The sequence below is a fragment of the Emys orbicularis genome, chromosome 3 (assembly GCF_028017835.1).
Source record: "Emys orbicularis isolate rEmyOrb1 chromosome 3, rEmyOrb1.hap1, whole genome shotgun sequence".
NCBI lineage: Eukaryota > Metazoa > Chordata > Testudines > Emydidae > Emys > Emys orbicularis.
Window position 1 is genome coordinate 20,689,064 of NC_088685.1, and position 576,716 is coordinate 21,265,779.

The window sequence follows — 576,716 nt, forward strand, 5'->3', positions numbered from 1 at the left end:
ACCTTGTCTACACTTGCTGCCGCATGTAGGTACCTGTAGCTACACACCACAGTGAAAAGCAAACTCGGTACTCACTCATTGCAGTGTGTAGGTACATGTGTCAGGGAAAGACTTTGGCAGGGGGCATTTGCCTGGGGCCTTTTTCTGCTTCCTCCCTCTGCTAGAGTCTTTTCCCACTTACGGAGTCTTTCACTGTGGCATGAAAAGGCTCCAACAGTCTGACACTACACTGTTAAAAATAATATAGCTGTAGAAGGTTCTGCTTGGCCACGTAGAGAGCTGTGTAGGGTATATACACTGGGGTTCTGGTGTGTAGGGCACTGTAGTCTTCTAAGGAGCATCTCAAGTTTTGGCAATGGGGATTGGGCTAAGAGTTTGGGAACAGCACATTTTTCTTCTGTATGTGGAAAGAAGCAGGAACATGTGTTTGTATGATAAGAGAATGATGAAGTAGTTTCCAGTGCATTAGTAATGGAAGGTTATTAAACATCATCTACTTGGAATAAACATTTTTCAGTCAGAAGGCCTGGTTAACCTGTACTGAAGAGTCTTAATAACAGTTGGTTGAGGAGATCTCTGCCCTGCAGATGTTAATTTTTAATAAATCTTATAATGCCAGGGAATTGATGTAATCTGCGTCGATGTAATACTTAGACTCTTGTAATTTGTCTTAGCACCTCATGACATTCTGATTAAAATTTGAGCACTATGCAGTATCAATAAGAGCACATGTTAAATAGATTAAGAACTGGCTAACTGACAGATATGAATGGTAATCTTCCTGCTTTCCCCTCTACACTTCTACATAGCAATTATATGTTGCCAATATGAAAATCTGTGACATATTGAAAAGGTGGGAACAAGATAAAATTGAATTTAATATTAATAAATAACATGGGATACTGCACTAATTGAACAAGAAAATTAATAATTATTTACAACGGTAGTTTTTAGTAAAAATGAAGTGGCTACAGAATGAATCAGGAGGCTCAGCTTGCCAAAGTCTGATTATTTTTACTTTGGGATAGTGCCCGTTCTATAATAAGCTCCTGGTTCTCAGATTTTAAACATCAAAAGCATTTGGGCTTCCACTTTCATAATTTCATCTAACAGATTCTTATTCTGCGACTATGGGGTAAACCAGCCCATGCCGCATAGATCATAGTGTGGGAACCGCTCTGCTTGAGCATAGTCCCCAACCTGAGAAGGTGCCAGTCCCTACCCTTTAAGAACTATTATTTCTATAAATCTGTTTTTACCACAGGGGAAAAATAAAACACAAAGGCTCCCACAGCTTGCAGTTGCCAGCTAAGCTTAATTGTATCCATACTCTGTGGCCACACAAAGGGGTGAGAAGAAATATAAGGCTACACACACTGAACAGTGGAGAACGTGTATGTATTGCTGTGGTAGACATGGTTCAGGACTGATGTCCCAGATTGGGCCTAAGTCACCATCACAAAACCTAGGTTTTATAACAACTTTATGGCTTACAAAACAGACATTGGAATTCAGGCTGCTAGCCTGATTTCTGGGCCAAAGAGAGCTCTTCAAATGGCTGCAAGAAGGAAGGTTTCAGAACATGCATTATCAGTTGGGCAGCCAGCACTGTCCTCCAGCCAGGTCGTAAAGGAGACTGACATTGTCAAGGTAGCCCTTAAGATCTCACCTGTGAACTGGGAAAGGGGAGAGGATATTAGTAAAACATTGAAAGATGACAAAATTAAAAACCATAAGCAGCTGGTTACCTTTTTTATTCCTCTAATAAGGAACAAATGCAGACGTTAGGCTTGATGTCAGTGGCAAAGCTTCTCTCTCCTAGGCACTAGTTGAGCCAAAACTTATAATTCCTTGTAGTAAGCTGCTATACTTGAATTTGTGGGCTGACGGAAGATGGAATTTGTTACCTTTCTCTCAGAAGTAACCTTTCCCCCAAGCTAACGTCAACTCTAAACATGGAATGTGTGTCACCCGAGAGAAGACAACTTACACCTTGTTTCAAGGGGCAGCTTGAGACAGGGTCATTCTCCACTGTTATCTGCCACTTTTCCTTTGGTTTTTCTGTCTCCAACAGCTGGAGCCAATGTCTGACTTTGATACTTGCAGAGAGACTAAATTCTGTCATTAAGGATAATTTGGCTAAAGAATCTAGTCCCAATTCTCTTCTGGCCCAGGTGACAGCCCTCACTTGCATGAAGTCCTATCTGGGCCAGTGTTTAATCCAGCCTTATACAAAGAGTGGTTCTTCAAACCAGAGATGACACTTCTTTCTTGGTATCGCCAGGCCTTGTGTAATGAGATGATAGACCCACCATGCAGAGACATCTCTGCCTACTTCTCTCGAGATAATTTTCTTTCTAGCTCTTCATTTTTTCTAACCAGGACCCTCCAGATGATCAAAAATTAGTGTTGCATTTTCTGTACACCCTGGTATCTTCATTACAGCTGAAAGGAGGGTTCAATACCTGCTTTTAAAGCTCCCGGACCCTAGAAAGGCGAAATGGAGCATTAAGGGTTTAGTTTAAGGAGCTCATCCCATTCTATGAGCCTTTATTTGCATGACAGGCTATACAAGTGTTGTCAAAGTATTAAAGACACCCCTTACTGGTATTTTTCAGAGGTTGGTATGACCTGCCCAGCACAGACTACACATCCTATTTGGGGTTTGAGCCGCTGGGACTGGAAATTAAACCACCTTTTGAATGTAGTGTGGAGGGGTAAGGTAGCACCTTTCCAAGGGAACCGCTGCCCTTTCATTAGAAACTACTCAGGAAAGATTTGAGATTCAGGAGTCTCCCAGATAGTGTCTCCTTGCTTGTCATTAAGACTTTATTCGCTTGGTAAGTTCACTACTCAATGAAATGATCAGAAAGAGGAAAACAGCAACCCTGGGAACTGTGGGAGTATGTGGCGTTCACTGGAGGCAGTGAACCATCCCTTACATGGTAACTTTCAGTCCCCAGTGAGCTGATCTAGAGTCATACTAGTAAACAAGAGGTGAAAGGGTTGGTATCGTTACCAGTCTACTGAGCCAGCCTGTCCATGGAGTTTCTAAAAGCTTTTAAGGACAAAACCCCTTAGCAGATCTGTGCACATGATTCATTTAGCACAGACTCTCAGATAACTTCCCAGAGGACAACTAAAATAATTTTCATATAAAAGTAAAGCAAATAGCCTGTCTTTTGCTTATCCTACCAAGCCTTATTGACTGGTGCTGAGTAAGACCGTCTTTCCACAGTGTTGATGAAAAGGTTGGCAACTTATCCTGTGTGGTCTGGGTCAGGGCTGCATAATACCAACTTGCAAGGTTTTTAGCAATCTTCATGTGCTGTTCAACCTGATCCACTAAGACCAAACAAAAATGTTTAAAAACGGCAGTCAAGCTTCTAAATACTTGTAAAGTCGCAGTCTGAACAAAGCTGAGATAAACTCAGTAGTTTAATTATTTCTGTAAATGTATATAACAGACGTTTGTTCCTACTATGGGTCTGAAATGTTCCACTGCAATGCACTGCCTCTCCCACTGGAGAGGTGGTTGGGACGAGTTATATTTGTCTCCTCATTAGTTCCCAACCCAGTGTTTTACAGATGACATCCAGTGAAACATCAGAGGAACCATGAACTGTTTCACTTCAGTGCTCTTGGAGACAAGTGTCCTTTTGTGGATTGCTGAACTCCCACTCGGAGATACAAAGGAACTTGACCACAGGGCAAAAGTGGCTTTCATCTCTTAGAAATTACAAGACCAAGTAGCACAACTCCAGGCTCACTTAAATAATGCAGTTTAATAAGGTTTTAAGATAAAGTGTCAAGATAATTGTATAAACCTTGATAGAAAACGAGCCCTCCGGTTCTTTACTTAATAGAGGTTTGGAAAAATGGAGTGGGGGAAAGGGAGGCCGTCTAGATAAATAGATCCTAGAGTTATTTATAAGCTTTTTTTTTTTTTTAAAGTAGGATGCAGGTATGTTGGAAGTTAGTAGTCAGTTAAATACTGGCAAGAAAAATTGGACCAGAGACAGATCCAGCTGGAACAAAAGCATTTTCCTCCATGGTTGCATGGAAAATTAATGTAAACATTAACGTGGCATTGCCTTGTGTTCACTCTTAACAAAATTAATCCAATCTGGATGATGAATCTAGATCTATAAATATATTTATTATAATATAACAAGAACTTAACAGTAAACATAAACTATATACAATGCCATTACAGAGAACCCTGGTTGTTTTATATTAGTCACAGAAATAGCCAGTTTTGCTCCAGTGTGAGAAATGAAGAAATAAGCTAAATTGGAAATGTTGAATGTGTTAGGTCTTGTTGACTGCTAGCACCTCCTTTGGAGGTAGACACACACCAACACTAAAATTAGTCCTGCCCCAGGCAGTTAGAAACTTGTGCTCCAATCTTTAGGTTCACACTTGTACCCTGTTTGACATAAATACTTTAAATGACATATTATGTATATAATTTTGTTGTGCTTATTTTTTTCCCTAAAGAATAAATAATCAAAACAACTGCATAACAAAGGTTGGAACTTCACTATCAAAAGGAGAGACGTGAGTCACCCTATCGCCTGACTGAGCACATTATTTTTAAATACTGCAAGATACAAATTTCATACTATTTTGTTCTTTTATAAACAATTAGTAATAAAATAACTTTAAGGTGATTGGGGAAACCAATGCAGATGGTTAGCCAAAGTTGTAACCAGACCTCCCCTATACAAAAAGGCTAACATATTTGGTATGAAATTCAACTAGATATTGACTGTAGTGTCTCTCATACAGACATTCTGTAAAGGAATCTCTCCACAGAATTACCACCATGGCATTTAGAATCTAAAACTGTGAAGGCAAACGTAGTAACTCTTTCTCTTTCTGCTGCTCTGTTTGGAAAGAAATCACACACATCCTCTGCTCAGGGTTATTTTCCATGTGTTAACTGTAAGAATCTGTTTTCCCCCATTATATCTCCCCGCTCATCTCCCATTTGATCATTCCATTTACAAATTTATAAAGAATTTTCACATCACAATGCTTCTCTGGATAGACAATGTTTTAATATATATATGTATAAAAATATAACCCCTGTGCTGTGCATATACTTACAACTCTACACAGTAATCATTCTGTGTCTTTTATACTGGGCTTCACCCAATCCATTTTCTATCATGGGATTTAAACTTGTGTGTTTAAAACGTGTGAATATTTTTATTCTGAAACGTTCTCATTCTGATGCCCCTTAATGAGAGAAGTTTGCATTTAAGACTTCCAGACCTTTTAATTAGGAGATAGTTTTTTTTTTTTTTTTTTTTTAAGATGTCCTCTTAGATGTAATTTAAAAACAAAAAGATAGTGGCATATATCCCAACATAAGGAATCTTGATTGTGATCCAAAAATGAGTATATGAGGCATCTTCTTAAATAACTTACTGAAAACGTGGAAATCCCACATCATATGGTTTGTTTTATTAACATGATTCCAATCAGAACATTTTAAAGAGGTTAGTTTAATCAAGAAAATGCCTCTGGAATCTAAAAATAACAATTGCATTAGAGATTGCAAGCACTGTCAAGTTTTGCTCATACAGTAGAAAACAGGGTAGAAACCACCCTCCACTCCCAACACACAAATGCTGCCATGTAGGGGGCAGAAATCCATACAACCCAAGAAACCCTTTTCACATAGAATGCCATTACAATCAGTTCTTCTCTCTCTCTTTCTCTCCTTTTTTGGTGCTGCTCTAGAGAACTGCAATATTTATTTGATCTGATGGAAGACTGACATCAACCTACGCCAGCTGTCACACAAGATATATCTCAGTCATTGGTATTGAAAAGCATGTATTTGTTAAAAACAAATGTAGGAATCAAAGTGATAAGGACACTTTGACCTTCTTTCAAATAGCCTGATGCCTAATGTGTAATAGTAAAACTAATCTTCTGCACAGTTATGTTAAGAATCAAGCTTGCTCTCTAGGAGTAAAATGCAGATTTTTCTCTTCCCCCAGTTAAAAAATATGTGAAATTCTATTGCACCTGGGTTGACCCAAAGCCTACATCCGTAACAAGTGCCACTACAACATCTAGTGACACACTTGTATTATTAAGTTACACTATCTTACATAGCACGGAGCTCTCTGCTCCTCGTTCACCAAAAGGTGAAGATGATTTTCTACATTCAATGTAGAGAGTATTCAAAACTTTAGAGCAATATGTTCGTTGCTTTTGTGTTTTTGTTGTTCTAATTTTATTTATTTTTGTTGTTGTAATAGCTTTTTTTATTTCTTGTCTGCTCTTGGCAGGCAAAACCAGTTCTCCATCCAACTCCTTGGTAGCATCAACCACTCTGAATGTACTTTTTAATTACTACACAGCCATGTCGAAACACAGGGCATGGCATATTGGGTAGAAGCGTCCACGTGTTTGTCTTAGGGTCGTAGGCTTCCATATTCCCCAGCGCAGGTCCTTCGCTGCTAACAATTCCACCGGTGGCATAAATTTTTCCATCAAGAACCACAGCACTATACACAAAAAGAAAAGAAAAGTTTTGCTTAGTATCTTGTAAAACAGTTCACATTTCTTGTAGTTTTTAGTGCCCTTTTGTAACACAAGCCTAACTGGATAACTATTAAAATAGTAAGAAACACTTGCAGCTTTAGAAGGCTGAACGCCCCTTCCATTAATCTTAATAACCTTCCCCTACCTGCGCTGCCCCTCCATCCCCCAAGTAAGCTTTCCCCACTTTAAACATACAGCAGGGAAACCGTGGAAGACATGACGCACTCAAGCCTATAGAGGGTATCAACAGCACAGTCACTGTTGCAACGTACCAGGCCTAGATACACACATATGCACCACATACAAGTGTATAAACAAATGTAGCTGCTATTTAGAAGTTTCTGACTCCCAGTCCTGTGCATACAAAATGCCTCTTTTACACCACCGGTCTTTGCCAAAGCTGTAAAGGAAGAAATATCCCCTCCTCTCCCCCCAGACTACAAGCTCAATGAAAACCCTTTCTTGACTCAACCCCTTCAATGGTCAGTTATCTCTTTCGTACACTGTGGAGGTTGGGGTCATGACCACATTTCCCCCTGAGCCAAACCCTCTCCACCCCCATTTTCCTCTCTCAGACTCAGAAACCCATCTTACTGCCTGTATGTGGTTGCTGGTGTGAGTGCTTTCTGGCAGACGGCATTACAGCATGCATACAAAGCCAATCAATGGCTATGGATACCGAACCGCATCTGGGGGTGGGGAGCTGGGTGCCCTAGTTTATAAAAAGATTAGCACGTTTTAAAACGTTGCAAATTTTAAATATATTGCAAATAAAGCAAACTGAACAAAGGAGGGTAAGGGAGAGGCTCTGTGCCAATGACTGGGCTCGCTGAACTTAACACTAAGTAGCACATTCACAGATTTCATTGAGCTCATTTTGATGCAATAAGAACCATACAGAGCGGGCTGCAGCACAAGGAGGAAGAGTTAAAATTTAAGGATGGGACGAATGGAGACTCCTAAAAGATGCCAGCATGAAAAAACAACCAACCAAAACGCCTCTGAAAAAAGAATGTAAAGAACAAGAAGTGGCCAATGTCTTCAGTAGGAATAAAAATGGATAAAAATAAAGCTGTACTGAAAACAGTGATGAGGGGAGGATTTAAACAAGACGAGTATGAGCTACTTACATAAGTAAGTAGGAAATAATGAAGACCTTGTCAAAATAACTGTTAATCTGAAAGGAGGTAAATGGGGATACTTGAAACATTTGATTAACGCATATATACAAATCAGCAGGGCTGGCTGATATACAGCCCAGGGTCTTAAGGGAATTTGCTAATGAATTTACTGAACCACTGGTAATTATTTTTGAAAGGTCACATAGAAATGGGGAAGTACCAGAGGATTTGAATAAAGCAAGTGGTGTACCAATATTCAAAAAAGCAAAGACTCAGTGTGAGATTGCTAATATCTATTCTGTATAGCCTTACAATTTGCCCTCAACTGAACTCCTACAGAAAAATGATAAAAGACAAAAACACCAAAACACTTTTTCTCAAAATGATCACTCCATATCTGACCTCTCGATCCTCATCCTCAACAGAAACCTGCACAACACCTTCAGAACACAAGCCTGGGAACTTAAATTCAAAACTCCGCTTGACACCAAAAATCATGGCTGGAGATACTGGATTTATGGCTTTTTATAACAATTTGTAACCTACTAACCCTCCTTTGTCCTATAACTGCAGAGGTATTAACTGCCCCCTTCATCTTGAATGGTCTCTTGCAACATGTATTAACTCCTTATCTGTTCCATACTTGTATTTAGCTGTTGACACTACCTGTCCCAGACTTGAAGTAGAGCCCTGCGTATGCTTCTCTCTCTCTCTCTCACCAACAGAAGTTGGGCCAATAAAAGATACTACCTCACCCATCTACTCTGTCTAAATGAATAAATAAATAAAATAAAAAAGATAGAACGAGACTGAAACTAGGAACCTCCAACCAGACTTTATTTAGTCATATATTCCTAACACTCCCAGCCCCTCCATCCATTTGTTAGTTACACTGACTCATTACATCTTGTCTTAAGGGTCTAATCCTTACCCACAGGTGTAACTTTATGTAAGGAATAATGCCACTGAAGTGCACAATTGTTTGAAGGATCAGCGTCTTGAATTGTAAGCACTGCAGGGCAGGGAAGCTTGCTTAATATGCGCTTGCACAGAGCCTACCAAAATGGGGTCCCAAACTTGATTGGGACTCTGAGTACGATTGTAATACTGCTACTAATAAATAATTGCTATTAGTAGCATGACAGTCCGTTATGTATAAGCACCTAGGACGGTGGAATTATGAGAACTAAACAATATGGACTTTCTAAAGAACACAAGATACAAGACACACTTAGCCGGCTACATTTTGGATAAAGACGTGTGGACACAGTTCTGTACAATGGTGACCTGTGCCAAACTGAGACTTCATCTCTGCCCTAGAAAAGATTACTTTCTAAAGGCTCAAAAGGATACAATATGAACATACAAATGGCCACACTGGATCAGGCTAATGGGCCACCTAGCCCAGTGGCCTGTCTCTGATCCTTGGAGTTTAGGGACAGCTGGAGTCTGGTGTTGCATCCCTGACCATTTTGTCACCTAGTCATCGATGGACCTAGCCTCCATGAATTGATCTAATTCTTTCTTGAACCCATTTATACTTTTAGTCTTCACAGAATCCCATGGCAACAAATTCCACAGGCTGACTGTGTGTTGTGTGAAGAAATACTTCCTTTTGTTTGTTTTGAACCTGCTGCCTATACATTTCATCAGGTGACCCCCTAGTTCCTTTGTATTTGAAAGGGTAAATAACACGTCCCTATTCACAAGACAGTCTGGCACACCAGTTTACCAGGGTCACTCTGTTACAATAGGTACAGAATACTGACCGGAGTAAGGGTACAGAAGGCATGTGAACACAGTAGTTTCAGCATGTTTTTGCAAAAAAAAAAAAAAAAAGGGAATTGGCCATATATGTACTGGGCTGCTAGTCCAGCTGTGCAAAGGGACACAGAAGAAGACAGCGGTTTCAGGGATTGGCACTAGACGCTGTGGTATCTGTATTCTTCAGTTAAAGCCCTTGCTAGGGTAATCTTACAACACCTTACTTGAAAAAATTAATTCAAATTGGTTTGGCTAGGAGCACTGCCACATGGGTTAATAAAAACTGATGGAAGAATCATTAATAAGGGGTAATTATAAGAGGCAATATTTGACGCAGAGGGAGATGCTTTGGTCTGGTTTTATTTAACATCATCGTTAATGATTTGGAAACCTATGTAAGCAGCCCACTAAATTAAAGTTGCAAATTACTGGGAGGTGTTACCACCAGCAGGGAGGACAAACAAAATAATAGGAACACGGGGACCTTGAAAGGTTAGCAGTATGAATAGGCAATAAAAGGGGATCCAACTGAAAACATGTAAGTAAATACATCTGGGGAAAATACCTATATAGCTTACACATCAAATTTCCAAAAGCATCTCAGGGTTAGCTCCACCAAGGAGATTCAGGCTCAGTCTTGCAAAGCCTGACTTTAGGCCCAGTAGACCCCACACTCCCAAGTTAGGTGTCCAAGCTCCCTATAAAATGCCTGTGGAGAGTTGGGTCCTAAGAACGGGATACACAAAAGCCCACAGGCTGAGTGGTGAGCCATCTAAGCTAGCTAGTAGGAAATGCCAATCAGAGGGGCAACCCGTTGTATACAGCTCCACCCCTTATGTGTGCGCTTAAAACCCACCACTCAGACAGAGTGAGGCAGGCCCCTAAGGCCAGGTCTATACTCGAAAGTTACGTTGACCCAGCTACGTTGCTCAGGGGTGTAAAAATCTACACCCCTGAGCGATGTTGTTAAGCCGAGCTAACCCCCAATGTAGACAGTGCTAGGTCAGTGGAAGAATTCTTCTGTTGACTAGCTTCCGCCTCTTGGGGCAGTGGATTAACTAGGCCGATGGGAGAAACCCCCTCCCTTCAATGTAGTGAGTATCTACATGAAAACATTACAGCAGCCCAGCAGGTGTGCTTCTGTAGCATTTCAAGTGTAAACAAACCCTTAGTCTGGGCTGGATTGAGACGCCTGTCTCTGCTTGGGATTCACAGCCCCAACCACTCTCCTGGAGTCAGGCAACTAAGCCGGGTCAGCCTTTTCTCAAGTAGAAGATGGCAGTGTGCTGCCTAAGTTTCTGCCAGTTGGCACGTGCAAAGTCACCATAAGGCATGAAATCACTGAGCTGCTCAGTGCCTAACTCACACTTAGGCCCTGCTGTTCCCCTGCTTCGCTTGCCTAAGGGGCCTGATTTGGTAGGTGTGCACGGTACACATGTAACCTGCACAAGAAAAGGAGGCAATGGTGGTGGTTATGCCCAATAGCCTGGTGGTTAGAGCACTCACCTGGGATGTGGGCAACCCAGGTTCAAATCCCTGCTCTGCCTGATTTGGAGCAGGGATGTGAACCCAGGTCCTTTCACCAACCCAGATAATTGCCCCAATCACTGGGTATAAGGATAGGCAGCACCACCGACTCCTCCTATGTCTGAATGAGGCTCCATACACAAGGTAGGTGCGAGCTAGGTATCAAGCTGCTAGGCAGTGTCAGGCCTGAGGCATGTTTTTGCATGCTCACCAGCAAAAACTGGGGGCACCTAGGGGCCTCTACGTGCCTACAGGGTTGGTGGAAGCTGAGCAGGTGTTCTCAGCATGCTAGTGGTGCCTAAATGTTGGATTTAGGGCTAGATTAACAAGGGGACCTTAGGCAGTTGAGCATCTAAGTGTAGTCCAAAACTTTAAGGCAGGTGAACGGAAAGCAGTATGTTCATCACTCCCTCTTCCTAAGGGCAACAATATTGCTCTTCTCCTCCCAGCCCCTCAGTTGTAAAAACAACATTAACCGAGGCTAATGTATGAAGAAAGGAATAATCACAAGAATTAGGATGCAAGCTTGTTGTTCGGTGCCATTAACACTAAGTGATTACACGCTGTCAGAACCTGAAGAGAAAGACAGCTGCAAGCAGAAGAACTTTGGTGTAGAAGCAACAAGCCCCTATGCCTGCTCTCGGGGGCAGCAGCTGTAGCGAGCGGAGCGTACAGCCCAGGTCAAAGAACAGCTGAGCTTGGAGGAGTCACTGTAATGCCAAATGGCTGAGAATAATTTTTTCATAACCGAGGTATTTTTTCCATCTTCAAGTGAAATTCTTTCCACAACTCTTGCTTGGAAATCGGACAGGGTGGTGGATGGCTATGCGCTAGACTGGTTCCAATCTCTCCTCTCCGTTCCTGAGGCAAGTGGGTTTATTTTCTTTTATTTAAAACTGTCCATAACAATATACAAGAACAATCAGCCATACTGGGTCAGACCAATGGGCCAAAGGGGATGTCTACAATGCAATTAAACACCCGCGGCTGGCCCATGTCAGCTGCCTCAGGCTCTGAGGGATCAAGTTGTACAGTTGCCATGTAGATATTTGGGCTTGGGCTGGAGTCCGAATGTCTACTCCACAATTTTGCAGCCCCACAGCCGAGCCCCGGGAGCCCAAATCGGCTGACATGGGCCAGCCACGGATGTTTAAGTGCAATGTGGAGATACCCTATGTGTACAGCAGGGATGGGCAGGGCCGGCTCTAGGATTTTTGCCGCCCAAAGCAAAAACAATTTTGGCCGCCCCCCCCCCCCGTTTTTTAATTACCCCACCCCCGGCCCCGCCTCAACTCCGCCCCTTCCCCAAATCCCCAGCCCTGCCTCCTCCCCCCAGGCTCTCAAGCCTAGGAGGGAGGGAGGGGGAGAAGCGGCGCCCGCGCTGCGGCCACTCGGAGTCTCCCCCTCCCTCGCAGGCTCTCAAGCCTGGGAGGGAGGGCGAGTAGCGGCGCGCGAATCAGCTGTTTCGCGCGCCGTGGCACGCGAGCGGCAGCAGCAGCGGAGGTGAGCTAGGGCGGCCGGGGCACATTTTTAGGGGCGGCATTCTGGCGCCGGCCATGCTGCCCCTAAAAATGTGCCGCCCCAAGCACCAGCTTGTTTTGCTGGTGCCTAGAGCCGGCCCTGGGGATGGGCAAACTTTTTGGCCTGGGGGCCACATCTGGGTGGGGAAATTGCATGCAGGGCCACGAATGTAGGGCTGGGGCAGGGGATTGGGGTACAGGGAGGGGTGCGGAGTGCGGCAGGGGGCTCAAGGGAGTAGGGGCCTCAGGGCAGGGGGCTGGGGTGCGGGCTCTGGCCCGGTGCCGCTTACCTGGAGCGGCTCTGGAATGGCAGCGGTGCGCACCGGGGCCAGGGCAGGCTGCCTGCGTGCCTGCCCTGGCCTCGCGCCGTTCCCGGAAGCGGCCGGCACCACATCCCTGCAGCACCTAGGGAAAGCGGGGGGCAGAGGGCTCCGCGAGCTGCCCTCACCTGCGGGTACTTCCCCAGAAGCTCCCATTGGCCGCAGTTCCCCGTTCTTGGCCAATGGAAGCTGCGGGGGGCGGTGCCTGCAGGCGAGGGCAGCGCGCGGAGCTCTCTGCCCCCCCCCCAGGGGCCGCAGTGACGTGGTGCCGGCCACTTCTGGGAGTGGCCCGCGGCCCACGACGCGGGCCGGATCCAAACCCCTGATGGGCCAGATCCGGCCTGTGGGCCGTAGTTTGTCCCCCACTGTGTACAGGGTTCAGGGAGGCACCTAGTTTTGCTAGTGATTCTCAACTGTGAACACTCTTCGGAGTTAGGCACCTAATGTGTTTTTTGCAAGAAGCCAGGGGACATTCCCTCATAATCTTTACTCCGGGGGTTAAGGGGCTCAGCTGGATGTGGGAGACCTCCCAGTTCAAGTCTCCCCACACCAGATACGGAGAAGGGGGTTGAGCAACAATCTACCATTTCGCAGGTGAGTGCCCTAAATATTGAGCTATGGGACATTTTGATCTGTGGCTCCCTCCGTCTCTCCTGTTGAAACTGTGCCATCGTGGAGCAGGGAGACTGGCCCTTGGATGAGTGCTCTATTCTCCAGGCTCCAGCGTCAGGCTCAATAGGAGCGACTGAGGGACCTCCACATCAGAAGATCCCGTAGCCCAGTGTGTTAGGGCATGTACCTGAGAGGTGACAGATCGCTGTTCAAATTACTTCTCTGGCAGAGGGGGAATTTGAACTGGGTAGTCTCCCACATCCCAGGTGAGTACCCAAACCTTTGGGCTAGAAGTTAGGAGGGAACTCTTCCCCCACAGCTGTTTTGTTAGGCAGCCTCTGAGCACACCAACCGGATCAGGCCCTGCAGGTGAATTGGGCTGCTAAATGCCTGTATTCCCTTGGCTTGTGAATCGCTCTGGGGCTTAGGTGGCAGATAGGCATCTGGACGCTAGAGGAAGGCAGCAATGCACACACCCAGAGGCAGAAACTTAGGTACCCAAAGAACTGGGTAACTGCAAGAACTTAGGCACTAAGTGAGTTTAGGCATCTACAGAGTTTGGCAGTTCTGTGAAATCACAGCGAAGCCTAACCCTGGGACTTGGGCGCCTAAGTACTTCTGTAAACCTAGACCTTAGCCTTTCTTTTACTCTTTACTCACCCGCAGGACAAGAGAAATACTTACCTACTTTTCATCAGAGGCTCTTAGTGCACTTTACAGAAGTACTATGTACAAGTGATGCATTAGGACTCCATCCCTGGTTTTTAAATAAGTGTGTGAACTTGTGTGCACTGCATGAGCCATCTTGGTTTTTTGCTCTACTGCTTTTGTGAACAATTGTCTGATTCCACCCACAATAATTCTCATCTCTTTGAGATCACGTGCTTATGTTACAGCCAATGATCATTAAGAAAATATAGTGAGTATATAATGTTTAGGACAGGAAATGAATATCTTATCCAAGTGCAGCCTCAGAGGGGTGGAATTTAGGATCTGATTCAAGAAAGTACTTAACGGTGCGCTTAAGTCTTTCTCTATTCAGAAAAGCAGGTTAGCACGTGGTGGGTGCTTTCCATAATCAGGGCCCTCGTTTGGCAGAATATCAATTGCCTAAATTGAAATTTGGCTATGACATTGGGTTTTTAACATCCACATTCTCACAAAGACATCTAGGGGCCTTTCACATCTCATCCAAAAAAGAGCAACCCCAGGAGCACCATTGCTTCGTGATGAAGCACTGTATCAGTAGTAACTCAAAGAGGGAAGAATCCTACCTCCTGAATCATCAGCATCACTGTCTGCAGCAGCTAGGTCTGGTGTTCCTTAGAGATCTCCCATTCAAGAACTCACTTGGCCCAACCTTTCTTAGCTTGTGAGGGTTACACAAGACAGCAGCACAAGATGGTATGGCTACAGGCGACTATAAATTGTGAGACTTATAAAATTCCCTATACAAACTGGCCAAAAAACATTCATTCTTGGCTGGAAATTCACAACATTTGGAAAAAAACTTTCTAGTTGTTTCTGAGGTTATAAAAAGACATTTTTAAATGGCTGAATTGGTTTGTCCTTGTGCATCATATTCTGGTTAACTGAACATTTCAAAACTGTTTTTAGTATGCGGAGATACTGAGAATGGGCACAGATCCACACACACTAATTTAATTGGAACAGATCCAAAAAGACAATTAAAGACTAGCAGGTAAATATACATAGAATTTCTTTAAAAAAAACCTTATCTTTCAAGTATTTACAAGTAAGAAATTAATCCACAAATAATTAGGTTTTGGGAAAATCTGCCTAAAAAGAGCAACAGAAGGATGCTCACAAAGTGGGCTAATACTCGGATGGGGCACCTCCAAGGAACACCCACTTGGAGGTTAGAGTTTAACGGATGCTAATCTCCACAAGGCTCTCTCTGAATTTCGTAACTTTGCTAACTGTGCTAATTTGGTAACTCTGCCCATGTTTACAGAAAGTTTTGAAGCCAAGACGCTATGTTTTAGAAGGCTCAAGATTCAATGCCCAAGTTTTCCATAGGTTTTGTTAGGTGTCCCTGTGCTGCCGCAGATGTTATCTTTCAAATTAGATAGAAAATCAAGGTCCAGACCACTCGTGGTCATTAAAGATGTGCTGGAACTTTTTGTAGTTGCATTATTAGTGCTGGTGCCCTGGCCATAATCTAATTATATTCTATCTAACTATATTTCCCCAGTGCTTTCAGTTGGATAGTGTTCCTAAACGGTTGTGTAGTGTTCCTGTGTGCTGCTGAACAGCTGCCACACTTCAACCCAGAGGTGGCTGCATTTTAGTAGTAGCCAAGGCAGTCTCTGTGCATTTTTTGTATATCAGTTATATTTTAATGCACAGTGAGATCCTTCAGGGCATAAACTGCTATATAAATGAAAGATGATTATTATTAGTCTGTTGCTGTGATTTTAATCAGCTGTCCATTGTCTCAACTCCGAACCACACATTTCCTTCCAGATCTGCTAGAAGACCTAGGTTTTCCCTCTCTACCACTTTTCTCCCAGCTGTAGAAAAACTGACACTGCATGCTGAAAGGCCAGCTTTTAAATTTGTGGGCTTGAGAAGTAGGCAACTATTGAGAAACCATACTCCATAACCACAGCCACCTGGGAATTTCTCTCCAAACAAGCTGTGCTCTAACCCATTTCAGTGTCTGAAGTTGATCCTAACTTTGTAACAGGAAATGAATAGGCTGGGGATCTACAGCCAGTGCCACAAGTTAGCAGGCCCACTAGTTAAGCAGTGAAGTTATGCTTCACTGACCAAGAACCAGAATTTATTTAAAAGGTGAAGAAGAAAAAAACCCAACCCCACCATGTTTGTGTTGTACTGTTCAGCCTGAATCTAAGTTTTATTAAGAGTTCCCATTCGGCAGAGCCATATAACAAATCTTACTGGCTAAGAGTTGGAGAAGGAGGCCGAAACTGCTTTTCTGTGCCTGTTGGGAATTGCTGGTACTAAATTAGTTTCTCTGGAATCATTGCTGGCCCCACCGTGCTGCTGCAGTTACCCTGTGGAGAATCTCTGTAACACAGCTCTATTTGCATGCAGCCTGAATTCTAAGTAAGCAGGAATATGGAATTTTTAATCAGACACAGAAACACATTCTGTATTCTTTTTGCTTGGAGAAAAATAAACCCTTGAAGAGTGAACTGGAAAGGGAGGATATCTGTCTGCAAAGGGAGGACTTCTGAGCTATATGGAGCAGGGGAGGCTTTTTTCTCCCACTCTTTTGCAGTGTGGAGGGAGGTGACCATCAGGACAGTGCAAAGAGCGATAATCACAGCTCCCAGCCTGTGTCTGCTGCTGTCATCTGTGACTGCAGCAGAACATGTGGTTGGGGGCCTCCAAACATCCAGCAGTACAAATACAGGCTGAAAATGAGACCATGATCATGTTGCTAAACACATAGTTTCATGCTGTTTGGGAAACTCTAAAGATTCAGTTCACCCTAAACACACAATAGGAGATTTTCTATAGGCACAAAGGCCACTTATGTGTCTAACTCCCATTGACTTTCAAAGCAAGCTTGGTATATAACTACCCTTTGTGCCATTCAAATCTTGCCTCAGGTCAATACCAAAAGTCTCATTGTCTACAATGGGATTAGGTTTTGTCCCAAAGGCATCCTGAAATTGATATTTTTTTTGCTCATGATTTGGGGATCTGAACAATTTATTTTAAATTGTCATTAAAAAAGAGATTTAAATTGACCTTTACATTTTTTCACAAGTCACCCCTCCCATGCTATACGCAATCACACTAGCTAGTTATTAAAGTGATAAAAACCTACTGGTTAAAATATAAAAATGAGATGCACAAACTTTTCCCAACAAACCAGGCTTTGTATGATCTGATTGAGGGAGGATCACATTAACATGTGGTTAATTTTTATGTTGTTAAATAACATCTGCATTTATTTATTTATTTAAATCCTAGATAATGAGGCAACTCATGTAAACTGCATCACACCCTTTAGTTCTGGTTTACAATCTTTAGAGAAAAATATCATTAACTACTGTCTGAACACAGTGGGGTTCTCCTCAATTCAATTTCACTCTTGTTAATACAGAGGAACAATGAAAATCTGTAATTAGCACAGAAGCAGCAGGAACCCAGTGGCATTGGCTGGAAGTTGGTGTGTGATTTTTTTAATCTGTTTGCTGCAGGACAAAATTCAGCTCAGCAGTCAAAAAGATGGCACTCTCTTAAATACAAAAAATGTGGAACTGACATTTGAAACGGCTCTTTTGATTTTAAGGTGTTTTCTGTCCTTATTTTGAAACCAAAAATAAAATACAAGAGGAGTTTTAAAAAATATAAACGTTTAGGCACGTGTTAGCAGTGATGCAGTGTGGCTCCATGGCTAAGGAGCTGCCTTGGTGGTCAGGAGAGGTGGCTTCTATGGCTAAGATTTTGTCATGGTTATTTTTAGTAGAAGTCATGGACAGGTCACGGGCAATAAACAAAAATTCACGGACGCTGGGACCTGTCTGTGACTTTTACTGCTGCAGCTCCATGGTTTTCCTTGCTACCATGGTGGCTGGGAGCTGCAGGGTTCTCTCTCCTCCCTCCCCGCCAGGCTGTCCCTGGTCCATGGAACCCTGAGGAGGGCCCCCTGAGGAGGCTGTCACCTGGCCCTGGAAACCTGCAGGGAGACCCTGAGGAGGCTGTCACCTGTTGCTGGAAACCTGCAGGGGGACCCTGAGGGGGGCTGTCGCCTGTCACTGGAACCCTGCCAGGGCCCCGCTGGCTGCCAGCTCCAGTCCCGCAGCCCCAGGGACTGAAGCAGAAAATGTCAGGGAGGTCTCTGGAAAACAGGGATTGACCTCCCTGACAAAAACGTAGCCTTACCCATGTGAACTGAGTATTATCATCCTGATTTTACAGACAGGTAAACTGATGCACAGAGCATTTGTATGGCTTGCCCTGAGGTCATGCAGCCTGTCAGTGATTAGAACCCAAGAGTTCTGCCTCTCCCAGTCTCACATTGCAAATCATGGTACTTAAATATTAAGGGACAAATGTTCAGTATGATGCACAAGGGCATTAAAATACATCCCTAAATATGTATAATGAAGATGAATAAAAACATATTGTATACATCTCCCTTCCCCCTGCCACTCTCACTATTATTATTATATAGTCATTTTTTTCCCCCAGCAGAAAATACTGAGGCACTGGTAATTCAATCTTAATGGTTTTTCTCACCTGCAGAACTGCCTGGAGTGGTTCATGTTGGGACCTGCTTTAATATTGCCTTTCTCTGGGTCATAGATGGTGGTTGCTCTTGCGTAAGCTCCTCCAAGAATAAAGATGAACCCATTGAGAGTGACTGCAGGAGCATATTTGTTATCTGTCAATGGAAAGCAATACTGAGATGAGTTTCTAGGCTCAGGTTTGGAGTTGTTTTTGTTTATACATTCCCTTTATTTAGAGATAAGTCACGTTTCTCTAAACCTCCAAGGCTGGGGAAAGAAAAATGAGGAAGTCTTTTTTGTTTTTATTCGTTTCTCCTAAACTTCTCAAAGGCACTTTTAAAGTTCATCAGTCCTTCATTCCCCAGTAAGCCCTTCCTCCCCCCTTTAGACTGGTACAGTTACAATTATCCTCTCCAAACCCTAACTGAGCCACAGTGAAATTAATGTGTCAACTTGTTGCAGAGTTTTGAATTGCTGCAAATCTTAACTCACTTTCCATTTCTGAGCAGTGGGCTCAGTACAGATGAATCCTAGAGCAAAGAATCCCACTTCTTAATAGTATTAAAAAATAGATTATCTTTCGTATTCCTTTGTTACTTGTGGGTGGGTCCCAACACATCTAAGCATATTTTCTGGGGCCTAACATTTCTCCCTTAATCTTTCCTGCAAACATAACCTAGAGCATGATCTGCAGCTGCCACTGACTTCAATTGGAGTTGTGAGTGCTTAGCATTTCTGACATGTTAGGCCCCCAAATGTCCTAAACTGATTTCTGTTGAAGTTTCCAGGGAATGCTTTAACACTGAGGAGTTACCTGCAGAGTTATCAGACGATACTTGGTAAAGTTAACCATATCATTATTTTAATAAATAATATCTGAAATTTAGCTAGCAGACTTATTCCATATATCCCTATTATAACACATTATATGCGTTATAATATGCTTATACATTGCATGTATGCTTATACATTGGGAAACTTTAACAATGCTGGTTGATATTTCCCATGCCTGGTGTTTGTCTCAGGCTATTTTATTTAACATTTCCGCTAAAATGGGTCCAGCAGTTTCCAAGAACGAGATTGTTGTTCTGCACATATTAAAAAACTTCTCAAATCTTAGTTGAGAAGTTCTAGCACCTCCATGCTTTGGAGCAGGGACTTGTAATTTGGCAGAGTGGCAGTCTTTGTGTCAGGGACAATCCTTTTGTTGTTCCAGTGAAAAGGTGCCCAAATTTGGCCAAGTTATAAGCCTCTGAAAAATCTCAGTTTGCACATGCTCAGTAGAATTTGGCAGCTAGTCTCTGAAGATTCATTCTGCACTAGGCGAGAGGGAGAGGCTGGGGGCGGGGCCAGCGGCATATTATCGTCTAGACCGACAAGGCCTAGGCCTAGGGCGGCAAATTTGCAGGGGCGGCAAATTTATAATAGCAGCATTTTTGTAATCGCGGCATCAGTGATGCCGCAACTCTACCAATCATAGTGCGTACTGAAATCACCAATGATGGCACAACGCCATTTAGTAAACATACTCATGAGAATCCTAAACGTTAACAATATGACCGGAAGGAAGAAATTAAGCGGTTCTCAGTTTTGGATCCATGCGCAGTCCTGCGCTATAAGCGAAATCGTGCTATACAGACGCGCGTTCAAGCGAGGGTCCGCTGTACTTGTAATTTTATTTATAATAAAACTTGTAAAAGTTCAATTATTGTAATGATATTTAGATTCATTTTAGTTCAAACAAATTTGTAAAAAACTAAAACAAGTTCATATGGGGCTGGGGGCGGCAAAATCATTAATCTGGCACTGGGCGAGGCTGAAGGATCTGTAACCACTAGACCACATGCTCCTAGAATCATAGAATCATAGAATATCAGGGTTGGAAGGGACCTCAGGAGGTCATCTAGTCCAACCCCCTGCTCAAAGCAGGACCAATTCCCAACTAAATCATCCCAGCCAGGGCTCTGTCAAGCCGGGCCTTAAAAAAAGGTTCCTACAGAACCTACAATTGAACCAAGGAGTCCCAAGTCTTAACATTTCTTTATGGGTCAACAAATAGCTGGGAAATCAATAGCAAAGTATGTCTCCATCCCTCTCCAGTGGCAGGACCACATAGACAACAACAGGCGTATGCTGCATCAGTTACTGAGGTAGCTCAGGTGGTACTGGACTGTGCTGTGAATCTAGAGATTTCAGCTCTACATGGGGAGTCAATATGGTTCCAAGTGAGGGAATTTGTTTTTCCATTTTTAATTTTTTTAAAAAACAGAATGTTACATACAAAACAAACACCCCAAACTATGTTAAATGAACATTATCAAGGTCAAAGCACTCACAAGTTAGGAAATGCCAGAATTAAGGTTGCCTGTTAAACCTTAAGTCAGCCCTCTTGTGTGTATGCCTTATAGTAGTACGTGAGTATGTATTTAAAATCTGTATCATAAGGCATATGCACACGGGACAGAATTAAGGAAACTTTTATTCCTCACTTTTGAGTAGATTTACTTTAAGTGGACTTTTTTATTTCAATGTGAGTTGCATGAATGCTTAAAGGTAAGCACATGCTTATGCACTTGTCTTGAACAGGGCCTAAGTTAGTTTCCTTGCAAAGACTACACTGAAAGTAAGTGGCTGTGATGTGATGCATGCTATTGTTCAAGTTTTAGCAGGAAAGACTCCTGCAGAAAGTTGGGCTACAGCATATGCTCAAACTTTTAGTTTCAGCCTCCAGGGGTCATTGCATGTCAGCTGTCTGTGAGCAGTTAGTAAAGCGTCCCAAGTGTAGAAAAAACAACGAGGAGTCATTGTGGCACCTTAGAGACTAACAAATTTATTTGGGCATAAGCTTTCGTGCGCGAAACCCCACTTCATCGGATGCATGAAGTGAAAAATACAGGAGCAGGTATAAATACATGAAAGGATGGGGGTTGCTTTACCAAGTGTGAGGTCAATCTAATGAGATAAATCAATTAACAGCAGGATACCAAGGGAGGAAAAATAACTTTTGAAGTGGTAAGAGAGAGGCCCATTACAGACAGTTGAGAAGAAGGTGTGAGCAGGGCCGCCCGGGGGGGGGGGGGGGGGGGGAAGGAGGGGGGGGGGCAAGTGGGGCAATTTGCCCCAGGCCCCGGGCCCCACAGGGGCCCCCACGAGAATGTCGGAGGCTCCCCCCACCTCCCCCTTCACCTTCCCCCATCAGCACGCCGCATCCAGGAGCGGCCCTGGACAGCGCTGCAGCAGCGTGGCTCGGGCGGTGCCTGAGGTCCTCCCGCTCGGAGCCGAGTGGTAAGGGGGCAGGGCTGCGAGCTCCGGCAGGCTGAGCGGCAGGAGCTCCTGGACGCGGCTCACTGAGGTGGGGGTAAGCGGCATGGTAAGCGGCTCTGAGCCAGGCACCCCCCGACCCCCAGCTCCGAGCCCAGCCCCTCTGAGCTGGGCACCCCCCGACCCCATCCCCGCCCCAGCCCTGACCCCCAGCTCCGAGCCCAGCCCCTCTGAGGCTGACACCCCCCTGACTCCATCTCCCCCCCAGCCCTGACCCCCAGCTCCAAGCCCAGCCCCTCTGAGCCGAGCAGCCCCTCTGAGCCGGGCACCCCCTCCCCCCCGCAGCCCTGACCCCTAGCTCCGAGCCCAGCCCCTCTGAGCCGGGTACCCCCCGACCCCATCCCCCCACAGCCCTGACCCCTAGCTCCGAGCCCAGCCCCTCTGAGGCTGACACCCCCCAACCCAGAGCCCAGCTCCCCACCCAGCCCTGTGCAACAGTAGTGCCACCCCCAGGCAGCGACAGCCCATTGGCACCAACCATCACCATCACCCAGCAACAGCCCATTATGTAATTGCAAATGTATACATACCATTAAAGCATTTAATGTTTTTAAATAATGTATTTCATGTATTTTCAAATTATTAAAAATTAATTTTTGAATGTATTTCACTGGTTATTTTTTACATTTCCAAATACATGTTACTATAGTATTGCAACTTTTTTTTATGGAAGGGGCCCCTGAAATTGCTTTGCCACAGGCCCCCTGAATCCTCTGGGCAGCCCTGGGTGTGAGTAACAGTAGGGAGAAATTAGTAATGGGGAAATTAAGTTTAGGTTTTAGTTGGGGGCTGTAGGTGACGGCTAGTAGTGTTCTGTTACTTTCTTTGTTGGGCCTGTCTTGATAGTAGGTGACTTCTCAGTACACCACTAGCCGTCACCTACAGCCCCCAACTAAAACCTCTTCAGCGCATCATCAAGGATCTACAACCTATCCTGAAGGACAATCCCTCACTCTCACAGACCTTAAGAGACAGGCCAGTCCTCGCCTACAGACAGCCCCCCAACCCGAAACAAATACTCACTGGCAACTACACACCACACAACAAAAACAACCCAGGAACCAAACCCTGCTACAAACCCCGGTGCCAACTCTGTTCATATATCTATTCTAGGGACACCATCATAGGACCTAACCACATCAGCCGGGGCTCGTTCACCTGCACATCTACCAATGTGATATATGCCATCATGTGCCAGCAATGCCCCTCTGCCATGTACATTGGCCAAACCGGACAGTCTCTACGCAAAAGCAACCCCCATCCTTTCATGTATTTATACCTGCTCCTGTATTTTTCACTTCATGCATCTGATGAAGTGGGCTCTAGCCCACAAAAGCTTATGCCCAAATAAATTTGTTAGTCTCTAAGGTGCCACAAGGACTCCTCGTTGTTTTTGCTGATACAGACTAACAAGGCTACCACTCTGAAACCTGTCACCAAGTGTAGAAAGTACTGAAGTGGCTAAAGCAAGTTACTGGAAAAAGACAGGAGGAGTCTGTTGCTAACCAAATATCTATATGCATATGCCGAAAAAACAAATTACCCTTAGGAAAATGTCATTGCTCTTTGTGATTTAAAAAAATAATAATCATGTAATAGAAAGCTGGGAAGAAACTAATTCACTTAGAAGACAGAACAATATCTTCTCAACTCCACTAAGCCATTATAACATAGCAGAAAGACTTATCTGTCCCAACACCTCTTATCCCATCTGTTTCAAAATCAAAACGTGTGTGTGTGTGTGTGTGTGTGTGTGTGTGTGTGTGTGTGTGTGTGTGTTCTCCATATTTAACTATCAAATTTTTCTGGTCTCTCTCTGGCTAACATTCTGCAAGAGAATGTATACAGCCCACAAAAGAGAGCTCAGAATTAAACTTCCAAATCTCACAGGAAAATTATTTTGGGCTTCCTCAAGGCAGAAGTAATAACTTCTCAAGAGGCTGAATTGCTGCCTTCATATTCCTATTTATCAGCAAAAAAGAGGAAACCCCCTTGGTTATTTAAATAGTGATATTTTTCTCTTTTTAAATAAGCAGATAGGCTGGTTCTCATTCTTTTGCTAGAGTCAATCAACTTTGATTCCTATCACTATTTTCAGTATTTCACCTATTCATAATCTTTTATTGTTTTCAACTTTAGCCACAATTTCTAAGTAAGTACAAAGTAAATTTGAGAGGTTTCAGGAAGGAATAAGTTCATAGCAAGCAAACTCTTGATCTCTGGTGAGGACTTTATATTATAAAAATATAAGGGAACCCCACAGAGATGGGGATCAGAAAAGATATAAACCAACATATTTTGTATTACTGTGGCTGCAGTAAACTCCCACAAGTGGCACTGATTTATCTCCAAACTCGTAATTTCCCCCTAGATGTCATGGTTTGATAAGCAAATGTTTCCAGTTTCAGTTTCCAGTTTCCTCCAGGTGGATGGCCAATATCCATCCTTAGCTCCCACATCACTTGGATGGCACCAATTCCCCTTCCTTTCTCAATTTTCCTCGTCAAGGTTGAATAACCTTATTCAAACACGCCACATGCTCCATTTCTCCCCCTTAAAGGTCACTTGCTAGCAGGTTAGTGATGAAACCAGATGCTAATTGTCCAAAGCCATGTTTTGACTGGGCCTTTTTGATGATGACGATAGATGTGTCGCTGAGCTCCCATGAACAGACAGCTTGGGCCACATTACTGAGGAACAAAACCAAAGCACTTTATATATTAAGTGGCTAGTGGGGGAATGGGTAAATGGGGAAGGACAAAAAAAAAGGAGGAGGAAGGGGTTAGGGTGACCAAACGTCCCGTTTTAGCCAGGCTAGTCCCTTTTTTAAGCCCTGTCCCAGCCGTCCCGACTTTTTTGGTAAAAAGTGGCCATTTGCCCCATTTGCTCTTGCCAAACTGATCAAGCTGGCAAGAGCAAATGGGACAAATGCCCATTCTTTCAAAAAAAGTGGGGTGTGGGGGAATGTGCGGGGCGGGGGGGGGAAGCAGCAATGCCAGCCCCTGCCTTTGGGAAATATGGTCAACCTAGAAGGGGCTGAAAGAGAAAAGCGTTGTCCTTCCCACAAAGAACCCTTTCAGCAGCAGTTTGAAGACATCTGGACACTTTAATCCACTTCCTGTCATAAAATCTAAATTGGAAACTGCCCAGTATTCCATGTATAGTTTTTGCAACAGAAAGTTAGTTGAGATTTAAATACAAAAAAAAAAAAAAAAAAGTTAGGTTTTTTTTTTTTTAAATGGTAGGAAAAAAGTCCACTGCTTTATTATTTCCCCTATCATTTTGCTAGGAACTATTGTTCAAAGTGAAAGAACTCACTGCATAACTCTGTTCACTGCAATTGTTGCTCTTTAAAATAAAGGGGGAGTTTAAACTCAGTGAGTGATATTCTTTTAGCAATAAGTTATTCCAGGATGTGGTTTGTACTTGTAGGAAATCACTGGGCAGGTGCACTTCTTGGGTGGTTGAAAATCTAGCCTATCTGAGACATATACCAATAACCTCAAAATAACAATATGCTCCCTCTGTTATGGCTTATGGCTACAGTATCACATTAATAAACTATATATTCAGTAAGACAGAATTCTAAAATGTCCTCCTGCACTCTCAGCAACTGCTGAAAGATCTTACATTGCATTCCAAACCAGTGCTTGGTTACAGCCTGAAATGGTATTAAAATGAATGGCGGAAATGATCCCTATTGTAAACATCTTATTGAAATCACACCAGCCAAAACATTTTTTTTTTTTTCAAAAAAATGCTGGCACACCACTGTATGACTGTATCCAGATATTATTCCTACTGAATAGTCCACTGAATTCCTTATGAGGTGAATATATGTATGCTTATGAAACAGACTGGAAAACTAGTTAATGGAAACCAAATCTGCTTTTAAAACTGTGTCTCCACTTCTCCCTGCATATCTAAGGCAGAAAAACTCATGCCTTGTGTAGCAAATCAACATACAGGAATGGAATAAGATGACATCCCTCAGCAGCCCAGAGACTGCAGTCTGATTCTTAACATAGCTTGTGAGGTCTGAACTGCAAATATTGTAATTAGCAGCCAGTTCTCAGATTTCAGACATTTGGCAAGGAGCTGCTGCAGCTCCTTGAAGCCAATGCCCTCGTGGGAACAGGAGGGAAGGAGAAAATGGGAATGAGTATTATACCACTGACCAAGCACACACCCAGCTTCGGATCAATGGAGTGCGCACCAGAGGTGACAGTGCAGAAAATCTAAAGAGGAGGGGTGAGCAAATCTAGGGACTAACCCAAGGGGTAAGAAACACACACTCCATGCTCATCTAAACCAAATAGCTAACCTCCACTTCCTCCGTCTCTGTCTAATATAGGATTTCTGCTTACTATGTGTAGTAGGTCATGATGTTCTGTAATTTCAGAGGACAGGTAATACACCAGAGGCACTTAAATGAATCCTTAGCAAAGTCTCTTGCCTTCAGTCACAATAGTACCTTTTTTCTGTATGAAGGAAATTACTCTTGTATTTTTCAAAAGCAAAAAGCCCTACCTGAAATAATTTGTTCAGGTCTGGACACCAACTAACCCAGAAAATGCTGATGAACTGGAGGGCGTTAGAGGACAGCAACAAAACAGACCATGAGGCTGGAGGGATTGACTTGTGAAGAAAGACCAGAAGAGCCGAAATGTTATCAGCTTTGGTAAACGGAGACCTTAATAAATATTGAAACACCAAGGAGGAAGAGGCATTATTTAGAGTGGTACATGTGGATTATAGCTAAGTGAAATGAAGAAAAGGAAAAATTAGGTTTAACACTGGGAAAAAATTCTGAGATCTAGTTGGGTGTAGCATAGTTTCCCAAGGGACACGGTGGAAGACACATTGCTTGATACATTTAAAACTAAGCTGGATGAAGCACTAGAAAATATGCTGTCTGGAACAGTCCAGCCCTGGCAGAAGGATGGACTAGGGCAGGGGTGGCCAACCTTGGCCTGAGAAGGAGCCAGAATTTAACAATGTACATTGCCAAAGAGCCACAATAATAGGTCAGCAGCCCCCCATCAGCTCCCCCACCCACCGGCAGCACTGACAGTCAGTGCCTCTCCCTCCCTCCCCCGCACCTCCCGATCAGCTGTTTTGTGGCATGCAGGAGGCTCTGGGGTGGAGAGGGAGGAGCGAGGGCATGGCAGGCTCAGGGGAGGGGGGAGGAAGGGGTGGAGTGGGGGCAGGGCCTGTGGCAGAGCCAGGGGTTGAGCAGTGAGCACTCCCCGGCACATTGGAAAGTTGGGGCCTGTAGCTCCAGCCCGGAGTCGGTGCCTATACAAGGAGCCACATGTGGCTCCAGAGCCACAGGTTGGCCACTCCTGGACTAGGGAGTCTTCTGCACGACCTTCTCGTCTCTACTTTCTCTGATGCTGAATTTCTAAAAGAAAATCACAGGAATTGTTACTCCTTTAAATTAAACAAGGCAAAATCAGCCCTGGAATTATGAAGTAGAAATGTACAGACATGGTTAATATTGTCTTCAAAGTGTTCAGGACAGCCTTAGTGCTCTGACTGAACACTCAGGCTGGGCATATAATTAGCCGGTTGATTCTCTCAGACATTCCTATGAAGCAGTGATGAAGGCCTCAGAGACCTGGCCTCAGATCTTTCCCTAGTATCTAAATTGCTGTTTACCATGCGCTGTCTCAGCACATTCCAGAAAGCAGTGATACCCACCATGGGAGAAGAGGATGCCAAGCACATCTTTGGCCTACATGCAAACGCCTCTAGTGCCTGTCTGCCCTTTCTGAGGCAAAAGAGTGAACAACATAACCCTGTATACCTGAGATCCTCTTGAGAGAGACAGCTAGACATAAATTGAAATTATAGCTGGTGTTCTCCTCAGGCCCTAAATGTCTTTCCTTATCCAACCTTACTGAACGGAATCTAATAGAGTATTGCCATCTTCACCAAGAGAAAGTTTCCATGACAACACATCACTGAAGAGCTGGTAGAGACTTGTGCAAGCCCCTGGTTAGCAGAGACAGCCACAAAAGCAAAATTTAGGCTTCCATTTTAGTAAAAAAAAAAAGTAAGTTTCTTGCAAAATGTGAACTGATATAAACCGACCCAGCCAGGGGAGGTTGGCAGGTGCAGCAGGAGAATGGGTGAAGGGGAAGGTGTATGCGTTAGGGTAAGATCCTGCCAAACACTGTCTGTGTGTCGAGGAAACCACTGAGCTTGGGCATAGCCCCTCAAATCCTTAGGCCAGCTCTGTTTATAATGGCGTGATCATGGTAATAAGAATCTGATACAGGAGTTGGGGGGATGGAATTATTTGATAGGGCCTGACTGGAAATGTTAAAGCGGGCTCATCCTTTTGACAGTATCAGCCCTCTCAGAGGGTGGGACTGAGCTGACAGGTTGCACCAGCTATTGCCAGGGTATTGTTGCTACTGGGTAATCCTCTTCTGTGTTTCTATGCACCTGCCCCCACAAGCACTTTCAAGAGCACATGGGAGACATCAGATGTAGTCCCATGACATCATCCTACATGCAAGAAAAGGAAGCCAAGCTGCAGCTGCACTGAATGGCAATCCTGCAACCCCTATCCCTTCCTGCCAGTGCTTGCCTACCCAGTCTGAAGAGCTGGCATTGGGAAGGAGCCTGGAGCCCTGTTCTCTCACTCAACAGCCAGAGGAGGCCCATCCCCATCCACCAGTCTGGGGAGAACTTCCGCCGTCAGGGGAGAGCTACCCACTTTAAGAACAGAGGGGGAACTCCACCAGTGAGGCTGCTAGGGAAACACTTGCCAGAAGCGAGTCCTAAAGTCACCACCCCTTGCCTCCATGGGGGGAACCTAATGATCCAGAGATGGACATGGTATAAGAAATTAGATTTAGACTAGATACCAGAAATGTTCATGGGTCCCTGACCTGTGCTTCCCCACAGCACTCACCAGATTTTAAAATTTAACTATGGTGCTAAGTAAATAAAACTCCTATTTTGCATATAAACTGTGTGGGTAGCTGTAAATGGAAAACCCATTCAGAAACACAAATCAAAACTTATAGCTGAGTTAATGTAGGCAACTGGTTATTTGATATTGCATAAAGGGTACATTTTAGTGCCCTAGCATTAGACACAAAGTGAACTAAAACACAAAGTGACAAGATAATTATGCTTATTTACAATCACTGACTTCAGCATGTCTACAACGGTCTTGTTAAAAAAGACAAGCCTTAGGAAGTTGTGCGTGAAATACATTTTCTTCAGCGCTGTAAGGACAGCATAGCAAGAAATAAAAACGTAAGCAGTGCAAGTATGAATGCTTGATTGATTTTGTGGCACTACAGTTACCAGAATTGTTACTAAGTGGCAGCTTTGTTAGATGTTAGAGACTGGGAAGAAGAGATGTGAGACTGTTTAACTATAGAATCCTGCCAATCAACATCATCTCAAGTCCACAAAGGGTATGTCTACCTTGCAATTAAAAACCTACGGCTTGCCCAGGCTACTTATTTGGGCTTACGGGGCTCGGGCTAAGGGGCTGTTTAATTGCGGTGTAGATGTTCAGGTTTGGACTGGAGCCTGGGCTCTAGGACCCTGCGAGGTGAGAGGGTCCCAAAACTCGGTCTGCAGCCCAAGCCTGAACGTCTACACCACAATTAAATGGCCCCTTGGCCCAAGCACCGCGAGCTCGAGTCAGAAGCACGGGTCAGCCACAGAGTGTCTAACCGCAGTGTAGACAAAGCCTTTCAGACTCCACTGAGTATATTTCCAGGTCTGCAGTCATCAAACAGTTATTACTGCCTGATAACTGTTTCATGACCTATGGGAAACATGTTTCAGTCCTACTGCACAAGTATCTCATTTGGTACACTTACTGGCAGGCTCAGCAGAGAAGCCAGGGATTAAAAGAATATAGAGCTGGGACTACCTTCTTATTCCTAGGAGAAATCCAAGTGGCATAGACTGGAGGCAGATTGGCTGGGCTGTGTGAAAGAGCTCACACTATTGCTGCCTATGCTGTATCTGTTCTATGGAGGGAGGAGTTTGGTCTCCAGCTTGTTTCACTAGCATTGAGATAATTTAAAACAAATTATTCCCCTAAAATCCCAACATTTATGACAAGGTTGGCTTGGATAGGTTAGCACACAACTTTCTGGAAGTGATGGACTTACAAGTATGAGCTACCATATGTCATACCATTCCCAGAGAGTAGTTATCAGTGGTTCACAGCCATGCTGGAAGGGCATAATGAGTGGGGTCCTGCAGGGATCAGTTCTGGATCCGGTTCTGTTCAGTATCTTCATCAGTGATTTATATAATGGCATAGACAGTACACTTATAAAGTTTGCAGATGATACCAAGCTGAGAGGGGTTGCAAGTGCTTTGGAGGATAGGATTATAATTCAAAATGATCTGGACAAACTGGAGAAATGGTCTGAAGTAAATAGGATGAAATTCAATAAAGACAAATGCAAAGTACTCCACTTAGGAAGGAACGATCAGTTGCACACATAAAAAATGGGAAATGACTGCCTAGGAAGGAGTACTACGGAAAGGGATCTGGGGGTCATAGTAGACCACAAGCTAAATATGTGTCAACAGTGTAACACTGTTGCAAAAAAAAAAAAAAGCAAACATCATTCTGGGATGTATTAGGAGGAGTGTTGTAAGCAAGACATGAGAAGTAATTCTTCCAGTCTACTCCGTGCTGATTAGGCCTTAGCTGGATAACTGGGTTCAGTTCTGGGCACCGCATTTAAGGAAAGATGTGGATTAATTGGAGAAAGTCCAGAGAAGAGCATCAAAAATTATCAAAGGTCTAGAAAACATGACATATGAGGGAAGATTGAAAAAATTGGGCTTGTTTAGTCTGGAGAAGAGAAGACTGAGAGGGGACATAATAATAGTTTCCAAGTACGTAAAAGGTTGTTACAAGGAGGAGAGAGAAAAATTGTTCTTAACAGGACAGGACAGGACAGGACAAGAAGCAGTGGGCTTAAATTGCAGCAAGGGAGGTTTGGGCTGGGCATTAGCAGGGCCGGCTCTAGGCACCAGCGTTCCAAGCATGTGCTTGGGGCGGCCCTTTTCAAGGGGCGGCACTCTGACTTATTTTTATTTATTATTTGCTTTGACGGCAGCACTCCCCCCCCCCTTTTTTTTTTCTTGCTTGGGGTGGCAAAAAACCTGGAGCCGGCCCTGGACATTAGGAAAAACTTCCTGTCAGGGTGGATAAGCACTGGAATAAATTGCCTAGGGAGGTTGTGGAATCTCCATCATTGGAGATTTTTAAGAGCAGGATAGACAAACACCTGTCAGAGATGGTTCAGATAATACTTATTCCTGCCATGAGTGCAGGGGTCTGGACTAGATGATCTCTTGAGGTCCCTTCCAGTCCTATGATTCTATACTTGCCCTCCCTGCATTCTTGTCATTGAATACCTTGGAATCACAGACTGGTTTTAAATTAGTATTACTGGTTGTGGAAAAGCCCTTTACAGGGTTGGTCCTGGTTACGTTCAAGAGCTGCTTGTATTCTGGGAATCCGAGCACATATAACACTTATTTAAAGAGTCCATTATCTTATCTAAGGTCAAGAGAGCAGCACATTTTTATTATGGGCATGAAATATGATCTCTACTGGAATTAAACCCATTTTCCTTTTATAAAAAGACCACCAAGTCCCATTCTCTCTGTCTTTGTTTTTTGCATTGTTTTTAAAGGCTCATCATATTGAATGTGGAATGTCATTCTGTACAGTGTCCCCCGAGCTTTAGTGGGAGGACATTTTATCAATATGGTTACTAATACTACTACTTCACAGTTGCAAAAATAAAGTATATTTTCAATAATCTCAGGGCCTTTTGGTTAAGATCAAGCATAGTATCACTATCACAGATGTCCTCCAGTAGGGGAGCAATTTTTTCAGTCTCTTGTGTTAAATGACTTTATAAATTTGCAAATAATTTGGTAGTATTTATTTCCCAATAAAAATCACAGCATGTTACACTTTCAGAATATTGTTAACTCATTACTTACATTTTCTCAAAAAAAAAAAAAAAAAAAAAAAAGGCACAATTACTATTCCCCACCCCCATCGATGGTTTTGATGTATTTTTGTTGGGAAATAATACAATTTATTTGAAAATGTATGATGTACCCATCTTGGGATATTTTTGGATGATTTTTCCAAGCACGCACGGCCTTGACACCTGCTAGACAATATAACGAGTCCAGGGAATGAATTCTCAGCTCCTTTGGCACTTGTACTATTTCGGTAAGGAAAAAGAATACTTTTTTGCATAATACATTCATTTTTGCAGTATGCTCTGAGCACAGAAAAACCTCATAATGTCACTCAGTCGATTATAGGAACAGCAGCCGTTGTGTCCATGTGATGGAAAAAGCCAGGAAATAGGTTTGTTAGCATTGCTGTAATACATAAATATGATTGTTGGTGGTTGATGCCCTCCCGCTGGGTGCTTCATGCTACATCATATGCATGTCATGTTACGTTAGACTGGACACAAAGAACAGCCAGGGAAAAGGAAAAGAGCAATGCTATATCCACAGGGGAAGCTATAAACACAGATTTTATAGGCGAAAACTGACTCCCCAAAACTTGCTTCTTCCACGATGCCTGAAATAGGGATGTAGTAAATAAATAAATACATAAATAACATAATAATAATAATAATTAATATACAGAAAGGGGGAAAAGTAGTTTATTTTGGACATCCATATGTACTCGGGCCTCACCTGAATAACCATGTCATTGTAGTGCTGCACCCTACTGTTGCATCCTAGCTAACATTGAGTTTAAAATCTTTAGGCAAGGCACCCTTGGTTTGAAGTTTCAGAAGAGTCCTATGTTCAAAAGCAATTTAGGCCTGGATCCTCAGAGGTGTTCCGGCGCTTGGGAGTTAGGTGCCTAAATACGTTTGAGGATCTGGGCCTTAGGAAACGAAGTCCCATTGAAAGTCAATGCTATTTAGACTCCTATGTGCCTATGTCACTTTTGAGAATGGATCTTAGGGTATGTCTACACTGGAGCTGGAGGTGTAATTTTTCAGCCTTCATAGACATACCTGTGCTAGCTCTGATGGAGCTAGTGTGCAAAAAAGTAGAAGTCTAGCCACAGTGGCATGAGTGGTGGGAGGGGTTAGCTATTCTAATACATACATAGGCTCTCAGATGGGATCATACTCAGGGCAGCTAGTCCATCTCCCCACTTACACCACTCCATTTTTAGCATGTTAGCTTGATCATTGCTAATGTGTGTATGTCTATTTGAGCTGGAAATTATATCTTCCAGATCCAGTACAGACATACTACTAGGCTTCTAAGTCACTTAGGGCTAGCTCTGTAAAGGGATGCAAGTGCCTAAATGCCATTTTAGGTGCCTAGGTGCAAAATTTAGATCCTCAAAACCTCTACTTGGATGCCACCTAATGCAGTAGGCACCTATGATAAAGTCCCCTAGGGGCCCTAATTTCTGCTGGTGGACATGCACAAAGCCACCTAAGTCCTGACACCCAAGCTGCTTGGCACCTAAGTCCCTGCTCTGATGACTATTTATGGATTTAAAAGATTTAGCCGTTAGGTGCTTTTGAAAATGTTAGTCCCCCTGTCTTTCTACATGCTTTACAGTCCCCCTTGTTCTGTAAAGCATGTAGCACTCTCCTGGGCACGGTAAACATAACTAATAAAAACAGTGCTGGATCTTCATAGTCCATCTGTCTTGTGGATTTTCTATCCTGCAGGGTGAATTCCATTGAACAACATCTCTGAGTTACTGCAAAAAAGACCTTCCCTTCCTTTGGGACAAGAGGAATTTCAACAACAGTAATAATAATCCATTAAATGAATGGCATTGTTTTAGGCATGAAGTGACATTTGATGGCATAACAACATTTTAGCGCACTGTATAATGTATAGAGTATCCATATCTGTGTTACTTCCCTTTCTGTCCCCACCATGAACCCACCCCTTCTAGCTAAATAACCAGGGGGATTAATGAGTGTCATTTGCCTTGAGTGAAGGATCCAGACCACTGCATCTCCAGGTTAATATATTACATACTGCTGCCAACCCCGTCCAACATTGCTATTACAAACACCTTTTCCTCAGCCTTATATTAAAGACATATTGAGCCCTTTTGGTTTACTTATTTTGTGGTACAGACATTTATATCATGACATTTATTTCTTTTTCAAGTTGTGAAATGCTGATCACTTACCGATCATTGGAGACTCTATAAAACTCCATGCATTAGTCTGAGGGACATATGACTGCAGGACTCCAGCAGCACGACCAGCTTCATTCACCCCACCAAACACGTAGATCTTGCCACCACAAACAGTGGCAGCTGCAGAATGCACGGCCTTTGGCAGAGGAGCAATTGTCTCCCACTGATTGGTGATTGTGTCATACCTAAAACAAAAGCAATAGGAATAAGTCCAGATAATACAGCGAGGGATGTGTTGTAAATGCATGACAGATTGACAGATAAAACAGACTGAGAGATAGGCAGCTAGGCAAACAGATAAAACAGACCTGAAAACATACCTTCTAACACCAAAGCAATCCAACTGTTTTGGTAGATAATGCCATTAATGCCACTTTCTATCCTTTAAAGAAGATCATGATACAGGCAAAGAGAAAACCAGATCTATTTCTTCATATGCCTCTCAAGCCTAATTATAGCTTGGGCTAAAGAAACTTAGGACACCTTTGTCAAGATGACTTCCACTAATTAATTTCTACTAATTGGAATACAGTAAGATTATTCTTGCAAATCAGTGTGGTGATATCCAACAGCAACCAGAGGCAGGGAATTGTTAATATACTTAAATTGTTTAGCTTGTGAAGCTCATCACATCATCAAACATAATGCAACATGATAGCTCTTTTTACTCTAGTTAACCAGCCATTAATGCAAATTTTGTGCATGTGTAAATTGGCTTCATTCAATTGCCACTGTATGTATCAAGCTACTACTACACTTCATTGCAGGATATTGCAAATGTTAATGGGGAGTTTGCTACTGGAATAAGATTTCCTCATTGCATCCATTTTTAACATGTAGCGCAACAGAAAAGAATATTCATTAGAGCACTAAATTAGTTTTAAGGTCATCAGTATCTGATTTAATTAAGCCATTGACCATAAGGATGTGCAGTTAATAAACAATGGATTAAGATTCATTTTAGACAATGTCACAAGATCAAACATCTATTTTTTTAAATAATGTGGCAGTGATCCAAAGAGCTCCAGTAAAATGAGCCTTGGAGACAGTGGAAAACAACATGGTTCAATATTTCCATGTAATGGTACATTCAGTCAAATAGTAGTTGCCTAAATGGTAGTAACTCGGAGCAGTGGACGACAAACACACAAGCCTTCATCACCCATTTAGAGCTTTGGCTCCTGATAACAGGATGGATACTTATAACATGCAAATACTCTAGATTCCTGGTTTTCAGAATCTCTTTCTGAAACGGACATATTTATTCCTAGTGATATTCTCCCTTTGTGACACATCTCTCAGTCTGCCAGGGTATATCTACACAACATCGGGGAGTGAGCCTCCCAGTCCGACTCTGCAGACTAAGTAGTTTGAGCTTCTTAAGTCTCTCTCTGGCATGTTTTCCAAACACCAGATCATTCTGGTTTAACTTCAGTCAGCTCCTAAAGTGTCCACACAGGGATTTGCACCGGATTAACTACATTGGTTTAAAACCAGAATAAAGCTAAATCAATGCAACTTTCTTGTGTAGAGAAGAATCACAACCAGTTCATGCCTTGGCTTTCTGCTCCTTTCTATTTACATTCTTCCTTTCATTCTTGTTATCTCCATCTTTAACTTACCTGCCACTTTTACAACAGTGGTGAGTATCTTCTGACACTGTGTTCAACTGCTTACAGCCAAGAGAATTAACCTAAAAAATAACCACCTTGAACTCTTTCCTTGACTCAGACCTCCCATTTGACTCTGCTGTTTACAGTAGTAAATTAAGACTTAATTGACTGGATCCCATCCACCCAAAGGTTTCCCTCTGCAAAAGTGCTCACAGTACTTCTGCTCGCTACTATGCCAATGCTAGCTCCTGCTTCCCTGTTTCCAAGCCTGTCCACACCATTCTCTGGTGGCAGGCCTACCAAAACACTGTGGGTCTATTGGCCTCATCCCAGTTTATGGACTAGACCTGCAAAATAAAAATAACCCTCCTTGTTTTGAAAATTCTGCATTCCTCAGCTTTCCCTCGTAGGACTGATCTTTCTCTCACCTCACTCATCTCATTTAGCATGTGCTTTCTTTCTCTTCCTTTTCCCAAAATCTTAGCATTCATGGCAAGACAGGCTTTTACTCTGCAACTTCTGTCCTTTGGAGCAGCTCTCTGCCTTATGAACTCTCCAAGTCTTTTCATACCTCATCTGAAAACACGTTTCCCCCCCTTTTCCTCGGCCTCTTAATTTCTCTCCTTCTAAGGTTAAACAGCTTTATGACTGAATGCTTTAATTTATTCACATTATAAAGTCTTTATGCTATCATTATCAGTAGTTTATAGACCACCAACCCTTCACTATCTTGTACATTATTTAACTTTGGAATACAATTTTCAGGAAGGATGCAATACAAAATAAAGCTTCATTGTGTAGTATCGATCTGCACTCCAGATGGCTCACATGATGTTTAAAATCAAATTAATGGTTTTGCCTTTTTCATTTCCTTCTGACTGTTCTGGATCTTAATGAACTATTCTTGGACAAGGTTCTAGATGTAATTTTGTTAAGACATCAATATAACAGTAGGTTCTGAAACTGTGTGTAGAGACAATTACAAATTATTTTTATATTTAATTTTTTAAACTGTATTCCATGTGCACATATAAATCAAAGTAGTCAGCCAATTTCAGATAAATCTAGAGGCCCTGTATCAGAACAACATACTTCATCGTTCAACACCCTTCAGACAGATAATTACTATGAAGTATCAAAATCCATAAACATTTAGTCATATATATAGTCAGCATATGCTGCCTTTTCAGCTCTCACATATTAAGAAGCCCCATCCATTATCTAGAAACCCAGTTCATAGATCCTCTTCTTCCCTCCATCCGTTATTTGTACACAAGCACAGAATACTCCTGGGGGGATTCTGCGGGACTGCGCACCGGCAGAAAACGCCTCTCTCCCCCCCGTAGAATTCCTGTACTTCCTTGCAGAAAATGTCAGGGAAGCCACGTATGTTTGTGTGGGGGGATGACCATAGATGCAGTTTTTTGGGGGGACTGCCCCTCCCAAACAGAGGTGAGGCATGGGGGGGGGGCAAACGGTTATGTGCCACTGCCGCCCTCCCTCATTTCTGCAAGCGCAGAGCTGCCCAGCTGAAGGAAGGAGGCTGCATCTCGGCTCCGCTGACTCTGCAGCTAAACGCTGCCTCCAGTGTCAGCTGTGCTCTCCTTTTGTGTGCTGGGATCCTTCCTGTTTTCTGTGCAACAGTGAGTGCTGGCAGTGTGGCTGGGTAAGGAGAGGGTGGGGGAAATGAGAGAAGGGGGGTGAGGAGGTGGGGGGAAGAGGCAGTGGGGAAGGAAGGGGGGTGGAACAGGGCAGGGGAATGTTGGAGTGAGGGGAGGAGGTGGTGAAGAACAGGGGATAGGGAAATTGTGGGGGGAAGCGGGAGTCCGGCATGCGGTGTCCCCTCAGCAGAAGCTGGGGCTCCCTCGTTAAGCAGGCCCATTGAACCCTCACCCTAAGAAGCCCTATCCCCCTACATCTAGACCCCCTTCGACGAGCCCCCCCGCCCCAGTGAGCTCCCCAAACCCAGACGCTCACACCAAGCCCCTTCTCCCCACACCCAGACCCCCCCCCCCCCGGCTGAGCCCCAACCACCTTCACCTGGATCCCCTGCAGTGTCCCATTGCCCCTGCACCCGAAACCCCCCAACAAGCCCCTGTGCATCCAGATCTCCCATTGAGCCCCCCGCACCCAGATTGCCCAACACAGAAACCTCTCACCCCACACCTGGATCCCCCCCGAACTAAGCCCCTCCACACTTGGATCCTGGTGGGCTGGCCCTGCCTACCCACACCTGCTGCACCTGGCGCATGGGGCAGGGCCCTGGGGTACTTCTGGGGCAGGCCCGGCCCTTGTGCTGTGTCAGGGTCAGGTGCAGCCTCACTGCCGAGTCCCTGTACTGGAGGAGGTGGGGGCTTCAGGGCGATCTCCCACCTCCATGCAGCCAGGGGCCTGTGCTCCCCACTGCTGTGCTGGAGACCCATTTATTTACTGACAAATACAATTTGCAGAATTTTAAAATACTGTGCGCAGAATCTTTAATATTTTGGCGCAGAATTCCCTCAGGAGTAACAGAAGCAGACAGGTTGGTGTGACAATCTCTCACCGTAAACATCTAGGGACTTATTTCCTGTTACACACAAAATTGCCAGAGGGGCTCGATTGAGAACTGTAGTGTCATTGCTATTTCCTTAAAAACCTTCTTCCAAAACCATAGCCCAACACTCCAATCCCACAGAAGATGAGTCTATGTGCTTAAAACATCCATTTCACAGAGTGAGTTTATGATTCAGCTCTGCGGGCACGTACACATTATTTCAATAAATTAATCAATAATAATAATGCATTACACATATCTGTCTATTTACATATCTTTTTAGGTTTTAAGAAAGTTGCCCATCTTAGTGGCACCTGCTTGGCTCTTTAAAGACATATTAGAAAACAAAGAACGAAATCTTCGCCCCAGCTCATAACAGTATCAGAATGTATACTCGCAAAGGGGCTGACTAAAAATTACACAGACGGTCTTAATTCTGGAACTTCCTAATTGCTGAGTGCTTGACTTTGCAACTTCAACATTCTTGTAATGCAGTGTTTTGTATGTAATACTATCTAGTCTGGATAATACATGATCTAAAGGCATAGATGGTCTCCTGAGGCTGTATTTCTGTGCCCCATCCAAAGCAAACTGGCACATTCAAAGAGCAATGTCCAATCCACACTATTGTGGAAAATGTAATCTCTCTATTAGTGCAGGTCATAACCACACACCCCCCCACACAAGGAAGGAACTGGGAAGTTCTGAGTTGGGTTTTAATTGTGCATGTGACATCAGAAAATTGAGCAATTAAATTAACATTATTCTGAACATTACTGATTCTCCTGAAAGAGATGACCCAGATTCAAAATGCCTCATTGCTCATAAGACTTGGAACAATTATTTCGTCTACCTTCAATTTCCTGAGAACCTTCTAAAATTAGGATGTTGGGGCAATTGGGAGATGTTTCTGTTTGAATAATGTCAGTCTGTGGGTTGCAGTTTTTAAGGTGAACTTTTTCTCTCTTCACTCTTCCACTGTTAAAAGCCCAGAATGTCAATTCCAAAACCGAATGCACAACACACGTGCACACAAATGATGTAAGCAACGAAACTAACACACTCTTTAATCCCTCTACTTCACTTTAATTTTTAAAAACTTCTGATCTCCCAGCATAACCCAAAATGGACACACAATCTAGGCATGCACTTTGTTCTACCGTTGCTTCTCATAAGTCACTTTTATCGATAATAGCAGATTAATTATAATTGCGAGTTTAACAAATCCCCATCACAAGGGCTTACCTACCCCTGCAGAGGCAGAATGCATTGAAATGATATGGAGAAAGCCTACTATTCTACTAGATGAGCATGCATAACAGGCCTACACTAGCCTTGCTTTTTTAAACTGTAAATATTCTAGCATGCTCAGTTTAAGGCTTGTTGGGGCCTGAGCCACAAAATCTTTCATCAAAACGTGTGTGTCTCTGTGAGATCACAATGTGCAGGCACCACGTGGTCTCAGTTAGTTAAGTTCATTCTTGCAGTGCTCATTCAAGAGTTCCAAATCATGAGAATTGCCTTAAAATCATGAGATTAAAAAACACATTAGGGGTTCTCTTATTAGCCTTCTGGCTTCTGAGCCATTAGGGTGCATGTTTTCAAGCTTTTCTCCACAACCACAAGGGTTAGAAATTCAATGAAGCTATGACGTGTGCTCCTCCCCTTTAAAATGTAAGCTCAGATTCTAATGCAATCGTATGACTCTGGGAGCTGGGGATTTAAGAAAAATACCAAATATGATGAGACGTGTGATAACAATTCCAAGAGTCATAAGATTTATTTTGGGGGCTGGAGGCTGATCTTGAGGGACAGGGGGTCTGGAGAATCATAGAATTGTAGAACTGGAAGGGACCTCGAGAGGTCATCTAGTCCAGTCCCCTGCACTTGTGGCAGGACTAACTATTAGTACTACTATTAGTATTAGTATTAGGAAGGGGAAGGACCGGTTTTGCCTAATCCTCAGCCTACACAGTCACTGGTTTTGGAAATACAAACTGTTCTTTTTTGTTGTTGATGGTCTGTTTAAGAGAGAACATGAGAATCAGAGCAGAGAAAGAAACAGACTAGGCAAAAGGACATACCCTAATCAAAACTAAATACAGTCTACTAGTGCACACAGGACACCTGCTTGCATCAGTGTCATTCCTCTTTATCTAAAAGAGGATTTAAAAAACAAACAAACCCTCTACACTTCCTTTGTAAAAAAAGCATGGCTTTAAATTACAGGAGAAGAGGTTTGGGAATTTGAAGAAATTTTGCAAACCCATGAAACAGTTCTAGTCCCCCTGGGCCCACTCATCATCAGCTTGGAGTGTACAGCATGCACAATGCTAGCAATTTACTCTTCACTATTTATGCTGCTTGTTTACGTCCCGTGTTCTCTCATTCACTGAGACAATCAACAAAGTCAGTTTCATTTTTGTTCATTTCACCTCTGCAACGATGGGATTGCAAACACTGCATGGAAAGGTTTACTCTCAGACATGCAAAGTGTCACACACCTTGTACGACACACACATTTGGTAGCCCTGTTACATGTGTGCCACATCTCAGGTACAATGTTACAATGTGAAGACAGAGACCAAGCTCCACACCACTCACATCCTCTTTTGCCCAGGGGAAGGCGCACTGGTCTAAGAGCCAGGAGATCATGGCAAATACGTCTGATTCTCCCATTTTACTGAGAGGTTGTACACAGTTACTTCCGGCAGAACTGAGAACAGAACCAAGGTCTTTACAATAGTAGTACCAAGTCCCCAGTGCCTTTCAGAATGAATGTCTACTTAGCTATGCTATCTGTCACTAATACTTGTTCTGTTGTAGAGTCAGAGATTGCGATACATTTCACAAATAGCTGTATTACCCACTACAAAGTGTGTGTGTCTCTAGAAGTTGGTCATCATAGAGGCCAATATCGTTTTTCTGCTCCTACTTAATCATTAGCTCATCCTCAAAAAATCTGTAATGTGGAGCTGAAGAAACTCGGTTTGAACCCTGCTCATGATCCATGCTGAGAAAAACAGTAGGTGATCATGCAATTACAGCATGATCCTACAGCACAAAGAGGTAGGTTTAAGGTTGCAAAGGCATTTCTTATTACATGATAGGAGGGGCTGCTGATAGCCCCACCTATTATTAAGGTTGCCTGACACTTCCCATACTAAGACCTTTTTTCAGCTTCAACTTTACCAGACATTAACCATTTGGGCTGAATTTTTCTATGCTGGGTGTCTGCTTCATGCTGATTTTTTGTGTGTGGAAAATTCTAGACAAAATGGTTCAGTCTTTACTAAGAATGCAGCAAGACAGAAATACTATCTTTTGCCCATGTTAAAAAATTGTGGAAGGCTTTTTTTGGACCTGACAGTATATTGAAAAATCAGTTATTCGCATAGCACTAATCATAATGCATACACACAAGGAGGACAAATGAAAATTGCACAGTCAACCTTAATTCTAGGATTTCCTATGGTTTGCATGCTTGACTTTGCAACCTTAATATTTTCTTTTAATATAGTTTTTTATATGCAATATTTATATATTATTATATATACACACCTCTACCCCGATATAACACGACCCAATATAACACAAATTCGGATATAAAGCGGTAAAGCAGCGCTCCGGGAGGGGGGCGGGAGGCGGGGCTGCGCGCTCCGGCGGATCAAAGCAAGTTTGTTATAATGCGGTTTCACCTATAACGCGGTAAGATTTTTTTGGCTCCCGAGGACAGCGTTATATCAGGGTAGAGGTGTAATTACATAAAGAAAACTATGTTAAAAGAGCATTAAGTTTACAAAGTCAAGCATTCAAAAGTTAAATGAAACATCTGGTTCCCACCATGCTCTATTCAGCACACCTCAATATGGATTAAAAGGTGTTCCCATGTAATGGATGCCTATATGAGATAAATTTGGTATGTCTCAGCTCCAGTTCCCACGCCACAAGCTACTGTGTATTTGTTTTAATACAATTTTTTTTCACTGGAACTTTTAAAAAAAGAGTAAATATTTCTATTTTGCTTATCTTCTGTAAAAGCTTGTTTTGACCAAATCAAAATTTTGGAGCTAATTTGAGTCAACAGTGTGCTTTTACATCACATGTCAAATAATTTCTTTAGGAGGAGACCCTTACCTTTCCACATGATCAACATTGCCTGCCACACCAACACCTCCAATGGTATAAATTTTCCCATCGTACACCAGGCTGTTGTGCCGACACCTTGGGACTGTCATTCGGGATACGAGATTCCAGTTATCAAGTAAGGACATGTAACACCAGACATCAGACAGCGTGACACCAGACTCCATGCCACCTGCCAACAAGGCATGGGTGAGAAAAGGAGAGAATTAAGTGAGAACTTGGATGCAGGTAGTTCACTGTATGTTGCAATCAAAGCCAGTTACTAAGTAAAAGCTCTTCAAATGACATTTGAGTAATTAAAATAAATCACCCTCAATAGGGAGCATCTGTTCCTATGAAGTAGATCTGTGTCATTGTGTCTTTGCGTCTCAAAGGTTTGTTTTTTTAAGATGAGATGAGGATATCAAGATGTCAGACGGACATGTACATTGAGGAATATACACATCCAACAATAAATAACTTCCAATCTATTAAATTACCACACACTTGTAAGAAGGTGTCATGTGGCAGAGACTGACTGGCTTGCTAGACACTGTCCACTCTGAAATCCAGAATGCTTAATTCAGTTAAGTGACAAAGAGTGGAAACAACATGTTTTGTACACATATAAAGTAGAATTAAGGGATTTTAAGGTTTAACTCCTAATTTTCAGGCATCACTTCCATGTTTAGTTTGGTTTTCTGTTACAGTGCAGAGCCAGTGTTATAGGCACTGCCAAAGAATTTAAAATGATCAAGCAGTATACTAATACTGGATATTTCTGTAGCTCTTTCTAACTGAAGGTCCCAAAGCGTTTCACTTTCCAACACCTCATAAAGTGGGTAAGTATTATTATTCTTGTTTTACAGAATAGGAAACTGAGGTACAGAAAGGCAAAGTGATTTATCTAAGACCACACCAGGAGTCAGTGATTGAGCCAGGAACAGAACACAGAGTCTCAGTTCTATGCCTTAATGACAAAACCATGCTTCTTCCTCAGTAATGCTTTACCAAAGGATATTTCATTAAACCTCCTGTATTATCCACTGTGGAACACAGCAGTTTCAGGTGTTTTATTTTATTTTACTTTTATATTTGCTTTGTGTTTCACATCTGAGCAAAGCAAAAAACCCAGTGATACTCAGCAAGTTTTGTACTGAAACCGTGTGAGGCTCCTGACTTTTACATGGTTTCCACCCAGTACCATAAACGGGCCCAGATTCACCAGGTTCACAAGAAAGGGATCTAATAAACTTTGGGGGGTTGGGTTTCATTATTAATCTTTTGCACAACTCTGGTTATTACACAGTCTGCAATGTGGATTCCTAATACGATTCTTAATAGAAACTAGGTTAACAAAATGGCCAGCATTGCACAAAGACCTCCACTGGGGAACTTAACACCGGTAGGAAAACATAGAGATTTGGCTAAATTGGTAGCAATAATTTTTATTCAGCTCCTGGGGTTCTAACATCTTTCTAGTCAGCATAAGGAGAAGTGATGGGGGAATTCAAAACCACGCAAACCACTCCTTGCCTGAGATTCTTTCTATTCTCAGACATAATCAAACTTACACCCAGGGACCACTAGGGGGATCCTTACAATTACCTTCTGGAGGTTGCTTTTTTCCCCAATCCAAGGAAATGTACCATATGATTGAATACAAACAGATGCCTTTATACTTCAAGCACAAATTGTAGTCAGCAACTCTTTTAGATAAACCCTTTTCAGGAGTGTGGCTTCAGGAGCATTGAACCTAACAAGATTATAGGGCTACAGTCTTCCATCAAAAGAAAGATTTCAACAACACTCTTGGAAACAATATTTTAAGTGTAGGTCACATATTCAGCAGCTCAGTCAATCTTGAATGCAGCAACCCACCATTTAGACCCAACTTCAGCCACTGTTTTAAACTATGTTACTACAACCTGGAAACCTCTTTCACAGGTCTGATGGTTGTCGAACCTATTCTCTATATAACTGCAAAATGTGCTGTTGACTGTTCTGGGACGAAATTGGAGTTTAAGTGAAATGGAGAGTGATAAAAGCATATTTGTTTGTTTTTTCTTTTCCCTGAGGGGTGGTTGAATAAAACTGGCAACCGTTCCTCCCTGCTTACACTGTACAATACAGATTGCGAGGAGCCAGTGCTTTTCTGCTCCCAATGTGTATGCTTCTTACCTGAAAGATAGATGTTGTCTCCAGCGCTGACTACACTGAAAAACTCCCGATCGTAGAAAGGCAGGCTGGCCAACGGGTACCATTTATTGTTTTGAGGATTTAAACAAGTGACCGCCGTTAAAGCTCGTTGGTTCATGCCAATCATCTGACGACCTCCCACTAGGACTATTACCTCGGCCACACCTAGGATGCAATTAACCAAAATACATTCTAAGAAAGCGTCATCTCTCACCGGGGAGGTAAGCTATCTAAAAGCACTTTGCAGTCAATCCAGTTCTCTATCCCCATTAAAAATACCCTTAGAAAAACAAATCTTTTTTTGGTCTCTAATAGTCTGCAGCTAGCCTATCATTTATAATTTGGTTCCTTGAATATTGTTGCAGCTTATTAAAGGCTCATCTATGAAAAATATTGTAGGCTGAATGATAAAACAGGAGGCGGGTGGGGAGAAGGTGAAAAGGACATGGTGATAATGGTGAGTGAGGAGATACAATTTAAACATAGCAGGATTTAATAAGGAGGGTTGGAATCAGTTGTATTTGGATACAACCCCACCCCCACACAATAGGGAAAGATAATATAAAGGCCTCTATATCAAAAGATGGACAATGACTTCAATGGGATCAGGATTTGATCTTAAGCATCTAAACTGCCATCTGGCTTTGTCCTTGATTAATGTATCCTCACACCAAAGACTGATGTATTGAAAACTTTTAGGCTTTATCCCTCTTGGCTGCATTTCTTCAACATTTAAGTTTGTTTTCCATCCACTCCTTCAAAGGGGCCCCTTTTCAAAATACTCTTGTGTGCTTATGTAACACTACAGACCCTGGTCATCGGTGGGTGGGATCGAACCTTAAACCTCTGGAACTTAGTGCATGAGCCTTTACCGCATGAGCTAAAAGCCAGTGGGTTCTTCTCTAAGGCTACAGAGCAGACTCATAATCTCTCTCTTTATGTGGTCTCGGTGCCACTAGATGGGACAGAACACCACACCAGAGCTGTATGGGTTACATTATCCCAAACAAACTTTGCCTAGTTATTAATTATTGTTGTTATATGTGCATTATGGTTGTGCGCAGGAACCTCAGTCCTGGATCAGGTCCCCACTGTGGTAGGTGCTGTACAAACACACAGTGAAGAGGCAGTCCATTCCTTAAAGAGCTTGTTGATTTAGATTTACCTGCGCAGACGGAGATTTCTAAAACCTTTAATCTTAGGTGTACAGTGGGCCAATTTCCCTGCTAGTGTGAATGGGTGATACACCACTGTAGTTACTGGGGCCCATCTACTGAGGTTTTAACTCACAGTTTACTCAGTGTCTGGACTGAGGTAAATCTGAGCAAGACTCTCAGGATCTGCCCCTATACCGGATCCCTATGGTACATCACATTTTAACTGCTTGACACCCTCTGGCCTGAAACACTCACTGTCAAGTGCTTGAGATATTTTGGATTTAGTGCTCAATGTAACAGCAGAAACAGCAGGCCCTGGTGCAAAGAACTATTCACCAGGATATTGGATTGTTGTCCTCCATCATCTGGATTTTTGCATTTTTATATTGAAGTGTTCTTCAAACAAGTTTACTCTCTTATTAAGATATGAACCTAAAATACTATACAGTTTTAAACAAATATTTCTTAGTAATGAGAGATCATTATTTTTAGTACATACCAGAAAATGTAATCTGATGTGCTAAAGATAATGTGCTGATAATAAATGACCTTGAGAGGGCATCTCACACCCTGCAGCAGACCCACAAAGGGTGTTTGGAGATCCTTTGTGCATCCATAAATGTAGACAATATGCAAAATAAATGGTTCTATATAATTAGACTCTGACCTAAAAAAATATAACCACCCTCTCTTATCCCAAAAGAATTACTTTCCCCTCATCAACAAGCTTCTGTAAAAGGTTTGCATTACATCTATAATTTTATATACAAAGATAAAATAAGCATTTTTCAAAAATCTTCAAACATCACACCATTAGCCGTCTTCAGCAAAAGACTTTTTAGTGTGAATTGTTATTGAAAGTCATCTATGTTTCCTCCTTCTGAAAAGTGCTTTGATTAGGCAGTCTCCACAAGCTGCAAATGATGAGGCTTGATATACAATACATATACCGTACTAGCTTCAATAGCCATGTACATCAGGCAGTCTGCTTAGCCTTGTCATTGTACTTGCTCGGAAGAAGCAACAAGCAAAACACACAGGAAAGTTTCACCTATTTCTTCCACATCTGATTCTTATTTGTTGCAGTTGTTTGATACATACTATTTGTACTAACTTCCAGAGTAACAAGTATTTAGAAATTTTCTAACACTACCTTGAAACAGATTGATTTATTACACTGGAGAATTGCTTCTTCTTTATTTTTGCTAGACAAAAAACACATGTATGCCCCATGTGGAAAGCTTCTTGAAGCAACGCTTTCTTCATAGATTGTGTGTGTGTGTGTGTTTTAAACGTAATATATCTGTGTGATCCTTTTGATTTGAATGCGACAAACAGCCTGATCTGATATTGTAAGACTTGTGGTATTGAAATAAGAATACATCTACACAGTGCTGTGAAAGTGAAAACTGCTTTACAATAATTAATCAACTGATCCTCACAATACCCTGAGAGGAAGGTAAGAAAATATTATTGTCCTGAAAAAGCTGAGGTAGAGAGGACAAGGACCACATTTTTAGAAGTGTTGTCTAGGTGTGGGGGCTTTAAATACAGTAACTCCTCGCTTAACGTTGTAGTTATGTTCCTGAAAAATGTGCCTTTAAGCAAAACGATGTTAAACAAATCCAATTTCCCCATAAGAATTAATGTAAATGGGGGGGGGGGGGTTAGGTTCCAGGGACATTTTTTTCACCAGACAAAAGACTATATTTTATTTATAAATATATATATATTATATATATACACACACACACAGTATAAGTTTTAAACAAACAATTTAATACTGTACACAGCGATGATGATAGTGAAGCTTGGTTGAGGTGGTGAAGTTAGAGGGTGGAAGAGGGTGGGATATTTCCCAGGGAATGCCTTACTGCTAAATGATGAACTAGCACTCGGCTGAGCCCTCAAGGGTTAACACATTGTTGTTAATGTAGCCTCACACTCTACAAGGCAGCACAAATGGAGGGAGGGGAGACAGCATGGCAGACAGAGACACACACCCTGTGTGTGAGAGAGAGACGCACATTGCCCCTTTAAGTATGCTGACCCCACTCTCAGTACACTACCTTTTTAAGTAGATCAGCAAGCTGAGACGGCAGCTGTTGCCAGGAAGCTCCCTCCATCCTGAGTCCTGTCCTGTGTTCCCCCTGCTCTATGGAGATGGGGTAAGTGGGGTGCAGGAGCAGGGGGGACGGGGACACCCTGACATTAGTCCCCCTCATCCCCCCCTCCCCCGGCACAGTAAGCAGGAGGCTCTCAGGAGCAACTCCAAGGCAGAGGGCAGGAGCAGCACATGGCAGTGGGGGGAGGGACAGCTGAACTGCCCGGCAATTGATAGCCTGCTGGGTGGCTGCCACACAGGGAACTTAGGGGAACGGGGAGCTGATGGGGGGCTGCCGGTCCACCCTGGTTCCAATCCCCCACTAGCTCCAACGGGCTGCTCTTCCTGCAAGCAGTGGACAAAGCAGGCGGCTGCCAAACAACGTTAGAAGGGAGCATTGAGCAACTTTAAACGAGCATGTTCCCTAATTGATCAGCAATGTAACAACGAAACAAGGTTAACCAGGACGACTTTAAGTGAGGAGTTACTGTACTTAGAGCCCTATTTTCACAGGTGCTGAGCACCCTGCCACTGAAGTTAATCATTCCTGAAGATCAGACCACTCATTTAGGTGCCTAAATATGGATTCAAGTGCTTAGCTTTAGGCACCCTACTTTGATCATTTTGGTGCATGTGTCTAAAAAGTTGGGCTTCCCAAAAATAGAGTAAGCCAAAAGAGGGGAAACTTTTTGGACCTTAAGTGACTTGCCTAAATGCCACAGAAGAAGGGTGCTCATATTTCTCAAAGAGAAAACAGGACACTGCGAGTGGCTGGCCTGAGACCTACACCTCCTCCCCACCCCCACCCCCCGCCCGCAGGGCTGGCCCAAGCTGCTTGCCTGAGCCCCCTTCCTTGCACAGGGGAAGGCAGGGCTCGGGTGAGCAGCGATGCACATACTAGATAGGGTGACCATAGTTCCCCAAGGCTGTTCCGAGATCGCTGCTCGCCTGAGCCCTGCCTTCCCCCCTGCATGAGGCTGGAGTTGGCGTCGCTGCTCGCCCCAGCCCTGCCTGCCTCCCCACCTGCATGAGGCTGGAGTTGGCATCGCTGCTCGCCCCAGCCCTGCCTGCCTTCCCCCCTGCATGAGGCTGCCATTGCCGCTTGATCAGTTTGGCAACAGCAAATGGAACAAATACCCACTTTTGCCCAAAAAGTCAGGACAGCCGGGACAGGGCTTAAAAAAAGGGACGGTCTCGGCCAAAACGGGATGTATGGTCACCCTACACAGAAGGAGACAGAGTCGGAACTCTGGACTCCCTGGCTCCCAATCCTGTGCTCGTGAAAAGGTGGTGAATGGAAGAGGAATGACATTTACTCCTCCCTTCCTATGCAAACTACAGACAGTCTGAACCATTCAGTCTTGGACTGCAGGAAGTGTCTGATCAGAGAACTTTTCCTCTGAAGCTAGCTTTGCTTTACCTGCTGATAGCCTGGGCCGGGTTCTTGGTGTCTGCATCTCTTGTCGGGCATGTGGGAGCATGTGATAACGTTTTGCTTCATTCACTAGATCCCGGCAGGCCTCTGAAGACTTTATCAACTCCTCATTGTCAACAACATTTAGCAGATAACTGGGATGGATGAAGGGGAGGCGGACCACTGCCAGCAACTCCGCAGCATACTGGAAAAAGAACACATGGCAGCCTTAGTGCTTGATTTCAACCATTTGGGGTTTCCTCCTCCCCCATCACAAACACTTCCCCTTATTACCCAACTTGGGAATATATTATACTTTGAGCTGCCCTTAGTACCTGAGCTTTGCTGTACACACTCCTGATTTTCATGGATCCTGCATACACTCCCCAAACCTTCATTATTGTTCAGATAGCACAAAGACAACACATTCCTTAGCTGCTCCACTCTGAAGGCTTTTTTTTTTGGGGGGGAGGGGTTCCATATGGAGACAAAACAATCTTCAAAAGTTGACAATTCTTGTTATACAGAGATTTTGTTGTAAAAGCAGATTCTCAACTTATGCTCAATATAATACCTTATGCACAGGAGACAGGCATTAATCTTCCTAGCTTCCTGAATTCACCTTGAAATTTAAGACTGGTTGCTACATTGAAAACAAATGGCTTTTCTAGCATTTTGTGTGTGAAAAAAGCAGATGAGCAGCTTGGGTTTGAATAGCCTCTATGGTGGAGACTGAAAAACACCATCAATTGGTTAACTATCTTTTAATTAGTAGGATTTATTTGTTGGTGAAACAAATCACGTACTTCAAAGTTTTCCTAGAAATCAGATTCCTGCGGATGCTACGCAAATACTGACACTACACCCCATCTTCTATATAAATAAAATAAACCTTGTAGTGCAAAGGACATTGGAAGAAATGAAGCTTTCTGTCGCCGGTTATTGCTTAAAGGAAAATAAAACCACAAAAGTGAAAATTGCAACTGATAAATGAAGAGTCCATTCACTGAGAACTGATTTTAAATCACTGTTTATCTTAAAGCATATCACAGTACACTTCACAGTGAGAGACAGAAGAGTTGGAGAATGCATTTATGGAGCTGGGTATAGGGAACATATCAGGACAATAAGAACTAACTATGGCTGCATATTTAGAAGGACAGTAAAAGAAAGGTGACTATTAAAAGCAACAAAGATGATTGTTATTAGTAAACATTTATATTATCGGAGCACCCAAAGGCCCCAATTGGGATTGGGACCAAGATTCAAGGAAATATTCTTGAAGATTAAGGGGTTGAGCCTGAGAGGCGCTTAACACCCAAAACTTCCACTGAGCTGCAGGTGCTCATTACTTTCTGGAATCCATCTATCTGTTTAGTTGTTTAGACCATGTTCATCACCTTAGTGATGAACAGACTGGACTTCTACATAGAGTGCTTCCATTGACGTGCACGAGCTGAAATTGTGGAAAAGCAGCATCACTTGCCCCATAACCTCAGCCGTGCAGAACACAACACCATCCACAGCCTCAGAAACAATTCTGACATCATAATAAAAAAGGCTGACAAAGGAGGTGCTGTAGTCATCATGAATAGGTCAGAATATGAACAAGAGGCTGCTAGACAACTCTCTGACACCACATTCTACAGGCCATTATCCTCTAACCCCACTGAGAATTACCAAAAGAAACTACATCATCTGCTCAAAAAACTCCCTAAAGAAGCACAGGAACAAATCTACACTGACACACCCCTAGAGCCCCGACTAGGGGTATTCTACCTGCTACCCAAAATCCAGAAACCTGGGAATCCTGGATGCCCCATCATCTCAGGCATTGGCACCCTGACAGCAGGATTATCTGGCTATGTAGACTCTCTCCTCAGGCCCTACGCTGCCAGCACTCCCAGCTATCTTCGAGACACCACTGACTTCCTGAGGAAACTCAAATCCTTTGATGATCTTCCAGAAAACACCATCCTAGCCACTATGGATGTAGAAGCGCTTTACACCAACATTCCACACAAAGATGGACTACAAGCCATCAGGAACAGTATCCCCGATACCATCACGGCAAACCTGGTGGCTGAACTTCGTGACTTTGTCCTCACCCACAACTATTTCAGATTTGGGGACAATTTATACCTTCAAATCAGTGGGACTGCTATGGGTACCCGCATGGCCCCTCAGCATGCCAACATTTTTATGGCTGACTTAGAACAACGCTTCTTCAGCTTTCATCTCCTTACGCCCCTACTCTACTTGCGCTACACTGATGACATTTTCATCATCTGGACACATGGGAAGGAGGCCATTGAGGAATTCCACCAAGATTTCAACGATTTCCACCCTACCATCAACCTCAGCCTGGACCAGTCCACAAAAGAGGTCCACTTCCTAGACACTACAGTGCTAATAAGCGATGGTCACATAAACACCACCCTATACCGGAAACCTACTGACTGCTATACTTACCTACATGCCTCCAGCTTTCATCCAGAACACATCACACGATCCATTGTCTACAGCCAAGCTCTAAGATACAACCACATTTGCTCCGATCCCTCAGACAGAGACAAACATCTACAGAATCTCTATCAAGCGTTCTTAAATCTGCAATACCCACCTGGTGAAGTGAAGAAACAGATTGACAGAGCCGAGAAGTCACCTACTACAAGACAGGCCCCAACAAAGCCTGAAACAAATACTCACCAGCAACTACACACCACACAACAAAAACACTAACCCAGGAACCAAACCCTGCTACAAACCCCGGTGCCAACTCTGTCCACATATCTATTCTAGGGACACCATCATAGGACCTAACAACATCAGCCATACCATCCGGGGCTTGTTCACCTGCACAGCTACCAATGTGATATATGCCATCATGTGCCAGCAATGCCCCTCTGCCATGTACATTGGCCAAACCGGACAGTCTCTACGCAAAAGAATAAATGGACACAAATCTGACATCAAGAATCAGAACATTCAAAAACCAGTAGGAGAACACTTGTCTCTGGTCACTCAATAACAGACCTAAAAGTGGCAATTCTTCAACAAAAAAACTTCAAAAACAGACTCCAATGTGAAGCTGCAGAACTGGAATTAATTTGCAAACTGGATACCATCAGATTAGGCCTGAATAGAGACTGGGAGTGGTTGGATCATTACAAAACCTAAACTTAATTTCCCCAATCCTAATTTCTCCCTACTGTTACTCACACCTTCTTGTCAACTGTCTGTAATGGGCCATTCTCTTACCACTTCAAAAGTTATTTTTCCTCCCTTGGTATCCTGCTGTTAATTGATTTATCTGGTTAGAGTGACCTCACACTTGGTAAAGCAACCCCCCATCCTTTCATGTATGTATACCTGCTCCTGTATTTTTCACTTCATGCATCTGATGAAGTAGGTTCTAGCTCATGAAAGCTTATGCCCCCCAAAATTGTTAGTCTCTAAGGTGACACAAGGACTCCTCGGTTTTTTTTAGTGTGTGAGTGCCTCTAGTGTCTGGGAATCAGGTGACAGCTGCAGTGGAGGAAGAATGTAGAGATACAGGGATGGAGAAAGGAAAGATGAGTGAGCAGTTGTTGGTTAGAAATATTTCTCAAGTTCTAGTGTGCACAATTGGTTCCACCCTGCTAGGTGATAAGCGATCATACTCATCACAGGAACATCTTCTACCACTTCCTATTTCCCTACAATAAATTTAAAACAGAGGCATCAGTTTGGTAGGACATGCAATTATCTCTTTCCAGTAGGAGTTTGCACTAACCTACCTCCTTAGAGCCATGTCACCGTGATGATATAAACTAAGTTAAAATGAGCATGTGATGTGACTGAAATGGATTCAGTCTGGCAGAGAGAAGAATACAGGTTTTCACAAAATCCAATCACTTCATTTAACAGAGTGTAACAGACATGGAAGTGCTTGGCAGTCTGAAATGTCCAGTTTTCTGAGAAGAGATGAGTGTGTGTTTGCATAACAGTAACACCTCTGAACTTCACAACTATAATAAATAACACAGTAATAACACTTTACACTTCTGAAGCATCTTTTTGTCAGAAGAGCTCAAAATGTTGTGCACACACTAATTATTGTGAGCCTCACAATACGCCAGGAGGCAGGCAGGTTTTACAGATGGGGAAGCCGAGGCAAAATGATTAGAGTGACTTGCCCAATGTCAGAGTGACAGAAAGATGACCAGAAGCAAATGCTGACTACCTTGTTCTAACTGCTAATTCAGGAGACTTCCTTAATACAACATGAGATTTGGGAGATGTATTTGCATAAGGCCAAACGCTTCCAGGAAGGACCTTTTGGGTTCAATCCCGAGTGTCACGCTGCTCCACTTGTATCAAGGAAGTGGTGTAAAGGGAGTAGAAAACAACAGGGTTTCTCCTTCTGGGGTGGGAGGCATCCTCAGTGAGTATAGAGCCATCTGTACCTGGGTCTATGCGACCCGTCCTACAGCCTGCAGCATAGGGGGCATGTCAAAGGTGGGGGAGGCATGCAGGAGGTGCGGTCTTAGCAGGCTGCCCTGTAGCAATTCCTATCTGTCTGCTTGGGGGTCAAGGCCACTTGTGTGAGACTACTCTAATCTACACCAAACTCTAGGTTGGCCCCCACAGAAGCAGCCCCAGGATCAGGGAGACTCAATGACCTCACTTGTGCCCCTAAATTTTGCCTGGCAGAAGATCAGTTGAGTAGCTGGGCACAGGTAAGAATCTGAGCCCTGCCATCTGCCACTGTTCCATACAGTGAAATAAAAGATGCTTCCGTGACTCTTTCCTCTACTAAAATTTATTGCAGAGGGGGGGTGGGGGGGAAAGTTCTGCCCTTTCCCTAGAGTCACAAATGTCAGGGACTTGGCTGCAGACATTTTAATGCCATTAAAATGATGCTAACTTGTGGGAGAGGGAACACAGTCGACATATGGCAGTGGGAGGCAAAGCTCCGATTTCAGGAAGTGCCTTTTTTAAGAAGTCTGGGGGCGTTTAACCTTACAGAGGAGCCAAGATGAAATGCAGAATCAGGACACCAGGAATAATGAGGATATTGATGGGGACATCAAAGTTTAGCCAGTGAGTCTCTAATGGGGATGCTAATCCCATGCTGTAATGAACTAAAAGGAATAGCTAAATAATAGTTTAAGTAATGGAGAAATTGGAATATGCACACATCTACAGCTAAGGCAGGCCAAACAATCTTCCTAAGCATCCTGGTTCATCAGAAAGCTGCCCCTTCTGCCTCTCCAATAGGCCCGGTGCAGGAAGCAGCCATACTACCAAGTAAGACAAAATGCAAGCAAATACTCATGTCATTAAATGAGAACCTGGGGTTAGACACCAGGATGTCTCCATGTTTAGCTTAAATTGGCATTTAGGGGAGAGCTCCCCTCCAGCAACGAGAGGCAATTCTCCTGACTCCACCCGCAGAGATACTGCATTCTTCCCCCAGGCCTCCTAGAATAAATGAGGCAACGGCTGCTGAATTAGCAAAGCACACTCTCTCTTTCGCCCACCTTTCCTTAATTAGATTAGTGAGAAACTCTAACTGTGTTTCTCTCCCTCTCTTCCTCTGTCTGAGTTTGTGGCTCATTGTGAAGGCTAATAATAATTAGAACATGTCGCTCTCTCTCATCAGCATGAAAGCTAATGTCACATATCAAAGCTAATGTCACATTTCACTCTTATTCTTTCCCCACCCAAACAGCTACAGAAATACAGCTGTATGTGTGTGTGAGAAAGAGACCACACACCGTTGCTGCTCTGCTTCATCACTGCTAGCATTAAGGGTATGTGTCATCTTATTGTTTTTTACCAAGGGATTTGCAGGGTATGTATAATCTCACTGTCTCTAGAGGATGGTAGAGGCTTTTATAAAACAGTGGCTTTTCGCACTAGCTCCTTTAAGCACTATAGTCGATGGCGAGTTTCATTTGGCTTTGCTGATTTAAGTACATCCAAGTGGTCTAGGGATTCTGTAGCCTATTCCTTTCTGATTCTGCCTTGTGACTGCTTCATAGCCTCGTTAGCTATGATTGTATTAAATAGCTTGTGACCATTATCCTTTTTATTGAAGATTGGAATAAGTACTATTAAGCATTTCAACCTTCTTACCATCTCTTATTTGCTCTTCTTCCTTTTCTTTCTCCTTCCCTTGCTCCTTGTACACATATAAAACTTATATGGTTCCCTTTTACATTATTAATATTATTATTAATAATAATAAAATAGTACAATAGATGTGAAGGGCACTTTTCAAAATGTACACGGCAAAACTTTCAAAGAGCAGCCTCCATTTTTGTGGATGCAAGTATGGGCTTACAGTTTGTGCCTGTAATTCCACTGTGGCTACACATTTTTTAGAGCATTCATTTCTCACATTCTGAATGCAAGTGCAAATTGGATAGTCAGAGATGCAAATATTCAGATTTGCGCCTGCAATCAATTGGTGTAATTCTATGCAGGAGGTCAGACTAGATTACGATACGATAATGGTCTTTTCTGGCCTTAAATTCTATGAATCTGTTAATTCATTTTTTCAGGTGGTAAAAGGCAGACCACATCTTAGCCCCTTGAGCATTTAGCTCATTGTTTAGACAAGGCTCTACTCCAAGGAGTTCACCATTTAAATTCAATCACTGCAATCATAGAATATCAGGGTTGGAAGGGATCTCAGGAGATCATCTAGTCCAACCCGCTTCTCAAAGCAGGACCAATCCCCAGACAGTTTTTTGCCCCAGATCCCTAAATGGCTCCCTCAATGATTGAACTCACAGCCCTGGGTTTAACAGGCCAATGCTCAAACCACCGAGCTATCCCTCCCCCCTATACAAAGAATGAATGAGGCATGAGTATGGGAACAGACAGGACAGCTCTTCAACTGGTGTAAACTGGTGTGGCTCCATTGACATCAATGGAGCTATTCTGATTTATTCCAGCTGAGGATATGGCTCATAGAATCACAGACAGTTGGGGATGGAAGGCTAGACCCCCTCACTGACTCCTTGTAGAGTTTGCTCTCCATGGGGGGTGGCAGGGGAGGAAAGCTGGCTTGACAACTCACGAGTAAGGGGGACTGGCTATGAGGGAAGGAGTAGACAGATTTGGTGTGGGTTGGCTCCTGAGGCACATATACATTTGCTAGACTGCTATCGATTTCATTAGCTCAGCTGGCCAGCAGTTTCTTCACATAGCCTGAGTCCCCGAGGATTTATAAAACTCAGGACAAAATGCCTTTATGTTGCAAAACAGACAGGGTTCCTGCCCCATAGAGCTTACAATCTAAATTTAGATGTGACACAGTGAGCGAGAGAAACAAACCATAAGGTGGCATGCAGTGGGATAGCTCAGGGTTATACCAATCAGATCATACTGAGCAGTGGTGCGCATATGTCGCTGGGCTTCTAGTAGGCAGAAAGCAATAACCCAATCTGGAATTTGGCCAAGCCTTTGTGGTTAATGGCCCTATTCTCTGGGACCTTTAATGACCACACATAGTCATGACGTGTGTTTAAGATCTCCTCTGAAAGGATGGCACCTCTGACACCATAAAGCCCCCAGTACTACAATGGGATATTCACTGGTTACAGTTTTCACAGCACAGTGAAGATATAAATTGTTATGTAAGTGTTAAATATTATTGGGTCAGTACTGACTCAGAATGATGGTGCTGCCTGTTGTACCATCAAGATTATTTCTTGCAGATTCGAGATGTCTCATCCATATATCTAACCCTGCATAGTTTATCCACCTAACTTCTGCATATGTTTTCTCCACTTCTGCAGTCAGAACAGCTCTCCAATTGGATCACAGAATATTTTAATGCCATTTACATTTCTGCTTGGTGGTCTGAATGAGGATATTTACTTTGTTAAACTTTTTGTGACCTTTCTTCCCCTAGTAATTATATCTGTATTATTAGCAGTTTATAGAAAGTGGGCTTTAGTCTGATATCTGACTTTCAAAACTCTCTTCAGTATCACATTTAAAAAAATTGCTTTTTACTCTGAAAACCCCAAGCTAGTAAAATCCTCATAGGTATTCTTTAAACAACTATCACTGTGCTTCTGCTTAGGCTATTGTCACAATAGTATACTGCTAGTTTTAGGAAATATGTTTACTGTTGCAGAATCAAATTTCCTGTTCTTTAAATATTACACTGGAAAGCTATCAAGATTTTTGACATTTTTGAAGTAATGCCCAGAGAGGTCAAAATAATGTTTCCCTGATGCCTTATAGCTCATCTCTCTGTCTCTGTTTTACTATTCTTTCATACAAAAGACCCTTTGTGCTAGCTGCCTAAAGAAACATATTTTAGCTAGAAGTACACATACAGAAGTAAGATTATCCATATTAAGATAGGTTTTTAGTCCAACAAACTGGTGTTTCAGCTGTTTATGCATAATTCTAAGAGTCTATTTTTTAACATTTTAAAACTAAACTAGGAATACATTCAATTCATCAGAGATACTAAGAAGATTAATACACCACAGCCTTAAAAAGATTTCTCTGCCCTCTCACACAGAGACTGGGTTCAAATTCAACTGGATTTTAGAGACAAAATAAAAAAATTCTAATCTGACAGTTGCGGCAAAAACTCAGCGGTACTGTTAAACAATTATGAGATGACTCTGAGGTGGCAGCAATGCTACACCCACAATAACACACTGAGACCTGTAGGGGGAACATGTTTTTAAAAAGCAGAGGTTATCCCTTAGTTCCTGGACTGGTGGTCAGATGATGAACTGCATGTTGAGCTGCACTGGCAATGAACGCTAGAAATCAAGAAGTTTCCAGTGGCAAAGAGACAAGGCACTGTGGGTTAGTGCCAGGCAAGAGTCTTGACCTGTCCCCACCTTCCCGCTGCTGCTGGAAATCCTCCATGATCTTCTGAACTAGAACTCCCTATATGACACCAAAAAGCCTTCGCAAACTATAGGTGTCCAAGTGCAATAACAATGGGGAACAGGCTGTTTTTTGAAAGTTTAAACAGAGTTCTCGAGACAGCAGCACCAGTTGCTGATTCGAAGCTTCACTAGAACAAAGCAAAGCTTTATTTTTGGGGCACCACAGTGCTACCTGGTGATCAGGGCAACCACTTCAATGCATATTGCCCATGGGTGCCTCAAGGGCATGCGTGCTTTCTAATAATCTCTTCCATATTTATAAGTGTTAGGACAAGTCCAAATCAAATCTCTGTTCTCTGGTGTGCACAGCATTTGTCTACTATTTATTACTGTTTAGTTTGCATTGGTTCAATTTCTTTGAACTGAAAATCCACTAACTATAAAGCTTGAGTATCATTATAGCTGGAAACCTTATAACATAATGAGATGAACATTTGGAATGAAGTCTGGTTCCCAGGCCCCGGACTCACGCAGTGACTCAGTGGGAGGGAGCTACATGTAGAAATCCCATGCACAGCAAGAGGAAAATAGCACCCGCCTCACTTCTTGAAACGAAGTTTTAACATGACATCTTTATGGCAGCACAGCTGACTAAACACCATAATGTCATCAGTGTTGCAGAAAAGGAGCTGCTATCCTGTTCTCCAAACAGTTCATGGAGCAGCACGTGAACATGTATTTCTAGATGTAATGTGATGAGGTTATATTTAAGCACACAGGATGATGAATCATTAATTCATTACACTCAGAATTTATTTCGCACTCAGACATTTTAATAAAGAATCTTATCACAAACATCTTATTCTGCTGACTAAACTCTACCAAAATAAATGTCCTCAGAAAGTAACAAACCATCCAACCACCAGTGATTGGCATTTCATTTGTTCCGGTTATAAATATACACCCACATATACACCTATACACACACATATGTACCACAAAGGCATGCTGTCAAGATTAAATGGTGTTTATAACGTGTTTTGAAAAGGAAGAGCGCTCCTGACACATACAGCATAGTGATACACACATATAAATAGGAAAAAAATCTTTGTAATGCAATCCTGAACTTCATTTCCCTTTCCATTCAGAAAAGCCGGGAGTGTGGCCTAATGTTTGGACCGGATGACTTGGGAGTCAGGAGTTCTCTTGATGATTCTGCCACTGACATAAGTGTGACTACGTGCAATGCAAGTAATCTCATGCATACAGCTACTCTGCATGTGCATGTGCTTGCAGGATGGAGGCCTTAGTCATTCAGTTTCCTCAGCAACAGAAGAAAGAAAAACACTGTTAAAAGTAGGAAGATGTGTTGGTAAAGCCACACAAAACTGAGAGGGGATTTCAGGACAGGTGTAACTCCCAAAGCTACTTTCAACTTTTTTTTAAAAAAAATTAAATAAACTAGATTTCAAGTTGATGGTAGTATCCCTTAAAAATAAAGAGTGCCGTATACCAGCCGTTAGTGAGTAACAGAGAACTCCACCTTTACCCTGCTTTATTAATTAGTGGACCTGTTTTCTCTCTTGTATCACTTCTTCTCTTGATGTGTTTTTTTTATTATTCCCCTGGACCCCTGGGACTAGTATTAACTCACCCATTCTGTTTCCTCCCACTCTCGTTATTCTTCTCTCTCCAAGCCTGCATTGGTTCTGTGAATTCTTGTTTGTTTGGCCCCCTAGAAAAGGACTTATTTAAACCCCAGATCTTTGAGCAGTCTGTCACTATGTGAAGACACAATGATTACATCTCATTCCTTGCACTCTTCACTTTCAGAGAAATTGGAGTTTGTTACACTGCAATTATGGCATCCATTAGAACTCTTCCGCTTTCCAAAGGGGAGGCTTTCAATGCATTCTGCTATTATTGTAGTCACTAAGGATGGGGTTTCCAAAGGTGCTAGGCACTCAAATTTCATTAAATTTTAAAAGAAGTTGGGTGCCTAACTCCTATCAGCTCCTTTGAAAATCCCAACCTTCATTTCATACTTAGCCCATATTTGCTTTCCTGAAGCTAACACTCTTGGACTGCATTGTTCAGTGAATTCATTTCTTACTATGATGAATTTAAGTAGCTTTCTGGTACTGAATGTCATCATTTTGAGTTTTCTTATCATTTTCTACCCATTGCTAAGGAAAAGGCTCAGAGTGTTTTTGATACTTTCTGTATCATTAAGCTTCTTCATAACTATGGAACCTTTCTGATGCTGCATGTTTGACGATATGTGTTAGCTGGGTATTTAAAATTCTCCACGACTATGGTATCCAAACACCTTGAGAGTTGCCCATTTTTCTTCCTTCCAGAAATCCACTGTTTCTTCTTCGTTATTTTCTGCATCCTAACCAAAGTCATTTTATTGCCATTCTCTTTAATTGTCAAAAGGTAGCTCATTGGCATATATAATGTTTGACATAATGCCACTTTTCCTTCTCCACATTGTCTTCCCTTTCCATCACTCCTAGCTACTAAACTTACTGGTGTGCATGGTGTTCATTCAGCCTGCATTTGCTTTGCCTCAATTTTATCCCATTGCCCCTGCAGTGGTTATGCTCTCTTGCACCACCCTAGGTAATTCCTCTCCTTTCCTCTTCAAATACTTGTAGACAGTTATCCCCCTTTAGCTGTTGTTAGACCAAGTCAAGCATATTCAATCCTTTTAATCTTTCCTTCAAAATCAATTCCTCTAGTCCTTTAATCATTTGTTTTGTTCTTCTCTAAATTACCTTCAATTTGTCTACAAATCTCTGGTTCTCAGGTGCCATTAAGATACTATTTAGACAGAGCTTGCTCTGAGGACACAAGTTCATAGACAGCTCATTAATTTTTTTATGGGTAAGACATTTCATGTTATAAGTGGACATTTTGATGTTAAATAGTGTTTTTTTAAAAAGGGCACACTATCATGTCTGTATGGATCACAGAGAAAGGTGACATAGCACATGGCACTCTGGTCAGATAATAAAATTACTACTTTAGATCTTTAACGTCTTGAATAGACATTGGTCCAGATCTCCAACTTGAGTATATTGACATAAATCCATTCACTGTTAGCCCAGCAACACTGGTTTGCACTAGCTGAGGATCTGGCCCAGTATCTAGTATATCCTATCAACACTCCATGTGACAGGTATTCCCCCACCACACACACATACATTTCACAGAGAGGAAAGTGGAGGTAGGTAAACTGGCTTACCCAAGGCCACACAGTGAGACTATGGCTAAGCTAGGATTAGAGCACAAGAGTTTCTGGAATTAAGCCCTGCCTGTGCTCCGACCCCTATACCATGATGCTTTTCACATGACAGTGCCTCATTATGCAATATGTATTTTGTATGATCTCCCCAGAGGTAAACTAAGGTTAAAAGGAATAACTACCACGATAAACCCTACCATCTCCTCAATCAGTCTGGAAGAGAAATAAATAGAAAACCAGCAAATCCAGCTTTTCTAGATGTGTCAGTCTATTGTGAGATTTCCGAGTGACAAATAAAAGGAATCCCTACAGCCAGTGGTCTGCTTTCACTGCCACAGGAAATTACCTAACCATTCAGGAACCTGACATCAGATGCCATTTCTCTCAGTTAGATTGATTTTATGCAACTGCATTACTAGCAGGGCTGAAAGAGTTATATAAATGTTGCCATATGCAGTTGGCATACCGTTCCAAAGCACTGGGGTACAGTTATTTACCAAATATTAGTTTAATAAATATTTCATTATTTGAGCTCACTATCTGTCTTATGTAGATGGATCAGTGACCTTTGAAAGCTCTGTTACTCTCCCTTTGTAGCACATCTCAGATGCTATTTTCTGTAAAGCAGTACAGCTCTTTTATATAGCACCGTAAGACTCCTAAACGGCACACTTAACAGAATTAAAACTGGCGAGGGTATATCCTTTCACCTTGCTTTCCACAGCCCATGTCCATTCAGGAGCCCCCCACTGCCACTTTGAGCCTGGCCTTAAGAGGATTAACAACACTAAAAAGAATTTGATACCCAAGGAGTAGATTTTCAATGGCACAAAGAACAGTTAGGCACCTGATCCTCATTTTCTTGCAGTGAGAACAGGGGACTAATCCCATTTGTGCTTCTGAAAATATACCTCCCCCTCACCTCCCCCGAAGAAGCTAACATAATATGAGGACTCTGGTGATTACAACCAAGGTGGTGCACGAGCAATAGCAGCTTTCCAAAGAGCTTTTCCTCCCTGGAGCTGTCACCCTACTTACTCCCTGCTGTGGAGAATGAAGAGCCATGTGTAATTTTTTTTTTATAAATATCATCTCAGTTCACCCAGTTGAGATTATCCTGCCTGACTGCATGGAGTTCAATCAAAGGAGGCTGTTTGCGGGAGGGAGGGAGGGAAGGGGAAGGGGGAACAAACAGGAACAAGACCGTGACAGAAATAAGGCTCCTTAAGGGAACAATGCGGGGAACTATTAATTGGGGAATGCCCCTGGCCAGCTTTCAACCAGTCTGGCTAGGTTTATGATTTCCATCTCTCAGTCTAAGCGTGAAGGGGATACTGAACCATTAAAGCCCCCCAGGCCTAGAAAGGAAGTGGGCTTGAGTGGGCTGCCAGCAGCTGCCTCGGGGGAGATGCTGACAGAGACACACAGAGAGGGAGAAGATGCAGCAGGTAGCCTGCTCCCCCCAGTCCAGGAGCAGGGATGTATGGGCTAAGTAGAACTCACCCAGCACTTGCAAGGAAAGAATGAGGTGCAGGTAAGAACCAGGCATATAGGCCTTTTGTTGTTTTACTCTTTGCTCTGCCTGCTATGTAACTCTGGGTGAATAATAATGCTTTGTTTTGAGCTCCCTAAGGAAAAGGACTTACAAGTGCCAAACAGAGCTGGGCCTACAGGATTAACATGCTTGGGAAACAGGGGGATTGCAGCCCAGAGATCCAGTCCCAGAGTGGTTGAACCACAGGGTTCCCTGCACTTTAGAAGGAGAAAAATGGATCTAAAACACAGCTCACTCTGTAACCACAACACCTGCCTTCCCATGCGTCGATGCCTTTACTCACTATGTCAACTTTATGAATTACACAGCAAGCGCTTCTGGGCAAAGACCTTGTCTTAATGTATTTTCAAAAAGCCCCATGCACACATATGACACACCGTCCATATACAATACAGGATAGAATATAGTGGTTTAAAGAGCGTGCCCTTCATACTCTCCACCATTAAACTGCAGACCCCTGACCAGCTGTACCCCTGCAAGGATTCACCCTTGGTCAAGGACAGCAGTGAGGGGTGCACTGTGCCTTCCAGCGGAATTTTAATTTGTAACTGGAGCTCCACAGGACCCCTCACTAGCAGAGGCTGCCCGGGAGCTGCCCTGAACCAGCATATTAACTGGTCTCTCGGGCCATGGACCCTCCCACTTTTGTGGCTTTGCTGGCTGGTTACTGAAGCAGTTGCTGCGGTTCCCTGCACCCTCTGGTTCCCTGTACCAAGGGGTCTTCAGTGACAGAGCCTGGGTGAATCAATCCCATTATACCCTGAATGAAGTTAGAGCATCCTGTGATGCGGGCAGGCCAGGTGCCAGCTCATGCCAAGCCCCTATGCTTCACCTGAACACTGACAAATACATAGCTGAATTAGTCTGGCTCACCTGTGTGTTAATATTGTTAAAACTGGGATTAGATTTATAAAAACATGTTTAGTGTTTAGACTTGTAAGTTGCTGCATGTATTGATCTCACTTATAATAGCTGTATCCCATGTTATAAGATAATATTTAAGTGTTTGCTCTATAACTATAAAAGTGTTTTCTCTGAAACTGTAAACTTCCAGTCAAGAGAGAAGCACTACCAAGTGTGAAATACTAGTTTGCCACAGGAGGTATTATCTCTTCCTGCTCAACAGAAAAAAAGGCTCAGAGGACAAAAGACTTTGTTATTGGCCCTCATCCCCCGCAATGAAGAGGAAACGTGCACATGAACTCGTCCCATCACCTTGAACTCTGGGGGGAAGGCAATAAAAAAATCCCTGACAAGAAGAAGAAACTATATCTTAATACTGCTTGGACTCTGGGAGACAAGGATGACTAAGCATAAGCAAAAGATCCCCAGTGCTTGGCCTGGGTTAGCCCTAAAAGACATATAGAGCTTGATTATCATAGAAGCTTCTATTACCTTTTGAAACTTTTTTCAGAGTGGTAGCTGTGTTAGTCTGTATCAGCAAAAAGAACGAGGAGTACTTGTGGCACCGTAGAGACTAACAAATTTATTTGGGCATAAGCTTTCGTGGGCTAAAATCCACTTCATCCGATTAAATGGGTTTTAGCCCATGAAAGCTTATGCCCAAATAAATTTGTTAGTCTCTAAGGTGCCACAAGTACTCCTCATTCTTTTGAGACTTAAGACTTTAACTCATTGTGTGTGTATGTTTACCTGCTTTAAATCTTTTAAATAACTCTAATTTCTTTTTCTTAGTTCATAAGAAACTAAGGAGGGTTAGCTCAGTGGTTTGAGCATTGGCCTGCTAAACCCAGGGTTGTGAGTTCAATCCTTGAGGGGGCCACTTGGGGATCTGGGGCAAAAATCAGTACTTGGTCCTGCTAGTGAAGGCAGGGGGCTGGATTCGATGACCTTTCAAGGTCCCTTCCAGTTCTAGGAGATGGGATATCTCCATTAATTATAATTATAAATCTTTACATAGTTTATTATAGGATTAGCTACAAGTGTTGTCTTTGGTGAGACATCTAGGGTGCAAATGATCTGAGGCAGTGGTTCTAAACCTATTTACCATTGTGGGCTGCATATGCAGCTCTCTCTGTGTTATGTGGGCTGCATCCACACAATATATATACTACCTGTATGGCCCTGAGGCTGTCACATGGGCTGCAGCTGTGTGCTGATTGGGCCATAAGCAGCCAATGGGCTGAGAACCACTGACCTGGGGTAAGTGACTGGTCCTTTGGAACTGGGAGTAACCTGAATATTGTTGTGATTTTTGGTGAGGGGACCAAAAGGCAGGCTTGCCTAAGTGGCAAGATAGACCGGAGCACCCAAGGGGATTGTCTGAGACTCCATGTTAAGGCTGTTTTAGTGCTTGAGAAGTCCATACCTGATGCTTGGTTGGTGAAATCGAAGTATAAAACTCACAACCAGTTTGGGGTTTGTGCCCTGGTTTGTAACAGTCTGCCCTGTGGTTGGCACTCACTGTCATGAGCCACTCCAGACAGCTTGACATATCCATTCAAATTTGAGAAGTGTTTAGGGTTACCATATTTAAAAAAATAAAAAAGAGGACACTCCACGGGGCCCTGGCCCCGCCCCTTTCCCACCCCTTCCCCGCCCCAACTCCGCCCATTTCCCGCCCCTTCCCCAAAGTCCCCGCCCTAACACCCCTCCTCCCTCCCCCCTCCCAGCCACGCGAAAAGGGCGGCCCCAGTGCTACTGGCTTCACGGTTTGCCGGGCAGCCCCCAGACCCTGCGCCCCCGGCCGGCGCTTCCCCAGCGCAGCTGGAGCCCGGGAGGGGAAGCGCCCAGCCGGGGGTGCAGGGTCTGGAGGCTGCCTGGCAAACCGTGAAGCCGGTAGCGCTCGGGCTTTGGGCAGCCCCCGGCCGGGCACTTCCCCTCCCGCGGCTGCTCTGCTCCTCCCCTGACTCTTTGGCTCTGTTTAAGAGCCGAGCTGCCCGAGCACTACCGGCTTCGGGCAACCCCCTTGCCTCTGGACCCTGCGCCCCCGGAGCCCGGGAGGGGAAGTGCCCAGCCGGCGGCTCAGGGTCCGGAGGCAAGGGGCTGCCCGAAGCCGGTAGCGCTCGGGCAGCTCGGCTTTAAACAGAGCCGAAGAGTCAGGGGAGGAGCAGAGCAGCCGCGGGAGGGGAAGTGCCCGGCCGGCGGTATTTTTCCCAGACATGTTCGGCTTTTTGGCAATTCCCCCCGGACGGGGGTTTGATTACCAAAAAGCCGGACATGTCCGGGAAAAACCGGACGTATGGTAACCCTAGAAGTGTTCAATGTACACAATGCATTACCCTGACAGATTCGGCAGAAATGGTGGGTCTGTTTCTGTAAGGTGTTGAGCACCCTGGACTCCCAATGAATTCAGGGACTGCGGATCTGGTAGGATTGGGCTCGGCATTTCTCATGCTGGAAGGAGGCGTCATCAAAATTTCTACAGACCATCTTTATCAGACAGAAGACTGGTTAATCTGACTTTATATCCATCCCCAGAGTAATTTGTTTCTGAGCTCTGAAAATGTAGATGCCATTATAAAATTTTAACGAGAGGGTGTTTCATGGTAAATCTAAAAAGCAAGAGCTTCTGCTTTCAGAAAATAAGCATCTGACTAAGAGCCTTATATATAATACAGCAGGATACAGAGAGGTAAGAAAAAGTTAGAGCAGCCAGCCTGCCACCCTTAAAACCTGGCTTAGCAGTAGGACTGGACATGAAAGCAGCCAACTATTGATACCTTTAACATTAATTTATTCAAAACACATCTCCCTGTAGATACATATAAAAATTGAAAGAAAAACATAGGAAATCAAACACCACAGTGAGAAATTTGGAGAAACAAATAGAGCTATAAAAGCATTTCAGAAGCAGGAATGCAAAAAGGAATGCAACTTGGAAAAAAAACCCACCCCAGTTGCTGCAACATGAAAGTGAAAGAAGAGGAGGTAGTGGTGGCAGTGGCAGCAGTGAGAGGGAAAACAAAAACCACCACTTAAAAAAAACAAATTCATAACATCAGCACAGCAGGAGGCAGAAAGAAATATTTAAACCAGCAATCTTGAAAACATAACCTAGATTGCATTGTGATTGACACCCTCTGTTTGTGACAGAGAAACAGATTCATTCTGCAAGGTTCTTTCCACTACTGCCCTCGAGAATAATCCCATAGTTTCCATTAAGTTCTGATTCAGTACAGGAGCAGCTCAGAACGGACTATCTTCATCAAACTTTAAACAAGCAGAGAAACACACAAACAGTACTGCACATTTCCCAAGGCCAGTGGGAGCTGAGAAGGGGCCAATTTCAGTAAATCAACAGCACCGTATAAATTTTTTGCGATAATCATAATAATATATATGGCCCAGACAATCCCCTCCAGAAGAGAAGCCTAGAAGGTGGCCACAGAGGCAAGAAAACTTGATGAAGTTCCCCTCAGAGTCTCATGTACATTGTCCATTTGAAGAGGAGAGAAGAAGTTTTGAGGTGGCTCCCTACAGCCACAGACTGACTGCAGGAACTGTGCTGCCATTAGACGAGTCCCCTGTGGCCGCACGTCTATCTTAGGTACTTACATGGAAGTCATTACCACAGTAACTGAGTACCTCTTCAATGCGTTTATCCTCCCAACACCCATCTGAGGTAGGGAAGTTCTATTACCTCATTTTACAGATGGAGAACTGGGATACAGAAAGACTAAGCGATTTGGTTGAGTTTACACAGGAAGTTTGTGGCAAAGCAAGGAATAATACCTAGGTCTCCTGAGTCCCAGGTTGGTATCCTAACAACTGGACCATCCTTCTTCTTTAAGCAACCCTGGAAAGGATCCAGGGGGAGCTAATGCAACTCTGCGAGTATGTGTACACCAGAGCTGGAGGTGTAAATTTCCAGCTCAGATGGTTCTATCTGCGCTACCTCTGATCTCGCTAGCACGCTAAAACGGACACGCGGCTGCGGCAGCGCGAAGAACTAGCGACCTGACTACATAGCTATGCTCTCAGACGGGATCATACTTGGGCGGGCTAGCCCGTCCCGCCACTGTGGCTACATTTCTATTTGTAGCATGCCAGCTTGATCAGAAATTACACCTAAAGCTCCTGTGTAGACATACTCTAAAATGGATCACGTCGTGGTTGTATTTCTTTGGGGAAATAGAGTGGGATCAGCTGAGGTTGGAGCTGCCAGTGTGAGCCAAACAGCAGCAAGACCAGGGCCGTTCACTTAGTTAAAATGACTGACCCCTTCAGCAAAGCCTGAAGTGACTCATTACTCAGGCATGCTGCAGCAGCCTATCCCTGGGCAGGACTGGGGTCAGATGACCTTCAGGCAAATGTAGGGTTACCATATGTCCGTTTTTTCCCGGACATGTCCGGCTTTTCGGTAATCAAACCCCCGTCCGGGGGGAATTGCCAAAAAGCGGAACATGTCCGGGAAAAATACCGGCCGGGCACTTCCTCTCCTGCGGCTGCTCTGCTCCTCCCCTGACTCAGACTTCAGCTCTGTTTAATAGCCAAGCTGCCCGAGCCAGCGCTACCGGCTTCGGGCAGCCCCCTTGCCTCCGGACCCTGCGCCGCCGGAGCAGAGCAGCTGGAGCCCGGGAAGGGAAGTGCCCGGCCGGTGGCTGGGGTCCGGAGGCATGGGGGCTGCCCGAAGCCGGTAGCGCTGGCTCGGGCAGCTTGGTTCTTAAACAGAGCCGAAGTCTGAGTCAGGGGAGGAGCAGAGCAGCTGGAGCCGGGGAGGAGAAGTGCCCGGCCGGCGGCTGGGGTCCGGAGGCAAGGGGGCTGCCCAAAGCCCAAGCGCTACCGGCTTCACAGGTTTGCCGGGCAGCCTCCAGACCCTGCGCCCCCGGCTGGGCGCTTCCCCTCCCGGGCTCCAGCTGCGCTGGGGAAGCGCTGGCCGGGGGCGCAGGGTCTGGGGGCTGCCCGGCAAACCGTGAAGCCGGTAGCGCTTGGGCAGCCCTTTTCGCGTGGCTGGGAGGGAGGAGGGGGAGTTAGGGCGGGGAATGGGAGGAGTTGGGGTGGGGCCGGGGGGTGGGAAAGGGGCGGGGCTGGGGGTGGGAAAGGGGCGGGGCCAGGGCCCCGTGGAGTGTCCTCTTTTTTTATTTTTTAAATATGGTAACCCTAGGCAAATGTATTTCACTCTCACTGCCAGAGCCACAAGTTAGTATGTGAAACAGCACCACTCAGCTAGGAACCCTCCAGCTGCCACGTGGTGTTACAAACACCTTAGGCTTCTAGCCTGCCCTCGATCCTGTTGCCCCAGCCTTGCTCGAGCCTTGTTCCAGCGCACATCAGCCTTGTCTGTATCTTTTTCTTGCCTTGCTCCAACCCTGTTCCTGACTTGCTTCAGCCCTACACCTGCCTCCTGACCCCAGACCCTTGGACTGATACCAACCTGACCTTTGACCTGCATCCGGACTCCAAGTACCATCCTGATTTGGCTTCTCTACGGATTCTGACCCCAGTTCTGACCCACAGCCTGACTTCGGGCCCTGATTTCAGCACCACTCTCAGCCTGGTCCTGACTCTATGTCCAGCTTTGGCTCTTGGTACCTGTTCTCAACCACTGCTCTAGCCACCAGGGCTGACTGCCTAGAACCCAGAGCCTGATAGCCAGAAATAGCCAAGCACCTGCTTTGGCCTTCCCTCTCACCCCACCAATGGAAGCTCAACAGGGTACTGGGGAAGCGACAATAACATGGGGGAGGCATTCTCCCTTCTGGGCGGGCCTGGACAGAGCCCATCTGCAAGAGGGAACATTCTGACCCAATACTAAGGTTGGGGTTCAAACCAACAATCAATTTAGGTACTCGGACATCCCCTTATCACCACAGTTAGCTACCAAGCTCAGCTAACTGCAAATCTTATTTAGTTATATCTAAGGAGAATGGCAGGTTTTTAAGTGTCACCAATGTAATTCGTCTATCTCAAGGACCATGTTTTGCCTTTATTGTCCTCAAAACCAGTCACTATTTATAACACTTATCTGGAGATAGTGCTAGGCAAGGTAATACCTTCACAAGTTAAGGGCAACTGCATAACTCAGACAAATTGTGCAGACAAGCTAACCCTAATAAATATTTATATACTACCAGAGGGGGTATCTGAATAGCCAGTAAAGGTACAGTATAATTTTTTATACATAGTGTACTTATAAGTTGGTCATGCTATTAGCATTCAGCACCAAAAAAAATATTGAGATTTACTGAGGATTTTTGCTTCCTACTGTTACTGAATGTGCATGCCTTCCCAAAAATGTATCCCTTTCCTGAGGTAACATATCATGCAATTATAAACCTTCAAGATTTATCTTTGACCAAGTCTGCAGCCAACAATTCCAAGAGTCAATGTGTCTAATATACGTGTAGCAAATGAGAAGCTTTTAATTCTAAACAATCAGATGGGGGAATCAGATTCTGAAATGGCATACAATTTGTGCATAACCTGGAGTCGCTTGCTCTCTTTTTACCTCCACAATCCCATCTTTTATTCATCTTCACATTTAAAATTGCATGGGGATAGTTTCTACTTTAAAGAGGTATTTATGAGAATGGAGGAGAGTGGTTTCTCAGATTATTTTTACCTGAGCCCTGAGTGCAGCGTCCTTCTTAATCCATTTTATCACTGTTTCGTACACCAGCTCTTCTGCTTTGGTGTTCAGGCTGTCATTGGACATGTAGGAAATGAAGTCGTCTTTTGAGATATTAAGGATCTCCTCTTGATTCGCCACCTCTGGGAAAATTTGTAGGGCATATGCTTTGGCCATGTTGTATAGTTCACTGCACTGCATAGCTTCAGCCATGGCTAATATTCCTAAGCAGTTGCTGGCAGTCAATTGTTTTTCTAAAAGGAGCAAATAAAATATAAATGAATGAATAAAAATGGCATTATTTCACTGACAAATAGATGCTATGAATGTAAATAACTCTGGTTCACTTTGAATAGCACCCAGCTTATTCCAATGAGTCACCATTAAAAGAAAAAAGTCTACCAAATGCAGTTCCTTTAGATCTGCATTTTAAATCTTTAACTGGGTGGAAGGTATTTTCTGGGCTTGTTTTTCGGTGTGTGGTCTAGTGGTGTGGTTGGGAGAAACTGTTGACATAACCTTATAATTAAGGACCTCTTCTCTAGTAGGACTCAAGTAGTGAGACCACTGCTAATTCTAATGCCTACCATGTTCCTTTAAAAAACAGCAAAGACGTAAACCCTAGTGCAGGTGCTTTAAGAATAAACTCAAACGGCTCTGAGGACATTTTTGAGGATGCTACAGTTGCTTCATGATAATTTATGTCCTGCTTAGCTACTAAGCCACTTCAAATAATAATAAAAAAAATTCCCCACAGGAACTTTGTTACTGTAGAATGTGATGACATTCCTTATGCAAAACACAGATTATACTAATGGTTTCTGTTAAATGTTGTGTAGTGGTGTTTCAAAGCAAATCATGCACAGAGGAGACAGCATTATCTGCTTCCTGGCAAACAAGTAACTGCACAGAGTGTCGTAGTATGTTAAGGATGAGCTATGCTGTACACTTTGCTGTCCTTTTTGCTTTTCAGCTACTCTGAAAAAAAAAATCACCAATAGGAAATTTGTGCAAGAGAGGCTAACAGGTTATTGGGTCTCAGCTTTACTAGCCAAGGCATTAGCAGAATACATTTTATTAAGATTCAAGGCACAAAGCCTAAAAAAGTATGTCTACACTGCAAAGAGAAACCCATGGCACCAAGGTTATGGCTTGCAGGGCTCAGGCTGTGGGACTAAAAATAGCACTGTAGATGTTCCTGCTTAGGCTGGATCCTGGGCTCCAAGACTCTGACCCCTTGCTGGGTTTCAGAAAATATTAAAAATATTCCCCAAATGCAGCACTCTTGTTCTGGAATAGAGTGTGCATACATGGAGTTAATCAGCAATAGCTTCTCAGCATTAAACTCACACCCTGCCTTACTTTGGATTAACTTTAATGGGTAGACAAGCCCACATATACACAAAAACCTGTTTAAAACTAGGTGGATAAAATAAGCAGGCGATAGAAATCTAAATTCGTATCACCACCGATATTCTGAAAACTAAAGGCAAAAAGCAAATCTGACACCGGAGTCACATCAATCTTGTAATTTTTAAAAGAAATGCCCCAGCCAGACCACCAGGGCATAGCCCTACACACATCTTTAATTCTGCACAATGGAAAACATCTGGTGGAATAAGCCTTTACTCATATGAGAGCAGATAGCCTACTTCAAGACCTTTGCAAGTGGGGTTTTTGAGTTCTCAGATTTCTGTTTATCGGGTAACAGGCTTGGGTATGGGACAACTGCACTGGCTGTGGCTTATCTTCTCTGAATGGGGGATGATGATCATATATCTGTGCTGACTTTTCTAGATCTGATCTTGGTATTTTACCTATCTTTAATCCCTTGTAGATGTAGACAGATGTTTCTGAGTGGCCCAGTCTTTCCTTTTTTAGAAGGACCAGAGGGTAGTGTTGGACAATTGCTGTTCTTCCCTGAGAAACCTTTTTGTGGCATTCCAAGGGCTCTATATCATTATCCTTTCCCACATGTACATAAGGCCATCAAGAAGGTTTGTGAAGAGGTGCGGGCTGCGATATATTCAACAGGTTGATGACACTTCATCAATTCTAACATGGCTGGTACAGTGGAACAAATGACTCGGTGCCTTTCTGAGATAAGAGCTCGGATGTAAGCTAGCCGGATGCGGTTCAACTGGGGTAAGACTGAAATAATGTTAGTGGGGGAAGCAGTTGGGGGATAATAATGTTGGGGGAAGCAGTTGGCAAAAATTATCTCAGCACCTTTAATTGAAAGGGTTCACCAACTACTTGCATCTGTAGTTCATCATCTAGGTGTCTGATTAGATCTTGAAATACTTCTGGATGCCTAGGCAACAAAGAAAGGCTGGAGAACACTTTGCTCCATCTATGATTGAATAAGAGAGTGCTCCCTTTCCCCTCTGATGCAGACCTTGCTACAATTATCCATGCCTTTGTCATCTCAAGGCTAGACTTGAATTGCACTCCACATGGGGCTCCACCCCTAGATTATTCAATTGTTAAGTAGAGAGCACATTACACCAGTGCTCCAGGATAGCTGCCAACAGATTTCTGGGTGTAATGTAATGATGTCAGTTTTAACCTACGAATTCCTAAATGGTCTGAGACCTGGTTAAATACAAGCTCACCTCTCTAACCTTTGCCAGACGGTTGCAACTGAGATCGACGGAGGCACTTGAGCTGCCAGGGCATTCTCTACTTATGCTTTGACTTTGGAATTCGTTCCCTATGTTGATCTGCCAGAGTCTGTATTTGTTAACCTTCCAGGCAGGCTGCAAAGCCCATCTTTTATCCCAAGTATCTGGGGATGGAGTGGATGCCTGAGCAGGGATATAGGCAGAGATTGGTAGTATGCATGAAAGATTACTTGGCAGAACTGTGGTACCAATGTAACAGGAGTTCAATAATTAGTGCGAGATCCCATCTGTTTGTGTTGAATATTGTCTTTTTAATTTAGGGAGGATGGAGCGTATGAGCTAGGCATTACTAAAATCAGCACAAACACACCTCTCCGTTACAGGCTGCGATCCATTTAGTTAATGGGAGTCCATCCTTGCTTGTTCACACAAGCCTCTAGTGGCATATTGTCTGGTCATATCTATAAGCTTCTGGATGTAATTTATCCTCCAAAAGATCACAAGGCCATTGTGATGGTCTCACTTTCCCATCGTCAAACTGTCTAGTGCTGGGTGGTCTGGTTTTCCAGCTGACCCAAAAATTCCCCATCTGGAGTAAACGAAAACAATCCAGAACACTTTCTTGGGCAGGGTCTGGGTGGACCTCTCTTCATGCAGGGCTCCCAAATGCTCCCCTCACTGCTTCCTCTCAGGCTTCTTTTGGAAACTTGTTCTTCTCTCAGAAAAAAATCAGATTCTGCTCTTCCCTAGTTGCCTCCTTGACAGACAGACCCCCAGCAGGTCCCACCATCTCTCTCAGACTGAGGAAAGGAGGCCCTTATATACTCAACATGCTTTGTGATCAGCCTACTGTTCCAGACTCTACTGTAAGTCCCAGAATCCCTCTGTTTAGTTCACTCCTGTGACAGCAGCCCCCTCCTCACAGACCCCAACTGAGATACTGATATATCTCCTGAATTCTGGTTTGGTTCACATGCCCCAAACCTTTTTCTTCCCTAGGTGCACAGACTAACCAAATCGGGGTGGCTTTTAAGGAGTTGTTTTTAATCCAGTTTCCTCTGCAACACTGAAACAAAACAAGAAACCCATCCTTTCTCTTTGTTCATGCACCAGAATGCTTGTTCATGCATCAGGCACTGTAAGAAAAATCTTAAATCCTTGTTATCATCAACCATTAGCAAACACAGCACAGGAAATATACCCTGTGCTTGAAGCCATTATGTCCAAAAGGAAGGGCCATTTTCCAATTCTGCAGGTTCAGTTGGCTTCTACTGGGGGATAATTACAAATCCCAGGTCATTGCCCAAAACAAAATACTTTTTCTAAACATTTATATGGCAAAGACTCCGCCATATCTGAAGCACAGTTCAGTCAAAGCTATACATTCATTCTCCAAATGAACTGTATGAATTCTCCAAATGAAAATCTAAAACTCTGGTGACTCCCCATATATCACTAAACTTATAGCCAACTCTCCTAGTTCATACCATAACATGGTTCACTGAATTAAAATATTAAATATTGGAAAAGGGAAATCTCTCATTGATTTAGTGAAATAAATGTATTTTGTTTTTCTGGCTGAATCTTTCTTTAGTGACAATGTACTTAATTACATCTAGTGATCATTGAAAGCTGTAAGATATATTCATTTAAAAAGGTACTGGAGGGAAGCTACAGAAAAGCAATGTCAGTGCAAGAACCTATACTCAAGGTTCACAACCAACAAACTGGGACTGAGAGAGACAGTTTTCAACCTACCATAGCACACTCATTTTTAAACAAGAATTTCATATTTTTAAACAAGTGACAACAAAATTTATTGAAAGAGGGAGCTTGAAATAATGGCCTGATTCATTACTGCATCACTCCAGTTTTACACTTGTGTAGCCCCATTGCAGTCAGTTAGGTCAGCATAGCACTGGGCAGTAACAGTGATGAACCAAACCCAAGGTTGGATTTTGATTTTTGAACATGTATAACATTTTCTAAATGCTCATCTTCAAGACTCTGCATTTCTGATGTCAATTTACAATGACAAACTCTTGACATGACTCCAGGTTCATGTGGGACAGAGATAAATTTTGGTTCCAAAGGGAATGACATGTCTTGCAATGAGGAAGAGTTAAGAGATATGTTTTAGGGAAGGGGAGAACAAGGGCATGAAAAAAAGTCTTGATATGGTGTGTACTGAAAGCAACACAACATCTGGGTCAAACTTTATATTAATAAGATTCCGTTTATAAATGGTTTATACAGGGTTAACAAAACATTAATAGATCTTATAAGCATGTCACAGAAATGAGTACCATGTGTTATAGGTAGTTATGGGCATACCAGTACAAGGTGTTATAGATGGTTATAAGGCATGGTTATCGGTAATCTATCTTCCTGTTGAGACTCTATATCAACATATAACCATTGACTATAATATCTATTAATCATTTATTAACGGAACCTTAATATAAAAGTGTGACCATTCTACCTGTTGTGGTTAAGATGGATCTCATTTATAAGACTTTGGAGAGTGCCAGGACTATTACTTCAGTGGCCACAAGGATCTTTCACCTGACCCTTAGAATCTGTTTTTCAGGGGTGCAGGAAAATGGCAGACTCTGACCCTTAATGGGGAGTCCATATTCATCTACTGTTATAACAAACCTAGTCTGGCATAGCTTCTATAATCTACTGTAATGACCATATGAGTGGGACATGCATGTGCATTTTAGAACTCAGTGTCTGCATAAAGTGCAACCTTTGTCAAATTAAATGGGATGCTGATACCAAGAACAAAAAATCTATCCAAAATGTGAATGCAGCTGGATTTTTTTTCCAGCTGCACAAACAACTTTACTGACTGTAAATCAGTTTAGTGCTGCAGCAATGGGAACATTTTACGTTCAGATCTCAGTCCAAACAAATGAAGTTCTATTGTGTTTCAAATAACATTTAATCGTGAATTTCCTAGCAGAACTACGAAATTAAAAAAAAAAAAAAAATCCTAAGGCCTATAAACTCACAAGATGGAATGGGGATGACACTTACCTAGAAATGACACACAGACTTTACAGAAAGTATGAAACTGGAACTTGCTGGCAGCCTCCAGAAGAGTTTTTGCGTTGGCAGAATCTATGATCAAAGAACCTGTATAAACAAACTCCAGTAGTAATTCCAGGACTTCTGCAGTGAGGTTTGACATGGCCAATTCCAGCTTCTCCCCGCCTCTGCTACTGTCTCGTGGTGACCTGGTAACAGCAGACAATGACATTCTTACAGGACATTATGCCATCCCCCTTTTGTTGTTGTTTACCAATTAGCGAGGGCTAGAAAATTGATTCATTAACTTTCTCCATATTTTTAAGGAATTGAAGAGCATTGTATTTTAAAATAACTGAACTTAAAGACTTTAACTGGATCTGAAAGAGAAGAGTCTTAAAGCGAGTTTTACAAAAAAAAATCAGTTTATTGCTACTCTGCATTTTCATGCAAAAGAAGGTTGCAAAAAAAAAAAAAAAAAAAAAGAAAAAGAAAAGAAAGGAAGAAAGAAAGAAAGAAAAAGAAAAGAATGAGCCAACATTAATGAGAATGAGGACCAGGATTAGCTTTCAAAGGGAAACAATACATTTTAACATTCAGAGTTAACATCTCATCTTTTGTGCATAATATGACATAGTAAGGCAAAAACATTCTAAATTTCAAGAGAAAAGGTCACCTAGTTTTTCAAGAGCATATCCCCATCCAGTACATGGAATAATATTTTAAATGTCATGTGCATTTGAGATCTATTTAAGGACCTTTTCTATCAGCCATAATAATAGTAAGATTTTAAAAACTGTTGGGGTTTTTTTTTTGGCTTGATTCCTCAATCAATGTTAATGTAACAATATATATGATGTTTTTGTTCTAAAAATATATTGTTCCCTTGTAGGTACTAAAAAAGGAAGCCCCTCATGGCATTGCTTTGAAAACTGAATACAAGACAAGATAGACAGACAAAATGGTTAGAGCAAAGAAGAGAGGGGGGTGGGAAAACAATAACCAGCTCTGCCACAGGAAGCCAGCAGCCATCCTCTAGGAAGTTTCATGACTGTGGCCTACGATTTTTCCTGCATAAAGTGCTAAACAATTTGGGGATCAAAATATCTCCTGCATTTGAAGTGTGCATTAGTGCTTGTGAAACTATGGGACAAAAAGTAATAGTAATATATTAAAATAAGGGCCCAGTTCCTAATGCATGGTTGGCTGGTGTAGCTGCAACACTAAGGACAGGTAACGCCTGAAAGACAAAAATGATAATAAATTTGGTAACGTCAAGAATGGGGGGAAAATCTGTTAAAGTAAGAAAATAAACTCCTTTAGTGGTTAGAGCCATTCAGCATCTTCTTACAGAAACATTAATTTCTCCTAATGACCAGACAATCCAAGTCTGCTCACTCCATCACTGCTACAGTTCTCGTGAAAACCACCGCACGACCAGCACCAATGTGCATCATAGAGACCACCAAACTCTTCATAATAAATGGTCACGTTACTATCCACTGGCCAGGGCCAGGTTTAAATACAAGCAAGAATCACTTCTAGCAACTGCTTGGGAACCTACATGTTCAAGGTTCACAATGCTGTGAAGAAGCTGATGGTCAGATATCCCCTTCTAACCCTGGAACCAGAGGACAAAGTATACAAGGCCAGATTTTCTTTCCCTTGTAGAAATTCATACTCTGATTCTGCCCCTCTCCCCACAAACACACACACAAAAATCCACAAAGCAACTTGGGGGATCTGTAAATTTGAGGCATGCCCTGTCACTTTTTTTAATACCTCTGAGTTAGACAATGGTTTCAGGTAGTAGAACAAGCCATACTTGGGCCCTGACCCTACAAAAGCTTATGTATGTGAATAGTCCCATTGTGGTACTGATAGTGAGTAAATTTAAGCGCATGCATAAGTCTTTGCAGGATTGGAGTCTTAAATTCACTTCATATTTCTATTTAAGGTACTTATAGGCCTCAATTACCACAAATATTCAGCACCTCACAATGGGGTGATTGTAGACCTTTTTATCCTCATAACACCCTGGCCAGGAAGCGAAGTACTGTTATTCTCATTTTACAGATGGGGAACTGAACTACAGAGGGTATGTCTACACAGCATTTTGGATCATGCCTCCCAGATCAGGTCAACAGACTTGGGCTAACAGGGCTTGTGCTAACCCTCTAAAAATAGTTGTAGAGACAGCACTTTGAAGATGCAGCTCAGGTTGGAGCTCAGGCTCTGAACCCCACCCCTCTGCCTAGGCTTCAGAGCCTGAGCTCCAGCCTGAACTGCAACTTGGAAAGCACAGCTATTTTTAGAGCACTAGTGCAAGCCCTGCTGGTCTGTCTGTGAGGCTCCCTCCAAAATACTGTGTAGATATGCCCAGAGAAACTAAATGACTTGCCCAAGGTCATGCAGGAAATCTGTGTCAGTGCAGGAAATTAAACCCACATCTCCCAAGTCCGTGGCTAGTGCCCTAAACACTGGGTCATCCCTTTGTGTAGACATAGCCTGTGGGTGATGCCATATTCCAAAAGCAGATGCATAAGCATGTCAGTTAAGCAGGTTGCTTATACTGCCCAACACGCACCCATTGTACTAAACCCTGACTTTTTAACAGGCGTGCTGTATGCTCTCAGAACTGTCATGCATGTAAGCAGTATTTTGCTCAGGCTACAATTCCTCTTGGGATGAGATAGAGAAGTAAAGATTGGTTGGGCCCTGAGAGGAAGCCCATAATACGGTCTCTCTCTCTCACAATCCCCTGTACCTAATCTCTAGGTCTGTATAGATAGGGAACCTACCTAATGGTAGAGCAAGAGAACCTTTGACCACAAGGTACTTCGGATGCCATGCATCAAAGTGATTCCATGGTATGTGAAGTACCTTGAGGTAAAAAGTTCTCTTGCTCTACCATACAGTTTGACATGAGTTCATCAGGCAGGTTTGGTTAATGTTATTCAATGTTTGGGCATAGATGCTCACGTTTTTATAGGTATTTTGGTATTGGTGTGCTGAGCAGCACAACACCTAACTGATTTAGGAGACTAAATTTCATTTTCAAAAAGGGATTTAGGCAGTCTGATGGAATTCAGACTCCTAAGTGCCTAAATCCCTTTTGGAAAATGAGATTTAGGACCCTAAATCAGTTAGGCATTACTGCACCTAAATACCTTTAACAACTGGGCCAGAGCACTCACTAATTTAAATGGGATTTTATGGCATTCGGCAATGGCAGGATTGAGTCCTTGTACGATAGGCAGGCCTGTTGCAAGCAAATAATTGTCTACGGTATTAATACCATTTGTGCTGGCAAATGCTGTGGGGGTGAGTGCGTGCACTGACATGGTAACAAAGCTCTTCGGGTGACTAATCATGTGCAGTTTCCGACTGTGACTGCAGCAGTGAACAGGCCAGACAGTGCAAAACCAGTAGCCTGCCACTGACATTAGAATAAAGAAAATACCAATTTAAGCAACGACTCCAGCCTGTCAATCTTTAGAATAATTAAGTTATAATCTCTTTTCCTTTGTAATACACCAAGCAATAAATGGCTGCTGCAATTGATTAAATACCAAAACAAAGCTAAGGTGTTCAATCACAAAAGCCACTTATGGCAAGTATAATACAAAGCAATAGAGATTATTCATATTACTCAACCAGCCAGAAATGGAAACTGAGTTGTGTCAGTTTCTGCCTCTGATGCTTTAAAAGTAGCATGTTGTGGTGCTTGGGCAACAGGGTCACAGCTTAGAGCAGTGGTGGGCAACCTGTGGCCCGCACGTGGCCCGTCAGGGTAATCCACTGGCGGGCTGTGAGACAGTTTGTTTACATTGACCGCCCGCAGCTCCCAGTGGCCGTGGTTCACCGTTCCCGCAGCTCCCATTGGCTGGGAACGGCGAACTGAGGGCACTGGGAGCTGCGGGGGGGGCGTGCCTGTGGACGGTCAACGTAAACAAAATGTCTCGTGGCCCGCCAGTGGATTACCCTGATGGGCCGCAGATTGCCCACCACTGGTTTAGAGGCATCACTTACTTGGGATGCATACTGAAAACAGGCCTGGTTCAGCCAACAAAGTAAAATAACAAGCCTGCATGGCTTCTATGCTGATGACCTGGGCTCTGTAGATTTACTCAGCCTGGAAACCAGATGGATTATTGTCTAAAGCAAGTCCTAAGGGATCAACAGTGAGTTTTCAAAGAAACAGAGAAAGAGAAACGTGTGTGGAGACAGCCTTATGACTGGAGACATCACAGAGAGTATTAGTGTGGTTTGAAACGGGATTCTGGGGTCTGATTTAGTGAAATGGTTTTATAATAGAATTTTTCCTAGGTATTTCCTTTCTAACTCTGATGTATTGTATAATGATATTCTTAAAGTGGTTCCCGTGTTTCTTATTTTATATGCAGCAGGATATAAAGATCCTCTATGCACCTAGCAGACTTCGTAAATGTGGGCCATATTCTCCTCTCGGTTATATTGGTGCAACCCCAGTGAAGTCAGGAAGTTGCACAAGTATAACCAAGAGGAGAATTTAGCCCTGCTGTAAGTGCTTACACAGTTGACCAAGTGAAAAAACGTATGTGTATATATGTACACTTGTGCACAAGGGGTCTGATCCTGCACGATTATAATCAATGAGAGTTTTGTCACTCACTTCAATGGGTGCAAGATGAGACCCTAATGGTCTAACATTGTTCTCAGAGAGGTCAACAGCAAAACTTCTGTTGGGGAGAATTTGTCTGTAACTGACAAAAGTGCACACAAATAAACACATGCGCACACAGTACATGTTAATGGAAGCTCATTATAGATATAAATAAGAACATGCACATACACAATGCATTTTGGACATCTGATAGACTGTCTCCTTAGCATTTTATTCTAGCTTGAAGGTGGGTAATGTATATTTTAGGTCCATGGACATAGTTAAACAAGGCACATTTTGCTATTTGCTCTGTGAACTCTAAAGTTTAAATGGAACAATGTCTTTTTATGGGCCTTCCAATCATCGCTCATATTATAAAGGTCAAACATTTCACATTGTGACAGAAAATCAATAACTCTTCCAACAGCCACTGGGGGCAAAAAGTTTTGCTTCTAAAGAATAATGTGTAATAAACAATTTTAGACCTTACTTTATCATTGCTGCAATCTCAGAGAACAGCTAGAGTAAAAAGCCGGTAATTCCTGATATATAAACTCATTAAAATTAGGAAGTGATTTAGAATAGAACTTTAAAAAGATGAATCTTGGGCTAAGCAGCAAAAAGGTTAGATTAGGTCTATATTTAAACACGCTAAGAGAGTTCTTTTACAACTTAACTATATTGTAGCTGTCAGGGAATTTTTTCAGATTTACAAATCATATAGCCTCCCATGGGGTGACTGTAGACCTAAAAAATGTGAAAACAAAATTTAATGAAGAGATAAGCAAAACCACATATTAGTTCTGCACCGATAGTGCAGAGTTACTAAATAAACACAACAGCTTTTTACTGTTTGGGATAATTAGAGCTACCTAAATAAAGCCAGGGTCCTTGGGCATGCTCTGTCCACTTAGCTCAGTTACAACTTTCAATGTAATAACTTAAGCTGGAGAGGTCATAGGCACAGGGAGACTTTTAAAGCAAAGGACATCTCAGTTATAAACTGGAACCCAAAGAACAAAGTTATTGGCCCTTTCATTGAGTTAATCTATATAGGGAAGCTAATAGAAATGCACACCGGTAAAGTAGGATTAATATTAGAAGGGGGAAAAAATCCTTGCTTGCAATGTTCAAGATTGTGCTCTGGAAAATTTTTACTTACTTACTTACTTACTTACTTACACACACACACACACACACACACACACACACACACACTCGGAATTCTTGGTATTACCAGTAATTTTGTCCTTGAAATGCATTTCCTGAGATCCAGCACACATAGACAAACATCAGCACTAGTGTTTCATGCCTAGTACAGACATAACTAAGTTTTCTTCATCATCTCCTGAATAAAGTTTAATACATATATATATATATATAAATTCTATTAATGAGATAATGCACTTGGTGTATTATATAAAATAACTTCACTGCATCATTTTATTAAGAGGTTCTTTTTAACATAACCTTTCTGTGATGCAGTACGAAAAATTTTATAACGAGATGCTTTGAGTGTCAAAGCAGCATTTAGACTCCAGCTGAAGTACCCTTATATATGGAGTTCTCCTAGTATTTCACTTCATCCATTTACAGACAACGATACTGTTGCCTCTAACTGGCTTGCAACACTGTTTTGATTGACTAATGGTCTGGTTGCCTCTTAGAGTTGGCTACAGTCTTACTCAGTTTCACTTCAAATGTGAAAAGCTACCTATGAGCAGTGGAGAAACTAGTTTTCTCACTGTTTACAAGCTACAGTCACAATAAAAGTCAAAGCAAATTCAGAGAGACAAGGTGGGTGAGGTAATATCTTTTATTGGACTAACCTCACCCATCTTGTCTCTAATATTCTAGGACCAACACGGCTACAACAACACTGCATAAAACAAATTCAAAATATTCAAAATGGAGCCACCTGCAAGGAATGCACATGAATAATGCAAAATGCTTTATGTAAATGTACATTTCTGACTAGGAACAGTTGGTTCAACTTTATCCCACACTGCCTCATCATGCTGTATGTGAACAGGGAGACTAATAGACCTTTCAGTGACATCTCTTCAAGTCTGAAGCAGTATGACTACATGGGGTGCAACCTCAAATGCATGTCATACATCACAGCTTCTCCCTATGAAAATGGGCACCGAATAAAAGATTAACCTAAAAATAAAGACATTTTTGGTATTGTACACCCCCCACAATCCCGCCAGCACACAGTGTTTAGAGTCTGCCTCTTTCTCTGTTTCTATCCAGGGCCCATCACAATTCAACAAACAAACAAAATTTAAGCAGCCAAGAAAATTAAATTGATTTCTATCAGATAGATTCAGCTATTGTGGGCATCTTTGACTTCCCTATTGATCATTATCCTGCACATCTTGGCCACTTGGAATTTAATGGCAATAGAACTCAGATACCCCTGTACTTGAAAAGCACATGCCTCTACGGTTTGTGCTAAAGGAGATTTCTGTTAACATAATAGGGCTTGTGGCCCAAACAAATTAGCAGTTTTGATTCTATTCAGAGGGTAGTGGAACATGCATTCTATTCTTTACAACATATGTTGACACCTGCATCCGAGAGCCATGATATTGCCCCCCCCCGATGCCATTGGTATGGCTGGAAGTTGCACACACAGACGTAGTATATGGCCCTTAGGATTGCTGTCTTCTATATCCAACTACCTAATGAACTTCCAGCTTCTGCTCCACCTCCTAAATGTACTGTGACATTCTGTTCTTATTGGTTTTGGTTTCATAGTGAGGGACATAATTAATATAAGAGCAAATATTTGTGTTCTCATTTCACTAGAGCAAAACATTTGCTACCTATGCTAACGGGATAAAAAAAATCAGAAATTAAATTGCTTCATTCCCTGGACACTTTGTTTGGGTCTAAAGGAAACAGGAAATCCAAGATTAGAATATGAGATGAAGCACTTAAACCAAGAACAGCTACTTCTTTTTATCTCTGTCAAATAGTTTTGATTACCAAATAGAGAACACTAGACTGGGATTGGCAGCTTCTCATGAGGCTGAAGAGTCTGTTAGTTATGTGCTCATTAAAAACTTTTGTTCAAGTCTACACAATTTAGGCGGAATATCTTGGTTACTGTGGAACATAATCCTGGAGGTACTGAAACTCCAGGCAAATAAGAACAAAGAGCAGCATTGCTGCATACTAACTGTCCACTGTTTGACTTTTCATCATCAAAATTATTAAATGGTTCAAAGTCACATGTCTGTTTATCTTGGGATAAACAAAAAAGAAGCTTAATGACATCTATAGCTTACCTCTAGCTAAGTAGAGAACAGATATTGTACTCTGCATGGAAAGCAATGTTTCATGCCTAAGAGCTTGATTTACGATTCTGTATAATTATAGGCTCATCATGAGATATAAATGTACAGATACACAAACACAACAACATGGATTTACACAACACAGACCCCAAGATGCATGTACACACTGTGGTCACACATTATTTACTGAGTTACTAGAGTTTATACAGCTGCAAGATAATCAGTCATGTAAATGATGACAACAAGGGACATTTATAGAGCAACATCATTGCAATACATGTGCCATAAGGCGGTGGATGTTCTATTAAATAAGATTTTTTTAAAATAAATTATACCCTAGCATGGCTTCTCTTTTGGAATTATTTTATCGATATCAAAATGTACTAACTTGCAAATCTCTGCCTTCTTTACGCTATCTCAGAGATAAATATTATCTGGAGCCTCAGCTACTATCCATCTGTCTCATGAAACAAGAAAAACACGTACTGTAATGATGCTATAGTGTGATTAGGGTAAAGAACTAGCAAAATCATGAGATTAAATAAATTAGTGTTTAAACACAGCCTTGCAAATTCATCATGAAAATTTACCTGACCAGGCACAAAATCTACTTGTCCACGCTTTACCATGACATTGATGCAGATAATGTTATTACTTGCTCCAGGCAAATAGAATTTGGCAAGGCTGGTTTGGCATACCAGGGGCCAAATGCTCTCAGTTTGCAGCTGTTCAATCCCCAGTAAAGTCAGTGGAGTTCCATGGGTGTAAACCTGTTTGTGTATCGGGCATTTTCTCCTAATGCACCATCCACAAATCAGACAAGTGATAATTTTAGACCAAGACAAACTATAGGATTAACAACAGATGCTTTTGTTAACAAGAGACATGGCCAGAACAAAACAAAAAACAAACAAAAGAGGCAAATCTCAAATATGCTTTTAAGGCTATTCAAAGATGGAACATGATCTAATTGCTCTATACAGGCTGCTTCAAAAAAGCAAGGCCAGGATCAGTTGAAGGGTGTAATGCTATAGTAGCTGAGATCACAGACTGAAATATAAATCTGCCTCCCTGCTGAGACTTAAGAAACAGACAAGCTTCAAGAGGTCAGCTTAAACAAGTGGCAAGAGAATGAGCCAATGGCTCTTGGAAGAGTAACATTTGCTGTCTCTGGACTCTTTTGCTAGGGCCTGGGGACAAAGTGAGTCCCTACTTGTGGAGTAATGAAAAACTGGGCCACAGTATTAAGAGTCTGGGCACCAACATACTTGCAAAAGCCTCATTTGAAAAGAAAACAGCAAAATATATTGAGGAACAAAAATTTTGCTTTGGGGATTTTAGACAAAGGAAGAAGAATTAAAAATAAATGTCATGACCGACAAGTTAATTCTTGAAAAACTAAAGGTTCCCCTCATCCCACTCAGATCTGATCTCTTCTGATCATATTTACTGCACAATAATAAAACAGCTTACTACACAGTTGGCATTATACAAATAATAACAAATCCATTTAATTGGATGTGGTGAAATTTACACAAGTGTTTATATAGGTATATCTAAGGCTCCCTTTCAACGCTGGGGGGAATAATTAAATATTTATTAATTATTATGATTACGTATTTATATTAAGGTAGTAGCCCTAAGGTCCTAATTGGCATTTCAAGGATTAGAATGAATTTTGCAGGGTGCTAGCTCTTTGATATAGGGTCTTAGAGTTACATTTTTGTAATACAGTTAAGCCTTGTCTACATGGGGACATTCAGGAAAGTTAATCTGCATTAACTAAATGTGTGAATTTAAAGTGAATTAGTTAAACTGCATTAGATCCTTGTGTGGGCACTCTAATTCAAAATTAAAGTGGCCTTAATTGGTTTAGCTTAATTCACTTTTCTGAGTGTCCCTGTAGAGGCAAACCCTTAGAAGAGGCATGTACCACTTTTAAGAAATATATAAGTGAAAGGTATTATACCACGTAACAGGTAGTGTGTTTTCACATATCTCCTATTATTGGTACTGGGGATTTGTTACCTATAGCAAAACTTCAAGGACTGCTCTGCACATTTTGCTCATCAGTGTTTAGTGCAACAGGAACAAAGGATTTGGCAAAAGCTGATCATATCATTAACATAAATTCAGTATCCTAATCCAGCAGTGGCCAATACCGGATGTTAAAGAAAAGCAAACATAAATAAATAAATAAATCCCACCTCAAAATGAACTTGTGCAGTGTTGTAAACACAGGTGGCATAGGCAGGGTCAGAGTCATCCTTGCCCCCCTACAGCTACCTTCTAGCATCCTGAACCATCATATTTGATTATTTTAATTTTAGGTCAAGACAAGCTTTTGGGGGGTGGCCAAAAACCACAGCGTGGTTCCAGTTCCTGGACTGTGCAGTTTTTGCCTATCTGTCTTTGATCCATTTAGCTTGAACTGGCTCTTGTAACATAACTCTTCCCCTTTGCTGGTAAATTGCAAATCCACAACACAGTCAAGCTCAGACTGGGCCCTGAGATGTAAGTAAATATAGCTAGGTCACACGAATCAGTGTCTTCCGAGCGGCTGCATGACAGCAATGTGGCTTGCAGAAAGTCTAGCCAGAGCGAGGGCAAGGGAGTGATTAGTCTGTCATTTCTTGGATAAGATTTGTAGGATTTGTAATTCTGTCTAGAAATTACGTGAGTGAGAAGCCCCTGCCTACCAAAGAGAGAGAGGAGGCTGAGGTTAAGTGATTCTGCATGGTACCTCTGCAAGCTGGAACTGTCCTGAGGCAGATGCTTGATTTCCACGCCATAGCCTGAGCTTCAAGATGGACCTGCCCTGCCTCACTTGCCAGGTATTGTCTTTCAAAATAGAATGAATTTATCTGCCTGCCAATGCAGAGCAAGCATCCAGAGCAAGCCTGTCACCCCACCAATCCACGACTGCGTTTGCTTGGCTGAATACAGTCACACTGAAACGTCTGCTCTGGACTCTGTGTCAGTTCCTTGGCCCTTTGGTTCAGAAGCACAGTTAAGTATTTGTAACCTGCAGTTCGTTCATAGTGAAGCATGTGAATTTCTGCTCAGTGAAAACATGTTTTTCAGAGCCTGGCAGCTGCGTAGTATCAAACCCTAGTGGCCAGCTGTGACATTAGGGTGTGAGTGTTGCTGCTGCTTAACAAAATACAAACGGCAGGAGAACAGCAATGACAAAAAAGGCTGCCACTTGTAGGAGCATAAATCTACTTCCCATGGCAGTATTTCAAGCCCAACATACTGTAGCTATGAGTTACTTGTTTAAGAGGAAAGGCATTTATAGCATTACTTGAACCTTCGCAGCAAAGGAACAGTACACTTTGTACTTTCCATTAAACTTCCCTTTTTCGTAGGCCCCATAAATGGTTTAACAGAAACGACTGATGATATCCCTCTATGTACAGTACATCTCTGATTGCACCTGAAAAACGTATCTGATTTTCAAGACCTTCTCCTCCTCTTTCAAAAAAAAAATAAAAAAAAATAAAGGAAGGATTTACTTTCACAAATGTTTTATCTTTACAGGGAAGCTGAAAGAGGCGGATGCAGATATGCTCCCGACTTCTCAACTGGGGTTAAAAGCAAAAGTTCTTGATAAGAAGCAAAACAGGAAGGGGTTGCTAAGAGTGGATTTTTCTTTCATCTGCTATTTCTCATTTTTGGCTTCTCATAACGTAAACACAAACCAGACAGTCTGTTTTCCAGACACCTGAACGCTTTTGCAGTTTTGTCATACTGTTTCAGATGGAGAGAGGCAGATTTCTCCTTCTTGCAACCAATTCTGCCTTCTTTTACAATGGTGTAAATCCAGAGTAACTCCCATGACTTCAATGAAGTCACACTGGATTTACAAGGGTGCAAGGGAAAGCAGAATTTGGCCCTAATAGTCCAAAATTCTCTCTCTCTCTAGCCTTAGCACCCAGGTACCAGATACAGAAAGAGGACCTGCTACCCCATTTTAGAAAAACAAAGCAACAGAGAAAAGAAGCAGGCTATCCTGGAAAAACAATTTAGTCATGAACTAAAGTGACTTTGCTCCTTTGGAAAAGAAAGAGGACCAGAGTGTTGCCAGATTATGTTCCATCAACATTCTTGGCTTTGTGATCTAATCTCCTGCTGTGTGTATTTTATGCTGTACGCTACTGGAATTAGCCAGCCCTCGGGGCTACAAAGTTAAGAGCATCATTAAAATCAAACCTTGAACAGTTAAAAGGTACAGAATACTATCTGAACTTCTCTGTACTGCTGCCTCACAAAGAAATACAACTCTGAGGTTTGCTTATAAGAGCCAGTATTTGGGCCAAGAAAGGGATTTTAAGCCAAGAGCTTCCTATCAATGTGAATTTGGTAAGGATTCCAGGACTTGGGGTTTAGAAAAAAAAATAAAGCTAATTAAAGAGCTCCGGTGAAGTTCACTTTGCCCTAGAAGCATCATACACTCCATTTATATGGCAGCTGTATTTGTCTACTTAGGATGCAGTTTAAAAACATTATACCACATCATGGGATTTTCCATCCCTTTCTTCCAGACTCACACACAATCAAAACAAAGAAACATACACACAACCAAAACAAGGAATTCTAGTTACAAATGAAGCTTTAAAATCTGGTTCTGGAATGTGGACAACCTTGCCAAAGTTGGGAGGGGAGGGATGCTTGGGTATGGGGTTTTGGTTTGGCCTATTATAGAGATGGAGCCCAATGCAAAAAATTAAGATTTGGATTTTGAAACATGCCCTCTATCCCCCCATAAAAATATATGGTGTATGTGTGTCAAAGTTGGAGGGAGGGCTGTTTGGATTCTGGTCTATCTCTAGACATGTAGAGATGATCACAGATGTATCTGACATATACACACATATAGCATACACATACGGGTTGAGTCAGAGCCACAAAACTCAGATTCAGATTCTGGTCTGCATTTCAACCTCGCTTCCATAAATGGAAAGAATTCAGCTTGGGGTATCTGTTAGGGGCCAACTCCAATGCACACATACAAGATATGTGGATATTATTTAGGTTACAGGGATCCTCCTGTTTCTCCACCTCTCACCCTTGTTTAACATTCACTCCCCCTCAAGGTTGTCTACTGCAGTAACCTCCTGTTGGCCAAGTCTGAATAGGATCTTGAGTAATGCCACCTGATTAGCCAGAGGACTCCCTCCAACAAGGGCTGAACATGCTGTCTATCTTATCACCAGCTCTAGGAGCAAGTGATAAGATCAAGTAATGAAATACATCTCTTTCAGGAGGAAAGTTCTAAACATTAACCAAAAGAGTCACCAAGAAAAAAAATCTTTACAAATTTAACATAAAGAGTAGTAAGTCTGTTCCAAGAGTTTGATGTTTAAGAAAGCTACAAAGTAAAGGGGCATAAGAATGATAGTAATATAATTAGGCCTGCCAGCTGTGCTTTGGTTTGAGGGCACACACATCTCACCCAATCCTTCTGCTTTGCCTGTCTGCTTCATTCTTGTGAGGATGGAGGGTACAAGAAACCTGGAGCAGAGTTCAGACACATTTCAATATGCTGCCTGCTTGTAGGAATGAAGCATGTAGGTATAGCAGCAGGATGGGGAAAGAATGCCAGACAGTGAAGAAGCCCAATTCATTGACTTGTTATTGTTGGGTTGTTCAGCATAGGAGTCTTTTTTTTTTTTTTTTTTTTTTAAATATTGGCTAAAAGCACAACTTGGGCTTGGTCTGGTGCACTCTGGCTTTCACCCAACAAAGCATATAAGCTTGTGTTTAATTGAAAGTACATTGTCAATGGGACTACTCATGTCCTTAAGTGCTTTGCTGGTGTGGGGCTAGAGGGCTCAGCACCTTACAGGATCAAGCCATTTTTAAGAACCAACAGATCTTCTAGGATCAGGAGAACACAATGTTTTTATTTGAAAATATAAATATTTTAATGGCATATAAATAAATTAATGTTTGTTTTAAAATGTATATTCAGTTTTGGGTCAGTCAAATCTGACTGTGTCTTTTTCATTACAATGTGGTACACTGAGTCTCAGTGCTGGATTTATCCTTTAAAGACATTGTTGTAATTGGCCTTAATTATTTTCTAACATTCCGTTTTTACTCATTTGGGGTGTCACTTGCTATTCTGCCTTCAGATATTCACCTACAACACCCAGTGGTATCAGATGCAGATAACCAGATGTGTTAGGGCAGTAGTTTGTCCATAGTACAGGATATATGATGCAAGTACACTGAAAGGTATTTTGCAAACATGTATATCCACTGGGACATGTAGACACATACCCAGAGCATCTTTATGGGGATGATCCTGTTCCCACTGAAGTCAGGGACCAAACTCTTGTTGACTTCAGCTGGAGCGGAATCAGATCTTATATCTATTGTACCACTGAACTCAATGTCCTTTATATAAATATTTAGGAAATACAAAGACATTTACTTATTCTTCAGCCACTTAATCCAACCGTGTCTGTTTTTATTTTTATGATAATAGAAAGAGTGCAATATAAATCACATTAAGCTTTACGTGTGATCTGCGTTTCATCTTTACTCAAAGGAGCTGTTAGCAACAGGTGACCATTATCAAGAGAACATTCTAAACATGCTATATTTATAAATATACTGCCATTGTGAACTATCATGATTTTATATTACTAAGGGCATGCTCCCACAAGGTGCTGATTGCCTCTTGCAAGTTAAGTGTCCTCAACTCCCATTAACTTCCACGGGGTCCCTGAAAAGTGCATCTTTAAAATGGCACCTCAGGGCCCAAGGTTTAAGGTCTCTCAAAGACTCTAGCACCAATTTGCACATTCAACAGGTGAACATTTATTTTTCCTATTTTCCCCACCAGACAGCCTGAAAACTCAACTTGGCATCAAGGTGGGTTCCTCCCTATTCAAGTGTCATCACCAGTAATAAAAATGTTGCTGCCTTGGATCCCGCTGTGTAGCCCCATAAGCATTCATCAAGGTTACATGAGTGAGAGTGAGGCCATATATTGAAGACAGTGGGGCTGAAACGGTCTAACTGAGGTCAGAATTTGACCTGAGAACACTTTATTACTGCTGCCGATGTGTGAGAAGGAAAAGAACACAAGCTGACTTTCAAATTCCTGGTTGAGTTTTCAGAGCCTGCAGTTCAGGGGGAATAAACAGCCACCTTTTTCAGTTGGAAACTGAGTGAGTCTGATGTAAGTCACAGAGAGACAAGTGTGGAACTCCAGGATTCCACTTTCGCAGAGTCACTTTTCAGAGGAGAACTGCATTTAAGACTTTTTTCTTTAAATGATTGCTCTGTTAAATCAGCATTCAGTCTATGGTTCATCTCCATTCGACAACTAAATTACAATCCTCCCCAGCTTCTCTCTAGAAATAGATGGTGCCTGATGACTTTTGTAGATGAACCAACGTCTTCACAGTCAAATCCAAATGACACGCCTTGGCCAGTCAATTACTGGGTTTCTATAAATGATGTCTAAGATCTCCTTTCCCTATAGACTGCATACCTTATCTCTGTGAGAGGCATATACTGTAGCCTTAACTAGCAAGTGATAATGAGCAGACAGGAGAAAAAGGACAGAAAAGAGATCTATCATAGCTAGAGCTAGCAATCATTAGGTTTACAGAGGGAAAATAACAAGCTACCAGGCCAACATATTTTTTATGAATAATTGATAAGGCAGTCAAGCACAATTATATCATAGTAATGTAATATATATGCACAATTAGAAAAACAGCTTTGTGCAAAAGGACATAATACATTGAAAAGGAGATACCAGCCAATATGCCATCCTGAAATAAAATACCATCACTATTGTGTTAGTTGGTAAAATTTAAATAGAGAATTTGAAAGCAAGCAAAATGTTCTGTAATTCCATTTTTTAGCACAGTCCAGGCTCAGTCTGCTTAGGAAAATACTGCAAGGCAAAATCAGCAGCTGCATTAATTTGCTGATGATTGAGAGAAAAATGAAAGTTATCCTGGTGGTAGTTTTTTTTATCCCTCCCTTCTTGCTACTCTAACTTACTAATAATATGAAAGCACCAATTTATTCCTATCGAGTATATGAAGCATACAAATTGAAAATCAATGTAATGGAAAAAAAAGATTATCATGCACTGTTTAGAATCAATCAGCTAGAAACTGGGGGGAGGGGAATGCAAAGGCAGAGACATGAGGTTTAGAAATGTACATATTACATCTACTCTAAGCTAAAGCAGTGTTTGCTTAAGAAAAACTCCTCTTAGTCTAACATGCAGACTGAGTTATATTTTTATCTAACATTGTCTCTTTCCAATTTTTCCTATGAAAATTTGTCAATTGACTTTTTGCCTTTAAAAAGGCCCCAAATAATATTTTATAAATATTAACCCCCCCTTTCTCCTAAGTGCCACACATGGCATGTGACAAAGATTTCAGGGCTGAAGGGGTTAACATTGTCTAAATACTTTATTGTTATGAAGTTTCAGCATCATTCACAGGAAAGCTTATGGCTTACTGTAGCCTGAAGGATAAAGTTTTGTACTATGTAATGGAATCCCTTTAAAATATTGATAGCAATAGTTCTATCATGTGGTCTGGATTACTACTAATAGTTCTGTTTTAAGCTTAGAATTCTTAGTGATGGAACACATTCTTCAGCCAAAATAGGCCATTACTGATCAGAAATAATTACATTGTATGAGTCAGATGTGTAACAAATGGATCTGAGTCTCGGTTTGAAAATACATTCAAAGGAGGTGGAAAGAATGGCTACTGGCTCTGTGACAGGAGATTCAATCTTCATAAACCTGCAAGAGAGGGGAAGAAAAAAGCGACACAAATGCGCCCTACAAAAGAACAGACCAGATCACAGCTGGAAGGAAGGCAAACCTTTTAATCAGGTCCTTGAAATACAAGCTGCAGGAAGCTAGAACATTTTGGTGGACTTCAAACTCTTTGCCTTCAACAATAATTTTCAGGTCTGTAAACTCTTTCGCTCTGCGTTGCTGGTTCAACTCCTTCAACATTTCTGCAGAACAGAGAAGACAGACAGTGCCAGGGTTCCCATTAAGAGTTTTTATTTATTTTTTTCTTGTAAAGAAGTAGAGAAATAGGAAACACTTGATATTGTTTGTTGGCAAGACTGGCTCAACACTGACAGTCAAAGAAATAATAAACAAACTGGGTATTAAAAAAAATAAGCAGGAACCAGTAGGTCTAAATAATTAAAAAAATCCTAAACTTGTAGGGGTTAAAAACAAAAATTTAAAAATTCGAGCATCAGCAAATCAGACACACAGATAACGCATCATCACAGAAAAGTTGAATATAATTTGTTATAACAGAATGTGAGAACTACATAATTTTTCTCCAAATGCAACTAACTTTTGAATGTATTGGAATAATATTAAGTAAAAACATGGCATTTTGATGTAATATGAACTGGATATGTGTCAAAAGAATAAAACCACAAACCCTGCAAAAACAGCATATCCTAAACTCAAACATACTAAGAATGTGTGAAGCTTCTCAGTCTACAAAATACAATAGTATTAATTGTAAGTATTATGTTATACTATATTGTATTAAAGTTTAACCAGGATTATCAATGCAGCTCATAAAATATCTTTACACTATAGGTGACAATGTAATAGGTTAAGCGAATCTTTTAACAGCATTCTTATGATTAAAAAAAAATCAGAGACAGAGTAAATTATTGGCTTTTTTACTATTTCCCATTTTTTACACTCAGAGGATTTTCACCATTTCAGCATTTTTAATTTGTAGCCTTTGATAGCTTCATTTACAGCAACAATCGACTTTCGCACATCACAAGAGATTCACAATGACAAAAATAACCTCTGAAAGTATTTCTGTCCTGCAGTAAGCACCTACCTCGCATGATGCCTCCTCTCACACAGCCTCTCGGTACTGAGAGAATGAAATAACAGCATGCCACATGTCTTCATATGTGAATGTGAACTATTAAGCAACCTAGATGTTCTATACGCCTGTTGGATCATTTAGGTGAAAGCCTTTCACTAAGGTTGGAGACCAGAATAATTAGCAGGACAAATAACATACAGTTAAGTTGAGGGGGAGTAGCAGGGTTGAAGACAGTGATCAAGATGATAAAACTGACTTTAATATTAATGTGTTTTATATATACATACATCTATCTATCTATCTATCTATAGACACACACACACACATATATATACACACACGTGCGTGCACACAAACACACACACACACACACACATATATATATTTGCAATAGGTCAACATCCTCATTTCCTCAAACATCATAAAATCATGCACAGATCCATTTTCAGATAGATCTTTACATCTAAAGGGTCCAATTCTCATTCACATGCAAGCCCCCTTTACAGTGTAAAGGCATCTTAAAGGGGGTGTAATTGTATTTATGCCCACTATATTGCAGAGTGATATAAAGGGGCCTTAGTGTAAAAGAGAATCAGGACCAAATAATCTTATGCTGTAGTCATGTTTCTTCTGCCTCCAAAATGAAACTCATCAAACAAGTGTCATTTTAGAGAAGCCTCAGTTATCCAACAGCAACAAAAAAGCATGCAAATACTCAACTGCTACATTAAAAAGCAAACTGAAATCCACCCAAACCCCGACATCTGTGGTGAACATTTCTCAGGACTAAATAAACAAATGTCACCTTGCACATTTATATCTATTTAATGGAAACACAGTAGTGTCTGAAAGGCTAATTACTATGCGCTGAAATGGGTCAGCATTCTCTGGAGAGCAAGCAGATCATTAGAGAGGGCACTGAAATAACAGTAGGCTTGTGTCAGATCTATAATAGAGGAAAATATACCACTCTGTCCTGTGGGTGCTACACCATGGACTATTTTTAATACATTCTTTTAAACTAAACCATAACACTATTGCTCAAGCAAATGCAAAACTTAAATGGGGATGGAAGTGTTCCCTCTTATCTAGAGAAGTTTTAAGCTTTTGCTTGTGGCAAACATTTGACGATGGACTCTAGAACATGGGCCAAAGTCTGAGCTGGGCCTGAACCCTGCAGGCGTTGTTCAGTCAAAACCCCTGCTGAAAATCCAGGGGCACCAATGGGTGTTTTGCCTGAATAGGCCTAAGTGACCGAGGTCTTTGGTTCCACAAGAACATCTTTAGATGCTATTTTTAAATATGTTGGGTTTTTTGTTATTTTTAATTTCCCTTTTCTCTTCATATGTACACCACATTTTTCTAGATCTTCTCAATCTTGGCCCATCTTTTCCTCTCTAATTTTCAGTAACTGGATTTTCCTCAGACCAATTTTCTGTCATTTTATACCTTTATACCTCATTTTCTCCTTCAAACATGTTTTCTGATTCTGTCTCCTCTCCTATATATTTCATCCTTTGTTTTCTGTATCTCTTTTTCAAATTTCCACATCCAATTTCCTTTCCTCCTTTCTCTACACTTCTGCCTTTCTTAATCCCCTAGTCAATCCTCCTTCCTTCCCCCAGTAGCCATATCTACATAGCCTAGCCATTCAAAAATCCTCCACATATAAGAGATCCAGGTAATGGAAAAGGAGATGGATCCTTTGAGTTTGGTACATCTTTTCCTTCGATACAGTCAGACAGAATAAAGCTTACTCTTGTGCACAGCGTCAGGCACTCCAACACAACTTAATCCCCTAAATCAAGCATTTATGATGTTGAAAGATAAGGGGGCTGCAGGTAGAGCAACCATGCGGACCTTTGCCGCTCCTTCAGACTGGGCGGGTGGGTGGTACTTAATACCATTCTGAACATGCTGGGATGGAAGGTGTGTGGGATCTGGCAGCAATGCATACACCTGTGGATAGATTAAAGACAACAGGGATGGGAGTCACTGGATCCATGACCATGGCCAAGAACTCCTTCACACTAGGATTCAGAATTCAACCACTATACCTCCTCATAGGCTGGAGCAGAGGCTACTGAGGGGCTGTTCCCCATGTTTGGGATGGTTGTTTTTAAGTGCCTGAGACCCTACACAATACATCGTGTAAAGCCTGATTACTTGGGCTTTACACAGCACTCATTGATTACACCCAACCCTGTAGCTGTTAGACTCTCTGTCTACATTGTTTGCAAGCAGGATTTACTTGTGCAGTATACTGCATGCATTCATTAAGGGATGCAAATCACAAAACACAGGTCTGCAGCAATGGTTCAGTTTGGCTCATAACAATATAAACCTGAACAAACCCTGAGAAGCAGCAGAAAGGCTTCTATTTTGCCACTGCAATTTTGAGGTTATAATTCCCCCCTCTCCCGTCTGACCCATTAGACCGCCCTGAACAGTCCTTTTTGTTATGTAGCTCAGTTTCTGAATCAAAGTGAGACAAGGCAGGGAGAAAAGAGAAGGAAGAAAGGAGGAAGTCAGGAAGCTCCATTGATCTTCCTTGTTGAGACCCCCTTTGTATTACTAAATAACTAGCAGGCATTAGTATTGGATACAAGGCTATATCAGAATGTATCCTTATTCTCAGTATATTTGTAATGCTCATACTGTGCTTAGCCAGGCATTAATGATTTATGAGGACTCAGGCTCAGTTGCAAAACAAATTTTTTCACCAGGTAATAATGCCTGCCGATGAATTGTACACTGCAGTCCTGGCAGTGAAAAATGATCTGAGCTTTCCCTTGCTTCTCTTTTTTGGAGTTCCTATTTTCATCTTTTCCTCCTAAAGATGGGATTCCCTAAAAGAATCATAAAGGAGCGCAGCGTGGTATTTATTATTATTCATTTATTCTTTTGGTTTCTTTGCTTTTAAAGAGGGAGTTTCTTTCTTTCTTTCTTTCTTTCTTTCTCTTTCTAAAGGGACCCACTTATATGCACAGCTAGCGAAATAGAGGAAAGGGAATATCTACACTGCAACGGGGAGTTGGAGTGCTGGAACTGCAGCACGTGTAAATATAGCAGTGTACCCACAGTGTCACAAGCAGCGGCAAGGGCTAGCTGCCCAAGTACGTAGCCAGGCTTGTGGGCTGTATTTGGTTGGCTAACCCATGCTGCCGCAGTGGCTACACTCTATTTTTAGCGAGCTAACTTGATCAAAGCTATGGGTATGCCTATGTGTGTGATAATCACACCTCCCGATTGCAGTGCAGACATACCCAAAGACCATAAAACTAGCACGATGGGCCCCAATGTTTTCTCCCCTCAGTGATTCCATAGCCGATATACTCAATTCACAAGTCAAAGGATTTGTTCCTATGTGCCCACTCACTATAGGATCTAAGAAATTAAGCTGGGTCGTTTCTGTTGCTTACATCATTACTAATGCTAAGGATCCTGTAACCAGAACCTGGCTGAAAACTGATGATGCATGATATAGAATAGAATCCAGCTTGCTCTCCCATAGCTCCATGGGCTCTGCCATTGGGCTAAGGACAGTAAAACCAAAAAAGGGATACGATTTAAAACCCTGCCTCCAAACAGCTCTGCAAAGTTTGGGGTGAGAGGTACTTTACCACTATTAGCCTTCACAACATGACTAGGAGGTACTTTAAACACAGTTATACCCAGTTCACAAGAGAAAGAGAGGCACATAATGTTGAAGTGACTCTGCTGAGGTCATACAGTGAGTCAGTAGCAGAGTCAGGAACAGAATTCAGCATCTCTGATTCCCAGTTTCCAACTCTAACCACTGGACAACAGTCCCTCCCACTCAACTGAGAAATTACAAACTAAGCCAAAAAAGCCCAATAATCATGCTGCAGTAGGACCAACATTTGTGTTCTACTCCTGAAGAGCCAGCAAAGGGAGCAGAAGTAAACTAGTCAACCCTATTCCAAACTACCCATCATACTGCTATAACAGCCTACAAAGTAACTTGTTACCCACATTTAGACTGTATTTCAAACAGTGGGGACTGGCAACACAACCCATGGAGGCTTAACTTGTTTCTTAATAATGCCCTCAGATTTCCTTCCATTTGTAATAATAGATTCATTAGTTTAGTTTAAACTCTGAGAAGTTCATATGAGAAGTTCAATTATGAAGCAAAAACAATGAGTCAGGTATGTAATGATGACAGAAAATTTTGTACAGTAGTGAGCTGCTTCACTTGAGTGGCTCCCTGGGAAAACAAGATGAATGCCCCCTCCTGAGATGCACGGTTATTTCTGAGGGCAGTCACAGAACCATAGCCAGCTATGTGACCTGGCGGGATATTGCACTGGGTCTCACATTTTGTTAGCATCTTTTGAAAAACCCTTCTTCACCCCATCCCGACATACTTGAACACACAGACAAAAAGAGTAAAAAGAATGGGGAATGCTACGCTGAATTGGTCCACTTACTCTGGCAATAGTGTTAATGACAGGACTGATTTAACTGTGTAGGCAAGTTTCAACGATATGCCTAGACACGCTATTAGACTCATCCATCAGAAGTACCTAGGCCTCCCTGGCTATGCAGCTGCTAAGGCTGTTTTCTATTCCAAGGTGGCACTTTGACACTGCACACCTGTCTATGACACTGCTGATCACTCTGTACATTCCAGGATGATGTGACATGGGGATTGGTTATTCCCCACTTGACAGATGGAGAAGATTCCACATGCTGTGAAGACAAAAACATCTCCTTGGATAACAGATTTGTACTTATGAGTCAGGGAAAGGAAAGGGCCCATCATTCTCTCCTGCCTCCTCAAGAAAACAGTAGGAGGAGAGGGGAGGGGGATAAGTGACTTTCCAACAATAGAGGGCAGGAGAAGGCTCCCATCCATTGGCCTGTGATCCTGGCAGGAGTCTGAACTTTGGGGTAATTATTTGTATGCTTTTTACAATTAAAACTGACATTAGCCTGCACCTGAAACATGTTCATCTTCATTCTTGTGGTCATTCAGGTATAAGGCCCCAGCAGGGGTAGGAGGAAGGGAAGAGAGGGAGTGACAGGACAAAGCAGAGAATCATTCATATAAAGCTCTCCTCCCCAACGTGAACAATTATAGGTGTTTATTGTGACCTGTCCACAGCAGACCAACCTTTCTCCCAAATAGTCAGTTTGCTGCAGAGCCGGGATCTTCGGCCATTGTGACCCCAATGCATATCGATTTCTGGTCAATATTATGAGCAGCTCACTTCCATATGGCCCTACATCAGACAAAATGAGCAATTAAAAAAACCCACCGCACCCTGTACTGGGGAACCAAAACCCAAAACACAGACTCACTGACCGGGTTTTCTGTCAGTTTAGTATTGTGGACAACTTTAAATATGTATGCTGACAAAGAAAGCAATAACCTAGCTGCTGGAGAGAGTGTTAGATCATTTTTAAATTCAACATTGAACAGATAGTTACATAAAATCATTTCCTTCAAAAGACACTTCATCTTCTAGTCAGTGATTTTCCCATTTTCAAGAATGGTGCCAGTGATGATGAGATGCCTTGTGGTGCTAAAAAGGGTTTCCATTATTCATATATGGCCAAATCCTGCATGCCTTCCCCATGTGAGTAATGGACACTGAAGTTAGTGGGACTACTATTCACATAAGGAGGAAGCTGCGCAGGGTTAGGCCTGTAATTAGTCTTCTTCAGGTTACTCAAAACTCTGGAATGCTAGAGCACCATTTCCCCCCCACCAGTTTGCAGTTCATTGTCATCATCTTAGCTGACATTAGGATGTACTCTGAGGACAGAAACCTCTTCACATGTTATGCAGGTGACATTTTCCAGTCCTATGTCATGGAGATAATTCTAGTGTATTATTTTAACACCTTTTCTTTTTACATCCAGAGATGAAAAAGAGCTAAGTATCTGATTGCAGAATATCAATTTAAAATGTATTATTGGAGAAATCATTGCTGCCTTAAGGTATGCTTTAAAAATATAATATAAAAGGAGTCTGTTTTGTACTCAGGGCCCATATAAGAAGCCAAACTTCAGCTATCTTGACTCACACATTCTCAGAGTAAAATCTTCTATACTGTAAAATTAGTGGAGTAGACAATATGCCTGAGAGTTTGTGAGTGCTGGGGGTTGCCAATCTCTCTAAGGAAAACCTGTTTGATTAGCTTGGGAAATAAAGTGGTTTTACTCTATACCTGGGGTGGCAGGAAGAATGGGAAAAAGAAGACAATTATAGAAAAAATATGGTCTGTGTGTTCTCCAATGCGACCTGCGATCACTGGACGGACAAGCAGTGAGACTACAGTTCCAACATGCAGAGGTCCATCAAGATGTGCAGATTAAGATGGAGCATCATATGCCAAGATCTGTAGCCTTCTGAGGGTCCCCTCTGATTAAATATGAGGCTGGCAGCAATCTGCTCCACATTAGACAAATCTGGCATAGCCCAGGGGATCCTGGCAAGTTGCCAATGCGGCCCTCTGTTCTGTATGCAACATGCCACTATTTCATGTAGCACTGTAATCTGGTTTCCAGTCAGACCACTATCTTCTCCAGAGACAGAGAGATACAAATCCGAGCATGGAAACTCAGAGTTGCCTGGTTTTAAACAGAAATCTAGCCCTGATTGTTTTATTTGCCAGAAGATAGGTCTGAATATCAATAGATGCTTATGGGACAGCTAAAATATTTATTACTGTGTGATCTGGGATGGATTCAGCTTTATCCTAATTGCCTGTAGCAGAAGACTAGTAGATAGCTTTTAGACCTTTTTTGATGTCCTTATGTAGTGCAAGGCAATAACTGAACATTTTTCTAGTTTTGAAAGCTCTGAACAAGAAGCACCCATCTGTGCAACTGATAGTGTAATTAAAGGCTCCCCTACATGTCAGCAATTGTCAAGTGTTGACCAGTTCAGATGGAATAAAAAACAAAAACGACATACGAAGTATTCACACACACAGAAAAAGGAAACGCTTGCTTGCCAAACTGTACAAATCACAAAAGTCTACAGTTTTTTTAAACAAGTGAGATGATTTCTTACAATTAATTAGTGGTGTATCCAACAGAAATTACAGATAGTTTTAGAGGTTAATAAATAAATACTTTGTACTTGCATAACACCTGTCAACTGAGGCGACCAAAGCACTTTACATACTTAATGAATTAGCCCCCTATTCTATGCCCAATTTAGTCAATAGCAGAACTCCCACTGACTTCCACAGGAGCAGGATTGAGGGCTTTTCCTCACACCACGAGGCAGATATAAGTAAAGTACAACTTGGAGAGAAGTCGATATTTATTCATCAGTTGTAACAGCCATTTTATAACTGTTCAAATTACTGTAACACATGATACCTTGTGAAGGCAGATAAAAAATCATTTAAAAGAGCAGCCATGAAACCCCACACTTTCAAAAGGCATAATGCATTATCTAAAACAAAAATACTATGAGTATAAAATAGAAGAATTTAGCACGCTATACCTCTCTAGCGCCTCCTGTCTTGGAGTCCGGGAGATAGCCCTCTGGCTGTGTGGTTCAAGGCGTCAGCCCCCTTGCAAGGGGGGAAGTTAAACAAGTCCAAAGAAAAACTCAGTATGCTCCTGCAGCCCACAAAAACCTGAGTCTGAGGTGTTGGGAAGTCAAAGAGAAAACAAAGAAAAAAGAAAAAAAGAAAAAGGAGCCTGGTCTGCCAAGGCTCCCAAACCATTTCCCACATCAGCAATCCCTGCTTCCAGGGCCTGGGAAGCTCTGAGTTGTAGTCCTGGTCCTTCAGGGACTCACCCTGCACTGAGCAGGGATCCTCCCTTTTAAGGACCTGCCCATCTCCAGGCTTGACAAGCATCACAGGTGCACTGGGTTGAGGCTGATTTTGCCCAGAGGAGCTCTTTAACTCATTCCTGACTGGGGTGGTGTTCTGCCCCACCACATATCTTCCCCCTCAAGGCAGAGCTCAGGATCCCATTGTCGAAGCCCCACTTCCTGCAAAAAGAAGTCCCCATTACTATGTTTCTTTCCTGCATGGTATTGTACTCTAAACTATAGGGTTGGCAAGACAAGTACCATCACAGAAAACATGGGCTGATTTCCTTCATTGTACTTAGTCCCCGGAGGGGGGCGTGAGCCATAATGAGGGAGAAAGTATTACCCAATAAATAGTCCCTAAGGGCTGCCAGTGCTTCCTTTTTGATCACTGAACAGCCCTTTTCCCTGGGAAACAGCTTGCAACTTAGATTCAAGACTGGGTGCTCCTCAGGGTTCACCTCTTGTGAACGTACTGCCATAAGCCTCCATCAGAGGTGTCTGTCTATAAAGAAAACTCTTTGGAAAAATCTGGATGGGAGGGGGCAGGTTCCTGGCACTGTCAGTCTTTCGAGGCATTAAGGTTCTTCTCACCGGTTGTTGTGTCAGGGACCTTCCTTGGATTCCCATCTTTTATCATGTCTGCAGAGGGGCGGTGATGGTGGCAAAACTGGGAATGAATTGCCTCTAGTAGCCAGCTGACCCAAGGAAGTGCCTCACCTGCCTCATCTAAAAAAACGGATACGCTGACAATGCCTGCGCCTTGCTCACTAGAGGCCTAAGTTGGTCGCCTCCCACAGTGTAACCCAGGTAAGTTACTTCCTGATTTGCCAGTCTGCATTTTGCTGGACTGGCTGTGAGGCTCTCAGCCACGGATTGGAGGATTGCCCATACCTGTTGCAAGTGGTCATTCCAGTTGTCACTGTATGTAACTATGTCATCTAAATACACAGCAGCATACTGTTGGTGACCTCGGAGTACTCTGTCCATTAACTGTTGAAATGTTGCAGCTGCTTCATGTAAGTCAAAGGGCATTGTCCTGAAATGGAAGAGCCCAAAGGGTGTTAAAAAGACTGTTTTCTCTTGTGATGAAGTTGAAAATGGGCTCTGCCAATACCCATTTGTAAGATCCAAGTTGCTGATATACCTGGCAGTCCTTAAATATTCCAATAGCTTGTCCACTCATGGCACTGGGTACACATTCAACTCCCAGACGGCATAAACTTTTCAAAAGTCTATGCAGAAACATGTTGAACCATCAGTTCTGAACAAGAATGATGGGCCTTTGCCAGTTGCTTTGGGATTCCTCAACCACTCTTACATCCATCATAGCCTACAATTCCTCCAGGCCTATCTCCCACATCTTCTGAGGTAACGGCCCAGGGTTATTTCCAATCCACTGTCCCAGGGTTAGCTTGTTCTGGTGGTGTAACAGCTGGGTCTGACTTTTTGTTCAGGTAGAAGTTCAGTGCCCATTTGCATTTGCACTGGCTCTTGGGAATTGGGTGCTTGAGGCCCTAGTTATGGCTCTGGTGGGTAAGGAGTTATTAACATCCCCTCTCTAATTTTCCAAGGGTTTAGCAGGTTCACATGGTATAGCTTAGTTTCTTTACACTTCCCAGGCAGGCAGACCTCTTAGTCCACAGGGCCAAGCTGTTGAACCACTTCAAGAAGTCCTTGATACCTGGCTAGCAACTTTGAATCCGTGCTGGGAGGCAATATCAGTACTTGGTCCCCAAGTTGGAAGATCTGTAGGCATGCACCCTGGTTGTATGTTTGTTCTTGTGCCTGCTGGGTCCCCAACTGGTTTTCATGAGCAACTCCCGCCCCAGCTTCATGAAGCGCTCCCTAAGTTGGATAACAACTGGACTGTACTGGTTGCCTTCGGGTCCTGCTCTTCCCAGCCCTCATGTAGGAGGTCTAATACTCCTCGAGGCTGTTACTCATACAACAGCTTGAAGGGAGAGAACCCAGTGAAGGTTTTCTTATAGTAAACAGAGGAGAAAGTAGCCAGTCCCAATGTTTGTGATCAGAGGCTACAAATCTTTTCATACCACTGTCTTCAGGGTTTTGTTGAATCTTTCAACTAATCCATCTGCTTGTGGATGACAGACGGAGGTTCTTAGCAACTTGACTTTCACCAGGAACCATAGCTCCTGCACTACCTGGGATGTAAAGCTGGTCCCCTGATCCGTCAGTATCTCCTGAGGGACCCCTACTCAAAAGAAGAGTTACATGAGTTCTGGGGAAATTTCTGTCGTCTTTGCAGAGCACAGCAGGATGTCTTCTGGGTATAAGCTGGCGTAGTCTACAGTCACAAGAGTGTACTGATGCCCCTCTGCACTTCTCTCCAGGGGGGTCTAGCGTGTCCATCGTAATGTGCTTGCAGGGAATTTTGATCAGAGGGGGTGGGATTAAGAGGACCGTTGTGACATCCTCTGGGGTAGTTAACTGGCACTCGGAACAGGAGGCACAGTATTCTCTGACTGCCTGGTAGATGCAGGCCAGTAGATTTAAGCCAACACTCAGGACAAGGTTTTTCCCCAGCCTAAGTGCCCACCACAAGGACTAGGTTGTGTGCTAGTTGCAGGAGTGCCCGGGTACCCGTAATTAGGTCCTCACCTCCACAACCTATCTCGCTCAATGTGGCATTCTCCCCAGAGTATAAAATGGGGCTGCTGCCTCAGGGTTCTACCACCTCATCATTCACAATCTGCAATCTGATCATAGGCCCTGCTCAGCATAGAGTCCCCCCTCTGTTCACGGGAAAAATCCATGTCACAGGTAAGGGCTTCTAAATCTGGCGATGGGAATCCTTTGGCTACTGCTCTTGTCTGCAACCTGGATGGATGCCCCATGTATCTCAAACTCCCCTTAATGGGGTCTTCTGGTTCTCCTAACATGGCTATTCTCACTGGTCCAGGACCTGCCTCAGGCACCGGGAATGGGTCAGGGGCCACGGTTTCCAGTTTTCCTAGCTCATGGATAATTTCCCCAAAATATCACCAGTCACAACCAATAATGACAGGATAGGCCAGCACTGAGGATAGAGTCACCAGGAGGGCATCCATATTGCCAGCCCACACTTAACCATAGTCATCTGCTGGGGTAGGCCTTCATGCTCCTGTGAATGCATGATTGGAAGACTCTCTCAACTGGGGTCTCTTCTGCCCTGGCCAAGTCTGAGTGTATCCAACAGACCTTGCACTTCGTTCCATTGATCCACACAGGAACTGTTATTTTAGTGGGTACTTTCTTCCAAGCCCTGCTCTCTGCTGTCCACACCTTGGCGTACTGACAGGCTATAAGGTGGCATTCTCTTCGGATCTGTCCTGGTTACCCACATGAGAAACAGGTCAACATGTTGTGGTCTGTGCCCATTCTCTCATCCAATAATGACCCAGCCAGGTGTGGCATCTTAGTCCATACTACCCCCTCTCAATAGGGCAGCCAAGGACCAACCACCTTTTAGAGGGTTTTTCCTGGCTTGTTGATTTGACTCGCCCAGAGTTGGGGTGATCATCTTAACTGCTGAGAATCTGAAAACGAGAGTACTTGTCCCTGACTGGCAGAGGTTGGCCTTTCCTGACTGGGCTTCACATTAGACCAGCTTCTTAGGCCCAGGTTGCCCCCCCTTCTCCCTTATTGGGGGGTTCCTCAGAGACCACAAAGGTTTCCACCAGCTGCACTGTGTCTATTAGTGACCCCAGGTGGTGCCTCATTACCCACTCCTGCCCCCCAGGGGGGAATATTTGTACAGTATGTACATTATTACTCAGCCACTTGACCTCCAGTCCGCTCCTGTGGCCGTAACCACTGCCAGCAATGGTTCTTCAGTTTTTGGGCCACTTCCCATGGCCAGGCTCCCTAGGAATATGTTTCTGACTGGCAGTGATGGCAGTGCATTCTTCACTGACATTGAGAAAGTCCAGGATGGCAACCTTAACTCTTGCGTAATCCTGTGTGGCCATAGGGCCAGTGCTCTGGAGGCCATTGGGAGGCCACTGCCATAGGCTCAAAATTGGGTCAAAAAATCTGCAGGGTCATTGTCAGACCTCATCTTAGTGAACTTCAAATGCAGGTGGGAGAACTGGCCCTGGGTCCCTGGCCCTGGCTGCCAGACCCCTGGCTTCACTAGCATGCTGTTGCCCCATCAGTAACTGTTATAGCAGGTCCTCCTCCTAGGATGCTATTTCATGTAGTAGCTGCTGTTGTTGGGTCGTCTGATGCTGTTGAGTGTCCCATTGTTGCAAAAGTTGCTGTCTCTCAGTCAGCCACTTGAACCACAGCTCTGGATCCAGGTTGCTTTGCATGAGCTTTCAATTTCCCTCTAATTTGCCCTTGGATCAAGGCTGGGAAGCAAATGCGTGCACTCATCACCATTTGTAGCAGGCCATAGCTTTCTAGTGCCTCCATGGAAGAGGGTGAGGACTGCTCCCCTCTCAGAGACCAGGACACAGCCCTCCAGCTGTTCTGTTCAAGGACTTGGCCCCTTTGTGGGCGGAAGTTAAAGGAATCCAAACAAAAAGTCAGTATACTTCCACAGCCCACAATAACCAGAGTCTGAGGCCTTTGGGATGCCAAAGACCAAAAAAAAAAAAAAAAGATGAAAAAAGTACCAGCCCTCTCCTTTTTGCGAGAGCATAGGTGGCCAAAGCTCTCAAGTCATTTCCTCAGTCAACAACCCCCGCTTCCAGAAGCCAAGGAGCTCTGAGTTGCAATTGTGCTCATTCAGAGCACTGCCCTGCACTGAGCCAGGATCTTCCCTTTTAAGGACCTGCCCATCTCCAGGCTCCAAAAGCCCCACAGGTGCACTGGTTTGAGGCCAATTGTGCCCAATGGAGCTCTTTTAACCCTTTCCTGACTGGGGTAGGGATCTGCCCACCACAAATAGTATATGTATAAAATGAAGTATTTCGGGAGCTTAAATACACTCTGGAAATCATCAAAATACAACACCAAAACCAAACTCAAGATTTATCAGAGCTGAGTACTTTCAACACTACTTTATAGTGCAGAATGTTGGGGAATAAGAAAGTAGGACATGTCCAAACTGTCTTCATTCCATACAACCTGCCTCAGAAAAATCCTACGTATCTTTTGGCCCAGAACAATCTCAAACCAAGATCTATTGACACAGTGCAGCCAACAGGATCTGAGCACCATCATTGCCAGGAGGCGGCGGAGATGGATCAGTCATGTGCTTCGGATGGAAACTGATTCCATCACCAGAGTAGCAATAATATGGACACCTGAAGGCAAGCGAAAACGAGGCCGCCCGAAAACAATATGGCAAAGAGCTGTGGAAGCCGAGCTGAAAAACCTGGGGCACAGCTGGGGAACCATTGAAAGACTTGCCAGAAACAGACAGGAGTGGAGGAGCTTCGTCACTGCACTAAACACCAGAGGCGTAATAGGAACATGATGATGATGAAAATATTAAGACTCGATGTGTGGCTCTAGATATTCAGTGGGCTCTTAGTGGATAGAACCTGAGATCTTCAACACCAAAATACAGTCTTCTACCATTTGAGTTTAAAGGAATAACTTCATTAGCTGATGGCAGTAGTAGGCTCTTATCTTTTATGTGGACTAGCCATGAGGAAGACGACTAGGAATGGTTCACTTAGCCAGGAACTCCCTTATGAAAGTTTGGAAAAATGGTGGCAGCTTGAAATGTACAGAAGTTCAACTGGTAAAAAGCTTAATTCCCCCCCCCTAGCAACTTATGGATGTGAATTGTGGGAGATTAATGCTACTGACAAGAAGAAAATGGAAGCCTTTGAAATATGGTGCTGGCAGAGACTCTTGTGTATCTCCTGGATGGAAAACAAGACAAATGTCTGTGTTAGAAATATTATTGGAGAGAAGCAGAGCCTGCTGTCGGAAATCAACAGGTGGATATGTATGTCCTTTTGGTCACATCAAGCATAGAGATGGAAATAACCTCAAGAAAGTTTTCATGGAAAGAATGGGGTTAGGTCATGGTGGTAGGAAATGATCGGTAAGGAGATGGATAGATGGTATGGGACAGATTACCGGGAGGTCAGCTGCTGAGTGCTCAAAAACAGCAATGGATTGAGAAGGTTTTAAAAAATCCTGCTATGATGTCACCAATAGTCACATGCAAATAAATGGATTTTGTTTTTATTTACTTATCTAGTAGAGAAAGTAGACATTTCCACAGTACACATTTTCACACGTTTAGCCAGTGTGTTATACATATAGGGTATTGACAACTTGTCAGGGAATCATTACAGAAGCATTCCTTATGGGTTTAATCCAGAATATTTTAGAGCATCATAGTGCCAGGTTTTGGGAATAATCACAGCTCTGCTGGACACACATGAGACAGCTAAATAGTAGACTGAAGCTGTCAGAATCATTCCCTTTCTTTTGAGCAGCAACCAGGATGAAATGGGCTGGGGGTAAAAAGAGAAGATAACCCTTTTGGAGCAGAAAGGAGTGAAAATGTGTGAAACGGAGCCTCAAAGAGGCACAGAATCACTGCACAGTCCCACCATCAGTAAAAATGAGTTCTTTAACAGACTTGAAGTGGGGCACACTCTTCTGTTTGTCTTTTGCATGTAACTGCCCTTTCAGGGTACATCTCCCAGTACAGTCAGTTTTTATACCCTTTGATTTTTCTATGTAGTTTTTGTTTGGTTTTGTGTAATACAGTTTGAATGAGAAGTTTTTTTGAAATTGGTCTTGGCTACAATTTATCAGGGTTTCTTAATGTCAGATTGTATCTCTAACACGACATTCTACAAACACTGGTAGAAAGGTGAGCTAATCAAACACACCAAACTACTACACCACATATCCACAACTAATAGTGTTGGGAAGGAGTAGTGTGCCGAATGCTGAGGAGTAGTCTGTTGTGTTTGGAGGTGGTCGCTTGGTAAAGAAGATGATGGAATAATGGAATCCCTAAGGGGGGGCTGAGTTAAGGTTGTGGCACATGGTCTGTGGGGTACAGTATTTGCAACAAAGGTAACGTCTGTCTGTCGGGATGGAGGAATACGGAATATGTATTGTTAAGTGGCTTGCCTTCATTTTCTTTCTTTGTGGGTTTGTATTTGGTATGTTATGTGCACAGCAACCTTAAGGGCTTCATAACTAAGTTTTTTGTATATTAGTTTCTATGTATTATTTAGATTGTGGCAGAACCCCAAACATACAAGGCACTGCACTGGAAGATACAGTTCCTACCCTGAAGAGTTTACAGTCTAAAAAGAACAATCAATTGGTGGGGCAAAAGGTTAAAACACAGAAGCATAGAGATAAGGATGATCACACAACTTGTCAGTTGCACAATTTTGTGCATATGTATATGTGAGGCTGTATTATATAGTATATTTACAAGACTACATATGGGTTTGTGAGTCTCTTGTGGGATTAACCAGAAGAGAGGGAGAATGAGAAAATGAAAGATGTTCTTGAAAACCAATCCCCACTCCCCCAAAACACAAACCAAACCAAATCCAACACCCCCTTCCTTCTTCCACAAGAGCAAAGGGAATAGGAAGAAATATTGGACGTGCACATTTTTTGTGAACAAAATGTTCCTTTACTCAGATTTGCTCCAGTCAGAAATCCCTCTTTAAATGGGGTTACAATTCTTAATGCTCATCATTCCTTTAAATACACATTCTTTTAAAATTGGACTCAGCTGTGTAGTGTTTATACCTAGGGCCATACCAAATTCACGGTCCATTTTGATCAATTTTATGGCCATAGGATTTTAAAAATAATAAATTTCATGATTTCAGCTATTTAAATCTGAAATTTCACGATGTTGTAATTCTAGGGGTCCTGACACAAAAAGGAGTTGGGGGTGAGGGTCACAAGGTTATTGTAGGGGAGGTTGCAGTACTACTACCCTTATTTCTTCGCTGCTGCTGGCGATGGTGCTGCCTTCAGAACTGGGCTGCTGGAGAGTGGTGGCTGCTGGCTGGGATCCCAGCTCTGAAGGCAGAGCCGCCGTTAGCAGCAGCGCAGAAGTAAGGATGGCATGTAATGTTCCCTCTAATTTTTTATATCCGTGTGCGGAATTGATGGCGTCATTAGGCCTATATATGAACCAGAGTTCTTCCATGTTTAAACTCTGTTCTTCCATGTTTAACTCTAAGCGGCCTTAAAAGCCAAGGACAGGAATTGGAATGTGTAAATAGTCAGTTACCTATTACGACCTTGCTTATAACCAGGTCCTAAGCAATAATGATGAGGTTTGCATGTTTCTAGCTGGAGGAAACATGCAAACATAGTAAACTAGAGTAAATAGGACCCAATGATTGTTTAGAGGAATGTTACTAACAAGCTAGATTTATAGCCCTAGAATGACTTAACGGCTTAAATGTATAAACATGTCTTCGGTAGAGAAGGGAGGGGGAATAGGAGGTGGTGATACAGAGGGAGAGAAGGGGGGGCTTAATTGTAAAGTATAAGAAGAGAGAAGCTGCTTTGTTCTGTGTGCTCGATTTGAGATTTGCCTGTCTCCTTGCACCACTTTGAGATCTCAAATAAACCTTTGATTGTTTCTCCACCCCGGTGTGTTTATTGGCGCGAAGCACGCCGGGCAACGAACCCCTGTTGCTTTGCCTCGGGCACCTCTGTGCCAGCAACAGAATGACTTTTGCTATGTGCACCAATATGGAGGTGATGTGTGGCGAGGGTGGGGCTGAGGGGTTTGGAGTGTGGGAGGGGGCTCAGGGCTGGGGCAGAGGGGTGGGGTGCAGGGAGGTGAGAGCTCTGGCTGGGGTGCGGGAGGGGGCTCAGGGCAGGGCAGAGAGTTGGGGTGCTGCGGGGGAGGGCTCCAGCTGGGGGTGCAGGCTCTGGGGTGGAGCCGGGGATGAGGGGTTTGAGGTGCAGGCTGCCCCGGGGCTGAGGCAGGGAGAGAGGACTCCCCCAAGCCCTCTCTTGCCACGGCAGCTCCGAGGCTGGGACTGGGGGAAAGGTGCCTCTCCCCTGTCCGTGGCAGCTCTGAGGCTGGGGGAAAGGCGCCTCTCCCCGCCTGTGCGGCCCTTGATAGGCTGCTGTGCGGCAGCGCAACTTAGAGGGAACTTAGATGGCATAGTATGGGATTGCCACCCTTACTTCTGTGCTGCTGCCTTTAGAGCTGGGCCCTCAGTTGGCAGCTGCCACTCTCCGGCCGCCCAGCTCTAAAGGCAGCAGTGCAGAAATAAGGGGGGCACTACCATAGCATGCCATCTAAGTACCCTTACTTCTGCACTGTTGCTGGGGGGGTGCTGCCTTCAGCGCTGGGCGCCTGGCCAACAGCCGCCGCTCTCCGGCTGCCCAGCTCTGAAGGCAGAGCGGAAGTAAGGGTGGTAATACTGCGACGCCAGTAAAATAACCTGGCAACCCCCCAACAACTCCCTTTTGGATCAGGACCCCCAATTTGAGAAATGCTGGTCTCCCCTGTGAAATCTGTATAGTATAGAGTAAAAGCACACAAAAGACCCGATTTCATTGGGAGAGACCAGATTTCATAACGCATTTTTCACGGCCATGAATTTGGTAGGGCCCTATTTATACCTTACAAGCACAAATAAAAGACTTCAGGGAAAATCCTGGCCCCACTGAAATCAATGGAAACACTCCTATTGACGTCAATGGGAACAAGATTTCACCCTTAATCTTTTTCTTTTGCATGGCAGTAGGAAGACTAACATTTAAAAAATAAATAGTAAATATGGCTGTTCTCACAAATTCACATGTGCCTAGATGTATTTTTATGGCATACAAACTACCTTAAGATGAATGCCAGCATCTTTTCTATTCATATCTTGACTTTCCAGGCCCTATAGAAACTCCCCCAGTATTCCATATCTAATGTAATATATGAAAGCACTTCAATTTGATGCCTGCGATTTTCACCCTGTGGTAGCACATTGCCACTTCTTTATAGCCACCTGTCTTGATACTTTACAAAACCTCTTATGATTTGTGAAACATCCTACTTTCTGCAGGCGAAATGTTATTTAAAAGTGAATTCTATAACAGCTTTCAAGGTATCTGAAAGTGTTTTACATAGTAATGAGTTAGTGACTAGTCACTGCAATACTACATAGGCAAATTCAGCTGTCATTATGCACACAGCTGAAGTTTATATGTATAGGAATGGACATTATAATTTTTATTTTTAAATAGCAGAATCTCAGTGGACAGAAAAGCTAAAGCCAACTTTTTTCATAAAGTGCAAGAGGACTTTAATTTCCACATGGGCAACGAAAAAAGGGGGGCAGCAGAGATCTGTAGTTTAAGATACCGTCACCAGGTGGGCATTATAAATCTTCAAGCATGTCACCCTATAAACTGAAATGAGTTTGACATAACTACTTCAGTGTATTTACCATTTATGACCTCATGCCTGTACTATTTAACAGATATCTCTATTGCTAACATACTAAAAGTAAAGTATTACACATAGGAATGCAGCACAAACATAGTACTGCAATGCAGTTTCAGCTCTGGGAAGATGTCCAAGTTCTGATGAGACAACTCATGATCTCTTAGTCCAGAGTCAAGTACTACAAGCTGCACACCAAAATGCATTTGTAGTGTAAATCTGGAACAATTTAACAGAGTTACTCCTAGGCCCTGATCTGGCAAATACCTAGGCCTTGTCTATACATGAAAGTTATACTGATTTAACTAAATTGATACAGTTGATTTAATTAAGCTTATACAGCCTCTCTGTCTGAACAATCGTAAATCAGTTTAGGAGTTCCTTATACTGATTTAGTTTAACTCAATTTTTTACTCCCATTTGGTGATGCAGGGGGGAGCAGGAAAAGGATTTATTTCCTCCCTGCAGAGCAGGAAATGTTGGGGCCTGTCTACAGTGTGCCAAAGAGGTGTGATCTGTAAAGAACATAGTTCTGTTCCAGTTAGAGTGCAGCACGGTAGTGCGCTTTACAAATCACACCCCTCTAATGTGCTTTGCTGGTTCAGTGTAGGCAAGCACTTGGTATCAGTTACAGGCAATGGGAATTGTCCAGCCGGGGCACCCTTCTGAAAGTGCCTCAATGACACTCCATCCACACTAGGGTTACCATATTTTAATTTTTAAAAAGGAGGACACTCCATGGGCCCCCGCCCCCGCCCTAACTCCGCCCCTTCCCCGCCCCAGCCCCGCCCCCAGCCCCGGAACGCTCCGCCCCCTGCTCCTCCCCCTCCCCTGCTTCCCGTGAATCAAATGTTCGCGGGAAGCCTGAAACAGGGAGGCAGCAGGTAAGCTGGGGCGGGGTGCGGCACAGCGCGGCTCAGTCCGGCCCCCCTGGCTGAGCGGCTCCCTTCAGTGGCCGGCCGGCCCAGGCCAAGAGGCTCTGGCCCCGGCGTCTCCCGCCTGGCTGGGCCCCCGGCCCCCGGCCAAGTGCCCGCACCCCCGGCCGAGCACCACGCCGGCCCCCGGCCAAGTGCCCGCGCCCCCGGCCCAGCACCGTGCCGGCCCTGCGCCCCGCGCCCCCGGCCGAGCATCGCACCGACCCCGGTCCCGGCCCTGGCCCCTGGCCGAGCGCCCGCGCCCCCGGCCCCAGCCCCGGCCGAGCACCGCGCCGGTCCCGGTCCCGGCCCCGGCCAAGTGCCCGCGCCCCCGGCCCAGCACCACGCCGGCCCCGTGCCCCCGGCCCCAGCCCCTGCCCAGCACCGCGCCGGCCCCCAGCCCAGCACCACACCGACCCCGGTCCCGGCCCCGGCCCCAGCCCCGGCCGAGCACTGCACCGGTCCTGGTCCCGGCCCCGGCCAAGTGCCCGCGCCCCCGGCCCAGCACCGCGCCGGCCCCGTGCCCCCGGCCCCAGCCCCTGCCGAGCACTGCGCTGGCCCCCGGCCCTGGCCCCGGCCCCCGGCCCAGCACCGCGCCGGCCCCGCGCCCCCGGCCCCAGCCCCGGCCGAGCACTGGTCCCGGCCCCGGCCCCCGGCCAAGTGCCCGCGCCCCCGGCCCCCGGCCCAGCACCACGCCGGCCCCGTGCCCCCGGCCCCAGCCCCTGCCCAGCACCGCGCCGGCCCCCAGCCCAGCACCACGCCGGCCCCCGCGCCCCCGGCCCCAGCCCTGGCCGAGCACTGCGCCGGTCCTGGTCCCGGCCAAGTGCCCACGCCCCCGGCCCAGCACCGCGCCGGCCCCGTGCCCCCGGCCCCAGCCCCTGCCGAGCACTGCGCTGGCCCCCGGCCCCGGCCCCGCACCGGCCCCGCGCCCCCGGCCCCAGCCCCGGCCGAGCACTGGTCCCGGCCCCGGCCCCCGGCCAAGTGCCCGCGCCCCCGGCCCGGCCCCCGGCCCAGCACCGCGCCGGCCCCATGCCCCCGGCCCCAGCCCCTGCCGAGCACCGCGCCGGCCCCCGGCCCTGCACCGCTGGGTCCTACCTCCCTATTTTCCCGGACATGTCCGGCTTTTTGGGATTTCCTCCCGGACGGGGATTTGAGGCCCAAAAAGCTGGACATGTCCAGGAAAATCCGGACGTATGGTAACCCTAATCCACACCAAGCCCCAGCCTTGCAAATGCACACCAGCTATAAGAGAAACTGATGTAAGTGCCAACACAAGGAGATTGCCCTGATTTAACTAAATTAGTTTCTGCACTGGTTTTGTTAAATTGATATAACCCCTGAGGGTAGCCAAGGCCTTTACTACCAAATGGAATGCTTAGCACAGTAAGTAGTCAAATGTATTTCAGTATGAGAACTCAAGTATGCAAGCGCTAGGTGGGGTAGTAAGTGTCCGCAGGGTCCAGTCGAGACAGTAGTGTAGCAGAGGAGAAGAAACATAGTTAGCCAGAGGAGAGTCTACAGTTATTGTTCTGGACTCTGATTCTCCTTTTACTTACACCAGTATGGTGGTGTGTGTGTATATATATATATATTCAAATACATTTATGCTGAAACTAACATACAATACTATCAAAATAAGATTAAGGAAAAAGTATGGTTTTGTTGATGGTTTTAGGCTCTTAAAAAAAAATTCTAGTCTGCTAAACCTGTTTTTTTTCCTTTTCCTTAAAAGTGTTAGATCTTTATTTCGTAACTATCACTTATGTACTTGCTATTTCCTCCTAGCAGTATTTTTAAAGGTGGTAATATATCACAGTAGAATGTGATTAGGATAATTTAGTGCATTCCTTATAACACTAAATTGCTAAAGACTGACATGGTATCTAGAGTAGGCTGCAACCCCTCCCCCCCTTAAATATGTAATACTGTAAGTGCAAAGTAAGATTGAAAATGAAGTAGTAGCCAGGGGTCTTCTGCATTTTTTAAAAGAAGATTTAGGTTACATTTTCCAGAGTGGCTAAGTCTCTTAGGACCCTGGGACTTAGGCTTCTAAGCATATATCTACACTGTAATGTAAACCCAGGGTTCAAACTCAGGCTTAATGCTACCCCCCTTCTGTCTACACACAAATCTGCTAACCCAGGGCTTGGACCCCGGGCCCCAGAACCCCATGGGGGTGGAAGGTCCAAGTCTGAATCAAGCTGTGACCCAGGGCTCAAGTCCTATTGCTTGCCATTATAGATGCAGCACCACTGGATTCATGCTCCGGGAGTATGCCAAAAGGATCCCACAATCTCATGAGCTGACTTTCTTTGCCCTCTGGACAGTCAAGTTTGGTGGACATTCGAGTTTTCCCACACTGCACCACGAACAAAGGGCTAGAGTGGCCTCATTTCAGGAGGACTAGGAAATCTGGGATATGGATGGTTGAACTCAGGTCTGTGTACTGCAGTGTGGACACTGGAGCCCAGGGTTTGGGCCTGGGGTACAAAATTTTTAACCTAAGGTTGACAATCAATGTACATACTCAAGCCCTGAGTTCTCTAACCGAGGGTCAGCTGACTTGAGTTCCACTAAGTGTAGGCTGTCCACTACCCCTATGCTTACATTACAGTGTAGACATTCCCACAGAGTTAGTAGAACTCGAGTTAGGAGATACTGGATTTAATCTACGGCTTGAGCATCTACACTCATTTGTAACCGTAGATTAGGAATTGTTGAATCCTGGGTCCCAACCAGGGGCTCCAGCATCTACAGTGCATTATGTGGGCCTGAGTCCAACCACCCATATCCCAGACTTCCTAGCACCCTCCCAAATGTGGCCATTCTAGCTCCTTGTTCATGGTGCAGTGTCCACCAGGAAAACTTGACTGTCCACCAAACTTGACTGTCCAAGGACAAAGAAAGTCAGTTCATGGGATTGTGGGATCCTTTTGGTGGGCTCCAAGAGCACGTGTCCAGTGGGGCAGCATCTACACTGCAAAGCAATAGGGCTTGAATCCTGGGCCCTGTCTTGATTTGGACTTGGACTCTCCAACCCCATTGGGTCCTGGGCCCTGGATCCAAGGCCTGGGTTAGGACAATTTTTCTGTAGATGGAAGCCAAGTTAGGCTTGAGCCTAAATTCGAATAACGGGCTTACATTGCAGTGTAGACATGCCCTAAGTGATTTAGGTGCTTTTGTAAATTTTACCCTATATATAATTTGTCATAAAAGGAAAATGTTGATACTAACATCTGTAGTAATAGGGTCAGATTGCATATTAGTAAAAGGTAATATTTTGAGGGAGGAGACCAATACTATAAAATGGCTACATAGTACACTGCTGGACCCTTAAACTTTATCTATTCTGCAGGAATTTGCCTACCTTAGGTAAGAATGGGTTCACATTCAAGCAGGAAAAACTTTCTGCAGGAGAAGTGTTTGTGTGTGTGGGAGGGGGGGTGGAGATATGATTCTCCTGGTTTTACAACATTTTAACTCCATTGGGCTTTTTGTGTTCTACTTGATTAACACTTTTGTAAGTGAAAGAATCAGAGTCCAGACCTATAACTGTAGAATTTCCTCTTGTTAACACTTTTTCTTCTGTTGTTTTCCCTTCAGAAACTTGGGGAAAAACCCAGAAAGTAGACATTTATTCCCAGTTCTCATGGTTTATAGTATCTATTCTGGAAATTAGTTGAAATAAATATAGACCTTTAAAGCTACTGTGTATCAAGTAGAGCTCCAATCAGAGAAAAGGGGACTTCATCAGCACAAAAGGCAATGTCTAGAACCCAGTGACAAACACTATTGTACTCCTCTACCTAACCTGACAAAAGGCCTGTACATCAAGAACTGGACTTTAGTCATTAGTGACTAGAATGGACTCTACCTGAAACTGGTCCTTTTTAGTCGTTTCTGACATTTAAAAGAGAATACCACAACTGCTCAAGGAATACTGTGCATCAAAAATCATCCATATGCTCAAAGTATACAGCCTGAAAGAGTTCAACCATGTAAAATTAAAAAAGTAAGAGCAACACTTGATGAGGAAGAGGCTGATAATGTGAAGGGATTATAGATTTATGCGTAGTCCATAAAGAAACAATATTGCTGATTAAATATCAGAAAGTAGGTGGCAAAATAGATTGGAACACAGAGTTCAGAGGAGAAGGGCAGGGACTGAACCCAATGGAAAGGGACACCAGGATGAAGACATCTGGCAGTCGGGGAGTCATGAATAAGGAAAGGTTGGTTAGGCAGCTGGGGAACTGTAGCGGGGTGGCTACCCCGCTCCTGCCTGAGGGGTTTAAAAGAGCCCTGGCAGAGGGCTGGGGCAAAGGGAAAAGCTACTGGGCTGACTGGGGAAGTAGCCACAGCTGGGCCATGCCCCAATCAGGCCCCAGCTGGCCTGTATAAGAAGGCTGGGAGCCAAGAGTCTCTCTCTGCCTTCAGAGGGAGAAGGGCCTGGTTGCAGGGAGCAGAGCAGAGTATCTGAGTGGAGCAGGGCTGGGGAAAGGCTGAGGAGCTGGGGAGCTCCAGCCTGGATAGCCCCAGGCTTCAGCCTGGTAATAGGCCAGAAGGTACTAGGGGTTGCAGAGGGCAGCCCAGGGCTAGGCCAAGGCAGCAGTCCAAACCCCCCTTGCCAGTGATGAGTGGCCGATACTGCAGTCTGCCTCAGGGAGCGGGGGCTAGTTGGTGACTGGCAGTGGCCTTATTCTGAGGTGAGGTAGGGTTAGTGGGTGGGGGTTCCCCTGGGAGGGGAGACCTAGTGTGTGGGTACTGCCAGGGGGCAGCACCCAGAGCAAAGGGGCACCGGGGTCCTGGGAGGGACACTGGGGCCAGTGCAGAGGACAAGGCGGATCACCGGCCTGCAGAGGGCGCTCCAGAGGCTGGTCAGCTAATTCCCTGGACGACCAGCAGGAGGCGCCGCAGGGGTGAGTCCGGACCCTCTTACAGGAACCAAGACAGCAAGATCTTGAGATGCCAGAGACTTGTGCTAAGTCATAGAAAAGGATGGAATGTTTCACAGTATCAAAAACAATACGGAGGCCAAGAAGGATGAGAAGAAAAATCCAAGGTCACATGAGAAAAGAGCATTAACCACATACAAAGGGATAGTTTCAGGACTCTGTCAATGGCTGAAACCAGACTAGAAAAGTATCAGAGGTTGTTTTACATAATTAAAAAAATATACTAGTCTAACGCCACATAGACATAGATACATATATATACCAAGGGGAGCCCATTAATGGCAGTCATGTGGGAGTTAAATCCTCATGCACTAGGCTAACAATGTAATGAAAGATATTAAAATGATCAATTATGGAACTTCCTCAGTGACAGATATGAAGAGAGAAATCCTCTGCTATATTGGACCTTCCTCAAAGAAACTTTTTTACTCCCATGAAAACAGAACTGTAAATATGCAGCTGTGGCAGATGTTAGTATATGAATATTTATATATCCAAAGGCTTAGTGGACATTCTGGTCTACCCCACTAGGCATGTTAATATTTGACTAGATTAATCAAAGCACTGGGTTCATGAAACAATAATAAGCTGCCCCCTTACTTCCTTAGTCAAAGATGCAGTTCACATCCCAAAGAACCTACCTACCTTCAATGCGCTCAGTATCAAAGAATGTGACTCTGAAGCCTGTTAAAGTGAAGCACCAAACACTTTTGAATCCCCCAGCATTAGAAGTTTGGTTGAAACAAATTTTGAAAGTCTCTTTTAATAGGTTAAGAATAATTTGAGATTGATAAACAGTAACTCTGATCTAGGGTTGGTCCAAAAATAATAGGACAATTGTCCTGTCAAATAATGTCAAAAATAGTCAAATCTCGTAAATTTAGTAGAACAGTAACAAAAGAGTACCCTTAGGGTATGTCTACACTGGCAGAGTTATAGTGCCGGCAGTTACAGCGCTGCTCAGAGAGCGCTGAAGGGACACTGCTGTTGTGTGTTCACACTGTCAGCTGCCTGTACAATAGCGTGTTCACACTTGCAGCGGTATTTGGAGTGGTGCACTCTGGGAAGCTATCCCACAGAACATCTCTTCCTCTTCTGCTGCTAAGAGTTGTGGGAAGACGAAGGGGGTCGTGGGGCATCCTGCGTCCTGTCTCAATGCCCCGTGATGCATTGCTTCGCATCCCAGCAATCCCTTTGCTTCCATCCACATTTGGTGCCATCTTTCAACTGTTTGTGTACTGCGCGCTCTGCCTCTTCGGCCTGCAGGAATGGATCCTGCACTGTTGACCAGTATGCTGCTCGCTCTGACCAACACGTCACGAGTGGCAGTGGAGTTATTCCTTAAACTACAAAGGCAAGAGGAGTGAGACATAGCTACTATGTGTGGTGAGATCAAAGACACAAGATCGCTTGTGGCATTCACGGAGGTGCTGATCACAGTGGAATGCTGTTTTGGGGCTAGGGAAACAAGCACTGAGTGGTGGAATCACATCATGATGCATGTCTGGGATGACGAGCAGTGGCTGCAGAACTTTTGGATGAGGAAAACCACATTCATGGGACTGTGTGATGGGTTTGCCCCAGCCTTGCGGCGCAAGGACACGAGAATGAAAGCTGCCCTGTCATTGGAGAAGCATGTGGCGACTGCACTGTGGAAGCTGGCTACTCCAGACTGCTACCCATTGGTCGCTAACCAGTTCGGAGTGGGAAAGTCGACCACTGGACTTGTGTTGACGGAAGTGTGCAGGGCCATTGATCACATCCTGCTCCGAAAGACCGTGACTCTGGGCAACGTGAGTGACATTGTGGATGGCTTTGCACAAATGGGCTTCCCTAACTGCGGAGGGACGATAGATGGCACGCATATTCCAATTCTGGCACCAGACCACCTAGCCACCAAGTACATTAATTGGAAGGGGTATTTCTCCATGGTTCTCCAGGCGCTTGTGGATCGCAGTGGGCGTTTCATGAACATTAACGTAGGCTGGTCCGGAAAGGTGCATGACGCAAGCATCCTTCGGAACACTGGCCTGTTAAGGAAGCTGCAAGCAGGGACTTTCTTCCTGGACCAGAAGATCACCGTAGGGGAAGTCGAAATGCCCATTGTGATCCTGGGAGACCCCACCTACCCCTTTATGCAGTGGCTTATGAAGCCATACATGGGGCAACTTGACAGCAGCAAGGAGCGGTTCAACAACAGGCTGAGCAAGTGCAGAATGGCTGTTGTGTGTGCTTTTGGCCATTTAAAGGCCCGCTGGTGCTGCCTATATGGGAGGCTGGACCTGGCCGATGACAAACGCTCCATAATATTTGTGAAGGGAAGAGTGAAAGCTTCACTCAGGGCTGGACCGCTGAGGTTCAGTGCCTGGAAGCTGAATTTGAACAGCCAGAGACTAGGACTATTAGAGGGCTGAAGGGCAGGGCCATAAGGATCAGGGATGCCTTGAGGCAGCAATTTGAAGCTGAAAGCCACTAATATTTGTTGCTATGTGCGGGAGTGCAGTGCTTGTAATCCTAGGAAGCGACTGTGATTGGTGCAGATGATGCACTATCACGGTTTAAGAAAATTGCCTGTTGCTTTGCAGGGCTCTGTTTGCTTTCAATTAGTGGAATAAAGATTGCTTTCAAACCAAAACAATTCTTTTATTAAAAAACAACAACCGGAGGAGAGACAAACAAAAAATCACATTAGCATTGAAGGGGATGAGGGAAGGGAGGATCCCAGGAGGAGATGAGGTCCCGGGACAGTTAAAGATTTGTGTATGTCCAGGTATCATATCCAACCTTCTCCTTTGGAATACAATGCAGTGGGTACTGTACTTCAGCAGGGCTAAACTACGGAGGGACAGGTGTTGAGTACAGTGGGTACTGGGAGTCCGCAGGGCTGGACTGTGATGGGGCAGGAGTGGAATGCAGCGGGTATAGACTGGAGCCAGGAGCTTGATAAGAGTGCGTTGGCAGTGTCTGGGGGGCACATGGGAAAGAGTTTTGTGACAGTGGCTGAGGGGAGGGCGGGCGCAGAGTTGCTCGGTTTGCAGTGCTAGTAATGCCTGGAGCGTGTCCGCTTGGTGCTCCATAACGTTTAACAGCCGCTCTGTGGCTTCATTCTGGCATGCCGCATTCTCCTTTCGGTCCCGCTTCTCGCTGTCCCACCACTCCTTCAATTCTTGTTTTTCAGCCACAGAGTGCATCATGACGTCACGCAGAAAGTCCTCTTTAGTTCTTCGTGGCCGCTTTCTAATTCTGCGCAGCTGTTCAGCCTGCGATAACAAAGAGGGAGGCTGGGCTCCCAAGGTCATATTTGTGAAACCAAAATGAAAATTTTACAGAAGCAGTATTGTTTGCAACACACAGACCACTGATTTAAAACACAGCCAGTATTCACATACCTGTCACTAACTGGCTGACCCCAGGCAAGCACACATGAGCCACAAGACCCCCAAAATGGTGAGTAACCACAGGGGCGAGGGAGATCAGTGTTCCAGGACCGTACTGTACACTGGGCACGTGGCTCTTGGGGTGAGCCAGCACTGTAGGGGGGGCCTTATAATCATTCCTGTCCCCACATTTTCCACAGGCTGTGTTCATTATGGAAGATATCTCGCTGCTGAGTGTGAGCAGGGAATCAAGGGAGGGTCTTCTCCCAAGACTGCGGCTTCCACCCTGATCTCTATGCAGCTCGCCTGTGTGCAGCAATGTTCCCCCACCAGTGACGGCAGAGCGGCGCGGGAAAGTTACCCTTAATAGGGCAAGAAACAAAGCAGCTCTGCCAAAGAACCTGCAGCAGCGGATTGCCCAATATCTCCATGAGAGTTTCCTGGAGGTCTATGAGGCAGATTCCCGTGAAGTGAGAGAGTCAATCAACACCCTGTTCCGCCACTCAGACTTGGAATGTGGTGGTATGCGAATCATACAGACACAAGCCTGCTTTCTGCAACCCTCCTGCCCCCAACAACTCACTTCAGCAATTCCTGAAATCAAAGCCACTACCAGGGGCCTCCTCTCCTGTTTGCGCTTTGCCAAGATCTGACAGCTGTGACTGGCTAGCCTCCTCCGGGGTAGAGAAGAGCTCCTGGCTGCATGTATCTCTGACCTCCGAGTTATCCTCTGTCTCTGGGTCCTCCTCCCACTCCACATCCTCATCCAAGATTTCCTCCTCCTCGCTCGGTCCACTCTCGACTGGCACACGAGCCACTGAAGTATCCACAGTGGCCTTCGCAATGGAGATGGGGTTGCCACCGGGTATCGTGTCCAGCTCTTTGTAGAAACGACAGCTCATGGGCGCAGCACCGGAGCGGCGGTTTGCCTCCCGCGCCTTGTGGTAGATGTTCCATAGCTCCTTCACTTTGACCCTGCACTGCAGTGTGTCCCAGTCATGGCCCCTTTCTGTCATGCATCGTGAAATCTGTCCATAGGTATCATAATTCCTACAGCTGGAGTGCAGTGGGGATTGGACAGCCTCCTCTCCCCAAATGCTGATGAGGTCCAGCAGCTCGGCATTGCTCCAAGTGGGGAATCATCTGGTGCGTGGTGCAGACATGGGCACCTGGAAAGATGCGCTGAAACCACTGCATGCATCACCAAGCAAACAGGAAGGGGACTTTCAAAATTCACAAGAAATTTAAGGGGTGGGGTTGATGGTTGGTCACCTGAAGGCAGGGCAGTAGAGTTCAAACCGATGACCAGAGAGGCGAGAACAGACATTGTGGGACACCTCTTGGAGGCCAGTCGCAGCGCTGTAATCGACCAGGACGTCTACACTGGCACCGCGGCACTGTAGCCCTGGCGCAGAAAGCTGTATGCCTCTCGTTGGGGTGGTTTTTTTACAGCGCTGCAACTGCGCAGTTTTTGCGCACTAAGTGGCTTGGCAGTGTGTGCACCTCGGGAGCTACAGCACAGAAAGCTGCTTTACTGCGCAGAAACTTGCCAGTGTAGACAAGGCCTAAGACTTTATGGTCTCCATTAGGCTAATCTTAGATATTTATACCTAATTAACAAAAAACAAGTTACTTAACTGAGTTAGTTAACTCAGAAAAATGCAAAACAGAATAAAATAAAGTTCTAAAAAATTAAATAATAATAATAATTATTGCCTTTTAGCAATGTTAGGTTAAGATTTAAAAGTGAATATTATTCAAGACTGGACAGTTATAAAGGAAAAGAAAAAGGAAATTAAACAGAAATAAAACAAACATCATAACTATAAAAGAAAAAGTCATTTTTAAATGGACTTATGCTAGGGAGGCAGCAGGCCAACTCTTCAAGCAGCTTAATGGTTGTGCATCTTTCCTTTTTGTGGTGGGAGAGGAGGTTTAATGACTGTGGACCCTCCTTTCCCTCCCCAACTCCCTTCTGAGTTAATTCTGTATGTTTGTCTACTAAGTTAAGCTTGTACGGTCTTCGCAGCAGGGACTGTGTCTTTTAACTTCTTTAATGTGCTTTGTAAACTGCCTTGTACAAATAACGATGCACATATATTCATATAATATTTGTTCTAGAAGATTCCAGGCATGCAAGATGCTCAACTTTGAATTGGGTCACCTTTTTCCCAACAAGTGGCATTATCATTTAGTAAAATGAGTGATCAAGACATTCCTAGGCTTGCTAACTGAAGGAACCATGGTGCAGTCTGCTTACATCGGGGCATTCTTTTTGGAATATTTGACAATATTTGAACTTTTCAAATAATATGCAATCAACTGACTGATCAATTGACATTATTTGACTGGTCAACTGACTGGCTTTCAAAGTCTAATCTGAATTGCAACATTTTTGGGGGTGGGGAGAAGGTGGAAATGAATTACGCTTTGGAGACTGTTTACTGCATTACTGTGATTATTTATTGCATGAGGAGCTTTTAAAACAAGTCAGTTCATTTTAATCATGTTTTAAAACCAAGACTATACTCTTCAAATGGCTTTTCTTGCCATAAAGACAAATAAAGTAGAATGGTTTAGTGTGCATTTTTTTCAAACAGAAAATAGCAATTTTGACTCCTCTATTACCTAGAGTTACCATCCGTCCGGGTTTCCCCGGACCTGTCCGGGTTTTTCAGCTTTAAATGGCCGTCCGGGGGGGGATTTCTAATCAAGTAGAAATGTCCGGGATTTCCCCCTTCCCCTCATGCAGAGTGCGGCGCGGCTGATTGGACGCCTGGCCTGATTGAAAGCCGCTCGCAGCCACTAGGGCCTCTAGCAGCCAGAGTCCCTCCCCCTCCCCCGCTCCCTCCTCCCCCACAGAGCAGCGCGGCAGTGTTTGAGTCCACCTGGAGCCTGCAGCTCTCCCTCTGCCTGGTGAGCAGGGGGAGCAGGGCAGGCGGCGGGGGTGGGGGTGGGGGTGTAGAGGCTGCAGGGGCAGGGCAGGCAGGGGGCGCAGAGGCTGCAGGGGCGAGGGGATGCAGCGGCTGCAGGGCGAGTGGGGAGCAGGGGGCACAGATGCTGCAGGGGTGGGGGGGTGCAGAGGCTGCAGGGCAAGGAGGAGCAGGGCAGGCAGGGGCATAGAGGCTGCAGGGGCTGCAGGGCGAGTGGGGAGCAGGGAAGCACTTAGCAACCCCCAACCAAGATCAGAGCGGGAGGGAGGAGGGGGAATGCGGGGTGCTCAGAGGAGGGGGCAGAGTTGGGGCAGGGACTTTGGGGAAGGGGTTGGAATGGGGGCGGAGAAGGGGTGGGGTTGGGGCGGGGCCGGGGGCGGGGAAGGGGCGGAGTTGGGGCAGGGCCGGGGGCGGGACTGGGGCCCCGTGGAGTGTCCTCTTTTTTAAATGTTTGAATATGGTAACCCTACTATTACCAGTTTCATAAGGAGAAATTACTTATTCATCAGAAATTGTATTTAATCTTAGTTCTCTATCTTACTTTTTGAAATGTTAAAAATGTTAACAGATTTACAAAAAGGGAAGGAAGTTTACATACTTTTTTTTTTTAATTTTAAATTAATTTTTTTTTAAATTAATGGAGAGATCCTATCTCCTAGAACTGGAAGGGACCTTGAAAGGTCATTGAATCCAGCCCCCTGCCTTCGCTAGCAGGACCAAGTACTGATTTTGCCCCAATCCCTAAGTGGCCCCCTCAAGGATTGAACTCATAACCCTGGGTTTAAGCAGGCAAATGCTCAAACCACTGAGCTATCCCTCCCCTCTCTTTTAAAGAGCCTAAAAACTTTCCTAATTTTTATTAAACATCTTAAAGAAAACAGAACCTTTACCATCCTCCTCTCTGCCCTGCTGGAAAAAGACACATTATCTTAAAGCTGTAACTAACTCAAGAAACAAACTGAAGAAAGAGAACTGCCCCAATATTTCCAGAGAGAGACTGAAAGAATCACGAAGGAGTCAACTGCTTGGTATTCCAAGGTGGAACCTAAGAAATCAGCATTCGCCAAAGGATTTCATGCAATTTTAAAAGTTATTTATTTATTAAATTTATTATAATCAGTCCTTCTCCTTCTGGAAAATATCCTTTGTCACCTACTACATTTCAAGCCTATTTTGTCTGGACTTAAATGGAAGGGCTGGGAGTGGGGAGGGGAATTTCTGTAGTTAAGCACTGTTTTGTTAATAATTCTTTCAGAAATCCCTATAAAGGTATTTAAGAACTGCTTTAACCAAGAACTTATCAAAAATATTCATCTGTAGTTAGAAGAGCATCTAACAAACAAACAAACAAATCAATTAACCAACCCTTCTGTTCACTGTCAAGGCTCATACTGCTTGGATTTCAGATCTTGACTCAGAAGATATTAAAAAATCCTGGGCCTGGTTCACCATTTTGTTCCTCCAGTTTTATTGGAGTTACACCAAAGTAAATCTATATTAACACAGCGGTGAATCAAGGCTATTTTCCCATGTGACTAGGATTCTAGACAAAAAAAGCCTCTGCTTAAGTTAAAATCCCTTTTTCTCTGCCCCAAACTGGGAATCAAATGTGAGAATCACACAAGAACAATGCACTGATTGTTAATACTCAAGTATTAAAAATATCCGGCCAGCAAGTCAATATTTATATAGTAATGAGATTTCCAGCTGTCATAAGGAGTATCTGAAGAACAAGTGAGGTTTTTTTGTACAATCATCCCGCAGATGTCAAGCCATGTTGGAATGTATTTGTCTAAAAAGTATTTAAGAAAAAAAATCTGAGAAGGCTGCCTTCCACCTCATTCTTGAACCAAATTTGGAAGTGCTTGTACAGCTTTGTGATTTGTCAGTTTAGATAGCTACTTCAATTCACTAAGCAGTTAGAATTAAAGTGGTAGACAGAGTTATTTTTCACATTAACTGGAAGTCTGACATCTAGAGCTGTTAACTTGTACAACATGATCATGTTCCTTTGGGTTAATAGTGACAATACCTTTGCCCCGAGGCAAGCTAATGGCATTTCTAAAACATTTGAGCTGGTAGCTTGATTCAGCCAAAACTTCATGTTCTGTTTTTCATCTCTTCTGTCGTTCGTGATAACCTGATGAAAGGTTATATTAATCTAGCTCTCTTCCCTTGAAAAGGTCAATTTTGAAACATAGGACTTGCCACACTGGTTAAGACCAATTGTCCACTTACTGTATCATATTCCTGATGGTGGCTACTACCAGATATGTCAGAGGAAAGTGCAAAAAACCCTGAGGGAGTCAGTTATGGAATAACCCACCCATAAAAAAACAGCTAATTTTTATCTATTCTTTAGATGTAGAATCCAGGTGTTAGAATGGGAAAAAATGATCGTGATCACTAGCTCTGCCCACAACCCAAGTTCTGCTGACAACATTTTGAGGGGCTGTGGGTGGGGTTGCCAAGTTTGTAATATTTAAAAACCAGACACTCCAGCAGGAGTGCCAGAACCTCCTCTGCACTCCCTTTCCCCCCCTGAGGCCCCACCCCTGCCCCGTTCCTTCCCCCCAAAACCCCGCCCCCGCATTCGCTCCTCGTCCTCCTTCCCCCATCGCTCAATGCACAGTCAACCTGTGGAACTCATTGCCAGGGGATGTTGTGAAGGCCAAAACTATAACTGGGTTAAAAAAAGAGCTAGATAAGTTCATGGAGGATAGATCCATCAATGGCTATTAGCCAAGATGGTCAGGGACACAACCCCATGCTCTGGGTGTCCCAAAACCTCTGCCAGAAGCTGGGACAGGATGACAGGGGATGGATCACTCGATAAATTTCCCTGTTCTGTTCATTCTCTCTGAAGTATCTGGAACTGGCCACTGTTGGAAGACAAAATACTGGGATAGACGGACTGTTGATCTGACCCAGTATGGCCATTGTTATGTTCTTTAACCTAAGTTCTGCCCACTTGTGGTTCCAAAACTAGATGCCACTCATAGGAGTTATGTAGCTTTTCATATGGTCATTCTTCTTCTTTCTTGTGTGCTTTGATCAGCAATGGACATTTCAAAAAATAATGAATAAGCTTCAGAGTTAACATTCCATTGAGATACCCAGGTTATAAGGATGTGTACTGTTCCTTTAAATCAGGGCCGGCTCCAGGTTTTCTGCCGCCCCAAGCGGTGGGGAAAAAAAAGCTGATCGGCGGCAGCTCAAGCGCGTCGCTCCATTCTTCGGCGGCAGTTCGGTGGCCGGTCCTTCACTCCCTCTCTTCCTCTGCGGCGGCACTTCGGCAGCAGCTCAAAGAGGAAGAGCGGGACTGAGGGACCCGCCGACCCTTTTTATTGGCTGCCCCAAGCACCTGCTTTCTTAGCTGGTGCCTGGAGCCGGCCCTGCTTTAAATAGGTATCAGCAAGTCAGCAATCAGAGTCTGGGAAGGATACTAGCCAGAAATCTAAAGTGAAGCAGAGAGAGGGACAGAGATAGAGTAGCTGTAGGGATAGTACCATTTTTCTTATTCTGATCAAGTTTCTAATTCAGTGTTAGATAGGAATGACCTTTTCTGTGAATTTTTACCATTGTTACATGATGTCAGAAGCTAACTCAACTTGAATCAGCATAAGTGAAAGGAAAGGGAAATGCCAAAGTTCACGAGGAAGAGGAGGAGGAGAATGTGAGGCAGGCAAGCAGAGGATCCATTCTCCCCAAAAGCCAAGAACAGTTTTTAACCCAGGAGCCCATCCCTTCACAGAACCAGCTGGTGGTGGAGCGTGATGCTGGGGAAGGCACGTCTGGTGAGTACACATTTCCAATCAAATTGTAGGGGTTACATGCTATTATTTTTTATATTTAATCTGAACAAAAAAGTAGGTGAAGTGGGTCAGTGGTCACCAAGGGTGCTCTCTGAAAAAGACTGTTTATTTGCCCGAGATGGCCTGGGAATCCTCCATGGAGATCTCTAGGAAGCTTTCATGGAGTACTCTGCAATCCTTTGCAGAAGGTTTCTGGGAAGGGCTGCCTCATTTCATCCACCACGGTAGGACACTTTCCCGCACCATTCCAGTATTAATTCTGCTGGCATCATTGCAGCATACAGCATTGCAGCGAAAGGGCCAGGTCTGTACCTAGACGCTTGCAGCATCTGCTCCCTTGCTGCCTCTGTTACCCTCAAGAGAGTGATATTGCATAGAGTCACCTAGGGGAAACGGGGGGAAGATTTCAATGCTAGCCCTTAAACCGCAAACAATTCAACAAGTAATCTACCTTGTTAGCACTGACCCCCCACTTGGTAAGGCAACTCCCATCTTTTCATGTGCTATAATATATATTCTGCTTACTGTATTTTTCACTCCATGCATCTGATAAAGTGGGTTTTAGCCATCAAAAGCTTATGACCAAATAAATTTGTTCGTCTCTAAGGTGCCACAAGGACTCCTCGTTGTTTTTGCTGATACAGACTAACATGGCTACCACTCTGAAACAAAACACTGACTCCCTGCCCCAGGGACACAAGCTGAGAGAAGCACCTCTCTGCAGAACTCACATTCCACACTAATCTGAGCAGTTAATCTGACCCCCCAACCTCGCCATGAACATCATTAGAAGAAAGCTCCCCACAGATCAGGACACAACAACTCGAAGTGGCACCAGACCCTGCCAGAACAACAGATGGAAAACCTAACGGACATCTCTCCACTGCTAAAATGACCAATATACCCCACAACACACCTTTCAAGATCCAGGGTTCCTATGCATGCCTATCACAACATGTGGTGTACCTCATTCAGTGCAGCAAATGCCCCAGCAACAACTATGTGGGTGAAACCAGACAATCACTATGCTCTCGAATGAACTCACACAGAAAAATGTTAAAGACAAAAACACCATATCACCCATGGGTGAACACTTTTCACAAAGTGATCACTCTATAACTGACCGCTTAGTCCTGGTCTTCAAAGGATACCTGAACAATACCTTCAAAAGATGAGCCTGGGAGCTTAAATTCATAACTCTGCCAGACACTAAAAACCATGGACATAACAAACATTGGTTTTATGGCTCATTACAACAATTTGTATACACACCCTACAGCCTGCTACCTCTTAGTTCTGCTCTTCATTTCTAGATGGTCTCCTACAGCATGTGTGTACCCCTTATGTGTATCAATTTGGCCCACCTTGTATTTAGTTTGGACACTCTGGTTACCTTCTCTAAACCTGAGGAAGAGCTCTGTGATGCTCAAAAGCTTGTTCTTTCCACCAACAGAAGTTGGTCCAGTAAAAGATATTACCTCACCTACCTTGTCTCTCTCCTTTGTTGGCAGCATTCGCATGGTAACCAAATGTCTCTCTCTCTCTGACCTGGAACATGGCGTGCTCTCTCTAAATGAATTTTATGATAAAAGTGATGTGGTTCAGTTTTCCTTAGAAACTAAGCACATGCCATTTTAACATCTACAGCTTCAGCCAGCCTAGGGCTTAGTATTCCAGCTCTACCCAGCAACCTGAATCTCTCGGTTGACAATGAAATGTTTAGTTGCTCCACTGGCAGAATTTAATGTTACTCCCCACCTCCCCAGCAACAGCAGCAACAGGCAATTGAACACACACACACACACACACACACACACACACACACACACACACACACACACACACACACACACACACACACACACACACACACAGAATGAGTGTGTATGGAAACTACATGGAATTAAATTTAATTAAATCTAAGCCCCGACAATGTTTATATAACAGGACTCTATGTGTATCCTACAAGGGGCTGAATGGACCTGTCATTTAAATTATAGTGCACAATAGCTAAATGCCAATCTCAAAGTAGGTCGTTTCAATCTTACTGATCCTGTATTAAAAGTTACTATGAAGCAGAAGTTTAGAATTCCATCACAGTTTGAAAATGGCCTCCTCAAAGTTCACATACAATAAAAACACTCAATGTCTCTATCAGAAGATTTAAAGCTATTTATGTCTCTTTGTTCTCATGAAACCTAGACTATACAGTATTTATCCAAGATAGCTGTAGAGAAAACAAAGCAAAACCTTGATGTTAACCTCTTAAGTTAGGTGTCAATGTTTCAGAGGAAACTCTGTATGATCTGAAGGCGCACAAAGAGACTATTCTTATAGCAAGAATGGTGAGAAATCTCTTAATAGTAAAATGCCACTACAGTAGTATGAATCCAAGCAAAAAAATAAATTAATTAAATGTAAAATATATTATCAAACTTTAGTTCAATGAACATTGCTTTTCAAATTATTTTTTAAATAATAATGTTAATATTTAGCATTTATGTGTAGAGCTTTTCATCTTCAATGTCCTTTAACAAGGAAACAATTTATTCTCTCAGCTAGTGTTATACGAAATGCTGAAGTACTTAATGCTTTTTTTGCCTCGGTCTTCACAGACAAGGTCAGCTCCCAGACTGCTGCACTGGGCAACACAGTATGGGGAGGAGGTGAGCAGCCCTCAGTGGTGAAAGAACAGGTTAAGGACTATTTAGAAAAGCTGGACGTGCACAAGTCCATGGGTCCAGATCTAATGCATCCAAGGGTGCTGAGGGAGTTGGCTGGTGTGATTGCAGAGCCATTGGCCATTATCTTTGAAAATTCGTGACAATCGGGGGAGGTCCCGGATGATTGGAAAAAGGCAAATATAGTGCCCATATTTAAAAAAGGGAAGAAAGAGAACCCAGGGAACTACAGACCGGTGAGCCTCACTTCAGTCCCCGGCAAAATCATGGAGCAGGTCCTCAAGAAATCCATTCTGAAGCATTTGGAGGAGAGGAAGGTGATCAGGAACAGTCAACATGGATTCACCAAGGGCAAGTCATGCCTGACCAACCTGATTGCCTTCTATGATGAGATAACTGGCTCTGTGGATATGGGGAAAGCGGTGGATGTGATATATGTTGACTTTAGCAAAGCTTTTGATACAGTCTCCCACAGTATTCTTGCCAGCAAGTTAAACAAGTATGGTTTGGATGAATGGACTATAAGGTGGATAGAAAGCTGGCTAGATTGTTGGGCTCAACGGGTAATGATCAATGGCTTGATGTCTAGTTGGCAGCCAGTATCAAGCAGAGTGCCCCAGGGGTCGGCCCTGGGCTCGATTTTGTTCAACATCTTTATTAATAATCTGGATGATGGGATAAATTGCACCCTCAGCAAGTTCGCAGATGACACTAAACTGGTGGGAGAGGTAGATACGCTGGAGGGTAGGGATAGAGTCCAGAGTGACCTAGACAAATTGGAGGATTGGGCCAAAAGAAATCTGATGAGGTTCAACAAGGATAAGTGCAGAGTTCTGCACTTAGGAAGGAAGAATCCCATGCACCGCTACAAGCTGGGGACTGACTGGCTAAGCAGCAGTTCTGCAGAAAAGGACCTGGGGATTACAGTGGACGAGAAGCTGGATATGAGTCAGCAGTGTGCTCTTGTTGCCAAGAAGGCCAATGGCATATTTGGCTGTATTAGTAGGAGCATTGCCAGCAGATTGAGGAAAGTGATTATTCCCCTCTATCGGCACTGGTGAGGCCACACCTGAAGTATTGCATCCAGTTTTGGTCCCCCCACTACAGAAGGGATGTGGACAAATTGGAGAGAGTCCAGCGGAGGGCAACAAAAATGATTAGGGGGTTGGGGCACATGAATTTACGAGGAGAGGCTAAGGAAACTGGAGTTATTTAGTCTTCAGAAGAGAAGAGTGAGGGGGGATTTGATAGCAGCCTTCAACTACCTGAAGGGGGGTTTCAAAGAGGATGGAGCTAGGCTGTTCTCAGTGGTGGCAGATGACAGAACAAGAAGCAATGGTCTCAAGTTGCAGTGGGGGAGGTCTAGGTTGGATATTAGGAAACACTATTTCACTAGGAGGGTGGTGAAGCACTGGAATGGAGGTGATGGAATCTCCTTCCTTAGAGGTTTTTAAGGCCCAGCTTGACAAAGCCCTGGCTGGGATGATTTAGCTGGTGTTGGTCCTGCTTTGAGCAGGGGATTGGACTAGATGACCTCCTGAGGTCTCTTCCAACCCTATGATTCTATGATTCTATGAAAGTGGCAAATATTTTTATTCGTTTTTTTTTAAATTGTTCTGAGCTGTATCTTTCTTTAAGTGGCATTTCCTCTAAAAAAATCAAAATGGCAAAATTGTAGGTGGTGTTTAATATAAAAGCTGAAAAACAAAAGAAAATTTTCAATATTTTTAGCTTGTTTGAAAATTGCACCCTTTTGAATTAAAATACGCTAATAATGGTAGATTCTATATTTTTTGTATGAAACTGGACCAATTTCAACCCCCCATAAAATCTTAAAATGCTCCCATTTTCAAATTTCTTTGAGTATTTCACACAGCCTTACTTACAAGACACCTATGAGTTAAGGAAGTAGTGTTATTGCATTTTATGCATTAGAAAACAGGCAAAGAGAAATTGAGGCCATTATTGTCAAACTTGTGTGCTTAAAGTAAATCCAGTCTCTGGATCATAATCTATAGTAAATTCATACTTTGGCACAAAAATATGTGGTCTGATACCCTATAGCCCAGGGGTGAGCAAACCTTTTGGGCCGAGGGCCACATCTGGGTGGGGAAATTGTATGCAGGGCTGGGGCAGAGGGTTGGAGTGCGTGAGGGAGTGCGGGGTGTGGGAGGGGGTGCGGTGTGCAGGAAGGGGCTCAGGGCAAGGGATTGGGGCAGAGGAGGGGTACGGGGCGTAAGAGGGGGCTCAGAGAAGGGGGTTGGGGTGCAGGAGGGGTGCGGGGTGTGACGGGGCTCAGGGAAGGGGGTTGGGGGGCAGGAGGGGTGCGGGGTATACGAGGGGGCTCAGGGCAGGGAGTTGGGGTGCAGGAGTGGTGCAAGGTGCAGGCAGGGGGCTTAGGGCAGGGAGTTGGGGGGTGGGGTGCAGGAGGGGTTCAGGCTCCGGCCCAGCGCCGCTTACCTAAAGCGGCTCTGGGATGGCAGCAGTGCGCACCGGGGCCAGGGCTGGCTCCTTGCATGCCTGCCCTGTCCCCGGCCCCGCGCCACTCCAGGAAGCACTGCGGCCCCTGGGGGATGGGGGGCAGAGGGCTCTGCGTGCGCTGCCCTTGTTGCGCCTCCAGGTACCTCCCCCAAAGCTCCCATTGGCCGTGGTTCCCCGTTCCCGGCCAATGAGAGCTGCGGGGGGCGGTGCCTGGAGGCAAGGGCAACGCACGGAGCCCTCTGCCTCCCCACCCAGGTCTGCAGGGTCATGGTGCCGGCCACTTCTGAGAGCAGCGTGGGGCCTGCGGCACCATGGGGAGCAATCCTGCGGGCCGGATCCAAAGCCCTGAGGGGCCGGATCTGGCCCGCAGGCCGTAGTTTGCCCACCCCTGCTATAGCCTCATTAGGAATAGAAGTTGTGGATTCTTAGTACCTCTGAAAATTAGGTTACTTTTTAGGTAACTTAACTTTAGGCTCTCCAATTTGAAATCATGAGAGCAAAGCCACAGAAATAACCAGTGTCAGAGCCAGGAACAAAATTCAGGAGTTCCTGGCTCTCAGTCCAGTGTTCAGAGTACTAAATTGTGACTCTCTTGATCAGGACAACAAAACAACCTTTTATTGCTCTAGTCTGCTGCAAACATCACACCACACGGGGAAGCAGAAGCCTCACATAGACAAGGAAGCAGAAAAAGGTAGCAGGGCTTTAAAAGATCTTGCTGTGCTTGCTGTGAAAGGAGACTAGTGTCTAGGCTATGGCATCTGGTCAGGACATACAGGTAGAGAGATAATTAGCAAATTGTTGCACCTTGCTCTGTTAGATGAACCATCATAGCATACAGCTGACACTGAGGGCTCTTCCACAGATCGATTTACAATGACAATATGCTCTCAACATCCAGGAGATGTTGCTAATCTGGTTTGAGGGTTTGGGTGTTTTTTTTTTTAATTGACTAATCACAAATCAGGCAAATTTGAAACATATTTTTGGTTTGCCTGATGATAAACTGAAAATTGGGTGATGATAAACTGAAAACTGCATCACTCTTCTATGCACCTGGTACGGCAACACTCCATGTCTGGGGCTGTCAAATTTTAAATAAAGACTGTTCAGCTGAAATACGCATCATTCTTTGTGGGAGAATTTAATATCTGAATCTTTTAACTGTTCTTCTCATGGGCACATACGACCTGAAAGAATTACAGTGCTGTGCCACAGTGCGATGGGGTCACTGAGACATAGCATTACCCGCACTGTGAACTGTGAATTTGAGCTAAAAGTGCCAGGAAATCAAATACCGTGATGCAGGACAAATGACATTTCTGAAGACAACAAATACGCTGTTCTCTGACTCTACATTTAAATCCTGTAGCACCATGAAGCAAAGGGTGACAACATACGGTGAGAAATGTAGGAAATGATAAAGGGGTAAGGATGTTAATAGCTCTGACAAATTAAGACAGTCCGGAGATAAAGACAACTTCAGTTTCCCCCCGCAACTAACTTGGTTCCTTTACTAGCAATTCCATGTAGGAATTTTGGTGCTTACCAGAAATTTTCTTTCTTCAAGCAGTAAACTCCACAGGTCCTATGATGGGCCTTCAGCATGCTTCTAGCTCTGGAGGTTGAAATCTGACCGGTCATTGATAAATGTAACTATAAATATGCCTAGTGCTGAGCAATGAGAAGGATGGTGATATTGTTGAGTGTGACAGAAAGGAAATGGGAAAACTATGGGAGGAAGGATCAGAACTTTGGTTTTGGCCATGTTGCATTTAAGCCAATAATAAGACATCTGAGAGGATATGTCAGAGACAGAGACGTGGGCAAGGCATCCAAGAGGACATGTCAGAGAGACAGGGAAGTATCCAAGGGTAGGTCTACACTTACCCGGTAGTTCGGCGGCAAGCAAATCGAACTTCTGGGTTCGACTTATCGCGTCTTGTCTGGACGCGATAAGTCGAACCCAGAAGTGCTCGCCGTCGACTGCGGTACTCCAGCTCGGCGAGAGGAGTACGCGAAGTCGACGGGGGAGCCTGCCTGCCGCGTCTGGACTGAGGTAAGTTCGAACTAAGGTACTTCGAACTTCAGCTACGTTATTCACGTAGCTGAAGTTGCATACCTTAGTTCGAATTGGGGGGTTAGTGTAGACCTGCCCCAAGGGGTTGCTTAGAGAGTTTTTGATGTCTGGCTGAAGTGATATATTCTTCCCTCTGGATATTTCCAGTACACTGAGTACAGCTGATACTTTAAATTGAGTGTCTTTAAATCCAGAGTGAGGCAGTCCTGAGGTAATGTTAGCATGCAATATATTTTTCTGCTCTTGATATATTGCTGCTACTAGTTCGCCAGTTTTTAAACTTTAGCCAACTTAAACCGCTTTGTTGGTGGACTTTTCTCTAGCAGCCAAAAAAGTAAAGATTTACCTGCCTCTTCTTAGATGTTTTCCTTTTACATTTTAGACAATCAGCTTTGCCAGAGTTGAGCTGTGTGATGGGATGCTAGGTAAACAGGTCCTTTCTAAATGTCAGGAACAGGGGCAGTTCTGTTAGACTGACTAGGCCCGATAATCACAGTCTCTGCACTTATTATTTATATTATGGTAACACCTAGACGCTGCAATAAGAATCTGGGCCCCATTGTGCCAGGCACTTTATAAAAATATATAAGCAATGTATTGCAGCAAATATAATGCTGTCCAAATCAACAGCTCTCTCCTCTTCCTGACTTTCTGTACTGTCTGGAGCAGAAGCAGGAGCAGCATACATGAGAATATAAGAACAGTCATATTGGGTAAGACCAGTGGTCCATCTAGTCCAGAGTCTTCCAATAGCGGCTGGTGCCAGATGCTTCAGAGGGAAAGAACAGGGCACTCATTGGGTGATTCATCTCATGTCGTCCAGTTGTAGCACTTGACAATCAGAGGCTTAGGGACACCCACAGCATGGGGTTGCATTCCTGACCATTTTAGCTAATAGCTAGTCATAGACTTATTCTCCATGAACTTGTCTAATTCTTTTTTGACCCCTGCTATAATTCTGGCCTTCACAACATCCCCTGGCAATGGGTTCCACAGGTTGACAGTGTGTTGTGTGAAGAAGTACTTTTATTTTGGTTTATTTTAAACCTGCTGCCAATTAATTTTATTGGTTGACCCCTAGTTCTTGTGTTATGTGAAAGGGTAAATAACACTTCCCTATTCACTATCACCACACTATTTATGATTTTATAGATCTCTATCATACCCCCTCCTTAGTCGTCTTTTTTCCAAGCCGAACAGTTCCAGTCTTTTTAGCCTCTCCTCATATGGAAGCTGTTCCATACTCCTAATAATTTTTGTTGCCCTTCTCTGTACTTTTTCCAATTCTAATGTATCTTTTTTGAGATGGGGCAACCAGAACTGCATGCAGTATTCAAGGTATGGGCGTACCATGGATTTATATAGTGGCATTATGAGATTTACTGTCTTATTATCTATCCCTTTCCTAATGGTTTCTAGCATTCTGCTAGCTTTTTTGACTGCTGCTGCATATTGAGCAGATGTTTACATAGAACTATCCACAATGACCCCCAGAGATCTCTTTCTTGAGTGGTAACAGCATTTTGTATTTATGGCTGGGATGTATAACAGAAAGTCATACAGCAGGTACTTTGGCCAGGAATGGAATAGCACTTTTGTGGATACCGATCCCTAATCTCGTCACCTGGCAAAAACAGTTGATATGTTATTGTGCCTACAAACAAAGAGACCAGTTCCTTGCTTGTCAATGTTCTAGCTGTGTACTGTCTACATCTCTGGAAGTAGGGTCAATTATTCCTGGTCTATTCTTTGCCTGCTTTGACTGTTCATTTGTGCAATACACAGGCAAAAAGAGATTCTCTGTACATATGAGTATGATCTCAAGAGTGAGCAACCTGGATTCACCTTTCCCACTTACTTTTTCAGGTACATCATGATGGGTGAACTGTCTGGTATAGCTGTAAAATCTCTCTTGAGTATGGAAGGATTCTATGCCTTGGATTATTACCATGTTCAAGTATTCTTCCTATTCATCCAGGTCACCATATGTGGTTAGGATCTGTCCGCTTCTGAGGAATGGAGGTTTCTCTCTTTTCATCCACTATTGATCTGCCCTGGGTAATTCTGACAGGGCTTTGAACTTGGTTGGACATGACAGTAAGGTCAGAATTTCCATCTCTTATGGAGTTTGATCCATGGTGGTTTGCATACAAGACATCGTCATCATCAAGAGACTCAGGAGGCACTGTATGGTGGATTGTGAGGAAGACTGAATCATCTGTATGACTTTCACTGACTTCCATTTTTGCTCCTGGGAGCTAAAATGTCTTGTGATGAATTGTCTCTTTCTGCACCTCTGAATGAATAATTGTTTGAACAGCTGTGAGCTGGTTCTTCTCTTTATTTATCATGAAGTCCTCTACTGCATGCCAGGTGTTCACTGGGGCCACATTAATGGATGGTGGCTGAGTCAGGCCATTTAAAAAGGTGTCAATATTAACCACTTCCTGTCTGAGAGTTCTAGTAGAATCACCAGGATCTACATCAACATGTAGAGACTGTTCTAGATTTCAGTTTGACAAATAGGGAGGAACTGGTTGAGAATTTGAAAGAGAAAGACAACTTGGGTGAAAGTGATCATGAAATGATAGAGTTCATAATTCCAAAGAATGGTAGGAGGGAAAACCTCACAATAAATATAATGATTTTAAAAAGGCAGACTTTAGCAAACTCAGGGACTTGGTAGGTAGGATCCCATGGGAAGCAAGTCTAAGGGGAAAAATAGTTCAAGAGAGGTGGCAGTTTTTCAAAGAGACATTAAGGACACAAGAGCAAACAATCCCATTGCATAGAAAAGATAGGAAGTATGGCAAGAGACCACCCTGGCTTAACCAGGAGATCTTCAATGGTCTAAAAATCAAAAAAGAGTCCTACAAAAAGTGGAAACTAAGTCAAATTACAAAGGATGAATATAAACAAATAACACAAGTCTGTAGGGACAAAATTAGAAATATAAACGGTAACAAGAAAATATTCTACAAATACATTAGCAGCAAGAGGAAGACCAAGGACAGGGTAGGCCCATTACTCGATGAGGGGGAGCAACAATAATAGAAAATGTAGAATGGCAGAAGTGTTAAATTACTTTTTTGTTTCAGTTTTCACCAAAAAGTTCAGTAGCGATTGGACATCTAAATTGATGAATGCAAGTTAAAATAATGAAGTAGGATCAGAGGCTAAAATAGGGAAAGAACAAGTTAAAATTTACTTAGATAAGTTAACAACAAGGAGTCTGGTGGCACCTTAAAGACGAACAGATTTATTTGGGCATAAGCTTTCGTGGGTAAAAAACCACTTTTACCCACGAAAGCTTATGACCAAATAAATCTGTTCGTCTTTAAGGTGCCACCGGACTCCTTGTTGTTTTTGTGGATATAGACTAACACGTCTACCCCCTGATACTTAGACAAGTTAAATGTCTTCAAGTCACCAAGGCCTGATGGAATACTTCCTAGAATACTTAAGGAGTTGACCAAGGAGATATCAGAGCCACTAGTGATTAATCTGTGAAAAGTCATGGAAGACAGGTGAGATTCCAGAGGAGTGGAAAAGGGCAAATATAGTGCCAATCTATAAAAAGGGGAATAAAGACAACCCGGGGAATTACAGACCAGTCAGCTTAACTTCAGTACCCAGAAAGATAATGGAGCAAATAATTAAGCAATCAATTTGCAGACACTTAGAAGATAATAAGGTGATAAGTAACAGACAGCATGGATTTGTCAAGAACAAATCATGTCAAACCAACATCATAACTTTCTTTGATGGGGTAACAAGCCTGTGGATGGGAAGAAGGAGAAGTGGTATATCTTGATTTTAGTAAGGCTTTTCATACTGTCGCACATGATCTTCTCATAAATAAACTAGGGAAATACAAACTAGATGGAAATGCAACCTAAGATGTGTGCATAACTGGGTGGAAAACAATTCCCAGAGAATAGTTATCAGTGGTTCACAGTCAAGCTGGAAGGGCATAACAAGTGGAGTTGTGCAGGGATCAGTTTTGGGTCCAGTTCTGTTCGATATCTTCATCAATGATTTAGATAATGGCATACAGAGTACACTTATAAAGTTTGCGGACGATACCAAGCTCGGAGGAGTTGCAAGTGCTTTGGAGGATAGGATTAAAATTCAGAATGATCTAGAGAAACTGGAGAAATGGTCTGAAGTAAATAGGATGAAATTCAATAAGAACAAATGCAAACTACCCCACTCAGGAAGGAACAATCAGTTTCACACATACAAAATGGCAAATGACTGTCTAGAAAGGAGTACTGCAGAAAGGGATCTGGGAGTCATAGTGGATCACAAGCTAAATATGAGTCAACAGTGTAACACAGTTGCAAAAAAAAGCAAACATAATTCTGGGATGTATTAGCAGGAGTGTTGTAAGCAAGATACGAAAAGTAATTCTTCCGCTCTACTCCATGCTGGTTAGGCCTCAGCTGAAATATTGTGTCCAGTTCTGGGCGCCACATTTCAGGAAAGATGTGGACAAATTAGAGAGGTGCCACATTTCAGGAAAGATGTGGACAAATTAGAAAGGAGCAACAAAAATAATTAAAACATGACCTATGAGGGAAGACTGAAAAAATTGGGTTTGTTTAGTCTGGAGAAGAGAAGACTGAGAGGGGACATGATAACAATTTTCAAGTACATAAAAGGTTGTTAAAAGGAGGAGGGAGAAAAATTGTTTTCCTTAACCTCTGAGGATAGGACAAGAAGCAATGGGCTTAAATCGCAGCAAGGGCAGTTTAAATTGGACATTAGGAAAAAACTTCCTAACTGTCAGAGTGGTTAAGCATTGGAATAAATTGCCTAGGGAGGTTGTGTAATCTCCATCATTGGAGATTTTTAAGAGCAGGTTAGACAAACACCTGTCAGGGATGGTCTAGATAATACTTAGTCCTGCCTTGAGTGCAGGGGACTGGACTAGATGATCTCTTGAAGTCCCTCACAGTCCTATGATTCTATGGAGCTGTGATAAGGTGGATGGTAAGGATCATTATCTGAAACATGAACTATAAGCAAACTGAGTGAGCCTGCTGTGGAATGAGCAGTTAGGGATATGGCAATGTGTCTTCTTGAAGACTTGGCTTAGGAGAATTTCCCTTGCAATACAGCTCCTCCCTGAACTTCAGCTTTCACATAAACTTACTCAGGCACTTCAAATCCAGAAGTGCTCTGGTCCCGCCCATTCTCTCAAGGGGTAGGAATCTCCTCTATAACTCCAGTCTGAAGGAGGTGGGATACCTACTTTTTTGATATGTATGCATATTTCAAAGCAATGGAATAAGCTGAAACAAAACTTGGCTATTCTGGTTAATTCTACTGAGTATGTCTCGGACTACGGCCGATACCCATTTACCCAATATGGCAGGTGGCCATTTGTCTGCACAGGAAAGGACTCTAGTTGAGACTAGTTATGCACAGAGGAAGAATCTGGGATCCAGGGCATGTCTACACTGCAATTAAACACCCTGGGGTGACCTGTGTCTGCTGACTTGGGCTTGTGGGACATGGCTATGGGACTGTTTAATTGTGGTGTAGATATTCAGGATCGGGCTGGAGCCCAGACTCTGGGACTCTGCCAGTGGGTAAGGTTATCTTTTCACAACCTTTGCCTTTTTCTTTCCAGACCAGAGCTTTGGATAAGGGCAAGCTACAGCATCCTCGGTCAGAGTCTGAAAGAGATTAGGAGATATCAGCAACTCTGAGTTTAAAATGAACAGGGTTTTAGGCACAGGGAAAAAGGGAGGATCTCGGAGTGAGGGCTGGACCCTGCTTGGCTTTTGTCCTTTTGTCTTACTCACATAGGGGAGGCACAGATGAGGAATTTCCTAGCAAGATAGAGGTGTGTGTGTGCGTGGGAGGGAGGGTCTCCTTGGATCATTTTACTTTTAATTTGCCCCACAGAGCTGCTGCTTCTTTGATCCCTCACCAGGGTGTCTAAAGGCAAGTTGCTGATGCCTGGAAATTTTTGCTAAGGATGGCAAGTCTCCAAAGGGAATTGCAGTCACCTGGTCAAACAGAGGGGGGACTGCAACTGCTCCAGGGAAACAGTCTCTACCCCAATATACCCTGGTGCTAGACTTTTCAGTTTTTGACAGTTTCTGACTCCTGCTCCTCAGCTCAGACCACACCCTTTTGGCTCATAGCTAGGGTATCTGCTAAATGCAGAGTTGTTTTGTATACTATGCGGTATACAGATGATTTAGCTACCTCACATCCAACATCACCCTTAATTTTTGAACAGAGTAGTGTCATCGCCTTCAAATGCCACAAAAGAGTTAACTATAAAACACATTCATAATTCACAGAGAGAGTAATGGTGGTCAGTCAATATTTTAGAAAACGCATATGTTGCTGAATTAGAGGCTCAGAGGCACCCAGTTCCTTTTGAGCAGCATAATAAGGGAGAAAAGAAGAGCCATGGTTTTGCAATGGCAGGTTTTTGCAGTAAATGTGTGATAAGAGGTACTTTTGTTGGATTCTCATCTCTGCTCATAGTTTCCACTGACTATGAAGAGAATTAAACATTTAAGTTGGGGGTGGGGAAAAGGGAATATCCATGATGAATGAGCTGTAAAGCTGAAGAGAATTTGCTGTACATCCTGACCAATTCAGCAGGGAAAGTAATCAATCCATTTACCTCTCTACTGAGAGAAATGGCAGGGAGATAAGAGGATAATGAATTCCAGGCACAATACTGATAAGAGGGACACTTAAAATGACCAGCCTGAATATATTCCGTAGTTAACAATGTTGACAAAAACAATGACAAAGAAATAATTTATTCATAGAAAATGAAGGTAGACTTTTAAATCAAGGCAGCTATTGAAACCAAGGTAGCTTTACTAACCAGTAACCACTAGTGAAGTATTGTAGCAAAGGACACCTTTCTTCCCCCACCCCCAGCTTGCATGTTGTTTATAATGTGTCAGCTAAGTTGTGAGACCTTACAGTTTACAAATGGGGATAAGTTTTTCTCCTCTTTGGACAATTCTGGCTTTCCCCCAACTTCTGGTTAATGCAATAACAGTTTTTAGGCAGCCTTGCATATTAATTTGCAACCTGAATTCGTAATGGTTTTGCTCCACCGCTGCCATAACCTCTGTCCCTTAATCTTTTAAGGGATTGACACAGGTATTTTGCCTTTGATAATAAAATGAAATAGTGAACTAATGTCAAGCCTAATTTTTTTTAAAAATAAAAATGTTTGCTGATTCATTCCAAATGCAGCATTAAATTAAGTTAACAAAACCACAACTGTCTGAAATAAATTTAGATGCTAAAGTTATTTCCCTGCCCCAGAGCCGAGTGTTGTATGACCACTTGGTGCAACAGGATGTGCTTGACATATATAAGTCACTGTAGCTACTGCATCTGACCAAAATAAATCCCATATTTGCTCAAGGTGCTTAAGGTCATGGCTCAGAGCAGGCTGCTCCATCCTGATTAGTTTCTCAAATTTCTCTTTACTATTTGAAATCGTTTATACAATTTACAAGAATAATTTGGACCATTATCATCTTGGTAAGTGAACCAAGTATGCTGGGTTTTCAAGTATGCTGGGTTTTACAATGCACAAGCAAGCATGCTATCTAACCATCTAACCTTCTGGCCCAAGAGTATTTATTAATAATTATTGTTATTATTTTCAACATTTGCAGAAATACACTCTAATTACTTAACAAATCCCTTTCCCATATTTTGTCACTGGCATCAGACATGGAGGAGGTGTAGTAGTTATTAGAAGAGGTGTAGTAGTTTACTTATTTTCTATCTAGATGTCTATTACAAGTATATGGGTTCATTTTCAGGCATCTTTCCTCAGGTTGGACCAAATTATTATCTATAACTTGCATGACTCTATGACATTTTTAGAATTCTTTTTCTATGTTTAAAAATCAATATCTGTTATTTAAATTTACCTTTTATTATTCTAATAAATGTGCATAATTCTACTGTCAGTAGTAGTAATTACACACACTCCTACCCCCACCATCCACTTTGTAGACAGGATACTGTATGATTCTTAACACATTAAAAGTTTTACTCCCTCACCACTCAACTGTAAGAAAAATGGATAAAGAACACATCTGAGTGAGAACTTTGGTGAAGGTTTTACGACAAAAAAGCTTTCACTAGACAGAATTTTTTGTTGTTGTCTCTACTATACATATTGAATTTTCTCCTCTGCACTTGGCGTGCAACTGAATTAGCAGGCCAGAGGGTTGCAAAAAAGAAAAAACAGACATTGAAGATCATCTAGTCTCTATGTATGAACCCACAGTAACAGAAACCAAGAAAAGACTGGAAACTTCTGAGCATGAATGGACTTTTATTCTATTCTGCTTGTGCTCCTGGAGAGTACAGAGACGGGAACAATGTTCAGAGAAGGCATAAAACTTGTCATCAATAACAAACAGGTCTAATCGCCTTATAACTGATCAAAGAAAAAAATGGGGAGGGGACACCCACGAAAAATTTTGCTGGAATTTCCCATTTTACACTGAAATTACAGGTGTTGTTTTTTTTTTTTTTTTTAAAATTCTGACCAGCGTGTTGCCAAGTCTTGAGATATAATTGAGAATCTCATGACAACTAATAATTTTCTTAAAGCCCCAGGTCCTGGGCCCTTGTGATTACATGAGAATTTCAGCTGTATTTTTTTTAAGTAAGTCTCTGTTTTTAAGTAAGCCTTTGTGGCTGCACAAAAAACCTTGAAAATTTGATCTGAGCACATCCTGAAGGCTCAGAAACCAGAAGGAAAATAAAAAGAACCCAACCCCATTTTTTTTTAAATCATGATTTTAAAGCCAATCTCATGATTTGGGGGGGGAGGAGGGGCTAACTCATGATTTTTGTATTCTTGCGGTTGGCAACAGTGCATCTTGTAGATAAATACTGGACAAATTGGCAAGTTTTTTCTGATTTTTGTTTTAATTTTCCAAGTGGCTATACCTTCCCTATAGCACATGGAGCTACTGCCATCGTGGGCTTCAGAGAAGTCCTTGCACATATATGTATCTACCAACATATAGCCCCAACAGCATATTGGTCACAACCAATTCACTTAACCTGCTGAGAAATCTAACCGGCTTGCTAAGTAAAAATGGTCTTTGCTGGAAATAACTTTTTAATTTGAATCTATGTTAAATTGATGTTTAGGAAGAACATTTTGTGGAACAGTCAGTTATGCTATACTGTCAATGCCAATCCCACTGAATAAATTCTGGCTTCTCTTGAATAAATGAAAGACAGTTAATCTGAGGAGCAAGTTAAAAGAATAAAATAAATAAAAATGTCAGCAAAGTCACTAACCTGTATCAGATCAGTTATGTAACCCACATTCTGTCTGCTACTATTCAAAACCCGTAGGGAACTGAGGATCTGGGTCATCTACAGGATAAGCAGTGTACTATCCAGGAATCAATATTCACAGTAGTAAGGTTTTCACCTCCCCCTTTTATTATTACATGGAATCTTACTAGTTGACACTCTAGGGGGAAAAAATCTAAGCAATTTGCTACATTTTTCATTATGGCACATCCCTGACTATTATGTCATTTGGACTCTTCAGTAACCCTGCAACTTTCCTGGAAATAAGATACTGCACTTTCACTGTTAAGGTGTGACTCCTATAAGATAGGCTTAGTATAAAGTAGTAAAAACCACTACAATGTTATTCCATCCATTAGAAGACCTGTTTCAATTACTATGAAGACCTAACAACAAGATTATGTTGTCATGAAATCTGGAGAAACATCAGCTCCGCCAGTGTGGCATCTTCAACTTCTTAAGACATATAGTTGCCTCTTGTAGCTTGAAAAATGACTTTAAACTATATTTGCCTGATAATAGAATTTCTAGTGCCTAAAAATATCAAGGAAGTTTATTCACAGATATGCTGATATACCTCACGGATTACTCGGTGATTTCAAAGAACAACTGCAAATAAGTTGCTTTGAACAACTGAAATGCCTCTGCATCTACCCCTTATTTTTTCCATTTGCTTTTAGTGGTCCAAATGCATTCATTTATGCCTGACACCCTCATTTAGAAGCGGTCCAGATGCAAAAGTCATTTCTTATGCTATTAAACTATTTGAAGTTGATAGTGCATGTTCAGGAACCAAAAGCCATTGTCTTCTAGAGTTTATCTAAGCACCAGAATATTTTTACCTTCACAGCAAAGCTTCCTATTTCATGGTACATTATGATTCCCACTCATTGCATTAACTTATGAGGAAGGCAGATTGATCTGATTGCTTAAACTGGTGAAGCTTAACTTCTCTTAAGTACACACCCTCAGGCAGGGCCGGCTCCAGGCACCAGCCGACCAAGCACATGCTTGGGGCGGCAACTTAGAAGGGGCGGCCAATGTTAGGGTGGCAGGGGGCACTCGTGGTGCTTTTTTGTTTTGTTTGGCGGGGTGGTGCTCGAGGGGTTTTTTTTGGTTTTTTCGGCGGGGGCTTTGGCGGCGCGGCGCTCCGGGGGTTTGGGTGGGGTAGGGCGGGGTGGCGCTGGGGGGCGGGGCGGTGCTTGGGCAGCCCGGCGCGGCGCTCAGGGTGCGGGGGTTTGGGTGGCCCGGCCCAGCCCTGCGCGGCACTCTGGGGGGCGCGGCCCGGCGCTCCGGGGGTTTGGCCGGCCCGGCGAGGTAAGGCGAGGCGCTCGGGGGGTTTGGGAGGCCCGGCTCGGGGTGCAGGGGTTTGGGAGGCGAGGCGCTCGGGGCGGGGGTTGGGCGGCCTGGCGCTCCGGGGGTTTGGCCGGCCCGGCGAGGCGCTCAGGGTGGGGGTTTGGCCGGCGCGGCGCTCAAGGGGTGGGCGGGGGTTTGGGCGGCGCGGAGCTCAGGGGGCAAGGGTTTGGGTGGCCCGGCGAGGTGCTCAGGGGGTTTGGGCGGCGCTCCGGGGGAGGGCGGGGGTTTGGCCGGCCCGGCGAGGCGCTCGGGGGGGCAGCCCGGCGAGGTGCTCGGGGGCGCTGGGGGGGGGGCGGGGGTTCGGCGGCGCGGCGCTCAGGGGGCGGGGGTTTGAGCGGCCCGGCACTCCAGGGGTTTGGGCGGCGCGGTGCTGGGGGGGTGTTACGGCAGGGCAGCGCTCTTCTTTTTTGCCTGGGGCGGCAAAAAAGTTAGAGCCGGCCCTGCCCTCAGGCATTAATTTGCTGCTCTTTATACTGCACTGTGTGCTAGCATAGGGAAGACATGCAAGTATCCCTTGATCCTTGGAGGGTGTGATTAAAGTAGGAAAATCAGGACTCCTAGTCTGTATTTCCATTATTGCTACTGTCCCATTGTGTAACACTGGGCAAGTCACTTAGCTTCAGTTTTCTCTTTTGTAAGCTAGGGGAACAGTTGTAAAGCATTGAGATCATAGATAAAACTTGCCAGAGAAATGCAGCATTATTATTATGCGTGCTTTTTTTAGTATATTTAAAGGATCAGTTGACCACTTTCCTGACAGATGTATATAATCACATCCAGAAGAATCTAGAAAACAATTTATAAATGTCAGTTTCAGAATACCTTACAGGTAACACATTAAGATCAGAAATAAGGACTAACAAAAAGCATTACATTATTTTCAGATCATGAGTCTTTCACAGTTCAAAGACATCCAAACTCTGAAGTGACAGTTTGTTAGGCTATGTGTACACTATACAGCTTTTAGCAACAGGGCTGTGCCACTACAGCCGTGCTGCTAAAAGGCGCGCATTGTAGCCGCTGTTTGTCGACAGGAGAGAGCTCTCTCAACAAAAAACTTCCACCCCCGCAACGAGCGGCGTTAGCGTTGTCGTCAGGCGAGCGCTCCTGCCGACAAAGGGCTGTTCACAGTAGTGCTTGTCATCGACAAAACTTTTGTCTTTCACGTGTGTGTGTTTTTTTTAACACCTCTGAATGACAAAAGTGTAGACAAAGCCTTAGTTTGCTTCACAGAATCACAGGCTCTGCTTCCCCTGGAAATTAGGAAACTTTTCTCTAATTGTTTCCAGAGCGTACAGATGACAACATATACCATGCAATTAATATATTCCCCCACTTGTCTTGGGAAGTGGGAGCCAGTGCTCTAAACCAGTGTTCCCCTTGCCAAATGAACCAGCAGATGTGGCAGGCCCAAGGGATGCTGAGCCCTCTGATCCCAAAGATAGCTAAGTTGTCACGAAGCTTCAACAACTTTAGAAGCCTTTGAGAAACGTGAAAGCATCAGACATTGCATACTAACACGTGAAACAGGTTTTAAGGTTCCACTTCAGAGTATCCTATCTGACAGAGTTGGGGGGAAAATGTGCCTGTCCTTCCAAGTGTGAGTGTGAGGGAAAAGGACCTCCAGAGATTATAACCTATCTCTGCTCCTGTAGTGCTCCTCTGCTGTTCACAGCAGGAGGAATGCAGAAATTAAAGCTTGCATTCCAAATCGAGGGGCCCAATACACCTATCAGAACAAAGAGCTTCTGTCAAGCGCCTCTGCTTATCGTAATTAAAGTGGTACAAAAATTAGAAAATGGGAAAGGAGGGAGCAGATGGATGGAATCCTATCCTGGTGGCTCATTTCTGGCTGCTTCTCCTCTGCAGTCAGACCACAGCAACAGAAATGTGCTTTCCTCTCTATTCCTATTCTAACCAAATGATTAAATGCCCTTTTTGTTGCTGCAATCTCCTGGTGACCGAGATCTGGTTTTGTTATGGATGAACTATTCTATAATCATAGCAAAAAAATCACAAAAACTGCTATATTCTACAGCACACTACATTCAGCTACTTGCTGGAAACGATGTGAAAAACTAATGCACAGTAACCCAACCGGCCCTCAAAATACATATTTAAATGACCACAATGAAGTACTGTTGTAATGTGTAAGCTTGTAGCATGAGATAAGTGACAGACAAACCTCAAGAACATCCAAAACTCACTAGAATACAAAACCTATCTCAGCTTCATCTCTCCCTTTCTTTGTTAGGTCTCTACAACCGCACACCCTCCCTCAGCACCAGCAACCCCTTTGTCATCTTCCCTCACAATGCCTCCCACAACTTCCTTTCATCACTGTGGATAACAACCCATTCTGCCTGTCACTCAGGCCCGTAACCTGGGTGTCATCTTTGACTCTGACCTTTCTCTAGGTCCTCATCTCCTGGCTATGTCTAAAGCTTGCTGATTCTGTCTGTATAACATCATTAAGCTATGGCCTTTCTTATTCAGTCACACAGCTAAAATTCTCATCCAGGCTCTCATCATCTCACATCTCAGTTACTGCAACGTCCTTCTTTCTGGCCTTGACAAATGCAACCTTGCCCTGCTCATATCCATTCACGATGCTACTGCTGAGATTGCTTACCTAGTTCATCACTTCGAACATGTCACCCCTCTCTTTGAATCCCTCCACTAGCTCCCCCTTCTCTATTGCACAAAACATAAGCTGCTGTATTCACTCTGAAGGCCCTCCATGGTCAATCCTCACCCGATCTGTGATCTCTCACTCACTACTGAGCTGTCGATGCTTGCCTCTGACCAGCCCATGATGTGAGCTTCCATTGCCTACTTGTTATATTTTCAAGCAAACACCTTTGTGCTTTCTCCCAGGCTGCCCCACATGCTTGGGTGGTGCTTCCCATAAAGATCTCAAAACCCTACCTCATTATCCATCTCCAAATCCCTCCTTTGCTGTGACGCTTGCAAAAAAAAAAAAAAAAAAAAAGGCCTACCACGCTGACCAATAATGTCTCATTGTTTTCTTATGCTCTCTGTCTGTCTATATCTGTCTATTGTCTCTTGCTTTATGCTTAGATTGTAAGACTCTTGGGATGGGGACTCTGTTTTTGTTCTGTGTTTGCACAGTGCCTAGCACAATGGGGCTTGGTCCATGACTAGGGCTCCTAGGTACTATGGTAATACAAGAACTAACAACAAGGTGCCTTTCCCTATCTCCTCAAGAAGACTGGTAGCTGTAGCATATGGCTATGATAAAATGCTAAGGGAGATTAGAGAGGCTATCAAAATAAAGAACTCAATAATAGTGGGGGATTTCAATTATCCCCATATTGACTGGGTACATGTCACCTCAGGATGAAATGCAGAGACAAAATTTCTTGATACTTTAAATGACTGCTCTTGGAGCAGCTGGTATAGGAACCCACAAGAGGAGAGGCAATTCTCGATTTAGACCTGAGTGGAGCACAGGATCTGGTTGAAGAGGTAACTAGAACAGGATCCCTTGGAAATAGTGACCATAATATAATAACATTTAACATTCCTGTGGTGGGAAGACCACCTCAACAGCCCAACACTGTGGCATTTAATTTCAGAAAGGGGAACTATGCAAAAATGAGGAGGTTAGTTAAACAGAAATTAAAAGGTACAGTGACTAGAGTGAAATCCCTGCAAGTTGCATGGACACTTTTTTATAGATTCATAGATTCTAGGACTGGAAGGGACCTCGAGAGGTCATCGAGTCCAGTCCCCTGCCCGCATGGCAGGACCAAATACTGTCTAGACCATCCCTGATAGACATTTATCTAACCTACTCTTAAATATCTCCAGAGATGGAGATTCCACAACCTCCCTAGGCAATTTATTCCAGTGTTTAACCACCCTGACAGTTAGGAACTTTTTCCTAATGTCCAACCTAGACCTCCCTTGCTGCAGTTTAAGCCCATTGCTTCTTGTTCTATCCTCAGAGGCTAAGGTGAACAAGTTTTCTCCCTCCTCCTTATGACACCCTTTTAGATACCTGAAAACTGCTATCATGTCCCCTCTCAGTCTTCTCTTTTCCAAACTAAACAAACCCAATTCTTTCAGCCTTCCTTCATAGGTCATGTTCTCAAGACCTGTAATCATTCTTGTTGCTCTTCTCTGGACCCTTTCCAATTTCTCCACATCTTTCTTGAAATGCGGTGCCCAGAACTGGACACAATACTCCAGCTGAGGCCTAACCAGAGCAGAGTAGAGCGGAAGAATGACTTCTCGTGTCTTGCTCACAACACACCTGTTAATACATCCCAGAATCATGTTTGCTTTTTTTGCAACAGCATCACACTGTTGACTCATATTTAGCTTGTGGTCCACTATAACCCCTAGATCCCTTTCTGCCGTACTCCTTCCTAGACAGTCTCTTCCCATTCTGTATGTGTGAAACTGATTTTTTCTTCCTAAGTGGAGCACTTTGCATTTGTCTTTGTTAAACTTCATCCTGTTTAACTCAGACCATTTCTCCAATTTGTCCAGATCATTTTGAATTATGACCCTGTCCTCCAAAGCAGTTGCAATCCCTCCCAGTTTGGTATCATCCGCAAACTTAATAGGCGTACTTTCTATGCCAATATCTAAGTCGTTAATGAAGATATTGAACAGAGCCGGTCCCAAAACAGACCCCTGCGGAACCCCACTCGTTATGCCTTTCCAGCAGGATTGGGAACACATTAATAACAACTCTCTGAGTACGGTTATCCAGCCAGTTATGCACCCACCTTATAGTAGCCCCATCTAAATTGTATTTGCCTAGTTTGTCGATAAGAATATCATGCGAGACCGTATCAAATGCCTTACTAAAGTCTAGGTATACCACATCCACAGCTTCTCCCTTATCCACAAGACTCGTTATCCTATCAAAGAAAGCTATCAGATTGGTTTGACATGATTTGTTCTTTACAAATCCATGCTGGCTGTTCCCTATCACCTTACCACCTTCCAAGTGTTTGCAGATGATTTCCTTAATTACTTGCTCCATTATCTTCCCTGGCACAGAAGTTAAACTAACTGGTCTGTAGTTTCCTGGGTTGTTTTTATTTCCCTTTTTATAGATGGGCACTATATTTGCCCTTTCCCAGTCTTCTGGAATCTCTCCCGTCTCCCATGATTTTCCAAAGATAATAGCCAGAGGCTCAGATACCTCCTCTATTAGCTCCTTGAGTATTCTAGGATGCATTTCATCAGGCCCTGGTGACTTGCAGGCATCTAACGTTTCTAAGTGATTTTTAACTTGTTCTTTTTTTATTTTATCTGCTAAACCTACCCCCTTCCCATTAGCATTCACTATGTTAGGCATTCCTTCAGACTTCTCGGTGAAGACCGAAACAAAGAAGTCATTAAGCATCTCTGCCATTTCCAAGTTTCCTGTTACTGTTTCTCCCTCTTCACTAAGCAGTGGGCCTACCCTGTCTTTGGTCTTCCTCTTGCTTCTAATGTATTGATAAAAAGTCTTCTTGTTCCCCTTTATTCCCGTAGCTAGTTTGAGCTCATTTTGTGCCTTTGCCTTTCTAATCTTGCCCCTACATTCCTGTGTTGTTTGCCTATATTCATCCTTTGTAATCTGTCCTAGTTTCCATTTTTTGTATGACTCCTTTTTATTTTTTAGATCATGCAAGATCTCGTGGTTAAGCCAAGGTGGTCTTTTGCCACATTTTCTATCTTTCCTAACCAGCGGAATAGCTTGCTTTTGGGCCCTTAATAGTGTCCCTTTGAAAAACTGCCAACTCTCCTCAGTTGTTTTTCCCCTCAGTCTTGATTCCCATGGGACCTTACCTATCAGCTCTCTGAGCTTACCAAAATCCGCCTTCCTGAAATCCATTGTCTCTATTTTGCTGTTCTCCCTTCTACCCTTCCTTAGAATTGCAAACTCTATGATTTCATGATTACTTTCACCCAAGCTGCCTTCTACTTTCAAATTCTCAACGAGTTCCTCCCTATTTGTTAAAATCAAGTCTAGAACAGCTTCCCCCCTAGTAGCTTTTTCAACCTTCTGAAATAAAAAGTTGTCTGCAATGCAGTCCAAGAATTTGTTGGGTAGTCTGTGCCCCGCTGTGTTATTTTCCCAACATATATCCGGATAGTTGAAGTCCCCCATCACCACCAAATCTTGGGCTTTGGATGATTTTGTTAGTTGTTTAAAAAAAGCCTCATCCACCTCTTCCACCTGGTTAGGTGGCCTGTAGTAGACTCCTAGCATGACATCACCCTTGTTTTTTACCCCTTTTAGCCTAACCCAGAGACTCTCAACACTTCCATCTCCTATGTCCATCTCTACCTCAGTCCAAGTGTGTACATTTTTAATATATAAGGCAACACCTCCTCCCTTTTCCCCCTGTCTATCCTTCCTGAGCAAGCTGTATCATGAGACACCATAATAGAGACACCATAATAGAGGCCCAACTTAAATGTATACCTCAAATTAAAAAACACAGTAAAAGAACTAAAAAAAGCCACCGTGGCTTAACAATCATGTAAAAGAAGCAGTAAGAGATAAAAAGGCATCTTTTAAAAAGTGGAAGTCAAATCCTAGTGAGGTAAATAGAAAGGAGCATAAACACTGCCAAATTAAGTGAAAAATATAATAAGAAAAGCCAAAAAGGAGTTTGAAGAACAGCTAGCCAAAAACTCAAAAACTCAAAATGTTTTTTGAAGTACATCAGAAGCAGGAAGCCTGCTAAACAACCAGTGGGGCCCCTGGACGATCGAGATACAAAAGGAGCACTTAAAGATGATAAAGTCATTGCAGAGAAACTAAATGAATTCTTTGCTTCAGTCTTCACAGCTAAGGATGTTAGGGAGATTCCCAAACCTGAGCCGTCCTTTGTAGGTGACAAATCTGAGGAATTGTCACAGACTGAAGTGTCACTAGAGGAGGTTTTGGAATTAATTGATAAACTTAACAGTAACAAGTCACCGGGACCAGATGGCATTCACCCAAGAGTTCTGAAAGAACTCAAATGTGAAATTGCGGAACTATTAACTATGGTTTGTAACCTGTCCTTTAAATCAGCTTCTGTACCCAATGACTGGAAGATAGCTAATGTAACACCAATATTTATAAAGGCCTCTAGAGGTGATCCCGGCAATTGCAGACCGGTAAGTCTAACGTCAGTACCGGGCAAATTAGTTGAAACAATAATAAAGAATAAAATTGTCAGACACATAGAAGAACATAAATTGTTGGGCAAAAATCAACATGGTTTCTGTAAAGGGAAATCATGTCTTACTAATCTATTAGAGTTCTTTGAAGGGGTCAACAAACATGTGGACAAGGGGGATCCAGTGGACATAGTGTACTTAGATTTCCAGAAAGCCTTTGACAAGGTCCCTCACCAAAGGCTCTTATGTAAATTAACTTGTCATGGGATAAGAGGGAAGATCCTTTTATGGATTGAGAACTGGTTAAAAGACAGGGAACAAAGGGTAGGAATAAATGGTAAATTTACAGAATGGAGAGGGGTAACTAGTGGTGTTCCCCAAGGGTCAGTCCTAGGACCAATCCTATTCAACTTATTCATAAATGATCTGGAGAAAGGGGTAAACAGTGAGGTGGCAAAGTTTGCAGATGATACTAAACTGCTCAAGATAGTTAAGACCAAAGCCGACTGTGAAGAACTTCAAAAAGATCTCACAAAACTAAGTGATTTGGCAACAAAATAGCAAATGAAATTTAATGTGGATAAATGTAAAGTAATGCACATTGGAAAAAATAACCCCAACTATACCTACAATATGATGGGGGCTAATTTAGCTACAACTAATCAGGAAAGAGATCTTGGAGTCATCGTGGATAGTTCTCTGAAGACGTCCACGCAGTGTGCAGCAGCAGTCAAAAAAGCAAACATGAGGTCAGGAATCATTAAAAAAGGGATAGAGAATAAGACGGAGAATATCTTATTGCTCTTATATAAATCCATGGTATGCCCACATCTTGAATACTGCGTACAGGTGTGGTCTCCTCATCTCAAAAAAGATATACTGGCATTAGAAAAGGTTCAGAGAAAGGCAACTAAAATGATTAGGGGTTTGGAACAGGTCCCATATGAGGAGAGATTAAAGAGGCTAGGACTTTTCAGCTTGGAAAAGAGGAGACTAAGGGGGGATATGACAGAGGTATATAAAATCATGAGTGGTGTGAAGAAAGTGAATAAAGAAAAGTTATTTACTTGTTCCCAAAATATAAGAACTAGGGGCCGCAAAATGAAATTAATGGACAGCAGGTTTAAAACAAATAAAAGGAAGTTCTTCTTCACACAGTGCACAGTCAACCTGTGGAACTCCTTGCCTGAGGAGGTTGTGAAGGCTAGGACTATAACAGGGTTTAAAAGAGAACTAGATAAATTCATGGAGGTTAAGTCCATTAATGGCTATTAGCCAGGATGGGTAAGGAATGGTGTCTCTAGCCTCTGTTTGTCAGAGAGTGGAGATGGATGGCAGGAGAGAGATCACTTGATCATTACCTGTTAGGTTTACTCCCTCTGGGGCACCTGGCATTGGCCACTGTCGGTAGACAGGATACTGGGCTGGATGGACCTTTGGTTTGACCCATTATGGCCATTCTTATGTTCTTATGGCCTGTGGCACACTGTTGAGCAGTTCCGATTCTCTCCAGTAATAGAAAATAAATTAATAATTAATAACAATAGTAATATCACCCTGCACTTATATAGCACCTTTAATTAGAAGATTTGGAGATTTGAAAAGTGGATAAATATTATTACCCTCCCACCTTACTGTGGAAAGAAATGGTTCACATATACACATTATACAGTTATTTTGGCTTTGTACTTATAACACACTTGAGCATGTGCTTAACTTGAGGACCTGAGTAGTCCCAATGAAGTCAATTAAACTGTTTATGTGTTAAACTTTAATCATATGCTTAAATTCCTTGCTGGATCAGGGCCTATAATGTCAGTGTAGAAGGCAGAGCCTGAGCAGTACAAAGTCAACCTATATACAGTGGTTTGAATATTATACATCAACATGTAATACAGTAGTTCATGTCATGGTTACCACAATTATATAGATTTTCTTGTCTTTTTATATATTTTATGGCTTATAACATTTTTATCAGAATATATTCTGGTTTTATAAATTAAACTATGCAGCATCAATTTATGCTTTTGTTCTCCATTAGTTTTCATCACAAAGGACTGATTACTTATTAGTGCTGATGGCAGATGAATCACACCAATTACACCAAGATGAAGAATTTATATGAAGAATGATAAGTCACTGTTACTCTTATGGAAAAGTTCTATAGGGTTTAAGAGAAAATGATAATCTTTGTATATGCAGTGTTGTTATAGCCGTGTCAGTCCCCAGGATATTAGAGAGACTAGGTCGGTGAGGTAATATCATTTATTGGACCAACTTCTGCTGGTGACAGAAACAAGCTTTTGAGCTTACACAGAGCTCTTTTTCAAGTCTGGGAAACTTAGGACACGTTCACACTTAAAATGCTGCATCGACACAGCTGCACCAATGCAGCTGCGCCGCTTTAGCACTTTAATGAAGATGCTCTAAGCTGACGGGAGAGAGCTCTCCTGTCAGTATAGTTAACCCATCTCCCCGAGAAGGTAGCTATGTTGGCAGGAGAAGCTCTGTCTACCCGGGGGCGGTTAGGTTGGTATAATTATGTCACTCAGGGGTGTTTGTTTTTTTACAGTTTCTACCCTTACCTCCCTTAAAGTTAAGTACAGGCTTAAGTTCCATTGACTTAAATGGGACTCCATAATGGGACATCTTAAGCATGTGCCAGATTGGGGCTGAAGTCAATTTTGAATTACAAACTCAAAATGAAACCAAAACCCAAACCCCCTTCCACGTCAATAAATCAAAACCCCAGCTTGCCCCCAAAACCAAAACCAAACCAAGTATTAAAAAAAACAAAAACAAAAAAAAGGGCTGTCGATTAATCGCAGTTAACTCACGCGATTAACTCAAAAAAATTAATCACGATTAAAAGAATTAATCGCGATTAATCGCACTGGAATGCAATAGAATACCAATTGAAATTTATTAACTATTTTGGATGTTTTTCTACATTTTCAAGTATATAGATTTCTATTACAGCACAGAATACAAAGTGTACAGTACTCACTTTATATTATTATTTTTGTTTACAAATATTTGCACTGTAAAAATGGTAAAAGAAAAAGTACTTATACAAGTACTGTAGTGCAATCTCTTTATCAAGAAAGTGTAACTTACAAATGTAGATTATTTTTGTTATATAACTGCACTCAAAAACAAAACAATGTAAAACTTTAGAGCCTACAAGTCCACTCAGTCCTACTTCTTGTTCAACCAATTGCTAAGATAAACAAGTTTGTTTAATTTACGGGAGATAATGCTGCCTGCTTCTTATTTACAATGTCACCTTAAAGTGAGAACAGGCGTTTGCATGGCACTTTTGTAGCCAGTGTTGCAAGGTATTTACGTCCGAGATATGCTAAACATTCATATGCCCCTTCATGCTTCGGCCACTATTCCAGATGATGTGCTTCCACGCTGATCATGCTCATTAAAAAAATAATGCATTAATTAAATTTGTGACTGAACTCCTTGGGGGAGAATTGTATGTCTCCTGTTCTGTTTACCTGCATTCTGCCATATATTTCATGTTATAGCACAAAGAAGGTACCAATGTGAGATTTCTAAAAATAGCTACAGCAATCGACCCAAGATTTAAGAATCTGAAGTGCCTTCCAAAATCTGAAAGGGACGAGGTGTGGAGCATGCTTTCAGAAGTCTTAAAAGAGCAAGACTCAGATGTGAAAACTACAGAACCTGAACCACCAAAAAAGAAAATCAACCTTCTGCTGGCTGCATCTGACTTGGATGATGAAAATGAATATGGAGATATACCTATCTCCTAGAACTGGAAGGGACCCTGAAAGGTCATCAAGTCCAGCCCCCTGCCTTCACTAGCAGGACCAAGTACTGATTTTTTTTGCCCTAGATCCCTAAGTGGCCCCCTCAAGGATTGAACTCACAACTCTGGGTTTAGCAGGCCAACGCTCAAACCACTGAACTATATCAGTCCGTTCTACTTTGGATCATTATCGAGCAGAACCTGTCATCAGCATGGGCGCATGTCCTTGAATGGTGGTTGAAGTATGAAGGGACATATGAATCTTTAGCACATCTGGCATGTAAATGTCTTGCGACGCCAGCTACAACAGTGCGATGCGAACGCCTATTCTCACTTTAAGGTGACATTGTAAATAAGAAGCAGGCAGCAGTATCTCCCGTCAATGTAAACAAACTTGTTTGTCTGAGCGATTGGCTGAAGTAGGACTGAGTGGACTTGCAGGCACTAAAGTTATTGTTTTATTTTTGAATGCAGTTTTTTTGTACATAATTCTACATTTGTAAGTTAAACTTTCATAATAAAGAGATTGCACTACAGTACTTGTATTAAGTGAACTGAAAAATATTTTTTCTTTTGTTTTTTACAGTACAAATATTTGTAATTAAAAATAAATATAAAGTGAGCACTGTACACTTTGTATTCTGTGTTGTAACTGAAATCAATATATTTGAAAATGTAGAAAACATCAACAAATATTTGAATAATGGTATTCTATTATTGTTTAACAGCGCGATTAATCGCGATTAATTTTTTTAATCGCTTGACAGCCCTACAAAAAATAAAACAAAAAAAGAAAACACCAAAAAACCAAACATACAAAAAAAACCCTAAACCTTTGAAAAAATTTAAACGGGAGAAAAACAGTTTTACCATGCACTGATAACTCAAAAATGGCCAAACAGAATGTTGCCAATTTAAAAATGCACCACAGCACTCAGAGTGTGAACATTTTCAGCCCAAAGTTTTTTTTCTCCAAAACAATTATAAAAATCTGAAAACAAGGGCATATGAAAATGCCTCCCACACAGCCATAACTACAGCATTGCTAATGTGTTGCTATAATACTTGCTACAAATGATTATACTCTCTGGCTTTTGCACACCTATCCATTTAAGCAATTTACTTGTACTAAATTAAGCTTTGTTACAAATGTATAAATTAAATATCATTTTATTTTTAATATAATGCTTGCTATTCACAATTTCCACCCCACCACCTTCTGTTTCTAAACTTTTAAAGAGAAATCTTGCTGTTGTATTTGTCTTACTGTGACCTGTGAGATGATAAGCCAATTTTGAAAAAGCTCGTACAGTGATCACTCACTTACCTTAGCAGTGAATATCATATTGAGCATATTATACTGGTGTAACTTGCCATGCCAATAAAGTTATAGAGAGGGAGTGAACAAACTTACTTCTATTAGCAAACCAGAAAAAGTTGTTTTTTTCCACTAATCATATTTTGTAATTGCAATAGTATGTTTCAGTTTATTTATGGAAAGCACTGATGCCCGACACACAGTATAAGTAACTAAGAAATGAGTTGTCGACAGCTAAGTAAAGCTGACTTTGAGGGAATCATTTCCATAGCAGGGAAGAGATTACATAGGAGAACTGGAGAGGTTTGTTGGGTGTATATTTATCTATGGAAAGTTCTTGATATTGTACTTTGTATGGTGCTTTTTAAATTTCTGGGATAAGGGACCAGAGCTCTAAATGGCCAGCTACGGAGATGTTTATAAATCTAAATAAATAAATTTAAACATCCATTGGTAACCAACATTAATTATGATTTTTTCATATGATAATTGTTTTCTAAATGCTCATGTGTGTTATGTTTAATGCTTATATGTTAATTGGCTATATCAATATAATTAACTGTGTCAAATTCTTGACCTTCATATCTGATGCTTTAATAAACATACTTGTATAGTGAATGCTTTATTAGAGTGATTTTCAACTTTTTTTCACTTGTGTCCCCTAAACAATTTTGAATGGAGGTGCGGACCCCTTTGGAAATCTTAGAAATAGTCTGCGGACCCTCAGGGTACACGGACCACAGGTTGAAAACCACAATTCTATAGTAACTACTACCTTTTGTGGACCCCTTAGACATAGTCTGCGGACCACCAGGGGCAGGGGTCCAAGGACCAGAGGTTGAAAAGCGCTCCTTTATTACATAAAATTATGACATAAAAATGTCCCACGTCACAATCCATAACTACATACTGATGTTACATTTCCTTGCTGTGATATACGCACCAAGTCCCAGGTCATTCTGAAAAGAAACTACAAATTTTAATAATTCAGTTCCAAATTTTGCCAGGATTATCAATGGTAGCTTTTGAGCTTTTTCTTTTAGTAACATAATATATCATAGTAAAAATGCACAGACAAGCGATGTGTCAGTTTTGATTTTTTCCACCTGATTCAGCAAGCCAAAATTCAGACACAGCAGTTTAAGCTGACTTGCACACTGAAGAATTTAAGTCTAAGCATTTAATCTGTTCTTTCCATAAATTTCTGCTGCTTGTGCTATTATAATGATGCTACCAGAGGAAGTTTATTTATATCGCAGATTTTCAGCATCAGCACATTCAGAATACAACAGCAATCATTCAGTCAATAGCTAACAGCAATGTACGTAATAATATCATCACTAACACTCCAAAAATCAAAAGCACATTTAGAGAAGACATGCTAAAATAAAGTCACTTTGTATCATCAGTAATACAGAATTTACTAAAACAAAATTTATTTCCTTTATATAATATGTACACACAAGCTAACACACAAGCATCTATTACACATGCCATTTTGCAGCAACAGGCTGCAGATAATTAAGCAATAATAAAATAAGGAAGTGCTTATGGGGCAATTAATAGAAATACTCCTTCTAGATAGATCCATTTTACGGCTATAGCTTTGTGCATCATAAAACACCTGAAGGGATTTTGCACATGAACTGACTAAAACCAGGGGGACTGTCAGGTAGTGGGAAAAAACTTGACACTGTTCTGTCTAGACTCGAGGAAAGAAAACAATAGCAAGAACTCCACTTCTTTTTGTACAATAATACTGTATGCCCAACGCCCTCATACAGGAGAGAGAAAGGCACATACTACTGCCTCCTGTAAAAATGCAATACCAGAAAAGTGACTGTGACAGATAAGAGCCAAACTATTTTTTTCAGTATATGTACATATGATTTTTTATAGTTTGCATCTAACATCTCAGTTCTACCATGAAAACAGTTCTCTTCCTTGCTGCTACGATGGTAGGCTGTGAAGTGCTTCTGAGAAAAGCCTGATTTGAGGGCTTGGAGCTGGTTCCCTCTCCCCTTACCCAATTTTCAGACGGGGGTTGGAGAAGAAATGACCCTTCCCTCAACAGTTTCCTCCTATTTCCAAGGAGTGGTCATCAACATGTTTGCTTCCTGTCTTTGGGAGGGTGGAAAAATACTATACGCACACACACACACTTATATATGTGTCCAGAGTGGTGTCCAAACTCAGAATGGTCAAGACAAAGTATTAGGGGAACACTAAAAGCCAGCAGACCACAGAATAAGGACTCTCACAGGTGCATCTATGCATATGAACAGGCTACCATAGTAACAGCAGGGACAGCTGCTGTCATTGAAGATCACAGATAATAGTCAGTTTCTTTTTTCCCCCCTTTGTTAATATTGCATACGCTCAGCTAAGTACTATGTTGTTCAGTGCATAAATGAACTGCATAGTGTGCTCAGTGAGAAAAATGACTGATCAGTATGAAATTTCTATTTGCATGTTAAAATAGAAAAGATTAACTCCGTGGAAGTATAATCAAGGAACTACATGACTGGTGAGTGAAGGATCTTTGAGCACTAGCTGGATAGTGTCTGGAGCTAATCCTTTTTTTTTTTTTTTCTTTTAAACCCTCCTTTAGATTAAAACACATAAACTTTCAATAGCAGCCTTTGTTGATCTGGTTAAAATCATACAGTCGGAGGTATCCATTGAGGGTTACAAATTCAGGGTGGAGGTGTAAAAGCATGCAGAAAATGTTCTAAGGTAAATTACATTATCAGAACAATAAGCATTAAGGATACGATGCTAAGAACAGAATTGTTATCGCTGTGTGTATTCACCCTACCCCCTGACTTCAAAGTGCAATTGGGATTAACTTTCCTTATTCTTGGACTGGAGGAGGAGATTCCATCTTCTGGAAGGGAATGGGCAAGCATTGAAAAGAGAAAAGCTAACCTGAGCCAAACAGATTAAACCTTTCAGGATTTATCTTTGCGCCTAAAGTTCCTTTAAGAGTTCAGCTATACTGCAGTAAACTTTTTATAGAGATTTGCTGGGCACATTTGGAGACCTAGTGAATCAGGACTAAATATGGGGAATGGCATATGGTAGAAAACGTACAAGTGTTTATCACAACCTGTGCATTGGTCATAGGCATGCAGTCTGCAGTGTGGCAGTCTTTCCTCTCAAACCGATCCAAAGAAAGACTTGCATATACCTACTAGAGGCTACCCTGTGATACTATGGAGAAGATGAACCTAGTGAAGAATTGGGCTGCCTGCATAGGTGCCTTTGCTTCAGACTGAGAGTACATGACATCAGTGATCAGTGAACTGCGCTGGCTTCAGTTTAAGGTGTTGGTTAGAAAGCCTTAAATGATTTGGGACTTACTTGCCAGGGAAATCACCTTTCACCATGTCTGATACCTGATACCTTCACAGTGGAAGCACTCTAGCTTAAACAGGAAGGGATATGCTGACAAAGCATTCTCCACGAGTGGACCTTGACTGTGGAATTTGCGCTCTCATTTGGTACACCAGAGTCTGGATTTGTTGACCTTCTAGACATGCTGCAAAATGCATCTTTCTTCATGGACATCTGGCGAGTGAGTGGATGGTTATATATGGGTTTATTATTATAGTGGACAAAGATTATAATGTATCACGTGGGTAAGTCCATTCTATTTGATACATACTGTGCATTTCATGTTGTTTTTAAAACATGAAATAAAAGCATCTGGAGCCTGGCACAGAGACACTTAAATAATAAATCAAAATAAACAAATAGCATTGTGGGTACAGAGGACTAAGTGACTGGAAGGTACCAAGAACAGTCACATTGAAAAATGCCACCTCATAAAGCCAGTAATCTCTCCCTGACCGTTCTCCATTATAGCTAATCACCATGTTGCCAAAGGCACTGATAGGGTATTTCTGGGGAGGGCATGGGAGGGTATGAGGGAAAGAGAAAGAATTCCTCATGTGTCTGGTCTCTCACTCCAAAACTGCAGCCCAATCTGAAAGTCAAATATTTCACTCCAGCTGGCAAATTCTCAGAAAGAGTCCAAATGGAATATTGTAGCAGGTGAAATTGAAAACTGGGCAGATAAGCGGTTGCGAGGCACGCACTCCCCCCTGGCACTTTTTAATCAGGAACCCAGGACTCTTTGGTGGAGGTAATATCACATACTTACATTGGATTATATGGTAAAAGTAATAGCCTTGCATTGGTAATAAATTAATTTTTTTTTCAGATTAAAAGTTGGTTTAATTTTAACACAGGTATCTCTGCTGAGGGGTATAGCTGGATATTTCCACATGAGTACACAGGCCTAATGCAAAACGAGCAGTTTAGCCCCTCTTCTCAGCAGTGATAGCCCAAGACAAAGCCTACCTAATAAACCAGCTGTAAACAGTCAGAAAGGACAGGCAAAGCACTGAGCCATGTACCAAATTGGCTTTGTACATACCAAGGGACTGCAAGGTAGATAGGAACGTGAAAGGCATCTTAGAAATAAGATAAAAGAGTCGATAAAAGTTAAAAAGAGAAAGATAGGGATGTGACGGGTTGGATCACAGAAACCCCCTTGGGAGCTGCCACCCGATGTGCAAAGACTACCCCTACTTCTGTTTTCCCTGCCAGCTCAGGACTCCAGCACCCTGTCTTGCTGAGTTAGACACTCCCGTCTGGCTCCAGACACAGACCCAGGGTCTGATTCACTTGTCCCAAAGCTGCAAGTTTACCTGAAAACAGCTCTCAGTAGTGTGCTTGTCTTTAGCACTCAGATGCCCAACTCCCAATGGGGTCTAAACCCAGATAAATCCGTTTTACCCTGCATAAAGTTTATGCAGGGCAAACTCATAAATTGTTCGCCCTCTATAACACTGATAGAGAGATATGCACAGTTGTTTGCTCCCCCAGGTATTAATACATACTCTGAGTAAATTACTAAATAAAAAGTGATTTTATTAAATACAGACAGTAGGATTTAAGTGGTTCAAAGTAGTAACAGACAGAACAAAGTAAGTCACAAGCAAAATAAAATAAAATGCGCAAATCTATGCCTAATCAAACTGAATACAGATAATCTCACCCTCAGAGATGCTTCAGTAAGCTTTTTCTCAGACTGGACACCTTCCAGGCCTGGGTACAATTCTTTCCCCTGGTACAGCTCTTGTTCCAGCTCAGGTGATAGCTAGGGGATTCTTCATGATGGCTTCTCTCTCCCTCTCTTCTGTTCCACCCCTTTATATATCTTTTGCATAAGGCGGGAACCCTTTGTCCCTCTGGGTTTCCACCCCCCCTCACTGGAAAAGCACCAGGTTAAAGATGGATTCCAGTTCAGGTGACATGATCACATGTCACTGCAAGACTTCATTACTCACTTGCCAGCACACACATATACAGGGAGACTCACAGGTAAACAGCCATCTGCAGACAATGGGAGTCATCAAGATTCCAAACCATCATTAATGGCCCACACTTTACATAATTACAATAGGCCCTCAGAGTTACATTTTATATTTCTAGTTTTAGATACAAGAGTGGTACATTTCTACAAATAGGATGATCACACTCAGGAGATTATGAGCTTTGTAATGATACCTTACAAGAGACCTTTTGCACGAAGCATATCCCATTTGCATTATAGTCACTTATTATCAAATTTTTATAAAACTATCCCAGTTACATTATATTCACTTATTATCATGTTTTTATAAAACCATATAGACTACACAACGTCACACCCTCCTCCTGAACTTACTGCCAGAGACTTGGACACTGACCATGGCGGAGGCAGTATACCTAAAATTCATTTTTGGGCTCCCCTATGGGGCAGACACTCCTGTGTCCCCCAAAAGGGAAAGAGACCCTGATCCAGCTGTAGGCTCACAGCTCCAAGCTATGAGAGACCTTTCGCTGGCCAGCAAAATCCCCACCCTTTCACTCAGGTTGGGTTTGCTTCCAGCTAGAGTCCTTGGGGTTTGTTCCCACCGCAGCAGTCACCAGGACCCCAACTTCCAGCTCCAGGATACATGTCTCTGTGCACCTCTTCCACTCCATTACAGCCAGGTCATGCTTCTGGGTCTTACTTGCTTTGTCTCTTAAGTCCAGGCTGGTGGGCAGCCTTTTCCTTTCCCAGGTCTGCCTTTTCCCAGGCAAATTGTACATCAATTTCCATTTGTCTTCCCTTGAGACCATCACTTGATGAGCTGGGATGCCACAGAGAACACCCTCCTGCCAGAACAGGCACCCCTCCACTCCTGTCTTGCTAGGTTAGACACTCCAGTCAGCTTCAGCACAGACAGAGGTTGGGCCACACCCATCTGCTCAGTTCACTGAAACTGAGATGCACTCAGCTCAGGGGCTTCTTAGTTAACAGAGACATTCCCAGCGCCCATTGTTTAGTCTTTCTGGGCAATTTGCAACTTGTGTTGTTTTAGCTTCTTTTCATCTTCATTCTTACTTATTTTGCTTCCTTTTCTGTCCCTACTTCCCTTTCCCGAAATAAGCAAACAGAAAATAACAAACCAGTAACCACTTTGTCTGTTCTCCAGCCACCACACTTAAAACTCACTTAAAATCACTACCAGTATCTCAAAGCAATCAGCTGTGCACAGATCCTGCTCGACTATGCCACTGTGACGGGTTGGATCACAGAAACCCCCTTGGAAGCTGCCACCCAATGTGCAAAGACTACCCCTGCTTCTGTTTTCCCTGCCAGCTCAGGACTCCAGCACCCTGTCTTGCTGAGCCAGACGCTCCAATCTGCTGCAACACCGACCCAGGGTCTGAATCACTTGCCCCAAAGCTGCAAGTTTACCTGAAAACAGCTCTCAGTAGTGTGCTTGTCTTTAGCACTCAGATGCCCAACTCCCAATGGGGTCTAAACCCAGATAAATCCGTTTTACCCTGCATAAAGTTTATGCAGGGCAAACTCATAAATTGTTCGCCCTCTATAACACTGATAGAGAGATATGCACAGTTGTTTGCTCCCCCAGGTATTAATACATACTCTGAGTAAATTACTAAATAAAAAGTGATTTTATTAAATACAGACAGTAGGATTTAAGTGGTTCAAAGTAGTAACAGACAGAACAAAGTAAGTCACAAGCAAAATAAAATAAAATGCGCAAATCTATGCCTAATCAAACTGAATACAGATAATCTCACCCTCAGAGATGCTTCAGTAAGCTTTTTCTCAGACTGGACACCTTCCAGGCCTGGGCACAATTCTTTCCCCTGGTACAGCTCTTGTTCCAGCTCAGGTGATAGCTAGGGGATTCTTCATGATGGCTTCTCTCTCCCTCTCTTCTGTTCCACCCCTTTATATATCTTTTGCATAAGGCGGGAACCCTTTGTCCCTCTGGGTTTCCACCCCCCCTCACTGGAAAAGCACCAGGTTAAAGATGGATTCCAGTTCAGGTGACATGATCACATGTCACTGCAAGACTTCATTACTCACTTGCCAGCACACACATATACAGGGAGACTCACAGGTAAACAGCCATCTGCAGACAATGGGAGTCATCAAGATTCCAAACCATCATTAATGGCCCACACTTTACATAATTACAATAGGCCCTCAGAGTTACATTTTATATTTCTAGTTTTAGATACAAGAGTGGTACATTTCTACAAATAGGATGATCACACTCAGGAGATTATGAGCTTTGTAATGATACCTTACAAGAGACCTTTTGCACGAAGCATATCCCATTTGCATTATAGTCACTTATTATCAAATTTTTATAAAACTATCCCAGTTACATTATATTCACTTATTATCATGTTTTTATAAAACCATATAGACTGCAGAACGTCACAAGGGACTTTAGCTAGACAGAAGGTAGTGGGACTATAATTTCCTTTTAAAATAATTGCATTCTATTTAGGTTCTTACAGTACATGCACTACCAAGTAATCTGACCAGATGCATGTGATTTTGAGCCCCAGAGTAGACCTGATATATGTAATAAAAGCCCCATAAAACACATGCTGAGGTGACTTGCTGCAATTGCAGATTTTTTTAAATTCTTTGTTTTTATTTTCCTCTTACTGCCCTGGAGGCGAGAGTGTTTCTCAACCTGAGGATTTCTCTTTAGTTTTTCTATCTTAACCTCTCCCCCACCTTGAAATACCCTTTTCTCCCTGTTCTTTACAGCTAAAGAGGGACCCTCCTTATCTAGAACCTGTAATGCAGATGGAGGATCAGTGTTCACAAGCAGGAAGTAGCCCAGCCTCCTCCTAAAGCTCAATTATCCAAAGCTCTCCATTATCTAAAACAGGGATATGACTTTCCTAGGTCTATTAGTTACACTGAAAATTCCCTTTGAATAGTCAGTGATACTTTCACAATGTGCCTTTGACACAAGGATGATCAAAGTTGACCAACAGTCTCTCCAAATGCTTTTACTAAAAAAAACATTGTGTGTGTAACTTTTTTGCTTTGCTTTCCCAAATACTCTGAGCCAACCTGCTACCCACCCTTCCTTCCCATTCCCCCATCAGCTCAGCTGCCATTGCACATTCAACAGTTCTTCAGCAGCAACTGTGTGAAGCTTTCAACTTTTTGATTTCCAGCAGGAAAGCTAGACTGACAAGTTATTTAATGCACCCAATTTAGAAGCTGAACCTGAAAGCAGCCCAGCCATGAGTGAAAATTTGTTGAATACAGAGTAAAGGTGCTGTGCAGTTCTTTTTTTAAATTTTAATTTAATATCGCACAAGTCACTAAAACGTCTTGTGTTCTTAGAAGAAAAGTAAAATAATACATTTTAGCTCTTCTCCTGATATGTAATACCTGTAACTGGCGTGGGTTTATTTCATTAATTGATTTACAAAAGACACCCATTCACATACTCCCTGGTTGCTATGCTACTTTGTACTGAGTCAACTTTAAGGACTGGTATCCACAATGACCCCCCTCCCCTTGAGACAAAACCATAAGAAGAGAAATGGGCTATACCCCATGGACTCAAGCCCAGCAGATGAGTTCTGGCAGCCAGTGGATAAGGTGAACTCCAAAATTTCATCCCACCATCCTCTAAAGTTTCAAACATAGGGAGTGTTATGTAAGAGTGTTCCAGCTGGCCTCCACTGATATGCCAGAATTAGAAGCATGGCCTCCTCTCAGACAGGCAGGACCCAAACCATCTAGGGCGTCATACGTCACCTTAAATTGCAGCTGGAAGCAAACAGAAAGCTTCAGAATGTTTCAGAGAATTGGTGTTATACGCTTTCTACAACTAACAATGCCAAGCAGAGGCATTCTGCTTCAGATGTAGGTTCTGAGTTCTCTTTAATGGTAGCCCCATGTATTTATTTATTTAGATTTAAAATATTCAAGGCTCCAGGCATCCTAACATCATAATGATACAATAAATACAGTTAAATTAAATCTCAGCAGCATCAAAATCATCCGATCCACAGGAACTCAGCTGGCCACCTACCCCCTTCATCATCTCAGACTTCTCCAAAAGCCCTCTCAAGCAGGTGTCTTCTGCAATGTGCTCAAAACCTCACCAAATTCAGGCTATTCTGGACCAGGGGGGAGCAAGCTCTTGAGTCTTGGAGCCTTCACAGGGAATATGCCCTGCCAGCTGCCCCCTCTCTTTTATAACTAGAGTGATCCAGCTCATACTTCCCTGCTGACTTCAGAAATGGCATTATGGCACACAGAGAGAGGTGTATATATTACACACATGAGGGCTAAATCCAATTGGTGTAAACAGGTGCATCTCTACTGAACTCAATGCAATCCATTAAAACCAAGGGTTATGGCAGCAGTAAATTTGGCCCAAACGCTATATAGTCAAACTATAATATCTGGTACTCAAAGTCTTCCAACATCTCTATTGCAAATTTAATCACAAGGATGATATAAACAAAAAATGCCACCCAACCTATTAGAATCATCATCCAAAGCTATGGTATTCATACAGAAAATGTGGTATTTTCTAGGGTGTTGCCAGTTAATAAGATTTGCAATCGAGGTACATACTTTATAAAATTGTAAAATACCCTTTGAGCTTGATAACAGGCTGGTGGTGTTCTGAAACTATTGCCTATCCTATTGATCCACACGGCTTCATTGTTTTCTTGTGCCCCCCTCTTTGTCTGTCTATCTCCATCTGTCGTCTCTTGTTTTATACTCAGCTTGTAAATTCTTTGGGGGCAGGGACTATCTTTTTGTGTTCTGTGTTTGCAAAGGGTCTAGCACAATGGGCTCCTGGTCCATGGCTAAGGCTTCTTGGCAGTATGGCAATACAAATAAATAACAACAACAATAAAGCCAAAAAAATAAATGAAAATATCAATTGTCTTCAAATTAAGAGGGGATGTCTTTCTGGAAGATATTCTTTAGCCAAACACAGGTTATTGGGCTCAATACAGGGGTAACTGGGTGACATTTAATGGTCTGTGACATACAGGAGATCGACTAGATGGTCTAATGGTCCCTTTTGGCCTTAAAATTGAAGAATCTATGAATATAAGATTACCAAACAAGAGACTTAGTTAGCTAGCATTTCAAGTTGCTAAGTGCTAGTGTAACCCACATACCTCCTGGATGTGGTATTCTGTCCCCCTCTAGTGGCACCGAGACCACTTAGAGATTAATGAGTCTGCTATAGCCTTAGCTAAGAGCCATGTGGCTTTTAGCTCATGCAGTAGAGGCTCATGCACTAAGCTTCAGAGGTTCGAACCCAGGTTCGATCCCGTTCACTGACGACTGAGGTCTGTCGGCGTTACACGAGTCCAAAGAAGACATGCTGTTATGCGTCATGCATTAAAACCCCCACAAATATTACAAATGAGGGAAATCTCCAGCTAAGATTAAATATACAATTCTGACCCTAAGCTTAATACAGCATTCACTGTCACACAGCCACACACTGGAAATTTCACTGGGCAGCACCAAAACAACCTTGGGGAGCAGAAGGGAAATAGAATTGGGGAATGAGGGGAAATGTGAATAGCACAAAAGGGACTAGGGGCAGGGTGGGGCTGGACAGCACAGAAGCAGTGGTGGAAATGGGCTGCAAAGGTAAATCAGCTTAGAGATCTGACAGGCTGTAGCCTGTTTCCCTCTGCAACACATTAAGTGGCTAATCAAGTTATGTATTTCCATTCCTGCTTGCCTGATATGGATCCTTCCACGATGTGAAGATTTGTTATTAAACTATTTTTTCTGTTAAAAACTCAATTTTGTTAGAAGACTACCTTATCCACCACTCCAGGAATGAAAAAGTAATTTAGCAGTCAGGCAAGTCCAAACTTTGCCTCACTCCCTCCTCTCTAGGCTGAGATTTTTTTTTTTTTAAATTGGGCTTAAGGATAAATATATCAACACATGATAACATATCACACACCAAAATCATGTATCACATGGACCACTCTCAGACTTTTAAACTCTATTCTTTGCTGGGAAAACATGAGAGAAATATCCTGAGATGCTGGGGTACATTTTGCAATGAAATACCACATGCATAGTTTGGATCTACAAAATTTTCACCAAACATTTTTTTTCTACTAAGCTATTTTAACTATATACTTTTTTAAAAAAAATAAAAGGCTTCTCCAAACAAAAGTTGGGGGAAATAGAAAATTGGAGGTTTTAAATGGAAATTGGGACAAAACCTCAATTGTAGAGTTGGTAGAGTGGCCGTCGTAATATTGAATTCCTGTGCTGTATAATATAGAATGGTGAATCTTTCATTTTATGTTCTATTCCATTGGGTCAGAGACAGGCTAACACTGAATAACTAACACAGAGCCTTCTCTGCAAAGCACACTCCTGTAATGGGTCCAGGATTTCTGAGCAGTTCATAACTCAACTGCCACATTAAACAAAAGGAGACAGCTGAGAGATAATGAAAAGGAACCCCCCAGGGAACAGAGACATGCAATGGACATGACTAGCCACTTTGTATTCCTGTTACTCTCCGGTAAGGAAAGGATGAATGCTTTGTTTAAAATTTCTGTGTAAATATTGGTACATGTAGAGGTTAAACAATATGTTGTACTGGAAACTGCCAAGCCTCTGTTTATCCTTAGCCAGAGGACAGGGCAGGCAGTGTGAACGTGCACTGACAACCTTTTAATCCTATCATAGAGAAACCACTCCAGGAATGAAAAATAATTTAGCAGTCAGGCTAGTCCAAACTTTGCCTCACTCCCTCCTCTCTAGGCTGGGATTTTTTTTTTTTAAATTGGGGTTTAGGATAAGCATATCAACACATGATAACGTAATGATAACACACCAAAACCCATATGCCAGTGTAAATTACCGTATCAAACCTTAAGAAAATGCTTCTGAAGCAGGGGTCGGCAACCTTTCAGCAGTGGTGTGCCGAGTCTTCATTTATTCACTTAATTTAAGGTTTCACGTGCCAGTACTACATTTTAACGTTTTTAGAAGGGCGCTTTCTATAAGTCTATAATATATAACTAAACTATTGTTGTATGTAAAGTAAATAAGGTTTTTAAAATGTTTAAGAAGCTTCATTTAAAATTAAATTAAAATGCAGAGCCCCCTGGACCGGTGGCCAGGACCCGGGCAGTGTGAGTGCCACTGAAAATCCGTGCCATAGGTTGCCTACCCCTGTTCTAAAGTCTAGACAATTTTTCAGCCCCTCTTACCATCACGATTAAACCCCTATTCCAAATTCAAACTCATCCAAACTGACATAACTTCTGAACAGTCACTGTAGTAGTCTTGATGTATAATCCACAGGATCACACACACTAGTGTAACACTCTTCTAAGCCCCAGCCCCATACCAGTCACATGCGTAAAGCTAAGCACATGAATAAGTGTTTGGAGGATCAGGGCCTAAATAAGCCCTCTTCATATTGAAAGTTACAACTTGTTTCATTGTATTGCAGGGTGCAAATTCCAATTCCATTTATAGTAAAATTCTAGCAATAAGATTATGTTATATATAACACACATTACATACACACCCCTAATACTGTGTGTTGTATATATTTATTGTAAATATACACACTTCAAAAAGGGAGGGAACAAATGGCTATGCGAGGGTGCTGAGAATCAGAACTCCTAGATTCTATTGCCAGCTGTGTACAGATTTATTGTGTGACCCTGGGCAAGTCACCGCAACTCAGTGCCCATCTAAAAAAAGGGGATAGTTATACCTGCCTTTGTAAAGCAACTGAGATCCTTAGATAAAGAGAAACTAAACACAATAGAGGGTTATTTTTAACAGAGTGTTTTGAAGATTTGTTAGCATGAAGTTGGGGGGTGGAAGCAAAGTCTGAGCTTTGTTCTCAGCCAGGGATCTGCAGATTTGCTGAAGTCATGAAAATAGCCAGTACAATCAAGCCATAAGCCATGCCAAGAACCTACTCCAGTCTACAGAATGATGAGACAATTCCTCCACAAATACTTAGCTCTAAGCAACTGCTACTCCCTAAGCAGTACTTTTAATTCAGACTACTCTGCACCATTCCAATTAACTGTATTTTATGCTTAGTTGCATTAGTCTCTATACTCGTACAGCTAAAAGATATAGAGCCAAATTCCTCTCTCAATTACACCTGAAGCTAGTGGAATACCGATGAGGGCAGCATTTGGCCCATATATTCCAGTTAAAGAAAAACAACCTCTCGACTTCCCAGTGCAATTTGGATTGGTCATAGAAGAAAGCAACAACAGCAAGTGATTAAAATTCATAGCACATAAGTTCTTTAAAAAAATCCAGCAGGAGGAATAACCTTTTCTTCAACCCAGCATAAAAATATAACCTCTAACAGACAGAAAATCCCATTACCTCCATCCATCCAATATTTGGGTATGGTCTACCTCCTCCTTATGCAGAAACTCTGCAGCGTCTGCTGGAGGAACACTCAAATGACGACCCCCACTTTAATAGCATGATGAGTTTAGGAGAAGATTATCCCACAGCTGCCTCCTGAATGGTTTCTCACAGCTTCCTCTGAAGAATCTGGTACTGGCCATTTCTGGAGACAAGATACTGGACTAGACAGACCACATGTGTGATTCAGCATAGCAACTCCTATGTATGCAGTTTGGTAAGCCAAAACGTTTGGTCAAAAAGACAATTCTGCTGTTATTATGCATACATTGTTTCTGAAAATCAGGCCTGGGTATACCTGGCTTCCTTCAGATAAATTACAGTTTTTCAGTGCCTATAGCTTCTGTCTCTCTAACACACATAGCTGTAAATGCTTTAACCTGCAGAAGATAAGTCTATAACAGTTCTGAACACTCTAGAGTCAATTTTTCATGGTAACTGTTTTATTTCAGTAACGGTAAGTGATGTGGCAGGTAGATGTGTAAGGGAGAGGTTTTTTTCAGTATGCTCAGTGTCCAGTGTTACATGGGGCGGCTCCAGAGTTTGTGTGCAAGTGGCCGGGATCCCACTTGCATCCCACAGCTATGGTGACACGCAGAACTAAATCCCTCCAGAAACCTGACCTTCTTTCTCCAGTTCCACTCATCATACTATGCTTTAAGGACTGATGACTGAGGAACTCTTGTTCTGATAGTTGCCTATTCCAAATCTCAGGTGTTATCTGACTGGTTTTTCCAAGATGAGAACAGGCAATGGCATGCTGTAAAAGGATCTGAAAACGATCCATCCCCAGAACTTTCACCATGTATTCAGGAAATGTGGCCACGGCTTCTCCTGATGCTATACCTTCAGGAACCTCTATACGTTTATCTGATCTTTTCCCCCTTTAGACATTTCAATGCTGGATAATATCTAAGGTTCTCAGTTAGAGTATTGTCTACAAAAAGTCGGTTAGTGCATCTATGAGGATGAGGCAGATGACTCCACCCATGCCACCTAGAGCAACATGGGCCCCACTGGAATGGATGCCAGGATTTCACCATGTGCCTTTATTTTTTCTACCCAATGCACCTGTCTCACTGTGTGGTGCTAACAAACAACACTGCTGATGTCATTTCTTGTTCTTTTAGTCAGAGCATGTTGCATATCAGAGCTAATCTATGTGTTTTTTTAATGCCTGTTTTGGTATGTTTTTCTTTCTGCGGCATCCTCAAATGGTTAAGCCTGCTCAACTCAGGAATTCTTTATAATTTTTCCATTTGGGGATGTCTGTGTATTTTAGACTAATGGCTATGTTAAAAGCCTATCAGATAGCAGGGAATCAGGGACAGAGATCTGGTTAGCTGGATGTAGAGATTCCTTTAGAGGGTGTATCTTGGCTGCAGAATATTGTATTTGAATGCACATTAAAGTGGAGGCTTTGCCTATATTTTTTTCATGTACCCATGGACAAATCAATAAGGTATACAGTTTTTGAAATGACCTATAATTACTACTGAAGTATCAAAGAGTTTGTGTCTGAGATAGTACTTTAGTTTCATAGCCTTAGAACATTCTTAACATTAACAGAGAAAAATTGCTCTTATGAAACCATTCAGTTGTGTGAATTTTTTTTAACCATACTGACATTAAAGACAATTGAATTTGTTCTACAGGGAAGTTTTTAGAATTAAGATAAAGTGATGGTAAGAATTATTTCTTGGTTCAAGTGAAAAGCCAAGTTAAGCACAGGAAAGAAACCGATGATAGTTGCCAGACACTGCTTTCGGAAGGCAATGCTGCTATTCTGAACTTTAGGGATAATCTCTAATGACCCCTGTAAGTACACCTCTACCCCGATATAACGCGACCCGATATAACATGAATTCGGACATAACGCGGTAAAGTAGCGCTCCGGGGGGGCGGGGCTGCGCACTCCGGCGGATCAAAGCAAGTTCAATATAACGCGGTTTCACCTATAACGTGGTAAGTTTTTTTGGCTCCCGAGGACAGCGTTATATCGGGGTAGAGGTGTAGAAAGAAAGAAAGAAACTTTGTTACTAGCCCACACTGAAATTTAACCCAGCACTTTAAAGGACTTTATATTGCTAAGGGAGTTCTGAAATATATACTGAGAGATTCCAAAAGATGATGGATCTTACTTTCAGAAATAGCAAGATCTGAAGGTCTTTAAAACTGCATGATACAAACTCTTTGTGAAGATGAAAGAAGTGTTCTTTATGTTACATTTTGGTTTGTATATGCAAAATTGTGGGCCAGGCTATGAAGCTGAGAGCCCTGTGAAACCCCACCACACTTCCAAATGACTGTTGAGAGTTTTAATGAACTGGGTGGACTTTCAAAATTTGTTTATTATACATTTGCCTTGAATAACTTCAGACTGACAAATCACAACCCAGGCTTGCAGACCTTTTATTTGTTACCAGCATTAGCCCAGGGGAAGCAAGAGAATGCCTTTGAACAAGGATTGATAAGATGTCTATTGACTAAGGATAAAGCTGAACCATGCTAAGAAAGCAAAGCAATTCATGGTGATTTCTTAAAATTAGTGTCTCAATAGTCAGAAGAAACATCTGAAACATTCTAAAATTACGTATGTCTCAAGGGTCCACGTTCTAAAATTACATATATCTCCAGGGTCCAAATGAATGCAAAGTACCGTTAGGCCCAAGTTCCAGGCAAAGGAAAGTACCATTATGAAGCTTTCTATAAAGGAAAATACAGACAAAATATATGAAAGCCTGGCCCTTGCTCAAAAATATTCTGCCTCTAAGCACTGGATTTTGGTGATAAGCAGTGTAACAAGATTGGCTTGGGATCACCTCTGAAATGCCTTCACTTCAACATTCTTGCTCTCAAGTATTTCTGTACTCTAGTGCTAAAAAAGGTCTTGTAACTTGAGTGTTTGTATTGTTGAAGGAATTGTTATTATAAAATAAAAATTCACAAACATATTGCTGCCATCTCATTACAAAAATTCTTACATTCAGTGTGCTAGTTAAAAGAAAGAGACCAGGCAGCACTTTACCGTTTTGAATATGACTAATACTCTGTAGAGCAGAAGCTGTAACATGAATGGAAAGAACTGTGTCTTCAAGAGATGCTCTTGAAGGTAAAGCAAACATGACTTTAGGTCATCAGTAACACCATTAACTAAGAAAACTGAGCTTGATGCAGATGTAAAACAGAAAATAGGCTCTACAGTTTCAACTTCAGGGATTGTCACATCAGAAATTGGTAATTGTGACTCATTTAAATCTAGCAAACACAGGAAACCAAAGAGGACAAAACCCTCACAGAGGTCACCAAGGTTTTCCTGTCAAAAATATATATTGCAATCATTATAAAACAGACACTTCAACTTCTCTGGAATGACTAAATAAATAAATAAAGCTAAAATACTTTTTCTGACAGAGAGCCTGCTTCCAAAAAACTAATGAGATCTTGCAACTGACTCGAACCTTCTTAGAAATGTCTCCAACAATCATATTACCAGCAGTGATTTTTGCTTGCTTCCATGTGGCTAACACTGTGACATGCCTAAACTTATGTCTAACAAAGGGTGTCCTAGAGGGACTGTGGAAAAGATGCACTAAAAAAATCTTCAGACATTTGCTATTTTTTTAAAGGAATTGAGGAGGATGGGGAGGGAAGAGCAGGTAGAAGTTAGAAATCCATGTCCATCTACAGTCTGTGATTATGGCCTTGGCATTCCATGAATGTTCAAAGAAAAATGCCTCTGGAAGTGGTGTCATTTAAAAATATTCTGACATGAAAATACTAATCAATAGACTCTCTATAGGAGCGCCTCCTTTAAGCCAATTAAAATGCACAGTGTCCTAATGAAAATGAGACTTTAAAAATCAATTAAATATTTTATACTGGGTTCGGGGGGGAGGCGGAAAACAACAAAAAGCCAATTTCCCCTGAGGGAAGATTAGCCAACACGATTTAACTTTAAGGCCTGCATCTAAAAGGATACAGCTAATATGCCTGTCTGACTGCCATTTTGTAAGCCAAGCTAAGTGCATTATAGAATCTATCAGGGTGTCGCTCAGAAATGCTATGGTCGGATCAATTCCTGCTGCAGGCACTGTGTTTCTTGAGTTTTGAAAGCAGGAAAAAATCCTTACATGAATCAACATGCCATTGCAATGTTAGGCTACCCACATCTACTGCAGAGACAAATACTTAAACTGCTGAGAGAAAACGACCTGAGAATTCTTGATAGTAAAACAAAAATCCCACATTTTTACTATTTATTATTTTGCAATTGTTTGCGGGGGGCCTCTCAAAAACAAGTAATGAAATAGTATCTGCCTTCAACAGCTTGCAATCTAAATCCGGAGATGACTTGACAAGTGAGGGTTGTAAACTGACAAGGTGGGGAGTGGAGATGCAGGATGCCTTAGTCTTAGTGCAGTAAAGTAGGTGTAACACAGGCTGTTGTGTCATGTCTCCCTTTCGTGGTTGGTACATTCAGGGTATGCCTTCACAGCCTACAGAAGGGAGCCTCCCAGCCGAGGTCAACAGACTTGGGCTAGCGGGGCTTGTGCACTTCAAATTGCTGTCTACACCGCTGTTTTTATAGTGCTAGCATGAGCCCTGCTAGCAGGGCCGGCTTTAGGGAGATTCAGCCGATTCCCCGGAATCGGGCCCTGCGCCCCTAAGAGGGCCTCACAACGTCCTGAAGGAGCTGCTGCCGAAGCTTCGGTGGCAGCTCCTTCGAATCGGGCCCTGCGTGCCTAAAGCTGGCCCTGCCTGCTAGACCTAGTGTGTCAACCCAGGCTAGGAGGCTTGCGGCTGTGGGCTGTGTAGATATACGCATAGAGGATGAGAGCCTAGTACGCATTTAGTTCAATTAGTAGAGGTGCATGATTTAGAGCTGAAAATCCAGGGTTCTATCTTCACTGACAAATGGTGATACAGAGGGAGTTTGCAGCCCATTTGCTGGTTGGCTAAGTGAATCCTACCTTCATCTAATGCAATCTACATATAGGATAAGAGCCTACTGCTTTGTTAGCCACTAACAGAGTCACTCAGTTCACTCCAGTGAGAGAGGTCTGTGCTTTAGAAAGGAGCCCACGGTTTTATTTTTTCTGGCAACTGGTGGTGGATTTGGTGGCAGTCATTAAACATGTATACCGGTATGTCCTGAATGAAGAAGGCACTGGCAATGTTTGTGAGAGAAGGAGATGAAAAGGGCAGTGAGGATGGTGTCATATTCAGAACAGATGTGAGAAGAGATCAGACCTAAGAAGTAGGGAGGGATGGTAATTATGAAAGTAGTGCTAGCTGGAAAATACAAATTCCGTTTCATGCAAAATTAAGTTTCCAGAGTTTGATTTTTATTCTGCACCAAAATGAAAATGAGACCTTTCATATTTTTTGCAGAAAAGCAGAGAGACCCACCCCAGAACAGCAGGTTAGGACATTCACTGAGACGGTGGGAAACCCAGGTGCGTGCTGTGATCACTCAGCTCTTGGCTATTCTGGTGTTTCTCTCCCTCTCTCTCTCTCTCTCCCCACATTCCATCCTGGACCTGAGAAACTCTCCAGACTAAAGTTTCATCAAAACCCATATATTTTGTCAAAAAATTCCTGACCAGCTCTACTTGAAAGCAAAGTCAAGAAGTTTGAATTTGATGTGAAGTGGGGAGCCTGCAAAGGGAGGGTTACTAATCACAATGTTTAACCAAAAATAAGCTATTGTAAATGTTAGTGGGGAGTAATCCTTCATCTGGAAAAATACAGGAGGTGGAATATATACAGGCCATATGGGAAATTATTTGTTATGATGTCACAAAGGGGCAGGGCTTAGTAGTCTCTGCTAACATTTTGAGCATGCTCCATTTACTTATAGCTTTATTATTTTAAAACTGGGCACTCAAATCTAGTAAAGCACAGATACCTCAGTAAGTGCTATTCACTTGCAAGATATGGAGTTTTGCTGTGAAGCAATCTTTTAAGTTGCTGGGCCGCAAAATGGCTCCTAACACGCTAGGAAAGTATATGTTTATCTGCAGCTGAAGGGATTTTCCTGAAGCATGTGTGCATACACACATGTGCACACACACACACACAAGCACACATATACTCAAAAACAGCAGCAAAAATTCACACCTGGACTGAGATCAAGCATGGAATGTTTTAAGTTCCATAGAAGAGTTTTTCACAATGTTATGAGCAGACGAAAGGATGAGGTTATAAAAGTCCCAAGATAAAATTAGTTAATGAAGTTGCTACCCCTCACACAGGGAAACCTCCCTGCCCTTTGAAATACTGAACTATCTGAGACTCTATTATAGAAATATATAGGAGCTCCAATTAGCCTGCATTTGCACCCCTAAAAAATTATCTTTTGCATTTATCTTCTGACCCATTCCGGTTCCCATGAGCCTTGGAGAAAGCTGCTACGTCCAGCATTCTTTCCAATTCCATAAGAATCAGAGAAAGGCCAAAAAGAGCAAAAAGAGCTCAGAGGCCACAATCCAGCTTGCTGATGAAGAGAAACTTTTCAAAGAGGTTTCAGAGTAGCAGCCGTGTTAGTCTGTATTCGCAAAAAGAACAGGAGTACTTGTGGCACCTTAGAGACTAACAAATTTATTTGAGCATAGAGGGGGTTTTAAGTCCAGTACCCCTAAGCAGCTCTCCTATCCATTCGAAGTTATGGTTTTCCTTATCTAATTTAATTGCAAAATGGAACTGCGACTGCTTAAAACTGAAAGTTGAACTGGATTAAAGGAACAGGACGGTTCAAATAACCCTTGGCACAAAGGTGGAAACCTGAGCTTTGCACTTGGGAACAGGAGCCTGAACTTAGAAACTAGCACAGACCAATAAATCTTCTGTTAACTTGCAGACAAGACATGTAAGGAGGCAGAACACTGCTAAGAGACCTACGGGACATACCGGGAGCATAGCTAAGATCACAGGATAAGAATAGTATCAGAGGGGTAGCCGTGTTAGTCTGGATCTGTAAAAGCAGCAAAGAGTCCTGTGGCACCTTATAGACTAACAGACGTATTGGAGCATGAGCTTTCGTGGGTGAATACCCACTTCGTCGGATGCATGTAGTGGACATTTCCAGAGGCAGGCATAAATATGCAAGCAATATAAATATATTTATACCTGCCTCTGGAAATGTCCACTACATGCATCCGACGAAGTGGGTATTCACCCACGAAAGCTCATGCTCCAATACGTCTGTTAGTCTATAAGGTGCCACAGGACTCTTTGCTGAGGATAAGAATAGACTATGGAGAGCATTTGTGAGGATGCTTAGACCAGCATCTAGACAAACAACCTCTAGAACCTTATAAGAGTTTTCCCTGTTGTAAGTGTAATTGAAGTCTCATGTAGCAATGTACGGCCTCACCCAGCAAATACTTATGGCCAGGCGTAGCACATACTAGGTATAATCCCTTTGATTTTACTGGAGCCACTCTTATTAAGAAGCACCATACCTGGTTTTACATGTTTGCAGGATTGGGCTTTTAAACGGTAAATTCCTTGGGGCAGAGGACTAGTATTTTTGTTTGCTTGTTTTTAAACATTGTAAAGCACATGCACATACATAGTAACTAAATAATAAAAATAACAGTCAGGTGCCTATGAAATAAACCGTGGCAAAGGATGAGGGGTAGGGAAGGGCTGTTGCTCCTGTTGATCTTGCTGAGGATTATTATGCTGAAGCTTTTATGAGTGGTTTAGTAAAGAAGCTTCTAAAGTACTGAGGTTTTCTAGCTCTGCTGAAATATCTTTATTGCTTTTCTTACAAAACTGTGATTAAGCTAATTCCACTATTGTCTATGGATTATTTTCCCCCTTGTGAACTGATTAAACCCTGGGAAAAGGTTACAAATAAAAAACCCTAAAGATGAAGCTCAGAAAGTGACGTCCAACTTCAAAATTAGCTTCAGTAAGTTCATCTAGGTTTGGCAAGGATTCCTATAGTGGATTCCATTCCCATGTAACTAGTCACTGATTGGTAACAGACAAGATTCCTTGAAGCCTAAATTTGCAAATGAAACCTGTTTAAGATTCACCCACCACTCCAGATTTCTGCAAAATCCATCCTGATTGTCTCACTGGATTCTGAGTTTCTTCAAGTATGAGTTGATTGTGCTAAATATTAGCAAACATTTGTCTTACCTGCGACTCCCTACAGGTGCTTCCCCCCCATCACATGTGATCAGGGAAAATATTCTGTAAAAGGAGAACATGTGATTACATTGCACTGAGAAGAAGTATTTTTGTGTATAAAATACACAGGCTGAGCCCAAGCAACACACAGTGCATTTCAGGATTGGGGAGCACAGGAAAGTGGCTTTAACTCTCCGACTAGCTATCAGCCCTGCAAATCCACTTTATATCTGCAGATATCAACTATCCGTGACCATGTTTGTAGATCGCAGATCAGATACGGATACAAATTTTGTATCTGGAGCCCTGCAAATCTGTGGATATCTGCTTTATACCAGCGGACCATTTTTGCAGACTGTGGATCGGATGTGGATACAAATTTTGTATCCGCACAGGGCTCTATGGACACTCTACAGATATAATCTAGATATAATGTACTGGCCACTCTACAGATATAATCTAGAACAGCCCTCAGGGCTGACCACAGTTGGGATGCAAGGAAGACTTGGCCATGTCCCCTTTTCCATGGCCACACCTTCTACACAGGCAACCGGGAGGGTCAGAGCCACTACACCCCCTCTGCACCACTGGAAGATTCCCTACACCAAAAGCTCATTCTGTTGCTGCCTATGCTGGTTTTAGTGTAGCGTTGCACTTGGAGTGCAGCAAAATAGCTGCAGGACAGCCCATGTTTTATCTTACAAGTCGTCTGCCAATGGAATGAATTTGAACTGTCTCAAACCAACAGTCGTGTTACTCTTTTCTTTGTGGTCTTTCTTTCACACTCTCCCACCTTAAGTTACCTCAAGATCCTGTTCTACAGTTCACATTGAGACTACCAGAAAAAGCAAGCTGTTCTGCAGCACATCCCTCACATTATTCCACTTTATTTAAGTTGTGGTTTTAGTTTTTGTCCGCTGGTAGCAAATTTGAAAAGTGGAGTTACATTACAATACACTCTATAGTTAGAGTAGATAAGAACATTTATTTTTTTTATTAGTGGAGATATCCTATCTCCTAGAACTGGAAGGGACCTTGAAAGGCCATTGAGTCCAGCCCCCTGCCTTCACTAGACTAGCAGGACCAAGTACTGATTTTTGCTCCAGATCCTTAAGTGGCCCCCTCAAGGATTGAACTCATAACCCTAGGTTTAGCAGGCCAATGCTCAAACCACTGAGGTATCCCTCCCCCCATAAGAATGGCCATACTGCATCCCTCCCCCCATAAGAATGGCCATACTGCATCAGTCCAAAGGTCCATCTAGCCCAGTATTCTGTCTTCTGACAGTGGCCACTGTCAGATGCTTCAGAGGTAATAAACAGAACAGGGCAATTTTGAGTGATCCATCCTGTCGTACAGTCCCAGCTCTGAAAGCTAGAAATTTAGGGGCACCCAGAGCATGGGCCCTCTGATCATCTTGGCTAATAGCCAATGATAGACCTATCCTCCATGAACTTTTTTAGACCCAGTTATACTCTTGGCCTTCACAACATCCCACGGGAATGAGTTCAAAGGTTGACTGTGTGTTGTGTGAAGAAGTACTTCCTTCTGTTTGATTTAAACCTGCTGCCTATTAATTTCATCGGGTAACCCCTCGTACTTGTGTTATATGAAGGGATAAATAACACTTCCTTATTCACTTGCTCTACATCATTCATGATTTTAGAGACCTCTATCATATCCCCCCTTAGTCGTCTCTTTTCTAAGATGAATAGTCCCAGTCTTTTTAATTTTTCCTCATACAGAAGTATAATTTTTGTTGCCCTTCTCTATACATTTTCCAATTCTAATATATCTTTTTTGAGATGGGGTAACCAGAACTGCATGCAGTAGTCAAGATGCAGGCCAGATTTATATAGTAGCATTATATTTTCTAATGATTCCTAACATTCTGCACATTGAGTGGATGTTTTCAGAGAATTATCCACTATGACTCCAAGATCAATTTCTTGAGTTGTAAGAGCTAATTTAGACCCCATCATTTTGTATGTATATGTTTTCCAATGTGCATTACTTTGCATTTATCAACACTGAATTTCATTTGCCATTTTGTTGCTCTGCATCCCACTGCAAAAGAGCTTTTTAGTATGCATGGTGATTTAGCTAATTTGCATTAAGAGAAAGTAAATAAAACCAAATAAAAATAATTTACTTAAGTGATAAACACTATGGAACTAATGGCAATAAACCTTCATTATCCATCCTAATTTTCTAAGACTGACCTGTGCATTAGCCTCTGCTTTACTGTAGTTCAGGAGAGCAGTTGTTGTGAAAACATGTTATTTTTAAAAGTTTTTTTTAAAAATAATTTTAGAAACCCTTGCTGATCCAAAGTAAGTAAAAGGTGACAAAATCCAACTTGACCATTACACATGTATTATATATATCAGGGGTCGGCAACCTTTCAGAAGTGGTGTGCCAAGTCTTCATTTATTCACTCTAATTTAAGGTTTCACGTGCCAGTAATACATTTTAACGTTTTTAGAAGGTCTCTTTCTATAAGTCTATAATATATAACTAAACTATTGTTGCATGTAAAGTAAATAAGGTTTTTAAAATGTTTAAGAAGCTTCATTTAAAATTAAATTAAAATGCAGAGCCCCCCGGACCAGTGGCCAGGACCCGGGCAGTGTGAGTGCCACTGAAAATCAGCTCGCGTGCCGCCTTTGGCACGCATGCCATAGGTTGCCTACCCCTGATATATATATACATGTTTTAGCTCCCTTTTATAATTATTTTATCTATGTATATTTAATATATATATATATATTTATATAAAATAATTTAGATAAAATAATTATAAAAGGGAGCTAAAACATGAATTGAGTTTTTTTAGGTTCAAGCATATTGGTAAACTGATCTCCAACGACACTTACAAGGTCAAAAGTTGGTAGAACAGCAAAGCCAAGCTTATTATTTATAGTACAGTAGCCCCTACAGTTCTAATCAAGGAATATTTCCCTACTGTGCAAGGTGCTGCACAAACATGCATTAAAATTACAGTCCACGCCCCAAAGAGTTTACAGTCTAAGTCCCCAATCTTGCAACGGACTCTGCAGCCAAACTCCAGCACCCACTAAGTGCACAGGGACCTGCTCACATGCAAATAGTTCCAGGGACAGAGCCTTGGCTATAACTAGAGCTGTGCGAATAATGGATTTTTTTGGTTCACTGGAAATTTCGTTGTTTTTTTTTTAAACTCGTTTCAGGTCAAACTGAAAATGAATTTTTCCTGAATTTTTGGCAAATCAAAAAGTTAATTAAAATATTATTTCAGGTCAAAGCATTTTGTTCAACCTTATGGTTAACCACATCCCTTCTAGACATTCTAATGAGAGAAGCATAGGCAATTCCTTAGGGTTGTGGAGGTCCTCTGGGGATCTTGTCCTCTCGTTGAATAGGCACTAGCTTTGCTTGGGGTTTCTGGTATACTCAGGCTGCAAGACGACCAGTGAGAATGTCAGACTATTGCTGCAGTATTGAATGGATCCCGAGCAACCTTTAGTATATGTAGTGTTGTTGTAGCTGTGTCAGTCCCAGGATATGCAAGTTTTAACATTCCTGCTATTCCTCATCCTCCTGTGTGACTTCATTCCTATTCTATTTTCTCCCTTTCCTATCTTCCTTTCTGTCTAACTGATTCCAAGCCTGACCAGCTTTGAAATTAATTTAACTGCATGGTGTCATCACCATAACCAGCATAACAGGCTGAGACAGCATGAGCTGCCTTGGCCCAATGTAAAAGCTTACGGGTGGGAGGAAACCAGAGCATACCAGCCAGATGTCATCCCAGAATGGGGAAATGAGCTGGGGCCTAGAGGCTAAAGCACACCTGTTTGCGACTGACCTGTCTATGGACCAGATGCTGTGCAGCATGTGAATAAAGCAAGCATCAATGAGACAGATGTTTACCTTTCTTCTCTATCCCTTCTCTTCCTCTCGTTTGTATTTGTCATGTTTGTCTAAAGAGCACGGATAATCTTAACATCAGAAGTTGAGCACCTCCTAAAACTGAGTTGCTTTTTTCCCCAGCAAGGACATTTGATACCATTTGAGAGACTGTCAAGCAAGGGCTTTTTCTCTTCAAAAGATTCTATACACAGCAAGAAGGGCATTTAGATAGTACTGTAAGAGGGCCATGTAAGTACCTAGATAAAATAGAAAAGAAATAAGGTAGGATATCAAAATGAAAATTGGTCTTTAGGATTTCTGTGTATTTATTTTCCGTCACCTACTCCTCTTGATAGACAACTAGGAAAATTCAACTGTCTTTTTAAACCCTGGACAAAATGAAGGGCTTGTTAAAATTATGTCTATACATTTTACAGACAGTGCACAGCATTTTAGTATCAAATCACTAAGAAAGCCAATGGTCATACCTGCTCAGATCTCAACTGCAAAGCAAGGTCAGTTCTTAGAGGGGAGGCCAACAAGGTGCTTCAGGCAGGGGCACTGGTGAAAAAGCCAGTGGCACTCATCACTCTGTATCAGTACAGACTAGTGTCCCAATATTACCTAGTGGACACTGTTCTGCTGTAGGTGCCTTCTTAGGCAAGCTGTAAAACCAAGGTTGTGACTGATTGAGGTTCTTAATAACCCTACGGCACTTTTCACATAAGTAGGGCTGCTAAACCTGTAATTCTAGCCAAATCCCAATTCTCCCTTTACAGTTCCAGCTCGATGTGGTATTCTTTTGACTTGTTATACTAACTATTGTTGCTGAATGCTGCCTAACAGCTGTCACATTCTACCCCAGAGTTGGTGGCACTTCAGTGGTGGGACAAGAGAATGCCAAGTACAGCGTTTAAAGCACAATAGGTATTAGAACTTTCATATTCACATATTGGTGCTAAATGACTACATTACTTGGTGACGGTTTCTAGGACCCTCCATAGAAATACAGTATCTCTCTGTTGGTTGCTTTATGCTCAGGTACTAGAATCCTGCATCAGGATGCAGAGAAATTACTGTTGACTCATGCTGGGGCAGTGGTAACTAGGGGCTGGGACAGAAGAGGTCTTGCAAGGAGTTTCTAGGAAACTCAAGTTTGGGGACAAAACCTAGAGCAAGGTTAATGTTTTGTTATTGTTTTTTGAGTAAACAATAAAACCAAACCATAGGAAGGGGTACGTTTGCAATATATACAATGGACTAGATCCTCAGTTGATTTATATTGGTGTAGCTCCGTTGACTTCAATAGAACTATGCTGATTTACACCAGCTGAGAAGACAGTCCACTGTGTATAATTCTGGACCAGCGTGGGAAATCCATCTGCTTATATATTGTTTCATCTGCAATAAAATAAGAATCATGACCACTCTGAAACAGCTTTTAAAACTGTCTCGTTTCTCTCTAGCTTTGGCAAGGAGCTTAGCATCCTCTGCTGAAACACTGCTGTGTAGTTTTTTACTGCACCATTCTTCAGTGAATCACTACGGGTGCCATAGCTGTGGAGAGGGGCACTATATTTTCATAGTCTTTAGTGGTAAAAGCATACCACAGTTTAGTAAAAAAAAGTGGTGTTACTGTATATAATCACTGTAGTTCTCTCCAGATTGCTATAGATAGCTGCTGTACTTAAAGTGGACAATAATGGTAATTTACAATGACTCTCTGGCTGGTTTACACAACATATCCTCTTGAGACTGTAATGAACTCCTCATAATTAGTGTTATTAATCATGGACCTCGTGTAGGGGGTACATATCATGCATTCCATGTCAAAGGTTTTTATTTAATAAACATTTTTTAATTTTCCCAGCAGAGGAGAGCTAACAGGCTGCCATAAGTCTTTCCATCATTCAAATCTGCTCCAGTCTCATAAGCAATAATAGGGCTCAATCCAGATCTCAATTCATGGAGACTTCAGGGTGGTCAGCAACTTGTGGGAGGCACTCAGTACCCTACATGATGTATCACAGTTGAGTCTTCATTGACAGAGTTCTATAAGGAATCTATACTTGGGTCAATGGGGCCTGACAAGAGACCCATAAAACATCATACAGTAAAACTGGGGTGGCCAACCTGAGCCTGAGACGGAGCCAGAATTTACCAATGTATATTGCCAAGAGCTACAGTAATACGTCAGCAGCCCCCCATCAGTTCCTCATCTCCACCCCCTCTCCCAGTGCCTCCCGCCCACCGGCAGCCCTGCCAATCAACGCCTCCCTCTCTGTCCCTCACCTCCCAATCAGCTGTTTCTTGGCGTGCAGGAGGCTTGGGGGGGGGGAGGAGGAGCGAGGGCATGGCAGGCACAGGGGAGGGGGCAGGAAGGGGTGGAGTGGGTGCAGCACCAGTGGCAGAGCCAGGGGTTGAGCAGTGAGCACCCCCGGGCACATTGGAAAGTTGGCACCTGTAGCTCCAGCCCCGGAGTCGGTGCATATACAAGGAGCCGCATATTAACTTCTGAAGAGCCGCATGTGGTTCCAGAGCCACAGGTTGGTCACCCCTGCAGTAAAATATTAAGGCCCAGATTTTTAAACAGTATTTAGGCCTTGCAAAAGTAAGGTTCTACTCTGATTACAGCTGTCAAGGCTGATTCCCCACTCTGGCACTTTGAGTGCACAAGGTGGGGGCCCGCAAGGATTCTAAAAATTAATACTGGCCACTCCAGGCCTGTATTAAACTCCCAAGGTTACAGCTTTACTCTAACCTTGGATGGGTAGATACTGCCACCACCCAAGTGCAAAACTCCTTTGAGAACCCAGGAAAGCGCATTTGGGAATTCCTTCCTGTGGGGTACCCTCAAGCCCTTTCACGCCCCTCCCCGGGGAAGAGCTGAGAAAAAAACAAAGGAAATCAGCTGTTGCCACCACCTAATTAAACAACATGTGCACAAACCTCTTAGGACACAAAAATCCAATCCTGTTCTTAAAAAAGGTAAATTTTATTAAAAACAAAAAGAAAGAAAATACACCTGGAAACTCAGGCTATTGCTAGATTTAAAAAAAACCCACTTACAAGGATTAAGCATCAAGAATATCGTTCTTGAGGTCCAGCTTAAAGGTTATAAGCAAAACAAAAGCATTTGGGGTTAGCACAGAGGAGTCCATAAGTCATAAAGAAATAAAAAGAGATAAAACCTAATCGCATCTTCCTAGACACTTCCTGATCTACTTACATATCTAAGATTTCAAATGAGTAGTTTCTAGGTATGATACCAATGATTTTTCATACCTGGCCCCAAGTTTCTTACAGCATCATTGCTGTGTGTCTGCTTCTCCCCGAGAACAACAACAGACAGAAAAAAGGGGAGTCTTGTTTCAATTTTTAAAAGTTCTAGTCTTCCCATTGGCTCTTTTGGCCAGGTGCCCACTCACTTCCTTTTACCTATGCATCGCAGTGAGGCTTTTTAATGCTTTACAGGTAAAGCAAGTAGAGAATAGCTACTAAGAGGGATTTTATAGCTAACTGGCTGGCTGGGTCCATAAAAGGGAGCTACCCCCCAACCTTCATTTATCACAACAGCTCTTGCTAATTTCCATAGGCATGTGTAGTAAGTGAGCTGTGCAAGAACTAGTGGCACAGTCATAGCTAAAACCCAGGAATTCTGAATTCCAGTCCTGCTCTAACCAGTGGATAACATTTCCTTTCTGTTCTCACATTATTCTCAAAGCCTTTTGGTATCAAGGGTTGAGTAGTCTGCAAATCCTCATCTCTCAGCCATTTAACCTAAACTTTTAACGTAATTTTTAATATGGAGGTTTGTGTGTTAAATTGATTGTTTTATGGTAATATGTAAATAAATCATAAAGATGTCACTGAAATCCTATGTTCTCCAATGTATGATCATAGCAGAATCTGCCAAGGATGGCTCTAATCCACAAATCACTGAGAAGATAATGGTTTCATTAGTGTGCACTTCGGGGCCCTTAATCCACGCATCAATGACATAGCTCCTTTGGAGTTGCTACACTCTGTTCTGACAATGCCTGCTTATGGAGCCTGGAATCTGTGGTCCTAGAATGCACAGTACTCTGAACTAAAGCCTTGTCTACACATAGGTTTGTACCAGTATACGAAATGTTGCTTAGGACTGTGATTTTTTACCACAATAGTTATACTGGTAAACCCCTAGTGTTGATGCAGTTATACTGGTATAGTTTATTTTCCTTCCCTTACAGGAATCAGCTGTCCTGGTATAAGCATTGTTATATTGGTATATCAGCATCCACACTGGGGGTGTGGGATGGGGCGGCACTGGTTTAACTATATACGTATAGTTAAAGTGATACTACTTTTGTGTGTAGACAAGCCCTAAGAGTCCTTCTGAGAATGTGATAGAAAAAAGTGGATTTCTGAGGGCAGCGTGGGACTGACTGTCCAAGTTCTTACCTGAGCCCCAGAAAGAATCAGCCAGGCTCAAGTCCGAGCCCGCCCCCCAATTTCACTCTCTTGTACACATCTTTAAGATGCTAGTGTTGCACTAGCTGAAGAGGGCTGGCTTTCTGTTGTTTCCTCTTGGCTTTGACAACCTTATTTCTTAAGCAATATGGGAGTGTGACTGAGACCAAGTGAATAAGCACAGTCACTTGGGCTGAGACCATATCTTAATCACGCTCTCTCTCTTGGTGTTGAAAATGGCCATGTCCCAACTGCACCACCAGTTAAACTGTCTTCTTCACCAGTTCAGGAGAGGACCTGTTGCTGACAACTACTGTCAACCAGTGTAGCGACTGTATGGCCAGCTCTTATGTGACAGACCCAGTTAGCCTGGGACTGCCCTGAGCTTTGGAAATTGTTCCTGGGTATTTTCAGCATTGCTAGAGCACTGACAATGTGTGGAAGCACCTTTCCAGCTATCCAGACATGTGAGCAGGTTCTCACTCCCTCTGCGGTCCCACAGAACTCTTCCCAGCACCAAAACTGGCTCTCCTCAGCTGCTGTCAGTGGGAGCTGAAAGCAGCTCCTTCCACTGAATCTGAGAGGCATGATGCAGGTGACTGGGCTGGGGAGGCCAGGCTGAGAGATGCAACATTCTCCTTCAAGAACTGAAACAAGAAAGTAAGGAAAGAATGAGAGCCTGACATAAGGGCTGGGGGAACAAGGAGAAGCACAATGAGGGGTGCTGTGGGGAGGTGAACACATAGCACTCCCTGAGCTCCCTTCCCCACAGAGAGAGGGGAGGTCTCATCTCTCTGAGCACAGTGACATGGGAGGGAGTGCAGGGAAGGGTGACATAATGAAGGGACAGTTTTTCAGGTAAGCTGGGGGTCTGAAATTCTAGCACCCTCTCACTCAGTCCCTTGCTCACAGAGAAGAGAGAGAGAGAGAGAGAGAGAGAGAGAGAGAGAGAGCACACATCCTAAGCATTCCATAACATTTTGGTAATTTTCTCACCCTTCTAAAAAGAAAAGGAGTAAAATAACCTAAAATTCACCAAAATGCACATAAGAGAACACCCTTGTGTCCCAGACCCCACCCTGCTCCCAAAGACTCCCCCCACCACAAAAACCTGTCCATAGAAAAAGGGTCCAAATGTTGGCAAAGAGGGAGGATGGAGAGGAGGAAACTGGTTGTAGGGAGTTTTATATTAAACAAGAACCACTGTTATTCCCTTTTCCTTCCTTATTCAGCTTGTCACTTTATCCTGAGGCACACAGACTGTTTAACATGACTCATATGTGCCTGCCATAGTATTTTATTGAAATTATTACATGTGACTCTGTTAAAAATACTGGCTGTGACGGACGGGACTGTATATCTAGCGTATATCTCAACTTTCAAAAGTTAACTCTTCCTAGTCTGTTAGGAGCAGGGGTCATGGCATAGGTCAGCAGAAAATTAAATCCCCTCCCTTGGATTTGCAATATGCTCAGATTTGACTTGGACATCCTGAAATATTAATAATTTCCATGCAGTTAAAATGCAGTCAGAAACATGCACTTTTTTGGGACAGATTTGCTAAAATTATAGAAATTCACAAGGATAAATGCAATTTGCAGAGCTCATTAGTAATGTAATTTATTTGCCCTGAATATACCCATTTCCTTGGTTGAGGAGCTCCAGTAGCTCTATTATATTTGCAAAATTTGTATAAAAATCCAAGCCATAGCAACAAAGAAAATACTGTTACAGCAATCACTTGTCTAAGTTAAACAACTCTGGTATTTATTTGTTTTATTTTTAATTAGAATCTCTAAAACCATCAAGACCAGAATATGGGGCAGATGCTTCTGCAGAATTTAATTTAAAAAAAATCAATCAACAAATATGGTCTGAAATTAAAAATGATACTTCCTCTTCGCTTGTTAACTCAGAAACAAATGATTTAATGTCCGACCCCTATTTATAATCATTTAATTATCATAACTAGAATAGCAAAGTCTAACAGTGCTCAGTCTCTAACACTGGGTCTATACTGTATCCAGGCACGCCTGGTTTGCGTAATGCTGTGCTTCAATTTCACTGTAGTATTAAGCCTAGAAAAAGGAGCAAATGAATCCATTGCAAAGTACCCGTCATTACCTGTATCATATCACTGAGGTATTCAACACAGACAATATGAAAGCAGCCAGTGCAATTTTCATACTGTTATCATTTTTGATATTATACTGGCTAAAAGCAGTATCACACAAGAGCAATGCTTTCATCATTTTCAATGTGGGGATGATAGCAATTACATAATTTCTCATCATGATAAAGCTAAACAAAACTTTTCTTTAATAGAAAACTGTCATTTAGCCAATTAATGGGTAATTACCTATAACAGACAGAAGATTGAAACTTGGACTTACATTCACATTATTTTGATTTATATTTTCCTCTCATTTTTGTTTCCTTAGTATACCAAAAAAGGCTTAACAGGAGGAGAATCTATTTAATTTATAAGTAGCCCTTCTGCACTTGTGGGAGTTGCTACAAGATCAGCCTGACCCATACGAAAACACAATTTACTTAAAACACTTAATTCTGCACAATGATACAAAGAGTCTATCAACCCAGTGTGAACCAGAATTTATCACACCAGCGCAACAGAAATTCTCTTTGGTGCCAGATTTTCAAAGTTAGACACGTGAAACTGGGCAAAAAGCATCGGCTTCCAAATACCTAATAGGTGCACAAAGAATCAGGTATTTAATGCACACAGCCACTCAGGTGTGAAGTGGTCATGTGGATGTGCATCAATTTTGGAATCAGGGATGTGAAGATATACATTAGGTGAATGAAAGTGTAGCTGAAGGATTGATTGTATAAGTCCTTACTTTGAAAACCTGGCTATTGACTAGCAAGTATCAGTATCAGTGTCCAAGATGGTGCATTTTCATCCAACCTTTGCCCAGTTTGAACATTCTCTATCCAAATCAGCTGCTTCGTTTCATAATGCCCACTTTATGATGTGAAATAGAATAGAGCAGTGAAAATAATGGTAATTAACTACATGGGGTAATATTTCTGCCAGCCAACCTGGAGTGTCACTTATCATGAAAGTTTATTAGTAATTTCATAAATTAAAAAGATTTCCCCCCCCCCCCATCTTCAGCATTTGGTCCTTTAATTCCCCCAGTTTCAGATCAGGATGGTTCGATTGGTCCTCTTGCCAGCAAAACGTTTTCCTGATTGAGGTAAAATTCTGAGCTGACTTTACAATGAGGAGGTGATCTCAGCATCACTTTCTCATTGTGAAAGTGGATTAAAGGATTTTTTTTTATTAATAACACTTTAGAGCTGTCTTGTTCATAGTAAAAGAACTCAGATCTTCCTGCTCCAAAAGTGCAGACCCCTACCATTTGAACTAAAGGAGAATCTCCATTAGCAAGTAAATCTCAATATAGGCTCGTGAGACACAGTTCAGTAGTTCTGATTCCATCCAATAGTGAGCAGTGCTTAGCATGCGTGCATGCACACCAATTCACTGTATCATTATATACCAGAAACAGAAATTACTCTTTCCCCAACAAACACATCCAAGGGGGGTTTCACCTCTATAAAAAACCTCATAAAACTCCGTTTTACAGAGGTCCCTAGCTATCCTGTTTCCACTACATTACTAACACCAAGAAACAGTATCTCTGACTCTAGGGGGAGGAATATCTAAAGGACCTCTGCATGGAGAATTCTTCTCCTAAAAGCAGTCTGGCCAAACCAATGCCTGGAAAAAAGAGAGTGTGGTGAGCATCAGATCTCATAAACTGATTATCATCAGCATCATCAGATCTCATAAACTGATCAGGTTTGGGGCTGGGTCAGCACTTGGATAGGAAACCGCCAGGAAAGCCCAAATACAAGTGGAAGTGGTGCTGGCAGTTCAAAGTGGCACTCTTCTCTCTAAGTCAGGACTGATCCAATGCTTAAATGCTTAGAGGATGCGATGCTACTAGAAGCACTGCCTCTTGAATGAGACAGAACACCCAAATCCTAATCAGATGTGGCCATTAAATATCCCATGTCATTACTCCCCAGGAGTTAGCATATTATTCTAGGTTTTTTAGATAATTATAATCTATATTCCTAAAATTCTCCTTTTTGTTTCAATTGGATCCAATATACTTATTCACTTCCTGTCCTAAACTTTTATAGTGTTGCCACATTCCACCCCAGAGATGGCCACACTCCAATGCTGAGTAAAACAATAATCTATATTCCTAAAATTCTCCTTTTTGTTTCAATTGGATCCAATATGCTTATTCACTTCTTGTCCTAAACTTTTATAGTGTTGCCACATTCTGCCCCAGAGATGGCCACACTCCAATGCTGAGTAAAACAATAATCTATATTCCTAAAATTCTCCTTTTTGTTTCAATTGGATCCAATATGCTTATTCACTTCTTGTCCTAAACTTTTATAGTGTTGCCACATTCTGCCCCAGAGATGGCCACACTCCAATGCTGAGTAAAACAATTCCTCATGCCCAATCTTGCTCCCCCTGAGTCCAAGGGTATTAGGAGCAAGCCTATAGTTGATAACTTAGTAAAGCCTGCAAAGGCACTTTGGTATGAAAAGCACTGTATTAAATCATTTTTATTAGTACACGTGAAGTAGCCATTTCTCCCATAAAATAGCTTTATTTTCTGTAATAAATATTTATATATTTATATTGTGCATTGTAATTATAGTAAGAAATTATTTCTGTCCACTTATATAGCTGCCTTTCACTTCATAAATAACTACAGTACTGTACTTTGTACAAGGATTTTCTATGTTGCCCTTTCCCATAGGCTTTGAAAAGAAAGAGAATTTTAACTTTAAGGAACATCAAGTCTTATTGAAATAGTAGCTTAAGGGTTTCCCTCACATCCAATGAATTTAAGCCTTTCTTTTTATTCCAAGAGTTTGGGAAGAAAAAGAAATGGTAAAATGATTTCCGGGCTTTGGTGAAATTCTGAACTGACTTTATTCTTAAGGTCAGGAGGCATTCTCAGTACCACTTTACCACCGTGAAAGTAAATTAAAGGATCTTTGATAACGCCTTGAGTTCACTTGTTTGTATTGCTGCACGTGGTGTGTCAAGAAGGCAGTCTTCACAAAAAGGTAAAATAATGATGCATTACATAAAGACTTACATGGTGGTTCTATCAAGAGCAGATTCCGTGGAAGGAAATCTTACCGGTGTTAGGCTTTATCAGATAACCGACCCCTGTAATACACTGGATTTTTGTGTCTTGGTAAGTGCATGCGTGTATTCTCAGACAAAGCACTATCTTGAGTCTCCGGCTCCTGAAAACATTCCCTGGATTTTTTCCTCCACAGAGGTGAGGCTCTTACTTGAAAAGCTAATTGCTTTTGACATATGCTATGACTTCTGAACTCATTTGATAGAACGCAATATTGCAGAGGCTTTATGTGTAGCTCTGGCCCAGGGACTTATATATGTAAAAGCATCATTCCTGCTATCTCATGTACTTCATTGCTTGTGCTGAATTTACCCTACTTTCCACTCTTCCCAGAACATCTAGTTTGGAAAACAATTGCTCTAAATTGCAAACATAAAGATGGTGTGGTGTCATTGGTGTTGGGGGGGGGAGGGGAGGGAGAGGGTGGAGATAGATATGTTGTCAACCTCAGATATATAAATAGCACAACAACAGGTTTTGAATATATCCATAATGGAAGACAGACTGAATACAAGTTTATACAGATCATTAAACTCATATATTGCAACATGGAGGACTTACCTGCACATCCTTGTGGCAAATGTACAGAAATGCATCAGAAAAACCTATTGCTGGTAAGAATTCTCTTACACAAACCACTATGATTGCCGTTCAAAGAATTTCCTACTTTGGAAAATATATTTTTATGGATTTTAAACATACAGAACAGAAATCAGTAATTACTTTATCGCATATGAGAACATCTCAAACTAACACACAACAAAACATTTCAAATGGGCAGTTGTCTATCTCCTTATTCCAAATCTAAGTTTACAATGGTTACTCTTGCTTTTGCTTCAGACAAGGTCCTTGTGTCCTTTTGTCTTACAAAACCTGAACATCAATTATTTCCAGTTAAGCAGTTAATTTTTTAAATTAATGTTTGTCAAGTGCTTTGAAGATGTAAAACGCTATATAAGTCCTACAGTATTAGTATTATTTAAAATAGCTGCTGTTCAAAGCCCAGTTTTGCCATGGGTTAGAGGACCATATCATCTGTAATCTCAAGGCACAGCAGGGTGAGCAGCGTTTCTGTTCTGAAATGTTTCTATTTCACAAGCCTGTTGAGACTTTTAAAAACAATGTAATATAGGACAGAATCCTTCTTGTTCTTGTTCTGGTTGACAAAAAGGAGGAAATAATTCCTCCACACTTCTTCGGAAGAAAGTTCAGACACTGCTCTGTTTTCAGATGAGTGACCAATGGTCTCCTATATTCCCAAATATTTTGAGCGAGACTCCCAAACATTTGCACTTCAATAAATCCACATGTGTCGAGGCCTCTGGTTCTCTTCTAAGATAGCCCACTTCAGAATCTCCAGAATGTGTGTGTGTGTGTGTGTGTGTGTGTGTGTGTGTATATATATTGTGATGCTCACAATAGCACCGTAGATGTGTAATGGGCTACACAGATAAAGTATAAAGCAGAGAACAGTAACAGGATGGCAGGGCTCTTCTGTTGACTCACCATTATCATAACATCAAATCCCAAAGGAATGTAGCCTCCCTGTAGATCAGTAGTTCTCAAACTTTTGTACTGGTGACCCCTTTCACTTAGCAAGCCTCTGAGTGCGACCCCCCTTATAAATTAAAAATACTTTTTTATATATTTAACATCATTATAAATGCTGGAGGCAAAGCAGGGTTTCGGGTGGAGGCAGAGGTGAAAGTAAGCCGGTACGCCCCAGTACGGCATACCGGCAAGAGCCGGTGCGCCGTACCGGGGCGGCCCGGCTTCCCCAGGTGGCAATTTAAAGGGCTGCCAGAGCCCCGCTGCTGGAGCCCTGGGGTAGCGGCAGCGGGGCTCCGGGGGTTATTTAAAGGGCCCAGGGCTCCCGCTGCCTCTACGGCTCCGGACCTTTAAATAGCCGCCGGAGCCCCGCTGCCGCTACCTCAGGACTCCGGGGGCTATTTAAAGGGCCGGGGCGGTAGAAGCAGGGGAGTCCTGGGCCCTTTAAATAGCCCCCAGAGCCCTGGAGTAATGGCGGGGCTCTGGCAGCGGTTTAAAGGGCCCGGGGTGGTAGCGGCAGCCGAGCCCATGGCCCTTTAAACTGCTGCCAGAGCCCCTGGCTGCTGCTGCTACCCTGGCGGGGGAGGGGGAAAGGGAGGGCACTTACCGGTACAGGGCAGGCCGGGGCTGGCTCTGACCCCCCATCCCCACCCCTTCTGGGGGCTACCAGTAAGTCCCTATTTCTACTTTCACCCCTGGGTGGAGGCTGACAACTCGCAACCCCCCCATGAAATAACCTCATGACCCCCTGAGGGGTCCCGACCCCCAGTTTGAGAACCCCTGCTGTAGATTGAGTGCTGCCCGGACTGATCTCTAGCTAAGATGTTCTGGATGGATGTTCAGTCTATGTCCATTATTGGTGGTCTTACTGTGCCAGTGAAGCTTCCATGTGGTTGCCAACCGTGAAATGGCATCCCTTCATAAATGCATTTTGTAAATTGCTGGTCTTCCATCCTAAATGTACGTTTGTACCAAGAAAACTGCCACGACCAAAGAAGGGGTGATGGAGGTGGTTGCTGGGTTTGTCTATGAATATCCTCATTGCTGATCTTGTCCAAGCATTTGCTGAAGATGACAAGAATCGTCAATCCACCACTCTTCAGCCTCCTCAGCACCCAAATTTCACGGCCGTACAATACAGTTGGCATACACGTGGTTCTAATCTTCAGCTTCACAGTAAGCTTCATGTCATGATGTCTTTGTGACCAACTGAGAATTTTCTGAAACATTTTAATGAAGCCTATGTGTGCCTCAGTTTCCCACTGCACTTCGCATTGTAAAAAACATTGTCTCCTGCTAAAACAGCGCAGGAAGCATGAGGTATGTCTGGGTGGAATAAGTAAGGTCATTAAAGAACTGACTGAAACTGACCCTAAATCAGAGCATCCAGCAAGACAAAGAGACACCCCAATGACTGAACATCGGCACCTAACAGCAGAAAACCCTGGGAAAACAGATAAGGAAATGGAGGAGGGGAAAGAGGAAGAGAGAGAAAGCTGCAGATGGAGGCCATGACTGCTTGGCCGACTCATCATGGCACAGGGTGGACTATGGCATAACTTCTGCCTCTCTGGGCTAACCTAAGGACTTTCAGATTGTGTGTGCCAGGTGTCTAATAAATGGTGACCTTATTTTGAAACGGCTGCCTGTGTCACTGTAAATACTCACTGAGAGCATTGTGCCCTGAAGGGGCACAGTACAAGCCTCCCACAGGAGTCTGGCTTGGCTGCAATGAGCCATGGAGAGAGCCATGGATCACTGATGTCAAAGGCCCAATCTCCGAGTCTTAGAGGCCGTGAGCCTGCTCCTGTGGAACTGTGTATGTGTCCTTGGGGTCCGGCACACTAGAGGGGTCACTTCCAGGAGACAGGTTACAGGCTGAGGCATAGACCAGACCAGTGGCCCCCAACTTTTTTCATCTGGCGGGCCAGATGACGAGCCACGGAGAACCGTGGCGGTGGACGAGAATCTGCCAAAAGCTGCCGAGAAGCGGCAACGTCAATAGGCGTCGCCGCCAAAATGCCGCCGAGAAGCAGCGTCATCCAGAGGCATCGCCGCCGAAATGCCGCCGGAAATCGGTGGCATTTCGGCGGATGCTCGTCCGCCGGCCACTACGCAGGCGCACTTAGACGCCCCGGCGGGCGCCATGCTGCCCGCAGGCACCGCACTGGGGACCCCTGGACCAGACTCTGTGACAGTCTCCACAGAAGCTGCTGAAGGGCTCAGAACATGGCGGTGGTTTCTGCTATACAAGTGTCCACATCTTTTGAGCATCCTCCAGCACTGTCTGTGATGCTTCCGTGTATTTGACAATCGCCACCTGTTTGATATGCCATCTGCACAGGTTAATGCTGAGCGGGTAAGGTGCTGAACTTCTGCTGACTCAGTATATTCTTGTTAACTCTACTAGAAAATTAAAGAAGTTATAGTGGAAGTGGAAGTGGCTCCCGTGGCAAGGGAGGAAATCCTGAGAGAAACGCCAGGGACAGCCAAGCTCTGGGCAGAAATTTGTGATTTACCTTGTTACTGCGTCTTAGTCACTGATAAAGAAAAACCCGAGGAAGGTTGTTCTAAGCATACGGAATAGCATGAAAGCAGGTAGACAGGTGGGCATATAAAATGACACAAATGGAACATCCATATAAGTGGCACAAGTCTAAGGCCTGGTCTACACTACCCGCCTGAATCGGCGGGTAGAAATCGATCTCTTGGGGATCGACTTATCGCGTCTCGTCAGGACGCGACAATCGATCCCCGAATCGACGCGATTACTCCACCAGCGGAGGTGGGAGTAAGCGCCGTCGACTGGGAGCCGCGGCAGTCGATTTTGCCGCCGTCCTCACAACAGGGTAAGTCGGATCTGATACGTCGAATTCAGCTACGCTATTTGCGTAGCTGAATTTGCGTATCTTAAATCGACCCCCCCCTGTAGTGTAGATGTAGCCTAAGAAAGAAGGGCAGGGAAGAGGGGGAACAAAGGGAGATAGATTCAGAGAAATCTGAAAGTAAATTTAAGAGCCTTGAGCAAAGAGTCTGAATTTGATTTGGGCGGATACAGGGAGCCAATGAAGGGATTTTAAGATGGTCCAAATGAACTCTGAAGCAGAGTTTTTGATGGGTTCAAGCGGGTGAAGTCAGGGTGTCAGAAAGGCCAGAGAGGAGGAAAATGCAGTAGCCAAGGCCTGATAATTAATGCCTGCCAAAGAATTTTGCAAATCGTCCATGGGAATTTGCTGCTTACATGGTGTGAATCCAAAGGGTGACCCAGACACCTGTAGGACCCTAAAAAAAAATCCGTACTTTGTTCCATGTGGATGGAACATTGAATGGACAGGACCAAATTACAGAGCAAGCAGTGTTTGAAAATAAAATTAAACAAAGGTCAGACATGACTCCCCTACATTTATTTTGAAAATAGTTGGCTGACATTGGCATGGGCAAGGCTAAAGGGATTCAGAAACCATATTCTGTGGAACCTCGTCTTGAGTGTGGTTTTTCAAAACCGTTTTGGACATAGACCTGGTCCACAGTCCATATTCAAAACCAATTCCCCCATTCAAAGCCTTAATTCCCACCCATTGTTTGAAGAAGTTGGGCAGGGAGAAATTGTTTCAATTGTTCAGATTTTTTTTAAATCATATTTTCAAATATATCCCCATTTCTATCATGGACAGGGTCTTATGGTGGCAGAACCACACCACCTACCAGTACAAGACATAAGCAAGGTAAGATTGGTCACACATTACTTTCAAAAGGAGGTGAACTCAAGGGTACCAGGTCTGGTACCTATGACTCTATTTAAAAAAGTAGCATTAAACAAGGTATCAGGCAGCAGATTACTTTTAAGAGAGTTAGGCAACTCTCATTAATTAATTTGCAAATGTCCCAATAAAATACACTGTAGCAATTAGATTCTCATGTGCTGGTTGTAAGTCAGAAATTAGAAGACATGCACTTGCTCTGGATTGCCAGTTCATCAATCAAAAAAAAATTGACTACAGATCAAATACCTATCCTTTATACTGTGCATTCTGTAAGTGATGTAGGACTCTTACAAATTCTCTTTGACCATTCCACTAAAACTCTCTGTATGTGAAGAATTGACACATGGTGGCATTAAGATACAGTGGTGAACTTTGAAAACAATCCTGCTGGAGCATGAATTGGTGAAACTTATTATTGCAACCTCGTTCTGCTGATTACTGTGGTGTCTGAGTGCCTAAAGCTTCCCTAAAATCATTATATTTAATCTTGGAAAGATTATATTTTAAAGGGTCTGATATTGTACATGCAGTTATTTGCAAGTTAAAAACAAGGGGTGAATGTGCTAGAATGCTGATATCTAGGTACCACATTGGGCCTACAGGTTATTATTTATTTGTATTTTGGCCTAACAAGATCAAGACATCAATGTCCTAGGCACTTACAAACACATAGTAAAAGACATTTACTACCCTGAAGAGTTTACAGTCTAAATAGATAAAACAGATGAAGGAGATTAGAGAGGATGTATTATCATCACAATTATACAAACAGGGAAGTGTGACACGTAGAATAAATGACTTGTCCAAGGGCACACAAATAGTCTGTGGCAAAGTCAAAAATTGAATCCAGATCTTCTGTGTCTCAATCCAAAGCCTTAGCCACAGGACCCTGCTTTCTCTTATGTAGTTAGAGGGCTAAAAGTTAGCTTTTGCACCTGCAGTTAATTTTCCGCCCATAATTAGTTACAGTCACAAGACTGCAGGTCAAGTTGAAGCCCCTTTAAAAATAAGCCCTAAGTCAGTAAACATCATTTTTTGCATAGAAAGAGAAATGAATGATTATCATCAAAAAAACCCTGCATTGTACCAAGTCAACATTTACAAAGAATAAAAGTTAGTATTGTCTGAGGGCTAATGAGAGTTCCAGTGTAATGAGGTCAAGGGTGAAGACTATAAATGCTCCCTTTGATTAGGTCAGTGACGGTGCAATAGTACTCATTTGTAGGCATCACCTTGGTTTTAATTCATGATGTTTGATAATGCTTGAAAATGAAGTGTTGAGAAATTAGTATTATAGGTAAAAAATGCTCAGATTTTATTTCTTTATCTGTGATGACTTCTACAATTATTTCTTTCTGAACCACAATTAGCATCTGATTTATTTTCCTTGCTAGTTAAAAAACAATAAAACATAAAAGAAAAATACTTGGAAATAAACAGCAATATTATCCATCAAAATTCATAAATTAAAACCAAAGCCTCTCAAGACTAATTATAAATTGCAGGGGAAAGCACTGCAGTACAGAATCTTGTTAGCCTCCATGGTTGACGTTATATCAAATTGCTTTAAAAATACACTTTTCATATTGAGAGAAGTTCTCAGAGCTTGTCTTGGAATTTTAATGTAGTACTATACACATGGCAGGACTATTCTGTGGATTTTCCATAGGCCCTCAGTAAGAGGAAACATGCGGTTGTGCGGCCCCATGAGGACTCAATCTCAGTTTGGTACCTAGTTCCCCCGTTACTCCAGAAAGGATGTAGTCTGTTCCAGTCCTTTATCTGATACATATTACTTCCACCCATCTCATATGCTGGCTCAGCTGTGCTCTGCCCCACTCCAGGCTCAACGGTGCAGAAGGTGAAACAGCAGCCCTGAAGAGGTTGCTCTCCTACACTGTGCTATGAATTGCAATGCAGGTAGCATGTGTGAGGGAGTAAAGGGGCGACTTACATCCCCTTCCTCCTCCAGGCAGGTGGGCTGGGCATGTGACAGTCTAGCCCCAAGATACTAAAATTGTACTTGAACATTCTTCTTGACTCGCTATAATTTCATATTCTACAGCAAGCATATACACATTTATTTATGTGAGCTTCAGTAGATCCTCAGCGCATACTTCTGAATATACTTTCCTTTCTAATTCCCATGACACTTATCTTTCCAAGACAGAACAGGACTTGAAACAGGGATGAAGTGCAATAGCTAATTCTGTACTAGAATATTTGTGTGACATTTCTGTATTAAGGTGACATGGCTTTGGATGACAGCTAGAAATGCTTACTGTAAATTCATCCCAAAGGCAGTTACTGTCTAAACCAGTCACATCTCAGTACTGTTGATCATGTATGATAATAGATCCCACACATTTCACAAAGCACAGAGATACAATTCTTCACACATGATGGATAAAAGTAATTATCATTTTTTAAAATACTATTTACTTTTCCCATAATAGCTGCTTTTAAAATAGGAAATCCATTTGATTAATGAGGCTAAATATAAAAAAAAATTGTATTTAATATGTGACAAAAACAAACAACAAAAAACCCTCACAGGATCGCCTCCCACAACCCAGTTCGGAAGAAAGACTTAAAGGCCAATCCTGCAAGCCTGACTCATGTGAGTAAATCTTTATTTATGCAAGAAGTCATATTACAATTAAAGGGAATACTTGCATGAGTAAACATCGCAGGATTGGTCCTTTACACCGTAAATAGAAAGAAAATCTGCTGTATGTAACTATTCTTGTTAACATTCAAGAAAACACAAACAATCTGACTTCTTCAGTCATACATTACAGAAGATCACTTTGACCTATTGCAAATGAAACAGCATATCAACAGTGCCTTTAATTTTTTGTAATGTATTTGTTTAGCTTTAAATAGAAGTAACCAATTAAGAAATACAGTTTTGAGTGAATGCATTCTAATTTGGCCCCTACAGGAATACAACTCAGCCAAATGAAACATAATTATAGGAAACAAAATGTGAGATTTCAAATCAGTTCACTAATGAAGTCTAAAAATATCAGTACTCCCCTTATTCTGAAAGGCAAGATCAGTTCTTTCAATTAGGGGATTGTTCTGTAATTATTCAGACCTGTGCAAGACTGGACTGTCAAGTCAAACAATAAAATAGAAAATCTCAAGAATTTAATAAGAGAGATCCTAAGTCTGTCTGCAGCAGATCTTCTTATATTGCTGACCAAGGTTCCCCCCAAAAAGAGAAAATCTTTTAAAAAATGGTAAAGAACCAGTTCTGAGTTTAAATGTTTCAACAGCTTGATATCATCACATGTGTTTCCATTCCTTCTCTGAGAGCAAGCTGTCTATCATGTAAGAGCGTGAAATCAATTGGACTGTAGCGCCTTAAATCCCCTAGGGGAGAAATTAAAACAATTTAAAAAAAAAATAACCCACATCCAAACCCACATGGTTTACAATAAGAATCCTACTCTACCACAGCAAGTTTTTAAGGTCGGGTTTCAAAACTCAGTTTTCTTCTCTCTTCCCTCCCTGGCCCTCTGCCCCCCCCCCTTTTTTTGTATATGCTTGTTTGACATTAGATTTGCCAAGCCGAATTATAGTTTTATAAATAAAGGCTTTCAAGATTCGAAGCGGAGGAAGAAATGCCCTGGGTTTTTTTGTAAAACAAGCTCTGCTTTTGAGGCATTTGAATATGCATGCTTCATTGTCTCTCTTTACCATTAAAAGACAGGGAATAAATTAGCTGCTGGTGACCCTACATAGGGAAGCTAGTTAAATCTAATTCCTGGGAAAACAGCTGTCTAGCCAGCAATTTATGAAAAATAGCACGGCTAATCGGTTAGCAGTTAACACTGGTTAGAATGGGTGGTTTTCTCCATATTCTGCTTCTGAACATGTCCTAGGTACAAAGGTTTCCAATCACACATAGGGGTACTAAGTTCTTCTGCTTTGGCCTTGTATGACTGGCATTCTCTGTACCCTTTCCTCACCTTAAGTAGGAGCTTCTCTGAACTCAAGTATCCCACTGTTTCCCTGCCTCATATGTCTGTGTTCTAACACACAACGGAGCTGAGACTACACCTCTACCCCGATATAACGCTGTCCTCGGGAGCCAAAAAATCTTGCCCCATTATAGGTGAAACCGCGTTATAGCGAACTTGCTTTGATCCACCAGAGCGCGCAGCCCCGTCCCCCCGGGAGCACTGCTTTACCACGTTATATCCGAATTCGTGTTATATCGGGTCGCGTTATATTGGGGTAGAGGTGTACTTTTACAACTGCAAGCCTAGAGTTTGGAGCAGTGTTAGCGTCATTGATAGTCAAGAGTTTGAAAACCAGTATTAAAAGCTTGCCATGATAATGAATTTTCCGCCATGAGATTTAGGGTGACCAGATGTCCTGATAAAATCGGAACTGTCCCGATATTTAACCCTTTGTCCCGCATCCTGATCAATGTACGATTGGGACGCCATTTGTCCCGATATTCAGATAAGGAGGCAAGCGTGAGGGAGGCGCCAACTCCGTGGGTGCTCCAGGGTTGGAGCACCCACGGGGAAAAATTGCAGCCAAGCTCCCCCCTCCTCGTCTTCTTCTCCCCCACTCCCCCCAGCACACTGCGTCCCCACTCCTCCCCCCGTCCCAGTGCTTCCCGCCACCTAACAGTTGTTTGGCGGCGCTTAGCGCTTTCCAGGAGGGAGGGGGGAGGAGTGGGGACGCGGCACGCTCAGGGGAGGAGGTGGAGAAGAGGCAGGGCAGGGGCGGGGACTTGGGGGAAAGGGGTGGAATGGGGGCGGAGCGAGGGCGGGAAGAGGTGGGGGGTGGATGAGCACCCACCCAGCAGAGGGGAAGTCGGTGCCATAGGGGTGAGTGGTGGGCGGGGGGGGTGAAGCGGCGAGTGACGGCGAGGGTGAAAAGGCGAGAGGTGGGTGGGGGACTGAGGAGGGATGCAGCAAGCCAACGGGGCCTGGGGGGATGAGGAAGGGCGTGGTGGAGGGGGGCTAAAACAGGGAGGGAGCGGGACCTTGGGCAGAGTGGGGGCTGATCCTGGGATGGGTGGGGTGGACTGTGGGCTGGGCTGACGGCACCCCAATGTGTCCCAATATTTTAGTGTTGTGATTTGGTCACCCTAATGAGATTAGACTATGGTTTGAAGCAGCCAGAGTTATATTGCAAGTTAAATGCCCACAATTGGATGGGGAGTGGTAGGTTGCATCTGGAACACCTGAAGCTACTGGCACTGATTAAGCAAGGTTTTTAAGCAATCCCATTGACTTCAATGGGACTACACAAGTACTTACAACTAGGCACATGCTGAATCAGGCCTTAGGCCTGGCCTACACTTTAGATCGACCTAGCTATGTCGCTAAAGGCTGTGAAAAATGTTGTGCCCTGTGCGATGTAGTTAGGTCAGCCTAACTCCCAGTGTGGATACAGCTAGGTCAATGGAAGAATACTTCTAGCTACTGCCTTTCAGAGAGATGGATTAACTACACTGATGGAAAATCCCTTCCGTCGATGTAGGAGGCATCTAAACTGTGGCGCTACAGTGGCACAGCTGCAGCGATGTAGCTGTGCTGCTGCAGCCGCTGTAATGTAATCACACCCTTTGTCTGGTAAACTGAGGTAACTGGCCATACAGGTTGAGAAACATTGCTCTGGAAAAGGAATGGCTTCAGTATAATAGAGAAGGATCTAATAGAAACACCACAGCTAAGAATCTCTCAGGTTTTGTCTAGTCCCTTTTTTCCAATGGTTTATAACATGTAAAACCATCTGGGAAAACAAGGTCTTGGACCAGAGGGATTTGTTTTAAGAGAAACAATTGACAAAAAACACTCAAAACAGCAGTTTACCCATTTTCAACTGCTTGTCTGTACTTGTATCACTCAAAGTCCATTTAGCTTTTACAGGAGAGAAAAATAAGGAAGGCCAATAGCCTGCAATGGGGTTTAGTTGTATTTGGTAGTTTGGGACTGAAAAACTAGAAAGCAGTCACAATATTTTGCTTTGGAAAATAACTGCTGAGCATGTGCAGTACTGGCTTCTCAAGAGGTGTTGGTAAGGGTTTGCACCTGCCAAAATATAATTTATATAATAAGCAGTAAGGGTTATTGGGCTAACCATTTTTTAATAAAGATCCCTTGGCCTTAATACAGATTTACACAATAGACTTTAATAGCTCATAGTGAGTACATAATTTACACATGGGCCTTGCCTAAATACAAATATAAAAATAACACCACTGACCTAATGGATGCTTTGTGGTCTTTTGCATCAATTAAATAGATTTTGCTGACAGGATGTTTGTGTTTTTTTAAGCTAAATTTTGTTTCAGCTTCACACATGGTATATTAATGATTTTTTTAAAAGCTGGGCAAAACCCCAAAAGTGAAATAAAAATGATCACCACACAGAGACTAGATTAAAACAACATTCCAGGGTCTGGTATCAGACTGAAACTCTGAACATAACATTCCATTGTGCCTGAGTACAGTAGCACATTTCGAAGCTGCTCTTCAGGAAGGATCAACCTTTGAAGATCCACTGCTCATAGATTATTGTAACACTTAAGCCCAATGAAGTGGATAGTACATAGACCTTCACCTTTAACATTGAACTTCCTGGCTTTCTTTGGCTCCAGTCAGTAATGTAACTTTCACTGGTTTGGTTCCCTTTGAAATGCACAGGGCGGAAACAGTTAAAAACAAGTTTTTACACTTGTAGCTCAGGCTCAACTCAAGCCAAAGAAAGTGGTCTGACTTATAAATAAATATATTACATCTCAAAAGGAATCATAGAAACTGTGCAGCACTGAACAGCAGCTATCTCATGTGCTTTGAGATGTGGAATACCAGATTCTTTGATGGACCCTAAAAGGTGTCATTCAATACTAAAAAAAGTCCAAGCTTTTCTTTCTCCCCCCCTTAAGAATTGGTTTTGTCATCTTTAATTCATAAAAGCTACTGCAGAGCACAAGACAGGAAACTGATGCTGGAGTACTGGCACAAGTACATCAACAGTAAAGATGTTTTTATTGGCTAGGCTGCGCCTCTTTTACAGCTTTCTTGGCACAACTTGAATACTGTGGCCTAATTCATTCCTGAGAGCCCATGTACTGTGGCACCATGTACCAAAAACAACATTAAGAGGTCCAGTCTGACTTACCTTTTGGATGCCAAGGGTCTGTGAACTCGTACTTTCCCACGCCAATAGTCCGTAGCATTTGTACCCCATTTGTGGTCTCCTGATTGCCCGTCTGGTTGGGAGGAAGCTGAGGAGCAGCCTGCCCATTGGTAGCTGGAACACTATTGGGTAGGGCAGCTGAAGGCAGAGCAGGTGGTGGTGGAGGCAGAATAGGGCAAGTCATATGACCATTCCCTACTGCAGTGTGGCCTGGGTGAGTCACCTGACCAACCCCAGTCATAGAGGACATGATCGGCTGGCTGTTAGTGTACAAAGGCTGGCTTTGCAGGTTCACAACCATGTTATTCAGAGGCTGTGAAGGCTGCTGTTGAAGCTGATAATGAGCTGGCATTAATGGAAGCTGAGGGGTAACGTGAGGAGTGAGTGAGGGTGTAACTCCAATGATAGGGGCCTGGACGTTCACTGCTGGGCTGAAGGTTGGAGGCTGAGTCATTCCATATGAATGAGTTATAAGAGTTGGCTGGCTACCGGCTGCAACTGTTGTAACCCATGGTGCTGTACCTGGAACAGAGAGGAAAAAGGAAAGCTAGCAATAAGAACAATTTTGGCCAAAAAAAACCAAAACAAAACAAAAAAACCCACACAAACTTTCTCTTTATGTAAATGCTGCCCATAAATGAACCTTTTAGTAGCACCTAAGGTTTCTTTTTTCTTTACAATATATAAAGTGGTGCAGGATCTGGAACTATTCCAAACTGATAAGTGCCTAAAATTGCTGCAGTGATGTGAGTGCAATTGTTAAAATACTGATCAGGTAACATGCAGCATGTTTACAATTTTATGTATTTTGTGCTTTATGCAGCTTAAGTATATGCTTCCAAGAAAATTAACCTCTTTCCCCACCGTGCTTTCATGGCTCCCTGACAAACACCCTGCATGTGTAATAGTAGCGCTCCAGCCACTACAAAGAGGTTGCAATTAGGCATCTGGCATAGCTGCACAATGTACAATGTGTGTCTGGAAGCTGGAAATCGTTTCAGGTAGTTCTGGACATAAAAGAGATCTTAAAGTACTACCCAGTGCTTTTTACTCTGGCAAAAACAGAGAAGGGGAAAAACACATTAATGAACTTGCAGGCATCTTGATACATTTCTATTAGCCCTGGTATATAGGAAACTTGAGGGGGTCTTTACAATGAGAGAGAAAAATCCAGCTGCAGTGTGTGTGTATATATATATATATTCATAAGTCATATACATATATATATATGACTTACAATAAAGTCTAATTTAGAGAGGTAATTGGAGATAGTGTATTGAATTTGCTTTGAACTATTTTCCCTAGTAGAATTACAAATAAGGTTGAAAACATACCTGGGTTTTCATTCTCCCTCATCTGTTTAGAGGGTGGTTCATCTGTGTCCCAGGGTGTAGACTGATTGATGGGTGTCTGTCCCCACCTAACACTAGTTGCAAGTCCTTGAGGCTGATTTTCAGTCTTGGACATGCAAGGCGTCTACCAGAAAGAGAGAGAATACATGGAATACAAATGTTAAGAATAGATGGAATAATAATTGTACCTGAAAGCTAGCAGCATTTATTGTTGTAGAACAAGAATATATCTTAAGATCTTTAAATATCATCTTTACCCAGACTTGCACTAAATGTCAGTACCGCAATACAAACAGCATTTGAAAAAATATTTCTGGAAAAATGTAATAGAACCACCATTAACAAACAAACAAAAAACCCCAACCAGGATTTTCAGAAATAAATTGCTCTGCATTCTTTTTTTAACCTTGATAATATCTGTTCATATAATCACCGTTTATATAAAAAATGGAACAATTTTCTGTTTGCTCAGTCTTTAAAAAAAAAGTGAATTTTTGTTTAGCAGGAAGCAGGAGGAAAAAAAAGAGCTACTTTATAACTGTAGGACAAATTACCATAGAACTATAAAGAGAAGACTTAGTATTTAGTGTCTGGCAACCCCTAAAATTGAACACTAATAATAATAAAAAAAGCACAGTGTAACTGTCTGCTGCTAAAGTGGCTATGCTGGCAGTTCTTTAGAGCTGTTAACGTAACTGTAAAGTAGTGAAAGGAGCAAGGCTCACTAATCATGGACGGGGGCATAATCGGAATGACAATCATGTAAACAATCACACAGGATTAAATGTTCAGCTAGGCAGCCATTCAGTTTCACTGGTTCCTCCCAAACAACTCATGATCCTACTGAAAAGACACCTTTGAGTGCTCCAGCAGGTCCAGTTTTTCTAGAACTGCAGCCTATTTCATTGCTGGGGGATTAAAAGTGTTTATTGGTATTAGCAATCATAAAACAAATGGAACAAGCTGCCGATTAGTCAGTGAATGAGCATCGAGGAAACAATATTTAGAGCCCTCAAGCACATAAATCCTGTCTGACAGGTTGACCACTTGTTGCTCTATGTTCAGAGGAGTAATTTGGCCCTAAAGCTGAGGGACAAGAAGCTGGCTCTATAAATGCTCTTGGTGCTGCTGTCCCAGTTGCAAGTTCTGTCAGAACTGCAAACCCCTTTGCCCTCAGCAGAACCTCAAATCCCCTCTATCAAACCCATCAACTCCTCTATCTCCAGCCCCTCAAAATACATCTGCTTCTCCACCAACTCCATCAGTAGTTCCCCTTCCACTCCAAATCCATCAAATTTCTCATTACTCCCCCTACCTCAGAGTGTCCCTCTGCCTAGGGTGAACATACATCCCATTTTGGCCAGGACAGTCCCTTTTTAAAAACATCCTGGCTGTCCTGATTTTTTTTTTGGCAAAAGTGGGCATTTGTCACAATTGCTCTTGCCAACATGATCGGGGGTGGGGGTGGGGGTGAGTGGCGATGCCCGCACAGGTGGGGGAGGCAAGGCTTGGGAGGGGCAGCAGGGCTTTAGTGAGCAGTGACGCCAGCCCCAGCCTCTCGTGTGTGTGTGTGGGGGGGGGTAGGGCTCGGGCGAGCAGCAACCCCTCATGAGTGGGGTGAAGGACTTGGGACAGCCCTGCACAGGAGGGGGGGAGGGTGGCGCTCAAACTAGCTCCACAGGTGTCCTGTTTTCCCTTTCGGAAATATGGTCAGCCTACCTCTGCCCCTCATCTTTCTAGCTAACGTTTTCCCCTGTTTTCATCCCAATCCCCTCTGACTCCCTCATTTCACCTCTAGGCTCTGCTTCCTCTTAATCTCCAGCCCCTCACCAATAGCACCTTTCTCCCTCGAGCTTTGGAAGGTGCCGGGGGGTTCTCCTTCTTTCTCCTAGAGCAGTGGGGAGAGCTAGACCCAGTAGCCAGAACCTCTCCCTCTCCGAGTCTGCCTGGAGGCAAACAGCTTTCTTTGTGCTGCTCTCCCTGCTGGCCAGCCTCTAGCACAGTATAGCTTGAGAGAGACAAGGTGGGTAAGGTAGTATCTTTTAACTTGATCAACTTCTGTTGGTGAGAGAGCTCACCTGAATTAGACCTCTGTGTAAACTTGAAAGCTTGTCTCTCTCACCAACAGAAGTTGGTCCAATAAAAGATACTACCTCACCCACCTTGTCTCTCTAATACCTTGGGACCGACACGGCTACATCAACACTCCTCCTCCAGAGAAACATTTTCTGGTTAAAACTGTACTTTTTTCCTATAAAAATGTAATTTTTGATGATTTTTTATGAGAAGTCATGAAATGAAAATTTGGTTTCTAATTTTTTTTTCTCCAAAATCAATAATTACATTAATTTTTTGTTTTTACCACTTTCCTCACCTTCTGCCTGCCCCATTATTTCCACTAAGCACAATAAAATGAATAAAGCCCAGGCTTTGGTTTTGTTCTTTTTTTCACATTTTTTTTCCTTCTGTAAAATTTCAAAACATTTTTGACTTTGGAAAATGTCAACAGGAGGAAAAAACAAAGAGAAAGAGGAAAAAATGAAGGGAAAAAAATCCTCTAGATAGCACTAATTCTATTATACTGTAGTTCAACGGCAAAAAAATGAGGGGGAGGGAACAATCAGAATTTTGAATATTTTTCAGTTTGGAAAGTTGCCTGTGAAGAATCTCATGTGAAAAATTTCAAATTAAAATTTGTTAGAAATTTTTCACAGGGGGAAAAAATGGTTGGGTTTTTTTTTTTGACCAGCTGTTCTCCAGACACGTTTCTCTGAGTGCAGCTGCGTCGCTCAACAGCTGCACCACTCAACTGCTGCCAAGCCACTCTGCACAGGCGATGGAGCACTGCAGATACCACACCGAGCACTGCCGACCTGCCCTCCACAGGACTGAAAACTGGTAGAAGAAATGCAATGCTGTTGTTCCCTGCCAGCAAACTGGGTGGAATATATTCTCCTGTACCTTTTATATTTACCCCACACCTATGTTCTACAGCAGCAAATGCAATATATAATCAATAGAGGGTAGGAGGCAAGACCTTTTCCAGAAGGAACCCAACATTCATATTCAACCCCCTTATATGACACAATCCATCTGTGGCATCTTTCTAAGTGCTCCTATTTTAAATTTGGCAGCTGTGTGCTGTGCTTCTTTGTTGTAAGTACTGGGGCTGGCTGAAGTGTTTATAAAGCATTTTTAAAAATTAACTGTAACATCATCATCAAGAGGTGCAGAACATAATGAAGTAACCATCAGACCTTATCAGCGCAACTTTTCTCACACCCGGACACCACTAAAATTGTTTTAGGGTAAATAGTGGAGTAGCTCTAAAGGCAGATGAAATTATATCAACATCCTGAAGGATACAGGGCCACACATATGCCATAACTGTAGCAGAACCCTCATAGTATATCCAGAAGTGGGTTGAAAATAGAGCACTAGGTCCAACCCCCTTCCAAACACTGGGAAAATTCAGCCCCAAACTTCACAGCTTGAGGCTGTCTCTCCAGCAGATCAAACCACAGCACTAAATCCAAACACACCCTGAAATTTAGGGAAATTCGCATTTGCATCTGGACCCAAACTCCATAGCTCGAACCTATTTCTAATTATAACTATGAAATGTAGGAAAGACACTTACTTAGGCCAAAGGAAACAAAAAATCATGACCACAGTGGGAAGAACCCTGCTGGTTTGCTACAATAATAAATCTATTCTGCTTCAGCAAAATATTAGAACTTTTTCAAGAGAGCATTTTCACAAAGCATGTTCACAAATCCCGTTTCTTAACAGTTCAGTGGATTTAAACGCACAAGTCCAGCACATTGATTTCAAACTGCACTCTTAAGCTTGTATTTATTTGACCAGAAACAGCTACAAATTTGTTGGTATGAAATCACAACACGCACTAATAAGGCACAATTTAGACAATACTGGATGAAAAAAGGCGAAAGCAGCTTACAAAACTTCCTGATATTTACTGTATTTCTAGACTCTGCTCTAAATTCCAGGTTATTTTTCTTACTGTACAATGGTTTACATTACAAGTGTTACATGTCTCTGACTTGATTGCAGAAATTACTGCTTTTCATATTTGGAAAGATTAATTATTATCAGACACAGGGACCTTGGTTATGTGTGTGCGGGGGCACAAAAGTACTCATTTCAGTTTCTCATGTATAACACAAATGACTAAAAAATGGTCTGCATTATGCTAGTTGTGCATAGGGAAGAGCTGTGTTCCATTAGTGTTATGCAGACTTCACAGAAGCTAATTGTACTATGTCACACTTTTATCTTTAGCTTTCATGTCAGATGCTTGTTGGAATTAAACAAGGAACACATGAAAAAAGTGAAATGCATTAAACAAAATTCTATCAGGTATGCATTTTAAAACGCTGCCAAATGCCTATTTATATGAAAAGACAAGAAGGTCTCTAGAAGGTCTATTACAGCCCATCTCATCAACAGCATGCACTTCAGAAATGGCTGAAACACACAATAGACCACAGAGAATACTCAGTCAATACTCAGCATATTTTCAGAGTCCCTTTATATGTATCATTCACTCTGTGTTCTTAATTACAGGTAAATCGCACACAATCTAGGTAGGAGTTTTTTCACTTTTTTGTTTTGTTTTGTTTAAAGTTTCATTTTAAAAGGTATATAAATTGTAAGTTGAGGGTTAAACTGCACCTGAAACCTGCTACATTATGAACACTCTGAACAGTGACTGATTTTACATTTTCAATACAGAGAGGTGAGTTCTGAAGAGTCTGTTAGCTTTAGTTTGGAACTTCCTGCTGCTTTTATCAGTTTGATATACAGCTAAACATCAAATGAAACTAGCTTTATGTGTGGTGGTATAAATAAAGGTGCTTAGGACTAGTCTACACAACAATTAGGCCAACGTAAGCTGCCTTGCATCAACCTAGTAGTGCATGCTTAAATTTGTCTCCCACTGATGTAAGTGCCCCATTATGACAGCACAGTAACCCCACCTCCCCGAATGGTGCTGAGCCATGGTCAATGTACTGAGGTTGATGCAGTGCACGTGTAGACACTTCGTTCGTTACCTATGTTGACCCTAACAGTCTTCCAGCAGCTGTCCCACAATGCCCAACACTGACCGCTTTTGTCACAATTGTGAACTCCACTGCCCAGAGATCACAGAGACCATAAGCCCCCCTCTCCCTAAAAACCCTGTGAATTTTTGAAATACCTTTTCTTGATTGCTCATCTTGGCAAGCACACCTAGCAGCTCTACACTGTTGTGTGCGACTGCTCAGCTGAGCATGCTGGCTACACACTCCTGCCTGGAGTAGACAGGAGATATTGGATCTCCTGGGCCTGAGGGGAGAATAGGCTGTGCAGGCACAGGTACGACCAGACATAGAAATGTGGACATCTATGAGCAGATTGGACGAGGGATGCAGGAGAACGGGTACGACAGGGATCAGTGGCTGTGCTGCATGAAAGTGAAGGAACTGCAGCAGCCATACCAGAAGGCCAGGGAGGCCAACAATCAAACTGATGCTGAGCTGAAGACCTGCTGCTTTTATAAAGAGCTGCATGCCATATTTGGAGGAGCCACCACCAGGAGCCTGCAGACCACCATGGATACCTCCAAGGAGCCCAAAAGACAGACCCCAGGCAAGGAATGAGGAGGAGGGGGAAGAGGAGGATGGGGGACAAGTGACCAGAAGATCCAGCTATGATGCGAGCCAGGACCTGTTTGAGACTCCACCACAGTCCAATCAGTCCCAGCATTCGAGCATGGGCAAGCCCAATGCAGGAGAAGGAACTTTGGGTAAGTACGTAAATGCATTTCCCATTACAATGATGTACTGATGGCGCCCCCAACTTAGCAGGACACAGCTATTGACATTTCATTAATTTACTCGTACTAGAAGAGGTAGTGGTACGACAAAGAGAGGTAGCTTTGTTATCTGCTTTTCATTCCCCTTTAGAGTTAGGCAGGCAGGCCATGCGGAGCAGTTTGTTTATGTACACAGGGATGTCCCTTAAATCCTCCTGAAGAGATCTCAATGAAACTTTCATGGTGCTACTCTGCAATTCTCTCCCAAAGGTTTCTGGGGGTGGCAGCCTTATAGCTTCCTCCATGGTAGAATAGTTTCCCACACCAGTCTGCAATAACTTTGGCAGGCACCATTGCAACAAACAGGCTAGCAGCATACGGGCCTGGGTGGCTTTGGGATGCCAGTAGCAGGTGTGCTTTTTGTGCCTCTGATACCCCCAGGAGCGAGATATCAGCTAAAATCACCACTGCCTGGGTAAAATTGTACCAGTATTCAGTGCCATTGCCCTATACTCATAGTTTCATGCAACCAAGCAATTCTCTCCCCATTTCCCTTGCCCCTGGAGGGCACTACTCACCATAGCTGGTGATGTGAGTGGTGCTGTGCACAAGCACTCTGAAGCAGAAGTGTCAATAAGCAGTCTTATTTGGCTTAGAGTTAAACTAATTAAATAAGCTAATACCCATGAGCTGCCGTATATAACTGCATCTTACACCTTGCAAGTTGAGTGAATGCAACAGAGTCAGACAATGGGGAGGAAGGCTGATCTGTGTTTAAGGCACACGACTGGAAGTCAGGAGACCTGTGTTCCACTCCTAGCTTTACTACAGATTTTCTGCATGGTCTTAACCAATCACTTAACTACTCTATATCTCATTTCCTTACTATGGGTGTTGTAAATTTCAATACTTTAATGTTAGTAAAGCACTTTGAGATTCTCAGGTCAAAAGCACTATAAAAGTTCAAAGTATTATCACAGGTGTTCAGATACCACAGTGACATGCATTATAGAAAGGTCAATACAGTAAATTAATCAAATGTAAATAAATTATTGCAATCTGAAATTGCTTTGGACAATAGACTGGCTAGTTTGTGGCTATAGCAACTACTGATCTACTAACAATTGGCTGAACAATTCCATCACTCTACTGGGCTGCGTTTGGTTCCTTGCATTTTTCTCTTTCGTACGCCTTTCTTTTTTTTATAAAGGGCCTTCCCTTTTAATCAAGAGTAATGAAAAGAAGTTTGATTTTTCCCAGATAGGCCACACGTAAGCTGGAGCCTTCCAGCATCAGATGAATCTCAAAAATGCAGCAAGGATCTGTTTGAAAGATAATGTATGAAAAATAATGTAACCCTCTAAGTAAAAAATGGTAGCATGGGTTTCATTGTCAGGATAAGTAAATTCTTAGGCCTAAATAAAAAATGGATGGTTCAGGGGATTGATGAAATGATAAAAGTGACTTTCACCTCTAAATTGATGGAAAGCCTTCCTCTCCTGAAGCAGTTTGCTCAGTTTCCTTGGATTATCATTAAGAATGCAATCAAATCCTGATTTGGTGAGTTACCTTACAAACCTCACAGGAGACAGATTATCTTCCCACTCACACTTCACCCCCAACCCATTTAAATTTGGCTGGTGTCTGGATCCATGGTACTAGAACCTGGTCCTGTGGAGCCTGGGACAGCTGATGTTCCCACAGCACCATCAGGAGGCCATGCAGAGCCACATCCAAGGAGCACTGTGGAGATTAGGTGCCATAGGATGTATTGCTCAAAACATCCATAGTGACAGTACTCTGCGTCCCTCTGATTGGCCCACACATACTATTTAACCCTACTGGATGCCTCATGAAGTTGTCTGGGCAACCCCACAGACTCCTGGCCTGCTGCTACTCCAGACTTCACCTCATTTTCTGATCTCTGGTCTCCAACCCCACCCTGACTCTTGCCTCCTCATTTCAGCTTGGTACTACCTCTGATCTCCAACCCCTGCCTGACTCTGACCCTGACTCTTGCTTATCGATCCTGGCTCTAGCGATTACTCCAAACCCCTACTCAGTGACTACCGCCTCCTGGCCATCGTTGACTTGTGGGCACCAGCCCTGCCGTGACTGCTAGACCAGACTGCCTATGCCCCAGTCCTTCAAAACAGGCAGCTTTCAAAAGAGTAAAATGTAGTGATTATATTATTCGAAGACATACAGAGAATACAAAACTAGGATTAGACTGGTTCTTAAACCACAGAAATAAAGCCAGAAGCCCTTTTATTTGGCTATAAATAACAAAAAACACTCCGTCAGAAACAATCCCTCTCAATTTATAAGAAAATTAATTCCATTACAAATATAAAGGATGAATGGAAAGATATGGAATTACTCCAGAGTCTCATGAGGGTAACTACGAGCAGAGTTGCCCCACAGTCACCTGTTTAGCCCATATTACATAGGTTTACTAGGTCACTAGTAGCTGTCAAGGTAACCTATCTTTGAATAGCCTTTGTTACCTTAAGGTAACATGGTTTAGAACGCTACGGTGAAATGACACCTAGTTTTTTGGTCAATGAGACCGTTACGGTCAGTGAGAATCCAGGATCAAATTATACAAATAACACGCTACACAATATGTCAGTTGAATTTAAAAAAAAAACCCCAAGAACATGAAACACTTCCTGGGAGGTCCTTACAGTGCACTTTAGCAATCCCCCAAGAGGCTTGTAAAACTGCTGACATGCCTCCTGCTGCTGCTCAAAGTGCTAAAACCTCTTCAAACAGTTTCATGGGCAAAAGGGAACTGAAATGGATAAAGTGTTCTTATTTGTGATTCCCAGCAGCTGAAGCTATTTTACTATGGCCTTCATTTAAAGTGATGGATGAAGAGTGGCGATTCTCTGTTCCAATTATCCAAAAGAGATTGGGAATGGCACTTTAATACCGAGATAATGTATCCAATATGCAACCTACTTTATTTTCTCCCCACACTGAAAATAAAAAGGCACAGACAGACAAATGCACAGAGGCAAACATCCCCTCCCATAGAGGTAATCAGGGACCAAAACAGCTACAATGTAATGAGCAAATTCCCCTTAAACAGTTAGTTATTATTAGCTGTAACCAGCAACAACTCGAAGCCCTAAACAGGAGTTGAACCCTGCTGTGTTGATGCTGTACAAAGAACACTAGTGGATGGGGTCCCTATCCCAAAGAGTTTACAATCTAATTTGTAGTACTCATTTCTAAATATTGTATAAAGCAGGTATTTTCAGCATGCACATAAAAGGCTGGCAGAAGTCCGGCAGCAGAGTGGTGGCTATCCAGTTTATTGCACCCAGTGCAGCATGTATAATTACCTGCCCTGTAGGCAGGTGGCATGTGTGTACATGCGGTGCAAGCAGCTCAAGGCCCTCAGAGACCGAGTACAAGTTCTTGAGATGAGAGTGGCTGAACTGGAGGAGCTAAGGAAGGTGGAGGGGTACATAGGTAAAGACTTACCAGGACACGGTAGCGAGGTCCACCCACCATCTGACGACCTCACTGCTTTTGAGGGGGATCAAAGTCTTGGGGAAGGAGAACATCAAGCTTGAGCAGAGAGAAATAATCCCATAGTTGGGACCCTCCTTCTAGATGCTGTCATGGTATCCTCTCATGGTGAGGATACCTCTTCAGGGCAGGGCATCCCTGTTATTAGGAAGGGACAGGTAATAGTAATGGGGGATAAGATTAGAAATATAGATAGTTGGGTTTGTGATGACTGAGAGAACAGCATGGTGAATTGGCTGTTGGGTGTGAAGACTGGGGATCTCTCAAGACATTTAGATAGGCTTATGTGCAGTGCTGGGGTCGAGCTGGTGGTTATGGTACATCTAAGTACCAGTGACATAGGGAAAGGTAGGAGAGAGACCTTGCTGGCCAAATTTTTAGGCTACTAGCTAAGAGATTAAAGTCCGGGACCTCCATGGTACCATTCTCTGAAATTCTTCCAGTTCCATGTGCAGGGCTAATAAGACAGGCAGAACTGTGGTGTTCGGAAGTGGGATTTAAGTTTACTAGTAACTGGGGAACCTTTTGGGAAAGGAGGAGCCTATACAGGAAGGATGGGCTCCATCTAAACCAAAATGGCAGATGAAATTCAATGCTGATAAATGCAAAGTAATGCAGGTAGGAAAATAGAATCCCAATTATACATTGGTCTAAATTAGCTGTTAATATCCAAAAAAGAGATCTTGGAGTCATTGTAGACAGTTCTCTGAAAACATCTTCTCAGTGTGCAGCGGCGGTCAAAAAAGCTAACAGAATGTTAGGAACCATTAGGGAAGGGATATATAATATAATACCATTATATAAATCCATGGTACACCTATACCTTGAATACTGTATGCAGTTCCGATTGCCCCATCTCAAAAAAGATATATTAGAACTGGAAAAAGGACATAGACAAGGACAACAAAAATGATGAGAGGTATGGAACATCTTCCACAAGAGGAGAGATTAAAAAAAGACTGGGGCTGTTCAGCTAAGAAAAGAGACGACTAAGGGGGATATGATAGAGGTCTATAAAACATAAATGGTGAGGAGAAAGCTAATAAAGAAGTGTTATTCACCCCTTCACATAACATAAGAACTAATGAAATTAACAGGCAGTAGGTTTAAAACAAATATAAGGAAGTACTTCTTCACACAACACACAGTTAACTGTGGATCTCTTTGCCGGGGATGTGGTAAAGACCAAGAGTATAACTGGGTTCAAAAAAGAATTAGATAAGTTCATGGAAGAGAGGTCCATCAATGGCTCTTAGCCAAGATGGTCACGGATGCAACCCCATGCTCTGGGTGTCCCTAAAATATAACTTGCAGAAGCTGGGACTGGACAACAGGGGGTGGATCACTTGATTATTTGCTCTGCTCTGTTCGGTCCCTCTGAAGCATTTGGCACCGGCCCCTGTCGGAAGACGGGATACTGGGCTAGATGGACCATTGGTCTTACCCAGTATGGCCATTCTTATGTTTTAAGAAGGCCTTTGAGCTGGTCCATTGAGAGGAAATAGTGCTATTTTAAAAGGGAAATAAATATATTAAAAATCTAGCGTAATGAATTAAAAATCTAAAACAAGAGGAGTGTGCAGGAGAGGCAGAAAGTGAGCTATCCTGCAATAAAACCTCATTCAGGAACTTGTTCATGAGTGGAGAGAAGAACTCATCAACCTTATATTTCTCATTAACAGCCAATTCAACTATGATGCAGCATTGGTATTCTCTTTTCAAAGCTAATCTGGCAGCAATGAAAAAGAGAATAATATAGTTAACACACAGGGAAAATGTTGGTACCCAGCAAAAAAAGATAAAATAAATAAAGAAAGTAAGTCTTAAATTTTAGTAGAGTTGAATGAATAATTCATAACTGGCACCTTAAACTCCATCCAGAAATCAACAGACAGCCAATGAAGATTATGGAGCATTGGTGGGATATGCTCAAAGTGAGATATGATACATCATTTAACAGGAAGGCACTGCCTTCTGCACTAACTCCAGTTTCTAAAATGATTTAAGGTGCAGCCTCCCATACAGTTTAATAATTTAATCTCCAGGACACAAGGGCACAGATGAGAGCGGTGAGGTCCACATCCAAGAGAGAGTTGCAACCTTCTTTACAACTGCAGATGGAAAAGAGTCCCCTCATCACTGCTGCTATGATCATCTATCAGTAGCTGTGAGTCTAAGAAGACAAGCTGACAGACAAATGGCAAACACATACTTAATCAGAGGGGCTGATATAATTTCCCCCATATCCTCTGGTTGCTTCCCCTAAGCAACCAAAATCACCCCAGTCTTGTCTGGATTGAGCCTCAGCCATCTCATTCTCATGCATGCTCCAATCATTACCATAACACGAGATAGCCATTCAATAAAACCCTCTAGATCAGACAATGTAGAGAGAGCTGAGCATCATTAACATACTGAAAATATATCAACTCCCACCCCCTTCTTGACTAAGACTTCATATACACATTGATCAGGAAAGGTCATGTAATAGAACTCAATTTGAGAATCCCTGGGCCAGAAAAGCAATTAACCAAACCTTCCTTCTCTGATCTCTCAGAAGGAAAAGAATCAAACCATCACAAGGCAATCCCAACTCCGCCAGTTTGGGTCCATAGGCAAGTCAGCAGCACCTCCTTGTTAATGGTTTTGAAGGCAGCTGATAGATCTAACAGTATCAGCATGAACACCTGATTTTTATCCATCACCAGGAGGAGATCATTGACTAATACTACCAGTAAGTCTCAGTGCCATACATAGGTCTGAAGCCATATTGACATAGGTCAAGGAGATCCAAGGTGTCTAAATACTGTGGGTTGTCTCACCACAGGCTTTTCCATTGTCTTAACCAGAAATGGAAGACAGAAAAAGTTCTATAGTTGCCTAGATTGTCAGCACCAAGGTTTCTTGAACAAAGGTCATGGCACTCTTTCCTAAAGAAGGTTTTGATAAGCTCTATCATTAGAGGATCAAATATTTGACCACTAACGTCCACCAATCTGGAAGGAACACTGCTGGCATATGGATCCAAAGCCCAGCTTGTGAAACTAAGTTTTCCCAGCACATTCAGAACCTCAGTGCAACATTGGCCTAAACTCATGCAGAGAAGCTCTGCTTCAGCTCAAGCAGTTCCTGCTCTGCTACCATGGATGTGCACAACTCCATCCAAATTAATGAAATATAGATATAAAAAAATTCTCATAAGAAGCCAGTGAATCATCACCCAGAAGAACATGTACACAGCATAAGTTTGCTCTTTGTGATTCTGCAAATGCTATAACGGAGGGAGGAACCTCAATTTACCAAAAATATTTTTTTTAATGAGTAAGAATGGAGCACTTTCTCCTCTGAGCACATTCTCACATGCATGAAATTAACATACCAGTTGACTTCTAAGCGAGTCAACAAAGCAACCCTGGAATGGCCCAACAAGGGACCATGTTGAAAATTAAACAACTGCCCTGAACTCCTTACTCTGTTTTATGCCACCATCAATAAGGATTATAGCATTAGAGAAATACAGAAGGGTGTTTTAAAAAGAAAAGCTATGTCACTTAAAACTCCAATTCATGCATTAGGTTGTTTCTACAGTGTTCCCTTTTGTTGGCCTGGATGCAAACCTTTTACATTCAAACCTTTCTGAATTCAGTGTTTCAATTGTAGTGCACTCTCTTTGGCAGGAAAATGCATGTTCCTTGCCTGCACAGCAGGAACATTACAAAAATATAAGAGTGGGTTTGTTGAATAGTGTTGCATGATATTGCTGATTTATTAACTTGGCTTGATCGATACATCTATTGTCAAGGGCCTATTTTGTTTCTTCGTAAATTTCACTTCCTAACTAGCACTTATGCGCATTCACCCGAGTTTCCATAATCTGATCCAGTTCTCGGGAGAGCTTTCTTTAATGGACAACAGAGAATTCTTTTTCTAAAAGTGGGATCAAAGTATATTTGGTCAACTCTCAAACAAAAGGATAGTCAGTACTGTGAAAACTGTATGTTTACTTTTTATAGCAAGTAGCAATATAAACTCATAGGGCCAAATTCATCCCTGATGTAGCTCCATTAGCATCAACAGAATTATTAAACCAAGGATTAATATGGCCTAAAGTGAATTACAAATCCCAGCTTTGATAGTCTTCCATTAATAAATTGTTTAGTCTATGCATAATTAAAGGATAGTGAATTCTGAACTCACTGAGCAATTGTAAATAAAAAACAACAACCAAAAATCCTTTCATATTATAATTTTGATTCTCTTTTCTTTTGCAGAACAACAAAGACTTTCCAAAATAGAATTTATTTAGTGTCTACATTTTAAGTAAAAGCCAACTGAAGGATGAGGGGAAACTGACTCACAAGATAAAACACTTAGCTCTGGGACATGTACATTATGTGCAACAAATTTCACATCATACATTAACAGGGCATGGAAGAAACCCCACTTATTAGAATTTACTCAAATTCAATATGAATGTTAAATTAAAACATTTTCTGAAGGTGAGTTATATGGCCACTAAAATTAAGAGGTGCAAAACAGAATTAGAGATCTGCACCTGTCAAGGAGAATATACACTTTAATAATCCATTCCTTTTCATGCATACACGGTAACACCCAAAATGCTGCTTGTTTGCTGGAACTGCATCGATCACGCTAAACATCTGGGCTACACAGAGAAAAAATAATCATGTTTTACAGCAAAAATATTAAGAGTATATCCCTACTTTTTTTCTCATCCAAAATCATATGTCTGGATAGTTCTTATTACAAACTTCTCTCCTGGCTGGATTGAAGAAAATGCATTTGAAGGCTTGTCTACATTTGAAATGCTGCAGCTGTAGTGCTTCAGTGTAGACACTACCTATGCTGATGGGGCAATCCACCTGCCCCAGAGGTGGTAGCTAGCTTGACAGAAGAATTCTTCTGTCAACATAGCACTGTCCATCCCGGGGGATTAGGTCGGCTTAACTACCCATTGCTGAGGGGCGAGGATTTTTCAACCCCCTTAGCTGTATAGCTGGGTTGGCCTAACTTTTTAGTGTAGACCAGGCCTTAGGATTCCAACATATCTGTTCAAAACACCACTCTTAGGGCTGGTCTACACTGGGAACTTACATCCACATAGTTACATCTCTCAGGGGTGTGAAAAAGCCACACTCCTGAGAGACGTAGCTATGCTAAGCTAACCCCCAGTGTAGACAGTGCAAGGATGATGGAAGAATTCTTCCATCAACCTTGCTACTGCCTCTTGGGCAGGTGGATTAATTACAGTGATGGGAAAACCCTTCTCATCATTGTAGTGAGTGTCTACACTGAAGCACTCCCGTGGTGCAGGTTCAACACTCCAGCTGTAGCATTATAAGTGCAGACATATCCTTGCCCTTGAATTTCTCTGTTGGTTTCTGAAAGGAGGTTAACATTCCACAAGCTGTTCTGACTGTGTTCCCAAAATGGAGCTGCCAAGCAGGCATAAAGTCTTAGGGCTCAATCCTGCTTACATTCAGTCAAGTAGCTTTAATCATGAAAGTAGGTCAATGCAGGATCGGGCCCTTAGATGGTTATTTAGATTGACTTATAAGACACTACTGGTATATAAGGTTTCTGGAATACAGAATTACCATGTTAATTTTACTGGATTGTAGCCTTACATCAAAACAAGAGGCTGGTAAGTGTGGTTTGCTTCCATACCTCCGACCTACCAGTAGGAAACTGCCAAATTCCCTTATATGTTTTCTCTCTGTAGAACTGACTTCTCATATTGGTACAAATGCTTCAAGCTTCATTCTTCTAAGAGATTTATGGCAAAAGCTTTGCATACCAAGAAATATAAATCTAGCACATGGCTACTAGACATACTTTGCTGCATGCCGTGTTGTGGTAGCCGTGTTGGTCTCAGGATGTTAGAGAAACAAGTGGGGGGGGAGATAATATCTTTTTTGGACCAACTTTTGTGGGTGAGAGAGGCTCAGACGTGAAGAAGAGCTCTGGGAAAGCGCAAAAGCTTGTCAACAGAAGTTGGTCCAATAAAAGATATTACCTTGCTTACCTTGCCTCTCTAATACTTTGCTGTCCAGAGCCACACAGTGTAACTAAAACAGATCATGGTGTTACTGTGACTAGCACTGCCGACAGGCATGCTGAAGTTGTATTAAGATGCCTTCCACTTTTTCGTTCAAATTCATTCCTCTTATTTTTGAGATATGAACCGGACGATCCCTCAATACATTTGCTGTCACTACATCATTTTACGAAACATTTCTCGTTGGTCGCCAGAGTATATTGGAGAATTTTAAAAGGTAACAACTTCTTTCAGGTTTTTTTTTATTTTTCATTTCCTTTGACACGGGACTCGACGACATTCATTATACACCTCTACCCCGATATAACGCGACCTGATATAACACGAATTCGGATATAACGCGGTAAAGCAGTGCTCCGGGGGGGCGGGGGGGGGGGGGGGCTGTGCACTCCGGCGGATCAAAGCAAGTTCGATATAACGCGGTTTCACCTATAACACGGTAAGATTTTTTTGGCTCCTGAGGACAGCGTTATATCGGGGTAGAGGTGTATATAATTCATGTAGGGTGGGATTTTCAAAAGTGCTTGTTAGTGGCTACTGGAGTCCAGGAGAGAAGAATTGAGTGCAGAGGGAACAGAGATAGGACAATGGTAAATGCTATTGAACGTCCCAGCCTTATTATTTATCTTCAAATTAAATTTGATCACACTTAATAAAAACACAACAGTTGTGATTTCTTTCTCCAAGAAGCCAAAAACAATGAAAAGGATATTCCACAACACCAAGAGAACCCTGCCACACACAACTCACTACCTCAAAGACAACGTGTGTGTGTGGGTGTGGCGGGGGAATGGAGAAAAGAGGAGCCTTTCAGTGACCTCTAAATATCAGAGACTGTCAGCAATGATGGAATCAAATTTCAGTGTTAAAGGGCCCTCCATTGGGGACAACCCAACAATCCCAAAATGCTTAAATCGATGGACAGTTACTGTGAGTTCAGAAAATGACCCCAATGACCTACTGTGGTGACTGATTAGGAGATGGGTGGTGTCTCAGGCAGCCAGATCTAAACCTAAATATTGGGATTTACAGATTGAAGTCAATACTTTGAATTGCACTTAGAAGTGGATAGGAAGCCAGTGGAGTTCCTGGAGAACTCAGGTAACATATTCTTTTTGGATAATACTACCTAACAGGTAGGCAGCTGCACACTGCACTTACTGTAAATTTTAAGTGGTCTAAATGTAGTCTCAGGTACAGCATGTGTAATAATCTGATCTAGATGCCACAATGGCTTGGTTTGCTATGATAATCCCGGGATTAGAAAGAAAGGGTAAAAATATCTCGCCAGTTGAATATCAAAATGGCACTCTTGGCCACAAATGCCAGCTAGGATTAGAAAAAGTCCAAAGAGCACTGAAAATTGTGACCCTACTGAATGAAGGATGGAATAACCTCCTTCCCCCTCAACAACTAGTGACAGAAATCATCCTTCTTGCATTAAGGTCCCTGCCCCAACCCACCAACCTCACCACTGTCTATTCTGGGCTGACGTTTTCCAGTCCCAATCCCAGCCACTGCCAACCACTTTGAAAGCACACATTAGAATATCTATCTGGTTAGAATGAAACACAAAGCTGCATCTCATTTATATACTGACAACACCACACCATCTTGGCTTAATATGGACCAACTCACAGTACCCCTAAAATTCACCAGAATCCCAATGAGGTCATTGGGAACAGGACTATGCCCCATCTCCCCTATAGCAACTTCATATACACATGAAACAGAAGAGGTGACAAAATAGTGCTTATACATAAGGTTGAGCCTTCACAAGGGAGTGGATGTATGTGTATGGCTGCAACATGAGTACTATGAAAATGTCTATCTCCAGTTCCTGCCAAAGAAACCCCCATCCCGTGTACTGATGAAGGAAAAGAGGGGAAAAAACCAGGGGGGAATTAAAACAGAGACTGGCAACATGGCTGTTTTTCTAATGCTTCACGTGATTAATTATTTGATTAATTTTCAATGACTGATTCAATCAATCCTGATCAAATTAACAGCTGAAATGATCAAAATACCAGGGAAAATACAATACAAATGATTTGGTTACTGAGGCTCCAATCAAATGAAACAGGATTTAGTTCACCAGGATCAGATTAAGTAGAAGTCACTATATAAAATAAGAAACATGTCTGTACTTCTGGGAATTTGTTGGATCTGTAATGTCAGAATTTCCCCCTCTGTAAGAGAATATATCGACCATTTTAAATGAAATTGTTTTTGTTTCACAACAGTTCTTCACACATGACAAGGAAAGCCTCGGTATCACAATGATGGGTAGTGCTGAAATTATTTATTATAATTTATATTGTGGTAGCACCTTGGAGTGCAGGGAATCAGGAACCCATTGTGCTAAACTCTGTTAAAACACATAATAAAAAGACTCAAAGAGCTTACAACCTCTGCATAAGGCAAGAGACGGGGGAGTACACAGTAACAGAAATGAGTGTATGATGATAAATGTAGGATAGGCACAGCAATCTCATATAATGGCACCGAATCGTACCTAATGTTGTGACATCAGCAATGGGCATGAACTGAGAGCCCACAAAGAAACTACCATCCAACAAGAAGTATTTATGAGAGACCTGAGTCTGCCAAGGATGCAGCTGCCAAAAAGATTAATAACTATGAAATTAAACGAAGTACAAATATCACTTTCATTTTTAATCCCTGACGTAGGTCTTTATTTCACAGACGATCACAGACCTGCAGAGACAGAGGAGTGCCACCTCACACAACTCTGCCACAATCCCCGTGGTACAGCTGGGAGCAGTGTTGGATGGGTTGCAAAGCGGCTCCATGTCCAAACCTCTTCAGGCAAAGGAAGGCTTCAGAACAGGGGAAGGGAATGTATCTAGGAGTAGAGGGGAATAATTCAACTGGAGTATTGTGTCCAGTTCTGGGCACCGCATTTCAAGAAAGATGTGGAGAAATTGGAGAGGGTCCAGAGAAGAGCAACAAGAATGATTAAAGGTCTTGAGAACATGACCTATGAAGGAAGGCTGAAAGAATTGGGTTTGTTTAGTTTGGAAAAGAGAAGACTGAGAGGGGACATGATAGCAGTTTTCAGGTATCTAAAAGGGTGTCATAAGGAGGAGGGAGAAAACTTGTTCACCTTAGCCTCTAAGGATAGAACAAGAAGCAATGGGCTTAAACTGCAGCAAGGGAGGTTTAGGTTGGACATTAGGAAAAAGTTCCTAACTGTCAGGGTGGTTAAACACTGGAATAAACTGCCTAGGGAGGTTGTGGAATCTCTATCTCTGTCCTTGGCGCTATCAGTCTGCAATCTTTATGAGCACCAAGTTCATTGAAAAAGTTAAAATTTTGAGAGATCCTTCAAATATTCATGTGTGTGTGCACACATGACCCCCCCCCCAAAGCAGGTTACAAATGAAACAGCTGCATGAGGACTGCTCCGGATTCTGATGACAAACAAGTCTAGATTAATTCACTTGGTGTCATCAGAAGCCCTTGGGGTGTAGGCACATGTGTGTGAGCATGCCTCTGTGTTGTATCCTACTAGCTCACGGTCTCTAGTGCATTTCAGATGCTAATTAGTAAGGACAGGTGACTCTCATGGGGTTTAAGGTTTCGCAAACGTCTCTATTTATTGAGCTCGCAACACTAATTCAGGATTGCAAATGTATTTTTTTCTCTTGTAATTTAAGGCTAATTGTTTTTGTTTCCCTCCACAGTGTGAATATATTTTAAAACATTATGTTTTTCTAGCCAGAGACACATCAGTATTGGGGATAAGAACCTCTTTCCCCTCCAAAAGTGTCTCATTAGTATGTGCAATATATATATATTTATTTAATTCTCTCTCCTCTACTCCTTTTTTCACAGTCTCCCTGTATTTGTTTTCCTTCCTGATAAATCTCAACTCAATTTTTTACCTTATTTTTCCATGTTTGTTTTCCTCCTATGCCCTCCTAATCACACTCTTTCTTAAATGGAAGGAACACCCAATTATATTCATGTTAGAATTGAACTTTCATATCTACAATGTGCAAATGGGATCAAAGTTAGGCAAAATAAATTCACTCAGCACTACAAATTAAACAGACTTTGCACCAGTTCTTTCAAGAGCGTTAAGATGTCAAGGACTCACCAAACTGTCACAAAAATATGATGAACAGGCACTTTTTGTATTTATTCATACAGACTGTCCAAATGTTTGTCAGATTTAATAGAAATGCTAACAGATCAGAATACAAATATTAATCTATCCCAAATATCTGGTTATATGGATCAGGGCCATATCCCTTTATATAGTTTATATATCAGTTATGTTTTAAAAAGCCTTGGGATTCTTTGGGTTGAAAACTGAAAGTTATTATTATTATTTTAAATATGATTTATCTGCTATAGAACGAGCCCTCAGGAACTCTCACATCTGCTTTTAATTTCTTTTCATTTTATGAATGAATCTGTATACATGTATTAGCAGGGCCGGCACAACCCATTAGGCGACCTAGGCGGTTGCCTAGGGCGCTGCGATTTGGGGGGCGGCGACCGCGGCGGTATTTCCGCGGCGGGACCTTCCGCCGCCTCTGTGGGGGGGCGGCATTTTGGGGCGGGACCTTCCGCCGCCCTCCTGTGTATTAGTAAGCAAAAATTCAATTGTGCAAGGCTCAATGGGAGAGAGAAATTCAAGCTAATAAATGTAAAATACCTCCAAACATTGATTTCAAATAGCTTTCTGATACACAAATTCAGATATCTTGGACCTTCCTAAGGCTAGCCCTGAGTACTGACTCCACTGGGAATTTGGGAATCCCCCCTTCTCAGTGGAATACAGCTGTACTTTCTGGCTATGCAGAACAGAAAGATATCAAGTTTTAAAGTTGTGACATTTCAATGTCTTGAAAATCCAACCCAAACCCAGCACTGAATCTTGCCTCCACCAGAAAGGCCGGGTGCTTTAGTTAGCATTAGTCCAACTGTAAAATATCAAGAGAATGTATATATAACTAATACATTAAAAAAACTCTGAAAAAAATCTTTTCTATATGTAAAAATATCATGAATTTCAGGGCCTAGCTGATAAGCAAGTGCTGTGGATCCCATCATCAGAAACTGGAAATATTCCCTTTCCAAAGGCATGAAACTCCTTCTCTAGCTGTGCATAGTTACAAGATATCTGTCCTGAAAGCTGTCACTGACACAGGACTGATTATTGCCTGTCATGGGCCTCGGGCCAATGTTATTTTGCAGGAAATTTCCACATTTAGAGAGACGGAAGGAATGGTTGTTTTGGCAGGTTGATTTTTAAAACAAGGCAGCTGTTTGAAGTTGGTCAGGGATTTGGATTGTTAGAATAAATTCTAGGGAGATGACTTTGTGAACAGAGGGCAGCTGAGGTAGACAAAGAAGCATGAGAAATGCAAGTCATCACATGACACCTTTGGCTGTATTACCCATCTTCTGTCCACTCTCGACTGGGACCATTTATAGTGTTCTGACACACCTAAGCAGTTTCAAACAGCTACCATTAAAAGACTAACCAATAAAAAATCCCAACAACTAACAAAATCAGAGCAATGTGTATGTATCTGTTTATGTACGTTTCTGTACGCTAGAGGGAATGGGTTGAAAAGGAAAAAAGAGAAAGAAAATAAGACACCGGAAAGAGAATTTGAAAAAAGCCCCAGAGAAAAAAGTACTAAAGAAGAAAGGAAGAAACAGGAAAGGAAGAAAAAGTTGTCTTAGAGAACAAACCAAACTAACATTCTGTATATAATATGGGTGGGGATTCTTTTAAAGCACTCCGCTTTGACCTCATGCTACTCTCATTGAAATCAATGGGAGTTTTAACACGGACTTCAGTGGGAGAAGAGTTAAGTCAAAGCTGAACACTTCTTAAAATCCTATCCTAAAGTCATACAGCATTACAGCAAAACTAGCGTGAGAGAGGAAAAAAGATCTTCCAAGTTACAAGGTAGAAAGAAAGATAAAAGGGACTGAGCGAAGAGAAGGAAGACCAAAACCAAGGAAGATGTAATACTCTAATCTGTTAAATTTTCCTGTAGTAATTTTAATGCAAAAAGTGTCAGAAGAAAATCAACACAATGTATGATTTGATGTTTTTAAACACACACATGCACACTCTCGCGCACACTTACTTTCATTGATTTGTAAAATAAAATGCAGATAGGCGCGCCCTAACAGAACAACATGAATTACGTAAGCCCATTTGGAAGTGCGGAGGTGTTCAGTTTTGAAAGAGTTCCTATTCAGTCTTAATCCACTCTTACCTTTATATCTCTATAGGTAACTCAGTGCATAAATATGGTGCACAAAAACAGCCCATGAAAACAATGAAACAGAAAGTGCTTGCAGGGTCAGTAACAGTAAAAGTTGCTCTTGGGTAAAAATGGTGCCTTCATTTTGCATTCTGCTCAGCTTCAGGCAATATACCTGGATCTCAGGACTATTCTTTATCCTTGGGTAATCATTTAATGCTCTCACCCTGGAGTGTCACTCATTATGCCAATTAGATTTCATAGAATTTGTGTTCTTCTTCTCTCTCATCCACACATAAAATCCACTTTTAGTTTTTAACAACTCCATAAATAAGTAAATAAATAAATAAATTAACCTTCTCCCTAAGGGTGTGTAAAATTCAACCTTGTTACTAGTTCTAAACAGGAAACATACAGTCTGCATTATTAGCAAAACAAATAAGGCTTACTATACTAATATGCTGCAACAAAGCTATTACTTAGTGCACGAGGAACGTTATTAAATACAAGTTTCCATGACAGAGTCAGATCATGTTGTCTAGACACAATTTAGTTTGCATTAAATTAAATCCACGATCATAGGAGGTTTAACTTTAATAAAAGGAAAATATAGCCAAGTTAGATCGACAGCCTATCTTATTTTGCGGCAGATACACAAAACAAGAGACAGTTAGCTGTTGTAAAAAAATTCCCAGGGGGAGCAACATAACCCAGTAGAATTTTCTAAAATGTTCTTGGCCTGGTACTTGAAATCAACACATACTTAATTTTGGTGAGACAAAAACCAGATGACCTTAATGGGCCTTTATTCAGGAGCCTTGGCTATCATTGAGGTCCCCAAACTAGTTTGAAACTACTACTGTGACCGGTTTATTTCATACTTCATGGAGAGCCTCTGAACCTCTAAATTATTCTTTAATTCTGCTAACTGGGAGCTAAAGGGAAGTGTAATTGTAATAGTAAGGGACTTGTTTCTCCTCCCAAATCAAAACAAGGCGCGGAATTTTATTATTTTGTTTCAGAGAATTTTAGTGAAAGGTGCCAGTTCCTAGATGCTGCAATCCTATTTATCCATAGAATGACAACAGATAAAAGGTGGATTACTTAAGAATATACCAGGTTTGACTCCACAACTAGCATTTGATAGATTTGTTTGTGCCTCCCAAAAGACTGTCACAGCATACCCAGCTGACAGTATGTACTGTGCATGCTGGGTAATATTTGCCAACGCCCCTTAGAGCCAGATTTTTAAAGATATTTAGGTGCCTAAAAATGCAGAAAGGCACCCAGTGGGATTTTTAACAGTGCCTAAGAGATTAGGTGGCCATAGATTTAAAGCTTTTAAGCTAGGTACTTTAAAAATCCTTCTAGGCACCTATCAGCATCTTCAAGTGCCTAAATACCTTTGCAAATCTGGCTCTAGGTGTGTACATCACTTTTGAAAATAGAATTTAGACACTTTTCAAAATTTTACCTGCCATCTGAACAGGAGATTTGAAACACTGAAGATTTGGAACACTCACTGGTCATGGTTCCCCTCCTCTTCTCTAGCTCACATTCATCTCACATGCTCTAGGAAGCTGGTAGCCATTGTTTTGTGCTTCTCCCTGTGCTACTCATAGCTTCATCTAGGCCACTTCTGACTGCAGAACCCATACCCCTAGCATAGACACTTAATCTTTTCCCTGGGGACAGCACAGGTAGCAGCACAACAGTCTTCTTAGACTCCCTCACCAGTGTACCCCAACCTTCACCTGGAGGAGCTAAGTGAAATGGTAGACTTATAGACTTTAAGGCCAGAAGGGACCATCATGATCATCCAGTCTGACCTCCTGCACACTGCAGGCCACAGAACCTCACCCACCCACTCCCATAATAGACCAATAACCTCTGGCTGAGTTACTGACGTCCTCAAACCATAATTTAAAGACTTCAAGTTAGAGAGAATCCACCATTTACACTCATTTAAACCTGCAAATGACCCGGGCCCTATGCTGCAGAGGAAGCCGAAAAAGAGACTAAGAGTAGTTCATTTGCCACGACTAGCCCATCCTCCAGCTTTCTGCTCAGTCTGCTGATAAGAAATTGGCTGAAAACAGAGTTCCAAATCTGAAAGTGTCCAAAACTTTGGGGAAATTTGGATCAGGATTCATACTTCACAACGGCTCAGACCCCTCTCAACTGCAAACAAAAGTGACAACTGAAATGGCTCTGTTCACATGGGATATTGAACAAACATAACATGGTAACTAGTTTTAGTCATGACAGACTTAAACCAGGTAAAATCCAGTAACATCAAAAGGTGGAAAGTGTTGTTAGCATAGAACTCAGGGAGGAGAAGTGGAATCGGCTGTTTAATTGTATAACATTTAAGCCTAAGTCATACTTCCCATTTATTGATGTATTTGATTTCTAAGAGTAGTAGTAGTAAGCCATTGCTCTGTATTCCCTAATGTCAGTCTGAGCTTGTTCCCCAAACTACGTTCTCTGTTGTCCTAAGCTTTTCAATTGTCTAAGGCAGTTAGTAGTCTAAACATCAGGTCAGGAATCCCTGAACTCCTTAAATCCAGAGTTTAAGTAAGGTTGTGACTATAAATACTAAGGGTCTGTCTACGCTCTGAGAACACTGAAGATTCCAAGACTCTTTTCATCAGAGTTGGGATTTGTCCCAGTGCTCTCATCACCATGATGTTGCATAGTGAACTGGTTGCATACCATCCAACCTTCAGAGGTGGCTTCATTTGTGTGGTGTTGTGTGTATATTTATTTGGATATCAGTCTAAAAGTCCAATACCAAAAAGGACTTCCATTCCAAGCTCTCAGTGCCCTTGACATACTCTTAAAAACACAATACTACAGGAGTTACAAACAAAAATCATCCAAAGCCACAGAACCACTTCTCTCCACCCCTCCCACCCCACCTCTGCTGCTACCTACATTCTTTGTGATCCTGTAGGCAGAAGTTGCTACATACATGCAAATTATAATTAAGGACAGACCTTGTTGAATGCAGGATGCAATTATTTGTTCAATAATATGTTTGAAAAACAATGCATCATTCTAATATATTACTCAATGGATGTTTTCAACCATCTATAGAGCTGTTTGGATAATGCAAAAAAGATTCATTGAATAATTTATTTGACAGACAACAGCATTATTCATCAAATACATTATTCAACTAATAGTATTCGATCGGTGCTAATTAAAAGCAGAGAAGCAATCGGTCTTTCAGATCCCAGTCTTGGCTCCGTTAAGAAAACAGACTGTCTGGCTCAGAAGTGCTCCACAGTGGAATGTCTCAGTGCAGCATTCTATCACAAGTGCAGTTGATCCACATGCTGCTTTTCTTAAAAGAGCCATACCCAGCATCACATCTGTACTTAACCAAACACATCCCTATCACAATGGTAAGGTATGTATACACGCAATTAACTCCTTTCATGCCTGACAGAAAAGGGACTAAACTGCAAAGGTTGGATTTGAACGTCCTCAGCATTCTGGGGTGATTGATGCAAGGTTTTGGTTCATCTTGAGTATCTCATAAACCACTGAAACAAATTGTTTCCCCCAACCAGCAGCTTCTTATCATAAACATGCCACAAATACACACACACATAACTTGTTTTTAATTGACATGCAAAAGGAAGCAATGTATAACATATGGATTTTCAGGAACTTCTTAAAGAAAGGTGCTTAACATTAAAGGGGGTCAAATCCTTCTAGACAGGAGCTGAGGAACCTTACTAATGTACCAGGTGATGCTCTTTTAGCACCACACAGGATGCGGTTATCAACAGACTGTTCTGTAGCTTGCTAGGTCCCTCACAATTAGGGTGACCAGATAGCAACTGTGAAAAAATGGGACAGGGGATAGGGGGTAATAGGAGCCTATATAAGAAAAAGTCCCCAAAAATGGGATTGTCCCTATAAAAATGGGACATATGGTCACCCTACTCACTATACAAAATGCTAGAACAATCAGCTGAATCAAATCAGCCTCATGATCTTGGCAAAACACTCCCTCAGTATTTAGTGTAACTTTTACATTACAAAGAATAAATGTCACATCATAACTTTTATAGAACTTCCAGGGAACATGAGTCAAGTGACAGACAGTCAAATCTGCTGCTGAAAGAAGCAACAACGATTTGCAAATTAATGTCCTCCAAGCATTTAATTCTTTATCCAAAACTTTCTCTCCAGTTTTTTGGCAGATCATGAAAAGCAAATGCTTGAATTATTTTCAGAGAATAAAGTTCAAAATAATAAAAGTGGAGGTCAGACAATCATCAGTGGTATTCCTCTAACTACTAATTGGAACTGCTTTGCTAGTTTCATTTATGCTACTAATTTAAGCACGCTTCTTAATGATTCAAGCCACATTTTTACTCTAATCCCCTACCCTGTTTTGAGGAGAATAGATGAATGTGATTAAATGCAATGCAGACGATAAATTCATGCCAGTTGAGAAGTAGTAAATGACATTTACTGGTTTCTCAGTTCCCATTTCATGATTGATATCGAACTATAAACAAGAAAATAAGTACCATTAAAAATCTTTCTGTACAGCGGCAAATAGGGTATTAGTGGCAGTTTGCCTGTGCTTATTAACAAGGCATGTCAGTTGCTGCACACTGATCAGTAACTGCATAAGAACTCAGCCTACTGTAGAAGTCCTGAGTCTATGTACTTTCAATTTTAGACCATAACCATAATACGCTCCACAACCCAATGAAATTTCTAATAATACTAACCAATGATGTGTTAAACTGAGACACTTCTAGCTTGAATGTTAAAAACTTCACTATGATTTAAAGGATCTGTGCTTACCTTTCTCTATCAATTTACTGTTAATTTGCTGCTATTGAAGCAATTTATTTAAAAATGGTAATATTTTATTTAAATTTTAATATCAATCCTGTCATTTTATATATATGTATTCAAATTCCATTTGCTTTACAAAATGCAATTCTGCAATTCGAGAGGGATACAAAATTGCATAAAGAGTGTTGGAGGGGAAGCAGAGAAGAAGAGATTACCTGAAAAAATATCAAAAACGAGGAATAGGGGCTAATTCTCACTACTGCTTAGAGGATGGAGTCATTAGGGGAAGTTTAGGTCACAATTATCTCTTGGTTACACAAAATGCAGTGTGCATTGCAACTGTAAAAAGTGCTATATATCTTATTTTCTCTTTTGTGCTACTTGATTTTTCTACTGTGTCTATTAGTAGAGTACAGTAATTTGGGCTGCAGTCTGCAAGACAGACACTATAAAGTACCACACTAGTGGGTTTTCTTAAAGGTGTCCTCCATGTGTTTTTCCCCCCAAGCAATCTAAGCCTGTGTGTGTGTGTGTGTGTGTGTGTGTGTGTGTGTGTGTGTGTGTGTGTGTGTGTGTGTGTGTGTGTGTGTGTGTGTGTGTGTGTGTGTGCGCGCTGAGTTGCTCCCAATTCTAAGAGGGGCATTCAGCAGGAAATTAATTTTAAAAGTACCCTGCACCCATATGGCATTCAGAGACAATGTAAGCTGTGATGCCCCAGCATTCATCATTCATGCTGATATCACAGCTATTACAGTTTATGGATTGATTTTGCAACGGATTTCTAACCCTATACCTCTGGGATGTTATGATCAACATTCTTTAAAAATCTTTGGCAAATCATTCTCTGATCCAGCAGGGTTCTGGGGCAGCTGTAATGTCATAGTGTTATGCACTAGGGTAATTCAAGGGAGTGGAATACAGTCAGTATGAATTCAGGGACCTGAAATAAAAACATTTACAATTAGCTTTGCAATTAATGTCTCATTTAGCCAGGTTATTTGTGGCCTTCGCTGAATCAAAATATATTGAGCTTGTTAGTAGTATTTTTGAAATATTTGCACTTTTAAACAACAGTCCAAACAGTTTCAGGCCCTATCACTAGACAGCAAGAGAGCATAGCAGAGGACACATTAATGTCTGCTGACAACCTCCTGAAATTACAGCAGTTACATGAAATATGGATCTGGCTATTTGAATTCAGAGACAAGGTTATGTAATGGACATTTCAAAGTTAATTGTCCACTGTTAAGGTGTCCAGCAAATTGGCTATATCAATTAAATATAACTTAAAAAAATTCTAATACATATATGTATATATAAAGAAAAGCCCCATTGAAAAAAGTGTCAGATGGGTCTCCCATTAGACTTCTTCTACACCATTCTTCAGTGAGATTCCTGTCTCACCAGACCATTGGCTGCTCATCAAGTAAATTGTCTATGTCAGGAATATCTAGTTCCTCAGTGAGGGACTGGACTAGAGCTGAGCAAATAATTGATTTTTTGGTTTGGTGGCCATATTGAAAAATCTAGAAAAAAATCCAGTTTGTTTCAAACCAAAACGGATTTCCCCCCCCTCACCAAAATGAAAAACTGGAAAAAAAAAAAAGTCATTCAGGTCAAGGCAAAATGACATTTCCAAAATGAAATGTTGATTCAAAACAAAATGTTGAAACACAACATTGACATTTCTATTTTTTTCAGGGTTTTTTCAGCTGAAAATACTCACCAAATTCGACTTGAATTCATAAATAGTTTCGGTGTCTTGAGAAATGTACTTCTGGCAAATTTACTATTTGCCACAAAACATTTGCCCGGCTCTGTGCTGGACCGAGGAACAGAACTCAGGCCTCACTTGTGAGTGTAGGGAGCTAACCACTGAGGGGCCTCAAATAAAGATTGTTGAAATAACTTTTCAGGAACACCATTTTCCATTCCCATCCCACAATGGATACCCAGCTCCTCCTTCTGGCGCCTCCACCAAACAGTCCCCTCAAGGAGGACACCTCCATTTCACTTCACAGCCCTGCAGGCACAGACAGAGAGCACTGAAAACACTTTACAAAATTCCCTTAATTATTAAGATTTTAAGTATTCGAGAGCTCAGCTTTTCAAGCATTCATGTTTATGCTTTGATGCATAGTATTTCAGATGTCACCAATAAATTCATTCTTAGATGGTTTTCTGGTATATTATGACCAACATAGTAGCACAAAAACATTCTCTCTTATGAAAAACATAGATGAAAATACTAAGAAGTAAACTGGGGTCTGACAATGCCATTCAACATTTCCCAAAATTTTTGAACTTAAAACTTCTTAGTCCTCATTTCTAAGAAACTTTTCAGACATCACAAAAACCAAAAAAAATTTCAAAGGGTCTTTGAAAAAGATCAACCCAGGAAAAAAGAAAAGAAAAAAAAAATCTGAACATTCTTTGAAAGTGGTGAAAAAAGTGTTCTTATTTCCAATGTCTTTTCACACATTATCCTTTTTTCTACTGTAAGATGCCCAGGAACATGGATGTCTCACTCAGCAGTGATCCCTGTGATGTAGAAAAAGAAAGAACATCTTGCACTTAAGCAGAGCTTCCTTGTGATATTTCTTTGAACACCGTTCACACCATTTCCATCAAGCACCTTTCCCCCGCCTCCCCATCCAAATCAGCCAAGTAACCTTACAATACTTCTTGTCCATTGCACACAAACCTGCAGTTGGCCAGATCTTATTCTTACCTTTTCATCAACATGTTGGAGACTGGTTTTAAGAATGGGGAGGGGGAGTTGAGGTAGGGGAAGCAGCAGCTATACAGGTTACTTGTCCTCATTCCTTTCTTTAAACAGAAGAACAACAATTTGATAACAACAATTCCAGGAGTCCCAACCCTAGATTCTGCTGAATTGAGGCTATTTGTGTCAACACAGTCTCTAAGCACTGAAGCACATCATTGACGCTTAGCATCAAAGCAGGCAGCCATCAAATAACATGGTACTTCAAGATGCTTTGTTGTTTTCTGTTTTGAAATGCATATTTTCAGAGTCATATCTTGTCTATTCTTCCTAGAGCCCATCATCCGTCACTAGTCAAACTGGTGGCCTGGAATCATCCAGGCCAGTAGTCTGAAGCAATGTTCTCCTCTCATTTTTTCATAGAGTTGAACAAACAATGGCAACTCAGGTGTAACGAAAGTATTTTGCACTGACCAACTTTAAATGATCACTGAAGTCACCAGTTCTTATTTAATCCTCTGCCATCTAGGGTGTTTATGGGGAAGGGGCTCAACATGCTAACATCACTTCAGAACAAGTGAAGGGTAGGAATATTTTATGAACTCAAGGACAGAAATAATGAATTGGTGCTTTGTCTCCCACCACCTACCAATCCCCTTTCCTCTACTACACTGCCACTCTGTTCCACCCCCTCCTTGCTGTTCTCCTTACTCTTTGGAGTCTCCTGGGTTCTTTCACTTTCCCAGGCCTTGATGTCAGTCCCTACCTATTGCTACTTCACAACTTCTGGAATAGCCATGGAGAATATACATGAGAAAACCCCTATCCAGGGATCCAATGTCTGTCTGTCTGCCTGGTCCTCGTTCATTGGTTTATTGACTCTCAGTCTGGTCTGCCTAAAGTTTATGCACAGAACAGGACCAGTACTAGCAATGCAAGCTTCCCTACACCACTCTGCCACTGTGCCTTAATTTTGACTGGATGGGATCATCTGTAGTGATGACAGGGTAGGTCTGTCTACAAAATCATTGAGCCCTTGATCTTTCAGCTGAGACTGCCAGTCATAATACTGCTTTTCACCAGCTGTCCATTAAGAACAGAACTGAGACCTGAAACTTGTTTCACATAGTCCAAACAGCTATTAGATGGTATGTAATGTTGCTAATACCTAATGACATTGTGGAACTAAGCCAAATACCAACCAGTGACCTAGAGAAGAAAGGCTCTTTATCCCACAACCAATCCCCCTGACCTTTATTTTCAACCTGTGGGAAATTAAATATATTAGGACTACAGCTACAGTAATGCCACTCTTTAGTCTCCATGGTTGGCCTATATTATAAGGCTGGTTTTTCTATCCCGGATATCTAGCTGTATGCATTTACCAAAATGATAGCTCTCAATAATTATTACATTGTATATTTTCTTTTTAAATCCTTTAAATAAAGAATTGTTTGTAAAGGTGTAGCTTCATTTATTGGCTTTGAAATTGTGAAGTATAGTGTGCAGCTTTCTGAAACGACAAATAATGGAATCTTGAAGAAAACACCTTCATGGAGCCTCATTAGAGTCCTAACAAGTGTAAAGACTGTAACAGAGTCACATCAAGGGTCAGAGAAAATACAAAGGAAACATCCAGCTCAGTACAAGAGCCATGCAGGCTCTTTAGAAGAATGGCACAGCTGAAAGAGCTAAAGGAGTTTTATTACAAGCACCTAAAGACTTATTGAACTGAGTTAGAACCTGACCATGTCATCTCAAAACACAAGGCCTATGCAGTAGGCAACCCAAGACTAATAGACGGGCCAAATTCCTCCCTGATATCACTCCATTGACTTCAATGGAGCTATTTTGCCTATTGTATTATGAGAATATTTTAATTTCATTAAAATGGCTACCTTGCTGAGATTAAGTCAGACAGATGTTTCAGCAGTTATTAAATCACTTAACTAATTACTCCAAATACTTTTCCAGCCATATCTACTGTGATAAACACCTCGACAGAAATTACACTGAGTAAACTGCAGGGGAATTGTACAAGCCCTTGGCTTTGGGAGAAGATAGGATGGAACGTAGTGTCTGGCACTTACTGTCATCAGCATTATAATGATTCAGCTAGAGTATACATAATTTTGTTGCTGACCTTATATTATTATCTAATTAAGGTAATTTACATAATTACTTGTTAAAAAGACTAATTTTGTTCCACAACATAAAGAGTTTTGGAGCACGCAGTATGAGAGAATTAGATTCTAATATAGCAATATTGTAAAATTAAAACCTCTAGTGAGTCTAGTGAATAAAAAGGGAAGAAGGATAGCAAAAGTTGATAAGAGAGTAAGGAAACCTGGATCCTACTTCTTGCTCTCCCACAAACCTTTTGTGCAACCTCCTATGTGTTATGAAGAAATATATTTAGAATGTTTGTTGCTTTATATAAACTCAGATTTAATCATTAATTATATTAAAATCTGTACAAAGCCAAAAAGACCAAAAAAAACCCCACCTTCTTTTAAGAGAAGTCACAACTTCAAGGTGCCGCGAAGACATAAGTTTTTGTCAAGAAATGACTAGCCTAATAAACCCTGATAGATTTACCCTTTACAACAAAAGAAAGAATTGGGTTTGATTAGAAATACCATTTTGAGAGGAATACACTGAGTACAAGGCAATCTTGGTCATCTGTTTCAACCATAAACCTGGCCATAGCAAATGGGCCATCTTATCTCCTCCTGATTCCCGACAAAATTATTTGAAGTTTTTCTCTTGAGACTAATCCTAGAATAAAAGTTCATATAAAACAATTATCACTTTTTCACACAGTACAAGAGTTAAAGGAAGACATTTTTATCAGCCAGATATTAAGAGTTAGAAAACATTTGAAACCTGAAGAAGAGCTCTGTGTAAGCTCAAAAGCTTGTCTCGCTTACCAACAGAATTTGGCCCAATAAAAGATATTACCTCATCCGGTTATCTCTCTAATATCCTGGGACCCACACAGCTCCCACAACACAGCAGGAAACATTTGTTAAAATTTATTAGAATCACTGTAAACTCATGATTTTATTTAAAGGCGAAAACCTGTTGTCTTGTTCTTAAGCTTCTATAGTTTCTAAGCACTGATGTTCTCCTTCAAATTTTGTAAATTGCTTATTTTCTTAATTACATAAATATTTCAATTCTAAATGTAAACATTCCTTATTATAAATATTTATTGCTATTTTGAGCTGTACAATGGACATGCACTTGCCACAATCACAGAACAAAAATGTTGTTAGAAATAATTGATATTTTCTTCTTTTTAATACTTGGGATGTCACTCAAATATATAATTTTAACTGAGGAGGTAATTATTTTGAATGCTTATTAAATGTACTGATCAAACTTGAAGTTACAGGAAGCAGCCTGAAGAAGTGTTAATAGAAGAAGCTACATTTTGGAGAGATTATTTTGGTACTTCTAGTGAGTATGTTATATTAATAATATAAACTTTTAAAGCACTTTTTCTAAAAAGCTAAGAAACTTTTACATAGTCTGTCTATATTTATACTCAACTGAAAGAGCTCTTCAAGTACTCTTAAACATTTGTGGAACTGGAATGATATTGCAGAAAATAGACCCAATAAAAGTTTTCAAAGTTAAACTTCAAAGAGAGTCTAAGAGACATCCCTGCCAAGACAAAGAGTCAGAAATACCTTCTGATGTGCATATGTAACTCCTACAGCATATGAATCAAGTGCTTGATCCAGCAAAGCACTTAACTGTGTGCTTAAAGTTAAGCATGCACTTAAGTTCTTTGCTGGATATAGCCAGAGTGTTCTGCACCATCCAAAATAGAGCTTTAAATGAAGAAGCAACTGAGATCAGCCCGACAAAGAGATGCAAAAGCAACAAGCCTCAATATTTGAATCCTACCAAGCCCCTCAAAGGCATGTACTGATGAAGGTAAGAAGGGAAAAGACAAAGGAGATCATTACACAACACAGAAGGGGAGGCTCAAGCCAATGCAAGGACACTCACTGCAATTTGAGAAGCTCACACAAAGCTCAGAAATGACACAGACAAAGCAAGGACCATCAATGAGCCAAGACCCAAGAAGAACCCTACAACCTCAGCACTTCCCCTGAAAAAATGGTGCCACCAAGTCCCAAGCTTCACTGAATGAGATGAAGTCTTACACAAGCATGGCCAAGGGTTAACTTTGTTACTGAAAATGATTTCATTTGAATGTTGAAATATTATTGTAACTTGAGTTTTATTAACAGCTTATCCTGTTAAACCCCAAATAGCTAGACAACGTAAGCCGACTAAGGTATGACAGAGAGACTGTGGGGGATTTAACTTGAATTTAAGATGCTTAGTTTTCATTAAATGTTCTGTCTCAAACTATTCTTTAAACAAATTGGGGGGTTCAATAACACACTGAGATTTTAAGTGAATACTCTTAGAGCTGCTTCATCAAGTAATGGAATTAAAGTTCTCCAGCTACCAAACTTTGTAGGACTTACTTTTGTCTATTTATAAATATTTTTAGTTTATCTACGATAAAAAGCATGATTCACCTTCCTTTAAACATTAAAAACTGTCTTTAAAAATGCCTGAATTATCTACGATGATTACAGAGGCTCTACCTTATTAACTCCTGTTTCAACTTCCTTACAGACAAATGTCCTCTAAAGTAATACATCTAACAGCAGATCTCACTCGAATGGGAGGTATGATCTCCAATGGAAGTTTTCAACCAGGAGTAATGGAACTAGCACGCTAAATTTTATTGCTTATTTTTGTTTCTAATTTTCCCTTCAGAAAAAATGATTAATAACTTTGATTTTGATTGCTTGTATCTATCATGGCATACTCTAAGGCATAGAAAGAACCTTTATAGCATGACACTAATAGTGGGGTCACATCCCTGATCCTGTATCATAAAAAACAATGATTTATTATTTAGTCCATGTAATCTTTGCTTCTTCAGACTATAATGTTAATAATTGGGGCGGATTAAATTATTTGGTTCTGAACTCCTCAACTCATATGTAAACTTGCCCTTTGTACCCACAACACCAAACATGAGTATACAGATTTGGCTAGGGCTTGTAAGGGCATCTTATTCAAGTGAAGGACAATAGGTAACTTCATCATGGTCAATCAGTAGCTATAAAAGGAGAAGATTTCTTATAGTCAAGGGTTCTTTAATGAAGCAGACAAAGGAATATGAGATCCAAAGGTTGGAAGCTCAAGTAGATAGTAATTCAAACTGGAAATAAGGTGCACATTTTTAACTGAGGGTTATTAACCACTGAAACATCTTGCCAAGGGATGTGGTGGATTCCCCATTACAAGTCTAAATCAAGACTGGATATCTTTCTAAAAATGTGTTTGAGCTCAACCACAAAATGTGGGATTGATTCAAGAATCGCCTAGTGCAAATTTATGGCTTTGTTATGAAAAAGTCAGAGTTGGTGATCGTATTGGTCTGCTGGCCTTACGATCTATGAAACTATGAAAAAGGCAAAACAAAATTCATGATGGGGAAGATAAAAGGAAGGCTAGGCTACAGAGAAATTCAGTAAGGAGGGCAAAGGGCTGCTTTATTCAATAGCAAACTCTCTTGCTAATTAAGGAGCAGCAATGAGTGGTTCCAAGGGGATTCACGTCTAACTCCTCTTACTTGGAAAGATGATGGTTCTATTTGGACTTGGTGGTTAAGGAGAAAAACAGAGATGTGTCCCGTTGTATTAATTTAGATGGAATAAATGGGCGCAAAGAGTTAAAGGTGCTAACAAAAGCCTGAAACAGTCCAACATTAAACAGTTTTAAACCAGGTTTGGTTTGGTATAGAGAGACTCAGTTAGTTTCCTGGCAAACACACTAAGAAACTCATGCCAAAGTTTAGTATGTATTAACTAAGACACGTAAAAGAAAAGAATTTAAACCGAGTTACAGTGTGGTTTAAAACGGAAATGAAATGGTTATGCAAAGCAAACTTAACCCAAACCTATCAGAGCCTGCTTTTAAGGGAATATCAGTTGGACAGTCCTTTTCAGTGGGGAGGAAAGGGTTAGTTTAGTTGCTAAGTTCCGAGCTGTGCGGGATGGTTGCTTTTCCTGATTTTAACAAAGAGACAGATACAAAGGGAGAAGAGACATGATAGTGAAGGTGGAGGAGACAAGGCTTATGTAGATGTTCTCAGGATTCTGGGTGGCAGGTCAGTCTCAGATGGATGCTGTAGGCTGGCAGGTCAGTCACGACAGAAGTGATCTAGACTCTGGTTCATTTCCTAGTGGGGCATCATCTGGTTGGCCTGGTCCCTCTCCTTTACTGGTCTCTCTCAGGCTGGGAAGAGCTGGATGGGCTGCTTTGTCTCATTGTACTGGCAGCCCATCCAGTATGGTACTGTTGACCTCATGATCAAATATAAAAGAGCACTACATGGGCTCAAATATCTGCAGTCATGAAATATTTCTGTTAGATTTCACAGTTTGGGAACCACTGGATTAAAAATTCCCTTTCGAAGAGCAACATGAAAAAGAGAATTATTACAAAACATTTACTTCTGCCCTTGAGAGCTCTAGGACTTGCTGTCCCTAGTGGGGATAGATTTACGTTACCACTCTCACAAAAATAAGGACACTGGGCACAAGATGTATTGAATCCATATGGAGCAAGGAAAAGTGATCTTAACGACACATTTATCGGATGTATGCTGACACTGAATTTTTCAGTTCATTAGATGTTCTCCACACTGTCTGTAGCTTGCTTATTTTAGGATTATTAGTTTTCTCTTTATGACTCTTCAGTCTGTTTCCTAATTGTCATTAAAAAAAAAAGTTAATCTGACTTTAAAGTGGCATGAATAAAACCCTGAAAAGGAATCAAGGAAAAAAATATTATCTTAAGGCATATCTCTGGAGAATCAGGGCCAAAGCCTATCTCTTGCCTTTAACCCATGGAAGACATGAAAGAAAGCTTTATTTTAAAAGCTTAGAAGTCTATACATAATATTGGTAATTGTTGTTCTTCTGTTTGATGCTTTTGAGCAGTTTCACTTCAAGACCTGAGGTACATCAAAGGATGTGTATTTGATGGGCTTTGTTTGATGGTGAAGGCTTCTACTCATATGCTTTAAGTCATCAAAACAGTCTGGAGGAGGAGGTGAGCAGAAACATCCTGGAAAAGAGTTCCAGATATCACCGAGTAGATTAAGAGGGCATGAAACCTGGACAGACGTAACAGCTCTCCTTTCAAGTGCACACAAATAGGGAGCTGAATATTGTATATGTACAAAACACATGGACCTGATCCAAAGCCCAATGAAGTCAATGGAAATACTCCCTTCAACTTCAGTGGGCTTTGGATCAGGCCTCAAAGACTTTAGGGTTAATGAAAAGGCTTATGGCCTAGATTCAAAGGTACTTAGGCCCCTAAACCCCAGACTTAGGCACCTATGCAAAAATCACAAAACTCCTGCCAAACCTGTAGGGACCTAAATTCACTCGGCATCTAAGTTTTTGCAGTAAAAAGTTCCCTTAATTTGCAATGAAAGAGGCTCAAGCAATATTTTACATTCATAACGGATGTAGCAAGCCCAGCGGTGCCGGGGCTCTGAACTGCCAAGCCTAGAGGTGGTGGGCCTCAGCCCTGGCAAGCTCTGACACAAATTAAGCACTGCCTTTGTCTCCCGCCTAAGACCCAGAGTGATTCACAAACTAGGGAAATAGGTACTTGTCTGCCTAACTCGTGTGCAGGGCCTGATCTGGTAGGACTGCTCCTCCTCCTCTTCCCACCCAGCTTCCTGCCAAAATGCCTTAGGCACCCAGCTCCAAGAGAGGGTTCACCACTGACAATCACTAGCAGAGATAGGCTTCAGAGAGATGCTTATCTCCCAAGAGGAGTGGGCTAGCACACATCCCTCTCCTTGGCATCTCCCGTTGGCTAGCTTAGGTGGCTCCCCCCCTAGCATGCTGGCTTTTGTGAATCCCAGTGTTCCCATTCATGATAAAGAAGCCTGGGCACCTAACTCAGGCTTTGTGAATCACAGCGTTATTCCTGTGATTTCTAGGCACTGAAAAGGTGGGCGATGTGATGCTCAGCATCTCTTTCATCAGAGCTTGGTGCCTTGCTCTGATCACATGTTTAACAGAGCACTGCAAGGAACAGGGATGAGAAGCCATTTAAGGAGAGAATTTGAACTTATAGCACATGCGTAACTGGTAGGAGTAGGGGGGGATGTTGCAGCCCGTTTGCCCTCAACGGGCTGCAGCTTAGCTGCCCGAGAGACCACCTTTCTGCAGCCCGTAGAGAACACTTCAATCACTAGGAACGCGCTGGGTCTTTGGTGCCCTCTGCCTCTGGAGATCATGATACATTACTGTCTCATTTATTTGGAGCACAATTAAAGACGCCCCTCTTTGCCCAGACCTCCTCCTAGTTAATGCTACAAAATGACCAAGTGACACCACCCTTTCCACTATGGTTCTGCCTCTTTACAAAGATGTGATCCTCACAAACGTGTGAGCCTGCGGGAACAGTGGTAGATAAGACCATCCTTACTTGAGCTGCTGTGGTGCATCTTTTATTTAATATCCAGATTCTATAGTGATGAGGTGCTCTAGAGTTAGACAAAGACCTGTTCCTCAAGTCTGTTACCTGCTCACACACTGTCTCCCTAGTATTTTCCTTTTTTCTCCTTCCATTCACCCTCATCCTGGTTACCCACAGCTGATCACCCACCCCACAGCTGCTGTTCTTCTTCCCCTGACACTCCCTTAACCCAGCATGCTGTCAACACAGCAAACTTCACTTTGAAGTTCCACTAAGCCTAACTTTGACTCTGCTTGGGGGCTGGCTTTGCTCTTCTCCCAGGGACTGGGTATGCTTACCAATACTTAGTAAGTTCCATGGCATGAGAACACAGGGATGAAAGCCACTGCTACATGAGAGAAAAAGACACACAAAATATGGGACGGATGTGTGAGCCTTCTGCTTGAAGCCGGAGTTTTGGTAGGCATGGTGACAGAGTTTTGTTCTGCATTCAAAGGTCTTATTTTTATTTGCCCAATTGTTTTCCTTTGCTTTTGAGATATAATCTCATTATCACAGTCTTTCCTGCTCAATGCTTTTTTAATGCATGTTTTATTTATCTTAGGAAGATCCTTTATACTCCTGTGTGAATTCCAATTGTTATGGCTCGTTTTAATTTCCTTTAAAGCTCTTGGCCATTCTTCTGTTGAAGTAAATGTGGTTCCACTTAATAAAAATTCTTCGCTATGCAGATATATAAAATTTCCTTGCCTCATCTCTGAAATTCCTGAATAAGCGAAATTTAAATTATCCGGCATATATTTTATACAGTTTAATTTGATAAAGGTGATGGAGACTAACATGGGAAAAGCTCCACATCATACTAGGGTGCAGAGCAATCAAAAGAACTCATGGCATAGCTAAGCATGCCCCAATCCTTTCATTTTCAATTTGTTCTATTTCTCCCCATTTAGGTTGCTAATCCATACTGACTGGAGGGGCAAGAGGAGAAGAGAAGGGGAATTTATGTTGTGGCTGAGTATCTGGCCTAGATAAACTTTACTGCACTTGAAAACCTATGCCAGTGACAGAGCTAGCTTTAACATTCTAAACAATGAAAAATACTTCTTGGGCTCATTTCAAGTAAACCCCCGAGGGCTTTTGCAGCTCATAGTGATTTCCAGGTAGTGCTGTGGACTTAGCTCTAGAGCATCGGTTTGGTTGTTTGTTAAGCCACATTGCAATGCTATTTCTGTAATGTTTTCTAGGGTGTAACTTTTTTTGCTCTTTTTATTATATAAGAGCACTGTGAACAACGAAAATAACTGTGTTGACCATGACTGCTTGTAATCATAATTGTTTAAGTCGGGGTGGGCAAACTACGGCCTACGGGCCACATCTGGTCCCTCAGACCTTTTAATCCGGCCCCCCGGGAGGGTGGGCTTGCCCCGCTCTGGCGTTCCCGCTGGGGAATGGGGTTGGGGGCTTGCCCCGCTCTGCCTGCCTGACTCTCCCACGTGTTCAGGTGGGACCTGCGCGAGGGCACGCTTATTACTGTGGCTGCACAACCCAAACGCGCCATCAGAGCCTGGAATGTGCAAGCCCCCGTGCCTGCTACTTGTTGACTCTGCTGTTTTAATAGTGTTAATTTTCCATTGTTGAGGATAAAACAAAGAGTCGTTGGCCAGGGAGTGCCAGCTGCATTGTTCACATTAATCAAAGAGGGCGTGGAAAGGAAGTAAGTTTGGTTTAGTTATTGTAATACTTTATGATGGGATATTTATAAAAGTAAGGTTTAATGTTTATTTCCACTAAAATGTACCTTTATTAAATAAAGTTTATTTGAATATCTCTGAATTGTTAATTTTGTGAGCATTCACATATAATTTCCATACCCAGATGTGGCCCTCAGGCCAAAAAGTTTGCCCATCCCTGGTCTAAGTAAAACCTTGTGCCCCCCCCCTCCCCCATTTGTTTGTTGTATGTATTTGTTGTCGTTCATCATATATTTGGATTGCAACCACTTTGGGACAGAGACCACCCTTTCATTATATGTATGTACTGTGTCCTGTTCGGGAGCTATAATGTGGTTGAATATTATAACTTTTGGAAAAACTGCAAGCCAAATTCTGGCTTCCCTTATATATACACACACAAGGAAAAGCTAATATAGTAAAGGGACCAAAAGAAGACTAGAAAACTAGTTTATCAAAACTAATAAGTGATTCTGAGTCAACAAAAAGGAGGCTTAGGATAGCTACAGAATATGGATGCTGCATGAGTGACACAGCAGATCACCAAAAGGAGTAATGGTTTATGCTACATGCCACAAACTGTGCAAATTCATGTGACTCAAAATTTGCATAACTCTAAGGCTGAAGAGATTGTTTGGGACTGTAGGGAGTACAGAGAAGATGCCCCATCACTGTGCAGAGGATTATTGTTACAGATGCTAAAACTACTCATTCAAGCTCCATTCCAAGCGAATTTAGCACTAGCTGTGTGCAGCCAGCTATCAACTATGGCAGAGCTGCCAAAACACTCATGACAATGGCAAACCACAAGCAGGTGTAGATCCTGAACCTTTAGAACCTCTCCATGCAGAAAACGTAAACCACCAAGCTCGGCACTCCTTGTCTCAGAGAAGGGACAATGAGCGATCACAGATCATACTTGGAAAGGGGGGAAATCCTGGGATGAAAACAGAGAGGTGCACTCCCTGGGACTTTCCAAGACTCAGCTTGATTGGGGCACTTTGTTGCCACATGTTAGATTATGGTGTCTCCCAATTTTAAATGTACACCTGTATTAGTATCTTTGGGGTGGTGAGTGTATTTCCTGCAGCCAGTTGTGCACTAGAGTTGTGATTTAGACTGATGTTTACGCAGTTCTTGGGATAGTTGTTAACTTTTTAGTTAAGTCCCAGGCAGACTGCGAAGAACTATAAAAGGATCTCTCAAAACTAGGTGACTGGGCAACAAAATGGCAGATGAAATGTTGATAAATGCAAAGTAATGCACACTGGAAAACAATCTCAACTATACATATTAAATGATAGGATCTGAATTAGCTGTTACCATTCAAGAAAAAGATCTTGGAGTCACTGTGGATAGTTCTCTGAAAACATCTACTCAGTGTGCAGCGGCAGTCAAAAAAGTGAACTGAATGTTGGGAATCATTAGGAAAGGGATAGCTAATAAGACAGAAAATATCATATTGCCTCTTAGACCAGGGATGGGCAAACTTTTTGGCTTGAGGGCCACATCTGGGTATGGAAATTATATGGTGGGCCATGGTATGCCCACATCTTAAATACTGAGTGCAGATGTGGTCATCCCATCTCAAAAAAGTTATATTGGAATTGGAAAAGGTTCAGAAAAGGGCACCAAAATGATTAGGGATATGGAACAGCTGCCACATGAGGAGAGATTAATAAGACTGGGACTATTCAGCTTGGAAAAGAGATGACTCACGGGGGATATGATTGAAGTCTATAAAATCATGACTGGTGTGGAGAAAGTAAGTAAGGAAGGAAGGGTTATTTACTCCTTCTCATAACACAAGAACTAGGGGTCACCAAATGAAATTAATAGGCAGAAGGTTTAAATCGAACAAAAGGAAGTATTTCTTCACACAATGCACAGTCAACCTGTGGAACTCTTTGCCAGAGGATGTTGTGAAGGCCAAGACTATAAAAGGGTTCAAAAAAGAAGTAGATAAATTCATGGCGGATAGGTCCATTAATGGCCATTAGCCAAGGTGGGCAGGGATGATGTCCCTAGCCTCTGTTTGCCAGAAGCTGGGAATGAGCAATAGGGAAAGGATCACTTGATGATTACCTGTTCTGTTCATTCCCTCTAGAGCACCTGGCATTGGCCACTGTCAGAAGACAGAATAATGGGCTAGGTGGACCTTTGGTCTGACCCAGTGTGGCCGTTCTTATGTTCTTATGTTTGGGTGGTTTGAAAACTCATGGACCTCCATCATTTTACAACACATGCCGTCCTGTGTGTGAGGAATGAGCTAGATTCCAGATGTGCTTTTCTGAAACATCCTTCACTTAATTTGTATTCAAGTTTGGAGCCTCCCTTAGGTTTTCCCATCCACATCCAGAATACTGCCCTATGGGTTCAAAACAGTAAAGGAATAGGAGTCTAGGAGAGAGAAGAGCTCTTGTTTCGAGTCTTAGCTGACTATGTTCAGTGCCTAGATCCTATGGTGACTGGTGCTCTGGATAGACAGAATGCAGGGCAATGTTTTTATTTAAACACCCAGTGAACATGTACTTTCAGATACGTGTAGATAGCGATACACAGATAATGTATATTATACACTATATACAGTGGTTTCTTCCTCTACAAGACAGATTTTTAGCTCGGAAGAGTCAGAAATATGCACATTGAAATTCTGTGTCAGGCTGTAAAGGTCTTCCAATCCTTACAAAGTTTTCTTGTCCATTCTGTTGCACACAGGGAGGAACACACCCAAATCCTTCACAATGCTAAGTCCAGGTAAAAGAAGAGGATTTGACATTTGGGGCTCAATCCTGCCATCCAAAGCTCAGTCAAAGTGCAGCTGTTTTACAAGATACCCAACAATGGGCATTAGAGCAGGAGGGGAGGACAATGACTTAAAGCTGACCTGTTGAAATGTTCTTAGCAATAGGCTAAAAATGTAAATCATTTAAAGTCGCTGATGTTCTTTTTGATTCTCCGGGCGATTTTCTAAATCAGCTTCAAATTTACTCATTTCAGCTTTAAAACAACAAGCTTTGCAAACGATTAAAAAAACCCAAACAAACACCACCCAGATGGTAACTATTATCTGAGCCAGAACACAGAGACAAATACATCCACTTAGGGCAAACTAGCATATTGTATTATATCACTATGATGTACTGTAATGGGATACGATTTACATTAAAACTTGTTGTGAATTAGAGATTTAACTTATGGCCTTTCTACACAAATTACAACAACAAACGAGTATATGAAAATGTGCTCTAATAACGGCATGCATGCCATCACCAAAGGCAGGATTATTTCCAGAGCAAAATACCTGGGTAAATTGTCTCAAAAAGCAGCATACAGCTTCCAAACAATGCTGTACAGATGTGATGTAAAACTGAAGTCCTGATTACTTGTGGTCATTAAAGATTCCATGGCACTCTTCAGAAGGGAAAGGGCCAGAATTTTGAATACAAATGGCTAGGGAACTGGTGCAATGTGACCATTGCTTATTATGGTAAATATAATTATCCCACTGTTACCTTGAGTCCTTCTCCCTCAGTTTGCTGCATCCACCTGTTGTCTCGCCTCATAAACTGATAGGCTCTCTGGTGCCGGGACTATCTTTTAGTTAACTGTGAGCACAGCACCTAGCAGAATGGGGGTTATAGGTGCTAACACAATACACATACATAAATAAAATAATAATAATAATAATAATAATAATAATCAATAATAATTTGCCAGGAAGCAAGGCCAAGTTCACACTTGCTACCCAAGATTCCCATTGTACCTTTACCTGGAAAACATACTCTTCACTTCCTGTCTGAAATTGTTTTGTAGTGTTGCTATGCACTTTAAATAGTTGCAGTGTTCCACTGCAGAAGCAGCTTATTTTAGGATTGGATGGTATATAAAAACACGTGTGCGTGCACATGCACACACACATTTTAGTTTTCCAATCTACATAACCATTTCCTACTGTGCTTCTAATGACATGAAAGTTTTTTCTGCAAGGGAGGCTGATGTTGCGAGTTGGATCAGAAGATGAGAGTTCTGTTCCTAGTTCTTCCACAAGCGTGCTGAGCAGCCGTGGGTAAGTCATTTAATCTCTCTGTGCTTCAATTTCCCCATCTGTAAAATACAAAGAATACTTCCCCACCTCACAACGATGCGCCAGACTCAGCGTTTGTAAAGCGCTTTGGGAATCTTTGGATATAAGCTAACATGGAAATCAAAATTGTTATTTAACTTTCCTATGGTCAAAGTGAAATAGCAATGGCAATGCTATTTCACTTCGACCATATAGCAATCACCTCAGTACCTATCAAGTATGGAAGGCGTCTTTTAAGCATTGACATTGTGGGTACCCAAATTACCAATAGCGTGAGGATGGAATGAGGAGTTCCCTCGCTCTTCAAAAGCTGGATGATGCAACAGACCAGGAAGTAAGTGGGATAAGAATTTTTTTTTAAAAAGAGAGTAAAATTATTATGAGGGGAGGAGAACCAGACAACATTTAGAAGCGGCCTTAGAGTCTGATGAAATCCATATCAGACATGTTGACATTTAGATAAAGTGAATGTTATTACATGGCGACAAGATCTATGTGTCTTAATTAACACTCTGGGGATGAGCACTCAGCATTGCCACAGCTGAACCACTGACTGCTAACCCTATTAACAATGAACGTTGAGAGGATTACTGTCAACCTTGAGTTACTGTCACACAAAAAGGTAAAAAAAAAAAAAAAAAAAAAAAAAGGAACAGTAACTAGACTATGCTTAGTGGGTGAAACTTTCAGAAGTGTCTAAATCACTAAAGAGCCTACGTCCCATTTTCAAAAGTGACTTTCAAAGTTTCAATGAGCCTTAACCCCCCAGATATCTAAATGACTTCTGCAAATAGGCCTTAAGCGCCTAAACCATTTAGGAGCCTCTGAAAATTGTCCCGACTACAAAGAAATAATAAGGCAAGGTCCTATGATATGGAAGTGAAGAGTTGTGAGGAAAATGTTAGTGGAGACACTGCAGCAAAAAGATGTAAATGGGGAGAGGAGGAACAGCGAATAGGACAAGCGAATAGAACAAGAAGGGGATATGCAATCTAACATCACAGTGGATTATTATATGACAAACATGATATAAGTGCTTGTAATGGACAGGGTCAGACAATATAGAAGAGGCAGGAAGCAAAGCAGCAGAAGAGACACACAAGTAAGGAGACTATTTTTCTGTGTAAACAGGGCTTCTCAAACTGTTCATAGTGCCAATCACATCATAACAGAGTTTGATTCATGGGCCACTCATTTGTGATTGCATAAAATTGTTGTGGCCACTACAGCTATGGCCTACATAGAAAAGTCATATAAGGAAAGCATTTAGGTACTTTTAACTGTCTTCAATGTTTTGTCCCTTTCTGAGGAAAGGGAATTGTGACGGGTTGGATCACAGAAACCCCCTTGGGAGCTGCCACCTAATGTACCAAGACTACTTTTATTCCTGTTTTCCCTGTCAGCTCAGGACTCCAGCACCCTGTCTTGCTGAGCCAGACACTCCCATCTGCTCCAGCACAGACCCAGGGTCTGAATCACTTGTCACAAAGCTGCAAGTTTACCTGAAAACAGCTCACAAAAGTGTGCTTGTCATTAGCACTCAGATGTCCAACTCCCAATGGGGTCTAAACCCAAATAAATCCGTTTTACCCTGCATAAAGCTTACGCAGGGCAAACTCATAAATTGTCCGCCCTCTATAACACTGATAGAGAGAGATATGCACAGTTGTTTGCTCCCCCAGGTATTAATACATACTCTGAGTTAATGAATAAAAAGTGATTTTATTAAATACAGAAAGTAGGATTTAAGTGGTTCCAAGTAGTAACAGACAGAACAAAGTAAGTCACCAAGCAAAATAAAATAAAATGCGCAAATCTTTGTCTAATCAAACTGAATACAGATAATCTCACCCTCATAGATGCTTCAGTAAGCTTTTTCTCAGACTGGACACCTTCCAGGCCTGGGCACAATTCTTTCCCCTGGTACAGCTCTTGTTGCAGCTCAGGGGGTAGCTAGGGAATTCTTCATGATGGCTCCTCTCCCCCCTTGTTCTCTTCCACCCCTTTATATATCTTTTGCATAAGGTAGGAACCCTTTGTCCCCCTGGGTTTCCACCCCCCCCCCACTGGAAAAGCACCAGGTAGGGTGACCAGATAGCAAGTGTGAAAAATCTGGACAGGGGGTGGGGGATAATAGGTGCATATATAAGAAAAAGCCCCAAATATCAGGACAGTCCCTATAAAATCGGGACATCTGGTCACCCTAGCACCAGGTTAAAGATGGATTCCACGTCAGGTGACATGATCACATGTCACTGCAAGACTTCATTACCCACTTGCCAGCACACACATACACAGAAGACTAACAGGTAAACACAGCTATCTGCAGACAATGGTCCTGGTTAATGGGAGTCATCAAGATTCCAAACCACCATTAATGGCCCACGCTTTGCATAATTACAATAGGCCCTCAGAGTTATATTTCATATTTCTAGTTTTAGATACAAGAGTGGTACATTTATACAAATAGGATGATCACACTCAGTAGATTATAACCTTTGTAATGATACCTTACAAGAGACCTTTTGCATGAAGCATATTCCAGTTACATTATACTCACTTATTATTATGTTTTTATAAAACCATATAGACTGCACAACGTCACAGGAATCACTTAATCTACTTTGGCCTTTCATTTAATTTATCTCTCATCTTTCAGCTGGAAACAAGTAGGATACCCAGCACTATGTGATCAGTTAGCACTCAACAGGCCACACTTGGGGACCCATTCGTGGTACGAGAGTGAAAATGTATAAAATGAGGTAGAAAACGTAAGCAGTAAAATATAGAGAAATGGCAGGAAAATTGTTCCTTTGCTGTTATGCTCAGAGGACCAAATTGAAACCTGATGCAAATACTGCACTTTCACTGGCTTCAATGGGATTGTGCCCATGAACCCCAAGTTGGAATCTGGTCAGCAGTCTAATCTAGGCTGCACTTTGTCAGACAGCCAGGCAATTTAGCACTCATTCTATTTCAGATATAAACCAACGTCTTCCCCACAACCACACTAGCTGATGCACCAGGATATTGGAGGATTGACATGATGTGTTTAAATTTCAGCACACAAAATTAACACCTAGTTACCAAATTCACCAATGACTACTGATGCCAAAGAATTCAAGAAAGCTAAAGGCAAAGCACAAGTCACCAAAAAAAAAAAAAAAAAAAAAAGTAACAGCAATATAATGCCACCAGCCATAAATGAAAAGAGCAAGTAAGATTTAATGCATGCTAGAGTTGTTGGTGCTGCATAAATGTCTTGTTCTATTCCACTCTTGTGTTATTCCAGGGTTAAGCATATTCAGTACCCTTTATAATCAAGTTGTCAATATACAGTCTTGATGTTATACATCGATTTTCTGCCAAAAAACGAGGATGTTATCCCTTTGTTTTCAACAGCATGGCAGCAAGTTAATATTTTTAGATCATAATCTCCTCTATCACTACACAGACCTGGGCATCTTCCTGGCCCCACACAGTTTAACTGTATTTTTTAAATGTGACAGTTCTTCCCAGTCATGGAGGTGATATAAAGTGGCAGTGTATATATTAACAACTGGCAGTCTATGCAGCTGTATATTGTACCAACAGACTAGTCATACAATCTTTTTTCCTCCAAACAGGAGCAAAAAAAGCAGCCAAGGAAACCGATTCTGTACAATAAGAAATTTAAATATTAGGTTTTCTTTTGGAAAGTTGGTGTTATGATTTTCACAGCTGAGGAAATTCAGGCTGAGAGAGATTTAAATGACTTGCCTGTGAGTGTTTTCAGCACAATGGGAAGAGCATTCTGATCTTGCAATCCTCAGTCCTATGCCTTAATCAGAGGGGTCACGTCTACACTACAAGCTAGGGGCGTGATTTGCAGCTTGTGGACACATACATATGCTAGCTCTAACCAAGCTAACGTGAGTATAAATAATACAGCTGCAGTAGCAGAGATAGCGATGGCATGGCTAAGCCATGCCAAGTACATATGCACTGGTTTTGGGGTGAGTGTACCTGGCACAGTTGAGCCATATCTCTACTCTTGCCACTGTACTGCAACTACACTAATATTTATCCCCATGCTAGCTCAATGAAAGCTAACATATGTGTCTGCGAGCTGGTAATCATACCTCTGGCTCATAGCGTAGATCAGCGGTAGGCAACCTATGGCACGCATGCCAAAGGCGGCAGGCGAGCTGATTTTCAGTGGCACTCACACTGCCCGGGTCCTGGTCACCAGTTCGGGGGGCTCTGCATTTTAATTTAATTTTAAATTAAGCTTCTTAAACATGTAAAGTAAATAAGGTTTTTAAAATACAACAATAGTTTGGAATACAATAGTTTGGAATACAAGCTGTCAGGAACAGTATCCCTGATGATGATACAGCACAACTTGTTGCTGAGCTCTGTGACTTTATCCTCACGCACAATTATTTCAAATTTGGTGACAATATATACCTCCAGACCAGTGGCACCGCCATAGGCACCCGCATGGCCCCACAATATGCCAACATTTTTATGGCTGACCTGGAACAACGCTTCCTCGGCTCTCGTCCACTCACGCCCCTTCTCTACCTACGCTACATTGATGACATCTTCATCATCTGGACCCATGGGAAGGAGACTCTGGAAGAATTCCACCACGATTTCAACAGCTTCCACCCCACCATCAACCTCAGCCTGGACCAATCTACATGGGAGGTCCACTTCCTAGACACCACAGTACAAATAAGTGATGGTCACGTTAACACCACCCTATACCGAAAACCCACCGACCGCTATGCCTACCTTCATGCCTTCAGCTTCCACCCCGGACACACCACACGATCCATCGTCTACAGCAGGGGTAGGCAACCTATGGCACGCGTGCCGAAGGCAGCACACGAGCTGATTTTCAGTGGCACTCACACTGCCCGGGTCCTGGCCACCGGTCCGGGGGTGTTTGTATTTTAATTTAATTTTAAATGAAGCTTCTTAAACAATTAAAAAACCTTATTTACTTTACATGCAACAATAGTTTAGTTATATATTATAGACTTATAGAAAGAGACCTTCTACAAATGTTAAAATGTATTACTGGCACGCGAAACCTTGAATTACAGTGAATAAATGAAGACTCGGCACACCACTTCTGAAAGGTTGCCGACCCCTGGTCTACAGCCAAGCGCTGAGGTACAACCGCATTTGCTCCAACCTCTCAGACAGAGACCAACACCTACAAGATCTTCACCAAGCATTCTCAAAACTACGATACCCACACGAGGAAATAAGGAAACAAATCAACAGAGCCAGATGTGTACCCAGAAGCCTCCTGCTACAAGACAAGCCCAAGAAAGAAACCAACAGAACTCCACTGGCCATCACCTACAGTCCTCAGCTTTAACCTCTCCAACGCATCATCAGTGATCTACAACCCATCCTGCATAATGATCCCTCGCTTTCACAGACCTTGGGAGGCAGGCCAGTCCTCGCCCACAGACAACCCGCCAACCTTAAGCATATTCTCACCAGCAACCACACACCGCACCATAACAACTCTTACTCAGGAACCAATCCATGCAACAAACCTCGATGCCAACTCTGCCCACATATCTACACCAGCAACACCATCACAGGACCTAACCAGATCAGCTACAACATCACCGGTTCATTCACCTGCAAGTCCACCAATGTTATATATGGCATCATGTGCCAGCAATGCCCCTCTGCTATGTACATCGGCCAAACTGGACAGTCCCTACGTAAAAGGATAAATGGACACAAGTCAGATATTAGGAATGGCAATATACAAAAACCTGTAGGAGAACACTTCAACCTCCCTGGCCACACAATAGCAGATGTAAAGGTAGCCATCTTACAGCAAAAAAACTTCAGGACCAGACTTCAAAGAGAAACTGCTGAGCTTCAGTTCGCGGGGAGCAAATGCTCAGACTCTCTGATCATCTGATTTAGCCCTCTGTTAGTTTGCAGCAGAACACTGTGCTCTTGTCTGGCTCCATCTGTCACATGTCAAGTTGGTTGACACACAACTTATACAAATATACGCATCATAACTGGGAGGATTCAACCCACATCAGTTCTGAAGCTCCCCATGTTAAGCAACACCACTCTTCCATATCTGTTGGTAGGTTGCTACAGTCAGAATGGTTGAGATGATCAGGGCAAACCTGGGCCTAGCAGTATACACAGACCTTTTCGACCACCCAATAGTGGGCTTATCATTGAGGTACCCATTGTGGACCCACTTGACCTTCCCAGGTTTCTCTGCAATGTCAATGTGGCATGAAAAATGGTCTGCAGCTGATGTCAGAAACCAATCCCGTGTCACTGACCCAATCATGCGTGTGCTCAGCTTTGATTTGCCACACCGCTTCTGGGGCTCTCTGAACTGATTTTGAATGGGTCAGGGTCAACATGCAGCTAGCCTTCACACCTGGGGCCAACAAGAGGGTCTCACATGTGGCTGTGGCCAAAGACGGACTGTGTCTCACATAACTGATGACTGCCCTCAGACTGGATTTGATAGTGTTCTGAGGTCTCTGCTCTTTGCTCATGAGCCTCTCGTGAATTGGCTTGGCAATCTCCGCATCTGATAAGAAGAAGACTGGCTCCCTGTTTTCTATCATATCCAACATAAGCTACCTGTCTTTGCTTTTAAGGCCTTTCATGACCTCCCCATTCAACTTACCATCTCTCATTCAGTTATCAAAAGGTCTACTCCAGCCTGCAGTAAGCCCATGACGCCAGTCCCCCTTGCCCACTTGTTAATTTTCAGATAAGGACCTTCATGCTTTCTCCCATGTTCCCTCTCAGAGTTGGGAGGAATTCTCTGTAAACATCCACAAAGTCACTTCATTGTTCTCCTTCAAACACGTTCTTAAAACTTTCCTCTTCTGTGATGCCTACAAAAAACTCGACAATGGTTAGGCTGCGGGAGTGCTGAGACCCCTACCTGTCATGCTGACCAATATTGTATCATTGTTTCCTTGTGCTCCCCCATCACTCTCTCATTATCCATCCATTGTCTCATATACACATAGACACAATGTCTGAATTTCAGAAATGCTGAATGCTGGAGCGGGAGGTGCTCGCATCTCTGAAAATCAGGCCTCTGGTTTTAAAATTGACGTTAGTTCTTGCATTCTTGCATAAGACTTGGCCTCTAACATGCAACCATAAACAACACACATCAATAAATGATACAAAAGCAACTATAAACCACAGCCAAAGAGAGGATACAGCCAGAGATGAGTCAGTCAATTATTCACTTACTATGGAAGGTAAGCAAGGGAGACAGAAGAAGATTCTTTTCCTTGAGCTGCACTTTAATCTTTTAACTTTCCAACCATTGTATTCTTGTTTAGAATACCTTGTTCTATGCATGCAAAATTCATTGATTACCTTGAGTACAAGTGCAGTGAAGCTGTAGGCAATACCAAGGTAACTCTAAATTATCTTTCATAAAAGGTTTCTTATTATGCCACATATTTGTTGTTTTCAACTTCATTTGCCTGCATTAAAAAAAATCATTAGTTGTTAAAAACACCATTGCTTCAGGGAGCTGTCTGGCTCAGGGGATTGTGGTAGGGGGATATGGAAACACTTTAGGCTCCTAGATATTATAGCCATGAGTGGCTTTGAAATACGTAGACAGATAGGTAATTTATTTGAACACAGTCTACGATAGCAGAGCTGTTGCAGAGCATTAAAAAGACATCACTCTTTCTAGGATGTTTAATGGTCAATTTTACATGATTTGTTCCATGCTTTTTCTATAAATTGGGCCAAGTTTTACACCTCCCTGTTACATTTCAAGGAATTTTTTTTTAAAAAGGACAAAAACAACTGTATGACAAATAGCGGACAAGGCATTCATTATAAGGAACAGCAATCCACCATGAGTTTTTTATGGTACAAAATCATGCATTTGTGTTATGGTGTATGTGATCCTTTGCACAGATTATTGCTAAAATACAGGTTAGTCTGCACTCTTTATTGGCTTGACCTGGGAAGTGGGATATTATGCCACCAAATGATGGGTGGTAACCCACCCATTTTCTCCTTCTGCAGCACTGCTGTAGTTTTCAGGTTTCAGCTGCAGTTTCAACCATGTTCCATTAGGAACCCCTAATAGTATAGGGCCGGGGATGCTGAATATGTGCAACACAATCAATATGTCACTTACTGTCTAGCTACCAACCTGCTTTAGATTTCAGACAAATCATCAAAGAACTGTTATTCTTCTGATGACCACACCAACTAAAGACTTTTTTTAAAATGAGATTTATTAAAAAAAACATTTTTGAGAAGACTGTATAACGAAATCCCTAACATTTAGCCACTTTGAACACCATTATACAGATCTGAAGTCTGCTAATATTTACACACTGTTGAACAGGGCTCTTTCTAAAGAAGGCAATCTGAACAGGAATCATTTTTCTATGAACTAGTTGACAGAGCCCACTAGATTTTAAGTCATTTGCCTATAGTGTTCATTTACACACCTTGAACAAGAAATTATTCAAGTTTGCAGAAAACTATAAAAAAAGCTTCCACTATGAACTTGCAAAATTTGACAAATTTCAAAAGTTGACAATCCTAACCTCTTCTGTTTTGCTCAAAGGAGCCAGGAAAACAGAAGACAGCTTATTAAAATGACTTTTTAAGATAGTGACAGTTTTCCTGAATCAGAGACCAAATGGAAAATGAGGAGTGGGGAACAAATGCATTATTATAAAATGAAATTTCAAAATACTACTCAATGCAGTCAGTCAGTATGGGTTATTTATTTATTTTTCAATCTTATTTCAGGCAAGGAGAAAAGAAAGAGAGAGAGAGAGAGAGAGAGAGAGAGAGAGAGAGAGAGAGAGAGAGAGAGAGAGAGAGAGAGAGAGATCATGCTTCACTTTCTGGATATCGTTGAGGATTTACTGCCATGTTTGACAAGGAAAGAACAGCAAAGATTAGCTATTTGGATTTGCAAAACCCTTTGACCTTGTTTCTCACTACAGGTTAATATCTAGGACAGGAAGAAAATCGACATGCTGTAAGAAAAGCTTTGAGGTAAGAGACAAAGGGGTGGTCATAAATTGATACTTTCAGGCTGGGGAAAAGTGTCACACAGGATCAATACTGACACCAAGACTATCATTATAATTGTTATTTTTATTATTATTCTAAGTGATTTGGAAGGTTCTGAAAGCAAGACTTCTAATTTTGTTAGGGATTCTATCTTGGGAGGCAGAGCAAATAATTAATACAGAAGGACTGAGATAATTGAAACACCTGACCGAGTAAAAGGAGAATGCAGCTCCCTGCTGATAAGCTGGAGACTGTAATTACCATAATTCATGAAGTAAAGAATCAAGCGAAGTAATGGATATTGTACATATACAAACTGGTCACAAAACATGGAGCACTGAGCAAGTCACCAATGTTCTCATTGCAATATGCAACTGCAGGACTGAACTGAATTTAGTACAATCAAGGCAGTAAAAATACAATGTATAGGTTGGACCCCAGCACCATTACTAGACAGCATTAATTTGGCCTCATCTAGAACAGGGGTCGGCAACGTTTGGCACGCGGCTCGCCAGGGTAAGCACCCTGGCGGGCCAGGCCAGTTTATTTACCTGCTGACGCGGCAGGTTCGGCCGATCGCGGCCCCCACTGGCCGCGGTTTGCCGTCCAGGGCCAATGGGGGCGGCGGGAAGCTGCGGGAAGCACATCGCTCGCCCGCGCCGCTTCCTGCCGCCCCCATTGGCCCGGGACGGCGAACCGCGGCCAGTGGGGGCCGCGATCGGCCGAACCTGCCGCGTCAGCAGGTAAATAAACTGGCCCGGCCCGCCAGGGTGCTTACCCTGGCGAGCCGCGTGCCAAACGTTGCCGACCCCTGATCTAGAGAATCAAATACATTAAAACAAGGTTAAATTAACTTCCATTTCTATGATCTCTTCAGAGATGAAAGCTCTATTAGACCAGTTAGTCTTCTTCCTTGTTAGTGGAGATTGTTCCTTAGAGTATACAGCATTGCCTGCCCCCAAACATTCAAAAATTATGAGTCAGGACCCTCAAAAATCGTGAGTCTTAAAAATTATGAGATTTTTGAAAATGAAACATTTGGGGTTCTCTTCATTTGCTTTATGGGTTTTTTAAACCTATAGGGCGTCCTGTTTTTGAGCTTTACTCACTAACCAGGAGGACCAGATATATCCTTTTTATTTTTTAAAATGAAAGCTAACATTTCCCCATAATCACACAATCCCCGGAGCTGGGGCTTTAAGAACCTCCCCTCCCCCATGAAATAGGATGAGAGACCTGCAGTAAAATCATGAGAGTTGGCAACCCTGAGAATATTCTACAGCATTTTGTACAGCATCGTGAACTACATTCGTTCTCAAAGATTTAAATGATTGGGAAGATGTACACATTCTACTGGCTAAGGAATTCGCAGTGACCTTATTTTAAAAAGGACATTGCCGAGGTTGGCAGGCCCCAAAATTAAAACCTAGCCTAGAAAATAAATTTTCCAAATGTCCTCCTGATTCTGAAAAAATATATTAGCCTGCCAAAGCAAGGGCTGCAAGATTATTAAAGTGCCAACTACAATTTATGTCCAAGATACCTGAGTGGCCATCTATATCCTGCTAAGGCAGCTGGGTTGCTCATGCTCCCTGGCCCCTCGTTATACTGAGGTCAGGTCTTCTCAGTTCAGTGCTCCTGATTGTAGAACTCTTTCCTTGAGGGACTTGCACTGTTCCCTCCTTCAACCATTCAGTATAAGACCAAGCAGGTCAGGCCATCCTTGACCATTATAATCTCTCCTCTTCATTGACATTACCTCCCACTCCTCCATATCTGTGAATTATAAGAACATCTGGTATCAGGGACAAATGGACTAGGGTTATATTCATGTATGTTTATAAAACAAACAGGTCAGAATGCCAAGTTTGGTTGCAATCAGTACCTCTGCGAGGGGCGGGAACCCTGTATATTTCAATACTCCGGTGGCTTCCAAACAGAGAGAGTGTGTTATGTGCAGACATGCTCATGAGCACAAACAAACCCAGAGCCCCGGGGTGTTGTAGCTGGTTGGTCACCCTGCAGATTAATTGCCATTTACCTATGCGATCTCCCATGGAGAACAGTATACATGTATATCTTGCCTGTTCAAGAAGAACGGGGCTGACAGGCAGAGAGGAAGGGATGGTGAAATGTGCACATACACACTTCTAACAGCAAACAAAGCTGGTACTGTAGGTCTAAAACAACCCTCCTTTCAAACCCTCCCCTGCCCCACCATTTCCTATATACACAGCTCCTACTCTCCACTCCAAACTCAGGCACTTTATTCAAATATTCTGGATGCAGATTATCTTTAATTTTTTTTTGCTTACTAATTATTATTGCTTTCATCTGTCTTGGAATGGGACTTACAGACTTCTAGGCAAATGGACTGAATGGGTGCCTAGTTTCACTGTGGCTTATGTACTTCAATATTTTGCTAAAGATGTTATTTTGTAGCTTTTCACAATAATTCTCACTTCCCTGGAACAGACAGCCTAGTAGCTCCTAAAATCCCCCATTTGTGCTTCTTTCCTCCAGAGCAGGCAAACACCACAGCCCTGATTCTTCATCCAAGCTGGGCTTGGACAAAGTGGAGACGGTGACTGCAGGGAGTTACCTGCAGATCCCTAATTCAGGGCCACCAAGCCCAGGTGCAAGTTAGATAAAGAGGGGTCCTACTCTAACTCATATTGATGGTGTAAGAATTCTTACCTTCTGCTACGGATATTCCTCCAGACAGCCCCTAACACACCGCTCCCTCAGCTTTATTCTTGGGGTTGGGAAGGAAGAGCAGCTAGCACTGGAGGAGACTATGCTGCCTCCACCAGATGTATGCCATAGGAAATCCCCCTATCCAGGGGGAATTCTCCACTGGGACTATCCAGCTGGTTTAAGGTCTCTTTGTGCAATGGGGCCTTAGGCGACTTGAGAATCTAGGCCCAAAAGCTTTCCTAGGTTAATACAAATATTTAAAGCATGGGGCATGAAAATTTAAAAAATGCGGAAGATTGTGGGGACAAACAGGCAATCCTAGACTGTGATTTTTTTTTTAAATTTTACCATAAAATAGAACAGATAAAACTTATGCTTTTAGTTGTTGAGCGCTGTCCCAAGTGCAGGGTGATGCTGTGGACATAAATGAGGCTGCGTTTGCTCCAAGCCTAGACACAGTTTGACGTCCAAATACACTGGAGACCAACTCCCTGTGAAGTAGCATGGATATTTTCAGAGATCATTGATGCAAGTCTTTGGGGAAAGGGTGTGTTTTCAGAAGGTAGGTATCTGATGCAGAGAAGGCATTTCTTGTTGAACAAGAAAAGTAAAGGAGCTTTAACAAGAAAAAGGATATAAACAGGGCAGTTAGGACCATGCCTCCCGCCCAAAGAATGTTACTACTAAAATTATTTATTCAGCAAATTTTATGCTAAATTTCTAAAAGCAACTTCTAAGGCTTGGTTCAGATTTATACCAAAGCAGCATTACACTGCCTTAGTGCAGAAAGAATCAAGCCTTAATGTTTACAGTACAGAACCGCAGGAGCTAACCTTCTTAACCCTGCGAAACTAAAACCAAGACATGGTAGGAAAAATCATAAACCAAAAATTCATCCCTTAGAAATGTCCACCGCAAAAGCACATTCTAAGGTCCGAATGTGATCCTGAGTGTTTATTTGCCATAATGCATGTGCATAAATGGCAGAATAAGTGCAGCATAAACAATTAGATCATCAGTATGTAGCAGAATGGGCTAGATTATTAACTAATCTCAAGTATCAGAGGGGTAGCCGTGTTAGTCTGAATCTGTAAAAAGCAACAGAGGGTCCTGTGGCACCTTTAAGACTAACAGAAGTATTGGGAGCATAAGCTTTCGTGGGTAAGAACCTCACTTATTAAGCATAAGCTTTCGTGGGTAAGAACCTCACTTATTAAGTGAGGTTCTTACCCACGAAAGCTTATGCTCCCAATACTTCTGTTAGTCTTAAAGGTGCCACAGGACCCTCTGTTGCTTTTAACTAATCTCAGTTAGCAACTCTGTTCTGCATATGGGGTACTTAGACTCCTCCAATTTATGTAATTATCTCCAAGGCTTGAATGATTTCAGCCTTGTGTAATTCTTCAGACTGACTAGTTTTTTTCCTGTAACTTACACAATGTATGAAACCAAGGGTGAAAAACCTCACATGCCAACCTCCAGCCATCAATCAATCTCAATGATTTGTACACTAGAACTTTGCTGAGGAAAATGTTATTTAGGGTAAAAGAGTGTGTGTTCTTTACCACTATCTTCAGCAGCTGAAGACACATTCTGAGCTTGCAGACTACATAGGGACTTTTTGGTTATTTGGTTTGGATTTTTCTTTTTCATGTGAGCAAATAAATCTTTGATTGATATAGAGAATTCCTAAATGTCAACGTACATTCTCCAATGTTCGGTCTGCTTGAATGTCAATGCATCCAACTGACAGGACATCCAGTACTGTCAAGTAGCAATATGCGCATACATGTATAGCAATGGGTTTGGTAGCTGAAACTTAATCATGCAAAACTCAGAACAAATGTAAAATGAAAAGGAATGAAACATAACACAAGAAAAGGTTAGGGAGCAATTACTAATAACCCTTATTACTGTTATCCTGACCTAAAGGGCTCCTAAAATGCTTTACAAACTGGGGATTCTCCTCTACCTTTACACCAGCTTTCCACTGGTGTAATTTCATTAACTTCAGGAGAATTACTTTCTATTTACCCTGTCACAAGTAAGAAGAGAATCCAGCCATCTCTGTACTGAAAGCAGAGTAACCATGTCGGGGGTTGGGACAGCAGCCCATAAATTGAGTTGGCTCCAGTATTGTTGCACAATTGCTGAACTAAACTGTTGTGTATTGGTAATGTGCTCAATGTTTAAACCTGAAGAAGAGCTCTGTGTAGCTCGAAAGCATGTCTCTTTCACAAACAGACGTTGGTCCACCAAAGATAATCCATCATGCACCTTGTCTATCTAATGTTCAGAGGAAAGAAATTTAGGCTGGTAGAAATGAACCACTGAATGTGAAAACTCTCACAGCTGGTACATCACTGATAAAAATGGACTTCTACTGTACTGCCAGCTCTTTATGTTTAGCAAGGGAAGGTTTTCTACACTGTAATTTCCCTTATTTTCAGAAGATATGGTCTAAAATAACTGAAACCACTACAGTGTTGCCAATTGTCACTATTTTATTGTGAGTCTCATAACAGTTGGTGTTTTCCTTAATGGCCCAAAATCTGGAGTATTGTGATTGTGTCAGAATGCCAAGTGTCATTAAAAAATAAAAATATGAAAAGTGTTTCTAGCACTCACAGTTGCAGAGCAAAGCTTCAAAATCCAGAAAGCAAGTAAAAAGAATCCAAAATTTATTATTTCTCAAACTCTCAGATTTTTGGGTCCAGATTCATGATTTTATTTAACACTTGGGACTGACAATACTGCTGTTAACAAAAACAACAATAAAGTATTTCTCTGTCTTTACCTTGCTTGTTTTAAAAATTGCCAACAAGGATTTTTTTCTCCTTCTTTCTAATGGAGCAGAAAATTAAGATTTATTTTTTTGTTTTTGGTTCACCAGCTTCATCAGTGATGCCAGAACATCTATGGAAATTGAGTTTATTTGTTGGTTTTGCTGAAATTTGATAGGTAGGTAATACAAAAACATTGACTACAGAATGTGTGTACTATACTTCAATCTCTTTTACACACTTTTTCTTTGCGAGAGAGACTTGAAGGTGTATTTGTGTTTTAGTTAAATATTTGCAATCTGAAAGGATTTAGGACAATTTTGAAGTTGGTCACATCTCACTTAAGCAGGCTAAGAGTATCCCTTTAACTTTTTATAATTAGTTTTAATGAGAATGCCTTTTGTAGAACAGTCATAAATCATACCAGAAGGTCAAGCTGGCATACACTTTCCAATCAGCTAGGGTATAGCCCCAACAGGCTTAATAAAATAGAAAGGAGATTAGCTTACACTGTACAGTGCTACTGTTGGCATAAGTATAATAAGAAATGCACATATACACTCAACTGTTATATGAATATTTCAATAATCACATTATAAAATACACAGCCACAGTGAAGCACCAAACAAAAGGAAGGGCTATCACATTTTAGAGAAGACCTTAGGGTGAAATTCTAGCCCATCTGAAGTCACTGTCAAAACTCCTATTGACTTTCATTGGACTAAGATTTCATCCTCCGGGTTTATTTAGCAACAAGATTTTGTACGTGTTGGGTAGAGGAGGAGGTGCAGCATATTAAGGGGTCCCCTAAGATGCATGGTGCACTTTATCCATCACTCTACCTCTAATGAAAATGGCTCGAAATGCATATATATAAACATACTCTTGGGATTAAATGTAAAACCCAAAAGTAGTTTTTAATTAAGGTGAGTATTAATATATAGTGGCAGTAAGGCCCAGTGGGAAGGCTACCAATGCCACAACCGACTGATGCTGCTCCCACCACTGCTTCTTTAAGAGAGCAGAGGGTTGCTCAGTTCCCGAGGACCTTTCTGTGGGCAAGGGAAAGGGATGAGAGAAAATGCCAAAAAGCTTTGGCTGAGTACACTCATGTAAGCCTTTCATGAGTCTACCGCTAAATCGTCTTCCCAGGCCCCAGGATCCCACCGTGGATCATTTATATGGACTCCTGTCCATAGCAAAGGGAGACGACTGTTGACTGAGTTGTAGGAAACATTGATCAGCTGCTGGCCCTCCAGATGGGCTTGCCTCCTAACCTTACCCTATCACTACATGCTCAAGTGCTCACCCCGTCCACCCAGCTACATTTCTCAAGAACAGAGAATTTTTATTTTGTTTGTAGACAGAAGAATAAAACAAGACTGGGATTCAGGTGATCAAGCACCCAGTATATTCCCACAACACCAAAGGAGCATGTGCAAGTGAAAATGAGATTATAAGGCTGCGGCAAGGGCTCTGTATCCATAACCCATTCATTCCAAGGTACATTTGTGCATCTGTGGTACAGCTTCGTTCTGATTTCCCTTAAAGCAATAGCATTAGAGCTATGTAAGCAGGTGAGCAACTATGCTTAGAAGCCCACTTGGCGGGGGAAAGCTAAAACAGAATGTCAGATGGGGTGAGAGAGGAGAGGCAATAGCATCTGGTTAGCAAACTGCTCTCTGGCATTTTCAGTGATTTCCATGCGGAGCCAGGTGGCTTGATAATTTCAAATCCTGGCCACCTCTGCTAGCACAATGAATTATGAGCACAAACAACATTAACAATAATAGGAGTTATGGATGTAATACCTCGCCTAGGAGACTGGAAATGTAAGTGGATGTTTTCTTTTGCAGCAGAGGTATGAAGAAGAGGGGAAAACGTTATGTGGTGAAAATTAGGGGGAAAGAGAAAATGATTTTTTCCCCAGACATCCACTGCAGAGTGTCTACAATATTGCCCGATAATAAGCTGAAAATACAGACTTTATTTCCCTTTGGAATTCAAATGTTTGTACATCACCAGGGCATCTCTAATATCTAAGTAATAAGCGCAGCAGCTCTGTAAGTACACTATTGAATCTCAAGTTCCTGCAGTACAATATCAGTTTGAGAGTGTGTGCTAGGAGAGGGGGAATGTTATTACATTTTATAAGGTTCTCCCAAGCACTTTCTGAATTTAAAGCTAAACCCACAACCTCCAGTAAGAGAATGCACTCTACTCTCCTACTTAAATCTGCATTCATTTATCTGAAACATTCCCCCTGGACAAAGGAAGAGGGCTTTTATTATTTCCCCAGCTCTTGAACATTAAATTTAAGAGTTCATAAAGACAGAGTGCAGCTTCTGTGCGATATATATTTATAATGAATGCAGTTGGTAAGGTCTTGCAATTTGTGAGGTTCACTTTGGTGGATCTAACACATCTGCATTGCTGATAAAACCAGATTATGGTCTTCCTCACGTCTTATCTTGGTTCAAAAGACAACAGTGGAATTCACTAATTAGTTGCTTGTTGCCTTTCGGCCAGATTAACTGCAACAGAAATTAACAATTTCCAAGTACGTTTTATAATTGAACACCCTGTAAGAAAGTACAAATCACATTCTTATTTGGTATGGAGAATTCCCAACATGATGTTCAAGCTACAGCACACCATCTTAATCCCTTGACAGTTGAAAATACCAGGCAGGCCCAGGCAGAATGCACTTGCTTACCTGCTTGAATAGACCAGGTACAGTGCAATGTACTACACCACTGATTTATAAAAAAAATATGTTAATGAACCACAGTAATACTGCTTGTTCTAGAAGACCAGTAACTGAAGGGCTGACATTTGTTGTTGTGCAGGGGTGGGCTGCATCTTTTAAACATTTAAGATTAAACGATTTAGGAGTTCAAAGCAAATAAGCTGCCTAATCAAACAATGTATGCCCTGTGAAGCTTCTCTAAATAAATACTATTACGTTTCTTTCCACTACCTCTAACTGCTCAGAATGTGTTTGTTTGTTTACCAGTATCTCTGGTTCAAACTATAGAACTTCCAGATCCAATTTAAATTGTTCAAAGGGTCAGTTAGTTGCATTGATTGAACTTGGATCCAAAATATTAAAAAAGGTTTTATAATGAAATAAATATTTACTAATCAGATTATCTACCCAGAGAAACAATCTTTGTTGTTAGGTTGCCATTTATTATGCTTTCAATCAACCGTGTGGCTTCTAATGAGCTGTATTTTCATGTCTTACTTAATATAGAACAGCTTGTCATTCTGTGTCATACAATGTGGCTTTGTACTCCAAGAGAGACATGAATACCTAGAAGGAAGGAAAATACTGACAGTGACACCCTGGCGCTAGTCAGTGTTCTCTTTACATTAATGTTTATTATGGTAGTGCCTAAGGACCGATCAAGAATGGTCTAGACACTTTACAAACACAAAGTAACAGACTACTCCTTGCCTCAAAGAGTTTACAGCCTAACCAGACAAGGAAGATGGAGCACAAAGGCCACACAGTTCCAGGTTACCTGTCACATTGGTGTTCAGTGGGAATGCTTAACACAGAATGGAGCGTGTCTAGGTACAGGTAAAAACTGTTTCACAAAATTTGTCACGCTATTATAAAAATGCAAGGCACAAATGGTTACTGTGAAAGATTCCCTACTCTTGTGAGAATGCAATGAACAATATCCATATCTGACAAATACTGGACATTTAAAAACCAGTTTCACTAAGACCAACGGGGAAAGGTAAACTCGCGGGGGCGCATTTGAATGTAAAAAATGCTCTGAAAGTAAAAGCTTTTATACAGCTCAAGGATCCTGATTTTCAAGATGTCAAGTGCACAACTGTATGCACAAAAAATGTACACCGCTGATCTGAATGCACAATTAAAGTGAACCAGGGATTTGGATAAATGATTGTCCCAGTGCTTAATTTGTAATGAAAGAGGTGCCAGGGCTCAAGCAATTTTTTTACTTTCATAACTCACGCAGCAAGCCCAGAGGTGCCGGGGCTATGAACTGCCAAGCCTAAAGGTGCCGGGGCTCAGCCCTGGCACAAATTAATCACTGGATTGTCCAGTTATACATCTGGCCCTTTGTGTGAGAAAATACTTGCTGTGCAATTCACCACAATTGTGGTTAATGCACATGCATATTCTTTATGCAATTATATACCAGACTTTTTTAAAAATAGTCCCTTTCTGGATACTGTTAAAGCCACCGGCATCAAGAGACTTGTCCTTTGGAGACATATTCCTCGTCTGTTCGGAGACATACAAGAGCTCAGATATGTAACTTGATGTTCTACTAGACCATGAGCAAAGGGGTTTTACAGAAATTATTCTTGCATATAGAAAACTAAATCTTGTGGCTTTTAATTTGCTTTACTAGAAATAATGTTAAGGGACAGGCATTGACTCAGGAATTCTGATTTAACGCTGTAACTATGTTCTTAACTCACTGTGCTTAAAATCCCATGAGATGGAATATGAACCATGGTTAGTCTTTCCTACTGAAAGAGCTATAATACTTTGGCAAAAATGGAAATACGGATTTGCTATTTTAGGGCCATTCAGGGCCTATATATTTTTCTCAACCTCTAGTCATACTCTTCTGTTAGTGACATCACAAATTATGTGACTTTAACTTTGTCATTGCTCTTAGAGATGGTTTAATCCTTTATATTACTTTGACACAGATTTTTTTGCTTTTACTATGTAATTATAATTTTTTCTTAGAAAGCACCTTTCAATATAGGAACTAAGAGCATAGGAACTAAGAGCATTTTCCAATCCTTAATTAAGCCATACTGCTCCCCCTGAGGGAGGGAGATAAGTATCATCTTTATTTTCTGGATAGCAAAGGAGAGGTTAAGTGATTTACCCAGTGTTCTGCAGCCAGTCATTGTCAGAGCTGGAAACAAAACCTAGGAGTCCTGTCAAGCCCTTTTGTATCTCCCAATATCTAACTGTTCAGGTAAACAAATAGCTGCCAGTGGACATGCTGTATCAGTATTAGAATGCATAAAATACATTAAAATGGTGTGTACATTTCTTTTCTATTTAAAATTTTGCATTAGGAAAAGGTATTAAAACAAAATTGAAAAACAAACCAAAAATGTCCTCCTTTACAAACCCACCCAAATAGTCTTTGTATCAGCTCAGCCAAGGATGCACAACCCTTAAAGAAGGTCCTGTAACATTAGCATCTTGTCACCGGAAGACTGTCAGCCTCTGCAGTCTGCTGACAACAATGTTCATTATCAGCCAGTAAATGAACGACTGTGCAGTGTCCTGGTTGGGAACCTGAAGGTCCTTCAATATTAACAGCTTTAACACTTTTCCCTCTTTCTTTCAACTCTGTGTTTTTAACAATGATGTTATTTAACGCATGCCTGTATGAATAACTTTATTCTTTCTTCTGATCTGTTCCTATAAAAGAAGTTTGTGTCAACACAGGCTGCCTATAATTCATTAAGGCAAATTCCTTTCCATCTGGAGGCTTATATAGTTGTTGAAAAGCTGTCACTATAACGAATTGTCTCTGCAACCTTTCATGAACCTACCTACATTTTTATGTCAAAATTTATCTCAACAGTCTTACAGTACTTACTTTCAATTATTTCTATAACATCACCCTTTAGGTAATATAGCACTCAAGATAATACACTGGGATAAACTTCTCCCCCACCCTGCATTCACACCACAAATAAATATAAGTTTTCTATTTTAACAGGAGTTGTACTGAATGAGGTGAAGCTGCATCTGCACTTCCCAGTGGGCAAACAAACCAATGGTATTTATTGATTCCAAACCAAAAACTGAAAGAGTCATAAATAAATGCAATGGTCCACACTAGAAAGGAAGAAAAGCTATAAAAAATCCCCTTCAATGGCAAAAAATGAAGTCATCATTCTGTTTTACAAGACAAAAGCACAGACACATGCAAACCCCACATACTCCAAGTGGCCGCTACATTAAAATAAAGGAGGTAATAAGGACAACGACTGAATGCTTAATTAACCTCCCTGCAGCCATAACTACTGGACAGAATTACCCTTTCCCCATTCCTAGTTGGTAAATGTAAAACGATTAAGGGCCCAAGCCTGAAGAATAAAGCACCCTCAACTCTGAATGACTTCAATGGGAATGGAGGGGGCTCAGCACCTTGCAGGATATGCTGTAAAGAAGACTGGCCTCTCTGAGTATGTTCTAAAACAGTCCCAAACTCTCCAAAGGCGACCAATAAAATGCACACTTTTTTTTGAACTTGAGAAATTGACCTTTTCCCCATGTTTGAATTTTGGTAATGTCTTTAAAACAGATCTTGGCCTTGTCTTCACTTGGAAGGATTTGCTGGTATACATATACTATATAGATAAAATGGGAAAATGCTCTGGCGTGGATGCAGTATTGGAATAAAAAAGTTTATACTCCCAGTATAGTACACACACACCTAGATCAGTATAACTGTCTCCACAGTAGGTCTTTTACTAGTATTGCAATATTGGTGGTGGGGAAAATCACTCCCCTAAATGAAAGTTATGCCAATAAAAATTTTAGACCAGGCCCTTGAATCAAAATACCATTTGAAAAATTATACTCTTAAAAAGCTTAACTTTTCCCCATTAAAATAAAAGTAAGATTGGAAATGGAAGTACCAGCTTGAAAGTTATGAAGATTAACATGTTGCCTATATATCTGCCAAACGGTTATACAACAAAATTAAATCTCACATATGACCGCTGAAGCAATGGAGAGCCAAACCTTGCGGTCCCTACTCATTCCAGCCCCTAAAGCAAAGCTTTTGAAATACTTGTTTTGTTGAGTAAGGAGAGAGGCAGGACTGCACAGAAGTTGTAGGACTTGGCTCATGTCAAGCTAAAATAAGGCATCTCAGTATACATATCATATGTTAATAACTGAAATCCAGCTCCCACCAGTAATTTCAGACCTTTTTCTTTTTTTGGTAGGGGTGTATGTGTGTTTGGGTATGGAAGGGGAAAGAGGTGAGAAACTGATTAATGTAATGTATTTTGATGAGATTATTTTTCCCAATATAGACAAGCATATTCTCACAATGATCTCTACTACCACTTTTATTAGTAATAATAATAATTATTAATTTGTATTGTGAAAGGGCCTAAGGGCCTCGATCCTGGCCCCACGGTATTAGGTGCTGCACAAACACATAAACAATAAGATACCCTCCTGTTCCTACTGTGACGCTGGCAGACCAGGTGCCAGCTCTTGCCAAGGCTTTAGGCCTCAGCCAAGCACCAACAAATTCATTGCTGGAAACCAGTCTGTTTCACCTGTACGTTAGTATGGTTAAGATGGGTATCGGACTTATAATAATGTGTTTAGTGTTTACACTTTATGAAATGCTTGTAAATTGCTGCATGCATTAATCTCACTTATAATTTCTTTTCGGATGCTATAAGGTAATATTTAAATTTTTAGTTTATGACTATAAAAAATGTTTGCTCTGAAACTGTGAACCTAGTCAGGAGGGATCATCTCTTGCCTATCAAGAAGGCCTATCAAAACTAAATGGGCCACTGTGGACATCACAATACAAAGACTTTGTAAATTACCCCCTTACACTCTTGGAGAGGCTACTTGTGAAGGGTTAAAATCCATATGCATTTTATATAACAACCTGGTATATGGATTGTGCCAGCTCTTTTCCAGACCCAAAGTCCAGAGTCTGGTCTGGAGACCAGAGGCCTAGCTAATAGTGATCAGCTAAGAGAAAGCTAAACGAGATAACATTGCCTTTGCTAAGATATGCTTGGTCAGTAGAAATGCCAGATGTTGAAGCAATAACTGAATAATTATGTTTCATCCAATGTTTCAAATTGGACAAAGGATCCCTATTCCTATTGTGTTTCTCCTGTAGGGAACGTTCTTCCCACAGATCCAACCTTGAGTTGATGAAAATTGGCACATGACAGTATAAAATAGGGCATCCTTCCACCTCCGTTCCCAGGGACCAATGCCCTGCCTTAAGACATAAAGGAGACAATTTCTATTGCCATATACTCTCACTGTTTCTTTGCTTTAACCCCTAGGAATGTACCTGTTGGACAATCAAAGGAGTTGCTCCATTCCTATGGACCCCAAATCAGAATTCAACATATATAGTTTATACTAATAACATTTTATCAAAGTATTAATTAAATGTTAACTTGCTAACTTGAGACCATGGGCGGAGACATTATGAAACCTTTTAACCATTGGCTAATGTGCTATCTTGTCTTGCTGCAAAACCTATCCCGGGGTGTGGAACTGCCTACCCCGTCACTTTCCCCCGCCCATGGAAAATATATATATTCTATTGTAATCAATTGATTGACAGTGTCTCTGAGCCTAATAAGCCAGGTGACACTCTGCCAGCGCTGTGTGTAATAAACTCCTATGCTTGACCTCTACACGGTGTGGATGTATGTCCTTCAACTTGCAAAGGGGCTCAGCCCATCAGCTTGAATTCTGGAAGATGGAAATAAAAATAGCTGACAAGAAATTTTTTCATCTCTTTTGCTGTCTGGATTCTCACAGGGCCAGAGCTATGAACCAGAAGCAGAGATCCCCAGAGTCAACTTGGGTTAGCCCTACAAGACATTCAGAGCTGATAGATTGCTAAAACTCTGTCACCTATTGAAACCATAGAGTGCAACTCATTTATGTATATATGTTTGCCTGCTTTCACCTTGTAATAACTCTCTCATTTCTTTTCTTAGTTAATAAATCCTTAGTTACTTTACTATAGGATTGGCTACAAGCGATGTCTTTAGTGTGAGATGTAAGGTACAAATTTACTTGGGGTATGTTAGGGGGCTTATTCCTTCACCCTCTCACATCCCTGGTCCTTCTCGCATGAACAGAGAGCAACAATACCCGAGTCCAAAGGCGCAAACAATTCGATGTTTATTGGGGTGAACTTCCAGCAAGCATGATTCCAGTTTCCTTCCTCAGTGTCCCCCCTTCCCAGCTCTGACACAGAGCCTTGCCTGTCTCCCTGTTCCCATTCCCTGTTCCCATTCCCCCCCCCTTAGCAAAACATGATTCCAGTTCCCCCACCCCCATTCCCTGTTTCCATTCCCCCCCCTTACTTCCTGATAGACTGCAGACTATATAGTAAAACTTGAGCTCTGCTTAGCTATACCTTAACCAATCATTTTACTGAAATTTAACTAACCAATCCTGACACATTGTAACATGGTTATTTAACCAATTATATCCCACCACCTTAATTGGTTTACACCCAACAAAATTAATTATACAGCAGACAGAAACAATCACAGACCCAGACAGAGATTATACAGACAAACAATAGGGAAGTGGAGACTACAGTGATAGAACAATGCATAAATGAGGATTTCACATCCCAGCTATTGATAAGTGAGCTCTTGCCAGACAGGATGCGATCAAACTAAGTTTCCTTTTACATCTTCTAGGCTCTTCCCTTTCTCTGGAGGTGATAGGAATATCAGGACAGGACTGTATTCCTAACAGCCCAATAGCACCTTATTTCAATGTGACTAGTTTGGAACGTGAGGATGTGACCAAACACTTCCCAGTTTATGGCTGGCCTCTGCTGCTTAGCCGAAGGCCTTAGCCTAAGAACCAGGCCTCAGACTGTCACAGTAAGAGAAGGCCCTTACAAAGACAGTGATTTTGATTCTTCTTTTATACCTCTATAACTAGCTAAGTGATAAGATACACCTAAATTCTTAAAGTATAGGCCTTTACAGACAGGCCTGAATATCTATATCCTAACAGGGTAAGTGACTGGTCTCTTGGGACTGTGAGCAACCTGAATATTTTGTAATCTTTGGTGTATAGCACCCATCTATCACTAAGTCCAGATTGCCTGGGTGGCAAGATAGTCCCCTTGGGCATTCCAGTCTCTCTGTGACTCCGTGGTAAGACTGTCATAGTGCTTTAGGAGTTCACACTTGTTACTGAGATGGTGAAATCTAATTAAAGAACATTCAAGCAGTTTGGGGGTCTCTGCCCTGCTTCCCTGAGGCCGTGACCCACTCCAGACACCGTGACGCCTACATCTTAATTTTGTATAATGGCTGAAATCGGAAAAAAAGAATATTTAGCTGAATTCTCTTGGTGAGAGCTACAAGATTATGGAATACAGCCTCCAGCAAAGTAGTAAAAAAATCTCAGTCACTGGGGTCATTTTAAAACCAGGCTGGAAGAACACTGAAGGATACAGGTCTAATCTTGGCAAAAGGATGGGCACAGAGTTTTCTTTTAATCCTCTCTAATTTCTATAGCTCACAATATAAAAAACAAACCCAGAGAAAACTGTAGAAAGCGCACAGCATGACAGAGCAGTACCTCTGCAGCATGCTCCCCCCCCCCCCATATCCTCTGGAAGCCTCTCTGTCTCAAAGCTTCAGGGTCTGCACATTAAATATGGAGGAAGTGCCGGGTCAGGGCTGCAGCACCAATTGCTGTCCATAGTATACTCCCCTAATAATACATGCAGATACAGGAATTTTCTCATGGAAGGTAATGCTGACCCTGGCTGTATTGTTTTCTGCTTAGTCCTCTTCTGCGTGCTGAGCTCCAAGTATGGGTTCTAGAGAAGTCACACTGCCACAGAAAAAGAAGTGGGCATGTGAACAGGCTGGGGGTACTGAGACTCTGCACAAGTACCCCCTGCCCTCACCGTATATCTCCAGGTAGGCAGGATTTTCCTATGCATCCCAGGTCAGCCTGAGGTTTTGCAGCACTGGAGGCAACAAGAGTGTGGACAGGAAAAATCTCAGTGATTTCAACATGCAGAGTTTCCTGGGTCTTCATATTTCCTGTGATGGGAATCCTTGGATACGAACACATATTTCAAAGACTACTGAGAAAACGTCCCTCATTCTTGTAATTAAAGTTTCCTCCATTCTGAGCTATGTAAAGACACAGGTGAAAAATATGCTCAAAGCAGTTTGAGAGTGTGACCAGATTTTCTCCTTTCGTCTTTAATCAGTTGAATCACTGTGCCAGATATTCTGATCAATTCTCTCAGTTCCACCTTGGCACACAGTAACATGCTTACCATATCATGGTCTTCTTTTGGGCCCATTTTTAAGAACTCAGTATAACAACAATTGTGAGGGTAGGCGGATAGCAGGAAGGGAATCATACAGATTGGATCTTCTATGTATTATCCCCCTGCTGATCTCATTGGGCTTGAAACATCCCAGCTTTATAACGTATGTAATTTGTGAGGATTTAAAAGTTTCAGATGGTTTTCTCCACCAGGGTGACGGAGAAATAAATAATATGGACTGAGAGACCATAAAACATAAAACCAATGTTTTATGGTCTCTCAGTCTGAGACCATAAAACATTTTTGCAGAGTGTGTGTTGGGGGTCAGGGGAACAGGGAGGGGGAGTACTAGTGAACAGCACAAGGACCCTGTCTTTTCCAGAAGGCTTTTAGGCCAGTCTCTGTATAAAGGAATAAAACTCCAAGTCTCAGGGTAATTACTTTTAGATGATTAAGTGCCTCAAAATGTTACAAGCACTTAAGTTTGGACGTAAAGGGGCTATTGGTTGGGGCAACAGATAGATGTACCATTATTCAAAATATTTTATGCCATCATCATACCACTGAATTTTTGCATAGTTTAAGGTGAAATACACATTCCAGGAATCTCCTTTTAATTAGCGCAATACTGGTGTTCTGTGAGCATAAAAATCACAGGCTTCTAAGAGTATATGGGTGGGTAAAAGTCTAACGGAGGGGTCAAACTTTGCCAGAAAGGACCTTCCCCTTGAGAGCAAGACAACTGGGGGGAAAAAGACAAGTGCATACAAGCTAAAGCTGATGCAAACCAGCTTATAATGCGTACTGAGACTGGGGCGGGGAGGGGGAGGGTGGGGGTGGGGGGCGAATCAGCAGCACTCATCAACTAATCAGTCTCAGATGAGATAACACATAATAAACTATGCTATTCTTATAATTGAAGGTGATCTTTAAAAAAAGCAGGCTTGAATGATTTTTTTTCTCTGCTTTCTTATATTTTAAAATTTTATTAAAGCTAATGTTAAAAAAATTATATAATACATAGTTTGGGAAAAGAGTGTCTGTACATCTGGGTATAATGCTTAGATTATCCACAAATATAAAGTTAATTTTTTAAAAGTGATATGATACATAGAGACAGGTTTCAGAGTAGCAGCCGTGTTAGTCTGTATCCGCAAAAATAACAGGAGTACTTGTGGCACCTTAGAGACTAACAAATAAATGCTCTAATAAATTTGTTAGTCTCTAAGGTGCCACAAGTACTCCTGTTATTTTTGATGATACATAGAGTACATAATCAGCAATAACCCAAATTTAGGTGAATAGATTTAACAATACAGTTTAGATATTAGAATCCGAATACTGAGGTACATCACTCATGAAAAGTTGTACAGGGATTTGGTTGTGGAAAGCTAAATATATCAATGAGTGGGGCTTGTCCCTTAGTAACTGAGAATTAGGTTGGTTCTCTATTTAGAAAATACAATCCACGAGGAAAATTTGTTACTTTCCTGACTGCGCTTCTTACTACAGCAATATCAGGAATAACAAGTCTCTTCTTCCTTATTTCTGCTGAAGGACTCCAGGGAGTACTAAAGACCTGGAGTGGGAACTTCCAGAGCCCTCAGAAGAGAATGCTGCTTCTCTGACAGACCACTTTGGCAGTGATTTAGTTGGTCTGTATAAAATTACCATTTGTCCTGGATTTGATGGTAGTCCCCAGGTATCCTCACAGATTTCAAGGCCAGAGGGGACCATCATGATTATCTAGTCTGACCTCCTGCACATTATAGGCCCCAGAACCTCGCCCACCCACTGCTGTAATAGACCCATAACCTCTGGCTGAGTTACTGAAGTCCTCAAATCATGAGCTACAGTTCTCACAAGTAAGCTTGGTTGATAGATGACAAGGAGTTGTCCAGCAAAAAGGAATAAGTTATGTACAAAATAGTTCTAATATATAAAGCAAGAAGAAGTAATTTTCAGAAACACCTTTCAGTATGTTATAAATCAGCCAAACTTTCCATTTGCAGGTCACCTTCAAAGTATAAGAAGTCAAAATGTAGGCTTGCGCTCTCTCTCTCTCTCTCTCTCTCTAAATTTATTTATACTAAATTGTATCCTGAAATCCCTTTCTGCTAATGCCTTTATAAGGCTATGTGTAAACCCACTGCACCAAATAGAAAATGCCATTGTGGAGTCATAGGAGAGGTATATAACTAACCAAGGACATATGTGCAAGTTCAAAATGTAGAGCTATTGCCCTCAGAGCCCTTTAGAAGACGTATGATTAGAATATATATTAGGATTTTTTGGTACTATATGAAATTATTCAAAATGACTAATGTCACAGGGACATCCTTATTTCAAATATTGTATAGTGTGCATCAATCTAAACCTAGAAAAGGAACAGCTGCAACATTAAAGCAATCTACTTCCTTTGCTACCAGCCTTCAATTGAACTTCACTCAGGTGGAATTGTTTGTTTATTTTCTTGTTTGACTGGGGTGGGAGTGGTGTTAACCTGGAGGAGTATTAAAGAGTGACACGAAATAAAAGCATTCCTCTCTTTCAGAGATTATGCCGTTGTTTTTTAAAATTGTACATGTAAGTGTTTAGTTTACATATCTTAGCCCTGAGAAATCTAAAATGAAAATCTTTAGAGTGACAAAGAATATAAGGGCATGTCTACACTGGCAGAGTTATAGCGCCAGCAGTTACAATGCCGCTCAGAGCGCGCTGAAGGGAAACCACTGTTGTGTTCACACTGTCAGCTGCCTGCGCAATAGCGTGTTCACACTTGCGGCACTTGCAGCGGAATTCGGAGCGGTGCACTCTAAGCAGTTATCCCACAGAGCATCTCTTTCTCTTATGCCGCTAAGACTTGTGGGAAGACAGAGGGAATTGTGGGGCATCCTGGGTTCTGTCCCAATGACCCGTACTGCATTGCTTAGCATGCCAGCAATCCCTGTGCTTCCATCCGCATTTGGCGCCATCTTTCAACGGTTTGTGTACTGCGTGCCCTGCCTCTTTGGGCTGCAGGAATGGATCCCGAACTGTTGACCAATATGCTGCTCACTCTGACCAACACGTCACAAGTGGCAGTGGAGTTATTCCTTAAACTACAAAGGCAAGAGGAGTGCGACATTGATTTAGCCACGCATAGTAGCTACGATATGAGATTGCTTGTGGCCTTCACGGAGGTGCTGACCACAGTGGAACGCCGCTTTTGGGCTTGGGAAGCAAGCACAGAGTGGTGGGATCACATCGTCATGTACATCTGGGATGACGAGCAGTGGCTGCAGAACTTTCGCATGAGGAAAGCCACATTCATGGGACTGTGTGATGAGCTCGCCCCAGCCCTGCAGCGCAAGGACACGAGAATGAGAGCTAGGCTGTCACTGGAGAAGCGCGTGGCGATTGCACTGTGGAAGCTGGCTACTCCAGACTGCTACCGATCAGTCGCTAACCAGTTTGGAGTGGAAAGTTCACCGTTGGACTTGTGTTGACGAAGTGTGCCGGGCCATTAATCGCATCCTGCTCCGAAAGACCTTGATTCTGGGCAACGTGCGTGACATTGTAAATGGCTTTGTACAAATGGGCTTCCCTAACTGTGGAGCAGTAATAGATGGCACGCATATTCCAATTCTGGTACCAGACCACCTAGCCACTGAGTACATTAATCGCAAGGGGTATTTCTCAATGGTTCTTCAGGGGCTTGTGGATCACTGTGGGCGTTTCACAGACATTAACGCAGGCTGGTCCGGAAAGGTGCATGACACACGCATCTTTTGGAACACTGGCCTGTTCAGGAAGCTGCAAACAGGAACTTTCTTCCTGGACCAGAAGATCACCGTAGGGGAACTCAAAATGCCCATTGTGATCCTGGGAGACCCCACCTACCCCTTATTGCCATGGCTTATGAAGCCATACACGGGGCAACTTGACAGCAGCAAGTAGCGGTTAACCAATAGGCTGAGCGAGTGCAGAATGACTGTTGAATGTGCTTTTGGCCGTTTAAAAGCCTGCTGGCACTGCCTCTATGGGAAGCTGGACCTGGCCGATCACAATATTCCTATGCTTATAGCCGCGTGCTGTACGCGCCATAATATTTGTGAAGGGAAGGGTGAAAGCTTCACTCAGGGCTGGACCGCAGAGGCTCAGCGCCTGGAGGCTGAGTTTGAACAGTCAGAGACCAGGGCTATTAGAGGGGCCATAAGGATCAGGGATGCCTTGAGGCAGCAATTTGAAGCTGAAAGCCACTAATATTTGTTCAGTGCTTGTAATACTAGGAGGTGATCGGTGCACATGATGCAATATGTGAGTTTAACATAATTATATGTTGCTTTGCAGAACTCTTTTGCTTTCAATTAATAGAATAAAGATTGCTTTCAAACCAACATAATTCTTTTATTAAAAGACAACAACCGGAGGAGAGAGTCAAACAAAAAAAGCCATCAACAGTGAGGGGGATGGGGAAAGGGAAGGTCCCAGAAGAAGGAGGGGTCCCGGGACGGCTACAGATTTGTGTATGTCCAGGGATCATATCCAACCTTCTCCTTTAGAGTACGATGCAGCGGGTGCTGTACTTCAGCAGGGCCAAACTGCAGAGGGATGGGTGTTGAGTGCAGTGGGTAGTGGGAGTCCACACTGCTGGACTGTGACGTGGGAGGAGTGAAATGTCACAGGTATAGACTGGAAACAGGAGATTGATAAGAGTGTGTTGGCGATGTGTGTGTGTGGGGGGGGGCGTGCACACGGGAAAGAAATTTGCGACAGTGGCTGCAGGAGAGGGCGGGCGCGGAGCTGCTCAGTTTGAAGAGCGTGTCCACTTGGCGCTCCATAAGAGCCGCTCTGTGGCTTCATTCTGGCGTGCTGCGTTCTCCTTTTGGTCCCTCTTCTCGCTGTCCTGCCACTCCTTCAATTCCTGTTTCTCGATGGCGGAGTGCATCATAACATCATGCAGAAAGTTCTTCTTAGTTCTTCTTGGCCACTTTCTAATTCTGCGCAACCGTTCAGCCGCTGATAACAAAGAGGGAGGCTGGGCTCCCAAGGTCATCTCTGTGAAGTTTAAATGCAACATTTTACAGAAGCAGTATTGTTTGCAACACAGACAACAATGATTCAGTGATTTAAAACAGCCAGTACTCACACACCTGTCACTAACTGGCTGACCCCAGGCAAGCACACATGAGCCACACAACCCTCAAAATGGTGAGTAGCCGCAGGGGCAGGGTAAATCACTCTTCCCGGACCCTACTGTACACTGGGCACGTGGTTTTTGGGGAGAGACAGCACTGTAGGGGGGGACCTGATCCCTGTCCCCACACTTTCCACAGGATGTGATCATTATGGCAGATATCTCGTTGCTGAGGGTGATCAGGGAATCAAAGGAGGTCTTCTCCAAGCCTGCGGCTTCCGCCCTGGCCCCTATGCGGCTCGCCTGTGTGCAGCAATGGTCCCCGCCCGTGACGGCACAGTGGCATGGGAAAGTTACCGTTAATGGGGCAAGAAACAAAGCAGCTCTGCCAAAGAACCTGCAGCAGCGGATTGCCCAGTATCTCCACAAGAGTTTCCTGGAGATCTCTGAGGGAGATTCCTGTGAAGTGAGGGAGCCTGTTCCGCCGCTCAGACTAGGCATGCAGTGGGAGACAAGCCTGCTTTCTGCAACCCTCCTGCCCCCAACAACTCGCTTCAGCAATTCCCAAAATCAGATCCACTTACCATGGGCCTCCTCTCCTGTTTGTGCTCCGCCAAGCTCCAACAGCTGTGACTGGCTAGCCTCCTCCGGGGTAGAAAAGAGCTCCTGGCTGTATGCATCTCTGACCTCCGAGTCGTCCTCTGCCTCCGGGTCCTCCTCCCCCTCCACATCCTTGTCCAAGATTTCCTCCTTTTGGCTCGGTCCACTCTCAACTGGCACACGAGCCACCGAAGTATCCACAGCGGTCTTTGCAGTGGAGGTGGGGTCGCTGCCGAATATCGTGTCCAGCTCTTTGTAGAAACGGCAGCTCGTGGGCACAGCACTGGAGCAGCGGTTTGCCTCCCGCGCCTTGTGGTAGGCGTTCCGCAGCTCCTTTGCTTTGAGCCTGCATTGCAATGTGTCCAGGTCATGGCCCCTTTCTGTCATGCATCATGAAATCTGTCCATAGGTATCATAATTAATTCCTACAGCTGGAGCGCAGCTGGGGGATTGGACAACCTCCTTTCCCCAAATGCTGATGAGGTCCAGCAGCTCGGCATTGCTCCAAGCGGGGGATCGCCTGGTGCGTGGAGCAGGCATGGCCACCTGAAAAGATGCGCTGAGACCATTGCATGTATCACCAAGCAAACAGGAAGGGGACTTTCAAAATTCCAAAGGAATATACGGGGTGTGGCTGACGGTTGGTCACCTGAGGGCAGGGTAGTAGAGTTCAAACTGATGACCAGAGAGGCGAGAACAGGCATTGTGGGACACCTCCCGGAGGCCAATCGTAGCACTATAATCGACCACGGTGTCTACACTGGCACCACAGTGCTGGAGTCCCGGCGCAGAAAGCTGTATGCCTCTCGTTGGGGTGGTTTTTTTAAAGCGCTACAACTGCACAGTTTCTGCGCACTAAGTGGCTTGGCAGTGTGTGCACCTCAGGAATTACAGCGCAGAAAGCTGCTTTACTGCGCAGAAACTTGCCAGTGTAGATAGGGCCTAAGCAAAACAGAAATGTTAGCCAGCTTTAGTTAAAATCTTATTGTCACAACTGAGGACTTCTTTTGATTTCAGCATGCAACAAGAGTGGGTCAAGAAGATTGGTCTGATACCTTACTGTCTTTGAAGTGAATGGTAGTTTTATCATTGACTTTCCAGGCAGCAGAACCCTGGCTCACACTAGAATAATCTCTGTTATTTAAAAATCCAAAATCAAGTCAGTACAATTTAAATACATAAATGAATAAACTAACCAGATAATTGACATGCCACCTCAATTCAAGAACTTACTTCTCATTTGCTCAACTACTGACGTAGCTTCACATTACTCTTATTGCTTTATTCCATCTATTTAAGGAGTCAGACTCTGACACCACCCAACCTGAGTATGGGTCGCAAAATGGGGCCCAAATCCATTTTGAAGTCACACATAATTTTAAACATTTCTGATTAGAAAGGTAGTTTAAAGTCAAGGACTGTTAACCTCCCACTCTCACAAAACTTTAGCCTTCCAGTAGTGTAAAATGTTCTATCCTGCTTAAGAACCCTAGGACAATTACTATAATAGTTTCTGAAAATGTTGTTGCCTTAAAGATACTCCCAGGGGTGGCTGGATCACTATTGGTATATGCAATAAAAGTCTATAAAAACCTAAATTAATACTTTAAGGTCCCAGAGGATTTATAAAGTGTCTAGCTATACAATGAATTTCTTTAATATAAAATTATGGTAGATGTTTATAGCTTGTGTTATATCTGTACAAGGTTTATACAATAAAACTATCTTGAAAATGATTTCATTTAATTGCTGCACATTCAAAACCCTCTTATCAAATTAATTCCTGGTTTATTCTTGAAGTGCCATTGAGATTTAAAATATCCAAAGTACGTACAGTAATACAACAGATATATGAGGACATTGATTAAGAAATAGAATTATCTAGGTAACTACAATGACTAATAAAAAAAGAAAATGAGAAATATAGGTGAACCAGACAATTGTAGCTGGGTTTACATTTACTAGGAAACCAAGTAAGCTGCCAGTAACTGAAGTAGACGGTCTAAAAAATAATATTTCTTCCATTGTCTGTAGTGATTTTGCTGCAGCCTCCCAGGATTCCTGTAAAAGAACTCTTTGTATCCTAAATTTAGAAGAAAATGTTCACATGCAAGGAATTAAAAGATTTGCTAAATTGCTGGCTTCCATCCAACACAATCTCAACTTTCATTCACCAAGGGGAATGGTAAAGTATGTTTTTTGTAAAAACTAGTTATACGTGAACTCCTGTAGAGATCATATAGACTTTTGTGAAGCCAAGGCATAAAATCTGCCAGGCTTTTTCCCCCTTGCAGTGACTCAGACATTCAGGGATCTCTGCTTATCCAAAGACCTTGGATGAAATCTGACCCCACTGAAGTCAATAAGAATTTTGCCATTGACTTCAATGGGGCCAGGATGCTAGCTCTACTGTTTGAAGTTAATTTTTTGCGTTGTCCTGGACAAAGCCTGATGACAAACACAACATATGCACTTACATGGAGCCTCATTCTTCCAGGCCCCCAAAACTACATACTCACCTCTCCCCACTCACGAATGCACAAGCCTCAGTTCTCATCCTCAGTGCCATCTCTAACTCTGCTGCCTGTGTAACGCTGACAGATCCCGGTCGTTGGCATTGAATTTGGGACCTCTGAAGTTTAGCGTATGAGCTTCTGCCGCATGAACTAAAAGCCACATGATTCTTAGCCAAGGCTGTAGCAGACTCAATTTCCAGCTGGGCTAGGCACCACTACAGCAGGACAGAGCACCATACTGCGCAGGCATGGTTTACATCTCCAAACAATGAATTTCTTAAACCAGTCCCCATTCATGAATTAGAAGAGATAGGTATGATTCAATGCTATTTCCAGGCTTCTGAATACATGTAGGTGGTTGCCACCTTTTGAGAAGAGTCACAAACAGAGAAGGGTTGTGAGAGTGTTGCTTCAGATAGGACTCCCAAAATCAGATGTTCAGCACTCATTCTAGCAGCATTACACCCAAATGTAATGACCTTTAAACTTTTAATAGTACCAAAGGAAAAAGGTACCTAGCCGTTAGATGGAAGTTCTCTGTGTATGTGGGATAAAAACTGGTCTGCCTGGTGCCATACCAGAAACATAGATATTATCCTTTCAGTGTTTTGTGTTATGTAGCACAAATCTAATAAAAGCTAACACCATTGCCAAGGGTCCAAAGATGCTACCTCCAGTTATGCAGAAGTTGATTCCAAAGACACTGGGGCAAATTCCAAGACAGCCATGCCAATCGCTAACATCTTAGCACAAAACGTGGGCGTGGGATAGTTTCGTTCTCTACCCATAAACACTCACTGAATTTTCTCAAGATGAAAAGCCACAGAGGAAGCGAACACCTTGGGAAAAGCTCGTGTTTTGGGCAAGAAGATCTTTATTTAGGGATTGCTCCTTTTTGAAAGCAAAAATGTGAACATTCAGAGCTAAAATGAAAAGCCCTGAGGGACCTTGAACTTGCATTAGGCTTTTACCTCCTTGAGCTGGTGGAACTATGTGATGTATAAGCTTGCTAAATTATCTAATCTGGTGGAGACTATCCCCTGCTTTAGAAACCAGACCCAGACCCCTTGCGGGAAAAAATGTGGGAAGGTATTTTTTATTATAAAAATACCAGCCTCCAGCGGTGTGAGGATGAAAAAACTGCATTGAGAGGGCAGATGAGCAAGTAACTTCTCCCCATTCTCTTGCCTCCAGCAGAGCTGACAGCTGCTGAGGCAACAAATGAGGTAAAGTAGGGATGGGAGTAGCAATATCACTATCAACATCAGTCCCCCCTCGCCAACTTAATGCTGCCTTAGAGCTCCGAACTCTCCCTCTCATTCCCAGTGACAGATCTCTTCATGGAACTTCCCTACATGACCCCCGTTTGTTCTCTCTTTAGACAACCAAGACCCATCAATTGAATAAAGAAGCCCCAGAAAGAGTGTGTGTTGGGGTCGGAGGGAAGATGCCCATCAAAGACACTGGGGAGAAAGAAGAAATGGGCCTGCCTTCCTCTCTCAATATCTCTGGGAGGTGCAACAGACTTAAGAGCAACTGTCTGAATAGCTTAGAGCAGAGGTGGGCAAACTATGGCCCGCGGGACCGTCCTGCTTGGCCCTTGAGCTCCCGGCCGGGGAGACTAGCCCCTGGCCCCTCCCCTGCTGTCCCCCATCCCCCGCAGCCTCAGCTCGCTACGCCACTCCTGCTGGGCAGCACCGCGCAGTGGCGTGGCTGGCTCTGGCTCGGCGGCGTGGCTGCGAGCTCCTGCTGCTCTGAGCGGCATGGTAAGGGGCAGGGAGTGGGGGGCGGTTGGATAGGTGTGGGAGTCCTGGGGGCCTGTCGGGGGCGGGGGTGTGGATAGGGGTTGGGGCAGTCAAGGGACAGGGAGCAGGAGGGGTTGGATAGGGGTGGGATCCCAGGGGGCGGTTAGGGGTGGGGGGTCCTGGGAGTGGGCAGTCAGGGGACAAGGAGCAGGGGGGGTGGGAAGGGTCATGGGTTCTGGGGAGGCGGTCAGGGGACGGGGAACAGGGGGAGTTGGATAGATGTGGGAGTCCCAAAAGGCCTGTCGGGAGGCGGGGGGGGAGTAGATAGGGGTCGGGGCAGTCAGGGGACAGGGAGCAGGGGGAGTTGGATAAGGGGTGAGGTCCCGGGGGGCGGTTAGGGGTGGGGGGTCCCAGGAGGGGGCGGTCAGGGGACAAGGAGCAGGGGGGGTTGGATGGGTTGGAGGTTCTGAGGGGGGCAGTCAGGGGGCGGGAAGTGGGATGGGGCGGATAGGTGGCGGGGGCCAGGCTGTTTGGGAGGCACAGCCTTCCCTACCTGGCCTTCCATACAGTTTCGCAACCCCATTGTGGCCCTCGGGCAAAAAAGTTTGCCCACCCCTGGCTTAGAGGGAAGTAGGTAAGACACTGGGCCTCACTCACAAGACAAGTGCCAGCTGGGGGAATCCTTGGAGAAGAGGCGCATTGTTGGGGACAGAGGACTATGAGACCATCCATCACTCCCATACAATGCTGTTGGGCACTTACCCAAACTGCAAAATGCTTGAGGCCCTGATAATTAAGATATTTATGTTAAATGTGCCGTTCATCAGAACACACACACACAATTCTCACTGCTGGCTAACTGGTAGAACTGTCCTTTGGGGGAAAAATACCCCAAAATATTTTATCTGTTGGTAAATGTATGTATATACTCTTAATGGACAATTTGCACAGGTAATGCCCAAACCAATGTTCAGCAGACTCTCTGGGGGGGGGGGGGGGGAATAAATCTCAACATTGATGCAAAAATGGTTATTAATAAAATGATTATAATTTATTCTTACAATGTTAGGTTAGAACAAACTTGCCTGCACTTTCACTGAATTTTAAGAATTACTTACAATGCTTAGAGAATATCATAGCTTACATGCTTATGTTTAGTTGCTTATGTAATTATATGAAATAGCCAATCTAAGCAACAGAGGGTCCTGTGGCACCTTTAAGACTAACAGAAGTATTGGGAGCATAAGCTTTCGTGGGTAAGAACCTCACTTCTTCAGATGCAAGTAATGGAAATCTCCAGAGGCAGGTATAAATCAGTATGGAGATAACGAGGTTAGTTCAATCAGGGAGGGTGAGGTGCTCTGCTAGCAGTAGAGGTGTGAACACCAAGGGAGGAGAAACTGCTTCTGTAGTTGGATAGCCATTCACAGTCTTTGTTTAATCCTGATCTGATGGTGTCAAATTTGCAAATGAACTGGAGCTCAGCAGTTTCTCTTTGGAGTCTGGTCCTGAAGTTTTTTTGCTGTAAGATGGCTACCTTAACATCTGCTATTGTGTGGCCAGTGAGGTTGAAGTGTTCTCCTACAGGTTTTTGTATATTGCCATTCCTGATATCTGACTTGTGTCCATTTATCCTCTTGCATAGTGACTGTCCAGTTTGGCCAATGTACATAGCAGAGGGGCATTGCTGGCAATGCCCCTCATTGCTACCAACAGAACTCCACTGGCCATCACCTACAGCCCTCAGCTTAAACCTCTCCAACGCATCATCAGTGATCTACAACCCATCCTGGACAATGATCCCTCACTTTCACAGACCTTGGGAGGCAGGCCAGTCCTCGCCCACAGACAACCCGCCAACCTTAAGCATATTCTCACCAGCAACCATGCACCGCACCATAACAACTCTAACTCAGGAACCAACCCATGCAACAAACCTCGATGCCAACTCTGCCCACATATCTACACCAGCAGCACTATCACAGGACCTAACCAGATCAGCTACAACATCACCGGCTCATTCACCTGCACGTCCACCAATGTTATATATGCCATCATGTGCCAGCAATGCCCCTCTGCTATGTACAGTTTCTCCTCCCTTGGTGTTCACACCTCTACTGCTAGCAGAGCACCTCACCCTCCCTGATTGAACTAACCTCGTTATCTCCATACTGATTTATACCTGCCTCTGGAGATTTCCATTACTTGCATCTGAAGAAGTGAGGTTCTTACCCACGAAAGCTTATGCTCCCAATACTTCTGTTAGTCTTAAAGGTGCCACAGGACCCTCTGTTGCTTTTTACAGATTCAGACTAACACGGCTACCCCTCTGATACTTGACAGCCAATCTAAGGAAATTTCTAGAGAATCTGTTTTCTGCCAACCACAGACAGCCCCTGAGTGATAAGGAAGGGAAGGATACACCAGTGGATAAGGCAGTAGCCTAGGACTTGAGAGACCCAGATTGGGAATTCCTGCTCTGCCACAAGCTTCCTCTGTGCCCTTAGACTAGTCACTTAGCCTCTCTGTGACTTAGTTCCCCATCTGTAAAGTGGGAATAGCAGCACTTCCCTACCTCACCAGAGTGTTGTGGGGACAAATACATTAAACTGTGAAGCACTTTGAGATGCACTGATGAAAAGTGCTACATAAGATCTAGTTATTGTTGATTGTTATTATTAATACTATTATTTTTATATCTCCTTACCCATAAAACTATGTTTATTACCTTCAAGTGTGTTTAAACAGATTCTGGAAAGCAGCTTTATAGCTTCTATTTAGCTTTAGCATTCCATACTATTTTCTTTTATACTATGTTTTGAAAGATGTATATACATGTTAGTTGTTGTGATTCATGCTTTGTATAGAGTACTTGATAGGAGTCTTTAACTGCAAATTGTAAATGTACTAGTGTAAATAGTGAGTTGTAAATCTAGAAACCTTTTGGTCAAAAGGCAAGCAAGCCAACAAGAGTATCTTATCAAAGAAAAAGACACATCCCTCTCCTATAAGATACTAGTTTGGCATAGATATGATTGTTACCTCAAGAAAACAGACTTTGTAAGATACTCATGTTTTAGAAAAAGAACCAATTGTGTAAAAGAAGGCAAGGATGCTCTTTATTCAGGAAATTCCAAAGAGGAGTAATGCTTAGGATGTGTGTTATCAGAGCTATAAACTAAGTCATAAATTCGTCCCTCCCCTTTGCAAAGAAAACCTCTAGTTTAAACCCACACAAAGAATACTAAAAATATCTTTATTGAAACTGATTTCTTTTATAAGCTATCTAAAGTCTTCATTCTACAAATGTAAGAAGAACATTTATGGTTGAAAAATGTTTTACTTCTAAATAATTTCCACTGAAAGGTAAAAACCTTGTTCCTCAAATGCTTAAGATAGCAAACGTCTTTTGAAATGTATATTTGCAAATATTATGTATTTAAATGCAAGCCTTCATATAACTGCCTGATATCAATATTTGTTTTATGTTATATGTTATATTGTTATATGTTTTATGTACTATTGTAGCAAGGTCATTTTATGCTATAACTGGTTACTAACATAAAAACCACTTGAGTATAAAATATTGATATTAATTGTGAATTAGTTATCTAGCGCTTAAGCAACTCCTTAACAAACTAAGAGAGACAAGAGTCACCTCTCTAAGGACTGGTAAGAAGAAACCCCAATAATTTATTTGATAACTATTTAAGTTTAAAGATTGTGTTTAAGAATTAAATTTAAAAATACTATTTTGAGAGCAGAGAGACCTTTATACAGGAAATAGGAGCCTGCCTAGTAAACCCCGATGGAATTCAAAGAGATATCAGAAAATGGACTGAACAAAAGAAAGAGTTAAAACTCTAGCTTTAAAGATGTTCTGAAAGTTTCCCACCACAAGGACAAAAGCAATTACATCCCCGCTGCCTATGCATTAGCAGACTGCATATTCATGAGCTGAAGATACAAACAAGACAATCCCAGGAAGCTGTTGAGCCAATGAAAAGTGACAGCATCTGATATTTGAACCTAACCAAGCCCTTGAAAGAGGTATACCTTCTTCCTTCAGGTTTCAGAGTAGCAGCCGTGTTAGTCTGTATCCGCAAAAAGAACAGGAGTACTTGTGGCAGCTTAGAGACTAACAAATTTATTAGAGCATAAGCTTTCGTGGGCTACAGCCCACTTCTTCGGATGCATATAGAGTGAAGTTTGATAATGTTTGTAATGGCTTATTGAATCTATCTCCCCTTGTAAGTATTCTCACACTTCTTATCAAACTGTCTGTACTGAGCTATCTTGATTATCACTTCAAAAGTTTTTTTTCTCTTACTTAATTGGCCTCTCAGAGTTGGTAAGACAACTCCCACCTGTTCATACTCTCTGTATGTGTGTATATATATCTCCTCAATATATGTTTCACTCTATATGCATCCGAAGAAGTGGGCTGTAGCCCACGAAAGCTTATGCTCTAATAAATTTGTTAATCTCTAAGGTGCCACAAGTACTCCCGTTCTTCTTCCTTCAGCGAGACTATGGAAAGGGAGTGTATAATGCTCTCTGAATTGAGAGAGCAAACAGCACCACTCTCATCACAGCACTCTCCTCTTAGTTCAGCCTATTCCTGGCACCTCTACAAGCAAAGAGCAGCAGCAACCAGACAGCTAAGAAGAACAGAGAATCAACAACACAGCATGAAGAAGCAGCAACCTCCCAGATCAGCACTGCTTCTGCAATGTGATGACATCACTGAAGACTTCAGCACTGTTGATGAGATGGAGTTTGCAAAAGCACTACCAAGAGAGTAGATTTAAATTTTTTTGGTAACAATTTTAATGAGATATTGAAATGCTATTGTAATTTAAGGTACTAACAGCTGGAGTGGAGACATCAGTTGACCTTGGTAAACAGAGAAGTAGTGGGATTTAATTAGTTATCTATGACATACTGAAGTAGCAGGTTTCAGAGGGGTAGCCTGTTAGTCTGAATCAGTAAAAACAATGAGGCGTCCTTGTGGCACCTTAGAGACTAACAAATTTATTTGGGCATAAGCTTTCATCAGATGCATGGAGTGGAAAATACAGGAAGCAGGTATAAATATACAGCACATGAAAAGATGGGAGTTGCCTTACCAAGTGGTGGGGGGTCAGTGCTAACGAGGCCAATTCAATTAGGGTGGATGTGGCCATTCCCAACACTTGACAAGAAGGGGTGAATATCAACACAGGGAAAATTACTTTTTGTAGTGACCCAGCCACTCCCAGTCTTTATTTAGGCCTAATTTGATGGTGTCAAGTTTGCAAATTAATTCCAGTTCTGCAGTTTCTCATTGAAGTCTGTTTTTGAATTTTTTTTGTTGAAGAATGGCCACTTTTAAGTCTGTTACTGAGTATCCAGGGAGATTGAAGTGCTCTTCTACTGGATTTTGAATGTTACAATTCTTGATGTTTGATTTGTGTCCATTTATTCTTTTGCATAAAGACTGTCCGGTTTGGCCAATGTACATGGCAGAAGGGCATTGCTGGCAAATTATGTCATATATCACATTGGTAGATTGTGCAGGTGAAGGAGCACCTGATGGTGTGGCTGAGGTGGTTATGTCCTATGATGATGTCACTTGAATAGATGTGCAATACTAGATACTGAGGTAGGACTCACTACTGATTGGGAATAATGTACTTTGATTTTAGTTTACCTAGAGTCCACACCAGAGCAGACCCACTACTAAGGTGTAAGCTTTGCTGAAAGGTCTTCACAGAAGAGATTGTAACTGAAGTAGTCATTGTTTATTACTTGTTTGCATTCTGTTTTTTCTTTCATTGATAATAAAATAGTCATAGTTAAGAACTGTGATTATTTTGCTTGTCTTTAATCATGGTATCCCCTAAAACAAGGGAAGAAAACCCCGTGTGACTACAACAGTCTGAGTCACATCCCTGAATTGGCATTAAGAGAGGCAATTATTAAGATTGGGCCCCTACCATTTCTTGTTTTTCTAGAGTATATATTTTTAGTAATTTTGGGGATAAAATTACTTGGCATTCAACATCCCTTTCTACCTCACACCATTTACATTACAGCATCTGCATTAGCTGGAGTTTCTCTCTTCTAGAGCAACACTGAAAATACAGATCCCAAGGAAAAATACTGTTCTATTGCCAAATTCCACCACCTTCACTCAGCTTGAGAAATACCTTACTCTGGGAGCAGTCCTGATGATTTCAGGATTGATTAATCCCACTGATTAAAGGTGCTCCTTGCTGTAAGGTTTACCCCTGGGTGAATGGAGTGAAATTAATGTGTCATGCCCAGACACATATTTTTAATGCTGCGGAGCATTCAGCCATAGCCTGGTGGGAATGCACAGAAGCAGAGCCACCATATATTATGACCAAAAGTCAACACTCTTGCATGTAAACAGTCCATTAACAACTAGGAGAAAGGAGAAACTGATGCTACCATGACCATTAGCAGTTAGACAAGAACAACATCTTTGATTGGAAACCTACCTTATGACTTCTGAAAGGGTAATTTTGATCTGATTTGAGCTGATGGTTAAAGCCAGGGAAGAACTCAACCTCCCAGAGTAAGTGTGAAATGAAGTCTCCTGGAATTTATTGAAAGCTCCATTTCTATTGTAAGTGATTGTTTTAATTTAAATAGCAGAGAAATAGTAAATTTTCATGACATTAAAAATAGTACTTATTAATAACATGAACAAAAACTGTAGAAGTTCAGTAGCTAGCAGCAATCCAGAGTTGCACAAGTAGCACTAAAATAATTAAAACCACTTGTGTTTCAATAATAATAAATACATGTCATGACCCTAAGCTGAAAAATAACATTAAAATCCATTTGGTATGTAAATTCACTCAAATGATAACAAGTCACGCACCATAAGAAAGCATGGAATGGAAAAAATATTTACTAATAAATTATGAAAGGAAAATCAAAGGAGAAAAAAAATACAGTTGTGTGTCTACTCATTATTTTACTTTAATTTCATCTAACTTTGTGAAAAGCCCCAGGGGCTAGGGACATTAATTTCTTGCTTTTGCTGTTTTACCAATTCCTAATGGAGAATAACAAAAGAATTTCAATCACAGAAATTGGAATAATGGGAAGGAATCGGAAAGAAAATTGAAGAAAACTGCAGGATACCCAGAGAGCTAAAAATAAATAAGTAAATTCTAAATGTATTTGTAAAAAGAGGGAAAATGCCAGTGTCATAACTACCCTGGTTGATTTCAGCAGCAGCAAGACAGGAAGAAAATAATCTAGAGAGACTTAAAAAGTAACAAATCTCTAGGACCAGATGGAAATTTTCCTAGGGTATTAGAGAAGATCAAGAGAGAAACTTTTGGGCTACTGGCAGTCATCATGGAAAGCCTGATAAATTCCAGATGGAATACAGAAATCAGTAAATATGGCACTGGGTTATGAAATGATATGAAATAATACTTTAGAATGAAATTAACAATACATTTTGTAATGCAGCAGCACATCACAGCTACCATAAAAAGGACATAATTTCATGAGCTGCAATTTAATATGTGATGTCAGAAACTATCACAACAAAATAAAACAAAATCTTCTGAATGACTTGCTGGTAGAAAAGGCAGTTAGTTCTCTCTGAACATCACATAGCAGTTCTCAATTTAGGGGACATCTCAGGAATGAGATCCCCGGCACACTGGCAAGTGAAAGTATTATAATTTGTATTACAGTATCACCTAGAGCAGTGGTTCTCAAACTTTTTTTTTCATGGACCACTTGAAAATTGGTGAGGGTCTCGGCGGACCACTTAATGATCATTCCAAATGTTGTTTGTACTTTGGATAACCATTGTAAAGCACTTTGGATAAAAGCGCTATATATATATAAAAAAACCTTAATAATAATTAACTTTTTTGTTCTACAAATAAAAGCACACAACTCATATTTTAGTATCAGTAGTCTTACCTTTCTAATGCGATGGATGTGCCCTCTCTCCCCCGCCGCGGCAGCCCCTGAGCTGGGGCTGGGAAGGAGGGGCGTCTCTCCCACTGCGGCAGCTCGCGAGCTGGTGCTGGGAAGGAGTGGGGTCTCTCTCTCTCTCCCCCGCCGCGGCAGCCCCTGAGCTGGGGCTGGTAAGGAGGGGGGTCTCTCGCTCCCTCTCTTCCCCACCGCAGCAGCGCCCAAGCTGTGGCTGGTAAGGAGGCGGGTCTCTCCCCCACCACAGCAGCCACAGAGCTGAGGCTGGGAAGGAGGGCCATCTCTCTCTGGCAGCTGCAGCCCTGGAGCTGGGGATAGTCGCCTCTTTCTCTGGCCGCCGCAACTCTGCACATCCCAAATTCTCCCCACCCCCTCTTCTCAATCCACTGTCCCCTCCCACCTACCCACTATTCCCCACAAGGCCACAACCTCACCTTACATGTGCATCTTCTTCAGGCACCTAATTAGTGGAGCCACGCCTGCGTGGTTTCACTAATTAGGTGGGTGGCCCTTCATTCTCTCATGTGCGGCCACTCAGGCACACGCACCTTAGAGGGAACTATCTGCGGACCACCTGAATGGAGCTCACGGACCACTTGTGGTCCGTAGACCACAGTTTGAGAACCTCTGACCTAGAGGTCCCAACTGAGATCGGAGTCCCACTGTATATGCATGTACTATACACACATGCCCCAAAGAGCTTACATGGTTACCAGACAAAACTGACAAAGGGTTGGAGAAGAAACAGAGAAGTGAAGTGAGGTGCCCATGGTCACATAACTGATCATGGCAGAGTTGACAATAGCGCCAAGACTCCTGAATCCCAGTCAAGTGTTCCAACCATTAGACCATGCTGTTTCCCAATATGCAACTATCACTGTCTATGAAAGGGGACAAAGCTGATGTACATAAGCCCCACTCTCTTCCTCTTTCATTTCCATCATCAAAGTGCACCTCTTTCGGCCAACCTTCTGCCGTGGCAGCCTCTACTTCTGAACCTGACCAGGATGCTTTAAAAGAAACATAAAAAACTAAACAATGTGCTCAATTTGCTTTCCTTGTAAAATAATCCATTCCTACTAATCCACCCTTTTTCCATTTTTACTATTGTCTCACTCCACTTCCTTATCACCTCCTACTCACTATCTGTTTGCCCATCTTTCTTTAAGCACCACTTACCATGGTATGAGTGCTATTTTAATCTTACTACTTATGTTTCCTATCCATTAAGGGCCCACTCTATAAAGTGTGGGACATCCTTGATTCCAAAACGCATATTGTGATGCTGGCTGACCAGATCATGCTAGAGTGTATTCAGGTCAATTCACTGTGTAGTAAATTAAAGCGATTGTAAACGTATAAGTGTTTTGGGTGTTCAAACTTCATAAAACTAATAAGTGAAAACAATGCATGTAACATCCTATCTGTTCCTGTCATATGTAATAGCAAACATTTACATGGGTATTTACTAAATTACCCATCAAAGAAATCTTGTGAAATGCTAATGATGGACTTAAGGACTTTAACAGAAATTGCTAATTTCAAAGTGAGTGGCCATTATGTATATGGTCAGAGGTCAAAAGTCTAAGTGCATTCCTCACCCACCTTCATCAAAGGAAAAGCCCACATGGATAGAGACACTGCCAGAGTGGGTTGTAGCCCACGAAAGCTTATGCTCTAATAAATTTGTTAGTCTCTAAGGTGCCACAAGTACTCCTGTTCTTTTTACTGCCAGTTTGCTTTCTGTGTGAAAATACTATAAATATGGATTCAAAGAAAGATCCTTTATCTCTGGACTCTTTGGATTCCAACAGGGCAGAATAACTGAACGAGAAAATGGAGATCCCAAGAATTATTCTGGGTAGCCCTGAAAGACCTTTGGGAAACCGGCAGTTTATGACATCACTCCCACCACTGAGAGTTACAAACTGTGATTTACCTGTTGTTATATTTTACCTGCTTTAACCTCTCAATAACTCTCATTCTTTTCCTTAGCTAATAAATCTTTAGTTAGTAAAGTTTCTATAGTTTAGTTTCTATAGTAAATCTTTAGGTTACTATAGAATTTGCTGCCAGTGTTGTCTTTGGTGTGAAATCTGGTGTACCATTTGATCTGGGTTATGTGACTTGTCTCTTGGGACTTGGAGAAACTTCATGTGGTGTGATTTTAGGTTTAACTAACCTTTTATCATGAAGTTCAGTTTGTCTAGGTGGCAAGATAGACTGGAGAGGCTAAGGGGACTGTCTGTGACTATATGGTAAGACTGGTATAGTGTTCCAGGAATTCACATTTGTTACTGGCTTGGTGAAATCTAATTATAGAACACACCACCAGTTTGGGGTGTCTGCCCCTGTTCTTTGGCAGTCTTCCCTGAGATAGGCACTCACAGTTGTGAGCCACTCCAGACTGTATGACATATTCCACTGAAGTCAATGGGACTTTTGCCATTGACTTCAATGCATGCAAGCTCAAATTCATTAATTTTAATTTGGGGTTGAGGGTACTCAGGACCTTGTTGGAGGAGCAAAAAACATAGTAAGGTCAAGTATTTAGACTGCAAACATCTCAGGGGAGAAACGTTTGTCTTGTGTATCTATATTATGAAGTCCACACTGTGAATGGTCCCATTAAAAACAGAGTTGGGGTAATGTAGGTAAGGAGATGAGGAAAGACAAAGAAAACTTCCAAGTATTGAGGGATTGGAACGTGCAACATGAAGTCTGACAGAAATGTAAAGCTCTCCATTGTGGTCTATGAAGTAGGAAACACATGTCGAAAATAAACGGAATTGAAGTTGACCGCAAAAAAAAAAAAAGATTTTGAGAGGAACCCTGGAGTAATAGAGGGAGTCTCTTTTTTAAAATGTCATGACAATCTTAGGGAACCTTTAAATAGCAGACAGAGCAGCAGACTAAAGGGCTTAGGCAGCAATGTCAACAACAGAATAAAAGCCCCAAAATTATTAGATGAAAAAGTTTCATTTACAGTAACATTAAACGCTAGATTAAAAAAAAAAAACCGCAAGAAATCTTGGAGTTGAGGCTGCTGCCACACCTGTCCTTAAATCACTTTTATAGCCCGGTTTTTCAACTTGCTACTATTTGGAATGGTTAAGATATCAAATCCTAATGAAGTGAGTTTTACAGTGGAAGTACTGCTGGGCACCTTATCTGGATGACAGAACAGGTCTCTTCCATCTCTAATGTCTCTGAGAGCAGCTGTATCATGCATCACTACAATGCCAAGACAAGATGTACCAATGAGACACTGTCTCTCCTCTCATCCTATTAAGTTCTAGTCTGGTTTCCACTCTGGACAAAATAAAACATGAAACACCATATTAAGCTATGAAGGAAAACAAAGCTGCTTTCAGGATTAGAGTGGAATCTATGAAAATCAGTTCAAGAAGCTTCATTTATGGAAGAAGAAAAAATGGAAGAAATCTACTTAATAAAAAAAGGTTTTAATTACAAGTAAGAAGTCATTCGAAAGACACCAGCAGATGATTCCATCTCAGCAGTTCAACTTTAAAGATAAGCAAAACTGGGGCAAACATAAAACCATCTTTTAAGTCAGAAGAGTGGCTGAACTGACAGGAGAAAGTAAAGCCTAAGTTATGCTAACTGCTAAAGTCTTCATTCCATAACGTGCAGAAAAATTAGAACTTGTGGGTTCTCCTTCAGTATAATTCTAAAATTGATTTCATGAAACAAAAAGGCAGTTTTTAGTAGCCTCTGAAAAAGTTAACTTCCATTTCTGGAATTAACAACTACAGTTCAAAGAAATACCATTAATAATTTCATAGCTATTCAAGGACCATATACAGCCATGACTTACTGAGCTACTGTGATATACAAGTTGGTAGTTCCATTAGAAACACTGATAAGTGCTGCATAACTAGTAATGCACTACTGTGTGTTCAATACCACACATCACAGTATCTTAAATATTTACTTAGCTACTATAGTTGCTCTGAGCTTGCATATGCTATATAATACAAACTGTTCCTATCTTCAATGTAATGTTTATTCTGGGGGAATATTTACTTTTTCATATGTTAATCTGTAGACTTGATTCAATTTTCTCCATAAATAGAAGTTATTAATTGCAGGTTGTTGGTTGAAGTGTGACTGTAAATCTGACAACTGGGCAGCCTTTATTTTCTGTGATCTCTATGTAAACCTTATGCAGTTTAAAAACAAAACAACAACAGCAGCAACAAGTTACTTTCCTATCTGTCATTGCTGCTAACATCCTGGGATCTGTAAGTCAAGCTGGGTAGTTTGTGCCTCTTACTATGAATTATTACTATTATTTATATGTATTACAATTGCACTTGGAGGCCCCAGCTGAGGTTGGAGGTAGGACCTATTAGAATACATAATAAGAAAGAGTCCCTGCTCTGGAAAGCTTACAACCTGAATAAACAAGACCAAAATAGGTGAAAGGGAAAAAAAGAGACACAGAGGTGAAGTGACTTTCTCAAGCCTCACACAGCAGGTCAAGTCTCCATAGTCCCCTCCACTGAACCACTTACTGTGGCTGAGGCCTGGCCTGACATGAGTAATTAACACCGGAGAGGGAGGCCTCATTTCTTGGAGAATAGAATTAGGGAGGTAAACAGATCATTAGGTTGAAAAAGACAATGTTTGAGCTAGCTAAGGTAAGAGGGGGAACACCCAGGGAACCATTTACTAACAATGGACAATATAATTTAGGAATGTAAAGGGGAGGTTGAGCATGGACAGAGTAGCTGCACAAGGATTTGTTCCTAAAAAGTAACCAAGTCAATCCAAAAATGTGTGATGTAATGTATAGTAAATGCAATGAGATGGAAGAGGGTTTTTCTGTAACTTTTGGATGTGAGGTACACCTTATAACCACCTCCTACACTTGAGTCTGATCATCTCAGCATAGCTTTGCTGTATGCTTAATAAGGGAACCTGAGTGATGAAGTCCGGAGTCGAACTGAGTTTCAGAAAACTGGATGAGGTGCTCTCCCAGAACTGGAAAAAGATGTTCTGAATAAGTTGAGTTGAAGAGGTCTCAGAAGGAATCTCAACATTATCCACCAGCACCAGTAAAAAAGAATCTCCAATTAAAATGCAGTTGGCTATTTTATTGATGCACAAGGCAGAATATAATCTACCTCTCCTGTTCCATAGTAGTTAATGCTATGTAACAAATACCAGATAAAAACTTGGTTTTATTCAGTAGGACTCAAGGACCTATATAAGAACAATTACTACATGTTTATTTTTCTGACTATAACTGCCCTCTAAATCTATGTATCCTAAATATACCACACTGTCATTAAAATACCACCGCCTGGCGTTCTGTGTTTTGTCCACCTCCTATATTATTATTCAGTGACAAAACCCTAGGCACCAATGGCCTCTAGACCTTGTGTTACCTTATGGTTTTTTTGGGGTGGGAGGTTAGTATCTTCCTCTGAGGCATATGATGCTGGCCACTGTCAGAGAGGATACTGGGCAAGATGAACCCTGGGCCGATCTGGCATAGCGATGCCTATATTCGTAGGAGATTGTTCTTTTGCAGAGAATCAAAAGGCAAAGGTGTGTTACAGGAATAAAGGGGGAAATAATAGTTTAGGGACTACAAAGCACTTATGAAGAATGATTGCAGATGATGGGATCAGAGAAGGGGATGGGGGAAAAAAGAATTTGAGATGATCAGTTCAGCGGTGTGACCCTGGAATGGATTAGAAAAGCAGCTGGAATATGAAAGATCAAGAATGTTAAGGAAAGAGAAACATTAGAAGATCTATGACCATAATGCTACCTTCCCCCCACCCCAGCATAGAACTCACAATGGTTGTACTTAGCTGTATCCAGGGGGAGAGGACAGACAGCTTCCCTGGCACTGCAGCATCTCTCCAATGCCAGCTGCAACACAGACTCTTCCCCCGCCACCTCCACCACATGTGCACACTTCTGAGATTGATACACCTTCATGCAGCAAAAGCTAGCACAAGTAGTGAATGGGGACATTACTTCTGAACAGTCTCCTAGGTGGCAACACAAAATATCAGCTACAGTAAGTCATCAAGCAAGTATTCACTTCATCTTCGGAGCATTTTAAAGAGGTGCTATAACTGGTGTGATCGTAATTGCAGTTTGATGTAGATGTGGATCAAGTAACACAAGACCTAGAATCTGCATACTGTGTGTGCGTCCTCAAAGAAGTGGATAGAGTGTATGGGTGGTAAAAAGATAAAACATATCCATATGGGTCCTGAATATATATTTAGCCTACTGAGTGTCAAATTTTATTTGCTTAACCTTAAAATACAGTGTGTTATGATCTACAGCACACCTGGAATTTATCCATGGCATTCTGAATAGACTCTCTCAGCTTTCTTCACATATGTTTTTATTCAACATTTAGGCAAGAACTGAAATCTGCTTTATAACTTTTTTGTGTGTGTTAGTTTTTGCAAATATTCATTACTTTTGTTACTCTAGGGTGAAATGTGCACCACCCACAGTACAAAAGATGTGTCCTCTTTCCAAATGCAACTGCAGAGGCCACTACAAACGTCAGCCAACAGGAACGCACGCCAGCCAATTGGCTCATTTACATGGCACATTCAGGGCTGGTGCTAGCAATTGCCTCCCCAACACTCCATGCCCGGTGCTCTCTCTCACTCCAAACCAGGGGTAGGCAACCTATGGCATGCATGCCAAAGGCGGCACTTGAGCTGATTTTCAGTGGCACTCGCACTGCCCGGGTCCTGGCCACCCGTCTGGGGGGCTCTGCATTTTAATTTAATTTTAAATGAAGCTTCTTAAACATTTTAAAAACCTTATTTACTTTACATACAACAATAGTTCAGTATCAGGGGGATAGCCGTGTTAGTCTGGATCTGTAAAAAGCGACAGAGTCCTGTGGCACCTTATAGACTAACAGACGTTTTGGAGCATAAGCTTTCATGGATGAATACCCACTTTGTCAGATGCATGTCATGAGTATTCACCCACTAAAGCTTATGCTCCAAAATGTCTGTTAGTCTATAAGGTGCCACAGGACTCTTTGTAGCTTTTAACAATAGTTTAGTTATATATTATAGACTTATAGAAAGAGACCTTCTAAAAACATTAAAATGTATTACTGGCAGGAGAAACCTTAAATCAGAGTGAATAAATGAAGACTCGGCACACCACTTCTGAAAGGTTGCCGACCCCTGCTCCAAACTAAACTAGAGTGGAGAAACTCTTTAATCACTACTCTGCACTACACTAGTTTCTACCCTGCCTATGCAAAGAAAAGCTTAGGTCATAGATACCGGATGGGATGGCATAGGAATATTTTCATATGCATGCGTACACCAGCATATAGTGGGACAGATCCTGCAAGGTGCTGAGTCTCACCTGAGCACCTTCATATCTTACTGTCTTTAGAGAGAGTTCTCAGCAACTTGCAGAATAAATAACCACATACAATACAATGATTAACAAACCACAGCTGGGACTAGACCATAGGTCTCGCCCAAGTAAGTGTTCAGTTCACTGACCTAAAAAAGCTGCAACATTTAAATTGCCTTTACCTAGTGTTTATTTTTGATTGATAACTATTATATTCCAGGTAATTCATACTAATCTCTCCTCGATATGTGCAGTTAAGCATTTATATAACGTTCTTTGTTTTCCCTCACTCAGTGTTTCATTATATTTTTCAAGATTAAAAGATGAACCGAAAAGCTTTTTTACCTACTAAGACTAGAGTTCGGGTTTCTTTCTTTCTCCAGCAACCACTGATGAATCACTAACACCTGGAAACAAAGCCAGACCTTCATTCTCTACACAGCCAAAGGCATTAGTGATTCATCAACAACTGCAGAAGAAAGAAATACACAACTTTGCAGTCAGCATTTGACAAATAATGGAGAAATAGATCTTCAAATATTTTGCTTTAAAACTTATTTGGAAAGGTCAAGTTTACACAAATAGTCTACTAATGATTTGGAATCTTAAAGTGTTATAAAATAACGTTATTTACTCAAACACATTAATTGAACTATTAAGATGTTGGCTGTCTGGTTACAGCACAGTTGTTTCACTTTGTAGATGTGTTGTATTACAGATCTCTCTCTTATTGTGAATCATGCTGGATATGACAGGCATCCATTTAAGTGTTTGATAAATTTTCTTGGTTTACTAAATTTTCCAGTCACATTTACATGCAAAAACTGCTTTCACTTCACGTTCAAATTCTCATTCTTGCCTGTTGTTTGTCTCGGCCACATCTGTGTTTATTGTGTGGCCGGTGGCTATGGCGTGCTCTCTTAGCTAGAATCTGTCAGATAACTATTGCGTGATTTGTCTGGCTTTTAAAGGTGACCTTCCAACCAGGTAATATTTGCATCCATTTTAAACAATATATGCCAAATGCCCCAATGGAGAAGCAAGTGGGATGGGGGGGAGGGTAGCCATTCAGCAAGTTACTAGTTATAATTCACCCCTTTCTTAGGTCCCATGATACTCTAGCTTTGCTATGGATCGCTGGCTCCTTCTTCAATGTGCCCCAGGGTGAATAAGGGGGAAGTCTGAAAGTAAGCAGCCACAAAACTTTGAAAAGCAGAAGTTTACTATTTAAGTTTTCACCTCATGTTGTATGCTTCAGTCTTGACAGTTAACTTGCATTTAAAACAACCCTATGCAACAGAGCTGTCAGCCAGAGATGTATTTGAGCCACAAAGACCATTTAAAATTCTTTCCCAACTGAGGGAACATCAGTCAGCCAGGGAAGACCCCTATTCCTAGGTTAGGAGTTCGAGGGATGCATGGAGCATGCTCAGTAAGTTTTCAGATGTCATTGCCAAATGCAACAATCAAGCTGGGCAGAGCCTGTTGTTGTGCCCCCCGGAAAGGAACAGCTTTGACCATGACCCTGGGGAAGAGGGAGCATTGAAGAAAGTCTCTGAACTGGGTCTACCAATTTAGGCATTATACTGATGTTATCAAAGAGAGAAATACCTCCCCTGGATCTAGGAGAAGCCTTAAGACATTCTTCTTAAGCATAGAATCATAGAAGATCAGGGTTGGAAGGGACCTCAGGAGGTCATCTAGTTCAACCCCCTGCTCAAAGCAGGACCAATCCCCAGACAGATTTTCCCCCCAGATCCCTATAGCCCTCTCAAGGATTGAACTCACACCCCTGGGTTTAGCAGGCCAATGCTCAAACCACTGAGCTATCTCTCCCAGCATCTATGGGCCTGTTGCAGAGTCTCCTTTCTGCTGGACTGGGCACTTGTCAATTATACTCTTTAAATTCAGTCCATCTATGCAGTTAACCTGCATCTCACAGGTTACTAAATGTAGCCTAAAAATGGAAGGCTTGAAAAGGGTAGCTTTTTTGACAGCAAAGACATTAAAAGCTAAATAAAAAGCATTCAAGTGTTTATTCATTTCTGTATATTGAAAAACACATCAATGACATCTATTACAAATCATGTTGGCAGCATTAATTATTAATTATAGAATTCTACCTCTCCATTTCTTAGTTATCGTGAAAACAGTTTGATGAAATAACCTTTGTGAGTAATCAACAGCAATAACATCACCCAGGCAGGCCATAAATAATATAATGAAATGAGCAACATAGGGATTTTATCAGCAACCATGCAGAGAGGAGAAAACAAAAGAAAACAACAAAATCCATCCTGTAATCAAAGTATGTGGATACAGAAATACAAAATGCACCAGCATTAACGAAAAAGTGAACTCTGGTAAAATAATGTGAATACCTCTGGCTAGCTTGCATGCCAAAACTTATCTTGTTGATAAACAACAGGTGGCCTGATATGCAACATCAAAGGTCCTGTAACCTTTTCTAATGCCCCATCCAGACCTACACAGCCACTGGTTTAATACAAAACAATATTGACAGACACTGTAGGCATTTGCTGAGTACAACGACAGGGCCTTTGCAGTGTCTGGTCTACTTAGATCAGATGGTATGTACTTTGATTATTACTTCACATCATTTCACATACATATGATGAAGACTATAATGTAAGATAAAAACAAAAACAAAAAACGTCACCCCCACAGTAGCCTCTGTTGCCAAAACTAAAAGAAAAAAGCCTCTGTGAACAAATCCCAGTGTTTATTACATAAAAATTGCTGAACAGTATGAAGATATTTTAAAAACAAACAACAATGTAAAAATTAAAAAGTAGGGACAGTATCACAAAAAAAAGACTAAAACATCTATTGTTAACTATATAGTTGACCTACCCCAAAGTCAAATCTCATTGGATGATATACAAATCTGACCTAGTGGAGGATAATTTTCCCAAACTTTCCCGTCAAGGTTATGTTACTTAATCAAGTGTGTGTGTCCAAGAATAATATAAAAACCCAAAGATGAAACATCATCTTTTCTCCCTGTCCTCCAACTATAATCTAGAACTCTAGTGTTATGTACAGTATATAATACACCACTCAGTAAGAACTATGCCAGCAAACACTTTAAAATATTCATGAAACAGAGGGTTGTGCTAGACTTTTAACATTACTATTGGTACTCTCCAATGGAGTGACAAATCAGAGTCAAGTAATGTCATCTGTTCCAGATGATCTTTTCAGGCACCAACCAACAAACAGTGTGAATGCAGGAAGCAAACAGTAAGCAGGCAAAAGAAAAGCAGAACAGGGTGTTTGTTTCGTGGGTTTTTTTTGCTCCTTTTCCAGTAGTTGTAAGCCCTAAGCAACCTATTGCATCCACAAGGAAATATAACTGATTCCCTTGGTCCCACACAAACACGAACAACTGTGGGGTACAAAAGTGATTAGTACACAATAAGCTATTTTGAAGCATGTGCAGCATTATGTAGTATCACAAGGAAAAGCATCAACAGGTAACATAGTGTAAACAAAATGTCCATAAAAGCCATTCTGCTGGGAAAATAATGAAGGGAGGAAAAAATCAACAATTGAACTTTTGGCTTTCCCAATTGGCAGGTATTTTAGAATCTAAATGGCACTGAAAACTTACTATAGTAAAACACTGCTGTAATTTAAAAGACTTCTAATTAAAAAGCTATAACATTAACATTTGCTTCCCTACCATTTCCTTTCTTTAAATGTTTGTCTCTACAGTCCAATAAAATTAATCAGGAAAAAGAATTCAAATCATCGAAGAAATTATTTTAGGTTGAAGATTAAGCAAACGTGAGTTAAAGGTGTTAGTCCACACTGGAAGACTGGATTTTCTTATGACTAAGGATACACACAGGAACCTGAACCCTTTATTTTCTGTGTAATATCTTTATCCACTGTGTAATTTCTCTTTAGTTCATTCCAGCTACATGCCCTCCTCATTAGATCACAGACATTACACAGGAAAAAGAGCCATTAGCTAATCCAGTCCAACCCTGATAATGCATGACTGGTCCCTAGTATGTTTTCTAGTGCTTTATCCAGTCCAATCATGCAGTCAAAAGCACTGAGGCTTCCATTCCATCACATGGAAGTCACATAGACCTCATTATTAGCAGGTTTCCAATGATTATTAGCTTAAAATTTTCCTCTTCTCAATTTCAAGGGTATCTTGGTTACAACACAGGTTTTAGGCCCTCTGTGGATCAGTGAAGCTCTGTTAACATTGATTCCTTCAGTAGGCCTACTCTAAACGTTGGTGCTTAAGGAAGTGTAGAACTGATTGCACTGGTTACCCACAAATTCTTCTTCACTCTATGCTGCCAATCTAAGTTCTGACCTGCATAAACCATATTATTTTAGTCCTGAGCCTTTTCAGACTGAGACAATCATACCAACTTGTGTAGAATAAAGTTAAGGATTGGGCACTCATTGGCACACCTACCATTGGAATTGAACTCTGGATTCCTGAAGTTAAAGACTTAAGTAGTAACCCCCTATGCCAACTATTTTCTCCCCCACCTACTTAATACATTTTCCTTGTATTCATTCTAGCATGCCACCCAATTATCCAGGCAGTGGGAGGACTAATAATCATGTCAAATGCTCAGCAAATACTATGCCCTTTCCTGAATGCACTTAATACATCTGGAAATTTCAGCACTAATCTATGAGCCACATGCTTTAACCACCTTACTCCAAGAATTTTTCACTAATGAATTCCATTTCTTTTCTTTTAAACATTTTAGCTTCCATATGTGCTCCACACAGGAGTCCTGACAAGACATTTATACTGCATACTTCTATTATAGTTTTTTCTGCTGCACCACAGCTTCATTCACTGTCAGTCTTCAGCACATGGTTTGCTTTCCCAATCTTTGTAGTCATCTCCCTTTGGAAAGGGGAAGAATTAAAAGGGACCTGAGAGAGGTATTTAAGACAAAGAGGTATAAAGGAAACTGACCAGGGTTCTGCTTTTACACTCTCTCATAAAACAAGAATAGGGGGTCATTTTGTGAAATTAAAGGCCAGTGAATGTCTAATTAATAAAAAGGGAAGACTTTATATTGTTTACTCAGCCTGAGAAATTTATTGCAGCAGGAGGTCAAAGAGTGAAACACTGCAGCAGGACTTATAGGTGAGTTGGTTAATTTTACAAATAGCAGCAATATTTTTGGGCATGCATGCTAAAGTAACCTGGGTAATAAAAGATTTGGCTTCGTGGAACAAAACTGATTGCAATAAGGCTCAGGCAGGAATTCCCCACCAATACGTTTGTACAACAGCACAGAACTGTTCAGGTACACTGTGAGGAAAGTTTGTTTTTCTTTGATGTATCAGATGGCCACTGTCAGATGCAGGATACCAGACTTGGTAGTCAGGTATCCCATATAGTCAGATCCCACATAGCAAATGGATACCCCTATGGATATTGGAATGCCTCTCTCTACTCAACCCAAGTACAATTTTCTAGAACTTCCATTTAAAGAAAATATCAAACATCATATCTGCATTCTTCTTTCACCACTATGGATTTAGCAATTTCGATATAGTTGTATTTAGCCAACTATCCTAGAGCATGAGTCATTGTTCAGTCTTTTGGTGTTTTGTTTTTTTAAGTCGCTGATCAGTCTTGTTCTGTCCGGAAAGTCTGTACCAGTTAATAAACCATCTTCTCCTAATGCGCTAAAAAACAAAATACCCACCTTTTAAAAATCATGAAATTCAGCTCCAACCCAAAAAAGAATAACAGCAAAACAGGCAAATTTATGTATATACTCTAAAAACAAAAGCAACCTTGCTTAGAATTTGAATAATTAGGTAAACATTTGAAATCTAAGGCCTTGTGTACACTACACAGTTTTGTCAACAAAAGTCAGCTTTCATCGGCAAAACAGTGGAGGTGTACACACTGCAATGCTCCTCCTGACAATAAAACTCTCCTGCTTTGCCGACAAAATAAAACCACCTCAAAGAGAGGTGTAGAGCTTTTTGCAGCAAAGTTATATCGACAAAGTGTCCGTGTAGACACCACGCTTGGTTATGTTGCTGTAAATGGCTTCTAGGAGGTGTCCCACAATGGCCATCCTGACCACTCTGGTCAGCAGTTTGAACTCCTCTGCCCTGCACCCAGATACACAGGCATCTCCCCCTCCCACTTTAAAGGCTCAGGAAGTTTTGAAATTCCACTTCCTGTGTGCTCGGCATGGACAGCTCACATCAGGTCTTCCCAGATGACTGGGGCGGCTCCATGCAGTAAACGCTCTCCCACTTGGAGAGCATCTAAGTTGTTGGATCTGCTGTCTCTGTAGGGAGAGAAGGTTGTGCAGTCCCAGCTCCATCCAACAGTAGGAACTTTGATACCTACAGTCAGATTTCTCATGTTGGATAAGAAGGGGACACACATCAGTGCTGTGCCAAGATAAAGGACCTGAGGCAGGCGTACCAGAACGCGAGGGAGGCAAACAATTGCTCTGGTGCTACGCCGAAGACCTGCTGCTTCTATAAGGAGCTGGATGCCATTGTTGGTGGTTATCCCACCTCCACCGCCAAGAGCCCTTTGGATAGGTCGGCGGGGCTGGAGGCAGCAGACAATGGACTCAACCCCAAGGATGAAGTCGTGGATGAGGAGGTCGAATTGGAGGATGATGTGGAGCACACGGCAGGGTCGTCTGTGGCGCAGCGAGTCAGGGCCTCATTTCCACTCTGGAGGGGTCTAGCCAGTCCCAGCATTCCATCTCTGGTGTGCATGATGCAGGAGAGGAGAGACCAGGTAAGTGATCTTTTTGAGTTGATGCTGCTTGGTTATATGAGGTAGAGCTGTCCTTTGCTTTGTATATTCTAGAAGTGGGTGAAGGGATAGAAATGTACAAGACTCGCTGTGTTTGCATATGCTTCACATTCCCTTGTGTAACTAAGCAGTGTGCTGTAACAGTGTGTTAATGCAATCCATTAGATCTCCAGAGAGATCTCTAGGAAACTTTCCTGGATGTACTCGCCAATCCTCTGCCAAAGGGTCCTTGGCATTATCCTCCGCAATGTGTTCATAACAGTGACTACAACAGTAGAGAGCAGTGCAGGATCCATCCTTTCAGACAGAGATGGCGGGCATACAGTAAACAGATGGTGTTGAAAAATGGTGTGAAACGCAGTCAGAGGCCCATGGAATGCTAGGATGGAAAGAACGGCATCATGGGACGTTGAGCCCACAACCATGATGCACTGTGATGCACTCTACCTTCCCACAAATCCTTGCTGCAGAAAGTGGTGAGTAGCACAGTGGGATAGCTACCCACAGTGCACTGTTCTTTCTGTCGATGCTAGAGCACCAACTGTGGACGCACTCTGCCGATGGAAGGAACATGGTGTAAACATGCTCAAGCAATATAATTAGATCGGTTTTTGGTTGTCGGCTTATCTTGCATCTACAAAACTGTAGTGTAGACAAGCCCTAAGTCTGAGGAACCTAACCTCCCAATGCATGATACTAAGGAAAAGGGACTGTATTTCCATAGCATTAACTTAAGTGGTGGGGGCAAGATTTCAGTACTGGGAGGAGAGTAGTGAATGTTGTTTAAAATACCAGTAAGGGTTGTGTGACTATGGGAGAACAGCTGGAAAAAATTCAGCAGCAATCTGATTTCATGTACAGGAGCAGCAGAGCAGGAGGAGGAAAACACGTAGCACAAGCCATCTATAATGGACCTCAAAATAGGGCCTGGGTAAAATTTTCAGAAGTGCTTACGTGACTTGGCAGCCTGAATCTTATTTTCAAAAGTGTCTTAAGCATTTCATATTCTAAGTTCCACTGACTTTCAAGAAGACGTAGGCTCATAAGTGCCTAAGTCAGTTTTGAAAATGGCATTTAGGAACTTTTGAAAATTGCATCCCTTAAGTGGGGCTTAAGCAGCACATGGGCCTTGCACCAGCCCTCTGCAAAGGGGTGAATTCAACTACATCTAGAAAAAAAAAGAGAGAGAAATGGAACAACTGCCAAGTGGTTTGGGGTCCGAAATTTAGGTTATTGAACAAATGGTTTTGGGAGAGGAAGAGGGTGACAAAGCAGAATTGAAGTGTTTTGATAAATTTGTACAGAACTTTAAGTCAACACATTTTTAAAGCCCACACTTTGGCCTGCAAGGTAGCCTTCTACTTTACACTGGTATAGCCCTTTTCATTGGAAGATCTGAGAACGCAGAGGCAAACATACAGCACAGCCTTGTGTCAGTGCATTGGAACCAAGAAGTGAAATTGAACAGTTTTGCTGTCCAAGCAAAAGTAGATGCATGTGATAATTTTAAAATTTAAAGGTTTAATAATCTGACTATTAGTAATAGTAACAGAGGTGTGACAGCTTGGCAATTTAGCTTGACAATTCGCTGTTCCTCAAAAAATATGAGAGACAAGGCAGATATGGCACCTTGCTTTCTCATAGCACTGAAAACCCCAAACAAATCATGCATTAATGGTCATCTGCAGAACTTAGTTTTGCCAACTTCTACAATCTCATCTTGAGTCTCATGATTTTTGTGTTTTTATTTAAAAGCCCCAACTTCTACAGACAGGTGTAACACACACACACACACACACACACACACACACACACACACACACACACACACACACACGTATCTCTGCTTTCATTTAAAAATAAATATGTTTCTAAGCTTCATGGTCATGAGGAGAGCTGGAACAGTGACTGGAGTGTACCCTACGGACTCACAAGCCAGATGGGAAATAAAAAGATTATTGTAAAAAATCTTATGATTTTTAAGCCAGTCACATGATTTTGAGGGGATTGACTCATGATATTTGAACATCTGTGGTTGGCAGCACTGGAAGACATTAATAGCAACTGGATGAAAAATGCAATAAAACAGACTGGTAACATGTGTAAGCACAAGACAGATGCTTGAATGCTTTTCTGGAGAACTATATTAGGATTTTATTGCCTCAAGACCAATTGGGATTCAGCATTGCCTTAAAGAAAGCACATATTTTCAGACCATCCGGTCATAACTACAAAGAAGGCACTTGGATACTATGATAAGAACATAAGAATGGCATATTTTATGATGTTTGGGGCTGAGGTATACAAGGTTCTAAAGAGATAGAAAGATAAGAAGGCAGAAAACTAGATACTCACCATTTGCAACATGCTATTCTATTCTATATAGCAGGGGTTGGCAACCTTTCAGAAGTGGTGTGCCGAGTCTTCACTTATTCACTTTAATTCGCGTGCCAGTAATACATTTTAACATTTTTTAGAAGGTCTCTCTCTATAAGTCTATATTATATAACTAAACTATTGTTGTATGTAAAGTAAACAAGGTTTTCAAAATGTTTAAGAAGCTTCATTTAAAATTAAATTAAAATGCTGATCTTACGCCGCCGGCCCGCTCAGCCCGCTCAACCCACTGCCGGCCTGGGGTTCCGTTCACCTAGTTCGGCAGCAGGCTGAGCGGGGCCTGCGGCCGGGACCACGGCTGGCAAGGGGCCAGCCGCTGGGACCCCAGACCGGCAGTGGGCTGAGCGGCTGCCGGTCTGGGGTCCCGGCCCTGCCCACATAGAGTGGGTACCTACCTTCTCCCTGGTTTGAGCCCATTCTCTTCCTCTCTCTCTGCACTGAGCTGAGGGTGGGAGTGCACTGAGCACAGGGTTGGGGGTGAAGGAGCAGGCTGGGGATTGGGGTGCAGGGTCTGGCCAGGAGCTAGAATGAGGGAGGGGCTCAGGATTGGGGCAGGAGGTTTGGGTGTGGAGCGCTTACCTGGGACAGCTCCCATTTGGTGCGAGGGGTACAGGTGGAAATGTGGGGGGAGGGGTGCAGGAGCTCCCGTTTGCTCAGGGTGGGGGTGGGGATGTGGGGGGGTGCAAGAGTCAGGGCATGGGGTGTGGGGGGGCTGGAGGTGTGTGAGGGGGTGCAGGAGTCAGGGTGTGGGATGGCTGGGTATTTACGTAAGTTAGATGAATTCAAGTCAGCAGGGCCTGACGAAATTCATGCTAGGGTACTTAAGGAACTAGCTGAAGAAATCTTGGAACGATTAACAATTATCTTTGAGAACTCATGGAGGAAGGGTGAGGTCCCAAAGGACTGGACAAGGGCAAATAGATCTTTAAAAAGGGCAACAAAGAGGACCCAGGAAATCATAGACGAGTCAGCCTAACTTTGTTACCTAGAAAGTTATTGGAACAAATTATTAAACTATCAGTTTGTAAGCACCGTCCTAGAAGTTAATAGGGTTATAAAGCAAAGTCAGCATGGGTTTGTCAAGAACAAATCATGTCATACCAACCTAATTTCCTTCTTTGACAGGGTTACTGGCCTTGTGGATAGGGTGTAGCTGTGACATATCTTGATTTTAGTAAGATTTTTGGCACATTCCCACATGATATTCTCATAAGCAAACTAGGGAAATGTGGTCAACATGATTACTGTAAGGCACAAATGATTGAATGGTCATACTCGAAGAGTACTTATCAATGGTTTGCTGACAAATTGGGAGAGCATAACTAGTGGGGTCTTACAGGGGTCAGTCCTGGGTCTGATAATATTTAATATTTTCATTAGTGAGTTGGATAATGGAGTGGAGAGTATGCTTATAAAATTTGCAGATGACACCAAGCTGGGAGGGGTTGCAACAGAAGAACAGGATTAGAATTCAAAACGACCTTGGCAAATTGGTCTGAATGCAACAGGATAAAATTCAATAAAGTGCAGGGTACTACATTTAGGAAGGAAAAATCAAATGCACAACAACAAAAAGAGGAATAACTAGGTAGGTGGGAGTACTGCTGAAAAGGATCAGGGGTGTAGTGCATCACCAATTGAATATGAGTCAACAATGTGATACAGTTGTGAAAAAGGCTAATGTATTTCTGGGGTGTCTGAACAGGAGTATTGTATGTCCGACACAGGAGGTAATTGCACCAGTCTACTCGGTATTGATGAAGCCTCAGCTGGAGTACTGTGTCCAGTTCTGGGTGCCACACTTTAGGAAAGATGTGGACAGATTGGAGAGAGTCCAGAGGAGAGCAAGAAAAATGATAAAAAGTTTAGAAAACCTGACCTATGAGCAGTGCTTAATTTGTAATGAAAGAGGTGACGGGGCTCAAGTAATTTTTTTACTTTCATAACTGATGGGGCAAGCCCAGGGGTGCCGGAACTATGAACTAGAGGAACTACAAGCCTAGAGGAGCCGAGGCTCAGCCCTGGCACTGCCTATGAGGATAAGTTAAAAAAAACGGGTACATTTAGTTTAAAGAAAAGAAGACTGAGGGGAGACCTAATAGCAGTCTTCAAATATGTTAAGGGCTGTTATAAAGAGGACTGTGATCAATTATTCTCCATGTTCACTGAAGGTAGGACAAGAAGTAATGGTCTTAAACTGCAGCATAGGAGATTTAGATTAGCTATTTCTACAATTTTCTAACTGTAAGGGTAGTTAAACTCTGGAATAGACTTCCAAGGGAGGCTGTGGAATCCCAATCATTGGAGGTTTTTAAGAGCATGTTGAACAAAATCTGTCAGGGGTGGTCTAGGTTTATTTGGTCCTGCCTCAGTGCAGGTGGCTGGACTTGACTTCTCGAGATCCCTTCCAGCCCTAGATTTCTATGAATCTATAATATATAGGGTATGTTTACACTGTGGCTGGGAGGTGTGATTCCCAGCTCCTGCAGACAGACTCATGCTGGCTCTGCTGAGTTAGCATGCTAAAAATAGCAGTGTGGACGTTGTGACACAGATGGTGGCTCCGGCTTGCCACCTGAGTCCAAACCCACCTGAGTTCGTAGGTCCGAGCTTGAAGTAAGGGAACACCCAAATCTCTATATGTGTGCGCATTTGTTCTTTCATGATGATGATGATGATGATGATGATGATGATTTAACATTTTTATTGGGTTGTGCCTAAAAGCCTCAACTAGTTTGGATTACTTGAACTAGAACAAGTCTGTTTGCCCACACTGGAAATCACACATCCAAAATCCAGTGTATACATCCCCATAGAATTGAAGGTTAGAAGGGACCACTAGATAGCACAGGCCATTAAATATGAGTGACTGAACTGGAGGACCTGAGGGAGACAGAGAGGTACATAGATGGTCCCACCCGTGGTTTGACAGCCTCTGTGCTTCTGAGGAGGATGAACGTCCCAGGGAAGGAGAACATCCAACTGAAGCAGAGGAGCAGAGGGGAACAATTCCATAGTTTTCAGAGTAGCAGCCGTGTTAGTCTGTATCCGCAAAAATAACAGGAGTACTTGTGGCACCTTAGAGACTAACAAATTTCATATTAAATTTATTTTCATATTTAATTTTAAATTCCATAGTTGGGACCCTCCTTCCAGATGATGTTGTGGTATCCTCTCACACTGAGGATACCTCTCTGGGGGAGGGAACTCCAGCATTAGATAGAGACAGGTAATAGTTATGGGCGATTCGATTATTAGAAACATAGATAGCTGGGTTTGTGATGATTGGGAGAACCACATGGTGACTTGCTTGCTTGGTGCAAAGGTTGCGGATCTCTTGAGACATCTAGATAGACTTATGTGTAGTGCTGGGGAGGAGCTGGTGTTCGTGGTACATGTAGGTACTAATGACATAGGGAAGGATAGGAGAGATGTCCTGGAGGCCAAATTTAGGCTGCTAGGTAAGAAATTGAAGTCCAGGACCTCCATGGTAGCATTATCTGAGATCCTCCCAGTTCCACGTGCAGAGCCAGTTAGACATGCAGAACTGCAGAACCATAGAATCATAAAATATGAGGGTTGGAAGGGACCTCAGGAGGTCATCTAGTCCAACCCCCTGCTCAAAGCAGGACCAATTCCCAACTAAATCATCCCAACCAGGGCTTTGTCAAGCCTGACCTTAAAAACCTCTAAGGAAGGAGATTCCACCACCTCCCTAGGTAACCCATTACAGTGCTTCACCATCCTCCTAGTGAAAAAGTTTTTCCTAATATCCAACCTAAACCTCCCCCACTGCAACATGAGACCATTATGCCTTGTTCTGTCATCTGGTACCACTGAGAATAGTCTAGATCAGGGGTAGGCAACCTATGCCGAAGGCGGCACACAAGCTGATTTTCAGCGCACTCACACTCTCCGGGTCCTGGCCACCGGTCGGGGGGCTCTGCATTCTAATTTAATTTTAAAAGAAGCTTCTTAAACATTTTAAAAACCTTATTTACTTTACATACAACAATAGTTTAGTTATATATTATAGACTTAGAGAAAGAGACCTTCTAAAAAAGTTAAAATGTATTACTGGCACATGAAACCTTAAATTAGAGTGAATAAATGAAGACTCGGCACACCACTTCTGAAAGGTTGCCGACCCCTGGTCTAGATCCATCCTCTTTGGAACCCCCTTTCAGGTAATTGAAAGCAGCTATCAACCCCCCCCCCCCTTTCTTCTCTTCTGCAAACTAAACAATCCCAGTTCCCTCAGCCTCTCCTCATAAGTCATGTGCTCCAGCCCCCTAATCATTTTTGTTGCCCTCCGCTGGACTCTTTCCAATTTTTCCACATCCTTCTTGAAGTGTGAGGCCCAAAACTGGACAGAGTCTCAATGATGGATGAGACGATGGTGTAAGGAGGAGAGGTTTAGATTTATTAGGAACTGGGGAAACTTTTGGGAAAGGAGAGCCTATACAGGAAGGATGGGCTCCACCTAAACCAAAATGGAACCAGATTGCTGGCACTTAACATTAAAAAGGTCATAGAGCAGTTTTAAAACTAAGGGCTGGGGGAAAGCTGACAGGTGCGGAGGAGCGTATGGTTTGGACATCCCTTAAGGGAGGATCTATTAATAGAGAATCTCTATGTCCTAGTGAGGACGAGAGGATGGAAAATGATAAAATACAGTCAGGATCTGATCAGAAACAGTCAAATAAAAAAGAGTCCCATTCAATTACATTGTGTAATGGCAGACAGCTAAAAGGAGACAAGTTTTTAAAGTGCTTATATACCAATGCTAGAAGTCTAAATAATAAAATGGGTGAACTAGAGTGCCTCATATTAAATGAGGATATTGATATAATAGGCATCACAGAAACTTGGTGGAATGAGGATAATCAATGGGATTCAGTAATACCAGGGTACAAAATATATCGGAAGCACAGAACAGATCGTGCTGGTGCGGGAGTGGCATAATATGTGAAAGAAAGCGTAGAATCAAATGAAGTAAAAATTGTAAATGAATCAAACTGTACCACAGAATCTCTATGGATAGAAATTCTATGCTCTAATAATAAGAATATAGTGGTAGGGATATATTACCGACCACCTGACCAGGATGGTGATAGTGACTGTGAAATGCTCAGGGAGATTAAAGAGGCTATTAATATAAAAAACTCAATAATAATAATAATGGGGGATTTCAACTATCCCCATATTGACTGGGTTCATGTCACCTCAGGACGGGATGCAGAGATAAAGTTTCTTGACACCTTAAATGACTGCTTCTTGGAGCAGCTGGTTCTGGAACCCACCAGAGGAGAGGCAATTCTTGATTTAGTCCTAAGTGGAGCACAGGATCTGGTCCAAGAGGTGAATATAGCTGGACCGCTTGGTAATCGGGACCATAATATAATTACATTTAATATCCCTGTGGCAGGAAAAACACCACAGCGGCCCAACACTGTAGCATTTAATTTCAGAAAGGGGAACTACACAAAAATGAGGAGGTTAGTGAAACAGAAATTAAAGGGTATGGTGCCAAAAGTGAAATCTCTGCAAGCTGCGTGGAAACTTTTAAAAGACACCATAATAGAGGTTCAACTTAAATGTATACCCTATATTAAAAAAACATTGTAAGAGAACCAAAAAAAGACCCCGTGGCTAAACAACAAAGTAAAAGAAGCAGTGAGAGGCAAAAAGGCATCTTTTAAAAAGTGTAAGTTAAATCCTAGTGAGGAAAATAGAAAGGAGCATAAACCCTGGCAAATGAAGTGTAAAAATACAATTAGGAAGGCCAAAAAAGAATTTGAGGAACAATTAGCCAAAGACTCAAAAAGTAATTTTTTTTTTAAGTACATCAGAAGCAGGAAGCCTGCTAAACAACCAGTGAGGCCACTGGACAATCAAGGAGCACTCAAGGACGATAAGGCCATTGCGGAGAAACTAAATGAATTCTTTGCATCAGTCTTCATGGCTGAGGTTGTGAGGGAGATTTCCAGACCTGAGCCATTCTTTTTAGGTGACAGATCTGAGGAACTGTCCCAGATTGAGGTATCATTAGAGGAGGTTTTGAAACAAATTGATAAATTAAACAGCAATAAGTCACCAGAACCAGATGGTATTCACCCAAGAGTTCTGAAGAAACTCAAATGTGAAATTGCAGAACTACTAACTGTAGTCTGTAACCTATCATTTAAATCAGCTTCTGTACCAGATGACTGGAGGATAGCTAATATGACGCCAATTTTTAAAAAGGGCGTTAGAGGTGATCCTGGCAATTACAGGTCTGTAAACCTGACTTCAGTACCGGGCAAACTGGTTGAAACTATAATAAAGAACAATATCTCAGACATATATAAATGAACATAATTTGTTGAGGAAGAGTCAATATGGTTTTAGTAAAGGGAAATCATGCCTCACCAATCTACTAGAATTCTTTGAGGGGGTCAACAAGCATGTGGACCAAGGGGATCCAGTGTACTTAGATTTTCAGAAAGCCTTTGACAAGATCCCTCACCAAAGGCTCGTGCGCAAAGTAAGCTGCCACGGGATAAGAGGGAAGGTGATCTCATGGATTGGTAACTGGTTAAAAGATAGGAGACAAAGGATAGGTATAAATGGTCAGTTTTCAGAATGGAGAGAGGTAAATAGTGGCGTCCCACAGGTGTCTGTTCTGGGACCAGTCCTATTCAACATATTAATAAATGATCTGGAAAAAGGGGTAAAGAGTGAGGTGGCAAAATTTGCAGACGATACAAAATTACTAAAGATAGTTAAGACCCAGGCAGACTGCGAAGAGCTACAAAAGGATCTCTCAAAACTAGGTGACTGGGCAACAAAATGGCAGATGAAATTTAATGTTGATAAATGCAAATTGGAAAGCATAATCCCAACTATACATATAAAATGATGGGGTCTAAATTAGCTGTTACCACTCAAGAAAGAGATCTTGGGGTCATTGTGGATAGTTCTCTGAAAACATCCACTCAATGTGCAGCAGCAGTCAAAAAAGCGAACAGAATAATTAAGAAAGGGATAGCTAATAGGACAGAAAATATCATGTTCCCTCTATATAAATCCATAGTACACCCACATCTTGAATACTGTTGTGCAGATGTGATTGCCCCATCTCAAAAAAGATCTATTGGAATTGGAAAAGGTTCAGAAAATGAAATGGCAACAAAAATGATTAGGGGTATGGAACGGCTTCCGTATGAGGAGAGATTAATAAGACTGGGACTGTTCAGCTTGGAAAAGAGACGGCTAAGGGGAGATATGATTGAGGTCTATAAAATCATGACTGGTGTAGAGAAAGTAGATAAGGAAGTGTTTACTACTTCTCGTAACACAAGAACTAGGGGTTACCAAATGAAATTAACAGGCAGCAGGTTTAAAACAAATGAAGTATTTCTTCATACAACGCACAGTCAACCTGTGGAACTCCTTGCCAGAGGATGTTGTGAAGGCCAAGGCCATAACAGAGTTCAAAAAAGAACTAGATAAATTCATGGAGGATAGGTCCATCAATGACTATTAGCCAGGATGGGCAGGAATAGTGCCCCTAGCCTCTGTTTGCCAGAAGCTGGGAATGGGTGACAGGGAATGGATCACTTGATTACCTGTTCTGTTCATTCCCTCTGGGGCACCTGGCACTGGCCACTGTCGGAAGACAGGATACTGGGCTAGATGGACCTTTGGTCTGACCCAGTAGGGCCATTCTTATGTTCTTATATAATTTAACCCGGTTACACCTGTATTGAGCCAAATAATTTGTGCTTGGCTAAAGCATAGCTTGTTAGTAACAAATTTGCTTGCTTATGTGCACGCCCAGGATTTAAAATGTACCAAGGCATTGACAGAGTTTACAAACCTTATTTAAGGATTATTAGAGTACAGATCCTCTCGGATGAACCACAGGTAGTTTGTCAGAGCAGAACGTTGCTCCCTTTCTAATCACATCTGAACCCAGCTCCAGATCCTTTTTTTCCCCTTGCTCCATTCTCCTCGCTTACTTCAGAGCTCCATCCCACACTTCTCTACTCCTTCCAGCCACTCTATGGCTCCCTACATCCCATACCCTCTCCTAGTTTACCTCCATATGCCCCTACACAACCCTATTCCCCCATAAATGAAATTGGACAGTTTGATCATAAACAGTATGTTTATGCTGTTTTTGCTGTTAATTTGTCAAAAAATTGACACTCAGTGTAGCTTCTGTATAGAAATTATTCACAATAATAAACTTCAGCATGATAATGTATCTGCCAATCCAGAACGAAATTCTCTCTCTTTTGTATCTCATGAGAAACACAAGAGCTCTCGTTTATTAGTACGCTATGTGCAATGGGCCAAATATCTCTCATTCGTGTAACAAATGAGCAAAATTAGCAATAATGAGAAATACCAAAATGAAAATGAAAAGAGATATTAAGAGGGAAACAAACATATGTAGAAAAAATGCTATTGCTAAGTATTTGGCAAAGTTTCTGCTACTAGAGCCAAACGGGCTTAAGCAACATATGACTTCCCCCCTTTAGAAGGTAAAACATAATAATATTAATAAGTATTCACAGCATATAGAGCTTTTCATATTTAGATCTCAAAGCACTGTATGAAGATATAATTATCTCTGTTTTAACAGATGGGGTCAATGAGGTCTAGCGTTTAAGTGGCTTGCCCAAGGTCACACAGCAAAACAATAGTATATCCCAGATCACGCAACTCCCATTGTATGCCATAAGATCCATGCTGCCTCCTGATGTAGCACAGAGATGCCTCTGAGAAGCATTTCACAAACTGTTCGGAGTGGAGGAAGGGGGAGGCGGAAAGGAAAGTTGTAAAATGAAAAAACAGATGAGATGTGAGGAGGAAAACAAAACAAAACAAAAAAAAGGCAAACCATGTCTGCACAGGAAGGGTGAGAAATAAAGCCATCTCAGACAAACCGAAAAACAAGAGACGAGCGGGGTCTCATTTATGTCTCATCTATTTCATTTTTGGTGAACAAGCAACAAAGCAAAAAATCAATGAGCCATTTTGAAACCTTCCATTTTCATATAGGAAATTTCATTAAAAAGAAATTCAGCTTTTTCTGCATTAGAGAAAGAGCAAATACAATAAAATAAAATAAAATAAAATAAAATAAAATAAAAAGATGGTGAATCAGAGAGAAAGCTCTGCGCGGAACAGAGGAAACTTCTGAGACAGTTGGGAAAGAGGAGGAAAAACCACAGAATGACCCAGTGAGCCAAAGGGAAACTATTCACTTCAGTAACCCCTTGCTCAGATGGAAAATACCTTTGGAATATTTGCCATGCCATGAAGGCCTAATCCAATGCCCACTGCAGTCAGTTGAAAGACTTCCATTGAAATCACTGGGCACCTGATTGGGACTTAAATCAAGGGTCAGGTTTCCTTGCTTTAAGTCCCAATCAGGTGCCCAGTGATTTCAATGGAAGTCTTTCAACTGACTGCAGTGGGCATTGGATTAGGCCTTCATTGAAGAGTTGTGTGGTTGGTGAAATATTCCCAACTCCTGAATTTGCCCAAAGACTGAGAAGCTGAATTCAGATAGCGCACAAGAGGTGCATAGCACCACCACTAAGCTATTGGCCTGGCTGAATAGTCGTTTGCACTTGTAAAGCCCCTTTCTTTGGAGGATTGCAAAATGCTTGGGCCAAGATTTTTAAAAAGTTAGACTCCTAAATCCATATTTGTGTGCCCAAATAAGTGGTCTGATTTTCAAAAATTTGAGTACCAAGCAGTTCCCAATCTCTTTAAGGAATATGGGACACTGCTTTTACCCTGTTTAAAGTTGAATCTAGCTCAGCGGTAGGCAAACTTTTTGGCCTGAGGACCACATCGGGTTTCCGAAAATGCATGGAGGGCCGGTGAGGGGAGGCTGTGTCTCCCCAAACAGCCAGGCTTGGCCCGGCCCCTCACCCCCCATCCAACCGCCCCGTTCCCTGTCCCCTGACGGCCCCCCGGGACTCCTGCCCCATCCACCCCTCCCTGTCCCCTGACCACCCTCTGATCCCCCGCCCCAAGTGCCCCCTGCCGCCCCATCCAACCCCTCCTCTCATTCCTGACTGCCCCCCCGGGGCTTCTGCCCCATCCAACCACCCCTTCTCCCTGTCCCCTGACCCCCATGGAACCCCTGCCCCTGACTGTCCCCTGATGCCCCATCCAACCCCCCCTCCTTCCTGACTGCCCCCCGGAACCCCTGCCCTCTGACCGCCCCACCCCCTATCCAGCCCCCAGAACCCTGACTACCACCCCGAACTCCCCTACCCTCTATCCAACCCCTCCCTGCTCCCTGGCCCCTTACCACATTACCTGGAGCACCAGTGGCTGGCGGTGCTACAGCTGCACCGCCCAGAGCACCATGGCAGGCAGCCGTGCTGCCCGGCTGGAGCCAGCCATGCCACCATGCAGCGCAGAGCACCGGGTCAGGCCGCGGCTCTGCAGCTGCGCTGCCCGGCAAGAGCTCGCAGCCCCGCTGCTCAGAGCATTGACCCAGTGAGCTGAGGCTGCGGGGAAGGGGGAACAGCGGGGGAGGAGCCGGGGGCTAGCCTCCTGGGCCAGGAGCTCAGGGGCTGGGCAGGAGAGTTCCGCGGGCTGGATGTGGCCCGTGGGCCGTAGTTTGCCCAACTCTGATCTAGCTCCTGCTGTAAGCCCAATTTTCAATACACTCAGGAATCAGGTACCCCAAACCCACTGAATTTCATAAGAGTTGGGTCTCTAACTCTTTTAGGCACCTTTGAAAATCTCAGCCTGTTCAAAGTGCTGTATAAAATTGGCTAAAGAATCATCGTAACAGCACTGAGAAAAAGTTAGCAAAGTATTATCATCATCCCCATTTTACTGATGGGGAAATGGAGAGCAGAAAGGGGAAATGTAGGGTTGCCAGGTGTCCGGTTTTCGACCGGAATGCCCGCTCGAAAAGGGACCCTGGTGGCTCCAGTCAGCACCACTAAAAGGGCCGTTAAAAGTCCAGTCAGCAGTGCAGCGGGGCTAAGGCAGGCTCCCTGCCTGTCCTGGCTCTGCGCGGCTCCCAGGAGCGGCTGGCATATCCCTGTGGCCCCTAGGCGCAGGAGTGATCAGGGAAGCTCCACGCGATGCCCCCGCCCCAAGCGCCGGCTCTGCAGCTCCGATTGGCTGGGAACTGCGGCCAATGGGACCTGCGGGAGTGGAACCTGCAGGTGCGGAGCCACCTGGCCGCCTTTGCACCTAGGAGCCGGACATGCCAGCCACTTCCGGGAGCAGCACAGAGCCAGGGCAGGCAGGGAGCCTATCTTAGCTCTGCTGCACCGCTGAGTGGGTGCCGCCTGAGGTAAGTGCCACCTGGCTGAAGCCTGCACCCTAAACCCCCTCCCGCACCTCAACTCTTGGCCCCAGGTCAGAACCCACTCCCGCACCCCCTCCCAGAGCCCACACCCTAACCCCCTGCCCCAGCCCTGAGCCCCGTCCTGGAGCCCACACCCCACACTCCTTTACGCACTCCAAACCCCAACCCCAGCCCTGAGCTCCGTCCCACACCCAAACTCCCTCCCAGAGCCCGCACCCCTCCTGCACCCCAACCACCTGCCCCAGCCCTGAGACCCCTCTTGCACCCAAAACCCCTCATCCCCTGCCCCACCCCAGAGCTCATACAACCAGACGGAGCCCAAACCCCCTTCCGCACCCCAATCCCCTGCCCCAGCCCTGAGCCCGCTCCTGCACTCCAAACCCTTGACTCCAGCCCAGATCCCCCTCCTGCACCCCTCATTTCTGGCCCCTCCCCAGAGCCCACAATCCCCAGTCCAAGCCCTCACCCCTTTCCACATTCCAACCCCGTCCCAGCCCAGTGAAAGTGAGTGAGGGTGAGGGAGAGCGAGCAACAGAGGGAGGGAACATGGAGTGAGTGGGGGCCGTGGCCTTGAAGAAGGGGTGGGTCCTTGGAGAAGGGGCGGAGCAAAGGTGCTCAGTTTTGTGTGATTCGAAAGTTGCCAGCCCTAGGGACCAAACTGCCTCCCCTATTGTACCGTGCTGCAGGTGTGTTATTGATTTTGCTCAGGAACTCATGTCTGAGTGAATGGCAACTTTATCAACACATAATACAAATAAGGTAACAGTTGCAAGGTTTTTCTTTGAACAGAGTTATTCCTTGGCCAGGATATATTGTAGTACCTTTTAAACATTGTCAAGCGCAATTAAAGCACAGGTCAAAATCATATGATATATATAATTGCCTGACTCTCCCTTATCTGCACCTTTAGTTGAAGAGTATACATTTTTTCTCCATTTCTTTTCAGCAGAACATAATTATTTCTGTCGCTGTCATTTCTTGGTCTTGATAACAATTAAATTAAATCTGGCACTTAACCCAGGACTAGGCACTTACCTTTTCAATGATGTGTCATGATACCATAAATGCTGAGTAGACTGTGGAGAAGGGACGGGTTCTAAAGTATAAAGTTCAGAACTCATTTAACACATCAGACCTTGTTCATTAAATACTCTGTATGCTCCAAAGCACAATATGATTAGACAAACAGGTATCCATTTTCAGTGATGGGGGAGAGATTTAGATGTGAGGTTTCTCTGGAAGTTAATAGGAATCAGATCACTATACCTTCTCCCACCCAGCCCCTTCGCCCCAAACCTGAGTAATGAAATTTGCCACCACAATGTTTCATCTCTATAAGCCAAAGTCCTACACCGATGTTATAGTTTTACATGCATAGCTGGACAGTTTTATGACATACTGTGGTTATAAATGCCAGAACAGATGTATTCAAATCTCATGCTTGAGAATATAAAAGGAGTTAAGAGGAAATTCCCCGCCCCAAATACACACACTCAATTTACTGCACTGCACAATTTATCAGACGCATTGTGGGCTTTCCCCCATATCTGTCTGGAGCCTGAAGTACTGGCTACATTCTATCCAGTATAGTATGGCAAAACCTAGGTTATTAAACAATTACATCCAAGGATTATATGAGTTTTTAGTAGATGTAAACGTTGTGGGCAGATGGAATCTTTATTGCCAATATAGAGCCAAATAAAGTTTGTCTAAGGTCTCAATTCATGACTCTTTTCCAAACAAACATAAATGAAATATGAGTATTTAATATAATGAAACATGAATCGCTGGCTTCTATACCATCCTAGGGAAAAAATGTGAAACCAGAAGGTATTTTAATGAAAAGTAGAAGCAAAAATCACAATCTAATGTTTAAAAGCCATAAGAGTTCATTTTAGTTTGAAAGGAAATCATTTTTCAAAGTACTATACTCTGTTTAAAAACGTAGATTGAATAAGTTTATTAAATTACCAGACCATTGCATTTATGAAATCCATATGTCAGATCAATGGTGCACAGTCAGCTCTAGAAAGTAATTGCTGGGCTCTCTCAAAATGGACAATCCAAAAACTTCAAGGACCGGGTTTTCCCTCTATTATTTATAAGGAACACAAAGTGGTGGAATAGAATCTAATTCATAATGCCTTTTTAATGTTTTTATAGCACAATATTTTCACTTATTTCTAATCTCAGTGGATGACAGGTTGCCATTATTGAATTTCCATTAATATGAATTATGGGTACAATATATTTTACCCAATATCATCTACCCCAAGCCCTAACATGATTCTACAATAAAAATCACACAGTCAGCACATTTCTCAAGTAGAAAGCATTAAAAGTCATTGTAAATTACTCTCAATGTCTGATATTATACATTTAACCTTGACTTTGTGCCTGCCTGTTTTGCAGAACTGCAGCAATAACCGAGAATTATAGTTGTTGCCATTAAAATGTCAATATTTACCAACAGTTGCCACTCTGTGATATGTATGGCATCAGTCCAGCCATGCAATTAAGCATCTGTTTAATTTTAAGGATGAGAATAGTCTCGTTCATATCAATAGCATTACACAGATGCTTAAATTTAAGCACATGCTTAGGTGTTTTACTGGATTAGGGCCACAATGCTCAGCAACTTAGAGTATTGAGCCCTATCTGTGGTATTGCAGATACAGGTACCACGTGGTGAGAGCTGTTGGTGAATATAGGGTTTTAATGGCAAGCAACATACCTGAAAGTTACTGTGAGGCTTAGCTGGAATGGCCCCACAGCAAAGCTTTTCCTTTGAGGCACACCAAGTTTCTTATACATACTGTTTTAAGACATATTTGCAGTCATTTTAAGACATATATGTGGTCCTTTATTACACAGATAAAAGAGAACACCCACATTTGGCAAACAACCTTGGATCTAACCCTTTTTATCTTCATCAACCTTGTAAAATGATCAAGTACTAGCCCAACATCTATTGATCCCCCTTTACCATAACAATAGGCAATAATGAAAAAAATATATTTTATATACCTTACAAAACCAATAACTTCCTCCATGACAGTAGACAGGTAGAATTTTTCAGTTAAGGGTATTTGAACATAAATAACCAGCTTGTTCTATTTAAATCTGGCTTCTATATCTTTTATTAAGAAGAATACGACTACCTAGTAGCCATTGAACTACCTTACAGATATTATAGTTTATATAATAAGAATTTTCCCTGGATTCTAGATACAAAATACAAAACAAAATAATCCACTGCTCTAAAAGCGAGAACTAATTCAAGTAAAACTCATCATCAATTGCCCCCCATATTTAGGGACTGCATAAACCAATGTGTCTGTTCAATACTAAACCACACTCACAGTGTTGTGCCAATATCACTGCTGATGCTGGTGCACAAGAGAGGAAGTATAACAAAGAGACCCCCCCCCCCCTTTAACTACAAGCTGAATTAAATTAAAGGGACTAAGACGGGGTGGGGCTCCAAGTCTGCCAAATGGAAAAAAGAAAAAATGACAGACAGAAGAGGGTGTAGAGGTTCTAGGCACTTTCAAAATGTCAGAAAGGGCATGGGCACGGCCCTGAAGAGCTTGCAAACTAAAAGACAAGAAGACAATGAGCAGAGGAAAATGGTACGAACAAGTAAAATGGTAAAAGATAATTGGCTATGTTAGGTAACAGTATTTTAATACTGTGCTATTTGGGATTTTATACATACATACACAGTGGATATTGGACAATACTGGGTATGTGCATATATATTACATGGCACATACACACATACTATCACCAAGTACCCACAGCCTAGCCATAATCAGCAGGTTAGTTCTTGCAGGTGTCATGGTAGAAGGGGGCCTTTAGCAAGAATCTGTATGCAAAGTGGATAGGGGTCTTGCAGATGAGCTCAGGAAGGGCATTCTATGTTTTAGGGAGGCATGGATATGCCTGTCAAAAAAGCAGACAACAGGTTATCAAGGCTGCTATAATTGGAAGAGTGGAGGGTATGCACAGGCAGAGGAAATGTGAAAAGAAAAAAGGACGGATAAGCAGGGACAGAACTGTGTCCTTCCAACATTTTCTTAAATGTCAGCTTTTAACTATGACACCACCAACCAGGGGTGCTGGAACAATTTTCATAATGAGTGTTCTGAACCATTGAACCAAACTGTAAACGCTGTCTATGATGGAAACCACTTCAAGCCCAGGGGTGCAGGAGCACCCCTAGTTCCAGCACCTATGCCACCAACATTTTGTATGCACATAACAACTTATCAGATGACCCAAGGCACAGAGTGCTCTGCTCTTTAACATCTGGCATTATCTAACATGTTTCCCCTTCTTACTCTGGCAAAAATGAAGTCAAACACTGAACTATCAATGCACACCTTCAACTTTACTTTTAACATTTTAATTTCATTTTGATTTCAATAACAATGAGTAGTCCGGTGGTACCTTAAAGACTAACAGATTTATTTGGCATAAGCTTTCGTGGGTAAAAATCCAATAAATCTGTTAGTCTTTAAGGTGCCACCAGACCCCTGGTTGTTTTTGTGGATACAGACTAACACGGCTACCCCTCTTATACTTTAATTTCAAGATTTTCCTGCAGCTTAATTAACTGTTCAGGTGCATTATACAGATTTATATGGAGTGCTGCACATTGAGAAGTACAGTGTGATAAGTGGGAGAAAGAGCAATATTTAAAGAAGTTCAGAGAACTCTGCTTACACAATGTACTCTATAAACCCTTTACTAGAGAAGGAAAAGAATTTTATAATCTTTGGCATAGGTTTACATGTGTAAAACCTATATTAATAAAATCAGTCCTTGTTCATTATTTGAACACAAATCCCATTAATAATTCCATTAAGCTACCTCTTCAGTTCATTATTTTACCCATTCCCTCTTCACTATATTCACTGTCAACATCTGCTGCTGTTCTTGAGAAAGAGGGTGAGCAGGGCATGCAATTGCATTTGCACTCAACACTGTACCCTTGGCTGGCTGGAAACCAGTGATGATATAAAGGGCATTTCATTCGCTCTTACACAGAGACAGAAAGCGTTGCCTTACAGCATAAACAGCTTCCATCTTAACAGTGAAGATTCATCCCTGAATTCAAATTACCTCATTATCAGAGCTACTCTGCATGCTTGTTCAATACTTACAAGCAGAAACTTTAAGGGGGGAAAAAGGGAAAGAGAAACATAGCAATATAAGTTTATACTTTGAAAGTAAAAACTTGCAACAGAAAAAAAAAATCACTTTTACCATGTTAGGCATTCAGGAAGGCAACAGATAACACAATCCCAATGCACAGCAGTGTCTGTGATGATGAATGAAGAACGGGCACAGGACTCTTAAAAAGGTTATTACAGCAAATTTAAGCAAACCAATTGTGCAGAGAGTCTTGTGAGAGAGCTCAGACGGTCGCTTAACAGAGAAGGTTTTCAGAACTTCTATTCTAATCACCCAGTCTCAGCGCAACTAGCTCAATTTGATTTAACAATCTAAAAGGCTGAAAGATATGGGGAAAAAACGAGATACTTCCCTCAATAAATTGAAAAAGGCGGTGTGCAAGCCTATTTAGATCCACTTCTCATAAATGGCCTTTTTTTTTTTGTTTAAACATAGTTAGTGTTGGCTTAGTGAAAGATTTCAGCCTTGAAGACCAATGTCCTTGGTATAGCGATACATACAGAGAAGATGGGCTGTAGCAATGCAAGCCTTTTCACACTGCCCCATCAATGTGCCTTAACTTTGTCCAGGAAAGGCCAGTTCCAAAATAAAAGACTACAAACAAGGATGATGTACATACGTGGAGGTGAAATGGACTGAGATCAACAGCTCATTTTACACAGCTGACTGAATAACCACTTTATAGTAATGGTTTCACATTGGTAATAGTGACTGAATCTGACTTGCACAATACCCAGTATTAACCCTGAGCCACTCATCAAATGGACTTGATTAAACTGTACTTCAAGAGATCTGTAGAAGTTTGGCAGCCTGTTAAGGCTGGTATGGAGAGGAAGGTGAGCCACTGGGCCCATACACATAGCAGCACAAGCGAGGAAGACCAAAGTGTTGTTTGTATGTCTTCTTTTGATAAAAAGTCTACCAAACATAACATAGACTCATGGAATTCAGTCCAGGCTCTGTCACGTGGAAGCAAACTACTCATTGCACACACGTTTTGATAAATCCACAAAACGCAATATCTGCCACAGGACAGCCTCCCCATCATGAAACCATCTATCAACTATGACTGAAAACCAAGGCCCAAACCATCACATCCTGAGATACACACATGCAGGAGGACCACTTGAATTTTGCTTGCAGCGTCATCTCCACATGTGGAATGATACGTAGGTGTTTAGCAGCAGCTATTTGTTGGGGCTGAAAACTGCACTTGGTTCATTAGATAAACTAAAATGCTGAAGGACAATCAGAATCTGGAGCAGTTTTCTTGCAACCCTACATGAGGGTATCACCGAGGCAGTTTGAAACTCTCTATTCATGAAATGACAGTAATCAGGCGACTTCTGTTAATAAAAGGGATTTGTGATCCATTTCCAGAGAACAAAATGTACAGAAAATTGTATCTCAGGTGGATGGAAATGGAAGAGGGGAGGCGAAAATTGGGCTTAACAAAAAGATATAACCATAGCCTTGGAATTTTCTCAGTCCTGGCAACTAGCACAGGTTTATGGGACCATGGCTGGCAGAAAGAACTATTATTTACTATTCAATGTTGCAGTGAAAGAGTGAATAGACAATCTTGTAAGTGAAAAATCAATTGTGCAGGTAGTGAGAGATGTTTCTACTTCAGCACTTAATTGATAACATGCTCTTTCATACTAGATATATGTCAGCATTCATCCGATAACTAACATGGTCTCTCATTTCCAGACCCCAAAAATTCATTTTCTGGCACCAGAAATGTGTAAGACCACATTCTTCACTCTGGCACGGGAACTGAAGGCATTAGCTATTTGAGGTTCTCTGCAAATCAGTGCCACAAAGACTTCTACTAAACAACAGGAATAGGCTCTTTCTGTGGCTTCTACTGTGTTCCCTAGAACATCAGCTTCTATTTAAAAAGGAAGAATGAGAATCATGAGCTCTTCTGATTGCAATGACTCTAATCACAATGCAAAACTGATGAACCACTGTCCTATTGAGTCTGCAAGCAGGTTAAAAGAATAGCACAAACAGAGGTGAGAATGTCCCCCACCATGCCCAGATTCATCTCAGAAGGCTGTGAAATTGTGAATCCCAATTACAACCCATTTAACTCATGCCAACATTAAGGCATTTCCATTATGAGCAGAGCTAACCGGAAAACTGTCAAAAACAAATGAAATTTTGTGAAAATATTCATGCTCCTCCTACCCATTTATTTTATTTTCTACCCATTTTACTTCTCAGGGATATTCTCTACTGAGGGATTTATTGCAGCAGCGGGCTGATTTGGATAGTCTATATAGAAATATTGCTGAAATGCAAGGAAAGGTTTACACAGGTGCTGGGAATGCTGGTTCTGTTTTGGTTTTCTCTAGGATGTTCCGTAAAACAACATTTTTCAGTTACAAATAGGAAGTGCTGCCTCCAGTAAAGCCAATTAAGACACTGGGAAATGTCAGGGGAATCTGAGTTAACTGGCCTAGAATAGGAAAATTGGGGGGAAAATGGCGAGAATAAGGACGTCTCTCCCTCCAATCTGCTGGTTCCCACTGAACAGCTTTGAAAGGAGCCTTGTCCAGTCTTTCTCCAAGGGTAGAATGGTGGCTGCCATGCTGAGCCTGATAACTGGGAGCTGAAAATGTGGGAGGGAAAAGTAGTCAGGGGATCCTGAGGAGTTTGACCGTTCTCGTCTCTTAGACAATACATCTACGAAGCCCCTCCCTTGCCAACTCAGCCTCGTGAGACGATCACAGTAAGGAGGCAGACTACAGAAAGACTGAGTCCAGCAATGCTCAGTGTAACTGCTTCATGCCATTGCTACAGAGCCAAGCCCTAACTGAAAGCCTCTGGCAGGACCAATCACAAGCTTCTAGAAATTAAATTAAGCAGGAAATACAGAAGGGGGCTATCCTTTATACTATATATCCCAATGTTACCTTTCTATCTCTTTGAATCTTTCCTTCACAGAGTCCTTTCTACAGCAGTCTATAGTGCTTCCACCACATATTACATAGGGCTGCTACTCAATGTAACATGTAACATGATAGGCAATGCATCTCACAAAGTCTAGAGGGGAAACCACATATAAGAGGGCAAGGCAAATGGGTAATAGTGAGGGCCTGTCACTGGTTCTCCTTCCCTGAACACAGAACAGAGATCTCCACTCCACTCAGGGCAGTACTTCAGTGACTCTGTACGGATATACTTTGTAAAATGCTTTGGAATCCTTTGGGATGAAAGTTACTTTATATGTATATACTAGTATCGTATAAACAGCATATGTTCTAGAATGTTGCAGTTACCAAGCCAAAAAAGCCTCCATTTCTTAACATATTTGTGCAACAACTTAAGAATAATAAATATTATTCATGTTCTTCTCCGTGTTTTGTTTTAGGATTATTATGAATGATCCAGGATCGCAGAATGTAAAAGTAGCCTTGTGACATGGGAAATTTATTATTTATTATTTATACAGTGGGTGCACTGGACTTTAGAGACAAATGCTGCTTTACAGACAGCACATATTTCTTAATAGAACTTCCCTGTTTTGTTTTCAAAAGTGCATCAGTTTGGAGATACTACATCGCAGTGGGTAACAGGCACATATATTTCAGCCTGACAGCAGCAGAACACAGTTAAAAAAGAAGAGGCAAATAGACTTGTGGGAGAATTTTGAATAGTGAATTCCTCCAACACACCAATTAAAACACATGCCTTTTATTTTTAGGAAAGTGTGTCTCTTCCAAGAACAAAATGTTATAGAAGCTAACAAAAAAGACCCAGGCTTTTATGACTTGGTAAGTGTTAACCTCCAAGCCAAGAGGAAAACCAACCCTGTAACTGGAAAAACTTACAAGTGAAGCCAAAGGAAACACGGTAAGTGAACCCCCTCAGAAATAACATGCAGAGAGGTGCACAGGTCTCTGAGCTAACTGGTCAGGCTTAGTTCACTTTTCTGGTTTGCAAGCAATTTCTAAGTTGAAGAAGGCAAATGAAATGGTAGTATCAACAAAACAATCCTCCCAACAAAAATAAAACAAAGAAGATTTTTTTGCCTGATATAGATTAGGCTTCAAAAAGAGCTACTAATTTTTGCCCATCATAAACTGCAAACACAAATGACAGAATGTAGACATTCAACCATCCAACCACAGCTGCAAAACTGCAGACTCAAAATCAGAGTCTGCATGGAGACCCCATAGAAAATTGGTGCCCTCTCCAACCCCTCTAAAATGTTTCCTAATTTTGTTCTGCCAATGCATGATTGCAGTCAACATTTTATTGAATGAAAAAAAAATAGTTCTCTTTAAAGAAATTTCTGTAGACCACCTGGCAAAATTAAGCATTTGCAATGATAAACAAACAAACAAACATGAAGCTAAACCTTATATACAAGTGCAAAGGTTTTTTGTTTTGTTTTTTAAAAAAGGAAGATTTTGAAACTGGGGGAATTCTGATGATGACAACAATGACTTGTATTAAGATTTCTTGTGTCAATTGTATCGACTGTTAATATTAAGCAATATTAAAACAAAATTTGAAAAGAAAGGTAGGAATTGGAAATGAAAAGGACTTCAAAGACTCAAGCACTCACCTCTTGGCCAGCACATATTTTGATTACTGGATATTACTGATATTTATCATTTTCAGAAGTCAAGATACTTTTGGATCCAAACGTCAAGGACTGGAAACACCCCCTCCCCCTTTACCCAAAATTGCCATGTTTGTGATTTTGTAATTACTTTGCTACCTCAATTAGTGTTGCAAACACACTGCCTTTCATCTTCAAATGGAGCTGGGACTAGAATCTGGCCTGACCTCTTAGGTCTTTCAACAGATGATAAACACATTGCAAGTCAAAAACGAGCATGGTTATTTACTAACTATATGGATTAATTAGGGCATCGGTGCTTACCAAATTTAAATTGTCTCAAGCCAGTAAAATATCCCTGAGCTGTAAGGAGAGATTTATAAATTAAAAACACTTAAAAGTTTTGTAGGTTTCCACACTGTTGAGACAATTTACCAAGCAGGAAGTATTAATGCAAGTAATAGCTGTGCAGTATATTGGGCATGCAAAAGAAATGGGTCTGAACTGCAGAGTTCAGATCAAGAGTCAATCCAAAATTCCCCAAAGCTTGGGTGTGTTGAGATTTTGTCTTTTGGTTCTGTCCAATCTCCAGTAAGCAGGAGACTCCTCAATCCTCCTCTGAGTTTCAGTCAAATTGGAAAATACGAGGTCAAATGATTCCCCTTTGGAGATGGAAGTGGGGTCAACCCCTTTAGCCTGTGGATCTTAGCTATCCTATCCCTATGGGAACACAGCTCCTCCTTGCTGCCATGGCAGTTGCGTAGCAGCTGGACACGTTTGCTGCAGCCATGTAGAAAACGTCACTGTTTGGGTTCAACCAGCAGCAGGTTTTAGGCAATTTCTAATCAGAAACCTGCCATGAGCCAACGAGCATGCTGTGTAACGCAGCTGCTCCCCAGCTCCTCCCCTTACCTCCGCCAGGTCCATGTCCCACTCACCCCTACAAAAGCCCTTACCAGGAGCATCTGGGAGTCAGCAGGAGGTTGCAGTGGAGCTATGCTCTGCTCCTTTGATGGTTTGGTTCCCAGCATGCACTGGGCCGGTGCAAGGATGTTTCGAGCCCTAGGCGAAACTTCCACCTTGCGCCTCCCCCCGCAGCTAACCTCGCCCCCCCGCAGCAGCTAACCCACCCCCCGACCCGGGGAGCCTGCCACCCCGCCCGCCTGGGGAGCCCCTCCCCCACAGCAGCTACCCCCCCCCCTCCGTGGCAGCTAACCCCATCCGGGGAGACCCCCCCCCCTCCGCGGAAGCTAACCCCGCCCGGGGAGCCCCCTCCCCTGCAACAGCTAACCCCGCCTGGGGAGACTCCCCCCCGCGGCAGCTAACCCCACCTGGGGAGCCCGCCCCAGCTCACCTCCACTCCACCTCCTCGCCTGAGCGGGCTTTTAGGCGCCCCCAACCACTAGGCGCCCTAGGCAGCCACCTAGTTTGCCTAAATGGTTGCACCGGCCCTGAGCATGCATCGTGCAGTTGAAGGCAGCATGCAGCTACTAGCCTATAGCCAGTATTACATATTTATGTGCAGTGATTCTAGATTGAGTTCTAAATTGAGAGGCAAAAAGGAGTAATAGAAGGGATTAAAGGGATTGATAGTAAATGTTCAGAGGCTGAATGCTAGCCACAGAGGTGACCTTACAACCTTCTATAAGTCAATCAGCTAACAGGAAACTTTAGCCGTACTGGAAGTACACTATGAAAGATGCAAATGAAAAGACTCTTAATACAGAGGAAGAACAAAGGAAAAGACGAACAGAACATTTTCAGGCTGTTTTAAATAGAACAAGCCCAAATGAACCACTAGAAATATGTGATGAAGACCTACCACCAGAGCTTGATATTGATTTTGAACATGTCACAATGAAAGAAGTTAGAAAACCAGAAGAAAACTCAAAGATGGGAATACACCTAGAGACAATAATATTACTGGAGAAATGCTTAAAATGAGTGACCAAAAAAAAAAAAAATAATCCCTCCATACTTCCCTTGTGTTTTCAGATAGACTATGGAATGAAGAAAAGAACCAAACCCAGTGGAAGAGATTCCACTTAGAGTCAAACTGCCGAAGAAGGGTGACCTTACCAACTGCAATAACTAGAGAGAAATCACATTACTCTCTATTCTTAGGAAAATCATGCTCAACATTATCTTGGAATGTATCAAGAAACAAACAGGTCTCCAGCATAGAGAGGAACAAGCAGGTTTTACACCACAGAAATCATGTGCAGACCATATTGTTTTATAGATTTTCAGGAGGTTTTTGATATCTTATATAGAAATAGTCTTTGGGAAATTATGGCATATGATGGAATACCAGCAAAAAATAATTAGAATGATCAAAAACCTATATAAGGCCAAATGTTCAGTTTGAGATGGTGACATCATCAGCCAATGGTTTGCACTGACCACTGGAGTAAGGTAAGGGTGTATGTATTATGTCCCCACTACTGGTTGCACTGGTCAATGACTATTGTCATGAGGAAAGTAACTGTAGAAGGCAACCAAGATAGTTAAGGACAAATGATAAAGCACAACTGGATGACCTTGCTTTTCCTGACATTGTCCGTTTAGTTCAACACACAACTTAATGGAAGAAAAGACCCTGGTTTTGGCAGACACAGCAAAACAAACTGGTTTGTTTATCAAGAAGGACAAGACAAAATATGTGACTATCAGTGTCCCAAAAGCAAGCATCAGAGTAGATGGAGAAACGCTAGAAGTAAGTCTTTTTACTTATTTAGAGAGTGAGATGTGCAATGATGGTGACACCATGCTAGATGTCAAGTGACAAATTCCAAAATCAGCAAACAACTTCCATAAACTTGAAAAAAAACTGGAAAAGTAGCATGATTGGCACAGATGCAAAATATTAATTTTTGATACCAGCATCATATCTGTCCTCCTTTATGGAGCAGAATCATGGAAATCCACAGCCAAAATTGATAAGATCAACTCAAAGGAAATGCCTGTGGAAGATATTCAGAGTCCACTGGACAGACTTTCTTACAACAACATGAGAAAATGCAAGTAGAGCAACCAACTTACAGCATCAAACATGGTAAGTAGACTACAATGAAACTATTTAGGGCATGCTTTAAGGATGCCACCGTCATGATTTCCACAAAAAGTGATAATATGGACATCACCTGGGAAGAGAAAAAGTGGGCGACCTGGAGAAACATTATGCAGAACAAGAGAGAAAGAAGCCAGATCCACCATCATGACACTCAGACGCCTGAACAGACCAGCACAAGACCAACATACATTTCAGAAAATAGCATATGCCCTGTGCCCCTGAAGGTGCGGAAGATTAAAGAAAGAAGAAGTGCACTGATTACATTGGGAAATTCCTAAAGAAGGGGAAGCCACACAGAAGTCTGGAAGCTGTGGACCACATTAAATAACACATCACATCATAAGGTATTTACCAAATCATGCAAAGCTACTGAACTTTCAGACCCAGTGAACTACAAGGAGGGTAGGGAAAAATGCCCCTGTCTACCCTTACAAATATATCGGTGCTAATGCACCTGGGAACATTGCTCTGATCTTTTGATGTTTCTTGAGACGGCAGATTTAAAAAACGTATAGTGATCCAATTAGACCTGTATGTACAACACTATCCTTCGCCTAACAGAGGAAAGGCTTGCACCTGGAAAACCACAAAGCACAGACAGTGCTACGTTTTAAACTTTTTTCCCCCCTGCAAGTCCTTGGAAGGGTAACCCATTTCCCTAGAACAAACAGTTGTACTTTTTGACACACACAGTCTGAAATCTGACTTGGAATCATAGTAATTTGCCACAGGGAAAAAAAATGGAAGGCTCTGAAGTGTGACTTTTTTCACCTCTGCACTTGGTCTGTGCTGTTCCACTGTGTCCAGATCAAAAGAATTGACGGACTACCCAAGGAGAACAGTGTTCCATCAGAAATTTTGACAAAAAAGTGCCAGCTGTCAATACCAGACCCCATGAGACCCTACAGTAGCCCAGTGCACAGAAGCTGCACTGGTAGTCACGTATATTTTATCATGGCATATTTACTGTTTTCTAGCAAGCACATATTCCAATATTTATAATCTCTCTTTATGCAAGCCGCTTATGTTTTATAATAGTAAGAGTACATACATTTTAGTGACTGTGTAGAGCAACAAATTGTTGCATGTAATTAGTCATGTACAACATAAGGCACAACTTGAAAAACAATTCATGTTTACTTTTCCTCTGCTTAATCGATATTTTAAATATTTACAGAAGCCAAACACCAGCTTAGGCAGTTATCATCTCAGAACTGAAAGGACAAGATCCTACAATACTAAATACAGCGATGTATATCTGAATACCTGAGTGTCTGTCTGCTATGACCATTTGTTTGGCCAGTGTTTGACTCAGGGGACGGCAAACTTTGGCCCGCAGGCCAGATCTGGCCAGTCAGGGCTTTCAACCTGGCTCCCGGAAGCAGCTGGCACCATGTCCCTATGGTTCCTGGAGGAGAGGGGGACAGAGGGTTCCGTGCGCTGCTCTCGCCTGCAGGCACCGCCCCCCGCAGCTCCCATTGGCTGGGAACGGGAAACCGTGGCCAATGGGAGCTTCGGCGGTGGTACCCGCAGGCAACGGAAGTGCACGGCGCAGCCGCCTCCCTCCCTCCCACCCCACCCCCAAGAGCCACTGCCGGACATGCTGGCCACTTCTGGGAGCAGCATGAGGCCAGGGCAGGCAGGGAGCCTGCCTTAGCCTCACTGCGCATTGCTGCCACCCCTGGAGCCACTCGAGGTAAGCGGTGCTGGGCCGGAGCCCACACCTGAACCCCTCCCGCACCCCAACCCCTTGCCCTGAGCCCCTTCCTGCACACCATACCCCCCTCCCATACCTCCTCCCGCACCTCAAACCCCTGCCTCAGCCCTACATTCATGGCCCTGCATACAATTTCCCTACCCTCGGGCCAAAAAGTTTGCCCACCCCTGGCTTGACTGAAGCTAGTTTGACTGTGTGTATGTCTGTTTGAAAAGTGTGAGTGGGAATGCTTTGTTCCAGGTGGGCCTTGAGTGGTTGACTGGAGTGTGAAACTGCTTCCAGTGCCTACTTATCCACATGGGCACCAACGGTACTGCCAAGAATGACCTTGAATGAATCACTGCAGACTACATGGCTCTGGGAAGAAGGATAAAAGAGTTTTAGGCACAAGTGGTGTTCTTGTCCATCCTCCCTGTTGAAGGAAAAGGCCCAGGCAAGGACCGTCAAACTGTGGTAGTGCTTTGGCTTCTTTGACAACGAGCTGATGTTCTAGGAAACTAGGCCATATGGTGGGCAGAGGGCAGTGAAAAAAATCCGGCCAATGCGCATCTAGGCTCAAGTAACGAAGACAAGGGAAAGGGGCTAATTTCTAGAAATTACAACTGCATTAAAAGGCAAAAAGAAAAGCAACAGGGTAGTCTGCAAAATATCTTCAATGCCTGTATACAAATGCAAGGAGTATGTGGAACACATAGGATGAACTGGAAGTCATGGTAAATGAAGAAAATTATGACTTAATTGGCAACACAAAGACTTGGTGGGACAGACAACTCCCATGATTGGAATACCAGCATTGAGGGATATAGCTTGTTCCAAAAGGATAGGTATGGGGAAAAAGGAGGAGGTGTTGCACTGTATGTCAAGAATGTATAAACTTGCTCCAAGGTCCAAGGGGAAGTGAGCAACAGACCTGAGAATCTCTGGTAAGGATAAGAAGGGAAAAGAACAGTAGTGACATTATGGTGGGGGTCTACTATAGCTCACCAAATCAGGAAAAGGAAGTGGATAAGTCATTCTGCAAGCTGATAACAAGATTAGCTAACACACATGAGCATTTATTAATGGGGGATTTTAAATTCCCTGATATCTGTTGGAAGACTATTGCAGCAAAACATAATACATCCTGCAAATTCTTAGCAACTAGGGGGCTGTCCATTTTGGAACCACTTTTGACCGACAGGGATGAATTAGTTGTGAATGTGATAGTCGACGGGAGAGCGATCGGTAGTCGATTTAGCAGGTCTTCACTAGAAAGGAAGGCCAAGGCAAAGAATGAGTTACAGATAGCAAGAAATGTTAGAGACAACAAGAAGGGGTTCTTCAAATATGTCAGTTAAAAAAGAAAGATCAGGGATGGTGTTGGTCTGCTGATCAATGGAGAAGGTGAGCTGGTAATGGAAGATGATAGGAAGGCAGAGCTGCTGAATGCCTAATTTGCTTCAGTCTTCTCACAAAAAATAACATATGACCGAACGACCAGCAAAGTTACCACAGACAATAAAGAGGAAGGGATGCAGATAGGGATGAGTAAAGAACATGTCAGAGATCATCTGACCAACTTGAATGAAATCAAGGGGGAGAGGGATAGCTCAGTGGTTTAAGCATTGGCCTGCTAAACCCAGGGTTATGAGTTCAATACTTGAGGGGGCCACTTAGGGATCTGGAGCAAAAATCCATACTTGGTCCTGCTAGTGAAGGCAGGGGGCTGGACTCAATGACTTTTCAGGGTCCCTTCCAGCTCTATGAGATAGGTATATCTCCATATATATATTTTTATTTTAGATCAGCGGGACCGGATGCTATTCACCTGAGGGTACTGAAGTAATTAGCTGAAGAAATCTCAGAGCAACTGGCAACAATATTTACAAACTCATGGATGACAGGAGAGGTCATGGAAGAATGGAGAAGGGCTAATATAGTGCCCATATTTTAAAAGGGGGGATCCGGTCCATCTAACATTTCTGTCCGGCCCGCCAGGCTCTTTGGTTGCCCCCTCGCAATCTCCGGGCCGCTAAAAGTCCCGCAGCGCAGTGGGCGCTCAGGCAGGCTCCCTGCCTGCTGTGGCCCCACATCACTCCCAGAAGTGGCCGGCTGCTGCTGGCATGTCTCTTCGCGCCCCCGGTGGCAGGGAAGACCTCCATACGCTCCCACAACCCCAGCACCGTCCTCACGGCTCCCATTGGTCAGAAACCGGCCAATGGGAGCTGCAGGGGCGGTGCTTGCAGGTACAGGCAGCGCACTGAGACCCGCTGCCCTCCTCCCCTCAAGGGGCGCACAGAGATGTGCCAGCAGCAACCAGCCGCCGCCACTTCTGGGAGCGGCGTGGGGCCACGATATGCAGGTATCATGAGTCCAGCTGCGTTGCCGGCCAGGAGGCGCCTGTGGTAAGCGCCACCTGGCCAGAGCCTGCATCTCTCACCCCCTCCTATACCCCAATCCCCTGCCCTAGCCTGGAGCCCCTGCCTGCATCAAACTCCCTCCCAGAGCCCACACTCCTCACCTTCTCCTGCACCCCAACACTCTGCACCAGCCCGGAGGTCTCTCCTGCACCCAAACTCCCTCTCATTCCCCGCACCACCTCCATTAATATAGTAGAAATGTGCAGCCCAAAATTCATGGAGTGGCCCCCCCTGCAAAAATTATTGCCCACCACTGTATTAATGGAATGATGTCAGATTGGAGGGAGGTCTCAAGTGGGGTTCCACAGGGATCTGTTCTGAGTCTGGTGTTGTTTAACATCTTTATTAATGACTTGGATGGAGGTATAGAGAGCATATTGATCAAGTTTGCAAATGACACAAAGCTAAGGATGGTTGCCAATACTTTGGAGGATAGACCTAAGATTCAGAGGGATCTTGATACATTGGAGAAATGGGCTATAGATAACAAAATGAAATCCAATAAAGACAAATGTAAGGTGCTACATTTAGGGAAGAAAACCCAATGCACAAATACAGATTGGGGGGAAATTGGCTTGGCAGCAGCACTGCTGAGAAGGACCTGGGAGTTGTAGTGAATCACAACCTCAACATGAGTCAGCAATGCGATGCACATGAAGCAAATGCAATGTTAGGTTGCATTAACAGAGGCATAACATACAAATTACGGGAGGTAATAGTACTGCTCTACTCAGCACTGGTTAGGCCTCAGATGGAGTAATGTGTCTAATGTTGGTAACCAATGTATAGAAAAGATACAGAAAAAATGGAAAGGATCCAGAGGCGAGCGACAAAGATGATCAAAGGGATGGAATGCAAACCATATGAGCAAAGGCTGAAGGAACTGGATATGTTTCGTTTGGAAAAGAGGCAATTAAGGGGGGAGGGATAGCTCAGTGGTTTGAGCATTGGCCTGCTAAACCCAGGGGTGTGAGTTTAATCCTTGAGGGGGCCATTTAGGGATCTGGGGCAAAAATCTGTCTGGGGATTGGTCCTGCTTTGAGCAGGGGGTTGGACTACATGACCTCCTGAGGTCCCTTCCAACCCTGATATTCTATGATAGCAGTCTTCAGATACTTGAAAGGCTGCCATAAAGAAGATGGAGAAAAATTGTTCTCTCTTGCCACCAAGGGCAGGACAGGAGGAAATGGGTTCAAACTACAGCACAGCAGATTTAGATTAAATCTCAGGAAAAACTTCCTTACTGTAAGAACAGCAGGACAATGGAACAGACTGCCTTGGGAAGCTGTGGCAGCTTCTTCACTAGAGGTTTTCAAAAGGAGGCTGGATAGCCATCTGTCTTGGATGGTTTAGACACAACAAATCCTGCATCTTGGCAGAGGGTTATGTGAGATCAGTGGTTCTCAACCAGGGGTACACATACGTTTTCCAGGGGGTACATCAACTCATCTAGATATTTGCCTAGTTTTAAATCAGGCTACATAAAAAGCACTAGCAAAGTGAGTACAAACTAAAATTTCATACAGTGAGTTGTTTATACTGCTCTATGTACTATACACTGAAATTCAGTAAGTCTGCTGAAACATTTTTGTATTATTGTGTCTGATTTTGTAAGCAAGTAGGTTTTAAGTGCAGTGAAACTTGGGTTATGCAAGACAAATTAGACTCCTGAAAGGGGCACAGTAGTCTGGAAAGGCTGAGAGCCACTGGACTAGATAACCCTTGGGGTCCCTTCTAATCATATGATTCTATGTACAGTAAACAGTTGGCAGGTAACAGACTGAAGAGTGAGAATCTTTTACCAGTTGAGGTAGGGGAACTAAATTATTTTGGATCTCAAAGGAAATAAATGTGTTAACATTTTACCTCTACAGTATTTTATCTTACTTCCTTTTACAATGCATTCTCCAGCCATACAGATTTGTTTCTCCTTTAAAACAAGAATTTCCCCCACTTTCCTGCTCATTTGTTTTATCTGACTTGGTTAAGCCAGAGCATGGTGAGACAGAGGGTGATTTCTCCCCCTCTGCATTCCCTGTGCTGCTTTCCAGAGAGGTTAACAAACGTTTTACACTCTCCTTCTCCCCTCCCACATTTCCTTTGAGCCGAACCACCCTAGGATCAAAACTCTGCTAGCAACAACACACAACCCTCAAATTATATGGGAGCACTGTAAACATAGAAGGCCAGGCTCTGATTTCAGTTATTCCCCGGTAAGCCCAGAGTAACTACATTACAGACAGTTACCCTCGGTTATGCTGGAGAAAATCCTATCAGAATTTGAGACTGGATTTTTTATACCCATTGTCATAGGTTTAACCTTGAAATTAACAAATCATTAAGCATGTGGGGGCTTAGGAATCAATTCATTTTCCAGGCAAAGGGTTTTTTAAATTAATGCCGAACAAAAAATAATCAGACAGTGCCTGACACCGTACAGATCCTGTTGACGTATCAATCTTTTCAGGCATTTAAAAATAATATCCAGATGATAAAAGTAAATGTTCTATAACCAAAAAATCTCTTGGTAATAAAATTTCAAATTACAGCCCATGACAACACTTCTAAATTGTAGCTGTGATGCAGAAGCTTTGATGGAGAAAATTGTACAAGTAACACAGAAAGTAATTTGGAAAAGCAACAGAGAATAGAGGTGCTGCTAATATGAACAGATAACATGGTTGGAATATTGTGTGGCGCCCTTAATCGGATTCTAGAGTGTTTCATTGCCAATATCTTAAATAATGCTGCAGTTTTATGGGGATTTCCTTGATAGTTTCTACTAGCAAATAAACCCCTGGGAGAAAAAACTAAGCCAAATAATCATACGCGATGGGAATAAGAGTGTGTCAAAATGAAGCTGCACATTGCCCTTTAGTGCTATGAGTCACCCGCTTTCTCCTGCCAAACACTTCAGCAATTAAAGGACGCCAAATGCAGAAAGTACTCCACAGCTGGGGATTTTGGCCCTAGGATTCAGAATGAGCCATCCCCAGGTGGGAGCTCTGTGGCCCAGTGGCTTGCACACAGGACTAAGAGTCAGGAGCCCCAACTTGACAAAAAGGTGAGAATACTTGCTCAGTGACCTTGAGCAAAATCTCAATTTCTCTGTGTCTCAGTTTCTCTATTGTTATATAGGGATTATAATATTAACATACCTTAGAGGGGCATTAAGGCTTAAACAGTGTTTGAAAAGTGTTTTCAGAGCCTCAGATGAAAAGGGTGACAGTAGCCTAAAGTCCTTTTTTATTTTTTTGTTCAGTAAAAATGAAAAAAAAAATTACCACATTTTTCTTTTAAATAACCCAGGCCAAACACGCAATTTTTCAAGACAATAAGAGACAGGTACGTGTGATTTGTGGAAAGGAATTTCACTTCCAGTTAGCAAGTTATTGGTATGTCTGGCGAGTAATATTTAAACACTGAAGATTTGCATCATATCTTTAGTAATATAGTCTGTCCACACACATATCAATGTTTTGTCTGTGATGTGAAGCACAAGTACTTTTGGGGCCACCTTCTAGGAACACAGGAGTTGCCATAATGAATCAGACCTGTCTAATCCAGTATTTGGTCTCCACCAATGGCCAACACCAGATGCTTCAGAAGAAGGTGCAAGGAACCTCACAGTAGGCAGATGTGGGATGACCTGCATTCCATGAAGGTTTCACCTCATCCCTAATAGTTAGAAATTGGCTTAAACCCCAAAACAAAGTTTTATATCCCTTCCAGTACTCTTTTTGTTACCATTAGTTATTATAGTTCTGGATATTCTTGTTATAATCTTGTCTGCTCAGACTAGATATTCTAAAGGCCCTTCTGGACTTAACATCTATGGATCTTTGAACTCTGGGACTCAATGACATCATGTCACAATGAGTTCCACAGTCTAATGACATGTTATGTGAAAATATATTTCCTTTTATCCATTCTGAATTTTTCACCTAGGGTTTCAATTAATAAAGAATAAAAGGATGGAAATATACACCGCTACCTCGATATAACGCCACCCAATATAACAAATTCGGATATAATGCGGTAAAACAGCGCTCCGGGGGGGGGGGGGGGGCTGTGCACTCCGGTGGATCAAAGCAAGTTCAATATAACGCGGTTTCACCTATAACGCCGTAAGATTTTTTGGCTCCCGAGGACAGCGTTATATCGAGGTAGAGGTGTAATTAGTAGTGGTCAACAAGATTTTATGTACAATAAGTCTTGCCAAACAAACCTGATATAATTCTCTGATGAGATCAAAAGTAACTGCGTAGATGTAATATACTTAGACTTCTGTAGGGCAGTTAAAAAATACCAATATACACTATCAATAAAGCACATGTTAATTGGATTAAGGCTGACAGATCTCAAAGAGTAGTTGTCAATGGAGAATCATCATTGAATGGAGGTGTTTCCAGTGGGGTTCTGAAGAGATCAGTACTAGGCCTGAAGCTACTCAACATTTTCATCAATGGTCTGACCATAAATATAAAATCACCATTGAAAGCTGAAGCCAGATAAATTCAAAGTAGAATTAGACAGACATTTTTAATAGGGAGGGTCACTAACACTGGAACAAGGTAGGAAGAGAGCTACCAGATTCTCCATCTCTGGATGTCTTCAAATCAAGACTGGATGCCCTTCTGGAAGATATGCTTTAGCCAAACACAAGTTATTGGGCTCAATATTGGGCTAAGAACTTGGTATATATCTGTTTTTAAAATAGACCAAGCAACTGTACATTCTTCTGGTTTGTGGTTTTCCATTTACATGGATTTAAATTTTTATGGTTAACCATTAGCTGGATAGTCAACGGTTGGAGGCAAACTCATCGGTTTGGGATACTACTAATCATCTGAGCTGAACCTCAAGTGTAAATCTGCAGTATGCGAGACAGAGAGCACACTTTTTCATTTACAAAACTCTCTCATGTAGTTTGTCGGAAGTTTCCTAGGCAACATCCCCTTACATCAACTATTCAGATTCCTCACCCACTTCTGTTTCCAAAGTTTTTCCCCCCTCAATCCATGTGGTTTTAGTTGTCAGACTTGCTCAGGTAATCCTCAGCAACAGAGGAGAGAGTGGGGACACTGGGACTTTTTATACATGAATTTGATGGGAGACCACACAGGCGATTAGCAGCTTTCCTGGTAAAGATCATCCTATATCACCTACATACCGTCTGTTTTCTTCCCATTGATCTAGTGGTGTCAGAACCATTCTTACTAGTAAAACTCATCTAAGAAATTGCCTAATAAGATAATTTAGAAAATGCTTCACATTTAACATATGATCACAAAACACTTAAAATGCTGATCTTTCCCTCCCTCCCCCAAGAAGCAAACACTTTAGTATCATAGCTCAGCCTCAATGGGCTGTTAAACATCTGCAGCAAAGGCTGATCAACCCCAGCCAGCAGCTGGACTTTTAGCAGTACAGAGGTCATGATAAATGAAACCACTGTGCTGGCTTCAAAACTTGCTTTATAATCTTCTCCAGACAAAGCGTGACCAAAATGCATCTATTGTGGAGGACATCTGGGGAAATCCCATATTCATTTTCATTGGGAACTTACTGCCTGTTGTCAAATAAAAATAAATGAAAAACACTATGGACCATTTTAAAAAACATTCACACTGTAAACTTTGGCCCACTGTTTCCTTCTGCAGCATTGACCTTGTTTTTCTACTGTGTGAAAAAAATCAATATGGTATGGTATTGCAGTAAAATTTCAGCTTGTTCTTGGCTTACTTTAAATAACTTCATTGTCTTCTTTTCCCCTGTCTGCGTCTGTTGTATTTGGCACTTGCATTTATTAACATGAAACCAAGTTGAAAGAAAAATTTAAATATCATAAAAAGAAAAGCAGCAGGGCATCTGGCTCGCTTGGCTAAAGCCACGGATACCTTTACAATTTGCTAGGGTTTTCCACCACGCTCCACCCCCCACCCCACCCCCAACTTCAGCTTCCCTAGTCAATTTTGTATGCAGGAAGGCAACAAACAACTTTTCACCGATATAAAATTTTTTGCTTTGTAGACTTAAGAGGAGCTACAAGTTAAAAGAAAGCCAAAAAACACTACTAGTCAGTAGAATAAAATCAATAAAAAACCACTAGTGATTTTATTTCTTTGCTCTTTAACATTTTCTTCCTTCTTAAACTGTATTTATGTATAAACCAGACAGCCTTGTCTCAACTGTGGGTTCCCACTATTCCTATTATGATGTTACAGATGGCAATGTGGAAGGGCACTCTGGACGACTTATAGGAAAGGGCCAAGCAACAAAAACAAAAAACCCCTATGCACTTTGCTCAGTTTCTGCTCTTTGTGACATAAAAGTAGATCCACGTAGGAAAACTGTGGCTCCATTTGGAACACTCCTCGGGTAATTAGACAAACAAAGTGGATCATTCCCAACAACAAAACTGAGAACTAAGTGCTTCAGAAAAATTAATAAAAGCATGAAACTGATTCTGTGATATAGGGAACTGATTGCTCTCTCTGTTCAGTGATGGAACGAAGTGGGAGATCCGCCAGCCCATGAAGGTCATCTTACTATACAAACAGCACACATAATGACCAACAGAAGGAAAAAGGCAAACGGCCATTGGACTTCTTATTCCCATGGCACATCATAAACAAGGGGCTTCTGAAGGGGACAAGTGTTGCCCCATCTGTAGTTTCCTCTAACTCATCATTACTGAAAACAAGTAAATTCTTACTTTGGTAGTTGAACCTGCGGATGAGTTGGCCACAAGGCTCGTTATCACGTCGCTGTTCACTGTGGTGCAAGCAGCCGTGGCTGGAGTAGGTAGTCGAGAGGGAACAATTGGCAAAGGCAACAGCCCAGGTCTGTTGTTGCAGTTGCTGCTCGCTGTACTGTTACAGTTACTGCTGTTCACATGATTCCCATTGGAGCTCCATTCTCGGCGATCCCACCCAGTGCGATAATCTCTTTCAAATCGGCTGTGGTGCCGTGACATCTCGGTCGAGTATGGCTTCTTCTCAAAGGGAACTCGAGAGCTCGCCTGAAATGTTAAAAGCAAAGTGGTGTTATAAAGTAAGCCCAAAGCAAAACTCCTACTCAATCATTTGGGCCAGTCCCTCCAGTCGCCACCATGCCTATTTCGCAGTACAGGTGAAAATGTGCCAATCAAACATCAGGAGAGGGGATTATGTTTGTAGCAATCTTAATTAAAAATCGAAATGAGAGGGTTAGGATACTGACTGAGCATGTGGTGGAGAGAATAGTCACTCATTTTCCAGGGAATTCCACACGCCCAAACTTTCTAGCAGGATCTCAAGAGACAATACACAAAGAATGAAACACCAAGTTAGAACCAATTCATCATCCAACCTCTCTGACAGCTTCCTAAAGATGTCCTTTTGAAAATTAAACCTTTCATGGATCTTGCACCAAAGAAATGTCCACCCCACCAATCCCAATGAGGGGAAGATGAAAAGAAAGCCTTTATATTTGTCATTGCTCCTGCCGCTCATTTATTTCAACACATACAGATTCATAGATCCATTCATAGAGTTCATTAAGTCTGGAAATGACCATTAGATTGTCCAGTCTGACTTCCTGTATATCATAGCCCATTAAATTTCACCCAATTACCCGTTCTTGAGCCCAGTAACTTGTGTTTGACAAAAACAGAGCTTCCAGAAAGGCATCCAGACTTGACTGAATGACATCCAGATGGAGAATCCACCATCTTCCTTGGTGGTTTGTTCCAATGGTTAATCATCCTCATGGTAGAAATTTGAGCCTTATTTCCAATTTGAGTTTGTCTAGCTACAGCTTCCAGCCATTGGTTCTTTTTACAGTAGAACCTCAGAGTTACGAACACCAGCATTACAAACTGACTGCAGGGCCGGATTTCTAATTAGTCACAGGAGGCATGTGCCTAGGGGCACCAGCATTCTAGGGGCACCTTACCTCTCTAAACTGGGTGCAACACAAAGGTCAGCTGTAGGCGGGGGGCACTTAAGATGCTGTGCCTAGGTGTGCGGAAGGTGTCAATCTGGCCCTGACTGACTGGTCAACCACACACCGCATTTGGAACTGGAAGTATGCAATCAGGCAGCATAGACCAAAAAAAATAATTAAATAGAGTACAGTACAGTACTGTGTTAAAATGTAACCTACTAAAATAATAAAAAGAAAGTTTACAAAAAAGATTTGACAAGGTAAGGAAACTGTTTCTGTGCTTGTTTCATTTAAATTAAGATGATTAAAAGAAGCATTTTTCTTCTGCATAGTAAAATTTCAAAGCTGTATTAAGTCAATGTTCAGTTGTAAACTTTTGAAAGATCAACCATAACGTTTTGTTTGGTGTTACAAAAATTTCACAATTACAAAGAACCTCCATTCCCGAAGTGTTCGTAACCTCTGAGGTTCTATTTCATATTTCTCTCTGCTAGATTAAAGAGCCCTTTAGTACCCACTATTTTCTCCTCGTGAAGATACTTATATACTGTAATCAAGTCACCTTTCAATCTTTTTTTTGATAAATTAAACAGATTAAGCTCTTTAAGTCTCTTACTTTAAGGTTCTCCAGGTCTTGAATAATTTTTGTGGCTCTTTTCTTCAGGCTCTCCAATTTTTTAACATCTTTTTAAAAATCTGAACACCAGAACTGAACGTAGTATTACAGTATCAGTCACACCAAATCCGTGTAGTGAGATATAATCACCTCCTTAGTCCTACTCACTACTACTTTTCTTATAAAGCCAAAGGTCGCATGAGTCCTTTTTTGCCAGAGCATTGCATTGGAAGCTCACAGTGAATTGTCTGTCCTCTCTGACCTCCCACAAGGCTCCTTTTCAGTCCCTGTTTTCCAGGATACAGTCCCCATTTTGTAGGTGTGGCCTGCATTCCTTTTTTCTAGATGTATAACTTTGCATTTAGCTGTATAATCTTTGAATGGACCCAGTTTACCAAGAAATCCAGATCACTCCATACGACTATCCTGTCCTTATCATCATTTACTACTCTGTCAATCTTTGTGTCATCTGCAAATTATACCAGCAGTGGGCAAGTCATCTCAGCACAGAACAGGGAAGCAGAAACTCCTGAGTTCTAATCCCAGCTCTGACAATTTCACACTACATTGTGTGATGGGGTGTACCAAGCCTGCACTGGCCTAGCAAGGGTTGGCCACGCACTTTGGGCCCACGAGGCAATGCTCCCATGCACTTGCTTGGCATGCTCTGGTTGGAAGCAGTATATAAAACGAGGCGGCTTAGCTCAGTCTGGGCTGACTGAGGAGGAGAGTGGATACACGCTGCAGACTCCTGCCAGGGAGCCGCTAGAGTGCCAGCCTGCGGAGGCTGAAGGCGCTGAATCCATGGTGGGACCCCAGGCAACTGCGGAGGATGAGGGATATGGCAGGCCGCTATCCCAGAGGGGGATCCAGAAGCAAGGGTAGGAAGTTTGTTGAGAGGGGAACCTGAACCTGAAGCCAGGACTGCTGGTTCCATAGGGCCTGGGGTTGGGACCCAGTGGAGTAGGATGGGCCCAGATCCCTCTACCCATTTCCACACCTATCACTAGGCCCCGCTGCCCAGAGGACTAAGGCAGCTACATAGACTCCAGCCACTAGGCCTCGCTGCCCTGAGGCCAAAGGCAACTTCATGGATTTTGGCCAGGAGGCCTCGCAGCCTTGAGAGCAAGGGCAGCTTCATGGACTCTGGCCACTAGGCCTCACTGCTCTGAGAGCAAGGGTAGCTCTGTAGACTCTGGTCATTACGCCTCACTGCCCTGAGGATAAGGACAACCCCCTGATCTCCAACCGCTAGGCCTCTCTACCTTGACCACAAGGAGCTACATTCATAAAAAGGGGGTGTTCTCCCTCCTTTTTCTCCCCCGGTGGCCTGAAATCCCGCTACACATGGCCTCGAGCAAGTCACTTAACCCTCTCTGATTAAAATGGGAACATCCTCCAAGTGACACTGTGACATTTGTACAGCATTAGGAAGTGAAGAATATTATATATAAATGCTAAATACAGTTTCTCGCATTAATAAATCATTACAGCAACTCAACTATTTTACTTGCATCACACAATCCAATTTATTATGAGATCAGTGAAACTCATTTTGTATTTAAGAATGCATAAAACAAAAATGGACAAGAAAAATATCCCAGCTTATGATAGCTGAAGAGATATTACTTCTTGTTATTTTTCTGCTGGATAAGGTCAGCATTGCACTATGTGTGGTTTTACTTATGTTATCATCATGAACAACCACAGAATGGGCAGAATTTCTGAGCACCGACACAAGCTGTCCTGCGGCTCCTATTAGCTTGTCCACCACAAATGTCTTCATGCTGTTGAGTGAGACTACTTTATCTTAAGTGTAAGGTGGAAAAAAACGTATCTAGAAAGTTCAAACCTAAGCCACTAATAGACTGTCCTCAAGAGATATAATTCAGACATACTGTAAGACAGTAGCAAGTGAACAACTTTAGTAATAACACAACTGGTAATACAACAGAATGGCAAGTAAAGCTGGCGTATTAGAGACGAACGTGGCCCATCAGAGATATACCATTTACGCTTAAAGAATGTTCTCCAATTGTACTAGCGGGGATTTATATCACATTCCTTATAACAAAAGATTGGGACTACTTCTCAAGAACATAAACAAGACAAATTCTGCCAAAAACTGCATCTACAGAGGTTTGTCCTTCTACTCTATGACTAGTAAAATGGTGTGTAGAGGCCCACATATCAGCTTTGGTAATTGTTGTTTAGGAACCTTTTGCACCTCTTCATCCAAGAGGTGGCGTTGCTTCTCCTGGGGAGGGCGGCAGGGCAAGGTTTGCCCTGAGCAGCCTATGCTTCAGAAATACCCATTCAAGTACATTTGGATAGTTCTTCCAGGGGGGCTCTCAGTAAACTCATGATACTTGTGTCCTGTTCAAACAGAATTTCATGGCCCTTCTGACATGCAGTTTATGAGGATGCCTCTCAAACTTTTTGAAATGACATGGAAGTGACATACCAACTTCTGATTATGGCAAAAATTAGAGGCACACTGTGCATCAACAAGGGTCCAGTAAATAGAACATCTTTGTCTAAATAAAAAACTTTTAAAAACATAGTGGGGGGAGATTTTCTATGAGCAATGACTGCCATCTCACAGAAAAGTAGTACCAGAAATGGAGCTTTAAGGCTTAAATAATTTAAAACTTTTATAGCAGCTCTTGCATCATGGTCTAAAAATACTTCACACACTGTAATCAAAAGGGGCACTATCAACTCAAATTTACAATTTTAAAATGTACTTGTCAAGCTGTGGAGAGGGGCTCACTACTGTGAGTGCCAACCTCAGGGCAGACTGTCAAGGAACTGGGCACAACCCCCAAACTGGTTGTATGTTACACAATTAGATTTCACCAACCAAATAACAAGTGTGAACTCCTCAAGCACTATAACAGCCTTACCATGGAGTCACAGACAGTCTCCTTGGACACGCTAGTCTATCTAGCCACCCAGGCAAGCTTGTCTTTGTGATAGATGGTCCCTTATACCAAAAATCACAACACTATTCAGGTTACACCCAGTCCCAAACACTTACCCCAGGTCAAGTTCTTACTAGATCACTCACCAAAGACAATGCTTGTTGCCAATCCTATAATAAACTAATGAAAGGACCATTAACTAAGGGCTAGTCTACACTAGAATCGCTGCAGCAGCATAGCTGTACTGATGCAGCATTGCTAGTGCAGACACTATGGGGGGAGGGATAGCTCAGTGGTTTGAGCATTGGCCTACTAAACCCAGGGTTGTGAGTTCAATCCTTGAGGGGGCCACTTAGGGATCTGGGGCAAAATCAGTACTTGGTCCTGCTAGTGAAGGCAGGGGGCTGGACTCGATGACCTTTCAAGGTCCCTTCCAGTTCTAGGAGATAGGATATCTCCATTAATATATAATATAATATATATATATATATATATATATATATATATATACACTCTGTGCTGACGGGAGAGAGCTCTCCCATCGGCATAATAAATCCACCTCTGTGAGAGGCAGTAGATATATCTCCTGCCGACACAGAGCTGTCCATAACAGCACTTAGGTTGGTGTAACTTACATCATTCAGGGGGCGCTTTTTCACACACCCCACGTGACATAAGTTATACTGACATAAGTGCAAGTGTGTACAAGCCCTAAGAAAAAGGACTGAGAGTAGCTGTAAAGGAGGAAAACATACACACAAACGAGTTACAGTCTTAAGTTCCAAAAGGTGATAGTAGCTCTTATACATACAAGCTCTGTATTTCCTTTAGGGCTAACCCAAGCCAAGCAGCTTGGTGATCCCTTGCTTATGCTTAGAAATATTGCCCTCTCCAAATTCCAAGCAGCATAGTGATAACAATTTCTCCTTAACAGAAATTTTTGTTCCCTTCCCCCAGCATTCATTTTGCCCCCCCCCCCCAACGGAAAGGATGTGGACAAATTGGAGAGAGTCCAGCGGAGGGCAACGAAAATGATCAGGGGGCTGGGGCACATAACTTACGAAGAGAGGCTGAGGGAACTGGGCTTGTTTAGTCTGCAGAAGAGAAGAGTGAGGGCAGATTTGATAGCAGCCTTCAACTACTACTACTTTGGAAGGGGGGTTCCAAAGAGGATGGAGCTTGGCTGTTCTCAGTGGTGGCAGATGACAGAACAAGGAGCAATGGTCTCAAGTGGCAGTGGGGGAGGTTTAGGTTGGATATTAGGAAACACTATTTCACTAGGAGGGTGGTGAAGCACTGGAATGGGTTACCTAGGGAGGTGGTGGAATCTCCTTCCTTAGAGGTTTTTAAGGTCAGGCTTGACAAAGCCCTGGCTGGGATGATTTAGTTGGGGTTGGTCCTGCCTTGAGTAGAGGGTTGGACTAAATTACCTCCTGAGGTCTCTTCCAACCCTAATCTTCTATGATTCTATGATTGATGGGTTAGGGGGAAGCAATCAACAAAGTGGTTTGACTAGTGTCTATAGGCCTTCTTGTGTTGGGGAGAAGATGAGACCTCTTGTGGTAAACTAGTATTTCACACTTGGTAATGCTTCTCTTCTGATCGAGGGCATTTACAGTCTTAGCAAACATTTTTATAGTTCCAGAGCAAACACTTAAATATTACCTTATAACATGGGATACCAATATTACAAGTACAGTTGCCAACTTTCTAATTGCACAAAACCGAACACAAACACCCTTGCCCCTCCTCCCTTCTCTGACCCTTTCCTGAGGCCCTGCCTGTTCCCTGAGGCTCCGCCGCTGCTCACTCTACTACCCCTGGTCGCTCGCTCGCCCCCACCCTCACTCAATCGCTCATTTTCACCGGGCTGGGGCAGGGGCTTTGGGTATAGGAGGGGATACAGGCTCTGGGGTGGGGGTGTGGGCTCTGGGCTGGGGCCAGAAATGAGGGGTTCAGTGAGTGGGATCCAGGATGGGGCAGGGGTTGGGGTACAGGGGTGAGGGCTCTGGAGTGGGGCTGTGGATGGGAGGTTTGGGGGGCAGGAAGGGGCTCCAGGCTGGGGCCGGGGGTTTGCAGTGTGGGAGGGTGTTCCAAGCTGGGGCAGAGGGTTGGTGCACAGGAGTGGGTGAGGAGTGTGGGCTCTGGGAAGGAGTTTGGGTGAGAAAGGGGGCTCAGGGCTGGGGCAGGGGATTGGGGTGCGGGAAGGGTTCCAGAGTATGGGCTGCGGGCAGCTCCCCGCAAGCAGCGACATGTCCATCAGCTCCTAGGTGGAGGCGCGGCCAGGCAGCTCTGCGCGCTGCCTCCACCCGCAGGCACCGCCCCCGCCACTCCCATTGGCCGTGGTTCCCAGCCAATGGGAGCTGCAGAGCCAGTGCTCAGGGCAGGACAGGGGCAGAGCACAGAGCCCCCATGGCTATCCCTCTGCCTAGGAGCCAAGAGACGTCGCTGTTTCCGGGGAGCTGCGTGGAGCCAGAGCAGGGAGTCTGCCAGCACCGCACTAACCGGACTTTTAACTGCCCGGTCAGAGCACTGACCGGAGATGCCAGGGTCCCTTTTTGACTAGACACCTGGCAACCCTAAAAGTAACATGAATACATGCAGCATCCTACAAGCGTTTCATGAAGTCTAAACGCTAAACACATTCTTATAACTCTAATACCTATTTTAACAATACTAGCACAAAGGCAGGCCAGACTGGTTTCCAGCTCTGCATTTGTCAGTGTTCAGTGAGGCCCAGTGGCCTTGGCATGAGCTGGCCCGTGGCCTGCCAACATCATAGTACTTTATTATTTTATATCTCTGGAGAAGTCTGTCTCTCTACATTTTTGCCCCTAAATCTGTGCAACCCGCACGTGTGTCTGGGGACATCTTTGTGGGCTCTTGTTTTAGAAGGTGGTTGGGAATCAAATGGCCCGCTCCAGCTGAGCTAAAGGGGAATCTCCATAGTTGTATTAGTATTCAGGTTTATATCTTCTGTAGGCCAACGATCTAGAGTGAATCAAATCATGCCTGAATGTACACCCCCACAAACGCACTATTACTTGAGCAGAATTGACATGTCACTCAGCAGAGAGCAGAGGTAAACATGCACGTAAGTCAACTCCTAGCAGTTTCTACTGCATGATCTAAGACACCATGCCCCCAGCAGTTCCACAATCAGATGATACTGACAGGCAATTACACCAATAACTAGCAGAGGAAAGGGCTGCAAAGAACCTATTTATTAAGAAGTTTATTTAAGACCCAATACCCTGTTTATGAGCAAACTCCTTCCACGCCATGGCTGCCATTCTTAAAAACATTTTCTGATGTTCTCAATAAAAGTTAAGATCAAACACCGGAAACGTCACTGTTTCTACATACGTCATCAAACATATGCTACTAGTTTAGACACATCACTTTTGGCTGACGACAAAGATCTGACAGCAACAAGATGTGCAAAAGTGAGACTGTGGTGATGGCTACATAATGCATGAGAATTCAATTGCCAGTGCTTGCTATTATTATTTTTTAAATAAAAACCAATGTAAAATGGTCCCATAAATAGCTGCTATGTGGGGCGAGGGGAGAGAGAGAGGAAGTTGCTCATGAACAGGTTATTGAATTTTGAAATATATTTATGGAGCCATGGCTTACAGGTCATCTCCCTCCCCTATTTAATTGGTGAGGCCAGAGTGACATAATGTGCAAACACACCTACACTCATAACTCAAGCTTATCCCACTGAAACTATGTAATGAATGGAGCATAATTATTACATCCCTCTACATGGTATTGGTCACAGCCCTGTGTAAGATCTCTTGAAAAACTGCACTGAAATGGGATTGCAAATTATTCTCATCAGTAGCAGGGATGGCAGCAACCATTATAGTTAAGGATGTATATGCATATCCATCCTAACTCAGTTTTCAGTGGCTCCAAAATGTTCACTTTCCAGGCTAAAAATTTCCAGGCATGGTCTCTTTTCGAAGAACTTTTCTTTTGTTACACATTTTTAATGAGTAATCAATCATGAATTAATTCAGTTTAAACTAAATGGAAGGATAAACCCTTGGAGGTCAGAAAGTGTAGGGGAAAAGTAAGAAGTGCCAAAAGTCAAGCAGAGTTGGACCTTGCAAAGGAAATTAAAATCAACAGTAAAAGGATCTTTAGCCATATAAATAAAAAGAAAACAGGGAAAGAAGAAGTGGGACCACTAAACACTGAGGATGGGGTGGAGATTAAAGATAATCTAGGCATGGCCCAACATCTAAATGAATACTTTGCCTCAGCTTTTAATAAGGGTAATAAAAAGCTTGGGTGCAGTGGCAAGGTGGGTAATGGGAACAAGGATATGGAAACAGAAATTATATCTAAGGTAGAAGCCAAACTCAAACAGCTTAATGGGGCCAAACTGGGGAGCCTGGATAACCTCCATCCAACAACATTAAAGGAACTAGCACATGAAATTGAAAGCCCAATGGCAAGGACTTTTAATGAATCTATAAACTTGGGAGTCATACCCTATGCCTGCAGAATTGCAAATATAATATGTATATTTAAAAAAGGGGGGGGGATTGCAAATATAATATGTATGTTTAAAAAAAGGGGGGGGGGAGATTCCGAAAGTGACAGTCCCATTACTTTGACCTCAATTGTATGCAAGATCCTAAAACAAATCTTGAAAGAGAGAGTCATTAAAGACATACAGGCAAACGGCAATTGGGATAAAATACAACATGGTTTTACAAAAGGTAGATCGTGCCAGACCAACCTGATCTCTTTCTTTGAGAAGATAACCCATTTTCTAGACAAAGAAAAAATAGTAGATCTAATCTACTTGGATTTCAATAAAGTATTTGATACAGTTCCACAATGGAAATTATTCATTAAACTGGAGAAGACGGGGATTAATCTTAAAATTGAAAGGTGAGTAAGGAACTGGTTGAAGGGGAGACTACAACAGGTCATGCTGAAAGGTGAACTGTCAAGCTGGGAGGAGGTTAATAGTGGAGTTCCTCAAGGATAAGTCTTGGGAACAGTCTTGTTTAACATTTTCATTAATGACCTTGGCACAAAAAGTGGGAGGTAATATCATACAAGAAGATTTGGATGACCTTGAAAACTGTAGTAACAGAAACAGAATGAAATTTAATAGTGAAAATAAAATGTCATGCACTTAGGGACTAACACCTAACAACAAGAATGTTTGCTGTAAGCTGGGGATGTATCAGTTGGAAATAACAGAGGAAGAGGAAAATCTGGGTATATTGGTCAATCACAGGATACCTACAAGCCACCAGTGTGAGCAGTTGTGAAAAAGGCTAATGTAGTCCTTGGATGCAACAGGCAACGTATTTCCAGTAGAGATAGGGAAGTGTTGTTATCATTACAGAAGTCACTGGTGAGACGTCATCTGGAATACTGTGTGCAATTCTCATCTCCCATGTTTAAGAAAGATTGATTCAAACTGGAACAGGTACAGCGAAGGGCTATTAGGATGATCAGAGGAATGGAGAACCTACATTACGAGAGGAGACTTAAGGAGCATGGCTTCTTTACCCTAACAAAATAAAGGTTGAAGGGAGATTTGATTGCTCTCTATATATACATCAGAGGGAACAACATCAGGGAGGGAGAGGAGTTATTTAATTTAAAGACCAGTGCTGGCACAAGAACAAATGTGTATAAACTTGCCATCAATAAGTTTAGGCTTGAAATTAGACAAAGGTTTCTAACCAGCAGAGGACTGAAGTTCTGGAACAGCCTTCCATAAGAAATAATGGAGGTAAAAAATCTTAATTGTTTTAAGACTGAGCTTGATAAATTTATAGAGGGGATGGTATGAAGAGATTGTCTACAACAGCATGTGGCCCATCTGCAACTGTTAGTAACAAATATCTGGAGATGAGGCACGAGGTGGGGAGGATTTTCAGTTACTACAGAGAATTCTTTCCCAGGTGTCTGGCTGGTGGGTTTTGCAGACATGCTTAGGGTCTAACTGACTGCCATATTTGGGGTCTGGAAGGATTTCCCCCCCAAGTTAGATTGGCAAAGACTCTGTGTTTTTTTTTGGTCTTCCTTTGCAGCATGGGGCACAGGTCACTTGCTAGTTTAAACTAGAGTAAATGGTGGATTCTCTATAACTTTAAATCAAGATTTGAGAACTTTAGTAACTCAGCCGGAGGTTATGGGCCTATTACAGGAGTGGGTGAGTGAGGTTCTGTGGCCTTCAATGTGCAGGCCAGGCTAGACGATCATAATGGTCCCTTCTGGACTTAATGTCTATGATGCCCATTATCATAGCATCTGAGCACCTCACAATCCTTAATGTGTTTATCTTCACAACACCTCATGAGGTTAGGAAGTGCTATTATCCCCATTTTACAGATGAAGAACTGTGGCACAGAAAGAGTAAGTAACTTGCCCAAGGTCAGGCGGGAATTCTGTGGAAGGGGAAATTACACATTGCATAGGTGAAGCTCATTCTACACTGTCTTAATAAGCTGTGCAGCATACAGCTTTGTGAAGGTGCAGCAACAACAAGACAGCCTTCTACACATAAGATGCAACCGCTTCTTTAGATTAGAATACCTCTAATTTGAAATAGACAGGGCAACCCTTGTTCCTGTTTGTCACATGCAATCAAAAGTTGTGTGTGTGTGTGCGAGCGCGCAACCAATGGGAAGAACAAATACTTTGGGGGGGGGAGGGGATGACCCAGCAGTTATTGGATGAAATCATAAATTTAGAGACAGAAAGGAGATCAAGTTGGAATTAGGTGGATGGTTTAGAAGAAGGTAATAGGCTGGAGAAGAGAGTCTAGCCATCAGAATGGTCTAAAAATCCTCTGGCAAGCTGAAACCCGATATACAGATATGGAAGAAGGAGCAACCCACCAGTCTATGCCAATGTCCACTAAATCCAAGAATAACTCATCACTGCACGTGCTGTGCAAAATTCACACCAAACATTTAGAACCATTAAAATTTCAGGGAAAGGATGTGTAAGGCTATTGACATCATATTGGTTGCATCAACCCTGCTACAATGCTAATAAAAGAAGGGCATCACTTCCCCACATCTTACATTTACAGGAAAGGGGGGGATTTATATACAAAACTATGAGATAAACTTTCATCTCTCTTAACCTGTCAAGGTCCAAATGTGCAACACAATGTAGATAAAGCCCTTAGAAAGGAGAGAGACAAAATTATTATCCATGCAGGACAGTTAAAATGCAGTGGGATTCCTCCCATAAAGGTAAATAACTCTTTCTATAACCAGAGTTTTATGATTATTTCTCATGCAAGTAATTTTCAACAATAAAATTCAATAATAAAAACTTAGGGACACCATGTCTGTGTAGAATGCAGGTAACTATGGGACTAAAATGAGAGGTATTTTATATAAGAACATAAGAACAGTCTTCCAACAGTGGCCAATGCCAGGTGCCCCAGAGGGAATGAACAGAGCAGGTAATCATCAAGTATGTATGTAAGCAGAACATTTTAACTATGTGAAGCCCATGAACTTCAACAGGAGTCAACAAAGCCCTTCCAACTCTGGAATGAGAAGGGTATGTTATACTGACGTTATGGATAAAATTTCTAGACAAGGATAACTTTCTGAAAAGCACCTAAGTGACGTAAAGACTAAATCCTATGTTCAAAAGTACCTACGTCCCATTCACAGCATATATCTTAGATATTAACTGTGGAATTGAACACATTATCTTAAACAAACACATATGTACGGATGCAAGAGCTACATTAGAAGTATTTGCAATTGCATTGCACTGCACAGACTTTGCTAGGTTTAGGCAGATCATTAAGGTAAATTTTAGTGCTTAACATTTTATATTATCTGCTCAACATTTATCAGAGCCCTCCTTCCCTCAAGCCGAACACTCACTGTTTTGTAGGAAAACTTTCCCAGTCATGCTCTTCTAAATGACAGCCCAGCCTATGCCTTAGGGCAGCTTTCCCCTTGCTTTCCACATTCATCTAGCCTCAGACTCCTTAAAATGCCTGTCCGGAAAAACAGGCTTGAAGCCAGTCTAAAGCTACAGAATCAGATTTCTTGGACTATTAGAGATTCAGCTTCATTAAGTGACTTCAAAACTAAAGGTCAACCTTTTCATTTAAATTTTTCCTGGATAAGCTTCTGTTTCTAAATTTAATATTAAAAAAAAACAACAAAGTAAAATGAGAGAAATATGATATGCCATTTGCATGAAAGCCTGGAGGCATCTACCGAAGTGGCTACTTGGTTATTAGAGGAATGGAAGAAAATAAAAGAGAAATGAAACATTCAAATAAGCAGCTAAACAGCATCATTAATTTTCAGACTGGACAAACAGAAGCACATATCAAATAGCTTATTAGAAAGCTTCACAATCAGTTAAGTATATGCATAGCATAAGTATTTTATGAGATCTACACAAAAACAGGGATGAGGAGGAGGAGAGAGACTTGATGTAATCGGCTCTAACATGAAGAACTGTAACTGATAGGGAGAAAATGTCTAAGTACTTATGCTTGAATGATTTCAGATACATGCTGGAGGGAAAATGTTACTGGATGCAGTTTTATCAGAGCATACCAATACAGTCACCTCTTCCTTCGGCATAGGGCTAACCACACAATGTTCACATATCAGGGACCACCATTATCCCAAAATATACCTATGTTTACAAGCACTCCGGATATTTTAAATTTTAAGGACACACAACATACACATAACCATATAAATATGGCTTTAAAAAAATCCTTGAAACAATACAGTATAAAATTGCTAGGTCAGATAGCTCTGTTAAGCATCATTATGGGTGAGTTATAAACTCATAACAATGCCTATTTGTATGTTTCATCTAGTATTATAGTACTACAGAATACAGTAAATCTATGTAATACTACAGATTATAGTAAATCTTGCTGCAATAAGTGGTGCGTTTCCATCTCTAAGGCTTGGTCTACACTTACCCCCCAATTCGAAGTAAGGTACGCAAATTCAGCTACGTGAATAACGTAGCTGAATTCGACATACCTTACTTCGAACTTACCGCGGTTCAGACGCGGTCCACACGCAGCAGGCAGGCTCCCCCGTCGACTCCGCGGTACTCCTCTCGTCTAGCTGGAGTACCGCAGTCGACGGCGAGCACTTCCTGGTTCGATTTATCGCGTCCACACCAGACGCGATAAATCAAACCCGGAACTTCGATCCCCAGCCGCCGAACTAGCGCGGCAGTGTAGACATACCCTAAGTGGAATTCCATAAGTCTGCTAGGTCAGGTCAAAGTTGGGACATCACCTTTCCTATGCTTTTTAGGGTGAGCCAGCTTTGGGAGTTGATTTATTCTGTACAAGTGCAATAAATAAACAAAATGTTTTTTCATGCTCAACAGTATTTATACATCATGAGGAATTTCTTATACATGTACAGAATCATTGTTCTAGGCCTACATAGATCCAACTAATCCATTTTCACATTTTTGCTTAACTTATCTATTTATTTTGGACAACTTCAGTGAAAGACTTCTTTGTTAGACTACATCGGTAGGAATCCAATCAAGATTTTGTAAAGCTGAACTTACAAGCAGCTGTGTAGAAAGATAAGAACTAGAAATATTTGAGGGGCAAGGAAACCACTTTATTATCAAGCAAGGTCTACTTTTGTAAATCCCTGATTTAGGCTTGTAAATAGGGTAAACAATTATAAAGCTTCTGTGAAATCCAAGGCAAGGCAGACAGACTTGAGCCACCTTAGTCAGATCTAAAAAAACCCCACCAGTAAGTGATAACAGAGCAGAAGATCTAAGAGAGTAATGAGGATTTAATTTTTCTAACTATATGCGGCAGGGGATAATACAATGGGATTTTTTGCTGTTTTGTTTTTTTAAATCAGAGCACCAACACAACAGTGTCGTCATTCTTGGGTAATGAAGTCTGTACCCAAGAATGACAGGCAGATTTGGCAGTTCAGATTGTAAACATTATAGGAAAGCAAAGACTTATTATTCTAAAATACTTAGGAGGGATATGGAGATTTCTCTGGAGATAAGAAAAGAGATAAGGACCCAAGAACATTTAAGGCAATAAAAACAGCCACATTGTCAATGATACCCAATCCTGTAAGTCTGGTTTCATCCCAAGATAAGTAGACATCTACTTAATAGAGCAATTAAAATATATACGTTCTATTTAATTTTTTCTTACTAAACATCTTAGAATTTCAAAGTGAAATTTATTTTCAAATCTGATAATTCTCCATAGTTTATCATTTGTTTTCAGATGCTAATTCCTACGCAGCTTCAGGGGGTTAAATGACACGTGCTGGTATTTGGTGTTCATGTACCCCAGCATCATGAGGTAATCCTACTTTTGGAAGTCTGAAGCCATTTGCACTCTTCCACCCCCTCACCCCCGCCCATTCATTCTACAGGAATAGGAGGTGAAAAGAGCCCACACAGTGTTGGGTACACAACTCAGGTACACATGACGTTGTGGGGTTTGCATCGAGTCTGAAAGTCGCCCCTCTCTTTGTTCTTTGGGGAAATGCTACTGGTGGCATCAACCCAGACTTTAAGTATGGATTTTTTGGATCCACGAGATCTTAATTTGGCTGTACTGAGGCAGTATTACTCCACCCACATGCCAGCCAATGTTCAGTGCCAACTAGCTGGTAAAAGCATATTCGCTATTCCACATGAGAAAGGCGGATATTGGCAAATCACATAAGAGTCAACTTAACTATGCACTTTCAATACTGGGGCAGATACAAGTTTTTCCGTCTACCTTTTGGAATAAAAACAGCTAGTGAAGTGTTTCAACAAAAGAATAATGAAATATTTGGAGATATTGCAGGCATCCATATAATAGCCATGACATGATAATAGCAGCATCAATTCAGGCAGAACATGATCAGATACTGAAGAGAATGATGGCAAGGGCTCAAGCAGAGAATATCAAGTTCAACCCAGATAAAATCCAGTTCATAGTAAAAGAAGATAAATACATGGGACACATTCTCTCATCACAAGGAATCAGGCCAGATGACAATAAGGTTGAAGACATAGTTAACATGAAACCTCCATAAGACAAGAAAGCATTATGGAGGATCCTGGAGATTATTAGATTCCTTGCACAATACATCCTAGGTGAAGCATCTTTGACTACTCCACTAAGACGACCACTACATAAGAACATAACTGGGCAATGATCATGGGAATACACTGCAACAGCTAAAGACAGCACTTTGTAATGCACCAATATTTAGATTCCATGATCCCGACAAGCCAGTCACCACACAATCAGATGCATCCAAAGATGGTTTACAAGCTTGTCTACTGTAAGACAGAGGCCTCGTTTCGTATGCATCATGAGCTCTGACAGAGCAGAACAAAATTACGCCCAAATTTAGATGGAACTACTGACTATTGGATTTGTCACAAAGAAATTTCATCAGTACATATATGGAGTATAGATTGAGATACAGTCTGATCAGAACCACTGGAGGCAATCTTCTCCAATCTCTTGGAAAAGCACCTGTGAGGCTATACCACATGCTACTTCAGTTACAAAAATATGTTCTTAAAACATACCCCCAGTAAAGAAATGTTAATTGCAGACACATTATCGAGAGCTGCAGTGGAACATACTAAAGAACCAGATGATCAGGCCACCTTTACACTTCGTTAAACAAACTGAAGGAGAACATATGGGAAGTTCCTGTAGTGCAAGCCTGACATGTTATTGTATGTGAGGGCTGGCCATGCAGAAGAAAAGTGAATCCCAGACTACATTTATGCTGGGCAGTGAAAGACACTATTTCATTACAACAAGGTTTGTTAATGGCTGGTGACAAGATAATTATTCCTAATAATACAATGCAGGGAATGCTTAACTGCTTGTATGAGTCACATCAAGGCATTCAGAGAACAAAGGCACGAACTAAGCAGATAATGTACTCGTCAGCTATGACCGAACACAGAATATCTTACAGAAGGATGCAGAGTACGTCAGGAACGTAGACCAAGTAACCAAAAAGAATCATTATAATCTCAGGAGATTCCTGACACCATGGCACAAGATAGCTGCAGGTATTTTTGACTTCAGCAGACATTTGTATCTAGTCCTAGTGGACTACTTCTCCAAATTTCCAGAGGTCCTGTGTCTGCCAGACAAGTCAGCACATTCCAGGATTGCTAAACTGAGAGCTGGATTTGCAAGACACAGCATCCCAGCAGAGTTAGTGAATGTCCATGTTCCATCTGTGAGCAGAGCAATGGGTAACTTGAAAAGATCTTGGGGACTATAACTCCCTCACTTCAGTCCTGATACCCACAATCAAATGGAATGGCTGAGAGAAACATTCAGACAACAAAATTTATGTTTCACAAAACAGCTGCAGTGGGTAGAGATCCTGCTTAGCTCTTTTGGAATTGAGAAATACGCCACTGAGAGGTATGGAATACTGACCCATCACAGTTGCTGATGGGGAGGATGTTGAGAACAATGTTTCCATTGTCACATGCACTGATACAACCCAAAATACCTCAGCTGTCTCACACGAGATTAAAGCATCTATGGGAAAGACAAAAGAAATACTATGACTGGACATCTAAGCCACTATCTGTGTTCATTATGGAGACCCAATATGTATGGAGAAAACACAATGTTGACAACCACCAAGGGGTGGTAGCCATATCTCCAGAGCCATGGTCATACCATATTGAAACACGTACAGGAGAAAGTTAAAGACATTTTAGCAGGCACCTAAGACCTGGTCAGCCAGTGCCAACAACAGATACACCGGAAGACTCACAGGAACAACAAGCGGTACCTTGTTGGTGTTGGTCCTGCTTTGAGCAGGGGGTTGGACTAGATGACCTCCTGAGGTCTCTTCCAACCCTAATTTTCTATGATTCTACCTGTCCCAGAAAACCAGAAATCAGAATGGACACTAATATCTTCTGAGACACAGGTTGCATCAGAACCACCAGAAAGTAAATTCTGACACTTAACACTGATGCAGGCACACTCAGGGTCTAGATGCTCAGAGTCTGTAGGACACATCTGGTTATGTATCTAACACAGAGAGCTGTAGTTTAAACTTCATATGCCCCATCTCACTCTGGGTTCCTGAAATACTGAAGCTGCAGGATACTCACAAGGAAGACACTCTTGGCTGCCTGCCTGTGCTGCCTGGGTCTGAAGCTTCATCACCCTTTGCCAGGGCACTCAAGCAGACACTCACCTCAATCCCCTGCCCATCCCCATCCCTGTCAGTTGCTGCTGCCTCCTTCTCCCCCTGGGGGCTCCAGAGTCCCCTGGTGTTTGCATAACAAATGGAGAACAGAGAGGCCACTTAACTGCCTGAAGCCAGGTGCCCACTGCAGCCCTCCACATCTGTGGAAGAAGCTGCAGCTTCTATCTGCAACCCAGTTGAATGTCTGATGCTCCTGCTGGGTGAGGGAACATGTGGCAGGGCTCCTATTTGCAACGTTTAGCAGAAGGGACTAAAGTAGATGGAAACAGGAGAGCATTCCACCAGCCAAGATGGGGAGGGAGGAAAGGGGAGATTTAGGGAAATGTTGCTGATGCAAGCCAGGGAAAGGAAAGGAAGGGGAGCTGCGCCGCACTACCCCTCTACTGCTAGAATTTCCCCATATTTAAACTCTGCTTGAGTGCCCTGGGAAAGGGTGATGGAGCTTCAGTCCCTGCATGCCCCAAAATAAATAATACAAACAAACAAACAAAAAAGAGGACCAAAAAATGCCACCATGGATAAACAACAGAATAAAAGAGGCAGTTAGAGACAAAAAGACATCTTTTCAAAACTAGAAGTCAAATCCTACTGAGGAAAACAGAAAGCCAAATCCAGTGTAAAAATATAATTAGGCAGGCCAAAAAAGAATCTGAAGAGCAACTAGCAAAAGACACAAAAACTAACAGCATTTTTTTTTTTAAAATACAACAGAAGCAGGAAGCCTGGCAAACACTCAGCGGGGCCACTGGATTATCAAGGTGATAAAGGAGCACTCAAGGAAGACAAGGCCATTTCAGAGAAGCTAAATGAATTCTTTGCATTGGTCTTCACTGCACAGGATATGAAGGAGATTCCCACACCTGAGCCATTCTTTTTAGGTGACAAATCTGAGGAACTGTCCCAGACTGAGGTGTCAATAGAGGAACAAATTGATAAATTAAACAGTAATAAGTCACCAGTGGTATTCAACCAAGAGTTCTGAAGGAATTCAAATACGAGATTGCAGAATTACTAACTGTGGTATGTAACCTATCGTTTAAATAAGTTAAAACTGAAGGATAGCTAATGTAATGCCAATTTAAAAAAAAAATTTCCAGAGGTGATCCTGACAATGAAAGGCTAGTAAGCCTAACTTCAGTATCAGGCAAATAGGTTGAAACTATAGTAAAGAACAGAATTATCACACACATAGATGAACACGATATCTTGGGGAAGAATCAAAACGGGTTTTGTAAAATGAAATCATGCCTCGCCAATCTATTAGAATTCTTTAAGGGTGTCAGCAAATATGTGGACAAGAATGTTTCAGTGGATAGTATACTTAGACTGTCAGAAAGCCTTTGACAAGGTCTCTCACCAAAGGTATTAAGCAAAGTAGGCAGTTCTGGGATAAGTGGGAATTTCCTCTCATGAATCAATATCTGGTTAAAAGGCAGGAAACAGGGTAGGAATAAATTATCAGTTTTCACAGTGAAGAGAGATAAATAGCAGGGTCCTCCAAGGATCTATACTGGGACCTGTGCTGTTCAACATATTCATAAATGGTCTGGATAAATAGCTTCAATTAGCTTTGAAAGTTAACACCTCCTTGAGGTGAGTGGCACCAAAGAGGGCTGTAAATTATCTCATCTGGGGCTGATGCTGGGGCTTTTTGGCTGCAAGTTTTCTGATAAATCTGGTTAATGGGAAGCAGCACATCAGATTCCAGTGCGCTGGCTACATTGACACAACAGCAAGAGATAGGAATTAAACATTTATTAAATAATGAAAGCGTAGAGTTTGCAGAATATTTCAATAACAATTATGAAGAAACATTATACAGACTCCCATTATCATAGTATCAAAATGCCTCACAATCTTTAATGCATTTTTCCTCACAGCACTCCTGTGAGGTAAGGCAGTGCTATAATCCCCATTTTACAGATGGGGAACTGAGCCACAGGGAGACTAACTGACTTGCCCAAGGTCACACAGGAAGTCTGCGGAAGGGCAGAGAATTGGCCCTGGGTTTATAAAGTCCTAGGATAATGTTCTAAACATTGGACTATCCTTCCTCTCTATTTGGGTCTTCTGAGTCCGAGGCTACCACCCTTTCCACTTGACCATCCTTTTCCTTATCTCAGAACCACTTTTTCCCCCTACACTCATAATGTTCTCTGGTCCTTAATAGTAAGACAGGTTTTGGGGGTGCAGATTTTTCTGTATGCTTCCATGAGACATTTGCGTCTGCAGGTCTGATTATGTATCAGTATCCTTTCATTGACTGAACTGATGGGATTGGTCTTGTTAACTCACCTAACAGAGGCTGATATTTTTCAAGTCCAAGGTCATGAGTTCCATTCCTGGTGCATGTCATTTTGCAGTTGGCTGGAGACCATATTATCCATACGTACGCAGTCACAGATCATTACCTTTTTATTGAACTAACTATATATAAAATTGACCCATTTTATTTTTAGTTAGCTTAATAAAAACAAATCACTTACAACTTCTTTTATTCTGAAAGCCAGCACCTCAAGAATGACAGGGACAGTGCCACTACCCTAATGAATGAATACTAAACCCCCAAAGCCAAAGTTAACCACTTCTCAGCTGACTCGGCTATACTGCTCCAGTGCTTGTTATAAGTAATCACTGACATCTGTTGTTCCATGGCCATTTCTTACTTCTCTTATTTTTACATTAGTACTTCAGGACCTGGTGGCACTTTCCTAAATATTTACAGCGTGTGCCCACAATCATATTGACATAAAAAGAAATCTGCCACCAAAATTTTCAAATTTGGGTCCCTAAACTTAAGCGCCTAAATCTACATTTGGACACACACAAAAAAGCCTGATTTCCAAAAGTGATACGCACTTACAGCTCCCATTGACTTGAGTTGAATTTGTGAATGCTCAGCACTTCTGAAAAATCAAAGCAAAAATTAATCCTAAATATGAATGTAGGAGTCTAACTTTAAGCCCTCAGGTTTGAAAATATTGGCTAAAATATTGATCCTGGGTAGCAATAATTCATGTTATGTTTAACCAAAGTTGGTCAGAGTTTTTGTGTAATTTTGTAAATACAGTCACATACATGTGCCCACTGCCTATACGTACTGAAAGTCTGCACCCAATTCTTTTTCATATATTTGCCACATAAACAATCCTACAAGATTTTTTTCTCCTCCTGTCTTTATTTCATGAAATAAAGTTAATTAAAAAATGGAAGAAGAGACACACAGCATTCTGATAGTTTTCCTATGGGGCTAATTTTACTAGCAATTTGCGCTATTGTTACTGGTAAATCATTGGAAGTGCTAATGAAAAATTAAATGATATTTGAAAAATTGCATTTGGCAATATAACATTAGCATAAAATGAAAGGAAAGAAACACATGGGTACTGCTGTAAATGAGAAGCTCAAATTATTGGATGTGGAATTCGTCTGAGTACATAGCTCACTCATTTACTCAGAGACTAACTTGAGTTACAGCAACATGTAATCATTTTAACTCATTTTAGATTTGGTGCTTGTGTGAGGTTCCTTCAGAATGGTGCATTACCTTCCTCACAGGCCAAGTGTAATACACAGATAGATGTAATATAAGCTTGCTACACCTCAGCAATCTCACCCAACCAATTGACCACCCCAGGGGTACAATGTAATTCAGTCTCCCGTCAGCTCACTTCGTGGATTTTGCTCCTGATTGGTCAATTATTCCAAATTAAATGTGGTATTTTTGTGATGCAGAATGATGTTCACCAGTGACCAAAGTGAAACTAATAAATTAATTTCACTTAAAGCCTCAGGCAGAACTCAAAAATTCAAGTCCCGGGGGGAGGAGGGGGAAGACTCCAGCTGCTTTATCTATTTGTTGCTCAAACCCTCTTGCAATTTACTGTCTTTAATTCAATTTTTATTCACAGAGTGTTTGGGGGGAAATAATATTAGGAACCAGGAAGAGTATATGACCCTATAAGAGAGCGTGTTGTGCAGAATTTAAACTTCTTGAGAGGCAATAGATGCTGTTCTCTTGTTCCATGAAATATATAATATTCACCCTGCCAGTTGCAAATTTATCCAGTAGATGTCAACACCAGCAAAAAATATGTTTTAAGCCAACCTTAACAGCAACAGCAGTCACTTCAATTTACAGGAGTGTATCAGAGGGACATTTAATCTTTGGAGGCATCAAATCTTGATTAGTTTCTACTGTCCTGTCCCTGCATCCTCAGAATCATCTCATGATAATCATACCTGGACTTTTTGAATCATTTCTTTTTGCTTTCAGAAAAAATCTGTCTGGCTTGTTGCACAATGGAAACATTGCTAATACACACTTTATCGTTTTCAGGAGAGATAAGTGTGTGTGTGTGTGTGTGTGTGTGTGTGTGTGTGTGTAAGTGTAAATGTATTTGTTGCAAAGCAATTACTACATGCAGGATTCTCACAGTTACTAAATATAATCTGAAGATGCCTGCTATCTTTTGACCTTTCACTGCATGGTTAAGCAATGAAATAATTTCATGGATTTTGCTCCTTCCTCAAGAAGCTCCCCAGCCTGCAACAGTGACCTGAGAGTCCCATCCTGACCTCAGGTCAACAGATGCTTGTTGTCTCTGTTGTTTTTAAATACACCAAGGACAGTCTGTTGTAAGCCGTTTAGCATTATCATCATTCAGGCTACTGAATTTGCTGCCAAGTTTTAACCATGCAAAAAACCAAGGCCATTTGTATTGACACTTTTAAATCTAGTATTGAGACCTGACTGTTTGAACAGCTTGTGTGTAGAAACTGAAGCATAGATTTCTGTTCCTTTTTTGTTTATTTTTAGATAAATCTTGTGTTTCTATTCTACAATGTTTGTATCTGGCTACCTAGTTTGCTGCAGTCACATACTTCATGTACATTATAGTGGTTTTACATCATTGCCACTTAGTTATTTTAGTTATACTCTTTTTGGGGTGGAGGAAGAGGTGGGAATCAATGGATCATCTTCCTGCTTGGTTGGTCTTTATTTCCCCCCATCCTCAACTAAAAACATCAGAAAGAAAACCAACTATGTATATAAATAACTTGTGACGGACTAGATTAGATATATCAAAACAAACAATTGTATTGCATTAGTGGTACACTTATAAAGCAGTTCATTTTCACAGTGGTATACAAAATGACAGGTAGATCTAAATTTTGTTGATGGGGACTGTAACGAGGCGATGACGCACCGGCGCAGCACCTCCTGTCGGTCATCCTGGGAATTAGCTCTTCGACCCAGGAGCGCCCTTTGCAGGCCAGTGTCTCGTCTTGCCGCTGGCCCCCATGTCCCTCCCGGACCCCGGTGCCCCTTCTGCCGGGGTTCTGCCCCCTGCAGTACCCCGCAGTCTCTGGGTCTCCCCTACCCGGGGAACCCCCAACCCCCTATTCCCACCTCGCCTCAGTCTTGGACTACTGCCAGTCACCATCTAGCCCCCACTCACTGGTGCGGACTGCAGTGTAAAAGCCACTCCTCATAGGCAAGGGGGGTTTGGACCTGCTGCCTGTGCCTACCCATGGGCTGCCCTCTGCAACCCCAGTACCCCTTCCGGCCTTTGTCAAGGCCTGCAGCCTGGGGTTTTCCAGGCCGGAGCTCCCCAGCTCCTCTGGCTTTTCCACAGCCCTACCCCACTTTAGGTACTTGGTTCCCCGGCAGCTAGGTCCTTCCCTCTCAAAGCTAGAGAGACAGTCTCTTGGCTTCTGGCCCACAGCCCTCTTATAAGGGCCTGGTGGGCCCTGATTAAGCTGGCCACAGCTGTGGTCAGCTACCCACTCAGCTTCCCCAGCCATTCTTAATCACTCTTACCCTGCTGCAGCACTCTCCAGGGCTGCTTTCACCCTTCCAGGGCCGGAGCAGGGTGATCACCCCGCTACAGGGACATACAACTTCTGCCACTCTGAAGAGGAGTATATGCCCACAGCAGCAGTAGTGAACCGATGGTATACTATATCAATTTACCTAGAAATTCTAGACCTCTGGAGAAGCAGGAGCAATGTAATAGGTCCAAATCTGCGAAGCAGTGCAACCTAATTGGTTGCCTGATGTCAGCAGCAGAGCCAGCAGCAGTGGTGTGATGACCATAACACTAAACCCCCAGAGAACAGTCATAATGGTTCTGTATCATCTGAGAGTTAAAGTCAGTTTTAGGCACTGGGAAAAGATATCAAAGGCAAAATCTAATTTTGCTATCTTGAAATATGAAATGACGAAGCCAAAGATAATGCTTTCAAGACCCCACATCCTAAGTAAGTAATTTGCAATTACATGGACATGTTAAAACTTAAAAATACACATGCATAAATACCCATACTGTAAATATAATGGTACTATACTTAGGTAGAAGGTAAAGCACAGATCTTAGGTACACCAGGTACACTGCATTCCATTAACAATTCTATTTATTTCTTCTTTGACTCAGGTCCCATCAAAGAATCAGTGAAAGCTGGGCCACAATGATATCTTTTGGTTCAGCGAGTCTGATCCTTTGCATTTTGCAGGCTGACTCATTACATTATTTCCGTCAGTCTTACCCACACTTATATTTTTATGGGCCAGAAAACACAAGAACCATTATTATAATCTAGTCTAACATTCTAAACACAGGCCATCCAGTTTCACCAAGTAACTTTTGTTATCACACACAATATCTTGTGGATAAACTATAGTGCAGAAAGAACACCTACTTATTCTAAACTTATCCAACCTGTTAATAGTTGGAGGCTCTATAAATTGTCTGTGTTGGGTCTCATAGACTCATAGACTCATAGACTTTAAGGTCAGAAGGGACCATTATGATCATCTAGTCTGACCTCCCGCATGATGCAGGCCACAAAAGCTGGCCCACCCACTCCTGGAATAATTCTCTCCCTTGACTCAGATGTTGAGTCCCCAAATCGTGATTTAAAGACTTCAAGTCACAGAGAATCCTCCAGCCAGCGACCCCTGCCCCATGCTGTGGAGGAAGGCGAAAAATCTCCAGGGCCTCTGCCAATCTACCCTGGAGGAAAATTCCTTCCCGACCCCAAATATCGCGATCAGCTTAACCCTGAGCATGTGGGCAAGATTCTCCAGCCAGACCCTCCGGAAAAAGTTCACTGTAGTAACTTTTAATATCCCATCATTGACCATTGTTACTAATTACCAGCTACGGCACGTTATTGATCTATTGACTAAAATCACGTTATCCCATCAAACCATCCCCTCCATAAACTTATCAAGCTTAATCTTAAAGCCAGAGAGGTCTTTCGCCCCCACTATTTCCCTCGGAAGGCTGTTCCAGAACTTCACCACTCTGATGGTTAGAAACCTTCGTCTAATTTCAAGCCTAAACTTCCCGACGGCCAGTTTATATCCATTTGTTCTCGTGTCCACATTAGTACTGAGCTGAAATAATTCCTCTCCCTCCCTGGTATTTATCCCTCTGATATACTTAAAGAGAGCAATCATATCCCCCCTCAGCCTTCTTTTGGTTAAGGTAAACAAACCGAGCTCCTCGAGTCTCCTTTCATACGACAGGTTTTCCATTCCTCGGATCATCCTAGTGGCCCTTCTCTGTACCCGTTCCAGTTTGAGTTCATCCTTTTTAAACATGGGAGACCAGAACTGCACGCAGTACTCCAAATGTGGTCTTACTAGTGCCTTGTACAATGGAACCAGCACCTCCTTATCCCTACTAGAAATAGCTCGCCTAATGCATCCCAAGACCGCATTAGCTTTTTTCACGGCCACGTCACATTGCCGACTCATAGTCATCCTGTGGTCAACCAAGACTCCGAAGTCCTTCTCCTCTTCCGTTACTTCCAACCAATGCGTCCCCAGCTTATAACTAAAATTCTTGTTACTCATCCCTAAATGCATCACCTTACACTTCTCACTATTAAATTTCATCCTATTACTATTACTCCAGTTTACAAGGTCATCCAAATCTCCCTGCAGGATATCTCAATCCTTTTCCGAATTTGCAATACCTCCCAACTTTGTGTCATCCGCAAACTTTATCAGCCCACTCTTACATTTGGTTCCGAGGTCAGTAATAAATAGATTAAATAAAATCGGACCCAAAACCGAACCTTGAGGAACTCCACTGGTAACCCCCCTCCAACCTGACAGTTCACCTTTCAGTACGACCCGCTGCAGTCTCCCCTTTAACCAGTTCTTTATCCACCTCTGGATTTTTATATCGATCCCCATCTTTTCCAATTTAACCAATAATTCCTCATGCGGTACCGTATCAAACGCTTTACTGAAATCGAGGTATATTAGATCCACCGCATTTCCTTTATCTAAAAAATCTGTTACTTTCTCAAAGAAGGAGATCAGGTTGGTTTGGCATGATCTACCAATGGATCTTAGTTGTTAAGATATTCTTCCTAATAACTAGCCAAATTAATCTTTCCTCAGCTTCAAACCATTCAGACAGAGGGTTTCCTAATACCTCCCTTCCAGGGATTTCTTTGCTGTACGCCTGTGCACTTCACCGTGGCTGGGAGGCTCTTGGGTGAGTGAAGCAGAGCAGAGAAGAGACTGAAAAAGCTCATCTCTTCCAGAAGTCAAACAGGATCCAGGCACAGCACCTCAGTAGAAACCTAGCCAGGGCCGGCCAGAGGATTCAGGGGGCCTGGGGCAAAGCAATTTCGGGGGCCCCTTCCATAAAAAAAAATTTGCAATACTATATTCTCGTGGGGGCCCCTGCGGGCCCTAGGGCAAATTGCCCCACTTGCTCCCCCCCCCCCCCCCCCCCCCCACGGGCGGCCCTGGGAAAAATAAACCTTCCGCATCTCGGCACAAACCCAGTTTTGAGAAAACTTCTTTACAAGGTATCACTGGTTCTCAGCATCAGCTAGTGCTAAAAGGCACTAAAGCTCATTAAAAGGGTTGGACAAATATTTTCCGACAAAACTTTTTTTGGATCGAAAACTAGGGGGTTTTAAAAATCAGAAAAAATCATGGACAATGTCTGCTTTCCTTCAAAATTTGTTGTGGTTTTTTTAATTGAAAAGCAGAAATTAGTCTGCCAAAACCTGAATATGGTTTGGGGTTTCAGAAGTGTGTGGCCAAATATTTGCTGCTTGTTGTGTTTGATTGTTTAAAGAAACAATAAAAAAAATTCTGCTTAAAAAAAATCCAAAACTTTTGAAGCACCTCAGCTTGTGACCAAACGCCTGAGCCCATCCAGTCAGAGATTTTTCCAGGTTTCTGATACTCTGCTGCCTTCCTTGACTTATATCTGTCTCCATAACTTTGGGTTCATTTAGGTTAGAACATAAGAACATAAGAATGGCCATACTGGGTCAGACCAAAGGTCCATCCAGCCCAATATCCTGTCTACCGACAATGGCCAATGCCAAGTACCCTAGAGGGAGTGAACCTAACAGGTAATGATCAAGTGATCTCTCTCCTGCCATCCATCTCCATCCACCCTCTGACAAACAGAGGCTAGGGACACCATTCCTTACCCATCCTGGCTAATAGCCATTAATGGACTTAACCTCCATGCATTTATCTGTTTCCTAGAGACTGGCTCCATGGGGTCCCTCACAAACTGGAGACGGTTACTGTAGGTTTGTCTTTAGTATAGACTATGTACATATTCCACGAACTGAGCATTTGAGCTTGTTCCAGAATCTGGGATGAGCCTATGTTGTGAAAACTGAAATGCTCAAAATAGCACATGCATGTGAATGGACACAGGGTGCTAAAATTAAATTAACCCAGGAGGTCTCAAACTGGGAGTCAGGATCCCTCAGGGGGTCACGAGGTTATTACTGGGGGTCGCGAGCTGCCAGCCTCCACCTCAAACCCCGCTTTGCCTCCAGCATTTATAATAGTGTTAAATATATAAAAAAGTGTTTTTAATTTATAAGGGGGGGTCGCACTCAGAGGTTTGCTATGTGAAAGGGGTCACCAGTACAAAAGTTTGAGAACCACTGAATTAACCCCTCTGAAGCCTCAGGGAATGTGGCGGGGGGGTCTCCCTTGGTAGGGTTGGGAAGGAGGTAGGTGGTGTATGATATTGGTCTTCTCATGTGATCCCTCCCCCAGTGGCTAATTTTAAATGAAGCTACCCTCCCCTGACATGAATCTCCCTATGGCACTGAAATTAAATGTAGACTATAATTTGGCATTTGAGAAGTGAAAGGGACAGCAGCCATAATGGAAAAGCTAACAGATTGGCTCTTCTGCAAGCCTCAAACTGCTGAATGAGCTTTAGGGTAGGGAAGGCTGTGCCTCCCAAACAGACTGTCCCTGCCCCCTATCCGACCCCCACCCGCTTCCTGCCCCCCAACTGCCCACCCCCCTCAGAATTCCCAACCCATCCTGCTCCTTGTCCCCTCACCATCCCCCAGAGACTCCCCCAACCACCACGCCGGGACCCCACCCCTGCTCCCTGTCCCCTGACTGCCCCGACCCCTATCTACCCCCCGCCGAGTCCTGACAGACCCCCAGAACGCCCACGATCAAACCCCCCCATTCCCTGTCCCCTGACCGCCCCCCCCAACCTCTGCCCCCTCCCTGCCCCTTATCTAGCCCCCCGGCCCCGGCCCCTAACCCCCGGCTCCCCCCTCACCCGGAGCCTCAGCGCGCTGCATCCAGGAGCATCCCTGGACAGCGCTGCAGCATGGCTCCGGTGGGGCCTGAGCTCCTCCCCACTCAGAGCCGCGTGGTAAGGGGGCGGGGCTGCGAGCTCCGGGCCGAGCAGCAGGAGCTCAGGCCTCCCTGGAACTCGCAGCCCCGCCCCCTTACCACGCGGCTCTGAGCGGGGAGGAGCTCAAGCCCCGCCGGAGCCAGGGACACTCTTGGATGCGCTGAGGCTCCGGGAGAGGGGCGGAGGTGGGGTCGGGCCGGGGCCAGGGAGGGAGCCTCAGCCATTCTCGTGGGGGCCCCTGCGGAGCCCGGGGTCTGGGACAAATTGCCCCACTTGCCCCCCCCGGGCGGCCCTGAACCTAGCAAGTGGATAGCAGGGAGGCTGGACACCTCTGATCCCCAGTGAAGTTGATTATGTTTGATTTTAAATTAATTAATAAACATACTACCCGAATGTGAGAGGAAGGATGGTCTTGTGGTTATGACACTGGACTAGGACTCCACAGGTCAGGGCTCTGCCATAGGCTTCCTACGTGACCTTGGGCAAGTGACTTAGCCTGTCTGCACTTTGGGGTCCCCCCATATGTAGAATGGAAACACTAATACTCCCCTACCTCACAGGGACACTGCGAGGATAAATGCATTTGTTCACACAAAGTGCTCAGATATTATGGTGATAAACCACCATAGGAAAAAAGGCCCCCCTCTCCCCCCTTGTGGTAACTCACTTGAGTCTGCTTCCGATTTGGGGAACACTTGCTCATCATTCCCAGTTTATTAACCAATTTTTGATCCACGTTATGGCATATTAGTTCAAGTTGCTGTTTTTCCCATTACTATATATTATTTATACATTATAAATGTCTGCGCCGCTTTACAGAACACACAGTTTACAAACTCACTCAGATGTGGTGCCACATCAGTTGCTTTACTGCAGATAGCATATACCCACCAGATTCCCTGTACCTTAAGTCAATAATGACATCCAAAGAGGCTATAAGATCGATTCGGCATACGTTTAAAAAGACATAGTCTATTATTAGACATGTTTTTCTCAAACATTCCCACACTGGCTCCATTACCTATTGTGGCCAGATTAAACAGAACAATTTGTTTAATAATTTCCTCGTTCTTCTTTGCCACCCTTCTTTGGGGAGGTTCCTAGCTTTGTCTTTTTTCCAGTCAGGTACATCTCTTGAATCCCATGATTTACTACACATTACTTTCAGTGGTTTCAGGATTTCTTATTCTAATCCATAGGAGGTGAACTCCCAGGTGCATTTAATTTGGAACGGTTGTTAGAATTTTGTCAGATGTTTTTTCCATCATCCCTTTGCTCTTGGTCTCCAGTTACATTTACTGACAAATTTTCCTATACAGGTTTCTCCAATTTCCCCATCTTTTAAAATAATTATATAGTACTTTTCATCTTCAAAGCATGTTACAATCAGTACTATTAATTCTCATAGCATCCCTGTTATTCTCAATCCCATTTTACAAGTAGTCAAAGAGGCACAGAGGTTAAGTGACTTTGATTCTAGCCATATAGGAAGTCAGTGACAGGTCTGGGACTACAATACAAGACTTCCTGATTCTCAGTTTCATGCTAAAAACTAGATCCTAATTATCTTAACACAAAAATTATGCTCTTGTGGCTACAACTCAAATCCTTTCGGATGTTCTGAACTGTGGGAAAATAATGATTGTGTCTGGAGGAGATTGGAGAGAAAGGGATAACAGAAACCCACAAAGGACAGCACCTAAAAACTATCCAAGTGATATCTTTGGCTCTTGTATCCTGAAGTTGTCTAGCAGTGCCCTACAGTGTAAACCACAACACACATAATGTTTAGTGTCAGCAAAAACAATCATCTTCACAGATAGGGGCATAATTAGTGCATTCACACAACATTTTCTGAGACATATTTTCCCAACCACTACCCAAACCAAAAACACAGACCTTCAAGCCAGAGAAAAATTTGCAATTTAAAACAATTGTAGTCTGTTCCAAAATGGCTTCAGTAAAGAGCTTTAGTATTTGATAAGGAGATTACAGTATTTTCAATTGCACAGAGCAAAAGCCTTTTAAAATAAAGTACAAGAATACCGATGCTAAGATTTGCAACAAGATAACAAAAAGCTAATCAGTCATTTGAAGAGGTGCACCTTGCTGCATAAAGTTTCCAGAATAATGGAACTTAACTTCAGCATTTCTTTCATACAGGCAGGAGGTCTAAACAAACTCTGTATGTAACATTAACTGTATGTTCTATGAGAACAAGTGCAGAGTGTCAGGCTGGTATTAGAAGTCTATTTTATTGCCTCTAAAGAACTTTCCATATCTAAAAGAAAGCTCCTCCATTCTCCAGGGATGGGCTTACAGAACCAGAAGATACTATCCAGCACCCACTCACTATTCATAAAACAGTCTAATTGCCTTCTAGTGACTCATGACTATGTTGAAATTTCTTGTTAACACGGCATCCGAGTACAAAGACAAATGCAGCCTTAGGTTCAGTGACAGAGTGCATCCTCTTCACTTAGGGCAGGGGTCGGCAACCTTTCAGCAGTGGTGTGCCGAGTCTTCATTTATACACTCTAAGGGTACGTCTACACTTACCTCCGGGTCCGACGGCAGGCAATCGATGTTCTGGGATCGATTTATCGCGTCTTGTCTAGACGCGATAAATCGATCCCGGATCGATCCCGGAAGTGCTCGCCGTCGACGCCGGTACTCCAGCTCAGCGAGAGGAGTACGCGGCATCGACGGGGGAGCCTGCCTGCAGCGTCTGGACCCGCGGTAAGTTCGGACTAAGGTACTTCGAATTCAGCTACGTTATTAACGTAGCTGAATTTGCGTACCTTAGTCCGAAGTGGGGGGGTAGTGTGGACCAGGCCTAATTTAAGGCTTCGCGTGCCCGTAATACATTTTAATGTTTTTTAGAAGGTCTCTCTATAAGTCTATAATATATAACCAAACTACTGTTACATGTAAAGTAAACAAGGTTTTCAAAATGTTTCAGAAGCTTTATTTAAAATTAAATTAAAATGCAGATCTTATCAGTTTAGTGTGGATCCTTGCCCTTGCTTTTCCTTGCTGAGTTTTCCAATGTCTGGCACGTATTTGGATACTTTAAGCTGCACACAGGCTTCTGAGTGATCACTTGTTAACCAGCTCCGAGAGGGACAAAGGACAGATTTCATGTGTGAAAATACCTGTTCACACAGGTATGTGGATCCAAATGCTGAAAGCATTGCAAACGCAATTTTCTTCAAACAGTTAAATTTCACTGGCAGGGACGTCCATGATCTCTCTCGGTAGCTTCAAGTGCGCTCCGCAGATCTCCAAACTTTGATGCCCACAGTTCTGAGCCTTTTAACTGAATGAGTTGCATTTCGAAATCTTCAACACCCATCCACTGAAATACAGACAAATCCAAGTCGCTTTCGTTGAACTTTTCAGGTTTAACTAGAAAAGAAAGCATTGGGCCAAATCGCTGGAAATCTTGAAATCTGTCAGAAAACCTGATTCCAGTTCTTGCATGTACTTTCCAATCTCATCAACATTGACAGTGCAACGTGTCGATAGTTCTTTTATGAGTTGGAAGTAGCGGAAAGTAGAAGTTTGAATATCCCTGGAAAAAACTGCTAGTTTCACAACAACTGCTTTCCAGGCTTCATAAAGATCCAGAACTGTTTGCCCTGCACCCTGGAGACAGAGGTTGAGTTCATTTAGGTGAGCGGTGATATCAGTTAGAAACATGAGTTTACACAGCCATTTGTCATCATCCAGTTCGGGGAAGTTTGTTCTTTTTCCGACAAAAAGGCCTTGATTTCATCAAAACAGTTTACAAAGCGCACCAAAACCTTGCCACGACTTAGCCACCAAATGTTGCTGTGAAGTGGGATGTCGTTATAAGCACTGTCCATCTCTTCTAGCAGTGCTTGAAATTGTCTGTGAGTCAAAGCAGATCGAGCAACAAGGAAATTCACAATTCGCACCACTGTATTCATCACATTATTAAGCTCTGAATTAGAAATTTTAGCACACAGGTTTTCTCGATGGATGATACAGTGAAATTTGACTGTCGGATGGCCAATTTGATCTTCAAGTAACTTTACAAATCCCTTCTGTTTTCCGACCATGGCAGGAGCACCATCTGTTGTCACACAAAATATTTTTCTGATGTCAACTCCTCGTTCTTCAAAATGGTTTACAAAATTTTCCAGTATATCTTCCCTCTTTGTTGTGCCCTGAAGGGGTTTTAGGCAACAAAGTTCCTCTTGGATTTCGGAAGCACAATATCTTGCAACAACTGCCAAACGTGGAACGTCGTTTATATCCACGCTCTCATCAACTGCAACACTAAACACTGCTGTGTCTTTCAATGCAGTTGTCTGCTTTTCCTTAATGTTTTCTGCCATTTCACTTATGCGTCTCTCAACTGTCCTGGCAGAGATGGACAGTTCTTTTATTCTAGATATGATAGTATCTTTATTTGGCAAATCATTGAACAAAATCGCCGAACTGCTGAGAAAAACTTCTTTTATATATTCCCCATCTGTAAACGGCTTTCCGTTTTTTGCAATGCACTGTGCAATCTTGTAACTTCCTTCTGTAGCTTGATTTTTACTTACACTTAAGCTTTTAAAAACACTGCTTTGCTTCTCATAGGCTGCTACTGCCTTTTTGATTGATTCAGTCTTGTCTGCTTCATCAAGAAAGGTTTTCTCGTGCTTCGTTTCAAAATGTTGTCAAACACTTGATGTGCAACAAACAACACTTTCATAACAGAAAGCACAAATAGCACGGTCCTTCTTTTCAATAAATCCAAATGCGTCTGTCCAAGCAGGCTGAAAAGATCGGACATCTAGCTTCGCTTTCTTAGGAGCTGCCGTTTTGTCAAATGTTCCCTTCAACTCTCAGTGGGAAAAAACATGGCGATAGAAGGCAGGCACAAGGTCAAACGCAGTGTGGTCTGATATAAGCAATTTTAAGATGGGGGTGCTAAGCTGCACCCCCTCTTGCCTTGGGTGCAACCCTCACTGTCCCAGGCTGGGGACAGTGGGCCACAGCGGGGAGGCTGCAGAGCACTGATCCAAGGCCAGGAGCAGAGCCCAGGGTGGCCTGCTGGGACTCCAGGCCGGAAAGCAGGCTGAGCAAGGCTGGAGATCCAGACCCCGGCTGGCAGGAGGTCAGCGGCTGGAACCCAAGATCGGCAGCTGAGGTGAGTGGAGCTGGCGGCTGGTAGGGCTGAGCAGGCCCAGAGGCCTGGACCCTGTCTGGCAGGGGGCCTGCGCAGGAACTCCAACCGGAAGCAAGGGGAGTGGGGCTGCAGCGGGGGGGGGACCCCGGCTGGCAAGGGGCCAGCAGCCGGAACCCCAGAGCAGCGACTGAGCGGCTCAGCCGCTCCCGCTCTGGGGTTTCGGCCACTGGCTCCTGCCAGCTGGGGTCTCCGCCCGCTGCCAGCCTCAGGTTCCTTCACCCAGGCCAGGAGCGCGTGCTGAGTGGGGCTGTGGCGGGGGGGGGGGGAACCGCGGCTGGCAGGAGCCGGCGGCGGAAAGCCCCAGAGCAGCGGCGGGCTGAGCGTCTCAGCCCATGCCACGTGCCATCAAAAATCGGCACGCGTGCCACCTTTGGCACGCGTGCCGTAGGTTGCCGACCCCTGACTTAGGGTGATCACCAGACTTCACACAGAAAGGATCCGGCCCTTACTCACGTACAACTGAAGCAGCAAAGAAGGTCACTGATATTGTCTATACTACATTCTGGATTCCTTACACTTATAGGGTTAGATTCAGCTCAGATTTAAGCAGACTTCTACCAATATGCACCTAGGAGTAAGGTCCCCACAGGAAGTACACTTGAGGATGGAAGGAGGTTAACTGGCAGAAAGCTAGGTATATGATGCTGTCCAAAACACACACTACCTTGTTGTCAGAGAGAAGGAAGCTATCTATCTATGGTACTTATATATGGCCTCTCCGCCACTGTAATACCTGAGGACCTCACAATATTTAATGTATTTATTCTCATAACATCCATGTAAAGTAGGGACATGCTATTAATCCCATTTTACAGATGGGAAACTGAGGCACACAGAGACTAATTGACGTGGCCAGTGCCACACAGAAAATCTGTAGCAGAGCAGGAATCCCAGATCTCCCAAGTTCTGGGGTATTGCCCAAAACACTGACCCATCCTTTTTAAGGTCAACCACCTCCTGCCCTCTCCACTTCAGTCTCACTCTACCTACCCTCCATGCGATCCTCCTCTGTTCCCTCTCTCTTCTCCCACACCTACCCTTTTCCCCACCTCCCTTTTAGGGTTGGAACCATAGGAACAAATACTGCCCAAAGGGGAGAGCACTAGCTAAGGAGGGTGAGAACAAACCACGATACGAGCTGATTCTGTATATTTCTTCATCTGTCTCTGTTAACTGGGCTCCTGCGCAGGTTTTGCCACTACCTAAAGCTGCTTCCCTAAACAAACAGACAAAAACCTTGAGGGAGGACACTTATGCTTTCACCCCCACTATTATTTGGGAGGAAGCCACTAAAAGGAGCTAGGTCACACACAAAGCAGTAATTAAGGAACCTGCCCCATCTTACTAAGGCACCCACATAAACCACATGCTTCTGGGTTATCAGTCAGACAGAAGCTGTTCTTGCCATTCCTGTTTCACAGATTATAGGATTTACACAGAGGCTGGTAAAATATTGTGTAGCACTGCTGTAAAATAGCATAATGTAGGCAACACACAAGTCGGAGAAAAGCTATGCCATTATAAATGTAGCTTTTCTGTAATAAATTACACTGACCGGCTAAAGTACAGGTTACAGTAAAGTCTACAGAACTCAATTCATGTTGTGTCAGTAATCTGAATATGGAAGAAAAAAATTGAATTTCCCCTAGGAATTTTATACATTAGCAAAATGACTGAGATTTAATTGCTTTGAGAAAAAAATTATTCATACAGTCATTTAAAAAAGAAATATGACTGTGCAGCCCTTTTCAGCTATGGAAATAGCAAATAACACTCAATTTAAGCACTTTTCAGAAACCAATGAAGCCCAGCTTGCTGGCACTATTGGTCTTTTAATCTTGTGGCATTGTTTCTCTGAAAGATCCAATAAAACCTGACTATCCTGCTCCTGTGCAATGCAAGTACTGTACTTTAAAGGTGACCTGAAAAGTTATTAAAATAAAAAATAAAGCGAGCTTGAGCAACGTGTGCTGAAAACCCTAAGTAACCAGAGAGGCACAGCATTCTGCACACAGAGCTTTAAATACTAAAACTTATCTTAATTTTTTGGTTTGGTTTTGTATCTCATGAAGTATGGTCCTGATGTAATTAGCTAAGTGCTCAGTGCGATGCCCTAGCATTCACTGAGCTGAGGGCCCTCTCACACTGTGAAACAAAACTGTAAATGACTTATGGGAAGTGGGTGACAGAGGTATAGTCATGACGCTTAATGCACTAATGGAAGGTGCTCAGATGCTATGGTGATAAACACAGTACAAGAACCTATACAGAACAGAGCAGCAGAATTGTGTCAGACTTTATGTGGGGGAGGGCCAAACCCATTCATTGTGTAACTCTACTTCAGTTACTGATGTTGCCCTTTCCACCCCTCCCTGCTCTCCTCCTACTTGTGTCATACTGTCCATGAGGTTGTCTGCTGCTAGACCTTATACCTGTATTCAGACACCTCTAGCACACTTTTGGGACTGAACTGGGGACTTCTAGAGCCAAAAGCATGAGCTGCTACAGCTTGAGCTGAAGCGCCAAGGCTCTGTAGCAACTTGTATCCTCTGTGGATATGCACAAAGGGGGACCTGTTACAGATATTTATCATTGGGTTACATCTTCATGCTGCTTGCTATAGTCTGGATGTTCCCTCCCCTGGGCTACTGGCTGTTTGCTACAGCTCCCCCTCCCCCATGGTCTGGGCAGTTCAGCTTCACTCTACCTATCCTCCATGCTGCCCTCCTCCCTGCCTTACTCCTTCACCCGCCTCCCCTCTATGTCTCCTTTTCCTTCCCTTATCTTTCTGGTTAGCTAGTCCCCGCCCCCCGGTCCATACCACACCACGAAATAATAAAAAAATCCCAGCAACAAAAAAGAACACCCCACTCCCCAAATAATGGAACTCCCGTGTTGTTTGCAAATCCTCACTCTGCTAGTCTATAATATCCCTTTCCCCTATCCCTTTTCTGTCGTCTCTATTTAGACTGTAAGCTCTTCAGGGCAGGAGCTGTCTGCTATTCTGTGTTTGCCCAGTGTCTAGCACAGTGGGGTCCATTCTTAGTCCTAGGCATTACTGTAATACAAATAAATGAAAATAATGTTAACAAAGGGTTAAAGGTAAAAAAAAGTAAAAAACCAAACATATGTGCCAATCACTCTGACCACTATGCCCCTGTGCTGAATTACTTTTCTTTTCCTCTATTTTATAGTCTTTATACAGTAAGACCCGGTGTTAACCGGTTCTCTCTTAATGTGTGTTTGTACAATGCCTAGTACATCAATGATGCTGGGGTTTTTGGCTGCTACAGCAACAAAGAATAAAATATTCATCAGAATAGTAAAGTTTCATGGGTTTTTAAATGTTATTTTTCTTTAAATACTACTATAAAGTAAGGATATTAAAAGCTCCAGGAATCACTACAATAAAGATTGATATAAATAAGACAGTCATAGAACCATGGGACTTTTATATAATGCCTTTCACCAAAGATCCCAGATAAATTTATTTTGGGTAAAACTATCTTCACAACAGTCTTGTGCACTAGGTACATTAAGCATTACGCTGATTTCACAGATGCAGAAACTACGGGCATAGACAGCTCCAACTCTCCCCATACTCCACAATGATAAAGGCTTTGATCCTGCAAAGACATATAAGATATGGCTTACTTTAAGCAGGTGAGTAATCACAGTGAAGTCAATGAGACTACTCATCTGCTTAAAGCGAAGCATGTGTGTAAGTCTTTGCTGGATCAGAGCCATAGCTCAAAGGGACTCCGTAAGTCGCTGCCTGCTAGCTAGCCCTAGGGTGACCAGACAGCAAGTGTGAAAAATCGGGATGGGGGTGGGGGTAATAGGAGCCTATATAAGAAAAAGACCCCCAAATTGGGACTGTCCCTATAAAATCGGGACATCTGGTCACCCTAGCTAGCCCCTATGCCACAACTTTCGTGACCATCTCCAAAACCATTTCACACTCTCTGAAAAACAGCAACTAAAACATTAGGCCAAAAGGAGGCCTGACCTCATGGTGCAAAAAGATTTTGGTAAGCTGATATCATTAAACAGAAACAAAAATACTATCTACATTTCAGCCACAAAAAGGTGTGAGTGGAGCAGGTGGGATATCAATGATGGTGAAACAGAGGAGGACATTAAAGAAAAAAATGTAATTGTTCAGATTCTAAGAGAGCATTTCACCCAACACAGATAAAAAAAGATGCTAGTTGTATTTCAAAAAGGTTACTTGATGGTGTTCTTTTAAAATTTTAATTCTGTTCTCCAGTGATGAGCACACGACCACCCCCAGGAGTCTTAGTCAGTGTATCAGTTTACTAGAGAAAGTTTCAGCAGCAGCTAGTGGGGGAAATTGTTGAATTCATGCATTCAGAAGATACAAACAGTACAATCCATCCCATGATTATCCCTGGGATACCTGAGCACTTGGGCCTACCAGTAAGGCCAAGAAACATGTTATTATTCCTTTTTGCAAGTGACAGCAAAGTGCTGGTGTAACCTTTAGATGGGCTATTGTTCACTTCATTGCCCTTCCCCAGTGCCTAAAAATACCCAACTCCCATAGAAGATAACTGGAGACCCAGAGTTCAGTCTCTAAGGATTTTCAGCAAGGATTGCACAGGGTCAACCTCCCTACATTCAAGTCCCAAAAGGAACCAAAGAAATGTATTTAATTAAATAACTTTATAAAATCTTATGATAAACAAATAATCTATTTTTTACAGCATGACATGGCTATTTTATAATCCACAGACATTATCGTCACAGTTATACATAAACATAAATAAAGAAAACAAATTAAAATCTGAACAGTTCAGTCCCCACAGAAATATAGTTAGAAGAAACTGAAAGTTCCCAAAAGCTTAGATTTAGTTCACCTAAGCCTCAGTTAGAGACTTTGATCACCTAATCTAGACAGTCTGCTGAGTCTAAAACAACATCTTCCCTCCACTTGCTTGTAGGGCTCTTCAGTTGGAATCCATGCAGACTCTTCCTCTGCTGAAATCACTGCTAGCCAGTCAGCTAACGGATTAACCAACCACTCAGCAAAGTGTATAGATTTAAAGAAAACCCTGTTACGAGAAAATACAAAACTGAGAATAGCAAAATAGAAATGACTCTTTCCCCGTTATCACATTTAAAGAAAAGTTGGTGACTCAGACTAGTTGAGACAATTTAACTAGAACAGTTTGGCTAAAATCAAAACAACATTCAAAGCATACAATTATAGACTCATAGACTTTAAGGTCAGAAGGGACCATCATGATCTTCTAGTCCAGGGGTCCCCAACGCGGTGCCCGCAGGCGCAATGGCGCCCGCCGGGGCATCTATGTGCACCCATGTACTGGCTGGCGGATGAGCATCCGCCGAAATGCCACCGACAAGCAGCGTCATCCAGAGGCGTTGCCGCTGAATTGCCGCCGATTTTCAGCGGCATTTCGGGCTGCGACGCCTCTGGATGCTGCTGCTTGTCGGCGGTGACGCCTATTGATGTTGCCGCTTCTCGGCGGCATTTCGGCGGATGCTCGTCTGCCGGCCACGGTCCGCGGTGGCTCGTCGTCTGGCATGCGCCAGACGAAAAAGGTTGGGGACCACTGTTCTAGTCTGACCTCCTGCACAATGCAGGCCACAAAATCTCACCCACCCACTCCTGTAACATTGCCCAGGCTTCCCTGTTAGAGAGTTAACAATATCACTAACCTGATGCAAAATGCTTCAGAGTTAGGAACAACAGCCTACTTTCTGCTCCTGGGCTCAGCTTCTCCCAACTCACACAGGGCCATGGCCCTTTGTAAAGCAGCTGCCCTGACTGCTTGTCCTCATGGAGTCTGAGTCTGACCCCAGCAACAGGGAACCTATTGGAGCACACCCAAAACTACCACAACCAATTCCAGCTCTGGAGCTTCTGGCTGTGGAGTGCTAAATTTGCCTAGCAACAATGACCTAGACACAACTCACTCCTACACCCCTCCAATGGGTCTCTGAAAGAGATATCTCTCTATTAGGCACATGGATTACACTGGCTCTCAACAGAATGTTTATATGTTAAATTCCTGCATTCCACTTGCAATGCATGCATATGTAATCCCAAGAGAATCCCGGTCCTCAGCAGGCGGGATTGAACCTGGGACCTCTGGAGCTTAGTGCATGAGCCTCCACTGTGTGAGCGAAAAGGTAACTGCCTTTTAGCTAAGGCTGTAGAGCAGACTCATTTTATCTCTCTCTCTAAGTGGTCTCAGTGCCACTAGATGGGACAGAACACCATACCCAGGAGGTGTGTGTGTTACACATACACATCAGTTACTGAAAACTCGACAGCCAACGAACACTCAGCTCTGTGCAATGTCTCATTGACAGATTTTCATTTTGCTTATTTGTTCAGGGCCAAAATGTGCTTTGGTACTGGCCTCCATTTATTGGAGTGCTGTTGAATCCCCTAGCCTCAGAAGGTAGCATGTGCCAGCACATGGAGGGCTTTGAAAATGAAGACTACAGTCAAATTAAAGGCTTTGTTCAATGGCAAGGCAGTGCAGAAAACGGAGCACCAGGCCAGTATGGTTTTGGCAGCCTGTTTTGCTACATGGGTAGGCTGTTGCATTCAGAGCCAATTAGAGTTTATCCTTTTCTTCCTGAGGTTCTTCCTGCGCTGCAATACAGCTATGACCATTCTTCTCCTCATTGCATCTCTTTCCTATGGCTGCTCACTTTTACCATTGGCAAGGGAGTTGTTTAACAAAGCCAGCCATTCCCTAGTGACAAGTACTGCATATCATCACTCGGCGTCTATACGCATATAGTATGAAATATAACACTGTTAAACGTCAGATCAACTCCTGACAGAAATTTTTGATGGCAGAGCTATAAAAAAAGGGATTGGGATACAACACAGCTCACACTGTAGCAATATTAGGAGAAAAAAATAGGGAAAAGAAAACCCCATGATTTGAAGGCTTGAAGTCAGAGATGGACTCAAACAGCAAGAAACCAAGCAGCAAGCAGATTTTGACACTCCCCACCCCAAATTCAACATCTGCATTTTTTTTGGTTTGGCCTCCTATATGGAGGACAAATGGAGTCATTCGCAAAAATTCAGCTTGTGATCTGGGTTTGAATTTCATACAGCACCAAACTTCAGAGATGTTCAGATCTGGGGGTTTGCCTCAGTCCCTTCCCTTCTCTAATTAAAGTAATTTATTTTTTCAAACATACTACCTGAGACTGATGATGTTGCTTCAGGTCATATGTGCCACACATCTAACTGCTTTCTAATACTCTTAATAGTGCCACACTGATGTCTTCAGCTTATTATTATTACAGAAGCAGTAGGGTCATGGTATTTTCTCTAAAATACTTCTGTAATGGAGTGGATTAATTTAATGAGTGCCAAGTACTGCAAAGGAAATGACAATGATTTGATGTTTTGGTACAATTAAGACTCATTAGCCAGTGACTTTTTTCCTACTTGTCTGACACCATAACATATACATATCAGATATAAAAGTTCCACGTTTATTTCTAGTCTTTTCTTTAAAAAATGAGAAAAGTGGAAATGAGAAAAGCCACGCATTTGATTGCTTACTGCTGGCCTACTTTAGGAACATCACACACAATCCCTTGTGAGAGCTATGGAATGAACATAAAATTCATATGTCTTATGATAAATGACTGGATGGTTGCAAACACTACTAGAGGTTATGCAGTATTAAGCCTTCAGACATAGCTAAAACTGCAATATTTCTGATAAATTGTAATTAACCCAGATGCATATATGAGCCAAATTTGTGGCACATTTTGCATGAAATGGACAAACATGCAGGCTAACCTTCATTCAAAGGGGAAAACTGAAGGCACAGTTAGGACTGAAGCTGAGACATTCTGCTACCTGATGCAGACATGAATAGGCGTTTGAAGCCAAAATTCCAATGGGGACCTAGATGTCTGATTTTAGAATTTTCTGGAATTCAACCTTGGTTGGAAAGCTGCTTGAAGACTAGGAACCGACTCATTTTGTTCTCCCACTATATCTAGAGCCTTAATATTCACGGTGCCTTGATGCAAATTTGAGAACTTGGAGGAAAATGTAAACCCTGAAAGAATGAGTAGCAGAATATCCAAGCTCTTCTTCCTTGACAAGTCTTTAAACATCCAGCCAACTCCACAGTGATCTGCTAAGTGGAATCTTGTGTTTCTTGGGAAAACAACTCTTCTGATTTAAATGAACAATGTGTACTAGATTATTCTCCCCTGAACAAATGTTGTCAACTTAGTTTAGGTTTCAAACCCCCTCCCCCCAATCCAAAACACATATTTATTCATTTTGGCTGGGAGAGGCATGATTACTTGCTGAACTGCAGAATATAATAGAAATAATTTCATGCAATTAAAAGGAAAAGAACAATCAAAGTAGCATTTTTATGAATTAAACATTCCTCTATACCACTGGAAATCCAGACACAACAATATTGTGCTCAGCCATAATAACCAACAAGTTACATTTGCCACCAATAAAGTGAAGTGGCCAATCAAATTTCTTTGTCCAAACTGAGTAAAGATTAAAAAATAAACAGCACAAATGGTGAGAAACAAATTTGATTTAAAAATATTTCAGTTGTGATAAACTAACGTTATTAACACAGGAAAGGACTTGTTTTTAAGATATTTATATCTTGACAGTGTGTCCTTTTAATACTATGCTATGGTACATTTTTCTATGATTTTCTGGGTCCCCTCTAATTTTTATTTAAGAAAAATATTAAGTTACAATTTTTCAGAGTTATTAGTTAAACATAACTTAGGGTCCAACAGCGCTAGGTGCTGTACAGACATATAACAAAGAAGACAGTTACAAAGTGCATGGGAAGAGTAAATATTATCCAGATATGGTGAAAATATTCCAGGGAGAAAGAAACGGGGAGAGTTTCTTGTTCAATCTCAAGATGTAAAAGAAAACAGAAAAAGAAAAAAGAACAGAAAAAAAATCAATACAGCTTCTGGTTGTTCTCCTTGCAAATACAGCATCACTCAATTATATTCTACACAATCAGGGCTGGATATAGACACAAGTGCACTTGCCAAGACAGACACAAAAACAAAAAATTGTGAGTTTCCAGAGAAGCAGTCTATGAGCTCCTCGGAGTCACACTCAAGTCATGGCAGACTCAAGATATCACAAAAAAAGCATGAGGTAGGGAAGAGGCGACTCAGCGGGAGGGACTGACAGCTTTAGACCCAATCATTCCAATGCAAAAAACATCATGGAATGAGGTCTTTGAAGTTTTCTGAACCCTTAGGCTCCCCAAACGCACATTAACATACCTTTGGTAGAAAAGACTTCTCCCAAAACTATCCAAGTGTCTGGTTTTAGGATACTAATGATTTTAGCCCGAAAATGAACACTACTTGCAAAATGGCATTATTTACATTAGATATTTCTCTCTCTCTATATATACACACCTCTACTCCGATATAACGCGACCCGATATAACACGAATTCGGATATAACGCAGTAAAGCAGTGCTCCGGGGGGGGGGGGGGGGGGCTGCGCACTCCGGTGGATCAAAGCAAGTTCAATATAACGCGGTTTCACCTATAATGCGGTAAGATTTTTTGGCTCCCGAGGACAGCGTTCTATCGAGGTAGAGGTGTATATATATGATATTGTATGTATGTGTTTTATATAATAATGTCTTTAATGTAGGTATGGTGCAAACTAAACTACGCTGCAAACTTCTTTCTGCAGCATGTAGAGTACATATGCGCATAGTTCCCCTAGGACAGGGTATAAACAGCAGTGTAGCTGCTGAAGTGTGGCTTAGGTGAGTAAAGACTCAGGTGTGTCGGTATTACGCAAGCACGTATGCATGGCTGTCTACTCGCCCAAGCTGTGCCTTCCCATCCATACTGCTATTTTTAGCAGTGTAATGTCCTGCTGCCTCCCTGCTGCTGAAGACTTTCCCCACCGCAGGGAAAGATTCCTGTAGTGGGGAGGGCAGGGAAAGGCTCTGTCCCCATTTGCCGGAACCTTTCTCTGCAGCAGGGAAAGACTCCAGCAGCAGGGAAAGGCTCTGGCTGTCTCCCTCCTGCCAGTGCCTTTCCTCACTGCAGGTAAAGGCTCTGGCAATGGGGAGCTGCCAAACCTTTTCCCTGCTATCGGAGTCTTTCAATGAGAGACATATAGCTACATGCATGGATGCAGCTTGCTTTTCACTGTGGCATGTAGCTCCACAAACCTACACACCAGTGGTCCCCAAACTTTTTATCTCATACCCCCCTTACCTCTGTCCGGTGTCCCTGTCCCCGTAAGTGGGGCCGCGGCTCCAGGAGGGGGAGACGCAGACAGGGGTAAGGGGGCCAAGGCTGGGGCCACAGCTGGGGGTAGGGGTGGAAGCAGAGTCTCGGCTGGGGGCCAAGGCCAGTAGCCGGAGCCCTGGGCGCAAGGCCGGCAGCCAGGGCCAGGAGCAGATGTGAGGTTGGCAGCGGGGCTCTGGGTGCTGGCGCTCCCTCTCTGCCCCCAACCCATGGGGGCTGGCCCAGGCCCCAGCCGCACCCCCTGAATGTTCCTCCGCGCCTCCCTAAAGGTGCGCTCCACAGTTTGGGGACCTCTGCCCTACAAGCTGCGATAGCCTAAAACTTTAACATATTAGTGTATTGAATTAAACCTACTAATATTCAGGGTCAAAGTTCCTACCCATCCTTCGCTCAACCTTACTGTGATCAGGTTCAACAGGTCAGGAGACCCAAGAGATGTGAACGATTTTAAATACTACACGAGCTACATCCCCGTGAACAACCACTTGAGTCATGGACAAACTGACAGACTGAGCTCCGAATGTTCTTTTTTGGGGCGGGGGGGCGGGGTTCATCTCAGACTCCTAATGCTGCTTCAGGAGGCTTATGTTAACATTTTAAAATGTTATTATGTAAATATCCTCATCTGTGACAGAAAAAAAAGTGGGTCTGGTCATAAATCCCAACCAAATTAGCTAATAATCTCCATAGAGACCCCATACAACAAGGGTTGCAGCAGCTCAGTCAATCACCAAGAAAGGTTTTAAATGTCTTGTACAGATGACTTCATGTTTTTCTTACTGGCCTGACTAGGGTCCTGATCCATTCAAGTCAATGGAGTCTTTCCATTGAGCTCAGTGGGAGCAGGAGCAGACCGTATATACCTCAAATGTAGAGAAGAGTCCCTGAAATCCAAATTGTAAGAGGCATCCTCTTAATTATTGTTAATTAAGGAAATAATTTTAAGGTGCTCACCACCTTTAAAAAAATAAGCCCCAAGTCCTGCTCATACAAATGGTGCAAACATCAGACCACTGCAATACGATCCTGTTTATTAAAGGAGTAATATATAATAAAGAGAGAGGCCTCATAATCATGACTATATCAGACCCGAAGTACACAAATGATCACATATTTACAATCTTTTTACATAAGGCACATCAGTAGACACATTTCATATTTCACAATTATCTATGGTATGCCACTGAAAGTACCATTGTATATGTTTATAGCAACTGTATCCAAGAGATGCAAAGAAGACTTCAGGGAGTACAGATACTCCAAAATGTACAGGGTACAACTAAATTTTTTTTTAAACAGAAGCAAGTGTAACTTAATCCAGTGACGCAAAGTGTATTATTGTTATAATGATGTCAAGTGCCCTTGGATTTAATAGTACAAGTGCTCTATTCATCACAATATAAATTGACAATAGTATCACTCTGCATTATTTTTATTAAACAAACTCTTCTTGTGGAGTGGTGCCACCTCATATAAGAGGCACAAAAACCAGAATACTCTTATTCCAAGATGTCTCTGGCTATTATTGTGAGTAGAGTGACCAGAGAACAAATGTGAAAAATCGGGATGGGGGTGGGGGGGGGGGTAATAGGAGCCTATATAAGAAAAAGACCCAAAAATCGGGACTGTCCCTATAAAATCGGGACATCTGGTCACCCTAATTGTGAGGTAGTTCTTTACAGTCTTTTGAAAATAATGGTGCAGTCATTCCAATGAAATTTCATTGCTCTTCTAAATAAACACAGAGCACTTACACAGTGCTTTTCATCTGTAGATCACAAATTGCTATACAAAAGTAGGGTAAATATTTTTCTCATTTTACAGGAAGAGGTGAAGTGACTTGCCCAAAGTCACACACACAGTCATGAGCACAGACAGAAATAAAAGCGAGGTCTGCTAACTCAGTTCTGTGTCCTATTGACTGGACCAGGTTGCTTTCCCCGCTTTTTCACTAATGTGAAAGAAGCCTTATATGTACCTCAGACAAAGGGAAATCTGCATACCAACTTTTATTGCACTAGCTGTTTCTAATGCATCCATCACCATGGTACCTGAGCATCACATTCATGTCCATGTGTAATTAGTCAATGTATACACTGTGGATAAAAGGGTGGTTAGGAAGAATTTTTTTCTTCTATTAAGATCTTCAATATTTTACTGGTTATTTGTGAATATACTTTTCTTGTAATGTGTGGCACTAGTTTCACAGCAAGATCACAATACACACAATATAACATACTCTCAGGAATCACTGCAAATGCTCAACTCATGCTATGCATCAATAGAAGTTATCCCAACCAATAAAAGAGTCTAAATACCATGAGCACATGGCTCTGAGGTGACATCAAGCATTCTCTCTCCCATGTGCTTGGCTGGCTGATTCACATGCTCAGGGTCTACTTACTGATTGCCATATGTGAGGTTGGGAAGGAATTTTCACTCAGGTCAGGAACCGCCCCCCAGTGACCTTGGGATTTTTTTCACCTTCCTCTACAGCAGGGGTGGGCAAACTTTTTGGCCCGAGGGCCACATCTGGGGCAGGGGGAGAGGTCTCCGGCTGGGGGTGCGGGGCCTGGGGTGGGGATGAGGGGTTTGGGGTGCAGGAGGGTGCTCTGGGCTGGAACCAAGGGGTTCGGAGGGCAGGACGGGGATCAGGGCTGGGGTAGGGGGTTGGGGCACAGGAGGAGGTCAGGGGTGCAGGCTCTGGGTGACGCTTACCTCAAGCAGCTCCCAGAAGCAGCGGCATGTCCCCCCTCCGGCTCCAATGCGGAGGCGCAGCCAGGCGGCTCTGTGTGCTGCCCTGTCTGCAGGCGCCACCCCTGCAGCTCCTATTGGCCGTGGTTCCCAGCCAATAGGAGCTGCAGGGGCGGTGCTTAGATCGGGGGCAGCGTGCAGAGCCTCCTGGCTGCCCCTATGCGTAAGAGCCAGAGGGGGGATATGCCACTGCTTCTGGGAGCCACGCAGAGTGGGGCAAGCCCGCTACTCCGCTCCCCGGCTGGAGCGCCAGAGCGGGGCAAGCCCCAGACCCCACTCCCCAGCAGGAGCTCGAGGGCCAGATTAAAATGTCTAGAGGGCCTGGATGCGGCCCCTGGGTCGTAGTTTGCCCACCTCTGCTCTACAGTGTGTGGGTGTGGGTCATTAGCCAGAATTAACTGGATATCTCTCAAATAATCATTTCCTGGACACCGGGGCACTTTGGCCTCCCCTGTTCTCCACCTGTGGCACATAATAGTCTAGTCTCCTGTGGGCTGTAATACTTTGGTCTATTTTCAGATGTTGAGTTTAGTAAGTGCTGGGTGGTGTTGGTGGTCTATGACATACAGGGGTCAGATGAGATGATCAGGTGACCCTTCTGACCTTAAACTTTATGACTATAAAAAAAAGAACAGTCTGGGAGCAATTCTTTAGAGTAAGCAGGAGAGCAATAACTTTCCATCTGATATCTAACTTTCAGCCATAACAAAGAAATCCAATATAGCTCTGCTGTAAATCAACAGTACTGTATGTCATAAGGCTTACAATTTTTCAAACGAATCAAAAGCACTTTCCCTCCATCGGGCACAAAATTGAATCAATATATATTTATAGCTAAATGAATACTTGAGTAATGTTTCAATAAAAATGGTTTTGGAAGCATGTGCTCTTAGTATTTTTTACATTCATATTTTAAATGCCCCTTTCAAAAAAAAATAAGGAAAACATTCATAAAAAGGCAGAAAATAATATATAATCAAAACAATTTTTTAATGTCCTCATGCAGGCTTGTTGTCCCTCTTCCAAACCAATACTGCATTCACCCTTTACATGGATCAGTGCATTTCAGAGAAAAAACAGAATAAAAAAAAAAAGGTTAGCGAAATACAGTAACCAAATAACATTGTGATTTTAACTTTACAAACATTATTTTACCAAACTTTACATTGCCAGCCCTCTATCCAGTTAAGAGCTATATGGTGAAATGTCTTATATTAGGAGTTGCAAAATATCCAAGAGGCATCACAGAGAGATTGTCATAAAGACCTAAGTAGATATGAAAACATTCAGAACTCCAACCTCAACGGTAGTTTTTAACCTGAAGAGGCTTTTATGAGCCTGGAACACACAAGCAGTGTGAGTATTTCTTTTATAAACAAGACATGTTTACATAGAGTAAAAGGGGATTAAAAAAAAAAATCACTGTGAGTGTCAGAGTGTGCACCCAAAAAATTAGGAGTCAATCTTGAAAACAATGGGCTTTGTGACTTGCTTAAGAAGACAGTGTCCAAGTTAGGACCAGAACTCAACTGTCCCTGGTTCTCAGTCCTGTGCTCAGGCCATGCCTTGCAAATTTAAATTTTTAATTTGGGAGATTTATTTCTAAGGTTTCCCTATCAGTTGCTTGTTGGGGGAAGGCTCAGGGACGCTTTGTCCTTCTGGCAAAAGTGCCCTTTGATGGGAAGAGGTTCGATTTTCAAAAGCCTTTGGCTGAGCTCCGTTCCCACTGACTCCGTTGGGAGCAGAGTTAGGCTGACGCCAAATCCTTTTGAAAATCCTGCCATTGGTGCAAATCGGGCCTTTTCCAGAGCTCTTCCTGCTACCACAACCTAACAGTATCCTGAACTCTTACATCTTCTTCATTTCCACCCTAGAATGGTCTGCAGGAGAACTGGCTCACTTCTTGGCATGCAAATTTCCTTCACTGGTTCCAACTTCTTTCCACTGTTGGCCTCATTTTGTGGGACCCCCAAAAGGAGAATTAACGTTCACATAAAAAAACCCCAGAGGCTCTGAGCACAGCACTCCCCTCAGCAAATCCTTTTATTGGCTCACCAAGTTCACAGCTGCTTATTCTTGCCTTCAAAACTCTGCATAGCTCCACCCTTGCCTGTGTTTCCAACCTCTTTTCTTCCTACTGCCCCGTCTTCCCTGGCTCCTGCCTTCTCTCATCATTCTCTGTAGCCTTCTCTCATTCTCATCTTTGTTGCTTCTTCCACATTATTATTTTCACATAGATTTCCACCCTCTGCTTTTCCAACTCATTCCTCAATCATGAAGCCAAGCAATGCTAATCTGCCCCTCATTATTTATTATACATTAAACCAACACACACAAATCCACTTTTCTTCGCCCAGTTGCATCACCGTGATTCCATCTTGGTGGTGCTTCAGCTGTGAACTGTTGTTTAGTATTATTTGTCTCTCTAGAAGAAGGAACCTTTCCCTGCTACCCTTTCTGTTCTGTACAGTGCTGTGTGCACTGTCAGTGCTCAACAAACAGTTTGTCATCTGGGCAGTAGATAATGCAGCTACACAAGTATCCATATTAGCCAGTACAAACTACATCATTTTTATTTGAAATAAAAGTATTAGAGGAGGTATAAATAAACTGATTTTTCCACAAGGGAGGATGAAAGTGAGAGGTGAAATGCGGGGTCTGATTTTCAGAGGTGTTCAGAACCTGCAGATCTTACCTGCTTCAATCAGAGGTGCAGGTGCCCAGCATTTGTGGGGAAGCCTGAGTTCTCAAGTTGGGCTCCCAAAATTAGCGGGTTCTTCCGCAATTGTGGGTCTTAACATCTCTGCCACAATTTCCCCCTCTACACTATAAAATGGGGCTAATACTTCTCCACCTTTCAGCTGTGCTTTAAGTGTTATTTAATAAAATGCTTTGAAGATGGTGAGCGCAATGCAGTTGGCAAAGTATAATTACTGCTTCTTCTGATGACTAGCAGCAGTCTTAAGGGGCAATCACAGCAACTGCCCTCGGGCAAAACAGAAATTGCCCTGAGGTGAAAATAACTTGATTGTGCAACGTCACAACATATCTTCAAGCTTCGAACTATCTACCACGGCACGGTCTCACAAACAATTTTTACCCTTGGGCAATATCTTATTGCCATCTGAGTCATTTAGATTATGTTAACATCTCAAAACACAGGAGGAATTTCACACATAAGATTAAGAATTTCCTGCTTTATTTCCTACAGTGCAAAAAGGACCACAGATACTGTTCTGAGGTAGCTGAATTCAAAATAAAGGCAGCTCTCCAGCCAACCAGTTAAGAAAGTTGCTGTGTATCCACTCCTGGCAGAAATCTGGAGTAAAGGTTCTAGAATATTTTTTGGGGGGTCGGCATGGGAGAAAGACCAACGTTTTATATTAGTCATTCCAACCCTCTGATTTTTTTGAAAGATACTTGATTTTTAAAACAATTTAATGTTCTGATAGACGTTATAAATAAACGTTTTATCAGAGTCACCTGGTTTCTTTTTTAAAACTGTGTTCCATAGGGATAGTTACAGGGAAATATTATTATACATGTTCAAATCACAGCTAGAGATTTTCTGAGATCCTGAGCAACCACAGGTTTCACTAGCTTCCCTGGGAGCAGCAAATCTTCACCATCTCTGAAAATCAGACCAACAATTGTGGTTTTGGGTGCTTGGAAGGTCTGCCTGGAACCTACCAACCAGACCATAAACCTTCCCCATGCCAGAGGCTGATAGAAAAAATACTTCTTCTGCGGGCCCAGAAGAAGTATCACTATCAAAAGCAAAGGGCAACAGATGGATTGCCTTGGTTGATGATCAGGGCTTTACCAAGCAACAGCTTTAGACTCATTCAAAACTGGGGGGGAAAATCACAGATAGAAGTCTAAATTTCAAAATGTTAATAACTAGAAAATTTCCCCCCACACCCTTCTTTTTTTTTTTTTTTTTTTTACAAATGAAAATGATCTGATTGTTTTAATTGTTGTTGTTTTTTTTAAGATACAGGGGGCCTGAAATTTATTTATTCATTTATTTACATTTTTGCTTGCTTTTTTTTAAGTTAGTTAAGTTCCATATCAGGAATGTTGATTTTCTAGGAGAACCTCTGAGAGTGCTAAAGGATATTTATTATTAGCTATCATCTTAACTGAAGGTGCAAGGCTGTTGAATCTTTAACAAAGGCTTCCTTTAGTCAAAATGTTAGGGCTGGTCTCTGTACAAGCTTGCACCAAAATATCAAAAGGTGCAAATTAAAATCTATTCAGCTATTTCAGTACAAGACTTTGTGTGAGAACTTGTATTTCACAATAAAAGTTGTTAAAGATGGATTGAGAAAGTGTATTTTAGATAACTCAGCTTTAACTACTTTCATTCTGAGATGGGATGGTTTGTGCTCCGACTTGCACCAAAATAACTACCGTAACTAAATTGGTTTTAGAAAATCTATTTAATTAAATCAGTGAAAGTCTGTGTGGTGATTTAGGCACTGGAGTTAAATAGTAACTGACAAAAAAAAAAGTTCTAAACAGTTTGATTGAAACTCCATTCTCCTTTTAAAAGCTCACCATTGCACTAGCTCTCGAGTCATTCAAGTTTCCCAGTCTAGGCAGGCTGACCCTCTATTTCTAATGTTAAAAGCAAGTAGAGAAAGGCTCCTAAAAAGTTGTTTTAAACAAATCAAAACATCATCATCATCAACAAAACCACCACTATGCTTTCAGGCCTCCTTTTCACGCGGTTCTAAATCATCACATTTTACTTTGAATCTCCTACATTTTTGTGTTTTTAAATGTACATCAAGGGCACTCAGAGCTCTGGTTGGGTGCGTTTGCGTATGATGTTTGTATAAGACTGAAATTTGAACAAACAAGCAAGAAAAGAAGAAGAAGAAAAAAGAACATAAAGCCCACTCCCCCCACCCCTTTTGCAGGTCTCATTTAATGCCCAAATCAAAAACAGTTCAACCATTGTTTTTAAACTTTGAAGAAAAATTCTATTTGGCCTTCAGAGTAAGCCTGGCAATTTTTAGACCAAATCAATTTTTCTTAGCAAAAATTATAGGAATTGGAGTGGGAGGCTTCAGAATGGATTTATGAAACCTAAAGGCAACTTTAGCTATAGCAACACTACTGTCTCTCCATAATATCCAGCGCATCTCATGTTTCCACCCCTAAATGCATTTAAAATGTGTTTTCGTGCTACCGCTGCATTTGTGTTAATTATGTGTGTTTTGCACTAATGCTGAGAAAAGTGATGCCACTATTTCTAAACTACAGAAAGTAATTTTTAGTTTGTTCCCTTTAAAGTAATTTTATACTGACTTTTCAGTCACTACTTTTGAAAACTAGGGTAGGGGAAGGACCAGAGAACAGTTCTAATGTATACACATCAATTTTTAAATAGCTTGTTATGTTCCTTGAGATGAAAATGCATACAACTTGGCTCATTTAGAACTGGAGCAACATTCCCCATCCTCAAATAAGTTGCATCACTTGGGCTGTAATCACAGTAAATCTCATGATTTATCAAGGCCAAGGACTGAAGGAAGTGATGCTGGTAATCCATTCAAAATGTTGCTGCACAGATCATTTTCCTAGCTTGTCATTTTCATAATGTCCGTCTCTTGCATCCCTTCCTGGCTTCCCCTTCTCCATTATATCAAACAAACTACAGCCTTCCAATAGGAGCAGTGTGGTGTAGTGGTAAGCGGGGCCTAGTACACCTACCCCAGTTGTGAGCCTAACTGTAGAAAGTGGGTGAAAGTTCATAAACAATGGGGCAAACAACCTAACTAGTTTTAAAATGGAGCTTGATAAATTCATGAACAGGGTGTTATGATGGGGTTGCCTGTGATAGCAGGAGACTGAACATGATGACCCAGGAAGTCCCTTAGTCTTATGTCCCTATATAGTTGTTTATCTATGTCCCTGTACTCATACTTGCAAGGCCCTTCTCAGCCCATCTCCACCCAACCCATCATCTCTAATATGCTGCTGAGATGTTGACTCTGCCTCTGATCAGCCCATGAGGCCAGCCTCCATCACCAATCTGTTAAATTTTCAAACAAGCACTTTCATGCTTTCCCCCATGCTGCCCTCAAGTGTAGGTGGTGCTCCCTGTGAACATCCACAAAGCTACCTCCTTGTCATCCTACAAATCCCTCACAATCTCTGTCCTTTGTCAAGATGCCTACAAAACACCTGACGGGCAGCCGGTATGCAGGGACCACTGCTTAGCGTGCAGACCAGTGTTATCTTATTGTTTCCTTGTGCTTCCCTATCTGTCTGTGTCCATGACTGGTGTGTTTAGAGACTTCCACAATATAAATAATAAAAGTAACAAGTTTTAAATTATTTTAAAATTATTATTTAAAATAATTATAAAAATATGGCCATTAAATGATCCCATGTCACTTTTTTTGCCCACCCTTAAGAATAATGCTGTTTCCTTTTTGTCCAGGCCAAATTTAGATTTTGTCAATTCCACCTCAGAACTGTGTGCATTTCTGCAGTGGATGAAGTGACTCCTCTACAGAGTCTGTAAAGAGATCTGGGATCTTCCAGGATGAAAGGTAACGTATCAGTACCAGAAAGTTCTAGAACTGACAGACTACAGAGGCTCCTCATGCAGTCCTCTCCTTTAAATTACACTGAAAGCTAAGATGTACAGGATGTGCTAGCATGGGGCCCAGACAGGTAAGCTTTGGGTAAAGAGATGAAGTAAAGGGTTGGCATGATATTGTGTACTGGGCTACTGGCCATGTAAGAAGTCAAATTCTGTGCTAGAAGCTCTCCTTATCAGTACTGAAACTTGAAGGGAACTATATGCTGCTGGTTGCTTTCATGAAAGCTGTGTTTTATCCTACTGTAAAATTATATATATATTATATATATATATAGTCATCTCTCTACTGCCAACCAATGGCAGAAAATCTACCCTTGCAGCAGTTTTATCCATGCAATACAGAGGTTCTGCCTTTTCAATATAAGTAACCATCTCATAATGAAGAATACCTGCAAACCAGCCTATACTGAATCAACAAAGCAGCAATTATCACAGTGTTATCCTATATTTTAACACACTCTGTAAAGGGAAGAAGAATGAGGATTAAGCGGATAAAACATTCAAAAGTACAATGACTATCTGCCATGTCTTAAATTCACTTCTGTCACTTTCAGTTTAATGTTATACTGTAAAAACCTCTAAGGAAGTGAGCTCCAGAGGAGGATCTGACTTTCAGTCACTTCTGAGACTATGTACAGTTTATTTGGTATTTCACGTCAAAGGAAATGTTTGGAAATTAGAATAATTTATTGTATTGATCAACAGAATGTGTCAGTTCTGGTGGAAAGTATTTAAACAAAAACAAAGTGTTGTATATGCTTTGGCAATGGAGTTATCTTTGCTTCTTTTAGAAAATATTAATGCAGACACTGGGTCAGATTCACACAGGCATAAGGGGATTGGTTGGTTCGTTATTTTACTAATACACCATGGTATTTAAATGGGATAGTATTAAGTTAATACATATATTACTTATATCTTCTTACATATATTACTATCACCACTTTAGATTATTAAAAGTAAGCAAGATTTAAAAATATATAATTAACTTCTCACCACTTATGCATTTACTTTCTGCAATTCACTTTGTTTGGGAAGTGAAGATAAGCTCTGTTTCACATTGTTCATAATTAGTTTCACCTTCTAGTACTCATGCACTAGTATAGTTCCACATGGTTTAGACTGCCAATACTGAATGTAACTGAAATGCCATGGCATGGGAGACTTTTAGTGAAAAAAATTATACACAAGTTTACTTAAAGAAAACAAAACAAAATCAAGAGATGAACACAAGAGCTTTAATCCCCTAACCAAAGGGAGTTGGCAAGTGAAGAAAAAGGTTTAGACCCAAAGAAAATACTTTTCATTAGGATTTTGTTTTTAAAGCTTCGTTTTTTATTATTAAGTTTAAGGAAAAAACCCTGTATGCCTAATTTTGGAAACTAAAATACTGAACAGTGTGCTTTTACTCACCAACATGGGTATTTGTTTTCTGCAAATATATTTTTGCTAACTAGAAATGATTTTCTAAAAGAAAACTGTATTCTAAAGTATTAAGTTGTGTGCTGGTGAGCCATTATCCAATGTGCAAAGAGGGTGGGGAGTTATCTATACACACTGCCAATAGGTGAGACAGTAATGGAATGCTAGGCATAGGACTGCTAATTCCTATTGCTGGGAGCGGAGTGTGGTCTAGTCGTTACAGACTGTCTAGCCAAGGATAACAATGCCCTGGTTTGGTCATCTTTGGGGATGGAACCCAGGGGCTATGAGCTGATGAACCAGGCCTATTAGCACAGTGGCAATAGCAGAATCAAACCTCTAGATTTGACCTAGCCGTAGAAGGTGACAGAGAGCCACACTGCGTTAGCATGGGTTACACAAGCACCTAATTTGGCATATTCCTTGTGAAAATCAGTGTGCTAAAGTGGACAAGACTTGGATCTGTTATATTAAAATCTTGAGTCCTAATCCTAGCTATGCTTGAATTGACTTTGTGGAAGCTCTGAGCAATCACACCCATTAAGATGGCTGAACGATAGTTATTTCCGAAAGTAGTAATATGAGGCCTTAATAATAGTAAGGATTATGAAGACATTCTGTAAGAGGGCTTTCTATGTGCTCCAAAAAACACATTAAAGCAAGAGTTTATCACACTGGAGAAGGGATGCTGGGCAGAGTGGGACAGTGCTCGTTGCTCTCACGAGCTTAGTTGGCTAGTTCTTGCTCATATACTAGGGTCTAACTCAGGGGTGGGCAAACTTTTTGGCCCAAGGGCCACATCTGGGTGTGGAAAGTGCATGCAGGGCCATGAATGTAGGGCTGGGGCAGGGGGCTGGGGTGCGGGAGGGAGTGCGGGGTGTGGGAGGGGGTGCAGTGTGCAGAAAGGGGCTCAGGGCAAGGGGTTGGGGCGGAGGACGGCTGCGGGGCATACAAGGGGGCTCAGGGCAGGGGGTTGGGTGGCAGGGTGCAGGAGGGGTTCGGGGTGCGGGCTCCGGCCCGGTGCTGCTTACCTGGAGCAGCTCCGGGGTGGCAGCGGCGTGCACCGGGGCCAGGGCAGGCTCCCTGCCTGCCTGCCCTGGTCCCACGCCACTCCTGGAAGTGGCCAGCACCACGTCCCTGTGGCCCCTGGGGGAGGCGGGGCAGAGAGCTCTGTAGTAAGATGAGGCCCTGAAACATAAATCCTTGGTATCAGAGGCCCGGTATGAGGTCTGAGGCCTGAACTAAAGTAATGGTCAAGACTTTGCTAACATAAAGCAAAGTTAAGCTGTGAGCCAGAGGTAGGCCCTGCTCATAAAAGTTGGCAAGAAAAAGGCTGCTAATTGGACGTATACACATATCTAAAGGGTATCAAGTACTAATAGGATAAACATGTGCCAGGATGGCACCAGAACATTCCAGTACGAATACATTCCACAGAGATAATGAGGAACAGGCTCACCCATCCTAAAAGACAGGGTCAAAAGGATATGATGGATAGACTTGTTTGTTCGAACCAACGTGTACCAGGAGAAAGGCAGCACCCCAACACGCAGAGGGGTTGTACCTCAATGCGTCAGAAGTGATGTGTAACTTGTTTGTACCTGTGTATAAGAATGCATCCCTGAGTGGATGTCATTGTCCAGCCTAGGGGGCAGTGGAGAGTCCCGCCACTGACTGAGCCTGTCCATTGTCAGGGGACACATATTCGTAGTATGTCCTGTAGAGTCTGCGGGAAACTATTACTGTGCTTCATTTGACAATAAACCTGGCCGGGTGCCTTCGTACCTTATCGGAGTCTGTGGTCTTTGGGGGTTCTCTCAGGGTCTGCTGGGTCAGCTATCTGCAGAGCCAGCGCAGCACACAGAGGGAACACACGCACACAGCCGACTGTTATCAACATTGGATATAGCAGAGCACCACACTGGCCTCGCTGCCCTCACCTGTGGGTACCTCCCCCGAAGCTCCCATTAGCCACAGTTTCCTGGACAATGGGAGCTGCAGGGAGCAGTGCCTGCAGGCAAGGGTAGCACACGGAGCCCTCTGCCCGCACACACACACCCCGGGGCCGCAGGGACGTGGTGCCGGCCGCTTCCGGCAGTGGCGCGGGGCCCGCAGCACCACGGGGGTGGCAATCCCATGGGACGGACCCAAAGTCCTGACAGGTCGGATCCGGCCCGCGGGCCGTAGTTTGCCCACCCCTGGTCTAACTGATCACCAGGTGTGGGTTGGGAAGGGATTTTCCTCCAGATCAGATTGGCCATGACCTTGGGAGTTTTTCACTTTCCTCTACAGCACTGAGTGCAGGCCAGTTCCTGGGATGGACTCAAGCACTGACGCATCTCAGTCCCTCCTATTCTCTAGCTGTGGCACATAACAGTATAGTCAACTGTGGGCTGTGATATTTTGGTCTAATTTTGGTTGTTGGGTTTAGTGTTTGGGTACTAGGTGGGGTTGGTGCCCAGTGATATACACAAGGTCAGACTAAATAATCAGCTAGTCCCTTACGGCCTTCAACTCTATGAAAAAACATTTTCACAACAGCTCCTGCAGCAGGGACCAAAAACCACATGGTTCATGATAAATTCATGAGAGATGGCAACAGAGGCACCGGCTTTGTGATTTCCCAGGGGGTGCTGGGGAGGGAGGAGGAGGAGCTGATCAGAGGGGTCCGTTGGCAGGCAGGAGGCGCTGGGGGAGAACAGGAAAGGGGAGGAGCTGATCCGCAGGGTTTCCAGTGGGTGCTGAGCACCTACTGTTTTTATCCCCGTGGGTGCTCCACCTCTGGAGCACCTGTGGAGTCGGCACCTATGGTTGGCAACACCAATGACCTATGCTGCCTATAGTGTTCTCATCAGCCCGAAGTGCTCACGCTTCCTTCTACTAGCTTTGCCATATTAGATTGTGAGTAACAAAGTAGCATCCGCCCAACTCATCCATCCTTACAGGAGTGACCAAGCATTAAAACATTTAACTGACTGAAAGGTTTGAAGATATGGACTCTCAAAGGAATACATGGCTGTTTCCTTTGTGGTGTGTTGGAGATTGGCTACATGATGCACAGCTGTGGCTGGTGGCAGTACTGCCAGCCTCATGTCTTCAAAACTCAGAGACTGGTTTAAAAAAAATCGCAAGATTATAAAAAAATGGATTATGTTAATTTGCCTTCTGGTTTTTGAGCCATTATGGTGCATTTGGGTCACATTTTCAAGCTTTTCTCCATACACATGAGGGCTAGAATCTTGTAAAAATTTATTAATGAAAACTGAGATTCTCACCTACTCACATGAATCCAGAAACTGAGCCTTTACCAACTTCCCACCCCCGCCAACAAAACAAATAACCAAAACACCAAATATCGCAAGATTCATGATAAGATCATAGGAGCTGGCAACATTGTGGGATGGGTGCTTCAGACCCTTTTTCTCAAACCCAGGTGTTGACTAAATTTATCACCATTATGTTTCCCTTTAATCTACTCTCTGCATATTTCCTTTTAAGAAAACATCATGGGCTACCTGTATGCTAAGCAGCCCGGTGCTGGGCGTATCCATAGTTTGTTATATTTTAATTCATTCCCTTCAGGAACGAACATTGTGGAAGTTATACTATGACTAGTGCTATGTGCCCAGTACTTAATATTTATAAACTTCAAGTCACTACATGACTCCTCACCCACATACATCAGCACTCTCATTCCTTCTCCTGGACCCTCTCAGTACTTATTCTCGTCCCAACTTCCCTCCTTATAGACACTTTGCATCTATCTCCCACTCACTCTCTAAAAGTCTTTCGTGCCTCCCTTACACCTAGTATGACCTACCTCTCTCTTCCTTCAAATCCTTCAGACATACATTTATATACCACCAGAGGCATATATGATGCTTTATGGCTATTAAGCAGACAAGATTTCTGCCCCAAGGAGTTAACTCTTTAAATAAGCTTGTAAACTAAGGCTGAGCTGTTATCAGGTGTTGTACAGGTATATCTAACCTGCCTTGACTGAGTTTGAAGTTGAATACAAGTTTGCACAGGGGGTTGTGTCTTCCTTTCTGTATAGTATAGAGCAGGGGTAGGTAACCTATGGCACCCGTGCCAAAGATGGCACGCAAGCTGCTTTTCAGTGGCAGTCACACTGCCTGGGTCCTGGCCACCGGCCTGGGGGGCTCTGCATTTTAATTTAATTTTAAATGAAGCTTCTTAAACATTTTAAAAACCTTATTTACTTTACATACAACAATAGTTTAGTTATATATTATAGACTTATAGAAAGAGACCTTCTAAAAACGTTTAAATGTATTACTGGAACACGAAACCTTAAATCAGAGTGAATAAATGAAGACTCGGCACACCACTTCTGAAAGGTTGCCAACCCCTGGTATAAAGCATAAAGTCAGCGCTCAACAAACACTAGTAATATTTTCCTCCCAATTATAATAAACATTTGCCTCTCAGGTAAAGAAACATTTCCCACTACATTCCTGCACAAAGGTTCTTTTTTAAAGTAAACATTAGACTGAAATTATTACAATACCAATGAGTTACTATTAATTAAAAGTAAGGAAGATTTACTGAACCAAATGGTGATTCTGTAACAGATCAAATACCAAGAAGTATAAAGCATATTGCACTCAGTAATTAACTGGCTAGTGCATCTTAGATCACAGCTGTTTGTGTTTCACAGGCCCTGCAGTGTTTTTGCACCATGCAGTGATTTGATTTCCTGTATAGTTGGGTAGAACCTGTAGGCAATAACTGCATGTAAGAAAATAGATCTTAGAGAGAGTTCCAGGGGGAACTTCCCCCACCCCACACCCCATATTTTACAGGTGACAGACACTGCCTCCACAATAAACTGCATCCCAGCTAAGAATAAGCATTTTTTTCTAGTGCTAACTTTTGTGCATTCAGTATTAGCAAGTCCATCTGCAATAGCATTATCTAGAGTCTCTCAACAATGTTTCGCAACCCTGTATTGCTAATAGCTAACAAAGACTTTTCCTTTAGCTCAAGTCCTCCTGTTCCAAGATCTCTTGAGTTGCGTCTCTTCTGCTACTGTGAATTTGCAAATACAGTAGAACCTCAAAGATATGAACACCAGAGTTACGGACTGACCGGTCAACCGGACACCATGTGAAACTGGAAGTAACCAATCAGGAGGGCAGCAGAGAGAAAAAAAAAAGCAAATACTGTATTCTGCCTGTATTGCATCTCAAAGGTAGGCACATCTGCTTGTTCCCACCTCAACCCCATCCCCACGCACAGGGCAGCCACTTACAGCAAGACGCTGGGACTGCCAGCCCAAGGCAGCCGGAGCCAGCAGAGCAGGAGCAGCGCTGGGGTCTGTGCTGCTTTTGCCCCTCCCCGCACACACTGTTTACACACACACACACACACACACACACACACACACACACACACACACACACACACACACACACCTGCAGGGAGCGGGACACGCTTGCAAACTCATGCCAGTGCTGAGTAGGGAGCTCAGCTGCTGCTGAAACCTGGCCTGGGATGTCAGCTGTTGGATCCGAAGCCCGAACTGTGCTTTGTTCAGAGTTACAAACATTTCAGAGTTATGGACAACCTCCATTCCCGAGGTGTTCGTAACTCTGAGGTTCTAACTGTAGCCGTAGTGTGAAGTGTAATGAGAACCTTGAAGTCCAAGGCAAAGAGTTGTTACAACTTCATCTGTATAAGCGACAGCAAGATCTATTAAGTTGTTTCAAGTTACTTCAGTGCTTGTGAAATGTGATGGATTAATTAACAAATAAAAATAAATAAATAAAGTAGCCCTTTACTGCCCCATCAATATGCATCAACACAGAAACAAGGCAATGCTCACAAAAGCCGCCCAATATATCACACAGAACAGTTTAAAATTCCCAGGTTTGGGATATTTATTATTATTATTATTAACCATCCAAACAGAATGTCAAATATATACAAAATTCCTTAACAACTGTATTTCACTAAAAAGTAATAACATGAAAAAATAGCTAATTTCTGACACTAATAAAATCGTTAATTCAGGTAACTGATGATGGCTATTTGTGCAAGATGGACAGTACGAAATGTACTGAGACCAAATTCATTTCACATTGTCCAAATAATTACTTATCAACTATGAAATGGCAACAGCTTTCTATCACTGTTGATCTGGTTCAGATTTCAAACCAGTGAAAGGCTATGAATCCCATTACCAGTTTCTTGAGCCCTCCATTGCACAAACAGGAAAACAAAATGCACTATTGTTTCTAAGGAGAAGGACTGAGGGCAATTTTCTAAGAAAAGACCTACATTTTGTTGGTGCTGTAACAGTGACCAGTGGAGTCAATTTGATAATGATTCATTTCATGAGACATTCTGCCACCCTGCCTAATGTCAGGTGACCAAGGCCAGGAAATAGAGACCAGTCTATAACCAGCACTCCTGTGTGAAACCTAATTATTGCAGTTACCATGCAACTCTAAGCTTCTTTTAGATGGTGCACACATTTCTGCACATACGCAAGGCAAAATGTTATGAATTCTACACAGCTTCAGATTTGCTATTTTAAAGCTCATACCAACTTCAAGCTCTGACATGCTTATGGCAAATGAGAATTACATTTCTAGTTCTATCCTTCCTATACTAAATTAAATACAATTTACAGATTCAGGGTTGCATATTCACAAAGGAGACACTATGATTAAGAACCAGGAAGGATGTGCTAGAACTCCTAAGCAAAAGAAACGTGTGCTTTTTTTTTTTTTTCCAAGGGCCTTCCCCTTTATAGCCTGTCACTTACAGACGCCTCCAGCATTTAAAAATACTCCATGCATTTGTGGAACTATTTTCCAGAACAAAACGTTATCATTCATCAGGAGCAGAGCAGTTTGCAGTGTGAACAATTCGCTTTCGTTAAGTACCATATGGTTGCCCGTAGGAAAATGCCAACATGTTTCAACTCTACAGCTGGGCCATGGTTCCTTTATTCATTGTGCAGATGGTTGTAATTGACACCACTACTAAAACAGGTCTCAAGCACTTCTGCAGGATCATTAGAGTAATTAGTTATTAAATACAGTTACCATTTTTAGAAAGCAGGTTTTAATGCTTGGCATGTAAAATGCAATATTTTGCTATAATGAGATAGGCTAAATGTTACAGGGAGGGGAAAAAACGTAAGTGTTTTTTTTATTATTTTATCCAAAAGACTACGAAAACTGCAGGAGAAAAGCAAAAGACACAAAATTACTGGCTAAGGAATCAGCTGAAACAAGAAGTATTTTTTAAAAGGATCTTCTACTGCAACTGTATAGAAAACTTTTCGGTCAGAGATAACAAGTCAAGAACAAATCCAGTATCCAGTAAAAAAAAAAAAAAAAAAAAAAAAAAAAAAAGGCTACAAATTTCTCTCTGTTACCTAATCCCAGAGATGAATATAACCTTACCCATAGGATTTTACCATTCCAAGGCCTGACCTTGCCTGCTCAGGTGTATTTATTTTAATTACCATAAAGCAGACAAGCACCCATCCCATATTCTTGGTGCACTTACTTAATTCAATTTTCAGGGTAAATATCAGAACAGGCTGCTCTTCTGACTACAAAAGTAATGTCATATTAACAGGATCAGGGCATTATAGGTCCACCTTAAGCAGCTTTTTGCCACTAGAACAGCAAAGAAAACACCCCATAATACACAAAGGGTTAGCCTTCAGGTCAAAAGTGTAGGTAAAGATGTAATAAAGCACGCAGTAAACCAGAGACATTTGGTCTCCTTGGTGTTAGAGAGTAACATCCAGCTGTCAGAGACAACAGCATGAGGAAGGGGCTGTTCAGCCTTACAAAGCAGAACTATAAATTGCTTCCAATTGCCTAGTCATTGCCAACCCAAAAGACATAACATTCATGTGAGGAGAACAATAGAAACTACCGCTATACTTGCAATTATAGCACTGTAAGAAAAGTTTGGTCAGGTTTCCATTATAAAGCTCAGTTTGGGGTGTTTTATGATGTTACTTAAAATATTTGCTGCAGGCTGCAATCTGAGAAAAGGTCCCATATAAAAAACCCAAACGCTTTCTTATATGACAGGTAAAAATAATCTATTCAAATGCAGGAGCCCCTCCCCAGAAAATAGTAACTTACAAAAGATGTGTTCAATTTCTTAAGTTAGATTTTGTTAAAGTACATGATGTACATATATAACTTTAATAATAAATAATAACAATAGTACTGTAGATCTTAAAAGCACAAAGGATGATACACCATTAAACTGAAGTTATTTATGTCAGACTGTTATTGTTCTGTGCTTACAGCTGAACCAGCTTTCATGACTATTTTCAGATGAGATGTAAAGCAGAGAACATGAACACTAGTCAGACTCATGGCACTTATCCCGTGGTAGGAGTGTTAACCCTAGGTGTCTTGGCCAAATTTCAAATCAGATAATTAGATTCTGTCCTCCTACATTCCACAGAGTTTCAATTAGATAGAATATTCTTCTTTAATGTCCATCCTACAGTCGTGCAGTGTTGCTGTGTTCTGTTCAAAGACTGCCATGTCCTACCCCAGAGCTGCCCGCATTTCATTGCTGAGTGGAAAGGGGGAGGGATAGCTCAGTGGTTTGAGCATTGGCCTGCTAAACCCAGGGGTGTGAGTTCAATCCTTAAGGGAATCACTTAGAGATCTGGGGCAAAAATCTGTCTGGGGATTGGTCCTGCTTTGAGCAGGGGGTTGGACTAGATGACCTCCTGAGGTCCCTTCCAGCCCTGATATTCTATGATTTGATTGCTGCATATATAATTCATAAAGTGCTGTGGGAGCTTTCAGTACACAAAACCAGTACATTTACCGGTTTAAAACTGAAATTTTTTAGGTTCTTTGTCTATGATGTGCACTACTGGGTTACTTAACATATAGAACCTTGGTTTACCATAAATGAACATCTATTCTGCCAATTCCCCAAATACAAATATATAAAGATTTTTAGCACATTGACGTAATTCTCACATGCAGTAGCTGAACAGTCTAATCTAAGAGTTAAGAATTTTAGATATTTTATTATTTACCTGCAGGCTAGTGTGCATTTTTCAAAGTCTCTGAATACTTTATTTGATAGATCTTAATAGCTTGGAAGATTATGTTAATCAATATTAAGTTGAGCCATGAAGGGGATTTCTAACCTTTAAATAACTTTTTTTCCTGAGAACAGGGTAGGAAAATCAATACACCATAGCTAAGAAGGGTTCTTGATAGATAAACAATGGAACAAGTTCCCAGTGTGATGCTGTAGCTAGGAGGGATGCTTGGATATGTAAACAGGGTATTATCAAGTAGGAGTAGGGAGGGGGTAATACCCCTGTATATGGCATTAATGAGACCATTATTGATATACTGTGTCCAGTTTTGGTGTCTGCACTTTGAAAAGGATGTTTAAAAAAAATTGGAAAGGGTTCAGAAAAAAACGACAAGAATGATGTGAAGTCTGAAAAACATGCCTTATAGGAGAGATTTAAGAAGCTCAATCTATTTAATCTATCCAAGAGAAGGTAAAGAGGTGACCTTACCATGGTCTAAGTATCTACATGGGGAAGAGATTTCCGAAAGTAGACCCAGCATTTTAGTCTAGCAGAAAAAGGCATAACAACATCCAATGGTTGGAAGCTGAAACTAGACAAATTCAGACTAGAACTAGGGTGCAGATATTTAACAGTGAGAGTAATTAACTATTGGAACCACTTACCAAGGGACATTGTGGACTCTCCATTTCTAAATCCAGACTGGATGTCTTTCTAAAATATGTACTACAGCTGAGACAGAAGTTAATGGGCTTGATGCAGAGATTAGTGAGTGAAATTCTTTGGCTTGTGTTATGCAGGAGGTCAGACTAGAGGATCATAATGGTCCCCCCCCCTTCCGGCCTTAAAATCTATGGATTAGTTATTAGAAAAACCTTGAATGTTATCAAAAGTCACTTAGGCCTGGTCTACACTAGGAGTTTATGTCGAATTTAGCGCCGTTACATCGAATTAACCCTGCACCCGTCCACACCACGAAGCTATTTAGTTCGACATAGAGCTCTCTTAAATTCGACTTCTGTACTCCTCGAAAACGAGAGGAGTAGCGCTAAATTCGAAATGGCAATATCGAATTAGGCTAGGTGTGGATGGAAATCGACGGTAATAGCTCCGGGAGCTATCCCACAGTGCACCACTCTGTTGACGCTCTGGACAGCACTTCGAGCTCGGATGCTCTGACCAGCCACACAGGAAAAGCCCCGGGAAAATTTGAATTCCTTTTCCTGTCTGGGCAGTTTGAATCTCATTTTCTGTTTGGACAGCGTGGAGAGCTCAGCAGCACTGGCAACGATGCAGAGCTCTCCAGCAGAGATGGCCGTGCAATCTAATAGAAAGAGGGCCCCAGCATGGACTGATCGGGAAGTCTTGGATCTCATCGCTGTGTGGGGCGATGAGTCCGTGCTTTCAGAGCTGCGCTCCAAAAGAAGGAATGCAAAGATCTACGAGAAGATCTCTAAAACCATGGCAGAGAGAGGATACAGCCGGGATGCAACGCAGTACCGCGTGAAAATCAAGGAGCTGAGACAAGGCTACCAAAAAACCAAAGAGGCAAACCGACGCTCCGGATCCCAGCCCCACACATCACGTTTCTACGAGGCACTGCATTCCATCCTAGGTGCGGCCGCCACCACTACCCCACCAGTGACCGTGGACTCTGAGGATGGGATATTGTCCACGGCCGGTTCCTCGTCGGAAATGTTAGCGGACGGGGAAGATGAGGAAGGAGATGAGGAGGACGAGGCAGTCGACAGCGCTTGCACCGCTGATTTCCCCGACAGCCAGGAGCTCTTCATCACCCTTACCGAGATCCCCTACCAACCGTCCACAGCCGTTACCCCGGACACCGAATCAGGGGAAGGATCAAGCAGTGAGTGCTTTAAACATCTAAACATTTAATTTTAACATAACTGGAATATTTATATTGTTAAGAATGGGCTTTTCATTCACTCATTTAAACATAGAAACTTTTATTTATAACAAAACAGGAATATTAACTATATCAGCAATTGGTGTTCATGATTTCTTTGGCTTAGTCAACTATTTAGTCCCAACTATGTATAAAAAATCAAATAATGTCCGGATTTTCATGATTAGTCCACCACAGGACGCTCCACTCTGTAGTCCCTTCTAGTGCAGTTAAACGAAAAGACGGTCAATATGCCCGGGAATTGACAGAGAGTCCTCCTGGGATAGCTCAGCATAGCTCTCCTGGAGGTACCGCTCAAGCATGCGCATCAGGTTCCGTGGCAGGGCGATCTTGTTCGGTCCACCGTGGTAACACACGTTCCCACGCCATGAGTCTATTAAGTAGTCCGGGATCATGGCACGGCAGAGCATGGCGGCATACGGCCCTGGCCTCTGCATGCTCTCCCGAAGCATCCGTCCCCTCTCGCTCTCCGAGATCCTCATTAGCGTTATGTCGCACATGACGCCCTGCTTTAAATTAGGGAGGGGAATGTTAGTATTGGGACTGCTTTACAGCCACGCGGTGGAGGCGGCAGAGGGGCAGCATACAGGGATCTTTCCCTGGGACAGCCGCGAGGTGGTGGGACAGGGGCAGAGCTCATGCTTCCCTGATTGCTGCCAGCAGAGAGTGGCATTGCTTTCAGTGCGAAAGGAGCCCAGTGCTACTATTAAATTTTTAAGCTGCCACAAGTCTACGGCTTACCATGTTTTCCTGCAACAAAAGTAGAGGTGTCCTGCCACGCTTCTCTGATCGCAACTGCAAGACCCCAGGCACTGAAGGCGAGGGCCGAAAATTCGACCTTGTCCTGAGTGCGCATGTGAAAGGTGCAGTGCATGGTGTTGTTCACAGAGAAAGACTATGTTCTTTGTTAGCAACTTCATTTATCTGTCTCAGGAATTCACTCCCTTTTTCCCATTCCCACAGACACATCTGCGACTGTCTCCCAACCCAGCCTGGCATCACACTCCCAGAGGCTAGCGCAGATTAGGAGAAGGAAGAAGAAGACGCGTGAGGACATGTTCTATGAACTTATGGACTGCTCACGAGAGCAGGCAGCCCAGACGACAGAGTGGAGGGAGAACTTGTCACAAATGCACCGAGCAGTCATGGAACGGGAGGAGAGGTGGCGCCAGGAGGACCAGCAGGCTACTCAAACCCTGCTTGGACTAATGAGGGAGCAAACGGAGACGCTCCGGCGCCTAGTGGATGTTCTGCAAGACCGGAGGCAGGAGGACAGAGCCCTGCCGCTGTCTATCTCTAACCGCCCTCCCCCGCCACCAAGTCCCACACCCCCCTCACCAAAAGTCCAAAGAAGGAGGGGCGGCAAGGGCCGTTAAAACTTTCAGTCAGCCCCTGCACACTGCTGCAGCAATAGAAGGCTCTCGTTCCACAAAGTTTGAAAAGTCCTTTCCTACCCATCTCACACAAGCCCCCGTCCAAGTTTCCTCCCCCCCCTTTTCATGTGCGGTTCATAATAAAACATCTGTTTCTGTTAAGTACTGTTTCCGAGAGTGTCTTTTAGAGGGGATTCTGTCTGAAGGGGGGGAAGGGGTTTGTTACTTGGACAGGACAGTCACCTTTAGCAGGCTACAGAGGCGGGGGCAGGTCCAGCATCAGGACACATACACAGTGCAGTCACCAGTTACCCTGGTCAGTCTGGGAGGCGGTTTTCATGTTCTGGGGTGCGGGGGGGTTGATCTGTGACTTTGTGGCGGGGGAGGGCAGTTAGAGATCTTATGCCGCGGTCCTTATCCTGGATCACAGAGCCACGCAGCAGGGGGTCTGTAACCCTCCGCCCCCTGCCAGAAAGTCACTTGTCCGACACATACACGCAGTCCCGCCCAGGACTGCTGGCAGGCTCCGTTGAAACAGCCAATCCAGCACTGCGGAGCCTGTCATTCCAGGAGTTTAGAAGCATCATTTGCATCAAAACACTAAACCCGCCCCCCGCCACAGTCTGCGTCCCCGGTTTAAAACATTCCCGCGAAAACAGTAAGAAAGAGAACCTTGTTCATTAACAAAACGGAACAGATTTTATTTGTTGGGAAGGTGGTGAAGGGGGTATGTAACTTGGAAGGATAGTGAACAGTAACTGGGTAAAGAAACGGGGGCAGGTTCAGCATCTTTGTCCACAAACTAAACAGTCACTGGAGACCCTGCTCAGTCAGGAACCTGGCTTTCAAAGCCTCCCTGATGCACAGCGCGTCCCGCTGGGATCTTCTAATCGCCCGGCTGTCTGGCTGGGCGTAATCAGAAGCCAGGCTATTTGCCTCATCCTCCCACCCCGCCATAAAGGTCTCCCCCTTGCTCTCACACAGATTGTGGAGCACACAGCAAGCAGCTATCACAATGGGGATATTGGTTTCGCTGAGATCACAGCGAGTGAGTAAGCTTCTCCATCTCCCCTTGAGACGGCCAAAAGCACACTCCACCACCATTCTGCACTTGCTGAGCCGGTAGTTGAAGAGTTCTTTCCCTGAGTCCAGTGCGCCAGTGTAGGGCTTCATGAGCCAGGGCATTAGCGGGTATGCAGGGTCCCCGAGGATCACTGTAGGCATCTCCACATCCCCAACAGTTACTTTGTGGTCCGGGAAGTAAAGACCTTCCTGCATCCGTCTAAACAGACCAGAGTTCCTGAAAACCCGAGCGTCATGAACCTTGCCCGGCCATCCAATGTTGATATTTGTAAAACGTCCCCGATGGTCCACCAGTGCTTGCAGCACCATGGAAAAGTATCCCTTTCTGTTTATGTACTGGCTGGCCTGGTGGTCCGGTCCCAGGATAGGGATGTGAGTCCCATCTATAGCCCCACCGCAGTTTGGGAATCCCATCTCGGCAAAGCCATCTATGATGAGCTCCACGTTTCCCAGGGTCACTACCTTTGATAGCAGTACCTTGACGATTGCCTTGGCTACTTGCATGACAGCAACCCCCACGGTAGACTTGCCCACACCAAAGTGGTTAGCGACTGACCGGTAGCTGTCTGGCGTTGCAAGCTTCCAGAGGGCTATGGCCACTCGCTTCTGGACAGTCAGGGCTGCTCGCATCCGGGTGTCCTTTCGCTTCAGGGCAGGGGACAGCAACTCACACAGTTCGAGGAAAGTCCCCTTCCGCATGCGAAAGTTGCGCAGCCACTGGGATTCATCCCAGACCTGCAGCACTATGCGGTCCCACCAGTCCGTGCTTGTTTCCAGGGCCCAGAATCGCCGTTCCACAGTATCCACAAGACCCAGTGACACCGAGATGTCCTGGGCGCTGGGTATCATGTTTTCTGAGAGGTCGGAGCTAGTGTCCAACTTCATGCCGTCACGGTGGTGCCGTAGCCTCCTCTCCTGATTTGTCTGCAGCTGCCTCTGGTAAAGGTGGATGAGAAGCTGCGAGGCGTTGAGAACTGCCACAACTGCAGCGATGGTCGCAGCGGGATCCATGCTCGCACTGCTGTGGCGTCCGCGCTGTCAGTAATCAGAAAAGTGCGCGAACTGATTTCCCGCCGGCGCTTTCAGGGAGGGAGGGAGGGAGGGCGGGAGTGACGGACGGATGACGACAGGCACCCAAAAGCACCCTCGACACATTTTTTTACCCAGAAGGCATTTGGGGCTCGACCCAGAATTCCAATGGGCAGCGGGGACTGCGGGAACTGTGGGATAGCTGCCCACAGTGCACCGCTTCCAATGTCGACGCTTGCCCCGTTAGTGTGGACTCACAAAGTCTCACAAAGTCGAATTACTGTCCTTAGTGTGGACACACACGTTCGACTTTGTAATATCGATTCCACATAGTCGAATTAACTAAAATCGAAGTACTCTCGTAGTGTAGACATACCCTTAGTAGCATCTGACATTTCAGAGCACCGACTTGCTACGTATTCCAAATTCTATAATATAGACCTCAACCCTCCAGGGTTCTCTGTAATTGCCCTGTAAGAAGGCCTTAGGAGCAGTTTGACAATTGGTGTAGAGCAAAGTTTCCCAAATGTTTTCAGTGCAGACTACATCTTATAGAGATATTGACTTATGGAGCATCTCCTCTCGCATTTGTCATGGTGCAGACCTCATCTTACCCCTGTTCACAATCAGATAACATCCCTGTAGCAAGTACAGCAATTGCTTTCATGGAGAATTAATTCCCCGGAAATTATTTCATGTCTTTTAATGTAACTTAGCAGGTGGAAATATACTATTAGCCCAATTTCTGCAGCCCAGCAGCAGTTTGAGAACCAATGGTACAACCAGCTATGGAGTAAAACTGAAAGACTTTAAACTGTCAAAAAGGAAATGAAAAACCTCAAAGTTGAACCACAAGTTGCAGGGCTGGATGATGTAAGAATCACTAGGTCAAACTCTATGGCCTGTATTAATGCAGAAGTCAAATTAGATGATCATAATGATCCCTTCTGGTCTTCAAATCGATGTAACCAGTTATCAGAGGGGAACAGCATACATGGACTCTGAGTCAGACTGCAAAAATGAGTGATGGTACTCTTCCCCAAGCTCCACCCACTCATATGAAAATGAAATGCCACTAACATTAGATTGAGCAAATCTTCAAAACACGTTTATCTGTCTTCTCTGTAGCATGCTTCTATCCGCAGTGAAATAATCAATGATGGCATTTAAATTGTCATCCTTAGTCTTCACAATTAACATCCTCTCAAAAATGAATGAAAAAGCGCAGTTCACAGCAATCAGAATAATCGTGTCAGGATGCCTGTAGATTCTGGAAAATAGCATTGCATTGGTTCACATTTTGAAGGCTGTCTTGACAATTCATAATGGCTAGAGGCAAACGTGTTTTTAAACTGCTGGCTTAGATTCTGGAGCACAAGATGAAACCATCAGAGCAAAAGGACCAGTTTTTAGACTCTCGAGTTTATTATCTGCACTGCAGTATCATAATAGCCAACATGAATTAAAATGTAGAGTTAAAAAATAAAAGCAACAACACAAAACACAGGCATGAAGGAGCTGTTGCTGAGAGCTAAATTATTTTACAAATGCGAGACTCAGACCTTATGAAAATATACATTTCTAAAATAAGAGAGTGTGGTAGTGGACAGCACCAGGCAATGCAACAATCTGAATATTTGTGTGTTGCATGCATACATAGAGTCTCTCCATTGACGTCCCATGAGTTTCGTATAAGGCCTGAGGTGAAATACTTTACTGAGAACTTTAACATCTCTGCAGACTTCTCAGCTTATAGGTTTACCTATCAGGCACAAAGTATATTCATCTTTATTTCTCCAGGTTGTGGAGCTATAATTGTGAATTTCTCTAAATGGGATGTTCTTTATCTTACTGCAAAAGAATAAAAAATAGAACACAAAGGAATAGATTCGAGAGGGAAACAGAGGAATAAAAAGCAATCATGAAGCAAAAAGAAAGTTAGTATAGATTTAGGAAAAGAGCTCAAATCAGAACTCTTGTTCCCCATAGATCAAGGCTTACCACTCTGACATTATTGGTTTTAATTTCAAGGTCTAATCAACTCCCTGGCTATTGGAACTTTCTTATCAACTGAAAGAGTGAGGAAGGGCATGAAGCAAGTGGAAGCTGAAAGAGTTAACAAAATGAGCTAGGGCTTAAAAAAATATAATGCTATTATGGTCCCTTTATAATGTCAGTAGGAAGTTGTTAGGCTGTCATTCCACAGATGTTCATCCACACATATACAAGAACACAAACAAATCCCAGGGGATCCCTAACGTCATGTGTGGCATACAGAAACGTGAACATTCTTCATTCATCACACGTTTCCTCTTCCTCTTGCTGCGATAACAACCCAGGGAATAAAAAGGACGCCACTTCCAAAAGAATTAATCTAGCAGAGGAAATGTGGACTAGCCTATCAAACAACATCGCAACCCAGGAAGTGGACAAGCAAAACCACACTGAAATTATAGCAGTACAGTACCTTATATTGGGTAGAGCAATTATTTTTAAATACTACAGGTCTGCAGATTCCCATCTGTTCTACTGGATTTTTCTTTGTCTTTCAAGCAGAAAATAGAAACAATTTTACCATATCATTACAATCTTTCCTTTCAACAACAAGTGAATGTTTCTTTTAGATTGTAGGTAAAAGGCAAAGCTCAGCCATTTAGACAAAAAAGTCTAACAATTAATTTCCTCCTTTAAACAAAAAAATAATAATAATCTGCACTACTACAGGTTCAGGTGGCCAGTATCTTTATTCCTCACAACCTCACAAAGGTTGTCTTAGAAAGGAAATTCTACCTATGATGCTCAGGACATAAGTCCAAAAGGTAAAAAGAATTTCTTCCTTGAATAAGTTTGAAAGTGTGTTTGTAAGTAATTCTTCTTAATAAAGTGGGCAATTATGAGCTAAGAGCCTGATCCTGCAACACTTACCAGGAGGATCACAAAGTTAATGTGGTTGCGTGTATGAGGAAGAGCTCCAGGACTGGTCCCTAAATGTGTGGTTGGGGCCATCTTGTTATAGTGTGGCACTCTTTTCAACCACAAGGGGCACTATCTGGTCATCAAGGAAAAGAGTGTTACCACAGAGAAATTTCCTCCTCCTCTTTCAAAGATGTGCAGTGAAAAAGGCTGTAAAAATGGCTGATTGCAAGACAGCTGGGGGGAGAACGGTTTTGGGCAGGAAAATCTAAATTATCTGGGATCACAGAGTTGGGGTGAACAACAAGCTAGGTTGGTTTCTCTGTTCACATTAGTGTGTGTGCGTATGTGTTCACGCGCATGAGTACACATACGCTTGTGTTAAGTTGTTTTGTTATAAATGCAGTGTTGCCAACTCTTGTGATTTTGTTGCAACTGTCATGATATTTGGTGTTTTTCTTAAAGCACCAGTTCTTAGAGGCAGGTGGCTAGGAAAGCTCAGTTTTCATTAAAAAGAAAAAGTAAGATGCAAACCCTCATGCTTGCAGAGAAAAGATTGAAAAATATTACCCCAGTATACCCGAAAGGCAAATAAAAGAATCCAACTTTGAAAAACAACCTCATGATTTTTAATCCAACCTCATGATATTTTGGGATCTGACTGAAGATTTTTGAATGCTTAAGGCTGGCAATATTGTAAATATTATTCCTAGGGGGAAACCCAAACTGGAACAACATGTAACTTGAGTACCATGTCTGAGATAAAACTCTGTCCCATTCCAATTTCTAAAACTAGCCTAAATAAATAAAAATAAAGAGTATGGGTGGTAGGTTAGGATGGAAATTGTGATCTTTTTACACATATTTTCACCTAAAGCTAAGATGACATTACAACATATTAACTAATTGATGACATGAAATTGGCTCCTTATTAAGAGTGATAAACTCTAACAGTGATCCGGTATTTTTAAGATTCCAAACTTGTACTTTAAAACCATCACTGTCAAAAATCAGCATCACACATATCAAGAGAAGAGTTAAATTCTTTACAGGTCTACACAGGCAAACAATTTGATACACTCCTAACAAATGATTAATTACGTCATTTGAAATTAATCCCTCTCTTGCAGGGTTTGACAGTTTTGAGGTGGCGAAGAAAAGAGAGAGAGAACATGAAAAGTAAAAAGTGAGAGTGAAAAAGATAATCAGGGAAACAGGAGTAAAAGAAATAGGGTTTAGTTCACTGCTTCTAATTCACAGGGAAAGTATTTATAGATGTAAGCGGTCACTGTTAGCCTGGTTGGTAAACAGCAGCAGCTGGTTCAAATTCTGCCTCTAGGATTTCATTCATTTTACTGCTGACAAATACACTCAGTGAACCAATGCCAGCATAACGTATCGTCTGCACAGGCATAAAAAAAAGTAGAACAATGTGAAAAAATAACGTAGACACTACGGAGGGAAAGAAGATATTCAGCCTAATTTCAAGCCAATTCAAGTCTCGTGGGTTTGGAAATGCCGTAGGCTGCATGTGTGAGCTTATCCATGGTCACATTCCTCCTCGCTCTCTGCTGAACAGCATTTAAATGTAAGTTATTCTCTATAGGATAACACACGTTTTACTTCTTAGAACAAAACACCGAGGTTACCAAAAGTTACCTCCTAGGAATCTTCTTAGAACTCATACTAGTGACCTCATTGTCCTACTGCAACCAGAATTAGCAACATGCCATCCAACAATTAATCTTATATCTCATTGCTTAACATTCATCAGCCACTCTGACCACTTCAATAAAGCCCTAATAATAGTGAAACTGTCATTTCTGGAAGCCTTTTGTCAGTCTGTTTTAGCTAAAAATCTGCAATATGTACTTGAACCACAATTATGAGAATGGCTAAGGACAGAGAACAGGGTTTACTGTCACTGCAGTGCACATTGGAACAGATGACGAGGGTGGCTTTATAAATATGGCATGCCTTATTCCAACCTTATAGTTTATGGTTTCTAGAAAAGGTATGGAACTTAACAGAAGTTCTTTGTGAGTGTGCAGAAGAAGACGGGGGGTTCCTTTTAGCAATTTTTCCAAGGCTGTGAATAGCCTGTTTAGAATACAGCTAAAATAAGAAAAGGCTATTTAAACTAATCCAAGACGTCCCTACCAGGCGGAACTGTATTTTGCATACGTATATCAGCACCTTCATGAACAGAAATGGTATGTGCATGATTACTGCTTAGGTGACATTATTCCCAGTTTAGTGGAACATGATGCAACCGTTATCTATCATCTGAGACCACCACAAGGGATGTGCTTGCTGAAGCAGCCTCCTCGCATCAAGTCATACAACTCCCGATGCCTATATGCTACGGTGGTTGGTGTGTTATAAACAAATGATAGAGAATGAATATATACTCTTGGAATGTGAAATGGAGCTTTCAAAGGAAAACTGATGGTTTCAGTGTGTGCAACTAGACACCAGATAATGATATGCCAGTGGTCTGAAGAGGACTGACCAGTTGTAGAATGATTAAAGCAGGGTCCCCAAACTTTTCAGCATCACGCCCTCCCTTACCCTTGTCCGTATGGGGGACCCGACAGAGGTAAGGGGGCTGCAGCTGGGGCCGCAGCTGGAGGCGGGTCTGGGACTAGGGGCGGGGCCGGAACGCAGTTGGGAGCGGAGCGGGGCTGGGTGGTGCTCCCTCCCTGCCCACTCCAGGGGGGCTGGCCCAGGCCATGCAATGCCCCCCAAATGTTCCTCCATGCCCCCCTATGGGGGTGGGCCCCACAGTTTGGGGACCTCTGAATTAAAGGTTTTAAGGGATGCTTAAACCAACATATTACATGCTTGCAACACTCCTGGTTCTGAGGGTCATGACTGCAACATGCTTTGGCAGAAGAAACAGAATAGCTAGGAAAACCTGGCACGCAGGAAAGGCACAAAAGTAACTATATGAAAGGTGCTCCCGTAGATCTCACTTCCATACTCCACTCAACACTTCACAGGGCTGATAGTAGCAACAATTTCCAGACTCGGGATTTTACAGACATCAGCTCCCGGAGAAATCTGGCACAAATGTTCCTGTGCATCATCAATCCAGCCACCAGCTGAGCAGTCCATTCATGTCCCAACCTCCCAAAGATTTTATATATATAAACACTGATTCTGGCCACCCTCCAGCTCACAACCCACTCTGCCTTAATTAGAAATAAAACAATTCCAGAACAATTCACACTCAAATAGGGCAATCTGTTTTCAGGGTCTGCTCGTTTGTGTCACACAACACAATGTATCATCCGGTTTTTGTGGAGCTGCTGGCCAGCTGAGCCAGTGGAACTGACAGTAAGCTGGGTGAAGTCCCATTAGATGGTCCTGAGGTCTGTCACACAATATTATTGCCACCTTACTCTCCATGAAGCCTCCCAGTGAGCAAACACTAGAGCCTAACACTACCCTGCACACGCATGCAGACCGACCTCATGTAGAATCAGACTCTGGGCACAGACACTAGTAGTAAGTTTACAGGCTACACAGCTGAATTGCTACCATATGGCTACCAATCCAGATTGCAGGGTGGTCTGTCTCACTTAGTGACCCCGGCAGGAAACTGCATCAGAGCAGAGATTATTCCTTTGCTCTCACTCTACTAACCCATGCAGCCTCTCATGTTACTAGCTACCCCTGAGCTGGCCTGAGGTCGGGGTCACGCTGGCTGCTCAGCAGAGAAGCTGGCTCAATTCCACACAATGTACTACAGGGAGCAAGTGTAACCCACACACCTCCTGGGTGTGGTGTTCTGTCCCATCTAGTGGCACCGAGATCACTGAGGAGGGGAGGAGGAGAGATTAATGAGTTTGCTCTACCGCCTTAACTAACAGCCAGTTGGTTTTTAGCTCGTGCAGTAGAAGCTCATGCACTAAGCTCCAGAGGTCCCATGTTTGATCCCGCCTGCCGACAACTGGGGTCTGTCGGTGTTATACAAGCACCAACCTGAGTTCTATCAGCAGTAGCCTGGGCATCCCTCCTCTGTCCAGCTGTGAACTGATCTTGGGACTTCCTGAAAATCAAGGGACCAATGGCCATAGTATTTCCAGACCTTGAAGGCCAGTCCTGGGTGACTGTGAGAGACTGACAACCATTAGGAAAATGAAATCGGTGATGAGCTTTCAGCCCTAGTGGCCACTGTGCATTAATTATGTTGGTTTACATTTTGAAGGTTATTTGCAAAGAAGAAATGTCTAGACACTTTTTTAATGTAAAGTTAAATATAAGCTTAAATTTTCCTTTATGCTTATAAACAACCACCTCCTCTGCCCCGCAACTCCACATTAGGAGAGGTCCGTTGTCACAGGTCAGCACTGCTAGCAGGGCAGGCAAGCCAGCAGAGATCAAGGGTGCTAATAGAAAATGCAGCATGTCTGCATTTTTTGAAAGTGAACCTGCCACGTTTTAATTACATACATCTGCTGGAGACATAGCGTCGCTATCTAATAAATCAGACCATGGTTAAAATATGTTACCGTGTGTGTCAGGGGTTAACTGCTTGTACTCTCTCCTCTGTCTTTCTCCCATGTGGTACTCAGCGTAACTCGGCACTTTGCCTCAACAATTTTATAGGGTGCAGGGTAGAGGAAAAGGAAAAGGTACCTGTGACAGTGTACCCCATAAGGCTTTATGGGGAGGGGGTGCTTATAAATGTATGTATGACATAACTGGAATATGTTTTGTGCTGCCTGTGCCAGGTAACATATCTCCGTAAAGGTTATGGTCTACTATATCTATTCATCCTATTTGTACATATATATATCATTTTCTACTTGAGGTTAAGAATATGGGCTGTATGCTTGCTTGGTTTCTAAGTAAGCTTTGGGAGGCATTTGGTCAGCTTCTTTAGGAAGGAATTCGCCAGGTTAAGTACCTGATCAGGAAACACTTGGGGAACAATGCATCTTGGAATGCTCCAATCCACATAAGAAGTCTTCCTGGAGACATGCAAGATACCATGTGGACAATGGCTTCAGCCTGTAAAGACTGAGTCATGCAGGGACATGTGACTTGCCCAGGTGACTCCAGAACTCCATCTTGGAGCTGGACTTTGCATAGGAGGGAGGAGGGGGGTCTCCACCCACAAGAGAGAGTCTATTTAAACCTGGGGGAGACCCCTCCATTTTGTCTTCAGCTGGCTAAAGAAGGAGCCTCTCCACCCCCCCGAGGATACTTGAAGGAGACTGAAACAAAGGACAGTAACTACAGGGGGTGTGAGTGATTGCTGGACCCAGGCTAAAAGGAGATTAGCCTGTAAAAGGGAGTGCTCTGGAACTGGTGAGGAAATCATCTGTATTTAGTTTGATTAGACATAGATTTGCGCATTTTATTTTACTTTGCTTGGTGACTTACTTTGTTCTGTCTGTTACTACTTGGAACCACTTAAATCCTACTGTCTGTATTTAATAAAATCACTTTTTATTTAGTAATTTACTCAGAGTATGTATTAATACCTGGGGGAGCAAACAACTGTGCATATCTCTCTATCAGTGTTATAGAGGTTGAACAATTTATGAGTTTACTCTGCATAAGCTTTATGCAGGGTAAAACGGATTTATCTGGGTTTAGACCCCATTGGGAGTTGGGCGTCTGAGTGCTAAAAACAAGCACACTTCTATAAGCTGTTTTCAGGTAAACTAGCAGCTTTGGGATTCAGACCCTGGGTTTGTGTCTGGAGCCAGACGGGAGTATCTGGTTCAGCAAGACAGGGTGCTGGAGTCCTGAGCTGGCAGGGAAAACAGAAGCAGGGGTAGTCTTTGCACATCAGGTGGCAGCTCCCAAGGGGGTTTCTGTGATCCAACCCGTCACAGTACCCTACTGCTGTCCTCTTCTTGTTATATCAGGAAGAACCAAAAGTTTGTGTGCAGAACTATCTCAAGACATGTTAACAATCCCAAATGCAGATGATTCATTACAAGAACTTTATGATCACTGGCATGGAAATGGTTCCACATAGAACCCAAAATAGACCTATGGGTCAGAAAAGTGCATTAGGTTAGGTTAGCATATGCAAGCAGGGTTATCACTGGCTGGGACAGTCAACAAAAATACCCCTATTGCAAAACTTCTTTTCTTCCTCCCATGCTTTTATTTAGGGAGGGAAGAGGGAACTCCCATCAGAACCCTTCATTAACCATTTTTCAAATATGTCATTAGGTACATTACACATCTATTTACAGTATAATCCAACAGTCGTTAAGGCAACTGGTTACTAATCTAAGGCATATTTATGTTGTAAATATTTTTACAAGTTGGCGATTCTGCTGGATCCCCTCCGCCCACCTTCTCCCCTGTGCACTCTAGAGAAACTGCTATCAAAGTCCCTAATGATCATTTCCTGGCTATGTCTGAAGGACTGGAATACATCCAGACCTTCCTTGACCTTTTTACTACCTTATATATATATATACACCTTTGATAATTTCGCCTTCTCTGACATTCTTGGCTTCCATGACTCTCCTATCTTGGTTCTCCTCCTATCTCCCAGGCTGCTCTGTCACCTCAAAGCAGAGGAGATGAGAAGAAGAGGTCACCCTAGGACAGAATATAGAGGAAAAAGAGGAGGAGGTGAAGAACACTGAGGGACTCCAATAGATGGTGATTGGAAGAGCAGAAATTGCTGCCAAAGCAGATGTAGAACATGTGGGTGGAGAGACTGGAGGATAATCAAGGGAGGACAGAGCTGCAGAACCAAGGGCAGACAAGATGCCAAGGAGGAAGGAGAGATTAACAGTATAAGAAACAGCATAAAAGTAAAAGGAGATGGAATTCAGGCCTCCAGACCTAGTTTACAGAAGTCCACTGGAACTTTGGTGAGAGCAGTTCACATGGGGTAGAGAGGGGAAACGCCAGACTGGGGCAGAACTAGCAGTGAATCTGCAGTGAAGAAGTTCATGTGGTTGTTGTTGACAACGTGCTAGACATGTTTATAAGTGAAGGAGACAAAAGGAGATAGGACAGCAGTTAGAGACACAAAGAAGAAATGGTCGGCTTTTCCAAGGATACCAAGGTATGTTTCTACACAGAGAAACAAAAGGGTCAGCGTGAGGAAGTAGAAAGGGTAGCAGGACAAAGGAGGAGGAGCTAGGGCCAAGCAGCCAGATAGAGGAGTTGGAAGAAGAGAGTAGTTGGAAGATCTCAAGTTTGGTGACTGAGAAAAATGAAAGGTGAGGAAGTTGGGAGAGGAGCATGGCAGTAGAGGGGAGTAAATGGGACAGAAGAATATCATTTGAGATCCTGTCAATCTTCTCCTTTAAGGTGTCGGCAAGATCCTGGATATGAGACAGATGATGTAGGGGGAATACAGTCTTGAGGAGGTAGTTGAAGGTGACGAACAGATTATGGGGATGATAGGCATTGAACTCAATGAGGGAGAAGCAGAGTTGCTTTGTGATTGAGGGGGCAGTGATAAAAGAAGAAAACAGGCATGTAATGGAGGAAATCCAATGGAGGGGTCACATGATTCCTCTCGTGGCATTTGGTTGTACGATAGTAGGAACAGAAAAAATAGGCTACAGGGATTAGCCAAGGCCAGGGTTTTGTGGGATGACAGTGCAGTGAGAGAAAGGGGAAGAAAAGTCAATTGTGAAGGAGAAAAATGGGGTTCACAGAGGACAGGAATGGAACATGAGTAGCACAGAACTCAGGGATGCTGATTCATTAGATTAGAAGTTATAGAGGAGGCAGGAAGAAAGTTTAGGTGCTGGATGGAAGCACACAATACCGATGGAAATAGGACATTGATCAGAAAGAGGGAATTCTGTGTTAAAAAAAATAAGAGAAGGAGCAGTGCTGGTGGAATGAGGGTCAACGAGTGGCCAATTTCATGCAGAACAGAACTGATTCAGAGTCAAAGGTCAGTTGAGGATGTGAGGGCCAGAGTGTAGGAGGCTAAATGGTGAGAAGGGATGCTAGTGTGAAAATTAATGTCATAGAGGATGAGTAGAAGAATCCAAGGCAAAGAAAGAGGAAGAGCGAGGCATCATAAATTAGAAAGGAAGCAGGAGGGAAGAAGTGCCAATAGTGCTGCATGGAAAAGAGAGGGACGAGGAGTCGGACATAGCAGTGCTCAAAGGAGGAGGAATGAGCCTGCGGGGGAAGATGGGAGCATCTGGGCAGAACAGCAGTAAGATTCTCCGAATTTTAGAAAGAGACAGACACGGGCACAAACCCCAGCCCGTGCTAGAGAAATATTTCATCATTGTGAAAGAGAATTTCCTCTAACAATGGGTATTGCTTCCCTCCACTCCTAAATAACACAGAACACAAGGATTTAAACATAGCCAATAAAAGGTGTTTGTGATAGACTGATCATATCCTGTAACATCCTGAACAAACCTTACAGAATTAAGATTAACTTAATTCAATGAAGTTTAACCTTACCTAATTAGAGTTAATACCTTTGGGGTAACATTGTATTAAAAATGCAATTGTGTGTATGTTATTGTGGCATTGCATGTACCTTCTCTAACAGGAGGGGGATGCTAATCTATTTCCACCTTTATCAGCCTTTTGAAGCCACCCTGTGGAGAAGTGCTCACATACTAGTTCAAACTGGATTCTCCAGAGGCCAGCTGACAAAGGAAGGATTTTTGGATAAATAACTTGGTTTTAAAGGTTTCAGAGTAGCAGCCGTGTTAGTCTGTATCCGCAAAAATAACAGGAGTACTTGTGGCACCTTAGAGACTAACAAATTTATTAGAGCATAAGCTTTCGTGGGCTACAACCCACTTCTTCTTGGTTTTAAACTGGCTCAGGATCTTCTTTCTGATCCAGCAAACAGATAGGATCCTTGGTCCGGAGAGAGCTCCAATCCTTAGGAAGAATTGAAAGGCCTGGGCCTATTGAGGCCCCATAAGACTGTGTGCTTGTTCTGAGATGAAGCTGCGGTGAACTTGTAACCACAAGGAATCCCTGTGTGTGAGGATTTGAAGGACTGCTCCTGCCAGAATCCATGTTAGTGGTGGGGTGAACCCTGATAAGCTTATTAGCATGCACGTGGGTTCTTGTATTGTTTTAATGTTTTCTCTGTAGAGCTTTTTTACCTTAAAAATAAAATAGGTTTGCATAGAAAGAGCTGTGTGGTACTTATTACTGTTGACAATCGCTCTGTTATCAATCTCTGAAGAGAAAGCAAGCAGGAGTGTTTGAGCAGCTTGTTTCTGCTGGGAATAACACAGTGAAGGCAGGGAACTATGAAGCCTGGAAATAACCTGGTCAGAGGGGCCAGATGAGGGTCTCCACCCAAAAAGGTAATGGCTGGGGTGCTGGAAACCTGACAGTGGGTGCCCTTGCTGGACCACTGAGGGGAAATACAAGGTGCAGTTGCCCTGAACAATGACAGTGTTAATATTTACAAAACTAAATGTCCTTAAATTGATGAAAAACTGTACACTATATATTGTGTGTTTATCCTATATTTGATAACCTCTAATAACATTACCAAATTTTTAAAAGGACTATAGTCATTCAAATGGCTCTTTCAAAATCAGTGTAGGGCACATGTTTCCTGAGGGCTTTAATTATGATGGCACTAGACTGCATTAAACTCACCTTTTCCCAATACCCCATAAACTTGAGAACTTGAGAAGCTTATGGAATTGACCATGACCTAGATCCTGTCCCTGCTAACATTGGTGTTTTACATGCAGTGGCTATAGCAGCAGTATGAAACTGAGCAATTGTGACTGCAATTCTGATCAGACAATAGCAAAATCTAAGTCCATTCTCTCCTTCAGCTTCCAGTACAACATAAAAATGCTATAAAAATGGGAAAGGAAAGAACCAGGACAGCAGATGAGAAATGGAGAGGATGTGTGGCAACAAATAGGTCAGACAGATGGAGCATTCCCAACACCACGACTAAAGTTTTTTTGAACAAGAATATTTTCTGATTAATATGTCATCAAAAAGTATGATCTATGGAAGAGAAGGAGTCTCCCACTACCTCTCATAGTTCTTCCTTTCCACTTAAGTCCTAATTAGTAAATTTAAAGCCCTGATACTCTATATAACATGTTCAACAAAAACAAAAGTTATACAAAAAGTGCATCCCAAGGTACCTGCTAGCCTGCTCTTGCGCAGAGGGATTGAGGCTAAGGTTCCGAGCCACAACCTCTGGCTCCTGCATTGTGTTTCCTTGTTATAGTGCTCTGCTCTGGTAGAAGCTGAGTATAATGGACTAAAATCCTAATCTGTGAAAGCACTCTGTGCCAGCGCTTCAGAGATCATGATTTTAGTCAATTTCACTTTGCTGCTTCTAGTGCACGCAGCAGAGCGGCATATCAGGGAAGAACACAATAAAAAAAACCCACAATATGCAAAGAGAGAGAGCGAGAGATACAAACAGAGGGTTGAGGGGAGGCAGGAGGGAGGTAACATAAGATGAAGGAAAAGGGTATAGAACAGGATTGTGAATGAATAGGAACCCTGGCCTATTCCCTCCTAATAGCATAATATCTATAGCCACAATAAATCCATAGTTTTCTGAGAGTTTGAGTGACCCTGAAAATGTTTCTAATTATTTGGATTAAAAAATAATATCAGGTATAGGAGAATCCTGACTACGCCCTGGGTGTGCTACAGAGAATCTGTTAGGTTTCAGAGTAGCAGCCGTGTTAGTCTGTATCTGCAAAAAGAACAGGAGTACTTGTGGCACCTTAGAGACTAACAAATTAAATAAATTTGTTAGTCTCTAAGGTGCCACAAGTACTCCTGTTCTTTTTTTAGAGAATCTATTACAATTTTATGAAGAGGGGTTTTTTTTCCCCCCTTTTTTCCTTAACATTAAAAAAATCAAAATTATACTGTCAAGGCTAGAAGAACTGAAATTGCATCTACCAGCTCGGTTTTTATTTGAATGCACATTTTACTGTCCCACACACAAGAGACTGGTGTAACATAAAGAAAGGTGCCCGGGAGGATCAATCACTAGGCTGGTTTTTTTTAATTCAAGGCACAATGGTCTCTATTTAAAAAAAAACACCAAACCAATGTGGACCAGCAATAATTGCCCAGGAATTGCAATAACTCAGACTTCACTGCATGTTAACTATTAGCACCTGTGTGCTGCAGACCATGGGGCAAAAATGGATTTTTCCAATCATCAGGAGAGCAGTATGATTGTAACTAGTAACTAGACTGTAAATAATTTTTTAAAAGGTACATTTGGCTTATTGACTTTGACAAAGTCTCTGTACCAGTGATATTTTCTAAATTTTGGATCTCAAAAGGGTTATCTCCGCTGCCAAAAATCTACTTTAAGTCCCCTTACAGGCTAAGAATAACCTTACATAGGATTAGTATTATATACTGGTAATGCTCTTAGAAGTGAAAGCTGATTGAACTTTGTCCCTTGGGAGAGTTTAGACAGGACATCAGCAGTCCAGTGGACTGCTAACCTAGAACACTTTGGCAGCCAAGGTCATGATTCTGCCATTGGCCAGCAGATAACAGTAGTGATGCAACTTAATCTCATGGATAGGAGTCAGGAGATGCAGGCTTCGTTACCAGTCTCTACTACTAGCTCATTCTGGACGTGGGCAATTAACTCATCTATTAAACAGGGAAGAAATTCCTGACCCACCTTTGTAAATGGCTTTTGGAACCTTGGCTGAAAGTAGGGTGATCAGATAGCAAGTGTGAAAAATTGGAACACTTTTTTTCAGGGTGGGGGCAATAGATGCCTATATAAAACAAAGCCCCTAATATCTGGAGGTCTGGTCACCCTAGCTGAAAGGCACTGTGCAAGTACTACTATTATTTGATATGTTGCCCATGCTTTTTGGTTAAACCAAATGGGAAATTATATTACATATATACTCTTGAACTGCCAAATGGATTATCTGGCCAATGGAAAATAAACAGTTCGGGATCCCTATCCTCCAATCTGTTCAAGTATTTTTGGAATCAAGAATGGTCTAGATGGGTTTAGATGAAAATCATATGACCTTATGGGCCTACAGGAAAGAATCAGCACAGGATAAATCTAATATTGCATCATATTTAGGGAAGAAGGACATTTTCCAGAAGGACCTTAATGCATGCTGTGAATTCCACGTTTTTTGGAGGGGAGGGCTGAGAAACACTGTAGGAAACAAAAGTTATGGGAGAGATGAACTTAAAAATGGAACCAAAGCTAAAGTAAATAAAAACACTTTTCACAGACTCCCTTGGGAACTGAAAGGTGGACCTGATAACAATGGGAGTGAGAAATTAAAAGAATGTGAGGGGGAGAAACTGTACAGAAAAAATGGAGACAGATTTCCATTGCCATTTATCCCATCCAGAGTGTTCACTCTCAGCCCTTGGAAGGTGGGGGGTAGGTGCAGGAGCTGCCCCAGGACCTAAATGTAACAGAATTAGTCCTTCCATGCTCTCCCACACTTTCTGGAGTGGGAGTGGGGAAAAAGGAGGGGAAGCAATTTCCTGCAGCCCTGAAAGAGTTGCAGCTTGCTTACTTCCTGGTGCTGTTCCAGTTGTGCTGGCTGGCAAATTGGGACAGAAGGGAGGAAGGAGGAGGGAAAAGGTAGACAAGGTCTTGATTCTCGCTTTCACCATCCACTAGTTCACAGAGACAGCATCCAGAGATCGTGGGCTGCACTTTTCACAGGTCCAGAGGATACAGGTCTTAGCCAAGCAGTGTGGTGGAATGGGCCTTACTCCCCCTCTGTGGGGAAGTAAGACAAGGGCACAATTTAGCTTTAAAACAACTACACAAGGTCATACTGGAACTCAGTATCCAGGTCAGGCATGGAACCCATGTAGGGTGACCAGATGTCCCAATTTTATAGGGACAGTCACGATTTTTGGGTCTTTTTCTTATATAAGCTCCTATTACTCCCCCACCCCCGTCCTGATTTTTCACACTTGCTGTCTGGTCACCTTAAAACCATGTCTTACTAGTGCTGTGCTTCAGCCACTGGACTGCTGACTAGTACCTGTGGGTTTATCTTGCTTTGGGACACTATAGGAATAGCAAGTCAGGAGCATTTATGGGAGTAGCATTGTCATAAGGTCCTTGTCAGGTCTTTTCCCTCCTCTAACCCAACATGGGAACAGCTCCCTCATTCACCAGTCTGAAGGGAATAGCCCACTCTATCCCATGAGCCCCAAACCCACATTCTCACGTAAGACAGTTTCAGGTTCTCAAACTCACATTCTGAGGCAATTTAGGTTAGGACCTGTTCTCTGGTCACTCCTCTAAAACTGGGAAGCCTTCAACACCCTAATCCTGGGTCAGGAGAGGGGAAGAAGCAGCAGAGAAATTTGATCCATCTTAGCTTCAGAGCAGGGGGGAGGGATAGCTCAGTGGTTTGAGCATTGGTCTGCTAAACCCAGGGTTGTGAGTTCAATCCTTGAGAGGGCCACTTAGGGATCTGGGGTAAAATCAGTACTTGGTCCTGCTAGTGAAGGCAGAGGGCTGGACTCAACTCAATGACCTTTCAGGGTCCCTTCTAGCTCTTTGAGATACAATACATATATATATCTCAGCCCCAGGAAAACACTAAGGGGGGGAAAGGAAGCTTATTAACAAGTATTGACTGGTTTCCACTCACCTTTTCCTGTGACACAGTGGCCTATCATCATTGTTACCTTTGCAGCAAAAGCCTTGGGATGAAGAAGTACCAACAAGGCCCAAAGCCACTGGATTCAGGCCTGATCAGTCACTATTTATAACCTTCCACTACAGCATTATATATGTAAGACAAGAGTTGCTACATTGTACCAGGTTTAGCTTCTATTTATTTACAGAGCCCTTTTTATTAGGAGCATACTGCTCTTCAAGTACCTTAACAACTGTCACCTAGATGCTCATTTTCTCTTTGTATTTGGCCTAGCACTTCAGAACATGCTAAAAATCGCACATAAACGTTATCGTATCCTAACAATCAGGAAACAAGAGTCTTTTAAAGGTTTGAATTCAACCACTAATGGATATCCTCCTCAGTTAGGAAACATTTATATATTGCTGATTTACTGCAGGTGCGGTAACGGAATTTGTACTTACACACACCAGCTGCAAGCGAATCAAGAAAAAAAGCTTCATGAAGACACAGAGGACTTGATGTCATCTGAGCTGAGACAAAATTTCCACACACAAGTGAACAAAACAAATGGGAATTTATAATTTTCTCTGTCACAGCTCATAACTTTTAAAGGTTAGAATTTCACAGCCACACTGGAGTGGAATTTTATGTGTTTACATGGAGTGGAAATAAGGTATCCCTGCAAATAGTTTATAGAACCTTTTCAGGCATCAGAATAACCCAAATGTAACTCTTTTGCCAAGGGTATTGCCCAACTGTGTCATCTAATAGGTAACTCTCCAACAAGCTTTTATTTTATTTATTTGGGGAGAGATCAATGCTTTTCACTTTCTCTTTCCTCCATGAACACTATTCTTAAGCAACAGATATTTTTCCCTTTAAAAAACCCCAATATGTTTTGTTTTTGTACAATTTCACTTCTGCAAGAGATCAACAACTGAGTCAGGCACATTCTAAAACAAGTGACTTTATCCAGGAAATATGAGGTGGCAGAGATCCAACATGGCGGGTGCTTAAGGTGAAAGAAAAGTGTGAGAACGGATTCACAAGTTAATTGTCAATTATGGAAGGCTGCTGGCATGAATTTTGGATGCATGCACAGGAGAATTTACCTGGGAATCCTACTTGATTGAACCATGTACAATGCAGAAGCAATTACTGTACATCTTTAAAGGAATTATGTATCACCAAAGAAGGAACAGCAGCATAATTGGACCAATAAGAGGAGTTAGTTGAAAGGACCAAGGAAGCACAATTGTTGATACAAGAGAACAAACACAAAGGTACCTGACTGGGATCTCACAGGAGAGGAACAATAGAAAGGATGTAGGAGCCCCTGCTGCATGTCTGATTGAAGGGCCACCTCTACAGAGGAGAGCACAGGGAATGAATTGCTAATTCAATCCTTTGGCTGTATTCAAAGGCTGCCAAAAAGGTGTTAATTGTCATATTCACTTCTGTGATGTGAGAATGCCAACAAATCATTTCCTGTACCAGAAGTCACAAGAAACAGTTGACAGATGGCAAGGACTTCAGGTCTCCACTGACCTAGGCTGGGTTTGACAAGTGACCTGGAAGTGATGCATTCAATATCTTATTTTCATTTCCCTTGTGCCATGCTGTGCTAACGTTAGAGTCTCTTCTTCTTTAGGCTAGATCTACCTCACTTGTTGTGCTTTTTATGCAAAGCCTGTGAGCAAACAGGAGTGAACTGTTTCTTGGCTTGTGTGACTAAAAGAATGACACAGCAAATTCACTTTTTAGCATACATCTTCCCACGTGACTACAATGAATAAGACCAGAGTTCAAATCAGGCTTGGTCTTTGGCTCCTAATGCCATACCACAGCAGTGTGGGAAGAACGAAAGAGTCATGCCAGTGCAGCTGCTGTTCCTGCCGTATTTTTGAGGAAAGGGAGACGAGCTTCTGCCCAGTGCTTTGAGAGTGATATCATCATCTGAGCAAGCCAAGAACAGAGGGAACACATGAGAAACTAGAAAAGAGCACTCCTCCTGACAAAGTAAATAGTCATGCATGGCCTTTGCAGACAAAGTCCCTTGCCCTGGATTGTTCACATTCTACAGGGCCACAGGAGTTTGAGCTAGGTTTAAAGATGTAAAGGAAAAATGACCCAGTGGTTTTGGTGCTAGCCCGGACTTGGGAAATATGGGTTCAAACCTTGCTCCTCCAAAGGCTTCCCGAGTGACCTTGAGCAAGCCACTTAAGGGCATGTCTACCTTTTGATATTGGGTGTAATTCCCAGCTCCAGGAGACATATTCATGGGGGTGGGAGGGGCTAGCCACCCCAAGGACATGCCTTGGGTCTTTGATGTGTATGTTCTTTGGGTGGCTAGCCACTCGCACTGCTGCGGCTACACTATTTTTTGAAAATTAGCACACGTGTCTCCTCAAACTGGGAATTATGCCCCAGCTCAAAGTGTAAACATACCCGTAGGACTGATATACACTAAAAAGCTAGGTTGACCCAGCTACGTTGCATAGGGGTGTGAAAAAATCACACACCCAAATGACATAGCTAAGCTGACCTAACCCCTGGTGTAGACAATGCTAGGTTGACAGAAGAATGCTTCCGTTGACCTAGCTGCTGCCTGTGTAGCGAGTGTCTACAATGAAGAGCTCCAATTGTGCAGCTGCAGAGTTTCAAGTGTAGACAAGCCCTAAGTCTCTCTGGTTCAGATCCACAAAGGGATGTAGGTGCTGCGATGCTGAGCATTGCAACAGCTAACTTTTTGGCACCTAGCAAATCACAGGAGTCTGCGGAGATCCACAACGTCTGAGTTAGGCGCCTGTGCTGCCTCTACAATGCATGGGGAGAGATAGAATGGGATCCAAAAAAGCCACCACACATGGTTACCTAAACTAGCCAATAGGAGAGGCAAATGAGAGCAGTGTGTCTTAAACCCCATCCCTCTCATGGAAATAGGCACCTAAGTCCAGGTTGCAGGGCGGTGCCTATCTCTGGTTCATGATTCACAACCGGGAACCCCACTCTTGGTGTCAGGCAGCTTACATGCCTATGTGATTTCTTGTAAGAATGAGTTAGGCAATTGCTCACTCCACACAAAGTAAGGCGAGGGGAGTAGAGTGGCTCACTGGAGCAGGAGGGCAGGACCCTGGATCTGCCACCTCCCAGGTGTGGGCCCGAATCACCAGACTAGAGTCATTCTCTCTCTCTCTCTCTCTGGCCCAATGAGTCTTTTAAATTATTTATTCAGAGTAGAACAGGAGAGACTGAGGGAGCCCTACATCAGAATATCTGAAAACTCCGCGGTGACAGCACTCTCCTGAGAGGTTGGTGACCCCTGTTCAAATCCTTTCTCCCACCTCAGGCTTTTTTTTTTTTTTTTTTTTTAAACCCACGTTCTATGGTGTGTGTTATACAGGAGGTCAGACTAAATAATCACAATGGTCCCTTCTGGCCCTGGAATCGATGAAAGATCTGCCCACGAGGGAATTAACAGTCTTGGGGGGTTTACCTCCTCTCTTTGTCATTACTGCCCGTTGCTGAGCTGGTGGCAGGCTGCTATATAGTAAAATGCCATCTCTCTTTTTTCTAAGACTCAGGCAGAGTTTTTCCTCCATTTTCCCTCCAAGTTGTGTATGATTCCTGATGATTGGAGGAAAACTTCCTCGTGGTTCCTTGTATTTTGGATGTTGGAGGAGAAAGTACCTCTATCTTAACCTCTCTGTCACGCTGCAAACGTCACTCCTCCCTGGGTTTGCACTGTGCTTTTGTGCCTCCCAATTTCCACCGCTAGTTCATGGTCACCAATTCTGTATTTGGTCAGAGTCTGCCATAATTCTGCCCACTTCCCGAGGGTGAGATATCTGCTAGTGTGATATTCTCTGCATGGATCTGGAGCATTAAATTCATTTCAGAAAACTGAGACCGAAGAACATGTATCTGAAAAGCAGACTGGTGCTAAAACCAATTGGAAAGAGGGATTAATTCTCATCTTTTCTGACACTGCATTATTATCATATCCATTTTACAGATGGGAAAGAACGATGCTCGGCCCCTATGGAAAACAAAGCCACTGCTTTAATTTTCTAGCTTTAGATACTCATGTTTGGAAAAACCCAAGGCCACAGAGGAAGCTGCTCTCACCCAGACTGAATTAAGTCATCGGGAATTCATGAGCGCCCTTCTCTATCCAACACAATCCAGCTGCTTAAGGCTACGTCATGCCTCTCTATTTACACTATTGCCAAGCTGATCAGTGATGTGTGGGCTCTAACTGGTAGCTGGCTAGCAGTTGGCAGATGAAGTCACACAAACTCTATGATCTCAGAAAACAGACTAAGTTTTAAAAAGCAGGCACCAATAAAAATGCACAGAAATGATCCTAGGGCCCCAAGAGGTCTATCTGACCATATTATGAATAACAACATTCTTTAAAGTGCTCATGCAGCAGAAAGCTGTGGCAAGCACGGTTACTAACACAGGAAAATGTTGGCTTAATACTGCTTGGGCACTCTATATCTCCAAAGCATTTAACAAATATTAATCAATTATCTCCCTTTTATAGCTGGGGAAACAGAGGCATAGAAAGATTAAGTGACTTGTCAAAGGGGTTGGAGACAATGAGTGGCAGAACCTCCCAAAGAAACAAAGATGACCTGACTCCTAATCTAATGCTAATTCCTCAGACTACCTAGGGTGAAATCCCCGCCCCACTAAGGTCAATGGCAAAATTGCCATTGCCCTCAATGGGTCCAGGATTTCACCCATAGTCTCCCCAACACACTTCACAGTAAACAAGGAGGGCTGCAATCTGGTGGCACATCTTCAGCAAGCTCAGAAACTGTTATTTTTAACCCTCTGCATGATCTGTAGTAACATCTCCCCTAGGTCTAATACATTACCCATCTGTATAGGTCTCCATTTTCTGTCACTGTTTGTTCTGTTTTCTCTTTTAGTAACTGACGCTCTGTACCTCGGTGGAACACCCAGCACCCCCATGTTCATCCTTGTAAAATGACTGTGTGGTATCCAATGCAAAGTTTGTCATGTTGGGTGTCTTTGGAAGGCTCATGATGCACTGAGCATTGTTGTTACGTAATGTTATAGGTTATAATTTCATGTATTGAGTTATGAGGCTGAAAATGTGTCCTCATGGCTTAAAATAAGCCCAGGCAAAAACTCTCCATAGCACAGAGGCAGTTCACACCTCATCAGGGCAGGTATGGGACAAACCCAGCCTAGCCTCACAGGAATAAAGGATGCTGACCTAGGTAGCAACGAAAGGATCTGTTGCACTCTTGAGTGAGTCACCCCCCTTCCTTTGGCCAGTTTGGGACTGCGATGAGGTAATGCTCACCTGACTCTGAAGGGGGGGCAAAGCCAAGAAGGAAGAACGAACATGATAAAAGGGAGAGACTTTGCCATGCTTTCTCTCTCTCTTCCATCTACAGACACTACCAAGCGACTGAAACACTGATCAAAGGGGAGAGCCTGGCTGAAGAGCAACCAGCCAGCCTGTGGTGAGAAGCATCTAAGTTTGTAAGGACATTGAAAGTGTTAAGATCAGCTTAGAATGTGTTTTGTTTTTATTTCATTTGACCAAATCTGACTTATGTTTTGACTTATCATCACTTAAATTCTATCTTTGTAGTAAATAAATCTGTTTGTTTATTCTACCTGAAGCAATGTGTTTGGTTTAAAGCATGTCAGAGACTCCCCTTGGGATAACAAGCCTGGTACATATCAATTTCTTTGTTAAACTGATGAACTCATATAAGCTTGCAGCGTCCAGTGGGCATAACTGCAAGACGGAGATTCCTAGGGTTGTGTCTAGGACCGGAGATATCGGCTAGTGTCATTCAGTTGCACAATCCAAGGAGCAGCTTCCATGCCAGAGGCTAGTGTGAACAGCCCAGGAGTGGGAGTTCTCACAGCAGAGCAGGGTAAGGCTGGCTCCCAGAGTCAAGGATTGGAGTGACCTAGCAGATCACCGGTCCAGATAACACCAGAGGGGAATGTCACAGTCACCATAAAAGATATCTATTTCACTCACCCTTTCTCAACCCTTTTCTAAGCTTCCCTTCGTCCATGAGTCTTTGATATATTCCCTTCCTTTCCTGATCTGAAGACTGGTAAGCACAGCAGGTGAAGAGTGTTAGCTCCGCTTCTGCTGCTAATTGGGCTCAGAGGCTCATTTAGACAGTGCTGGCAAATGACATACTAAGTTAATCAGAAACCTGGATTCATAAGAGAATGTTCACACTTATGGAGGGTGAGCAGAGATTTGCATGTGAGCCTTTAAAATGAAGCACTTACCAAAATGAGAATGGCTTCCTCTAATTATCCTAGGTACTTCTACAGCTCCTATTACTGTATTATCTGAGCACATCACAATCTTTAAAGAGAGAATAAATACAAATACTCTTTTGTGATAGGGAAGTCCTATTATCCCCACTTAACAGATGGGGAACTAAGGCATAGAGGCCCAGCTCCACTAAGGCACTCAGACTCCTAAAGGTACATCTACAGTGCAATTAGACACCCGCAGCTGGCCTGTGCTAGCTGACTTGGGCTCGTGGGGCTCAGGATCAGGGGCTGTTTAATTGTGGTGCAGATGTTTGGGCTTGGGCTGGAGCTTGAGCTCTGGGAGAATTGAGCCTGGGCTCCAGACTGAGCCTGAACCGCTACACTGCAATTAAACAGCTCCTTAGACTAAACTCCATGAATCCGAGTCATCTAGCACAGGCCAGTCACAGGTGTCTAACTGCAGTGTAGACATACCCAAACTCTGAATTGTAGGCTCCATTACAATCCACAAAACTCCCGCCTAACCCTGTAGGTGCCTAAACTCACTCAGCTCCTAAGTTTTCAGACAAAAAATTCCCTGGGTGCCTAAGTTACTGCTTCTGGGCATATGCACTGCTGCCTCCCTCTAGGCGTCCAGATGCCTATCTCCCGAAGCCCCAGAGCGATCCACGAACCGGGGGAAGATAGGTGTTCGCCTGTCCATCATACCTACCTCCAACAAATACCTGAGTGATCTGTCACTTTTTCTCTCCGCTGCAATGCTTACAGAGCTTGTCATGCTGTAAAAGTATCACTGAATTGAATTTTCTCTAGTTTAGTAGATGGCGTCAGCATATTATGTATGGATCATAGTTCATTTTTTTGGTCAGACGAGACGCAACTCTGATATCAAAGACATAACCAGGTGGCTAATGTTCCTTGTTTAGTTAAAGAGTTCCAAAGAATTTCCTTTTACTCTCCTTAACATCTCTAATATATCTAGTTTCATTCATTACAATGTTTTCTCTATTTATTTAATGCAGCTCATGTTACTAAAGAACAGCTCCCCCTCCCCCAACTATAGGGATTCTTTGGAAAACTGGCTGCACAGTCCTGTCATTCAGTTAATTGATTTAACTAACTACTTCTACATTCATATTCTATGACATATCAAATGTTTGAGGCTGGATTTTGGAGAACCTGCTTTCTCTCTGTATACTAAAGCAACCACAAGAATCCAATGTTTACACTAGGATAAAATGCCTGGAGTCGAGAGGAATACAAGAGTACAAGAGGTACCGTATTCTTTCATAAGGGCAACTTCAAGACTTTGGTTTAAAAGCATAAAAATCCCTCTGTGTTGCTCATTATGTTTGCTAAGTAGTCTTTAAAAAAATAACAGTTCTAGGGCCTGCCTATACTGTGTGTATTTGTACAGATATAGCTATACTGATGCAGAGACACAGTGTATGTAAATGCACTCTTAGTGTAGCCAGTGGAGTGAATCCACACTGAGGGTTTGCTTGTGTATCATTACGCTGGTGTAGCTACACTGATGGAAATATTCACAGAGCACACATTCCTTAGCTGGTTCAAAATCTTTGATCATAACCTTTTGTGGTGAGTAACACACTGGTTACCAACTCCTGATATTTACGAAAGTTCCTAGTGTGGGTGGGTTAATGACAATTTACAGAATTTTCCATTGGCCTGGGAAGTAACAACTCATCTATGAAGAATCTTTTGGGTGAAACTCTCATATTCTCCTACTCCTGTTGTTTTGGCCTAGAAAGTACAAATGAGTTAATGAGAGAGATAGTGAACAGCAGTGGGGTGTTGTCTTCCAATTTTAGCTGGTTATTCAAAAGCCATGATTTTTTTTTTTTAAAGGAGCATAGGCAGTGAAGTTTTATTAATGATGAATGTTTGTGAAGGATCATACACTTCTCTAACTCACAGGACTGTAAGAAGGATTAGTTTAGAACGCTTTGAATGTGTAAAGTGCTATATTATTTGACAGTCCCAGGTGTAAATAATATATGAATATTCCTTGACCTTCAGAGGAAAGAAAAAGTTAGTTTATTACAAACAAACTATGCATGTAAATAAGCAATGAAAGCCACTAAGTCAAGGGTACACTGACTATAAGGAGAATTATATCCGAGCTGCCTCTCCCCTTCCACAGCTTCCAATTTTACAAAATTTGAGTTTTGTGCTCTTCATTCAACATGAGAAACAATGGCATGGGCTTTAAACAGAAGTGACAGAATAGGAAAAATGAACTGTGAGGTCCAGGTACAGTCTTTAATGGAAAAAAACCTCAATCACAATATATTCCAAATGATTAATTCAGTTCAGATATTCATCTACACTTCTCGGAACCTACTTTACAGCTTTCATTGATGACCACTAGCACAATAAGCGCCTAACATTTGACTTTTCACATATGCTTCAAAAAATCAAAAGTATGAGAGAACTGTCTGTAGAAAGAATAGGTCTGAGTTCACTCACTAAAGGTCCTCCCTTGATTATCCAAGGAAAGAAAAACAAATTTGTTCTGAGAAATGTAAAAAAAGTGGAAAATTTGATGTGAAACTACTCAGATTAAAAACAGGCAATTTTATTTTATGACTCTATGAAGCTCTCCAAATCCACTCAGTGTAATTACAGATGCCTCACTACTTACAAATCGCCTCACACACTGCATAAAGGAATACAATTTTTGGCTGTTCAAATTACAAGAGACCGTAATGCACAAAGGCAATAAACACAGGTCTGCCAGCAATCAGATAACACTTATCATAAACAATGGCTTTTGCTATTTATTATATTTGAAACAGGTTCAGCTACTAAGTCTTAAAAGATTTGGTTATTCTTGTTTTTGTGTGGAGTTTCCAGCAGTTGGCTGCGGCAAGATAAAGTGTTTAACCAGAAGAGTTTCAGAAATAAGGCCAATTTTGCATTAAACACATAATATAAATGGCCACGCACTAACACAAGCTTTGAAGAGAGAAATGTTCAGCTTGTGGAATTCCCTGTCCGACTCCCCACAACCTCTACAGGTTTACAACCTCTAACACCCATTGCTTCCTCTTTTTGCCAATTTTTCTTGATTACTAAATACCATAGCATCCATATCCTCCCCAGTGCACAGCATGAACCCCTAGATGGGTTGCACTGATACCAATGTTTGTCACGGGTCATTGCTCAGAGCTGGTTTCAGACCTTGCCACCAGTTATAACGAAGACTGTGGACAGAACTGTGGAGCATGCCAGGGCAGAAGTGGTTGACTTTAATGAGTTGCTAGGCCAACATCACTTCCGGCCTCACGCCCAGAAAGGACAGACAAGTTCTCACACAGTATACTGCAAAAGAATTCACAGAACGTGCTACAGACCATAGGATCTGCCCCTAGACGTCAGTGCTACATGAGAGTCAGTGTGGTGCCAGCGTGGACACAGGGCATTGCAGCAACTTGAGTGTTAATTTGCAACATGGCCACTCTAGCTTATGCTAGGGTAATACAAGAGAAATGACCGGAGTGTGGATCACTCAAGTTAACTGAAGTGAAGATGCATCCAGCGTGCACCTTAGAGACCGGGAGGGGAGAAGCAGTCAGTACTCTTCAGAAGCAGGAACCACATAGCAACAGATCCATTACCCTTGCCCACTCCTGCCCTCCTAGCTCTAGGATCTCCTGTGGATCAGGGCTCCATGACACACAGGATGCAAATAATCTCTGCACACGCTCTGCAAATCCATAACAGTTCCGCAGCAAAAAAAACAAAAAACAAAAAAACCCTTCTCCTCAGTCACAGAGAGTCAAGAGGGCCTCCTCAGTGGCCCATGGTTAGTCCCCATGAAATTAGTGACAGTTTTACTATTACATCAGTGGCCTAAGATTTAGTCATAATGAAGCTGCAGCAGACCTGATATGGAGATAGATAGATAGATATCGTATCAGGTCTGCTGATATATACATATATGACAATCTGGTAAAGTGATATTTTTCTACCTACAGCTCTTTGATTTTAAATATATTTAGCAGTTATATTTTTTTCAGAAAAAAGGAAAACTCAGAGAACATACTGTAGATTGGCAAAAAAAAAAAAAAAAAAAGGTTAACGGAATGTTAAGATTCAGAATTTAAATGCACTTGTCAGGAAACACAAAACTGTAATTCCCATAACAATTGTAATGAACCCTTTGCGCATATGCAGAATTTTATACTGCTGTATATGGTGAGAAATTTATGCCTTCATATATATGCGTTATGACAGAATTACAGTTACATTGGGAACCATAACTTTGAATTTCCTGCCTTTTGTATATTAAATTCACAACCGTAATGTTGCATTAACAGTTTTTTACATTGAATTCCCCTGGTTTAAAATAAAGGAGGGAGGACAGCAAGTGATCAGACACTGAAATAACTGCACTTGAGTTCTGCTGTGTTTCTATGTGCAATTTTACTAACATTGTTTATTTATCTGATTCTTACACTTACCTTTAGCTTTAGGAATACATATTGAAATAAACATATCTTTTTTTGTATGTAACATGCTCAGACCCGGCAGTACATATAATTGGAGCCTGGCACATTACAAATTTAGAGAGAGAGAGAGAATGAGTCAATAAACCAGTGGTTAGGGCACCCACCTAGGAAGTGGGAGACCCAGTCTCCCTTCCCCTGCTTCCCCCTGTCATTTAGCAGGTCTTCTATTTTGTGCTTAAACAAGGTCCCGTAGACAGCTGAGGAACCACGCTAACCATGACCACATTGACACACTGTTGTTTCAAGCAGGGTTCTAGCACTGTTTCCTTACTAAACTGGATGGAGATAGTATTAGCTGAGAGCCACATTAGAACAGGGTTATAAAGTCGCACTATAGGCTATCTATGGTCCCATCTAGGGTACTGAATGCTACAGTATAGGACGGCCTAATTTACAACATGAGAGTTCCCGACACGTTTAAACATCCCAGTCCAACTCTGCCAGAAAGAACCATGTTTTAAACTATCATACTGTAACAAGGTCTTGCAACATGGTAGCTTTCTATTGCGTTGACATAAGAGGGGTATTCTTAAAATGGTTTGGCTAGTAGCCTTTAAATATCCATGTCAGAATTGATCAGGGAAACCATACTCAAATCCTATTAGCAACAACTGTATTTAAACTACTTTCATTAATAGAAAAAGGAAGATATATACTGGGTAAGTATTTTTATAACGCTTTTTGTTGTTCTGTTATGAAAGCCCTTCTTTAAGGCCGCAATTGGATGCTTACAGCTACATTAACAGTAACTAAACACGATTAGAATTTAGTAAAGCTAAGGAAACAATCCCATTAAACTAAATCTACTAAATAAAAGCAAAATGTGCTAAAACAAAACAAAACCTCTAGTCTAATCTGCTCTCCATGCCACACATCCATATAGAATCAGCAGTCCCCAGACAGGACAGAATTCCTTGAAGTAAAAAGACAGACCATTATTATATATTCAAACCAGAGACTTCAGCTACAATGGTCCACACATTAACATATCAGAAGAAAGACTCCAAAGTTCAGTTTTGTGGCAGTCTAGCTGAGTAAATAAGTGGTGACACTTATGGAAGGTTTTTTCCCCCCGGTCTGTTTAGGTTTATACAATTGTTGGTCACAATATTTAACCTACCCAACAATGGAAGTCTAGACATTAATACAGTGTGCATCACTGCATTGTCTGGTTTTGTATGGCACTATATACAAATGTTAACTAAAATAATCATTGAGTGTAATCTGTGCACAGAATTATTCAGCTAAAGTTGCAACTACAAACAACTGTATCAGTAGATGAAGTTCCCAATATGATAGTATGGCCTCAACTTACCTGTCCAAAATTAGAATAAATACATTAAGGACAGTTTTTATCTGTTCAATGTAAGGCTTTCTGCCTTTCTTTATGCAGTTTTATCTGTAATTATAGTTTCCACAAGCTGAGATGTTTTCCTTATGCCCAACAATCCACAGTGACGTTTAAAGTGACAAATACACTGTCACATGTGGTGTTCTGTCTAATATGACAGTTTTTTCTTAACCCAGAATAGGAGTCAGAGACAGAAAGAGAAAAATTGCCTCCAATCATATTGTTACACTATGCACAGTTTATGGCTGACATGCATTCAGCCTGTGGTTGTGATAAGAAATGTGTAATCCTATTATGCAGAGAAGAGTCAGAACATACAAATAGATCTCGGAAATGGGTACCTCTCCTGTAAGATTACTCCTTTTCACCATAATAGTTCTGCAAGTCGGTCTAGACAGTAACGCTTTGCTATTCTCCCCGCTGTTAGGTGACAGCCAGCTGTCAGAATAATTCACCACACGAGCTGGTATTTTTGCAGCAGACAAAATGCAGTACAGTTACTTACAAGCGCAATGTTAATTAAAACAATAACTACAAGCCATAGTAGAGTGGTATAAGAAGAGTGTATTGTGCTGCATTAAAGACAGCCAGGTTTGGGAATGAGATGTCTGGCAGTTTTACCATCTTGCAATGCGAGGTCATCAGATCTCACAAGCTAGGCAGGGTTGAGCTGGGTTAGTTCTTTAAAAGCAGAAGAGCTTAATTGTGCACTTAGGTGCTACAGGAGTTCATCCTGGTGGCTCTCTGGATTGCATTCTTCCTTTTGAGGCAATGCTGAACCAGTTTCAGGAGCCGTTGAAAGCACAGTCTTTGCACATCAGATGTAAAACCAAGGTTCTGTACAGATATCCCCTGGCACGTCTGTAAGATTAGGGGTGCCACACCTGATTTTGAGGGGGAAATTAAGAACGCTGGATAATTCCATTCTTCTTAACAATTTCTTCTTCACCTTTTTCCTCACTTCCTGAAACAAACTGATGTATAGCATCTCTGTGGCTCTGATTCAAGAAACCACTTACACACATCCTTAACTTTATGGACATGCTTAACTCCTATTGACTTCAATAGCGTAAATTGACTCTGTGCAGCCAAGTGCACTCCTGGAAAAGGATGCATTCCTAATTCAGGGTCTACGTGCTGATAAACTGCTGCATTCCACGCCACAAGAGGCTGTACTTTAATTGTGAGTGATATGATGTGGGGGAATCTGTGTACAGCTTATGGATTCTGGTTGATACTGTGGACTCTCTGTATCTGTGTCAGATGGCAAACTCATTTTGAATGTGGAGCTGGTTTGCCTTTTCTGCTGTTCTTTGTCTCCACATTAAGCTAAAACCTACCAGAGGTTAAAGGAGAAATTTCTGCACCGAGCACAGGGCTAACAATGGAGGGTTGTTAATTTTTGACAATTGTCCATTCAAATGAGACATCCTTAGGCAAAGAGATGGCTGCCACCAAAGCAATTCTCAAGTCTGGACTCCAGAGGGGACATAAATAAACAAGAGCGCACCTGACAATTCTGATGAGAGGGTCACCTGACAAAGGGGACAGGAGGTTATAAAGGAAAAGATCTCTCACGTGCCATTCTGGAGACAGAGAACAGAAGGCACTGACTGCAGGGGTCTGAGATGAGAGTGCACAGACACATGCATGGACACACACCCAGAGACACACACCTGCATGCACTCTAACTCACACCATGACTTGGAGAAAAGTGAAGAGCTGCAGAAACCTTTGCAAAGCCTGTCTGTGTATTATGTACTACACCTACCATGTATGCCTGAAGAGGTGACCTGTACACCCAGAGTGCCCACAGCGTTAGAGCTCTGGAAGACGGTGTGCTGAAGCTCTAGGCAACTTTGGGGGAGTCAGCAGTAGTTTCAGAGTGTAGGCAGGTGGAATGCCAGGTCTCAGTCTTCATAAAGGGATGCTAGACAGAGGATCTGCACCCTGAGAATGTGTCCAGAAACCCAAAGCCAGAGGCAGCGCCTGGGATCTGCTCAGATTCAGGAAGTTTAAAACACACATGGCCTAGTGAGGAGGGTCCCAAACACAGCAGCCTGATGAGTGTCCAGCTGGAGCAGCTCTTCTAGGGCTGTGTGACACCTGTATTTTAGTGGGGAGTCACGTAACATCACTATCAATGGAACGTTGAGAGCCTTAGACAGTTGACAGACAGTCCTTTAAGTTCCTCAGATGAAAGGGACTAAAAAGGGCAAAATATCAAAGCCACCAATGCTCAGACAAGGGTCACAGATGTGTCACATTAGAGTGAAAGACAGCAAATGAGGGCAAATGCTTTTATGAGGATACTTTCTTCTAGTCCATCTCTAGGAGCAGAATTCACAGGTAGGAGGTTTGATATTTCAGGGATGGTATGGGAATCAGAGGAGAGGAATAAAAAGGGATACCTTACGCAGTTCTGGAATGAAGAGGATCTGTAATTTAAAAATGATCAATGCATGCGCCTGCGCACACACACACACACAACCAGCTAGATTATGACCGACTTTGTGCATATAATCAGAATTTAACCTACTAAGTGGCTAAATTAACAAGTAATTTTTTAGCTTAAGTATTATTATCTTCTTTAGAAAGTCAAATGTTGGGCTTACATAGTTCCTTTAACCCAGGACACGGAACAATACAGATAGGGAAAACTTTAAATAAAATAAAGTAAAAAATGTTAGATTGGTACTAAATAAAGCAACAAAAAACAGGAAATGGAACAATAGCGGGCCGTTCATTTGGAATCCACCATATTAAAAACAATTTAGAGTAAAGGTGAGGAGTACACATATATCACAACTGTGTTACCAAAACAGCTTCCCCACATTTCATGTTCTTAGTTTAAAAAAAGAAATATCCCCTTTACAAAAACAATCTGAATCTGAACAAGAGGACATTATCTTATCAAGGTAGGCTCTGTTGCAGATTTATGAAAGAAGAGTGGGTCGGTGGGATGGCATGTATACAATTTGTTTTATAAGGTTTTAGTTGCAACAATGGAGGTAACAAGGAACTTTACAAAACTATTATTTATAACAGGTGCCTATAATAAAAAACATAAGCATGGCCATACTAGGTGAGACTAATGGTCCATGTAGCCCAGAATCCTGTCTTCCAACAGTGGCACTTCCATACCCCTAATTATTTTTGTTGCCCTTCTCGACATACCATGGATTTATATAGTGGCATTATGATATTTACTGTCTTATCTACCCCTTTCCCAAAGGTTCTTAACATTGTTAGCTTTTTTGACTGCCACTGTATGCTGAACAGATGTTTTCAGAGAACCATCCATAATGACTCCAAAATCTCTTTATTGAGTGGTAACAACTAATTTAGAACCCATTATTTTGCATGTATAGTTGGGATTATTATTTCCAAAGTGCATTACTTTACACTTATCAACATTGAATTTCATCTGCCATTTTGTTGTCCAGTCAGGTGAGATCCCTCTGTAACTTTTTGCAGTCAGCTTTGGACTTAAATATCTTGAGTAATTTTGTACCATCTGCAACTTTGCCACCTCACTATTCACCACCTTTAGCCAGATAATTTATGAATATGTTGAACAGCACAGGTCCCAGTTCAGATTGTTGGGGAACCCTGCTATTTACCTCTTTCCATTGTAAAAACTGACCATTTATTCCTACCCTTTGTTTTCTATATTTTAAATGAGCTACTGATCCATATGAGGACCTTCCCTCTTATCCCATGATTCCTTAATTTGCTTAAGAGCCTTTGCTGTGGGACCTTGTCAAAGGCTTTCCAAAAGTCCAAGTTCAGTATATCAACTGGATCACCCTTGTCCACATGATTATTGACACCCTCAAAAGAATTCTAATAGATTAGTGAGGCCATAATGACTCTTCCCAAACATATCATGCTCATCTTTCTGTCTGATAATTCTGTATTTTACTATAGTTTCAAACAATTTTCCTGGTACTGAAGTTAGACTTATCAGCCAGCACCACCTCTTCAGCCTTAACAAAAAAAAAAAAAAAAAATCAGCATTAGACTAGCTATTCTCCAGTCATTTGGCACAGAGGCTGATTTAAACAATAGGTTACATACAAGTTAGTAGTCCTGCAGTTTCATATTTGAGTTCTTTCAGAACTCTTTTCCTGGAGACTTATCACTGTTGAATTATCAATTTGTTCCAAAACCTCCTCTATCGACACCTCAATCTGGGACAGTTCCTCAGATCTGTCACCTAAAAAGAATGGCTCAGGTGTGGGAATCTTCACCACATCCTGCAAAGGCCTGGTCTTCCTTGAGTGCTTGTTTAGCACTCAACCATCCAGTGGCCCCACTAATTATTGGGCAAACTTCTTGCTTCTGATGTGTTTAAAAAATGCTGTTAGTTTTTGTGTCTTTTGCTAGTTATTCTTCAGATTCTTTTCTGGCTTGCTGAATTATACTTTTACACTTGTTTATGCTGCTTTCTATTTTCCTCACTAGTATTTGATTTCCAATATTTAAAAGATGCCTTTTTGCCTCTAACCGCCTCTTTTATTCTACTGTTTAGCCATGGTGGAATTATTTTAGTCCTCTTACTTTTATTTTTTTTAATTGGAGTATACATTTAGTTTGAGCATCTATTATGCTATTTTTAAATCATTTCCATGCAACTTGCAGACATTTTACTCTTGTGACTGTTCCTTTTAATTTCTGTTTAACTAGCTTCCTCATTTTTCTATATTTCCCTTTTTGAAGTTCAGTGCTACTATAGTGGATTTCTTTGGTATTTTCCTCCCAACAAGGATGTAACATTTAAATTACTTTATGGTCGCTATGACCAAGTGGTTCCAACTATATTCACCTCTTGGACCATCTATATTCATGGATGTTACAGGAGTGAAACTGAGTGGAACAACCAAAGAGAAAAGAGAGGAGGTGAGAAAAGAAAGGATAAGCAAATGAAGAAAAGCAATAGCAGTACTGGTATTCAAAAATCATGAGTCAGGCCCTCAAACTCCTGAGGCTGGCTTAAAAATCATGAGATTTATAAATACATTTTGTATTCTTTTAATTTCTCTTTGACTCTTTAGGGTTCATATTTTGAGCGTTTTCCTCCACAGCCGTGAGGGCTAGAAACTTACTTTTGATTTTAAAGTGAAAGCTGAAATTCTTACATAATTGTGGGACTCCACTACACTCCAAGCTAGGGGTGCGATTCCCAGCTCTCAGACATGTACCCACACTAGCTCTCATCTGAGCTACCATGTTAAACACAGCAGTGTAGCCATGACAGCAGCAGCACAGGCTAGCCATCCCAAGCACAAACCCGCCTGATCCCCCGGGTATGTACTTGGGTCAGCTAGCCTGTGCTGCTGCTGCTTGGTGCTACTGCAGCTACACTACTTTTTTAGTGTGCTAGCTCAGATGGGAGCTAGCGTGAGTAAGTGTACGTGAGCTGGGAATGACACCCTAGCTCGTAGTGTAGACATAGCCAAGTCACGCCATGGCACTCCATCAGGTCAGGCTCTAAGAAAAACACCAACTACTGTAAGACTTCTTGTAAAACTGTGAGAATTGGCAACACTTACAGTGCTCCCAGGACAATTGAAGGGCAAGAGCAATTACAGTTTAGAAGAAAATAATCTATGGCCCTGATCCTGTAACTGACTACATATTGTGGATCCCTGCTGCCACTCAGACAGCCCCAATGAAATCAATGGGAGTTTAAATTTTTTAAATGGAGATATCCTATCTCCTAGAACTGGAATGGACCTTGAAAGGTCATCAAGTCCAGCCCCCTGCCTTCACTAGCAGGACCAAGTACTGATTTTGCCCCAGATCCCTAAGTGGCCCCCTCAAGGACTGAACTCACAACTCTGGGTTTAGCAGGCCAATGCTCAAACCACTGAGCTATCCCTCCCCCTCAACACCTATACACAATAACTCTGAAGAGGCTTATTAGATTCCCCACTTTCTCCCCCTCTTTTGGAGAAAGGTGTTCTGGGAGTGGGGAGAAATAGACTCTCTCTCACTACTTTATATGTTTGGACAGCACCTAGCATAGTGTGGGCCCTACCTTAATGCAGTTATTATTTGTACCTGCAGGTCTGAAATCTTCAAAAGGATCCAAGTGGATGGAGACATAAACCCACATGGAATCTAAATGAAGTCTAGAAGCTGCTCATCAAGTACAGTGTATATACATGTGTGTGTGTACACATACATACTCGTAAACACACACACACACAGAGTGCCATATGATCCCTAATTTGGGGTACTCAGCACCACTTACCTACAGCCTGTATTTGACAGCAGCACCTTTCTAACATTTAATGGTTTCAAACCCTCTTTCTCTCAGCATTATAAACAAGTTCTGCTCCTGAGAGGGAACTCAGGATGTATGTGCACAGACCCATAAAATCCAGATGAGTGCTTTATAAACAAAAGCACCAATGCATATTTATCTTTAATAACTGCACTCACAGGAGTTGGAATAAGCCATTTCTTTAAAATAGCCTTAAAAAATTCAGCAGACTGGATGACGCTGGTGATTTATTATGAGCTAGGATGCCTTTCACTTCCAGAAAGCTTATTCAAATGTAGTAGATTAGTACAACAGTAACTAATTACTGTCCAATGACTATTCAGGTGTGCGTAAAATGAGTTGTCAGTCTTAGCCCAATTGCCACTTCGGAGTTAATTCCTAAAGACCAAAAGAACAATTGGCAGACCCAGCAAAAAAGTCCAAGAAATGACCTACTGGCAGTTACAACGCTAGAGTTGATCCATAGCGTCATGGTGGCAAAGTAAAGCTTGCTCCAGTGCTATTCCTTGTCTCGGACCTGTTCTGTGAATGACGCAAGAACTTCAGTCTGCAGAGCTGTCAATCTTTCCCTACCCCGTAGCATAGACTCAAGAAAGCAGTTGTTCCTCAGACTGACACAGCATCATTGAAACCCCACGTGCTTTCGTTGTTTTTAAGAGGTGTTAGTATTACAAAATAGAGGTTGCACAGCCCATCAAAGCTTCACTCTTAAGATTTATGGGCTGCTCATGGGCTGCACCACAGGATCCTGGCACTGCCATGAAGCCAGCACTAAAATAAGGGAACATTCTTTCCAGCTAAGCCTGTCCTTGGCTCACAGAGGCAAGCCAGTGCCTCAGCTCAGCAATAGCTCAGCTGTACTTTTTCATTTGCATGAATAATATAATGGCGATTATAATATAGCTTCCAGAGGCGCTGTCACATTGAAGAAAAAAGGGAGGGAAAGATAATTTACTTTGCTGATACTTTTAAAGCACGTTCCTCTGTGCTTTAAGATAGTCGAGTGCGATTAAGAGACGTCTCTCACCTTCAGCTGGTTTCTACACTGAAATCACAATGCTGTGTTTATTTCATCAAGGCTCATGTTGTGTAACTGATGTCAGAAATTCATTCTCAATTCATTTGCAGAAAATGGAAATGAAACCTTTCATTTAAGACAAGTCAAAATGACTCCATGTACAATGTTTTATCTTCTCTGCAAATGGATAAAAAAACTGGGACTTGGATTTCAACATTACATGCATGGGGAGATATTTCCACCTCCTCTGTACCATTTTATGATGGGAAGGTGCAAGGGTTTACTGTAACTGGACTCAACAACAAAGCACCTTCAATGTTTGTTTTTTTGTTTTTTAGCAATAGGCCTAAATAATAGGAGAAATCCAGCTGCTTTTATTTTGTTCTTTACGTTTCCCCCTTATTTCCTGACACTGCAGGAATGGTTCTAAGCTTTAGCAATTTTCCTTATGGTATGCAAAAACAAAAATCCCTCTGTACAGGAGGTTGTAGGACCCTACATGGGAAGGCAAGACTCTTTTGCCAAGTCCCCCTTGCAGATGGTGTGACAGACTGACAACATCCTGTAATATCCTGAACAAACCATATGGAATTAGGATAAACTTTTACTGAATTAGGGTTAATATCGTTGGGGTACATTGTATTAAAAATGCAATTGTGTATGTTATTGTTGAGTTATATGTATTTCTATGGGAAGGGTAAACAGGAGAACAGCAGCGGGTGATTAGGCAAATTCACTCAGGTTGTAACATCTCCAGAGAAGCCATCTCACTGGAGAGATAGTACATATACTATATACTAGTTCAAACTGGATTATCCAGGGAACAACAAAAAAAGGATTTTTGGATAAATAGTATGGTTTAAAACTGGCTCAGGACCTTCTTCCTGACTCAGCAAACAGATGGGACCTCCTGGTTCACAGAGGGCCCTAATCCTTAGGGTAGGTTGGAAGGACTGGGCCTACTGAGACCTCATCAGCCTGGATGCTTGTTCTGAGCAGAAGCTGTGATGAACTTATAACCGCAAGCAGTCCTGGGGGCTTGGGGGAGGACTTTTCCTGCCAGAATCCATGTTAGGGTGAACCTTGGTAAGCTTATTAGCACGCATGTCGGTTATTTTATTGTTTTTAATATGTTTTTGCTGTAGTGCTTTTACCTTCAGAATAAAATAGGCTTACATAGAAAGAACCGTGTGGTACTTATAACTGTAGCAATTACACCTGATAGCCTCTGAAGGGAAAGCAAGCAGGTGGGGATTAATACAGTGAAGGCAGGGAACTGTGCAGCCTGGAACTAACCCGGTCGAAAGGGAGAGAGACGCTGGTCTCCACCCCAGAGAGGTGACATTCAGGGAGCCGGAAGCCTTAGAGTGGGTTCCCTTGCTGGACCATTGAGGGAAAATAGAGTTGCAGTTGCCTGGAACTGTGACAGAGGGAAAAGGACTCCCCACTAACTCTTACCCTCTGCTGTCCATACCTCTCCAGCCATGCTGCTTAACCCAGTTCCTTGACTCCAGGTTTAGTTCCATGGATACCCAATCCACACCCCATTCTACAATGTTAGGTTTTTTTAAATTAATATTTGTTTTTATTAAATTGAGTGAGGTTCTAACCAAGAAGGTATGATGTAAAAAAAGGTAACCATGCTCCACAATTTACAGTAAGATTGGCAGTTAAATTAGTTGGGCTCATCTGGAAGGATAATTCCAATCCTTTTTAATGCTTGGATTTCTTCCATACTAAATATACCTGAAATCATAAAGCTGTATACTGAAAAAGATGGTTTACTTAACTTTTATTCCATATAGAATACTGTAAAAAGTTGTTTGGATAACCACAGAATTATAGACTATGCAATGAATGATGCTAGACACCATTATGCCAGGAAAATCTGAAGAAAAAAGAATTACATACTCTGACATGACTTGTAATACATTTTTTTCTTTCTGTTTTATGGTTTGTTGTGTATCTTATGTTCTGTATGCACATATTCTGATCTTCATATTACTTTAAAGAAAGGAGACAGGAAGTGAGACAAAAAAGCATGTAGCAAGTAATGGGCACTGTAGTAAATGTTAAAAGAGGGATAGATTATTGTGAAATGGTAGGGGAAAGAATGACATGAAACTGTGTTCACATTTGAAAGATCAAACAAAATATCAGGGCTAAGCCAAAATAATTAATAGATTTCCTATTGACCACTTATTACTCTAGCAAGTAATAACAAGGCAGATACATAGAGGTGGAAAGATAATAAATGAAAGAGGGAAAAATACAGAACAACTTCAGATGAAAGAACTATGCAAAAAGGCACGTGTTCCTCTAGAAAGATTAAAGAAGTAGGAAGCTGGTTGAAAAGAACTCTGCTCAAATAATCAGTGCACAGACTTAGGTGGCAACACAAGGGAAAAAACAATGAAGGCTGACAAAGAATGTGTCTGTGGTCAGTCTCCATCAGAGACAATGAATCAGTTATATTAAATTTAGAGTTCCAATAAAATTTTGCTATTGTTTTGGCTAATTGAATTAAAGAGGGTCCAGAGGATTATCATACTGTCAGAGGTTTATTATCCTGGAAAAAGGGTTATCTCTATAGATAATATGATGGCAGATTGCCAGTTCTCTTGTGGTCACTGTATCCTGCCAGTGGAGCTAAAGAAAGAGGGTTAAACACAAACTTTGTACAGTGGTTACCATTAAAAAACTGACATTTTCCCTCTGTCTCCAAAGAATGGTATCTGATATTTGGCAGTTGTTTCCTATTCTGAAAACTGTCAGCCAGTGCTGGTTGTTTAATGGCAACCAATGGATTCTGTTAGCATGAGCACAACCAGTCTGAGCAATGGAATTCGCCTTCACAGTAAGCTATGAAAACAGTTTACTCCATTTGTTAGTGACAGAGGAGGGATGATCTAAAGCACTCAGCTCTGACTCAGGAGACCTGGGCTCAATTCCCAGCTCTGCCATTAACTACTTGGGAAATATTAATACTTCTGTATCTTACAGGTAGGCATTGTAAGAATAAATCCACAAATACTTGAAAGGCAACCTGAAATTGTGTTGCTAGGGACCATAAAAAGTAGCTAGATAGGATAAAATACTACAGTATTATCAGCACTTAAGGCTATACTGAGCAAGACATTAAAAGTTCTGGAATTTGGGCTTCTGTGGAGCTGAAAGTTCAATTCAGAAGAAGAATTTCTTCACATGAGGCTCATAGAAGCACTTGGCTTCAGAGGTGCTGACTTTCTAATATGGTGTGGGGGGGTCCTCCTCCCGGCTCTGCCCCAGGCCCCGCCCCCATTCCACCCCTTCCCCCAAGGCCCCACCCTGCCCCGCCTCTTCCCACCCCCTCTCCCGAGCATGCGGTGACCTCACTCCTCCCCCTCTCCCCCAGCACCTCCTGCATGCTGTGGAACAGCTGATTGCAGCGGGCAGGAGGAGCTGAGAGGGAAAGGGAAGCGCTGATCAGCGGGGTTGCCAGTAGGCGGGAGGCGCTAGGGGGAGGGGGTGAAGCTGATATGGGGGCTGCTGGTGGGTGCTCAGCACCCACCATTTTTTCCCGTGGGTGCTCCAGCCCTGGAGCACCCACGGAGTCAGTGCCTATGCTTGGCTTTATCAATATTCCTTAGTCTTTGCAAAAACAAAATCCAACCCCATTGATCAATATATAATTTTGGTCCAAATTTATAGTACTGCTAATTGAGTGCCACGTACTTAGAGCAGATATGGGCAGTTCGAACATCCCCATGTGCAGCCATTTCAGAATAAGGGAGTTTTTTCCTGCATACATGTAAACAGTCTAAATTCTGGTCACACCCAGAATTTTCATTGTACTAAGCACTGTACAAACGCAAAAAAACTGTCCCTGCCCAGAAGAGCTTACAATATCAGACAAAGGATGAGGGGAAACAGATGAACGGAGACGTCAAGTGACCACCCAGACGAGAAGTCATACTGCATACAGGTTTCCAGAGCTCCAGGTCAGTGTTCTATCTATTAGACCATACTGCCTCTCATACTACTGGTTCTAATGGCATACCCCAGTTTAAGCACAGGGAATCGCTCTAAAACCAGAATGAAGTTCAGCTGCAGGGAGGAAGGATTGGTCAGTGGTTAGAGTGCTAGCCTGAGCTGTGAGAGATCCTGGTTCAGATCCTGTTCCTCCACAAGCATCCTCTATGGCACTAATCAATTCACTTTGTCTGTGCCTCAGTTCCCCATCTGTAAAATGAGGTTAATAGTATTTTCCTACCTCATGGGGGTGCTGCGAGGATAAATACATTAAAAATTGTGAAGTTCTCAGATACTATGGTGATGGAGGCCATTTTAAAGTACATTCTAAGCGTTAAAAGAATCCCCTCTAAACCCATTTCTTTGGTGATTAGACCAGATGGTCTCAATTTGTGGTCCATGGCTAGTCACTTGCTGCTATCTCTGCTAGTTTCTAGACTGGAGAGAAACAACAAGTGGGAAGGACAGCATGGCAGCCTGCCCAGAGCAAGAGGACCTTTAAAATGTGAATCAACAAAAACTCAGAATCTGGCTATCTGCACCTTTAAGCCGGTAAAGACACACAAATGGTACCTGCTTGGACATGGCACTTCAAACAAAAGGCTGGGTCTGGCATGGGGGCTCTGGGTTAGGACTAAGGAGCTCTTCTCCTGTCCCTCCCACATTTTCCCTGAGATGACTGCAGGCAAGCCTTCTTAAATGGCCTCCTGGCTCGTCATTGGTTAGTGTCTCCTCCTGACCCGTCTAGGCCCCTGGAGGAGTAAGTCTTGTTGGAAGTCCAGCCTGAGTGGGGTTTTTTCCTGAGCAGGGGGTATCAGGGTGTCAAAGCCTCCAGCATAGGGCAGAAAAGTCATGACAGACTCCATCACAGGGAGATTAAAGGAGAAGAAATAACCAGGATTATTTTTCAAAACTTTTCCCATTCAGACTACATTAAACACTATCTGGCATGCTGTTCCCCATGTAGGAAATTGCTATAGTTGCCACAATGATGCTAAGTGATTATGAATGACAGGAGAGTTGGGAGCTGTGGGAAACTCCACACTCTGAAAAAGTTGGAGAACCCCCTGCTTCAGACAGCACCGAGACATGTTTTATATGAAATCCAGCCTCACATCATTATTCAGTGATCTACTCTGAACCAGCTATAATTAAAATTAATTGTTTACAATTATTTTCACGGGCATGTTCAAAGAGCCATACTGGCAACCTGGTGAAACCTCGATGTTGACAGACCTTGAAATAGATTTTGATCTGGTGGGATATGTCCCCAGGTTTCAAGTAGTTAAAACACTGCACATCTATATGCTTTCCTACTTGCATAGCCTATGACACTGGTATAGATGCCTATGCAGGCTCCTGCAGTAGTGCAAACAACCTTCCCCCAAATAGTATAAACTAACTGAACACAGAATTGGTAGTGAAATACATTTCTGGTTAAGAATTGTTACTATCTGGCTGTGATTCAGGGCCCTATATCAGTGGGTCTCAAGGTTCCTGAACCTGAGAAAGCCCAATTGCCGTTAAAAGCCTTTTGCAAGGAGCTGAGTTTAAGTTTTTAAGTTTAAATTTGTCTTTCCTTTTCGGCCTTAACCTTCAGTATTGCTGCTGCTATTAGTGGGGAACTTCAGGTACACAGTGGCTTGCAGAATATTGTTTGAGATGCTCACAAAATACCAAGTAAATTGCATTTGTGGTAGTGAAAGAATGAATTATAGTCCTTGTAATGGGGGAGGGGAGAGAGGTAATGGGAGCATCACCCCCTGAGAACACTGTTTCTTTAGAGAAGTGTTTTTCTACAGACACATGCTTTGTAATATCAGTGTTGGACCTCAGCAACTTTGATCAACTGTGCCCCTTAAAAATTACCAGTAAAAGTCAAAGCAGTATGGATATTGGTAATGAGGCCAAAATTTGTAGGAAATATGGGAGATTAAGACCAAAATCTAAAAATAGATAAAGCAAACTTGCACCTAAGACATCATAGATCTCTAAGCATTGACCTGTATTATGCTCCCTTGTCTCCATCAACTGGAATATTGGATTTTTACAGCCCATATTGCACAAAATAATTTCTCACCAGATGGAGCAAAGCACAAGCACAATAATGGGTTCATCAGCCCAACATGCATGTTCTGTAGTTGGAATTCAAAGTAGGGGCTAAGGAAATGGAAGAGCCAATTTCTTTCACATCAATCAATTCTCAACATGATTTTCAGTTGTAAGACTTCAAAGGAACAGATTTTCCCACTTTGTTAAAGCAGAGAAATGCTTGATAAGTATGTTTTCTCTTTTCGTGTTCATAATCTGAAACTCTCTTTATGTACTGTAGATAGGTGCTATACAGTGCATGAAACCCTGAAGGAGGGGCGAATAGATAGAAAGAATTTTCAGAGACTTCAAGAGACACTTTCAATGTTGCTTAAACTTTGAGAGTCCTTGGGAATGTTATCAACAGAAGTTTATGGGTAAACTTTTCAAAAGCACATAAATCTTATATACAAAATCACCTAACTCACTAGGTGAAAATCAATAGGACAACTGCTTTTGTAAATTTCACTCTCCCATGCTTTGTGCTTTCTCCAAGGTATCCAGCTTTCTTCTTAGTTGCATATTCTCCCAAAATTGTTGTTTTACTTTTTTGTACTAGGATTTGCCCTTTTTGGGGGGATCAAGCGGGGGAAACAGTTATGCTTTTCTCCTGACTTTCAATCTTGTCAGTCGTTTCCCAGTCTCTCCTTACATTTGGGGGCTAAATCCAATGTCCTTATTCAAACAAACAATCTCCCACTGAAGCCAGGAATAATAATTTCAGCGTTAGGACGCTGAACTTTAGTGTCTGTTCCACCAACAGGGGTGTTACTAGCGTCTCATTTCTGTTCCATTCTACTGAGAGTTGCACATGTAGCAACTCACGAGGCTTCTTTACATGTAACTGTAGAACTTCTCCAGAGTTCCCAGATCAGCTCTCACTTTATCTTCTCCTCCCGCAGCTGCAAGTGCTAGCAATTCAGAATAGCTAGAGGGCTCATTGCCCCCTGCTGAGCTTCCCCAGAGAGACCAACAGGTGCACAAGCCTCTGCAAGAATCTGACTATGAAGCCTGATTCTCGGCTGCTGGCGTCTGTAACTCTCAACCTCTGAAAAAAAATGTGATATGTAGGAGGGAAGGATTTCAAAAATGTGTAGCAATGAATTAACTAAAAAGCAGAGCAGTTCCATTTCATCACACATTATGAGTCATCATCACTTTAGAAATTTATGTCTGAATTCTCATGATTCACATTTGCTAAAACTTTTTACAGTCCTCTGATAAGGTTTATTAACATTAACAGTTTTTTGCTATAAAAACTATTTTTGTAGCAACAATCCTTTAAAATTCTTTTTAAAGCTACACCACTAAAGGGGTAAAATTTTCAATAGCACCTAAGTGACTCTACAAGCCTAAGTCCCATTTTCAAATCTGGGCCGAAGTCTCACTGAAAGTCCGGTGTGACTCAGATTTGTTACTTTCAGTGAGACTTAGGTTCTTCAGAGCCTAATTGCTCCTCTACACAGGAAAGATAGCGTAAAATAAGCTAGGGTATGGATTAAAAATACAATAGCTATTCCACACTAACTCCCTGCATGGACACGCTTATCCACATTAAAAGTTCCTTTTGGACAAAGTTAAAATTCACAAAGGCACTTTTAGAAGGGAACATGAGCATCTATGTCCACTTGGATAGGATGCAGTCTGCAGGCAGTTTTGGCCTAATTGATTTGCCCACAGTTGCACAGTAAGTCTTTGTCCGGGTAGAGGTTAAAACCCCTGTCTCCTGACACTCAGACCCCCACTCCAATTCCTAGACAGCAACTCTTAGTAGCAATGGAGTTAAAATAGAGGGTTTTGTGTTTAAATAATCATGCATTTTAGTAAGTTAATTAGAAAAAGCATGTACTTGAGTTTTTAACCTTCATTTTGATCAACAGACAATTTTAGATTTTTCTCCCATTTAAAACCACAAAGACCACCACATAGGTAAGAGAACCATGTCAATAACAAAAATTGTTTATCCATTTTTGGGGCCGTGTGACTGACATGTTAAATACAACAATGACAGCAGAAACATTTAGGGAACTGCCAGCCATATCAGCTCCATTTATATAGAAGTCTAATTTCATATTCTATGTCTAATTTCCCTGTTATTTTCAGTGCAATTTAAAAACTATTTAGGGGAGAGGGTCCTGTTGCTAACAAAAAAACAAAGAATTATTCTGTGGCTATGCAATATGCAGTCTCTTTTGCTCTCTCCTAATGTAAACTCTGAACAGCTCTTGGAGATTTTATACACCTACACAAGTATCCATTAAAAAAAAAAAACAATAGAAGCTTCTTTACTCTTAATTCATCTAGGTAGTTCAATATGACTGAGGTACAAAATCTACTGCTGCTGGGTGGATAAACACACATTGAACCTTTGCTAGAACCAGATGTTTGTCTCTAAAGCTGTCTGCATGTTGGGAACTGGATGGGTTTGACTAGTGTGTTATCTTTCCTAGCACATTAAACAAAGTCTACATAACCTAATAGCAAAAGCTTTAAAACAAATGTATTAATAGGTGTGTGTGGGGGGGGAATTGCCACTAAGGAAAGTCATTGCACATACACATCTTGCTACTAATTACTAATGTAAGTAGAAAATGAAATACTTCCTCACATACAAAAGAGACTATTGTTTTGCTTTTGTACCATTCATCATATACAAAATAATCTCATACGAATCACTGCATTTATCAGCCTGTGACGAAGAAAAAAAAATACAACCCAACAACTGCCACAACATCTTACAGCTGACAATTTAAGAGCGATCAATATAATGCCGGTCTCAGACTGCTAGAAGGATTAGATTTAGCTGGAAAACAAGTAGTGCAGTTAACAGTTGGTATTGGGTCTAGTGTTAGGATTAGTAGGCAGTGCTAATCACAAGAAATGTAGAAGATTAGGAGGTGCTGGTTCCCAGTAAGGTTTTCAAGCACATGTAAATGTTGAAATTCATTGTGGGATTAAAATACCACAAGTCTAAAAGAGGTGGAATATTAAAGTAGCAGCTAGATTCAGTTGGGCTGTCCTCAACCTTCCCTTGAGGATTACAGACTCTGCTTTTTCCAGCTTTGTAAAATTATGTAGCGTATCATAATGAAGGACGCTAAATATGCTTTTACAATACCAAAGACAGGTACTGAGAAATGCATTACTGTGATATAAGGCAGTTAGGTTAGGGGGAGAGAGATTCTGGTTACCAGGAGCTGGTCTAACACTGGGTGCATAACTGCACATCAAAGTGCTTAGAAAGGGAAGATAATGTGAATTGCTAAGATACTTAATGAATGTATCTTTCACGCACTAACAAGACTCGGGTGCACCTTAACGCATTGGTTTCCGGTTCTTTATGGCTGTTCTAAGATTATGGCGGTTCCATTCTGCTTAAGTCATCAATTACCAAAGACAAATAAAGATCCCCAATGTTAATGCTGAAGCTAAAGCTGTGCAAAAAACATGAAAGAAATTTAATTTAAAAAAATGTCCTCGATTTTTTTTAAAAGTCTAAATGTGAAGTTTGGATGAGTAATTTCAATGAAACATTTCAACCAACTCTATCTGTAACACTGTGCTTCCTGACTCACTTTCTTTTCAATATGGAAGTCTCTGTCCCAAGGATTCTCAACACCTCAACCGCCACTGCCAAGGTTAGGCTGAGAGCCATATGTAGGCCTCTATTTGGTCAGTAGTGTGATGTCTAAAGGGGAATGGAGGCACTTACACACTGCGGGCCAGATCTTCCATTGACTGGATGCTGTCTTATGTCATTTGGCAGTGACATAAACCCAATCCTTTCTCACCCATCCCACCCTTTTCCAGAGATTCTCCATAGGGCTGGGGATGACAGGTCAATGGTATCCACACCTCACTGCCTGCCCACTCCTTCACCAGCCTGCCTAGAATACATCTCTCCCTCTGTGAAGCCCCTAGGAGGGGCCTCTAAAGGTACGTCTACATTGCAATTAAACACCTGCAGCAGGCCCGTGTCAGCTGTCTCAGGCTGGGCTAAGGGGCTGTTTAATTGTGATGTAGATGTTTGGTCTCAGGCTGAAACCCAAGCTCTGGGATCCTACCTGCCTTATGTTTAATTGCAGTGTAGACATACACTAAGGAGACCAGGTGTTGCTGATCCACCACCACCTCCTTTCCACAAGGGAATGGAGAGATATACACTGGGAGAGCGCCCTCTATATGTTTACCTGGGGATTGCCAGGCAAGGGGGTGGTGGGGAATGATCTCAGCAAAATCTATGTAACTATTTTCTAGTGCTCGTTTTCACTGAAGTGCTTCTGGTGCATTTAGCTTCACTTTTAGCTTCCATATGATTTTGCCTTTCTTCTTTTTCTCCTCAGAATGAACTCCTTTCTCCTTCTGCTACTGGCACCTGAAAAATCACCGATTTATGAGAGTTATAAAACAGTCATATTAAATAATAGAGGTGAACGCACTGTGTGTGATTTCTGCAAAAGTCTTTTCAGAAGAGATAAATTTATTCACTGCATTATGGAACAGTTTGAGAAAACAAGATCATACAATGTACAGCAGTGCCTCTATATTTAAATTGTGTCATTTCTATTCATGAGCACTCTGATTAGATACACTGAAAAAATCATCAGTAAGAAATAAATAATTCTGCCAAATTAATAGTTGTTGATTTTTTACCTGCAAATGTAAGTAGCATCTCATTCACACTAGATAAAGCTGCCATAATTTGGATGCATGGATCATGTTGGTTCAAGCCCACAAAGCATATTGAGTGAGTTATTCATCTGCATTTTCATAGTATTAAACATTTTCTTTCAAAATAATAATGAAAAAGTTATGTAGTGAGTTAAGATTGGATGAGGAATACTTTAATTTGAAAGGTTTGGTGGCTAAGACTTCCACAAGTGGGTGAGAGAAATAAATGGCTAAAAATGCACAGCGTGGGTTGAAAGGGGGGACTTTGGAGGGATATTGCTAAACTGTCCCTACCAAAGAGGATTTATCCCAAGCTCATAAAATATACTTCTGACAAATAGTTTTGGTTTGTGCCCTCGAAATGCACCAAGCAGCATGAACTACTACTAATGTAATTGAATAACAACACCAACCCGCCCCTACAAGAGGGCCCACTGCACCAAGTCTGCGAACTACTCCAGTTGAACTATGTGGGCAAGTTGGGACAAACGCCTCATAACATGAAGTTACTTAGCAGGAAGCCCAAATATCGTAGATTTAAGCCAAATGAATTTTATTGAGCTACTGTATGTTCTAGATAGATACATATCAAAGTATGATGAGTGCAGTACATACACTAGACTTATCAATACACAAAACACATTACACACCCTTAAGTAATTTGTCTGATTTGAATCAACAAGATATTCTCCTAAAATCAAATAATTTCCAGAACATTTCAAAAATGAATGCATACCTGAATATCTTAAGGACACCTTGTTTGCAAAGCAGCCAGACAATACAGATCAGAGAATTAGGTATTGCAGGCAAAGCAAAATCAAGAAACAGCTGCACGCATATGCAATATGACGGATATTAGCAAAACAGGGGTAAAATAACAAACAAAAATAATAGAAAAAATAGAAAAAAAAACTGACAACAAAATCTCAATTCACAGTAAAGATTTTGGAAGCCCATTTGCACATAAATTGGAAAAAACAATTCTTGTATTAGCAATTGATGAAGAAACAATATACCTTAAACCCCTAGTACATTTGAAATTATTTCCTTTGGTTCAAAGCTGATAATCCCGTAACAGCCAGTAACTAAATGGTGACTTGTCAGACTTGCTCTGAATGTGGAACGTTTGCACAGTTTTTTACTAACCCAAAGCCATTATCAAAACTATCAAAATTACAGTAACTAGATTTACTGCAGCATAAATTGTTGTTTTAGCCATTTAAATGTTTAGTGAATGTAACAAGATTGGATTGGTTTTCGAGGGTTACTAGCATAAATATACCCTCACACATACAGTACACTTTGTCAATTTCAGCTTCCCGTAAATCAAATATACAACCAATCATCCTTTTATGCTAGATATTAATGGCAATTCCATTATTCAAATCTAGCTAGTGTAGATTTTCCCTTCATAGGGATGTAAAGCAGTTCTGAGTAGACTTTTAAGTAGGCAATGGAAGATTCTAATCTTACTAAAATCCTCTTACTATAACTTTAGAGCAGGCAAAGATGAGGGGTTCTGCATTTCTCAGTTTATCTAGTCTGTGAAGAAGGCAGTTTTTAATTCCTGTAACCAGTGAAATATTAGAAATCCTTTTGCATGCTTAAAGGACTCTATCCTTCCTTAATAACATAAGAGACACTCAGTGTAATTGTTTTTGCTCATGTATCAGTAAGAAGAGATACAATTCTTTAGTATGTTACAATTAAAGGTTCTTATCACTATACAAACCTCTTTCAGAAAATTACTAAAACGAGTTTGCAAGTTGTCTAATTTTCTGCTTAAAACTAAATTTTTACACTCAGTGCAAAATGAAGTGAAAGTGTAAAACAGGGGTCAGCAACCTTTCAGAAGTGGTGTGCCGAGTCTTCATTTATTCACTCTGATTTAAGGTTTCACGTGCCAGTAATACATTTTAAAGTTTTTAGAAGGTCTCTTTCTATACGTCTATAATATATAACTAAACTATTGTTGTATGTAAAGTAAATAAGGTTTTTAAAATGTTTTAGAAGCTTCATTTAAAATTAAATTAAAATGCAGAGTCCCCCGGACTGGTGGCCAGGACCCAGGCAGGGTGAATGCCACTGAAAATCAGCTCACGTGCCGCCTTTAGCACGTGTGCCATAGGTTGCCTACCCCTGGTGTAAAATATACATATATTTACATCATCTACCAAGCTCCAATTCAAATAAACAAAACAAAAAACTTAGCTATCATTTACACAGCACAATCTGTTCTGCCACTGGCTTTCTTCTCTCCCTCACGTTCCCACAACCTCTCACTCCATGAACACAGAAACATGGGAACTAAGAGGATTTATATTTCAATAATTCATTTCTTTTACAGTCATGTCTAACTATGCACCAAAGTTCATCCACAGTGCTAGCCCGATTTAGCTGATTCAAATAGTATTTTAAAGAGTGTTCTGTAGTGATGGTCACAAAAGGCTTATAGGAAACTTTGCACAGCTGTGTTTATGTCAAAAACTGCTCTATAGCACATGATGAAACTCTACCCAGTCTGAGGGGGACACAATACCAGCCATCTCCTTCTCAAATGCTACACTTATTTTGTAGAATTGCTCCTGCTCAAAAGGCTTATTTTTCATTTTTGTGTCTATGTCTGTGGGTATGAAGGGAGGGCTACAAAAAAATTCTTCCATGGAGAATAAGCAGATGAGTACATTTTTGTTTTTTCACATGATGGGGAGCCCGGCTGCAGTAGAAGCTGACTTAACTTGTGAAAATTAACTCCTGCAGCATGGGCTGTGGGACTTGCTCATCTGATCCTACAGCCATGTCAGCTCAAGATAAGATCCCATTAGGTTTCAAAAGCCAAGTGTAGTCTGGTCTTTCACCTGTATTGGTGGCCACCAAAGATCACCTTACAAGATGTGATGCTGACCATTCAGCTAGTGCAGAGGTGGGCAAACTACCGCCCGTGGGACCTTCCTGCCTGCCCCTGAGCTCCTGCCCCGGGAGTCTAGCCCCCGGCCCCTCCTCCACAGTTCTCCCTCCCCCGCAGCCTCAGCTCACTGCGCCGCCGGCGCAATGCTCTGGGCGGTGGGGCTGCGAACTCTTGCCGGGCAGCGCAGCTGCAGAGCCTGGGCCTGACCCGGTGCTCTGTGCTGTGCGGTGGTGTGGCTGGCTCCAGCCAGGTGACGTGGCTGCCTGTCCTGGCGCTCTGGGCGGCGCAGCTGTAGCACCGCCAGCCATCGGTGCTCCAGGCAGCGTGGTAAGGGGACAGAGAGCGGGGGGTAGGGGTTGGATATAGGGCAGGGGAGTTTGGGGTGGTGGTCAGGGGTGTGGATAGGGGTCGGGGCGGTCAGAGAGCAGAGAACAGGGGGGCTGAATGGGGGCAGGGATCCCGGGGGGGCAGTCAGGAATGAGAGGAGGGATTGGATGGGGCGGCGGGGGGCAGTCAGGGGCGGGGGTTCCAGGGGCTGTCAGGGGGCAGGGAACGGGGGGGGGTTGGATGGGGCAGGAGTCCCGGGGGGGCCGTCAGGGTGTGAGAAGCAGGAGGGGTCAGATAGGGGCTGGGGTCGGGCCACGCCTGGCTGTTTGGGGAGGCACAGCCTCCGCTAACCAGCCCTCCATACAATTTTGGAATCCCGATGCGGCCCTCAGGCCAAAAAGTTTGCCCGCCCCTGAGCTAGTGGCTTTCTTCCTTCTGCGACAGTAATGAACTTGTATTCCAACCTACTGATGATGATCCTTTGCAACAATGTCTGTTGGTTGACTTGTACAACTGATATTCTAACCAACTGCAGTCATGGTAAAGATCACATAGCACTTCCTTCAGGGTTAAAATCCCTCCCTCGTGTTCTGGGGAAATTCCAGTTCAGATAACCTTATTCCATCTACCTAAAATTCCCTCGTAGTTTCAGTATAATCCCTTCTTTCCACATAGGTACTTCATCAAGGTGTTGTGAGGGTAAGTTAATCTTTATTAAATGCTTTCAGAATTCGTACTGAAATGGCCATGATCAACAGGTATGGATTTAATTAATGAAAAGACTTGAGTGGTTGACCAGGAAATGGATATACTCTTGGAGGTCAATGGAGAGAGTTCTTGTAGAGAATCCCCAGTGCTCTTACACTTGAGGTCACGTTTATTGCTGCAGTAGATTGTAACAGACTCCGTGCAGTTAATGAGAGAAAATCTATAGCTTGAAAATTTTTAAACTCCCTGGGAAAAATGTATCTGAAAATTTAGATTCTTTATGTTGACTGCCTGCTTGAGAACCCAAGCTCTGTTTTACTGCTGCACAAAGGCTTCCGTGTGCGGGGGTAGGGATGGGAAAACTCAAGCTCTCCCATAACCTAGAACCATTCCTGTGACGTTGGATACCTGAGAGAAACAAGAACAATTGGCTTAAAGTCGACAAAGTAGAAACTAAATACTGAAAATTTCACGAGAAAAAAAATGGGCATTACTGTAGAGATGCTACAGTGCTTTGTTTGTGAAGAAAAGGACTGCTGAAGTGAAGAATCATTCTGGGATATGGGAACCACCAGTGGTTTAGTAACCAGCGGCAGTACCACAAATGAATTTTCTTGGTCAAGCTTATATTTTCAAATCCACTGAAGTGGAGATTGATTGCATCAAAGACTGAGGAAGGCACTAGAGACATGTTGAAAGTGGAGCTGGACAAAAGAAAACAAATATTGAGAACATTATTTTATTTGGTTTACTGTGCAGACCAGCAATGGCTCATTTGAAATAGGCATGTGGTTTTTTGTGTATATACCACATAGATATTATTCATGGTATTGAAATAATATATTTGGTGAAGAGTTATGTTTTGCATTACATGTTTTTGGAGAGTTTGGTTAGGAATATGTTGAAATAACTTTATTGGGCCTCATATTCATGACGTGTCTATTCTTGAAGTTCTATTTTGAGACCAGTCAGAATTTATATTCATATTGCACATTGGAGATTATATATATATTAAAAAGTTGCTCAGTGTTGTTGGTTATGCTGTGGGAGTCCTCTTTAAATACATTTAAGACTTCTTTTTTTTTTTAAAGTTGCACAAACTGGGCACCCTGCTACAGACTGAGATAGCTTGCTACCCGACTCTTTGTGAAGTGCTGATGTACATTTGCTCAGCAAACCTTCTGTATGCAATGAAGATTTTCCCCTTAACTTTTTTATACTAGAAGCCTAATAAAACATCTTGGTTTACAATTGTTTTTATTTAAGAGGAGTATAATGTTTTATTATGGATACAAAATTTTGTGCATGTGTATAAATATACACGTGACTAGAGAGTATGTATAAACTGGTTCTAATCCAGCCCCACTTTTTCACAATAGTCCATGTTCACAACAATGTGATTTACAGTAATGCCTATTACTTTGTAATTTCTGATCTCTGGTGATGGTGGACATAATTCTTACTGCCTTCCTTTATGAATGTGATGCTTTATTTGTAAGGTTTCCCCCTCCCCACTGAAAATCTTGATCTTGCTGTGAAGAAACTCAACACTGTTAGAGAAAAATTTAGTGCTAAGATACTCTGACCTTTATAATGATCCTGTTTGCATGTTACAATATATTTTCCTATCATAACAGAAAGTCCCTTGTGTTCCAGTTAGAAAAAGCCATCTTCCAGTAACAGCATACTGTGATCAATAACATTTTCTTAATATGTTATATTACCTCTCACTGAAAATCTCTCACTTGACATTTCAGACTGCATGGGGGGAAATTCCTGACAAAACTCAAAATGGTAAACGAGACGCCGCAAATTAATTCTATCCCACGGTGATCTTTCCTTTCTTGAACAATTTGACAAGTCTGTGTCATCTGACTTCAGCAGAAGCGTTTGCAGCTTGAAACAGAGGTATCTGCTCCATCTACCATAGTGATTGTTATTTTAGTCTGGGTAATTTTGTGTTGAAATACGTTGTATGGTTTAAATGTCTCGTTTCATCTGAGACCACAATCTATAGGTTTTGAAACATTAAATTTAGGAAATAGATGCCTAGACCTCATATACATTTTAAAATATGTATCTTTTAAGCCAGAATCCTGAACATAAATGTAGTTCACTTTCAAATCTACTGTGCCATGATGAATATCTGTTACTCTGTACAGAGGTGGATCCTGAGAAGCACTGAGTACCTACAACATCCATTGAAAGAGCTCAGTTCTGCACTATTGAAGTCAATGGGTGCTTTCCTGTAATAAGTATTATTATTAAGCACTCCAGTCCTAGGCACTAACCCACATTGCTACATCAGCAACAGCAGGATCAGGCCTGCCAGTGTTAAAAGCAGCAGTAGCAGCTCAGCATCTCTCAGAGGCCCCACCCTGCAAAACTTAAGCATGTGCAGAATTTGGTCAATGGGACTAATGACATGCATATAATCATGCGTGCACCCAAATATTTCAGGATCGGAGTCAGAATCAGCACCTACATTAATACCACAACAGAAAGAATAAGTGGTGCACAGTTTAATATTTATACTATGATAATATCCATTGTCCTAGGTGTTTCTCCAACACATGGGAAGATGCTGTCCTTTCTCAGCTGAATTTAGTCTAAAGTGTAAATCCAACAAAGTACTTAAGCACATGCATAACTTTAAGCCCATGGAGTAGTCCAACTGAATACAAAGGGACTGTTCATGCATTTACAGTGAAGAAGGTGCTTAAGTGCTTTAATGAATAAGAGTCTAAGAAGAAAAGTGGGATATGAAGAGTCAGGGGAGAAGGATACAATTTTTAATATACAGTTATAATTCCCACAACCCATTAAACTTATAAAGCAAGTGCCAACATTCCCCCCCATCCATCCCACAAGCCATTACTGAGAGATTGAGTTCCTCTGTGCACTGTGGCAGAACTGAGTCTGGCAAAGAGATCAGGAGTTCCTTCATCTCAGGAAACAGGCCCATTGACGAGAGGCAGCACAGAAGAAGTAAGCAAACAAACATGTGAGGCTCAGGCCACTGATGGAACAAAAGTACAGGTGTGACATAAGAGCAAACTAGAAGGGAAGGACAGAAATGTGAAATGCCTTGAGGGTAAGGTCAATTAAAAATAAAAAAACTATCCAGCAGAACTCCATATAATTTGCATGCACAAAATATCCTCTGTGGTGAACAATTTCATTTGTAATAAATAAAATCTGCAATCCAGGCAACATCATGGCCTGATGACTCATGATCCATTCATAATTATCACTCATCTCAGTCCTAGATGAGCTCATTATTATTAAAGCTGGCAAAAATATTTTAAACTGCTCTTGTAAAAGGAACTTAAATTTAAAAAGATATCACATTTCCAGGCTTTGTTTCTAGTCCTAAACCTTGACTGTGTAAGATGGCAGCCTCATAGCAACCCTCATGTGTCTTTCCTTTGACTTCTAACAAGTGATTTAGATACAAGCATCTAATCTGTGTAGTAACACAAAACATTAGAAACTGTACTTCTCTGGTTTAAAAGCAACCTATTAACACTGCAGAGATAACATAATTTTATACTATAAACATACATATTTTGACCTTTTTACAGTGTCTTTTTCCCAAGGAACTAAAAATATTGAACAGTTTCTGGAGGTCTCACAGCACCCTTGTGAATTAGAAGGATAGACTCTCCATTTTAAAAGACAAGGAAGATGAGGCACAGTAGTTACAAAGGAAGCGTGTGCCTCAGTTTCCTTGGGACGAGAACCCAGATATAACTTGCAAGCCTGGAGTTATGATGTTGTGGCTAGAATTGTGGCTATCGATAGAAGCTATATAAATACATAAATCAACAGGACCATATTGCTCCCTTTCACTTACAGAATTCAGACAGGCAACTCCTGATCAACATTCATAGAATATTTGTTGGTATTTCCTGTGTCTCAGCTAGAGAAAATCCACCTCCCTTCCTGAAATCATGCTACTAGCTCATTGTGCAATATTAGGAATGTATGTGGAGATATACCTATCTCATAGCGCTGGAAGGGACCCCAAAAGGTCATCAAGTCCAGCCCCTGCCTTCACTAGCAGGACCAAGTACTGATTTTGCCCCTGATCCTTGAGTGGCCCCCTCAAGGATTGAACTCACAACCCTGGATTTAGCAGGCCAATGCTCAAAGCACTGAGCTATCCCTCCCCGCGCATATGGAGCATGCTTCCCAGAATAATACTGTTTAGCAGATTTGCAGACATGTGATTAGATTGCCTCATCTTAACATGTATAACAATGATTAATGGGCAAAAAAAAAAAAATTCAATCTCTTTTTAAGATATAGAACTCTGAATTTTTCTGGATAAGTGAATCTCCCACAGTGTGAAGGAGAGTTACTGCTTAGTTTCTGCTTAGTTGCATCCGAAGAAGTAGGCTGTAGCCCACGAAAGCTTATGCTCAAATAAATTTGTTAGGCTCTAAGGTGCCACCAGTACTCCTGTTCTTTTTGCGGATACAGACTAACACAGCTGCTACTCTGAAACCTGCTTAGTTTCTGTGTCATATGCCAATACATATCACATTAGACTCCTACTTAAGGTTATAGATACTGGACGCCAGTGCAGCTAGCCTTTTCAACTTTGTTTTACTTGCTTTTCTCCCCAACTGAATGAGTCAATGAAAACTGAAATCTTTGCTTCAAAGCACCTAAGATGCAGAACAGAAATGTTAAAGCAGCAAGGCTGTGTCAGAGATAAAAGCAGCGTTCTTATACTTCAGAGGATGGAGACGTTCTTGTGGCCCCTTTTGTTTCTCCGCACTATATTGTCAGTAGTTCTTTACCATATAGATTACACACAGTATCACATTAGATGTGACCCACTGTTCCACTGCAACATACAGCTAAAACCCATGCTGTTCAGTGGTAGAGTAGACAAGCATCTAATAGCATGTGGTCAATAGAAGTCTCACTTTATCGTTTACATGCCTCGCCCACACTTTCCTCAGGTAGCAAGTACTCTGTAAAGCAATTATTCTGCTGTGCTGGAGGAGCCACAGCTATTAAAACAACTGCATTACAATCACAGCTCTCACACTCGTTTCCTCCATTTCAAATTACTTTGTTTTTTAATGCTACATACAGTCAAAACTGATGTTAGTTTGAATCAGGGACCAAAGATTCCTATGTAACTGCCCACTTAGAATACTGAAGTTGTATTTCCATACTCTGCACCATAGTCAGGATTTATAACGCCTCGAACAAGATGTATGAACAGCCCCCCTACCCCCACATAAAAGATTAAAATGTATTTTAAGGGAAGCAACAAAGACTGAGAATATCTGAAAACGGGCCAGGAAGACCAAAAGGTCATTCATACTCTCAGCCCACTACAGCAGTGGGCAAAGTTCATCTTGGAAAAAGGAGACAGACTCGGACACCTTAGAAAAAATTATGATTCCGGATGAAAGTCAGCGTAAGGGGAGAAACTAACGATGTCAGATTTCAGACTTCATACGAATATACACATGACAATTTTATTAATAGATTATAATTTGCTCTAACAAAACCACAAGAGTTCTCCTATCATCAAGTAACAGGCTCAGTACATTGTTTCAGAAATATCAGGAGGAGGAATGTCACAATATCTTTACTTCAGTAGCCAGCCAAGGACCATCCTCGGAACATCAGAGGAAGGTTTTTTAATTTCATATCAAGTGTATTATACTGCCACATGCCCAACGAATTGAACTTGTGATATTACCACGACAGAAAATGAATTCATTTGTCTGTATTGTACAAACGCAAATTCCTCTCATTTAGCCCATTTTCCCTCCTCTTAACTCACTCTATTAAACACTCTCCCTCAGACTCCCCTGACTCCTGTTTGCCTCTTGAGCCGCTGTTTTCATCTCCTTCCCTGCACATATCAAGCCAAGGTACTTCCACATGAAGCTCCAGCCACCCTGGCCAGAGTACTAGTTGTTGTTGGAGCACTGCAACAGGGACTCTTCTCTCTTTTTTCCCTCCCCACCCACCAATGAGCTAGTCAGCAAAGCAGGCAGGAGATCTCTTCCTCTCCCTGCTGACCTTTTCATCAGCTGACACACCCCTGGCCAGGCCAAGCTTGGCAGAGTATCCATATTGGGTCTGTCTCCTGGATGGTGGCCCAAGATATGCTCTACCAACACATACAGAAACAGAGCTACTTTTTAAATACATAGTTGAACATTTACTTTTACTACAACTAGAATACAATTCCAGGCGAAAACCTTACTCACAATTCTGGTTTATTTTTCAAATACATTTATTTTATATTTATATAGCTGGGCTATGATCACATTTCATTTTTAATCTCCGTTGCCAGTAAAATGATTCCATTTTATATATCTCTCTGTTCTATCCTGAGCACTCTAATAATGTGCATATACACACGGTCTCCCAACCGATACGTGCGTGTGAGATCAGGCCCTTAATTTGTAAAACACACATTAAGAAGCTGCAAGCTAATTGTTTCACCATAGGATGGTGCAAGTCTCAGAAATGTAATGTGTTTGCATATGTGTGTGCATGTATTATAGGCAGGTCCGGTATTAACCATGCCCGATACTTCCCATTCTAAGACCCTGTTTTCATTTACTTAAAATATTGCCAAACTTTAAGAGACTGGGCTGAAATTTTCCACACTAGGTGTCTGTCTGCCTCAGGAAAATTTTGGCCACAAGAGTTCATCCATTTCCAAGACTGAGACCAGGGAAAAATAGGTTGTTTTGTCTCTGTTAAACCCTAGTGACCTTTTGAGAAGCCCTAGTGTCCCCATGCTTTGGAGCCGGGGCTTGAAATTTGGCAGAGCGGTGAGCATGCTCCAGCCGGAGGTGCAGAGGGATGAGGAGGATTTTCCATGTAATTGCAGTTCCTGCAGCAGCAGTGCCAGGTCAGGATCAGGGCACCAGAACTAAGAGCAGGAAGCCTCTCTTGTTCCCTCAGTAACCCCCTGCGGACATCCAGGCAGCATGGAAGAGGAAGCTGCCTAATTCAAATGCATAGGGGACAGGAGCCAGACCTGGGAAGGAGCACAGGACAAGGACCTAGGGTGGGGAGGGGACTGGTAGGTGGCAGGGAGAGACTGGGAAAAGAGACTGTGAGAAGAAGCCAAGGTGAGGACACAAACTGGATGAGGAACCATGGGAGGGAGACAGAGCCATTGGGGAACGTAGAATATGGGCATAACAGTGATTGGAAACTTGGGCTGAGGGGGAAGAGAGAGGTCAGACGAGGAATGGGGTGTGACTGGGAACTAGGAGGGGCTAGACAAGAAAACTGGGGACAAGGATCAGAGGTGGAGGGAACTGGAAATAGCTGGACAAGAAGACTGAGTCTGGGAGGGGAGAGAGAAAGTCTGGGACTGGGATAAGAAACCTGAGGAGTGGAGACAGATACCGTCTAGGTCAGGGGTTCTCAACCTTTTTCTTTCTGAGCCTCTCCCCCCCTCCCCCAACATGCTATAAAAACTCCACAGCCCACCTGTGCCACAACAACTGTTTTTCTGCATATAAAAGCCAGGGCCAGCATTAGGGGGTAGCAAGTAGGGTAACTGCCTGGGGCCCCATGCCACACAGGGCCCAGTGAAGCTAAGTTGCTCAGGCTTTAGCTTCAGCCCCAGGTGGCAGGGCGTGCAGTGGTGGGACTTCAGCTTTCTGCCCTGAACCCCAGTGAGGCTCTGCTTGGCTCTGCTTGGCGGACCCCCTCAAATCTGCTGCAGCCCCCCAGGAGGCCTCAGACCCCTGGTTGAGAACTGCTGGTCTAGGTAAAGCGAATAGCACTGGAACAAGGAGACGGGTGGGAAAGAGACATGACTAGACAGGGTCTGGTTAGGGGCAAAGGGGTCACACTTGGGGGAAACAGGCAGAAGAGTGTGTCCAATAGAGCACCCCCACCTTGGATTGGAACCCAAGATTCCAGAGTCCCATCTTTCCTCTGCTGTCGGCAGGTATTTGTAAAACCCTTTGGCAAATCTCATCTCCCGCTAGTGCTTGTCCACATAGAAGATTACAACCGATTACTGCTATTATTTACTTCTTTAGCTCAAGTAGCAGAGGTCTGTGCAGTGGATCTAAAGCTTCCAACTGTGCTGATGACCCACTTGGATGCCACATGATGGAATTTCTATTTTTTTAGTCTGTTTTGTTTAAAAACTTAGGCAATCTTAATTCTGGTGTTTCTTCACTTTTGAGCGCTTACCTTTGCAACCTTAATAATGTTTGTTTAACATATTTTTGTGTGTAATATATAATAAAGTGTGTGCATGCACGTATATAAATTAAGACATAGAATTTGTCCACCCAGATTATAGCTTCTTATTGTAAAGGTTACATAATGTAGGGCCTGATTCTGAAGTCTTAGTACCGACATTGTACTCACTTCTCTGAGTCATCCCACTGAATTGAAATATGACTCCTCATGGTAGTGTTTGCAGAATCAGTTTTTACCCTACTTCTTATATTGTAACGCAGCAATTCAGTTGCATCTGCCCAGATACAGATTTACTGTAGTCATTGAAAGATAAAACAGGGCCCAAATTGTATTTGTTAGGTGACAAGAGGTCATGAAGGAGAAAGCTGAAAAGATTTTATAGGTGGACTTGCTATCATGAAAACAAACTGTTTTCTAGGTTATAAAAAATAAATAATTGTACTCTTACCTTGTGGTTTCCAGAATCTGTGTCAAATTCAATCTCTGGCAATACAGTAAGTAAACTGCAGGACAGCAAACCCTTGCATTTAGCAGGAGATTTCTGGGAAACCAGACTACCTAGAAAGAGTTGAAGAAAAAAAAGGCTATTTTCTATCTGAAGATGAAGTAATCTATATTTAATAAGAAGAGCCTTCCAATGAGCACAGCACAAGTGAAAAATAGCTCCACAATCGGAGAAGTTAAATGTCACCATGATCGGCATGAAGAACTTTAATCTCCCAGAGGTGACAAAAATCTCCATGAAGTGTAGAGAGCCAGGTTCCTGGTGGATTATTAGGGTTTAACAGAGAATGGCCAATACCCCAGGTAACATGGTGTTAACCCGCTTATCAAGATGGAAAAAAATCAGGGGGTTGTGGCAATCTTCTCTTTAATAAACTGCTACAAAAAAGAGAGCATACAAGCACATACACAAGACAAAGTGGACCAAGACAATTTAAAAGCTATATGACTGTACTGAAGCATGCCTATGCAGTAAAAATAATCCCAGAAGAACAATTTCAAATAAATATATATATAGTTTTAATGCCTAGTGTAAAGTCACTATTCATAATAACAAAGCAGTTTTATGCCTATGTTCCCCCTTTCAGATGTAATAGATGTGAAAGTAATCTTCATGACAGGAAGTGGCATGTATCCCTGCAAGAATGAACTGCTGCCATTATCTGGGAATCAATACAATTATTTTAACTGAATATAACACTACCTATTGATTTCACATTTTTACTTTGAGTTTTGGGCTGTATGGAGAAAATCTTTACAGTGACAAGAGATCCTTGGACAGGTAAATGAGTTACTATAAATTAATTCCCAATTTACAGCTAGCTTCCCTTGAACAATGCAATCAGTGGTTCTTTCCTCCAGATACCTCAAGTTAAGCATTTCCCCCCCCCACACAGACACACACTTTGTACTGACAGATACACACGACTTACATTTTAGATACATTCTGAATCAGTACAAAACGATTCAGGGGCTCTACCTACAAGCTGCACCACAGTCACATGCTCCAACTCATGAGATGTGAGCATTCATGGCCCTCCCCCCCCACTGAGTATTACCATCAATTATTTTTACTATGGCAGCACCTAGAAGCCTCAAACACAATCTGTGCAAACACACGTTAAGAGACAGTCTCTGCCCCGAAGAGTTTACAGTCCAAATAGATATGCCACAGGGTGGGAAGGGAAACAGAAATAGAAACAGGTGAAGTGACTTACCCAGAGTCACATGGCAAGTAAGTGTAAAGCACCTAGGCCTCTCCACTCCTATGCCTTATCCACAGGGCCAGGCTATATCTCCTTTAATGGAGTTTAATGAGAATGGCACAAATTCTGAGTACAATATCTATAAGAGAAGTATGTCGCAACATACGGTTTTAAGCAAGAGATGATAAATTCTAAGGACTCATAAAGCCCCCTCCCCACCCCCAATTGCATGATGTGCCATTAGAGAGAACAGCAATAACAAAAGCAAAATGTTGGGAGAGGTTGTTGTATTAGTTTAGCATGCAGAGACTCCATACAGAATCAGAACCCCATTGTCCTAAGCACTATTCAAATACCCAAACAGCGAAGGCCCCAATCTGCAACTGGCTCCATGCAGGCAGACTGGGTTCACACCTACACGGAGCCAAATTGGCTTCTGTGGTGCTCTAAGCACAGCCAGATACAGCATTGCTCCTTAATGTAGATGGAGATGGGGAAGAGGGAAAAATGGCAGGCACAGCTAGACAGAGGCAGTCTGAAGGGGGTGGGGTGGAGAGAGAGAGCTGTAATCCTCCACCATGAAAATGGTTTATAAAGAAGGGCTTATGCCAAAATCCTTGCTTGATCACCACTTCCACCACCCGCTGTCCCAAAGAGCAGGCAAAATTATTATATGGGCAACACAAAAACAGGATTAGAGACTGTGTTTAAACTTGCTGCTATTTACATACCTAGCAGCAAAAAATCCTGAAAGGGACTTCTAAAAGATTTTTTTTTTTAATCTTATCAAATTTAGTTGTGGTTCAATAGCAGATTGCATTAAGAAAACAACTGTAACAACTGCAGATTCAGCATAAAATTCTAAGCCATTAAAACAAAATGCATGTCCTTTATGAGCCAAATTAGAGAGGAGAGGGTTTTTTAAACTCCCTACCTCATAGTTATCACTTCCTTTTTAATGTGTTATTTTTTCAGACATCAACTACCTTGTGAACATAAGACACCAGCTAGACGGGCCACTGTTTGGCACTGCAGAAAATGAGCATCTTTGTATGTCAGAGACGGGAGTGTAGCTTAGCATTCAAATACCCAATTACTTTGGGTGTTGTGGGCTGATATCATCTCCATCTTTTGGAGCACACAGACCTCAGCACGTAAGTCAATGGTGAGACAGAAAGTGATTTTAAAGATGCCCAATGCTGGATAATGTACACTGAAGACAAAAATGAAACCCCACCCCTCCTAATGCATTCCATAGCTTTAAAAAATTTTCATGGCCCAGAATTATGACTGACTGTGCAATTTGTATTCCTGCATGGATAATCATTTCTTAAAAAGGGAGCAGTAATATTCACGGGGAGTTCACAAGAGCTTGGCAAACATTTCTGACAAAACAAAAATAAACTCAAACAGAAGGATTGCTCATAAAATGCTACATCAACAATTCCTTTGACAGGCATCTGGATTATGCTGCCTTTTAAAAGGGAAAAACAAAGATGTCACTTCTAAGTTTAAATGGAAACAGTGAAATATGCTATTAAAAATATCAGATCATAAACAAAGCTATTTTACACAGACTCAAACGCAATGAGTAAGTATTACAAAAAAGCTCGCCAGGATCCTTTGCAAGCAAAGCACTTACTGGGAAAGGGGAGGGGTGGGGGGCATTTTGCTAGAAGTTGTGCACACAATCAATATTAGACAAGGACCACAGATTATTTCTGGGTGCCCAGCTGTATAGGGAAAGATGACCTGCCATTTCATAATGGAATAGTGGTCAATCTAATCTGGTATCTTGCCTGAAGGGGTCCACACTTGATGCTTCAAATCAGTGGTTCTCAAACTTTAACAACACACCAACCCCTTTCACGAAAATATCAAATCTCGCAAACCCCCTCCTAAAAATGAATATTTCCAGGGATTTTCTCACTTACCTGAGCATAAATTATAGAAGCAGTGATATTGGAAATAATTTGGGTTTTTTATAACACATTTATTATTACATTATTATATTATTAATTTTATTACATTATGAAAACAGCAACACTCTTCCAAGATTTCACTTTTGTAGCTCATATCACTTCGATTAAGCCTCCTACATATTTCATCAAGGCGTACCAAACGTGAAACAGCATGAAGGTATTTAAGAAGCCAACTCAAATAAAGAATTCCTCCCACAAGCATTCGGGTCTTGAGCAGTCCAGGCAAACAACGCACGACTACAACAAAGCTTAAACTTGTTCTTCATAATAATTTTAAAAACAACACTAGCAGCCTATTTAATTTTAGAAACAGCAAAAAATATCCACCTCCCTTTCCATTTCTCATAAGGAGTCTTGAAGTTTAAATCTCCTGAGTGTGATGGATGTACTTGCTTTCATCTGCATAGCTCTTGGAAGTCTGGAACCATTGGAGAAACATAAAGTCTCAGGTCTGGTTCAGCATTGAGTCTGCTTCTGTATTTGGTATTCAGATGTGCATATGAGGAAAATACTTTCTAGCATAAGTAAGTTGTTGAAAACGGTAACAAAACTATAGTAGCTTTTTCTGCCAGCAGGGGGTACTCGTTTCTTAAACTCAGCCAAAAGTTTATCAATGACAGACTCCTGAAACTCCTTTTTAGTTTGTAATCACAGGAGATCTCAATCAATTTCTCTTTTTCCTCAGTACTGAATATTGGGGGGAGGGATAGCTCAGTGGTTTGAGCATTAGCCTGCTAAACCCAGGGTTGTGAGTTCAATCCTTAAGGGGGCCACTTAGGGATCTGGGGCAAACTCAGTACTTGGTCCTGCTAGTGAAGGCAGGGGGCTGGACTCAATGACCCTTCAGGGTCCCTTCCAGTTTTAGGAGATAGGATAAGAGCATAAGAAAGGCCATACCGGGTCAGACCAAAGGTCCATCTAGCCCAGTATCCTGTCTACTGACAGTGGCCAATGCCAGGTGCCCCAGAGGGAGTGAACCTAACAGGCAATGATCAAGTGATATCTCCATATATTATTATTATTTTTATTTTATTATTATCTGCATTGAGAAAGTGATATCATCGAAGAGGTTGTGAATCCAGTCACTATCACCTGACATAACTGGAAAGTATTGCCTGAACATTGTGCAAAGTCCTTTTAGGTGTGCAGTTATATTGGTTTTTGGTGTACTGATCCAACCGAAGTTTATGTTCTGCCAGGAAGTTATGGTCATGGGGCTTGGGCTGACGGCCCAAGGGACGGATCTGTCCGCCATTACAGAATTTTTTCTGAGACCCCCAATACATTTTGTGAACCCCAAAGGGTTCACTGCTTTAAATGAAAGTTAAAATTCTAATATGCCTATTTGTGCAATGCTGCACATGGAGATGAAGCCTGAGGTTAGACCCCAAAAGCATGAGATGTGATTACCTTCTCTTGCCTTGGACCACTCTAGACCATTATTAATGGTCATTACATTATCCAGACAATGTTTATCTCTAGCAGCTAATGCATACAGATAACTGTCATGAGGCAAAGGAGAAGTTCTTGTCTGTTCTAAATTATCTAAAATGTTCCCAAAAAATTTTGAGTGAAAACTGATGTTGCAATATGTGGCGCTCAAAGACAGGATATTCAGATGCAAAAAAATAGACACTAGAAAGTCTATTTCTATGAACAGGCAGTATTCTGAGCAAATTCGTTCACCTCGGCAATACAGTTTCTTTGAAGTTGGACACATGCAGTTTGCTACACTAGCTGGATGTCCTTAAAAATTCACAGCGAACTTTTCATGCCTCATTATGATCTGCTGGCTTTCTTGAGGATTTGGTGAGCGTCTCGGAGGCACACAGTACGTTGAGAGCTCTCTAATCTCATAACTGAAGCAGTGGCTGCTGTATCTTAACCAAAATTCACCTTCTCACTAAAATGGCTGTTAGACATTGGAATTACAGGTGTCACCAACAAGAATAAAGACTTTTAAAGTTTAATTGTTTTCTCCACCTGTTGCTCAACTTTCAGCCTCTGTATCCTGAGATGTTAAAAGTTTTACTGGTATTCCAGAGTCTGCCAAGATAGAAAATACCTAAAATGTCCATTGTAAATAAAACAATGTTTGTTTTTGCCCTTGAGAAACTTTTTTCAGGCCTTCTCTGTAAGCAAGCAAAACTGGCACAAACCCATTCGTTCCCCCAAGCTCTGGCCTGTGCTGAGTCAGATAATCAAGGGTCATGTGAGGAGGTAGCCAGGCCATGCATTCTGTAAGATTGGCTGTGTGTTCACACGGATACAGAGACCTGAAGGGAGCAAGAAGGCTTTGCAGCAGTAGAGCCAGGATGATAGCAGACTATGAAACCCTGTCCTAAGAAGGAAGACGGTAGAGAAACCCTGCACCACAGACAGGAAGACTTTGATCACAGAGCTAAAAGGAACCATGTTGGGTTTAGCAAAGAGCCAAAAGGCAGCAGAAACTAGGAAGAAACCTCCTTGGCCTGCTGCTGCAAAACGGGAAGGAAGTGTGTGTTAAACAGGACTTGGGAAGAACGGCTTGTGCCTAGAAAGGCCAAACTGATTATTTTATTTTACGGCTTAATATGCCAGACCCCAAGAGAGGGAACATTATTTTGAAATGCTTGAGTGAGTGCCAATTAGGGAACATGAGGTGGGGTGACTGTGTTGCCCCACTGTGGGGTGGCCTGTGTTGGACAGCACCCTGAAACAGGTGGTTAAAAAGATTCCTGCAGAAAGGATTTCAAAACCTACAGGAGTAACTTCTATAAGATCCCTGTTACTTTCAGCCTATTACATTCTGGCTGAAGTAACAGGTATTTCTTCTTGTTCCTTAACTAGCTGAATTTCTCCCGTGTGTCCAGAAGGGTTGGCAAAAGTAATTTCAACTTATTTAAAGCAGAGGGATGTGAAGATGCATTGTGTGTGCTCTCACTCGACCACTTGGGGTGTTAAGGTTGGAGGGGGGAAAGACCCCTACTCTTATTTTGGCTGGGGCTTGAGCCTTAAGCTGAAAGTCTCACATGGTATCCCTTTTAGCCAGTCAGAGGCAAGGACTAACTGTGGGCAGCATCCTCATGCACTCATAGGAGCCCTAACCTGCCTTTCCCCATCATGTTTTAAGAGAGCACCAGCACCCTGACTTGTCCTTGGGGGATGCCACCACAGAGATATAACAGACTACCGGCTCTTCCTGCCTTAAAAAAAGCTCTTTGGGGGTGAAGAGGGAGAAGGAAGCTGATTGTGTGTGGGAGGGGGCCGGGTACCTTAGAGTCAAGCAAGCAGATGGGAGTTCTGGATCCCATGACAATCTAAAATAATGTGTTCACAGCAAGAATTTGTTCTCTGATGCAAACTGTTAGTTTGCATGAGTACTATAGATGTCATTCAACTGAGTTAAGGATGATATGCCATGAAAATTGAGCTGCTCAATTTAAAATAATAAAAATGAAAAGTGACTTAGGCTATATGAACCCAGGGTCTGTGGCCTTTCCATGTGGTGCTGAGGAAGCACTACACATCTGTCTTTCACCACTATTATGTGCTCTTCACAGTCAACTTATACTTTGTGGGCTTGTTCTGGTTTCACTAGATTTAAACTGAAGTCTAAATGAAAATAAACAACACATTTAAAAAAAAAAAAAAAAAAAAAGCATGTGGCAAAAAACACAAGCAGAATTGGCCAAAAATCCAGACACGGGCAGCTGAGGGTGTTTAATACAAAGGAAAGAAAAATGTGTTTTAAAAGATGAAGTATTGAAGAGCTGCTGCATCCTAGAGCAGGGTAACTGGTCCTTGTGAGCAAAGATAGCGGTTTCAGCAGCCAAAGTCTTCTAGCTACTTCCAGCACTTAAGATGGGTGGGATTTGAGACTTGTGGAGGAATGAACCATGTGAAGCTGTGGAATGCATGCACGCGACCAACATCACACACACACAAAATCATAATTAAAATATATCTTTTAGAGGAGTTGCAGCAGTGGTGCCATAGATTTTTTGCCCCTGTTTTCCTGCACCACACTGGCCCAGCATCATAAAAACTCTCCCAACAGTCACTATAATTCATCATAGTCCAGATGTGCATGCATGGAATTGGGGGTAGAGAACAGGAGGCAGCACTCTTCCAGAGCCTTCCCAGTCTCTCCTCAATGCACCCGGCAACAACCTAAGGATTGAACCCAGAAAAGCCAACCAAATGGCTGGTGGTGTAACTACAAGGATAATAATGCATGGTGGCTTAAATCACTCGTTTAAGCCATTGAGACAGCCTGCCAACCCTCAAACAACCACCTTGACCCCTGCCACTTTTAATGTGTTTTGCCAAAGTATAAAGCAAACTTGTGTCCTGTTATGTCATTTTTACCTCCGTTCTCACTCCTTTGATCTTATCTAGGGAGCCACTAATAGGTAAGCAGTAGAACTAAAACACTTCCCTTGATACACACACACTTACACCTCTCACCAAGATTAGCTGGATTTACACTGCTCTACAGCCAAAATGCTTCTGAAATAAATGTAGTCAAACTTTACTAATTCTGGGTAACTGAGAGAGAACGAAAATGATGCTTAAAATTGTTGATTGGCTCTAGTTTTCAAGATATGCTATTGGGTCAGTATATACGACCCTTGACTTGGGAATGGCGGAGGATAAGTGAGTTATAAAGGGAAGGGATCTCAATTTAAACCAGAAATGACTAAAATACATCTTTGACTGGATCTATGAATAAATCTATGACTGGGTTTGGACAGTACTTGCTTTTTAGGCAAAACAATGAATGATGCAATCTGAAGCTGGTATTGCGTCATACATGATATGAATTGCATCATGTTATTCCTAGAAGTCATGGATGATGCAATCATAACGAAGCTTACATCACTCTGCTGAACAAACTGCCCTATATCAGCTCTAGAAATCATACAGTGTCGTGCTCTCTTATTTGTCAGTGTTTGATTTTGCAAAGGGACACATTTCTGTTTAGCCAAAGTGAGCAAAGATGCCTCGTACTTGTGTGAACAGTGCAGATAACTTCTGCTATGTTTGTGCTGAAGTGACTTTTGCATCACAAAAGCGCAGTATAACCACTATGGTTAAGAAAGCCTATCACCTTTATTTTGGCTGCAAAATTGGAGATCAGGACAAGAGGTGGGCCCCACACATATGCTGCAACACTTGTGCAACAAATCTTCGCCAGTGGTTGAACAGGAAAAGGAAATCTATGCCTTTTGCAGTGCCAATGATTTGGAGATACCAGCAATTGTTACTTCTGCATGGTGCCTCCAGTTGGGAAAGGTGTGTCAAAGAAGAAAAAGTGGACTGTGCATTATCCAAACATTCCATCAGCTATACGCCCAGTACCCCCCGGAGAAGGACTGCCGGTTCCTGATGCACCAGAATCAGTCTCACTTGAGTCAGACGAGGAAGAGGAAGAGGATGAAACTTCTGGTCCTGAACCATCAATGTCACAGGACCCACATTTTCTCCCATTCTCCTCCTCTGAACCACACCTCATAACACAAGGTGAACTGAATGACCTTGTCAGGGATTTGGAACTACCCAAGAGTAAGGCAGAGCTGTTGGGCTCCAGACTACAGCAGTGGAATCTCCTGGCAGGTGATGTTAGGGTTTCCATGTTCCGTGACCCTCAAAAGGATCTTGTCCCATTCTTCTTCATGGAAGGTGATCTTGTAGCCTGCAACAACATCGATGGTGTGATGGCAGCCCTCAACATCGTTCACGATCCAGATGAGTGGAGACTGTTCATTGATTCATTGAAGACGAATCTTAAAGCTGTTTTACTGCATAATGGCAATGTTTTGCCATCAATTCCAGTTGGTCATGCAGTCCATATGAAGGAAACCTAGGACAACATGAAACAACTTTTGAAGTGCATAAACTATGACCAACATCAGTGGCAGCTTTGTGGCGATTTGAAGGTTGTTGCTCTCTTGCTTGGTCTGCAGACTGGATACACAAAGTACTGTTGTCTTCCTTGCGAATGGGATAGTCGTGCAAGAGATTCCCACTACATCAAGAAAGATTGGCCACTCCGACAGTCATTGGAGCCTGGGAGGAAAAGTGTTCAGCATCCACCACTTGTTGAATCAAGGAAGATTTTGTTACCACCCTTACACATCAAGCTGGGTCTGATGAAGAACTTTGTCAAGGCCATTGACAAAACACAAGCAGCTTTCAAGTACCTCCATGGAAAATTTCCAAGGTTAAGTGAAGCTAAGATAAAGGAAGGTGTCTTTGTTGGTCCTCAGATTCGTGAACTTCTTCGAGATGATGCACTTGACCATGCACTGCGTGGCAAGGAAAAGACGGCATGGAAAGCCTTCCAGTTAGTGGCAATAAATTTTCTCGGAAACAACAAGGCAGACAACTACAGGTTGTTGGTGGAAAACCTCCTCAAGGCATACAAAAGCCTTGGTTGCAACATGTCACTAAAGATACATTTTTTGCACTCTCATCTAGGTTTTTTTCCACCAAACTGCGGAGCAGTGAGCGACGAGCACGGCAAGCGATTTCACCAGGACATTGCAACAATGGAGAAATGCTATCAAGGCAAATGGAGCCCATCAATGCTTGCAGACTATTGCTGGACAGTGACAAGAGATGCTCCATTTAATGAATACAAGAGACAAGCCAAGAAGCGCCGGGTAGACACTGAATAGGACTAAACTATGTACATAATAGTTTTTTGCCTTTTGTTTCATAATACATTTTATTTATATAACCCTTTTGCTGATTTTTAAAGTGTTACATAAACAGGACAGGTGAAATATTATCATGTAAAGTAACCATAAACACATGAAAAGACCTAGGTTTACAATTTATGATTAAAACTCTACTATCTACACAATATACATAGACATAAAATGTAAAAACTTAAATATCTTAGAAACAGTAGCCAATCAGTTGTTTTAATTGTCATATTTGAATTCAGCACATCAAAATACATAATAAATAGCACATTTTATCTCTGAAGCAGACGACTTCTCAAAAATTGTAGACCAGTGTATAGATACATGGAAGGGAGAAAGTCCTCTTAGGTCCACACTAATATTGATTTGTTAGTCAGGAATTTGTGTTAGACATTTTTTTCAAAAGTGAGTTTAGACAATACAAGTTGGAAGGCCAATGTTATATGCACTATAGACCCAGGCATGGTTCTGCATCCTGTCTGTAAAGATTTATTAGAAGCTTGTTATTCACTAAACTGATGTGTGTATGTGTTGAGACTAAGATAAACATGCTCCAGTTTACCTAATGGAATGTCTCTCACACTGCTCCTTGTGCTCAGCTAACATTAATCCCTGTCCATCATGCCACACACTCATCCCACTACAGGTGTAAGAGCCTTCTCCTCTGCATCTCCAGCTACTTGGGAACATTCTTCCTTTGTCACACACTTCATCTCATTTAAAGTCTCAGCTCAGAACTTCTCCTCACTCAATTTCTCTGTCCCTCTTTTGTCATTTAAAATCAGAAGCTCTCAAAACAGCGATCCATGGAGCATTTAATGGTGCAGGCTGGTCACATGAACAGTCACTCGCCTGCTCCGTTGGGTGTCCCAGACAGGGGACTTTTGCATGAAAGTGACTATACAAAACAAACAAACAAAAAAGCCTTTTTTCACTGTATTGCACAGTGGGGCTGTTTCGTTTCACAGAGGCTTGCAGTATGAACCACTGAAGTGACACAGGCAAATAAAGGTGACAGGTCCATGATCCAAGGAGCTTACACTCAAAAGACAGACATAGCACAGCAAAAGATGGCAAAGGATGTGGGGGGTAAGAGTTACAAAGAAAAGATGACATATGCTCATGGTTACACATGAATCATGTCACTTCTTCCTCTATTTGTATTAAGTCACGTGTGTGTCAGTAGGTTATTTGCTATATTTTGACCAAGGTGTTATTGCAATTCATATGGAAAGTTGCAGGGAAATTATTCCCCTCCCCCCAACAAAAGCAACTATTTATTATTTGTATTGCAATAGTGCATACAATTCCCCAACTAATATTGGAGCCAGATTGTGCTATGTACTGTACATATACATAGGAAGAGACAGTGTCTTTCCCACAGAGAATACAGTCTTAAAAAAAAATGATGGGGCGGGGCATGAAAGGAAGTATTATTAGAAATGGGGAACTGAGGTAGAAAGAGATTGAAGTGACTTGCCCATGCGCACACAAGGGGCCAGTGAGAATATTATCCAGGTATCTTGGGTCCGCAATCCAGTGCCTTAATCACAAGACCTCAGGATCTTTCCTCCCAATCTACGTTGTATAGCTATAGAATTAATCTTCATGATTATAGGGGTGACTTCACGCCATACTAGTAGTGTGGCCATGAGTTATAAATGAGGATCCCTGATCAAGTGCACATTCAGCCCAAATCATCTGCTAAAAAGTTATCCTCTTATGGGTTACATAAAGACATAATACATCTACATTAACCTGTGTGCCACTGAAGCAGCCTTTCCAGCAATTTGGCCTACTTTATCTGCAAGTAGAGTCTTATACCCAATTTGAGCAAGGGAGCACACATTTTAAATCATGATGAGAGACTCCAATTTTCACATCTTCGTGGATGCAGCGTCAAATTTATTTGTAATGGGATCATCTATTATCTGTCAATACTGAGCAAACTAGGTGAGAAAATAATGGTTAGTAGTACATTAAGTGGTCTATCTGGAATGCCCTGCCTGAGGAAAATGAGCACAACGGTGATGGAGTTGTTGAAAATAAAGATTTTGTTTATTTGTTGTTTAATGCAGTCCGCCTGAAGTTAATAATTATCTCACATGTGTGATCAGAAGTTTAGAAAACTAGTTCTCTTCCTCCCTCACCCCATTTTAAAGACAGAAAATCTAATCCAGTTACTAGGGAACGTTTGTTATCATAGCTCTACTGGTGGCAAAGATGAGATCAACACCAGAAAGAAGACAGATAAACCCCTGAAGAGGAAGGCGGAGAAGGGTGATGCTCAATGTAATGACATATGTAAGAGGCACAGTCAGCGCACTGGACTGGGAGCCAAGAAGTCCTGAGTTCTGATCCTGGCTTGTGGCTTCTAGGCAAGCATGCAGGTGCCCTCAGTGGGAGGATCAGCAGGCTACATCAAATAAATGACAGAGATGCCTCCAGGGGGAAGCTGGGAAGAGAGCGGTGCTTATTTAAATTCACAAGTTAAATCTAGTTGAATAAGGATCATTGTTCCAAGCCAAGTGTAGGCTGAGGTTAGTCTCCAAAGTCACAGAGTCCATAACTAGGCCTTTGCTTTCTTTAGACAAGCCTTGGTCAGCAGCTACTATTCGCCCATTGGTCAGTCCATACACCGGCTCAGATGAACAAAATCCCATGAATTAGTTGTCTAGAGGCCTTCCCCTATATCAAGGAAACCGGCGTACTCTGTCCCACTATGGAAGCAGCCAGACACTCTAAAATGAGCCTTCCATACCACCGGGAAACCCCTGGATTAGCATCTGCATGCAAACAAGCCAGCAGGCACAAATGGGGGACTAGAAATGCAACCAGGGCATGGGTTCCTCCAGCATTCTGACCCCTAACCCAAATTACAGACCAAAACTCAGTCCTCTACTTGTAGCTGTAGTTCTCAATCCTTGTGAAGATAGGTCCTTATGAGCCTGGAAGGGTTGTATTCCACTTGGTAAGGCAGCCAGCTCTCCAAAGCCTGTTTCCTCCCTTTTATCTCCTCCACTTGGAAGGTTGTTTATTTTAAGCTGGATATTTCTCACGGGTGTTGCAGAGAGGAATTAACTGCAGTCCTCTGTTTGAAGGCCAAATTATTAACACCTTCCTCACCTGGCTCACTCTGGGGTTTGTATACTCCCATCACAGCACTCTATCACTGTCTTCTTCAGTTTCTTCATTAACGATGTACAGAAAACAAAAGAACTAGAGAAGGCTATGTACTTCCATATCTAATAGGGTGTTGGGAAATATTAATGGCTTTTTTTTTTTTGCTAATGGTGGCCCAATCAAGTGTTTGATGGCACTTTGATTTGTCATAGATTATTGTTCCTTTTAATAGTTAAGCATGCAGAGTTTGGGATGGGTATTAGAAGAGAGTGAAAAATAATATAATGTTACTGAGAAAGTTTAAAATTTTAATTTTAATTTTCCCTTCCCACTCCTTAAATGCTTTATGCACATGCACACAGAGTAAAATGCAAATAAACATCATCAAACTAAGGGTGTCTAAACCGGTCTAAAAAGTGAGAAGGGGAAAGAATATACAAACAAAGGGTCATGCTAAACATAAAAACACTTTAGGAAAAGATCAAGGCATTTAGACCAAGCAGGGAAGCACTGGAAAGGATGACATGCCATAGGGGCAATCAGAACACAGGCCCCAGGGCTGCCAAAGGAAGAAAGGAAGGAGAGATTCACAAGGTGAGGGTGGCACCAGAGCACAAGTGGCCAGTGTTATGTTCTTTGCTTGATATTGGCCAATATAACGATGAAGGATTCAGCAGAAGCAAAGTGAATATTTTGCCTAACACATACGAAGATGGGTAGATTTACAGAAGCGTCCAGCTTTATTTTGCAGATTATCATGAATGTTGAATGTGCTGGAAACAAACTCTTCATAAAGTTGTACATTGTTCAGTAACTTCACTAATTATAGACTTTGCTATTCAAGATATTCCTTTCCTAGTACGACTCATTGTTTAAGAAATCATGTATCGGTAATGGAAACTTTACACATAAGAGTGAAGTTCTCCTAGTAGCGAAGTGTCACTTCAACAGAACCTTTTTTGTTCTAGTAGGTAATATGCAAATTATCTGTACTGACCTCTCCTTAATTTAGAATACCTCTGTCATAAACCAATTATCAACATTTGACACAAGCAGCACTTGCAAGTTCGAAAAGCAATTAAAATTTAGGAGCTGTCTCTCACAATAAAAAAAACCACTCACAGAAGTAGCATTACAGGAAAGTTGCTCCGCGCAACCCATCATTCTAATTCCGCCTCTATCAATCAAGCCAGGCCTCACTGAATAGCAGGGCTCAGGCAGACAAACAGCAATGTTTATGAGGTGCAGCTGGTGGTACTTACCGTTAACAGCAAAAGCAGCATCAGTTAAATTAACATTCTTCATTCTTTCATTGCTCATTATGGTTTGACAGACATACCCGCAGTCCACATAAATGACTGAGAGTGAGAATGCTGTCTAACATCCTGCCATGAAACAAGACCACCTAATGGGAGCAACCACTGTAATTAAAACTCTGGAAACTGAGAATAAAACTAGTTAAAGGAGACAGTGCTGGGGATTATGACCTACTTTGAGTTTTATTAAAGGAAACACAAGAGTCTATACCTGTTCTCAGGCCAAAATAAAAACAAATAATCTACTATTTTTGATATTTATCCAATAAAGGACTCAAGTATCACCTTGATCCAAGAATCATTTGTGTTGTTGCAGGTTTGGAAGTGCAGTGGGGATGACAAAAAGACAAAGATTACTTAAATTTTAACTAATCGGTTTCCCCAGGAGAACTCTTTCCCTAAATCCTATTTGCTCAACTTCACAAGATTTTCTTTGATGGCAAATTCTACTTAAACAGGTTCTACTTAAAAAAGTACAGCAACATTTAATCTCTTGGATCAGGAAAAGTTAATTTAGTCAACTCAAGGCTGTATTTTCTAAGTCTCATAACTTGAGGTTTCAGAGGTAAATGTAGTATGAAAAAGGTGCTTAAAAAATCTGATTCAGAATTGTCACAGTAACTGCATCTATTCAGGGACTGGGAGTCAAGTGTATTAAGAAGGAATTTACCTTGGCAGCAAAAAACCCTCAAAAATGCTGTAAAAAATTCATATGTACCTATATCTGCATGACACCTAAAAAGAGGACAAATAAAATTCTATGGGAATATGTTTTTGTACACCTAGTTATTCTGAAGGTATTTATTCTGCCTGATCATGCACTTTACAGCTTCTGTAGAATTGGAAGAAATAATTTTCCTTAAGCCATTTTATGATCTGATGATTATTGTGGACTGGGATTTTCAGTTAGTGAAGATGGTTAATTAGCACGACACATTTCTTTTACAATAAATGTAAAACTCACACTTACATAGAATGCTTTGTTGTTCTTCCTCTATGGACTTCTGAGCCTCAAGACTCCTTCCTTCCTCCACCCTGAAGACTCCAGGTCTTCTTGACAAGGAGGACTGAGCAAAACTCCCTTTGGAGCCAGTTAGTGCTAATCCTGATTTGTCCAGAAGTATCACTGCAAAGCTTTGAAAAGACTCTTCTTCCCTCAGGAGTAAAGTCTAGTAACTCCACAGCACTCCCAGCTGAGGACCTGAAGGACCTAATTAGAATCTTGCACTCTGATCTCTAGAGAGATAGCATGTTATGAATCTACTAGACCCCAGCTGGCTTGCACAGTGCAAGATATGCAAGTTGGATGATATGCAAGTTGACTAGTAGTGGTTTGGAGGGATAAGGAAATCTAGATTTCAACACCCTCCTCAACACTTTTTTACAGTTGCAAACTGAGGCCCCAGTTCAGCAAGCATGTAAACATTAATTTAAGTTCCACTGAATTCAATTAGACTTAAACATGTTTTAAGTGCTTTGCTGAACTGGGATCTGACTTGTTTGTTATATGATGAAAGGGCTAAACCCAGAGAGCACTGTAATACAGAGACACAGTGGAAGAAAGCATTTCGAAAACAATATTCAGGTTTGCAGCATTTAGTTTGCTATGATGCAAATCCATTATTTAATATATGCAGTTGTATTAAAAAAAGGTAGCACTCATCACATGAGAGTAAACTTTCTACCTCTTCACTTTAAACTCCATGGAAAATCTCAAATGAGGATGTATACACTCATTAGAATATTGCAGACCCAATTTCTCTGCAGGTGATGTACCGAAAGTTCATTTATATTTTATCATTATTTATTCAGATGACACATCAAATCAAATCTGTTAGAGTTAATATCATAAAGGCTCTGAGATTAAAATAAGCCACTAATACTGTCTACATTCAGTATTAGAAAAAAACCACCTTTCTTTACTTCTTATTTACTCATCTTGTTGTGTGTAGTCTCATAGGGTATATCTACACAGCAGAACAAACAGAAAAAAACCTGCGGAAACAAGCATCAGAGCCCGGGTTCTCACTATGGGGTTCAAAACCACAGTTTAGACTTTCCCGCTTGGGCTGGAGCTCAGGCTGAGATCCACCCTCTTCCCCAGGTTTCAGAACTTGAGGTCCAGCCTGAATGAGAACATGTACAGTGCTATATTTGGCCCTGTAGCCCCACCAGCCCAAATCAGTTGACCCAGGTGCTGAGACTTGCTGTGCTTTTTTCCCCCCCAGTGTAGACATACCCCCGGAGCCTAAACTGAAGCTCATGATGGGCCTTGGATCAGGCCTATGGGATTGTTTTATTTAATAATACTACTCAGCTCTTACACTATTTTTCATTAGTAGATCACAAAAGCACTTCACAAACTTTAATGTACTTATGCTATTATCACCATTTTACAGACTGGAACCTGAGGAAGAAAGAGGCTAAGTGATTTGCCCCAGGTCACATAGGAAGTCTGTAACAGAGCAAGGAATTGAATCTAAGGGCTTGTCTTCACTACCCGCCTGGATCGGTGGGTAGAAATCGATCTCTCGGGGATCGAATTATCGCGTCTCGTTGGGACGCGACAATCGATCCCCGAATCGACGCGTGTACTCCACCAGCCCAGCTAGGAGTAAGCGCCGTCGATGGGGGAGCCGCGACGGTCGATTTGCCGCCGTCCTCACAGCGGGGTAAGTCGGATCGGATATGTCGAATTCAGCTATGCTATTTGTGTAGCTGAATTTGCGTATCTTAAATCGATCCTCCTCCCTAGTGTAGACCTAGCCAGGGCCGGCTCCAGGCACCAGGCAACCAAGCTGGTGCTTGGGGCGGCACCTGGAGGGGGGCGGCGCGGCGCTCGGGCCGCCGGGGAGAGCGGGGCCACAGCCGGGCTCGCCGCCCTCCCCCCGGCGCTCTGGCTGCCCTCCCCCCCCGCGCCCTCCCCCCGGCTGCCGGGGCTCGCCGCCCTGCGCTCTGGCCGGCGGGGGGAGAGCCGAGCCCCCGCCGGGGCTCGCCGCCCTGCCCCAGCCGGGGCTCGCCGCCCTCTCGCCGCCCTCGCCCCGGGGCTCCGGCCGCCCTCCCCCCGGCGGGGGGGGGGGGGGGGGGGCGGCCGGAGGCTTTTTTGCCTGGGGCGGCAAAAAAGCCAGAGCCGGCCCTGGACCTAGCCTAAGATACTTTTTCCTCTGAAGAAAGTAGACTAGTGGGGGAGCATCATTTTAGTTTCTACTGTATGAATAACTGCACCATAGATTTAAACCATTTCAACCCTAGCCAAGTAGCTAACTGAACATGGCCTGGTGAACTTTATAAAAATATATTCTTAAATAAAATTTTCTTAATAACTGTTTCCATGAGGCGAAGTATTTGCTACCTCACCCAGGACTGAAACATCTATCTTCTGTTCATTTCTTATAATAATAAGTAATTATGATTTTTTGTTTAACTTAGATTGGGTCTTCTACAGCTCTGTATTTAAGACTATTTAAGGCTAGGTCTACACTACCCGCCTGAATCGGCGGGTAGAAATCGACCTCTCGGGGATCGATTTATCGCGTCCTGTCAGGACGCGACAATCGATCCCCGAATCGACGCTCTTACTCCACCAGCGAAGGTGGGAGTAAGAGCCGTCGACGGGAAGCCGCGGAGGTCGATTTTGCCGCCGTCCTCACAGCGGGGTAAGTCGGCTGCGATACGTCGAATTCAGCTACGCTATTCGCGTAGCTGAATTTGCGTATCTTAAATCGACCTCCCCCTCTAGTGTAGATGTAGCCTAAGACTTAAAGCGCTCTCAAAAGTACAAGCCTAACCTAACCAGTATCTCACAGAGCAAAAATGCCAGTCGTCCAAATACACAATATGAACTGGCTACTTTAAATGAACTGATGAGACCCAGGAGACAAACCTACACTTTTCCACAGCTTTGCAACTGGTAAAGGAGGAAATGTAGCATCTTAATGTTAGCAGCCATCACCTCTTGGGAGATGATAAAAGGATGCCTAAGTTTAACCTACTTCAAAAAAGGAACAAAAAAAACCAACCCCCCCACATTGTAACAAGCAGCAACAGGAAAAGCACCGTAGAATTCTTTTCTTCCCTCAAGAGTATATTTATACAACATTGCTTAATATAGTCTCAGGGAAAAACCTCAGGCCATGTCTACACTTCTATACCACCGCCAGCTGCATCTAGTGTATGTGTAGCTGCTCACTGCAGTGAAAAGCACACCACGTCCACACCGTGGTGTGTAGTTACACATGCCAGTGAAAGGCTCTGGCAAAGGAGAGGCAGCGCGGAAAAGGCCAAGCCTTTCCCTGCTGCTTCTCCCGGCCACAGACTTTCCCCTCTGCTGAAGCCTTTCCCTGTGGTGGTGTAGACATGGTGGCAACGGCTTGGCAAGTAGACAGTCATGTTGGGAATGTACTCAAATACATACCCACACCATTCAGGCATGTCTTTACTGCAGGGGTCGGCAACCTTTCAGAAGTGGTGTGCCGAGTCTTCATTTATTCACTCTAATTTAAGGTTTTGCGTGCCAGTAATACATTTTAACGTTTTTAGAAGGTCTCTTTCTATAAGTCTATAATATATAACTAAATGATTGTTTTATGTAAAGTAAATAAGGTTTTTAAAATGTTTAAGAAGCTTCATTTAAAATTAAATTAAAATGCAGAGCCCTCCGGACCGGTGGCCAGGACCCGGGCAGTGTGAGTGCCACTGAAAATCAGCTCGCGTGCCGCCTTCGGCACGCGTGCCATAGGTTGCCTATCCCTGCTTTACTGTATTCGCCTAAGCATGCCTCCCAGTCTATACTGCTAGTTATACCCCTACTAGGGGAGCTACATGGGTATGTACTCTACACACTACCGAAAGAGGAGTGCAGTGTAGATGCACCCTCTGATGCATATGTGTACATGGTTTGAGTTTTGTTTTGGGAGGCTTTTTTTGGTTTAGCTACATGACATATTAAACTATAAGGAGACCCTAGGAATAGCATTTGTGTGCCAGTTAGAACACAACTGCAAAGTAATAATAAGAAATTATTCTATGTACACACAAGTGTACAGGCATTCCATGGGAGAGAGAAACCTGGAACAGAATACCACCAAGAGACCTAGAGGAGTTAGTGGATAGTCAATTAGAGATCAGCATGCAATACTATATGGCTGCAAGCCAATGTGATTTAGGATTTCAGATGCAGAGACATTTCATCATTGTGCTATGAAGGGACAGTCCATTATTGTATACACTGGCAGCACTTGTTTTTCACTCCAAAAAAGTTAGAGAAGTAGAGAAAAACAACATAAATGATTAAGGGGATGAATTGATTATCATTACAACTTTTTTTAAAACGTAGATACGTATAGCTTGGCTAAGGGGCAGAGAGTTAACTGACTGTGTAATACTAAGAAAGCAGAGAAATTATTTAACATTTAAAAGCAATAAAGTCCAAGGAATATCTTCCCTGTGGATTGCACCTTGATAGAGTGGGAATGCTTGTGTGCAGCATTGATCCTGAAAGCTATGTTGGTGGGAGTTTTCAATCCTGATAGGGCCACCCAAGCCAGACAGGTCAAAGGGTAGGGACCAGATGCAAAACAGTCAACTGGTCCTCCAGTTTTGGGATTGAGCAACAACCTATCATTGTAAAAAAAAAAATTAAGTTACACTAATACAGGAAGGTAGCCATTCTGGCAAACAGCATGGCAAAGTAATGGACTCTGTCTTGGTAAAAGTGATGAGTCTTGGTGAAAGCCATCAGGAAGCCCCAAACTGAAAAGTTCTCTGCTAAAAGCGAAACAAACTATGAAAGTAGGTTTCTGGAAAATTAGAACAATGGCTGCAACAAGAAAAAACACACAGGTGATAAAAGAAATGGACAAATATAATTTTAGAGACAAAGTAAGTAAGATATCTTTTATTGGACCAACTTGTGTTGGTGGAAGGGACAAGCTTTCAAGCTTCCCAGAGCTCTTCCTCAGGTCTGGAGAAGGTAACTAGAGTATCCAAGCTAAATACAAGATGGGACAGATTATTAAGCATAAGGGGTTCACACACGGTACGTGAAACCACTTAAAATGAAAAAGGAAATTAACACCTCTGCCACTGTAGGACAAAGAAGGTTTAGTAGGCAGCAGGGTGTGTTACAAGTTGTTGTAATGAGCCATAAAACTAGTGCCTCTGTTAAGACCATGGTTTCCAGTATCCAGCAGAGTTATGAATTTAAGTTCCCAAGCTTGTCTTTTGAAGATGTTGCACAGGTCTCCTTTGAGGATGAGGACTGAAAAGTGTTCGCCTGTGGGTGATAGAGTGTTTTTGTCTTATCATTTTTCTGTGTGAGTTCATTCGAAAGAGTAGCGCCAGTCTGGTTTCAACCACATAGTTGTTTTTGCAGCATCGTGATGTACCTCGTCCAGTACATCTATGTTGTGATAGGAATGTGTAGGATCTAGGGATCTTGAAAGGTGTGTTGTGGGGTGAATTAATCATTATAGCAGTGGAAATATGTCTGGAGAGTTTGCATCTGTTGTTTCCGCAGGCTCTGATGCTGCTTTGAGTCGGCGTGTCCTGGCATGTGGTGAGGTTACTTCTGATGATGAGCTTGGAAATGTTGGGGGGTTGTTTGAGGAACTGGTTGTGAATCTGAATGTGGAAGGCAATTTGGGTGAAAGTGATCGTGAAATGATAGATTTCATGATTCTAAGGAAAGGAAGGAGTGACAGCAGCAGAATAAGGACAATGGATTTCCAAAAAGCAGACTTTAACAAACTTAGAGAACTTGTAGGTAAGGTCCCATGGGAAGAAAACCTAAGGGATAAAGGAGCTCAGGAGAACTGCCAGTTTCTCAAAGAGACAATCTTCACATAGTCCGTCGGTTCAACAATGACGTTTTCATGCTCTCTCTTTTTGTGGATTATGGAGTGAGAGTGACTCTGAAGTCCAAAGAGTGACGCGCATGCTCGTGAGCAGATCACGCAGACAAAGTTATTGGTGAGCGTCTTGGTAGCTATAGTAGTGGTATGATGATTTTCCCTTTCAGCTAATAATCAATTATTTCCATCCTCTTCAAATACTTGGAAAGCTCGGAGTGTTGTGTGTCACCATGCTGATCTATTTGACACAGCCTGCTCGAGATCATCTGGTTTTATTGCACCAAAGTGTATGCTTTTCTTGGTGCTGTCCTTGTAGCGCTTTCTGGGCTGGCTATGTTTCCAACATCCTTGTGCCAATTCTCCATAGAAAATTTTTCTGGGGAGTTGATGTTCAGGCATCCTAATGATGTGTCCAACCCAGCGTAGTTGGGCTTTTATCAGCATGGCCTCGATGCTTTTGGAGAACCTCCAGGTTGGTAATTTTGTCTTGCCAGCAGATCCCCATAATGGCACACAGAGCCCGCATATTTAAGACCTCTAGCTGATTGATATACCATTTGTGTGGTGTTCAGGTCCCACAGCCATAGAGGAAAGATGTGAGCACAAAAGCATTGTAAAGTTTTATTTTTGTTGACAGGGTTATGTTGTGGGATTTCAGGACTTTGTTGCATAGCTTTCCTAGTGACTGAGAAGCTTTCTGTATCCTGTTCGTGATCTCTTTGTCAAGAGATCAATCATTGGAGATGTTGCTGCCGAGATAGGTAAAATTGTCGACTTGCTTTAGTTGGATTCCACTAATGGATATGCTGGGGGATATGGAATGGAGTGGTGAAGGAGACAATATGAAAAGCACAACTGTAAACAATTCCGATGCACAAGAAACATAGGAAGAATAGTAAGACGCCAATATGGCTCCATGAGGAGCTCTTTAATGACCTGAAAATCAAAAAGGAATTCTATAAAAAAAAATGGAAACATAGACAAATTGCTAAGGATGAACACAAAAAGGATAGCATAAGCATTTTGGGACAAAATCAGAAAAGCTAACACACAAAATGAATTAAACCTAACAAGGGACAAAAAAGCAGTAAAGAAGAGGCTCTATAAATACATTAGGAGCAAGAGAAATACAAAGGAAAGTGTAGGTTCTCTGCTCAGCGAGGAAGGACAGCTAATAATGGATGACATCAAGAATGCTGAATTGTTTAATGCCTATTTTGCTTCAGTCTTCACTAAAAAGGTAAATTGTGACAGGACACTTAACAATATTAACATCACTGATAAAGGGGAAGGAAAGTAAGCCAAAATAGGGAAAGAACAGGTTAAAGAAAGAATATTTAGGTAAGTTAGATGTATTCAAGTCAAAGGACCTGATTAAATTCATCTTAGGGTACTTCAGGAACTAACTGAAGCAATTTCAGAACCATTAGCAATTATCTTTGAGAACACTTGGAGGATGGGTAAGAACCCAGAAGACTGGTGAAGGGCAAACGTAATGCCTATATTTAAAAAGGGGAACAAAGAGAACCCGAGGAATCATAGACCAGTCAGCCTAACTTTGATACCTGGAAAGAAAGTGGAACAAATTATTAAACAATCACTTTGTAAGCACCTAGAGGATAAGAGGACTATAAAGAATAGTCAGCATGAAATTGTCAAGAACAAATCATGCCATATTTCCTTCTTTGACAGTATACTGGCCTAGTGGATTGGGGAAAGCTATGGATATGATATATCTTGATTTTAGTAAGGCTTTTGATATAGCCCCACATGACATTCTCATAAGCTAACTAGAGAAATGGGGTCTAGATGAAATTATTATAAGGTGGGTGCATAACTGGCTGAATGAACAACATGGCTACCCCCTCTGGAACCTGTCACCATACTCAAAGAGTATGCTGTCATTATTTGGGGAACAAATGTAGTGGGTCCCCACAGGGGTCAGTCCTGGGTCTAGTAGTATTCAGTATTTCCATTACTGATTTGTAAAATGGAATGGGGAGTATGTTTATAAAATTTGTGGATGACACCAAGCTAGGAGGAGTTGCAAGCACTTTGGAGACAGGATGAAAATTCAAAACAATCTTGGAAAATTGGAGAATTGGTCTGAAATCAACAATTAAATAAAGACAAATGCAAAGTACTAGATTTAGGAAGAAAAAAAAATCAAATGCAAAACTACAAAATGGGTAATAACTGGCTATGCAGTAGTACCACTGAAAAGGATCTGGGGGTGATAGTGGATAACAAATTGAATATGAATAATTTGATGCAGTTGAAAAAAAGACTAATATCATTTTGGGGTGTACTGACAGGAATGTTATATGTAAGACAGGTGGTAATTGTCCTTCTCTACTCAGCACTGGCAAGGCCTCAGCCGGAGTACTGTATCTAGTTCTGGTCACTACATTTTAAGAAAGATGTGGACAAACTGGATAGAGTCTAGAAGAGAGCAACAAAAATGATAAAAAGTTTAGAAACCCTGACCTATGAAGAAATGTTAAAAAAAAAACAAAACAAAAAAACGGCATGTTTAGTCTTGAGAAAAGAAGACTGAGGAGGGACCTGCATACAGTCTTCAAATATGGTAAGGATTGTTACAAAGAAGGCAATTGTTCTCCATGTCCACTGAAGGTAGGAGAAGTATTGGACTTAATCTGCAGGAAGGGACATTTAGAAAGTTTTTCCTAACATCTAACATAAGTATGAAGATAGTTAAGCATTGGAATAGGCTTCCAAAGTAGCTTGTGCAATCCCAGTCACTGAAGGTTTTTAAGAGTAGGCTAGACAAATACCTGCAAGGGATGGTCTACTTGGTCCTGCATCAGTGCAAGGGGCTGGACTAGATGACCTCTTAAGGTCTCTTCCAGCCCTATATTTCTATGATTCTGTGTTGATTTTGCATTGGAAGAGAGAGGTCAGTGATATTCACTTTTCTTAATGTAACTTGTTTTATTTATTTATATACACTAGTCCTTGAGAGGAGGTGGTCAAACAACATGCAGGGCATTCTCTTCTTCCAGGAATCCTAACCCAACAGCAATGTGCAACTCCCATGGAACAACTCTGTCCCAAGAATTTTCTCTAGTTAGAGAGATCAAGGTAGACAGCAAACTATTATTACTGCTTGTAACCACTCTTCTAAAAATAAACTCCATAATAAAACTGACAATGCAGCATTTCTTCATGGACTGAAGAATGCTCACACACTAAGAAAAAGGACTTTTAAAACTATGTGTGACAGCACCATCTGGTGACTCCACTGTAATAATCTAGTGCTATTTGTGCACATGGCACTTTATGAATTTACAAATATTAAGGAAGACTCAGTCATTGCCCCCAAAAGTTTGTGATTTAAGTTATATACTGGACACAAGAAAAAGGGGAGAAATTTTAAAAATCATTAAATTTGATAAGGTTTGGCACAAGTCTTGTTGGTTCCAGATGTATTGTTGCATTTGCCTTTTTTTTAAATATAGTTTTCATATAACGTTCATGTTTCTCTACATCAATATAAGCAAGAGAAAAAGAGTAGACAGCAGTGAATATGGTAAAACTCTGACTAAATGGAAGATCCATCTGACCAGAAAAATTTAGGCCAAGTATCAGGAATCATTTCCTGCCAGTGAGCTCTATTATATTGGACCATGAAATAGCCTTCCAAGGGAAGCAATAGATGTCCCATGGCTTAGGGATATTTGAAACAAGACAGAGTGATGTCGTGGGAGAAAAAAAAGCAATGTTAAATACAAACCTGCACTGGAGTGCTTGATCTAATCTTGCCCTAGCGGTCTTTTCAACAGATAACTAGGATGCCAGACCTACATCTAAACACACATTTTTAGCAGAAAAATCCTAAACTGGAAACTAGGGCCTCAATCCTACAATGAGCTCTGTAGGACTGATTCCCTGCATCCCTATGGAGCTCTACCGGGGCTCTGTTTGTGCAGCATTCATTGAAGGCTCTGGGCGCTGAAGTCTCAGTTCCCATTTCCTAGCTTCAACTATGAGACTGTGCTCCCTCCCAAATGATTAAGGGTATGTCTACAGTACCGGCGGGTAGTGATTGATCTATCGGGGATCGATGTATCGCATCTTGTCTGGACGCGATACATTGATCCCCGAACACGCTCCCCATCGACTCCGGAACTCCACCAGGGCAAGAGGCGGAAGCGGAGTCGACAGGGGAGCGGCGGCCATCGATCCCGCGCCGCAAGGACGCAAAGTAAGTCAATCTAAGTCGAACTAAGATACGTCGACTTCAGCTATACTATTCTCATAGCTGAAGTTGCGTAGCTTAGATCGATCCCCCCCCAGTGTAGACCAGGCCTAAGTATTGCAGATCACAATTAATTCTTAAAAGGACAGACAATGCCTGGGTTGGGTTCTTTACTTGATAAAAATCATTGGCTATAAATGGATCAAAAGTTGATAAAATAGTTTATTTATGACTACAGAGGGACCCATTTTTACAATTTATACAAACTGGTCCAAAGATTTCCTTCTGAGCATCTCACTAAATCTAGGCTCGAAAGCTAAAACTGAGCACATTTTATACATTTCAGATGCTGAATCCTGTCAGGATCTGAAGATAAGCTACTTCTGCCAGACAATTTAGATTTTATAGTATTTGTTGGTTTTTCCAAAGATGAAAGACTGTTGTTATTTTAAATCATTGCTTCATAGAATTTGGTTTGCATACATTTAGCATAGAGTGACATTTACAATCCCATCACTGTACACCACTCGAACAGAAAGGTAAGCCACAACTGTGTATTGTTATACAGTGACATAAATACTCTATTTTCAAACAACCTTGTTTCTGCTGCAATCTTTTTCCTGATTAGATCATTTTCCATATGTGAAAAACAGTTACATTTTGTTTCCGGGGTGTTTTCCCCCCCGACTTGCATTACTGAAAACTTGTTTAAACCCATTCATCTTTCAGTCCCACAACAACTTGTTCTTCAGTGCTCCCAGTACGTACAAAGAAATGCAAACAATCAGAGCCCTGTTTTTTGTTCTGCAAAACAGAATTCCAGTCCAAGGGATAATTCAAAATTATAGGTTTTGGTTACAAAAAGTCAACCCATCACCACATTACTTTAATTGCATCTATGTGCTAAGTACACCGAATACCTCTCACACAAAAGAGACGTATGTGGGGGGGAGGGGAAATCGGGATGGATTATTAAAACTGCCTCATATGCCTGCGGATCTAACAGCGTGCTTACACCATTGTAATCCTCAAAGATATTAATGCAAAATTAAGGAAAAAAACTTTGATCATGCATCTGTGGTTTTTAGACTACAAACAATCATCCCCCCAGAGGAAAAATCTACTTTGTGACTCGCCTGTCTTTGTTTATGCTTGTTACCTGCAACTGCTGCAAACAAATCGAAGAGCAGAACAATTACCTAAACAGAGCCACAGTAGGAGACTGGGAGAAAATGCTGGGAAACTAGCGGGTACTTGGTGGACAACAGGTTCACTTCAACTTAGCTTGCAAAGGTGAAGGGCTATACTACGAGCAGTGCTTGGGAGACAGAATGGGAAGCTGAGACTCACACATAGGGGCCACAGAACCTTAACCTGACCCGTTTTTAACTTTCTGATGATGATTTATTTTACTTTTTTTGGTATAAACACCAACCTCTGAGAAAAAGACCTTGCCGATTGAACCTGTTTCTGCACAGTCATTCCACTGTCTTTCAGCGGCAACCTGTTTTTCAGCAATAAATACTTTACACATATAGCACTTTTTTGCGTGTAAATCTCAGAACACTTTACACCAGTGGTTCTGAACCTTTACTGCAGCCTGCACCCCTTTGGTTCTCAAAATATGTTCTCGCACTCCTTATCAAAAATCGTTGAAGTAGGTCAGTTCTTTAAACCTAGATATATCATAACTAAAGAATGAAAGAGATAGAATTATATATTTATTTTAATTTCACAGTAAAATTAAAAATACATGAAAAATTACACGTTTGGTAGATCACAGTGTGTTACATGTTAAAGACCCACACAGAGATCACTCTTAGGACAGACCACATACATTTTGAATGTGAATGATCTACGATGTTTGCTTTGCTTTGTTAGTTATTTTTCTTCCCCCTTCGTCAAATCATTAAAGTCAAGTCAAGAGTTCCCAATGTTACCGACACCCTTTCACGCAACTGACAAAGGCTTCACTGTTGTGTAACATCAACTCCTAATAGGCCTGACAAGCTCACTACACCTAGCATTCTGCTTTCACGGTATTTATCCATAAATGATGTCATGTGAGGTCTCTAATAAAAGCTCATTTAATATTGATCCTCATAATATGGATGATGTTCACAGAGTTGTCTATATGTGATGAAAATATATTTTGAAGTCATCCAATGTAGAGCTGGCAAACAGATTTTAGGTTAGACAAAGGATGTTGATTCACCTCTCTTTCTTTTGACCATGTAGATTAAGTCAACACAATGGAAATCCCATTTACATATGAAGTCAATAGGGGATGGTAAATCAACAGCGAAGCAAGAGACCAGAGATTGAACCACAACAGGGTTGTGCTGTCTCCAGGCCAGGGTGGGGGGATGGTGGCAGGGCCGGCTCTGGCTTTTTTGCCGCCCCAGGCAAAAAAGCCTCCTGCCACCCACCCACCCCCGGCGGGAAGCGCGGCAGGGGAGGGCAGCGAGCCCGGCCGGGGCCCCGCTCTCCCCGGCCGGCCGGAGCACCGGGGAGGGCGGCCCTGCTCTTCCCAGCCGGCCGGAGCGCCGGTGGGAGGGCGGCGAGCCCGGCCGCGGCCCCGCTCTTCCCGGCCTGCTGGAGCGCCGGGGGGAGGGCGGCGAGCCCGGCTGCGGCCCCGCTCTCCCCAGCCGGCCGGAGCGCCGGGGGAGGGCGGCGAGCCCGCCGCGGCTCCGCTGTCCCCGGCGGCCGGAGTGCCGGGGGAGGGCGGCGAACCCGGCCGGGGCCCCGCTCTCCCCGGACGGCCGGAGCGCCGGGGGAGGGCGGCGAACCCGGCCGGGGCCCCGCTCTCCCCGGACGGCCGGAGCGCCGGGAGGAGGGCGGAGAGCCCGGCCGGGGCCCCGCTCTCCCCGGACGGCCGGAGCGCCGGGAGGAGGGCGGAGAGCCCGGCCGGGGCCCCGCTCTCCCCGACCGGCCGGAGCGCCGGGAGGAGGGCGGAGAGCCCGGCCGCGGCCCCGCTCTCCCCGACCGGCCGGAGCGCCGGGAGGAGGGCGGAGAGCCCGGCCGCGGCCCCGCTCTCCCCGACCGGCCGGAGCGCCGGGAGGAGGGCGGAGAGCCCGGCCGCGGCCCCGCTCTGCCCGACCGGCCGGAGCGCCGGGAGGAGGGCGGAGAGCCCGGCCGCGGCCCCGCTCTGCCCGACCGGCCGGAGCGCCGGGAGGAGGGCGGAGAGCCCGGCCGCGGCCCCGCTCTCCCCGGGTGAGCGCGGCCCCCCTCCAGGTGCTGCCCCAAGCACATGCTTGGAGGGCTGGTGCCTGGAGCCGGCCCTGGATGGTGGGATGGTGGGGGAGGGATGACAACGAGGACGCTGATTTGGTGAATATGAGAGGAAGGCAAAATGACACCCTTTGATACTGCACAGAATCTCAACCAGGGTTTGGTTGAAAATGCTGGAAAAGGCTTTGGGGTGAGATAAACGTATTTAGACAAAAGGTTAGATTGCTAAATTAAGTTTAATTTCTAAAAAGCATGTTATACTTTTCTTTTATATGTAATCATTTCTGTTTCCATTTGTTATCCCTAATCACTATTTCCTTAAATCTTAGCCTTTGATAATAGATTTATGACTGTTTCCACTATAAATAAATCTCAGTGCTGTGTTGTTGTAAAGGACCTGATCCTGACACCCTTCAAACTGTGAGTATACTGTTCCCTTGGGGATAGCAAACGTGGTAATTTTCTATGAGTGTCCAGTGACAGAGGGACACTTTCAAAGTTACTTGAGGGCTGGGATACACTTATTGTTAACCTCCAAGGCAAAGTAAGGGCTGACAGAGCCCTGTGGTGACTGGGTGATTAGCAAACCGGCAGTGTTAGGAAACTGACACCCTGTGAAACACCAGCAATTCTTCTTGTTGAAGACAGGAGGGTAACAAAGTAACTCCCAGTTCTGGCACCCCAAGAAGTGTCACTCTCTCTCCCTTCTGCATCCCTAGACACAAAAGGCGAACCCAACAAACTTCACTTTTCCCATAAACAATTTCACAAAATGTCTGTTCTGGGTCACTCACAGAGTAATGCAGCACTCCACAGCATTTCAGATATTTTAATTAATATCTTAGCTGAGCCACTTGTCACATAGTACCATAAGAGGCGACTATTCTCCCCCTTGTATAACTGTTGCTATGAAATTAGAGTACATCTAAAACAAGCTTTCCTACAGCATACTTCATGTGACCTAAATATTCTCCTTTCTCTATAAAATTCTAGGAATGGTGCACTGAATATAGCTGGAGGAAAGAATAGTTTCCTGTTAAAAAAAAAAAAAAAAAGAAAAAAGGTCCAGACATTAAATTAGAAAGACCCAGACCAACTGTGGCAGCACAATTTCAAAACCTCTTAAAAAGGAAATTAACAAGTGCTTCCCTTCAGTGCAATGCAATAATTTTAACTCAGAGTTCTGGTGATGGAACACTTTTTTTTTTTGGCTGTATGTTTTGTGATAGTCACACTCATTGTAACCCAAGGGGAGCAAAGGAAGGTAGCTAGTCCAAAACTTCAACTTTTTAAAGACACCATCAGCTAATTATAGACCTTAACAGCACCTGCAATTTTACGGCAGTCTACATGAGCATTAAAAGTGACAGACAACAAAAAAACTGCAAGCAGCACTGCTCTAGAGTAAGCCTCTACTTGCCAGTGGACTTTATTGCTATGTCAGCCGCACTTGAGATGGATGTGGAATTTTAAGGACCATTCTGGAAAGCGCTCAGCTTGGAATATCTGGATGAAGATAAGCAATCCTCTCTAACTGAATGCAGCATTTACAAGAAAGACAAGCTATTTACTCCCTTTTAAATAATTAGGAGAGGTCTAAGAGGGGAAGTGCCAAACAATACCAAAAAGGAACAGGCATAGCACTCTGAATTCAATATTATTTATTATGCTTATTAAGATAGTGCTTCAGGGCTTGTTGTGCTAGGCACTGTATAAATACACAGTAGTAGACAGCGCCTGCCCAGAAAAGCCTTTAATCTAAATAGACAAGACAGATAAGAGTAAGGGCATCACACACACACAAACACATACTTACACAAAGTGATGGCAGCAAATGTAACATTAGTGTCATTTTTATTGATGTTGGTCAGTTTTGAGTTTATTTGGGGGGGGGGGTACGATTTTGTTAAGAGGGAGTTAGCTAACCAGAAAGACAAAGGAAGGGAGAAAGGACACAGAAGAGAGGGGGATGAAGGGGGTAAGGTGGCGAAAGGGACGGGGCATGAAACACAGGTGCAGTGACAATGAGGTGAGCAAGAGGGCTGGAGAGGGAATGACCAGAATGAGAACTGTGAAAAGCAGCTGATGACACCTGTTGGTTCCTGCTGCAAAACCTGCTCAGGCTGCTTTGGTCTGTGTCTGTTCTGCCAGCTTTAGTTTTGCTGGCCTGGGGGACTGGCTCCTCCCTGGAATACTTCTCTGCCCCAGCCCACATAGCTTGCATGGGCCCCCAGAGGAGGCGTGGGGAAGTGACCCCTGCATAGCTCTGGGTACATGTCGGGGGATCTTCCTCACTCCAGAAAGCTGCAGTATCTTCAAAATGCTTTGGTAAAGGGCCCCAAACATTGATGTCAGTGGCTACATTTTCTACTGACCTCAATGGGAGCAGAATTCAGTCACATCCAATTCCTCACTACGCTCTGCTGAAAGAGATTATCACCACCCCCATTTTACAGCTACAGACTGAGGGCTGGTCTTCACTACCCGCCTGGATCGGCGGTAGAAAATCGATCTCTCGGGGATCGATTTATCGTGTCTCATCGGGACGCGATAATCCATCCCCGAATCGACGCGCATACTCCACCAGCCCAGGTAAGAGTAAGCGCCGTCGACGGGGGAGCTGCGGCGGTCGATTTGCCGCCGTCCTCCCAGCGGGGTGAGTCGGATCAGATACGTCGAATTCAGCTACGCTATTCCCGTAGCTGAATTTGCGTATCTGAAATCAACCCCCCCCCCCCGTAGTGTAGACGTAGCCTGAGACAGAGAACAGAAACGAATTATCCCAAGGCAATATAGGAGTAGCATTCATGACTAGTGTCTCTCATTCCCTGGCTCAATCCATTAGAATGTGCTGCCTTTCAATATTAAAAACAGCCTCTATCATATTTAAGGTCAACAACCTCACCTTCTTCAGAGCAAGGGCAAAGTGGCTGGAATAGACACCAACGCAGTATTCAATGAGCATTTATTCTCTATTCCATGTAGGACTTTGTGTTTCTAAGATAAAGCCTCTTATTGCCTTTAGGGTATTTTGTTTGAAATTTGTAATTACCTGATAAAGATTATAGGGAGTGTGGTGTTTAGCATTAGCGAATTCTGTAGAAAAAGATTCATATTACGTATTTTGCTAAGCAATAGTACATTTAACCAAACAAACAAAAACCAGAGTCTATATATGGTTGCTTGCCAAACCCACATCCTAAGGTCAAATATAAAAATCAGCAGCTTTGGAAACAGAATCCTGAGGAATCCTGAGTATCAGTCACTCCAGTGAGTGACTGCATCTCTTAAACATGTTTCGTAACAACTGCAGAGTTGCCAGTTTGCAAGCAGGCCTCACATGTTTCAGCTTTCTAAGAACGTCTTGCCAAAGAAAGGAAGCCACCAAACCGGAGAGTCCAATGTACCCAAATCCTTTACACACAAAACTGTCAACGAATTTGTCACAGGATAGCTGGTCCCTGTGGATAGACTAAACCCAGCTCCCCAGTAACATGGCAGGGGAGTCCAATCCAAGTAATTAAAAAGGGCTGGGCTCCACCTGGGCCTATAAAGGGTTGCTAGTGGGCAGATGAGATGAACTAAGGCTATATTTACACTTCCACTTATGTCGGCAAAATTTATGTCTTTCAGGGGAGTGAGTATTCCACCCCCTAAGCGACATAAGCTACGCCAGCATAAGCGCTAGTGTGTTCTTCCACCGACATAGATTCCGCCGCTCATTGGGGGGTGGATTTATTACATCTACAGGAGAGCTCTCTACCGTCAGCTACACTAGAGACCTTACAGCTGTGCAGCTGCGTCACTGTAAGCTCTCAGAGTAGACATAGCCTAAGACAGGCTGTGCCCTGGAGGAGAAAAAGAGTGGAGTTAGCTCCTGTGGTGGATCCCTGGAGGAAGAGCTCAGAGAAGCGGCCCTGGGGTGGCTGCTCCCAGAAGGGAGCAGGGCTGACTGAAACTGGGAAGCTCCCAGGAGCAGGAGTGCCAGACAACCCTGGGAGGAGTGGCCTTGAAGCCTGAAGCAAAGGAATGAGTTAAAAGACAGGGTTTTTTGTTTGTTTTGCTAACTTCTGTTAAGGAAAAAAAACCTCCTCGCAAACCACGGAGCATGGCAGTGCATGCTTTGGAGCGCAGGAGAAGCCGGGCCTGGTGACAAGCTTCAATAACAGTTTTGTACAGATAATTCTCTCTGTCAGGTGCTTGGCTGGCTAGTTCTTGCTCACATGCTTGGGGTCTAACTGATTACCATATATGGGAAAGGGAAGGAATTTCCCTCCAGGTCAGATTGGCAATGATCTTGGATGTTTTTTGCCTCTCTCTGTGATGTGTGGGTGGGGGCCACTTGCCAGGATTATCTGGATATATCTCACTTAATCATTTCCCTGCCATCACAGGGGCACATAATATAATTCCTAGAACTCCTGTGGAATGTACTGTAATACTTCGGTCTAATTTCTGTTGTTGGGTTTAGTGTGCGGGTGCTGGGTGGGGTTGGTGGCCTGTGATATCCAGGAGGTCAGACTAGCTAATCTGGTGGTCCCTTCTGGATAAACTGACTCCTGTATCTAGTCTTAGACTTCTAACATTATTGTAAGTCTCTAGATAGCACTATTACAGACAGTGTTACAATCTCTTTTTAACTGAACGAATAGGCAGTAAGATCTTAGAACTGCTAGGTTCACAGCGATGCAATTAGTTAGATGTTCTGGTTGCACCAATCAAGTTTTGTTCCCTGCTTGAATCTCTAACTGGAATCACGTCCTTCCAGAAATCCAGGTGCAGTGTACTGATGCCCATCAGATACATCCATAAAGGCTAAAACATTACAATCGCTATTAAGTGAGATGATGGTATCCCACACTGATAGTGTTGTACAGCCTCTTTTTTAACTGAAGAATTTCTTAGAATCTGTGCGTTTCATATGTTTATAGTTAAGAGCACTTGATGTCAGAATATAAAAGAAAAGATTATCAACAGCCAGGACAACTTGAGAGAATGCTTTCCTTTCCCCTTGAAATGCTACCTTTCAAAAACTCGGTTTTCTTTTGACATGTTTTGTGGGTATTATTTTTGTTCCCCCAGTTAAAAGGAAATTGTGAAATAATTCCAGATGGAAAAGATACTGATGTGTTTACTAAAAGGATAAGCTTTCCACTTGTCATCACTTTACCACATCGACAATAAGTAAGTAAGTAACTCAAAGTACGAAACTTGAAAGATTCAATACAGAAATTTGAAACACCCCTCTTTTGTTTGGGGGGAGGGCAGGGAGGGAACTGGGTGCAGAGCAGAGATATATATTGGCAGAATTAGAAACATAATATACCTACTTAAGGCCCCAACCGTGCACCTAGCTTCATACACATAGATCCTTTAACTGTCACATATGGACCCAAGTTTCCTAGTTAGTATCATCCCTAAATGTAATTTTGAAACTTTTTCCTATCCTAACACTGTGCCCTATTTAACAGCCACTTTGGATATGTCTACACTGCAGTTCAACACCCACGCCTGGCCCGGGTCAGCTGACTCGGGCTCGCAGGGCTTAGGCTGCAGGGCTATAAAACTGCAGTATAGATGTTCAGGCTCAGATTAGAGCCGAGGTTCTGGGAACCTCCCCCTTTGTGGGGTCCCAGAGCTTGGGCTCAAGCCCAAGCCCAAATATCTACGCCGCAGTTTTACAGCCCCGTAGCCTGAGCCCCATGAGCCTACGTCCGCTGACACGGGCCAGCCACGCGTGTTTAATTGCAGTGTAGACATACCCTTGGTTTTGTCCCAGACTTGCCTGCATTTCAGTTTTGTGGATTATGTGACATGGCACCTATTTGCAGCTTGCAAAGTGCTTTGAGGTAATTAAAAGTGAAAAATTGCTGTACTTAGTTATAACTATCCTTAATTCTTCAAAATTCCAATATTTAACTGGACAGCAGGGATTTTTTTTGCTTTTTTTTTTTTTAAATGAATGCTATACCATAAATCCAGAGGGAAATTGTTCCAGAAACTACAGCTCATTCATACTTATTTTCACAAAATGAGAGATGCTACAAACCACTGGCTGGAGTTCTAGCATTTTCCCTTTTGTTTTCTTTCCCACTCTTCAGAAATAGGTCTTTGTTCTTAGAAGGCTTAAAACAGGATTTCACTCTGAAAAATTACTCTAAAAAGAAGCACCAAGGGGATCCCATATTTATGATTGCGCAGTGCTTCTATATGAAGTTTTCTCAATTTACAAATAAAAGAGGTTTTCCTCCTTTCCCCTCCTGGCCAGCCCTGCAATAATACTCAGAGTCAAACTGGGCTCTTTCCTTTTTTGTGCATCACCACCAGGAATAACACTCCTGCAAGTCATATTCTACCTTCAGTGACACCTGGGCATCCTCATCATCGTCAATGTGGTTGCACAGATGTCACTGATGGCAGAATTTGGCAGTGCATTTAATAACTCTGATGATTATTCAGCATCAGGAGAAGCATTTCTTAGGGTACGTCTTCACTACCCGCCGTTTTGGCGGGTAGCAATCGATTTATCCAGAATCGATATATCGCGTCTCGTTAAGACGCGATATATCGATCCCCGAACGCGCTCACCATCGACTCCGGAACTCCACCAGAGCGAGCAGCGGTAGCGCAGTCAACGGGGGAGCCGCGGCCGTCGATCCCACGCCATGTGGACCCCAGGTAATTCGATCCAAGATACTTCGACTATTCGCGTAGCTGAAGTTGTGTATCTTGGATCGATCCCCTCCCCCCCCCCCCCCCAGTGTAGACCAGCCCTCAGTAAAAATGGCAAATTCAATTGGAAATACAGATAGTGAGCAGACTTGTTGAGCAAGATCTCATCCGTTTACCTAGTCACTTTTTTTCCGATTGTTAACTGCGCTTTTGCCTTTAGAACAAAATTAATTTTAGTCTTTAAAAACTACCTTAAAAGAATGTTGACTGCTTAACTCACAAAATAAAATTAAAGTTTCCCTGTGCAACTTTTAAACACTTGCCTTAAATGCTATATTACCACGTATCTCATAGACTGCACACCATACAAACCCTGCACCACCTATGGATTGTTTCTGTTTATAGACTTGTTTGTGTTGCTTTGCAGAATAGCATTTGAGTGCCTTACTAAAATTAATTAATTTAGCCTCATAACGCTACAGAGGGGGGAAATTCTGGCCCCAGCAACGTCAACAGCAAAACGTTCATTGCTTTCAATGGAGCCAGAATTCCACACAGGAAATATTATAATCCCCATTTTGCAGATATATAACTGTAATGCAAAACAATCCACATTTTTGGTATCAAAGAATAAATACAACTGCATTGCTTCTATGAAACTCATTAAAGTGATTATCAAAAACCAAAATACTCTCCAACACTCCAGTAAAAGTGTTCTTAGTATTATCACTGAGAGCATTACAGCCTCTAACTCATTTAAATCCTAAGTGAAAATGTTCAATGCCTAAGGTCAATGCCCAATATCATGCCAATCTGATTACTCAAATGTTCCAGGATTTATTAGCTCCCTAAAAGAATGGATGCTTGTAGTTAAGGCAGAGGACTGGGACTCGGGAGATCTGGGTTCTATTCTTGGCTTTGGCACAGATATCCTGTCTGATAAGTGCCAGTCTCTCTGTGGCTCAATTCCCTAATTGTGAAATGGGGATTAGAATATTTCCTTAACTCTCAGGAGAATTTGCTAATGTATGCAAGGTGCTCAGATACATCAGTAATGTGAGCCTATAAATAAAAATAAGTTATTCTATCATCCAAATGTTTCCTTGTATTTCCTCCCCCACAAATGTAAATCTGTGCAGCATACCAGATCAGGCATTTCATAGAAATGTAGGACTGGAAGGGACCTTGATAGGTCATCTAGTTTAGTCTCCAGCATTTAAGGCAGGAATAAGTATTTTCTAGACCAGTGCTTCTCAAAGCCGGTCCGCCACTTGTGTAGGGAAAGCCCCTGGTGGTCCGGGCCGGTTTGTTTACCGGCCACGTCCGCAGGTTCCACAGGTTCGGCCGATTGCGGCTCCCCATGAGAGGGTGTTTTTCTAACCCCGTTCTTCAAAATTTCCAATGACAGAGACTCCACAACCTTCATAGGTAATTTGTTCCAGTACTTAACTACACATATAGTTGGAAAGTTTTTCCTAATGTTTAACGTAAATCTCCCTAGCTGCAATTTAAGCCCATTGCTTTTTGACCTGTCTTCAGTGGTTAAGGAGAACAATTGATCACTCTCCTCTTTATAACAACCTTTTACTTACTTGAAGACTGTTAACATGTCCCCCCTCAGTCTTCTCAATCTTTCCTCATAGGTCATGTTTTCCAGACCTTTAATCATTTTTGTTACTCTTCTCTGGACTTCCTCTAATTAGTCCACATCTTTCTCAAAGTGCGGTGCCCAGAACTGGATGTAGTACTCCAGCTGAAGCCTTATTAGTAAGGCTACAGTTTTGTCATAGAAGTTGCGGAAGTCACGGAATCCGTGACTTCCAAAGACCTCCGTGACTTCAGCCCCGAGAGGTGGGAACTGCAGGATCTCGTTGCCTCCTGCAGTGGCAGGAAGCTGTAAAGTACTCCCGCCGCCTGCGGCAGCAGGCCCCCAAGCTCTCAGCCACCATGAGCAGCGGAGGTACCCCACAGCTCCCAGCCACTGCAGGCAGGGGGGTACTCTGCAGCTCCCGGCTGCTGCGGGGGATCCCCGCTGTGGGGTAGGGGCACTGGCAGCTCCCCTGCCACCACCGCAGGAGGGAAGGGGGACCCCCACAGCTCCCCTGCTGCCACCCTAGGGGAGCAGGGGGACCCCAGCAACTCTCTGTCACCGCCATGGGGCAGGGGGACCACCGCAGCCCCCGGCTGCCATGGGGGAGGGGCAGGGGGACCTCCGCAGCTCCCCACTGAGGCAGTGGCAGGGGGATTCCCACAGCGCTCCCCACTGCTGGGAAGGGGTCAGGGGGACCCTGCAGCTCCTCTCCACCGCTGGTGGCAGGGGACCCTGGAGCTCTAAGCCCCCATGAGTGGTGGGGGCCCCAGAGCTCCCAGCCATCCCATAGCTGCCCTGTCCCTGCCCATTTTATCATGGATATTGTTAGTAAAAGTCAGGGACAGGTCATGGGCTTCCGTGAATTTTTCTTTATTGCCCGTGACTTGTCCGTGACTTTTACTAACAATATCCATGACAAAATCTTAGCCTTACTTATCAGTGCTGAGTAGAGTGGAAGAATTACTTCTCGTGGCTTGCTTACAACTCTCCTGCTAATACATCCCAGAATGACATTCACTTTTTCTTTTCTTTTTTCTTTTCTTTTTTTTGCAACAGTATTGCTTTGTGGACCCATATCTAGTTTGTCATCCACCATCACTCCCAAATCCTTGTCTGATGTATTTCTTCCTAGGCAGTCATTTTCCATTTTGTATCTGTGCAATGTATTTGTTATCAAACATTATGTCCTATACAGACATGTTAAGCAATGTGGCCACTTACACATTGTTTAGAACAAAGCAGTAGTTGTGGGAACTGGAGATCTACAGTATCTCATTTCTCCTTAGTCCGAAGTAGAAGGGTATGTCTATACTTACTTCCTGGTCCGGATGTAAGCGATCGATCTTCTGGGATCGATCCCGGAAGTGCTTGCCATCGACGCCGGTACTCCAGCTCAGCGAGAGGAGTACGCGGCATCGACGGGGGAGCCTGCCTGCAGCGTCTGGACCCGCGGTAAGTTCGGACTAAGGTACTTCGAATTCAGCTACGTTATTAACGTAGCTGAATTTGCGTACCTTAGTCTGAAGTGGGGGGTTAGTGTGGACCACGCCGAAGAGACAGTTCTATATCTTTCAGAGATGCCAGCCTGCCAGAATAAGAGTACTGGGTTTATCTTCACAGAGGAAGTTGCTGTATTTGCCTCCCTAATTACTTCAACTGGTATCATCTCTTCAGTGTGTAAAAAAAGAGGGGTAAGGCTGGACATAGTGGTCCTATTACACTGTCACATAAGGATGTACATAACGTGTTAACATTTTTTGAAGACAAACGATGTTAATGTCATGCTGCAGTCAGAAGGCATGCTATATGCAAGATACAGAGCAGGCGATGCACATACTTTCTGCTATTCCATTCAAAAGATAGGCATTGGAAACTTATATTTTTATCATTTAAAAGGAAATGTCAAGCTTTTACTCAGCCCAGAGAGTTGAGAACACTAGACATGGCCGCACTTCTCACCGCGAATAAATGATCAAATACAATTGGAAACTAAGTGCCTAAATCATCAATCATTCTACCAGCTAAACCACATATCTTCCCCCATAGTTCCACATCCAGCAGGACTGCAGAACTACATCCCTATGTTTTTAGGAACAGTCAGTATCCTGGAACAAATTTAAATATAGAACATGAACACTTTTCTGTCAACAGAATTTCATCCTGTTTTAAACAATCTGACACATAGGGCTTTTGTACTACCAGTGTCAAAAATGTCGGCAACTTTTAAGCATGTTGGTTACTCCCAGCAGGTAGCTAGAAATACCAATTGTATTTGATTTTTTCCCCTACGGCCATCTCACAGATTTTTCACAACTAGAAGCAACTTTTGTAACTCTTAGGTTGTTAGTAGATTCCACTGCTTTCCCTCAGCCTGTGTGCAATTTCCACCATGAAAAGTTGTAAATTACCCTGTTTACTACCACGAGAGATGCTGAAGGGTTGGTATCATGTGATGCTAGAAGCAGACAGTCTTTTCAGAAAGACTTCTGTTATAAACATACACCAGGCCAAACCCAACTCTAAGCAGTACTTGTGCCCAACATTGTTATTCAGACTCCTAATGAATGAAGCAGGACCAGTCTCTGCTTCCGACGCATGATTTTAAAGTTCTCTATTGTCCACTCTAGTAGGATCATGCTTTTTAGGAAGTCATAGTTTGGCTACAGCTACGTATGAATGTTTACTGGCAATGATAAAAAGATATGCATGTTTCACGTGGGCAGCGTTTCTATAGTCTGAGGCCAGGTGTAGACCTAAAACTTAGGTCGACCTAGCTATATTGCTCAGGGGTGTGAAAAATTCCACACCCTACGTGACATAGTTAATTCGACCTAACCCCACACTGAAGACATCGCTAGGTCAATGGAAGAATTCTTCCATTGACCTGCCTACCACCTCTGGAAGGGGTGGATTTTCTATAGTGACAGAAAAACATCTTTCATTGTTGTAATACACTGCAGCACTACATCAGCATAGCTGCAGCACTGCTGTAGCACTTGTAGTGTAGACACACCCTAAGCTATCTCCTATCTAATAGTCCCTATATAAGGCCAGGCCTAGAATGGTATTCACAAGGCAAGGAGTATGTTTAAGCATGTTTGTGGCAGAGTTCGGGAATGGAGGGATCACTGATGATTGCTGGAGTATATTTCACGCTGATCGAGTGCATTTACTTCTCAGATACTGGATAAGATTTATCTACGTTGTATGTCTAGGCATGGCTTGAATGCTTAACTTTATTCATGGTGAGGTTTTGACCCAAGATGAAGCCAAGCAGGAATTAGCTATAACCATCAACAAGGGTAGCCAGTTAGGGAACAGGTAGGTGTGGTGTTAATTTAGTACTAACAAGACTTAAACCATAGATTTAGGGAGGTGGGACTTGCCTGCAGGAATTTTAGGATTTCACAAAGCATTGCAGTCTGGATGACTCTTTGATCCAAGGGGCCGCTGCACATCTGAAGCAGCTCTTTACTAGATTCCAAACGGGAAAGCGCCTAGTCTGCAAAGACTGTTATGTTCATCTGTTTATATAAACTATTACACACAACTGAAACATAAACAACACTGCAATCTGCTCTTTCCACCAATATACCATGCCACGTCCTTACTGGAAAGCATCTGCTCCAAGCAATTTTTCTGGTTGTGCTCCTACGTCTTTAAAGGCACGTAGGAACTTTTCTTTCAGCTGATCCTTGCTTCAGGGGGAAAAAGTAAAATAAAAAAATCTGTAACTTGAATTCAGGCTCAGCTAAAAGTACACTCCAGTGTGGATTGCTGTTACCACTTATAAGGCTGCACAGCAGGTGGCAATGCCATTAATCTTCCACAATGACAAGCTGTTCCTCTCAATCATGATTTGAGATAAATTTCAGCACCCATCAAGAGTATGAGCTTGAAAGTAGGTTGACTGTTCAGCCAGGTTAAAAATGCAGATGATATTTTACTTAACGCTTCATAATGTTAGCAGAAGAAACATTAAGGCAGAAAATATATATTGATTAACATACAGAGTACAAAAGAGTACACACAATGACACCGCATCTACACAAAATGTGTTTTTACCTGAACAAACAGTATTCCGTATGTATCACACACATGCAATTTTTTCAAATGGATCAAAATTGTGTTACAACCCTAATAGCAAGACAGCCAATCCACTTCAGACCCCTATGGAAGTGAACATTCATTATAAAGATTAGTTTTGGTCTATTCAAAATATGCCTACTCCAAAGTGTTCCTAGGGAAAGATACAGCGTTACAAATATTTTATCAAGTAGGCATAAAAGACACTTATGTGCTAAAATAGGCTAAGTACATGGCCAAACAGTAATCACCAGCACAACCTCCCACCTTTTTTACGTAAAGCCCAAAAATAGCATTGCACCCTGATGCTCAACAAACCACCTCTATTGGAGCAGTGAGGGAAGCAAGTGCCAATGTTGGCACTTTCTCAATGGAGAGACTCTATCTTTAGTACACCATGTAGGCAATGTTAGCAAGAGTGGCCCAGCTGAACTCAAACAATTAAGGTGGTTCACAGGAAAGGAGGCTGTGTCTCAGGACCCAGAGCATATAGGGCTTGATAGATCAATACCAAAACCCTGAAATGCAGACAGAAGCAAATAGAAAACCAGTGTAGTCTTCAGAGAGTTGATGCACAATGCATTTTTTGTCTGACAAAGCCTAACAGGATGTGCTTTCTACACTAGCTGTAGCAATCAGTAGCCTTCAGTAGGATTACACAAGTGTAAAAGAGCACATAAGTCTACTCCTGAGGGAATTCTGCACCAAAAAAATAAAAATTCTGCAACAAAAAATTAAAAATTATGTGCACAATATTTTAAAATTCTGCAAAATTCTCATATTTTATGTCAAAATAACACAATATAATCACACCAGTTTCAATTATTTTTGGTCATTTTTTTTCAAAATACCTGTCAGCAAGTATGTCTGTAACAATACAGACAACAAAAAAGATGCAGGAAATCTTTTTTAACAAATAGATTCCTTACTAGGCATATTAATTCAGAACTCTGAGTAATAATTCATTTAAGCCACAATACAGAAACATATTTCCCCCACCTCTCAAAAGCAGTGCAAAGGCTTGGGGGACTCAGGGGTAACGGAGTAGTTGAGGTAGAGGGAAGTAAATTGCTGGGAAGGAGCCTTGGTATGAACTTGGAGGGCTGTTCGGTATGGGTGGAAAAAGTATAGAACAGGTTTTTTGGGGGGTGGGGGGCGGGGAAGGGAGCTTCCCCAATGCAGACCCTGGCTGACCCTTAGCCTCTCCCATTCAGTCAGGCACATCTGCCCTTGTCCCCATGTGTTCCTGCATCCCCATGTGTCCCTCCACCCCCACTCAGACACCCACTCCCCCCCATTCCCATGTGACCCTGCACCCCTCCCCCTGTCCCCATGTGGCTCTGTACCCCCCTCTCCCTGTCCCCATGTGGCTCTGTGCGCCCACCCAGCCACTCCCCTGTCCCTATGTAGTTCTGCACCTCCTCCCCCATCACCATGTGGCCCTGCACCTCCTTGCCCCCTGTGGCCCTGCGTCTCCACTCCCATTCGGCCCCTGCCCCAGTCTGTCCTCCCCCACCAGCCCTTATGAGCCCCTTATGAGCACCCCATGATGTCAGTCTCCTCATAGCCCTTGTCTCCTGACCTGGCCTGACAGGTGCTGTGAAGAAGGCAGGCTCTTTCGCTTCCTTTCCTGGCCGGGAGCTGCTGCTGTGTTCTATCACCACAGTGCCCTCTGGTGGGCAAAAGGTGGAACTGCAGCAACATTTCAATAGAAGCTTTTTTCTGCACAAAAATTCAAAAATATGCCCAGTTCATTAATTATGCATGTGCTCAGTAGTGCAGAATTTCCCCAGGAGTAGTAAGTCAACCTGTAGCACCTTTAGTGGTGATGAAGACTAAACCAGAGAGAACTCATCCTGACACTTAGAACCGCTATGGAGAAAAACAAAGTTGTTAACCAAGCAAACTGAATATGGAATCAGTGGGGCAAAACAAAGATTTCATTCCACAGTGCCACTCTTTCCAGCATCAGCTTTCTAGTTAGAACAACACAACCCTTTAACATATAAAGACTACTCTGCACATTTTCTTTGTCATATCATTTACTGCTTCCCTGTAATTGCATCAATGAAGAAGTGACCAAGATCAGCCCATAAGGAGCTAAACCAATCAAGGTGCATTACATTCTGATCCCTGAATCAAATCAATTTCCATTTACCAAAAAGAGATGTATTCTCCCACTTCAATAAACTCTAAAAAGAGAAAGATGAAAAAGTTTCTTGATCCTTGTGCAATTAGAACCTAACTGAAAGCAGCTGATAACCTACACTACCCTCTCAAAAGCACTCTCATACAGAAGAGTTCTGCTCCATAGCATTTGACTCAAAGAGAAGGACAGAATGCTTGCATCCTAAAGAATCCTTCAGCTAATTCAAGTCTACAAGAAGAAGACTTCACTAGCAGCCAACTTTGGCTGATGACGAATTTCTGCACAGGCACTGCCAAGCTTTAGGCTATTATTAGTATTAATTTTAATTGAGAACATTGAAATGCTGTGACTTAAGATTCATTAACAGTTTCCCCTCATGCAACCTTGAATACTTGGCAACTTATTTCTGGAAAGGAAACATAGAGGAGACATAAAATAACTTAATTAAAATAGAGGGACTATGTGGGATTTAATTTGAATTTAATATTCTTGATTTTCATTGAGCTTCCTGTCTCAAGCCACTCTTTAAGGGAGTCTGTGGATTAAAAGACATGCTGAGATCTTAAGTGAACACTCTTAGTCTATTCTTCCAAGTAACTGAATTAGAGCCTTCCTCCAATTACAGAATTTCTTGAGGAAAAGCCGGTAATGTTATGAGTATTGGACTTTATTAAGATCAGTTATTTGACAGTCTGGATACTGCCAGCTGACATTTTATATGGATGGGATTGAGAACATTGAATATATGGAAAATATCAGCATTTTAAAGGCAATGGCAGAATTAATGAGAATGAAACAAGGAGGAGAACCAGCACCATGAGACCAACAAGTGTTCTGTAGTCCAGTTTGAGGACTGCTGTGGTAGATAGCATGTCAAACTGCCATATTTCATTAAGCTATAACAAGTACTCCCTTAATATTACTTTTCCACGTAAGCAATTGCTATAGTTACCAAACAGATGTTACAAATTGCTAATGGAAAGAAAGGGGAGACCAGGTGATCATGAATGGGACTAGACAAAGTCGGTCCACACTGTGAAAATGTTTGAAAACCCTTGATGTAACAATGAAGGGAATATAGAGAGGCTATGGAAAGTGGGTATGGGGAAGGAAGCATGGAATAACAACAGGTGCAACCTACCTGTAAAGCAAAGATGCATAAACATAAGAGAAATCCAAAATGAGGAGGCAAGAAAGGTGTGGGTGAGGAAGCAGATAATTTAATGTTAGTTCCAAAGGCAATCGTGAATCAATATTTGTTAAGAGACTGGAGATGAAGACTTATGACTATTTGCCCAGGTAACTAAAGAGGAATTCATTTTCAAAGGTAGTGGACTGGCATAAACATCACCTGCTCGATCTGAATAAAAGCCAAGATTCCTTAGCTAATAAGATAATGACAGTTAACACCACATCAACCTAACTGGGCTCCAAGAATTTAAATTTGCAGGCATGAAGGACAAAGGGGTGGGGGATGGAAGACATTCCTGACAGACTGAAGGTCACTCACACAGGGACTGGAGGTTGATGATGCTCGATAATTAGAAAACAGGCCTGGAAAACTGACAGGCACAGCAGATTACTGATGCAAGCATTAGATTATCTCAAGGGGTTTGGGGCTTGCCTAGGTGAAGCTAAGGAGGCTTAGTTCTAATTACTGTTCTACTTTTGTTTTCATTTCCTTTAAATTTTCCAAAAAACTTGGTTGTATTTAAGACATTTGGCTCTTACACCGTCTCTGGGATAACTCACTACAGTCCTTTTTTTTGGAGACAAGAACAAAGCATCTGATAGCAACAACCAACAAAATCTGAGGTACTCCGTCAAGGATGATACCCCTTGGAAATCAATGAAAAGCAGTCTGAAGTCAGCAAGACAACAAGGTACCAAAAGGAGCAACGGCGATAAAGGGACCAAAACATTAAAACTTGCTTCTGGAATGAAACTTCCTTCGGCCTCCTATAAACCACCTGGTATTGTTTACAATACCTGGGTAAGTAGGTTTGATTTCCACATCCAGTCTCTAACCACACATTAATGCACGAGCTCCTTTCTGGCTTGCATAGAATCAACAGGTCTGCTTACTTTTTAAGTAGAATCAACTTCTCTTCTGCAGGGAAGCAAACTGAAGCAGATCTCACTCTGATAGAAACTCAGTTACCAGGTCTTAATTAGCACTTTGTTTTGTGGCTTGTTTTTTAATTTTTTTTTTTTTTTGTAGAGAAGTCATTAATAATTGAGTGTCTGCTTGTCTGCGTCATGACATTTCTTAATGTACTAAAAAACACACTGGTGTGACAAATAGTGGGATCGAACCTTTGGACTCGAGTCAGGATAAAACTATTATAATTGGCCTATGAGATCTTTTTTTCTCCATTCTATAATTTTAACAATTTTTGGAAAAGATTAATTGGCATGCAACACAGTAGCTCATGCTTAAACATTGCTTTCATGGCAATGCATGCTGCCACAACCATATTTTAAAGTGGAGCTATATAACAACAGCAACAACAAAAAGGTACAATCCCACAGTGTGGCAAGCAACGCGGCAAGAATTCTGAACACATATAGAGACTGAGAAAATGACATCCAAGTGGCAATCAGCTATGAAAAATATAGTTTCGTAGGCATGTACCCCACTGCTATATGAATAGACAACACATACACACGACAGGATGTTGGACCACCTTCTATTCCCAGTTATTAATATCCAGAAGATTTCTCCCTAATTGGGATCTAAATATGTACAGGAGAAGAGCAATTCTTCTCTTTGATAGCCTATTGCTGAATTTTAGACTAGTGAGAGCAGGTGGTATGTCCTCTGCATTTAGGATTTGATCATAAAATTGCTATGCAATTGGGCTACAGTGAATTTTCTCTTTATAGAATATGCAAGATTCACTTGGTTTTGACTGTATGGTTGTTTTTAAAATTAACATTTAAGAGAATGCGAAATTGCTCTCTCTCCAATACAGAGAGACGTTTTCTTTTCAGACCAGCTTTTCTCAACAGCACCACCACCACTGGCTGTTAACCCTAAAATAATAAGAGTTTAAATAGTTTCCTAGAGACAAGATTGTGGGTTTTTTGGGGGGTAGAAAGGAAAGGAAGAGAGATTCTGCTTCAGTCAATTTCTCTTCTGGCTGTGTAATTTGACACATTGGTACTCAAATGCTATCTATTCAACACAGTATGTTGCTAATCTAATCTAAAGCAGCACTGTGAACACTGCTGTGCTATGGAAATGCTTAACAATGCAAACATGATTAGCCACATAGATGGAGCTTTACATGCTACTGTTTTAGGAGCAAAATGTAATAGTACAACAATGACGAGATGGCCTCCCTCTTCAATTCTATCTCATCAACACTTACATTATAGCGCTCAATGCAGACCAGGCTTTAATCTTGCTGTCTGCATTTTTCCTTGCTAATATGAAGGCTCATCTAGCACTAATTATGGCAATTTAATGAAGAGTAGAGAAAAGAATGATTAATAAAGGCCTTCACCATTTGTTATGTTTTTGGCAAGTTGAGCTGCATTAGATCATGCCTACAACAAAATTAAGAGGCTATAAAATGTACTCCATAGTCTAAGCAAAAAAGTAATTAGATGCATTTTACTGCATACCACAAGACAATGGATATCATTTGAAAAAAAGAAAAAAAATCCAAAACGTGACTTGTACTTTGCAAACAGACCTAAGAGATAAACTAACAAACATCATGTGTCTGGGACCCGTGATTCTGATTTAGGTATGCTCTGGGAATCTGGGACAAGAGAGAATCCCTGAACTGGGCACTGATTAAAGATCAGCTGCAGTAGGTGGAGAGGGGTTATGCTGGCTAATTAGTCAGGTATCTTCAGTGGACATCAATGCAAAGAATTACAACCCCAAATCTGTCGTTGCATTCAACCTTCCTCCACCCCAAATATCCCCACCACGTAGCTCTGTATAAGTCTTCTCTAGTAGTTTTTCATAAATTGCACCTGATCGGGTAGGTAGCATACCTTCTCACACCAGTAAAATGATAATTCGATAATGTTAGTCAATCCTATAGTATATAAGATCTGTGTTATAGTCCATACTATATAATACCCGTGTTAAATCTCTGAGATTGCCAGTGTTAACAGATATTTCCAGAAGAAATAGTCTTAACCAAGTTGAATGTTTGTGTATTTGAGGCCTGTGCCCAGCCTACCTGCCATCTGACTACTTACTAAACAGGATACCATCAAGACTAGATCTCAAAAAAGATTAAACAGATTTTATGTTTTCCTTCCAAAATGTGAGCTTCTCAGTAGTTATACGAATAGTGTTGTGCTGCAAACTGCCTTAGAAAAAAAACGGAAAAATATTAAACGGGAAAAAAATAAAAAGTTCTCAAAGGGGATTTAAAAACAGGCAGCAAGTCACCCTTCTAATCTCTTTTGGAAAGGATTTTAGGAGAAGGGAACAAGTGCTCAACATCTTGAAAGTAAAATAAAATAGCTACGAAGAATGTTATTTTAAAGAAGTGGACAGACTAGATAAAGGAGGCACTGGAACCTGGGGATTAATTAAGAGAAATTATGTTGTGGAACTTGATAGTGCAAGTATTAAAGGAGCAATGTCAACTCAACTTTGACCCCAGATCTATATTTCTGGAGAAACAAGTTTTAGAAAACTTTAAACCAATGGAAAGTTTTCACTTTATTTTTTTCCCCCAATTCTAAGGGGGAAGAATTGTTTACACAAATAAAAATTCCACTGCAATGTTTACAACCCAAAATACTGAATCTAAAAGTGAAACTGACTTCTTTGGTTTTCCAAGATGAACAAATAGTTCCTTTAACTGATCTTATGTAAAGACATTTGCTAGTGCTCACGCACAGCGGGCACAGTCACATTAGAAATAACAAGGATGACATGCAAAGAAAAAACAACAAGTAAACCCCACAAAATGAACTGGATTTCAAGTGATCAGTTTTAATAAATCCAACATGTTAGTATCTGAGGCAACATGCTATGTTTGTCTAAAACAGGACTTACCTTGGCAGCACCCACTTAATATTAAGTGAAGATCCCCACAGAATTCTGCCAATCCAGCCTCAATACCGAAATAATATGTTTTTATTACTATAATCCTGACTGTAAACTTTTGCCATTCAAATAAGGGGTAATGATTAATCCACCCTCATTTTCTTAGAAACATAGGGACAGGAAGGGACCTCAAGAGGTCATCTAGTCCAGTCCCCTGCACTCATGGCAGGACTAAGTATTATCTAGACCATCCCTGACGGGTGTTTGTCTAACCTGCTCTTAAAAATCTCCAATGATGGCGATTCCAAAGCCTCCCTAGGCAATTTATTCCAGTGCTAAACCACACTGACAGTTAGGAATTTTTTCCTAATGTCCAACCTAAGCCACTCTTGCTGCAATTTAAGCACCATTGCTTGTTGTTCTATCCTCAGAGGTTAAGGAGAACAATTCTTCTCCCTCCTCCTTGTAACAATCTTTTATGTACTTAAAAACTGTTATCATGTCCCCCTTCAGTCTTCTTTTCTCCAGATTGAACAAATCCAGTTTTTTCAATCTTCCCTCGTAGGTCATGTTTTCTAGACCTTTAATCATTTTTGTTGCTCTTCTCTGGACTTTCTCCAATTTGTCCACATCTTTCCTGAAATGTGGCACCCAGAACTGGACACAATACTCCAGGTGAGACCTAATCAGCACGGAGCAGAGCAGAAGAATTACTTCTCGTGTCTTGCTTACAACACTCTGCTAATACATCCCAGAATGATGTTTGCTTTTTTTGCAACAGTGTTAGACTGTTGACTCATATTTAGCTTGTAATCCACTATGACCCCCAAATCCCTTTCTGCAGTACTCCATTTTGTACGTGTGGAACTGATTGTTCCTTCCTAAGTGGAGTACTTTGCACTTGTCCTTATTGAATTTCATCCTATTTACTTCAGACCATTTCTCCAATTTGTCCAGATAGGATTAAAATTCAAAACAATCCTCCAAAGCACTTGAAACCCTTCCCAGCTTGGTATCATCCGTAAACTTTATGAATGTGCTCTCCATGCCATTAACTAAATCACTGATGAAGATATTGATCAGAACCAGACTCAGAACTGATCCATGCGGGACCCCACTTGATATGTTCTTCCAGCTTGACTGTGAACCATCACTACTAACTACTCTCTGTGAATGGTTTTCCAACCAATTATGCACCCACCTTATAGTAGCTCCATCTAGGTCACTGGCTCTCAACCTTTCCAGACTACTGTACCCCTTTCAAGAGTATGATCTGTCTTGTGTACCCCCAAGTTTCACCTCACTTAAAAACTTACAAAATCAGACATAAAAATACAAAAGTGTCACAGCACACTATTACTGAAAAAATTGCTTACTTTCTCATTTTTACCATATAATTATAAAATCAATCAACTGGAATATAAATATTGTACTTACATTTCAGTGTACAGTATACAGAAAATTATAAACAAATAATTGTCTATGACATTTTAGTTTGTATTGACTTTGCTAGTGCTTTTTATGTAGACTGTTGTAAAAGGAGGCAAATATCTAGATGAGTTGATGTACTCCCTGTAAGACCTCTGAGTGCCCCCGAGAATCACTGATCTAGGTTGTATTTCCCTAGTTTGTTACAAGGTCATGCGAGATAGTATCTAATGCCTTACAGATGGTGACACTCTTCCGCAATCCATTCCTTTCTGTGTCCAGATGTCTCTAAATTCCCCTCCCTGTTCCCAGGCCTCCACCAGACCAGAGTGGATTTGGTTTTGGGGCACTCCCCTCCACAGCAACAGCAGAATTTTGACTGGCTCCCCTTGCCTTGTACAGGAAAAAAAAGGGGGGGGGGGAATTATGTGCTCCCTCAACCACTATACTAAGCCTGAGGCAAAGACATTCTAAGATACCTTAATCCTCCTGGCTGGATTCCATCATGTTGTGCCTCTCTGCTGCTCGGAGTTCTCTAGCATTATTTTGTAATAATGACAGACAACTTTCCAGTCTGGTTTTAAAATTCAAGTTAAGACAATATATGTGTCCTTCATGTGCTGTTTCTTATTGAATTGTGACATATTCATAATTCAATAAGACACAGCATATGAACAATTATTTAAACATTTAAAAACAAGGTGGGTTGCTGGCTCTTTACAAAAATTGACATATTTAAGCGCCAAAAACAAATCCTATTAGTGCTGTCTTTAAAACAAAAGCACACATTTTCTATTGCAGTGCTCTCTTCTCTGTCCTTCTGCAGCAAGAAGGATGTGCTCAGCACCAGTAAATGCTGGAAGGCACTGTTTAAAAGTGTATTTTATTTTATTTGTGTACTTGAATCATAGATTTCAAGGCCAGAAAGAACCACTGTGATCAACAAATCTGATCTCCTATGGAATACAGGCCATAGGACTCCCCCAAAATAATTTGTAGAGCAGATCCAATCTTGATTTAGAAAAATTGTCAGTGATGGAGAATCCATCAAGACCCTTGGTAAGTTGTTCCAATGGTTAATTACACTCACCATTAAAAAATTACACCTTATTTCTAGTCTGAATTATTTCCTGGCTGGCTAAAATTCCTAATCCCTATTCAATCAGAATCTTATATTAACCAACAAAAGGGAAAAACAGAAGGGGAAAAAACTCCTATCATATTCTCATCACCATAGTATTAAAACGACACACTTATTTTTAGCCCATTTTCTTCCCATACCAATAGATCTTAGGATACATTTCCTGGTGGTTAAATTACTATTACTATTATATTTTTGCTCACACTGGCAACTTTTTATAGATGCATTCTGGCACCATGGGTAAGGCAAACTATGCAAAGCAGTTTAAAATAAAGAGATCTAAGCGTGAATGCTTATTTAATATCCAATCGAGTACAATTATGTAAAAGTAAAGAGTTGAGCAGGGGACATTCTATGCTCCAGTAGACACGCACAAGACACAGTGCAAGCCTTCTACCCGCATGGAAAAGTCCTAGCTAATTATAGTCCTGCTATACAATTCTACAGAATAATTTTAGAAGACTATCAGTCTCAACTGAATTCTATGGGGATTAAGAAATTTTTGTAGGATCAGATTGTATCATCCTTGCTTTCTTTATATTTAAAACAATAAAGAACATACATAAAGAAACACATTTGGGTCCAGATTTTTGAAGGTACTTGTGGGTGGCTGCACCCAGGGCTTGTCTACACTTAGAACGCTGCAGAAGCGCAGCTGCAAGGAAGACACTACCTATGCTGATGGACGAGCTTCTCCCATTGGCGTAGGTAATCCATCTGCCCAAGAGTATAAATTGACAGAAGAATTCTCCTGTCAACCTAGTGCTGTGTTGCTCAGGGATGTGGATTTTTCACACCCCTGGGTGATGCAGTTATCCTGACCTAATTTCCTAGTGTAAACCAGGCTTTAGTGTCTTTCAAAAGGGATTTAATAGCCAATAGATATTAAAAGTCTACATCCCAACAACTATTGAAGAAATTTACACTCAAGTGCCTAAGTCCTTTTTGAAAGAGATTTAGGCCCCTAATTAGTTAGGTGGTGTGACAGTGAGCACAGAAATAATGCCTAGATATCTTGAAAAATCTGGGCCTAGGTTCTCTAGGAATTAAGTTTACAATGACTACTAAGCAGCAATTTAAAAAACCCAGAATTTATACACAAATAACAAATTAACCTTCCTTTCCCCCATGAACATACTCTCAACCCTCCCTATCAACCCTGCCAAATAAATTGCATTTGCAGTATGTCCGGAGGGTCCTCAAGTTCTGGCTATTTCAGACCAAGGATGTGGAGCAAATTTCAGAGTCCTGAGGCCAACACAGCAGACATTCTGCCAACAACCCCCTGTTTTTATTTATTTCATTTATTTATTTTGACAATGAGGGGGATCCAGTTTGAGCACCCCCACTGACTGCAGCTGCCAGCAGGAAATCATGGGAGGAAGGTAGTCTCTGAGATTGGCTTGGGCCCAGATCAATTAAGGCTCTTAAGAACATTAAACTTTTTAGCATATAGGATTATACTACTCTACCATTCCTCTTGCTCTAGCTATTCCATGCTGCCAGCATAGCTGTTTTCCACAAGTACTAAATTCACTTTTGTTTTCCCTAAAATAACTGAAGTCATTCAGTATTATTTTAGAATGAAATAATTCCCTGAAAATAAAAAACAAAAGTTCAGCACTAGGCTAATAAAGACATTATCCGAAAGGCTTACAAAACTTGCAGCAACATGTAGTCAGCGAACATTAGCGACAACGTGTAACCAACCCATCCAATTTCAGTTTTACTTGCTGCATTTTTTTGTTTTGATATATTGGTAATTCTGTAATCTAAAACTGTATTCCACTCAAGAGGCTTAGGACAAATTCATAATCAACGTACCAGCACCATGCTCTAGCCAAGTTGTGGCCCAGACCAAGCAACAACTTAAAGGGAAAAGGAACCTCTGTGCTAGATTCACCAGACCAATAAAAAGAATATTCTTGAACGCAGGATTTAGCCAATGCCAATGCAAAGTTCAGGAAGAGAGAGAACATCAAAAAGGTGCATCTTAAAAGAAGGGCTAATCAGGGCCTGAAAACTTGACCTACTAGCTAGAGGCAGATAAGAAATATTAGCAGGGCAGGACCCTGGCGAGGTCCAGGGATAATGTTCTGGTGATAAGACTAGCTCATCCCCACTCCCAGCTACTGAAGAGGGAGAGTGCTGTCTCTAGACCCTGCTCTGATGCTCTGTTTTTCACATCAGCCTCTGGAAGTTTCTTTCCTTGCATCAGAGTCTTACTCATGGCTGTGAAGGTGGTGGGAGAAAAGCAGAGTGGCTATTGTACCTGTCCCCTAGCATTCTGGCTGCCGGAAGGGACAGACTCAGTGGGATGGAAATTTTGTACCTCTCATACTCCTAGCTGCCATTAGGGAGATTCTTTGCAGCCATGTTGGTCTCTCTAGTACACTAGGACAAGATGGGTGAGGTAATATCTTTTATTGGACAACTTCTGCCAGTGAAAGAGACAAACTTACACAAAGCTGAAGAAGAAAAGCTCAAAAGCTTGTCTCTTTCACCAATAGAAGTTGGTCCCATAAAAGGTATTACCTCACAAACCTCCTCTCTAGGGAGACTGACAGTGCGGGGGGAGGGGAGGGGAGGGGGCACTGAAGACTACTCCACTAACTCTCCAGCTTTGGGGCAGAGGAGCAGATTGGCCCTGCCTCCCTTACCAATCCCTGCTTACAGCTTTCACCAACAGCATTGGAATGAAATTGACATAATTCTTGTTTGTTTTACTGGTGCCCAAAAATGTGTTGATGTAGATAGGCTATAGTACCCTTACAAACTACAGTTACAGCTTCTGATCAGATTAAATTGAAGCCTATGGAATTCAGTTTCCTTCTCATGCTTCTTTCCTTAGATCTATTAATATTAGGACTTGAAAAATCCACACACATATGGAAAGGAGGAACCCTTTCCTGGTGAATAGGCTGTGGGATTGGGTTGAGAACCAAGGCATTTATTTCTGCAGAATTAATGCTTTAACTTAACCGCCCCCCCGCCCCCCCCAAAAAACAACAAAAAACTCTAGCTTTGATTATTGCAAAGACAGCCATGCATATATGATCCAATGCAGTGCTTTCTTCCTAAAACTGCACTCATCTTCCATGCTACTGACATTGCTATGAGTTTTCCAAGCAGCAACACTACTACAATCAGTTTTCAGGAATGCTATCCACAGCCTTGTGGACAACTGAAACCCTGGCAAGAATTACATCAATTTCATTTTGCACCTTCCTGGGAAAGCTCTGAGTAATAGAAGAGGCAGATGCTGTTTGCAGGGGGTTGTACTTATAGGCAAGAGTAGCAAAGATCCTCTTCCCCTTCTCAAAACAGTCAGGAAGATAAAAGGAAGGGTGGACTGATGGATTTCTTCACCCCAGCCAGGCAGCACCAAAAAAGCACATAATATTTATGACACTTTCAAATCAAAGTTGAGCTGCAATATAACTGGGCTGTGACTGAGGTTAGAACAGTGATGTTCCCCTGAATGGTTGCAGACAGGTGCCTACATCCAATCAGTAGGTCATTATTCTATGCCTTTAAATGTAAAGTCAGTCAACAGGTGCTTACCAGACTGCCAATTCTGACCTGTTTAATTTTTATTTCTATTTCTCACCCTAATCTTGAAATTGCCAATAGTTATTATGGTCAAATCTAATTAATGCTCACTAATGAGTGGGAGACTCATTGCAAATTACTGAATTTGCCAATTAGCAAGTGAGTGAACAAGTTAAAGTATCACAGAATGTACTCTGTTCATTTATTTTGACAATTGTAGTTTGCTTTAAATTATTTATGACACTTCATACAAGATTAATTCACTTGCCTGTTTTTGTAAAAATACTGCAGTCTCTGCAATGGTACTAAATTAATGATGTGGGTGATCTTCTATCACAGGAGAGTAGGAATACCGACCTGGGGGTCACTTGCATGATAGATGATCCATATTTATTGGCCCTGGACCTCTTTCTCGGAAAGTGTAGATTTTGAGATAGCTGTACTTCCCTGAAGAAAAAAAAAATCCACCTAAGATGCCTTAGCAATAGAAAAACCTGCTTGTTTTAGGGTCCACTCCAATGAGACTACTAGTTCTTGAGCATAATAGATTTGGTTTGTATAATCTCTACTGCTACTCTTTGGGTATGTCTACACTACGAGAGATTTTACTTATATCAAATATGTGGAATCGATATTACAAAGTCGAACGTGTGTGTCCACACTAAGGACAGTAATTCGACTTTGTGAGTCCACACTAACGGGGCAAGCGTCGACATTGGAAGCGGTGCACTGTGGGCAGCTATCCCACAGTTCCCGCAGTCCCCGCTGCCCATTGGAATTCTGGGTCGAGCCGCCAATGCCTTCTGGGTAAAAAAATGTGTCGAGGGTGCTTTTGGGTAACTGTCGTCATCCAACCGTCACTCCCGCCCTCCCTCCCTGAAAGCGCCGGCGGGAAATCAGTTCGCGCACTTTTCTGGTCAGTGACAGCGCGGACGCCACAGCACTGCGAGCATGGAGCCCGCTGCGACCATCACTGCAGTTATGGCCGTTGTCAACACCTCGCACCTTATCATCCACCTTTCCCAGAGGCAGATGCTGAGAAATCGGGCGAGGAGGCTACGGCAGCGCGGTGAGGACCTGAAGTCTGAGAGTGGCACAGACCTGTCACAAAGCACGGGACCCCGCGCCAAGGACATCATGGTGGTAATGGGTCATGTGGATGTTGTGGAATGGCGATTCTGGGCCCGGGAAACAAGCACGGACTGGTGGGACCGCATAGTGCTGCAGGTCTGGGATGAATCACAGTGGCTGCGAAACTTTCGCATGCGGAAGGGGACTTTCATGGAACTTTGTGAGTTGCTGTCCCCTGCCCTGAAGCGCAATGACACCCGGATGCGAGCAGCCCTGACTGTCCAGAAGCGAGTGGCCATAGCCCTCTGGAAGCTTGCAACGCCGGACAGCTACCGGTCAGTCGCGAACCACTTTGGCGTGGGCAAATCTACCGTGGGGGTTGTTGTCATGCAAGTAGCCAACGCAATCGTTGAGCTACTGCTCTCAAAGGTAGTGACCCTGGGAAACGTGGAGGTCATCATAGATGGCTTCGCCGCGATGGGATGGGATTCCCAAACTGCGGTGGGGCTATAGATGGAACTCACATCCCTATCCTGGGACTGGACCACCAGGCCAGCCAGTACATTAACCGAAAGTGCTACTTTTCAATGGTGCTGCAAGCACTGGTGGACCATAGGGCACGTTTTACAAACATCAACGTCGGATGGCCGGGCAAGGTTCATGACGCTCGTGTTTTCAGGAACTCTGGTCTGTTTAGACGGCTGAAGGAAGGTATTTACTTCCCGGACCACAAAATAACTCTTGGGGATGTGGAGATGCCTACAGTGATCCTCGGGGACCCAGCCTACCCGCTAATGCCCTGGCTCATGAAGCCCTATACTGGCGCCCTGGACACTGAAAAAGAACTCTTCAACTACCGGCTGAGCAAGTGCAGAATGGTGGTGGAGTGTGTTTTTGGACGTCTCAAGGGGAGATGGAGAACCTTACTGACTCGCTGTGATCTCAGCGAAACCAATATCCCCATTGTTATTGCAGCTTGCTGTGTGCTCCACAATCTCTGTGAGAGCAAGGGGGAGACCTTTATGGCATCCACATCAGCTCATCCTTCTGCCTAGCAATTAATTCTGCCCCCCACGAATCCTGTTCCTGAAGTCTTCATATCAAATCTCCTCCAACATCTGCCCCACAGCCTCACTTCTGCTCCTCCTACAACTGCAGGGGCTCTTCACCCCTTTCCCTGGGGAGTCACCATCTCCCCCTCCCAAGGCTGAGGGTTGTACAGAAGCCATTCCATTGCTCACGAGAGGACGGGGGGAACCAGGCTGTCTGCTAGGGTTGCCAACACTGTAATTCAAAATTACAGGAGAAACTCAGAGGTCCAAGGGGTGGCTGGGCCAAATTTGAGTGGCATTGTGACACTGTGCACCAGGTCAAGTTGCCAGCCAGAGGCACTACCCTGGTTGAAATACGGGAGGAAAGGTATCCTGTGCTTATTTAGTATGGGACAGACAATATTTTATTTAAATAAGGAAAGGGCTGGCGTTACACTCGCTGAGGCCCAGGGCAGAAACTAAGAAGTGGGCCCCCACCCTGAGCCTTGCCGTGCAGGGCTGAAGCCGAAGCCCGAGCCCTGCCTCCCGGGGCTGAAGCATGAGCCATCTGGCATCGCAGCTCACCCCTCCAAATGTTCCTCCACACACCCCTAAGGGACACACCCCACAGTTTTAAAACCTCTACTTTAGTGTGATTTATTTCCACTGTTAGAGATTAAATTACTGTAATACTCACGTTACATTTACCCAGAGTGACTGTGCAGATATCATGTCATGTAGCTTTGCAGGGCCCCCTGTTGCGTGGGGCCTTGGAAAATTGCCCTGCTTGCTACCCCCTAACGCTGGCCCTGAATAAGGGACATCCCTTATAACATGGGACTGTTGGCAACCCTACTGTGAGCTCTTGAGGGGCGGGTGAGCGCCGTCTGCCTCCTGCAGCAGCTCTGATTGGCTGCTCTTCCTCAGGAGGCGGGGAAGGCAGCCAATCCAAGCGCCCCCTCACCGGCAGGGCTACAGTTCCCAAAGGGCCGGTGCTTCTGGCTTCAAATTGCCAGACTGGCTCCAGCCAGGCAGAAATCCCATGAGATGGCAACAGGGAGTCCAGTGCAGGGGTACAAAGGTGGGCCTCCTCCAGCCTAGTGCCAGGGCTACTCCTTACAGGAGGCAGTCACATGCTGGCCCGCCCATCCCCCAGCCAGCATTCAGTCCCTTAGTCAGCCTTGTTTGGACCTTCCACGCAGCCCCCTCGTTTGCAGCTATGCCCGAATATTTGTCTGTCACAACCACCCCTGCCCCCTTTGCCAGCAAGGAGCTGCTTTCCAGGTCAGCTCTCAGCCTTTTAATCCTAGCTCTTGAGGAGCCTGGCCATCTCACTGCCATTAACTCCCAGCCTGCTGTTTTGCTCATATACAGATTCTGCCCTCTCTGACCTCTGGCAGTCCAGGAGCTTGTGCTAGAGGGATTATGTTGCCCTCTATGGGCCAGATGTCACACCGGGGGTTAGCACAGTACAATGTTTACTAGAAACTGAGGAGAGAAGCAGTTTATGAAAAATCTACAGCAGGGGTTGGCAACCTTTGGGAAATGGTGTGCCAAGTCTTCATTAATTTAAGGTTTCACGTGCCAGTAAAAGATTTCGCGTGCCACACCGGCAGCGTGGGCAGCAGACGGAACCCCAGACCGGCCCCTGGCAGCCAGGGTCCCGGCCGCTGGCCCCGCTCAGCCTGCTGCCAGCCCGGGTTCTATCCATCCAGGCTGGCAGCGGGCTAAGCGGGGCCGGCAGCCGGGACCCCGGCTGGCAAGGGGCCGGTGTCCGGTGTCCGGGACCCCAGACTGGCAGTGGCTCATCCCACTGCTGGTCTGGGGTTCCGTAATCCAGGCCGGCAGCGGGCTGAGCGGGCCCCAGCTGGCAGCAGGTTGCCGACCCCTGATCTACAGCCACACAGCACTTTGGAACACCAGAAAGCATTGTCTGTCTGCCACCACAGGCAGATGTGGCAGTGTAGTCTAGAGGGTGTAGCACTAGACTGAGACTCAAGTTCTTTTCCCATGTCTACTACTGGCTGACCTTGGACATGACTTCCCTACAGTGTTTCTGACTCAATCTGACCTTCGAAGCATATCTGATGTGACTTTAATTAGCAACCAGCAAGAGGAGTATGATGCAGAGCTAAACAACAAATTACACAAACAAGCAATAAAATATTTGCTTTTTTATATATGTAAATAATAATAAAATAGCAAATGTTTTATTTCTTCAGTAGTCATGTTTGTGGCATTACAGCGTAAAATATTTACTAGCTATAGAAAATGGATATTTACTTTATGCACATTTGTCAGTGTGTATTTAACAAACACATGGCCTATTGTACATAGTCATAAGTTTGTCACACTCTTAAAATTAGCGTAAAGACAAACACTATCTTAGGGGAAATATCTCTATGAAGTTGATCGGTTTGTAGATATTTTTAGGTATCTAATAGAATGGCAAGGATGTTTCGTACAATCAGTCTACGTCCGTTAAAGTCAGCATAACTGAACAGAGCAGCAGAATCCCCGTGGCAATTGTCCAGATACCTGAAATGACAAGTCAAAGCCACATTTGCTTGTTTCTATCAAAATGTTTATTAAAAAAGACTTGAGAGGAGTTATTGTTTAAAGCTCTGTGTGGGAGCAGAGGAGGAGACCTCTCCCATAAAGCAAGTCTAGATTAAATCAGAAAAAAACAGATGATAAAATGTAGGAAATCTAGTGAAATCAAAGTCTTGAATCCTCGATTTATAGTGTTTGGTTTGACAATTAAGACCAAAAAAAAAAAAAAAAAACTTAACACAAGATGCTACTATGTTGTAATAAGCCAGGGCTGTACGTACAGATGCCACAATTTGAGCAGTGAAGCCAACCCGTAGAGGGGGCATGATCAGTATACCAAGTCCTTGTATTATACACATAATCCTTCCCTCCCTTTCCCTTTTTATTAAACTTCCATATGATGACCTTCTTTGTGGATGAATTGAGGCCCAATCCTGAAGACAGTAACTCACTGAAGCATAGCTCTTCCCTCACAGAGTCTCACTGAAATAAACAAGATATAGTAAAGGAGAACCTATATGTGAGGGAGGGGAGTAACTATGGGATTGGGTCCTTGGCTGACAGATGATAGAAATGGGAAATGAAGGTCTTGATGTAAACTTCTTTGGAGGGCCCCAGTTTCGGGACACAACAGTCAGATTCCCAAATGCAGAATTCCAAAAGGCTCTAATCTGCAGAAATCTCTCCAGAACCATTACTTTAGAGATGGGACTTTCCTTGTTGCTACTAAAATGCAGCTAGGAAACTCTGCATACAGAGATACAGTGCACCTCAACCCATTCCATATATAATATCCAAATGCTTGTGGTATAGCTAGACAGAGCAATCCCAGAGTATGTCCTCTGAATATCAGATACCAGAGGGGTATCTAAAGGGATATGGGAACCATTGTGGACATCTCAAAGACCACATCTGCTTAGTGTGAGCTGCAAAAAAAACAGCAAACAAGATTTTAGCATGCACAATTAACAAGATGGGAAATAATACAGAAAACGTTAGAATGCTGTTAAATAATCAATGGTGTGGCCTCATCTGGAATACTGCATAAAGTAGTGGTCATCCCATCACAAAAAGGATACTGAAGAACCAGTAGGAGTTCAGAAAAAGGCAATAAGAATGATATGGGGCATGAAGACTCTCATATAGAGATAGATTGAAGAGACTAGAATTATTCACCTTAGAAACAAGCTGAAATAGAGGGGACATGATAAAAGTATATAAAATAATGAATGTTACAGAGAAGATACGAGACAGATTGTGCTCCCTAACACAAAAACATACAATAAAAATGAAAGGTAGCCAATTCAAAACAGATAGAAGGAAATACTTCTTCACACAATGCATGGGCTGTGGAACTCTCTGCCACAGAAGTCACTCACTGAAGTACTGTTGTGTCACTAAGGCCAAGAACTAAGCAAGACTGAATGAAGGATTGGACAATTATACAGTAAGAATATCCAGCGTTATAATAGCAAATAAGTTTTGGAAGAGAAAGATCATGCCCCCTTTAGGACTTCCAGCTAGTCTCAAAACCTAGGAATTAGGACAAGACCTAATATGGGAGGCAGATTATATCATGTCAGTTTAATGCAAAATTTCTTGCCCCTTTCTTTGAAGTATCTGGTACTGTGCACAGTTGGAGACAGGATACGGTAGTAGATGGACTATGGCTCTGATCTAGTATGGCAATTCCTATGTTCCAATTGAATCTGATTTTCTGGATGCTTGTTCAGATTCAAAATTAAATAGGTTTACCCTAACCTATTGATAATTTTAAGAAATATATTCTCTGAGTTACATGAACATATTCTGTATTGGAATGAGTGTTCAACTAAAATCCAGTGCATACAACATCTTGAATGTTCAGACAGTATTTTATGGTTCTAGAGTAAAGAACCTATGATATTTCTTGTCCCTTGGGAATCCTTCAGAATGAAAGAAGATACATGTAAGATTATTATGGCCTTCCCATTCTACATTGATAGAAAAACCATGTATTATAGCTATTGTGTATTATTTCAGCTGTGAATTAGAAAAAAAAATCTATTAGTTATATTTATGAGGCAGCAACAACAACAACAAAAACTTTAAATGTCATGAAGTCCCAGATTTTCCAACAATGGCTTGCGCTTGCTCTTTTCTAAAAGGCTCCCTATGTTTAAACAGTAGAAGAGTCACTTTCTGTACAAGTAAAATGGTCTGTACTGTAGCTGTAACGGTTAGCTTCATAATAGTATAGACATGTTTCTTTTTTAAATACTTGAGCCTGGATGAGAAGCTAGAATCTGCTGGCACATTACATGGAGCATTATTTTATTTATTTTGGACACTCTTGCCTTTTCTTTTTTAAATTGTATTAGCTATTTGGTCTAATGAGTCAAAACACCTAGTTAATGCAGATTGTAAATTGCATATTTTTTGTAATTGATTAATTCTGTCTCCTGCTCTGGCTAAGCAGAAGAGTCATTAGAGTTATGCCATGTAGGAATTGTTAAAAGTAAATGGAATCTGGAAGAACACACACTCTATGGAACTGTAGTGGTTTATATTAGAATAAGACTATCTTGCCAGTTTGGTTTAGTCTCAGTCCCCAAATCAACGTGGCAGGTATTTCACTGTGAGCCAGGATGTTCATTAGAGGGTACACTGTTTTTAAATGAATTGTCCAAGTTGTATTTCACTCCTCGTATTTTCCCCATCTTTATTCTTAATTCTTTTAATGGTTAAATTGAACTTTAAGGATTCTTGTATTGGAGACTTTGAATTCAAAAATGCATAGGGCTAACTTCAAAAAAAAAAAGTTGAGGTCCCTTCTTTTTAAATACATCTAGGTATTTCATACTTCTGTCTGAAGATCGTTTTACTTATATTTTTACAGTAATCTAGGGAATGTAACAAAAATATATTTCTTCATTTTTCCTATAGGTTCATTTTAAGTCCAAAAGGGACCATGGCGATCATCTAATCTGACAGTTTGTATAACACAGACCATAGGACTTCCCTATATTAATTCCTGTTTCAAGTTCAATAGCTGTGCTTTAACAAGAGCATATATTTTAGAAAAAAACGCCCAATCTTGATTTTAAAGTTTCCAGTGCTGGAGAACTGGAGAATCCATCACAACCTCTGGTAAAATGTTCCAATGGTTAATTACCCTCCTCTGTTAAAAATTTGCACCTTATTTCCAGCCTGAATTGGTCCTCCCCTCCCTCCCACAATCTTTGCTGATATTAGCATTTTGTCCAGTGGGGATTTTTTTAAAAGTGGGTTTAAAAAAAAAACAACAACTATTTAAATATATTTTTTAATAATCCAATTTAAAATTGAATTTTAAACATACGTTCAGTCCTAAACGTACTATAATCTATTAAAATCATTTAAATTAAATACAAAAAATAATATTAAGAAGGACATGTTTGCTGCCAAGTTTTAAAGAAAGTCAGATCACTGAACTGGTGGAAGTCACCAAGAATTAGAGTTTATTAAAGTGCCAAAACAGCTTTTGTCAGCAGTAGCCTCTTCTGCGGGTGCAGACAAAATGTTTTATTCCTTTCAGTTTATTCAACTAGTTCAGTTCAATGGCTAGGCCATTCAAAATTAAGAAACTGATTGGGAGTTGAAAAAGCAGGAAAGCTAATTTTCCTCTTCCAGTCTTCATTTCACTTCTTGACTCCATTTCCTGTTTACATGGGGTAAGAGGTGCCCATGATTCTTCGCAACTCTTTCTACTCCATGGCACAGGTTCATAGGTTTTGGAGTTCTAGTCCTTTTCTCCTCAGACTTCTGTTGATGGAGCTTTTCCATCATATCCTCTGTGTTCCATGTCCTTCCTTGATGTCCTCTTCCTCCCATGCTTTCTTTGCTGGTCATTCTTCTCTCATTCTTAAAACATGCCCAGCCCAACTCAATCGTGTGCTCTCCAGCCTATCACTAAGAGTCCCAAGTTCATCTTCCCCCAAATTTCCTCCATGCACACATTGTTTTCCCTCCACCTGCCTGCCATTCTCCTCCATGTACTATTTTCTACTACACATCTTCTTTTCTTCCATTTCCACAAGACCCACCATTTCCAAACCATAGTGCAGGCTTGGGGAAGCACATGCAGCATACACTTTTCCTTTTGTTTTTTTCTCCTCTTCCAATGAATAAAAATTAGATATGAGAGGATGAAATCTACTAGCTCTAAAATCTTGAAGGTCATTGTGACCAGAAACAATCAATTCAATTCACTAACTACAGACAATTCTTCCTTTGTTTAATAAATCAGTTAGTTATAAATCATAGAATCACAAGGTTAGGAGGGACCTCAAGGGTCATCTAGTCTATACCACCCACCCCCCCTGCCAAGATGCAGGATTTGTTGTGTCTAAACCATCAAAGACAGATGGCTATCCACCTTCTTTTTGAAAACCTCCAGTGAAGGAGCCTCCACAACTTGCCTAGGTAGTGTGTTCCATAATCTAACTGTAAGAACAGTTGGACAAAATCCAAGGAAAAGATCTCCTAAATCTGCTATCCTGTAGTTTGAACCCATTGCCTCTTGTACTGCCCTCTGTGGCAAGACAGAACAATTTTTCTCCATCTTTCTTATGTCACCCTTTCAAGTATTTGGAGACATGTCCTCCCCTTAATCTCCTCTGTTCCAAACGAAACATACCCAGTTCCTTCAGCCTTTGCTCATGGCTTGCATTCTATCCCTTTGATCATTTTTGTTGTTTGCCTCTGGATTCTTTCCAATTTCTCCACATCCTTTCTATACAGCAGTGACCAAAATTGGATACAGTACTCCAGCTGAGGCCTAACTAGCACGTAGAGCGGTACTATCACGTCCCATGACTTGCACATGCTATACCTCTGTTAATGAAACCCAAAATTGCATTTGCTTTTTTTTGCAACAGCATCGCATTGTTGACTCATGTTGTGGTTGTGATCCACCACAATTCCCAGATCCTTCTCGGGCAGTGCTGCTGCCAAGCCAGGGATCCCTTATTTCATATTTGTGCATTTGGTTTTTCTTCCCTAAGTATAGCACCTTACATTTGCTTTTGTTGAATTTCATTTTACAACTGAAAAATGTGTTTTGATAAAAACTTCTTCTTCTTAAGTATTCAGAACCTTTAAGGTAGCTTAATTCTTTTTAAAATTCAAATTTTGTTTTTGTGCATTTTAAATTGAATTTGAATGTCCATCTAACTAAACATTTACATAAATCCCAAGTAAAAAATAATCACCTAGTAAAGAAATGAATCGTTCACCATTTTCTAATATAATAAAAAGGTAAAAATTAAGAATCTGGACAGATATAAGTTAAGCTATGTAACTACTTTAAGAAGTATGTATACATATCCTCCTGATTAGCAAAAGAAGAAAGAAAGAAAGAAAGAAAGAAAGAAAGAAAGAAAGAAAGAAAGAAAGAAAGAAAGAAAGAAAGAAGAGAGAGAGAGAGCGCACCAAATTTAGTGTAAAGGCTATATTTAGTTGCAAATCAACCTTTTTTAGTAGGTAGCAAACATTGAAATTCAGCCTTTCTTTGGGCAAATAACTAAAAAGTACAAATGCAAAACAATTAAAATGGATGATTTAAAATCAAGGTTTCCTGATTGATTTAAATCAAAGCAATTTAAATCACCAATTTTAGTCATTTAAATCAGCAATCCACCCTAATTTGGACTATAGTTTCAGAGAACAGAGTAACAACTGTAAAATCCAAAGCCACAAAAATGGTTGGAAGACTCTGGAGAAGGTGTGGTATATGAAACTAATTAGATTTCAAGATGACAGTGTCTCTTTAAAATACGATTTTTTTGCTTTACTTTAGGATAACATTTTGTTCAGTTATCCAGTTCCATTAAAGGAATGTTTGACATTTTATCTGCATAAGTTTTAAATATCAAAAGGTTTGAATCTGAAAATTCTTTCATTTATATCAGCGTTTATCATAAAAGAAGGGCTAGATTTACTCAAGAGGCGAGCAAAAAGGCATGGCAGATAGACAGCAAGCATTTTAAAATAAAAGCTATGCAAGACTATTTTGTAAAGGTATGATCCCTCTGTATGATTGTACTTGGAGCTGCATAATGTTTTTATGTCTGCTGTTATAGTAATTTTAACAACTTTTTCCAGAGCTGTTCTCCAAAGAAATACTGAATGAAATTGTTGAGTAGTTTGGATGACTGTGTTAATAGAGAGAATAAGAGATTCAGTGGGAGAATGAATTCTAGTGCTAGATTGTTCAATCCTATGACACTCTTTCATATTCAGAAGACGTTTGTCAGAAATTTCTGCACATGGCCCTAAGTTTCCTAGAATGACTACTAATTTTGGATGTCTCACTAGACATTTCAAAGGGGCCTGGTGTTCAGTAAGCATGGGGCATCCACTCACTGAAAGTCAGGCAGGCCCTGTTAAAGGTAAGATAAATCAACATTTCCTATAACATTATGGATTTACATTTTCAGAGATTATGGGCCTGTCCTTGCGAGCATGGGCACAGGCTCTAAGGCAGTGGTCACCAACCGGTTGATCGCAATCGACTGGTCGATCTGGGAACTCTCCCAGTCGATCGCGATCTCCAGTGGTGCAGCGGGTCTGCCGGTAGGCTTGCTCCCTGCCTGCCACAGCCCCATGCCACTCCCGGAAGCGGCCAGCTCGGCCCCGCGGTGGGGGGCTGGGGTCTCAGTGCACTGCTCCTGCCTACAAGCACCATCCCCCCAGCTCCCATTGGCCGGGAACGGGGAACTGTGGCCAATGGGAGCAGAGAGGGGCAGCACACGGAAGCACGTGCCCCCTGCTCCCCCCCCCAGGGGCCACAGCAGCGTGTTGGTGCCTTCTGGGAGTGGCGTGGGGCTGGGGCAGGCAGGAAGCCTGCCTTAGCCTCACTGCGCCGCCAACCGGGAGCTGCCCACGGTAAGTGCCGCCCGGTAGGAGTCCGCACCCCAACCCCCATCCCCCTCCAAGAGCCAGCAAACCTGCTCCTGCACCCCAAACCCCCTCCTGTACTCCAAACCCCAGACCTGAGTCCCCTCCCAGAGCCAGCACCCCATACTGCCCCTGCACCCTGAACCCCCTCCTGCACCCCAAGCCCCTGTCCCAGCCCTGAGCCCACTCACAGAGCCAGCACCCAACCCCCTGTCCTGTCCCCCCTTCCAGAGCAAGCACCCTGCATCCCAACACTCTGCCCCAGCCTGGAGCCCCCTCCTGCACCCAAACTCCCTCCCAGAGCTTGCACCCCTCACCCCCTCCTGCACCCCAACCCCTTGCCCCAGGCTCAGCCCGGAGCCCCCTCCCACACTCCGAACCCCTTGGCCCCAGCCCAGAGCCCGCACCCCCTCCCGAACCCCAACCCCAGCCCAGTGAAAGTGAGTGAGGCTGGGGGAGAGCGAGCGACGGGGGTGAGCAGGTGGAGTGAGCAGGGTGGGGCTTCAGGGAAGGGAAGGGGCCTCGGGGAAGGGGTGGGGTAGATCCTGGGTTGCCCTTAAATTCAAAAAGTGATCCTGGTCCTAAAAAGGTTGGAGACCACTGCTCTAAGTTATGTTCTCTCTTCCTTCATTTCTATAGAAGACACCCAACAGTTGCTCTGCAGACACAGGACTCCACAAATCAGGACTAGTTTTTAACAGGAGCAGGATCTTTTTAACCCCTTCAACTCCACAGGGACTTGTAACCATCTGTAACCTTGCTAGTATTATCTTACTTGGGTTCCTTTTCTGCTGGAGGTAAGGAGTGGATAGCAATGAGGCAGTAGCACAGAGGCACTCAAACTGTGGGGCACACCCCCTAGGGGGGCACAGAGGAATGTTTGGGAGGTGCAGTGGGGCCTGGACTAGCCCCCACAGGGGACGGGCAGAGAGTACCACCCAGCCCCACTCCAGCCTCACTCCCAGATGCATCCCTGGCTCCCGGCCACAGCCATAGCCCTGTCCCTAGCCTTGGCCCCCCGACTGTGGCCTGACCATGGCTTCCACTCTCGGCCCTCGTCCTAGCCCCACCCCTAGCCTCAGCCCCTGAGCGCGGCTCTGTTCCCAGCCCCACCTCCAGCTGCGGCCCCAGCCTTGGCTCCCTTACCTCTTTCCACACCCCTCTCCCGAACCACAGTCCCGCTCCCAGCCCTGGCTCCCTGGGGGGTAGGGGGGTGGCAACCTGGGGGTGGGGGCGCAACCATGAAAAGTTTGTGGACCACTGCAGTAGCAACTGCTCTGTGGGCCAGGAAGCAATTTATATGACCCTGGCTTTCATACTGGTTTTTTTTTTTAAGGCATTGTCAGACACTGGAAATGTTCCCTGAATCATTCAGTGTTTAAAACGAGGCTGAAGTGAAGAACACATATTTACAAAAGGTGACAAGTAGTTGTTTACAATAATAAAGACTTCTGCTGAAGCAATACATTAATTCAGACATAGGATAACATTTTATAAGTAGATTTCTGTCTAGTCTGGAAAGGCTCTCAACTACTTCTGCCATAGACGGCTGATGTCCTGCATGGTATGCCTACTGAGAAAAAGGATGCTACAGCTTTGTTTCACGGAGTTGTGCTCCCAGCCAAAAAAGGTATGCTGAAATTAAAATGTAGCATAGTTCCTCTTCTCTATATCTCAGAAGCCAATGAAGTAGCTCTTATATGCCATGATTACTGGTAATACACAGTCCCAAGACATGAACAGAAGCCAGGTCAAGCCCTCATTTCACTCTGTGGGAAACCTCAAAGCTACACCTAGGTGTCATGCAGACTTTGCTAATGAATCTGGAGGCAGCAATGATGCTGGATCCCAATAGAACAGCGGGGAAAACCAGGATTTAAGATTCCTTCACTAATCTGAACACTGGAACTATTAATATGTTATGGGAGTGTATGTTGTTGCTATGATTGTCTCACATATACACTAACTGGGTTCTGTATCCATCTCCTCCACAAGCCACCCCCAACTCCCCTCCCACCCCCATTGTCTTCTCCATACATTTTCTCCCAACATCTATGTCTCCCAGGCAGACTCCTCATTATCTACTGAATCAGCACTGAGTTGGGCTCACTCAAATCTCCACAAAAATTATGCCTTAATTCACCTTATCCCCACACATAAGAGACTTGAAAAGAAAGATATATTATTCTGCACTAATCATCAAATGCCTGACATTTTTTCTTTAAGTCTCAGCAACAACTTGCCTTTTACTATTCTAGTAGACGTTAAGCTACCAAATCCAGTGTTCTGCCCAAAACTGACAGGGTGAGAGCAACAAGTGACTTTAGGACACTTCTGGAAAGCAAATGTCTCCCAAGCTAAAAATAAAATAGTATCCCTCAAGGACTGGAACTTGGAGTACTAAAATGCTTTTATAAAATCATTTATTTGCTGGGACATCAATATAGCTGGAAAAATATTTCCTGGCCAAAATATATCTCATCTGAATAAAGAGTTTTAAAATATTCAGACATTTGACTAGGAGACTGCCTGTTGCTGATCAAAGAGGAGCTAAACTTGGTTAATTCCACCCACCCCCTCATTTTTAAGGTGTGAGAATTTATGTCCTTTTAATACCCAAAAGCCACTTGTGGAGGGTCTCAGCTCTCCACCATGGAAAGGGAAGGAGTCATCTAATTCCACAGCACCCTTCCAGCATCCCCTCTGACCTCCCCCAGAGAGCTCTGAATACAGAGAAGAGATGGAGAAATAGAGACTTTGCATCACCCTGCCACCTACTGACACCACAGAAGACGCCAGTGCAACTAATGGCTCTCTCCATGCTGCAGAGATCTCTGTTAATGGTGTGTTTCAGGGACAGCCACCAGCCGGGGAAGCCCTGATGGCATGACTGGCTCCACGCTAAAGGGTGTGGGCAGGAGACTCCAGAGCCAGTGCAAGCAGAAGGCCTCATTATGGAACTAAGGGCATCTGCATGGACTGGGGACAGAAACCCCTGTTTGTTCCACATGAATCCACAGCCTGGTCCAGAACAATTTGGGGAAGCCTATACCTGGGGTAACTCAAACTCCTCTTATCCTTCCCAGGTTTTTCCTGCAAGATTTTCAGTGGGAGGGGCAATCTGAACCTTAAACCCTCTGCATCTATAGAACAAGTACAGAGTAGGCAGTGAAAGCTTTGCCACACTGCCTTGCCAATATGCCTGCCCAAGCCCGATCACCACTAGTCTGGCAGTTCCATCCCCATGGCCCATTCAATCTTTGGCATATGCTGAGGCTGCAAACCAGCTATAGTGCGAATATATTTGTCCACAGGGAACCAAACTGAATTAATCTCATTATGTGCACTGTGAAAGGCTGAGGAAGATCACAAATCTGAGAACTAGACAGCCTGACCTTCAGCACAGATGCCATCATTACCAGCAGAGGGATGAGGAAGAGAGGAGCAAAATGCAAAGACATTTACAAGAGAAAATTACATTTTTTTTAATAAAAAGAAGAGCGACAACTAGGATGTCGCCCCAATCTCCCAATCATTTTATGCCTTTTGCATTAACTGCTGCCAAATAAAAGACATCAGGTCCATCTGGCACATGTATACTTCCCGGGCTGCCAAATGTTCCTTAAGATTCAGTGGATTTACGGTTGGGTGTATTTGCAAATTCCAATCTCCTAGCGGAGCTGTGTTCCTGAATAGAATCCTTGCCTCTTGAGATCCCTAGAAGGAGGTGAGCAGAGGTACACTGTGATTATTCAGTGTTTGTCATACTTGTACTATGTATAGTCCAATTTTCTTGATTACTAATGGGGGGTTTTAAACCAGCTGCAAGACACTTGTAAAAAAAAAAAAAAAAAAAAAAAAAAATTCTTCCATCTCTAGATGAGTTCTAGGTAAGATGTGAAATCATTCAAGCAATGAACAGGGGGGAAAACAGATTATGTTGACATATCTGGCCAGCAACATACCAAATTCATCCAGAAAATAAACATTTATACACATCAACTGCAAGAAGCTATCAGTGCATAATTTAGGATATTTTTTTCCTTCCATGTTTTATTAATATTATATCTTCCCTTTAAAACCATTTTATTTTCCCCAGTAATTGGTGATAAAATGCCCTCTTGTGGACTTGAGTGTGGACCACCTCAGTAGCACCAAGAGTTCCTGAATCTACAGAGACTTCACATATTTCTGAAAATTTCTGTTTAATTTAATGAGGGAAAGCAAAGCCTTGCTTTCCAGCAGAAGTGGATACCCACAGACCCTAGTAAGACTATATTTGGTTACTAAGTATCTCATCCATACACATTGTAGGGTTCTAAACTGTGCAAATATGAAAGCACTGCTATCCTCAATGTAGCCACAATTTACTATAACAACTACATGGTTTTGTTGTTGGGGGTTTTGGTGGGGGTTTTGTTTGTTTCTTTGGACAAACGAACGCTCCCTTTCTTGTGTCTAAGAAATAAAAATCTAAACGAAATAAACTCTTAGAGAAATCTGAACAGAAAGGATATGAACTACAATGCTAAGAAGCACCAGGATTTCACAGAATGCAAGATGTCTTTTAGATCTGTATCAGAACTAAACCATACCCCGTGTAGTTCACTATACACTTAAGAGTTTTCCAGTACAGCCAAAGTCAAACTCCAGAGCTACTGCTATAAGAGTCTAAGTAGTACAAAACACTTACACCACAGGAAAGAAGTGTGGATGTGTGGTGTAAGATTAACCGAAGCATTTTTTCCTCCCTGCAGCACTGATTTGCAGAGAGGTTCCTCAAAAAGATTTTTATGCTTCCATTTACCTTCCCTACACCCCTCCCTCTTTGCAGCTTTATATAGAATTTTAATTTTAAAACAAAGTTTATTTGCTAATTTAGGGTAGTAAAATGTGTTCGTTTTAGTTCCATGGTGTTTGTAGAACACTTCTCAGTATCCCTTTTTAGGCCCTCATCCTACAAAACAGTTACGCATATGCTTAACTTGAAGTCAATGGGACTATTCACTTGTGTAAAGTTAATCATAGATTTAAGCTGGCAGGATCAGGGTTTCAGTTTATCCTTTTTGACACCAAACAAAAAAGAAACCCCACATTTGTTTGAAACTGTCCTTCATTTGTGTATCCCACACCCACACAGTGCGGTGCTCTGTCCCTCTCTAGTGGTGGCTAGGTCATATATTGACCCTGCTACAGCCTTGGCTAACAGGCAATTTAAAATAACAGAGCTCAGGAAGTAGAAGCTGATGCTATAAGATCCAGAGATCCCATGTTTGGGTCCCTGCAGCCAACTGTCCATCTGGGGATGTGGTGTTACATTTGTAATATCCTCTTAAAGCCTGAATATAAGATTTCATACCCCAGCAACTCAGTATAATTTATCACTATTGTTCAACAGTTGCTATTGCACACAACTAATTCTAGGTATTCGGTTTTGATACTAACAGCAATGAATCTTTTCCTGCTTATTAGAGACGACAAGCCGAAATTAAATGTCCCTCCTGTTTTTATACCGGTATGCATGGCAAGAACAAGGGATCCACAAAAATTGTCTTTAAGCTTCATAGCAATTTAGTAGTGAAAAACAAAAAAACCAAACAGGGCCAAATATCTGCCCAAGGATACACATATTGTTCTCATTAACTTCAATGGGAAACCTTATTCTGATGTCCACAAGTGCAGATTTTGGCTCACAAAAGTAAGAATTATCATACCCCTAAAGCAAATTTTGGAAAGGGCTATAGTCAAGTCCAAATGGTTACAACTCTGCCCCAAATCCAAAACCAAACTCAGGTTTAGTATATGACCTTTATTCTATGAAGGACTGGAGTTTAGATAGTTGCAAGACTTTCAGCGTGCCATCCTTTACAAATAACCTTTTTTATAAATACTTGGAGGAAATATGACCCATCAAATATTCATGTTTGACAAGGTCGAGTGATTGGGAGAGAACCATGGTGCCTGAAAGCAACAGGAAGGAAGTGGTTAAGCAGAATCTTATTTAGATCCAATTGATTTTTCTACACTACTAGCTTCTTTAGATTGCAAAGGTGCCTAAGACCCTGATTAAACCATCACCTCAATGCCTGACTGTCACAATAATAGCAGAGTATATATATGAACATCTGGAAAGTCAATTGACCAATCTGCCATCCGTTCCTGCATGAAGATTTACAAGAATCCTGCTCTTAGCTTGGCAACTTCTCTTTACAGCAAGTCAAACTGTGGATCAAGATACGCAAGAATACAGCATTATGGAGAGGCGGCAGCTACTTCATAGTTAAAGATGCAACTGAGTTCCCATTATAAGCCCAAATTTGTCATACCCTTCAGTCCAGCTGAACCACAGAATATTGGCCTCAAACTTGAAAGCTTAGGTTGAAGTAGAATTTTTCTGCCTAAATTAAGGTCAGGTGGACAAAGGGTTCATGAATTACAACATGCAAAGAGAAGTTTTTAGAATTAAATCTTTTTTTCTCCTCCTTACAAAAGAGGCAAAAAACAAAAACTTTTACACATAATGAGAGAAATTATGGGTCACAAGACTCATGTAGTTGATATCTAGTGCAGAGATCCAAGTATTAGAAACTTAGATTTACATAAAAATTTGAGATTTTTTAGATATTAAATGTCAGCATGACACATCAGGTGCTGGTAAGCTAATTCTGGCTCATCTGTAATGCTAGAAACACCACTGGGGCCCATGATTTCCTGCACAGAGCCTCAGGAAGAGGGGAAAAGAGATGGGTATTCTACATCTTTCAAGGCTCCCTGTCTTCTTATTACTTCCCTCCACTTGCATATATACACCCTCAACTTTGCAAGAGCTCCACTCTTCTGGCCCATAGATGGCCTATGGGGGAGGAATGAGGGTGGCAACTGAAGAGAGGAGGTTAGTGGGGCATTTCTCCCATTTCAAGTAAGACACCCTCCTCCCCCCCGAGTGAGAGTCTTGTGCAATTTTTTGGTGGTCACTCCACAACTCCCCACAGGCCTTACTAGGATCCAGACAAGCCAAAATTGGCTCAGAGGCAAAGGAGCCTGTTAGTGCATTTGGAGTGGAGAAGCCCAATGAGACTGAAGCAGCATGGTCACCAACAAGCCTGCTAAGGCTTTCGGGGTCAGCTACTATAGCTTGTGGGGGCTGGGGTTCTAAAGGAAGTCAAATTGCCTCCTAGAGATTGATAGGGGGATTCCTCCCCCTCACCACCATGACCTCTATAGGAGGCCCCAGGAACTCTCCACTATCCCTGCAGAAATGATCCTCTTAGCAAGCGTAAGGGGTTGATAAGCTTACCCAGTCAGAATCCTATACCTGCGCTGATCCCCTCCTGTGGGCGTTATGGGTTATGCCAGGGGTCGGCAACCTTTGGCACACAGCTTGCCAGGGTAAGCACCCTGGCGGGTTGGGCCGGTTTGTTTACCTGCCGCGTCCGCAGGTTCGGCCTATCGCAGCTCCCACTGGCCGCAGTTCGCAGTCCCAGGCCAATGGGGGCTGCGGGAAGCGGCGCGGGCCAAGGGATGTGCTCGCCACCGCTTCCCGCCGCCCCCATTGGCCTGGAGCGGCGAACCACAGCCAGTGGGAGCCGCGATCGGCCGAACCTGCAGATGCGGCAGGTAAACAAGCCGGCCCGGCCCGCCAGGGTGCTTACCCTGGCGAGCCACCTGCCAAAGGTTGCCGATCCCTGGGTTATGCATTAGTGAGGCTCCTCTGTCCCAAGCCTCAGGAAGTCAACAAAAAGGGGAGAAGGGGAAAAAATGTAAAAACACCCCCATCCATTCCCGAGCTCCAGGTAAAAGGACTAAACAAACAAAAACTAACTAATTAACTAAATAAAAATCCTTAATGTGAAACTGAGGTTCCATATACATGATCCTCAAATATATACTACCTTTTGAGGAGGTATTTAAGACAAAAAGGAAGCATTAAACACTGAGGAAGCTAAGAGCTAAAGCTGTACTTCTCAGAGAAGGCACTGTTTTGCACTCTAGCCAACACAACCTTAACTCTGGCCCAATAAAGTTGCAGCCATATAATATTCTTAGAATGAAGCAGGAAGTGTTGCACACTTCGACTTTGTCTGTTTTTAAACTTAAATCCCAATGTTCTTTAAAGATAATATATACTCCAATAACTTAGTTATGGCAACTTTAGTGGTTTTCTGGAGGGGGAGGCGAGTTGTTATCTAAAAATCCCTTTTCAAAGTCTTGATGGATGTTGGTGTGAACCATTCAAGTGTGATATTGAAACCAAGTGAATTTTCCCTAAACTTGATGCAATTTCTTTTTGTGAAGATCACAAATTTTAACACAGACTGCAAAGCACTTCTGTCTAAGAAAGATGAAAAAAATCTAATATGGGACATCATGACAGCAAATAGCCTATAGTTCTCTTTAGCTTAGAGATTCAGCTATGTAGTGACCCCACCGCTTTGAAAGGCAGCCTTTTTTTTTTTTTTTTTTTAAATACACATTTCAGGAAAGCCTTTTTGTTTTCTTACCTTCTATGCCAGCATTTTTCCTCCTCCAAACAATGATTCAGTTTCATTCCTGGAGAGATAAGCCTGATGTTGCAAAGCTAAGGCTGCCAACCCCCTAGAAGTTTAGTTATAAAATTGTATTTTTAAACGGAGGAAGGTGTACTAGAAAATAGGCTTTTATTTACTTTGGTGATTTGATAATCTTGAAGACAAGGCCCAATGTTTACCTAGGATTTTACAGCCCCAAATGTAACTTTTTATTTCAACAGATTTGAGACAAGGATGAATTTGGCCCATTATATAATATTGATCTGGACAAAAACATTTTAAAAAAGCCCCAAACCAATGTTTTAAGTGACTTGCTTTATCCCATCCATCAGGAGATCAGCAAATATAGCCAGTCTTTAACAAATCTCTCTCTTGCTATCTCTTGCCTCCAGCAAAGAGGATGGAATTTAGTTAAATAGTTGCACAAGCTTCAGGAGGATTCACTTTTGGGCCTGATAATACAAGGAGGTTTGCTCTTTGTGATTCAAGTGTATCATGTGTTACCAAACATGCATTAAAGCATGTTAACTCCATGGTCATCAGGCTTGCCCAGATGCAAGTTAGCTCAGAATTTGGCCCTCAGTTCAGTTGCATGTCTACAAACTCGCAAAATGAAATAAACCAAGGAGTGTCCAGAAGCTTCAGCTAGAGCCAAATTCTACTCTCAGCCACACCGGTATACAGTTTTTCCATCTCTCACAATACTTGATATTTTCCCTTGAAGCCAGAGCTCTCGGAATCATGAGATAACAAGAGACACCTCTTATATTTAAGAAGTGAGTTTGTAGCCCTCATGGCTGTAGAAAAAACAGCTGGAAAAAAGTGAACCTAAAGACAAAAAAGCAAAACTAAAAATAATCCCAAAATGTATTATTTTGAATAAACTCATGATTTTTTTAAACACTCTGTGTTAGCAATTCTGGGTATATATCTAGAGAAAAATCTAGACTGACATTAGTGTCCATGAAACCAGAATTTGATTACAAGGGACAAATTCTACTCTTTTCCATCAGTACACCCCTTCATTGATTTGTGAGGAATTGCATGAATAACTAAGAGCAGCATTTGACCCCTAGCCTAATACTATAATGCCTAAATATTAAAAACAGCAACAAAGTACATATTAATATTACTGACCTACCATCCCTACCTACAAGCAGGCTATTGCAAAATATTGTACCAGCAACATATATTGATAGAAAAAATTAAGATAGACAGTGGCTGCTAATAGAAGATCAATTGGCATGCCTGGCTAAATTGTTATTAAAGCAGAGGATACAGAAAAAGAAGCAATACCACATGCGAATACATGCAAGTTTCTCCCAAATTAATTCACTTCTAATGGAATATTGATCAGCATGCCTGATGTTTGGAAATCTGAAATCATCTTTAAAGAGAAAAAAATATATATATTTTTTTAAAAGGAGTGCGAGAGAGAGACCAATTTAGCAGTGGATTTTCCATACATTTTTCTTCTATTAATAGCTAAAAATAGGGTCTGAAAAAAAAGAATGAGGGCAGTGCAGTATGGTTAACACTGCGCCTTTCATTGTGTTAGCAAGTCTGTCAGAGTGCACTGGAAACACTAACCATACACTCTCTACTCCCGTCTCCTCAAGAGGCAAGTACAGTGTTTCTCATAATCCCTCAACACACAATATGCTTACTATGTCTGGTACTCCTCTGCTCCCAGGAGGACAGAGTACAGAATGCCTGTGTTAGTATTTGAGCTTCTCAGATGCAAGAGGTCAAGTTGTTTGTGAAACGGGGCGGGGAGGGGGGGGTGGCAAGGGGAAGTGTCTTTAAATGTCAAAATAACCACAGTTAGAGAGTTAAAAAGGGAAAATGTGCTAAGCCTAAAACTAGTATGATACTTGGTGAGTTAGACATCACTCAACAAGAGCCTTGGAGGGGTTTGTGCCTGCCTACTCCAATGAGCGTTTCTAGGACTAAAAGCAAAACACAACCTTTGTCTAAGCCTACCTGCAATAGGCAGAGTCCTATAGGCCTCAAACTCCTTTCCTGGGATGTGAGTCAACCTTATGAGCACTTGCACAATGCTCCCTGCTAGCAGGGGTCAGCATGGGGAAAAATGCGGGGAGGAATGATTCAGCAATGGACACAGAACACCAAACAGGCTTCATTATGGCTGCCACCTTCCTTTCCTCCTTATCTGCACCCATCAGCAGCTATGATGGCAAAGAGGGGAGAGAAATGGCTTACTACAGTTGTGGCTGTCATTTATATGACCCTCAGGTCCCGCTGAGATCACCTTTAAGCATTACAGCTAGTATTATAGAGTTAAAAAGGAAACATTTACTTTAGAGTTTCACTTTCTTACACTAGACACACCCACCTACCTTTATCTTTTGGCAACTCTCTGACATACCACTGGACTATCTAGTACCTTATTTTTAAAGGAGGTAAATTTGTTCCATCCCACCACTTCAACATTGACAACATCCCTCCACATGAGGCCCTTACTGTTTCCATTTTTATCTTCTTAAACAAAAGCCGGACACACCCGGGGGGGGGAGGGGCAAAACAAACACGTAAAGAAAGTCACTACACACGCAAAGCCACAAAAATAAATAAAAATCCCTCATTTGTTGTCACTGTTCCCAGCCCCAGCACTTTAGCCACTAAGCAGGCACTACACGGGATAGTCCTGTTCATCTATACTGAGTGTGGTAGAGGGAGTGCTTTCATTCTGGTTGCAGGTCCACCTGACGCTCCCGAGAGGGGAAAACATAAAGTTACTTTCTTGAGGTGACATTTTTTGTACTGCTTTTCAACCCATAGAAGGGGAGCAAGAAGTTTGACAGAATCCTGTTTAGCTTACAAGTTATTTTTTGAAGCATTTTGTGACGAGTCACAAGTGGGGTTTTTTTTTGTACTAGATAAACAAAACCAGAAAAAACAAAAAAACAAGAACTGTTTTAATTTAAAACCTTCCAACTTAGCATGTCTCATTACTTGACAGGTGTAGGAATATACTAGCTGAGAAATACGGTTAAAGACATGTGTCGTACACAAATCATTTTCTTTAAAAAAAAGTATGTTCCAATTGTCATGTCATATATTTTCACCTATATTTCAATGAGCAGTTAAAAGAAACACAGCTGTGTTTGTTTCAACATGTGAACATTTAATCGAGTTACCTGACCATACCTTACTTGATTTTGTGGGTTTAATGAACCTTTCCCCATCATTCCCTTGTTTGTTTTTTTATTTGTAGTTTATCCGACTGTTGTTCAAAATGGAAAACCAAAGCATTTGAGTTCTGTGTATTCTTCTTCATTACAGAAGCTAGTGCGTTTGAATATCATACTGAAAAGAAACTTTTCTTTGAGCAGTTCAGCACACTGTGATCTGCATATCCACTAGTAGTGTTCACAGACCAAAAACAAAATCAGAGCCTTATAACAAGGTCTGACAAAGCATCTCTCAGAACGGTATTATCTGATTTAAATATTAATTACTCATCAACACAGACCTTAAGAAGTGTCTGAAGCAAAAGCTTTTAAATCACACTTTAAGTCCAGGATTTTTACTGTCTGCATTGTGATGCAAATCATCCTTTTTAGAGTTGAACACAGATAATGAGTCTCTCTCAATGTTCAAAAATATCAATAGATGTATGATTAAAGTCCAGCTCGACATACTAGGCAGATCTTGAATTTATGAGCCCTACTGCATAAGAGCAGTATCATCTGAATTATTTGTATGTGAATTTGAGGGATTCTTTACAGAGTTTCCGCACTATATATGCGCTTTACGATGCAGATTCCTGCAACATGCATATGTTTGACAGTTTTCAGTTGATTAATAAGATTCATTTGTTACAATACAGTGGAAGATTTCCTTGCATTTGACTACATTGTCTCAGTTTCAAAACATACCCGTAGAAAGAGTAACATTCTTGGACCCAAAGGTGCACTTTTCACCCACATTTAGGCAAACTTTTCTGGTCTAGCGTTCCAGGGAAAAGAATCATGATCTATACAAATAAACACAAAAATGCACGCTAATATCCCTAACAAAAAGGCACTGGTAATAGCCCTTTCATTTTATAATCACCTATTATAAAAATGCTTTACTGCAGACTGAGTCAGCATTCATTTTTAACATGTGACACTACTGCAAAAAGTAATGATGAGTTTACCATAGAGTACCCAAGCTTTAAGGGATTAGTCTTCTCTATAGCCCCTATAGATTACAGATGAAACTGTTGTGCAAGTCAGTATTACTGCATGTAAAGGTTGCAGGTTGCCTCAAATTTTTAATGGTGTCAGGAAGAGGTCTGACATTACAAAGTTAAAGCCAGTTATGGTAACTAGCCAAATTTATCACTTTAAAATCTAGACCCAGTGTCCCAATAAAAACAAAAAGAAAACATAACATAGTTATTAGGGGAAATGTTCCAAGAAAGCGGTTATTCCAGCTATTCTAAATATCTAATTCCAAGCTTAAAAAAAAAACAAAAAAAAACTTCAAAAATATTTATGGAAAAGTGTGACTTGAAACTAAATTATGATCAAGACCACGCACGAATGACAATCTGAAGAGAACTTGCTTCATACAGGGTAATATGAACAGTTTTCAAACTTCCGATGAAACCATAGTTAAAAACAACAAACAATAACCTACAATTAAGCAACAACATGTACTCAAGATTTGTGAAGCATGCTGTTTTTTATTAATCCAATGACACAGTACTCCCATATTAGATTTTTAATACATTTTGTTATAGCTCAGAAAGAAGCCTTTGCACCACTGGAAACAGAAGAAATGTAAAGATGATAGAGGCATATCAAAGCTATTTACATTTCATATATTCCTGCAGTTAAAGATGCTGTTGGTAAGATATTTCTAGCAGTGATTAATGGCTCTAAATGTATGGTACTTCTAACACAGTTAGCTAACTGAGATAGTGAAGCTGGTCCTTTGTCTTTTTAAGAAGAAGGTTTCACGAAAACAGCCAAGAGAATTGCACAAGTATAATATGATCATTTGAACTAGCCATAGGTTTATTTAAAGCAGGGGTAGTCAATAGGCAGACCAAATCCAGACTGCCAGACGCATTTGAATGGACCCCGAAATTTTGACTACCCTTTATTTAAAGAGTAACGTGTAATATCAATCCACTCATTTATTTTTGGAGGTTTAGGATATATATGAATATGGAACTCATTGCTGCAGGATATTATTTGGGCAGAGAGATTAGTAAATATACATAAAAGTATCAGACACATGAATAATCATAGAATCTATTGTTATAGTACCACGGCTAATGGTTATCAAATTCTCATGCTTCCAGGAAAAAACCCATCAGCACCAAAAAGAATTTGCTCCTCTATATTGGAGAAATTATACTAAACTAGATAGATTATTAGTCTTTGCACTATTGGAAAGAGGTCCTTTTGCGTGGAGCCCCACTGACATGATTGGACTACACACCAGAGTAACTGCAAGATTAGATTTTTACTGAGTGCACACAGTTTATGGAATGATAGGGTTCTGAAGACTCCAAAGGCATCATATAGCAATAAATCCAAGTGGAACAGCGTGTTGTCACCAAACAAGTCATTCATAGAACTTTTAGAATAGCATGCTATTTACCTTAATCCATGACCTACATTATTCAGCTTGCCTGTATTACATTATACATCCAACGTCTTTTTACTGGTCAAATTGTTTACTAATTTTATTAAAGAAACTGAATTGTTAAGGAAAAAGAAACACTAACAGTACAATGCAGTCATACCTTGCCGGGGGAGGAGCAGGGAAGAAATGGGACTAATCTGTTTACACATCCAAGCATATGTTTTCCTAACATATACACCTGTAACTTCTATTGGAGTCAGATGGGAGGGAGAAAGGGAACTCTTCATTTCTGGTGTGCTTGATGAAACATTGGATACACCCGTTTTAGGAACTAAATTAAAAGGTCAGGAAAAACAAGTAGTAATGGACAAAATTGAATTTCAGATGAGTGAACAATAGATGAGAGAAGCAGCACTGGGACTGATGCCAACAGTTAGGTGCCAAGATATCAAGAGCCTGATTCTGTTCTCAAACAGTATACAGGTGGAATTACTCTAGCAAAGTCAATGGATTAATACCTGCATGAGACAGGAGAATTGGGCCCAGTACAAGTGAGCATATAAAATAAAATAAAATAAAAAGAATTGCCAAGATCAGCAAGGAAGTCATAGATAAATAAAAGACTCCAGCGGACAATGTGTTCTTCACTGTAAGTGGACATTAAAAGTGCTAGGAGTGGTGATGCCATACCATAAATACACAAATCTAAATTCTAGAACTGTATATTACTGAAGCATGTGCTGAATGCCTTTAATCATTAGAAGTTCCAGTCACTCTACATGCAATATACTTTTTATTGTTGTTTGGAAAATAAGAGCAGCAATTTTACTGAATACTACTCTGCAGGTAGAAATAGGGATAGAATGAGTCTAGTGATAGAAAAAGAAAAGATTTTCTCCTACATTCTACCACTTTTTGGTCCAGCAAGTCTTTTACAAAAGCAGAATAGTGAATTAGGTTCTCTCACATATTGGGTACTTGAAGTATGACCACCTCTCATGAGGAATGTAAATTTCTCCCCCCACCCCACTGCATTCAGATGAAAACTAGTAACCCTTACTCTATTTGTAACTACGACAACCATAGATTTTATTTAAGCAATATAATTCATGCTGAACATTTGTTCATGGGTTTTGTTGTCAAGGGAAAGGTTGACACACCATACTTGCATTTCATAATCTACAAAGGATGACAGATACGCACTGGAAACTTGGGAGTTTTTGAATTTTCAAATACACTGTAGTTCTTCCAAGCCCACTTGAATCCAATTTAACTTCTATATCATTAATTTTTAACTACTTTATTTGGAGTTCTGCAGAGCATGAACTACAACAGGTCAAAATGAAACTTTAATGACCATTACCTGTAAAATGACCACTGGACATAACTGGCTTTAAAATAAATTATAATAATATTTACACATTTTGGAAATAGCAAATATCTTGAATAATGCAGGCAACCTACAAATTTAGGGTATGAGTTCTTGTTAAAATGTCAGAACTGGTCTTATGAGACATAACTACATAGGACAAGGTAATGAAAGTTGAAATTTACATATACTTGCTAAGTGTTGATCTAGATAGGTCAGTATGCCAAATTACTTTCATGTCTGCCTTGTACATTGGAAAAGACTTCCATAAACAGCTACCGCGAGGACAGGTTATAACAAAAAAAACATACATTAGTTATTCAGGGAAGAGTAAGTATTCTACTGAGCATAACTAAAGTTTGAAGCAGTAGAACATCAGTGGAAAATATAGCTGTCGTTTACTTTTCTAAAGAAAAAAGTGTCATCATCAATTTAATCCAGAATACAATAAAGAGACACACTGTTGCTTTATTTAAGGGGGGGAAAGAAAGCTGGCTGCAAAACTGCTGCTTCTCTCACACGGATCATAACATCTATCAAGGGGGATTTAAAGTTTCAGCAGATTGCTAATTATAAGAGACAGTAATACTGTTATCTGCAGTCACCTTAAAGCTACAGTAGTTTGGCTTTTAAGTAGCTGAAAACTGACCTCAAAAGATAGCCTGCTAAGCATATTTAAACCATTTTTAAACACACACACACACACACACACACACACACACTTTAAAAAGATATTCCCAACAAAGAAAAACAGTTTCTCAGTTTACCAGTTTTATATACATGAACCTTAGAAACATAAATAAAATGCCCACAGCAAGCATTCACACATCTTAGTTTTCCTTCCCTGATGAAAAATTTGGATTGTTCCTCCCTTAAGCTAGTTGCCAGAATACTATTTTTCTAAGCAGTTTTCAGTTTAAAAAACAACAACAATCAATCAAATTTTACATAAGCAAGCCTTCAGCATTTTTTGGTAAAAGAATGATCATACCATGTCTCAAAAATCTAGGAACTCACTATTTAATAAACAATATTACAGGGGGGGGAAAAGACAGATCATAAGCATGCAGAATTTATGGAGAGTATTAATAGCAACACCACTCCTCAGCGAAGCCCCCAAGAAGGTTTTTCCCGCTCTGTATTTGGGGACCTGAACCAAAAATCATGATGTCCACAGACCTGCATTATAGTATGACAAAGACAGTCACATCCACTCAATGTCAAGAACAACAAAAAAGTCCTACTCCATTCTCAACCTTAACAAGACCTCAGATTAAAAAAAAGGTACCCAAGGGATGATGCACAGAACACCTACAAAACTGCACAAGGATAAATAAAAAACAAGTAATAAATTTCATCTGGAACTACACAATGAGTGGGAAACAGATTTAGAAGTGATTTATTGATTTCACTTTTTAAAAAAAAATCAATGTTTTGTCTCGAAGTTACTCAGATATCAACATATTCATATCATGCTTTTAAAAAATACTCTCAATGCAACATGTAAAAATGAGGGCAGACAGATTTGGCAGCTCTCATTTGGGGAAGAAAGACTTCCCCATTTTTTGTATTCATTCTCAGGCAGTTTTAAAGCTAGCCTCTGCCTCTGGGGTAGATGGTTTTGCTGTGGGTGTGCGTTTCAAGGAGGCATTTACAACAGATGCCTCTTAAAAAATAACCACCACCCTCGTTTAAAATATTGTCAGCAGCCCCTCGCCTGGATGTGTCAGGTGCCCACGGCTACACCAAGTGTGGGAAGTTGTGGGTTGGGCTGTTTGTGTGGGGAGGGGGTGCTCACTTTGTTGTGTGGCTGTAGTGGAGTTGGTATAGAGATGGAGGGGAGGGGGAATACACACACCCCTCCCCAAAGCTCGACTACCCCATGGCACCCGCCTCCTTTCGCTGCCACACAAACACACAGGCAGGAAGTTTTTAATGCAGAGAGCAAGCGCAGGCGCAAGGGATTCATTAGCCAGGCATTCAATACACGGGAGGCTGCTGCTGCTGGCAAACCCCAAGCTTTACAACAACAACAACAACACTATTAAGGGGCACACAACACCGACACACACACATACACACAAGGACTGTCACCTGGGCGCCGAGCCCCCCAGCCCCCCGGGGCAGGGCTGCACAGCCCCCTCTAGCCATCCCTGCTTTGCCCTGGATTCTGCCCGGCTCCTACCTCTCCCCGCTGGTCGGTGCGCACCGGGGGGCAAACGCGGGCTCGTGTCCTTGGCAGGCGAAGCGGCTACACGGTGGCTTCTTCAGGCTGGAGGAGGATGCACCGAGACAGCAGCGGCGGCGGCGAGAGGAAGAGGAGGCGGCGGCTTATGCATTGCAGCCTCCCCCCCTAATGCGAAGCCCCGCACCGCTGGGGCTGCCTCTCAGCTGCTGCCCAGCCGGTCAGATGGCTCCGGAGCCTGGGCGACGAGGAGGCGGCGGCGCAGGCAGCAGGGGGCTCGGCGGGGCTGTGTGCGCAGAGCGGAGGAGGAGGCTGGTGCAGAGTCGGTACCATGCTCCCTTCTGGCTCCCTCCTGTTCACAGACTGTCCGCTTTAGATGGGGAGGGAGGCGGCCTCCGAGCCCAGGCAAGGGGCGGGCGAAACCAATCACAGCAGCAGGAGGGAGGGCCAAGGGGGGAGGCGGGGTCTCCTCGGAGCCGAGCCCTCCTCTCGGCTCCCCACCGATGTGTCAGCCGCCCCCTGCGGGAGGGGTTTGCAGCGGGCACTCGGCACAGGAGAGCCGCCAGGCTGCGGCGTGCGCGGCTCTGCCTGTGGCCCCGGGCTCCGGCTGGGCTGCCAGGCAGGGGGCATTCCCAGGGAGCGGGGCTGGGCCGGCGGCCGCTGAGCCGCGAGGCTGGGAAGTGCATTCACTCCCGGGGGTGCGAGGGAGAGCCCGAGCGAGAGATCAATGGCAGCACTCGCCGGGAAAGTTAGACACACATGTGGGATCAGAGGGCGGCTGGTAAAGAAACAGCGAGATAGGAGAGTTCTGTCTGCCAGTTGCGCCGGGACTCATCATGTTTCCCACGGACATCCATTGCGCCTATACCCGTACAAACATACAGCACATGGTTGTTGGCTGCCACGCTAAATCACCTGTCCATGAATATCCCTGAGAATAAAACCGGACTCTTCCTGCTTAGACGGTACACGAATAACCACGTGCAGGCGTTTAGCGTTCCCTGTTATGTTACTTAGAAATCCACTTAAACAAAACGTGTTTTTAAGGCCAGGTAAAAGCACGCAGAGAATATCTGCATGTTTCCCATAATTTAAGAGTAGCAGGTTTATGCCATTTTAAGAAACGTATACTGTGATGGGTATGTGTATACACGTGTGTAGGCATATGTTGTACAGTATATGCCTATGTGAGTGTGTGTGTATATATATATATATATACACACACACTCAAATACATATAAATACATATATATACACACATAGACACAAATATATATATAAAATATTTCTGCAAATGTCATGAACCTCCCAGTCATCTTCAAAAGTAATATGTATACTATAGTTTATGAGAAATACATGGGCATTTATCTATGGGCCTGATCCAAAGCCCAGTGAAGTCGGTGGGAGTTTTTGGATAAGTCCCTATGCACTTTTCATTCCAGATTTTTTAAAAAAACATGTACACTTGTACAGTATAACATATATGTACATACTGCAGATTATATATATTATATGATATGCTGTATCATAGGGATTTTCTAATCTGTGCATGTACTGTAAATGCAATAGTTTAAAAACATACAGAACACTATCATAGTTCATATAGACATAGAATAAGTGTAATCAAATCAGATTTTTAAAAATTCTAGACTGCGTAGGATGGACATATATATGCTCTAACACATGTACTGTGAGAGAGACATGCCACAAAACAGCTAAAGTATCATCCAGAACAACGAAGAGCAGGGAAGCTCCACTGTACACAAATGGGCAATGAAAAAATGTTTGAAGAAAGGACATATCCTTTTTACTGCCTAGGAGGCAACAGGGAGGTAGGTTAAAAGAACAATTTAATTTTCCTCCCTCTTCCCATCCACACACACAAAAATGAAAATATCTTATTGCAATAGAGGAAGAGATTTCTAAAAATAACGATGATGATTATTACTATTAGAATGCTTTTAGCAGAACATGGTCTCACTCTGAAATAGGAATGAACTGGGTTAATACACCACAGATTCTTGCTGATGATATATGGTGTATTAACACTGAAATCTTCAGTCTTTTACACTGCTGTGAATGTGAGGGTCAGAAGTTCAGAACAGTTTGAATTATTTAACAAACACAAGCGACACACTCTTCGGATTTCCATGCAAGTTTTCTGTTTTCTAAAATACAACAGCCCAGTTCAATGTTATTTGCCCTGGTGCTGTGTTATTTGCCCAGAGTATGTAGTTGACCCAGAATCTGATGAGAAGAAATCTCAATGGGACTGTTGACCTAACAAGTAGCATGTCAGTCTCCCCGTGGCATTTGAATGTTCTCAGAGTGAATGCGTGAAGACAGAAGAGAGCATGATGCAGAGGTTCTTCAGAATCCTTAATTATACACAGTGATTTTGGAGCACTGGTTTGTCTTGCTATCCTTTAATACTTAGTACTTTGCTTCATGACCTTGACCAATCATCCCTGTTTATTATTTACAAAATCTTGCACTTATGTGGGACAGACCTTGTTTTTTATTTTTTTTAGCATAAGTGCTTCCATTTCACTCCCTCACTGGTCTCTTGTGATAATTAACTAGTTAACACTTGTACAACGCTTTTCAAGTGTTCTCACCACTTTCCAATGTTTTTATTTTAGAAAGTATTTCATACTCTTTCACCTCACAGTATTTTATAAGGCAAAGGAAGTTTAAATCTTGCTCTGGATTTTTCCCCCCTCAAAATATTACTATTACCAATTTGCTCTATTCAGGGGAAATGGGCCAGATTCTGATCTAATTCAAAGTAACTCCATTGACTTCAAGGGAGGTATTCTAGTTTTAAACCAGAGTAACTCAGAATATGGCCCATAGTTTTCCCCACTGATCAAACTAACAGTGAATGTACATTTCACCGTAAATACTGTATTGTCAGTTAATTTAAGCATTTACATTTTCCTGTCATATTAACTGTGATGATTTCAGGAGAAGGGAGTTCATTTTAACGCTGGTCAGTTGCACTCATTTTCTTGCTTCCTGTTTCGTGCATTTCTGGAAGAAAAACCTGCTTTCCTAATTTCCCATTGAACCATTTGCATCCTGGCATTGTGAGGGGGCAGGTGGATGGAAAAATGATTCTGGGTATCCTGTTCATAGAGCAGTGGAGTCAATGTGTGCATGGTGGCATATATTGCTTTAAAACCAAGATCAGTGTCTGAGCTTTCAGGACATTTCTCTGAGCCTAGGACACTGTTCCTGATAGTGGGAATGACCCAGTGCTATCTACAACATGTGATTGCTAACTTTCATTATGCAAAAAGGGCTGGCAGCTTGCCAAGCATTTCTTTTAGGGATTAATAATATGGGTTGTGTGGGTAATATTGATAAAACAAGATTCCCACATTTAATTTCCTAAAAAGTTTGGATGCTGATGAAATAGAGGGTCAGTCTATAGCGAACCAGAAGCTGTGTTTTGTTTTGTTTTTTAAACAAGTTGTGGAGCTGTGACTGGAGAAGATAGAAGGTTGTTTATGAAACTCCTGAGATACAAGGGCAGCACCTTGAGATGAGACAGTCAGCTGGTAGCGTGCAAGTGGATCCTCTTACTCTCCAGAAAGGGGAGATTTTTGCATGCTACTGTACAGTACTATATTAAAACCCTATATTAGCATGGGAGTACTGCTATTTGCCCTTATCTGTACTGATTGTATTGAAACCAAGGGTGTCTTGCATTGTCACAGCATCAGGCCCATATTTTGGTACAATATCAGAGGACATACAGAACTACTTACTTTACTGTACATTTTGTGCCGTTCTTCAAAATAGCTGATGACACTTGCAGTCAGATCAGCTGTTGGCAGCACAATGCAGGTACCAGGGTAGTGCCAGTATTTTATCAAGGGGCTCCCACAAACATTACCCAGTTATCTTGTGATAAACCCCAGGTCTCAGGACTGAGTGTGCTGCAGAAAGGAGAGATGAGGGACATTTTTATTTATTTTAGGGGTATTGGGATGTTTTAAAAAATTCCTGCCTTTTTGCACAATCTGGTCCAAGTCCAAAGCAAAAAGATTTAATTGCCAATGAACTTTTATTAGCCACCAGGGATTGTTTAAGCAGTAGCCAGAGAGAAGTGTCTGCCACCAGAGGCAAGGAAACTTGGCTCTGCATCACAACTTTGTGTCTTAAGTGCCAGTTCCATTTTGAGCCAATGGACATCTTCTTTATCACGTACACAAGTATCAGAGGGGTAGCTGTGTTAGTCTGGATCTGTAAAAAGCGACAAGGAGTCCTGTGGCACCTTATAGACTAACAGACTTATTGGAGCATAAGCTTTCGTGGGTGAATACCCACTTCATCAGACGTATACCTGCCTCTGGAAATTTCCACCACATGCGTCTGACGAAGTGGGTATTCACCCACGAAAGCTTATGCTCCAATACGTCTGTTAGTCTATAAGGTGCCACAGGACTCCTTGTCGCTTATCATGTACACAGATATTTTACTACACTGTAAGGGTGAGTGTCCATGACTTTGAGAAGAACTGCGTTACACAGCTCGAAGTGCAGTTCCAGGCATGGAATCAAGGCACAGCTCAATTAACTCAACCAGGCCAATGCCTCTGTGATCAGTGCGGTAAATGTTCTTTCCAAACTGTTCTATGGAGCTATGTGAAGACCCATTGGAACAAACTGTGATTGTCAACGTCATCCTCAAAAATGGGGAGACTAGTATTACATATTTGAAACACTGTAATTTTTCTGCTGCTGGGAATTCTAGTAACAGAGTTTTGGAATGACCACAAGACTTTTTTTGGAAGTTCACATGTTGGATGTTGTCAGAACCAGGGCCGGCTCCAGGCACCAGCCTGGCAAGCAGGTGCTTGGGGCGGCCGCTCCGGAGAGGGGTGGCAGGTCCAGGTATTCGGTGGCAATTCGGCGGACGGTCCCTCACTCCCGCTCGGAGCGAAGGACCTCCCGCCGAATTGCCGCTGCAGATCGCGATCGCGGCTTTTTTTTTTTTTTTTTGGCTGCTTGGGGCGGCCAAAACCCTGGAGCCGGCCCTGGTCAGAACACACCTCTTCTAGTGAAGTATGCCAGAGCAGTGTAAAGGAGTATTGAGAAATTTGATATATGAACTTCCAAATAAGTCTTTTACTCATTCCAGCAGTCTGTTACGAGGTTTTCAGAGCAGTGTGTTGGGGCCTTAATGTGAGTAAAAATCAGGCCCAATGTATTAAATTTTTATAATAATATAATTTCATTTCTTTTTAATAGTGAGACTGTTAGTTGGTACTTGTGCTTTTACGTTTTGTCTGCATATGTGTTTCAATTATCCTTAATTTTAAATTTTTTAAAAAATCAGAGGAATAGAAATTTACATTTAAAAATCTTTTTGTAGAAGGTTTGCAGCTTGAATTAGCGGTCTAAAATAAATATACGTTTTATATTGCTATTATGTCTAGGGCGAAATCCTGGCCCGGTGGAAGTCAATGGCAAACTCCCATTGACTTTAGTGGAGCCAGGATTTAACCCCAACTATATAGCCGTACATACCAGACTGCAAGTTTTTGATGAAACATCTCATCCTTTTAACCTTTTACAGCAGAATCAACACATGGTAACTGGGCTCTGCTGGCTCACTGGAGCAGGTGGTTGGATAAGGGAGGCGGGAGTGGTTTTTGGGAGACAAAGGCCTGGTCTACACTAGGCTTTTATGTCGAATTTAGCGCCGTTACATCGAATTAACCCTGCACCCGTCCACACCACGAAGCTATTTAGTTCGACATAGAGCTCTCTTAAATTCGACTTCTGTACTCCTCCAAAACGAGAGGAGTAGCGCTAAATTCGAAATGGCCATATCGAATTAGGCTAGGTGTGGATGGAAATCGACGGTAATAGCTCCGGGAGCTATCCCACAGTGCACCACTCTGTTGACGCTCTGGACAGCAGTCCGAGCTCGGATGCTCTGATCAGCCACACAGGAAAAGCCCCGGGAAAATTTGAATTCCTTTTCCTGTCTGGGCAGTTTGAATCTCATTCCCTGTTTGGACAGCGTGGCGAGCTCAGCAGCACTGGCAACGATGCAGAGCTCTCCAGCAGAGATGGCCGTGCAATCTAATAGAAGGAGGGCCCCAGCATGGACTGATCGGGAAGTCTTGGATCTCATCGCTGTGTGGGGCGATGAGTCCGTGCTTTCAGAGCTGCGCTCCAAAAGACGGAATGCAAAGATCTACGAGAAGATCTCTAAAGCCATGGCAGAGAGAGGATACAGCCGGGATGCAACGCAGTGCCGCGTGAAAATCAAGGAGCCGAGACAAGGCTACCAAAAAACCAAAGAGGCAAACGGACGCTCCGGATCCCATCCCCACACATCCCGTTTCTACGAGGCACTGCATTCCATCCTAGGTGCGGCCGCCACCACTACCCCACCACTGACCGTGGACTCTGAGGATGGGATATTGTCCGCGGCAGGTTCCTCGTCGGACATGTTAGCGGACGGGGAAGATGAAGAAGGAGATGAGGAGGACGAGGCAGTCGACAGCGCTGGCACCGCTGATTTCCCCGACAGCCAGGAGCTCTTCATCACCCTTACCGAGATCCCCTACCAACCGTCCCCATCCCTTACCCCGGAGACAGAATCAGGGGAAGGATCAAGTGAGTGCTTTAAATATCTAAACATTTATTTTTACAAGAACTGGAATATTTATAATATTAACAATGGCTGTTTATTAAAGTGCTTAAACATGTAAACAATTATCTGCAAAAAAACTGGAATATTTACAATAGTAACAAAGGGTTTTTCATGATTTGTCTGCCTTAGGCTCTTCACAATTTAGTCCCACGTATTTAAAAAATTTTTTACAATGTCCGGTAAGTCATGATTATGCTGCCCAAGACGCTCCACTCTTTAGTCCCAGTGCACCTACGCGAAAATCCGGTCAATATGGCCAGGGATGGAGGCAAAATCCTCATAGGAGAACTCCTCGTAGGTCTCATGAAGGTACATTTCCAGCCTGTTCATCAGGTTCCTGGGTAGGGCGATCTTAGTGGGCCCTCCGTGGTAGGACACGTTACCGCGCCACGACACCATCAGATAGTCTGGTATCATCGCCCTGCAGAGCATAGCGGCAAACGGCCCTGGTTTCTGAAGGCTTTCTCGAAACATCCTTTCCCTCTGGGACTCCGAGATCCTCAGCAGGGTGATGTCGCTCATTACACCCTGCTTTGAATTAGGGAGGGGAATGTTAGTATTGGGACTGCTTTACAGCCACGCGGTGGAGGGAGAGGGGCAGCATACAGGGATCTTTCCCTGGAACAGCCGCGAGGGGGTGGGACAGGGGCAGAGTTCATGCTGTCCTGATTGCTGGCAGCAGAGACTGGCATTGCTTTCAATGTGAAAGGAGGCCAGTGCTACTAGTACAGTTTTAAGCAGCCAGAAGTCTACGGCTTACCATGATTGCACGCTACAGAAGTTCAGGTGTCCTGCCACGCTTCTCAGATAACTGCAAGACCACTGCAGGACCCCAGGCACTGAAGGCGATGGCCGAAAATTCGACCTTGTCCTGAGTGCGCATGTGAGAGGTGCAGTGCATGGTCTTGTTCACAGAGAAAGACTAGGTTCTTTGTACACAACTTCATTTATCTGTCTCAGGAATTCACTCCATTTTTCCCATTCACACAGACACATCTGCGACTGTCTCCCAACCCAGCCTGTCAGCACACTCCCAGAGGCTAGCGCAGATTAGGAGGAGGAAGAAGAAGACGCGGGAGGACATGTTCTCAGAACTAATGAGCTGCTCCCGAGCCCAGGCAGCCCAGCAGACACAGTGGAGGGAGAACTTGTCCCAAATGCACCGAGCAGTCATGGAACGGGAGGAGAGGTGGCGTCAGGAGGACCAGCAGGCTACTGAAAAGCTGCTTGGACTAATGAGGGAGCAAACGGACACGCTCCGGCGCCTTGTGGATGTTCTGCAAGACCGGAGGCAGGAGGACAGAGCCCCGCTGCAGTCTATCTCTAACCGCCCTCCCCCGCCACCAAGTCCCACACCCCCCTCACCCAAAGTACAAAGAAGAAGGGGCGGCAAGGGCCGTTAAAACTTTCAGTCAACCCCTGCAGACTGCTCTAGCACTAGAAGGCTCTCATTCCCCAAAATTTTAAAAGTCCTTTCCTACACACCTCACAGAAGCCCCCGTGCAAGTTTCAACCCCCACGTTTCATGTCTGGTTCATAATAAAATATTCGTTTCTGTTAATTACTGTTTCCATGATTTTATTTTGGAGGAGAGTCTGTCTGAACGAGGGGAAGGGGCATGGTAATTGGACAGGACAGTCACCTTTACCAGGGTACAGAGGCGGGGTCAGGTCCAGGATCAGGACACATACCCAGTGCAGTGACTAGTGACCCTGTTCAATCTGGGAGGTGGTTTTCAAGTTCTGGGGGGGGGGGGTTGCTCTGTGACTTTGTGGCGGGGGAGGGCAGTTACAGATCTAATGCATCACAGAGCCCCGCAGCAGGGGAGCTGTAACCCTCCTCCCCCTGCCAGACAGTCACATAGCCGACACATACACGCTGTCCCGCCCAGGAGGGCTGGCAGGCTCTGTTGAAACAACCAGTCCACCACTGCGGAACCCGTCATTCCTGGAGTTTAGAAGCATCATTTGCATCACAACACTAAACCCGCACCCCGCCACAGTCTGCGTCCCAGGTTTAAAACATTCCCGCGAAAACAGTAATAAAGACAACGGTGTTCATTAACAAAACAGAACAGATTTTATTTTTTGGGAAGGGGGTGAAGGGGGTATGTAACTGGAGAGGATAGTCAACGGTAACTGGGTAAAGAAACGGTGGCAAGTTCAGGTTCTGAGTCCACAAACTTAAAATTCACTGGTGACCCTGCTCAGTCTGGAAACTGTCTTTCAAAGCCTCCCGGATGCACAGTGCGTCCCGCTGGGCTCTTCTAATCTCCCGGCTGTCTGGCTGGGAGTAATCAGCAGCCAGGCGATTTGCCTCAACCTCCCACCCCACCATAAAGGTCTCCCCCTTGCTCTCACAGAGATTGTGGAGCACACAGCAAGCTGCAATAACAATGGGGATATTGGTTTCGCTGAGATCACAGCGAGTCAGTAAGCTTCTCCATCTCCCCTTGAGACGGCCAAAAGCACACTCCACCACCATTCTGCACTTGCTGAGCCGGTAGTTGAACAGTTCTTTTTCTGTGTCCAGGGCGCCAGTATAGGGCTTCATGAGCCAGGGCATTAGCGGGTATGCTGGGTCCCCGAGGATCACTGTAGGCATCTCCACATCCCCAAGAGTTATTTTGTGGTCCGGGAAGTAAATACCTTCCTGCAGCCTTCTAAACAGACCAGAGTTCCTGAACACGCGAGCGTCATGAACCTTGCCCGGCCATCCAACGTTGATGTTAGTAAAACGTCCCTTATGGTCCACCAGTGCTTGCAGCACCATTGAAAAGTAGCCCTTTCGGTTGATGTACTGGCTGGCCTGGTGGTCCGGTCCCAGGATAGGGATGTGAGTCCCATCTATAGCCCCACCGCAGTTTGGGAATCCCATCGCGGCGAAGCCATCTATGATGGCCTGCGCGTTTCCCAGGGTCACTACCTTTGACAGCAGTACCTTCACGATTGCCTTGGCTACTTGCATGACAACAACCCCCACGGTAGACTTGCCCACGCCAAACTGGTTCGCGACTGACCGGTAGCTGTCCGGCGTTGCAAGCTTCCAGAGGGCTATGGCCACTCGCTTCTGGACAGTCAGGGCTGCTCGCATCCGGGTGTCCTTGCGCTTCAGGGCAGGGGACAGCAACTCACAAAGTTCGAGGAAAGTCCCCTTCCGCATGCGAAAGTTTCGCAGCCACTGGGATTCATCCCAGACCTGAAGCACTATGCGGTCCCACCAGTCCGTGCTTGTTTCACGGGCCCAGAATCGCCGTTCCACAGTATCCACAAGACCCATTGCCACCGTGATGTCTTCGGCACTGGGTGTCCTGGTTTCAGACAGGCGTGTGCTACTCTCGGAGTTCAGGTCCTGACCCCGGTGCCGTAGACTCCTCGCCTGATTTCTCTCTATCTGCCTCAGTGAAAGGTAGATGATGAGCTGCGATGCGTTGACAACGGCCACAACTGCAGCGATGGTCGCAGCGGGATCCATGCTCGCAGTGCTGTGGCGTCCGCGCTGTCACTGACCAGAAAAGTGCGCGAACTGATTTCCCGCCGGCGCTTTCAGGGAGGGAGGGCGGGAGGGCGGGAGTGACGGTTGGATGACGACAGTTACCCAAAAGCACCCTCGACAAATTTTTTTACCCAGAAGGCAATGGCGGCTCGACCCAGAATTCCAATGGGCAGCGGGGACTGCGGGAACTGTGGGATAGCTGCCCACAGTGCACCGCTTCCAATGTCGACGCTTGCCCCGTTAGTGTGGACTGACAAAGTCGAATTACTGTCCTTAGTGTGGACACACACGTTCGACTTTGTAATATCGATTCCTCATATTCGATTTAACTAAAATCGAACTACTCTCATAGTGTAGACATACCCAAAGGTTCTAGAGTGGGAATAGAGCAGTCCTGTGGTCTGAGCCCTAGGAACAGCCAAGCTGGAGGGAGGTTTGAGCTGAACTTTATGTCACGTACTAATAAAAGCAAACCCCAAGAAGCCGGTGACTTTGGACTCTAAATAGTATGTGTGCAGTATTTGAGAGCAAGATGGGAACCTCACCAGCTCACACTACATAACAATACTTTTGCACTTCCACAGTGCCTTCCCTTCATGGTCATCTTTAAATCCTTTATAAACACTAATGAAAAGTATTGTCTTTATTTTACACACTGAACCAGAGAGAGGTTACCACTCAAAATTTCAAAAGCAGCCTCTAATTTTGAATGGCCAACTTGAGACTCTTTAGGCCTGATGTTTGGAAGTGCTGAGCACCTACTTTCACTGAATCGAAGCCAAGGTAATCAGCACATCTGAAAATCAGGCCTCAGTGACTAAACCAGAACTCCTGCTTCGAGCACAAGACTATCAGCATTACTTGGCATTTTTTTCTCTCATGTTTAACTGCTTATCTTGTTACATATTTTTACATTTTAAATGCATCTGAAAGTAAAACATAATATGAACTTGCTATGTAGGATTATTGTTCAGCTACCCATCTAAATGTAAGATTGTACAATCCTCCTGGGTTTTTATTGCTGACATTAACAGAAACAATAACCTTTAGTTATTATCTGGTTATAGAGGAATTCTTGTCAATTTATTTTTTCTATGGTCTATAAAATGTCCAGCCCTGCAGCCATTACTCAGAAAATACTACCACTGAAATCCATCTGAGTTGTACCTGAGACATTAGGAATGGGCCCAAGATGACCTCTTCTTGACTGTTATATATTGAACGTTATGAGGCTTGGGACCTGGGGCCAGATTTTTGAAGGTATTTAGGCACCTAGTAGTATTTTCAAAAGCATCTAGGTGCATAGCATCCATTGAAATCAATGAGTTTAGGTGCTTTTGAAAATCCCATGAAGTCCCTGTTGGGGCGAGGGGAGGGACAGTGTTGCCCCATGGCGAGAGTCTGCAGCAGTACAGGGAGAGTCTGTGGGGTCAGCTGTAGTGGAACCTGGACCCTCCCGCCTCCACCAGGTTTAGCCCAAGACCCTGTCACTGGCAGGTCAGATATGTGGCCTGGGGGCAGGGCCGGCTCCAGGCACCAGCCGATCAAGCACGTGCTTGGGGCGGCACCTTGGGGCAGGGCGGCGCTCGGGTTTTTATTTATTTATTTATTTATTGGTTCGTCGGGGCAGTGCTGGAGGGTTTTTTTTTTGTTTCCGTGGCGTGGCGCTCGGGGGGGCGGGGCTTCGGGCGGCACGGCGCTCGGGGGGGCGGAGGCTTGGCGCAGCGCTGGGAGGTCGGGGGTTGGCACGGCATGGCACTCGGAGGGGGCAGGGGCTTGGCGCGGCACTCGGAGGGGGGGCAGGAGCTTCGGGCGGCGCGGCGCTTGGAGGGGGCAGGGCTTCGGGTGGCGTGGCACTCTGGGGGCGGGGCTTCGGGCGGCGTGGTGCTCGGGGGCGGCAGGGATTTCGGCGGTGCTGGGGGGGGTTCGGCTGCACAGCGCTCGCGGGGGGGGTTCGGCGGCGCGGCGCTCGCGGGGGGCAGCGCTCTTCTTTTTTGCCTGGGGCGGCAAAAAAGTTAGAGCCGGCCCTGCCTGGGGGCAGACACCACCAAGTCTACTCCCTGGGTCCCTTCCAACCTCAGCCTCTTCTCCTCCAAAGTCACAACAGGGTCAGCTTATGGACTCACTGGGATGGTTCTTCTTGACAGTGACCCGGAGGCTCTTGTCCTATAATCACAGCCCACCATTCCTAGTCTCCATGGGGGTCTGCAGCGGCTCGGCAACAGAGTTTGGTCCAGATGGTGTGGCATTCCTGCAGCCTCTCAGCAGGAGCAAACAGTATATGAACATTCCCTTATTTTATCCACCTTACCTGAGCTGGCAGCTCCCTTTTGAGCTGGGCCTCCATTGCCCAGCAGGTGTGGCTGGACGGGGCCTTCTGGGCACAGAGCTGCTCGTTAACCCTTGGTTCCCCGGTGTGGGGCTTATACACCCCATCACAGTCCCCAAATACTCTTAAATATCTGGCCTTGAGGCCTTTAAAGATCACAACAGGGTAAACAGAATAGAAAATAGAGTTGAAAAAGACCTGTTAAGGCTTTTAGTCCATTACCTTGCCAATGCAGGATTGTTCCCCACATTATGTTGTCAAATGTTGTCTCCAGACTAGCTTTAAATGTGTTAAGTTATGGAGGAGTTCTCATAGGCTGAACTATACACAGAAACTCTGTGTTCTCTGTACCTATATTACAGCATCCTGGTCTCCCGCCCTGAAAACCTGCATGTAAGATACAGACTTTCCAGAGAAAATTTATTCCTGCTTGGCCTTGGCAGCACTAGAAGGACTGAGGGTGAGGCAATTTTGAGTCCCCATTTCTGTGTCCTAATTGCCATGGACCTTGTTTAGTCCCACACCTCCTCCTACCTGTGGTCCATCCCTGTAATGCCCCCCTTACCCAAGGGTTATACTGGGCCTCGATATTGATAGCAGACTTGTAGCAAACATACATCTTTGCCGTTACCCTCTGTGAGCAAGGAGATTTTCTAATGTTGATATTTGCTATTATACATGCACCTCAAACAATGTCTTTTTATAGGGTAGTTTTCAGGGAGCCTAGTAGTGACAACTAGGCAAACAATTCCTAAGAAACAACTTATTCCTCAGATATAGCCCTTTCATTCTCTTTGTAAATTGTCCATGGCATGGATGTGTTTTATATGTGGTTGTCAATTAATGTGATTCAACAAATGTGAGTGAACATGTTCCTGTGCATGGGTTGTTCATGAACTGTTCACTTCAAGTGTTCTGTACTCACAATCTTTCACTCAAGTCCTGATTGGTTACCTAAGTCACATGGTAGTGTTTCTGTTCTCTGTTTGGATGACTTTTATAAAGAAGAGGAGCACATCTGATTAAGTCACTGTGAGTTTGATACTCTCGGAGTGGGAGAGAGCAATAAGCACTTTAGCAGGATATCAGCAGTGAGTTTTAGTGAATTTTAAACCATTTCCTTTGCCTTTTTCCACAAGAGTATTAGTTCTGGTGTTATATTCTATAGATCTCAGACTTTAAAAAATACCTGAGTTTCTGTAGACATTCAGGTTTTACCTGCCACCTTCTCACAAATTGTTTGTGTGTACATGCACAGTTCTATTTGCAAAGGTGCCGGGTTATTTGCTTGAAACTGTTGAAATAAGGGTTAATGTGGTTTTAGTTGTGTAAGCTGAAATGACTTTGTCTTTGGAGTGGGTGGGGGTGTGAAGGGAACCTATTCCTAGAAGAACAAGCAATATATATACTGAGTTGAATTCTATTACATATGACAAAGTCACTTGCTAAAACTTCCCCAGAAGACAGAAGGGGGTTCAGCTGGAGTCATTTTGATTTATGATGGACAGTAATAAAAGTAAAATCACTTTACTGTATGGGTGGTGTCCAGAGTCTTGAATTATTATGTGGCAGTGCCTATTAGTTTGGGCTTTATTGTAGAAAAGTCAGCCCTTCTGATGAAATTTTTCAAAACTTATTAAGACTTTGTTTAACTTCGTTTTCAAGTGCCCTCTGATCCTATCCTTTTTCACTGTCATTGAATTAATTGTATTAGTGCCAGAGTTCTGGCTTGGTGTTTGGAGAAATAATGTCCATGGTGTTGTTTTTAAGCAGTAGCGTTATGTCCCCTCCTACCATATACTGGTATAGTCCATATATTCCATCACCTACAGTATCACTAGAGCTGGAAGACAGGACAAAAACAGTGTCCAGGAATATTCAGTCAAATTTACTTTAACAGAGACATCATTTACCAGAGTCTTGTCAAACAGTTCATTTCAGCTCTGAGAGAAATAGCCCTGTGACAACCTGTATATGTGTGGAAGCTACGACTGCTGCTTCTGCTACTTCCTGAGTTCTTTAATTTAATATATAGGCCTAAATTTATGCAAGAAGATGTTTGTTCAGCAACTACACATTATCTTTGTAGGTACTGGCCTCCATTACTGTGGTATATCTGAGCAATTCACAGATGCTAATGAGCTTGTCCTTACAAAATCCCATTAAGTGGGGAAATGAGGCAGCAATATTAAGTGATTTGCCCAAAGTCACAAAGGAAGTCTGTGGCAGAGTTGGGAATTGATCCCAGATCTCTGCAATCCCAGCTCAGTGATTTAACAGTAGGTTATCCTGCTTATGTGAAACCCTGCATATAGGTGAGGGTGAGAATGAAAGTGCTGATGCTGTTTTTGCTCCTGATAATGTTTTGCAGAGGTCTAGAATTTAATTTCTGACCTTATTTTTAAAAATCTACTGACAGCTCCTATATATTATATAGTGTGTTTGTGTGAGTGATGTGATGCCCTATACCTGATTAACAATGTCTTCATTTAGTATATTCTGCATAACATTCTGGCTATCTATGTAAATTCATAAATTTGAAATCCAGAAAGGACCATTATGATTATCTAATCTGATGACCTGCATAACACAGGCCATAGAACTTCAGCCAGTAATTCCTACAGCAAGCCCATATCTTGTAGTTGAGCTAGAGCATTTTTTCAAAAAGGACATTCAATCTTGGTTTAAAGACTTCAAGTGATGGTGAATCCACCACATCCTTCACTAGGTTGTTTGAATAGTTAATTACCCACACTGAACTTCAGAGGATTCTTTAGGGATATACAAACCCCATGAGCAAATACTACAAGTCTAAACCTGGTCAGATTATATAAAGATTTGGTTATGTGTAACCCTGTTCTGTCACTTCCTTTGTGCAGAGCTTAGGTGTTATCAAGCTTTGCTTTGGTACACTATTACACAGAGACACACACATTCACAAGCAACGAGAACAGTCCCAGAAAGGAATTGTTCCTGATTATTAAGGACAGAAAAAAACATTTTGGAAAGTGGAATTTTCTCCCACCCACCTCTTTGGCAGTAGTCTGAAAGGGTAACCACATGTTCTACAAGCAAGTTGGCTGGAGAATCATAACCCAGGCTCGTGCAAAAACTTGCAGAATGAAAACATGCATGCAAATGTATAGTCAGGCAAGTATGTATGAGATAGGTGCTTTCCACACACATTCTTTTGAATAAAAATATTGCTCTATGAGTATTAGCTTCAAATGAATAAGAAGGGTCAGGGTAGAGCTGAATTGCATTCTCTTTAGAATTCAACGGAATGTTCAGATAATTCTCCCCCACCCCCTCCACACACACTAATAGGTAATAGGAGCCTGTATAAAAAAAAGCCCCAAATATCGGGACTGTCCCTATAAAATCGGGACATCTGGTCACCCTAACACACACACACTATTCACCTCATTCTTGTTAGCACTTTCCTCCATGAATTCTTTTATTGAAATATGTGGCCATGCTGATTCTCAAATGATCAGATTCAGACTATATTTCTTTAGCTCTCCAGAGATGGGATATTTTGAGTTCTGTTCTGTCAGTTCTGATTAGGACATTAATTTGGGCTGTATAAATAAATCCCCACTGTGCTGATGGGAGGATAGACCCCCTTTCATGTTTAATCTAAATAGGGATTCATGACTGGCAACATTGTCTGGTAGAGGGAAGACTCCCACTAAAATAAATGAGTGCAGTGAGTGAAAATGTTTCGACTGCACTCTCTAAATATGGATTCCGTCTGTGCCCAAGGCAATGAAAGCCCTTAGGTAGTGGCTGTGTATAGATTTTTCTGATTGTGGGGAAAAAATAGGATTTTTTTTTATTTGTTAGCCCAGGGCTTTCTTCTTGAACTTGATACTGATTGTTGATGTTGATTTCACATTTCATAAACAGCCAAGTCGTGTTCAAAACTGACCTCAGCAACGACATAACCACTGAAGGTGGAGGGAAATGACAGGATCACCTCTGTTTGACAGTGAAAGGAAAAGGGCACCTTTCCTTGGAGCTTGTCAGCAACTTTCAGGTAATGTGTGAGTTTAGTTTCCTGTGTTTGAAAAAGAGTACGTTTGTATACTGATATTTTATTTTTTTAGTATGGACCCGAGCTAATGTACCTTTAGATAAAAAACCCCACAAAATAAAAGTTGCTAGAAGTACTTTTAAAACTCTATTTCTTTTAACCCCTGTAGGCAAAACTCAGCTCAACAACAGTAAATATTTTTTTAAAATAGGCAAGTATCATTGTTGCAATGTGGGTGAGTATATTTTATTAGCTGGTAAATTGTTATGACAGTTTTGAAAGGCTGATACAGCCCAATAAAAATATGTACATTTCACTTACAATTTGTATTCTGGTGGTGTGATCTTGGATAAAACTCCTGTGAACTTCAGTCTACCCTTCTACAAATGATTGGATGTAGTAGTATTGCCATTAACTACCTGACTTAAGGTGAGGCTGACCACAGGGCTTCAAAGTGCTTTAAGATTGTCTGATAAAAGTGCTGCATAAGTGCAAAGTGTCCCATCATCTAGGAATATGAATTAGAGTTTCAAGTTCCATTGCTCATTCATTTCCTCATTCATTAAGCTGACATGGTGTTCTGAGAACCATCCACAGTTTTGGTCACTGTGGAGAAAGGACTGTGCCACTATAAAAATTGTCCCTCGTGCTCTTGGGGTAGGAGATTTGATACTATGGTGGAAACCATAACAGCCTGAATTCTGCAAGGTCTGTTTAGAGAAGTGCTCTAGCTACAGAATGATCTTTGTTGAGCATATTGGGGTGGGTGGAAAAGCAGGGAACTGAACTTCTTATGAACTTCCAGCAGTCTCCCCTCCTTTCATAAAAAAGCAGTCCACAGTTCGGGACCAAACCCAGGTATGTTCAGGTGAGTTCCCACTGAAATGACAAGGAGTTTAGCCTGCATGAGGGGCCTGAATGTTAAGTCTAATCTAGGTTTGGATCAAAATGTATTTAAATTAATACAAGTCTTCTATTGCCTTCCGTGGACCTTTGGATCAGGTCCTAATGCCCTGATTCAGCAAAACACTGGACTATGTGGTTAAGTGTAATTGACTTAAATGGTTTCAAGTGCTAGAAGTTAAGCATGTCCTTATACGTTTTGCTGAATCGGGGCCTTAGAGCACAGTATAGCAGGTGTCACATGTACTTCAAACACATTTGAAAGTTACCACCTGTGGTTCTGATCTTTCAAATACTTATGCTCACAACTAACTTTACTCACATAAACTCAATGGCCCCGAGACCTGAACATGGGGGGGGGGGGGGGGGAGCCTTCC

At 42.5% G+C, this 576,716-nt stretch overlaps 1 protein-coding gene across 1 annotated transcript; it reads right to left on the bottom strand.

Moving 5' to 3' along the window:
• Positions 1-6,343: 6,343 nt before the first annotated feature.
• On the bottom strand, positions 6,344-475,424 carry KLHL29 (kelch like family member 29). Its single transcript, XM_065401983.1, has 13 exons — positions 475,323-475,424; positions 346,494-346,799; positions 207,680-207,821; positions 206,328-206,867; positions 93,023-93,161; positions 76,209-76,408; positions 70,537-70,796; positions 49,358-49,556; positions 44,659-44,841; positions 42,490-42,670; positions 34,195-34,388; positions 18,670-18,814; positions 6,344-6,527 (listed from the first exon to the last, which is right to left on the bottom strand). The coding sequence occupies exons 2-13, from the start codon at positions 346,752-346,754 to the stop codon at positions 6,344-6,346; spliced, it is 2,628 nt and encodes an 875-aa protein (XP_065258055.1). The 5' UTR covers positions 346,755-346,799; positions 475,323-475,424.
• Positions 475,425-576,716: the final 101,292 nt, after the last annotated feature.

Bases quoted from the DNA above. Each gene is read 5' to 3' on its own strand.
- KLHL29 (XM_065401983.1), bottom strand. From the start codon at position 346,754: ATGTCACGGCACCACAGCCGATTTGAAAGAGATTATCGCACTGGGTGG. The intron at 42,671-44,658 runs GTAAGAAGCATA...CCTTGTTGGCAG, and splicing joins AGACAACATCTATCTTTCAG to GTGGCATGGAGTCTGGTGTC. The intron at 6,528-18,669 runs GTGAGAAAAACC...TTTTGTGTATAG, and splicing joins CACTCCAGGCAGTTCTGCAG to TGCTGTGGTTCTTGATGGAA.